Raw genomic sequence first — 539,874 nt, forward strand, 5'->3', positions numbered from 1 at the left:
TGTACAGCCAATTAGCTCAGGCCAGTCAGGTTACCTTATCATTGGCTCTGTATGTTTATTGGGTGTGAAACACACTCTCTCTACCACTGTCTGTGTGTGAGTGTGTGTGAAACACACTCTCTGTTGCTCTGTGTGTATGGAACACACTATCGGTCTGTGTGTGTGTAAATCACAATGTCTCAATTGCTCTGTGTTTGTGCCCGTGTGTGTGTGTGTGTGTGTGTGTGTGTATGTCACCTCCAATCTCACCAGACTCCACACAGCATTTACAGCACCTTACAAAAATAACAGGGATTGAGGAACGCGGTGGTAGCTTAAGAGAACTCTTGCCTCTGAATCAGAAGGCTGTGGGTTCAAACCCCTCATGAGGACTTTGACTCTAAGCTGATGATCCAGTGCAGTGCTGGGGGGAGTGCTGCATTGTTGGTGGTGACTTCCTTTGGATGCTTAGATTCCAGCATCGGAGAAGAGAAGGGAATTCCTTTCTCCCTTCCGGGAACTTGGCCGACAATCCCACAGATAAATAATGCCAAACTGGTTGCTGGGTTTGGCTGACCAATACAGTCACCACAGTCGACAGCGATTGTCTGAAGAGCGCTTTGGGACATTTCAAGAAGATAATGAAATGAAAGAAGGGTTTGAGAATGAAACGACGCAAAGTAAATGCTTTCTATTAAGGGAGAGTCGAGGGAGCGCTATTTGTTGTCAGTCAGTGCTGAGCAAGGCTGTTGTGTAAAGCCTATTGATTGTGTGCTGGCTTACACTGGCTCAGCTGTTTAGGTGGTGCTCTCACACTGAGGCGAATAACTGGTGATCCCATTCATGCTCTCAGTTACCACTGAGGATGGTACAGAGCAGAGAATCCTCTGCCAGTTGGCATCTTCGTGGTTGTTTGCCGCATTTACTGCACATCTACTGCCACGTTCACCTGAAAATATACAGTCACTGCACGCTACCTCTCCCCTCAAGCCGCCGAGAACTTCATCCACGTTATTATCACGTCCAGGTTAAACTGTGCTAACTCTCAAAATCTATACTCTCTGGAGGTTGGGGAGCCAGTGGAGCCGGGCGAGGGTGGGAGTGATAGACTCACAGAGACTGGTGTAGGAGAGGACACGAGCTGCAGAGTTCTGGATAATCTCGTGAAGGGAAGAGTTGGGTAGTCTGGCGAGCAGGGAATTAGATGTCTTGACGGTGGGATAAGGAGTTTTATTAAATACAAGGATTATTATCATTAGCAAGGCAGACCAACTCTCCCTTCTATTTTCCACTGGGGAACAGGAATAGATGGAACTTCAGTTCAACATCTCATCCGAAGGGGGCAGCCTGGCTCAGTTAGTTGCACTCTCGTCTCTGAGACACAGATTGTGAGCTTGAGCCCACAGTCTAGGCTGATGCTCCAGTGCAGTGCTGGGAGAGCGCTCCATTGTCAGAGATACCATCCTTCTGCTGAGACAGTGAGAGTGACTTGTTAATCGACTAACAACCAGGTTCCTACTTATTGCCAGGTAAACAGACGCATGTGGAATAAGGAAACTTGCCAAAGGTTTCGCCCCACCCGGGAATTGAACCCGGGTCCTCTGGCTTGCGAGGGAGTGCTCTAACCACTAAACTACAGGACTCCGCATTGCTTATGTCTCTCACAGAGAACCACCGGGTTATTTTGTTTGAAAATGAATTAAGCTTCTCCGTGCACACATCGCAGAAATAAGAGAGGCTTGTGGGCCAGAACATTCTGGAAACTGCAGGATGCAAGGGGGGAGGAGACTGTCTCAGTGAGAACCGATCAGAGTGTGGCTGCTTGTGTAATTGGCGGAGACCGTGGGCTGGGGGGAAAGAGGGGGGTGACCAAGACAGAGAAACAGACAGACAACGGACACTTAATTCTATCTTGACAAATCAATTAAGTTTATCCGATGTGAAGAAATAATAGCATCAGCAAAGTGCATTTCATTATAAAATACCACAGAGACTGAACAATTATCACACAGCTGCTGTCACTCATTCACTCACCGCTCATTCACTCTCTCCCTGGAGGGATGCATCCTGTTTACCTAATTCCAGAGAGTATTAGATGCAGGTTGGCAAGTATCAAGGCTTGAGGACCCCAGGGTGTGTGTTGGGGTAACTGCTAGAGTAATCAGCAAAAACCACATAGCTTGCCATTGATATTGCTGTCTGGTAATCTTTCCTCCTGCTTGTCCAGCTAGGACCACCCTACCCATTAGGGCTTTGGTTTGCAGGGTTAACAAGAGCTGAGTGGGATGACTCCCTGCCCCAGTGACCGGTCTGTCCTTCTAGGTCTTGCCAATGAACCAGGCCGTGCTGTCATCAGCAGTGCCCTGGAATACCGTGGACACGCCTGGCTCAGGAACCGGACTAGAGACCGTCACAGAAGACAGACTCGATTTCAATATTCCAATGCCAAACCTCTTACCCTTCCTGGCACCTGTTTCAGTTATTAATTACTTTCTGGGTAAAGAAGAACTGGTGTCTGTCCTCAAAGTGCCCTTTACACCTTTAAACCCACGTCTTCTTGTTCTACTGTCTCGGTTCATCCTAAAGTATTGATCTGCATTTAAGTTTTCAATCCCATTTACAATGTTGTACACATCTATGAGGTGCTCCCTGAGTTGCCTTCTCTCAAGCCTGAAGAGCCCGAGTCTGTCTAATCATTGCTCACAGCTCATTCCTCTAACACTGGGATATACACACACAGGCTTTAAAGCAGAGACTGTTTGGGGTCCGCGGGGCACTGCTGATGACAGCACAGCTAGTCTGGCTCAAGACTTGGAAGGACAAACCAGTCACTAGGGGCAGGCAATCCTCCCACTCAGCTCCTGTTAATCCTGCAAGCCAAAACCCTAACGGGTAGTGTGGTCCTAGCTGGATAAGCTGCGGGAAAGCTTGCCAGTCTCACAAAGGAAAGTGAGCTAGGAACCCGGGGGGGACACGGCCTCAGACACTGTGCAGAGAATAATGCTCCCTGATTAGAGCGGGCAATTCAAATGGAAATGAGGCACAGTGGGAGCAGGAAGCCAGGCTGGGTACCTGGTGAGCTGCAGGCAGGAGAATGGATCAGCCTGAAACACTGTGTATTTATTGTGTGGGGAACAATTATAGAGCATCGCAGATCAGCTCAGGGAGAGTGTTAAATGGATTTCCCTCTCAGGCCAACCCTGAAAATGCCAATACCTAATCAGGAGTCAAGTGTATTCTCCACTCAACCTGAGAGCTCTCGCTCTCTCTCTCTCTCCCTGGAGGGACGCATACTGCTTACCTCATTTCGGAAAGTATTAGGTACAGGTTGGCAAAAGCCAAGGCTTGGGGACCCCAGAGTGTGTGTTGGGGTAACTGCTGGAGTCAAGTTTGCCATTGATATAACTGTCTGGCAAGCTTTCCCACTGTTTGTCCAGCTAGGACCATCCTACCAGTTAGGCCTTTGGCTTGCAAGGTTAACAGGGACCTAAGTGAGTTGACTCCCTGCCCCCTTATGACTGGTCTGCCCTTCCAGGTCCTGCCGATGAGCCAGGCTGGGCTGTGCTGTCATCAGCAGCTCCCTGGAATACTGTGGACCCACCGGGCTCAGGAACCGGACGTAAGACCATCACCTTGGAGGCAATTCAGCTCCGAGGAGACCCCACTTACCCCGAGGAGAGTCAGTGTATGGCGTGAGTGTCAGTTGAAGCAGAGTTGATCGTTTTTCAGTTCTTTACCAGATACAATGATGATAGCAACAATATTAACAGTAATAATTCCTGTAATAACAATAACATCCCCACTGTGTCTGCGATGGTGCTCACTCCACCACTGGATCTGTCTACTCTAATCCCTTTCCCTGCTCTCTCTCACCATCTTGTCTGTGCTGGTGCCTGCGGTGCCTGTTACAGTGATGATGAGACTAATGTGTTAATTGAAGAGGATACCCTGAGAGGAGCTGGAGACACACAGGGTGCTGATGGGGGGCAGCACGCCTCAGTGTACAGAATGATGGCAAGTCTTTGTTAATGTCATTATAATTAGAATTAATACAAGCATGAACTGGTCTCAGATCAAAGTTAGACATTCCAGCCTGTAGCTCACTCCCGAGATCAGTTATTCTATATATACATTTGATGTGGGGTCTTATCACGTCATCAGGAATTTACTGCGAAGTGTAGCGACTGTGTACTTTGTTGGCCATTGAGGCAGCCAGTTTCCCTTCTCTCTTCTAATAGTGCCGCGTGGGATCTTTAACTGCCACCTGAACAGGCAGATGGGGAGCTCGGATTAACGTCTCATCTGAAGGACGGCACCTCTGACAATGCGACACTCGTTCACCCGTGAACTAGACTGTGGGAACGCACTACCCGGAGGTGAATGGCCAGCAAGCGTGCCAATGGAACAAACGTGAATGGTCAGCAATTGTGGAGTACTCAACTTAGATCTCATAAACCTCATAGATAAGAGGACCTGGGTCTAATTTCCGGGCAGGGCAAAACTTTGGGCATTTTCCATACTCCACACGCCTCTGTTCACCTAGCATTAGGTAGGAACCCAGTTGATGGTCGATTGGAGGATCGCTTTTCCGGGGCTAATAATCACTTCCAAAAAAATAAATAATAATTTGGTCACTCAATCCACGACTGTTTGTGGGACACTGCTGTGCGCAATTTGCTGCCATGTTTCACCCACAAAATGTACATTCAATTCACTTTACAGTATATTCTGCAAATTGCTTTGAGACGTCTTGAAGACATGATAAGACGCTATTTCAAATGCAAGGATTATTATTATAATTAATGGCTTCCGGCCTCTGTGTGGCCCACAGAGCCGCTTTCACCCAGATCGGAGCGGAAATTCCCCAATTGCAGATGGAAAGGGAGAAACACATCACCAAAAAAAATGATTTGAATCACATTGTGAAGGGCCTGCAGTACGTGCGAGAGGAGGGATGTGTGTGGGAGCAAGAATTCCCCAGGCCTTTGCACGCTGTTTAACCAGCCAGAAACACTTCTAGTCTTACCACAAGTCAGTCCAGGACTTTAGTTTTCACCTCAAAGGAACTGTCTGTCTGGGGTCAGTGATATCCGATGGGTGGAGGGTTCTATCACTCTGCTATACCCTGACAGTTTGACAGGGAGGCACGATAAAATTAATAATAATAATCCTTGCGTTTGATACAATGCCTTATCACATCGGCGAGACGCCTCAAAGCGCTTCACAGAATATACCGTAAAGTGGATTGACTGAGTATTTTGTGGGGTGAAATGCAGCAGCCAATTGCGTACAGCGGTGTCTCAGAAACAGTCGTGGGTTGAGTGAACAAATTATTATTTTTTTTGAAGGGATTGTTACCCCCGGAAAGCGATCTGCCAATCAACTAACAACCGGGTTCCTGCTTACTCCTAGGTAAACAGAGGCGTGTGGAGTATGGAAACTTGCCTAAGGTGTTGCCTTGCCCAGGAATCGAACCTGGGTCCTGTCAGTTGCGAGGCAAGCACTGACCACCTCGCTACAGGACTCCACAAGCCCTGTATTTAAGGAGACAGACACGGTGTCTACAGGGAGGCTTATTGATCAGGTCAGCTACAGTGTTATTGCCCTGAGGCTCAAACAGCCGTGGAGTGAGTGACCAATTTTATTTGCGGATTTGTTGGCCAGGACACTGGGACAGAGAAACTCCCTTCTCTCTCTCAATAGTGCCGTGGGATCTTTAACATCCACCTGAACAGGCAGACAGGACTTCATTTTAATTCCTCACCTAAAGGACAGCACCTCCGACAATGCACTGGAGTATCAGTATGTGAGGGTGAGGGTACAGAGTGTGAGGGTACAGAGTGTGTTATTACACAGTATAATATGGTACACACAAGCCCCCCACAATGACGCTAGGTTTTCCGAACACTGCTGTGTTAAACTAAATGTTGCTTTTGCGGCTGAAGGTGTCAGTGTGTGTGAGTGAGTGTGAATGTGGGAGTGTGTGTGTCCAGTCTGGCCACGTGTCTCTGCCCTGAGTGATGTTCTGCCCCCGGCCCACACCGCCCTTTCCCAGCCGCTATCTATTGATCGCCAACGTTCTATTGATGAATCTCAGAGTTGATCGATAGTTAATTTTCCAGTTGCAGTCGCTGGGTGTAGAGCTAAGGCAAAGTGGGTCACTCACAGCCTCACACAGTTTAAAGCCCGTGACTAAGCCAGTCTGCCACTGTGTAAGGTTACCGTTAGGCTGTGTACCAACATTAACCATAAACACATCACTTTTATTCATTGGTAATATACAATATTTACCCAGCTTCTTATTTTGTGAATAAAAAAACAAATTTAATGCTCCTTAACCATGTTTTATCGTGTTAGACTTGTGTTATATCGTGTTAGACGTGTTTTATCTGACTCTTTGATTCACTTTAGTTGCTGTTTGCACACACGCACTCACTCACTCACTTTCGGAGTCCCTGGATGATAAATAATAATCCTTACATTTGATATAGCGCCTTATTACATCATCAAGAAGTCTCAAAGTGTTTCATAGGTATTTACTGTGAAGTGTAGTGACTGTGTATTTTGTGGGCCATTGCGGCAGCCAGTTTGTGCACAGCAGTCATGAAATGAGTGACCAATTTTATTTGGGGGATTGTCGGCTAGGACACCAGGAGAGAGAAACTCCCTTCTCTTTTCCAATAGTGCCGCAGGATCTTTAACATCCATCTGAACAGGTAGACGTGACTTCAGTTTAATGTCTCATCTGCAGGACAGCAGCTCTGTTACCACAGCACTGCACTGGAGTGCCAGCCTGGACTGTGAGCTCAAAGTCCTGATGAACCCATCATCAGAAGCAAGAAGATGAGTGACTGAGCCAGGCTGACACCACAGCAAAGCAGTCAGAAACATTCTTTGAATCCCTGAGCTCTGAGGTCTACTGGCATCAGCAGCGAATATAACTGCTTATTGTGTCTGGCTGACAACACACAGCTCGGAATCTCTGAAGAAAGTGTGTTGTGGTTGTTGCCAATAATTCTCTAGAGTATAAGAGGAAATAACTTCCAGCCCAAAATTTGGTCCATTGACTCCTTGGGGGAAAAACCCAGTTGACTTGGCTCTGGTTTAGTGTAGAGTTGAGATCAGACTGCGTGCTTCTGCTGACTCTATCAGTCACAAACTCGCCTCTGAGTCAGGAGGTCTTGGTCGAAGTCCACGTCGGGACTTTGAGCTCATTGTCAGAGGCGGATGAGACGTTAAACCATGTTAAAGTTCCTGTGGCACAATTGGAAAAGAGAAGGGAGTCTCTCTCTCCCAGTTTCCTGCTCAACTATACCCCAAATAAAATCGGTCGCTCACCCCATGTCGCTGTGTGAAAATTAGCTGCTGCATTCACTCTCAAAAAATGCAGTCATACAGTTAATAGTTAACGCTGTGAAATGTTTTGGGATAATTTGAGTTGTATTAAATGGGAGGATTATTATTAATACGGTACAGTAATTGGATTTAGCACTAAAGAATGCCTGAAACTAATTGCCGCATTGACATGGTTTTGTTAGCTCCTTATGTATCTGATGTCTCGAATCTGGGAGTCCACATGGACAGTCGCCCCACGTCTCTGGGTGCAGGAGTCCAGGATTTGGGCTGGGATTAATTACGAGAGAAGTGTCGGTCCTCGGTTTAGTCCAAACAGGATCAATTGTTTCTTTGCTCTTATTAAAATCAATGAGCAAGATCATTGGTGCCTTTGATGTGCACTGAGTTAATTGAATGGTTTGAACAAATGTAGTTCATGTCAATTCGTCACAAAGTTGGTCTAAAATTAGACTGTGAGCTGCCTATGGGTGGACAGCTGAGTGGCTGAGCCCAATGTACTCACAGCCGTGCTCCAACAGCCTAACCCATTTACTGCTTATCTAATAAAGACGAAACGTCTGTGTGTGTGTGTTTGTCTGTCTAACCGATTGATGTAGAGACACCAACAGGAGTCCTCACAACCAGGAGTCCTCCCACTGAGGCTTCCCAACAGGAGTCCTCCCGAAAGAATACGTGTGCAAATATGTGAACAAGGGATGCTAACAAGTTCAATAGCACATTTTCTTCATCTTAAGGGATAAAGAAGCCTAAGAAGCGAAGGTCAAGCCTTTCAAGGACAAATAAAAATGCCAGACGAAAGAGAGAAGGCCGATTAAATGAAATTGGTTGCAAGAGTAGATGCAACTGGTAGTAGTTAAATAATTATTATAATCCTTGCATTTGATTTAGCACCTTATCACGTCATCAATACATCTCAAAGCACTTCACAGCATATACTGTAAAGTGTAGTGACTGTGTATTTTAAGGGTAGAATATTTGAGCACAACAAAGTCCCAGGAACAACCATGGGATGATTTGGGGATTGTTGTCCAGGACATCAGGAGTGAGAAACCCCCTTTTCTTTTCCAATAGTGCCATGGGGTCTTTAATGTCCACCTGAACAGGTACAGATGGGACCTCGGTTAAAGGACAACACCTCTGACAATGCAACACACCCCCAGCACTGCAATGGAGTGTCAGCTTAGACTATGTGAATTCATGTCCCTGACGTGGGACTCGAACCCACAACCTTCTGACTCAGAAACTAGAGTGTTACTGACTGAGCCAGGATAACATACAAGTACAATGTTATCTCGAACGTGAAGCCGGTCTTGGTCTTTCTCATTGGAGTGCAGAAATATAGATATAACCCTCAAGAAAAGATGATATTACAAGCTATTAAACTCCATTATGTCGGTGAATAAGGTTTGAGAACAGACTGGAGGCCCAATATCTGCTAATCTGTGAACAGGGCAAGATTAGAAATTAATTAGCGAGGCACTCCATGGGTAGGAAATAGCAGCTCTTAATAAAGAGATGACAGAGATGTTAACCCCTGGTGAGCCAGGCACAGAGGAGACACATTGTGCCAAAGGTGGGCTTGGCTCAGGAATGCAAGGCATTTGTTCCATTGGCATTCTATATAATAATAACAATAATAATCCTTGCATTTGATACAGCACCTTATCACATTGAGACGTCTCAAGCTTCACAGAATATACTGTAAAGTGGATTGACTGTATATTTTGTGGACGAAACTGTGGAAGTAAATGGGAAGAAGTTTGGCCCAATGGAATTGTGCACACTGGTTTTTAGTCAGTTGAGTGTCTAACATGTGTGGAGACCTCTCACCGTGTGTCAGAGTATCCAAACCAGACTGAGAGTACACCTACACTTGGAAATTCCCGTTTTTGGAGGAACGCATCCTGCTTACCAAATTTCGGAAAGTATTAGGCACTCCTCAAGGCTTGGGGACTCTATAGTAAGCATATAAAAATGCACAGCTTGCCATTGAGAGTGTTGTCTGGCAAGCTTGTCCAGCTTGGACCACCCTACCCATTAGGGCTTTGGCTTGCAGGGTTAACAGGATCTGAGTGGGAGGATTCCCTGTCCCCAGTGACTGGTCTGCCCTTCCAGGTCCTGCCAATGAGCCAGGCTGGACTGTGCTGTCATCAGCAGTGCCCTGGAGTACTGTGGGCCCGCCTGGCTCATGAACTGGACTAGAGACTGCCACAGAGGGCGGGCTCGATTCTGACATTCTGCTGCCAAACATGACACCTTGGAGCCAGTTCAGCCCCCCCCTACCCCCAGGTGAGTAGTTACCTACTGAGGGTTTGAGGTCTTATTGGATGAATGACAAGTTCCAGGAACTCCCTGTGAGCGAATGGAAAGGGTTGGGCCATGGGGATTGTGTACAGTGGGAAAGAACAGTAAGGGATTTGGGGTTAAATCTTTGGGGTTGTGTACAGTGGTGTGAATGGATGTTATCTACAGTTGGCTGATCTCTCTCTGTAACATTTCACATCGCCCAGTGATTGTGTCCATTGGGAAATGCTGCACGTTTAGCTGACAGACAGCAGAGCGGCAAGTCTTACCCCGGTCACCGACAGACAGACAGCATGTGAGAACTGTCAGGCGGAGGGCGAGTGCGAGGGGAGAGATCAGAGAGCGCTGGTAAATGTCAGCGACAATTAGCTGTTGAGTCGAGGGCTGTAACACACAGCGGAGCCAGAGACCCCGGCGACTGGATATTTAATGAGAGCAACAGCAATGATCTACACGTGAGGAGCCACACACTATTGTGATCAAACCATATACTGGGGTCAGCCCCAAGTGCCTGACTGACAGTCTAGTTTCTGCCTCTAGCATTCACACTGCATCAACTACAACACTCCCACTGTGTTTATATTAATAATAATAAATACTTGCATTTGACACAGCACCTAATCACCATCGTTGAGATGTCTCAAAGCGCTTCACAGAATATGCTGTCGAGTGACTGTGAGTTTGTGGACGAAACCCTGCAGTCAATTGCGCGCTGCTGGGTCACACAAATAGTTATGGATTGAGTGACCAAATTATTTGATTTTTGAGGGATTATTACCTTCGGAAAGCGATACGCCAATTGAATAACAACTGGGTTCCTACTTACTGCTGTGGTAAAGAGAGGCATGTGGAGTAAGGAAACTTGCCTAAGGTTTCGCCTCGTCTGAGAAATGAACCGAGGTCCTCTCGCTTGCAAGGCGAGTGCTCTAACCACTGTGCTACAGGACTCATGCTGAGACTCTTGACACTCCAGTGCAGTGCTGGGTCTCTCCTTCTGTGTCCCAGTCTCTCTCTCTCTGTCCACGCAGAGAAACGAGCCTCAGTGGGCACATGTTAAATATATTGTAATTAGCCATTTAACAACACATCTCATTACATCCTAGAATCGATCCCTGCCGCGACTTAATTATCCTCACAATACAATACACCAGTTACACACAGGCCTCCTCGGGGCTAAACTGGCTCCAAGGTGACATGCTCGGCAACAGAATGTTGGAATCGAGCCAGGCCTGAGCGGTCTGTAGTCCAGTCCTGAGCCAGGGGGGGGTCTGCAGTATTCCAGGGCACTGCTGATGACAGCACAGCCCAGCCTGGCTCATCGGCAGGGACTTGGAAGGACAGATCAGTCATTCTCCCACTCAGCTCCTTTCAACCCTGCAAGTCAAGCTAAAGGGTAGGGTGGTCCTAGCTGGACAAGCAACGGTGATGGGTTTCAGGATGTCGGTTACAATGGATTACAGCCAGGCTGTCCCATCACCCGGGGGCTGCTGTGTTTCATTCCCCAGACAAGTCTGAAGGTGACTGACTGTGTCTCGCTCACGCAGCTCATTAATCAATGTGACTAGCTCACTGAGAGCTCCCAGCTCACCACAAATACAGGAAGTGTGCCAGAGGCAAATTTTATACTGGCAGAGGACAGTTCCAATCCTCTCACGCTGGGGCCAGGAAATCCTCCTCCTCAGCTCTTGTTAACCCTGGAAGCCAAAGTCCTAACGGGTAGATTGGTTCTAGCTGGACAAGCAGAGGGAAAGCTTACCAGACCGTGCTCTCAATGGCAAGCTTTTCGATTTTAGCTGGTTAGTCTCCAGTGACTACCCCAATGCACACTCTAAAGTTGCCAAGCCTTGGCTCTGATCAACCTGTGCCTAATAATGTCTGGAACTAGGTAAGCAGGATGCATTCCTCCAGGGAGAGAGTGCACATTCCACTCCAGACACGGGAATTTCCATGTGTCGGTGATAGACATGGAACTCTCAGTCTGGTCTAGTGACTCTGAAGCCCGGTGATGGGTTTCCATGTGTGTCAGATACCCTTTCTTTTGAAGGCATTATTAACCCCAGAAAAGCGATCCAGCAATCGACTAATAATCGGTTCCTACATACATGGGTTTCCATGTGTGTCAGACACCCGGTAATCAGAGATTATGGGAAATAATTCAATCCCATTTCCTGCATTTTCCTCACACCCAGTAATCCGCTGATTCCCCCGTATCTTTGTTTCACTGTAACACATAGTGGGCTCTGCCTGTACCCTCTGGGAATGAGTGTCCCACATTCTCTCTCTGAACAAACATTTTCTGATCTCCTGACTAATGGCCTAATTTGAAGATGATTTGAATTCTAATTTCAAACTTTGTGCTGTGGTTTGGATGCTGGTCTGTCTTTAAGTCACACCCAGAGCCGCTAGCATTAGCTCCAGGTTAATAATAATAATCTCTGCATTTGATATAGCGCCTTATCTCATCTTCGAGACGTCTCAAAGTGCTTCACAGAATATATTGTATAGTGAATCGACTGTATATTTTCTGGACAAATACAGCAGCCAATTGTGTACAGCAGTGCCCACAAACAGTCATGGATTGAGTGACCAAATTATTATTATTTTCTTTTGAAGGCATTATTACCCCCAGAAAAGCGATCAAGCAATCGACTAATAACCGGTTCCTACTTGCTGTTAGGTGAACAGAGCCGTGTGGAGTAAGGAAACGCCTAAGATTTTGCGCTACCTGGGAATCAAACCCAGGTCCTCTCTTGAAAGGCACGTGCTCTAACCACTACACTACAAGACTCCATGCTACAGATTGTCCACAATTAACATTAAACACTGCAGATCCAGGGCTTACACATTCACAGCCACACAGGACAGTAACACAGAATGTCTCAAAGTCACGGTGAGTTTCACCCACAAATACATAGTCATTCCACTTTACAGTGAATTCTGTTATAACGCTGCCATGTTACATATGAATGGATGTCACTTTTCTTAATATATTTGAGCTTCCTAAAATAGTTTTTACAGAAGGATGATATTTTGTTCACCAGTTATTTTGTCAAGCCATTTTTTTACAGTTATTAATATACTGTAGTTACACACTAATTACAATTATAGTTAGACTTATTAACAGTTATTGTATCATTGAGTAACTGTCTCACATGCTCTGCACACCCTCTGTGATGTGTCTTTCTCTCACCCTCTGTATGGTTCTCACACCCTCTCTGCGTGTGTTTTTCTCTCACCCAATGTGTGGGTCTCACACCCTCTGTGTGTGTGGCTCTCTCTCTCACCCTCTGTATAGCGAGGTGACCACAGGTGACTATAGCACCCTCTCTCAGAGCCAGCCTCATACCTGGGTTAAGATTCCCTCTAAAAACCACACATTCCATCAGCGTTTTAACAACATGACCTTCAGGCTTTAAAGAGCGGCTCCCTGTTGGGCCGTTGTATTGATCGACCTCAGTCAGCACTTGTGCTGAATTGGAAATTCTGACAAGCCCTGAGTGACAAAGCCTCCTGAATTGCTCTGATGTATCTACCTGAGTCCCTCGTCACCCATTCCCCAACTGAAGGCAATAGTCTCTCCGCCTCAGACTCTGAGCCCTCGCCCACACTTTTTCTCACTCACTCCCGCTCCAGAATAGTTTAGCTCAGCCTCAGCCTACGTGCTTCGCATTCTAGAAGGTTCCGAATGTGATGGTTCCACCGCATCCAATGACACGCGTGTTTGAGAAGCGACGATATGTGTGGGCCAGAGATCTGCTGGTCTATAATTATAATAATCTTTACATTTGATATAGCACCTTATCATGCCATTGAGACGTCTCAAAACGCTTTACAGGAAATGATCGGCCGCAGTTTAACAGGACCTCGGTTTAACATCTCAACCGAAGGATAGCACCTCCGAAAATATAGCGCTCCCCCAACACTGCACTGGAGCATCAGCTTAGCTAACGTGATTCCAAGTCCTGACACGGGGTTTGAACCCACAACCTTCTGACTCAGAGGCAAGAGCCAGGCTGAATTCACTGAGCCAGGCTGAAATTAGAGCTGAGGATAAAAAGTGACCTGATTGAGGTCTTTAAAGATTATGCAGGGTCATAACAGGGTACAACAACTTTGTATTTATACAGCGCCCTTCATGCGGGGTTGCATCTCGGAGCACTTAAGAGTGGTGGAGCTGACGCTGAGCCGGGAGGTGGGGGAGGTGACTGTAGGCACGGTCGAAAGGGAAGGTCTTGCCAAGCGCGATCTGAGAAAGTGGAAGGAGGGGGCAAGGTAGAGGGATAGAATATCACGGTGCAGTGGCTGAAAATGCAGCGTTACGGGGTGAGGTTGGAGGCGGACAATGGGATGGAGGTGAAGGAAAGCGGTCCTGGTCAGGATAAACAGTTTGTCCCACTGGTGGGCCAGGCAGCATTGACTGTCATTTCCTGAGTCTGTAGTTCAAGGAACCTATTTCTGCAGAGCATTGAGTTAACTTAATGGAGGAAAGGCATGCGCTGTTTATCAATAATAATAATCCTTACATTTCACATCAAGAGGACACTTCACAAGATTTACTGTAAAGTCTAGTACCTGCGTGTTTTGTAGGTGAGCGTGGCAGCTAATTTGCACACTGTAATGTACACGGAGTGCCTGTGAGAGACAGTCACTCAACTGGGACCTCACAGTCCCCAATGTGAAGCCTCAACCCACAACCTTCTGACCCGAGCTGAGTTGTGCTGCAGCCACCATCTTGCATATCACAGAAGAGAACGAGGTTTTTATACCGTCAAATAAAGACTCCAGACCTGCTATGCTCATCTCCTCTACTTAATATTTGTATTTAGGGTTAATTTGGGGAAGAGGCTAATCACATAGCCTAAGCTGACGTTCCAATGCAGTGCTGGGGTGGGGGTGCGTGTTACATTGTCGGAGATGCCGTCCTTCAGATGAGACATTAAACCGAGATCCAGTCTGCCTGATCCTATGGCACAAATGGAAAAGAGAAAGGAGTTTATCTCTCTCGGTGTCCTGGCCAACAATCCCCCAAATAAAATTTGGTCTCGCACTCGATGGCTGTTTGTGAGATACTGCTGTGTGCAACTGGCTGCTGTGTTTCACTCACAAATTACACAGTCACTACATTTTACATTATATCCTGTGAAGTGCTTTGAGACGTCTTGACGATGTGATATCAAATGCAAGGATTATTATTATACTGTATTACAAAGCAAAATCCAACCACCCCTCCGCCAATAATTTAACTCAAATACATTGGAAGCTGCTTAACAGACATATTTTAAAACCGGTAAGAATACGAATGAATCGATGCCTGATATTTTGTCCGATTTACTTGGCGTCCGGCTAAAGTGGCCTCCACTGTAATTTAATTTCCATTGATTGTCAGATCTTTGGGCTCCTTTGATACACTCTAACTAATAGCCGGGAGAGTATGGTTGTTGCCCCTCCTCAATGGATAACCTTAGAGTAAAAATAACCAAGTTAGATGTCACTCTGGGGTGAAAAACCTACAAGATAAACTCCCCTCCATTCGGTCAGATAAAAGATGGCGGAGAGGAGGGATCCACTTCACAGGGGTGTCTGCAATGCCATCTAGTGGTCATGTCCAGCGGTATCAACCCTGTTCAGACACAAACCATAAACCGCAGCTCCCTCCCCACCCTGCCGGTAAATCCCACAGAACAGCAATAGCACAAGTCAATCCACCTCTGTCAGCTTCTCTGTCTGCTGGCTTAATTAACGTTGATCCAAGTACTTCATTTTGCTAATGGCAAGCAGCAAGTCATACATCACATCCACAGTCCTCTAGTCATTGTAAAAAGTAAGCAAGTCAGCGGCCAGAGGCAAGAGTTATTGCAAAAGGAAACTATTAATGGAAATCACAATGGCTCATTAACAGCGCTGAGAGCACAGGCAGACACGATATACAGCTGATGCAAAAGCCAGTTCAACTCCTCACACAGATTTACAACACGGCAGCAAGTCGTCTCTCATTCAAATGCCTTTACACCAGAGATTGGGCACTCTCTGCCAGGTTAGCTACTGCTTTGCAAAAAGCCCTCGAAAGTCTTTTAGTTCAATGACTTGAGAATCCAGTAGATCCATAACGTAGTGCCTCATGCCCTCGCCTCACAAACGAAAGGACCCGGGTTCAATTCCCGGACAGGGTTAAACCTTAGACAAGTTTCCTTACTCCACACGCCTGTTTACCTAACAGTAAGTAGGAACCCAGTTATCAGTCGATTGGTGGATCGCATTCCGGGGGTAATATTCCCTCCAAAAAAACAAGCAAAAAAATGTGGTCAACCCAAACCAAACTTAACCAACTCAAACGGAACTAATTACCATCACCAAGTGAATGCATCACAATGCATCTATTGTCTCGCTGTAACCTACACAATCCTCCTCACTATCTGAAACACAAACCTGCCCTCTCTAGCAGGATATATATATATGGGAACATAGGAAAAGAGTATGCAATCAGGCCCTCAAGCCTGTTGTGCCATTCTATTAGATCATGGCTGATCCTGTACTTCAACTCCAATTAGTTGAGACACCATTAACCCCAACTCAACACAACCCATTCAATGCAGTCACTGCCAGTAAACCAGGGGGAGGCGAGAGGGCGGGGTGGGGAGATCACAGAGTTTATGTGGGGTGAGACTGTGGAGCTATCAAGGATCAAGGTGAGGACAAGGATGTCAAAGGCGATTTTCCGAAGACAGGAAGCTGGTGGAGTCCAGTGGAGGACAGGGTGAGTGAGCTCAAGACAGATTGACAAGCACTTCCACATCTTTTATGCTTGATACTCCGCCTGTATCCGACAAGAGCTGATTTCAACAGAGCAGCCTCAGAAAAGCTACTTCACCCACTTTCACTTGCAGGTGGTCAGAGCATATGACAGCACAGCCAGACACGCAGCTCATTACTCACCAAGGACACTTTGATCAGCACATCAAAAGAAGTTGTGAGTTGCTCATCAGCAGCGGTAGCAGAATGCTGCTATTCACTGTCCGCACCCACACACTCCCCTCCTCACACTAGTGATTTGCTGGTAAATGTATTTGGGGGAATGTGGGGAGGGTTCCCCAATCATTGTTTGGAAGGAGTCCCGTAGCATAGTGGTTAGAGCACTCGCCTCACAAGCAAGAGGACCCGAGTTCAATTCCCGAGCAGGGTGAAACCTTAGGCTTTCTTATTCCATACACCTGTTTACCCAGTAGTAAGTAGGAACCCAGTTGTTATGGATCGCTTTCTGGAGGTAATCTCTTAAAAAAAATTGGTCACTCAATCCATGACTCTTTGTGGGACGTTGCTGTGTGCAATTGACTGCCGTGTTTCGCCCACAAAATACAGTCAAGCCACTTTACAGTATATCCTGTGAAGCGCTTTGAGACGTCTCAACAACATAAGACGCTGTATCAATTGCAAGGATTATTATTAAGGAGACAAACATTGAATTCCCGCTGGGATCTTTTCCACAGTCTGAGGCTCCGGAGATTGATCCACTGAGAGCCTGAGACATTACTGAACGATCCAAGTTCCATCCTTGTGGTGGGCAGGGGAGGTAGCTGAACTGGCTTCAAGGTGACAATCTTGGCAACAGACTGTCTGATTCGACCCAGCCCTCTGTGGGGGTCTTGACTTGCGCCTAATACTCTCCGGAATTTGGTAAGCAAGATGCGTCCTTCCAGGGAGAGAGTGCGCAGTCCATCCCAACAATCTATCTCTGGCATTTCCATGTGGAGGTGGGATGCATGGAATTCTCAGTTTGGTTTGGATGCTCTTAAGCATGGTGATGGGTTGACCTGGCTGACCAAAAATAAGCAAATAGAAATCCCTGGAGGGATGCATCCTGCTTACCTAATTCCAGAAAGCCTTATGTGCAGGTTGGCAACAGCCAAGTCTTGAAAATCCCAGAGTGTGTGTTGGGATAATTGCTGGAGTCTAACAACATCTTGCACTTATATAGCGCCCTCCATGCAGGGTAGTGTCTCAGAGCGCTCAAACCAGCTCAAACCACATAGCTTTCCACTGTCTGGCAAGCTTTCCTGTTGCTTGTCCAGCTAGGACCACCCTACCTGTTAGGGCTTTGGCTTGCAAGGTTAACAGGAGCTGAGTGGGAAGAGTGCCTACCCCGTGTGAGGAGAGGGCAGGCACATGTAGACTCTTACAGTTGGTTCCTGTCTCTTGCAGTATTTCTGGAGCGTAGCAAGTGTGTGTGCACGTCTCCTGGACTGGCTCGCTTGCTCACCTTGTCTCCGGCCGCTTTTATTACAATAATTTCACAGTGATAAATTCCAGCAAAATAAATAGCATCATAAAATCCAATTGAATTCTGCTTTTGGTGGGAGTCATAAATGCAGTTTACAGCCGCCGTCTGCTTCATTTCACTCGGAGTGGAACGATTGCCCTGAGAGTCAGCGCCCAGTGCCTCCCCCATCCTGCCTGTCTATAATAATCCTTGCATTTGATATAGCACTTTTCACATCTTCTAGACGTCTCAAAGACCTGTCTGTCATTCTGTAAATGTTTTCTTTGTGGAGAGGACCCATCCATTAGTCAGGTGCACCAAGACCTGCCCGGAATAGGGGGTGGCGGGGGAGGTATTGGGCTGTTGTGGAATTAGCTTGGCTTCTGAGGGTCAGCCTGCTCAGTGGTAACATTCTCACCTCCGAGCCAGAAGGTTGTGGCTTCAACCCCAACTTCGTGATTTGAAATGATACAGATTGATCGTACAGTCTAAGCTGACTATCCAGTGTTGTGCTGGGGGTTTTGTTGCATTGTTGGAGATGCCATTCTTCGGATGAGATGTTAAACCCAGGTCCGGTTCAGGTGGTTGTTAAAGATCCCATGGATGTACATTGCTGTGAATCCTGTGAAGTGCTTTGAGCTCTCCTCTCAGTGTGAAAGGTGCTATTAGCAAATATAAGAATGGTTATTGTTTGCCTAAATGCTGCTCAAGTGATCTGTACACTGTCCATTCCCCTCACTATGGAGACATCCTTCAACTGTCTGTATAGTGCTGCAACCTTCAATTCAAACCGTTAGCAGTAAATGCTTTGTATTTTATTCCAAATCCTGCCCAGGACAGGACAGTGTCTGATTCCAGGATAAGGCTAGTTGTGAGCTGTGATGATGGTTTCAGACAGATAAGATGTGCTGATCTCCCCGTTCTCCAGCCTTCCATGCGTCGCAGGATCTGTCAAAGCACAGAGTAAAGCAGTCCCATTGTTCAACAATCCTCACCCTGTAATCTTCCTTCTTGTCTGAGCTCACAGCTCCCGCTCACTCGCTCACATCAATGTACCCTTCATGGAGGATAACACATCAAAGCTCTGACATTTATAGGGATAGACACACAGCGAGGGCGAGGGGCTGTCAAAGAGTAGGTCATAGGAACACATCCTAACACTGACAGTGAGAGCGTCACAATCTGTTAGAGACAGAGTAAAGCTCCCTTTATTTGTCCATCCACACTCCCAGGTCAGTAACAGCACAGATTAGAGACAGAGTAAAGCTCCCTCTACACCGCCCACCCACACTCCCAGGTCAGTGACAGCATGATTGTCAATATAAAACACTGTATGTAAGAACACGTGGGACACTTCCCAACAGAAATGCTGAGCGAGTTGGAAATTGGAAAAGGAAATTATAGAAGTGTTTGAGAGAGAATAATACAAAGGGGCCAGGGAGAGGGCAGGGACTGGCAGGGATTGTGAAGGAGTGACTGAAGGAGCGAGCGGCAGCATGGCTTTGACAGGCAGGATTGTAATTACTGAGATATTGGGTCTCCCGAAGAGGTTAGTCACATTGGCCTGAGCGTGGGCTCAGCCTGTGCTCATTATCACAATCTACTCACAGACCGCCTCTGCATAAACCACCTCAAAATACTAATAATAGTCCTTGCATTTAATATAGATTTATCAAGTCATCCAGATGTCTCAAAGTGCTTCACAGAATATATTGTAAAGTATAGTGACTGTATATTTTGTGGGTGAAACACGGCAGCCAGTTGTGTCCCACAAACAGCCATGGAGTGAGTGACTGATTTTTTTTGAGGGGGGATTGTTGGCCAGGACACTGAGAGAGAAACTCCCTTTTTTTCCCCCAATAGCGCCGCAGGATCTGTAGCTACAGGCTACTTGGCGTCCACAGGATCTTGATTTAACATCTCATCTGAAGGATGGCATCTCTGACAATACAGCACATCCCCAGCGCTGCACTGAAGTGTCAGCCCAGAGCCCCGATGTAGATTAATGAAATAAAGGTCGAAATAAATATTCAGTTGTGATCATTTATGAGTTGTTGTTACCCTTGGTTGTTAATTGTGCAACTGGCTGCCACGTTTCACCCACAAAATACATAAGTTAATTCACTTTATAGTATATTCTGCGAAGGGCTTTGAGACATCTCGAAGACATGATAAGGTGCTATATCAAATGCAAGGATTATTATTATAAAATGATTTAATACAGCTTACGACAAGCATTGTAAGATGGAGATCGGTCGGCATCCATTTAACTGAAGCAGACCACAGGATAAGTGAACGGGCAAGCAGCCCGGGATAGCAGCTGAAGTGTGAAGAGATCTGAGGAAAACGTAGCTCATTGAACATCAAGCGGGTGAGCTACAATCCTCTCGCAAGTAAAAGAATTGTAAACAGGAGCGAAGAGCAACAAATTGTGTCGGAATAATAATAATCTTTGCATTTGATACAGCACCATATGTCATTGAGATGTCTCAAAGCACTTCACAGAATATACAGTAAAGTGAATTGAAAATGCATCGGCCAATTGCACACAGCAATGTCCCACAAACGGTCATGGGTTAAGTGACCAAAATTACAGTATTATTTTATTTTGAGGCATTATTGTCCCCGGAAAGCAATCCGTCAATCTACTAACTACCGGGTTCCTTCTTACTGCTAGAGGTGTGTGGAGTAAAGAAACTTGCCTAAGGTTTTGTCCGCCCGTGAATCGAACCTGCGTCCTCTCGCTTGCAAGGAGAGTGGCTCTAGCCACTACACGACACCTTTGAATGAATGAATCACACTGGAAATAGGATGTAAAACTCCTTGAAAATGGATCTTTCTCTGATGGCTGGAGGGCGACAGATGTGATTGAAGGCATGAATTTACAATTTCATATTAGTAAATAATAATAGAAATAACCCTCACGTTTGATACAGCACCTTATTACATTGGCAAGACATTTTAAAGCACTTCACAGGATCCACTGTGGCGGCAGCCAATTTGTTAAAACTCGGCTTAATATCTCATGTGTCAGTCTGGCACAGTGATAGCACTCTCGCCTCTGAGTCAGAAGGTGGTGGGTTCATAGCCGAAGCTGACACTCCAATGAAACAGAAATAGAAGCCGCTGAGAACACTCAGCAGGTCAGGCAGCATCTATGGAGAAAGGAAGGTGAGTCAACGTTTCGGGTCCACAACCCTTCATCAGAACTGACAGCAGTGCACTCCAATGCACTGCTGGGGTTGCATTGTCTGAGGTGAGGTCATTTGGATGAGACGGGAAACTCCATTCTGAGGGACATTTTGTTTACTTCTGAAGTGCCCCATGGACACTGGCATATGTGTGTATCCTTGTGTTATGCGAAGAGGCTGGAATAGAACCCATAGAAATGTACAGCACAGAGCACAGCCATTTGTGAAAGAACCATTCAGTCACATTTACTTTCTTATTCCCCCAAACTTCTGCAAACTATTAGCTTTCTCTCTCTCTCTCGTTTCCTGGTGAAAGCTAATCTGGATTCTAATATGAATGTCATGGCTGATTAGAAACAGACAAACTATACAGATCCCCAGTTCACAGATGATGAATCTGTACAGCCTTAGAAGTGTCTGCAATCCCAAGTATCTTCTTGAACGATGTGATATTTCCTGCTGCCTCAAAGCAATGTATTTTCAGCGAGACCCTGGTTGGAGCCTCCCAGCTGTTGTTAGAATGGATCTGGTGAACACACACTATTTACCAGACTCCACAGACGTTCCGCAGAGGCCTAGAGGGGAATCATCAGCTGGTACAGGGTTACAGGCAAGGGCGGTTGAGGCCAGGACGCTGGGCTCCTTTAAGAACTGGGGATCTGTATAGTTTGTTTGATGCTGTGCTGGGCGGACAGGAGAGTGGAGATTCTGTACAGATGAGATCAGATGGGCCATTTGTACCCGTGGCTGTCTCTCCACAGCTTTTAAAGCCGTTCAGACGGCCAATCATTCTGAGCGAGGTCCATAAGGACATTTATCACTAACTACAACCCCACAGCAGCCTTTTACAGGTCCAACAAGAACCTCTGCTGAACACTTGCGGGATGGCTTCACTCACCTCACCATCTTGTGCTCTTGTTTGGTGGCTACTGTGGTGCGTCTGTGATCAGGTCATCAGGTCTCTCACACACAACCTTCAGATGAGACGTTAAACCGAGGTCCCGTCTGCCTGTTCGGGTGGACACTAAAGATCCTGTGTCGCTATTGGAAAAGAGAAGGGAATTTCTCTCTCCCAGTGTCCTGGCCAACAATCCCCCAAATAAAATTGGTCACACACTCCATGGCTGTTTGTGGGACACTGCTGTATGCAATTGGCTGCCACATTCACCTACAAATACACAGTCACTGAATTTTTACAGTATGTTCTGTCAAGCACTTTGAGACATCTCAATGATGTGATAAGGTGCTAAATCAAATGAGAGGATTATTATTAAAGCCTTGTGGTTGCTGTTTGCGTGGAGTGACATCAGGAGGGCAGTGCCTTTCCAGTGAGATTAGAAGCAGCGGCACAGATGTGCCACATTCCTCTCGTCACTGGGTAGTTATGGGGAAAGCAACGATATTATGCGAATTAATCAGCCTTCAGCTTTTGAAATCACATCTAAGACCAGCGCTGTGAAATATGCCACAGTCAGATGGTGGCAGGACTAATTGACTTGTACACCAGCAAGGTGTTCACCAAATGCTGATGCCAGAGGGCAAAGAGTTAGATAAAGTTTGAACCCGCAATCATCCACAGCTCAACACATAAAAGGCTACACTTTTCTGTGTTCATTTTTTGGGGTGTCAACTGGGTGTCTGACACACACAGAAACATCACTGTGCTTAAGAGTATCCAAACCAGACAGTTCCACATACGTATGTCACTGACACATGGCCATTTCCCCGTGTCTGGAATGGAATGCACACTCTCTCCCTGAAGGGATACAACCTGCTTACTTAATTCCGGAGAGTATTAGTCACAGGTTGGCAAGAGCCAAGGCTTGGGGAGTGTGATTGGGGTAACTGGTGGAGTCTAACCATCTAAAAGCACAGTTTGCCATTGAGAGCACTGTCTACCAATCTTTCCGTAACTCTGTCTGTCCAGCGCTTTGGGATGTCCCCCCAATGTGAAAGGCGCTTCACGAATGTAATTTTGTGGCTGCTGCTGTTGTTCTCGCTACCTGTCCAGGTAGGACCAGCCTACCCATCAGGACTTTGGTTTGCAGGGTTAACAGGAGCTGAGAGGGAGGATTCTCAGACCCCAGTGATAAAGGAAATGTCTAATTCGTGTTTCAGAGCCTGAACCGTCCAACGTCAACACACACAGGCAGCAGAACTTGCAAGAAAATTTTAATGATGGCCACGGGATACGAAACAAGCCACAAGAGGGAAAAACTTACAAAAACTCAAAGCTCCTCCTGTAGTGTCAGGTACCTGATAAATTAAGCTTTTTTCCTCTTGCACACTTAATTACTGACATCTAGTGAAAATAATAAACTGAAAAACTGGGAAGAAATGAGAAATTAGAAGACACACATAAACACAAATATACCCTGACACACACAAACACACGTAGCCAGACACACACGCACACGTATATACACCCAGACACAGGCACGCACGCACACACACACACATCCAGACACAGAGACACACACCCACACAATATAGACCCAGACATGATACATATAACCAGCTGGTTGCAGATCAGCAAGCCTGGTGACTGTATTAAAGGTCAGTATTTTACTTGTGAAACCAGAGAGACAATGAGGCCGAGAGACAAACCAGAGACCAGCTCCACTTCACAGTGGGCTCACACTCAGTCACTAGCTGTATGCTGTGCCAGCCTTCGTCTCCAGCCACTGACCCCCTCTGCCAGTCTGGCACTGCCCCCCCCTCCCCCAGCCTGGCATTGCCCCACTCCCCCCAGCCGGACACTACCCCACTCCCCCCAGCCTGACACTGCTCTACTCGCACAGCCTGGCACTACCCCTCCCCAGCCTGGCTCTGCCCCCCACCACAGCCTGGCACTGTCCCTCCCCCAGCCTGGCACTGATGTGGGAGGAGGGGCTTCTCTCTCATGTTGACCCCATCCCCCCAGCAGAACCATCAGCCAATCAGCCATCTAGGGCAAGTCTGTGCCACCTTCAGCTCACTGCCAGAACTGAAGCCACCTCCACCCAGCAAACACTGGCATTCACAAGTCTACCCAGCGCTCTGCCACCCCCAGCCCAGCGAGCAAGGGGGGTTAACCCCCTGATCGGGCACGCTTTCAGGTCAAAATTTAACCCTTGGCCCAGTGAGATTTTTACCCCGTCTCCAGGCAGCAAGAAACCTCAGTAAAGGGAAGAGGGTGGAGGTGCTTTGTTCGGCCTGGAGAATGAGTGGATCAAATTAGCCGCAGTGTGAGACCGTGGCGATGGATACACACACACACACACAAACAACAACTTGCATTTATATAGCACCCCTTCAAGCAGGGTAGCACTTCAAACAACAAGCCACAGTTGAGGCCACAATTTGGGGTCTCTTTTGGGGAGAAAAAATACTGGCTTTTAAACCCAGTCACCACCTGTAAAAATGAGCAGAGGGCAAACACCAGCAGTTCCACGCCTGAGCCTCAGGTCCACAACCAACGCCACTGAAGGCAGAGTTCAGCTTCCCAAAGCGAGCAGCCCGTGGACACCCTGCCTACTGCAATCCGCTTTGTGCAACACAAGACAGACTTTGCACCGCTTGTCGTTACCTGTGGCTCATAACGTCTTTATTTTGTTTGTTTGTTTAAAAAAAAGATTTCCAATGGTTGAGAGTTCGTAAAGAGTCAGAGTCTGTGAAAAGTCTGGACCAAGGAGCATCAATCTCTCTCCGCTTTCCCTCCACACTGCAGTGTTGGCCTGTACTGTACTGTCCTGTGATGGTACGAAGCCATGATTGAGAGGGTATCTGGGAGGGAAGGTTACCAGGCGAGCCACACTGCAGTGTTAGCTTGGACTGTGCTGTGCTGGTGCAGAGCCACATTGAGAGGGTATCTGGGAGGGAGCGTTACCAGGCGAGGGGATTGAACGTATCCCAGGAGGAAGTCTCTGTGTCGACACTCACACGCTCGCAGTGATCCACTCCTCATACCAGCTCCAGCACCTGTGAACAGACAGACTCACAATGAATATCGGGAAAAATACTGGCTTTTAAACCCAGTCACCACAGATTGTCCCTCACTCCCCCAATCCCCGTACAACAATAACAATTTGATTGATATGCCTTTACTTTGGGAGGATGTCACAATGTGCTGGACAGTGAGGGGTTTGCACCCGAGCTGCGGTTTGGGACCAGCAGGAGTGCAGGGCAGAGGTGGGTGGGAATGGGAGGATGACCGAAGGCACGGTCGAAAAGGAAGGCCTTGAGCCGATCCTTGAAGGAGAAAGGGAGGGGGCGAGGTGAATGGGATCTGGGTTGAAGTTTCAGAAGGTGGCTGAAAACCTGATCGCCAATGGTGGGGTGGGTAGGGCAGGAACATGGAGCTGGCAAGTACCTGCCGAATGGAGGGAGTGGACAGGTTGATGAAGTTTTAATAGGTTGCAGAGGGAGGAGCATGTGGAAGATCTTGAACTGGTTCTTGTGTGTGGAGCTGGGGGGGGGGGGGGGAGGGGGTGATCGGCTCACGGAGCTCGGTGCTAGACTGAGCTCTCGCTCCCCCAATACTAACAGCTTGAGGATGTTATGTGAGGTTGGGTTACCTAGTTGTGTCGATAAAGACAAAGTTGGGTTTATAACGAGAACACATTGCTCAGTCTCAGCAGCCTTTGGCTGGCACAGAGCTATAGCATGTCCCTGCTCTCAATAGCCCAGAGACCAATCTGCCTCTGGAGTGGAGAATAGTGCCAGTCAGCCATACACACACAAACCTACAGCCTGCTTTAAGCAAATCAAAATTTGCTGCCTGCAGCTCTGGGCACACACTCTGTTACAGACTCTGGGGTTTAATTGTGCTGCCTGATCATTCCAGCAGCGGCCACTGATTTTCCCATAATTAACTGCAAGCCATCTGTCCTATCGTGTAGTGGTGGGGTTAGGAAGCCAGGCGTAAGCTTTCTGTGCCAGGCTTGCCAGCACGGCACTTTGAACGCACTCAAACAGCACAAAGCAATCAGATTCACACCGGCAACAAAACACACGCTGTCGCAGCACAGTGCGAGGCAGCCATTCAAACCGTCTGAATGACGGGCTCCTGAACATTTTATTAATACAGCCTGCCTTATCTGCAGGACAAGAGGGCAGACCAGTCACTGAAATTCTTCCCACTCGGCCCCCATTAACCATGCAAACCAAAGTCCTAATGGCTGGACAATCAGTGGGAAGTGTGGAGTGCAAGCGAGTGACCAATTTTATTTGGGGGATTGTTGGCCAGGACACTGGGAAAGAGAAACTCCCTTCTCTTTTCCAATAATGCCATGGGATCTTTAACATCCGCCTGAACAGACAGATGGGACCTCGGTTTAACAACTCTTCTGAAGGACAGCACCTCCGACAATGCAACACATCCCCAGCACTGCATTAAGAGTATCAGCTTAGACTATGTGATTCCATTTATACTCCTTGCCATGGGGCCCTTAGCATCAAAATAAATAAATGTCCCGGCCTAATATCTCCCCAAGTAAAATTGATCGCTAACTTCAAGGCTGCCTTTGGGCTATGCACAAACTGACTGTCACATTCCCCCCACGGCACACATGTTCACTACACTTTAGTGTGAATCCTGTGAAGGCATCCTCCCGAGGTGAAAGGCGCTGTATCACATGTAATGATTCTGGTTATTAATAACAATATCTCTTCACTCACCTTTATTGTGCCTTGGCTGTTTGCAGCAATTAGTACATTTGATTCCTGTTGATATGAAAAAGAAGGAAATAATTCAAATACAAGAATTGAACTACTCAGCAAATTAGATATGAGGAGAAACCAGGGATGTCAGAACACAGTGTGCGAAGCTAAGCCGACACACAGCAAACCAATCAGCCACAAAAACAAACTGGGAATTGTCGCTATTACAATTGGTTCAGATCTACACAAACTGTGATAATCGCTTTTGTACCTGTATACATCCCTACCTGTTTAATCCCCAACCTACTATCCATCACCTCCACTCGACTGGCTCTGGACGACAGTATAGAGGGAGCTTTACTCTGTCTCTATCCCATGCTGTCAGTGACCTGGAGTGAGTATGGACAGTGTAGAGGGAGCTTTACTCACTACCTCTGTATCCAGTCAATATATTTTACAGTAAATGCTCTGAAGCACTTTGAGACGTCCTTGTGACATGGTGCTATACAAATTGATAATAATCATGCATTTGATATAGTGCCATTGAGATGGCTGAAAACAATTTACAACTGTATCAAATGTAAGGTTTATTATTATATAAGCAGTGTTGTGGTTATAGCTGACACAGGGCCAGAACTCAGCTGATTCTTCCCCAAACCAGTCATCCAACTTCCTATGGCCAAGAAATGGAAACATAGCCAGTCTCTGAACAGAAGGCCCCCATTCAGCCCAATGAGTGAGTGTGAATGCGTGTGTGTGAATGTGTGACTTTATGATTAATCCCATCTCTGCCCATAGTCGCTCAATGTTTTCACAGATCAGATTCCCTTTTGAACAGTTAACCTGTCTAAGTTGTGATGAATGCTAAACCCTAACCATCCTTTAAGTGAGAAAATTCTCCCTGATCACTCCCCTTCCCACTTCTGCTACCAATCCCAATAATAATAAGACGCACGTTGAATGTGGTGCCTCACACATCAGGAGGACGTCTCAAAGCGCTTCACAGGATATTACTGTAAAGCTCAGTGACTGTATTTCTTACAAAATAAATTATGAAACTAAACAATCACAGCACTTCCCAATCGCTGAGAGGTGATGTTACAGGCATCACATCAAAGGCAAGGATCAACGTGAGAGACAAATGCTTATTGCAATGCCCCACTTAATTCCCCTCACCCAAAGCACAGAGTTTTATTGAGACTGGTGCTGTACAGGAGCTGTGCAGGTGATGGAGGCCCTGTCTCCCAGGATAGATACAGGTATCACATCTACAATCTGTTACAGCATTGGTGACGCTGCAGGAGACTGAGTTAATGTGAGAAACGCACAGTAATTGGATGCTCACATCTCACTGCTCGCTGGTGAGATGTATCTGCTGAGCTCTAATTATAATCACAAGTGGTGAGACACCGGCAATGAGGGAAGCACCACTCACAGCATCAGACCCTGGTAACACATTGAACTTTTCCCAACAATTTTCCACCAGTCCCTGGGAGCACAAGAAAAACATTTTTCTATGAAAGTCACAATCAAAGTCTTGACAAAATCACTTAGCAAGGGAGAGAGGGAAGGGGGGAGCAAGGGAAATGAGCATGAGAAAGAGAGAGAGAGAGGGAGGGAGGCCTCTCAGGCGGGAATAGGGCCTCTCTCTGATGGTAGAATTCCAATAATTTGGAAGGAATCGTGTCTTCATCCCCACCAGTCTTTCTTTCACTCACTGAACAATCTCAGTATTCTGTCCTGTTTTACCCTCTGCTCTCCTTCCTCCCTCACATTCAGTAACTAATCACCACCTGCTTCACCTCTGCTCCCTCTCCCGCCTCAGCCCGTATTTCACACCAAAAGCCATGAGACCCTCATTCCCACCTCCCAACTAGATTTTCCCCATGCTCTCCTTGCGTTCTCCCTCACTCCCACCATAAGCTCCAGCTGGTCCACACTCCACCGCCCACATCCTCCCCTGCACCAACCTGCGCACTCCTATCACCTCAGTCCTCGCCAGGCTCTCCCATCTCCCTGGGGCTCTCACCTATGTATGCCTTCACGTTCAGCTCTGTGACTTTTTCTCCAACTCTTCTGCTCGCTTCCTCTGCTCAGCTAACTGGGGCTCGCTGCTCTCCCTTCCCCTGCCACACCAGCAACCAAGCCTTCAGCTATTACCCTCCTATCTTCTGGAAATGCCTGCCTGCCTCAATCTTCTCTTCTCTCCATCTCTAATAACCCCCTGGTTCAGGCATGGGGCGTGGCTGCATTTCACTGATACCCTGACGGGGTGGGACAGTGCTAGCCTTCTCCAGCGGGGAGATGAGATCCGGAAGAAAGTCTGTGATGGGATTGGAGATCGCATGGCGGCACCATCCATGTGCCACCTCGATCCGGTATCTATAGCGACCAGCACAACCCCCGGTGGAACTCAGAATTTCCTTTTGAAACTTTGCTATTCTGCTTCTGTTGGAGCTGAGCTGTCAGTGAGGTGTGCGTCACACAGCCTCTCTCTCTCTCTCCAAACACAGGAGATAACATTAAGATTGGATTTATTTTTGACGCTATGGCTGGTGTTGGACATGGACCTCCTTTGGGAAAGGGGGTGAGGGGTAAGGATGAGGGTGGGGGGACGGTGAGGCGGACAGTGGGGGAAACGGTGGGGTAAGGCAGGCTCAAGGGCAGTGCTGAGGGTGAAGGAACAGGATGACAGATGTCAGCAATCGGAAAGCCAAATCAGTTACCATCTCCGCCACCGGTGCTCATTGCAGCCCAGTGAGTGTAATAGCCTTGCTGGGCTGTGTGAAAACAATCACACAATAGGTGGGTAACCAACTGAACTGCTGGCTGCTCAATACGTCTGGCTGAGAACCTGAAACACGGGTGGCATGTCCATTGGAACAGGACACAAAGCGGGGGGAGGGCAGCGAGATTTAGTAAAAGTGGGAAAGAGGGAAAACTACAACAACAACAACTTGGATTTATAAGGCGCCCGCCACGCCAGAGTGCTTCACAGTAACGGATCCCGGGGCTGAGCCAGGGGGAGGGGGGTGACCAAAAGCGCGATCGAAAAGAAAGGTCTTCAGCCGAGGGACAGGGACCCGGTGCAGTCTGGCAAGGACTGGGGTTATCGGGGAGCCGAGTTTGGTGCGGGTAAGAATACGGACGGCAGAGTTTTGTATGACCTGGATTTTTTGAATGGTAGTGGAGGGGAGACCGATGAGGAGGACATTTGAGTAGTCCAGCCGAGAGGTGACAAAGGCATGGACCAGGGTTTCAGTGGTTTTTGGAGTGAGCTATTGGCGGAGACGGGCGATGCGTCAGAGGTGGAAGAAAGCGGTGCTGGTGAGGGACCGGATATGGGGGAGGAAGGATAATCGGGGGTCGAACCTGACACCAAGGTTGCGTACGGGTTCGGAGAGTTTTAGAGGGGAGGTCGGGTAGGTGGAGGAGGTGAGAGCGATGTGATTTTAGACGTTGACGAGAGCCAAAGAGTATGGCTTCTGTCTTATCAACATTCAGCTGAAGGAAATTCGCGCTCATCCAGCTCCTGATATCTGACAGGCAGACTGCCAGAACATCAAGGCCTGGGGGTCGCAATGTGAGGTGGAAAAAATAAGAGTTGGGTGTCGTCCGCATGCACGTGGACGTGTACCCCATGTCTGCGGATGACATCCCCAAGAGGGAGCATGTAGATCAGAAAGAGGAGGGGGCCAAGGATGGATCCTTGGGGTATCCCGCAGGTGACCGGGTGAGAACGGGAGGAAAAGCCATTTGTGCAGATGTACTGCTGGCGGTTCATGAGGTAGGACTAGAACCAGGCGAGTGCGATTCCACTGAGATGGATGACGGAGGAAAGGCGGTGGAAGAGAATAGCGTGATCGACTGTGTCGAACACGGCAGAGAGGTCCAGGAGGCAGAGAGGATGTCATTTGAGACTTTCACAAGCGCAATCTCTGTACTGTGGGCAGGGCTGAACCTGGACTGGAGGCATTCGAAGAGGGTGTGGGAGGAGAGGTGTGCGCGGAGTTGATTTGCAACAACGCATTCTAGGACTTTTGCGAGGAAGGGCAGGTTTGAAATAGGACGGTAGTGGCTGGGGTTTGAGGGATCTAGGGAAGGTTTTTTGAGGAGGGAGGTGATGACAGCAGTTTTGAGGGGGGCAGGGACTGATCCAGAGGAGAGGGACTGGTTGATGACATCAGCCAGTAGTGGGCAGAGGTGGGGGAGCTGGGTGACCAGCAAGTTGGTGGGGAGGGGTTCGAGGCAGCAGGTGGTGGGTTTCATTGAGGTGATGGTGGGTGAGAGGGAGGAAGGAGAGATGGGGAGGAAGAAATGTAGGATAGGGGTCGTGGTAGGAGCTGATGATGGGGAGGGTGAGGGGGATGGAGAGGGGGTGGTGGTGGGTGACAAGAGGCAGGAAGATGAGGCTGCCTGGCGAATATTATGTATTTTGGATGAAAAAAAGTCCATGACCTCCTCACAGGCTTGGGACGAGATGGAAAATAGGTCGATTTAAAGCGAGGGTAGAAAAAAGAGCAGTAAAGTAGGAAAGGCAGATTGGGGAATTGGGAAGGCATTTGATAAGGAAGGCGGCGAGAACATAAGTGTAAATAGGCCTTTGCCACTTGTTGGCGAGTTCATAACAAGGGGGCAGGAATATACCCACTAACAGGCCGAAGAGAGTCCAGGAGGGGCTGAGGATGTGGGACTCACTGTCAGAGACTGGGGTTAAACCAAAGGTATCAATACATTTCAGAGAAAACTCAATGTAAAGAGAGAGAAGGGAATACAGGTTTGGCAGAATTAGGAGTGATGGAAGCTCCTATGGAATATAAAGCCCCTCACAGACTGCTGTTGATTCTATGTACGTAATGAACAAATGCAGCTTTTTAGCAAAATTCCCTACACTACAAGAGCCCTGGAGAGTTGAGAGTTTCTATTAAATCAACCTGTCCGCTCCCTGCGCTCTGCAGGCAGTGGCCTGCTCCATGTTTCCCACCCTGCCTACACCACTGTCAGCGGTCAGGCCTTCAGCCCTCTGCCCGCACCATCCCGGAGCCCCTCGGTTTTGCTTCCTCCCTTGCCTCCTTCAAGCCCCGTCTCAAGACCTACCTTTTCGACCATGCCTCGCTCCACGACCTCCCTTACCCTCCACCCCTCTCTGATCCCAACCCCCAGCTCGGGTGCATCACCTTGGGACATCCTCCTGACGTGAAAGGTGTTGCATAAATCTAATTTGTCGTTGTTGTTAAGATTTACACCTGGCCTGTGGATCCCAAATGATTAACACTGAAGCCTGGTTAGCAAACAGGATCACTGAACATGGTACAAGCCGATGAAGAATGGTACAGTCACACAGTCCTGCAGATAACAACATCTCACCATCCTCACCATAAGAGACAGGCTGGGGTAGAAGTACTTGTGTTGTAGTACACGTCACACTGTGGTTTCTGTGCAATTTATTAGACCATCCATCAACAACAAATTACACTTGTATAGTGCCCTTCATGTGGGAATGATGTCCCAGGGCACTGGACAATCAGGGGTTTTGGACCTGAGCTGGGAGTTGGGGTCAGAAGGGGAGGAGGGCAGGAGGGGTGGCCCAGGCACGGTCGAAGAAGGTCTTCAGGTGGGACTTGAAGGAGGCAAAAGAGGGGGTGAGGTGGAGGGATTGCGGAATAGAGTTCCAGAGTGTGGGGGCAGAGATGCTGAATGCCCGACCGCCAATGCTAGGGAAGAAGTGCGGGGGACATGAAGCAGGCCGGTTTCCGCTAAGCAGAGGGAGCAGACAGGCTGATATGGGGTTATAAGGTCAGAGAGGTTGGGGGAGCAAGACCGTGGAGGGCCTTGAAGGTAAGAACAAGGGTTTTGTACTCGATTCTCTGAGGAATGGGAGGAACCGGGCAAGAACGGGGGGTGATAGATTCTCGGAGCCTGATGCGGGAGAGGACACGAGCTGCATAGTTCTGAATAATCTGCAGTTTGTGGAGCAAAGATTTGGGAAGTCCAGTGAGCAGGCAGTTGGGGTAATCAAGCTGGGACGTAACAAAAGCGTGGATCAGGGTCTCGGCGTCCTGCGATGAGCAGTCAAGCACTGCTTGGACTCCCTGCAAACCTCCTTTCCATCATTCAACCTCACAAAACCCACTCAATCTATCTCTGAGGGGGAACTCTAGCAGCCTCCCTCAGAGGCTGAGTAAACCACCACCATCTGATCACATTGTCTGAAATGTGGTGTTTGTGAAGATACAAGCCATGGTGATTTAACAAGCGAAGGCAATAATGGAAAGGCAGCCAAACTCAAGCAGCCCTGAGACCCAGCACCAGCATGCCTGCCAATGTCCACAGCAATATTTATAATAACTGTTGTGAAACAATGAAATGCTTAAGAGGTCCAAGGTTTTTAATAGTGAAACACCGTCCAATTTCCACTGGTACGGATTGGCTCCATTGAAGTTTAATGCACTTAATACTTACCTAAAGCCTGGCGTGAGCCTTATAGTATAATGACAGACCACCCCACTGCCAGCATATCCTCTTGTTCTCCTCAGCTCACAAATTATTGGTGTTATTAAGAGGCAAGACATGGTTAACTGTAATGCAAATATTTTTGTTTCAGAAATTGAATTGTATGTTGCTATTAGGTTAAATAGCTCCAGGATCGGGTTTCTACCACAAGGTCTCTCCAGTTACCTTCCCTGTCAAAGTTTCCCCAGTGGTTTCAAATTAATACAAAGATTGTAAATCCACTGGCCGAAGGCAGCACCACAGGAGACGCTGGCAGCACCACCTGAAACAGGATGGGACATTGTATAACAGCGTCAACCAGCCTAGTCACTGCATTAGATGTCAGTCTAGATTGGGAGCTCAAAGTCCCAAAAAGGGTCTTGAATCCACAATCTTCATTCATGCAGTTCCTGCGCCAGGCAGGTCCGCGGTATTCCAGGCACTGCTGACGACAGCACAACACAGCCTGGCTCATCAGTAGGACTTGAAATGGCAGAGCAGTCACTGGGAGCATAAAATCATCCCTGTTAACCCGCAAGCCAAACCCTAATGAATAGGGTGTTCCTAGCAGGACAAGCAGTGGGAAAGCTTCCATGCACAGCGATATCAATGGCAAGCTATGCGGTTTTAGCTGGTTAGACACCAGTAGTTACCCCAAAACACACTATGGTGTCTCCAACTTGGCCTAATACTTTCCAGAATTAGATAAGCAGGATGCGTCCCTCCAGGGAGAGAGACTGACACAAGGCTGACCAAAAAAGAAGTGAACTGGAGAGACTGAAACCTGGAGGAGCAAGTTTCTCACCTGCGGCTGAGAGGGTTCAGTTGAGGAAGTGACAGCATTTTGGTAACAATCAATCCATTATCTGTCAGACATCAGGGCCACAAACCTAACCTATCTATCCACTGCAGAGAAACTCTGAACCAAGCAAGGAGAGGAGCCGATTGAGTGGCATTCAAAGACTCAGGAAAACCAGCGTAATGTAGGCAACCTAATAACCATCTGACCTCAGTCAACAAACAAATAAATCTACAGCACAGAAAAACAAGAGGAGGCAAACTCGGGGGTCCTGAGACATGTTTGGGGTACTGAGCAGCCGGTGACTTTAATGGTAGTGAAAACAGTGCAGGGAGGCAGTGTGACCAGGCACAAAGCCCACAGTCTGACTGACACTCAATTGATTTGATCAATTCCTGAATCAAGAGGCGGACGACTCACTCGTTCAACAACAACAACAAATTACATTTACACAGCTCCTTTCATGTCAGGAGGACATCCCATGGTGCTGGAGAGCGAGGGATTTGGACCCGAGTTAGAGTTTGGGACCAGAAGGGGTAGGCGGGTGACCAAAGGTGTTTCGAAGAGGAGGGTCTGGAGATGTGCCTTGAGGGAAGCAAGGGAGGAGCAAGGTAAAGGGTCTATGAGATGGAGTTCCAACATGCCCAGGGTACACCTCCCCACTCCTCGTTGCCACTTTATAAAATCCTCCATTCAGAGCGCGCACTTCACTGCAGCCCCCAACAGTGAGCGAGCAGATTACATTCAAATAATCATCCCACAGACCGTTCACTGAGAATGCCAATTAAATACATGGCCATGAAGGATCCGAAGGAGACAGGTAGTGGGAGGGCGCGAGAAACTGAGAATTAAAATCTTATTTTTTAACGTAACAATATTACAAAAAGGCTTAACTTCAATTAGAATCAAAACTCCAATGTTCTTGTTACTGACAGACAACCCAGTTGAAATTATGTTGGTTATTTTCCACTGTTTGAAACTCCGTGGTGTGTGAGTGGCTGAACCCAACCAAACTGGCAGCACGTCAAATTCTACTGCTCAATGTAACCAGGAAAGCTCTATCCTCGGCTCGGCTCCCGATCATTCGTGTGTCTATTCATAATCACTCGTGATCAAGGCACGTCAGCAAAAGGTCACCAAACTAGTCTGGTCTGTTTCTAATAATGATCACTGCATTTGATATAGCGCCTTGTCATGTTGTCAAAACGTCTCAAAATGCTTCACAGGTTATACTGTGAAGTGTAGTGACTGTGTATTTTGTGGGTAAAATGCAACAACCAGTTCGGCACAGCAATGTCCCACAAACAGCTATGGAGCGAAAGAATGATTTCATCTGTAGGATTGTTGGCCAGGACAGCAGGAGAGAGACTCCCTTCTCTTTTCCAATAGTAAGTGACTATTTTTTCATTAGTCATGGGATCTTCAACATCCACCTGATCAGGCAGACGGGACCTCGGTTTAACATCTCATCTGAAGGACGGCACCTCTGATAATGCAGCGCTCCCCCAAGTCTGCATTGGAGTGACAGTCTTCTGATCTCAGAGAGGTAGCAGTCAGTGCTAGACACCTCAGCAGCCCTGGGCTATCGAGGGGAAATCCAGCCAGGGTCGCTGTCTCTGTTTCAACATGTGTGGATGTTGAGTGAGGACAGGACCGTGCTTGGCTGTGATGCCTCCCAACCTGCTGATAAACACAGGCTCACGACTGTGTTTATAAAGAGCATGTAGGTGTAGGATAGAAATGTCAATTTATATTGTATCCCTGGACACAAATTGGCTTCTGTGTTCGCCTATAAAAATAACAATACTCAGATACCAATCCAGTGCCTTTCAAGTCGAGAGGACATGTCAAAATGCTTCACACACGCTGGGTATTTTGTACACAGTCTCCTCACTCTACAATGAATTATGTGAAGAACTTTGAGCCCCCTCCTGCTGTATGAATGTCAGGATTATAAACCAGCCTACATTGGAAAGAAAATGGAGCAAATGTGTTGATGCAGTGAGCAACAGTTTACATTAAAAAGTAAAACCCACAAAAGATAGGTGAATGTGAGACAGAGACCTAGTGAATTGCAAAGTCCAACCAAAAAACCTATCCCCACTGCGCTGCCACCACTACTGTGCACAAGATCATCTATAATGTAAAATAATAATAATCCTTGCATTTGATATAGTGCTTTTCACGTCTTCTGGATGTCTCAAAGCGCTTCACAGAATATACTGTAAATTGAATTGACTGTATATTTGTGGGCGAAACGTGGCAGCCAATTGCACACAGCAGTGTCCCCCAAACAGTCGTGGATTGAAGTGACCAATTTATTATTGTTTTTTTTCTTGAGGGATTATTATCAGGTAGTAAGTAAACTTGCCCAAGGTTTTGCCCTGCCGGGATTTTAACCCAGGTTTCTCGCTTGCGAGGTGAGTGCTCTAACCACTGAGCTGCAGGATTCCGACATCTGAAAAGCTTTCTGACCGGCCCCAAAGGATCTTTCAACCCTGGTTGGTATTTCAACTTCCTCATACCAGGCAGCTCAGCGCACACACAATCACACTCCACTCAAATGCCTCACGGGCACATAGTTGCTTTTACGTCCCCTTTGCTCCAATAATTTGAGCCAACCCGGCCCTATTGTTATGAGGAATTATGAGCAGGGTATCTATACAGGTTTACTTAATGTCAGCTAAAAGGGCACTAGTCACACCTCAGTGAAAGCCTAGGATGTCTGGCAGACTGACACAGTGCATTAGTCCCAGTAATTTCAAATAAAAATGATCACAGCAGAATACATAACAGCTAAATGTCAGCCTGAGGCAAATGATGGCGATGGAGTCAGTAATAGCAACACTGCTCCCTTTACATACCCAGACAAGCTCTGAACTTGTCAGGAGCAGCTCCATCAATAGGGAGAAAAGCTAACCGTTTATGATACCAAACCCACTGAAACCAAACACAGTTCATTATTAAGTTTATTACAACACAACGCTGGACAGTGGCAGGATTGTGGTCGAAGGGGTAAGCCTTAAGGTGGAATTTAAAGATGTGACCAGGCAAATAGGGGCAAGGCGGTGCGATTGAGGCAGGGAGCTCCAGAGGTTAGGGCTATAAGGGCTGAGGCATGAATCAACAATAATAATCCTTGCATTTGATATAGCACTTTATCAACTCTTCGAGACATCTCAAAGCACTTCACAGAATTGACTGTATATTTTGTGGCTGAAACATGGCAGCCAATGGTGCACAGCAATTACAATTACAAAATTAGGATTATTATTAATAACCAAACCCTAACTAGTGGATGCAAATGCCTAAGATGACCGAAGGTGTGGTTAAAGAGGAAGGTCTTCAAATGGACCTTGAAGGAGGTGAGGGAAGGGGAGGGGCAACGGGATTCCAGGATGGAGATCCAGAGGATGGGAGCAGACAGGCTGAAAGGCAAACCGCCAAGACTGGGGTGGGCAGGGCGGGTGACGTGAAGCAAGCTCGCATGTTAAACCATGGTGTGTATGCCTATTCAAATGGATGATAGTGGACACGATGAGAAGAGTGTCCTTGCCAACAATCCCTCAGATAAACTGCTCATTGCCTTGCTGTGCATAATATGGCTTCCGGGTTTGTCTACAGAATATAGTCACTGCCCTCGATAGGGATCAACTGTGAGGTGCTTCTGCGAGACATCAAACCAAGGATTAGTTTTTCCATTAAAAACCGTGGAACTCACCCTCTAATATCTCACTGCGGTGGCTTTAGCCATCTGCCGTTTGTGGACTTTGAGAGCACGAGGATCGAAGTGTTAAGGTCACAAAGAGGAGTGATGTTTGGTGCTGGCTGTACGACAAAGGGTTAACGAATCCTCCTATCGCTGACCGGTCTGCTCACATCTAATGGTGTCCAATAGCTCACAACACATTGGTACCTGTGGCAATCAGGTGTCCAGTGAGTCGACTGGGAATTCCATCTTTGTGTTTATCTACAATGGAGCTTGCAGATCAAGAAGGCTGGAGAACATAAAGGTGTTTTGTACAAATTATACTGCTGCTCAGTATCAAAGAAGGATTCAGAGAACTGTGAGGAAAACCACTTGTAACACTGGAGTCCACTGGTAGCTTTTGTGGAGTCCTGTAGCGTAGTGGTTAAGGCGCTCGTCTCGCAAGTGAGAGAATCTGGTTTCGATTCCCAGCTGGGGCGAAACTTTAGGCAAGTTTCCTTACTCCACGTGCCTCCGTTTACCTGGCAGCAAGTAGGAACCCAGTTGTTAGTCGATTGGCCGATCGCTTTCCAAGGTAATACTCCCTCAAAAAAAATATTTGGTCACTCAATCCACGACTGTTTGTGGGACACTGTTGTGCACAATTGGCTGCCGCGTTTCACCCACAAAATACAAAGTCAATTTCTCTTCACAGCATATTCTGTGAAGTGCTTTGAGCCATCCCAACGCAATAATAAGGCACTATATCAAATGCAAGGATTATTATTATTATATATAGCTTTTGGGAGAAGAGCAAGTACTCTGAGTTTCTGCCGTCCCCCTGTCAAAGTGACCGTGCAGCTTGCGACCTCAACGCCCTTTCTCTTGTAAGACGCTGGAAATTCTGAGTTTCACTTTACAGTCAATTCACTTTACAGTATATTCTGTGAAGCGCTTTGAGATGGCTCGAAGACATAATAAGGCGCTACATCAAATCCAACATTATTATTACTTCCCTAATATCTGGCACATGTTTTCAGCATTATAGCTTCTCACCGATGTGAAAGCCATCAGGACACGCTTTGAGAGGTTTCGACATTTCTGCTGTGGGCAGCCAGCACCCAGTAACAATCAATCAGCCTTGTATTTGATAAACCATCTGTCAAAAACTCTCAAGTCACTTCAGAGGTTTTGTAAAGTGTAGCGATTGTTTGCAGGCGAACGCTGCAGCCAATTTACACACATCAGTGTCCCACAGACAGCCATGACCATGCAGCGCTGCCCTCAGCAGTGCATTGCAATATCAGCCTAGACTGTGACCTCAAAGCCCCAATGGGGGGTGGGGGGGGGGGGGGATTACAACCTCACAACCTGCTGACCCAGAGGCGAGAGCACTATCTACTGATTTAGGTCGACATACAAAGCATCAGTTGTTAAGACCTAAGCGGTGACGTTACTAAACGAGAGGGATACACACACAGCAGTCCTGGCATGTGTAACGTGGGGCTGCATGTATATATTGAGCAACATTTAAACAAGGAACATTTCAAAATGAGCCTCCAAACTGTAAGAGCTGGCATCAGTACTGACTGAGCCAACTGGCCTGGCTGTACGGAAAACAGACCTGTTTGGCAGAGACAGCAAGCTGCGATATACTGCTACAATTTACAACTTACAATAAAGCGCCTTTCACCTCAGCAGAATATCTCAAAACACTTCACAGTGCTGGATGGGCACCCAAAATGGGGGTGGGAGCCGAGGGGAAAGATGAAAGATAGCCCAGTAAAAGAGGTACGTTTTGGGACGAGGGAAGGGAGAAAGCGAGTTGGAGGAACGACGACATATTACATTCGTGTTACGCTTTTCACATCAGGAGAACATCCCAAAGTGTTGTCAAGGATTTGCACCCGAACTAGGGGTTGGAATCAGGAAGGGTGGAAGGCAGGGAGGGATGGGGTTAGGAGGTTGGCCAAAGGCGTAGTCAAAGAGTAATGAGGAAAGAGAGGCAGAGAGGTGAAAGGATTGTGGGATGGAGTTCCAGAGTGTGGGGGCAGAAAGGCTGAAGGCCTGACCGCAGAGCGGAGGGAGCGGAGGACATGGACCAGGCCAGAGTCCACTGAGCGGAGGACAGGGAGCAGGCTGCTGAGCGAACTCCGGCCCGCTTGCACAAGAAAAGCTAAGAGTTGCAACAATTCATGTGCACCCGAAAAGATGCATTAAAAAAACTCAAGGTCAAGGATACAGATCGAGCTTCATATTTAATAACTTTGCATCTGCACATTTGCCTGATTAAGTCAACGATATCAAGACTGAACCACCCCTCTGTGGCTCTGCCACAGGCTTGTAATCCATTTACTCGCAGGCAATCTAGCAATGCAGATTTTACACTTTGCTTCAATGCAGCAGCGTTAATCATGATGTCCCCTCAAAGATTTGGGCATTTCAGTGATTTTGTTAAGGGGTCACTGGAGGGCTAGAATTCCGCAGTCATTATTCTGAAGCAAGGCTGACGATGTCCGCACGTACTCTCTAACAGGAAGATTCTCTCACTCTGAACAGTCAAGGACTCGAGTGCCAGCTCGGCTCAGTGCCAGGCTCTCTCACCTCTAGGTCAAAAGGATGTGAGTTCCAACCTCACTTCACGCAGAGCTCCTAGTCCAGGCCGACACTCCAGTGCAGTGTGAGGGGGAGCACTGCATTGTCAGGAGGTAAATTTCAGGTGGATTTGGCTGGTTCGGTCCGTATCTCACCTCTGGGTCAGAGGACTGGGGATCAATCCCCTTGGCACTTCAAGCTCACATTCTAGGCTGATACTTCAGCTCGCTGCTGGGGGGAGCGCTGAACGGTTGGGAGGCCATTCACTTCATTTTTGTGGGACACTGATGAGTGCAAATTGGCTGTAGCGTTCAGCTGCAAACAGTCACTACACTTTACAGAAAAGCTCAATTGCTTTGAGACTGTTTTGACAAGACGGTATACCAAATGCAAGGCTTATTGTTGTCTGTTCAGGTGGGCATTAACCTGAGATGTTATTGGAAGGAAAAGGGGCTTTCTCCTAGTGTCCTCGCCACTCAACCCATGATTGTTTGTGAGATACTTACTGTGTCCAAAACTGCTGCCGCATCAGTCTACGGTCATTACACGTATCAGTAATCAGCACTTTGAGACATTTGGCTCATCAGCAGCAACTCGGAGCGGGACATTAGTCTTTGGGGACAGGGAATCCTCCCACTCAGCTCCTGTTAACCCTGCAATCCAAAGCCCTAATGGGTAGGATGGGCCCAGCAGGAAAGATTGCCAGACAGTGCTCCCAATGACTGCTGGATTTTAAGCAGCTACGTGGCTTTAGCTGGTTAGAATCCAGCAGTTACCCCAAAGCACACTCTGGCATCCCCCCAAGCTTTGGCTTTTGCCAACCTGTTGCTAAACTCTTCAGGATTAGGTAAACAGGATGTGTCCCTCAGGTGAGAGCGAGTATTCCATTCCAGACATACAGGCGTCTGGAATGGACATGAAGAACGCTCAGTAGTTTGGCCTGTGGTCTCTTTAAGGTGATCCAGCTGACCCCAAATAATATCCAGGGAAAATGGAACAATCTTGTGGATTGATCGTTGGCAAAATTCCACAAATTATGGTCATTATTAGAAAGAGTAAAACACTTCATTGACAGGGAAAGCGAGACGTGCCCAGGGCTGGAACTCAAAACATAGAAAAGGGAGTAAGAGCAGCAGGAAAATGAGAATGCCTCTGATTCTCTCTCTCGCAAGCAAACTGAAAAGAATGGAGCTGACCTCCATTTCGTACGTCCCCAGGGACTGAATGAGTCACGGGCGAGAGAAGACGAGATCCTCGGTAATCACTCAGCCTGTCAGGAGCAGCCCGTGTGGGAGAAGGGGAAGGTGATTTCAGTCCAAGTACATCCCTGGTCCTGAAACCAGGGAAAACACAGGATGGGGAATGTGTGTGTGTGTGTGTGTGCGCGTAGTGCGGGGAATGTTATTGTGGAGGGGAGATGAGGCACCCCGTGGAGCTCGATCAGGGACGTTACACGTAACACTCTCGCCCGCCCGCCCCCACGCCCCTCGCCTACACATGCGCACACCCCTCCCCTACACACATACACGAGTACACGCAGGTACACGCGTGCGCACCCACACTAGTAAATGATCCAGTCTGAGAAAATCTACCCAGTGAAGCTGAAGACTTTCTATTAATATGAAATCACAGAAACAGGCCACGAGCACATCTGTTCCTAGTTCCTACTGACTGCTATAGCTTGCTATACACCACAGCACCTGCAGTAACACACACATCCCAGTGGTAACCAAAAGCTGCCAGTCGCCAACTGGCTACACAGGCAAACACTGCCTATAGCCTGACACTGATAACCTCACAGACCCCACTCGCTCACTGTCACTGCATCATATACACTGCGGAGGAGTTCACAGGCTGACAGTAATCTGACATACTGGCATCAGCACCCAGTCTCAGCCTGTGAAAACACCAACAAATTCTTACATTTTGCTGAATTTCAAACCAGTTTTCCCCATTAGACTGAAATGCATTCCAACTTGGGACCTGATTTAAGAATTTTCCCTGGGCTCACAGGCTGACCGCAGAGCTCACAGGCTGACCGCAGAGCTCACAGGCTGACCGCAGAGCTCACAGGCTGACCGCAGAGCTCACAGGCTGACCGCAGAGCTCACAGGCTGACAGTAATTGGTGTCTTTCCGTCTCAGCCAATAAATTCCATTGCTGTAGCTGGGAGCGATTCCCCCAATCCCGAGTGGTTTGCACTGGTGTCCGCCAGCTCACTGATAAACCAGGCACTTTATTCACCTCAGAGCGACCCTCAACACCCCGCAACTGTGCAACAGTCAGCAACGCAGCAGTGCTGCAATATGAGACGTGCAGACAGATTCAGTACTGAGCCGGCGTCTGAGGAGATGTAGGAGCAGAACACAGTAACTCCTATGCTGGTACCGTTAACTGCCCCTCGCCAACACACTTCTGCTCACAAGTGCCCCATCCCCGCCAAAGGCCCACCCAAGCCAGGGGCCTCCCTCATCAACACCCCTCCCCCTTGCCACTCCACTAAAAGCCAGTGAAGCAGAGAGAATTCCCCATCTTGGCTCCTCTAACTATCACAAACTGCCTCTTTACGGACCTTATTTGAAACACAGCGGCCCTAACGATGTGAAGCAAATCAATCACAGCATGAGCTGTAATCTCCAGACAACTGTTTTCTCTTCCTCGTCTCCCAGTTGCACACAAAAGATTACACACGGCCTGCAAACCGCTCTCAGCAACACAAAGCGATGGGGTCCCACCTGCCCGGGACTGCCAGCACTTACCCCGTCCGGTAAAGCCCTCCAGCACACGGCACTAACAAACTCGTTGGTATCATCCTCCTTTTTCTCCTTGTCCAACACGCTTTTCACTGTATCAAACTTGAAGGTTAGCAGCGTTTTCGACAGACCCTTGTAGTAGAGGTAAAGAGAATTGTTTTCACTGCCTGGAGGGAACAAACAGAGCGTTGGACACAGGAATTGTACAGATTCAGAAAGCCAGCAAGACAATTAAAATCCATCGATAAACAAGGTGAAGTTCAAGCCTGCAGCTCCGTACATTAAATCAATATCAGATAAGGTGAACAGAACACTTGTTCGACCAAGAGAACGAGTGTTTGCAAACACAGGAACGTGAGATCACGTTGTCAGCCTGGCTCAGTAACACTCGCCCAAGTCAGGAGCTTGTAGGTTGAGCCCCACATTGGAATTTTGAGCTCAGTCCAGGATGACACTCCAGTGTAGTGCTGGGGGAGTGTCACATGGTTGGAGGTGTCTGTCTATACAAGTGGACATTAAAGATCACGTGGCAGTATTCAAATAGAGAAGGAAGTTTCCTTTCCCAGTGTCCTGGCCAACAATCCAACTGATAAAATTGGTCACTTATTCCATGGCTGTTTGTGGGACATGGCTGTGTGCAAATTATCTGCCACGTTCGCCTACAAGATACACAGTCACTACACTTTTCTGTAAATTACAATGAGTGCTTTGAGATGCACTTCTGACGTGAATGGCACTGTAGCAAATGTAAGGATCTCTTAATCCCGTTTCCTTGCCTCTTCTCCACATGGGCGGAAAGGAGGGAAGCATTAATTAATTAGTCCAGTTGGAGCACCCGTTTACAACAGATGGATAAGAGACCAACACGGCATCAGATGAAGGAATGCTGGAAGCCAGATGGCAATGCGTGGCAGGGAAAGGGTTAAATGGATTTAGCAGGTCAAGCACAAGAGTCAAGAAACGGGAGGTCACAGGTGCAGAAAGTTATCAGAGGTTTATGTGATACTGGGCTCGATAACAAAAACAATGGTCTAGATATAAAAGGAAGTGCTGCTGGGTTATACAGAGCCCTGGTCAGACCTCATGTGGTGTAAAGTGTCAGTTTGGGGTGCCCAATTTTAGAAAGGATATATTATCCTGGGAGTGTCCTGCATTGGTTCACTGGATTAATACCTGGTCTGAAGAGACTTAGCCTAGCTGAGAGGTTGGCTGGAACTTAGCTGGGATGCAAAACAAGGGGACGAAGTATTAAGATCGAGCCATCACCCAGAGCTTGGAAGCCATGGCCCCAGCAGGCACGGATAGAGAGAGAGGTGGGCTGATTTTAAGTTGGACAGATCCATGGGATTAAGGAATATGAAGAAAAATTGTGGAAGTGGGATTAAAGATCTGATGTGATCTAATAAAAGTAGTAGAACAGGCTTCCCGGCCTCCTCCCTTCCTGTTCTCCCAATATTTTGTTTCCTACTTGAATGGCAACTGACCAGCTTACTCTGCGTGGAGAACCTCTGGACAGGAAACTGGGATACAAGACTGACAATTCAATTTTAACCAGTTAGACTCCAGTTAGCCCAATGCACACTCCAACCAAGCCTTGGTTCTTGCCAACCTGCGCCCGTGTTTTGCCCATAAAATACAGTCAATTCAATTTACAGTATATTCTCTGAAGCGATTTGATATGTCTCGAAGATGTGATAAGGCGCTATATCAAATGCAAGGATTATTATTAGCTCAGTGGTTAGAGCACTCACTTTGCAAGTGAGAGACCTGAGTTCAATTCCAGGCAGGTCGAAACCTTGGGCAAGTTTCCTTACTCCACACGCCTAATAATAATCCCTCCAAAACCAAAAACAATAATAAATTGGTCATTTTCAATCCACGACTGTTTGTGGGACATTGCTGTGCGCAGTTGGCTACCGTGTTCACCCACAAATATACAGTCAATTCACTTTACAGTGTGTTCTGTGAAGCGCTTTGGGACGTCCTCCCGACGTGAAAAGCGCTCTATCAAATGCAAGATTATTATTATTATAATACTTTCCGGAATTAAGTAAGCAGGATGCGTCCCTCCAGGAAGAGAATGTGCATTCCATTCCAATACATGGAAATTTCCATGTGTAAATTGCATACAAGGAACTGGGTCTGGCTTGGAGGCATTTTAGCACGGTGATGAGTTTCCGCGAGTGTCAGACACCCAGCAGACCAAAGAACATGTTTGAGGGAAGCTTTGCCAAGGCAGTGCCTGAGCACCAGCTGCTGGTTACAGCCCTCCTGCTGAAACACAGCAGGTTTCTCTTGTTGGCCTGAAATCCCTTTAGTGGAAATGTAATTTATTCATTAAATCCCAAGTGAAGCTCCAGGGAAATCCAACTCCACAAAAGAAATAAGCCAAAATTGGGAAGTCGCTGACTTTTCCTAGTTCTTTTAAGCAGTTCAGCTGAGTGAAACGGCTGTGGATTTGATTGCTCTGAAGCTTCTGTTATACCTCAACAGTGTAACCCGGTTGTGATCACAACCAGAGCCATATAGCAGGAACATCTCTACCTGGGAGCGTGGCCAGTAAGGAAATAATATCACCTGATCAATCCTAATCAATCCTTACATTTGATACGATGTCTTTCATGTTGGGAGAACAAGAGAAGTGTTGTATTGTTGGAGGCACTAATCTTTTAGATCAGATGTTAAACTGAGGTCCCACTTGCTCGTTAAAGCACCTCATAATTCTATTTAAAAAGAGAAGGGAGATTCTCTCTCCAGGTGTCTTGGCCAACAGTCCCAGATAAAATTGGTAATTCACTCCATGAATTTACCTGTGCAAACCAGCTGCTACATTTGACCACAACAGTCACCACACTCCAGTAATTGTGAAGTGTTTTGTGAGACCAGTTTTTTAATGCTTCCCTTGGGCTGGGATAACCATTACTTACCACAGGCAATATAATCCCCATTGGATGCCAAGCCCACAAAGTTCTTCTCGTTGATATGTCCTTTAAATGATCTTAAGCAGTGAGGTTTATTGACATTCCAGAGCTTTAGCTGGCTGTCCGTGGAGCTGCAAACAAACCACAGACACGGGAGCTTTACACACACACACAAAAACCTGACTTCCCTCCTATAACAGTCATGCCGTCAGCACATCGTCTACAAAGCTCACAGTTCAACAACTCCTAAAGAAAGTTTGGAGAGAGACAAATCCAATATACAGTATGGGGAGTGCCTTATTCCTGTGTGTGTGTGCGCGCGAGTGTGTGAGAGAGTGAGCGAATGTGATTGCGAGCGAGTGAATGTGGGTGAGTGTGAGCGAGTGTATGTGATTGAGTGTGAGTGAAAGTGACTGAATGTGAGAGAATGAGAGAGAGAGTGATTATCACCTCAATACCCGCTCACACTTGTCTTTGAGGCGAGGCATCTCTGGGTAGGGATCGGGTCGTCTTATCGAAGCCACACCTCCCAGTCAGAGCCCAGTGGTGGGACTGCAGACCACCCCACCATAGCCATGACATACAGACAGACCACCCCAGCCAGGCAGACATCAAAATAACTTACGCTGATACAATCTCTTCTCCACTCACAAACTTTGCGTAAGACACAGCCTTCCGATGTCCTTTGAACACCATGATTGGTTGCTTAGTGTTTCGAAGATCATAGTAGTGGACACAGTGGTCTGTGAAGAGAAAGAAGTTAGTGAACAGTGAGCAATGCCAGGGTGTTACTGTGTGGGGGGATGTGGGTCAGACTCGTTTCAGCAACTGTTCATTTTCAAATCTAATTTCCAAAGAGTGCTTGGTAATAATAACAAGGATTATTATAAGCTTTCTGTTTCTATTCAATAATCCTTACATTTGATACACCGCCCATAACCTCAAAACCCTGTGGAGTCCTGTAGCATATTGGTTAGAGCACTCGGCTCGCAAGCGAGAGGTCCTGGGTTCGATTCCCGGGAAGGGCGAAACGTTAGGCAAGTTTCCTAACTCCACACGCCTCTGTTTACCTAGCAGTGAGTAAGAACCCGGTTGTTAGTTGATTGGTGGATCGCTTCTCCCAGTATAATAATCCCTCAAAATATATAGTCAATTCACTTTGCAGTACATTCTGTAAAATGTTTTGAGATGTCCCCTAGACACGATAAGGTGCTATATCAAATGCAATGATAATTTTATTATTATTAAAACATCTCAAAGCACTTCATAGGACATGTCTGAATGTAGTCATTGTAGTTATAGGCAAGCATAGCTGCAGATTTGCACACAGCAGTTTCCCCACAAACAGCCATGAAGTGAGTGACCAATTTTACTTTGGAGGATTGTTGGCCAGGTCACCGAGAGAGAAACTCCCTTCTCTTTTCCAAGTATCATGGGATCATTAACGTCCACCTGAACAGGTAGACAAGGGTCTATGCAGCAGTCCCACCAGCACTGTATTGCAGTGTCAGCCTTAGACTGTGAGCCAAAAGTCACCACTTGGGGCTTGAACCCACAACCTTCCGACTCAGTGGCGTTTTTTTTCTGCTGCTTTTGCCCTTTTTTTCCCCACTAAAAGCCTGAAAGCAAGTCATCTGACTGCAGCAATGCAAATTAGGTAACAACCCTGCTCACCCAGCCGGGAGATGGAAAGCAGCTCCCAGTAAATAGCTCTGTCCTCATGAATAAAGTTCTTGTTAAAAAAAGACGGTAAATTCAGAACTGATTAAAGCTGTAATGGGAAGGTGAGCAGGGACATCGGAATCCAAATTCATTGCACTGCCCAGGGGAAAATCCATAGGTTAGCGCGCTCGCCTGAGAGCGAGAGGACCCGGATTCGATTCCTGCCCGGGGCGAACCTTAGGGATGTTTTCTTACCCCACACACTTCTGTTTACCTAGCAGTTAGTAGGAACTCAGTTATTGGTTGATTGGCGGATGGCTTTTCCAGGGGTAATCCTTTCAAAAATAAATAGTTAAATAGCTTGGTCACTCAATCCACGGCTGTCAACAAGACGGAAGCCATATTCCTTGGCTTCTGTTAATGTCTCTGACCTCACCGAACCGGTGCGCAACCTAGGGGTCAGGTTCGACCCACAGCTGTCCTTCCTTCAAAAATACAGTCAATTCACTTTACAGTATATTCCATGAAATGCTTTGAGACGTGATAATGTGCTTTATCAAATGCAAGAATCTCAGTCAAGCCTGTCACGAGGAGTGAATGCTGGACATTACCTGCACAGCCAAAGGCGAGGTGGTACATTGAAGTGGGACTAAATTTAACACAGCAAACGTTGGCCTTGGCTTCGATACTCGCCACTGAGTTATCCAGGTTTGTGGACCACAGCTTCACTGCGATAAATGACAACATTCAGAGAGTGAGTCATTGCCGGCAACGCATTGTGGGACACAGAACATGGTTAACAGAACCGCTTCTAGCATCAAATCCATCAGCTCTACTTTTCAGAGGATCAGATTAAAGATGCCCATTTTTTTCAACAACAACAAATTACATTTACACAGTGCCTAATGAGAATGAAAGTTGTTTCTCAACGATTAATACTATTCATAAGGAAGGACAACCTATTCTCCACCTGGCTGATCAAGAATGATGGGACAATATAAGTTAACCGAGCTTCTGCTGCCTACCACCACGATAACAAAGGGCAGCAGCACAATACACAACCTGGGTATGAGACAGCCTCCTCCCCGCGACAATACAAGTCACTGATCGCTTCCTATCTGTATAAACGCTAACCTTCCTATCACAGTGCTCAAACCAGCAACAGGGGACGAACGAGAGTCCGGCGTCCACTAGTGCTGCTACGAAGCCTGTTCCCAGGGAGTTTTGCCATTTCATTCAACTCACTGTGACCACATGGTGCCCCTGGTCCACAGCAATTACTGTGGTAGGTATGTATGTACTGTGCACATTACTAGCACAATACACTCCACACTGCAGCATATACGTCCCTGATACATACACGTTCCGATACACACACCGACCACACACAAACACACACACACACTCGTTTAGAGCCCAGTGCACATATGGCTTGCTGTAAACTATGTACCAAAAATGAACTGTAATGAACCATTCCATGCGGAAGATGCTGTGATGGGCCACGAGTCAGGGTCAGCACTTTGCTGGATGCTGGGTATAGTTTGGGACGTGCCCACTCTGCCTGCAGTACAGCTGTAACTGTGACATTCAGGGGAATACAGATTTAATGGCGTTTAAACAGCGAGTTAATGGCCTAGACTCCCCGAGGCCATTCATTACACAATGGAAAGAGGTATTCTGTATGTAATAGGTAATTATCACATTTAGTTTAGCTAAATAATAATGCAATCAGTGCTCAAAAAGACATGCCAGAATTATTACAGTAGTACAACTATTATTGATTACTCCACATACCCAGAAACTCAAGCACCTCAGAACGCGATATTCCACAGAAATAACTCAACGTCCACCCCTTAACCAAAACCGGCATTCCCTGACTCGGCACCTTAACAACAACAAATTTGCACAGTATTTACACAGCGCCTTTCACATCAGGAGGATGTCCTAAGGCGCTGGACAGCCAAGGAATTGGAGCCGAGCTGGGGGTTGGAATCAGGAGGGGTGGAGGGCAGGAAGGGTGACCAAAGGGGAGGTTAGCCTTTCACCCTCAAGATCACAAGAGAAATTCAGGTGAATAAGCCCCTTTAGCCCACTTGACCTCATCCTTCTAGAATCCTCACCTTCCTCTCCTCCCAACACAGCATCAAACTGTTTCTTAGACAAGCCCAGTGTCCTGACCTCAACAACCCTTCCTGGTAACCTGTTCCAATTGATAATTACCCTCTGGGTAAAAAAAACTTCCTGGTGTCTGTTGTGAACCTGCTGTTTTGACAAATCTGAAAGTATTGTTCTGGGTTTACATTTTCAATCCCATCTAAAATGTTACATACCTCTATGAGGTCCCCTCTGAGTCATCTCTTTCCAAGACTGAAGAGCCCGAGCTTGTCTAATTGTTGCTCACAGCTCATTCTTCTAACACTGGCGATCATCCTCTTTGCTCTCCTCACTCTCTAGACCCTGGGCAGCCCATTATGTTGTGGTGACACAGTACTCTCCCAAAATACAGAGCTCTACGTGTGACCTTACTACTACGCTATACAATCTGAGAAGGACGTCACGGGATCTGAACTCAACTGATCTGAGAATACGGCCCACAAGTTTATCAGTGAGCTACATGAAAGGGAAGAACCTGGGTGTGATCACAGGTCTGCGTTGTTGTTCTAACTCACTAACTTACTACAATCTGTTTCTATGCTGTAAATGGGAACTGAAGCCTGCAGGTGCTGGGCTAATGTGGCTGGGTTTAACAGTGGGTATATATGAACCTGCACAGAGCAGTGCCCGCGCTACAGTGGGGGTGACAGCCACGTCAGTACCAGTGAAGAGGAACTTTACATTACCTTTAGCGTCATCAGACCCAGAAGCTAGGAGTTTGGGGTCCATTAGATTGAAATCTACACTCCAACATCTCTTCTCATGCTCCTGGAATGAGAATGTTGCCTTTAGGCACAGGTAATACAATGGAACATACAATAGATCAAGGCTAGAGCACTGGTTCCTGGGTGGACAGCAAAACAAGGCATTTACCTCTCAGCTGGATTAGACAGCCTATTCAGCCTCTCTTACCCCAGGGCCTGAGAACCACTCAGCCAGAGATGGTGATACTCTTCAGTGCAGCTGTCATGTGTAGAAAGCCTGGCATTTCAGTCCACACACTTGTACAGTACCTACATCACCATGCAAGTCAGGTGATGACACCCTGGACCTGTGCTAATATTTTATCTGCTGATTAACAACTGACCACAGTGCCTGACCGCCCCAGGATTACAATCCTCCCACTTTAACATTTGTCAGCTGGTCTGGTCGGGCACTACTGCCAAAAGGGACGCCAAGTTTCCAAATGACGACTGAACTTACCGACGTTTCTTATTTACGTTTATTGTAAATAAGACCGTTTACAATCTTAAATGGTCAAGACAACTGTTGCAAACAATAACCAGCCTTGCAATAAAGTTAAGAACATGAAGTAGTAAATTAAATTCCCCTAATATTGGAGTTTAACACAAAAACAGTTTTGGCTCCCGAAGGAAGACCTTCATAGACGAGGAGTTATAGGGAGACAATCACCAAAGTGGCTGTTGTGCAGTTTCTGAGGCTTAAAGAGCCGTGGCCCTTCTCTACTGCGGAATAACCTATTTGTTTGTACCCGCAGTCTAAGCACATCACACCAATGAACCTAGGGCCAGGGGGAGGGGGAGAAGGGAGAAAGCTTTGCATCTTAAGAGGATATTCTAAGACCTTGATAATCAGCCGAGCTGCTTCCACTCGCAGATTGTGACAAACTGTTACAGAAAGCACTAGGGACATGTTTGGGCGGACACTGAAGTCCCAGCACCAAAGCACTGGGCGGGTTTAATGATCAAGAGGAAAGCAATACTTTGTAAATGTCAGTCTGGTTTAGTGGGTAGCTTTGTGCACTCTGGGTGAAAAGATTGCGGGTTCAGGCTGACACTCCAGGGTTGGAATGCCGTGAGATGTTTTGGCGGATCGTGTTGGAAAAGAAACTTTCTCTCTCCCAGTGTCCTGATCGACAATCCCCCAGATAAAAATTCACCTCATGACTATTTGTGTTGTATCACACAATATTCGTAACATGCAATCACCACTAAAACAGTCACCACACTAGGCAGCGATTGGATGTGGAGCTTGCTGAGGTTCGACAGTAAAAATACAAGCGTTGTTCATAAATATGACTGTAAAACAGTGTGAAGATGGAGACGATAGGAGTTATATTACCTGATACACTTTGGATCTCTGTCCGGTGAATCCGTCCCACAGGATGACTGTACCTTCATAGTCACTGCTGGCTAAGAGGTTCTTATGGTAACTACTCCAGCTGATACAGCTGAAATAAAGGCAAGGAGACAGATGAAGTGCAAGTGCTCCCAATCACAGCCATCCCTCACAACATACTTCAAAACCACAGCATAACAGCCATCTGCAGCAGTTGTTCCCTCATGACTATAAGCAGATTTATCAGATCCTTAGATATTCAGCCTGCCTTGCACTGAGGCCGAATTCAATCCGTGAGAACAGCATATGGGGAGAATTGGCAGCGCAGCTAGCTACATTTTTATGAAGATCAGTTATTCTTCATAACTTTGATGCAACACATATGGTGAATGGCTCTGGCTTGTGGAGGAGGACTCACAGCCTGAGGCAACACTGCCCTGATGCTAACACTCGTTATTTATGATTCACTTACTGATACAACAGGCAGCTTAACACTCTTGTGCGAATAGAGGAAGTTTGCAAGATGCCCATGGTTACTGAAAGGCATTCTGTGAGCTAAGGCATTGAATCAAAGGCAATTATCACATGGAAGGGCTGGGATATAAGGGGCATTCTCTCTCCAATTGGTGACAGTAACTAGCGGGGCTCCCCCACCCCGGGGATCGGCACTGGGCTCCAGCTTTTCACACTGAAAACCTTGGGCTTAGTACATAAATCACCTGCATCTGCAATACACTAAAGATGTCTATAGGACATTGCAGAGCACAAATTGGCGGCTACCTGTATTCATCCATGAAATACACAGTCACTACACTTCACAGTAAACGTTGTGCTTTAAGACGATGTGAAAGTCTCTAAATCAAATGTGAGTGTTATTATTAATAATACAGTTTGCATTTATAGATTGCATTCCATGTCGGTAGGTCATCTGAATCTCAAAGTGCTTAATGTAGAAACAGAGGGCAGCCTTCTACACTTGCTGATGACATTAAACTAGGAGGTGTTGAAAAATAATTCTATAATCCTTCCATTTGACATTACACCTCATGAGAACAAATCAAAGAATTTCATGGAATATGATATAAAGTGTGGTGACTATTTGTAGGCAAATGCGGCGGCCTATTTGCATATAGCAATGTTCCACAAACAGCTATGGAGTGAATGACCAATTTATTTGGGGGATTGTTGGTCTGGACGCCAGGAAAAATGCACTTCTGTTTTCCAATATCAAAATGCAAGGATTATTATTATGATAATTGAGGGATTTAAAATGAGCCGTCAGTCTTGCTCAGTTGGTAGCACTCTCGCCTTTTGAGTCAGATGTTGTGGGTTAAAGCCCCACGTTGGGACATTGAGCTCGCAGTCTAGGCTGACGCTCCAACAACAACAACAACAAGATTCCATTTATATTGCGCCTTTCACGTTGGGAGGACATCCCAAGGCGCTGTACAGTTGGGTCAGGACCCGAGCAGGGGGGAAATGGTCAGGGTGAGGGGAGGGAAGGGAGGGGGCGAGGAGGGGGGAAATGGTGAGGGTAGGGAGGGAGCGAGGAGGGGGTAGAGAGTCGAGAGTGGAGCTGAAGGCACGGTCAAAGAGAAAGGTCTTGAGACCGGCCTTGAAGGAGGAAAGGGAGGAGGCGGCGAAGGCACTGGGGGATAGAGTTCCAGAGCCTAGGGGCTGAGAGGCTGAAGGCCCGGCCACCGATGGTAGGGCGGTTGGGGCGGGGGATGTGGAGCAGACTGGAGCCAAAGGAACAGAGGGTATAGGTAGGTAGGGGGATAGTAGGTCAGAGAGGTAGGAGGGTGAGGATCTTGAATTCGATCCTCTGGGGGATGGGGAGCCAGTGGAGGCGAGCGAGGGTGGGAGTGATGTGGTCCCGAAGCCTGGTGCGGGACAGTACACGAGCTGCAGAGTTCTGAATGACCTGCAGCTTGTGGAGGGAGATACCGGGAAGGCCGGCGAGGAGAGAGTTCCCATAGTCCAGCCTTGAGGTGATAAAGGCGTGGACCAGAGTTTCAGCAGCGTGAGGGGTGAGGTAGTGCCGTAGTCTGGCGATATTCCGGAGGTGATGGAAGGCGGTGCCAGTTGTGGCGCGGATATGAGGGAGAAATGACAGCTCAGGGTCGAACAGAACACCGAGGTTCCTGACTGGCTTTGAGAGGTGGAGAGTGCAGCCTTGGAATCTGATGCTGTCAGCTCCAGTGCAGTGCTGGGGTAGCGCCGCATGGTCAGAGGTGCTGTCCTTCAGATGAATAGATAGGTGACTTTTCCTTCTGATTAGAAACCAAGAGGTGATCTTAAAATCACAGCTAGGATTGGTAGAATGGAGATCAGAAACAATTTCTTCAGGCAGAATGTGGTGATAGTATGGAATACATTGGAATCTGCCATGATCGGATAAACTGAGAGAAGAGATAAGGTGACATGATTGGAAAAGAGAAGGGAGCTTTTATTTGTTTCCTGGGTCAGCAATGCTCCAGATAGAATCTGGTCATTCATTTCACGGCTGTTTGTGGCACCCTACTGGGTGCAAATTGCCTTCTGCATTTGTCTACAAAACACACATACAGAAATTACTAATGGAAACCTGGCAGGTCTGAAGGACGTCCTATTCCTGCTGCTCTCAACACTAGCTGAGTTGTGAAACACAGAATGCAACATTCTGGTTCCAGGACACCCCAAGCCGCTGTCAGGAGATGTTGTTCTCTGCAGTCCTGCAGCGAAGCTGTTAACCTGAGGTCCCGTCTGCCCATTTAGGTGGACTTTAAAGATCCTGTGACGTTACTGGGAAAGAGAAGGGAATTTCTCCTAGTTTTCTGCTCAGCAACCCCTAGATAGAAGATGACCATTCATTTCATGCCTGTTTGTGGCACCTTGCTGTGTGCAAATTGGCTGCTGTTTGCACCTATGAATACAGACAGAAATTACCCAAGGGAGTGCTTTGAGATGTCTCGATACTATAGGCTGTAGAAAATGCAAGCATTCTGTAATAAAAAAATGTTTCTGGAAAACACACAAGTGAGAAATCTGAACCGTAGATACATGCACTGGAACAGTGAAGTGCACAAAGACTCCTTACGGTGAGAGTGGGTGGGGGTGAAGATCAGAAGAGACTCAGAGAGAGGGTTACCTCCACGCTTAACCTCCATCAGCTTCCTGACTCCATTCATTGTTTCAGGAGGTCAGATGGGTGTCTGACACATGTGGAAATCCATCACCATGCTTAAGAGTATCCTAACCCAACTGAGAATTCCATGCATCCCATCTACACATGGAAATCCCAGAAATAGATTGTTGAAATGGAATGTGCACTCTCTCTCTGGGGACACACATCCTGTTTACCTAATTCCAGGAAGCATTAGGTGCAGGTTGGTAAGAGCCAAGGCTTGAGGACCGCAGAGTGTGCATTGGAAGGTAATGCTGGAGTCTAACCAGCAAAAACCACATAGCTTGCCATAGCACTAGTCTGGCAAGCTTTCCCACTGCTTGTCCAGCTAGGACCACCTTAACCTTTAGGGCTTTGGCTTGCGGATTTAACAGGAAGCAAGCAGGAAGAGTCCCTCCCCCCAGTGACTGGTCTGGCCTTCCAGGTGCTGCCAATGAGCTGGGCTGTGCAGTCATAGCCATAGAGGCCTGGCTCGATTCTGGCATTCTTACCTCCCCCTTACTGCCTACAATAACCTGAGCCGGGATCGGTGTATGGGGCAGCAGCTTCCCAGCTGGGCTGCTCTCCGCATAGCAAAACGTGCACAGAAGCAGCTAGCGGCGGAAGTGGGGGATTGGAGGAACAGTTAGTCTCAGTTACACTAAAGGCCCTTTGGGTGACCAGATATAAAAATCTTTCAAATTCTTTTTCCTGCTGTAAAAATCTTTCATAAGCTTATCCTTTGCCTTTTCCAAATGTAATTCAGTTTAAGACTGGCAATTTGTCTGAATGCAGCTTAGATTTAAAACATTTAAATGTACCCACTTTGTACATGCCAGCATCATCGGTCCCTTCTGGACAATCTGGTGAAGATTCAAGCCAATTAACATCCTCAAACAAGGCTGGATCCACCTCCACTGCCTCTGGGGGGACTGCCTTGTTTGAGTCTGTTAATCGGCTTAAATGTGTTACAATTCAGACAGAAGGGGAATTGGGGCTAAATTCATTAACAGGTCACAGCAGATTCAAATGAATCTCTCTTCTCTCCTCACAGACCAAAATCACCTTCACTCCCCCCCCCCCCAATAAAAACTCACAGCTAGTTTGTGCAATAGAGGGCAAGGTCCTGTGAATCACAAGAGGTATTAATAATGTGGATAAACTCAGTTTAATCCCTACTCTTCAGGGACAGATTGCTGGTCTCTCCAGCAGCCATCTCTGCTTCAGTAAGATTTGTCAGATGATCATGATCACACACAATCACTGGCAGAAACTTCCCATCTTCACTGGACCTATAAAAGCCGCATTTATTTTTGCCATCTGACATGCAGACACCCATCAGTAGGCTTAAGAGTATCAGAACCAAACTGACGAGTTTCTCATGTCTGGTCTGTGATGTACAGTGCATGCACTCTATCTTGCAGAGTATTAATTCTCTGTCCCCTATTGTAGTGGCTAGCGGAGTATTAAGTCCCCTAGCGTAATGGTTAGCATGCTCAACTCGCAAGCGAGAGGACCCAGGTTCAATTCCCGGGCCAGCAAAACCATAGGCAAGTTTTCCTACTCCTAACTAACCCACACACGCCTGTTTATCTAGCAGTAACTAGCATCCTGGTTGTTAGTCAATTGGTAGATCGCCTTCTGGATTTAATAATCCCTCATCAAAAAATGCACTCACTCAATCCACAAAAGTTTATGGGACACTGCTGCGCACGATTGGCTGTCGCATTTCACCCACAAAACTACAGTCAATCCACTTTACAGTATATTCTGTGAAGCAGTTTGAGACATCTGAACAACATGATAAGGTGCAATATAAAATGCAAAGATATCATTATTATTAAGCGCGGGTCAATGAGAACCAAGGCTTTGGACCCAGAGTGTGACTGCTGGAGTTTAACCAGCTAAAACCACACAGTTTACAATTACAAACATTGCCTGGGAAGCATGTTGTCCAGCCAGGACTACCCAACCCATTGTGGCTTTGACTTGCAGGGTACTTAGGAACCAAGTGTGAAGAATCCCTGCCCCAGTGACTGTCTGCCCCTCCGTGTCCTGACAATAAGCTCAACCCAATGCAATCCTGCTTCTCACCCCACAGCTTGTCTGATCAGTAAAACAACAAGAAAATGATTATCCCCAGCAGAAACACAGAATTCACAGTCCTGCAATTGACAAGATAAATTAGAAATTTGCTTTACTACGTTGAAGAGCCATGGTTTATTGATCTGAGCCATTAATCTCCAGCTGGTCAATAATAACATCTGGGCTCCAATTGGAGTGAGACAGCTATGAAGTGGACGACCATGCACTCTGTACTCCTCTGTGAGAAAGCATGGGTTTTGCCCCGGCGAGCAAAATAGACATTGAACTAAGAAGATCATAAGAACTCAATCTTCTAAAACAATGTTACGCTCCACAAATTCCCAGCTGTTGCCCACCACAATAGTCTTCACAATGTATAGGAGAGAAAAGGGCTGGAAGGTTTCGGCAATGTGTGCACTATCTGTCAGCGAACAGAGAAGTCAGCCTAGCTCAGTCAGTGACATTCTCACCTCTGGGTCAGTACTTTGTGGGTTCGTGCCTCACGTCGGAAGCTACATTGCAGTGGGGAACTCTGCATTGGAGGTGCCTGCCATTGGATAATACGTTATTAAAACAAAGTCCCCTCTGCTTATTCAGGCAGACTTTAAGGATCCCTGTGGTGCTATTGGAATAGAGAAGAGTTTCTCTCTCCTGGTGACCTGGCCATAAATCCTCAGATAAAATTGGTCTCTCACTTCATGACTGTTTGTGGAACACTACTGTGCGTCATTGGTTGCCATGTTTCACTCATAAAATACACAGTGATTCCACTTTAAAGTATATTCTGTGAAGCGCTTTGAGATGTCTCAACGACATGAAAAAGCGTTATATCAAATACAAGGATTATTATTATTATCCATCTATTCTGCCTGCCCAGCACTCCCCGCCCAGCAGAAGTTGGTAACTGTAGGCCAGCACCGCGGCTGATCTCCGAGCGGAGCCAGACACGCTGCACACGACTCAGTTTAATCCATTAAGGTTACTGCAGAGAGCAGGACTTGGCTTCAACCCCTCCGAGATACTTCAGATCAGATTGAAGCGGCGATCAAGAAGGCACTAGTTACCAAGTTTCAGAAAGATTGAGGATAAATGGTGGCAAATTATTGCCGGTTGCTGGTGAATCAGGAAGAAGGGGCTATTAAGACAGCTCCTTCACTGGAAGAGTCTGAGGAGGGAAGGACATGGAATGCATTGCCAAGCGCTATTGAAGCTGAGACCATAACATTTAACAACAACAACTGACATTTGTATAACGACTTTCAAGTCAGGAGGACATCTAAACAGGAATAGTATTTGAAACAACATCATAAACAAGGGCACAAAAGACAGAGCACTGATTTGGAATTGGTATGTGTAGCTGTAATGGGGGAGTGAGAACTGGAATAGACTTTATGGACTGAAACGGCTTTGTCTTTGCTGTAATTTTCATGCATTTTACTGCCACACTTCACACTGCTGAGTGCTCCTGTTTGCTGGATGCTGCGGAACAAGCAATCAGACAACCTGCTCGATGCATCAATAACACAGCCACCATCATTGGGCAATGCCTGCAGGTGCACAGTACACACTGCAGGCTAGAGAGGGGTGCAGAGAGAGAGAGACAGAGAGAGAGGAGGGGGCAGAGGGGGGCAGATGGGGGGGGAAGAAGGGGGGCAGAAGGGGGGCAGAGAGGGGGGGGCAGAGAGCGAGGGGGGGCAGAGAGCGAGGGGGGCAGAGAGCGAGGGGGGGCAGAGAGCGAGGGGGGGCAGAGAGCGAGGGGGGCAGAGAGCGAGGGGGGGCAGAGAGCGAGGGGGGGCAGAGAGCGAGGGGGGGGCAGAGAGCGAGGGGGGCAGAGAGAGAGGGGGGGCAGAGAGAGGGGCAGAGAGAGGGGGCAGAGAGAGAGGGGGGCAGAGAGAGAGGGGGACAGAGAGAGGGGGCAGAGAGAGAGGGGGGCAGAGAGAGGGGGGCAGAGAGAGAGGGAGAGGGGGGGCAGAGAGAGGGGGCAGAGAGAGAGGGGGGCAGAGAGAGAGGGGCAGAGAGAGAGAGAGGGGCAGAGAGAGAGAGGGGGGGCAGAGAGAGAGAGGGAGAGAGAGAGGGGGGGCAGAGGGGGGGGGGGGCAGAGAGGAGAGAGAGAGAGAGAGGGAGGGAGGCAGAGAGAGAAAAAAGGATGCTTATCTGCATGTAGATGCACATAAACAAAGTGTGATTTTCCCCAGTGTACTATATTGCTAATGAATGTGTGCAGGGGAGATAACAATGGATTGTCTCTGTAGGGTTGTGCTTGTACTGATTTATCCAGGCAGCAATAGCTGGGGCAAGCCTGTTCTCTCACCCCCCCCCCCCCCCCCCCCCCCCCCCGACATCTGACAGGCCGGTCGGTCATCAAGCGAGAGAAAATGGACAATATTCAGACCAGGTGTCACTACCATGAGAGAGAAAAGCAGCTTTTGTACCTGGTGCTTTATGTGAAGGGAGTGTTCAACACACTGCAGTATCCAATTCGTCCCATGTCATTGCCTGACAGCTTCTCACACTTACTGGTTGGCACTCATACAACAAACGCATTGAAGCACTGGAAGGAGAATGATGGACTTTGACGAAAAGCTGGGTTGAAAAGATCAGTAGGGTTGTGAAGGCCAGAAGAACAGGAAAGAGGTTTGGGAAGTGAATTCCAGGGACAGGGGTGGAGTGGCTGAAGGCTTGGCCACCAATATTGGGGTGAAGGACAAGCAGGAGAGCAGCAATCAGACTGCTCACTGTGAGACGCTTCTTATCAATCTGCACAGCCTGCAGCTGTCGATGTTTTCAGGACATTTACAAGCACAACATTCCTAATCTTCCTCACGCTCTCGAACAGCCTGGCAACAAAGTGCAGCAGAATCTGCTTCCTCCTTGTGCTCACGCTAATGTATGAGAGGACTCCAACATGCCAATGTAGGTCACCATCATCATTCACTCAGCAAGCTCAAGCACCGGATATAAAGGAACAGACGGCTGCACAATGGAGCCGGGGGGAGAGCAGGAAAGACACTCCGTGGGAGGGACAATGCCTCAGAGTTTGGAGTCCCACAGGAGCCATGATGGTCACACATCCTTGCCTTTGCCTGCCTGTCCCCAGTACGGCAGGCCTGATGAGAAAACACTCTGTGAAAGATGGCGTAAACTGGGAGCAAAGACACAGAGCTGTACAGGAATTAATGCACATGAAGAGCATCAGGAGAGACAGCCTACGGCTGGCAAGGGAGAGCTTTGTGCATGTGGCTTTGGGGAGCAGGGAGCGTCATAATAGCTCTTGCCCATTGTGACGAGACCACCTCACTGTGTGAGTGTCCAGTGTCAGTAACTGAGAACTAACAAAGGCACATTCATCCTTTGCCAGTTCTAGACTGTGATACGGGAGTCAGAGACGGAAAGTTGCTAATACTAAATCATCCTTGAGTTTATACCGCTCATTTTCACCCTGTCTAGACATCTCAAAGCAATTCACAGGAATAATAGAATAATAACATGTAGTGACTATTTTGGAGCTGAATGCAGCAGCCAATTTGCATACAGGAACATCCCACACTCAGCCATGGAGTGAGAGTGACCCATTTTATCTGGGGGATTGTTGGCCAGGACACCGGGAGAGAGAATCTCCCTTCTCTTTTTGAATAGTGGCACGATATCTATAAAGTCCACATAAACACATAGACAGGACCTCAGTTTGACATCTCATCTGAAGGATGATGATATCTTGAACCTTGCACCTTGAGGTGTCATCTTAGATAAGAGTTCAAAGTCCCGACGTGGAGCTGGAACCCACAACGTTCTGCTAATAGCCAGACACGCCCCAGACGGGAGTGAGCGCTCTCTAGATTAACTCAATGCCCATTATGACTTAAATCTGGAAAACTGCAGCTACGAGCACAAAGCTGAACTGCCTCTGCCCCAGAGGGACCACCTGCTGTTTACGATTCAAACTGTGGAAAACTTTATTCACTGTAATAATCTTGCTCACAACTTGTGCCTCTGTAATCAGCTTCTACAAAGCAGGGCATGGTCTCGGGATCTGTTCTGGGACTGAGCAACTTTGAGGTTGAGAACAAAAATCATTTGTTTGAGGAACGAGCAGCGTTGACAGTGTAAAGCTCGTCAGAGAGGCGAAACCCACTGCCACCAGCATCAAACAGCAATTGCAAATGACCTGTAATTAGCCAGCAAATTTATACAATTTGGTGGGGGGAGCAGAGAGGCCAGGCTGGGAGGCAGACAGGAGGCCAGGCTGGGGGCAGAGAGATGTACACCAGTGGGGAGAAACAACACAAATTATTTGGAAACTCTGAATTCAGTAGCTATTCGCATGAAAGCTCACCTGATTTTCGAGTTACAGGTCATCTCGTTGACTGGATAGTGGATGTCCACTGCGTCCTGGATCACATTGCCGTATTCAAACACTTTAATCCGCTTCGTCACCCCAGCGATAGCAAAGAAATCGCAATCTCGGTCAAATTCAATACTGTAAAAAAAATTACAAAATATCCATTAAAATTAAGAATCAAAATTAAAAATTAGAATTAAAATTCCTGGCATTCCTACTTTCCCAGAGCTATCGCCAGGTTGTCCTGCCAGCAGGCAGCTAGAAACCCAATGTAAACCACTCAACCAACCTCAGCAAAGCTAGGGGGTAGACACTCACATTCCCCTAAACGGTGTTCATATCAAAACCAGGACTGGGTTTGGAAACAACAACAAATGAAGAACAGAAGAATTGCTAGACGAAAAGATCAAGGTCCATCCAGTTCGCCTTCCACCATCCCGGTAGTCGCTTGACATGTCATATCTCAAGCTACATATGAGCACTCTGGGACGCTACCCTGTGTGAGGGGCTCTATATAAATGCAAGCTAGTGTTGTATCCCAAGATATTATTTCCTATCATAAATCTATCTACTTTGTTCTTGAAAGGATCAACACTTCCTGCTTCCACCGTCTCCCTAGGGAACCTGTATGTATGCAAGTAGTAAATGTATGAACATGTATGTTTCTGCAGATTTGTTTCAAATTTATACTCCAATTCCATATGTATATCTCCTTTCTTGTTGGGAGGACATCCCAAGGCGCTGGACCGTCAAGGATCAAGGATTTTGAAACCACAGCTAGCCATGTGGAAACTGAGGGAGGGAGAGAGCCCATTACCAGCCAATACCAATGTGGGCCTTGTTCTCCCCACGACGATCCCGATGGACCAGCCACTGATATCACTGCAGTCTATCCACACACCATCCCGGTCACACGTGCAGCCAGGAAACTACCTTTCACAGGCCACACTTCACTGCACATGGCAAGCAGACACCAGTTCAATCCTCCTGCACATAGCTTCGCTGAGTGTCAATCTCCCCCACACTCTGCGCTGCTCTCCTCGGTGTTGTACCACGGTGGGATCAGTACCACTGTATCCACTCCAGCCTGTTCCATGTTCCCAGTCCGGCCCCACTATTGGCAGACAGGCCTTCAGCCTCTCTGCCCCCACCCTCTGGAACTTCATCACACAATTTTGCCTTGCTCCCTCCCTTTCCTCCTTCAAGGCATGTCTCAAAATCTTCCTCTTTGACCTCACCTTCGGTCACCCTCGTACCCACTCACCCTCCCTTCCTTCCACCCCTCTTGATCGGGTCCAAATCCCTAACTGTCCAGCGCCTTGGGATATCATCCCGAAGTGAAAGGTGCTATACAAATAGAATTTGTTGTTGTTGAGAGGGCAGAGAAGATGCAAACATCTGCTATAGAGAGGGGAGAGAAGGGGTTGGGGTGAAGGAAAAGATGTGGATTGTAATTCCTCTGCGAGTTTATGCTGGCAACAAGCCAAGCTGGCACCGATGTGATGTGCTCCCCGAGGCAGGTTTGATTTATGCAGCTACTGATTCGGAATGCACAATCCAATTTATAGTAGCAAATGGATATTGGATTTCGGGACAAATCTGACCTCCACTTGTCATCATAAAATAGGCAACATAAAAATGCTCTGTTTCTTTATTTTTAAAAACAGTGCAGGGCTAATTACACGTGTCCTTCAGGCTTTTTATATCTATTCCCACAAGTTCTCTATGCAGAAAAGGTAACGAAATACAAACTAGTAATCCAATTGTGTTATCTGATCAGCTCCCCTTGCCGAGGAGGGAAATCGCTTATTTTGTTAATATGCAAAACTGATCAACTCAAATAGCTTAAAGTCCAATTAAGCACAAGCTGAGTTATCAGCAGAGAAGCAGAAATGGAGAGTGAACACAAGAACGGGCATCCAGTGAGCAGACCACGAACGTTTCACACTTTGCAGGTACAGCAACACAAGTTGGTCAGTCAGTATTAAACCGTTTGTGGAGGATTCCAAGCAATGAAGAAAATTAATTTTAGAATCTTTGTCCTTTAGTCACAACACAGAAGGTGAACAATTTACCTTATATATATTATATAATATATATAAAGAGAGAGGAAGTAACAATAGGATTCATGCTATCTTTTTTAATTTTGCTATAATTTAAACAAACCCATAAACAGCATAGCTCTGAGGCTCTACACAGCTACGGTAAACGAGTGTTTACCATAGTGTTGTATATTAGTTTTGTATATTAAGTCCCCTTGGAAAAACCACAGATCACCTGCGGCAAACCATCTCAGTCATTCTATTCATGGCGGTTTGTGGGACATTGCTGTGCGCAAATTGGCTGCCTACAAATACACAGCGACTCCACTTTACAGTGAACCCTGTGAAGCACTTTGAGACGTCCTCCCCACGTGAAAGTCGCTATATCAAACGTAAGCATTATGATTATTATCTCCGTAACCAAATATTGATGGAGAGGGCAGGAGATGGCACGAAAAACCAGGCTCCCAGCCCGGGTCCTGAGATTCAAAGATCACAAACATCAGGAAAACAGTAGCATAATGCACCCCGCCTCCTGAAAGAGGTCTTTGCCACAGCAGCAGCAGCGATGGCACGTCAATCTCAGAGATGGCCTTCAGTAAGAGCTGGGGGACAGTTGTTTAATTAGTGCTCACAGTGAGTGTGTCGCACACGCTATGCAGGGACCGGTGGAGCAGATCATGGCACAAACTCAAGAGGGAATTAAGAAAGCTATTTGGGGAAGAAATCAATAGATGTGTGCGAGACAGCAGTGTGGGTGTTTTTCTCTCTACTGGCCACAAGGATTAGGATTTTTTCCATTAAAGGGTTTTTCCGCCATTAATTAGATTTTTAGCCTCCATTAACAGATTTTTCCCCATTAACGAGCCTTGTAGCGTTGTGTTTAGCCCGCTGGCCTTGAGGATTCGTTCCTATATTTTCTTAGGCTCCTGACTTGCTGCTTACAATTGCTGACTTGTAGATAAAGCTCCAGGATTGCAGGATTTGAACAGCAGGTCTCCCATGGGGCTTGGTGTAACGCAATGAATGCAGTGTATAACAGGGCTGTGAGCACAGACTGCCATCGTGTGGACAGACTCGGGGAGCTTTCACTCTGAAACAATCCACACCTTCAACATCCTCCGTCTCAAACCCAAAACAGGGAGGGAAATGTCTGTGAGCTTGTCTGTGGGTTTGTAACCCTAGACTGGCAACATCTCCATATCCTCAGCCTTTTCACATAGCAAAATAACAGAACATAACAGCAATCTCCAGTTCCAGCTCTTTGCCCTCTACACCTCCTGATTCAAGCGGACAGTGTAGCGAGACTCTTCACACCTCCCGATACAGTATAGCGAGCATCTCAGACACCGACCCACATGAACGCTGACCTAGTTTCCCCCGCTGTGAAGTCATATCGCTGTGAAAACAGGTTTCTGACCCCCAGCGGAAACAACGGTGTTCAAATAGCCAAGTGAAATTGCCGGATTCCGGTCTAAAATTCCACCCGCGCAAACTGGAGAGCATTGCAGGCTGACAGGGTAAGGACGTAGACTGAGCACACCCGTGGGATAGCCAGTGTTTAGCACTCAGCTACTCTATTCACATCTTCCCAACTTACCCTTCAAATAAATAATCCATTCATTTCATGTCAGCAGGGCTTCTCAAAGTGGCTCATAGGATTTACTGTAAAGTGTAGTGACTGTGTACAGTTTAGGCGAACATGGCAGCCAATTTGCACACAGCAACATCCAGCAATCAACCTTGGGAGTGATGAATTTTATCTGGACCTGGACACCAGGAGAAACTCCCTCGTTTTTGAATAGCGCCATGTGATCTTAAACGTTCACCTGAACAGCCATAGACAGGCCCTCGGCTTAACATCTCATCCGAAGGACGGCACCTCCGGCAACGCAGGGCTTCCCCAGCACTGGACTGGAGTGTCAGCTTAGACTATGTGATTTCTCTCCATTGTCCTAAAAAGAAAACTTTAGTGTGTCCAGCACTCTAGCCCTTCCTTGGGGGTTTTAGTACAGGGTGTTCACAATGTCCTGTTACTCCTGTTTTTTTTCTTATAATGAATTTTTATTTTCTGGTGCAGATGAGTTGAGTGTAACAAAGTCTGACACCAGTAACTTCCTCATCACTGACTCCATCCATGTTACAGAAGATGTGGCGCCGAACCTGGCGACGGATCATTATCTGCCATGAAAATGATGGCGCTCACACACACCAATCCTCTGGACGTCTAAATACAGTTAAACACTTGTACTGAATACAATTATCATCATTCTTCCACATGTTTCAGTTGGACAACATGACTTTGTGAACACCAGGAGGCAGGATCTAGCCAACAATGTATAGTGTCTCACCTTGACACGATGCTGGATCCATTATACAGGTCGTTGGCGTAGGACAGAGTGGCGAGCGGCCTGACTGAGCTGTACCGTGTAAACTTCGACAGACATTCCCGAAACTCCTCCAGTTGATTTGCTGATCTAGTCTCATCTGTTGGCAGCAAAGCAAGAGGTTATCTCCAATCTCCCCACACGCATTAAATAGAACCCGCTCTGCCATCCCCCACCTCCACAACATTGTTCAGCTCCACCATTGCATCACCCCTCAGATCGCCAAAACCCTCATCCACGCATTCATCACATCTAGGCTTGACTACGTCAACTCCTTGCTTGTCAGCCTTCCCAACTCTTCCCTCCACAAGCTGCAGATCATCCAGAACTCTGCAGCTCATGTCCTCTCCCGCACCAGGCTCCATGACCCCATCACCCCCACCGTTGCTCGGCTCCATCAGCCAGAGGACAGAGTTCAAAATCCTCGTCCTCGCCTTCAAGACCCTCCACGGCCTTGCCACTCCTTACCTCTGTGACCTGCTGACCCCATATCAACCTGTCCGATCCCTCCGTTCAGTCAGCTGTGGCCTGCTCCATGACTCCCGCCCAGACTACTACGTCATTGGCCTTCAGCCTTTATGCCCCCATCCTATGGAACTCCATCTCACAGTCCCTTCGGCTCACTCCCTCACTTTCCTCCTTCAAGGCGCATCTCAAAACCTCCCTCTTTGACCGAGCCTTCGGCTACTCTCCCCGATCACGACCCACAGCGAGGGTCCAAATCCCTGATTTGTCCAGTGCCTTGGGATATCCTCCCAACCTCAAAGGCACGATACAAATGTAATTTGTATTGTACCACACTGGGATGTACGCACGCCCGTACTCACATGCTGGCATACACATGAGCCGTTCCTGACTAGGGCTGAATTTCTGTGACACAGTATGAAGTAGTGTGATAGGGAAATCTTTAACCCTGACACTACCGGAACATGGAATGCTCTGTTAGAAGTAATATTAATAATAATCCTAGCAGTTGACATAACACTTATAACATTAAACATCTAAAATCGCTTCACAGGATTTACTATAAAATGTAGTGACTGTGTTTTGTGGGTGAACGTGGCAGCCAATTTGCCCACAGCAATGTCCCACAAACATGCCATGAAGTGAGTGACCAATTTTATCTGGGGGATTGTTGGCCAGGATACCGGGAGAAAGTAACTCCCTTCTCTTTTTGAAGAGTCTCATGGCTTCCCCAGCACTACACTGGAGTGTCAGCCTAGACTTTAGGATCAGAGTCCCAGGCATGAGGCTTCAACCCATGAACCTCTGACCCAGCGGCAAGAGCTTGAAGTTACATTTACCAGAGATACGAGAGAGTCTGGTGGAGAAATAACACTGTTCCAGGTCCTCGAAGTGCGCAGTCAAGCGTTTCCGCCGGGACGCCAGTGTGTTGTTATACCATGTCTGTCTCTTTCCCTGTACACAATACACACACGGTTAGCAGTCAACTCACATCGTCAGCAAGTAAAAAGAGAAAACCTGTATTTAACTGCATTTACCCAAAACAGGCCTTTACTTTTAACATCTCAACCAGGGCATAGAATCTTACAGCACAGAAGGAGGCCGTTCAGCCCCTCGTGCCTATGTCGGCTCTTTAAAAGAGCTAAACATTAGTCCCACTCTTCAGCTCTTACGCCATAGTCCTACAATTCTTTCCTTTTTTTCTCTGGGTAAAATATCTCGGAGAACAAGTTTCAACATGCAGCTGGAGCCCTCAACCTCGAGAACGCTAACTTCTAGGTCAGGCTGACAAAGCTGAACAAACACATCCCCCCGGATTCCCCCCTCACCTTTACCGTGGAGAACAACTAATTCAAGGAGTCAGGGATTTTGAGCTGGTTTAATGTGAAGGCAGTCTTAATAATTAATATGATCATCAACACTCCCAGGGAGGAAGAGGCCACCTCACCCAGACCTGAGGCTAGAGTGTGAGTCGTTCTGCTGTTACCCGCACCACTTTCTGCCAACCGGAGCTGAGCCTACACCTATAACATGCCCTGTCCCAGATATTAATTTGAGTCACATCAGTGTTGTGTTGACTGAAGCTCTGGGATAGCGCAGACACACATTGCAGGCTGTAGATTTGTCACACTAAAGGCTGCTCACCTGGGAACTCCCACTGAACCCCCGGGGCTGGTTATACTCGGTGGAGTCAATAATACTGCTGAAAGATCAAAAATAATTGAGGGACAAATGTTAGCGCATTCAGAGTTAGATTACATACAACATGCAAGATCATACTGAAAACCCCCGTCAGGTGGATGTTAAAGATCCCACAGCACAATTGGAAAAGAGAAGGCAGTTTCTTTCTCCTGTTGTCCTGGCTAATAATCCCCAAATAAAATTGGTCACTCACTTTGTGGCTGTTTGTGTGATGTTCCTGTGCACAACTGTCTGATACGTTTTACCCACAAAATACACAGTCACTACACTTTACAGCAAAGTACTTTTCCTGTGAAGAGCTTTGAGACACTGACAATTTGATAAGTCATTGTATCAAATGGCAGGATGAGGATGATTATTATTGATAATAAAATAATATAATAACCTGAATTATTAAGCGTTTTTCTTAAACAGTGCCAAAGGGATTACTGTGAATGCAGTGAGGCAAAATAGCAAACATGGCAGCCGATCTGTGCATACTGCAAAATGTATAAAAGTGAATAACCAGCTGACCTGGAGGATTGCTGGCCAGGACACCAGGAAAAACACTTCTCTTTTTTAATGGTAACATGAGATAATAATAACAATCCTTGCATTTTATATAGCACTTTATCACGTCTTCGAGACGTCTCAAAGAGCTTCACAGAATATACTGTAAAGTGAATTGACTGTATAAGTATATTGTGTGGGAGAAACGCAGCAGCGAATTGCGTACAGCATTGTATCACAAACAGTTGTGAATTGAGTTAACACATTTTTAAATTTTTTTATTTGAAGGGATTATTACCCCTGCAAATCAATCTGCCAAGCGATAAACAAATGGGTTCCTACTTACTGCTAGGTGAACAAAGGCAGGTGGAGTAAGGAAACTTCGTCCTGCCCGGGAATCGAACCCAGGTCCTCTCGCTTGTGAGGCAAGTGCTCTAACCGCGAAGCTGCAGGACTCCACTGATCTTTAGCAACCATTGGAGACAGGCCAAGTGACAATGCTGTGCTCTGTCTGTAAACAGCAGAGTGTCACTGACTCCTAGCCATTTTGTTTTGGACAGTCAGGTGTCTGATACATGCGGAAAAACTATCCCATACTTAAAGAGTATCCAAACCAAACTGAGAATTCCATGTATCCCACCTACACACGGAAATTCGAGATAGATTGTTGGAATGGAATGCGCAATCTCTCCCTGGAAGGATGGATCCTACTTACCTAATTCTGGAAAATATTAGACGCAGGTTGGCAAGAGCCAAGGCTTGGGGAACCCAGAGTGTGCATTGGGCTAGCTGCTGAAGTCTAACCAGCTAAAACTGCATAGCTCGCCATTGATATTGTTGTCTGGCAAGCTTTCCCACTGCTTGCCCAGCTAGGACCACCCAACCCGTTAGGGCTTTGGTTTGCAGGGTTAACAGGAGCTGATCGGATGACTCCTTGCCTCCAGTGACTGATCTGCCCTTCCAAGTCCTGCCGATGAGCCATTCAGGGCTGTGCTGTCATCAGCAGTGCCCCGGAATGCTATGGACCCACCTGGCTTAGGAACCAGCCTACCAAGACCATAGAGGGTTGGCTCGATTCCAATATTCTGTTTCAGCCATTTTACCTTGGAGCAAGTTCAGCTCCAAGGAGACCCCGCTTACAAGTCCTAGCCATGAGATCTGAACCTATCTGATCCGGAGGTGAGAGCACTGCTGATTGAGCAGGGCTGACGCACTGAAACGCGGGGTCACGGCCTTAAAACGAACCTGTAAACAAAACCGCAACAGCAACCTGACCAATCTGCAAATAATGTGAAACACGTGGTTGTATGTTCCAAACTGAGCAATAGTCCCATGTTGGATGATGAGGTTTCCTGTTACTATTCATCAAACAAATACGGTCGCTGCCTCTTTAAAAGTCTGCAGCTTTGAAGCCACCACATCAATCAAGTCAGTAGTTACTAAACCACTCTTGAAGGGGTCTCTACCCTCTTCATTATACATTGCAAATGTACTCTAGTTAATTTCTCAGAAGGAAGCAAGGGCATACAAGGAGAAGGGAAGAAGGGAGGGCAAAAAGTATGACTTTTTAATAATAATCCTCGCATTTGATATAGCGCTTTTCATGTCGGGAGGACATCCCAAAGCGCTTCACAGAACACACTGTAAAGTGAATAATAAATTCACTTTTATTATTTAATAAATTATTATTATTCACTTTACATAATAATACTTTAAATAATAATAATAATAACCTCCAAAACCCAACACAATAATAAATTGGTCATTTTCAATCTACGACTGTTTGTGGGACATTGCTGTGCGCAATTGGCTGCCGCGTTCGCCCACAAATATACAGTCACTTCACTTTACAGTGTGTTCTGTGAAGCGCTTTGGGATGTCCTCCCGACATGAAAAGCGCTATATCAAATGCGAGGATTATTATTAAAAAGGCTGTTGAGCGTCTCTGAAACCCTGCCAGGCTCCGTCCTGGGAAAGCACAGACTGAAACGACTGCATGGGGAAGTGGCCATTTGGAGAAGAGGTGAGAGGTTCTGAGACCCAGAAGCTGGCTGGCACCATAACCGTCCGACCCAGCCATTGTAACCCTGGAGATGGTATGACAGTAGTCCATTTGCAAACAACTCTTCGCACCCCCGCCCCCCGGGAGCCCCTGTGCTTACACACACACACACACACACACACACACACAATCAATCTGCCATGTGAATAAAACGCCACCGATCCAGAAATTACCTGTGTGATGGGGATGGAGCTTCAAACTGTGGCACTGTGCTGTCCAAGTTCTGTTGGGGGATCAGCTCACTGATGGGAGAGTGCAGGCCAGTCCTCTCAGTGAATATCAGCCCCTGTAAGATAGCATCCTGTTAGCCTTGTACAATCCTATTACACTGCCTGTATTTCACACAGAAAAACTCTGACAGCGAGTGCTGTTGCCTCCTCCCTGTGTATCAGTCTGATAGACTCTCGGGCTCTGAATTTGACCATTCAGCGCATCAATTAGCACTATCTGTCAGCCCCAACATCAAGTCTACATGGCTCATTACGCCTGAAACAGAGCCTCTGGAAATGAGTTAAACACTGACATTCAGTCAAAGGCCTCAGGAAACAAGGCAGCAAGGAGCTTCCGAGCAGATTGCTGTCCCAAAGCCCTTCGAGTGAACAATTCCATTTCCCTGTCTTTCACAGACCCTGATTGAAGACGGCTCGAGACACTTCACTGGACAAGGTGGATAGTCAAGGAGTTGCTCTCACTCTCCAGGGGAAGTGCTTTGTCCTGACACAAGGCAAACGCTGGAAACAGACACATAAGCATTTGATGGAGGAGGGGAGGGAAGGGGGGAGCTTGATGGCGAGGCTGTACTATAAGTACTGTGATACTCACAATCCCAGTTTGTCACCATCAGAGTCATTCAGGTATCGGGTAGTGCAACATGACTCTCACAAACAGTTCGTCACATTTAGTTCAACAAATGCATTTGTGAACGTTACTAATTATCTAATGCTAGTCACACACTGCAATGCTTGAAATCCGCCAAACCATTAACAGTTCCACGTTCACACAGAGGTTTCCTGGAGTGGAAAGTGCACTCCCTGGAGATTACTAAGCACAGGTTGACAAGAGCCAACACATGGGGATCAGTCTAAACCCAGCAGTTACCCAGCTAAACCTGCATAGCTTGCCATTGAGAGGACTGTCTAGTAATCCATCCCAACCCATTCAGGCTTTCGCTTGGGGTGGTTGAGAGAGCGCAGAACCCCAAGCCCCAGTGACTGCAAAATACTCTGCAATGATTCAGAAGAAACGCTGCAGAGGTTTGAAAATCTGATCTGTATAGACATTTGATATGGCACCAGGCACTTGCTCTTCTGGCTGAAATCCTGCTCAGCATTCTTGAAGCAGATAGCAAGCAACCTTTTCGCCCTCAACAGCTGACAAACAACATCTCACATTTATACAGGGCAACATTTCAGAGCTCTTCACAGGGATACCACAAAAAATGAAGGTGAGGAGGGATAGGGATACAGAGAAGCATCTCGGAGCATTCAGCACACGTTCAAAGAGATAAATAAGTAGCTAAGCACTCCAAGACTCTACCCTTTGTGAAAGGCACTACATAAATGCAAGTCGTATAGGATTTGAGGCACAAATTAAAGCCGGAGGACAGAGGGAGGGAGACCCAGAGGTTAGGGGAACCGAAGGACCGACCCCCAATGATAGCGTGGCGATACCGAGGATGCATAGCAAACCCAAGCTAGCCGAGCGGAAGCGGCGAGCGGATTAGTGAGGTAGGGAAAGATCCGAGAGTTAAGTGGGGAGTGGATAGATTTGTAGATGAGGTTGAGAAATTGGTCTGAGGGGAGCTCGGGAGGCAGTGAAGCCTGGGGTGATTGGCATGCAGTTTGGTAAGGAGAGTTGAGGGATTGAGGGTGATGGAGTGTGGATGAGTTGCAGCTCATAGTGAAGAGGCCAGAAAGAGCACCTCTGACAACGCAGAGCATTCTCTCCAGCACTGCACTGGAGTGTCAGCCTAGACTGTGAGCTCAAAGTACAATCGTGCAGCTCAAACCCATAACCTTTGGATTGAAAGGAAAGAATGCTACCAACTGAGTCAGGCTGACAGATCTGCATCGGGGATGAGATATGTGAATTAAACTAGCCATTGAAATGACTGGGTTTTGTCTTACCACTAGTGTCAAGAGAAACACTTTACAGGGAAAACCAGCACGGAGGGCCCTGACCATGTCATGGCCCCAAGCATGGGTGGCAAGTTGGTATATGAGAGCTTTACTCACCTCTACTCGCTTGATGTCCTCTTCAAGAACATTAAGCTCTTTCTGCAATTGGTCCAGTTGCTGTGAAAGCAACAGGAGAGATTAACCAGGAGAGCAATCCTTGCATTTGTTAGCACGCCTTCAGGAGGATATCCCAAGCACTTCACCAGATTTACTCTGAAAGGTAGTGACTGTGTATTTGTAGGCAAACACAACAGCCAATTTATACACAGCAATGTTCCACAAACAGTGCTCCCCCAACAACGCACTGGATCATCAGTCTAGAATGTGAGCTCCTAGTCCCAATGTGGGGCTGAAAATCCACAACCTTCTGACTCAGGTAGGAGATCACCGACTGAGCCAGGCTGAGTACTACCAAGTACTTGTGAGCATGTGGGGTTGCCAGTCAGAGACTCACCTGACACTCACCAAAACTGTGGGAATGGGTGGCCACATACACACACAGAACAAAGCTGCCCAGCGGGAGGAGAGAGAGAGAGAGAGAGAGACGGACAGAGTGAGGGCAGGAGCTCTGATAGTTGAGAACCAGTGGCCATAGACAAGAGGGACAAGCCAGATTTCCTACAGACTGAGGGACAGAAAAAGCAACATCTATCACAATAAGATAATAATCCCAGAAATCCACAAATCTCAATTTCCCCGGGACAAAGACTGTGGATGTCCGGGCTGCATTATGAGCCACTGATGGACACAAAGCCCAGTTATTGCTCTGCTGGAGCTGTTATTGGTTGGCCTGCCCCAAATGGCAGGAGTCATTCCGATCTCAGACCTTAACCCTTTTAGAGTGGAAGCTAGTTGTACGGTCACAGTTGAGCTAAACTCATCACCAGACAGGATGAAAAGGACACGGCTGAAATATACAGCATATGTCTCACTAACCTCTTTTTTATTCCTCTTTGCTTCCTGAAGAAACTCCATTAGAATTTGCAACTGGGCTGCTTGTGATTCCTGAATAAAGGAAATGTGGTTAAATGCAAAGCAGGATTTCCTTGGTAAATGCCGCCAGCCTATTAGTCTCATCTGTCACTCCCAGATTTAACACTTTCCGCTGCACTCAATGCTTCAAATAAAGAGGTTCATATATAGAATTACAATGTTAAAATTAGACCCATCATAACCTGGTGGAGCTCACTCCCCATTGCTCACTCCGTCGTGTCTGTGCTGGTGTTTGCTCCCCCACTGGAGCTCTCTATTCTAATCCTGTTCCCTGCTCTCTCCCATCATGTCTGTGCTGGTGCTCCCTCCCCCACTGGAGCTCTTTACTCTAATCTCATTCCCTGCTCTCCCCATCTCTAGAAACTCAACAAAAATGAGTATCATGTCTAGTTTTATAAAAAATACTTTAATCTTTACTATTAATTATATACCGTATGTATATCCTTTCTTCCCAAATAGATCTCCGGAGTTGTGGGTTCCACATTCTTGCAACCTCAGTGTGAAGTGAGGTTTTCTGATCTCACTTCCAGAATCTGTCCCTTACTTGGGAATCCTCCAGAGTCGTTCACTATATAGCTTGTCAATTGCCTTGGTTAAACACCTCAATCAGATCAACCCAACTCAAAGGAACAGAATCAGATCCTGCCGAGCCTCTCATCAGAGCTAAGACCTTTTGAGGTATGTACCTGAGAATAAGCTGCACATCGCGCTGAGAATGCAAAACCAAGTGCCAAATGCTAACATAGTTCCTTGCTTCAATCTTGCTTCCATTATGTAGCTGTCTCACACAACAATTTATTGAAGTTGAGTGCTTTGACCTCCTCACATTTCAGAGTGGACATGCATTGAAGTGTGCATTATTTGTGCTCCAGTTTGATAGTGTTTGGTGGCATTTCATCAGTACCCATTTAATAGGGAAGAGAAAGTGCAACCTGAACTAAAAACAGCTGAAGGAAATCCATCGGGTCTGAGAGAAAACCATTCAGAGTTAGGAAACGGTAATAGCTTTCAGATCAAGCATGAGCAATGATGAACGACTGGATTAGCCTGAGCAGATTTACCACTGTACAGGACGGAAGCCAGTGTAAATCTATGGAACAGGGTGGAAGCAGAATGTGTCATGCTTTCAAATGCTGATTTTTTTAAAAATATTTTGGGATAGTGTATGAGTAAATTGAGACACAATATACGGCAAGTGTAGTTTGCTTGGAGAACAAGGTAACTTTGGATCTAAGGTTCCCAAAGCTTCCCACGTTGTGGTAAACTAATCCATACAGAATGAGTTGCCATCAACATGTCCATTATTGTAGCATGGCTACTACCAGGATGGTAGAACTAGATGGACCGTAGTCTTTTTTCATCTAGCAATTCCTACGTTCCTGGTGACAGGCTGTGAGATTGTGCGCTTTAGAAGCCAGTTTAGTTCTTGTAGTCAAAGTAGAAGTGCTTTGGCTTGTGTCAGCCTAGACTGTGAATTCAAAGTCCAAACGTGAACCCACTTCCTTGTGACTCGGAGATGAGAGTATTACCGAGTGCACCATGATTTTTCTCAGCAAAATTCGCTTACCATCTCCAGCTGCTGCTTCTTCTGCATGATGAAATCCAGCATGAGGTTAACGTTAGCCAGATCCAGACTGTCCTGGTCTGTGATCAGCACATCCTGAATCGCTTGCCACCTGTGGCCATTCTGGAGAGCAAACCCAAGGTACCATTTAATTAGTAAAAGACAATATAGCAGACAAACTGGGACCCAGTGGATAAGCAGAAGTACAGATAAACTGAACCTCACACAACATATAAATTGGCTACAATGTCTACTCTGTCTCTCACCTCCCCGACACACTCATACGCATGCACACAGACTCTCTTTCTCTGGCTTTGGCAAAGTCACTGACAACAATTATGCTTAATCAGTGCCTTTCACACAGAACAGCATCTCAAAGCACTTTACAGAGGAGTACAAGCCCAAGCAAGGTGGAGATGGAGGGTGAGGAAGGAAGTGGCTGAAGGTATGGTCGGTGAAAGGATGGTTTTGAAAGCTCTGATGGAGGTGGAAGACGTGCTGTGTATGTCTGTGAGCAGCACCACACTACGGCAAGCCCAGCACAATTGGTCTGTGAGGCTCATTCTGCACAGACAGCTTCTCAAGCACTCTGGAATGAAGGAGACGGCTCTGGGCAACATCTATTGACCTAGAAACTAAAATAAAGCCAGCCACTTACTGGATGTTCCAGCTTCAGCCGCTTCTCATCTGATCTCTGCTTCTGCTTGAGGATGAGCTCATTAACTGTAAGAGAACATCACACCGCACTTAGTTTATGTCGAGAATTAAACTAACTAACCACACCTCTCTAGTAGAAGGGTTAGACAGCTGTTACAGTAGTTACAAACCTGAAGTGGTACATTTATTAACAACACATTCATTAACAACACAATGTTCAAAAGCCTTTTGAACCTCTGTTCTGCCCCGCCGGATCTCTCCCAACCTGCTGCTAAGCCATGTTCATCTTCAAAAGACAGTCAGTAGCTTTACAGAAAAAGTCTTTGAGACACCCTCCTGATATGAAAAGCATTGTATCAAATGCAAGGAATTATTATTATTAATCCTTAATAATAATCCTTGCATTTGATATAGCACCTTATCACATCGCAGGTAATTGTCGCCAGAGTGAAAGGGGATGGGATGTAGAGAACACAGTTGACCTTAGTGTTTGTTTCTGATGAGGACAAAGAAAAACCCACACCCCAGCACTTCACGCACAGTTACAACCACAAACAGCAGCTTAGCCTCCTGATCTCAATGCTGTGATCCTGTTGCAAAGGGCATTTGTGTGACAACGTTGAGTCAGGAGAGAATCGAGCTTGGCTGTAATGTCTCCGATGGTTGTCTATCAGGCTGGGGGCATCTCTCATCTGGGTCAAGCAATGGGTTTGAGGTCCCGGTGTAAGCCAACACTCCAGTGTTGTGCTGGGGGAGGACCACAGTGCCAGAATCACAGGCCTCCAAATCAGATACCAAACTCAGGTCCCACCTGTCTGTTCTGGTGATACCATTAAACATACCAAGGTATTAATTTGATGTTGCCATGCCCGAATCAATATTCCTCCCTCATCAAATTTACCCAAAACGCATTACATTTGGCAGATTAATCTGCTACATAATAACAACAAATATTGCTCTACACATTCATACTGTAAAGTATTGGGAGCCACTGATGGGATAAAGTGCTGTATCAAACGTAAATGTTCTATTGTAACAATCACTTGCCAGGCTCATTCATAAATATGGCCTGCACAGGAACCTTATGCAGGGTCTAATACTGCTAATATTTTAAAGTCAATGACCAAGGAAAGGGATCGAATAACAGAAAAGATGGGGACAGATTGGCGGTATTGCATAAAGGTGTTTTCCCCCAGAGTTGATGTGCTGGAAACCCCCTCTCCTCACCGGCTTTATTTTGTTGGGTTCACTTTCAATCGCTTTGTAACATGTCTGGTTTGGAATAATACACTTCCATAGAAATTTTCCCCCACAGCAGGAGGCCATTCAACCCACTGCAGTGTCAGTGTTAGCGCCTCCAGCAAAACCAGCTATCCTAATCCCAATTCCCGGCCACACTAGTCCTCTTCGGCTACATTGCTAATTTCCTTTGAGATGACCCACTCTGCTCCAACAGCCGCCCACAGGACCAGAGGAACTCACAGCTCAGAAGGCAGCTCAGCCTATCTCTGTATGCTACTCTATCAAAGAGCAACAACAAATGCATTTATGAAGTGCATTTCACGTCGGGAGGACGTCCCAAGGCACTGGACAATCAATGTTTCGGACCTGAGCGAGGGTCGAGATCAGGGAGGGTGCAGGGCAGGAAGGAGGGTGATCGAAGGCACGGTCGAAGAGAAGCGTCTTGAGACGGGTCTTGAAAGAAGGGAAGGGGACAAGGCGGAGGGACTGCGGGTTGGAGTTCCAGAGGATGGGTTCAGAGTGGCTGAAGGCCAGCCTGCCAATGATCGGGCAGGCAAAACAGGGGATGTGAAGCAGGCTGGAGCCAGCTGAGCGAAGGGAGCAGACAGGTTAGTAGGGGGTTCGGAGGTCGCAGAGGTAGAGGGGAGCAAGGCCATGGAGGGCTTTGAAGGTGAGAACCAGGATCTTGAACTGTATCCTTTGTGTGTTGGCAAGCCAGTGGAGTCGGGCGAGGATAGGGGTGATAAGATCACAGAACCTGGTGCAGGAGAGTATATGAGCTGCAGAGTTCTGGATGATCTGCAGCTTTTGGAGGGAGGAGTTGGGGAAGCTGACAAGCAGGGAGTTTGCGAGGTCGAGCCTGGATGTTATGAATGCATGTATGAGGGTCTGGGCGGCCTGCGGCGTGAGACAGTGGTGGAGCCGGGCGATGTTGCAGAAGTGGGGGAAGTAGAGTGGGTCATGACATGGATGTGGGTTAGAAAGGATAGTTGATGGTTAAACAAGACGCCAAGGTTCCGGACTGGCTCCGTGAGGTGGAGTGTGCATCCATGGATGGTGATGCTGTCAGTGCCTCAGATGTGGAGGCACTGGCAGGAGCCAATCAGGAAGACCTCGGTCTTGTTGATGTTCAACTGTAGAAAGTTACCTCTCATCGAGGACTTGATGTTTGACAGACATTCTGTCAGGACAGCAGGTCCTGGAGTCGAGGGTGGAGGCAGAGAGATAGAGTTGGGTGTCATCCGCATCCATGTGGAAGTTGACCCCATATCTGCGGATGATGTAACCAAGAGGGAGGATGTAGATATTGAAGAGGAGGGGACCTGGGACTCGAGGAGAAACCATTTGTGGAGATGAATTGGAGGTGGTGTGAGAGGTAGGATCTGATCCATTCAAGAACAGAACCGTGAAGGCTGAGGTGTGAGGAGAGGCAATAGAGGAGGATAGAGTGTAAATCCTGCCATTTTTCCCCTTTACATTCCTAGTTATAATCCTAACCCTGTGCCCAGTCCTCGAATACCTTCCCAGCAGAAATCACGGCCACTGGTTTATGCCCAAGTGCCTTAGATTTTTGGTCTACCTCTCCATTCTGTTACAGAGCACGGTCGTGGAGTAAAACTGAATACGGTACTAATGAGGGAGGTGAATCCTGCACCTTTGAGAGATTCACCCTGTGGTTTCCCTTTAGGGTTAAATTCTAACCTATAAAGTGGGAGGCCAAGCAGGGTAGTTTGGGAGTAGGTATGACAGAAGCCGTAGTCAAAGAGTTAGGCTTTTAGAAAACAGAGAGGAAGGGTACAAGAGCAGAACGAGGTGGCTGGATGGGGGAGGAAGTGGAGAAACTGGACAGGGGAGGAGGACCACAGAGATCACAGTGCAAAGAAATGGAAATGAGGATCTTAAAGGTCAATCTGCTGAGGGGCTGTTAATAATAGATTAAGTCTCATATGCATTATTAATAAAACCTGCAGTGAATTTGCATGGAGTAAGGAAACATCCCAGTGATTTACTGCATTCAAATCAAGGAATGTGTGTGGAGCAGTGTTCCTACTTTACCATCGGATGGTGCTGTACAGAGACTGAGAAAAGACTGCTTTACACTGCATTGAATCAGCATCAATGAGATCTGATATGTGTCATGTGTAAACCAAGTGGGAATCACGGGTGCTCTTAATTTATAAATTTATTTTGTTATTAAATAACTCTATTTGTCAATTATATGATTAAGGGACCCTGCAACTCCCTCACTAAGTAATAAAAAGAATAATAATCCTTGCATTTGATATAGGGCCTGTGTATTTTTGTATTTATTGTGTAAAACACGGCAGCCAGGTTGAGCGCAGCAGTGTCCCACAGACAGTCATGGAGTGAGTCGCCAAATTTTATCTGGGGATTTGTTAGCCAGGACACCAGGACAAAGAAACTCCATTCTCTTTTTGAATAGCACATGGGATCTTTAAAATCCACCTGAAGAGGCAGACAGGACTTCAGTTTAACTTCTGATCTTAATTCCATGTTTAATTAAATAATACATTTAATGTAGCACCTTGGTTAACCTGTCTCAAAGCACTTCACAGGATTTGCTGTTTTTTTCTTAGGGATTGTTCGCCAGGCACCAGGAGAGAGCACCTCCCTTCTCTTTTCCAATTACATATAATAATCCTTCCATTTGATAATGCCTTATCAAGCCTTCAAGATGTCTGAAATGCTTCATAGAATATACTGTAAAGTGAATTGACTGTATATTTTGTGGACGAAATGCTGCAGCCAATTGCGCACAAAGTGACCCACAAACAGTCATGGATTAAGTGACAATTTATTTTTGGGGGGGAAGGATTATTACACCCAGAAAGCAACCCGCCAATCGACTAACAACTAGGTTCCCACTCAGTGCTAGAAAAACAGAGGTGTGTAGAGTAAGGAAACTTGCCTAAGGTTTCGCCCCACCTGGGAATCGAACAAGTGGACTCACCTAGAAAGTTGGGGTAAAGCTGGTCTATGTTGTCGATCACATAGTTGCACTTTGGGCATCTGTTGCTGACCTCTAGACTCTGCCGGATACACTTATAACTGGGGAAAGAAACAGACGTTAGCAATCTTGTCCTTCTCGATTCGCTGACCAGAGATCTGCTATGTACTTGTGCGGACATGTGCATCAAAACAAACCTCCTCTTTCCCCATTTTGATGTTAATCATTTTGCTGCCCATTCCAAGCATTGTGTTCCAGCTGGTAGTCTAACCGGCTAAAAGAACATAGCTTGCCATTGAGAACACTGCCCCTTCTCCCTCTCATCAGCTGAGCTACACCCTCAGTCCACTCTCTCCTCCCTCCCTCTACTCTCTGGAATGCTTTGTCACTCTGCCTTCAAAGCCCTCAGAATTCCCCCGATTCCCCTCCAGTTCAGTGATCTGTAGTCTTTGTAAAGCACTTACACATCATTATCCTACATATTGGTTGCTGGCCACTATCATTTTAAACTATTGTCCTCTTAAAAATAATAATAATCCTTGCATCTAATATAGTACCTTATCACATCTTTGAGTCGTCTCAAAGCGCTTCACAGAAAATACTGAAAAATGAATTGACTGTATATTTTCTGGGCGAAATGTGGCAGCCAGTGGTTCGTAGCAGTGTCCCACAAACAGCCATGGAGCGAGTGACCAATTTTATTTTGGGGGATTGTTGGCCAGGAAACCGGAAGAGAGAAACCCCCTTCTCTTTTCAAATAGTGCCATGGGATCTTTAACATCCACCTGAACAGGTAGATGGGAGCTCAATTTAATGTCTCATCTGAATGATGGCCCCCCCTGACAACTAACACACCCCAGTACTGCATTGGAGTGTCATCTTAGACTACGTGATTCCAAGTCCCAACATGGAACTTGAACCCACAACCTTACGACTCAGAGGTGAAAGTGCTACACTGCGCAGAGGTGTTGTCCTTCGGATGAGACGTTAAACCAAGGTGCAATCCGCCTGAACAGGGAAAAGAAGTTTGGTCCTCACCAGTAATCTAACAAAATAACTTGATCGTTACAAACACCCACTGGCTGTGTGTGGAATATTGCCGTGTGCAGTTGACCGCAGTGTTTGCCTACAAATCTTTACACAAGCATAATTAAGGGTTAATTACCTTAACAATAATTAACATAAAGCACTTTGAGATGTTTTGCTATAAGCACTGATCAAATACAAGGATTATCACTGACGTAATAAAGCGCTATATCAAATGCACGTATTTATAATTGCAGTGTAGTAAAGCAAATGTGCCAGTGATAGCCCACACACAGCAGTAAGATAGACTACTTTTATCTGTTTTGGGTCAATTTGGAGGAATATTGGCGAGGTCACCAGGAAAGGTCCCTGCTCTTTTCCCAAAACATGCCTTGGGCTCTTCAACAGCGCAGAATAGGGAGACAACACCTCAGTTTAAGGTCTCACCTGACAATGTAGCACTTCCTCCACCCTGCAATGGAATGCCAGACAGGTGCCCTGACCTTAAATATTCTTTATTCTCTCAATCCAGTTTGTAGCTTTATTAGATTCTGGGTCCTTAGCCGGATTTTCAGCAGTCCTTGCACATTTTAATCCTCTGTTCCGATTCCTACTTTATTGCTTTTATTGTTAATCTGCACTGTGAGAGTGGGCAGGTGAGGAGTGGAACCCACCACACGTTCACTTTGTGATCACATTCAATTTTTGGTCAGCCTGTCTTACACACCCATCACTGTGCTTAAGAGTATCCAAACCAAGCTGAAATTTCGATGCATTCCACCTACACGTGGAAATCCCAGATTGTTGGAATGGAATGCACATTCTCTCCCTGGAGGGACGCATTTTGGGTACCTAATTCTGGAAAGTATTAGGCGCAGGTTGGTAAGAGCCAAGGCTTGGGGACCCCACTGTGCGTTGGGGTAACTCCGCATAGATTGCCATTGATAACACTGTCTGGCAAGCTTTCCCTGCCGATGAACCAGACTGGCTGTGCTGTCATCACCTGGAATACTGCGCACCCGCCCTGGCTCAGGAACCAAAGCAAGACCACCACAGAGGGCGGGCTCAATTCTGGCATTCCGTTGGCAGGCATGTCACCTTGGAGCCAGTTGAGCTCCAAGGAGCCCCCACTTACCTCCCCAACCCCCAGGAGAATAGGTGGATGTTAGGTACAAGGAACCCTCTGCCAGCCTCCTACTGGGCAACAAAGCTCAGCACGAAATGCGTGAGAGCATTGTCACAGTCTTCCTGTCTGCAGCTCGGCCAAACGTCGCTCCCATTGAGCGATGGTCCCACTTATTGGAGATGCAGAGTTTAAGCAGCAGCTGCTTACCTCTCGGCAGCCAATCAAGGTGGACTCCAGGTACTGGACGTACGAATATGTGTTCACGACCTCGGACTAGGTAACACCTTCCAGCAACTGTCGCCCCAAACCTCAGAGTTTCCTCATTAGCTATCTGATGGACATCTGCGGGAGAACCTTTACTGGACAGCTTGTGACGTGCCAGTCACCTTGAAGTTCTTGAGGTCCAAGTCCAATGCTGCATACCAGATTTACTCAGCACCAGCTGCTTAATCCAGGTCCTCATGCGAGGGACCTTGGCAAATAATGTGCCCTCTGTGAAGCCGCCTCTGCCTCCAGGATGCTCAGCGACAGGTCAGTGTAGGCCAGAGCCCTACCTCCCTTTAACCACTTCCTGCTATCACACCAGTATTAGCAGCTAACAGGATAAGTGGCAGAAGTGAGGGTACGGAACTGAAAGTGGATCGAAAGGATTTGGAAGCTCGAGGTCGGCTAAATTAAATCGAGCAGAAAAATTCCAGGCAAACATAGCCAGCTCTGAACACCCATTGTGTACACAAACAGCCTGCGCCAAGCTTCCCTCATAATAAATCACCCTCGTATCTGATACCGTGACTTTCATGTCAGGATGACGGCACGAAGAGTTCCTGAGGATTTACTGTAAAGTGAAACAATTGTACTTTGGAGGCGAACTCAGCAGCCAATTTGTACACAGCAGCGTCCCAAAACAGTCGACTAATGCCATGGGATCTTTAACGTCCATCTAAAGACCCAGACAGGACCTTGGTTTAACGTCTCATCTGAAGGATGGCACTTCCAACAATGCAGTTGTCCTCCAGGTCGGCACTGGAGCGTCAGCCTACTTTATCCCTTATCCTCTCCTCACCACCATTGGTGGCTGAGCCTACAGATTCTACACCTGTACCCTCTGGGCCTGCCTCCCTCTAACCCTCTGTCTTGCTCCCTCTCTATTGGTCTGTAAATCCTACCTTAAAAACTACCTCTTCAACCACACCTCAGTCACCTCTGATCCTCCACCTCTGGGTCTACCCAGACCCTTTCTCAGGGTCTGACCCAGTCTATGTGAAGTGCTCCCAGACGTTATACTATGTGATAATATTATTATTATTATTATTAAAGGTGTTATATAAATGCAGGCGAGCTGCTCTGCTCCCTCTTCACACCCCGCTGAGAAGCACAAAGCAGAGCCTCACGCAGCACATTCCATTATGAGGAGCGCAACTTTCTTCTATTGGTGCAGAGGGGACTGTGGTCCAGGTCAGTAAGCTATGGCCAGCACTTTAACATAACAGTAACAAAGCTGTGCTGATCTGGGAAGGAATCTCAGCATGATATGTACTGGACAGTCTGTAAATTGTGTCAATCCAACACTCACACCCTCAAGCTGTTTGGCTTTGAAGCTCTCATCTTAAAGCGGAATGTCTTTGCTCTCTCAGTAACAAAACCAACAAGATTACACACATGATTTTTACTGCGTGTTTTTAGACTTGTAACTCGGTGATGATGATCCTTGCATTTGACACAGGGGCTATAACACCCAACACCTCATTACGCTTCACAATTTTTCCTTGAAGTTTACTGACTCTATTTAGAAGCAGTCACATTTCAGCAGCCAGGACCTGATCTGATCCAAAGCTCACACTCTCAAGCTGTTTGGTTTGGAAGCTACATTGTCAGAGACGCCATCTTTCGGGCAAGTCCTTAAACCAAAGTCGCACCTGCCTGTTCTCCTGGCCAACAATCCCCCAAATAAAATCAATAATTTATTTCATGGCTGTTTGTGGCACATTGCTGAGCGCAATTTGACTGCCGCGTTAGTCTCCAAAATACAGCCACTATACTTTACAGTAAATCCTGTGCGCACCGGGAGATGTTTCAATGATAAGGTATTATTTTTATTAATAAATAATCACAGAGTCTGTAGTGTCCACTTGAACAGGCAGATGGGACCTTGCTTTTATGTCTCATCCGACAGGACAGCTTCTCCGACAATACAGCGCTGCTCCCAGCACCGAGCTGGGGCGTCAGTGTGGACTGTGAGCTCAAAGTCACCAACATAGGGATTGAACTCATGGCTGTAATGAGAGTAGTGATCTCGGGAATAGGAGGATTAATCCAATGGAAGGTGTAGCTTTAATCTTCCCCAGAATCTCCCTTCCAACACACTCTCTCCTACCTTCCCCTCTTTACACCCAATAACACGCTCCCCCCACCCTCCAGACTGCAAAGAACTGGAGAAAGTCAGGCTAATCTTTACACTTCACAAGAATGTGCCACTGCAGTTCAGGAATGCAGAGTACGTGAGACATGCCAGGGAGTCAATAGCTAAATCCTCCAGACTCACAGTCTGTGTCACATGCTCTTATAGTATTTAAACAACAATCCTTTAATCCAGATCGAGAACATCAAAACCACTGAAGGCTCTTAAAGAGACTTGCTGCAAAGTGTAGTGATTGTGTGCCTGGAGCTGAACGGGGCAGCCAGTTTGCGCACAACAATATCTCACAAACAGCCAGGAAGTAAATGGCCAATTTATTTGGTGGATTGTTGGCCAGGACACCGGGAGAGACAAACTCCCTTCATTTTTCCAATAGCGCCATGAGATCCTTAACACCCACCTGAACAGGTCGCTAGCTCTCAACGAAAGTGGGCACCTCAAACAGCAGAGAGCTATGAGCTCAAAAGTGCTCAATTTTAAATGAATTGCTCTCAGATCTGACACTACCTAATCCTAGAACACAACACTGGCGGATGTCAGAGAATCCTCTAACAACATTGTGATAGTCTTCAGATCATTCCCTTTTCTGATGGCATTACCCTCTTGTGCGCCAGTCAATGGGAAGGTAGCAAGAGACATGAAAAGGCTCATCAAAAAGCAAATCTGGGACTTACCAAAAGCTGTGGCCACACTTCGTCATGTGGGCCTCCTCAATCATGTCAAAACAGATAGGGCTGCAAGAGACCAGGCAAACACAGAGTCAGTGTCAAGCATTCACATTCCTAACATACAACACAAAGTGCACTCTGCCAGACAGACAGCTTGCTCTGTTGCCCCCGTTCAGCTCCCATATAAGCAACAGCTTGCATTTATATAGCGCCTTTCATGTTGGGTAGCGTCCCAGAGCGCTTAACGTGGTAAAGTCTGACACTGTATCACAAGACTTCAAGCAGTTTCTGAAAGAAATTAAGTTTCAGCCACAAATATACAGTCAATTCACTTTACAATCTATTCTGCGAAGCGCTTTGAGACGTCTAGAAAATGTGAAAAGCGCTATATCAAATGCAAGGATTATTATTATTATTGAATTTCACTTGTGTCTGATATCTCTACAGTAAAATGACCTGGAGCCCTTACAGTGTAAGCTGACACTCCATTGTTATAGGTGCGCTGTATTGTTGGAGTTGAGGTCCTTCAGATGAGACCTTAACGCCAGGTCCACTTTTAACATCCAGCTGAACAGAGACAGACAGGACCTTGGTTTATCGACACCCCCAGCACTGCACTGGAGTGTGACCCTAGATTGTGAGTTCAAAGTCCCAGGATGGGGCTTGAACCCACAACCTTGGACTTGGGGTAAGAGTGTGACCTAAATTGACATACATAATACAGTCAGGCGGACGCAAGGGGATTGTTGGCCAGGACACTGTGAGAGGTAATGTCTAGTTCCTCTCATCACTTTTAGCTTTACACAGTAGGACAGGCTGTTGTGAAATGCTTGAGGCACTCATTAGAAACAGAGGCAACGGGCCAAGCCAGCACACTTTGTTCCAAAAGTCCCAGCTGCCATCTTCTGTTGAGCGCATTCTTAAACTTGCTCCAACACGAGCCGAAGTAAATCCCCGTGAGGACGTTTACATTGAGCGTCTCACCAGCAGAACAGCTTTGCTATTGTGTAACGGGCGAATGAACACCCATCAGACACCATCACCTCCCATTTGCCCATTAATGAGCTCAGGCCCCTTCCTGTTAAACCGGTTGCCAAAAACAAACCCGCCTGCCACCAACTTTATTGCCCACACGTATGTTGCGTCTATAATAACAGCACAAACATTTAAATAAAAGTACTGGAAAAAGAAAGAGCTGCCTCCTGATCTCAAGGCAATAAATTGCACCTCAGGGCTCCTCATGTTAATAACCCACTTAAGCTTGCTCCAATTTATTTTGCGCTGTGCAATAGGGTTCTATTGAATCACTGCCTCGCTGCTCCCCAACGGCCGTAAGTGTTTTATTTATTGAAGCTGACAGCACTGGGGGGGAAGGCAGAAACAGAGCAAACGTCGCCTTACGTTTAACAGCAACAGCAATGCAGGCTACAGCAGCCAATGAACCCCAGCGATCAAGCAATACTCGGCTGTAACCCCTCTGAACTATCTGCCAAACAAAATTATTCAACTTTCACGTCCCCGAAGCCCTCACTCAAACCAAATATGGTCTAAAAAAAAGCATCCCAAGCTTCATGTCTAAACCACAAGCCCCCAGTTTGTGAAACCCAAACATTCATGGTAGAATTATGGCCTGGCTCAGTTAGTAAAACTTTAGCCTCTGAGTCAGAAGGTTGTGGATTCACATGAACTCTCAGTGTAGGCTGACACACCAGTGCATTATTGGTGGTGTGCTACAATGTCAGAGTAACGTCCTTTAGATGAGACATTACACCGAGGTCCTATCTGACCGTTCAAGTGGACATTAAAGATCCCATGACGCTACTGGAAAAGAGAAAGATGTTTCTCTCTCCTGGTGTCCTGGCTAACAATCCCTCAAGTAAAAATTGGTCGTTCAATCCATGCCTGTTTCTGAGACATTGCTCTACTCAAATTGGTCACCGCAGTCACCTAAATCTTGTGAAGCGCTTTGAGACCTCTGAACAATGTGATAAGGCGCTATATCAAATGCAAGCACCTCCATCCAGCACTGAGAATGTCAAAGCACTTGATCACTAGGAACACAGAATCTTGTTTTAACGTTTCGTCCAAAGGACAGCACCTCTGACAATGTAGCACTGGAGTATCAGTCTAAATTACAAGTTTAAAGTCCCCAACACCGCATTACTGTAATAATTATAATCCTAATTATTATTTATAGATTAAGAAATTATTAATAAATCCTTCTCACTCGGAGACAAGAAGTACACTAACTCAAACAAGCTGACAATGTTTCATTAACAACCCATCATCTTCAGTCTAGTAGCCAACAATTAACAATGCACTTTCCCCAAGTGGTCCCCGAATTTCCTCCTACACAAACCACCTTCTACACCACTGCTATATAAAGCCACTTCTACACCACTATCATACCACTGATATAAATCACCCCTGTGTCAGTTATACCACTCCTTTTCCATGCTCTCTGGCAAGTTATGTAGTTTTAGCTGGTTAGACTCCAGCAGTTAACCGAATGCACATTCTGGGGTCCCAAACCTCTGCCTGTGCCAGGTTTGCATAATAACCTACAGACGAGCAAGTTTAGTTGCTGGATTAGCAAGCAACTCGTCTGCTGTTGAGTGTGTGAAGAGAACACCTCATGTATAGGATCCCCAGATGATCGTAACAATGGCTGAATTTAACAAACCCAAACCCCACTCCAATTCCTCCTTTCACCTGGCCCCAGTGACAAGCCAAGCCCCGCTGCTGATGTCATGCTCTGTAACTTGCTCGATCTCAAATTCCACACAATTCCCTCTGCTCTTATAAAATCAAACACTCCCACAAGAAATCAGCTCTGGATTAAGATCACATTTGACAATCATTAACAGACAAATCGCTTGGCACGACAGTAGTCTGGAGGTGATTTATGCAAACCTAGTACAAGCGTGCGTGCATATGTGTGCGTGCGCACTTGCATGTGTATGTACGGAGGGGGGGGGTGGGGAAATGAAGCACACCACAGTGAAACCACTTGGTTAAACAAGGTTCGACATGGTTTGAAAGCCTCTACCACTGTTAAGTGTTCTGAGATGCCGCTCCAAGTGAAGTGCGCTGTGTAAATGGAAGCTGTTTTTGGATGAGGAAAGTCGGCCCAACAAACAGCAAAGAGCAGTTTGCTTATTCTAACGAATATTATTTTCACATTCTGTTCAAGTATATAATAAAAATCCTTAAAGCACTTAGATTGTCCAAAGGTCTCACAAAGCTTCAGAGTTTTCTGTTAGTTTAGTGACATTTTGTAGGCACACATGTCAGACAATTTGCAAACAGCAATGTCCCACAAACAGCCAGGGGGTGAATGACCAACTTTATCTGAAGAACTGCTGGCCAGGACACCAGGAGAAACTACCTCCACATTTCAAATAATGCCGAGGGATCTTTAACATCCGCCCAAACAGGCAGATTCAACTGAACTTCAGTTTGATGTCTCATATGAAAGATGGCACCTGACTGGACTTGTATGAATGCAGGGCCCCCAGCAATGCACTGGAGCGTCCGGCTAAACTGTCAACTCAAAGCCCAGTGCTGTTTAACCCAAACAGAGTAAGACAGGTAGGCAGAAGATGAACGAACACCCATTGAAACAGGTAGTTGTTTTTAAGACGGGTTCTGGAAACAAGAAGCAAACAACAACAAAAACAACTTGCATTTACATAGCGCTTTTCACGCAGGGCAGCATTTTAGAGCACTTAACAGTGGGAGAGCCTGATGCAGAACTGGGAGGAGGTGACCGTTAGCATGGTCAAAGAGGAAGGTCTTCAGTCGTGATCTGAAAGAGGGGAAGGAGATGGTGTAACAGAGAGATTGAGGGAAAAGAGTTCCAAAGCACAACCGCTGATGGTGGAGCGCAGGGGACAAGAGATAAGCAGGAGGCCAGAGCGGGATTGGGAGAAAGAGGTTGGGGAGGTAGAAAGGTGTCGGGGCGTGAAGGGATTTGTAGACAAGCAGATTTTGAGAGGGAGTTCCTCTAAAACATAAAAACTTATGTTTTCCCAAACCATCCCTGTTTGAAGTGTTGCGTCACTGAAACAGTAAGTTGCTATGTGAACTTGCTCTTGAACCGGCCATTCCTCAGCCAATGTAGCCCAGGATTCCAAGGCCGGGATAAAAGCAATCTTCATAGATCAGGAAGCAAGGAGAGAGCTCCACAACCCTGTCAACTCTTTCATTTGGTGGTCACTAACTAATGCTTTTAACTTGCGTGCCTGTTGCTACACACAAAGTTGACTCCACTCCTTTTAAATACACAGTAAAACACACAGCTCTGTTCTAAGAGAGAAACATTGCGCTAGACATAGTGGCACGTGTCTGAGCCTCTAACCCCTCAACGCAAGGAACTGGCTGCCTCCTGCTTCAGCTCAACATTCAGTCAATCCATCCGATCTGAATGGAACATTGATCCTCATGTTATTCTATCTAACAAAACAAAAGTGGAATTAGACCCAAAGAAGTTGGATCCTTGACAGGGCTACAGCCAAGTCTGCTCCCTGATTCCCACCATTTACCTACATAGCCTTTTCATAGGCCATGGTGGACAATGAAGAGGAGCAAGACATGGGACCCTCCAACACAAAAAGGCATTTTAAACAATGGCTCCAGGCAAAATTTCTTTCTTTTGCCTGGAATTTTAATAAAATCAGGACAATTACAACAATTTACACATCTATCACACCAGGAGGAGGTCTCGAAGCACCTCACTGCACACAGGGAGCTATTGAATTGCTGGCTGTGTGGCACTTTGAATGAGCACTCACCTCTTGTGACAATAGATACGCATATAGTGTAAAGGCGTTATAAGGCACAATTACACAGCATAGGACAAATTCAGTGACAACCAGTGGCAATGTGGACTCTATTCAATGCACGTGCATTTTCACCCCAACCTCCATGGAGGTCATCAGGTCACCACGACTTCCTTCTTTGTGCAAGTGCACAAACAGGAAGCGATATCTGCAGTGACCCTAGAGTCAGCCTTTTTTGAGAGCAAAAAAACAGCCAGCATACAGTCAGCTGTCTGCTCTCATGAGCAGAGAAATGTGTGCCGGCTCAGTGTGTGTGTCAGCCCACCTCAGTGGCAGCATTCTCGCCTCTGAGTCAGAAGTTTGTGGGTTCCAGATCCACTTCAGGACTTGGAATCACATACTCTAAGCTGAACACTCCAATGCAGTGCTGCGGGGTTGTTGCATTTTCGAAGATGCCGTCCTTTGGATGAGACGTTAAAGATCACTACTTGAAAAGGGAAGGTGGTTTCTCACTCCCAGTGTCCTGGCCAACAATTCCCAAATAAAATTGGTCACACCCTGGCTGTTTGTGAGACATTGCTGTACGCAACTGTCTGCCGCATTTCGCCCATAAAATACAGCCACTGTACTTTACAGCATATCTATGAAGCGCTTCGAGACATCCTTCAGACATGATGTGGGGTTGGCATTTTCTGGATTCCAACCACTGCATTATAATGAGGCGCTCCTATATGATTATTAAACTCCATCGTCCTTGCATTTGATATTAGATCAAAACGCATCAAAGAGCTTGACAGAGCTATAAAGCGTAGTAACTATTTGTAAGGGACCCCTATGCTCTGAGATGCTACCCGGTGTGAAGGGTGTTATATGAATGCTAGTTGTCCCGGGTATCCGTTGTCTAAACCCTCCCCCCACCACACACCCTGTCCCGTCCTTCAGCCACGGCCTGTCCCGAGATGTCCACATTCCCAGCCTCCTGTCCCCGGTCTTCCTCTCTCTCCTAATCTCCTCTCTCTCTCTCTCTCTCTCTCCTCACTATCTCCTTCAGTCTCTCGCTACCCCTCCCTCTCCCCAGTCCTCCGCGCTCTCTCTCTCCCTTCCCGTCTCCCCCTCTCTCTTCCCCCCCTCTCTCCCCCCACAGTGTCCCCCATCTCTCTCCCCACCCCCCGTCTCCCCCTGTCTATCCCCCCAGTCTCCCCACACACTCTCCCCCTCTCTCTCCCCCAATCTCTCTCTCTCCCCCAGTCTCCCGCTCTCTCTCCCCCCAGTCTCCCGCTCTCTCTCCCCCCAGTCTCCCGCTCTCTCTCCCCGCAGTCTCCCCCCAGTCTCCCCCTCTCTCTCCCCGCGTCTCCCTCCCCTCGCCTCCCCCCCCCAGGCCTCTGCCCAGCCTCCTGCTCCCAGACCCGCTTCCACCCACCCACCCACTCACTCACCAGACGAAGTCGTTGCTCTTGTCCTCGTACGAGTTGACGAGGCCGTTGAGCAGAGGCCGCCTACGGCCGCCTCCCGCTCCCGCTGCCCCAGCGCCGGCCGCCCTACCGGGCCCGCGGCTGCTGCTCCCCGCCGAGGAGGAGGAGGGCGCGGGGGAGGCCGAGCTGGAGGCCGTGGCTGCGGGCCCCGAGGCGACGGCGCTGGAGGAGGAGGAGGCGGCCTGGCCGGGCCCCGGGAGCAGCTGCTGAGCCGCTGAGTGTCGGTTGGTCGCCATATCCCGGCCCGAGCCCACAGGCCGCAGCGCATGCGCGCTACACGCCCGCCTCGACGGAAGCCCGGCTTGGCCCACCGGATGCGACCGTCGTGCATTCTGGGGGTTGTAGTTTCTGTCCGCAGAATGGCAACAATACCACCTCGCGCGGTGCGGCGGCTCCCAGTGCGGGGGTGGGGGGAGAGGGCGGGGGTGGGGGGAGGGCCGGAAGCCGCAGGAAGGCTGCGATTTGATGGTTTTTTTGCCTCCTCCGCCTTCTCTGACGGCGAGGCCAGTGCGCTTGCGCGTTAGTTGCCCAGCGAGGTGGCCGCCGGGAGATGCAGTTCTGGCGCTGAGTGACAGGTGGCGTCAGACAGTCACTGGGACAGCTCACAGCATTCCCTGCAAAGTGTAGTGACTGTGTGTTTTGCAGATGAAAGAGGCAGCCGGTCCAACACTGCAATGGACTCAGCAAACAGCCATGAATGACCGATTTTATCTCGTCAGCCGGGGAGATGAAGGAGAACTCTCTCCCTGGATGTTTCTGACACATGCGATAAACTCATCATTGTGCTTCAGAGTATCCAATCCCAGTGCCGACAATTCCAGGCATCCCACCTACACATGGAAATTCAAGAGATAGATTGTCGGAATGGAATCCATAATAATAATAATAATAATCCTTGCATTTGATATAGCGCTTTTCACGTCGGGAGGACGTCCCAAAGCGCTTCACAGAACACACTGTAAAGTGAATTGACTGTATATTTGGGGGCGAACGCGGCAGCCAATTGCGCACAGCAATGTCCCACAAACAGTCGTAGATTGAAAATGACCAATTTATTATTGTTTTTGGTTTTGGAGGATTATTATTAGGCTCTGTGTGGAGTAAGGAAACTTGCCCAAGGTTTCGCCCTCTGCCTGGGATTGAACTCAGGTCTCTCACTTGCAAAGCGAGTGCTCTAACCACTGAGCTACAGGACTCCACCTCGCACTCTCTCTCTCTCTCCCCCTGGAGGGACGTATACTGTTTACCTAATTCTGGAGAGTATTTGGCGCAGGTTGGCAAAAGCCAAGGCTTGGGGACCCCAGAGTGTGGCTCACGAAGCTGAGGCCACTCGGTCTGTCACTGATTGAGTGCTAATCGCCATCTAGTGAAGGAATCGGAAAACTACAACAGCGATTGCTGGCCGGTCTGAAGTTTCTCACACTGTACAAAAATAAGCCGTATCAGTTGGGACCAAAACATTTAATGCCATTTACATGAAGCACGAGTCAGGAGCAAACTCACATAAATTGAATCAGCCGACTTAATACGAGTTTCACGATGTTAAAGTTTGCCTTTTGTGATGTGGTGTCAGGATAAGATCTTGTTTCTCGGCTTGTTTCAAAGTGTTTACGCGGTCCTTCATCGGAGCAGCTGGCAAGTGCGCTCACGGCGATCCGAGTTACGAGAGGATTAGCATCAGGATGCAGGATTATTTCGGAACGAGAAATAGTTATGACTCAGCCATTTATACCACTTGTAAAATACTACTAGTGCAACGAAATCTCAGTGGCTTTTTTTGAGAAAATGACTGTGTGTCAAGTGCAAATACACTTTATGCAATTATACAATTCATCACAAGATGATTTATGCAAGTTTTACTGTACTATAATTTCACATTGTCAGGCTGCGCACAGCACTTCAGAGGTAGCCATTGTCAGGTTTCAATGTTTCAATTGGATTGTGATTGTTGGGTCACTTTTGCTGTCAGTATAGAGTGTAGTACAGTCTAGTGCTGTCAGTGTGTGTTACTCTCGGTATAGAGTGTGTGTGTTACTGTCAGTATAGAGAATGTGTGTGTGTTACTGTGTGTGTAGAGAGCGCAGAGTTGTTACAGTCTTGTAAAGCCCCTGTCAGGGTCTCTAACATCCTGGCTGGTGTGTTGTGTTAAGCTGCTGTCTGGGTGAGGTGCCTGGAGTGTAGAAGTCAGGGTTTGTCTCTGCTTCTCTGAGGAATTTCTTCCTTGATCGGGTAAAATGTACATTAACCTTGTGCCGAGCCAGCCCCAATCACTGAGCAACGGAATTCAGCCACCAGGTCACCGGGTGGTAGGGTCACCGGGTGGTAGGGTCACCGGGTGGTAGGGTCACCGGGTATGGGTTGTTTAGCAGGCGGCTGGCCCGGGGTGTGGAGACAGCGTTCTGTTTGAAATGAAAACACACAGATACAGATTAGACCAGGGGGATAGCCTTCACCAGGTTACTGAGGATCTGCCAGTTTGATCTCATTCCCCCATCCACCCAGGGCCACCCAGTGTGGGGCCGCCCAGTGCGGGGTCAATAAAAGAGTTCCGGTGCCTGGCCTCAACCCCAAGATTGCCCCCTCAGTCCCCCTGTGTGTGTTACCTGATTAGAGAGATTGTGACTCAGGGTGAGGATGTGAGGAGTTTGGGACAGACACAAGGAAGAAAGGGCTCAATGGCAAGAGGAGAGGAAAGGACGGTCAGTGCAAACCTTGTAATCGCTGTGGAAGATATAATTATCCTCCCTTACAATGTCAAACCAGCTCAAAACTCTACATTCCCTACAGAGTGAAGTGACTGTGTGCTTTGTAGGCAAACACAGCAGCCAGTTTGCCCATAGCAGTGTCACAAAAAGCCATGGAGTGAGTGACCAATTTTATCTGGGTGATTGTTGGCCAGGACATCAGGAGAGAGAAACTCCCTTCTGTTTTCCAATAGCGACACGGCATCTTTTAACGTCCACCTGACCAGACGGGGCCTCGGTTTAATGTCTCATTTGAAGGACAGCCTCTGACAATGCAGCACTGGCCCCAGCACTGCACTGGAGCATCAACTTCGACTGTGAGCTCAAAGTCACGATGTGGGGCCTGAATCTGTAACCTCCTGACTCAGACGCGAGAGTGCAAGTGACTGAGCTAGGATAAGTTTGTGGCCAATGGACTTGACTGAGAGTAAATTAAGTCTGAACCTGTGAGAACTGTGAGGGGTTGTAGAAGGGAACAGCCTCATCCTCTGGACACGGGATCACATTCTGCTCCTGAAAACAAAACAATCATTCACCTCACACCATAATAATCCTTGTAATTCACACAGCACTTTTTCACGTTGAGAGGACGTCGCAAAGTGCCTCACGAGATTTTCTGTGAATTGGACTGATTGTGTTTTGTGGGTGAACATGGCAGCCAGTTTGCGCACTGCAATGCTCCACAAACAGTTGTGGAATGAGTGACCAATTTTATTTGGCCAGGACACAATTGTTAACTCTAGCGTCTTAACTCTCCGGAATTAGGTAAGCAGGATGCATTCCTTCCAGGGAGAGAGTGCACATGCCATTCCAAACACAGGAATTTCCATGTGCCTGTGGTGAACATGGAACTCTCAGTCTGGTATGGAGACTATGAAATCTAGCGATGGGTTTCCACGTGGTTCAGACACCCGGCTAATCAACATGGTGGGTTTCTGCATGTTCAGACACCCGGCTAATCACGTGAATGGGTTTCCATGTATGTCAGTGCCGATGGGTATCTTGACGGACATATTAATTGAATGTGACTGGTGTTCACAGAAACACTGACCCCATTCTCCTCACGATGCTTTGCCGGCTTTGATCTGAACCATCCGAACCAGCCAGAGAACCTCCCGCCCTGGAGAAGAAACAAGAGAGTCAGCCGGTTCTGCGAGGGCCACAGCACAAATCCGCACAGCAACTCCATCCACAGGCACCTCACTGACAATAATCAGAGTCGAGTAGGGTAAGGGCTCGAGCGCTCATCTCACAAGCGAGAGGACCTGGGTTCAAATTTTAGGACCCTTAGGCAAGTTTCCTTACTCCACATGCCTCTGTTTACCTAGCAGTAAGTAGGAACCCGGTTGTTAGTCAATCGGTTGATCACTTTCTGGGGCAATACAAAGAATGTGCTCACTCAACCCACACAGCAGCCAAGTTGCTTACAGCGAATTCCCACAAAAATCCATGGAGTGAGCGACCAATTTTATCTGGGGGGGGGGGAAAGGCACCAGGAGAGAGAAACTCTCTTCTCTTTTCCAATAGTGCCATTTAAAGTCCACCTGAACAGGCACAGTCAGGATCTTGATTTAACATGGCATCTTCTACAATGCAGCACTCCTCCAGGACTGTGCTGGAGCGGTAGCCTAGAATGTGAGCTCAAAGTCCCCAGATATGGGGCTTGAACCCACAATCTCCTGACTGAGAAGCAAGAGTGTGAAGCAGCGCAATATAAGCTCTCCTACATGAATTTCCTGTTTCTCACCTTCCTCTCCACCTCATTGCTCGCTCCTCCTGTTCTCTCCTGGCCTGGCTGCCCTCCCCTGGTCTGGTTTGCAGCCGTCCTGTCATCTGTCCCTGGCTGATGGTGGTCCCAGGTCACGTCTTCCTCCATAGAGATAGAAGACACCTCAGATGTGGTCCTAATTCGGGGTTGTAGAATGTGCTGTAGATACAATATAATATATTAATATAATAATAACCCTGCATTTGATATAGCACCTTATGTTGTCGAGATATCCCAAAGCGCTTCACAGAATATACTGTAAAGTGGAATGACTGTGTATTTGGTGGACGAAATGCGGCAGCCAATTGCACACAGCAGTGTCCCATAAACAGTCGTGGATTGAGTGACCAAATTTTTTTTATTATTACACTGGGAAAGCAAATTTACTAACAACGGGTTCCTAATTACTGCTAGTTAAACAGAGACTCTTTTTGAAAATGGGGAAGGATGGGGAAAGGCGGAGATTGCGGGAGGGAGTTCCAGAGTCTTGGGGAGTAGTAGCTGCCAATGATGGAGCGAAGGAGACGAGGGACAAGTAGGAGGTCAGAGCTAGCTGAGCCAAAGCGGCAGGTGGTGGCATGGGAAACACAGCACCTTATCACGTCATTGAGACGTCTCAAAGCGCTTCACTGCATTTACTGCAAGGTGCGGTGACTGTGGGTTTCGTAGGTAAACATGGCCAATTTGTACACAATGATGTTCCACAACACCCATGAAGTGAGTGACAAATTATATTGGGGGGATTGTTGGCCAAAACACCAAGAGAGAGAAACTCCCTTCTCATTGTTAATGGGTGAGGGAAGAAAATACCAGTACAGGTTATTGACCTCCGAGCATTACCTCAACTAAGGCCAACCTAAACCAGAGCTTTACTGGTGTGGTTCCCAGGCTGTGTGGCTGAGTATCACAGTCTCACTCACTGAGCCTCAGACACACCAGCGCAAATCCAAACCCAAACCATCCCAGGGAGTGAGATAATGTCAGTATTCAGGCCACACAGTGACTGATCTGCCTCCAGCACACATCAACTCTGCTCCATACGTTCACAAACCTCAATGGCTTTTCAGCTATCCTAATGTCATTCAGTAATTTATAGCCCCCTCACCCCCACCAACCCCTCCCCCCCACACACACACCTCCCCACTGATGTACACAAACAGCTGCTCACCATTCCCTCTGCCAAACTTGGGGCATAATGCTGACCGGACTCTGCACCGTCTCCCCTCATGGTCACCAAAGGCAATGGCTCCACACCAGCATCTGCCCTACCTAGCACAGTGGGAGAGAGAGAGAGAGAATGTGGGTGTGAGAGAAATTTGAGAGAGAGTGATGAGAGTGAATGAGAGTGTGAGTGACAGAGATTTGAGAGAGAGATTGAGAAAGTGCTGGAGAGTGTCAGAGCGCGAATGAGTGTCAGAATGTGTGAGTGTGAGAGGGAGTGTCAGAGAGAGTGAGTGTGAGAGAGCGAGTGAGTGTCAAGAGTGTGTGTGAGAGAAAGTGAATACACGGCATGTGGTTACAGAAGCCGCTCACCCAGGTTAACAAGAGAATAGAGTTAAGTAAGTCAGGGAGACAGTCACGGTTGCAGCCTGTCAGTAGGTAAAGGAGTGTACACCACAGGGCATTGCTGATGACAGGACTCATTGGCAGGACTTGGAAGGGCAGTCAATCACTGGCGTCAGGGAATCCTCCCACTCAACATGAACAACAAATTATATTTGTATAGTGCCTTTCATGTCGGGAGAACGTCTCAAGGCGCTGGACAGTCAGGGAGTTGGACTGAAGCTGGAGCTTGATTTGGCGTTAGCACGTCACAGAGTTAGGAAGGAGCAAGACCATGGAGGGCTTTGAAGGCGAGGACAAGTATTTTGAACTCTATCCTCTTAGGATAGGGAGCCAGTGGCGCCGGGCAAGGGTAGGATGTTAGAGTCACGGAGCGGGATAGGACACAAGGTGCAGAGTTCTGGATGATCTGCAGCTTGGGTGGGAAGACTTGGGAAGGCCGACAAGCAGGGAGTTGGTGGAGTCAAGCCTAGCTAATGCATGGATGAAATCACTTCATGGGCTGGATGCGGCCTGTGGGCCACCAGTTGGACCACCATGCTCTGTATAACAACAACAAAATTACATATTTCACGTTGGATAGACGTCCCAAAGCGCTGAACAGTCAGGTGTCGGGGCCCGAGCATGGAGGAGGGATGGTATAGGGGTGAGGGAAGGCAGAGAGGTGGGAGGGAGACCAAAGGCACGGTCGAAGAGAAGGGTCTTAAGACTGGTTTTGAAGGAGGCAAGGGAGGAAGCGAGACGAAGGGACCATGGGATGGAGTTCCAGAGTGTGGGGGCGGAGAGGCTGAAAGCCCGGCCACCGATGGTAGGGCAGGTCGAGCGGGAGATATGGAGCAGGCCGGAGCCTGAAGAACGGAGGGAGCGGGCAGGTTGGTAGGGAGTCAGCAGGTCAGAGAGGTAGGAGGGGGCAAGGCCATGGATGGCTTTAAAGGACGAGGATCTTGAATATATAAAATATATTTACATATAAAATACAAATAATAAATATGTAAACTGTATTGATTCTCAGCTGAGGCTGGAGTAACACATACCATTGCCTCTCTCCTGAGGAGGAGGACCAAGCTGGGATCTCGGGTTCAGCTCCATGTTGCTTGTCAATGTTGACTGCTGGCCCCAGGTACCATTACATCCACTGGGGGGCATCAGGGTCTGTGCTGGTGCTGTGTGAGGGACGGGCAACCCGTTAGCACTGATGGCAGAAGGTTGATACTGCTGCTGCTGTTCAGGACTTGGCTCAGGGACCTGCCCACTGTCAGGGCCACCAGGTGCCAACGGCTGGGACCTGGCTGTTGGAAGATGTTCCTCAGGTTGCTCCTCGGGCCCTGAGGGTGGACAATGGAGGAACGAAGGGAAAGCGGAGTCACTCAGGTCATCGTTGGCAACAATATGATGAATCTTGCTGTAAATACTGGGAGCAGGGAGGAGAAGGAGGAGCTTGGCACAGGGAATGTAAACCGATGAGAATAGTGAACAAAAGGGTTGGTGAGCGTGAGAGAAAGCTTGCAGTGACCAAGCCTCACAGTGTGAGGGAGCGGGAAGAACATCAGTACAGAAGTGCGTGTCTGTGTGTGCGTGCGTGTGCGCGTGTGTGTACATGTGTTAACATAAATCAGGAAAACCGCACCTGTATAGTGTGCAGACCTCATTTCTTGGTTGTCCGTTGCCCAGTTAACTGTCTGGGCGTGCTCGTGACCGTCCCAGACGCCGTGTGTCTGTGGATAAAACACAGGCACATTCTGACCCCTGTGTGCGGAACTGCTGGTCATTGTTTCTCTTTTCACTGGTAATGGGTAGGGTGGTCCTAGCTGGACAAGTGTCAGGAAAACTTGCCAGACAGTGCTCTCAATGGTAATCGACGTGGTTTTAGCTGATTAGACACCAGCGGTTACCCCAACACACGCTCTGGAGTCCCCAAGCCTTGGCTCTTGCCAACCTGCGTCTAATACTTTCCGGAATTAAGTAAGCAGGATGGATCCCTCCAGGAAGAGAGTGCGCACTCCATTCCAACAATCCATCTCTGGGATTTCCATGTGGAGATGGGATGCATGGAGTTCTCAGCTTGGTTTGGAGGCTCTCAAGCATGTTGATGGATTTCCGTATGTGTCAGACACCCGTAAAAATCACCTGCAGACATCAGGAAGTGTTTCTTTACCCAGAGGAGGTGCCTGTATTTTCTTACCATCTGCTTGCTGTGCAAGATTCGCAGTTGTTTCAACCAATCCGGTTCCGAAATATACCCCTGCCCTTGATCGGCCAATCGTTCCGGGTCAAAGAACGCGAGTCTGTCCGCCATCTATAAACCATGGGATTGGACAATAAGTCAGGAATTTCCACATGTAGGTGGGACGCATGGAAATCTCAGTTTGGTTTGGATACTTTGGTTTCCGCATGTGTCAGACGCCTCACCTTGATCACCTGGCCTGTCAGCACTGTGCAGTGAGCCTCACACTGCTGTACCAGGGCTCGCCCAATTGCCTCACAGTATTGGAAGGCTTGGGCAGGCAGACCATAATCAGCCAGTCGGCACGCGTACACAAACTTAAAGACCTGAAGAGGAAGAAATAATATTGAGATGTATACATCAGGTGGTTAACTAATGTCAAAGTTAAGTAGCTCAACAAAGCATCGACCTTAACATAAATGAGTGGCTTTCCCCCCCAGTATTACTGTAATTGTTCCTACTGTCAGTCTGGCGCAGTGGTAGCACTCTCTCCTCTTCATCTCGCTCCCTCCCTTCCCATTTTCAGGTCTCTGCTGAAGACCTTTCTTTTCAACCGCGCCTTTGGTCACCTTCCTCCCCCTCCCCCCGGCTCGGTCCCAGGATCCGTTACTGTAAAGCGCTCTGAGACACCATCCAGCGTGGAGGGCGCTATATAAATCCGAGTTGTTGTTGTTGTTGAAGAAGGTCATGGGTTTAAGCTCCATGTTGGGACTTTCAACCACATGGTCTAAGCTGGTACCCCAATGTAGTGCTGGGGGTGTATTTCATTGTCAGAGGTGCTCTCATTCAGATAGATCCCACGGCACTATTGGAAAAGAGAAGGGAGTTTCTCTCTGCCGGTGTTCTGGCCAACAATCCCCCAAACAAAATTGGCCATTCACTCCATGGCTGTTTGCGGGACATTGCTGTGCGCAAACTGGCTGCTGCGTTTCACCCACAAAATACACAGTCAATCTACGTTTCAGTATATTCTGTAAAGTGCATTGAGACGTCGCAATGAAATGATAAATCGCTATACCAAATGGAAGGATTATTATTATTATATGGGATAAAGGGGACTGAAAGAGTTTGCTCTGTCAAAGAACAGCTCTCTCACAATGGGCCCAATGGACTGCTTGTATGCTGTGAATGTCTATGATTTCTATGAAGGAGGCCACACATTCATAGGAGAGGTTCAGAACGTTCTTCCCTTTACTCCTGCTGCCTTACTGTCTGTAAATGTGATGTTACTGACCTGGGAGTGTAGACGGACAGTGTAGATGGAGATTTACTCTTTCTCTAGCCTGTGCTGCAGCTGACCTGGGAGCACTGAGGGAATGATTTACCTGGAAGTTGGAAATGATGTAGTGAGGTTGGTGAAGCCGCTGGGAATACTCGTACACTTCAGTACACTGAATAGCTGTGTTCGTGGCAAACTGAGGAAATGGTAAACTGGTGAGAGGAAGAATAAAGGCAATATCAGTATCAAGGACCAGAGAATATGGATATAATAATAATCTTTGCATTTGAAACAGTGCACTTTCACATCTCAAAGGTTTCACAGGTTATAGTGTAAAGCATAGTGTAAACTATACATTTTGTGGGCGAAACACGGCAGCCAGTTGCACAAAGCAATGTCTCACGATCAACCATAGAGTGAGCAACCAATTTTATTTGGGGGGTTGTTGACCACGACACAGTGAGAGACAAAACAAGAGAGAGAGAGAGAGAGCTGGGAGTGGGAGCTGAGGTGGAACGGAGGAGAAAAATGACTGAAATTGTGGAGTTAAAGGTAGTTCTTGAGATGGACATTAAATGAGGAGAGGAAGGGAAATAATATGGAGCTAAGAGCAGTTTGAAGTCTACCTCTCAATCTAATTGTGAACCACCTCAGTCATCCCTAATATATAGGACAGAGCCAGGGCAGTCAGAGAGCTGAAAAGTGTTGGAGTTCATTAGGCATGTAGCGGTTTACAGAACGTGTCTAATCAAGGCAAGTTTATCTCCAGATATTCTACCCATCCCGGACCCCTGAAGTATTGTGTCAGCCTGGCTCAGTCATTGGGGACAGGGAATCCTCACATTCAGTTCCTGTTAACACTACAAGCCAAAGCCTTAACGGTAGGGGTAGTGGCTGAGAGGACTGCCACTGACGGTGGAGTTCAGGGGATGAAGGACAAGCTGGAGGCCACAGCCAGTCGAGTGGAGGCAATGGGTAGTGGAATTCCTTGTCAATATACTGATGGTTAAGAAGCTCTCACCTGTGGTTGCTGCCCAGCAGCACTAACTTGCTGGTCTTTACTGAGCAGTGGCCGAAGCTGACCTGGGCCATCAGATAGCACACATGAGCTGCCTCAAGCAAACCTCTCCCAGCTAGAAGACAGAGGACATGGTCAGAACCCACAGCCTCTCCACTGACCAGGAACTGAGAGTGTGAGGACAGCACTGAGTCACACAGCCCCACGGCTCCGGTGGGTCCTACTCAGTCCTGAGTCACTGATCTCATCTGGGGACAAGAGACCTCAGTGCGTGCATGCGTGCGTGTGTGTGAAGTGCAGAAGGGACGGGATTATTAACCCCCGGAAAGCGATCCGCCAATCAACTAACAACCAGGTTCCTCCTTAAACATGTGCGTGGAGTAAGGAAACTTGCCCAAGGTTTCCCTAATTCCCTGCCTGAGAATTGAACCTAGATGTCTCAATGACGTGATAAGGCGCTATATCCAATTAGAATTTACCTTTTTGCTGGACTGTGTACCTAATAAACACATTCAGGACATAATAAAGATGAGATTCCGGAATTCAGCACTGAGGCTTTGTCGAGATATCTCAAAGTACTTCAATGAATATACTGTAGATATTGGATTGTGGATTGGCTGTGTATTTTGTGGGCAAAACACAGACAATTGCACACAGCAGTGTCTCACAAACAGTCGTGGATTGAGTGACTCTTCCCACTCAGCTCAAAGCCAAAGCCCTAACGGGTAGGGTGGTCCAGGCTGGACAAGCAGCAGGAAAGCTTGCCAGACAGCGATATCAATGGCAAACTATGCGGTTTTAGCTGGTTAGACTCCAGCAGTTACCCCACTCCACATTCTAGGGTCTCCAGGCCTTGGCTCTTGCCAATTTCTGCCTAATACTTTCCGGAATTAGGTAAGCAGGATGCGTCCCTCCAGGAAGAGGGTATGCAATCCATTCCAACAATCTATCTCTAAAATTTGTGGGTGGGATGCATGGAAATCTCAGCTTGGTTTGGATACTCTTAAGCCTAGTGATGGGTTTCTGCATGTGTCAGACACATGGCCGACCAAACAAACCCCACAGCAAAACAATCTCCTACGAAAGTCATGATAGTGAATGTGTCCAACCCCGATACATACCCAGGGTGTCACCCATGGTAACCATGACTTTCTTGTTGAACTCATTGTTGTTGGTCTGGTTGGACAGGATGGTGGCCAGGTGTGGTCTCCAGTCACCCCAATTCACATCTCCACAGCTCTGACACACAAAAGAGACAATAGGTAATGTTAACCTCCAGAAAGTGAGAGACTCAAGCTGTGGGCATTGAGAAGACCCATGGTGAAGAACAACTTGGAGCCCCGTTTTGTAATGGTTAGTGCACTCGCCTTGCAAGCGAGGTTCCATTCCCAGCTTCTCTCCCATTTCCAGTCACTGAGGCTCCAATGCCCCAATGACTCATTAATTAAGGCTTCTAGTCAGTGAGGAGAGGACAGAAGGGCTGTGGCCATGAAGTTACTGAGCTCAGACAGGCTGAGATTATCCTTGTAGCCGCTGGAGAGGAAATTCAGCCAGTTAAAGGGACTCACTGTATGAACCACATTGGAGACGATAAAGAGCTTTATGTAATAAGAGACTTGATGTACTAAATGAGGGGCCAGGGTGAGATTCAATCTGAGCTCATTGTATGGAGGCGATAATCACACACATGATCATTAATAATAATCCTTGCATTTCGTATCAGGTTTCACGTGAGGAGGGCATTAAGAAGACCCATAGCTGTTTGTGGGACACTGTGGTGCGCAATGGGCTGGCACGTTTCGCCCACAAAATACATGTCAACTCACTTTACAATATATCCTGTGAAGTGCTTTGAGATGTCTCAGCAATGTAATAAGGTGCTATGTCAAATGTAAGGATTATTATTATCATCTCCTGGTCATCTTCATTGTCAGATCATCCTCCATCCTTGCTTCACACCCGCTGATATCTTTCTCTCTTAATAGAGGCTGCTGTAGTGACTGCTCCTCTAAACGTTCCTCTCCTGTGGCTTGCAGGCTCTTAATCTGCCCCTCCTCATTTATCATTTACATAAGAACTCCTCTGAGTTCCGTGTCTTACCGTAGCAGATGCCGGTAACCTGCCAGACAGCAGCTGGAACAGAGTCTGCAAGGGATCGTTGTGGGGTAAGCTGCTCGTAAACCTGAGAGTCAACAAAATCAGCAACAGTCAGTGAGGGTCATGGGATTGGGAGTGTTCACAGGATCAAGCGTTCCACAAGGTGGAGAACATTTAAATGGTCGGGAGCATTATGGGGTGAGGAGCTTATTCTTCCAGATGGTTGTCAGAACATGGAATGCATATCAGGGGTGAGTGTGGGAACAGAAACAATTAGTAATAGTATTATTAAATAATAATACAATTAAAGTTACGTAAATCGTATCAGTCATGACCATAATATTTACGCGAACTCTGAGTTACAGGAAAACTGTAGATTAATAATATATAATAATTCTTGCATTTAATATAGCGCCTTATCAAGTTGTTGAAATGTCTCAAAGTGCTTCACTGAATATACTGTAAAGTGAATTGACTGTGTATTTTATGGGTGAAACGCGGCACTGTTCCATAGTCATGGATTGAGAGACCAAATTATTTATTTCCCCAGAGGATCGAATTCAAGATCCTCATCCTCACCTACAAGGCCATTCACGGCCTTGCTCCCTCCTACCTCTCTGACCTACTATCCCCCTACCTACCTGCCCGTACCCTCCTCGCTCCCTCCCTTCCCTCCCCTCACCCTGACCATTTCCCCCTGCTCGGGTCCCGACCCAACTGTCCAGTGCCTTGGGACGTCCTCCCGACATGAAAGGCGCTCTATAAATGGAATCTTGTTGTTGTTGTTGTTGTTGTTATTTGTTTACTTTTGAAGGGATTATACCCCGATGGAAAAGCGATCCACCAATCGGCTAACAACCGGTTTCCTGCTTAGCGCTAGGTAAACAGAGGACAGTGGAGTAAGGAATCTTGCCTAAGGTTCTCCCTGCCGGAATTGAACCGGGGTCCTCTCGCTTGTGAAACAAGTGCTCTAACTACTACACTATAGGACTCCACGATGAAGTTGTATAAAATTTGATTAATCAATAATTTGCCCTGCGCATGCGTAATTCAATGCAGCCGGTTATTGCACATGCAGTGACAGGTCAAGATTACATTTCCCATGACTTAGTGGGTCTTGACATGTCACACCTTGTGCACTTACCAGCAATTGTTGGAATCGCATTGAAACAAGTTTTACTCTAATTCTAGCATTTGATACACCTTTCACGTCAGGAGAATGTCTGAAAGAGCTTCACTGCAAAGTGGAATGACTTGTGATTTTTCTAGGCATTTAAAAGGAAATGAGACAGGCACATGCGGAGAGGGGATGAGAGGAGCGGGGAGAGCAGAGATTGGAAATCAGATCGATAGAGGAGGGAGCACGGATAGTGGAGTGTAGGAGGTTCTGTGGTTCAACACAGGAGACGGAACAGCCAATATAACAACAACAGCGCCTTTCAGGTCAGTAGACTTCCCAATGCGCTGGACTGTGAAAGACTTGCACCCGAGCTGGGGGTTGGGATCAGGAGCGGTTTGGAGGGCAGGGAGGATAGGGTAGGAGGGTAGGAGGTAGGAGGGTGACCTAAGGTATGGTCGAAGGAGATGGGTCTTGACTGAGGCAAGGGAGGGGACGAGGAGAATGGTATGTGGGATGAAGTTTCAAAGGGTGGAGTCAAAAAGGCTGAAGGCCCGACCATCGATGACCAGCGAGTCGGGTGGGGGACATGGAGCAGGCCAGAGCCCACTGAGTAGAGGGAGCGGACAGGTCGGTATGGAGTGAGCAAGTCACAGAAGTAGGGAGGAGTAAGGCTGTGGAATAAAGAGGAGAATGTGAGTGAGGTTAAGGTGGCTACTGACCTGGACATGACGCTGCTGTACGCCCGCTGGTCCATTTTACTGGCGAGAAACAGAGCGTGACCCCACAGACCACTCTTGATTGCAGATTCCAGGGCTTCCTAGACCACAGAAATGTATCAATAATAATAATCCATACAGTTGTACAGAGTCTTTCACGTCAGCAGCACATCTCACAATGCTTCACAGGACATATACTGTAAAGTTCACCCGATTGTGTAATTTGTGGGTGAAACGCGGCAGCCAGGTACACACAGCAGTGTCCCACAAACAGCCATGGAATGAGTGACCAAATTTATTTGGGGGATTGTTGGCCAGGACATCGGGAGAGAGACACTCCCTTCTCTTTTCCAATAGTGTACAGGATCTTTAACGTCCACCTGAACAGGCACAGACAGGACCTTGGTTTGATGTCTCATCTGAAGGACGGTATCTCTGACAATGAGGCACATCCCCAGCACCGTAATGGGGTGTCAGCCTGGACTGTGAGCTCAAAGTCCTGACGTGGGGCTCAAACACAGAATCTTCTGCCTCAGAGGCCAGACAGAGTTCCAACTTGACCAAATACAAACACACTGTTTAACATTAACTTTGATAACTGTAATAAAGGAGATAAGTAAGCTCCACATCACATATCACCTTGTCCTCAGGGTCACAGAGCAAAGGCACTTCACACACCAAATTCCTCATTGTTTTAGCTTTTAAGACCATGGTCTAAATTTAAGCTGGTGCAGAATTTTGGAAAACTTAATTTGTTAGCCAGTTTTCTGCTGTTCTCCAAAAAGAAACCAGCTTCCAAATTGAAGTTCAATTTAAAGTCAATTCACTTCACAGTATTATTTTGTGAAGCACTTTGAGATGTCTCGAAGACACGATAAGGTGCTATATCAAATGCAAGAATTATTATTTATTATTAATTATTAATTGTTTTTTGGTCAGCTGGGCATCTGGCACACCTATCACTGTGCTTAAGTGTTCTCCAAACCATAGACATGCCCAGCACAGAAGGCCAGACTGAGACTCCATGTATATAATTATTATAATACTGCTAATAATAATAAGTGTCGCAGCTTGTTCTGGAGAGGTGTAAACTCGATGGGCCAAATGGCCGCCCTCTGTACTGTTATCCCCTCCCTGTGTGTTTATTTTTCTTGCAATTAATTTTTATTTTCTGGTATAGATGAGTCGAGTGTAACAATGTCTGACACCAGTAACTTCCTCCTCACTGACTCCATCCATGTTATAGAAGATGTGACACCAAACATTGTGATGGATCATTATCTGCCATGAAAATGATGGCTTTCACACACGCTCTGGACGTCTAAACACAGTTACACATTCGTACTGAATACAATTAAGTACTTATAAATACAATGATCATCATTCTTCCACATATTTCAGGTGTTGGTCAAGTGCACTGCAGGGAAAACATGGTGGGGGGGTGGGGGTTACAGGACTTTGTGGACACCCTGTAGATATCTCTGCTCCCCCCACCTCCTGGCTGCAATCAAACATACCGACTCCTCTGCCTTCTTTCTCTTACCCTTTTCCTCCCGAAGAGCAACAGGTTTGTGAAGGTCTGGAGTGCTCTCGCTGGGCACGCTTGGCTCGGGATCTCTCCGGTCAGCAGGTCCAGCATTCCATTGCCCAGAGGCACCGGCTTCTCGCCCAGCACAGTTACCAGCCTCTCGCCCTCACCCAGGGATGCCCACCCGCTCTGGACTTGCCATGATGACCTGCCGTCCTGCAGCAGGAACTCAGCCACCTCGCTGCCTACAACACACTGAGGGGAGATCAGCTTCAACACACAGGTCCTGGCAGCCAGACCCAGCGAGCATCTTGTATTCATACCGACTTGCATTTATACAGGACAGTTTATACAGACGTTTTGACACGTCTCAACGACACGATAAGGCGCTATATCAAATGCAAGGATTATTATTTGTACGCAAGTCGTATCAGTCGGGACCATAACATTTTATATGTGACTTATACAAAGTCAGAGTTACAGGCAAACTGTGGAAGTCGTAGTAAATCTGATTTAATCGACAATCTACACTGCGCGTGCGGTTTTAATGCAGCCGGTAAGTGCACAAGTGGATACGGGTCAAGACTAATTTCCCGTGAGTCAATGGGTCGCCACATGTACACTTACCGGCAAGCGTTGGAATGATGTTGAATCTCGGGAAGGGAAGTTCTTCTGCGCACGCGTCAACGGATGAACACTACGTTTCCCGTGACTCAGTGCTGTCAGACGGTAAGTGCGCAAGAGTCAATGGGTCAGGACGTCATTTCCCATGATTGAAGGCCTGCGGTAAGTGCAGGGAGTAATGGAGAGTAGGGGAGCAGCGTTTACGAGTTAGATTTCATTGCACCAGTGATATTAATCCTAAGTGGTTTTGATAGGAAACTGAACGGGACTCAGATGAATGTATGACTTAGGCGATTATATGATTAATAAAGGTAAGACTTGTGCGAGTCTTACTGTAGTCACTGACGCTCACCCCATTGTGCCTGCACAGAAAGGCCAGTAGATCCCAGATACAGGCAGCAGACCGGCGATCCAGCAGGCTGGCACTCTGCCCACACTCCTCCGCTCTCCGCTGGCAAAACATCATCACCTCCACCTTGGGTAGCTGCGCCCTGTGAGGAGAGCAGCTCCCGTCACGCGGCCTCTCACTGCCAAAGCCCCACCGTGCCCCTCACCTCTGCCCAGCGCTGGCCACACACACCTGTACCTGGGCAACACCCACCCAACCCATGCCCACTGGCCCCCAAACTGTGTTCAGTGCTACTCGCGCTCGCGCCTGGTGCACCCCGCCTGTGTGTAATGGCGACCCTCCTTGTTCCCACCATGCCCCCAAGACTCAACAACGCCCAGCATCCTCCCCCCACCTGCCCACGCCTAGTGCCCCTCCCCCACACCACAGCCCCGCTGGGTATTCCCCAGTCTCCAGCTGTTCAGCCAGTGACTGTGAGCAGCTATTACCTCACTAGAGGCCCAGGAAAAGCTCTCATCTCCTCCTGCTCCTGTGTGCCGTGCAGGATGACCTGTAGGAACGATAGTGAGTGTCAGAGTGTCCGCTGGCTGCATACAGGCCTGAGGCCAGCACAGCCCAGCTCAGGTAACAGAGTGTACTCCAGGGCACTGCTGATGACAGTGCATCCAACCCGGATCATCAGCAGGACTTAGAAGGACAGACCAGTCATTGGGGGCAAGGAGTCATTCCACTCAGCTCCTGTTAATGTTGCAAGCCAAAGCCCTAACGGGTAAGGTGGTCCTAGATGGATAAGTACAGGAAAGCTTACCAGACAGCGATATCAATGGCAAGCTATGTGGTTTTAGTTGGTTAGTAACAGTACAGACCGGGGTGAAGCTGCGACGGCTTGGGGGGGCTGTGCCTGTGGTTAGGTTAGGGAGAGACACTGGGGGCTGCGGCTGTGTTATGGAGAAACTGACACTCACTCACCTCCAGGCTGTGCAGCTCCACCAAGGCTGGCTCTCCATCGGAAGGCAGGGTGGGGCAGACTTGCACGATGTGACCTCCCGGGCTGAACGACGCCCTGACATGGGGAACGTTGTACTTCAGCGGAGTGACTGGCCTTCGGGTAGTAGAGATCACTGCACACAGGGAATCAGTCAGTAAGACAGCGAGACAGAGAGGTACACCAACACCCAGCTAACACTGCCACACATCTGTCTGCACCAACACCCAGCAATGACACACGTCTGTCCACACTAACGCCCCTTCCCCTTACAAACACCCAGTCACTATAATTTAACAGTAAATCCCTGTGAAGTGCTTTGGGATGGTTTGCTGACTGATAAGGCACTGTATAAAATGTAAGGGTTATTACCATTAGGATGATGAAAAAATGGCCAACTTCCAGGTCGCCAGATCTCTCTCTGCCTGCACACAAGAAGTGATGTCGGTGGTGATCTGATGACCTGGAAGTCAGCCATGTGAACATGAGAGGCGTCCAGCTGCACGCACACGGGGTAAAGGAGGTCCACGTGGCTCCGGTGTTATAACCAAGTCAACGCTATAACAAGGCATGTAATAACTATATTAAAAAGTGGAGTCCTGTAGCTTAGTGGTTAGAGCACTTGCCTCTCAAGTAAGAGGACCCGGGTTCGATTCCCGGGCAGGGCGAAACCTGAGGCAGGTTTCCTTACTCCACACTCCTCTATTTATCTAGCACTAAGTAGGAACCTGGTTGTTAGTTGATTGGGGGATTGCTTTCCAAGGTAATAATCCCTCCAAAATAAATAATAATAATAAATTAGTCACTCAATCCATAGCTGTTTGTGGGCACTGCAGTGTGCAATTGGCTGCCACGTTCCGCGCACAAAATATACAGTCAATTCACTTTATTCTGTAAAGTGCTTTGAGACGTCTCGAAGACGTGATAAGGCGCTGTATCAAATGCAAGGATTATTATTATTAAAAAAGAGCTTTCTCCAAATAGATTTCCCTTAAACCAGCCCTGAACCAGCAGAGAGCCCCGACTGAATCCCCTGTGAGTTCAGTGGATCGCTAACGGATTGTGTGTTACCTGCTGGGGCCGAGCTCCAGTCCTGGGGCACAGGTGAGCTGTCAAACCCAACACAGCCCTGCATGTACTGGCTCAGCTCATAACTGCTGGAAGTCAGCCCCGACTCCTGCATCTCTGCCAGGCTCCTGACCTCCAGGCCAGACTTCACCGTCTGAAAGGGAAACAGCATCAGTCCCCATTCCACAGGAACAGTAGGAGGCCATTCAGCTCCTCAAGACTGTTCTGCCATTCTACTACATCAGGTTGGTCCAATTGGCAGCCCACGGGTCGATTTCTTCTGCCCTCTCCCTCCCTCCATTTCATCTGGACCACCCGGTCCTTCTATAACCTGTTTCTAGAAGGAAGACACAAAACATTTGCTTTTCGGACGTTTCTCAAATAGGCATCCGGCCCTCAGCAGCTACAAGATTGGCTCACTCTGTACTAGATCATGGCTGATCTGTACCTCAACTCCATTTACCCACCCTTGCCCCATATCCCTTGATACCTTGACCTTACAAACATCTATCCACCTCAGTCTTGAACATTTAAATCGATACAGCATCCACAGCCTTTTTGATGGGGGAAAGTTTCAGATTTCCACTACTCTTTCCACTACCTGATTTCACTCCTAAATGGCCTCGCTCTAATTTTAAGATGATGCCCCCTTGTTCTGGATTCCCCCACCAGAGGAAATAATTTCTCTGTATCTACCCTATTGAAACTCTTTATTATTTTAAACACCCCTCAACCTTGCAAACTCAAGGAAATGTAGAATAAAAAAGCCTCTCTCATTGCATTTGGTTTACACCCCATGTTCACGACAAAGACACAGCACAGGACAGCCCTGTAAGGGAAAGAGATTCATATCTAGAACGGCTGGCGCTGTGCGAGGGTAATGGGTGGGGTGGGTGTTGTGGAAGGAGGAGATCAAATGGGCCAAAGGGTCTCCTTCACCCAAACCCATCTTGTGATTGGGAGAGACATGGAGGTGAATCAGGAAATGGTTCGATGATCGAGGGGTTAACAGCGTCAATACCTCTCCATGGGCATCTCCACGATGGTTGTCGTAGCGATCTGCGTGGTCAGGTCGGTGGTTATCATAGCGATCTGAGTGGTCAGGCAGCCAGTCATCATAACCTTGGACGTAACCAGCTTCCTGGGTCCCCCTGGATTCAGGGGGATGGTGATCACGGTGTGTGGAGAACGAGAGAAAGATGGAGGCAGAGACAGAGAGAAAACAGACACAGACACAGCAAGGATAGACAGGGGGAGCGAGAGAGACAGACGGAGAGACTCAGAGAGAGACAGACAGAGTGAGAGACAGACAGAGTGAGAGACAGACACAGAGTGAGAGACAGACACAGAGTGAGAGACAGACAGAGAGTGGGAGACAGACAGAGACAAAGGGAAAGAGTCAGAGAGAGACAGACAAGAGAACAAGAGAGAAACCACACGTTAGTATTTGTCTGATTGCTGAAGATTTGCCGTATTTGGAATCATCAATTTGCAACAGATCCACATCTCACACAGGAAGTTCCCCATCACTGTTTCAGGGAGATGGTCCTCACAGAGATCACCATTAAGAGTCTTCCCTTCTTCCTACACTCTACAGGACTCCTCATCAAATAATAATTGGGTCATTCAATCCACAATAGTTTGAGGGACACTGCTGTCCGCAATTGACTACTGCGTTTCGCCCACAAAATACACAGTCAATTCACTTTACAGCATAACTTGTGAAGGACTTTGAGACATCTCGAAGACTTTATCAGGCGCTATATCAAATGCAAGAATTATTATTATTATCTCCCTCGCTCTTCCCTTCCTCCTAAACTCTACAGGACTCACCACCCTCCCTCTCCCCGGACCCAAGAGTTGGCCATGTTGTGTGTGTGGGAAGGCCGCTGGTGTGTGTGGGAAGGGTGAGTGAGGCGCTCAGTATGAAGAAGGCTGTATTTACCTGTGCCAGACGTCTCTCGGAGCATCGTGTGCCCAGTGAGGGTGGTATCCAATGGGGGGGTAACGAGGGAGCTCACTGGGCTCTGCCCTCGGCCCCCGGTGCTGACCTCCCGCATACTCACTCCAACGGTCACCATCTACAGAGACAAACACCCATTATTATAATAATAATAATCCTTCCATTTAATATAGCACCTGATCAGGTTGCTGAGACGTCTCAAAGCGCTTCACAGAATATATTGTAAAGTGAATTGACTGTATATTTGTGGGCAAAACACAGCAGCCAATTGCTCACTGCAGTGTCCCACAAACAGTTGTCGATTGAGTGACATTTTTTTAAGGGATTATTACTCCGGGAAAGCGATCCACTAATTGACTAATAATCGGGTTCCTGCTTACTGCTAGGTAAACAGAGGCGTGTGGAGTAAGGAAACTTGGCTAAGGTTTCGCCCTGGCCGGGAAGCAAACTCGGGTCCTCTCGTTTGCGAGGTGAGCGGACTAACCACTACACTATGGAACTCCACAATTACCCTAAACATTATCACCGATAGCTTCACAGCAAATACATTCAGAATAATTACATAACTATATTAACGGCAATAATCCTTACATTTATTATAGCGCCTTATCACATCATTAGGTTGTCTCAAAGTGCTTTATAGGTATACTGTCAAATGTAGTGACTGTGTATTTTGTAGGTGAACAATTTGCGCACAGAAATATCCCATATACACACATATGGAGTGAGTGACCAACTTTATTTGGGGGATTGTTGGCCAGGACACTGGGAGAAAGATATTCTCTTCTCTTTTAGAATAGTGCCCTGGGATCTTTAACATCCACCTGAAAAGGCAGACGGGACCTCGGTTTAAAGTCTCATCTGAAGAACAGCACCTCTAACAATGCAGGGCTCCCCCAGCACTATGCTGGAGCGTCAGGCTGGACTGTGAGCTCAAAGTCCCTGACGTGGGGCTTAAACCCTCAACCTTCTGGTCCAGAGGTGAGAGCGCAGCCAACTAATCCAAGCAGCCACCCATTAACACACGTTATCATTGAGACGTCCACAGAAAAAGAGTTTATTTTAATTTAATGGTATTCCAGCGCATTGTGACACATAATCACTTCCCAGTTGAGTGTCAATAAACATCAGCATGGTGTTGGACCCAATGGCCTGTTACCCTGCAGTATCCCTAGATAACTCTGTATAAATCCCTGACGTGTCCAGCACTTGGGACGTCCTCCCGACATGAAAGGCGCTGTACAAATATAATTTGTTGTTGTTGTGACTCACCCTGGTAAGGGTGCTGGTGTCTTTGGTAACCCTGGTAATAGCCCCCGTAATCTCCACCATAATGTCCATAGTCTCCATATGCTCCTCGGTGTCCGTGTCCGTAGCCAGAATCATAATAGTACGAGCTTTCATAATCTGCTCTAAAATATTACAATGGTTGTGAGGGTAGAGGAAGAGGAAGATAGCGCTAGAGAAAGAGGAAGAATAGATTTCCCATTAAAATCTCACGTTATGAGTTGCTGCAGTAAATATCGCCCCCCCCCCGACCACCCCCACCCACCCTCGCTGCTGAGAGCCAGGGGCAGTGGGTCAGGCTTACCTTGAGTGAAGGCTATGGGGAGGTCTGTGAGGGGAAGGGGCTGAGCTGGGCTGTGGTGTCAGGGGGCTGGGTTTGGGGAGGCCTGCCCTGGACCTGGGCCTGTAGTGCCCGTCAGGCCTGTACTGCGGCCCCTCAGGCAGACGTTCTTCACAACTATAGCCAGCATCAGTAGGTCCCCTGGGGTAGCTCACTCTGCACTCGGGAGCAGCCCGGTACCCCGTCCTGGAGCTCATTTGAGGCGTTGACTGTGTTCGGGATCTCTGTCCAGTGCCCGGCCACTCTGGCAGGAGCACAAAGTCAGTCAAATACACATTCCCATCCACTCCAACCCCCTCTCATCCACTCCAACCCCCTCCCATCACTCTATTTCCACTACTTGTCCAGCTAGGACCACCCTCCCGGTTGGGGATTTGGATTGCAGGATTAATGGAAGCTGAGTGGGAGGATTCCCTGCCGCAAGTGACTGATCTGCCCCTCCAATAATAATAATAATAATAATAATCCTTGCATTTGATATAGCGCTTTTCACGTCGGGAGGACGTCCCAAAGCACTTCACAGACTATACTGTAAAGTGAATTGACTGTATATTTGTGGGCAAATGCGGCAGCCAATTGCGCACAGCAATGTCCCACAAACAATCGTAGATTGAAAATGACCAATTTATTATTGTTTTGTTTTTTTGGAGGTGAGCCAGGCTGGGCTGTGCTGTCATCAGCAGCGCCCTGGAATACTTTAGACCGGCCTGGCTCAAGAACTGGACTAGAGATCGTCACAGAGGGTTGGCTTGTATTTGACATGGAGCCAGTTCAGCTTCAAGGAGACTCCACTTGCCTCCTCCCCACCCACCCACATCCCCCAGGAGGATAGTCCCATCCTAAACCCACCTCCCATACCCCCCATTGTATAGAATCCCAATGACCGAATCCCATTTAGTCCATTTGTAAAACATTCCAATGGTTCGGGCGTTTCCCACTTGCTACTATTGTCCCAAATCCTGTCCTCCCCAGCTCCTCATCAATGTGAGCCTGAGCAGGCTGAGAGCTCACTGCCCTGATTCCCGTCTGGGCTCCCTCTATATTGTCCATCCACACTCCCAAGTGAGCCACAGCACGGGTTAAAGACAATTCAGTTTTCGACAACAACAACTTGCACTTATATAGCGCCCTCCATGCAGGGTAGTGGCTCAGAGTGCTTAACAGTGGCAGAGCCTAACTCCGAGCCGAATGGGGGTGGGAGATGGCGTAAGCACGGTCCAAAAGGAAGGTTTTCAGGCGGGACTTGAAAACGGGAGAGAGGGGGCAAGATGGAGGGATTGAGGGAGAGTGTTCCAGAGTTTCTGGCGTAGTGGCTGAAAGTGTGATCTCTGATGGTGTGGGCGGAGGGTGTGAGGGATGAGCAGGAGGCTGGTGCCAGTCGAGTGGAGGCGCTGGGTGGTGGATTGGGAAATGAGGAGATTGAAGAGGTAGGGATGGGCTGGAGAGTGAAGGGATTTGAACATGAGTTTACAATTTATTATAATTTATTATAATTTATACAGCACCTTTCACATTGGGAGGATGTTACAAAGCGCTGCTGGGATTGGGAGCTGAGGGGGTTGGGAGAAGATGAAAGACAATCCAGAGTATGTTCAGAGGAGGTAATAATAATAATAGTCCTTGCATTTGATATAGCGCTTTCCACGTTTTCTCGACGTCTCAAAGCGCTTCACAGAATATAATGTAAAGTGAATTGACTGTATATTTGTGGGCGAAACGCGGCAGCCAATTACTCAGTGCAGTGCCCACAAACAGTCGTTGATTGAAAATGACCAATTTATTATTGTTTTGTTTTGGAGGGATTATTATTAGGTGTGTGGAGTAAGGAAACTTGCCCAAGGTTTCGCCCTCTGCCTAGAATTGAACCCAGGTGTCTCGCTTGTAAGGCGAGGGCTCTAACCACTGAGCTACAGGACTCTCAAGACGGACCTTGACCGAGATGACTGTGGGAATGGAGTTCCCTTTGTGCTGTTTTACCAAATAATCCCCGCACACTAACCTTAACCTCTGTCACCAGCCAGTCGACTGTCGGTCAGAGAAATACTGACAATCGTGCTAATTACAGCCACATTTCCAATGGTGTGACGCGACCATTGTAAATAATCCTTACGTTTGATACAGCGCCTTCCTTATCAGGCAGGTTTCTGAAAGCGTCTCCCTGGATTTACTGTCGCGTCTGTGTTTAAACGTACAGTAAGCGCTCTCCGTCTCTCCTGGGTCAGCCTGGTTTGTGTTTGTGAAGCCTGGTGTGTGCACAGAGCGAGGCTGAGCTTTGCCCTCTGTGTGGAGGTTACTGTGATAAGGATGGCCAGTGTAAGGATCGCTTTCCGTGTCTCCAGTCAGCCCAGGAGAGACGTGTATCCTGCTTCTCTCCGCCCCTCCTCCCACCGACGTGAATCTCAGGACCCGGCTAGAGATCCTGGAGCCGTGCGCTCTAGCTGCTCTACACTTTGCCAAAGTGCAGTTGCCACAACACCGCCAGGAGATAGCCACAACCAGCCCGGCACACTGAGCCCATCTCTCCCCCAGCCGCTGGGACAAAGTGCAAAACAACCAGAGTTTATAAGGGATCACCCGGGCTGTTTACAGTGAGTGCAACCCTGGAATAAAGTCTGCCAGGCCTTGTTTCTCTTTCTCTGAAATTTGTTTTCAACTGAAAGAACACCCAAAGCAATCCTCCAGCACTTTACATTTTCAAACAATACTAATAATAATAATCCTTGCCTGTGATATAGTACCTCATCACATCGTTGAGACCTCTAAAAGCGGCAGCCATTTGTGCACAGCAATGTCCCACAAACAATATGGATTGAGTGACCACGTTTTTTTGGAAGGATTATTACCCCGAGAAAACGATCCACCAATCGACTAACAACCGGGTTCCTACTTACATGTGGAGTAAGGAAACTTGTTATTTAACTTAAAGCAAATTGGGAAGCTTCAGTCAATCAGAGGTTTATTTTACACCTCTGTGACCTATGCTAAACCTATTTGTGTATTCCCTCCTTTGATTTATACGGAAAACTTGAGTAAGCACGGTTAAGTAAACTCAACAGAATTTTATTGTAACTTTGATGAAATCCACAACCCTCGGCAGTAAATCTTCAGCAACACGATAAATATAAACAAACCCAACTATGAGATAACAAACATTCATCACATTTAAACTGTACATCCTAGCAGTGAATTGTAATGAAGTTAATGTAAAGTGCACGAAGAACCAACCTCTGACTATGACTCATCAAATAGTCAGAGCACGTACCTTTTGTTATAATAATAATAATAATCCTTGCATTTGATATAGTGCTTTTCATGTCTTCTAGACATCTCAAAACACTTCACAGAATATACTGTAAATTGACTATATTTGTGGGCGAAACTCGGCAGCCAATTGCGTACAGCAGTGTTATCAGGTAGAAAAAAGGGACTCCGAGCACATGGCTTTCGTTCTTTTATGGATATTGTGCCCCTCTCCAAATTAAGGTACCCAGTGTTAATTGGCTTATGGTACAATCAAAATCATCATTTAAGTGACCCAATAGGGAAACAGAACACCTTCCTATCCACTTATGTAAATTATAGTCAGTTGCCCCGCCAAATTTTTGCAATCAACACTAGTCAGACTTGATCATAGAATCATAGAATCATACAGCACAGAAAGAGGCCATTCAGCCCATCGTATCTGCGCCGGCTCCTAAAAGAGCAATCCAACTCAATCTCACTGGCCCGCTTTCTCTCCATAGCCCTGCAATCCTGTCCTCCCCAAATACCCATCTACTTCTCTCTTAAAAGTTGTTATTGAATCAGCTTCCACTACCCTTTCAGGTAATGCATTCCAGATCCGAACAACTCGCTGGGTGAATTTTTTTTCCTAAACTCCCTTCTGTTTCTTTTAACAACTATCTTAAATCGGTGTCCTCGGGACCCACATGCCAATGGAAACAGTTTTTCCCGGTTCAACCTATCAAATCCTCTCATGATCTTGAAAACCTCTATTAAATCCCCTCTTAATCTTCTCTCCTCTACGGAGAATAATCTTAGTTTCACTAACCTCTTCTCATAACTGTGGAGTCCTGTAGCTCAGTGGTTAGAGCACTCGCTTTGCAAGCGAGAGACCTGAGTTCAATTCCAGGCAGAGGGCGAAACCTTGGGCAAGTTTCCTTACTCCACACACCTAATAATAATCCCTCAAAAAAACAAAAACAATAATGAATTGGTCATTTTCAATCTACGACTGTTTGTGGGACATTGCTGTACGCAATTGGCTGCCGCGTTCGCCCACAAATATACAGTCAATTCACTTTACAGTGTGTTCTGTGAAGCGCTTTGGGATGTCCTCCCGACGTGAAAAGCGCTATATCAAATGCAAGGATTATTATTATTATTATTAAGATCCTTCATTCCTGGTACCATCCTGGTAAACCTTCTTTGCGCCCTCTCCAATGCCCTAACATCTTTCCTGAAGTGCGGTGCCCAGAACTGAACGCAGTATTCCAACTGAGGCCCAATCAGCATTTTATAAATATTCGACATAACCTCCTGACTTGAATTCTATGTCCCTATTTATAAAACTTAGTATCCCGTATGCTTTTTTAACAGCTTTATCTACCTGTCCTGTCACCTTCAGAGATTTGCTTATGTGGACCCCAAGGTCTCTCTGTTTATTTGTCCCCTTTAAGATTATACCATCAGCTTATACTGCCTCTCCTCATTCTTCCTACCAAAATGCAACACTTCGCAATTTTCCACATTAAACCTCATCTGCCACGTTTCTGCCCATTTTACCAATCTGTCTAAGTCCTCTTGAAGTCTGGTGCTGTCCTCCTCACCATTAACTACTTTTCCTAGCTTAGTATCGTCTGCAAATTTGGAAATTTTGCTCCCTATATCCAGGTCCAGATCATTAATATAGATCAGAAAGAGCAGTGGACCCAATACCGACCCCTGAGGGACACCACTACATACCTCCCTCCAGTCAGAAAAGCAACCGTTTACTACCACTCTCTGCTTTCTGTCTCCTAGTTCTGGTCCTTTAATACCGTGGGCTTCTATTTTATTTTATTCTATTTTATTCTATTCTATTCTATAAGTCTCTTATGTGGCACTTTGTCAAATGCCTTTTGAAAATCTAGATAAACTACATCTACTGCACTACCTTCATCCACCCTCTCAGTCACTTCATCAAAAAATTCTTTTAGGTTTGTCAGACACGATCTGCTTTCAACAAATCCGTGTTGACTATCCTTTATTTATCCTCAGGTTTATCCCTCTGCCCCTTTTTGTACAGGGGAGTAACATTTGCAGCCTCCCAGTCTTCTGGCGCCACTCTAGTGTCCAAAGAGGATTGAAAGATTGTGGCCAGAGCCTCCGCTATTTCCACCCTTGCTTCCCTCAGTAACCTAGGATGCATCCTATCTGGACCAGGTGATTTATCTCTGTTGAGCACCGACAGCCTTTTTAGTACCTCTTCTCTGTTGATTTTTATCACATCCAATTTCTGCAATATTGCGGCATTGGTTGCATCGTCTTCTTTTGTGAAGACAGTTGCAAGTTACTTATTTAGTACATCAGCCATGCCCTCTGCCTCAACAAGAAAAATTCCACTAGGGTCCCTAATTGGACCCATCCTACCTTTGACTAACCTTTTACTCTTGATATGCTTATAAAATACCTTAGGGTTCACTTTTATGTTTCCTGCTAATCTTTTCTCGTACAATCTCTTCGCCTTTCTTATTTCCCTTTCATTTCTCCTCTGTACTTCCTATATTCTAGTTGATTATCCTGTGTGTTTTGGACCTTACATTTGTCATAAGCCTCCTTTTTCTATTTTATTTTAATCCCAATTTCCTTAGTCATCCAGGGAGTTTGACTGTCCTACCTTTCTCCTTTGTAGGAATGTATTTGCTCTGTCCCCGAACTATCTCCTCCTTGAAGGCTTCCCATTGTTCGTTTGCTCTCTTACTTACCAATCTTTCTTTACAATCTATCTCTGTGGAGTCCTGTAGCTCAGTGGTTAGAGCACTCATTTTGCAAGCGAGAGACCTGAATTCCAGGCAGAGGGCGAAACCTTGGGCAAGTTTCCTTACTCCACACAGAGCCTAATAATAATCCCTCCAAAACCAAAAACAATAATAAATTGGTCATTTTCAATCTACGACTGTTTGTGGGACATTGCTGTGCACAATTGGCTGCCGCGTTCGCCCACAAAAATTATATACAGTCAATTCACTTTACAGTGTGTTCTGTGAAGCGCTTTGGGACATCCTCCCGACGTGAAAAGTGCTATATCAAATGCAAGGATTATTATTATTATTATTATCTTGGCCAGGTCCCTTTTTAGCTCACTGAAATTATCCCGCTTCCAGTTGAGAGTCTTTACCTTCGATTGATTGTTGTCCTTTTCCATAATTATTCTGAACCTAATGATATTGTGATCACAGTTATCCAGATGCTCTCCTACTGAAACCTGCTCCACTTGTCCCACTTCCTTTTCCAGAACAAAATCCAGCACTGCTTCCTTCCTCATTGGGCTGGAAACATGCTGATCCAGAAAGTTCTCCTGCACACATTTCAGGAATTCCTCCCCTTTCTTGCCCTTTACACTGTGTGTTTCCCAGTCAATGTTAGGATAATTGAAATCCCCCATTATCACTATATTGGTTTTGGATCTCTCCAAAACCTACTTGCAGATTTGCTCACCTATCTCCTTCCCGCTATTTGGAGGTCTATAGTAAATACCTAATAGAGTAACAGCTCCTTTTCTGCTCCGTAACTCTAACCAAATAGATTCAGTTTTTGGACCCTCCAACACATTGTCCTTTTCCAGGACCATGACCGTGTCCCTAAGGAGTATTGCCACCTCTCCTCCTTTTTTCCCCTCCCTATCCCTCCTGAATAGGTTGTAGCCAGGAATGTTCAGCTCCCATTCCTGTCCTTGCTTGAACCAAGTCTCCGTAATTGCCACTACATCGTAGCCCCATGTGGCAACTTGAGCCGCAGCTCACCACGTTTATTGGTGCTTTTACACACATGCACTCCAAGACGGGCTTAATCCGCTCCACATTTCTCCCCCGTCTCTTTCCACGTTTTGCTGGTCTATTCCTTGTTTGATAAGTATCAAAAACGTTAAACACATTAAAAAAAAATGTATTTAAAGGGCGACTCAATATATTTACAATGCACACGCACCGGGTCCTACCGAACTTCGTCACTTTCCGACCGCAATCGGCAATTACTAACCGCACCTACACTGGCCAACGCTTTCCGTGAACACATAAGCTTTACAGAACATATCTTAACCAACAGACAGGAGTACAAAACAAATGGGTGACCGTGACAAAAGCAAAGTGACTGTGTGCTTTGCGGTGGGTGAACGCTGCAGCCGATTTTGCTCAAAGCAACGCCCCGCAATCCGGCAAGAACCCCCCCCCCCCACCCCCCCGGGCGGGAAAGGCGCTTCGGTAAACACAATCTGTCGTTGTTGTGAAACGATAAAGCAATCGTGTGTTCACCCATCACCTGAACTGAGGAAAGCAATGAAGGACAAAGAACGTTTCGCCCACAAAATCCACAGTCACTGCACTTTACAGTGTATCCTGTGAAGCGCTTCGAGACATTCTCAACCACGTGATAACGACATTGCATCAAATGCAAAGATGAGATGATGATGATGATGGTGATGATGATTATTATTGCACACCCGCCCCCCAACAACATTCGGTAACTTTTCTTCATTAACCAAATTAACTTGAGAAGCTGGAAAATCCAGCAGAGCACGTGACCCGCTGAGGTCACTGCAGGTCAGGCGGCGATCGGCACGTGACGCACACTCACGGCACGTGACGCTGACGTCACTATCGCGCTCTCTTCTCCCCCACACACACACACACACACACCGGCTCCACCGCCACGTCAGCGCACCCGGAACCAGAGTCCGGCGCCCGCGTCCGCCCATCGGATGACTTAGCGCGCGTGCAGCCTGGCGGCCCGGTCCGGCTCGGCTCGGCTGCGCAGTGGCTGCCATATTTGTGGGGCGGGGGAACGCAAAGCCGTACAAGGAGGCCGCCATGTTGGTGCGGGGCGATGGGGGGGGGGGACACGGTGCCGTACAGAGGCCGCCATGTTGGTGCGGGGCGAGGGCGATGCGGTGCCGTACAGAGGCCGCCATGTTGGTGCGGGGCGGTGGGGACGCCATAGCCGCCGGCAGCTTCCGGCCAGCTCATCCCAGCCCGCGAGAGGCCACAGCGGAGACCGGCCCCGGACTGACAGCCGCCCGGCGCCATGGTTCTCCTGACGATGATCGCGCGGGTGGCAGACGGGCTGCCACTCGCGGCCTCCATGCAGGAAGATGAGCAGGTGACACCCGGTAACCGCCCCCGGTAACACCTCCTGGTAACCGATAACCCCCCGATAACCCCCTCCCCCCTACACTGCCCCCCTCCCCCCGATACCCCCTCCCCACACTGCCCCCCTCCCCCCCGATAACCCCCCTCCCCCTACACTGCCCCCTCCCCCGATACCCCCTCCCCCTACACTGCCCCCCTTCCCCCCGATACCCCCTCCCCCCTACACTGCCCCCTCCCCCGATAACCCCCTCCCCCTACACCGATAACCCCCTCCCCACTGCCCCCCCTCCCCCGATACCCCTCCCCCTACACTGCCCCCCTCCCCCCGATACCCCCTCCCCTACACTGCCCCCTCCCCCGATACCCCCTCCCCCTACACTGCCCCCCCCCCCCCTCCCCCCCGATACCCCCTCCCCTACACTGCCCCCTCCCCCCGATACCCTCCCCTACACTGCCCCCCCTCCCCCCCGATAACCCCCTCCCCCTACACTGCCCCCCCCCCCCCTACCCCCCCCCTACCTGCCCCCCCCGATACCCCCTCCCCCCTACACTGCCCCCCCCCCCCGATACCCCCCCCCCTCCCCCGAACCCCCTCCCCTACACTGCCCCCTTCCCCCGATAACCCCCCTCCCCCACACTGCCCCCCTCCCCCCGATAACCCCCCTCCCCCCTACACTGCCCCCCTTCCCCCGATAACCCCCCCCCACACTGCCCCCCTCCCCCCACCCCCCCCCCCCCTACACTGCCCCCCCGATAACCCCCCCCCCTACACTGCCCCCCCCCCCCCCCCCCCCCCCCCCCCCGATAACCCCCTCCCCCTACACTGCCCCCCCCCCCCCCCCCCGATAACCCCCTCCCCTACACTGCCCCCCCCCCCGATAACCCCCTCCCCTACACTGCCCCCCCCCCCCCGATAACCCCCTCCCCCTACACTGCCCCCCCCCCGATAACCCCCTCCCCTACACTGCCCCCCCCCCGATAACAGCCCCTTCAACCCTACACTGCCCTCCCAGTACACTGCCCCCCATAACAACACCCCCAGTACACTGCCCCCATAACATCCCCCTCCCCCCTACACTGCCCCAACCCCCATAACAGCCCCCCAGTACACTGCCCCCCCCATACACTGCCCCCCCAGTACACTGCCCCCCCAGTACACTGCCCCCCCCCCGTACACTGCCCCCCCCGTACACTGCCCCCCCCCCCAGTACACTGCCCCCCCTCCCCCCAGTACACTGTTCCCCCCCCCCATCTATCGCACACACTGCGAGTAGTACAATACATACAGATTATGTGTTATGTTCTTATATAGTCTGGGACACAACTTGTCAAGCGATTGCCATGGAAATGCCAGTTGGAGGAAGGGAGTTGGGTGGACCTCGATCTTCTTTCCTGAGCAAATTCCTATGTTCTTATCAGTATGGTTCGCTCGCCTCTAAGGTTGTGAGGTCCTACCTCCGGAGTTGGAATCACATAGTCTAAGCTCCAATGCAGCGCTGGGGGTGTTACATTGTGAGAGATGTGCTTCGGATGAGACTTTAAAACGAGATCCCATCTGCCTGTTCAGGTGGGTGTTAAAGATCCCACGGCACTATTTGAAAAGAGAAGGCAGTTTTCTCTCTCCTGATGTCCTGACCGACAATTCCCCTGATAAAATTACTCACTCGCTCCGTGGCTGTTTGTGGGACACTACTATGTGCAAATTTCCTGCTGCGTTTGCCTACAAAATACAAGTCACTACGCTTTACAATAAATCCTGTGAAGCACAGTGAGACGTCTTGATGATGTGATAAGGCGCTATGTGAAATGAAAGGATTATCATTATTAATACACTAATAATCCTATCATCTGATGCAGCGCCTTTCACATTGGGAGGCTCCGCTCATTGCACTTCACAGATAGACTGTAAAGTGTAGTGACTGTGTATTTTCTAGGTGAATGATGCTGCCAGTATTCACAGCAATATCCCACAAACAGCCATGGAGAGAGTGAGTGATTTTCTGGGGTAGATCAGCGGAGAGGAATTGCCTGTGATGATCTACTCTCCCGGTTTGACTATGCCAACTGCCTGCTCGCAGAACTTCCCAACTCTTCCCTCCACAAGCAGCAGATTATTCAAAACTCTGCAGCTCGTGTCCTCTCTCGCACGAGGCTCCGCGAACCAATCACTCCAGTTCTTGCACTAGTTCCCCATTCCTCAGAGAATCAAGCACAAAACCTTCGTTCTCACCTTCAAAGTCCACCATGGTTTTGCTCTCCCCTACCTCTCCTACCTCCTAACCCCATATCAGCCTGTCCGTTCCCTCTGCTTGGCGAACACCGGCTGCTTCAGGTCCCCCGCACTTCCCGCCGCGGAGAGATGTGGGATAGTTCCAGAGTGTAGGGTCAGAGATGGTGGTCAGGCACTCACCATCTCTGCCCCCACACTCTGGAACTCTCCCGCATCTCTCCGCCTCACCCCCTTTCTTGCCTCCTTCAAGTCCCGTCTTAAAGACCTTCCTCTTCGACTGAACCTTTAGCCACCGCAACTCCCCTCCGCCCCTCCTGACCTCAACTCCCATCTCGGGTTCAAAAACCCGAGTCCAACGCCCTGGGATGTTTTCCGACATGAAGGGTGCTTTACAAGTGTAATTTGTTGTTGTTGTATTGGGATGTTGCTCACTCAGGGGCCCCTAGTGACTGACTTTCTCTCTGTGTTTCAGTCGGGCCGGGACCTGCAGCACTATCAGAGCCAGGCCAAGCAGCTGTTCCGCAAACTGAACGAGCAGTCGCCCACCCGCTGCACTCTGGAGGCCGGAGCTGCCTCCTTCCAGTAAGTCTCTGTGTCCGTGTGTCCAAACTCTAATCTCCTTCCTCCACTGTGTCTGTGTCTGTGTCTGCGTCTGTGTCCGTCTATCTGCATCTGTCTGTGTCTCCCGTCTGTCTGTGTGAAAATTCATCTAACCTCTCTCTACCTGTGCCTCCAGTTACGGAACAGCAACAATCGTTCCTCCACGTTCACATTATTCAAAACTCTTGTTGTTTAAAAACCTCCAGCAGGTTTGCCAACCTCCGGTGTAGGTGTGGAGAGAGCCCCAGTTCCCCCAGTCTCTGCTCACAGTGTAAACCCTCTGATGGCTTGTGACGTTGTAGCTTGACTCTCACTCACCTCGTTGCTCAGCGGGAGCTGCCAGTATTGGCTCTCAACCCCCGCAGGATCCAGTTTAAAATCCTCGTCCTCACTTTTAAAGCCCTCTACGTTTTGCTTCATCCTACCTCCGTGGTCTCTTAAAACCTTCACAACCTGTCTGCTCCCTCCGTTCAGAAGGCAATGGCCTGCTCCATTTCTCCGGCCTGCCCTACCATCAGTGGTCGGTCAGGCCGTCAGACTCTCTGCCCACGCCCTTTGGAACTCTATCCCACAGTCCCTTTGCCTAGCTCCCATTTCAAGACCTTCCTCTTCAACCATGGCTTTGGTTACCCTCGAACCCCACCATCCCTGCCGTCCACCCCTCCTGATCCCACTTCCACCTCGGATCCAAATCTCTGACCATCCAGCACCTTGGGACATCCTCCCGATGCAAAAGGCGCTATGTAAATGTAACGTGTCGTTATTTTAGCGCTGTGTTGCTGTTTTGCAGCTACATCATAGAGAAAGGCGTGTGTTACCTGGTGCTGTGTGAGGCAACCTACTCCAAGAAGCTGGCCTTTGCCTACCTGGAGGACCTACAGGCTGAGTTTGACGAGCAGCACGGCAAGCGGGTGCCCACTGTGTCCCGGCCGTACTCTTTCATCGAGTTCGGTCAGTGTGTGTGTTTGTGAGCTTCCATTACTGAGGCCCCACCACAATAGAGCATTCCTCACATCAGGGCTTTCTGAGCTCACAGTCCAAGCTGACACTCCAGTGCCACTTTAGAGGTGTGAGACGTTAAACTGAGGCCCCGTCTGACTGTTCAGGTGGACGTTAAAGATCCCATGGCCCTATTAGAAAAGAGAAGGGAGTTTCTCTCTCTGTCCTGGCCAACATTCCCCCAAATAAAATTGGTTGCTCACTCCATGGCTGTTTGTGGGATGTTGCTATGTGCAAATTGGTTGCCGCGTTTCGTCCACAAAATACACAGTCACTTTACAATATAGGCTGTGAAGATATTTGAGATGTCTCGACGACGTGATATTATTTATTATTATAATCCTTGCATTTTTATATGGTGCTTTTCACCGGTTAATATGCGAGTTAATATTATTATTAACTCTGGGTGGCTTAGTGGTGTAGGGTTAACACTCTCTCGCTCTCTCTCTCGCCTCAGACACTTACATTCAGAAAACAAAGAAATCCTACATTGACAGCAGAGCTCGGCGAAACCTGGGCTCCATCAATACCGAGCTGCAGGATGTACAGAGAATTATGGTGGCCAACATTGAGGAAGTGCTGCAGAGAGGGGAAGCTCTGTCAGGTAACACCATTAGCTGGGCCTCGGGGTGAGAGTCCAGCCTCCCCACAGCCCTGCCAGCCATCCCAGCTTCACCCCAGTCTGGACTGGTACAAAGCAGCAAAAACTACATAGCTTGCCACTGATATCGCTCTCTGGCAAGTTTTCCTGCTGCTTGTCCAGCTAGGATCATCCTACCCTAGGGCTTTGGCTTGCAGGGTTAACAGGAGCTGAGTGAGAGGATTCCATTGCCCCAGTGACTGGTTTGCTCTTCCAAGTGCTTCCCAGTCCAGCCGATGAAGCCAGGCTGGGCTGTGTTGTCATCAGCAGTGCTTGGAATACTGTGGAATCGTCTGGTTCAGGGACCAGACGAGAGGCCGTCACTGAGGGCTGACTCGATTTTGACATTCTGTTGTTGACAAACGTGTCACCTTGGAGCCAGATCAGCTGGGGCGACACTGGGTTGGGGAGAGCAATTGGGGGGGAAATCCTCATCCTCCTTGCGCCTTCCTACCCCTGTGGTCTGCTAACTCCATACAGAGCTGACCACTCTCCCCGCCTTCTTCCCCCACCATCTGCGGTCAGGCCTCCAGCCTCTCTGCCGCTATCCTTTGGAAATTCATCCAACAGTCCCGTCGCCTCGCCCCCTCCTTCAAGGCACGTCTCAAGACCCTCCTCTTCAACCGCGCCTTCAGTCAACCCTCCCACTCCCCACCCTCCCTGCCCTCCATCCCTCCTGATCCCAAACCCCATCGCAGGTGTAAATCTCCGACTATCCAGCGCATTGGAACGTCCTCCTGACCTGAAAGGCGCTACGTAAATGTTATTTGTTGCTGTTGTTTTGGTCACTAAGCTGCAGTGGAGGCAGTAACAGTGTGTACCTTCTCTCCCTCTGGGCTGCAGCACTGGACAGCAAGGCCAGTAACCTCTCCAGCCTGTCGAAGAAGTACCGACAAGACGCCAAGTACCTGAACATGCGCTCGACCTACGCCAAGCTGGCCGCCGTGGCCGTCTTCTTCGTTATGCTGATCGTCTACGTCAGGTTCTGGTGGCTGTGAGCGGACAACGTCACCCTCACTGCATGGCCTGCCCTGCCTGCAACGTCCCCTGCTGTCCGCAGCCTGTAAATACCACTGCTCCCCACAGCTAGACTGGCTTTTCTTGTAGTATATGTGTGAGAGAGACAGAGACAGCTGTCTGTCTCAGCTGTAACAGTCCATATGTGCGACTGTCTCTCTGGGTAGAAAGGTCCCTCTGTCCTGCTGCGCTGCGATGTGCAGTGTTGGCTTATAGCCAGGAATAGGACATTTAACCCTTTTCTTTCACCATCATTTCAAGAAGCTTAAAAGATTAAATTTGGACAAATTGTAACCATAAACAAACGGCTGACATCTTTTTGTGGGAACCATTGTGCTCTCTCTCTCCATCCTGTTAGCCGCTGAACAAGGCCCCTCGTGGTGAGGTGTCTGGCTGGTGCCTGACACACAGTCACACACAGGCCAGCGAGGCTGTCCCAGCTCTCATTACCACTGCCCTCTCCCCATCCCCCTTATCAAAAGTCTATCCTCATCCACCCGTCCACGTCCCTCATGACATCCACAATGGACTCTGCCTCCACCCCTGACCCGACTTTACTGTCCACATCCGAACAGCTGTGCAGTGACTGTGTGTATGTTCTCAAAGTAAAACACTGTGACTCCCATCACGATCTTGTGTTCCTCAGTCCATGTGCATCCCGTATTTGCTCAACCTCTTAATAGGTTCCCAGGGCAGGAGGGTGGTGTTAGAGAACAGATATCTCAAAGCGTTTCCCAGGATTCAAGCTCCACATCAGGATTTGAAATCATATAGGCTAAGCTGACGCTCCAATGCAGTGCTGGGGGTGTGTTTTATTGTCGGAGATGCCGTCCTTTGGATGAGACTTTAACTGAGGACCTGCTTGCCTGTTCAGGTGGATGTTAAAGATCCCATGGCAATATTCACAACTGGCTGCCATGTTTTGCACACAAATACACAATCACTCCACTTTACAGTAAATCCTGTGAAGCACTTTGAGATGTCTCAACGCTGTGATAAAGCGCAATATCAAATGCAAGGATTTATTATTATTTTCTGTAACGTGGACCAACTGTATTTTGTGGGCAAACACCTGTCAATACGAGTGGTTGGGAAAGAGCGAGATTGGGGGTAGAGTGAAGGGGGAGTTAGGGAGAGCAAGGGTGGGGGGTGGAGAGAGTGATGGGGGATTGGGGGGAGAGCAAGGGTGGTGGGAGAGAGAGCAAGGGTGGGGGTGAGTGACGGTGGAGTGGGAGAGGGGGAGGGTGGGTTAGGGAAGAGTGATGGTGGGGGAGAAAGAGTGAGGGGGAATGAAGGGAAAGTGAGGGGGGTAGGGGAGACAGTAAGGGTGAGGAGATAGTGAGGGTGGGTGCATGAAGAGAGAAGGGGGGAGAGAGCGGTGAGGATGGGGCTGGGAGTACAGTTACCAGCACTACCTGGAGGCTTTTAGCCGGGCGGGGGTATAATTGTCTGGATAGCACAAACCTGACATCCCAAAGCCTCAGTCCTGCCTGTGGCGTGGTCGGGGCGGGAGCTAAACTGAGCCGCACTGGGTACAGTTGCCTCTGATGTTGGTTCTTGTTGGAAATTGTTGTAAAATGGGCGAAAGTGGAATTAATAAAAATCTGACGTCCAAGGCTTTGTGTGTTTGGGCTGAAATTGCTGCAGTTTCCCTCAGGGAAGCCAGAGACGGGTAGAGATATCACCTGTGCCTCACAGTTTATTCTCACCTCTTCTCTCCCCCATAATTTACAATAATCCTTACATTTGATAGAGAGCATTATATCGTCAAGAAGTCTCAAAGCGCTTCACAAGATATACTGTGAAGTGCAATAACTGTGTTTGTGAACAAATGCAGCAGCCAATTTGCACCCAACAACGTCCACAAATATCCGTGAGGTGAGTGACCAATTATAGCGTCTTATCATTCGGAATGTGGTCTCAAAGCGCTTAACAAGATATACTGTAAAGTGGAGTCACTGTGTATTTTGTCGGTGAAACGTGACAGCCATATTTACACATAGCAGCGTCCCACAAACAGCCGTAAGGTGAGTGATCAATTGTATCTGGGGGATTGTCAGCCAAGCCCCGGGGAGAGAGAAATTCCCTTCTCTTTTCCAATAGCACTGTTTAAAAATGAAGATGTCAGACTCCGCTGTGACCCCCCCAACCCTGACCGAGCCTCAAACATGAATGAACAGCAGCCACTGCCGACGATTGAAAGTTTTTTTATTTTATTTTCTCAACGCGACCGGGTGTTTACAGAGAGGGAAAGGCATACAATGAGCAACTGAGAGTCTGAGCCGAGCTGCCTGCGAGAGAGGCCTGAAGCCAGCACAGGGGGAGTGTGAGCGGGGCAGCAGTAGGGCTGATGTGCTCGCTCTGGGCTTCAGTTACTCAACAATAACAACTTGCATTTACATAGCGCCCTCATGCAGGGTAGCATCTAAGAGCGCTTACAGACTATATGTGTGTGGGTGCGTGGGGTGGGGGGGGGGATTTGAACACGTCAGAGAGACGGGGATGACTGTAGCCACCCCCGCCTCATTCTCCCTGTATCTTCCGGCTGGTGTCTGTGACATTGACAGTCACTACACGCACTCGGTTGCCCTGATGGTCTGTGTGAGGGGGCCCGTGAGGCTTTCGTGTGTGACGACACAGGAGAAGCGGGCGTCCGAGGCCCAGACCTGTGCGGGCAGGGTTAAGGTGCTGCTCACACTGTAACTGTGGTCCGAGCCCGTCACTGAGCCGCTGGTCTTGACTCCGTCGGTCACCGTCACCATGTCCTTCTGCCAAACCAACTGCAGAGTGTTGGGGAAGAAGTGGTTGGCCAGGCAGAGCAGCGTGGCCGTGCCCTTAGATATCTCCTCAGTCGAGGGCGGCAGTAAAGTCAACACCGGCTTAGCCACGTCTCTGTCTGTGGGACACAGCAACACGTTCGATTCACATCAGACACCGATAGGTCAATAGTCACACACACACACAGCAGTGACACTAACACACTGACGAACACAGCCATGTGCGCTCACACAATTACTCACATACATGTTCCCACAGATCTTGACGGACACACATACACAGCAGTGACGCACAGCGACACACACACAGCAGTGACACACACACACAGCAGTGACACACACACACAGCAGTGACGCACAGCACAGTGACACACACAGCACAGTGACAGACACACAGCAGTGACACACACACACACACACACAGCACAGTGACAGCAGTGACAGACACACACAGCAGTGAAACACACACAGCAGTGACTGACACACACAGCAGTGACTGACACACACCGCAGTGACACACACACACAGCAGTGACTGACAGATTAGTATCCGCTTAAACACAGAAACAACCAATCACAACACAGGACGTCAATTGCTGTCACATTGTGAATAGTCAGAGAGTGACTGTGTGTGTGAGTGACAGCCACAGCCACTCACTGACTGACATCTTCACCTGTTGGGCAGCTGCTGCACCGAGTCTGTGTCCACGTGTGGTTGTGCATGATTGTGTGCGTGTGTTTGTGCTGTGACTGTTTGTGTGTGACTGTGTCAGTGTGAGTTGGAGTGTATCAGTGAGATGATGGTGTGTGACTCTCCGTGTGACGGGAGGTTGAGAAATTGCCACGAACTCTACATGTATGTGAGGGCAGCCCAGGCTGGGACCAGCTCGTGATCGCAGTCAGTACTCGTTCCTGAGGGATTTGGGCCATTTAAAGGTGAGCGCCTCTACCGTATAATGTGTCTTTCCCCCCTCTGTAAATAACTTTCCCGCCCGGGCTCTCGGGATAGTGACTGACGCTATTGCTTAACATTTAAAAACCTTGTCGACGCTCCGCAGAAAGTCTCCATTTAGTTTGTGTCACAGACTGTTAAACCATTGGGGCAGAGGCGACCCTTTAACACTGTGAGGCTGAAGTGACTGTGAAGACTGGGAGCCCAGGCGAGGTTTAACCACTCAAATGCCCCCACACAGCACAGCCCATTCCACCCACATTGTACAGTGAGCCTCTGGGATCCCTATCGCCTGCTCTTCCCCTCTGATCCCCTTCCTCCCCATGTGCCCACAATTCCCATGTTGCCACCCCCACAATCAGCTCTGGTCCCCCGGCACCTCATCCCGCTCTGACAGACCCCCACGGCAAGTATTCTGCCCAACATTTAAATATAAATTATTGTTAAAATATAAATAAATAATTATATAATCTACTAATTAAATATATATTATTCCCTTGGTTATAAATTAAACCTTAAATCCATGGACCGCAAACACCTGATTAACAAACAGCCGGAGACACGGTAACAACGAGCCTTACAATTGATTCACGTCGGGACATCGTCTCAACGCGCTTCATGGATTGACTGTAAAGTGCTGACATTGTGCGTGATCACCGCAACCAATTTGTGCATAGCGGTGTCCCACCAAACAGCCATGATTTCATGTGGGGGATTGTTGGCCAGGACATTGGGAGAGAGAAACTCCCTTGTGCCTTGAGTTCTTTAACCTCCACCTGAACAGGAGCTCAGTTTAATGTCCCATTTGAAGGACCGCAACTCTGACAATGCAGCTAATCCCCAGATTTACTTGCAATCATCTGGAGATCTCCACTCTTTAACCCCATTTCCCTGCACTCTCCCCATTGTCTCATAGAATCATAGAGCACAGAAGGAAAGGAAGCCATTCGGACCATCCTGTCCGCTCTTTCAATAGAGCTATCCAAATCAATCCCACTCCCCTGCGCCCTCCCCATAGCCCAGCAAACTTGTCCTCCCCAAATAATACTCTACTTCTCTCTTAAAAGTTGTTATCGAATCAGCTTCCAAAACCCTTTCAGGCAATGCATTCCGTCTGGGCTGGTGCTCACTCTCCACTGGAGCTCTCTACTTGTCTGCTCTTTCCATACAACCCTTCAAAATATTTTTTCGTTAAGCCATTATGGCCATTTGTTCCACCATCTAAATTTATCTGTGTAAAACTTCTGGTTATAATCCTCAATTACTGTCTACTTGATGGTGATCAGTGGAAATACTGTTTATTTACTCTGTGAAACTCATCAGTTTGAAAACCTCTGTCCGATTTTCACCGCCACCTAATAACCTTCTCTGCCCCCACCTGTTATGCCCTCTCATCTCTGATATTACCAAGCTAGTCCTGTCATCCCTCTGAAGCTCACAGCCCAGTGCAGTGCTGGGGGAGTGCAGCATTGTCAGACGTGCTTTCTTCCATTTAACATTTTTAAATATCCCTCGGCACTATTGGAAAAGAGAAGGGAGTTTCTCTCTCCCGATTCCTGGCTGACAATAGTCTGAATAAAATTGGTCACTCACTTCATGGCTGTTTGTGGGACGTGCACAAATTGGCTGCCTTGTTTGCCTAACAAATTCAGTCACTGCACTTTGCAGTGCACAGTGCAAATCCTGTGAACTGCTATGAGATGTTACAATTATGCAATAAATACCATATGAAATGCCGGGATTATTATTATTGTTAGATGAGTAAGATCCTTGATATAAACATTCTGCTGGGTTAGGGAGTTTTGCTTTGCTTCAGGGTTTAAAGGCTTAAAAGAAAAGGTTTCCACCATGTACTCACTCAGAACCAATTCTGTTCCTTTACCAAACGTGTTCCACAGTGTTACATTACAATGATCCGCCCGTACAATATCTCAGCCTCCTCCTCCCCCACTGACTGCCCCCCCTCCCCTCTTCCCCACACACACTGCATTGGGGAAACACACAGCCTGCTCACTAGGATTTATTTAATAATAAAATAATAAACCGTGCACCTGATATCTCGCCTTTCACATGGGGAGGGCGTCTCACAGAGCTTAATAAGATATATTGTAGAGTGTAGTGACTGTGTAAGTGAACGCAGCAGCCAATTGGTGCACAGCAGCGTCCCACAAACAAACATTAAGTGAATCCAAACATTCTCAAAAATCCATCAATTTCATATCTGGCAAAAATATTGTCCATTAAAGTGTATAAAAGTGCTCAAGCCTCTTAATGTAGATAGTTCCCGTCGCAGGAGCATTAGCAATGCATGAAATTTCACCTGGTCTCAGCCTCAGAATTCTTTATTTTAGCCACTGCTAAAACTAACTTCTCGATCTCCCTGCCTCAATCCCTCCACCTCATCCCCTCTTTATCCATCTTTAATCACATTTTAATACCCAGCTCTGCAAGTTGTTGTTGTAATCTGTAATGTGGAGCAGTGATGGAGAATCCAGTCTGTATTTGAAAGCTGTTTGTTCCCCAGTTTGTTCAAATAAAACTGGCTGCTAAACTCAAACAGACAGACTTTCACAATTCTTCCCCTCCGTATGTTCACAATTTGAACAGCAACAACATGAAACAGTGTAGGCAGTGAGAGAAGACAACTGAGCAGTTAGCTCCAGTGGAGGAGCGAGTAACAATACAGGCTCATGAGGGGAGGTTGGGATCTCTGAGGCTGGAACTACACAAAGCACTTGGTGAAGTGTGTAGGATGTAACTGTGTAACATTCTGTATTAAATAACTGTTTTACTAAAAAATTCGAAACTGGTGAAATTAATCTACAACGTGTCCAGTGACAACCAGCAGCTTGGGCTGTTTCTGCCTGTACCTGTATAGTGACTGTGTGATGGCTGTGTCTTTGTGTGTGTGTGTGTGTGTGTGTGAATGAGAATATAAGTGTGTGAATGTCAGTGCGTGAACGTGTTTGAGTGTGCCAATGTGTGTGCGTATGTGTTTGAGTGTGTGAGTGCGTACAATTGTTGAGTGTGAATGAATACGAGTCTATGTGTGAGTCTGTGAGTGTGAGTGTTTGTGAGCCTATGAATGAGTGAGGTTTTTGTAGGGCTGTGTATCACTGTGTCGCTAGAGCTCTGGTACCCCATACAATAGTAGTCAGCAAAATCCTCAGGTTGCACGCCAGTGATGGTCATTGTGAAAGTAGTGGAGGATTGGTGACCACTGAACCGGGCGGGGGTGCCCGTATAGAGAGTTGTTGCACTGTAAATGAGAAGTTTGGGACGCTCCCCGGCTTTCTGTTGATACCAGCCAAGGTAGTTGCTGATGCTGCTACTCGCTTTACAGGTGATGGTGGCCGTTTGACCGACAGTCACTGGCAGCATTGAGGGCGTCTGTGTCATTACAAGCTCACCGCTGACACCTGTGGGGAAGAAAAGCAGGTGATAAACTAACAGCAAAATCTTCCTGTAAAATCACAAACCCTGATCCTTACACACTTCATTCCCACCAGCAAAGACACACAGTCTCTAGAGGTTGTGGTTACAACAACAACAACAACAACAAGATTCCACTTATAGAGCGCCTTTCACGTCAGGAGGACGTCCCAAGGCGCTGCACAGTTGGGTCATGACCCGAGCAGGGGGGAAATGGTCAGGGTGAGGGGAGGGAAGGGAGGGAGAGAGGAGGGGGAAATGGTCAGGGTGAGGGGAGGGAAGGGAGGGAGCGAGGAGGAGGAAGAGAGTCGAGAGGGGAGCTGAAGGCACGGTCAAAGAGAAAGAGGCAAAGAGGCACGGTTACTCAGCTAATTCTGCACTGAGAGCGCATGTGAAGCGGGGGAGAGAGAGCGGTTACCAGCGAGCCAGAACACTACAGGCAGGAGCAGGTGGGTAGAGGACAGCATGGTGACCACGTCAGCTCTCACTGTTAATCTGCCGTTCCCTCAGCCACTGCTTTATACTTGCAGCCAGGCTCAGGGCTGTATGCAAATGGCAGCGTATCCCCAGACACAGGGACTGGGCTCCACCCATCCTCTCCTCTCACCCTCCTCTTCACCCTCTTCTCCATTCTTCTCTTTCCCTCCTCTCCCCTTCTCCTCTTGCTTTGTCTCCTGGATTCTCTCCCATTCCCATTGATGTACCAAACAAGGGGCCAGTGTGAGATTCAATCTGAGCTCATTGTATAGGGGCGATAATCACACACATGGTCATTATTACAATTAATAATACTCCTTGCGTTTGGTATCGGATTTCACAGCAGGAGGACGGCTGAAAGCACGTCACAGGATAAAGCTTACTTTACAAGATAAAGTAGTGTTGTAGTGACTGTGTTTTTGTGAGTGATGGCTTTTGGTGCACAGCAAAGGCCCACAAACAGGCACCAAGTTTTTTTTTGTTTGCCTTTGGTCAGCCGGCTGTCTGACACACGTGGAAACTCATCACCATGCTTAAGAGATCCAAACCAAACTGAGAATTCCATGCATCCCATCTACACATTTGGGAGGTTATCGGTCAAGAGACAGGGAGAGACTACATGACAGAATTCCAGAATTCCCCCCCATCGGGCAGCTTCTTAGATGATTTCCTGTATCCTGGCTTTGACCACCCTCCCCGGTAACCCTGTCCCTGTCATTAATTCCCCTCCAGGTAATCAGACATGTCCTGAAATTCCGCCCAGTCTTAGGAAAATCCTGAAATCCAGTCTTGATCTGGAAGGAGGTTTAGTTTTAAGAACCCAGCTCTCAATTCAGACAATGTGACAATTCTCCACAATCTTACCCTAGTAAAGGCAAAATGGTCTCCCAGGCTAAGACTGGGGGGAATTTCAGGACTCTGCTGTTGCTTCTAAACTTGTTCCTCATGTCCCCGAGCTGTACTAAACAGTGACTACTGTGGACAATGGAGTGGATACTGGTCTCAGTTTCTTCCCCTCAGTCTCCCCCTCGCCTTTGGATCACTCACTCTCTCATGCTTGGCCTCTCACTTCTACCCCTCTATCTCTCGCCCTCCATCCTTGCCTTCTTACCCTCAGTCTGTCTCACTCTCGGTCTCTCCCCCTCAACTCTTGCCTCCGGCCAGCTGGCTGTGCAGTTATTTACAGATGTGCACCTGCAGTGCTGGCTTCCTGTGTTGCTGTCTGTGTCTTTCCGCTCTGTGAGTTTCTGAGTTATTTTCTGTGTGGGGGATTTCAGTCTCACTGCTGGAACCTATTAATAACGGTCCCAAGTATCGCAACAACAGCAGGTGAGAACTGTAAGGGCTGAACGCTACCCTCAGTGCTGTGAGTATAGGGGTAGTGTGGAAAACAACTTTGATGTAGTTACTGACAATATTAATAATTTATGCAATGTAATTATATAAAATGTTATTTATTTAGTTATAGGGGTTTCTTATTTAATATATAATATATACATTATATTTTTAAAGTGCAAGTTGCTTAAGCTGGATACATCAGGGCTGGCTGTTTTGTTGGACTTTAAGCAGTGTCTGAGGGCAACCGAAGTTCCTTTACTTCTTTCCTTCCTGCCCAGCAGAGGAAAGGAAGTGGCAACTCGGAGGTGATTGATAGCTGGCTCCAGGCTATCAATCAATCACAATTTGACTCCTCCTATTCCCTCCCTTGTTTCTTCCCCGTTCCTCCCCACCTCATTTATTGACCACCCGGCCAGAGCCACTTGTAGACTGTGGTAAGGTTTCGGTGGGTTTGAAGCTGTTGAAGGTAGTCGAAGAGGATTTTGAAGGCACGAGACAAAGGGAGTTTGAGAGCAAGTTCCGGAGGGTGACTAAAGGTTAACAACTGATGGTGGGGCAGAGCGAATGAGAGTAGAGTGGTAATAATAATCCTTACATTTCATATGGCGCCTTTCACATCGGAACTTACTGTAAAGTGGAGTGACTGTATTTTATGGACGAATGCGCAGCTAATTTGTGCACAGCAATCTTCCACAATCAGTCATGAAGTGAGTGACTGATTTTATCTGGGGGGATTGTTGGCCAGGACACCAGGAGAGAGAAACTCCCTTCCTTTTTCCAATAGTGCCATGGGATCTTTAACATCTACCTGAATGGGCAGACGTGACCTTGGTTTAACATCTCATTCAAAGGAAGGTATCTCTGACAAGGCAGTGCTCCCCCAGTTTTACACTGGAGCATCAGCCTAGAATGTGAGTTCAAATTCCCTTAGATGGGGCTTGAACCCCCAACCTCTGACTCCGAGACAAGTGACTGAGCCAGACTGATGCTTCCTCAATGTGGGGACCTGGAAGTTGATAGAAATAACCCGAACACCAGCCCAGCTAACAGCCAACCAGCGACCTGTGTAGCTCAGTGTATTTACTCACGTCAGGACTCGGAACTTACATTTCCAAAGTAGACACTGCAGTGTAGTGCTGGGGGAGAGGTACATCTGTGGAGGCGCCATCCTTTGGATGAGCAGTGCCTGTACAGCAAAGTGGGGAGAATACAGCAGAGGGACACTGGGAACTGGGAGGAATGAAACCGTGTCATTTGGGACAATCACGTTTATAATCAAACAAATTACTGGGACTGAGAACATAAGAGTCTGCTGGCGAAAGAAGACCACGGTTCATCCAGTTCACCTTCCAACATCCTGGCAGTCGCACGACATGTTATGTCCCAAACTATATATTGTTTTCTAACAGAAAGCTATCTAATTTGTTCTTGAACAAATCAACACTTTCTGCTTTCACCGTCTCCCTGGGGAGCCTGTTCCATATGTTTACTACTCACTCACCTGAACCAAGAAATTGAATGAAATATATCAAGACACAGAGCGAGTTCACAGGACGTGAGAACCAAGAGCCAGAGGTCAAAGACTGGTAACAAGCACTCAGAGGGATCAGACTAGCTGTGAGGCTTCAGGTTAAGGATTCTCGTTGAGGATCAAACAAAATATTCGCTGAGAAAGCTTCCAGTACATTCTGTACCTGTCTACGAGTGTGCAAGGTTGATGGGGTGGAAGAAATACTTCCCAAGAGATTAGTGTCTATTGTTCTGAATTCGCTTTGCTGTCCCCTGATGTGCGAGCCTTTACATTGTTGTCACATTCAATCTGCATTGGGAGGCACATGGCACAAAATCACCTTAATGTGACTGGCGTGAGATGGATCTCTGGATCTCACTTGCTGGGTAGATGTACTGAGCCACACACACGTCAGGAAGTCCCATGTCACTGTTGGTTGATCTCACCCTTGTGATGTTCGGGTGGCTTCAGTATACCCACATTGAGGAGTGAATCAGCAGCAGCTTCCTGCTCCTCATCACCAGCCAATGCCTCCTGCGGGAAACCAGGTGTGGACAAGAACAGGCTAGTTTGTGATCACAATGTCAATGCTCAGAGGAATGAGTCTATTAGAAGTGCCCAGGGTCTGAGCTGAGCCAGTGCCCAAGCTGTGCCCAGTGTTGAGCTGTGTCCAGGCTGTGCCCTATGTATAATGTCTGAGCTGTGTACAGTGGCCTCAGGAGATGAGGAGAATTGCTCTCTTTCAACAAGCTGTAAGTTCATGGTATTGACTCAGGCAAAATCACACCAGAAGTAGGTTTATTTAACAAAATGTATAAGAATAGATGTAATGCATTTAGATTTCCAAAAGGCATTCGAAGATAAAGTATATTTAGTTTTCCAAAAGGCGTATGATAAGGTACCATAAAGTCAGACTGTGTGGAGTCAGGGGAAAAATAGCAGAATGGAGAGTAAGCTGGCTACAAAACAGAAAATAAGGGTAAAAGGTAGCTACTCAGACTGGCAGGGAGTGGGCATTGGTATTCCACAAGAAGTGGTATTGTTCACAATATACATTAATGATTTGGACTCGGGAATCAGCAGTACAATTTAAAAATCTGCAAATGACACCAAATTGCAGGATTAGTTAATACAGGAGGACTGCAACAAATTATAGCGAGACATTAATAAACTTGCTGAATGGGCATTTAAATGACAAATGCATTTTAATGTAGAAAAGTGTAAGGTGGTACATTTTGGTAGAAGGAATAAGGAAGTCACATACATCCTGGAAAATAAAAACCTAAATGGAGTAGAGGAGTGAAGGTTCCAGGGTTACACATACACAATTCACTAAACATAGGTTAATAAGGCCATAAAAAAGGCAAACCAGGCATTGGGGTTCATCTCTAGAGGGATAGAAATGAAAAGCAGGGCAGTTATGGTAAATTTCTGTATAACCTTGGTTAGACCACACTTAGAATATTGTGTGCAGTTCTGATCCCCACATTACAGAAGGGATGTAGAGGCACTGGAGAGGGTACAAAGGAGATTCACAAGGACGATCCCAGAACTGAGAGGTTATAACTATCAGGAAAGGCTGAAAATGGTTGGACTCTTCTCTATTGAAAAGAGGATAAGGGATGACCTAATGGAGGTCTTTAAAATTATGAAAGGTTTGGATAGGGCAGACATAGGGAAGATGTTTTCACTTGTGGGAGAGACCAAAACCAGGGGTCATCAACATAAAATAGTCACAAATAGATCAAATAGGGAAGTCGGAAGAAATGTCTTCACACAGAGAGTAGTGGGAATGTGGAACATGCCACAAGGAGTTGTTGAGACAAATAGCATACACGTATTTAAGGGAAAGATAGATAGGTACATGAGGGAGAAAGGAATAGAAGGTTATGTTGATAGGCTTAGTTGAGAAAGGGCAGGAGGCGGCTCATGTGGAGCATAAACACCGGCATAGACCAGTTGAGCCGAATGTCCTGTTTCTGTGCTGTATATTCTGTGCTGCTAATAGAATATCTAAAACACGAAGCACACAATGTAACTATGCATTTGACATTGTGCTTTATCATGTCATGGAGATGTCTCAAAATGCTTCCCTCACCACCAGTGCCACCCCCTTCCTCTCCCCCACAGTGCCAGCCCTTCCCATTCACCCCCTGTGCCAGCCCCTCACCTCCAGTGCCAGCCCTTCCTCCTCAGCCCCACCCCAAAGAATACATTTAGGTAGGTTTCCCCGAGCCTTACAACTTTCTCAAACAAAGCCACAACCTGTGATTCCCCCAGTCCTCAAAAGAACGGAATCCAGCCCGTTCCTTCTCCAGTGCATCTGATACACATCTAGTGACTACCCAAAGCGCCTCTGATATCAATGAGATTCCTCAGCAGTTCTTGGTCTCACTATGGTCATCCGAGAGAGACCAAAGTGTGGATAGATATCACAATATCCTGGCCACAAACAGCCTTCCTGTTAACTCAGATTCCACCTGTTGAATTTCTTCTGTGTAAAGAAATACTTCTTGGTGCCTGTGCTAAACTCTCCCCCTGCACACCTGTGATCTCATGTACTGAAAGCAATGAAGGTTTCAGTGCTTCCATCGTTAGAGTGGTCTCCCGCAAACAACTGCAGGTTTCGCTGCCCAGTTACAGGTAAACATAGTAATGGCAGAATCAAATATCGGGAATTTCAGGGAGGGCAATTTCCCCTCTTCCCTGATTAAATTAAAATCTATTGATTGATTTTAAAAACGCCTCATATCAGCTGAATTACAAAAATAAATCTACCCGCCACCCATTGACTCCATTATATAAAATATACGGACTGAAGGAAAGCATCATGAGGGATAATTACATTATCCTGGAGAACAAGACTCCACATTTTCACCCATTGTCAGCCTGAGAACATTTTGTCTTAAAAATCTTGACTTCCGAAACAGGCTGAGGCTAGGTAGAATTTCAGGCCTCAGATCCACAGCAAAACACTACAAATCACTTACAGACAAGGGTCAGATTACAGGCGAGGGTCAGATTACATCTCATTCTTTCAGAATCCTAACCCCACCGTCTGTCCATTACAGCATCGAGACATTTCTTAAATCAGTTCAATGCCCTGGTCTCAGACCCCTCCTTGGCTACCTTTCACTCTTCTTGTTTTGCGCAGTCTCCTGATCCTCTCCGTCATTTGCCCCTCGCTCCCTCCCCCCCCACCCCGCTATTCTCTTGCTGTTGTCCCATTGTTGCTTGGCACCCAGCTCTGCTCATCACACGCAAATTGCCCTTCAATAACAAACCGCATTTATATAGCGCCTTTCACGTCAGGAGGATGTCCCAAGGCACTCTTGATAGGAGCTGGCCTCTAGTCTTTCAGAAAGCGTCTCTCCCATTCAGTGGACCTCAAGGCATTGTAGACCCACAAGGTGAAGTCAGGAAACATCCCCAAGAAATATTCTTCTGGCGTTCCAACTTTCTCCTGTATCCTAAAGAAGAAAAAAAACATATTAAGCCCAATATGTTCTTCCTTCCTTAGGCCCTATTAAAAATCCTTTGACACTATTGGAAAAGAGAAGGGGACTTTCTCCTGATGTCCTGGCCAGCAATCCCCCAGATAAATTGGTCACTCATTTCATGACTGCTTGTGGGATCTCGCTGAGTGGATGAGTGAATGACCTGTGTCTGTGCAGTGATGTTCCACGATTCTATAAGGTGCTATAAAAGATACAACAATATGGGATTAGGCAGATAACTCAGCTCCAACAACTTATATGCATTTATACAGCACTCTTCACATGGGAAAGTGTCTCGGAGGGCTGGCTCCAAGGGTCAAATGGCCTCTTTCTGTGCTGTAATTTCTCTGTCTGACTGAATCTCATTGAGGCCTAATCTGCGCTTGGCCGAGTTGAGTATTGTATGAGTACAGGAAGTGGTACAAACTGGCATCAGTCACATACTCTTTGGACTTCTCTCCCAAATGCTCTGTCAGGTTTCGTATGAGCCTCAGCAGATCGCAGGGTGTGTTTTTGAACTTTGTCTTTGAGTTCTTCTGCGGTTTCTTTTGTGCTCCCATGATCATGCAATTCAGAACTTCTTCATCAATCTGAGGGGAAAGGAAAAAGAGATGTTAAGTTTGAGTCACTGCTCTAGATTTCTATGCTTCTACTGCAATCCAAGTCCAATCTCCCCCATAGACCACCCACAGAATCTTCACCAGACCTAACCAAATAGGCGTGCGTGCATTAGATACGAACACACAGAACCAGAAAAGGACATTGTTCTCCACCTTCCATTTCTATTGAGTTGGACGGCTGTAGAGTTTGTCTTAGCGTAACATATGTTAGGGGTAGTTGGTGTAACTTTACATAAAATGTTATGCAAAAATGAAGATATGTGTGCTTTGAAGAGTTCAATTGGTTCAGAAGCAATGTGTTTATCGCAGCTCTCATTAGTTATTGATGTAACTGCATTGTTTTAATCAGAATCAGCTCATGGATGCCAAACTAAAGGACACTCCCAGCTTGTTTAAACCAACCAGAAAACTATCAGAAAACTACGGCTCGAGACACTCGACCATTCCAAGGTTCCAGCAACATCGGAAAAGGAAAAAAGCAAAAGAAGAAGAACTGCAACGATACAAGAACACAGCTGGAACACAACAGCTAGACATTCAACTTTGATGCCCGTTATTACCAGCTCAACACAGCGGTTACTACTCCCACTGGCCGCTTCCCAGGATCAGAGAATTAATTCCGCTACCAGCTGTACTACTGGCTGTTCCTGCCATGCAAGAGATATTCACCTACTGCTTATGAACTCGGATATGGTCATTACAGTAACATTGTGATAAGTCAGCATAACAGCAAATTTTGTTTGTTGTAACCCTGTCTATTGTAACTATGTTACTGAATTAATGCAACTTTTCTGCCTATTAAGTAAATGTGCTTTAAAACATAATACACAAGTGACTTTGGTTCCTCTGTTCATGGGCTCCTAATATAACATTTCGGCTAACAGAATAAGCTTTTTCCAGCCACACTTTTTCAACAGTCTTCAACAGAGTGGTTAATTCCACCTGCTATACCTTTGAACCCAATAGTGTTTCCTGATCTCTGCCAATGCCAATGTCAACCTCCTTGGCTCACGCTAGCTTGTACCTTGATCTAACCCCAATCCACACAGCCGGCTCTCCTCTCCCTCCCCACCTAGATCAAGAGTAGCTGAAGACTAACTTCATAAGACAGGAACAAATTGTGAAAGGCCATTCAGCCCATTAGGCAGTGCTTTCCAGTGTGCACAGTAGCTAGCCTCTCATGGAGTCCACTCAGTCCCTGCTTAGACCAAGACTGCTTTTCTTTCCCTCAACCACATTGCCTCCTCCGTTACCTCACTCGAAACACCACCAAAACCCTTATCCACACTTTCGTCGCTTTCAGCCCGGACTTTTCTAACGCTCTCCTTACTGATCCCGAGCTCCACAATCCATTAACTTCAACTCATCCACATTCTCACCAAACCCCACACACCCATCCCCCAGTCTTTGCCAGACTCTCAGCAGATTCTCATCTCTAGTTTGCTCCACACCCTTGCACCTCCCATCTCTCCAATTAGGTAAACAGGATGAGTCCCACCAGGGAGAGACCGTGCATTCCATACACAGGGATATTTCCCTGTGTAGGTGGCACATGTGGAATTCTCAGCCAGGCTGGGCTGTTCTGTAATCAGCAGTACATTGGAGTACTACAGACCAGCCTGGCTCAGGAACCGGACTAAGACCATCAGAGGATTGACTTGATTCCAACATTCCGTTGCTAAGCATGTCATCTTGGAGCCAGTTCAGCTCCAAGGAGGTCCCATGTTTACCACCCCCACTGGAGGACAATCATCAGTTGCTCACTTGATATTGAACAAGCACAGGTTTCAGCTCTCACAAGGTGGAACTTCCTTCGAGCTTCCTTGTTGGGCAACACAACTCAGCATGAAATACATGAGAGCATTGCCACAGCTCGGACACACATATCATCCCATTGAGCGATATCATCTGATCAAAGAAAACCGAATTATGAAAAACAGACCTTTTCTGTCCAAGTATAGAAGGTCTTTTGTTCATCCACCTTGTCATTGAGACACAAGGTGATGGGAGTGTCTTCTTTGCGAGTTCGTACATCCTCCTCATTAGCCACTTTGTGGAGAAACCCGATCTTTCTGGAGTAACAAACAAAATACCATTACTTTAGACAATGTCAGCAATATATAGTTCAAAGGACACTATTCCTCCCCTTACCGACCCCTCACCATCCACCCTCCCCAGGCTGACTTACTCTGCTGGTTTCCAGAGGAATGGGTGCTGTTTGACATCACTGATGGTAGCTCGTTCTGCTGCTGGTGCCAACAGCCACTCGATCAGATGTCTGGCCTCTGCAGAAAGTAGCTCCTCCTCCAAAGATGGCCTATTACAGGCTACGTCTGCTGGGCTGCTGTAGGCATCCTTTCCTCCAGTCACCATATAGTGTAAAAGCCGTCCCAATGCCTGGAGGAAGAAGAAAAGCACTTGTGTACAAATGTATGGTTATTATATGTGCTTCAGGCTGGCAATTCTTACACGTTTGCGGCACAGTTGAACAAGCTACCAAAGAGAAGAGATACGACCAATGGAACTGTAACAATGAGTGAGGAACTGCATCAAGGGGATAAGATTGGGGAAGGAACTGCTTTAGTTGTGCACAGTAAATGCAAACAGGTTATGTTTCCCATCACCTTGGCACTAAATGTACCTTTCACAACAACAACAAAAGTGAAGACTGGTGACATACTTTAGAGTTGCGCAAAACAAACCTGTAAATCTGCCCTAAAAAGCTCATCTTCAGTAAATGTCACAGGGGGTGATTCTTTCATCTTCTGCAAGACCTCAGAGGCCTCCCAAGTACCTTCTGATTCTAACACCACATTCTTATTCTCATCGAAATGGACACTCGAGTCAAAATCCGCCAGACAAATCCGCTCTCCAACATCTGTAAAACCATAACAATATGGTTCATCCTGTTTATCACAGTTGGGTTATTGGACGTATAGGCAATCGACTTTTTAAAAATAAATTGAAGAGAAATTGCAAATACCGTAATGTATTATTTTTAGAGGCAACAAATTGGAGCTGACAATGAATTGTGTACAACAACAACTTGCATTTATATAGCGTCCTTCACGCCGGACGGCGTCTCGGAGCGCTCTTGGACACAGCTCTGCTTGTGGGGCGCTACTTAAATGCAAGTTATTGTTCTTGAAGCATTTGAACGATTCTTCCTCATAGCTATGACCCTTTAGTTTTGGTTAAAAAAAATTGAACCAACTTAAAAAGTACACGTATGCGTTAAATCAGTTGATACTCCAAACAACTGCGTTCGAACAGTATTTTGCTTTTGCTTTCTTCGTTCTTTATATGCAGCAACAATTTTTACATATAATTATGAGTAATCAATTTGGTAGCTTACTGCCAAGGGAATTCCTTGGGATATTCTAGCTGAAGACAATTTCTATATATTTTCTTGCATTATTTGAGAAAAAAATGTAACTGGAATTTTTCCATCTAATTTTGGATACAATCTAGAATCTTTGAACAAAAACAAAAAATAGGAGGCTCTGGTTACTATTTTAAGGAACTTAAAATGTAGACAAAGCAGAGCAGAACTGGAACCAAGAACATAGATTCAACCCTGTTGATCAACTCACAGATTTGAACTGAATTAACTGAACAGGATTGATACAGATGAACAGGAGAACACTGGTAAAACAGAAACAATTTAATGCTTAATCACAGAAAGAACCCAAATACAGAACCGGTTCTGGAGAGCAGAGTGAGTAAACTGAATGGGGGGGAATATTCATTGATTTAATTCTTTCAGCCAGAAGGGGCTGACGAAATGGAGATTGGTTTGAAATTTCCCCTTGATCTGAAGATCATCATCTTAAAATGTAAGAATTTTCATTTCTTATTACACTAATCAAGGTACTCCCCACGGTTCATGTGTGAGCCTGACCACTCCCCATCTACTGCAACACATGTGCTCTACTAGTAGAAGGTCCTATAGAGGGATAAGGATGGCCAAATTAGCCTCTTTTGAGACAAGCAAACAGCACACATTGGGATGTGACATAGCGAGCTCCCAATCCACATGTTGTGGCTCTCTCCACTGCACCATCAGGACTGCCTCACAATCTCAGATTTTAAAATGAAAACAGGTAAGAGTTTTAAACCTCAACAACTATTCTTGCAGTTTGTCCATTAAACATTCAGAAAGCTTTGCCTGCGACAGCTTTGACATTAGTGGGACATCTTTAGGATGATGGTCAGAAAGAATGGTTTCACGCAAAGTTGGGAGTCCAGCAAAGCAGCTGAGAATTAATAATAAATAATAATAATTCTTGCATTTGATATAGCACTTTTCACTCTTACCCGTTTTCATTTTAAAATCTGAGCTTGTGAGGCAGCCCTGATGGTGCAGTGGAGAGCCACAACAAGTGGATTGGGGGCTCGCTATGTCACGTCTCAGTCTATGCTGTTTGCGTGTCTCAAAAGAGACTAATCTAGCCCACCCTTGCCCCTCCATGGGACCCTCTACTGGTGGAGCACATGTGTTGCATTAGATGGAATTGAAGGCAATGCTATAAGTTTGAAGATATAATGAAAATCACCTTTCAGGACATGAGTTGGATGCAAATTCCGATGGGCAAATTTAGCTCCATGCAAAATCTCAAGAGCCTTGATCAACTCTTTCATTACATTCGGTGCTTTCTCTTTGATTTCCTCGGGATTCTGTTCTACCAATTCCTGCAGGTTATACTCATAAATCTGCAGGCAAATATATTCGCATTGTGAGTCAGTTTCATGATGAATGTATCGTACAAACTGGCTGTGCGAGACGATCTGTTGGTGTAAGAGGACACACATTTCTCTGCGCGCTTCTTCACTGTCCTTCCGGAAGCATTTCACAGCTACTTCAGTTTCCTCATTCAAGAAACCCAAGTAGACAAATTCTTTCATTCTATAAGCCTCCAACCTGGACAGATTTAGCTTCCCGATGGGCAATGGGTGCACGTTCCTCAGAAGCTTCAGTTGTTCATGCCAACGTTGACTCCGCACTTTCCATCTTTTAGGTGATACATCTTTGTTTCCCCGCAAATCTTCATATTTCCTCAATAACGTTTGCATATCTAGGTTGTATTTTCGCCTGGCCACACTGGCTGGTGTGTCTCCTGACTTGTTGATGCAGTTTACATCTGCTCCTTTATCACACAGTAGTTTAGCCATCGCTAGGTCATCCACCTCCACTGCTGCCAGAAGGGCCGTTTCTCCCTTATTATTTTTTGCATTGACGTTGATGTTTTCGTCTTTCAGGAAAAGCTTGACCAAGTCCTTTTTTTTCTTTTTTACAGCAAGAATCAATGGGGTACTTTCAGCTTCCTCACAGACATTTAGGTCTGGCCTGTGTTCCATCAACAGCTTCACCAGACTGGTATTCACTGTATCTTTCTTTAATGCAGTGTATATGGGCGTGCCGTAGTTTTTGTCCACATGGCTAACATCAGCATCACGATCCAACAGAATTGTCACAATTGTCTCATTGTCCTCCTCCAAGGCATACATTAATGGAGTTCGGCCAAGGTTGTCCTGGGCATCGACTTCAGCTTCCATCTCATCCAACAAGATGACGACAATATCTTCATGCCCTTTACGCACAGCATCAATCAGAGCTGTCTTTCCACCTTTTCCTAACGTCTTTGTTTCCTCATTCACTTCTCGGTGTTTGTTCACCTCAGCCTTGTTCTTAAAAAGAAAGCGTAAAGCCTCCTCTTTACCATACTGGGCAGCTTCCATGAATGCGGTAAAACCAAAGCTGTCTGCCTCATTGATATCTACTTCCAGGTCGAGAAAGGTTTGGAGCAACTTGACATTACCAACTATGGCAGCAACAATGAATGGTGTAGCTCCATTTAGTTTCTTGATTTGCGGATTGGCTCCATATTTCAATAATAAATGGACAATGTTCTCATGATTTGATTTTACAGCACTTAGCAAAGGCGACCAGCCAAAGCCCTCCATCTTATAGTCGACATCTGCTTTGCTCCTCAAGAGTAATTCAACAAGATCTTCATAGCCATGTGACACGGCATATAATAATGGAGTTTCGAGCCCAGACACATTGTAATCCACTGGTGCACCCTCTTGAAGTAATCTTTTTGCTTCATCAAGATCAGGATTGGGAGAATTACAAAGGTCTTGAAGTTTTTTGCCAAGATTTTCCCGATCCGTATTTTCTACCATTATTAAACTTTCCTATTCAAAAAAAAGTTGGAAGTTTCAATTTTAAAAGATAGTAATAAGGCTGAGCCCAATATCGTCTTCATCCAATCCCCAAACCAAGGGACACTGACCAGGAAAGTGGGCACATTGTTGTCCTCTTCCTTGCCTAGTCACTGAAGCTAATTGCAGCACCTCTATCAATGCGCCACTGAGAACAGCTAACACAACAACAATAAATTACATTTGTATAATGCCTTTCACGTCAAGAGAACGTCCCAACTCAACACTAAATGCTACAATGTTTTAGTTTCTCTCTTAAGAAAGTACAGAGCAAGAAAGCCAATCAGCCCAGAAAGGTTACTCTGTCTATTGCTGATGCACAACCTGCCTCTTTTGAATTCTGCCAAACTGGGTGCCAATGTCATGAAGGAAATTACTCCCTCATATCAGAGGGACAGTAATATAGCAAAGCTTCACCCTTATCTACTCACGTACTTGATACCCAACCCTCAGTTCCTTTCTGTGGATCACTTTTGAACAGTGGTGGCTCACCTAGAATTTCCAGGTCACATACTTACTTAATCTAATCACTTTAACCAACAGTATTTTCTTATTAGTTAAGTTATATTAATAAATTATGAGAACAAACTATGAGAGTGTAATAGATTTGTAATAAATTTTAATCACTAGTTAATATTGCTACATTAGGAAACATGCCATGGTAATAAGATAGCTTGGTTAGGCAAACTCACACATTGCCTAAAGAGGAATTGCGCAACAATCTCTGCAGAGATAAGAATTTATAGGATTTGAGTTGGGATGTTACTTAGAAAATGGGGTTGGTTGAGACTGACAGTGATATTTGTGTGTAATCTTAAACGAAAGGGTTTTAAACTCAGATCTCGAGATGAGATGGGTATAATCGTAAAAAAAAGGCAGTATAATACCAGTGCTGCATCATAAATACAGGAAGGCAAAGGTAATTTCAGACCTCCTAGTAGGAGTACAATGTGGCCATGTTTAGAGTGTCTCAACTGTCATAAAAAGTCACCAGCCGCCATTACTTGTGAAAGATATCCCCCGTATCCAGTCTGGATGTTCCACCAGTGATCTTGCCCATGTTGTGCATCTCCAGAACATTACTCGTGAAGGATTTGGTATCAGTTTTGTCACCACCTTGGACATTCCCAAATCATTTGATAAGATCTTGCACAGGGCATTTCTGAACAATGTTACCTTCACATTGTCTCCCACCAAAACCTTATTCTTGTTTTTTTTTCTCTTAAATCACTGAATCACTGGTTATGGTTAATAGTTCATGTTTTAGCTCTTCATCGACAACTTGGAGGTTCACAAAGACTTTCTACTCTATCACTTCTTCCTTTTCCACTCCAATGACTTCATCCATTTACTAAACAAACTTGTTCATTCTGATGACTCAGTTCAATTTAGCAACTTCCTTTAGATGACGTGTACTGTTGCAGTCCTCTCACAGTGCAAGGGCTGAATCACTACCTTGCCGATTGATTAGGGAGGGAGAGGGTGAAAATCTTGTTTTGTTTTCAGAAACAGTTTCTTCGTGCCTCTCACAAGTCCACCAACAGCGACTGATTCTTATCATTGACTCCACTCCTAGTCCTTCTTCTAGTGACATTCTTGGCCTCACACTTTCTTGGGATTTCAACAGGGACTCTCACATCTTTTTCATTGTTAAAATACCACCACCAAGAATCTTGATTTCCTCTATTAATGCCACTTGGATTCCCTCTCAATAACTCTTGATTCTCTGTAACACCAAAATCTGCCAGAATTTTGGGTGTGATATTAAATTGAGGCCCCTTCTGTCTGCTTTTAGTGGATGTCAAAGATCCCAGGTCCCTGCCCAAAGAGGGGAATTTCTTCTAGTACCCTAGCCAGAAATCCTTCAGAATAACTGGTCATTCATCTTGTGCATACACGTAGGGTCTTACTGGGACAGTGGCTGAGTTCTCTCAACTCAATTCTTCATTGTCTCATTAAATACAGAGCAAAGTTCCCCCTATCCATCCAGCACTACAGGGCCAGGTACAGTATGGGTTAGATACAGAATTATGTTCTCCTGTACTGTTCCTTCCAGCACTTCCAGGTTCACTACATCCTGCGCTAAATACAAAGCAAAAACTTGCTCTTTATTCTTCTTAAACTTAGTCAGACCTCAGATAAAGAGACACACGATCTTTATTTTATAAAATAATAATATTCTTTGCAATTTGCCTTATGACATTATTGATCCTTCTAAAAGTGCTTCATAGAATAGTAATAAAAATAATTATCAGCTGGAAGGACATCTCAAAGCGCCTTACAGCAAGTACTGTAAAGTGGATTGACCGGATTTTGTGAACAAAACGCGGCGGCCAGTTTGCACACAGCAATGTCCCACAAACAGCTATGGAATGAGTGACCAATTTTATTCGGCGGGGGCGGGGGGGATTGTTGGTCAGGACACCGAGAGATAGAAACTCTCTTCTCTTTTTCCAATAGCGCACAGAATCGTTAACATCCACCCGAGCAGGTATAGACGGGCCCTCGGTTTAACATCTCATCGGAAGGACAGCACCTCCGACAAATACAGTGCTCCCTCCAGCACTGCACTGCCAGCCCCCAGGCTAAGCGATTCCTAGTCCCAAAACTGAGGCTCCTGCACCTGTGCAGGTGGGCGTCAGGAAGATCTCTCTCTCTCTATCTGCACTACTGTAAAGGAGAAGGCAGTTTCTCTCTCCTGGTCAACAACCGCCGGATAAAAATTGGCCATTTCATGTGAGAAAGCAGGGAGGGTCCAAGCTTTTAGTTGCTGGGAACCCCATTGCCAATTTTTGTTGGGTGGGGCCGCATGAGCAATATTTGTGTGTTTCCCTTCCAGAAACATTACATTTACGGGTTATGGGGGGAGCGGGTGGGCCAAGTGAGAGGGAGGGAGGGAGGGAAGGAGGAGGTCTGTCTGAAACCGGCCCGCGGGCCGCCAATTGGGTAAATGTCGGGATTGGTATAACATGACAAAGCCTGGCAGGAAGGCCTGGAATACGCAGTGGCAGCAACTCCTCCCTCCCTCTCCCTCCCTCCCTCCCTCCCTCTCACAACCACGGAGAAGAAACGACAAGGAATCAAGAGAAGAAACGGAAAGAAATTGCTCTGTCCTCCCCACCCCCAGAGACACAGACAGACAGACAGACAGAGAGAGACAGACAGAGAGAGGGGCAGCGCGAGGAGGCGTCAAGTACCTGAGGGACACAGTTGTGAAGGTCGTTTGAATTGGGCCCAGAGCGTGGAAACGAGGTGATTTTTTTTTTGGGGGGGGGGGTTAAAAGAAAAAAAATACCACACACGGTACCATAGACTAACCTCTCAATAAAAATTTTTTTTGCGAGTTTTAAACGAGTCAAAACGACCGTTTTTAGACCAAAATGAAGCAGATTAACGTTGGGGGCGGCGGCCGCTCCCTCCCTCTCTCTCTCCTTCCTTCCTTCCCCAGGAAACAGCTCTTAAAAGCCCGCCCCGGGCTCCGCCGGCACAGCCGCCCCTCCCCTCCCTCCCCGCCGCCGGCTTCTCGTGACATATTAATTAATCTATATATAAAAAAATAAATGAATCAGAAACCGAAACGAAGCCGTTTGCGGAGGTGGCGGGAGGGAGGGCGAGCGGGAGCCCCGCGACATGGCGTCGACATGGCGGCCGCCGCCGCCGGCGCGCGCGCGCGGCCACGTCCGTTAAAACCGTTTTTTTTTTAAAAAAAAAGCCGTTTGTGAGTCCGTTTTTAGAGAAAAAAAGACGCTTCAAACCGTTGGTCCCTCACAAAAAGGGCTAAACAGCACCAACTTCTCCCTCACTCATTGCCAATCCTCGGGTTATAAATAGCGACAGAAAAGCCAAATCTGGTTGTTTTTTTTCTGATTATTTTTATGTATTTTATTATATTATATTGAGGGAAACTCCAGCCCTCCCCCCCCCCCCCACCTCCCCCCACACCCACCCCCAACCCTTTCTTTCTCCTCAGGGTTTCTCAGCTTCGGGGCTCGTGAGCTGCGTTTTAGTCGCTTTGATTTATTTAATTTATTTTTAAAATAAAGGTCGTTAGTAAATGTGAGGCTGAGGCGGTGTCTCGGCTTCCTTTATACCTGCATTTTCTTTGCTCTTTTCTTTCATTTCACTTTTTCTTCTCTCTCTATCTCTCTCTCTCTCTCTCTCTCTATCTCTCCTTTTCCATTTTTTCCCTAAATAATTAAGATATTAGTCATGTGCGTCTGCTCTGTATTCATCTCCTGGAGGAGGTGCAGTTGTCCCGCAAGTGATGAAAAGTTTTGATAAATGATTCCACTGATTTTCCCCCCCACACCCACCCCCACACGCCCACCGCCCGCCCGACCGCCCCCAAAGTAGACGTTCCGATGTCTCCCGCAGTTTATTGTTACCTTCAGCCTCCAATCTGTGTTGCGCAGCGGCGAAGCCGGGTTCGAGGTGAGCTTTCCCACCTGGGACTTGGGGCGTGAAGCAGCGAAGGTCTGAGTTAGGACGTGGAGTGCGGTGGCGGAGGTTGGATCCGTTTTCTGCGCGGTCGGCCGGGTGCCTTGGCACGCGCCGAAACCCATCGCCGTTGCTTAAGAGCATCCAAACCAAGCTGAGGATTCCAGGCATCCCACCTACACGTGGAAATCCCGGGGATAGACTGTTGGAATGGAACGCGCACTCTCTCTCCCCGGAGGGACGCGTATGGCGTCCCTGATTCCGGAGCACATTAGGCGCAGGTCGGCAAGAGCCGAGGCTTAGGGACCCCAGAATGTGGATTGGGGTAACTGCTGGAGTGTAACCACCTAAAACAGCATAGTTTGCCATTGATATCGCTGTCTGGGAAGCTTTCCCGCTGCTTGTCCAGCCTGGACCACCCTACCCGTTAGGGCTTTGGGTCCTGCCCATGAGCCGGGCTGGCTGTGCTGTATTAGCTTTCAAAAGGGAACCAGATAAATATCCAAATAACGGAGTCATTTGCAATGTTATGGGGGAAAGGCAGGTAAATGGGGCTGATTGGATTGTACTTTCAAACAACCAGCACATTCCCAATAGGCCAAACGACCTTCAGTGCTATAAACATCTAAAGTTCTAGCAAGTGGGACGATGTGAGTTACAGTAAAACAACTTTGTTGCAGTGACTGTGACTACAGCTATTGTGCCGTTGGCATGATTTTAAAAAAAACTATAACAAGAAGTGATCAAGTATAAATTTTACATTTTTACGTCTTTTGTGTTTTTGGCAGATGGCAGCACAGAATGAAGTGTGTGAAGATATCACTATGGTATGTGGATTTTTCTCCCGGCGTATCATGGGATGAAAAATCTGATATTTCATAACCAATTATATTAACAAGATTTGTCACTGGTGCATTGGAACATTCATGACACATTGATATTACGATTTGATGCACACCAATGGAGCCAGCTGGCTTTCTGTATGAAGGCGTAGTGAGATCACCACACCCTGTGCATTATTTTATGGACTCTCACCTGCAACAGCATAACAGGCTTTACTGTACTTTCGGCTTTCAGTGTATCTGCCCACCCCCCCATGTCTGGAACTCCAGCCCAGAGTCCCTTCACTTCGCCATAACCATCACCTCCTTCAAGACCCGCCTCAAGACCTTCCTCTTTGGCCACTTTCCTTTGCTCCTCATCCCTCCCACCTCCAGCCTGGGTGCAAACCCTGGACTGTCCAGCACCATGGGATATCCTCCACATGAAAGGCACTGTAAATTTGTATGTAATTTGTTGCTAATTTCCCTTCAGAGGTATCATTTTTGCCTTGTTTAGAAGCAGCTTCCAACATGCTGCTGCTAAACCGATTGGAAGTTCCTTTCACGTGTGTGAAAGTGTGCAGATAATCACAGCACAAACACCAGCAAAGAGTCTCTGCTACTAGGGAACAGTGATCAATATATTTTTATTCATAGTTAAAATATACAACTTAACAATAAGTCTACTGCAGAAAATACTGTAGAAGTTTTATATCAGGCCCTAAATTACACACAAACTTGCATTCCACAATTGAATTCATATCCAAAAGGAGAGAATCATATACAGTAGTTGTAAAATGAGTGGAATATTACTGAACAACTAACTTTAAAATATACTTTTTAAATAATAATGTATAATAATCCTTGCATTGAATACAGCACCTTACCGCATTGTTGAGATGTCTTAAAGCACTTCACAGAATATATTGTAAAGTGGAGTGACTATATTTTATGGATAAAACTCAGCATCCAATTATGCACAGCAGTGTCCCACAAAAAATTGTATAAATATAGAGTATTTATAGATATATGTATATATATCTATCTAGAAAGAGAAACAGGAAGAACCTTTCTGGTCTAACTGTTTGAGCAGCAGGTTACAAATGATGATGTTTAAACAAAATCTGGATTTCACCATGATCTTCACAGTAAACGCTCTGATGTGACCTGCAGCTCACTGGTAATATTAGCAGCCAATGACCAGCTACAGGTTGTCTGTGTTGTAAATGTTGATGTGTAATTTCACTGTTCACATGTGTGTTTATAGAATATATGAGATATAGTAATAGTACTTTCATCATTTTAGGTTAGGAAGGGCTCTTTAGCCTGTTGGGCAAAGAGGCCACAAACACGTGGGTCACTGACATGAGGTGCACCACCTAATGTGATGTGAGCAGAAGCAAGCGATCAGAAGAGCCAGGTAACAGTAAGGTATGTTATGTGGACACTGGGACAAGGAACTTACAAGTTGATCTGCTGGGGCGTAGGGAGCCGGTGGAGCAAGGCGAGGGTGGGGGCTATGGGTTTGTGGAGCCTACTGCAGGAGAAGATGAAGGATGTAGAGCACCGGATGGGGAGTAGATAAGCAAGTTCTTGTTCTAGAAGAAATTCAGCAGAATGATTGAACAACGATTTGAACTGAGATGTTTCCACTGAGATCCCCAAATAGACTGCTGTTGTTGAACTGTGTAAAAATATATATTTTTTATTTGTGGAGAGGAGGGGATTATGTGCATGGTTATTGAAATACACTCTTCTCCTGTCATTCACTGTCCTGAATCAAATGCTTGGGTGACTGACTCCCAAATTGTAGCCAGAGCCATCGAAAATCCTTCTGTCTCTGAGGAAGTGCTCGACTCACCTTAGACCAGAAAGTACAGGGGAACAGCATGCTGGGGGCTCATCACACCATTTCAACTGGAGGGGCAGTTTATGTACAGTATTGCCATACACCAGGTGCTAAGTTGCAGGTGGAAGCCGTGCACTGGAGGATACAAATGATGAAAGATTCGGCGGGTGGGAAGACGTTGTTTGTACGGGGTCCTGCTTGCCTTCCCCTCAGCTCGGGAGGGAATTCTTGACAGACTGCAGCAACTGGCAGCATTACTTCCACTCCCCGCACATTAAGCTGCTGTAATGAGAGAACGATTCGCCGGGGAGAGAGGGAACAGGCGCTCTGAAGTTGGAAATACTTCTTGGGCTGGATGAACTCATCCCTCAAGCTGAATGTGGCCCGTGGGCCGACAGTTGGTCCACGCTGCCTTAGATGATGCGAACTCAAGTCCTGACATGGGATTTGAACACAAAACCTTCTGATTCAGGGATGAGAATATTACCACTAAACCAAGCTGACACGCAACACACTATATGTAGGAAATATAAATGTAATATACATTTATTAAATAGGAAAACCCTATAATTAAATAAATAACCTTCCACCATTAGATGGCATAAATAATTATTAACATTAACTGTAACTCTAAATAGGTTTACATCAGTTGTTTTCCACATCATACTTGTAGTCACAGCACTGAGGGTAGCGTTCAGCCCTGACAGTTCTCACCTGCTGTTATTGCAACACTTGGGACCGTTATTAAAAGGTTCCAGCAGTGAGACTGAAATACCCCACAGAAAATAACCCAGAAACTCGAGAGCGGAAAGACAGACAGCAAGACAGGAAGCTAGCACAGCAGATGTACATCTGAAAATAACCACACAGCCAGCTGGCCGGAGGCAAGAGGCCGAGGGGGAGAAATGGGGTGAGACAGACTGAGACTGAGCGTGGAGGGCGAGAGTCAGTGGGGGAGAGTGAGAGACCAAGGGTGAGGTAGAGGCTGAATGATAAGGGTTTAGTGCAAGAGATTGAGGGGGATAGACTGAAACTCCATTGTCCACAGTAGCCACTGTCTGGTACAGTCGGGGTCACAGCTCAGAGACATGAGGAACAAGTTTAGCACCAACAGCAGAGTCCTGAAATTCCCCCCAATCTTAGCCTGGGAGACCATTTGCCTTTACAAGGTATACGATTGTGGAGAATTGTCACATTGTCTGAATTGAGAGCTGGGTTCTTAAAACAAAACCTCCTTCGAGATCAAGACTGGATTTCAGGATTTTCCTAAGACTGGGCGAATTTCAGGACATGTTTGATTATCTAGAGGGGAATTAACATCAGGGACAGGGTTATCAGGGAGAGTCAAGGCTGGGATACTGGGAATCGTTTAAGAATCTGCCTGATGCTGTGATCGGGCACGGTGGGGGAATTCTGGAATAATAATAGTCGTTATTCTGTCATGTAGAGTCTCCCTGTATCTTGGCCGACAATCCCCCAAATAAAATACATCATCACTTCATGCCAGTTTGTGGGATGTTGCTGTATGCAAAAACCCATTACCCACAAAAACAGTCACTGCACTTTATCTTGTGAAGATAAGCTTTATCCGGTAAAGTGCTTTGAGACGTCCTCCTGATGTGAATCTGATATCAAATGCAAGGATTATTATTAATTATAATAAGGACCATATATGTGATTATCACCGCTATACAATGATTCTCAGCCGGGCCCCACGTTTAGTACATCAAGTCGCTGATTACATAAAGCTCTTTATCATCTCCAATCCTCTCCCTACTTACGGAACATCGGGGCTCCAGTGACTGGGAATAGGAGAAAAGCCAGTGATAATACACAACCACGCAATTGGTTTAGATGAAGGACATCCCTCCAGAACACTCACCGTCGCACATTATGGTTACATTGACAAGTATTTGTACTAAATGGACAGTGTAGACAGAGTTTTACTCTGTCTCAAACCCATGCTGTGGCTGACTTGGGAACGTGGACGGACAATAAAGAGGGAGCTTTACTGTGTCTTTAACCCGTGACCTGGGATTATGCCTGTTCTATCCCCTGATATATTAATGATATCCCTCATCTTGAACATGAAAAATATTCACTAAATAAAAGGGGTGGGGATGGGTGGAGCCCAGTCCCTGTGTCTGGGGATACGCTGCCATTTGCATACAGCCCTGAGCCTGGCTGCAAGTATAAAGCAGTGGCTGAGGGAACGGCAGATTAACAGTGAGAGCTGACGTGGTCACCATGCTGTCCTCTACCCACCTGCTCCTGCCTGTAGTGTTCTGGCTCGCTGGTAACCGCTCTCTCTCCCCCGCTCCACATGCGCTCTCGCTGCAGAATTAGCTGAGTAACCACAACCTCTAGAGACTGTGTGTCTTTGCTGGTGGGAATGAAGTGTGTAAGGATCAGGGCTTGTGATTGCACAGGAAGATTTTGCTGTTAGTTTATCATCTGTTTGTCTTTCTTCCCCACAGGTGTCAGCGGTGAGATTATAATGACACAGACGCCCTCAATGCTGCCAGTGACTGTCGGTCAAACAGCCACCATCACCTGTAAAGCGAGTAGCAGCATCAGCAAGTACCTTTCCTGGTATCAACAGAAAGCCGGGGATCGTCCCAAACTTCTCATTTACTATGGAACAACTCTCTATACGGGCACCCCCGCCCGGTTCAGTGGTCACCAATCCTCCACTACTTTTACAATGACCATCACTGGCGTGCAACCTGAGGATTTTGCTGACTACTACTGTATGCAGAGCTATAGCAACCCCACAGTGATACACAGCCCTACAAAAACCTCACACACACTGCTTCCTGCCTTCACACACACTCACTCATAGGCTCACAAACTCTCACACAGACTCACTCGTATTTATTCACACTTAACAATTATAGCTCACTCAAACTCAACATTTATAGATATACACACACACTCAAAACATATTCACACACACTCACACAACACACAAATGCACACTTGCTCTGACAAACACACAGACAGCCATCACACAGTCCCGATACAGGTACAGGCAGAAACAGCCCAAGCTGCTGGTTGCTATAATGTTGTCACGACATGTTTCACCAGTTTCGAATTTCCTAGTAAAACAGTTATTTAACATAGAACGTTACACAGTTACATCCTACACACTTCACCAAGTGCTTTATGTAATTCCACCTCCCCCCCCCCTCACTGCCTACAAGGTTTCATATTGTTGCTCTTCAAATCATCAACTTACGAAGGGGGATAATTGTGGAAGCCCTTTAACCCAATCTAAGTTTTGAAGTTGGTTTCGTTTGAAGAAACGGGGAAAAAAAAATTCAGAATGGATTTTCCATCACTGCTCCACCTTAATACAACAACTTGTATTTTTCCAGTGCCCTTCATATAGGTTAGCGTATTTCACCTACAAATACACAGTCACTACACTTTACAATATATCCTGTGAGATGTCCTCCCCGTGTGAAAGGCGAGGATTATTTTATTAAACCTTGGTAAGCAGGCTGTACATTTCCCCAGTACAGTATGTGTGTGTGGGGAAGGGGGCAGTCAATGGGGGAGGATGAGGCTGAGATATTGCACAGACGGCACATTGTAATGTAATACTGTGGTGGTCGTTCGGCAAAGGAACAAAATTGGTTCTGAGTGAGTATATGGCAGACACCCTTTCTTTAACTCTTTAAACCCCGAAGCAAAGCAAAACTCCCTAACCCAGCAGAATGTTTACATCAAGGATTTTACTTATTCTAACAACAATAATCCATTTCATATTGTGTTTATCACATCATTGTAGCATCTCATACCAGTTCACAAGATTTACTGTGAAATGTAGTGACTGAATATTTTGTAGGCAAACGCGGCAGACAATTTGCACATCAGCAACATCCCACAAACAGCCGTGAAGTGAGTGACCAATTTTATTCAGAGTATTGTTAGCCAGGACACGAGAAACTCCTCTTTTTCAATTGCGCCGAGGGCTATTTGATATGACATGAAGGAAGGCAGGTCTGCCAATGTAGTGCTCCTCCAGCACTGGGCTGTAACCTTCACAGGGATGACGGAACTAGCTCAGTAAAACCAGAAATGAGAGAGCAGCTTTTAAAGTGGGACAGAATAAAATAATAATACTGGCATTTGATATAGCGCCATATATCGTCTTTTTGAGATGTTTCAAATTGTTTCACAAAATGTATTGGAAAATTAATTGATTTATGTTTTATGCGCCAAGCGTAGCAGCCAACTGCATGCTGGCGTGTCTCACAAACACTTGTGGATTGAATGACCAAATTGTTATAGCTTTTTTTTCCTTGAGGGATTATTATCAGGTATGTAGAGTAAGCAAACTTTCCCAAGGATTCACCCTGCAAGGAATCGAACCCAGGTCTCTCACTTCCAAAGCTGGTGCTCTAACCACTGAGCTACAGGACTCCACGGTCCTGGTTACATGCAACTCATTTTGAGACTGGTTCCTCTAATCACTGGATAACTTGTTTATTCATATATTTTTGGTGGGATTATTACCCCCGGAAAAGTGATTGAGTAACAACCAGTTCCTATTAATGCTAGGTAAACAGGCGTATGGAGCAAGGAAACTTGCCCAACATTTCACCCTGCTCGGGAATCAAACCCAGATCCTTTTGAGAAGCGAGTGCTCTAACCACTAAGTTAGGGTGAGGGCAGAAATCAGACGGACGTTTTCAAACTGCTGTGTGGTTTCACAGAGTAAATGGAGGGTATTTCTGCCAATCGGCTAGTCACGATCAAGTCGAGTAGTTAAGGATTATCACCAGAGGTTTTACACGAATGAATTTAGATTGTGGAACAAATGGTCGTAATGGTTTAAGGAAACATTATTTTAAGGTTTATAGGGAAAAACAGAATGGGATTAGAGAAGAGAGCTCCAGTGGGGAGTGAGTACCAGCACAGACACAATGGGGAGAGAGCAGGGGATGGGGTAGAGAGCTCCAGAGGGCAGAGAGTACATAATAATAATAATCCTTGCATTTAATATAGCACTTTTCACGTCGGGAGGATGTCCCAAAGCGCTTCAGAGAACACACTGTAAAGTGAATTGACTGTATATTTGTGGGAGAACGCGGCAGCCAATTGTGCACAGCAATGTCCCACAAACAGTCGTAGATTGAAAATGACCAATTTTTTTTATTGTTTTTGGTTTTGGAGGGATTATTATTAGGCTCTGTGTGGAGTAAGGAAACTTGCCCAAGGTTTCGCCCTCTGCCTGGAAATGAACTCAGGTCTCTTGCTTGCAAAGCGAGTGCTCTAACCACTGAGCTACAGGACTCCACGATACATCTGGGTATCAGCTGCGTTGTCAGAGTTGTTGTCCTTCAAATTAGACATTAAACAGAGCGACTGTTCAGGTGGAAATTAACAAGCTCTATTTGAAGAGAGAAGGGAGTTTTTCTCTCCAGGTGTCCTGGCCAACAATCCCCCACATGAAATCATGGCTGTTTGGTGGGACACCGCTGTGCGCAAATTGGTTGCGGTGTTCACGCACAATGACAGCACTTTAGCGTCAATCCATGAAGCGCGTTGAGACGATGTCCCGACATGAATCAATTGTAAGGCTCGTTGTTACCATGTCTCCGGCTGTTTGTTAATCAGGTGTTTGCGGTCCATGGATTTAAGGTTTAATTTATAACCAAGGGAATAATATTTTATATTTAATTCGTAGATTATATAATAATTTATTTATATTTAAGAATAATTTATATTTAAATGTTGAGCAGAATACCTGCCGTGGGGGTCTGTCTGTGGGGGCATTTGAGTGGTTAAACCTCGCCTGGGCTCCCAGTCTTCACAGTCACTCCAGCCTCACAGTGTTAAAGGGTCGCCTCTGCCCCAATGGTTTAACAGTCTGTGACACAAACTAAATGGAGACTTTCTGCGGAGCGTCGACAAGGTTTTTAAACGTTAAGCAATAGCGTCAGTCACTATCCCGAGAGCCCGGGGGGAAAGTTATTTACAGAGGGGGGGAAAGACACATTATACGGTAGAGGCGCTCACCTTTAAATGGCCCAAATCCCTCAGGAACGAGTACTGACTGCGATCACGAGCTGGTCCCAGCCTGGGCTGCCCTCACATACGTGTAGAGTTCGTGGCAATTTCTCAACCTCCCGTCACACGGAGAGTCACACACCATCATCTCACTGATACACTCCAACTCACACTGACACAGTCACACACACACAGTCACAGCACAAACACACGCACACAATCATGCACAACCACACGTGGACACAGACTCGGTGCAGCAGCTGCCCAACAGGTGAAGATGTCAGTCAGTGAGTGGCTGTGGCTGTCACTCACACACACAGTCACTCTCTGACTATTCAGAATGTGACGGCAATTGACTTCCTGTGTTGTGATTGGTTGTTTCTGTGTTTAAGCGGATACTAATCTGTCAGTCACTGCTGTGTGTGTGTGTCACTGCTGTGTGTGTGTGTCAGTCACTGCTGTGTGTGTGTCACTGTGCTGTGCGTCACTGCTGTGTGTGTGTCCGTCAAGATCTGTGGGAACATGTATGTTTGAGTAATTGTGTGAGCGCACATGGCTGTGTTCGTCAGTGTGTTAGTGTCACTGCTGTGTGTGTGTGTGACTATTGACCTGTCGGTGTCTGATGTGAATCGAACGTGTTGCTGTGTCCCACAGACAGAGACGTGGCTAAGCCGGTGTTGACTTTACTGCCGCCCTCGACTGAGGAGATATCTAAGGGCACGGCCACGCTGCTCTGCCTGGCCAACCACTTCTTCCCCGACACTCTGCAGTTGGTTTGGCAGAAGGACATGGTGACGGTGACCGACGGAGTCAAGACCAGCGGCTCAGTGACGGGCTCGGACCACAGTTACAGTGTGAGCAGCACCTTAACCCTGCCCGCACAGGTCTGGGCCTCGGACGCCCGCTTCTCCTGTGTCGTCACACACGAAAGCCTCACGGGCCCCCTCACACAGACCATCAGGGCAACCGAGTGCGTGTAGTGACTGTCAATGTCACAGACACCAGCCGGAAGATACAGGGAGAATGAGGCGGGGGTGGCTACAGTCATCCCCGTCTCTCTGACGTGTTCAAATCCCCCCCCCCCCCACGCACCCACACACATATAGTCTGTAAGCGCTCTTAGATGCTACCCTGCATGAGGGCGCTATGTAAATGCAAGTTGTTATTGTTGAGTAACTGAAGCCCAGAGCGAGCACATCCGCCCTACTGCTGCCCCGCTCACACTCCCCCTGTGCTGGCTTCAGGCCTCTCTCGCAGGCAGCTCGGCTCAGACTCTCAGTTGCTCATTGTATGCCTTTCCCTCTCTGTAAACACCCGGTCGCGTTGAGAAAATAAAATAAAAAAACTTTCAATCGTCGGCAGTGGCTGCTGTTCATTCATGTTTGAGGCTCGGTCAGGGTTGGGGGGGGGGTCACAGTGGAGTCTGACATCTTCATTTTTAAACAGTGCTATTGGAAAAGAGAAGGGAATTTCTCTCTCCCCGGGGCTTGGCTGACAATCCCCCAGATACAATTGATCACTCACTTTACGGCTGTTTGTGGGACGCTGCTATGTGTAAATATGGCTGTCACGTTTCACCGACAAAATACACAGTGACTCCACTTTACAGTATATCTTGTTAAGCGCTTTGAGACCACATTCCGAATGATAAGACGCTATAATTGGTCACTCATCTCACGGATATTTGTGGACATTGCTATGTGCAAATTGGCTGCTGCATTTGTTCACAAACACACAGTTATTGCACTTCACAGTATATCTTGTGAAGCGCTTTGAGACTTCTTGACGATATAATGCTCTCTATCAAATGTAAGGATTATTGTAAATTATGGGGGAGAGAAGAGGTGAGAATAAACTGTGAGGCACAGGTGATATCTCTACCCGTCTCTGGCTTCCCTGAGGGAAACTGCAGCAATTTCAACCCAAACACACAAAGCCTTGGACTTTGTCAGATTTTTATTAATTCCACTTTTGCCCATTTTACAACAATTTCCAACAAGAACCAACATCAGAGGCAACTGTACCCAGTGCGGCTCAGTTTAGCTCCCGCCCCGACCACGCCACAGGCAGGACTGAAGCTTTGGGATGTCAGGTTTGTCCGACCATCCCAGTATGTTCCCCTCACCCCCCGGCTAATAGCGGTGGCCTCTGGGTAGTGCTGGTAACAGAGCTCCCCCCCACCCTTTGCTCTCTCCCCACCATCCACGCTCTCACTTACCCCACCACCCTCATGCCCTCCCCACCCACCCTCTTCACTCTTCCCACCCTCCCAATCCCCAACTCTTCCCCTCACTCTTCTACCCACCATCGCTCTCTCCCCCCCAATCCTCGCTCTCTCTTGCCCCTCTATCCCTCGCTCGGCCCTCTACCAATCCCAATCCCCACCCCTGGCCGTCTCCCACCCACATTTGGGTGTATCTTCCCCCTGACCCTCACTTTCCCTACCAGCCCTCCAGCGCTCTTCCCTTGTAGCTGTGATGGACAGCCTCTCCTTGACGCAGATTCACCAGAATTATACCAGGGTGTGAGCTACTTAAGGGTTAATCGAAATAGGGTGAATATTTGGATTCATGGAGAGGGGTCACAGGTGTTCAGAGCCAGATAGTCTGTTGAATTTGTTAGATTGAGATATCAATCTGTTTATCTCTGTTAAGATGTAAAAATGCTGATTAAATGTTTTTGGTTTATGGCTTCTTTGTTAGATTTTTTGAGTTATGGTCCTTTCGGAGCCTTTTAGTCTGAACAATGGTTAACGGTTGAGTTAATGAGTTTTCTGTTTTCGAACTGTCAAAGTACGAAGGATTTATTTATTCTCACCCAGAGATAAGATATTGTGACAAGAGCTTAAAGGGTTAAATTATGAGGACAAGTTGCATAAACTTGGCTTGTATTCCCTGGAGTTTAGAAAGTAGAGGTGATTTGATTGAGGTCTAACAGAGTGTGGAGGAAGGAAACTTGCCAGGGTTTCACCCTGCCCGAGAATCGAACCCGAGTCCTCTGCTTGCGCGATGAACGCGTAAAACACTACCCTACACGACTCCACAGCTCTATCCACTTTACGTTAATGCCACGACTCTTGATATTGTTTCCTTATCCAGTACCTTATCAAAGGCTTTCTAAATCTCAAACGTTCACCACATTTCCTTCATCTTTGCTGTTACCTCCTCAGAAAATTCTGCTCGATTAGTTAAACGCAATCCATGCTTAATAAACGTTATTCTTCCCTAAATGTTTGTCAAAAATATTATTTAAAATCAACTCCTAACAACATTTTTGAATCAGATGTGTCCAAACGTTCAGAGGAAGCTAGACCTTCACATGAAGGAGAAGGGAACAGAAGGGTGTGGGAGGGAGTAAGAAATGGGTGAAAACTGGTGTGAGTATAAACACCGGCATGTGGGCTGAGTGGTCTGTTTCCGTACTGCACATTCTTTGCAAATCTTTGTAATTTGGCCAGTTGAGACTAACCGGCCTGCAGTCTCCAGGTTTATCTCAATCCCCAGTTTCTAATCAATGGCATGACATTGACATTTGACATGCTGCAAGCTGGAATGCATTGCCTGTAAGGGTGGTGGAAGGCAATTCGATAACACGTTTTTCAAGAGAGAATTAGATAGATATTTGGGGAGCACAAGTTTGCAGGGTTATGGGGAGAGAACGGGTGAATGGAATTGATTTGGATAGTTCTTTTCAAAGAGCTGGCACAGACACGATGGGTCAAATGACCTCTTTCTGTGCTGTATAATTCTATGATTCTTTGAAGCTTTTCCTGGGTTTTAACAACATTAGAAAAATTTCAGTCTGAACTCCCACTACTGAAATCTTCCTTAACACTGCCTTACCATGGGAATGTGTGTGTGTGAGGGGGTGTTTAGAATAATAATAATAATCCTTGCATTTAATATGGTGCTTTTCACGTCTTCTAGATCTCTCAAAGGCGCTTCACAGAATATACTGTAAAGTGAATTGACTGTATATTTGTGGGCGAAACACGGCAGCCAATTGCACACAGCAGTGTCCCACAAACAGTCGTGGATTGAGTGACCAAATTGTTATTGTTTTTTTTCTTGAGGGATTATTATCAGGCGTGTGAAGTAAGGAAACTTGCCCAAGTTTTCAACCTGCCAGGAATCAACCCCAGGTCTCTCTCTTGCAAAGCTAGTATTCCAACCACTGAGCTACAGGATTCCACAGTCCTGGTTACATCCAATTCATTTGAGACTGGTTCCTCTAATCACTGGATATAAAGCACCTATGGAATGAATTCAGAGTATCTTATCAAATAATTTCTCGCCTACTCTTTCCACTGCCCTGCTACCTAATGCAGAGTCCAGTCAATAGAAATCAGTAAGGAAACTGTCACAGAAATACATATTTGAAGTTTCTCCAGTAGTTTGTGTGTATGTGAAGGTGTGCGTGCGTGTGTGTATGTGCGTGTTTGTGACTGGTATGTGGGAGGGGTGTTTTTGTGTGTGTGTGAGGGTGTTTGTGTGCGTATCTAAGTGTCTGTGTGTCTGTGCCTGCTACCCAATAATTGTAGCAGGCAGATTCCAGTTGATTTGGACAGTTAATTTCCCCACAGAGGGCCAATTGTACTGACTGGGAAAAAAAATTCAATGTCATTTTCAGAAATGCTCCCCTCGCTTCCAACACTGACATGCAGTAATGACACTTTTCCATCTCTCAGTGTTGGCAGCCTGCTTAGAATCATAGAATCTTACAGCACAGAAGGAGGCCATTCGTCCCATCCTGCCTATGCGAGCTCTTTGAAAGAGCTACCAACTAGTCCCACTCGCCCGCTCTAACTGCATAGCCCTGCAAATGTTTCCTTTTAAAGTACCTATCTACAACAATAACAACAACAAAATTATTTGTATTCGCCCTTCATGTCGGCAGGACGTCCCAAGGCGTGGGATAGAGTCCCAGGGGTAGGAGCAGAGTGGCAGAAGATCCTCCTACCGAGGGTGGGGCAGGCGAGGTGGGGGACGTGAAGCAGGCTGAATCCCTCTAAGTGGAGGGAAAAGGCAGGATGGTAGGGGGTTAGGAAATCGCAGAGGTGGGAGGGAGCAAAGCCATGGAGGGCTTTGAAGGTGAGGACCTGGATCTTGAACTGTATACTCTGTGTGATGGGAAGCCAGTGGAGTCAGGCGAGGATGGGGTTGATAGGGTCACAGAGCCTGGTGCGGGAGAAGACACTGGCTATAGAGTTCTGGATGACCTGCAGCCTATGGAGGGAGGAGTTCAAAATGTTGGACAATACCTTGTCCAACTATTCTTTTCCTGTGATGATAACAAGCCAATTTTTTAAGCTTTATATTAGACCTAATGCTTTGTTAACAAACAGCGCTCTAGTTGTGGGTCCAGCCTATTTGAGTAACCAGTGATCATGATTCACTTTTACAATAGGGAGTTGATCATTATTTCACCCACAAAAAACACAGTCAATCCATTTTACACATATTCTGTGAAGCACTTTGAGTCGTCTCAACGATGTGTTAAGACGCTATATCAAATGCAAGGATTATTATTATCATGCTCCTCTACTGAGCAGCAGACTGGAGAGGGACAGAACGTCACAACAGTTACTAGTATCCCAGATTAATATCAGTACATTTGTCAGGTTTAGATAGTCAGTAACAAAAGCTATTTTATACAGTGACCATAAAGGTTACAGTGAATATGTACTTCGAAATGCACCGTGATCCAGTTGTTTGCATTATCTGCTCCAAGTCCTGGTCTGACTCCTTTAAGCCTCTTTCACCTCAGCCAAGCTGTTGAAATAAGACACAATCAGTGCAGATGATGCTCTCATTATCAGGGTCATATATATATACATACATACACATATACATAGGAACAGGAGTAGGCCATTCTATTAGATCATGGCTGATCTGTACCTCAATTCCAAATACCTGCCTTTGCCCTGTAATATATTATAATATATTACATATACAGCAAGCCCCAGCATTAACCATCTTATAGAGAGTAATAGTGTAATCCTTCCTCACAGCTCAAATAAGACTATATTCCAGCAACCTACTAACAGTGACAGTGTATCTTTTTCCTCACAGCATGATCCTGAATAATTATATACTTCTCCCCGCATGGACAGAAAGCAGTTGGCAGTAATAATTTAAGCCTTCCTGCAGTGTTCCACAAATAGTCGTGGTTTGAGTGAGGGATTATTACCCCCGGAAAGCAATCTGCCAATCGACTAAAGAACCGGGTTCCCACTTACTGCTAGGTAAATAAAGACGTGTGGAATAAGGAAACTTTTGCCCCACCTGGGAATCGAACCCAGATCGTCTTGTTTGCGAGGCGAGTGCACTAACAGTACTCCAATGCCTTTGTAATGTCACTGGCAGTGAGAGGGGATCTGTAAGGTTACTTACCTGGGTAAAAATGATCTCTTGGCTCGGAGGTCCAAAGGATAACTGCGTTAAAAGAGTTGGTTAGAAATGGTGAGAATAGCAATCCACATCAAGTTAGGTATTGGGATGTGCGCACACACAGCGACAGGTGGGAGCAACCTTCACAGAACATAAAATAGGGAAGGAAGAGGAGGGTCTTGAGCCGGGAGGAGTAAGGCAGTTGAGGGGTTTGTAAGCGAGGACGCAGATTTTGAACTCTATACTTTCAGGGATGGGCAGGATGTGGGGCCGGGCGAGGGTGAGGTGTTAGGGTTACAGAACTTGGACACGAGCTGCAGAGGTCTGAATAAACTGCAGTTTGTGGAGGGAAGAGTTAGGAAGGCCGACAAGCAGGGCATTAGCATAACCTATCTGGTTTGGAGCATCCGTACACACACACGCACACATACACACACACACACACAGCGGGGGTACAGGAATACTCCCACAGTACATATTGTAAATAGCTGACACTGAAGTAGCCCCTAGTAGTATTCCAGGTTAATAAATAGTTAATTTCATCACATAGTTTTGGATGAGGAAGGCACTTTGATCTCCTCCTTCCAGCATAACCACTTTTCCATCCTTCCGATTACAGATTCAAAGTGTTACCTAAATGTATCCCAGTGTCTCTAACCCCTTCCTAGGAAACCGTGTCCAGCTGTTAGTCACTCTCAGTGTAAGGACACCCAATGCAAGCATGAGAGAAGGGAATATATGGAGGGGGGAGGCCAGGGAGGAGCCGGTCGAGCGGAGGCAACGGGTAGTGGAATGAGTATTTTAAAAAGAAAAAAGCTGTCTTATTTGGAAACTTCTGAACGGTGGGACTTACGGAGTCGTGAGGCCTTGGTTTGATAGAGAGAAGTGTGAGAAAGACTTTGAGCTATCGTAGCTGGACTCTGAACAAAAAAAAAGGAAAGATTAGTGCAACAGCAAAGGCAGCCAATTGCACACAGCGGGGTCCCACCAACAGTCGTGGATTGAATGACCAAATTATTTATTTATTTATTTGAAGGGATTAGTACCCTCGGAAAGTGATCCGCCAATCAACAAACAACCAGGTTGCTACTTATTGCTAGATAAATATAGGGCTGTAAAGTAAGGAAACTTGTCTAATGAATCAAACCTGTGTCCTCTCACTTGCGAGGCGAGCCCACTAACCACTACGCTCTGGGACTCCACGATATGCAGTAAAGTCATTACATCAGCACAAACATGGCTCAGGAGATCACTAGGAGTGTGCGGATGGAGTGACTGTGTCCACAATCGATGGCCATGCTGCACAGTCTTACCAAGAATAGAGTCCTTTGTGAATGGGATGATCAGCTGATATCCTTTTGTCAATGTGAAGCGGATTATAGAGCCATCACCTGCGACATACACCAGAAGTGAGGTTAGAAAATGAGCTTGAGGGCTTGGGCGCTCTCTCATACTCACACATACTCACAGACTACATACACACACAGCGCGCAAACACATAGACACAGAGCGTGCACACAGACACAGAGCATACACACACACACACACGCTGACACAGAGTGTGCATACACACGCTGACACAGAGTGTGCATACACACGCTGACACAGAGCATGCATACATACATAACACTGACACAGCATGCACACAGACGAGAACATGCATATACACACACAGACACAACGTGCACACACACACACACATGTATTCATATAGTGCCCTTTATGACGGGCAGTGTCTCGGAGCGCTCAACAGTAGTGGATTACGACACTGAGCCGGGGGGAGGGGGAAGATGGAGGTGCCTGTAGACCCGGTCGAAGAGAAAGGTCTTCAGTCATGATCTATAAAAGCGGAAGGTGGGGCAAGGTGGTGGGATTGAGGGAGAGAGTTCCAGAATTTCGGGGCATAGTGGCTGAAAGCCCGGCCATTAATGGTGGAGCGGAGGGCACGAGGGACAAGCAAGAGGCCGGAGCCAGTCAGGCGGATGTAACAGGCAGTGGAGTGGGAAAAAAGCAGGTCAGAGAGGTAGGGAGGTGCCAGGGAATGAAGGGATTTGCTGAGAGTGAGAGGATTTTGAAATCAATCCGTTCGGTGATAGGAAGCCAGTGGAGTCTGGTGAGGACTGGTGTGATGGGGGTACAGAGTTTAGTGTGGGTGAGAATACAGGCGGCGGAATTCTGAATCAGTTGTAGTTTGTGAGTAGTGAGCTGGGGAGACTGGCGAGGCCATTGGAATAGTCGAGGCGAGAGGTGACGAAGGCATGGATGAGGGTTTGGGCTGTACTGGGGGTGAGGTATGGTCGGAGGTGGGCAATGTGAAGCACGTGGAGGATCGTGGTCCTGGTCAGGCACCGGATATGGAGGAGGAAGGACAGCTGGGGATCGAACCTGCTGCCTAGGTTACATGCAGGTTTGGTAAGTCTTAAGGATAGATCTTAAGGGGGTTGAAGAGGTCAGAGCCGCAGGACAGAAGATGTTGACGGGAGCCAAGGAGTATGGCTTCTGTCTGGTCGACATTTAGCTGCAGAAAGTTTACGCTTATCAAGGCCTTGATGCCTGTACTAAAATGAAGAGTGTGTACGCACACACAACGCACCTCACACACACACAAGCACACGCACACACACAAACACAAGCGCAACAGTTTTCCCATACTTTCTCCAGTGTAGGTTTGGAGCTTCTCGTAACAATTCCCATCCGGAGAAGGATTCAGAAAATCGGGAATCTTTGAGAGCTTCTTAAACCCAACGCTGTCTTTCCCTAGAATCTTTATTGCATTCTTGACACAGAATCTGTGGGGTAGGAAGAGAATGGGAAGCAATGATTGAATGCTCTGCTGGATAAACACAGAGCTCATAGATTTATACTTTCAGGCACACAACACGAGCGCAGAGCTAGTGCAGACCTGATACAGGGTGGAACACTATTTTTGAGAACAAATTGGTTGCAGCACAACAAAACAATATCGAGAGGACTTTCCCGAGGCAGTTCGGGGTTTGACCTGAGCTGCAGATTGGATTCAGGAGGGGTTGGGGCCAAGGGATGAGGTGGGATGATGACCGAAAGCATGGTCAAAGATAAAGGTCTTAATAATAATAATAATACTCCTTGGATTTGATGTAGCGCCTTATTACATCATTGAGACGTTTCAAATTGTTTCAGAGAATATTCTGTAAAGTGGATTGACTGTACATTTTGTGGCGAAATGCAGCAGCCAGTTGCACACAGCAGTGTCCCACAAACAGGCTTGCATTGAGTGACAATATTATTATTATTTTTTTGGGACTATTACCTTCGGAAAGTGATCTGCCAAGACTAACAACAAGGTCCCGCCCGGGAATCAAACCTGGTTCCTCTCACTTGCGAGGCGAGTGCATTAGCCACTACGCCACGGGACTCCACATATGAGCGTGAGGGGCAGGCGGGGGCCTGGGACCTACCGTTTCCAGAAATGAAGGAGGTTGAGGAGGACGCTGATACGGGCGGAGTGGAAGAGTCCGCGGTCCACATTGCCTTGCCGGATTGCAAGCGAGATGTTGTCCTTGTCCTTTTCCAAGATGTTCACCTGACGACCAAAGAAGCAGAAAAGCATTAGGCCGGGCAGGAGAGGAGAATCAGCTCTACACACCACAGGGCAGCTCCTACCCCCTCACACACCTATAGGGTGTCCACAAAGTCCTGTTACTCCCCCATGTTACAAAACAGTGACATGAGACTACGGAGGAGCTGTAACAAACTGTAAGAGATGCGTCTCAGCTCCTCACTCCATCCACGTTACAGAAGACGTGGCACCGAACACAGCGACGGAACATTATCTGCAATGAGAATGATGGCGATGGCGTACTGAACACAATGAAGTGCTTCTAAATACAATGATCATCATTCTTCCATATGTTTCAGTTGTTCACGTCACGTCAGGAGGACAACCCAAGGCACTGGACAATCAATGTTTCAGACTCGAGCTGAGGGGCGGGATCGAGGATGGTTGAGGGCAGTGGGGAAAGGAAGGCAACCAAAGGTACGGTCAAAGAGGAGGGTCTTGAGATAGATCTCGAAGGAGGCAAGGGAGGGGCGAGGAGGAGAAGCTACGGAATGGAATTCCAGAGGGTGGGAGCAAAGTGGCTGGAGGACTGCCCACCAATGGTGTGGGAGAGGACATGGGCTGCAGAGTTCTGGAAGATCTGCAGCCTACGAAGGGAGGACATGGGGATGCCAACAAGCAGGGAGTTTGCGTTGTCAAGCCTGGATGTTATGAATGCGTGTATGAGGGTCTCGGCGGCCTGCAGTGTGAGACAATGGTGGAGCCGGGCGATTATGCGGAGGTTGGGGAAGGCAGAGTTGGACATGGCACGGATGTGGGTTAGAAAAAATAGTTGAGGGTCAAACAAGACGCCAAGGTTCTGGACTGGCTCAGTGAGGTGAAGTGTGCATCCATGGATGGTGGTGCTGTCAGTGCCTGAGGTATGAGGCGCTGACGGGAGCCAATCGGTCTTGTTGATGTTCAACTGAAGAAAATTAGCTCTCATCCAGGACTTGATGTATGACAGATATTCTGTCAGGGCAGCAGTGGTCCTGGAGTCGAGGGTGGAGGCAGAGAGATAGAGTTGGGTGTCATCTACATACATGTGGAAATTGACCTCATGTCTGTGGATAATGTCACCAAGAGGGAGCACGTAGATATTAAAAAGGAGGAGACCAAAGACAGTTACTTCCAAATCATCTTTCTATCCTCTGATGGCCCTATTAAATCAGGTGAATGAAAAGAGAGCGACCTTCCTCGCTGATCAGGGAGGCTCTGATTCCCATATCCTGGCAGTGTCCGGCTCTCTATCCCCACCTCTCACAGATTGTGTGTCACTGGGACAAATGGAGGTGAGCACTGGTTCCCAGCCCTGCCTGATGGAAGTGTAGCATAAGTGTAGCATAAACCTGCAGGACCATATTATTAACCTGCAGAACCATATTATTCCCAGTAGATGGTGCAGTGGTTGAATAGACTCACTGTCCGAGGCCATCATTAACTTTGCAGAGTGGCTGGTCTGGTTTTCTTCCATCTGCTCAGCACTGCATTTCCATCAAACCAGCCTTCTTCCCCAAACCTCCTCCAAGCCTCGGCTCACAGCAAGTTAGTATATAACGTAATAACAGGCAAGAATTAACCGTTTTTTGGTTAGTCAGGTGTCTGACAAATGTGGAAACGTATTGCGGAGCTTAAGAGTACCCAGACCAAACTGAGTTCCACAAATACGTGTCACCTACCATTGTAAATTTCCGTATCTGGAATGGAATACATCGGAGGGACGCACCTGCTTACCTAATTCTGCAGCTATTGATACAACAATTTCCATTTACATAGTGTCTTTTGTGTTGGACAGCGTCTCAGAGTAATTTGTTTTTTTTGTCAGTCAGATGTTTGACACATGCTTAAGAGTCTCCAAACCGAATCCCACCTCTACATGGAAATTCTAGACATAGATTATTGGAATGGAATGCACACTCTCTCCCTGGGGGGAAGCATCCTGCTTACCTAATTCCAGAAAGTATTGGGTACAGGTTGGCAGGAGCCAATGCTTGAGACCCTTGAGAGTGTGTTGGGGTAATTTTTTGAGTCTAACCAGCTAAAACCTGTATAACCTCCGCCCCTCTTCCTACACCCCCTGTAGAGTGACCCTCACCCTGAGACGTGGGGGAATCTCCGAGTGAACATACAGTTTGATGATCAACTCCGCCTTATTCCACAGCAGCTTCTCGTATACTTCATTGTGGAGCCCGGAGCGAGCCATGATAACAGCTGCGTTTGCTCGGTCAATGTACCTGTACACACACATACACAGAGGCACACACACACAAACACACACACAGAATTAAACAATATTTTTTNATATCCCCCCTCTCTCCTGCAGGAGCGTGACTCAATTTCTCTTTTATGAGGGAGGAAGGGAGGAAACAAGGGTGGTGACCAGAACCTGATCCAAGTGTCCCTGGATTATCCGTCAGACTTCACAGTAAATGTGAGTTTGAGGACCGCAGAGTGTAACTACTGGAATCTAACCAGCTAAAACCACTTAGCTTGCTATTGAGAGCACGGTCTGTCAAGCTTGGAGGTTCTATGGGATGTTACTAGCTGCCCAGTCATGGAATCCACAATAGAGGTGACAACAACAAATTATATTTACAGAGTGCCTTTCACATCGAGAGGACATCCCAAGATGCTGGACTGTCAAGTATTGGCACCCGAGCTGGGGGTTGGGATCTGGAGGATGGAGGGCAGGGGTTTGGGGGTAGGAGAGTGACCGAAAGTCAAAGGGGAAAGTCTTGAGATGGGCCTTGAAGGAAGCAAGGGAGGTAGTGAGGCAAAGGGGCTGTGGGATGGAGTTCCAAAGGGGTAGTGCAGCGAGGGGAGGAGAACCATTAATATCGCAGCCAGTGTCCCGGGGGAACGGAGACCCCGACCTACTGATTCACAATGCTTCTGAGAGAGTGCGACTAACATTGGATTTATAATAATAATAATAATTCTTGCATTTGATATAGTGCTTTTTCACATCTTCTAAGATGTCTCAAAGCGCTTCACAGAATAGACTGTAAAGTGAATTGACTGTATATTTGTGGGCGAAACGCGGCAGCCAATTGCGCACAGCAGTATCCCACAAACAGTCGTGGATTGAAGTGACTGATTTTTTTTTAAGGATTATTATCAGGCATGTGGAGTAAGGAAACTTGCCCAAGGTTTCGCCCTCCCGGGAATTGAACCCAGGTCTCTCACTTGCGAGGCGAGTGCTCTAACCACTGAGCTACAGGACTCCTGTAGATTTGTACCTGAGTCGGTGCAAAAGGAAAGATTTAACATCCACCTGGACAGACAACAAGATTTCATTTTACTTCGTATCTAAAGAACCTCTGACAATGCAGCAATCCACAGTCTAGACTATGAACTCATAAAGTGTTGTGTGTCTGACCTGATGGATGTGTGCTTGACCCAAGCTCCCAGGTGAGTGTCTAACCTGTCGGTCTCTATGAAGAAGCGCAGGTCGTTGACCAGGTAGTTGACGATGATGGGCCGGTTGTTCAGCATTCTTCGTTTCATCTCAGGAATGTCCTCGTCTGCATTGGTCAAGGTCTGGCTCGGCTGAGCGAACAGCGGAGTCAACGGTTGAACAACATTGGTGTCTGAAACACACAGAGCTCAGTGACAGGGTGGGGTGTGGGGGGACCATCAGGACAGTATAGGGGCTCACACAACACTGGGGTTAGGAGGGAGGGAGGGAGAGCGAGAGAGCGAGGTTGGAAGATTGTTTTATTTTTGGTCAGCTGGGTGTCGATACATGCGGAAACCCATCAACGTGCTTAACAGTTGAAACCCAGCTGAGAATTCCATGCATCTCACCTACAAATCGAGAGATAGGTTGTTGGAAGAGAATGTGCACTCTGAAGGGATGCATCCTGCTTACCTAATTCTGGAATGTATTAGGTTGGCAAGAGTCAAGGTTTGGGGACCACAGAGTTTGCATCAGGGTACAGCTGGAGTCTAACCAGCTACACCCGAAGAGCTTGCCATTGATATTGCTGCGCGCTGCTCGTCCAGCTAGGACCACCCTACTCTTTGTGGGTGAAAAATAGCAATGACCCTCCAGGGATTGGGCAACTGGTCTCCTTCAGTGTCCAGCACTAGTGGCTACATTTCATTATCCTTGAGCCAAACAGCAAGAGAATTCAGGAACTCTCTCCTCCCAGCTCTGCCGCTCACCCTCACTCTCCTCTACTCACCACCTCCTCTCCACCCCACCCAGAAAACCCTCCGCTTTCTGCCTCAGGCGCTTTGTCTTCATGCTCTCCCCCCTCCCCTCTCGCCCCACCTCCTCCCCCACACTCACTCTCGTTGTCATTGTATAGCTCATCGTGTAGGAAGGCCTCAAACGCAAGGTGTTTGGCTGTGTTCTGCATAGCCTTACGGAACTGGATGACGGTCTTGATCAGTGAGCACAGGAAAGTCCACACCCGGTTCTGTAGCAGCAAAAAGGAGAGGAGAGAGAGCGTTCAGGGGATGGGGGGGTGGGGCGGAGGAGAGGAGATCTGTGTCTGAGTGTGTTGGGGTGGTGGAGGGAGAGGAGTGTTTGTGTATATGTGTAACAAAAATAATAATAATTCTTGCTTTTGATATGGCACTTAGCACACTGAGAGGATGTGTCAATGAGCTTCGCAGCGAAAAGTGTAGCGACCGTATTTTGTGAGCCAAACACAGTAGCCAATTTGCACACAGCAGTGTCCCACAAATAGTGGAGTGAGTGACCAATTTTTATCTGGGGTTATCGACCAGGACTCTCTCTTCGAATAGTGCCATGGGATCTAACATCCACCTGAACAGGAACAGATGGTACCTCGGTTTAATGTCACCTCCGACAATGCAGAGCTCCCCCTCAGCTTCTTACACTGTGCTCACACCCACTGTTCTCACACTGCACACAACTACACTGTGCTCACACCCACACTGTGCTCACACTTACAATGTGCTCACACTCATACTGTGCTCACTCACTGTGCTCACACTGTGCTCACAGGCACAATGCACTCACACTGCGCTCACACTGACTCACCATTCTGCGGTTTATGGTGTAGCTTCTCCTGTGAGAGGGTTCAACAGCCTCCTGCTCATTCATCACTGACGCCAGAAAGACAGAAAACCTGTGGGGGGAAGAGATAGAAAGTGAGAGAGAGATAGAGGGTGAGAGAGCAAGAAAGATAGATGGAGGAGAGAGAGAGAGGTAGGAGAGAAAGGGAGGAGAGAGAGAGAGCAAACAGAGAGAGGGGAAGGAGAGAGAGAGGTAGAGAGGTGGGGTGGGGGTGGAGAGAGAGGGATTGGAAAGTGAGGACAGCAGAGTTCAGAGACAGTAAAGATAGAGTACACTGTCCATCCACACACCCAGGTTAGTGACAGCCCAGGTTAGAGATAGGGTACAGCTCCCACTACGCTGGACCAATGGAACCAGAAACATGTGGCTCGAGATGAGAGACGGGGTGATCCCAGAGCCACTGAGACCTGGGGCATAAGAACCCTCAGCCCATATCAGACAACACACCGTCAGCTGGGAGAGAGGTGTGGTTGGCTTCAAACCGCAGGCACTAAGGAGTCCTGTAGCACAGTGGTTAGCGTATTCGCCTCGCAAGCGAGAGGATCCAGGTTTGATTTCTGGGCTGGGCGAAACCTTAGGGAAGTTTCCTTACTCCACACGCCTCATTACCTAGCAGCAAGTAGGAACCCAGTTGTTGGTCGATCATTTTCTGTGGGTAATAATGGTCATTCAATCCATCAGTTTTTGTGGGACACTGCTGTGCGCAAGTGGCTGCTGTATTTCGGCCACAAAATACAGTCAATCCACTTTACAATATATTCTGTGAAGCACTTTGAAACGTCTGAATGGCATGATAAGGCGCTATATCAAATGTAAGGCTTATTATTATTATGTTAGAGGTAGTCCCCACACTGTAAGAGTCGAGGTTTGGGGATATCAGAGGCTGGCAGGACTGACCATTTATCCTGCATGGAGTCGAGCACAGCGTCTTGTGCATTCAGCAGGTGGGTTAGATTCACGTTGCTCATGTTCTGAATATCTTTGAGGATCTGAGCATCACACTGAAGAACTGTTCCTGCAGCAACACAGCAAAGCAGTTCAGCAATCAATATTGAACTGTACAGTGATCAATAGTAAACTATATAGCAATTAACACTGAACTGTGAAGGGTTTGGAACGATGCAGTGATCAATAGTAAACGGTACAGTGATCAACACTGAACTGTGAACCACTCAACCACCCTTCTTGGTAACCCTGTTCCAGTTGTTAATTACTCTCTGAGTTGCTCTGAAATTGCGCTTTACAACTTGAAACGCGTGTTCTCCTGTCTTGGAGATCAGCCTCGTTGTTCTCCTCTGCACTGCTCTAAGGCTTGTTATGTCACAGTGACCAATGCTGTGTGTGCAGTACTCAAGGTGTGGCCTGACCAGAGCATTGTACAGCCTGAGCAATCTAGCGCAGCATCCTGTTTACCTCATTTCAACAGTGAACAGGTACAGTGTTACAGACGGGACAGGGTGAGAGACGGAGTAAAGCTCCCTCTACACTGTCCTCCACACTCCCAAGTCAGTGAGAGCACGAGTTAGAGGCAGATTAAAGCTCTCTACACTGTCCAGCCACAGTTCCCATCTACCTGGATCTTTGTTGTTGAAGAATTTCCCGAGGATCCAGCTGATGTGTAGCAGCATTTCCTTGTCAGCCACGTCGGATTCCTTGTTGTTGTCCAGTTTGTGCAGTTTCTCCACAGCTTGCCAGAACATCAGCGGCGTCTCCGCATTGTAAGACTGAAGAAACTGCTTAAAGACCCGCATGGTGGTCTGGCTTTGGAACACATCCACAAGGTGCCTGCACCAGATCAACAATACATAATTAATAATAATACTTGCATTCGATACAGCGCCTTATCATATTGTCGAGACGTCTCAAAAGGCTTCACAGAACGTATTGCAAAGTGAATTGACTATATATTTTGTCAGCAAAACATGGCAGCCAATTGGGCACCACAGTGTCCCATAAAAAGTGGATTGGGTGACCCAATTATTTATTTATTTTTTTAGAGTGATTATTATCCACAGAAAGCGCTTCACAAATCGATTAACAATCAGATTCCTACTTACTGCTAGGTAAACAGAAGCATTTATATAGCGTCTTTCACATTCAAAGCACTGGACTGTGAAGAGTTTGGAACTGAGTGGGATGCTGGAATCAGGAGAGGTGGAAGGCGGAGGGAGGAGTGGCTGACCGAATGCATGATCAAAGAGGGAGGTTTAGAAATGGGCCTTGAAGAGAGAGGGTGAGGCAGAATCAGATCAGAATCTGAGCAGAATAAGATCAGAGCAGTATCCCACTCCCTGTTACACTGTGGAACGTCTCACACAACTCACATGGATGGTGTAGGACATGAATCAGGATGGGAATTTGTGGTGCAAGGGGTTGGGGGGGAAGGTGACTGAAGACACAGTCAAAAAGGTCATTTTTCTTTAAATTGTGCTTGCATTTTCATTCGAACAGCACCTTATCGCCTTAACAACGCCTTAACAGCAATGGTGAGTGACGGAGTGATGGTGAGTGATAGTGCGAGTGACAGTGTGAGTGATGACGTGTGATGGTGAATGATGGTGTTTGATGGTGAGTAATGGTGAGATGGTGAGTGACGGTGTCTGATGTTGTGTGCCAGTGATTGACAGTGCGTGGTTGTGTACCTGGGCAGCTCAGGGGAACGATGCATTGATCTCATGGAGCTAAAATTGAGGTTTGACCACAAGTCTATCTTCTGTGCCTTCTGCTTCCAGAGATCTGCAGAGGAAGAACAGACGTTGTCTGAGAGTTCAGGGCCTCACACGCCAGACAAAAAACACCCTGATCTGACCTGTCTGACGTCTCTGGCCCATTTACTGATCCCAGCCAGCAGGCAGTGCAGGCAACAGGTAGGAGGCAGTACTGAGGGCAACCACTAGGGGCACCATTAACATTTAACAAATGTGGGAAGGAAATCATGGGGGCTCCCTCATACAATCAGGCAACCCCCTCCATCAATCAGGCAACCCCCGCCTCCGGGGGTGTTGAGTGTGGACAGCATTACAACAATCTGCCTCACATTTGATTTATAATGTCTGAAGGATGATACCTCTTGACAATATAACACCCCCCAGCACTGCAGTGGAGCGTTAGCTTAGACAATGCTATTCTGACATTGGAACTTGGAATAGCGTAAAGGAAAGAGAAGGGAGTTTCTCTCTCTCCCAAGGTGTTTTGTGGCCTTATTTGTGTAACTGTGTTTTATAAAGAAACTGATTCAAACTTCACACCTACATAATGATAAAACCCAAGTGCTTCACAGTAATTATTGTAGTGTAGTGACTGTGCATTTTGTTTGCGAAGACGGTAGACAATTTGCACACAGCAATGTCCCTCCCACCCTGCCTGTCCCACCATCCGCGGTCAGGCAGTTAGCCTCTCTGCCTCCACCCGTTCGAACTCCATCCCACAGTCCCTCTCCTCTTTCAAGGCCCATGTCAAGACCCTCCTTTGCGACCGGGCATTTGGTCATCTCCTACCTCCATCCTCCCTACCCTCCATCCTTCCTGATCCCAACCCGTGTCCAAATCCCTAACTGTCCAGAGCCTTGGGCTGTCCTCCCGACGTGAAAGGCGATGTGTAAATGTAATTTCTTGTTGTTGTTCCACAAACACATGTGAGGCGTGCTGTAGTGATACGTACTCAGATCATTCAATCGCTTGAAGTACCAGTGGAAGTTCCTACTCATCTCCTCCACAGCAGCCTTTGGATCCTGGGCTGACATTTCCTCAAATGACTTTGTGGATGTGTCTGTACCGAAAGAAAGCACAAATGTCATCTCCAACATCCACCAGCTGTCAGTCCTCAGAAAGAAGCAACAGCGACACATCAACACTTAATAGTAATAATAATCCTTGCATTTGATATAGAGCCTTATCACGTTGTCGAGACATCTCAAAGAGCTTCACAGATATAAAGTGAAACATAGCGATTGTGTGTTTTGTGGGCAAAACTTGGCAGCCAATTTTCGCACAGCAATGTCACATGAACAACCGTGAAACAAGTGACCAATTTCATTTGGGGGATTGTCAGCCAGGCCACCAGGAGAAAGAAACTTCTTTGTCTTTTCAAATAGTGCTATGGGATCTTTAATATTCACCTGAACAGGTACAGATGGGACCTCGATTTATTGCTTCATCTGAAGGACGGCACCTCCATCAATGCAACACCCCCTCAATATTGCATTGGAGCATCAGCTTAGACTGTGTGATTTAATCACCTAAAGAAAACAGAAGGGAGTTTCTCTCTCTCAAGGCTTTTTGGGGGCGTTGTTGGTGTAAATGTGTGTTTACTACAAAAACAGTCACTACACTTGACATATAAAGCGTGGGACGTTTTGACCAGTCACTATAAAAATGTACACTCTGCTCCTTGGAACGCACTTGGGACTGGCTGGGTTCCTGGCTTCCTGACTTGGTTACCAAGCTGCTTCGGAGCAAAAATCTCCCAACTTCTAACAACGCATACTATTTCATCAACACTGGCAAAGTTTTAAGTTCATATTCATCTCAAAATCTCTCCTACACGTTACAATCGTGGGACTTGGACTGTATTTTTTCCCTTGCATTTGATATAGCGCATTATCATGTCATTGAGACATCTCAAAGCACTTCACAGAATATACTGTTTCGTGGGCAAAACATGTCAGCAATATCCCACAAACAATTGTGGATTGAATGATCAATTTTTTTTTCTTTGAAGGATTAACACCCTGGAAAGCGATCCACCAATTGACTAACAACTGGGTTTCTACTTACCGCTAGATAAGCAGAGGTGCTTGTAGAGTAGGGAAAATTCCCTAAAGTTTCGCCATGCCTGGGAATCAAACCCAGGTCCTCTTGCTTGCGCGGCGATTGTGCTAACCACTATACTATGGGATAGAGTGTCCAAGGCTGCAAATGGGGCCATAGCAGTGCTGATTAACTGGATCAGCCCTATCATGTGATAAGGGAATGAGGTGGAACATGCGATTAATACTAAAGGATAAAACTGTAGTAAAGAGGTGAAATGTGTGTACGATATTCTTTAGGTCGCAGCTGGAATATTGAGAGCAAGTTTAAGTGCAACATTATAATAATAATGTTACATTTGATTTCATGTGAGGAGGACGTCTCAAAGTGCTTGACAGGATATACTGCGTAGTGACTGTGTATTTGTAGACAAATAAAGCAACTAGTTAGCGCACAGCATTGTCCCACAAACAGCTAATTTTATCGGGGGGATTGTTGATCAAGACTCTGAGAGACAGAAACTCCGTTCTCTTTTGAAGTAGTGCCGCGAGGTCTTTAACTTTCAGATAGACGGGACTCAGGGTTTAAGGTCTCAACTGAAGCATGACATCTCCGACAATGCCGCGCTCCCCCAGCACTGCGTTGGAGCATCAGCCTAGACTGTAGGAGTCCAGAGTCTTGATGTGGGGCATGACTCAGACAACATTCGCCCAGTAGTGGGGGATGATCCTAATCACTCCGGGCTGCTGACCTCTCCCATGTGTAAAGGTGACTCTCAGCGATGGGCAATAGGAGCCCTGGCTGGGTCACTTGGCTTCAGTAACCCATGAATTCAAATGTAATTTCACCTTCCCTGGTCAGCTCAGCCAACCCACCCACAGCAGCACTGTAACCACAGAGTCCCCAGTCCACAGCACGGATTAGAGAAAAGAGGAATAGAGAATAGAGAGCGTGAGTGAGAGAGAAAATAGAGATCGTCAAGAATTTTCATCCCAGGAGAAGGATATGTGGCCCATGTGTCTGTGTTACAATTATTTCCATTTATACATTTACACAACACCTCTCACATGGGGAGGATGTGAGGCTGAGCTGGGGAGGGGGAAAGTGTGAGCTAAAGCCCACTTAAAAGATAGATCTCAAGGTGGGTTTTGAAAGTATGGAGGGAGAGGGTGAAGCAGAGGGAGTGATTGGAAAGTGAGGACCACAGAGTTTAGAGGGAGAGTGAAGCTCCTTCCATCCATTGTCCAGTAAAACTGTCCTTCCATACTCCCAGATAAATCACAACACGGGTTAGAGACAGAGTAAAGCTCCCTCTACACTGGGCAGCCACACTTCCAGGTCAGCAGCACCACAGGTTAGATACAGAGTAAAGCTCTGTCTACACTGTGCCTCCATCTCCAATCGCAGAGAAATTTTCTGTCGGGAATTGTCATTGAATTAGAAAGGTAAAATCTGGTAAAATCAGCAATGGGTAAACTGTGTAAGGAGCCTAGTGAAGCTAGCCACACTAAATAATAATAATTCTTGCCTTTGATAAAGCACCTTATCACGTTTTCGAGATGCTCAAACAGCTTCACAGCATACACTGTACAGTTAGTTAACTATATATTGTGGGCAAAACGCCGCAGCCAATTGCACATGATATATACACTGTTATTCGTTAACAACTCTCGAGCTAAACCAATAACAACTTGCATTTATATAGCGCCCTTCCTGGACCATCCAAGGAAAAGTAAATAAAATAAAAGACACGCGCACATCCCCACCGACAATCACACCCACACACAGGTACAAGGGTGCCTTGTGTTTATTTGGAAACCGAACACATCTGTAGCGTTTCATGGTATAGCTGGTGCCTTTTCTGGTACTGAAGACTCGCCCTCTCCTGAAGATACCTCTTTTCTTGACAAGGGTGACAGAATTCCTGAGCCGGGCCAGTCGCTTCCTGACTCGGGAGATCTGTATCTGGACCCAGGCCACACAATCCCTGAGCCGGGAGAGCTGCTCCCTGTCCTGGACCACCCTGAGGTCCCAGTTTCCGACCATGGAGACCCCATTCCTGATTTGGGAGTCAGGTTTCCTGATTTAGGAGTCATTTTTCCCGATAAAAGTCTTCGCCTCTTCTTGATGATCTTCAGTGCTTGCCCAAGTTCCGAACTGGACTCTGCCTCCTCCTCGCTCTCTCTTCTGATCAGCGATGTTTGATCTGCAAGAGAGGAACGGATGGGAATGCTGAATTGGGAAGAGTGAAATGAACGCAAAATAATCCCAATTTTCTGATCGTATTTTAATCGGATTAATTTGTGCAGCTCAGTTAGGTCCATGAGCCCTGTGAATGTGACCAATCGCTTTGACGTCTGGTTTAAGGAACCTCACAAGTACGGAGAGCAATAACGAGTACTAGGTTTTGTTTTAACAAATCAGGAGGTTATTGCTTCACTGGTTCACACACTGAGAGATTCACAGACAGAATCGAACCCTCGTGAACATACCTGATGGTCACCTTGGTGAAGCAAAGGCTCCTCTCCACGGAAAGCTTTAACCAGAAAATGGCACACTCCACATCTTCTGCCACCTCCTACTGTAGGAACTGGGGTCCTTTACGATGGTGGACATTGACATTGCTTGACGTATCACAAGGCATTGTGGGCTTGAGAAGGAAAAATGTTCTCACAAGAACAGACCTGTGCCCTTTGATACTAAATGAGTCTGGGGCGTACGTGACAGGAAAGAAAACAATGGTGATTGAAGGAAATGAGGTTAACTTTCTGTTGACGAGATCGCCATTATTTCAGAGAAACTGAGATTGATGAGATCAGACTGTGCTCCAACTCTGGAACACTCTTCCTCTATCAGCCCGCCTTGCCCCTTTCTTCTCTATCTTCAGATTGCGCCTGAAGACCTTTCTCTTCGACTGTGCCAACATCATCTCCCCCCTCCCCCTGGCTCGGCATCGTGCTCTGCCACTGTCAAGTGCTCTGGGACGTTACCCTGTGTGAGGGGTGTTATATTTTTGCAAGTTGTTGTTGTTATAAAGGTGAACAGGTTTTGGCAAGAAGACAGAAGAGCAAGAAAGACAGCTGTCATCATGAAGATCGAGGCACTCTTATTTAGTCAACTCCAACTCCCCAGGACACAGGCTTGATCAACCAATGGTTCCTGAATTTCACTCCTCATGCTGAAGCATGCGTATAGATTGTATACCTTGTTATTTTGATTAACTTAATAAATATTGTTTGATTGTAACAACTTACAACTGAGTCTTTACCTGAGGATTTAATAGAGGTGTTCAAAATTATGAGGGATTTTGAGTAAACAAGGAGAAATTGTTTCCTCTGGCGGGTGGGTTTAACCTAGCATTAAGTAGGAACACGGTTAACAGAGGTGTGTGGAGTAAGGAAACATGCCTAAAGCTTTACCCCGACGTGAATCGAACCTGGGTCCTCTCGCTTGCGAGGCGAGTGCGCTAACCACTACGCTACCAGACTCTATGGAATACAACTGATCAGAGAGCTGTAAGCAGAGGCTGGACACCAGGAGCAGACCACAGGGCATCGGAACCCTCAAGGCCCCACGTTCTGCCTTCCCTCCTACAGAATCTCTCACTGTAGCTGAAGCTCACACGTTGCTGTTCCTCGCCCCCCCCCACCCACCAACCCGGCTTGTCAGTCACTCTTACCAGTGACGTCTCGGTATGAAGTTGGCAACTCGACGGAGCCGCCTTTCCCAGGATCCTCTTGTGCCAGCACCTTCCAGTCCTCTACACTCAGGGGTTCCTGGTCTCCGGAGCTGGAGCACGCCTGGGCCAGTAACAGAGCCTCAAACATTCGCTTGGATCTGGGGTGTTCGGCTGCCTCATCCGGAGTGACTTCCTGGTTCACACACAGTGGCTCAGAGAGCATTGACTCACGCCGCTTCTTTCCAATCTTAAAGGGTAAATCAAGTAAGGGGGTGTGAATTTTACATTCAAAAGCAGCAACTAGCATTCATATGGCGCCCTTCACCCAGGATAGAGCCTCGGAGCGCTTCACAATGTCTTGGTGGACAGTTGGCAAGGGAGAAGGGGGACGGAGAGGTGACCATAGGTGTGTGGCTGAAGAGGTAGAGTTTATGTTGGGGGTTTAAAGAAATGAAGAGGAGCTGAATCTCTCTCGTCATGAGCAACACTTGCAATGTATGTTCATTCCAGTCATAATATGTAATGTAAATCATAACCATGGATGATCACATTTACTGCTCTGCCCCAGAATTGCTCAGGGTCATGTCCCAGACTGGGGGTGGGGTGGGGGAGTGGGGTATGGTGTGATCACATGCAGAACGTCAAGCTCTCCTCTCCTCTCCTACAAACCCAGCTTGTGGCTCTGTCACACTCTACAAGGCTCTGCAACACAGACGCACCAGGAAATCCAGAAACTGCTTGTCTTCTTCATCTAAGAACTGGTCATACAACCCCCGAAGGACCTGGTGTGGAGAGAGTGGACATATAGAGCTGTATTCAGCTGCACAGAGCCTTGGTCAGACCCCATCTGGAATACTGTTTTCAGTTTTGGGCACCACACACACCTCAGGAAAGATATATTGGCCCTGGAGTGGGTGCGGCGCAGATTCAACAGAATGATACCAGGGCTTAAAGGGTTAAATTATGAGGCCATGTTGCATAAACTTGGTCTGTATTCCCTCAAGTTTGTCAGGTTGAGCGGTGATCTGATTGAGGTGCTTAAGATAATAATGGGATTCAATAGGGTAGATACAGAGAAACTATTTTCTCTGGTTGGGGGAATCCAGAACAAGGCGGCATTATCTTAAAATTAGAGCGAGGCCAATTAGGAGTGAAATCAAGAAGCACTTTTTATTGTATTAATAACTTTCTCACACAAGAAAGGTTGTGGAAACTTGGAACTCTCTCCCACAAAAGCTGTATCCTTTCAGATGTTCAAGACTGAGGTGGATAGATTTTTGTTAGGTCAGGGTATCAAAGGAGCAAAGGCAGATAAATGGAGTTGAGGTATAGATCAGCCATAATCTAATAGAATGGCGGAACAGGCTCGCTCGAGGGGCTGAATGGCCTACTCCTGTTCCTATGTTCCTATATTAACAGGGGGTGGTTGCTAAATGTAATAGGAAGTGGTCGCTCACCTCGCAAATCTCCTTCTTGGCTGCCATTATCCAAGGCATAACTGTACCTGAGGGGATGAGGCTCTTGAGGTGTCTGGTGGTTTGGTGACTTAGCTTGACGTACTGCTCGCTGCCCTTTCTCAAGTAAACCTGGACAATTTTGTCACCTAACATCTTCCTGAGGAGAAACCCCGACTGGTCCTTCATTTGCAGAATGACGTGGGACAAGTTGTTGAGTTCGTGCCAGAGGTTGAGGAAGCTAACCTGGGCAAAGTGTTTATTTTGCTTCAGGAAATCCTCAAACACACCTGCTGCACTTTGGTCAGCGTCGAAGGCCCAGTGAAGATACTCGTAGTCAATGGGAAACTCGAGAATTTCCTTTATCTGGATGGTTGAGGCGGCTTTGATGACGGGGCTGTTGGAGTCCAGCTGTGGAAGGACAAACTCCTGGAGATCGATCTGGCTCGCCCTGCTGGCCACCGGGGTGCAGTGGAGCAGTGGAGTTGCGGAGACCTTGGCCGCCGGGCGGCACACGGACACGTCCTTCACCAGCGAGCTGCACGTGGTCCATCCCGGGAAGTGAGAAAAATACCTGGAAGAGTCTTTCCTGGAAACACTGGCGTTCATCAAGTCAGAGACGGCCTTTGGTTTGGAGGGTTTCGAGGAACATTCCTGGTGGGCTTTAGTCTGCTGGTTTTCTGGCTCCTTTGGGAATGTGGAATCATTCTGCTCCACCTTCTCAATACAGTAGGGCAACTTCCAGATCAGTCGCTTGTTGGTTTTGGTTGAGTAGGGACCCTGAACGTCCTCAGATTTTTTGATGATCATTCTGGAGACTGAGTACTCTGCAATGCAGGCCGAAGGCACCTCCTTGCTCGCTTTTTCTTTGTACGTCTGCAGGATGGAGTTGCACTCTGCTACCTTCTCCAGGGAGCACTTGCAATGCGTGAGGAAGCGAGGCAGCCAGTAATGCTTCAGTTTGTCCAGAGCTCGGTCTTGCATTTTCATCAGCAATTGTTTTCTGGTTTTATAGGACTTGCACGGCTTGGACCAGTTCAGTGGAGATTCTTTTTCATCGATGGATAGAAAAAAAACCCAGAAATAGGAAAAGAAGTTTACAGGTATTACATCAACTAGTTCAGCACATCAATGACTTACATGGATACAAATTGTATTCAGACAGCGCACTTAAAGCAGGATAATAATAATAATAATCCTTGCATTTGACGTAGCGCCTTATCAAGTCCTTGAGACGTCTCAAAACGTTTCACAGAATATATTGTAAAGTGAATTGACTGTATTTTTTGGGTGAAATGTGGCAGCCAATTGCGCACAGCAATGACCCACAAACAGTTGTGGATATATAGTAACCACATATATATTTAAATGAATTATTACCCCTGGAAAGCAAACTGCCAACCACTTACTGCTAGGTAAATAGAGATATGTGGAGTAAGAAAACTTGCCTTAGGTTCGCCCACCCCGGGAATTTAACCCAGGTCCTCTTGCATGTGAAGCAAGTGCTCTAACCAATACACTACAGGACTCCACTACCCATAGCAGGATAGCATCTCAGAGCGCTGCACAGTTGCAGTTGAGTAAGGGGGAAGTGGTCAAAGAGGTAGGTCTTAAGGTAGGATACAAAGATAAAGAAGGGGTGAGGCAGAGGGTGGCGGCATGGGGCTCCAGAGGTGCGAGGTGTAGGTGCGGAAAGCCCGGACACTGGTGGCGGAGTGGAAGAGATGGGGAAGGCGTAGAGGAGTTGGGTATGAGCAGGTCAGAGAGGTAGGGAGGTGCTTGGCTGTAAAGGCATTTGTCAGGACTTTGTGGATGGTGGAACTGGGCGGGCTCGGTAGTCTGATTCCTGAGCCAGGCAGGTCCGTAGTACTTCAGGGCACTGTTGATGAAGGCATTGCCAGCCTGGTTCATTGGCAGGACTTGGAAGAGCAGACCAGTCACTGGGAGCTGACCTTCAGATAGCGTCTGGACCCTCCAATGATTGGAGGTGCTGTTTGCTTTAACACTTACCGATGTAGCCCGCGCAGGTTGTCATGACAGCAGAGCCATCCTGCAGGTGTGTGGCCTGTATTGTGCGGAGCTGGGAAAAGTACTCGTTTCTGTGCTGAACGTTCGTTTCATCCAATTCCTGTATCCTCTCCACTCGCATCCAGAACTCAACCAGATCCTCCCCTGCACACAGCAAGTGACAGGTTACCCCAAAGCCCAGTGTAACAGGACGGTATCCACAAAGTCCTGTTACCCCACCTAATTTTCTTCTACAGAGCATTGACCAACAACTGAAACATATACTTGTTCTCCTTATTCTTCTTCCAAATTGTACAAACTCATATTTATCTGCAGTAAATTTCATTTGCCATTTCTAAGCCTGTAACTGATCTGTTTTTGTCCCTCTGAAATCACTAGCAATCTTCTCCCTCTTAGTTACATCCCAGTTTATGTGTGAACTTTCCTCCACGTTGCTGCTTACCCGGTGTTCCCTTGAGGAAAGAACGGAACCGTTTCATCCCCCGGGAAGACCCAATGCATTTCCTCAGGAGCCAGCGATCTGCACTCTCCTCCGCGGTCACTGGTAGTGCGAAGGGAGAATAATTGTCAGGGAATAATTGTAAGTGGGTAGCAAGACAATTCAACAATTGGCTAATGACAACAACTTGCATACAGTGCCCTTCACACGAAACAATATCTCGGAGCGCTTAACACTGGTGGAGCCTGACGCTGAGCTGGGAAGTGTCCATAGGCATGGTCGAAGAGGAAAAGTCTTCAGTCGTGATCTGAAAGTGGGGGAGGAATGATCAAGGCGGAGGAATTGACGCAGAGTTCCAAAGCTTCAGGGCATAGTGGCTGAAAATGAGGCCGCTGATAGTGGAACGGATGTGATAAGGGACGAGCAGGAGGCCAGACTTAGTAGAGCAGAGGTAGCAGGCAGTGGAGCAACAGCCCAATTGGAAGCCAGGGTGGTCCAGAACCTAGGCTTTGCCAAATATGGGAGGCTGTGCTCTGCAAAGCGGAGTTTAGAGACGTTCAACCACAGAATTGCGGAGGAAAGGGAGGGCCTACTGTGATGGTTCAGAGTGTCTTTTCATTCTGGGTCTCGGGCTGAAAGGCAGCCTCAACTCACTGTGTAAAGGGCAATTCTCTCCAACAACATTACCGGTTAGTTCCCATCTTTCTCACTCCTGTTCCGTGGATCCCGCTGAGCATCTCAACAGGAGGAATCAACAACAATTTTTATATAATAGTGTCTTTCACCCAGGATAAGGTACCGGAGTGCTTAACAGTGATTAACACCTCATGTGTGGGCTTGGACAGTTGATGTGGAGGGATATAAGGTGGGTGGTAACCTGGAACGTTGAGCTCCGGGAATGTCAAACATCAGGAACACTGGGAATGCCGAGGGCCAGGAGCACTGAGAATGCCTAGAGTTGGGAGAACTGGGAATACTAAGGGCCAGGAGCACTGGGAATGCTGAGGGCCGGGAGCACTGGGAATGCCGAGGGCAAGTAGCACTGGGAATTCTGAGCGCCAGAAGCACTGGGAATGCTGAGCGCTGGGAGCTTTGGGAATGCTGAGGGCTGGGAGCACTGGGAATGCTGAGCGCCGGGAGCACTGGAAATGCCGAGGACCAAGAACGCTGATAATACCGAGCAGGATGACAAACAGTACTCACCGTTACTGAACAAGTCGATGGACGCATCGAATGGAGAGCAGCGTTTCTCTTCTTGCGTAATCCCTTCTGTTTTAAGGTGTAAGATCTCTAATGGCTTGAGCCCCATCGACAAGCAGAATGAGAGAGTCCCATCATCGATTTCCGGCATAGGCTCGTTCGCTTGCTGCTGGCGGATTTTCCTCTCAAACTCTGCAACATGCAAATAACACTGATCTCTGACCTGTATCCTTTGTAACCCACATCCGTGCCATGATCCGCTCTGCCTTCCCCCACCTCCTCAATATTGCCCGGCTTCGCCACTGTCGCACACCGCAGGCCGCCAAAAACCTCATACACACATTCATAACATCCAGGTTTGATTATGTAAACTCCCTGCTTGTTGGCTCCCCCAACTCCTCCCTCCATTGGCTGCAGATCATCCAGAACTCTGCAGCCTGAGTCCTCTCCCGCACCAGGCTCCGTGACCCTATCACTTCCATCCTCACCCAACTCCTCTGGCATCCCATCCCACAGAGGTTACAGTACAAGATCCTGGTCCTCACCTACCTCTGTAGCCTCCTAAATCCCTACCAACCTGCCTGTTCCCTCCACTCAGCGGGCTCCAGCCTGCTTTACATTCCCCCGCCTCAACCGTCCCACCATTGATAGGCAAGCCTTCAGCCACTCTGCCTCCACCCTCTGGAACTCCATCCCGCAGTCCCTCCTCTTCCAGCACCTTGGGACATCCTTCTGATGTGAAAGGCAGTATACAAATGTAATTTTGTTGCTGTGTGTGTGTAAGCGCTCCAAGATGCCGTCTGGTGTGAGTGCCGTTGTATAAATGCAAATTGTTTTAATTTGTTGTGCGTGTGTGTGTGTGGTGGTGTGGGGCAGGGGGAAAGGTCAGCTGGTGATTTCTACAAAACACCACTCTTTTTGGTCAGTCAGATGTCTGACACATGCAGAAACCCATTACCATCCTTAAGAGTATCTAAACCAAATTGATAATTCTATGCGTCCCACATACATATGGAAATTCCAGAGACAATGGGCACTCTCTCCCTGGAGGGATGCATCCAACTTACCTAATTCTGGCGAGTAATAGGCACAGCTTTGTCAGGAACCAAGGCTTGGGGATCCCAGAGTGTGCACCGGGGTAACTGCTTGGTAACTTGGGCTTGGGGATCCCAGAGTGTGCACTGGGGTAACTGCTAACCAGCTAAAACCACATAGCTTGACATTGGTAGCACTGTCTGGCAAGCTTTCCCGTTGCTTGTCCAGCTATAATCACCCTACCCATTTGGGCTTTGGCTTGCAGGAGCTGAGTGGGAAGATTCTCTAACCCCAGTGTCTGGTCTGCCCCTCCAAGTCCTGCCAATGAGCCAGGCTAGGCTGTCATCAGCAGTACCCTGGAGTACAGCTCAGGAAATGGACTACTGAGAGGAGGGCTGGCTCAATTCCAACATTCCATTGCCAGACATGTCATCTATGAGTCAATTCCCATCTACCTGTTTATCTCTGTTAAACTACTTTCCTTTGAACAGATCACTTTAAAGGTGATGCACCTTTGCTCAAGAATGTGTTTAAACCCATTATTGACTTGCACAGAACAAAGTGAAGGTACAGATCTGTCTTGAAGAAGAAAGGCAAGCGAGACTCCTCCAACCATCTCACTAACCCATCCACGTTCATCACCTGTAGTGGGAACAAGTCGTCAGTTAGAACAGTTATAACATATTAGCCGAAAAATCAAATCTACAAATAGGCAAGGTAGGAAGAGGAAAGGTAGGATATGGCAGAGGCTCATTGGGCTAAAAAAAAATCACAATCCTTACATTTGATACAGCGCCTTTCAACAACAACAACAAAGTGCTTCACAGGAGTTACTATATGTTTTGTGGGTGAAAGTAGCAGCCAATTTTCACACAACAAAGTCCCACAAACAGCTGTGGAGAGAAATTTATCTGGTGGATCACTAGGAGAAACTCCTAGTGGGTCTATAAACTCCTCCACCTGAACAGGCAGACATGGGAGCTCGATTTGGCATCTCACCTGAAACCTGACACCTATGACAAACAATGCAGGGCTCGCCCAGCACTACACTGGTTTGTCAGCCGAGATGGTGAGTTCAAAGTTCCAATGTGGGGCTTGAACCCACAACCTCTGACCCAGAGGTGAGAGTGCTACCGTTACGCCAGGCTGACGCTATGTGTAAAGATGCACCAAAAAATATATGAAGGAGAGAAAACGAAGTAATAGGAAGAAAAGGAACTTATTCATTATTTTAAATCATGCACTTTGGGCACAGCTAACACTGGATCCTCCATCATCCCACTCAACATCCTCTCCTCCATTTCCTCAACTTTAACCCCTGTAGCTCTGTGACAATTATGCCTGTGTTGCACCATTTTCTAACCTCATATGCTGTGAGACGTCTTAAAGTGCTTCACAGAATATACTATAAAGTGAATTGACTATGTATGTGGCCGAAATGTTGTCAAGAACATTTACCATGAACAGATTAGGCACATGTTGGCAAGAACCAAGGCTTGGGGATCCCAGAGTGCTTGTTGTGGAGTTTAAACCAGTTAAAAATATACAACTCTCCATTGAGTCTGGTAAGCTTTCCCACTGCTTGTCAAGCTAGGACCACTTGCCTGTTAGGGCTTTGGTTCGCATGGTTAACAGGAGCTGAGGGGAAGAATCCCTGCCCTAGTGATAATTTCCATCTCCACATCCTTCCCAACTTTCACTAGACCGAGTTGATGCAATCTGTCAAATACAAGTATAAATGACCATGGCAGACAATTTGCACATGGCAATGTCCCCTAAACACTGGGGGATTGTTGGCCAGGGCATCAGGACAGCGGGAGAAACTTCTTTCTTTTTTAGAATTGTTCCATGGAATCTTTAACATCCACCTAAACGAGTAGTCAAGACCTTAGTGAAATGTCTCATCTGCATTCAAGCATTCCCCTAGCACTGCTCTGGAGGGTTTGCCTGGGCTGTGAGCTCAAAGTCCTAATGTGGGGCTTGAACCCAAAATCTTCTGACCCGAAAATACGAACAACCGATTCAAATGGGTGTACAAAGAGCTCGCTGCGATTCTTGTCATTAACGTCTTACCAGAGTGGGAGTCAGATCAGGGTACAGCTCCCAATGGTTGCCTTTCAAATGATACAGAGGAATCTGACCAAATACCTGTGAAGTATTATAGCTGTGTCAAGTTAGAGGCAGCACAGACATTAGATTTCTACACAGCCAAAATCTTTTAAGGTTCAATCATAGATACTGTATTTGTCTGTGTGTCTGGTTCACCATTCAGCTCAGTGGCCCTGTTTTAGGTGTGCGGGAGGTTGGTGGGGGGGTGGGAGAGGTTAAATCAGCTAGGGTTCTGCAGAGATATCTCTAGACTATCTGTCTGCACACGGGTTAGAGGCAGAGTAAAGCTCCCTCTGCACTTTCTGTCCACACTCCCAGATGAGCCACAGCACGGGTTAGAAACAGAGTGAAGCTCCCTTCCACTTTCTCAGGTTAGCTGCACCTATTGTCTGAAATAATAGCCAGAGAGCTCCCAACGCATTTTAGCTATGGATATCACAGATTTATCCTCGAAGGAATGGAAAAATCAGAGGAGTAGGAAACTCAAATAATCTTGGATAATTTGCAACTTGTGGAGGGAAGTCCAGTGAGCAGGGAGTTAGCATATGCAACCATGGATGGAATCAAAGCATGGATGAGGGTCTCGGCAGCCTGAGGGGAGAGGCAGTGGCGGAGGCAGGCACTTTTGCGGAGATGGGGGAAGGCATCAGGTATTGCAATGTTTTTGCCCAGATTTCAGTTCAGAAACATCTCTTGTCAATGACCTGTCCTTACTGTTTCCATACAACCATATGATCATCCAATGTTACTACTCAAAAAAAACCATTTGGCAATTAACCCTTCATTGACACTTCTCTCACCCCCTCCCCCAATGTGAGCCCAATCTTGTCCGTCACTTACTGGTAAACTGATGAAGGTGTTGAAAAAGTCCACAAATATTTCATCCTCGAGTAGGGTATATAATGGCTCAAAGCTGCCCCCTTCTGTAAAGACAGGTGCTGTAATCAGTACCGACATTTTGTACCCAGGACCAATTAATAGCACAAGCTCAGCTGCACATTTCAGTCACTCACACTTGTTATTTCATGACACTCTCTCTCACACACTTTCTCTCACACACTCCCACAGACTTTTTCTTACACACACACTATCTCTTCACACCCTCTCTCTCATCCCCATCGCACACAGACCACACCCACCAGCCTCTGTTGCACACCCATTCAACCACCCCCATCACACACATCCACGTCCTGCTAACCCCCCTTTGTCCGCACACCTCCTCCTCATCACCTAATCCTCGCTTCATTGCACACCCACCTTCATGATCCTCCAGCAAAGTTGGTGCATCGATTGGTGCTATTTGCTGTGCAGTGATAACCGAATCCAGAGCAATGTCAGATGTCACAGCTGCTGGTTCCAGATCAAGTTCAGCCAGCCCAGCTACTAAATCCAGATCAAGTTCACCCGTCACAGCTGCTGAATCCAGATCAAGTTCACCCGTCACAGCTGCTGAATCCAGATCAAGTTCACCCGTCACAGCTGCTGAATCCAGATCAAGATCACCCGTCACAGCTGCTGAATCCAGATCAAGTTCAGCCATCACAGCTGCTGAATCCAGATCAGCATCTGCTGTATTTAGTACTGTCTCTGTCGTGTCCTGTATGGTCCCCAAAATGTCAGCTTCGACACCTGCGTTATCATCCTCGGCACCTGCTGCAAACAAAAAAGAAAAAAAAGTGGTCACTCAATTCACAGCTGTTTGTGAAACACTGCTGTGCACAATTGACTGCTGTGTTTCACCCACAAAATATTGTCAAATCCACTTTACAGTATTATCTGCGAAGCCCTTTGAGAAGTCTCAACAATGTGATAAGGCGCTGTATCAAATGCAAAGATTATTATTATTATTATTATTTAGAATTGAACTCCAGATAGGAAAACCCCCTCATCGCAGCGAAATATAATATAGCTAGACCATGACAAGACTGAGAGCAAGTTTAAACAAGCCACCCCACTCACTCTATTGCTGTTAAATTAAATCGCATGGGTATTAAACACACACAAAACAGCTGAGAAATTAAACATTGGGGCTCAGTAAAAGTTACAGTTTCAAAGCCCACAATCTGCAAAATAAGTTTGCTTTTTACCTGGTTCTCTCATTTTTCCTTAAAGATGTTGGGTCAGCTCAATAAATCCGACAAACACAACACATACACACACAGAGCAGGACAATTGTTAGGTTTCCTTACGGGTCAATAGCGCGGATTGTGACGTTAAATAAACTTTAAACGCTCTCAAAACGCTGTTAAAACATTTGTGGAGAGGAAAAATAAGGATAGCATTTAAACTGCACACTGTACCAAACCCACGCCTCACCTCCCAGCTGGTTCCATCACTCCAGCTGCCCGTTCATTAACTCGACCCCATCCTCACACAAGTTTGGGAAACTTGTCTTTTTTTAAATATATTTTTTTTTAAAAAAAAATCATAAGTCAGGGATGTGGTTTGCGATTTATGTGGACTTTCTGTCCACTGTGTGCACCAGGTTGCAAACTCTGGATAAAGCTCACTGAACTTAGCAACACCCCACTTGTATCTCTCAGATACCACACGTCTCCCACCACAATTTATGACTCGCAATAAACGTTCCTTAAGAATTAAAACTAAAATCCCCCAACATTATTTTACCATTCCAGCAGCCTCTCTCTCTGTCTGCAACACAGAACCAACCTCATGTGGGGAACCTGCAAGTGGCAGATAGGGTCACCGTATCCTTGTGGGAGTTTACCTGTGAACAGACTGGAATAGGAAACTCACTGACACTTTTGTAGATTTCTTTTAATCGTTTACTTAGAAAGAACAGGACAAACCGTTTCATTACATTCTTCCCCGTTTTTTTCCCCATGGCCTTTAATATGCAAACACCTTCAAATCATATTCCTGTAATTCCTGGGAAACGCTTCACTCGTCCACCACACCCGATGAAACGTTATAATGATAATCCTTCCATTTGATATGGTGCCTCATCACATCTCAAAGTGCTTCACCAAATATACTGAAAAGTTGATTGACTTTATATTTTCTGGGTGAAATGTGGCAGCGAATTGTGCACAGCAGTGTCCCACAAACAATTGTGGAGTGTGTGGTCCCATTTTTTTTTAAAAAAGTATTATTACCCCAGAAAGCGATCCGTCAATTGACTAACAACCGGGTTCCTACTTACTGCTGGGTAAACAGAAGTGTGTGGAATAAGAAAATTTGCCTAAGGTTTCAGCCTGCCCAGGTATTGAACCCTGGTCCTCTCGCTTGCGAGGCAAGTGCACTAACCCTAAACTATGGGATTCCACATTATACTTGCTTCACATCAAACGCAAGGATTATTATTATTATTTACATAGTCTTCTGGACAGATGACTTCCATGTTTTAGTTCCTCTATTTTGTATTAATATGCCCTCCTGTTCCGGATTCCTCTGATCTATTCCTCACTTACCCTTCCAAGACCTATATATATTATGTGCTGGACAAGCAGCAGGAAACTTGCCAGACAGTGCTCCCAATCGCAAGCTATGCAGTGTTAACTGGTTAAGACCTCAGTTCTTGCCAACTCATGCCTCATACTGTCTGGAATTAAGTAGGCAGCATGTGTCCCTCTGGTGAGAGAGTGCACATTCCATTCCAGACACGGGAATTTCCATGTGTAGGTGGCATACACATATGTAACTCTGGCTGGTATAGATAATAATAATCCTTACATTTGATATAGCACTTTTCATGTCTTCTAGACGTCTCAAAGCGCTTCACAGAATAGACTGTAAAGAGAATTGACTGTATATTTGTGGGAGAAAAAATGTGGCAACCAATTGCGCACAGCAGTATCCCGCAAACAGTCTTGGATCGAAATGACCAATTTTTTTTTGTGAGAAATTATTATCAGGCGTGTGGAGTAAGGAAACCTGCCCATGGTTTCACCCTGCCAGGAATCTAACCCAGGTTTCTCTCTTGCAAAGCGACTGCTCTAACCACTGAGCTACAATACTTCTAAGCATGGGTTTCTGTATGTCAGACACCCAGGTGCCCCCTAAATAACTCCACATTACCCAGCTTCTTCATACATTTCATCCCATATATCATCCTGAGGAATCATCAATGGACTTGTTTTGAAACCACTATATATATATTAAAGTGAGGTGCCGAAGACAGAACACAAGATGTCTCTGCTGAGGAATGGCAAGCACTCTAACTACACTTGTACTTCCATGCTTTAATATTCTAGACCTCACCTGAACAGGTAGACAGGACCTCAGTTTAACGTCTCATCCAAAGGACGGCACCTGAGAGTACTAACAACTAGGTCAGGCGGACACACATTTAAAGGATAGTTGGGGTTGAACGAGGCTTTGAAGGTTTTACACAGGCTCCGTGAGTTGGTGTGAGCATCTGTGCAGGTCAATGCAGGGAACAAGAAGGTGTTGAAAAGAGTCAAATAGGAACTCTTGACTCACAGGAACTCACCACTTGAACAGCTCATAAGTATTTGAGTGCTCAATTACTTTGTCACTGCTGATGAATTCTAGTAATTTTCGTTTTAGTGATTTTTAAACTCATTCACCTTTTGTTAATTGTGGGAATATAATCACATTAGGGCACCATTCCCAAGTTGCCTCCCTACCACCAGCCTGCCTCAGTGGGTAGCACTCTCACCTCGGAGTCAGAAGGTTGCGTGTTCAAGCCCCACATTAGAATCTCAGCTCAGTCTCGGCTGACACTCCAGTGCAGTGTGTAGGTGTCCTATCCAACAATCTAGATTTAAAAAATGGGTCATTCACTTCATGGCTGTTTGTGGGACATTGCTGTGCACAAAAAGGCTTTCACAATTCTCTATGGAAACAGTCAATACACTGTATAGTAAATCCTGTGAAGCACTTTGAGATGTTTTAACAACATGATAAGGCACTATATGAAATATAAGATCATACATCATCAGACTGCTAACCCTTCAGAATTGCTTACTTATTCCCTTTGCCAGTTTTAATATGGATTTTACATACTTTCCTTTATGCATTCAATAAATCTACTCTCCTTTCTACTTGGTCTCTTATTCTTCTCTTCACCTCAGCAAGTTCATATCTCCCATTATTACATTCTTCTCTACGGGCTTCCCTGAACTGCATTCATTGTTCAGTCATCAAAGCCAGCAGGAGCAGAACAACTGTAACATGGAAAGCCCATTTCTCACACAGAGGGTGGTTGAAATGTGGAATTCACTGTCACAAACCATTGTAGGAGCAGAATCCATAAATTATTTAAAAAGGGAATTAGATGCTTGAAAAAAAAGTCTCTGGCTCCCTATCCCCCAGAGGATCGGGTTTAAGATCTCGCCCTCACTTTTAAAGCCCTCCACAGTCTTGCACCGCCCTATCTGTGAAGTCCTGTAGCTCAGTGGTTACAGCACTCACCTCACAAACGAGAGACCATGTATCCTCCCAACCTCCACTTTTCTGGATTCCCAGTTCGGGTGCCTGACTTCTGCAGTGCCTTGGAACATCCCCCCGATATTAAATGCAACTTATTGTGGATGTTGTAGTAATATTAAAGGGTGTGGGGAAGGAGAATGAGCAGAGAACAGGATTAGATTAGGTGATTCATGTTGAGACCATCAGCATTGGCTGGTTTCTGTGCAGGAATAGAGAAGGTTAACGAATATCTCAGCAGCACTTGGCTGCAGTAGACACTAGCAGCAGGTTAGACTAGCCATCTGGGTGATTCTGGCTGGGGCTGCGCTGCACTGTTGGACATCCCTCTTCCTTTGTACGTGATGCTGTATATAGAGTACTAACCACCAGCAACCGGCTAGAAATAGGGACTTAGGTGTTAACCTGGCTTAGTCTGTAGCACTTTTGCCTCCTAGTCAGAATGTAGTGGGTTCAAGCCCCACATTGAAACTTTGAACTCAGTCTCTACTGACACTCTACCAACTAATTTATATAGTTGGTATATTTCACGCATGGTAGCACATCGGCACACTTAAAATACTGCAAAGCTGCGCTTAGTGTTGGGCCAAATGCCCATCATTCCAATCTGTTTTGGGGGATTACTGCAAAGGCAAAGACGCGAAAAAGAGTAAGGAGTTTCTCTCTCCCAGTGTCCTGGCCAACAATTCCCCAAATAACATTGGTCACCCACTCCATGGCTGTTTGAGGGACATTGCTGTGCGCAAGGGGTTATCAGCCACGTTTCGCCCACAAAATATAGTCAATCCACTCTACATTATATTCTTTGAAGAGCTTTGAGATGTCTCAAGGATGTGATTAGGAACTATATCAAATGCAATGATTAATATGAATAAAATTGGTCATTTACTTCAGGGCGGTTTCTGCTGTACCTACTGGGTACAAAATAAGCAGCCATCAAACTTCAACAGCAGCAGAGTACAACAGAAAAGTGCATTTATATAGCAGCTTTCATGACTGGGGGATGTCCCAAGGCACGCTAACAGTAAAATCTTGTAGAAAGCTTTGAGACGTCTCCACAATATGATAAGGCGTTTAATCAAAATTCAGAATTATTAATAATAACTTCAGTGATACTGTTTGCTCTTTACAGATGTTTTGTGACCCAATGATCAGATTTGTGTGTGGTGGGTGTGGGGGTGCGGCAGGTTACTTACCATTTGAAGCAATCCTGATCTGTTCTCAGGTTGTGTTAAATGGTCTCTCCCTATGTAAGCAAGTCCAGAATGTGCTATATTTGATCCAGTTACATGAGGGCCATTTATTATATTGAAAGCAGAATATATATATATATATATATATATATATAAAATCTTTGGGCAAATCCTGAAGACATGGCAGATGAACAATGAGATATGATCTCAAACTCGGATGGTGGAACATGACAGGCATTTTGATTGAATTGATTCAGAGTAGTTAACATCAGTGAGAGTCCCGCATGCTGCTGTGTAATGTTTCACCCCTACCAGTTCTGACATCCCAGCGGTTCCATTTGTGTAGTTAGAGGGTGGTGATATATCCAAAGGTTTTCAGATGATTAAATCAAGACTGTTTTTAACGGTTCCATCCAGGTACGAGCTCCCTCTTGGTCACTCTCCCAGCTTAATTTGGCTGCTTTGGTATTCATACATAGCCTTTTCCAATGTAACTTGCTGTGACTTTACTGGAGATGTAATTTTTAGTTCCTCACTGATCAATTGACTTGTCAAGTGTCTGACAGCTTTTGATTACACTACCAATGGTCTCTGTTTACCTCCAATAATAACTAATAAAGCATTAAACACGTCCATCTGATATCGTATTATATGCATGTACTGGAAGGCCCAGTTATGCTGGCTAGCCCTGGAACAAGGGTCAGAAATGCTCAGACTGGCTTATTGTCCATAGTGACTGGCTTAGGCTTGTAATAATGCGGATTCTCATTGTCAAAAGTTCTAAAAGACTCAAGAACCATGAAACAATGAATGACATGAGTGGCTGGAAATAGGCGATGAGCTCACGTTACATAGAAAACTCAGTGCTGACAAGAGTGGTTGCTGATTTGATGATATGTTCCATACTACGCTGCTGGCCAGGACTCACCCATAATTCTTACTGGAGAAAGAAACAGGTACGATGGACAGAATTGCCTCCTTCTGTGCTGTAAGATTCTATGAAATATAAAGGGGCCACTGTCCATCCTGTGAAACCTACAACCAAGCAAAGGCAGTCTGATCCGCCACGACTCACCACGTTTGATCCGAAGTCCACATAAAGGATTAGTGTAATAAACAGCTTCCCGTCAGCTTTACGAGAATTAAAAATCAAAATCACTTATAAATCAGTAAAGGTTTATTTACAAAATTCTTAAGTATTAATAAGACAATTTGTTATCAAATATATATACATATGTATACACAGAGGAAAACCCATTATTTTACAATTCCATATTACACACATTATTCCTTTCCCCAAGATAGCAAGAGGAAGGACATGGCCTTGAATAGGAATGCTCAGTCTGTGCAGTATTTACACACTATACACAGTACACAGTCGAGTACTCCTCTGTGTAGTTCTGTTCTGTACAGTAAATAGGCAAGTCTCCTTGTCTTCGTTCACCTGGCATACACTTTGAGAGACTGGGTACAATGCTATGGAGATGTGTCCATTACAGCACTGACCACAGCAGCATTTTCACTTCCATGTTCTTAATAAATAGTCCTTTTATTTTTCTTCTGTCTTGTAGAACCAGCCAGCATTCCTGCAGAACAATGCACAGTAGTGGCTTGCTCATGTATATAGGTAAACTAAGGCAACGTTTTGAAACTCGAGCTCTACAGATGGCTGGTCACGACCACTCTCTACTCTGAAAACTTGGAACAGAAATATTGGGTTTAACGTTGAGTCACTAGTGCTTAACTTTGATTTCCTGGGGCTTCCACCTCAGCCTGGGCTTTGAACGATTGGAATTAAAAATCAGAATGAACCTGCCCTTTTGTGCCTTGTGAGCAGAGATCCTGCTTAGCAACAGCTCACTTTTGGGTGCTACATCACGTAGCATTATTAACTTTTTTTTAAAAGAAAAAAACAAGCAATAGTGGTCTTGAAAGATGAAAGCTTAGGTATAGCAATCTGTGGATAACTTTCATCCCAGTTTAGCCCACTTGTCACAAAGACCGAGATCCTGAGCTGCACAGACTAAGGCAAGAAACAAAACCTATCTCACCGAATCCAGCGCAGCACACAGATTTTTGGCTAAACTTTGCACATAATTCACACACACAAAAAAAGGCCCTGAATGCAGTTTATTTTCAGCAGTCACACTGGGATGGTTTTCTACACTCATTTAAGATTTTATCTCTCTCACTAGAGATCAACTCACAGGTGGGTGGAAATTCCGGTTGGCATTACTCAAGGTTGCACGATTGCTTGATGATAATAATCCTTGCATTTGATATAGCGTCTCATTACATCCCAGCAGTGTCCCACAAACATGGATTGAGTGTCCAAATTATTATTATTATTATTTTTTTGAAGGGATTACTACTCCCAATCCGCCAACCCACTAACAACTGGGTTCGTACTTACTGCTAGGTAAGCAGTGGCGTGTGGAATACGAAAACGTGCCTAACATTTCGCCCTGTCTGGGAATCAAACCCAGGTCCTCTCGCTTGTGAGACGAGTACTCTAACCAATACGCTACAGGACTCCACAATGCACATTTATAACGGGGGGTTTGGGACACATTAGTGGTCAAATTCACATTGGTGCTATGCACAAAACCGATCAGAATTTCAGCCCATAAAGCTGAACTCAAACTAGACTTTGGACCACTAACACAGAATTATAGGAGTGAACCTTTCTCTGAAAAAAAGAAAATTACAAACTGACTTACAAACATCAAAGGAAAAGATTGGGTCCGATTTAGTGAGGCATGACACTGGTTTTGACAATGTGCACCTTTGATGTGATTTCACATTATAACCGTATTAAGTACATTAAATGGACTGCCACACAGACACCATCATCTTTTTAGGAAACTTCAACATGCAAAAATAACCTTCTGCTCTTCACAAATCTTCAAGGGTGCAACCATCTACCTTTAAAATAAATGCCCTTTTCAGTTCCTCTGCGATCCATCAATGGGAAGTAGTCTTGCTTGCTGGCCATTCTCCCATACAAGCCACCCAGTCTCTCTGGGCCACTTACTGAAAGAATGCACAGCTACATAATTGGTGACAGCATTCAGACATGCTGGCAGAAGGTAAATTATAGCTGTGGCGAGGAGTGAGTTTAAATGGGATCTTCCGCCATTCTAACACCAAGTTTGGTAGTTATTCTTCAAAGAAGGTTACGCTTCACATGTGGTAGGGAAATGCAAGCTGCACCATTGGGAAATTATAGGGACACTGGACTCTGTTGGGACAGAACACAGGTGCAGGAGGGGGTGGGGGGTGGGGTGGGGTGGGAGGAAGAAGAGCGGGATGTCCTGTCAGGTGGGGGAGGGGGAGAATAAACTGTCAGATGACTTGCCAAAGATGGACAGATATCTCTTGGTTCTCTCAGCCACATTGATCTGTCTGTCCCCAGACTGTCCCCAGGTTGGTTAGATCCACAAACTCAAAATGAGGAATAATAAATACCTTGGCTCCAGTCTCCATTGTTCTGGCACGCTTGGGTCTGGCCTGAATTACTGCAGAGAAACTCCTGAATAGCCTCCATCAGTCAACCAGTCTCATTAACGGTCAATATCTGAGTCCGTCAATGGAACAAAGAGAGATTTTCCACATCCAAAATAACTTAAAAATCACATCAAACAGTTACTGTAAAGGATCACTTTTCTCTGTCAATCATGCAGGCACACTCTTGCTCATTAGTACAGTGGTCGATCATTGTCAATAGAAGATATTTGTTATCCTTGATTCACCTCACACAAAAAACAGCATACACCAAATACAGATACCAGAGCAGGTATGCCAATAAATTACACTTTGCCTCTGCCCTTCTACTCTCCTGAAGCAACTGATATAAGCTGGAGTACAGTTCCACGTTTATGGAACCACCACCTTCCAATACATTGCCAGTGCTCATCCGTTCCGCGTACTGAAGTGTGTGTGTGTGGTGGTGGTGGAGGGGAGAGGGGTCAATTTCAGCAAAGCCCAATCCTATCCTCACCAGACATACACCCACAATTCCAGCAGAGATCACTGAAGGCAAGTGATCAGTAGCGGAAATCCTGGTTGCCATTTGCTCTTCTTCCACCAGGGACTGTAGCCCCAACGACGGTCCCCAGGTTGGTTAGATCCACAAACTCAAAATGACCAGAAACCGAATTTACAACCTCTTGTTCTGTGCAGGGCTACAGCCAGCGGTCGGTCCGTGTCTTTACCCACATTGGGGGAAGCCTATAGTGAAGTTGTTAATGCAATGACAGAAGTCTGTTTGAATGCCTCTGAATGAAAGTCTCTGCTACTGTTTAGATAAATAAATCACAAAATGGTGGATATAAATAGGAAAATAAATCGGAGCTTCTGGTATCTATATCTGGCTAAGAAACCGCCAACCTAAGTCTAGAATGGGTTCAAAACCCCAGACTATCTGGTGACCATGACCGATTAATGAAACCTGGCTCAAGGCAAAGTGACAAGTCTGCAGGGGGTTAAGGACGAGTTTGCCTCCTCCTCGCCTCGTTAACCTTTTGAATGAATGGCCAGTCAGACTTTTTCTCCATCAGTGATCTGCTGACACGGTCGGTGTTAGGATGCTACGAGCTTTGATCGTTTCTCCTGAATCTGGTTTAGTACATCTATTGTGTCTTTTATAAGGGCCTCGAAAATACCATCCGCTAACTGCATCTTAACACAGAGTTCATCTTCATCGTAATTCACCCACTGCGCTTCCTCCTCGTGAAGCTCCTGGACCTGGAAGAGAAAACAAGGCCAATTAAAGAGCTTGCTTGGAGTTCTGTAGTGTAGTGGTTAGTGCGCTTGCCTCACAAGCGAGAGGACCCGGGTTCGATTTCCTGGCGCATTTAGCAAATTTCCTTACTCCACACGCCTCTGTTTACCTAGCATATACTTAGTAGTAAGTAGTAACCTGGTTGTTAGTCGATTTGCAGATCGCTATCTGGAGATAATAATCCCTTCATATAATCATAGAATTTTACAACACGGGAGGTCATCGTGCCTTTGCCAGCTTTTTGAAAGAGCTATCCAACTAGTCCCACTCCCTGGGTCTTTCCCCATAGCCTTAGTAATTTTAGATTTTTGAGTAAATATCCTATTCCTTTTTGAAAGTTAATATTGAATCCGCTTCCACCACCCTTTCAGGCAGTGCATTCCAGATCATAACAACCTTCAAAAAAAAATCCAACTGTGAACACTGCTGTGCAGAACTGGCTGTGAAGTCACTTTATAATATATTCTATGAATCGCTTTGAGACGTCTCAATGACATGAGAAGGCGCTATATTAAATGCAAGGATTATTATTATTGCTTGGGGCACATTCTTGGGCAGTAACTCTGGTCGAAAACTATCATAAGGAAGGGCTTGTTAGGCCTAATGCTCTGTTTGCCCTGAAGCTTCTAATGATGCAGTTCCGCCAGAGGAGGGTATTGCTACTGGACAACCTTCTCCTGCAAATGATGAAATGCAATGGTTTAGTGGGGTACTGGGGACATGTTGCCTTTATAACCAGCTCGTGGAGAGTATGACTGCACAACTCACCAATATATGATCCACTCGATCACGCTTCTTTCTGCCAAATTTCATCATCTTTTGCCAGTCCGTTTTATTGTTCTGTTCTTTTCTGAACCCAAACAGTTTCAGCACCTCGTTGGAAATGAAGGTCTGCAGATAAACAGAGGGAAGATTTAAACTGCTGTTTAATTTTCACCAGTTCGCTCACCAGAAATTCCTTAAAACCATTGGGAAGGTTGGCACTATTGGTTTGATCTCCAATAAACAACAGTGAACCTACAAAGACACGGAGAGGAAATCTGGTGAAGCTCATGGAGATAGATAACTCAAACTTCAACCTGTTGAGGGACAACTACATTGTGAGTGACATTACCTTAACTTCATCCATATCCTGCAGGTTCCTCACTCGTCTGAAATAAGCTGAGCTCATCCGGCTGGACTTCATCCAAGGAGGCTGGGTGGCGTTGGGGTCTTCCGCAAAAATCTCACTAAAAATCTCCCTCGTCAAGTTGAACATGGCCTGAGGACACAGGAAGATTACACTCAATTCCCCGTTCCTCCCCAAAATATTCAGCTTGATGAGTTTAATCTTTTAATACTTCTGGATGGCTGCCAGCACAGAACGATTGCCCACACAATCACAATCCGTGGTTCTATGCCCGTTAATAACATTGAGCTTATGTTCAAAAGAGATGACAATCGGAAAAAAAATGAAAGGGGAAGGTTAGAAATCACAAGGGTGGCTGCAAAGTGGAATTGTCTCGTACAACCATGGTTAAAGCAGAACCCATTAATTCTCTTAAAGGAGAATTAGGTGCTTCGTAGATGCATCAAGAGTGTGGGAAGTGAGCAGGAGAACAGAAATGCAGGAGGTGGCTCAAAATAGCAGCTCAGACTCGATGTCTTATTTCTGTGCTGAAACACTGATTTTGCAATCCACCTCACCTACATTTAAAATGCGTCAACCTGGTTCAGTGGTAGCACTCTAGTGTCTGAGCCAGAAGCTTGTGGGACTCACAAGTGTAGGCTGAGACTCCAATATAGGGCTGAGTGTGTGTTGCATTGTTGGAGGTGCTATCCTTCAGATGAGATGTTAAATCAAAGTCCCTTCTGCCTGTTCAGGTAGATGATCCTATGCTACTATTTGAAAAGAGAAGGGAGTTTCTCTCTCCTGCTGTCCTGGTCAACAATTCCCCCAAATAAAATTGTTCATTAGCTTCATGGCTGTTTGTGGGACACTATTGTGTGCAAATTGTCTGCTTGTTCTTCCTACTGGGGATTTAACCTTACACCAAGGAGCAGTGGTGTTCATGCAGAGAATAAAGCAAAGCTCAAAGCAGCAACTCAGCAATTGTATAGCGTGTTCTACCCATCCGAGAAGCCCAGAAATCCAACTGCATAAGAACGCAGGACATTTATTGAGGGATAGAAAAATAGAGGAAGCACAGAGAAAAAGGAGAGAGAAGGCAACAACAATATTATTTTGTTTTTGAAACCATTTGTTATATCTCACCTCATAATAAACTCGTTTACTGACACTCTCGATATCCTGCCCTTTACAGTTGACAAAGTAGTCCCCTGGTATATGCATGTCCTGCAGATCCTGGCCCAGCTCCTGCCACTTCCACAGTTCCTCAGCTGCCACATGGACCATCTTCTCAACCTCCTCTGCATTATGAGGCACAGCAAAGTATGGCTCCACCCGTACTTTCTGAGGTACGGTCTTCTGCACCTCTGCTGGCTGCAGCGGCTGCTGGCTTGGCTCGGGCTGCTGCACTTTGCGAGAGCTCAGCCCAAAATCCTCATCAAACCAGTCCTGTTCATCTCCCAGGTCATCCAGGAGCTCTCGGCTCCATTCCAGCTCTGCAAGCCTCTTGGCCAGCTCCTCTTGCCCACTTGTGCCAAACACTGGGCTGCCCTGTCAAAGAACAGCAATAGACTAGTGAACAAGTTGAATATCTGACTTTAGAAGTACTTATAATCATTTAATTCCAGTCAGGAAAAGGCTGCAGTGAATAAAAGTATTTGTCTGTCAAATAGTCAATATTTTTCTAGTGAAAGGTATTAACTGAAGGTTACTATGAATAAGACTATCTGTACCAAGAGATGGGAGGGAAAATAATGGGAAAGATACATGAAGTCTTTAATCTTTCAACACTAAGAGTGCCCAGAGAGAGAGACGCAAGTACTTACAGGTCTAGCACAAAGGTCTGGAGATAATGGTTCTTCTCGATCATCATCGCTGTCATCCATTCCCACAAGACTCTGCAGCTGGAGCGCAGCAGCATCCTGCACCTCCACATGGAAGGCAGGAGCCCATGGAGTGGATTCATCGGCCAATTCTACATCTAGCTTCTCATTTGTCAGGTGGATCTTCCCATCGCGACTCTTCTTGATGTCTTGCAACTGTTTGACTGTCTCCTTGACAAAGAACGACAGCAGATTGTCAGCCAACGAATTGGCCTTGGTCTCGTTGCCCTCTGGTTCCTCCTCTGCTTGAACCTTCTCACTTTCCTCAAAGATTTCCTCAGACGCAGGCCCCAAGTGTGATGCTCTGAGCTGGGCCTCGAGCTGCTCCTTTTCCCGGGTCAACAAGTCCATGAGGGGTGTAGAAGACACTTCGTGCCCAGCTGGTGAAACCTCTTTCTCCCTTATTGCATCATTTGAAGAAAGGATAGACACTTTAGTGAGGAAATTATCAACCGTGTCTGTCGTTAGCAAGTCAGAAGCTGGTTCTGCAGATCCATCAGGTGGTTTGAAGTTCTCTTTGGTCAGGTTTTCTAACTGATCCTCTGGAGCAGTTTCTGGCAAAATCTCTTCCAAGTTCTGATCACAAACAAAGGATTCCACAGCTTTGGCAGATTCATTAATAATGTGCCCCAAATCAATGATATTAGAGTCAGAAAACTGAATAGATGTGTGTTGTATGTCGTTGCTAGATGCAGTCAGCTTTAAGCCTGCTTTACTGGCTGGGATTTCACTGGTTTGAGAATCTTTGGGTTCATTTACACCCTGCTGAGTCTCATCCTTTGAAAGATATGGCTTTTCCTCTTCCTGACTAAATGCTTCAAGATATTGATTTAATTTACTCTCAAACAAGGATTCTTCATCATCTTCAGTCGTATCGATCAGCTCCTCATAGCCCTCTGGAAGATGGGAAATCTTATGTGGAGGTGCAAAGATGCCATGTTTATCTTTGCATGTAAAGTACACTACGCCATCGTACATGCCGTTATTACTGCCTTCAGGCTTGTCCAGCTCCACCCCAGCCCAAAAGCCATTTGCAAATCTAGTTTGGCCCTTGAAATGCAATGTTCCTGGTTGAACGCTACTAACCAAAACTCTATCTCCAATCTGGAACGTTGGCAGCTCATCTGTTTCAAATGGCATTGGCGTTGAGGTGTGCTCTGGAGAGGGTGATAGCACAGGTACACAGTCTTCAGTGCCTACGTCACTACGCTCTTCATTTTTGCTCCTCTCCGTTGGAGACCTCAACTCCCACAGTCTTTCGGAATGGCTGCTGCTGGAGAAGGATTTTTCACTCAGATGCTCGCTGATTTCTGCATCGGAGTCAATACTTGATGAAACACTCTGGCAACGTCCTTCCTTTTCACTCGTTTCTTCCTGCTTTGGTTGATCATGGAAGAACAGCACAGGTGGCTCAACGGAATGTTCACCCATTTCTTTCCGGGATGAAAAGGCCGCCAGCGATTCAGAGTTGGAACTTCCAACACAGGTATTGGTATGTTCTTCAGATGCTTCCTTTCTGGGTGTTGACTCAAAGTCTTCGGAATAAGTCGGCTCCTTTCTGGTGGAGAGAGCTGAAACTTCTTGAGGATGGGGATCATTTCTGTGCGTTCCTTTATTCACTGCGCTACGGTCAGACTTTACAGATTTGGCAGAGACATCAGACTTGCTAGATTTGACGCTCTTCACTGAGCTAACAGACTGGTCACTTGCTCCATCCTCCTCGTCACCAGAGCCTTCCTTGCCCAGACTGTAATCCCCTTCCTGCAAGTCCCCAACATTCTGCTCAACATGTTCAACTGTTCGTGACTGTGCCTTGTCCTCGGGAGACACCGGGCTTCGCTGAGTCAATGTCTCAGGTAACTCAGGCGTGTGAAAAGGATCAGGACTTACATCAACTAGCTTGAGTAAGGGTTCAGATTTATTAGACTGTTGGGAGAGAACATGAAATTCATCTGCCTCAGATTCCTCCGATTTTATCGTTTGAAGCTCCTCCTGAATATCTTCTTGTCCGGATCTGTGACTTGACACCACACTTTCATCACCAGACCCATCCTCTGGCCTGATGCTTGACACATCTGGCAGGCGCCCACACTCAGTAGCTCCAATCTGAAGTAGAGAGAGGGACACATTGTCCAAACCCTCAGCAAACTCCAGGCCAGATCTCATAGACTTCGAGACTGGTGAAGGCCTTTGAGAAGACTCAACTGTCCGGATGTCAGAGACTCCTGATTTGCTCAGACTCACTGATCTCAGCTCACTCAGGTGCAGATTGGATCTTTGGCTTGACACACTCGACGATCTAGATTCTGTAACAATCGAGTTCAAATAAGAGTTGTAATCATTTGTTCTCCCTGTAACCTGCTTTTCCTTTCACATTTCATCAAAAGATAACAACAAAATGCAATACCAAATTGTGGCATAACATGGGCTTTAAGTCTGATTGAAATGTTTTTGCAGATGGACGCAGTAAACTTCAGCAATAAGCTACTCTACCTAGCAACCATAAAGCCATATTCTTTATCCTGGCTTCGCCCCCGTTCAGAACACATTACAATGTCCAGCGGATTATGAGTTAAATTCTGACAATACAGCATCAAATACATACATACCCTGCTCAGTAGCGGACCCCACTGAAGCTCTGGATTTTTCAGATTCAGTCAGGGATTTCCAGCTCTTGGCTGATTCACTCCTGGAATAGAAGCCACACTTAGAGCTCTGAAACTACAACAACACTAGTCCAAGTGGATATTGTACAAGGCAGAATTTCCAGTTTTACCAGAAGTAACATTACATGGGGACAAGATGTGGCGTAAAAAACCCCAGAACATTTGTCGATTTTAAGCAGGATTACTTAAGGATTCAGAGTCCCAAACTTTCCATGGAAAGCATACCATGAGAATATCTCTCATACAATCTTAGAATTCCCTTCATTTTTAAAAAAAAATCCCTTCAGTATAGGTTTAATGAAGACATCTCTAACAAATTAAATTGTATTTTTTTAAATAAAGAATTGACTCCTTTGTGATGATAATAATCCTTGCATTTGACAAAGCGCCTTATTACGTCATTGAGATATCTTAAAGTGCTTCATAGAATATATTGTAAAGTGGATTGACAGTATTTGTGGGTGAACGTGGCAGCCAATTATGCACAGTGATGTCTCATAAACAGTCATGCACTGAGTGACCAGATTTTTCTTTTTTTGTGATATGGACTAACTAGATACTTCCTGAACTATACAGGTCAGATGTAGCAGCTTCCCAAGATCACTGACTCCTTGGACACATATTACCACTGTGACAAAGGTTTCAGTGACAAATCACCCCAGAGCAGAATCACTGATACCACCCATATGGTTTGCCAAGAACTTGGCTTTCTCCTTTAAATAAAGTCAGCCAAAGAAAATTTCTTCAGGTGGGTTATTGGTTTATGTCTGTGGCACTGACGGCCTAATACCTTTGCAGAGAGTGTGGTTTAATCTTGAGCTTCTCAGCAGAACTGGATGGAGTTTTGATCTGTGGTTTTGTTGAGGTAGATAGATCTAGGTCTTTGCTTAGCTCAGCTTGCGTCTTCTTGATGAATTCGTCATAGGACTAGTGATGAAACAGAAGCACATGGAAATTAATGAGGAAGCTCATTTCACCTGAGGCAGCAGCTTGGGCTACAATTGGCAGAAGAGATCCACTTAAAGGGTCCTGCACAGTCCAATGTTAAACCGAATTATTTCACACCCCTAGCATTTATATCTGAGGTAATATCATGGCACATAAAGATTACAAATGATGCACAGGATTTATACTGTATCTAAATATTAATCACTGCCATCTTTTTTTTGCAAATATCAACATGGCACTCGTTTTTTTTGGAGGGATTATTATTAGGCTCTGTGTGGAGTAAGGAAACTTGCCCAAGGTTTCGCCCTCTGCCTGGAATTGAACTCAGGTCTCTCGCTTGCAAAGCGAGTGCTCTAACTACTGAGCTACAGGACTCCACAAAAAAAGGGCACTTTTAGAGATCATAGGAACCCCTCAAGCCTATTCCGCCATTCTATTAGATCATGGCTGATCTGTACCAACTCTATTTACCCACCTCATTTCCTTGATACCCCGACCTAAAAATCTATCCACCTCAGTCTTGAAAATTTCAATTGATGAAGCATCCACAGCCTTTTGGTGGAGGGAGTTCCAAATTTCCACCACCCTTTGTGTGGAAAAGTACTTCCTGATTTCATCCACACTTTAGTGCGATTTGCTAAGTTCCTTGACAGGAATTATTAGACAATAATCCTTCACTATCTAGTCAAAGCAATAGATATGCACTGTATTCTTACCTCCAGCTGTTTGAGGAGGCTGGCCTCCTGTGCTTTCAGTCTCTCCTTCTGTCTCTTCCTCTGTTCTTTCTTGAGTTGATCTACAATGGACTTTCGTTTCTTGAGCTCGGCCTTCAGTGCACGGATCCTGCTCTCAATGTCACTCTGGTCTGAAGCGGTTTCTGTAAAGCAGATGCTCTCCTGGGTTATATTACACAAACTCACTCATGTGCTCAACAAATGGCAATGCTGAGATAGAACTTTCACCACAATTGCACTGTAACCTTTTTTTAAAACCATTAACAGTCAAGAAATAGCAAGTGGGGAGATTGAAGGAAAAGAGGGGACCTGATAAAGGTGTTTAGGATCATGATCCATAATCTTATAGCCATCCTCATCAGAGCAACTCAGCTTGCATTTTACAATATTGAGTGCTTTAGATGTTGTTCATTTTTGACTGCAGGAAACTGAGTAACTGAGTAAAATTCACATGTGTGCCAGTGTTTTCTTACCTGAATATGTCATAGAAACAGACTCATCAGACCAGCTACCAAATGGTTTCCGTGCCTTTCCTGGGGGGCTGATCTCCACACTGAGACTGGAGCTGCTTTTTTGGCCATCTTGCTTTGAATCAGTGACACTCACTTTCAAGGGAGGAGACTACACGAGAAACAAAATGCAATAAATAGTTGGAACATTAATAAAGTTTTTTGATAAACGGAAACACATCAACAAGAACATCTGGGCAAGGGAGAGCTTATGAAGGATGCTTGCTCACATATGTGACTGCCCCACACAGTGAGGCCCTGACCTCAAGCCTTCAGCTATGTCAGTGATGGTAAGCATCTTCATTCTGCTGCCTTTGGAGTGCAGGGACGGAACAGAGGGGAAAGCAAGAACATATTTTTGAACTTCAAGAAATAAAGTGTACAATGTTGCTTGCCTGCGTGCTTGGTGTAATCACAGATTCAAACTCCTGGGAATAGGCTTCTGATATAAAAACACTCCTCTCGTGGTTGGAGGGCTTCCTCTGGGTGACAGACGCTGACTCCACACTCTGTGCAGGGGGACTGGTAACCTCCTCTGGAATGGAACTATCGCTGTTGAAGTGGGAGCTTGACGGTGCTGGGCACTCCTCCTCACTTGCTGTGTCTACATCAACAAAAGTCAAAAGAAACATTGCCATCAGCAAGTTTAGTTCACTGTTGATTACTCACTGATAAGAGAAATAACTTGGTATGAGTCTTAAACTTGTCCTTCCCTCCCTTGAACCTATGACTGCCTCACACAGTCTTGTTTCTTGGACTAACTGGAAGTAACATGCTGGATTTATTTCTTCTATCTCATTTCAAATCAATTACATATAATTTAACATCTTTAGCTTTTATTTCTATCCTTTAATAATAAAAAGGACTCCAAAATTCAGAGCCCTGATCAGATGAGAACAGACTTGAAATGAATAGGCCTGAGAGGGCTGAACCCACACTGCTTAATGATAATGGGTTCACAAAGCTTCATCCACTTGGCACCTGCCCTTTGTCTGCCATCCCACCACCTTTATCTGTGTTCGAAATCCATCTAAAGATGTCTCTTGTTGTGACTGTGCAGTCACTTTAAATCCTTTTTTTTTTAAAATCAGAAATCTTTGTAACAATCAGATGGGGCAGACAATCTGACATGAGCTGATATCTTGCGTTTGATGCCTCCTTTACTCCAGAGGTTTGCTTATATCTGGATATAAAGACTCCCAGCGCCTTGCACTGGTCCCAGTTTATAAAAGTAAATCAAGATTTCAAGGTAAAATTCTCACAGCAAAAGTTATAAATGTAGTTGTATTAAAGTGTGGAGAACACATTTGACTTGCTTTTTAAGTCTTATAAAAATATACAATGAAAAAAAGTTTGCATTCATTGCTGATACAAATCAGTGTAAATCAAATCTAACTGACTCATAATCAAATGTAATTCAAATTCTGGTGTCTGAACATGATAGCAACTGGTGGGCAGGTAAGGGGTGTAATGTAGTGAATAGTGTGTAATGGTAGCAAACGGGGCAGAGATGGAAATGGCAGCAAGGCCATGGGTTTGCCTGATGGCACAGTGGGTAAAATCATCATATGGTGTTTAACTGAACCACACAGACCAAGAGAGTTCTGAACCAAGCCGGGACCAGTGCTGAACTTAGATGAGGCTGTGGAAGGGAAATAAACCGCTGGGGTTTCCACACCTGAACTCAGACTGTGCTGTCAGTAGCTCACAAACCCTGGATACCCTGTGGATGTGTAGAGCAGCCCCAGCCACCACATTGGGGAGCTGAGGTGTGAAAATTGGGAGTAAGAAAGTGAGCTTCAGACCTTTTGACCCTGGGCTTCTTTCACTGGACTCTCTCTTTGCAGTTTTTTGCCTGAGGAGCTCCTTGTCCCAGGCAGCCAGCGCCTGCTTTTCCATCCTGCGGATCTCAGCTTCCTCTGCATCCAGCCGATGTTTCCACTCCAACAGCTCCTCAGCATGGCGGCGCCGGTGCATAAGCTTCTGCTCCCGCTTAGTGAGGAACCTAGTCAAAGTAAACACAACATTAACATTCGTACAATCTGTACAAGCATGAAGATTTATGTTTACAATTTCAATATCTTGGACAAATCATTCTTCACTTGGATCTCGGAGGCCAAATTTGACCATTTTCCTATTAATTCATGTGTCTGGATTGTGCAGAGTTGTATCTGCCTCTAACAGCACCTGCAGTGTTAAGTGGCCAGACTTCACTTTCAACAAACAAAGTGGTTAATCAATGTATTTGACAGGATTCTCATCGAGCGAGCCGGTGTGTATTGTGGCAGCTTCAATCTACAGAATATTCACTCCAAATGAGTAACTAAGTGTTTTGAAATGTTTCAGAGTAGCTCAATACAAAGGTTTATACAATGCCCTTTGAACAAGTCTGAGTTTGTAAAATGTAATTCAACTAAATGTCGAAGGACCTGAACATTTGGTTAGAATCAAAGAAAGTTACAGCACAGAAACAGGACATTTGGCCCATCAAGTCTGTGCTGTTTTTCTTCAAACAAGCCAACCTCAAGCTACTCTCATGCCTGCTCCCCATACCCTATAATATTCCTCCTCTTCATGATTCTAATTCCTCACAAAAGAACTTATGGACAGCAGCTGGAATAGCTGTACATGATCTCTTAAAGATGTTTTTCATTTTTTCCAGATACCCAAAAGATTTCAATACATACACATACATTCACACTCATCTAGGTCTATGCTCAGCTCACTTCACTTAGTTTTGAGGATTAAGCAACTCTGAATTGTTCCCAACAGCTACACATTCATCACTAGAAGGCACTTGCGTTTGGAGATCTAGGAAAACGATTAGGCAGGTGAATTAGACAGGAAGGGTACCGTGCTGGGAATGTGTACACTGGAGATGAGAAGGTTCAGGGGACAGAATCTCCCTGGTTCAGGATTTGAGGGAGAGGTGGAGCTAGCAATAAACTGGAACATAATAAGTTTGGCACAACCACAACTACTACAATAAGGAAACACAGATGCAAGCTCATAAGAGAGAAGGTGAACAGCTTAGATGTATATAATATATACAGAGGGTGTTGGTGACTATGCAGAACAGGCTGTTAGAAAGATGATGTTAAAGAGTTTTAGCAAAAGAGATTGAAGGCTAAGAGATGCATCTATGTCCAAAACATATTGTAGTATTGGCAAGATTACGGGTAGATTTACAAGGATGTTACCAGGAATGAGTGGATACAGCTATCAATGAAGAATGAACTGGTTGGAGTTGTTCTCTCTGGAGTTGAGATGATTGAGGGGGGGGGCCCTGCTTGAGGCGTTTAAGATTATGCCCCCGTTTCGCCCACAAATATATGGTCAATTCACTTTACAGCATATTCTGTGAAAGCGCTTTTGAGATGTCTAGAAAACGTGAAAAGCGCTATAGCAAATGCAAGAATTATTACTATTATTATGAAACAGTATTTGATAAGGTGGATGTTAATAGGCTGTTCCCACTTGCGTGCTGAAAATGTAGACCTCACTGCCAGAACCTGTGGTTGAAGCAAAAGACATCAAAGTATTTAAGAGAAACAATGCATGCATGAAGGAGGGCAGAAAAGGAGGCGTAGGAGGCATGTGTGGGCACAGACACCAGGATGGACCACTCAGGCCAAATGGCTTGTGTCAGTGTCGTATCATTCTACACAATAGATAGTGCATCTTAAGGTATTCTTCAGCCTTGGTGTAGGTTAACTGCTATGCTGTAATTTACCGTTGAAGCATATTTGATGCTCTTCAATCATTTGCAGTTAAACTTAAGGAAATATTAGAAGTGCTGGCTTAATGCAATGCCCTGATTTGGAGATTACCCCAATTTGCAGTAAATTCAAAAGAACTTGAATTTTGAGTAGTTAAGCAAAGTTAAACATCCTCGCCTATTCAGAAAACAAAAGTATAAAAATTACATCCTGCATTTATACAGTGCTTTTCACAGAAAGTAATAAAGTACACAACATGAGCTTTAATTACCTGCTGCAAAATGGTACATTTTATAATTCTGCCTGTATTAATAACAGCTTCACCACTTCCAAATCAATAGCGTTTTACTTTCCATTACTCTGCAAGTCATTTGCAATAAGTATTCTTGTAAGATATTTGGCAACCCTTGTATTATGTCCATTACAACTTGCCATCCAGTCAGGTTTTCAGGTAGACTGCGACGGCAGCTGCAACTACTGCCATCATTGTGATGCACGGCAAACCACTTCTCAGCCACCCCCCTAATCTATTCTGTATACAGCTTTTTAACCACAAGCCCTGCAGACAAACTCAGTGCTCTTTGCTTCTGTGTTTTTCTGTTCACCAATAGACTCCATCAAATATCATGAAAATGTTGTTTCACACACTGGAAACTTGCTCCTTCTCATGGCCACACTCTCAGGTTACCTCAGTGACAATCAGTGTCTATTTACAACAACAAATTAAATGTTTACACTGCCTTTCACATCGGGAGTACCTCCCAAGGTGCTGGACAGTCGAGAATTTGTACCCGAGCTTGAAGTTGGGATTAGGAGAAGTGGAGGGCAGAGAGGGTAGGGGTAGGAGGGTGACAAAAGGCACGATCGTCGAGGAAGCGCCTTAAGGGAGGACGAAGCGAAGGAACTGTGGGATGGAGTTTCAAAGGGTGGGAGCAGAGAGGCTGAAGGCCCGCCGGCTTCGAAGGGCAGGGGATGTGGAGCAGGCTGGATGCCGCTGAGCAGAGGAGCAGACAGGCCGGTATAGGGCTAGCAGGTCACCGAGGTAGAGTGAAACAAGGCCATCAAAGGCTTTGAAGGCGAGGACAAGGGTGTTGAACTCTATCTTCCAAGGGATGGGGCACCAGTGGAGCTGAGCGAGGATGGGTTCAAAGAGATTAGTGCGGGAGAGGACATGAGCTACAGAGTTCTGAATAATAATTATAGCACAGGAGGTAACCATTTAGCCCATCATATTTGTATCCACAGAAAGGTAAAGCAGTGAGATGTACAACGGTCTCCTCTCTCAGCAGCTCACACAAGAACACAACAAAGCAATACATTTAACCTCAGGCACAATTCGACAATACTCGTGTAATGGTTAAATATTACCTTCAAAATGACATTACACAAATTACAGTGCATTAGACCACTAATTCTAAACACTATCTAAAGCAGGATTTTATCATCAAGAGCTATAGAAATTTACTGCACAGTAGAAAGCTAGTTTAGCCCATTATGTCTGTAATGTACTTTGATGCACATTGAGTCCCATTTACCTGTCTTTCCCCCATACAACTTTGCAAGTTACTCCTTTTTAGATATCTATCTAGTTCCCCCTTGAAACCTAATATGGATTATATGACTTTTATGACTTCTCAAAAGCAATTCACAGGTTTGGCTGCAAACAACAACAACAAATTACACTTGTATAGCGTCCTTCATATCGGAAAGATATCCAAGGGCGCTGATAATCAGGGGCTTTGGACCTGAGCTGGCAGTTGGGGTCTGAATGGGGGAGGGCAGGAGAGATAGGGGGAGCAAGACCATGGACGGTAAAGTGCAGTGGCTGTATTTTGTAGGTGAATGGGGAAGCCAATTTGCACACAGCAATGTGCCACAAACAGTCAATGCACCCTTGCTAATAATTTAAAATAATTAATGCCATGTTTAGTCATATTATAAAACAAATTAATTTTAGTCGGTGTATATTGCACTCCAAATTTTCAGCCCCCCTCAAAAATATAAGAAACTGGGCAGGAATGGTGGGATGTCATGGAAATGTCGACATATTGTTTTGACAGCACAACAAAGGGTTAAAGTGTTCCACTTAGCAAGTTAGCCAACTGCTTCAAGCATCCTGTAGCTTATTGCTCAATGACGGCTATTGCAGTCAAACTCGTGACAAAGTACACTGAGATGCAATCTCCTCCTCTTCCTCGAAGGCTTCTTCACTTTCTAAAACTTCAGGTTTGGCTAAATCCGATTTACAGAAGCAGCTAGTCAGCCAATTCGTTCCAGAAGCCCAGTTGCATGGTCTGCTCAGCTCATGGTCTGCTCAGCTCAGAGGCCTGAACAATCATTGGTCAGAAATAGAAATGGCACATGGTGGGGGGGGGGGGGGTAGGTTATTCAGTCCATTCAATCTCATATTCCAGAATATTAACCCATTGCAACCTCAAGCTGTTTCTTATGAGTCCAGTGTCCTGGTTTTGACCATTCTTCCTAGAATCATGTTATAGCTATCGATCCCTCTCTGTGCGTAAAAAAAACTACTTCTGGTGCGCATGTGTGGTGTGTGGGTGCGGTGTGTGGAAATGGTGAGGGATGATCCCACTGTGGGAAGAGGCTAAATCTCACACTGCTGAGATGGAATTAAAGATTTATAAAACAAAGTTTAATGGGAAGATCTTCCATTCATAACCCGCCAGTGATACGTGGAAGCAACTGTCCATGGGAATCAACACTGGTTCAGGGCAACTTTTGTGACTGATAAAGATGTCATTCTAACTATAGTGACATCAGACAGTTGCAATACAACTATGCAAAGCAGTCTTGTTTGAGAAACAAACAAGAATGGCTGACAACAAGACATCCTCCCAACGTGAATGACTATATAAATATAATTTATGGTTTACAATTTACTCACCTTGGCAACTTTTCCAGTGTCAGTTGGCACTGAAGCGGTCACTGAATTCTGAGGTTGGGCAGTTTTATGGATTGGCCTGAAGCAGATTATATGTACCCAAGAGGACCTTTCACATCTTCTCAGTTGATAAAGAACTTGCAATCAACTAGTACTTGAATCACCAAAACAGAGATAGATAGCAACTTCTATAAGGCACCAAATCTCTGAAGTATCAGCCAAGACTATGGGTTCTGGTGTGAGGTTAGAACCCATAACCTTCTGATCCAGAGTTGAATGTTACCATCAAACAAAATGCAGGATTTCCCAGTGTCTCCCTGATTTGATCAGTGGTCTAGCCACCCGCATTTGGAGGATAGGTCCAGTTAGCTTTTATAGGCAGAACAGAATCAACTGAGATAATAAAAAAATTCTCTTAAACATGGTATCTCTGCTGCATCGGTGTAACATTTCCATTTCCCAAATGGGAATCAACCCGAAAGCAGGATTCTGAACAGCCCAGTGGCATGCAAATGATTTTTGTGGTCTCAATTTTTGACATGCTTTGCAATCACTCACAACCAAAGCTACTTCAGCACTCAACTGAGTCGCTGGTGCCATTACTTATGTTAAATATATGAAAGCAAAAAAATTAAATTTTAAGTGCGCTAAGTGAATGCTGTGACATTTCACCAAAGTATTTTTGCAAGCCTCAATATTTTTGCGAACGGAAATGTCTAGTGCTCACCAAATACATGTGATCACTGTAACCATTAAAAAGGCATTGCTCTCCCGATTGTCAACAACAGCAACATTACATTTGTATAGCGCCTTGCACATCAGGAGGACGTCCGAAGGCACTGGACATTCAGTGTTTCGAACCCGAGCTAGGGGTCAGGATCGGGAAGGATGGAGGGTGGGTGGGTGGGGGGGGGGAAGGAGAGTGAACGAAGGCATGGTTGAAAAGGAGGCTCTTGAGACAGGTCAGAGGGACTGTGGGATGGACCTCTAGAGGGTTGGGGCAGAGTGGCAGAAGGCCCGCCTGCCAACGGCAGGGTGGGCAAGGCAGGGGACATGAAGCAGGTCGGAACCCACTGAGCGGGGGGAACGGGCAGGTTGATAGAGGGCTAGAAGGTCACAGAGGTGGGGGGGGGGGGGGGAGCAAGTCAATGGAAGGCTTTGAAGGTGAGGACCAGGATCTTGAACTGTATCCTCTATACGATGGGTAGGCTTACAGCTCAAATTCAGAGCAGTCCATTCTTCAGTTGATTTGCTAATAACAGCATAAACTGCAAAAGTATTATTCCAAAGTGTAGAATGATTCCAGTCACACAAGCAGCGAGAATGGTACCAGTAACACATACTGATATTTACACTCCTTCCCTTGCAACTTAAATGCACTATTTTAGTGGGTTCAATACCAGCTGTTCCTCCAGCAGTGGTCCCTAATGGCTTGGTGTCTGCCAATCCTGCACAGGGAAAGATTTTGTACTCTCCGCGGAGCTGGGAAACAACAATTGAGCTCTCAGCAGTGGAGTGTAAGCAGGGAAAGAAGTGTGCACTCAGACTCTTAGCTCAATAACCCTTACAACCCTGTGTAATAATGCCCCTTTAATAGGTATATATGTAAAGACAACAACAGATTTCACACCAGCAACTTGCGCATCTATAGAACTTAAATGAGACAGTAAAGGCCCCTTGGGCTCTGCCCCCTCCCTCTCCCCACGTGCATGTGCGGAATCAGAGCATGCTCTAGCAGTGAGAGAAGCAGAGGTTGCACAGTACCTGACCAGCTGGTTGTAGATGTACAGCTGGAATTTGGGGTGAAGGTTTGGGAAACAGACACTGAGAGAGGCCCAGTGGTGAGACGTAAAGACAGAGAAGAAGCAGTGGACAGGAGAGCAGTGTCTACAACAAGGAAGCAAAAAAAGAGAAAATAAAGGACAAGAGCTGAGTATTACCCTGTACCACAGCTCCAGGCTTTGTCAGAGCCACACATTGTAAGATCAGAAGTCCAGATAGTCTAGATCAAGCATAAAGTTCACATTATATACATTTTAAACATTACTTACCATTTGCTCCCTCCCTCCCCTGAACTCTCACCTCAGACCCTGCCTGTTCTAAAGTGAATTACACTTACCATCAGCTTCCCCCCTTTCTGTGCGGTAAGGTATCCAAATAGTGGCACAGCAAATGTCCCCACAGCCAGGGAATAAGGGCCATTGCTCATGGTCACCAACAAACACTGGGATTGGAGCCTACAGATGATGTGAAGCGAGTTTCTTGACTGCTACACTGTGAGGCAGAGAGTGTCTATACATTTCAAGACACGCTCTTAAATCAATACATTCCCAAATTATTTACCCGCCTTCCCCTGCAATCAAATGCACCCCTGCCCCCCAGCCCCCCAACCCTGTAAACAGCATAGAAGTGAAGTTCTGTTCATTTCCTCTCTTTCAGACATACAATTCAGTCCTTATAGCTTGCACCCCACCCAATAACTCAGAATAAAACCCAACATTCATGACAACGTCAATAAATTACTTCTAAACTCCATCACAAATATCATCTCTGAGTTTTATTTAATACAGCAACGTGCAATATTTTCTTGAATGTTTCGCTCTTTCTTTAAATCTCTGCGCATCTAGTTAAGGCAACTCGACAATCCTTGTCCCCTTATCTCACTTCACTTTAAAGCTGTCACTACACAGAGGTGGACAAACCACACCTACAGCCTGTTTGAAAGTATAGAGAATCATAATTTTAATAGTATTTTAGCAGGCACACACTCAGTAACTACACAGGGTAGTCTGTAGCAAGCATGGAGCTAGAATGATTATGCCATCAGGTTTATTTTCAGGGAAGAGGGTGGTTTTAAGGACTCACTAGCAACATTATAAATCAACTTTCTCCAGAAAAAAAGCACTGTTTGCTCTCAGCCTGGAGGAGACTGTGCTGGTGTTTTAGAGAATTCTCTTTTCCTATCTTCAAGGTGTTGACTCATGCTGGCTGATAATGCTACCTATCTCTCTCCTATCTCACCCACATGGCCATTATTGGGCCAGTGAGAGCTGACAAGCTAACAGCTGACATGATCTGGAATCTGACATCAGGTGCTCAACAGGGCTACCTGACAGCAATGAAGAGGGAATAGTACCGAGCTGATACTGCTCTCCCCTGTCTAGTCCACCATCACGCCCTTGAATGACATCAGATAAGGCTGAGCAGGACAGCCAGTGTCCCTTGGGGATTCCTTAACTTCACAGTTCAATACATCATGTGGTGCACTGAGTTCACCTCTGCACCAGATACAATTTCATTTAATCTCCTTAAGCCCAGTGGGACATGGGTTTCAAAACGCATTTGCTGTAGGACAAGTTGATGGCTTTGTGCCAATACACATTCCCTCAGTGACAAGCAGAGGCTTGGACATCAGTCCTGACCACATCACTCCCACCAAGGAGTAAAGAAACCCGAAATTCACCTACAGAACATGTTTACAAGACTCATTAGGTTTAATACCACTACACTCGCAAAAACACACATGTACGTTAATGCAGGCAATGGTTGCAATGAACACCAGCTATTCCCACATCCCTGTTTAGCAGTCCTACTAAATTGGTCTCACAAGTTTATTTTTTCTGCCACTGTCTCATACCGCAGGCCGCTGAGACCCTCATACACACATTCACCTATCATCCCCACCCTTACCTGACTCCACTGGCTTCCCATCACACAGAGGATACAGTTCAAGATCCTGGTCCTCACTTTCAAAGCCCTCCATGGCCTTGCTCCCCCTTATCTCTGCGACTTCCTAACACCCTATCAACTTGCCCACTCCCTCAGCTCAGCGGGCTCTAGCCTGCTTCACGTCCTCGCCTCACCCGCCCCACCATTGGCAGGCGGCCTTTCAGCCACTGTGCCCTAGCCCTCTACCCCACAGTCCCTCCGCCTCGCCCGGTTCCTTGCCTCCTTCAAGACCCTACTCTTCAATCGTCCTTCAGTTGCCTTCCTTCCCTCCCTGCCCCCCACCCTCCCCGATCCTCAGCTCGGGTCTATAACACTGATTGTCCAGCGCCTTTGGATGTCCTCCTGACGTGAAAGGCGCTATACAAATGTAATTTTTTNGTTGTTGATGATATTTGCCATACAGCTGGAAGCCATCACGCAAGTTTTTCACCATAGCCCCTTGAGTAGGAACACATTGTGGGCAAAGCCACCTGGATAGATTCCTGGATGACCGTTTGTTAATTTCCCCCCCTAATATAATTATGGTGCTGAAATGCACACGATTGCTTTAAATTGGTTTGCTCCCTCATTCCCTTCCCTGCAACCCACATCCATTTTTGTGTCCAATGGACAATGCCCATTTAATACGCTACAAAACAGCAATGTTGGTTCCAGAGATGGAATAAGATGCCTGAGCCACACTTTCTCTTCTCACTGCACTAGTTGGGGTCTGACCAACTCAGATCTCGGACGCAGCCTAACTCTGAAATAGCTGACCAACTGAGCAGCTCTTTGACATTAAAAAAAAGGTTTATGAGTTTAAATAAATATCCGACCGACCCCTACCCTCCCTCCACCCCTCATGATCTCAACCAGCTCGGGTCCAAATCCTTGACTGTCCAGGGCCTTGGGACATCCTCCCGACGTGAAAGACGTTGTACAAATGTAATTTGTTGTTGTTGTTAAATGGGATCACAGCTGACACCCACTTGTATCTGCTGTGTTTATACTACAGCGATGCAAATGAAAGGGCTGCAAAACATCTGTTCAAGGTAAACACTTGTTCAGCAGCACAGCTCCAATGCCATTGCTTTCACACTGAACTGCTCCATCCTAATTTACGTCTCAAAATGTTTCACAGGAAGAGGAATATTGAAGAGCGAGCAGGAAAGTGGAATTAGGTTGGGTGGCTGCTGTGGAGAAAATCACCATGGGCTTCTGTCCTCTAATATTCTGAAATTGTCTGCATTCACCTGGTGAAGACCCTCCTTTCCTGGATGGCTAAGCCCAGGAAATCAGGTCAGGAACTAGACAGAAGCCACTGCTAGCAGAATGGTCTGTGCAGGCTCTTTAAATATCAGATTACACCGATTTAGGGAGAGGCAAATGTTTGATTCAACAGATACATCTGCAGAAGTAGCTGTTAGGAGGATCAACGTAAAGATGAATAAGAAACCGGACTGGGATAAAATGTGTTCAATACAGTAAGCACTGCACATGCACAAACCACGGTAATCAACAGTTTTATCAATGTCAAAACACTGCAACAGATTGTACAATCCTTTGACAAAGTGAAGATGTAACCTGCACTTCTCTATGCTGACCTGCCACTCAGCTTAGTATTCGATTTATTCTAATTCGATAATTTCAACTGCAATGAACTCAGGTACCTAACATCAGCTTCTTTCAGTATGTAATTCTAACAAGGGATCTGACTCAAAGGTCTCATCTTCCCAAAACCGAGAGCATTTAGTTTAAGTCTGCAATTATAAGTTCCATTCTTTTTTTACAAATTCAATCTTGGAACATTCTGCATTCAAACGTTCACACATGTGTTGCCATTAGGTACTCGAAATACAAGAGTAATCACTGGGTAGTACTCACAGGCTCGGCCTTAAAATTAAATCAAGCACAACACACACAGCGGATTGCATAGCCAGGTCACACCATGCAAGATGCAGTAAATACTTTCCAAACAAAAAGCTAATTAGAGGTCAGCCCCTTGCTTACCTGATCTGTAAAACGACTCCTTTCTATCGCTATCTATGGCAGTAGATTGTTTTTAACAATAATGTTGTATGAACTGTTTGCTGTTCAATAAATACATAATCATAATACAATGTTAAACCCATATATATTGTTAAAACCTGAATACAACTCATAATGAGACACCCTAACCTCTGAATATCTAAATTGATTACACTGCTCCTGGCATTTTTATTTTACAGATGAAAATGTTAATTTCTAAAATATGACGAACACTGTTTCAGCGTAGCCGACATCAGACCCAGATGGTCACAATATGCGTTACGTGTAATGAAGTTGAGGCCAGCCAACAAGGGATATGGCAAGTTAAAATGGTTTGTTAAGTTGAACCTTTGGGAAATAAGATCGCAAAGAAGCAATGTTTATGATGCCGACATGTTAATACGAGTAGGAAGACAAAGCAAGCAGCCATGCCTGGTGCTGATCAGAATACTGCTATGGACCAATTAAAGAAAAGCTCCACACAACACTGGGATTAATTTATTCAAACTCCTTACTAATAGCGATTGGATTCCAAGCCAACACAGCGATTAGATGTCAGAGGCCATATGACAAAGTAACACATCCAATTCTTTTTCAAAAAGGATTTGTTATAGGTTTCCTTTCAGCACTATTTGAACATGTCTCTAGATATGGGGTTACTTGTATGTTGGCACGTTATCACAAGTAGTACAGCGGACGAATTGTGCAATGAGCTGCAGTTTCCACACATGACTTTCAGGAGTGTGCAGGTACGCAGGCCCGTTCATAGAGGCTTGAAGCAATGACAAACTATCAAGACCAAAAGGTGGAGGACCCCCTAGCTTCAGATCAGTCAGAATTGAGGCAATTCTTCGGAGTTGGACAGTGGATAGTCTTTTCAATGTACAGTTCTTCTCCGTTTACGGACTGAAGGGATCTTGATTGAAGCCATTCAAAACAGCTCATGGATTTCCCATCTGATTCTCACTCTGGATTTTCACTGAGAATTCCTCATCGCCTCCCCACCGGGTTATCAGGATGTTCTCACCACTGTGTTCTCAGTTCACATTAAGTCTCCAGCTTGCATACTGGGAAGATCTGCAGCGGGCAACTTTGTGATTCGGAATCCTCCTCTCCACAAGCCCTCTACTTATTCTTCTTCCCCCACATCCAGTCCCTGACCAGCACCACTTTCTTCCACCTCCGCCACATTGCCCGTATCCGACAATATCCCACCCAAAATGTTGTCGAAACCCTTGTCCATGACTTTGTCACCTCTCGGCTGGACTACTCTAACGCCTTCCTCGTTGGTCTTCCCTCCTCCACTATTCACAAAATTCAGCTCATTCGAAACTCCGCCACCCACATTCTCACCCGCACCAAACTTCGTACCCCGATTACTCCAGCCCTTGCCAAACTCCACTGGCTCCCTGTCACAGAGCGGATCGATTTCAAAATCCTACTCTTAAGAGTTTAAATCCCTCCATTCCTTGGCACCCCCCTATCTCTCTAACCTCGTCACTCCCCACAGTAGTACCCGCTGCCTCCGCTCTATTGGGTCCTGTCTCCACCGTGTCCCCCAATTCCTCCGCTCCATCATCGGCGGCCGGGCCTTCAGTTACTGCGCCCCAAAACTTTGGAACTCTCTCCCTCAATCCCTTTGCCTCGCTGTTCCTTCCCCAACTTCAGGTCATGGCTGGGGTCATTCCTCTTCGACCGCGCCGACGGTCACCTTCTCCCTCCCACTGGCTTGGCCTTGGGCACCGGCATTGTTAAGCGCTCTGAGATTCTGCCTGGCATGGAGGGCGCTATATAAATGCAAGTTGTTGTTGTTGTCAGCATTTGATGCTGTGTGCACTTTTCTCAAATACTTATAATGCAGGGCAAATTGGTTTCTAGAGTTGCACCACCAGTTGTTTTTAATTGATCAGTAAAAATATCGTACAAAACATCTAGAACAACAACAACAACAACAACAAGATTCCATTTATAAAGCGCCTTTCACGTCAGGAGGACGTCCCAAGGCGCTGCACAGTTGGGTCATGACCCGAGCAGGGGGGAAATGGTCAGGGTGAGGGAAGGGAGGGAGCGAGGAGGGGGAAATGGTCAGGGTGAGGGGAGGGAAGGAGGAGCGAGGAGGGGGAAGAGAGTCGAGAGGGGAGCTGAAGGCACGGTCAAAGAGAAAGGTTTTGAGACCGGCCTTGGAGGAGGAAAGGGAGGAAGCAAGGCGAAGGCACTGGGGGATGGAGTTCCCGAGCCTTGGGGCTGAGAGGCTGAAGGCCCGACCAACGATGGTAGGGCGGTTGGGGCGGGAGGACGTGGAGCAGACCAGAGCCAGAGGAACGGAGGGTACGGGCAGGTAGGTAGGGGGATATCTAGAAGATATGTTGTGTAATATTTGATGATACGGAGGAGACTGGTCTTCACGCTTGAGTGGTCAAAATACATGTTCTTACCTCATACACTAAAGCTGATGATATAAACCGCTTCATCTCACTAAGCAATTACATCGCAAGATTTTGTATCAGGACATTGCAAGAAAAATCCCTCTGATGTCCCACTTATCAAACCAGGATACGACTTCCCACCTCTACTGTTAATTGACTGGGCTACAGGGAAGGTGAAGTGAAAAAGGGCTCTTATCCTCATTGGCCTAAGAGGTGACTCCTGCATTTCTGGATGACATCCATTAACTTTCCATGTACACTCCCAGAAGACTGGATGCACTCTCTCAAGCACAGATCTTCAAACCAGGCCCAAGAAATGTGATTGCAGTCATCAGTACAATTACTTAATGTTCTTCAAATAAAGACAGGAGATGTAAAACTGGAAGAGATTCCTCCAGTGATCGAATGACCTACTTGCTGTACATTGCTATAGTTCTGTCGTCTCATCTTCAACCCATCTTCAGACATCCCATCAGAACCTGGGTCCACACATCCATGGCATCAACTTTTCTTAAACATTTAATGGTACTGCACTTGTCTGTGATGAAAAGCATCAATAAACCAATCCTTCAGCTTGAGCCTCAGCTTGTCAGTGCCCAAACAAGTCCCATTTATGTGACAATAGAGTTTACCCAGGTTTCCAAAGACCTGATCCAGAGCAGGAAGCATTTCTCACTGTAGTAACTGCTTTATCTGAAGGACCTTTTTCAGCTTTCTTTAATTCCTCCAAATAAACTATTTCCTTTATCTTCAGAGATCTGCCAGTCACCCACAGTGCGGTAAGATTCTCACATTGTGAGGGATTCTCTTAGGAACCTATCATACCACATTTTTCCTGAGTTGGATTTTCCCCCTACATCAAAGGAATTTCCTGCAACAATCACTTGCATCAATTTGCTTCCATATTTCAGAATATAGGGCAAGACATGTGGGACACAGAGCACTCAATGAGCAGAAATCAATCTCTCTGTAACTATGCAAAAGTGCATTTTCAGCACAATATCCACACATACACACACAGTGTTTGTTTTTACAGTACTATACTGTACCTACATCAACTGTCTAGAGCAGACATTTCAGGAAGAATGGACTGTTAATTCTTGTTATGGCATTATAGATAATTAATAGCCTGGCATAAATTCTGATTAATTTCTGACAAGGAGGCGGTTAAGCCCTTTAGCCATTGTTCCATCCTTCTCAAAGTTTTATTTTTCCCCTCAAAGGCTTGAAACTATTCACTCAAATTGTGTAGCAGTAAAGACACTCGCTTCATTTTGTCATTTACCCTGAATGACTTTGGTTTAGATACAGCATTTACTGTAGAGGGTGGAGAGAAACCAATTCATACTTTATTCTAGTATATATACATAGTGTTATTGAGGGCCAGAGTGCAGGCAGGGAATGATTCATGAAGTGGATTAAAAAAATTGTTTGCCCAATTAATGTGACTGTGTATTTAAGTGAATGTGGCAGCCAATTTGCGGACACAAATGTGCCACAAACAGCCCGGAGATGAATGGACAACATAGTGTTGAAAGATTGTTGGCGAGGACACCAGGAGATATCATTCTTTCAAATAGTGTCAAAGATTTTTTCATTTTTACTTAAACAACAGATGGGATTGGATTCAAGTCTCATCTGAAAGACAGCGCCTCTGGCATTGCTCTGCCAACACTGCAATGGGGTGTTAGCTCAGACTGGGAGCTCACAATCTCTAACATGGGGCTTGAACCCACAAATCTGACCCAGAAGTGAGATTCCTACCAACTAAGCCAGGCATTGTTTGACAGCAGTTCAATGAAAACAGAAATTAATTAGCATCATCAGACAAACACATTGATTGATTTGAGCTGAGGTATGACATTCCCCATTGATAAATAATTTGTGTTTAAACTTGGTGCCCATTTGCTAGATAAATCAGAGGGCTACAGGCACTTTGGCACTCCCCCATGTGTCAATGGCTTCAAGAAAGCCGTAAAGTCATTAAAAAAGAAACAGTTGTAGCCAGTCCAAACCATACAGTGACATATATCCTGCGTTGGGAGAAAATAGTCCTAATGACATGCAGCAGGTTAAGTGGAAACATAAAGTGACTACTGCTGCCCCAGTACAACTCGTATACCGATCATCAGAATATCTATCGATCTGATGGGTTGGGATGGAATGAAGTGGAGGGCACCCAATTTTCTCAGTTACCAAACCACACACAGAGAAAGGAGTGAAGGAAAAAGGTGAAGAATTTACTTCTCATCCATGTGGCTGCGCATCTTCTTCAGCTTTTGCATGATGCTGCTCGTCTCGCTGCCAGAGGCAGACACCGGGGAGGGGCTTCGGCTCTCCATATCCGTCTGGAAGGGGCTGGAAGTGGGACTGCGCTTGGAAATGCTGTCCTCCTCCATCGGCTCTGTGCTCCGCAATTCCTAAAATAAGTAAAACAAGCAAGTGAGAAAGAAATTGGGAAAAGGATGCAACCTGAGGAGTAAATGGAAAGAGTTACTATGGAGTTCTTTGGCATAAAGACACAGGTGGTATTTGTTGAAAAACTAAAGAGCGCAACATCAAACTGCCCACAAGTGAGACTAAAATAGGGACTAATTTGCAAGATTTACAAAAGGATTTATAAATACTGAATCAAAAGATGTGTGACACTCAATCATCTGAAACACAGATCTCAGATTTTACTTCTATCAACTTGGTGACCAGCAGAGTAGCAGGAGTCACTGCTCATTATTACTTTGGAAAATAATAATAATAATAATAATAATAATCCTTGCATTTGATATAATAATCCTTGCATTTGATATAGCGCTTTTCACGTCGGGAGGACGTCCCAAAGCGCTTCACAGAATAGACTGTAAAGTGAATTGACTGTATATTTGTGGGCGAACGCGGCAGCCAATTGCGCACAGCAATGTCCCACAAACAGTCGTAGATTGAAAATGACCAATTTTATTATTGTTTTTGGTTTTGGAGGGATTATTATTAGGCGTGTGGAGTAAGGAAACTTGCCCAAGGTTTCGCCCTGCCTGGAATTGAACTCAGGTCTCTCACTTGCAAAGCGAGTGCTCTAACCACTGAGCTACAGGACTCCAAAGCGCTTTTCACGTAATTTAGACCAAAACTGTGCTGGGAATCAAGAGTGCACAATCAAACTGCTCTTTAATGGCTATCAATGTCTTTCTTCGCATGTCATATTCACCCTCTCCTCGCCTAAGAAGGAAAAGCCTTGTATGAGTGGGGTAAGCTCAATCGTTGCTCGCCCACACTGTGCACACACAGCATGGACATCACTGGAGGTCAGTGCCAAAATACCCTTTATAACAAAGTATGCTTATTGGGACAATAATAAAACTAAAGGTTAGCCTCTGCAGAGCAGCATGGGTACCTGTTGAAGGACATTGATTGGAATGGCACAAGCCTGAAGTCTCAGTGCACTTTCCTCGCCAAATACTAACTTTTTGTATCTTCATTTGAATGTGACAATAATAATCCTTGCATTTGCTATAGCGCATTATCACATTGTTCAGCTGTCTCAAAATGCTTCACAGAATATACTGTAAAGTGAATTGACTATGTATTTTGTGGGCGAAACTCTGAGGCTAATTGTCGTGGATTGCGTAACCAAATTATTATTTTCTATATATATATATATGTAGTTATTTATTGTTTTTGAAGGGATTATAACCCCAGAAAGGGATCCGCCAATTGACTAACAACCAGGTTCCTACTTACTGCTAAATAAACAGAGGCGTGTGGAGGAAGGAAACTTGCCTAAGGGTTTTGCCCTGGCCGGAAATTGAATCCTGGTCCTCTCACTTGCAAGGCAAGCGAGCTAACCACCACCCGCTTCACTGAGCATAAGGTATTTTATGCTTAGCTTCTATTGCACTCACAAATAAGACCTTCCCTATTGTGCTCCTGGCATTGCAGTTTCTTATAACAGAATAAACGTTTTGTATAGAGAATTAGTTTTTTTTAAATATAGGTAGGCGCAGTACTGACCAACTTGCCCTCTCCAGCTGACTTGAGTTTCTCCTGTAATTTGATGGTGGTTTGGCGCATCCGCTGGATCTCCTCCTGCTGTTTCAGGATCAGCTGCCTCTCCTTGCGAGCTGCTTTGTTGGCTTCCTGCAGCCGTTTGATTTCAGCCTATCAGGGAGTCGGGACAATGAGAGGGAAACATGTAATGGCTAAACAAACATTTCCAAGCCAATAGTATTGAAAGGCTGAGAGAAATCAGGACAGTGTTAGGAACAAGAAGAGTAAGACGCTGGTCAAGAGGCACTTGACATCAACTATCTGGAGTAAAATGAGCCCGCCCAGCCGCTCAGGTGCAGTGGGAAAACCCATCCTGATCTCAGTACTAAAATCATGTTCAGTTCAGCACAAAACCTATAAACAATATTGCATGGCAAACAAGGAAACGCTGTGCAGATCCCCCCACCCCCCCGACAACAGAAAAGATTTCCCAACTGTAAATTCTATCCCCGCTTTCCTTTACCCACGATCTAGACAGCACTCTCAGTAACTCCTCAAAATCACAGGAATGACCCACAAACAGTTATCGATTGAGGGACCAAATTCTTCTTAATTTTTTGACGGGATTATTACCACCAGAAAGCAATCTGCCAATCAACTAACAAACGGGTTCCTACTTACTGCTAAGTAAACAGTGCCGTGTGGAGTAAGGAAACTTGCCTCAAGTTTCGTCCGGCCTGGGAATCGAACCTGGGTCCTCTCGCTTGTCAGTCGAGTCCTCTAACCAATACGCTACAGGATTCTACTTGGTGCCAGCCCTAGAACTCTCTTCTTTCACTCTCTTGGTTTATCTTGTTTTGAGTTTACTGAACTAGCTTTGCCATAAGCAGTGGTCAATGGGAAGCTGATACGTCTACTTCATTAACATTAGTTTCACCTTCTGTATTTATTACCTGTTCTTGTTGCAGCCGGAGCAACAGCCCCCGTTGCCTCTTGCGAATGGGTGGCATCTTGTCATCTTCTCCCTTGTCTCGCAGTCTCCTAGGTGAAACAGTAACACGGTTCAATAAAAAATGCACCCTTTTTAAACACACAAACAGGATTTGTAAGGAGATGATGGAGCATTTCGCAGTTTTGGAAAGTAGACGGATTAGAACTTCTAGGAGGCAGCACATATTGTGTAGGGTGCATTTCGCCACCCTATCTGATTCGCAACAATTTAAAAGGCAGAATGATCCCGGCTTGGGACTGCATGTTTTTTCTTTCCTGAAAGGAAGGATAGTGCTGAGATTTCCAGGTTTGTTTCTGTACGACAAAGTTACACAGAACTTGCTGTGAATGCAATCTTGGGCAGTTCTTGTGAGAGAAAAGGCCGAATCTTTAAAATGACCGATCGGAGCTAAGATTGCCAAACTTCAGCCTCAGCCACACAGATCGCAAGTTTCAAATCCTGTTTCTCTTAATAATAATCCTTGCATTTGATTTAGCACCTCATCACGTCTTTGAGACGTCTCTGTAAAGAATGTACTGTAAAATGAATTGACTGTATATTTTGTGAGCGAAATGCAGCCAATTGCGCACAGCAGTGTCCCACTAACAGTCGTAGACTGAGTGACCAAATTATCATAATTTTTTTAACAGATATTTTTAAGAGATTAGTACCCTCCAGAAAAGCGATCCGCAAATCGAATAGCAACCGGATTCCTACTCACTATTAGGTAAACAGAGGTGTGTGGATTAAGGAAATTTGCCTAAGGTTTCGCCCTGCATCGAACCAGGATCCTTTTGCTTGCGAGGCAAGACCTCTAACCAATACTGGCCTCCACATGAATTCCCACTCAGCTAGCAAATTCCAATTCAAAATACCACTGTAGAATCCTTTTCCCCACCCCCTTTCTGCACTCGCAATGTACTTAGTTAATACAGCACATACAGCATAACTCTCCAGATCAAGATGCAGTAAAGCTCTCTCGAAGTACAAGCTGCTTTGCCTGTAAACCACCTCACAGTACAATTGCCTCTTTAGTTTAAGAGATTTGACTGAAGTTCATTAAGTTTTGTCACATGTTTGAAAGTTCAGGGAACTGAGAGAAAGAGATTCCAAAAACAAAATTATCCCTTCAATTCAAGAGATTCTTGGGATCAGAGAAATATTGTTTTGTAACTAACTTTATAACCCATGTGGAACATATTGGGAGAAAATAGCAAGTAGTAAATTTAATCAGATAAAATACTTATTGGTGACAAAATGGATGTTTTTTTAAAAAAAAGTGAATTAAACATAAAGGAAATAATCAATTGCAATAATCCTTACATTTAATATAGCGCCTTATCACATCAAGATGTCTCAAAGCATTTTGTGGAATTTACTCTATGGTGTAGTGATTGTACTTGTAGGCTAATGCAACACACAGCAATGTCCCACACACAGCCATGAAGTGAGTAACCATTTTGTCTGGGGGATACTTGGCCAGGACACCAGGAGAAACTGCCTCCTTTCAAATAGTGCTGTGAGATTTTTGGTGTTCATCAAAAACATGCAGATAAGACCTTGGTTCATCATCTCTATGCATCTTTCACAATGTAGCTCACCCCCAGCACTGCACTGAAGTGTCAGTCTAGACTGAGTTCAACGTCCCAAAGCAGAGCTGGAACCGACAACCTTCTGACTCAAAGAAAATTGTAAGGCTTGAGTCCATAAGAGACTTCGGCAAATGCAATTGAATCGCAGACGATTTGCCAAGAAAAAAGATTGTATCCATTAGCATCTATACTAATCCTTGCATTTGATATAGCGCTTTATAATGTCGTTGAGAAATCTCAAAGCGCTTCACAGGATATACTGTAAAGTGAAGATTGACTGTATATTTTGCGGGAGAAACGTGACAGCCAGTTGCAACTGCAATGTCCCACAAACAGACATGGAGTGAGTGACCAATTTTATTTGGGGGATTGTTGGCCAGGTCACCGGGAGAGAGAAACTCTCTTCTCAAATTGTGCTATGCGATCTTTTGCATCCACCTGAATAGGCAGATGGGACCTCGGTGTAACATCTAAGCTGAAGGATAGCACCATCGAAAATGCAAACCACCCCCGGCATCGCGTTGAAGAGTCGTCATAGACTATGTGATTCCAAGTCCTGAACACACAACCTTCTGACTCAGAGGTGAGAGGGATACAGCTGAGCCAAGCTGACACACATTTATTATAACTAGACTGTGCAGAATGCGACATTTTACAGAAACTTTGCACCTTTTAACATCAACATTCCTTGTTGACCCACAACATGGTCACACCAAGCAGCCACTCACTTTCTCTGGTGTTCCAGCCAAGCCAGCTCTGCTTTGGTCTTCTCCTTCAGGGCTTTTTCTCTCAGCTTGAGGAGCGAGACCTGGTGTTGAGCACGCATCTCCTCCTCTTTCATGTACTGTCTGACCATCTCCATGGTGAACTTGGAGAAACTGTCCTGTCCCCCAGAGAAGGGCATACTCAGCTCATGCTATGGGGTTGGGGGGAGAAGGAAGAAACAATGAAATGAGCAGATTGCAATTAAAAAACATTAAAATTTTCTGCACAGAAGGGGGTCATTCAGCCCATCATGGGTGCCACTAGCCATTTTCCTCTATTATTATTCCCACTTTCTTCATATCCCTTAAAGTGCTCAGGCACTTATCCTGTTCGATTCTATTGACATAGCTGCAATAACCACTTTGTGGTAATGAATGCCAAATTCTGAGTGAATAATTTCCTTTTATCCTCTCCCTTGATATGTTTATTAACCATGTGGAGATTATGTTTATGTAAGCATCATGGTACTGTAAAGGTTTTTTTAAAAAATTCAAGCATTTTCACATATATGGTTGTGAAAAACTATGCCTTAGAGGGCTTTCTGATCAAGTTTCTGAGGACGACCTAGGATTAGTAACCTGGGATTTATTACACTTCTGTTAATGTTCTGGATATTACTAAGCTGTTTTGAGAATTTACTATTATTCCTTTTTGTGCATAAAATTTGTTTAATCTCTGCACCGTTCACAAGTGCTCAGGTTCAGTTGACTTAACAGTCTTCACCACACATGCACGCAAGTCTGTCCAACTCACTTTGACAGCTGTTAAGGTTGACTTGTCTCGAGTGGCGTCCTCGTCTGAATCAACCTGCCGGCTACGCTTCCTCTCCATGTTAAACCGTCGATGACTCTCGGATGGGAGCAGGGAGCGGAACGACTTCTCCTCAATCTCATCTTCAGTCATCGACTCGTCAAACTTCAGTGAATACTCAGTAGCAACAGAAACGGAGTCTGGGGAAGAGGATTGGACTAAGCAACAACAACAAAAAGCCTCAAGCCAAAGGCAACAGTTTGTAATGAAAGAAATGAATGCAGGGAGCAATTACTGACAAGAAAACTTGGAGGGTCCATGAAATAAATTTAAGTAATCCCAATTTAACTGCACTAAACAATTAATACACAGAATCCGATACTAAACTAGCGCAGTAATGTATCGGTTGTGAAGTGATAACACCACTTTTTGAGGTTAGAATCAAGGAACATTGCTGATCTCAACCACTCTCTTTACAAGCTGTACCAGCTTTTGATTCACCCATGTGTAAAGACAGACTTCCAGGAGCTTGTTCTAAGCCTGCCCTTTGCATTCCGTGAACCTGTCCCCTCCAGTCATGCTGCCTTAGTGTATCTGAAAGTACTGATTAGGTTCATTTGATAGTTTTGCCTTAAGCATCTGCATCGTGATGTTGGTACCTCAAGTGTTCTCTTTCAAATCACTGTTTCTTTGAACATTGCAGTTACAGTAAAACTCACATAAGTTGAAACAGCTGGGACCCATAATATTTAATATATGACTTATGCAAAGTATCAGTTATGGCAAACTTGCATAAGTCATACCATATATACCTGATGTAAAATTGTAAGTTGGATTTTATATGATTAATACATAACAAATACGCATCCTCACCTGTACTAAATTCCGCACTCTATCACCCCAGCCCTTCCCAGGCTCCACTGGCAGAATGGATCGATTTCAAATCCTTACACCTCTTCGACCTACTTACCCTCCACTCCACCCCCTTCACTCAGCCGACTCCAGCTTCCTGCATGTCCCTCGTCCCCTGAACCATCTCAAATGTTGAAGTGTTCTGATTGACAATCTTACCTTTGTCATCAGGTACTGAGGGCACACTGCCACTCTGGATTGAGTCATCAGCTGCTGTGTGCACCTCCTCTTCAACAGAACTATCTCCCTTCTCCTCCTGACGGGAAGCCCTCCTCTCTGACCCTCTATCTGAGGGTAAAGAGGGGCTGTCTTGCCTGCTGCTGCCACTGCTGTAGAAAACAGAGAAATCATTGTGAGATCATTGTGTAGGCTTTAAGCACACTATGCTGCTATACCAGACTGAAACCTTCCGCAGTAAAATCAACTAGTGTTTAGCTGTTCAATGTCTGCCTGTTCAGGTGGACGTTAAATATCCCATGATACTATTGGAAAAGAAACTGAAGTCTAAGCCAAGAATAGTTTGGATTAATTAGCCATTCTATGTGCAGAATGATTGCTACGTTTGTCTACAAAAACAGTCACTACACTGGGCAATTACAATAAAGGTGTTTGAAGCCTTTCTATTATGCTACAAAATGCTAGAATTGAAAATAATAATTAATTGAAAAACGGCTGATCGCAGCAGTGAACTCCAGTAGTTTAGCCATTTCTCCACCATCACAGGTGGAGCTCAGTCACGTTATGTGTAACTGTTTGACGTACCTGCGATTGTGATGTTTGGATCTGGATGACTCGGACAGGCTGTCAATGGAAGCGGAGTACTGGACTTTAGATTCCAGTAATTTGTCCCCAAACGGTGGGCTACTGTCATTCCTTCTGTTAAAAGAAGTGTCACATTCATTCCAGTGCAGACCGCAAGGATTATAAGGCGCTAATCAAATGCAAGGATCATCATTATTTCAATCAGACTGACAGCAGGACGTTTACCTGTCAGGTTCAGTCCTGGCTCGCAGCTGCTTCATGAACTCGGAGTTCTGGAGTCTCTGCTGGTCCAACAGTGCGGTCACAGGCGCAGCAGCAGCTACACGCAAGGAAGCGGTGGCCATAGCGCCCGCTCCCGCTCCCATCTGTGCACAAGCTAACTCTGTCATCTAAGTGGAAGCAAGAATTTGCATCAGCATTTCATATGGGGATCTGGAACTTTACTGTAAACTCCTTCATGGATGATATTGTGAAGTCCTGTAGCTCAGTGGTTAAAGCACTCGCCTCGCAAGCGAGAGGACCTGGGTTTGATTCCCAGGCGGGGCGAAACATTGGGCAAGTTTCCTTGCTCCACACGCCTCCGTTTACCTAGCAGTAAGTAGGAACCCAATTGTTAGTCAATTGGCGGATTGCTTTTCCGGGGGTAATAATCCCTTCAAATGAATGAATATTCTTTTAAATAATAATTTGGTCACTCAATCCACAGTTGTTTGTCAGACACTGCTGTGCGCAATTGGCTGCCACTTTTCACCCACAAAATACAGTCAATTCACTTTATAGTATATTCTGTAAAGTACTTTGAGACATCTTGAAGAGATGGTAAGGCGCTATATCAAAGGCAAGGATTATTAATAGAGCATTAAATACAGAAGTCGGGCCCTGGAATAATCAAATCTTGTTCAGGGCAATTGGAGTGAGGTTCTTGTAACTTGAATCACTGAAAGCTCGCCCATTAATGCTGAAGCAGCTCAGGCAGAGGACATTAAGCAGGCGGAGAGAGCGCCAGGAGATTGCAGAGGTAGGCTGGGGTGAGGCTATGGAAGTATTTGAACTGGCTTGAGATGGAGTGTGCACTCCTGCAGAACGCTGAAGTCAATGCCTCAGGTGAGACGGAGTTGATGGGAGCCAAGTAGGAGAGTTTTTCTGGTGTTCAGCTGGAGAAAGGGTTTAATGTCTGACAGATCGTGGAATCAAAGGTGAAAGCAATCTATATAAAAATGAACCTGTTTTTTCTCTGCTGATTGATTTACGACGTAATGCAAACTGTTTATATCTCCGATTGCAAACATCTGCTCCTACTTAAAGGGAAGTCTATGATGGCCATTACCTATAGGGTTTATTGCATCACCACTGGCAATGCCCAAGCATTTGTCCCTACCGATCATTCTACCTGCAGTGAATTGGCAGGCACGGTCGTATGTCTTACTGAGACGTGCGGCTGTTTTAGCAGAAGCTCAGCAGAATCAGGAGAAAATTAGATGATTTTCCATGAATAGTCCAGCACCTTTGAGCTGCTTTAAGCAGGTCAAGGTGAATAGGCTCCTTATCAGCGAAAAAATCTGGCTTTCCACATACCTCTTTGATCTGATGAGCAGCATCTGCAGTCAGTCTGACAGCTTCTGTCTGTTGAGTCATCATCTTATTCGTGGACTCGTGCAGCATCTCCTGCCGCGTCTGGGCAAAATGCTGCAGACTTTCCACATGTGCCTGAGTGCAGAAAACAGGGTATGTAGCCACTGCCAGTTTCACCAACGCCAGAAAAACACTTCCGATTTAGACTGAGGACATGAACTGCACTATCAAATCATGATCTGCAATTCACTTATTTGAGTTCCACAATGGTTAGCGTGCTCCCTCGCAAGTGAGAGGACACATGTTCAATTCCCGGACTGGGTGAAACCTTAGGCAAGTTTCCCTATTCCACATGCTTCTGTTTAAGTATCAGTAAGTAGGAACCCGGTTATTAGTCGATTGGCGGATCGCTCGTTACTAAAGGCACATCATTTCAACCAAACGTTTGGTCGATATAGTTCCTTCTCATATTCGTTACTCAGACACATATTCTCCATGCAAGTTGCTACATTGAGTGAAAGTAGTTGCCAATCATGTTTCGTTAATACACTAACTTCTCAAGTATCTGTCTTTTTGAACATCCCAATTGATTGTGCGTCTAATTCCTTCTGAGAGATTATATTTCACATTTTCACAATGTAGAGATCCATAGTCAACCCGTGTGTAATGTGAATTTCACCATTAGGTTTACTGTTTACATTTAGTTTACAAATCTCTCCTCTCCACGTGCCCACTCGCACCCACACTATATTAATAATCCTTGCATTTGATTTAGCTACTTATCAAATCTTGAGATGTCTCAAAGCTAAGTATTATCACTAATTATTATATTATAGTATTATAATAATTACTATAATTATTAGCACTAACCAGTTCCAGCCAGTCAGCACTTATTTTGTCCTATTGGACAAGTGGTTCTTCTAACTGGACAGTAATTAGAGCTTTGCCAGTCCACATTTCTGAATGAATCCAGCTGTATTCCTGGCTAACTTCCTACAGCTCAGGCAGACTTGCAAGTAGAAGATTGGCATTAAGAGAAATTTATGCACAGGTATCCAGAAATAATTCAACCTCGATACACAATGGATTTAGCCTGAAATCCCTCAGACATTACAAGCTGTCATTTACCCAGCAGAGACTGGGTACAAGCAAACTAAATCTAAACATCACTCAGGCATGTGTCAGAAGCTGGCATACCTGTGCAGCTTTATGCCTGCTCTCCTCCAGATGTCTCTGAGTTGCCAGAAGTTCCTGTTCAGCGTTCAGCTTTAACACAGCGAGTTCGTGCTTGTGTCTCTGTTGCTGAGCCTGAGGAACACAGAGAAGTGAATTCAACAGCAATGGGGATTCCACATTATAGTCATAATGCACGTGTTGAAATTGGACTCAAAATGCTAATGAGGGCACGTTTGTATCATTGGAAAACAAAGCCCCAAAATGTGGTACAGTAGAGCTCAGTTATAACAGTGCCTGAGATCTATAAACTCACAAACTATACAGGTGTGATCACTGGTCAGTGCTTCTACATCGCTATGCATTGGCCAAATCTATAGGAAGTGACGTTGACTTGCAACCTGATGACCCAGAAGTCAAAGGTGCCCAGATTTGAGGGACACTGAAATCCATTATATTGCTCTAGCTGCCATCTTAGCAGAGACCATCAAATGCAGTACAGATTAGGGATTTATTTGGAGTTTGAGGTCTGTTTGAGTTAGTCAGTAACACATCAGTACCGCACCAGGGCATTTAACCAGTAAGTTATTGAGGAGGTCAATGACAAGTGATGCGGTTTTAGCTGGTTAAACACCAGCAGTTACCCCAACGCACACTCTGGGGTCCCCAAGCCTTGGCTCTTGCCAACTTGTGCCTAATACTTTCCGGAATTAGATAAACAGAATCCGTCCCTCCAGAAAGACAGTGCAGATTCCATTCCAACAATCTCTCTCTGGAATTTCCAGAGATAGATAGTAGGTGGGATGCATGGAGTTCTCAGTTTGGGTACTCTTAAGTATGGTGATGGGTTTCCGCATGTGTCAAGACACCCGGCTGACTCCCCCCCCAAAAAATATATTGAGTAGGTCCCTATTTGGTAACAGATTTATACAGTCAACTCGCCTACAGACAAGTTGCCAGCAATTTCAGTTCATCAGGTTTTATAAGAGCAGTGAAACAAACAGTAGCCAGTACCTTGAGGATCTGAGCTAACGATACACTCTCCTGTTGAGCCAGTGCAATCCCCCGGGTTTTCTCTATATCGGTGAGCTGTCGAACAGATTCTTCTATGGCGTCTAGGTAAGTGAGTTCCGCCGTTATACGTTGCTGCAGCGATCCTGGGGAGCAGCGCATGGCACCTGTGATAGCCAAAGTAATAAAAACACAGACACTATGACTAGCCATGCTTTATGCAATGGCCTAGGGAGGTAAGCAGAGTCTCTGTGGAGCTGAACTGGCTCCAAGGTGACATGCCTGGCAATGGAATATCAGAATCAAGCCAGCCCTCTGTGGCAGTCTCCAGTCTAGTTCCTGAGCCAGGCGGGTCCGCAGTATTCCAGGGCACTGCTGATGACAGCACAGCCAGCCTGGCTATTTGGCAAGACTTGGAAGGGCAGACCAGTTACTGAAGGAGGAGAATCCTCCCACTCAGCTCCTTTTAATCCTGCGAGCCAATACCCTACCTGTTAGGATGGTCCTAGATGGACAAGCAGTGGGAAAACTTGCCAGAAAGAAAGTAGTTATATCAAGGGAACTGGGTGTGAGTAGTTAGTATTCACAAAATGTGAAAACCAAAGTCTAAATCTCTTCACCTTATAGCAGGCAGCCCAACGTCTAATTAATATTAACTGTCATGAATTTGTTCAGTCAGCAGTGAAGTTTGGAGGCAGACTGAAGAAAGAATTGGACAGCAGTTTGGATCTCTCACACACCCTGAGAAAATGCAATGCATCTATTCCACTGTGTGAAATCCCTGTTGGTAGCTCCCTCAGAGGGCTAGTGGGTAAAAGCACCAATTGGTAGATGACACATCTTTACCTTGAAGTCTCATTGAGGAGCCAGACAAGCTAGTCAGTCACCCATCAACTATGTCATAGATTAACTGTGGCGCTGTCTGGCTTTGCTATGACTGTCCTTGCAGCCAGTTTAACTCCACTCTGTTTACATCCCACTCTTTTAGTAAAGTTTTTAACTACTTAATTGTTCCAACCTGCAGTCATAGGCACAGAGGGCCTGGCTGCTCCCACATTTGCATCTGTGAACGGAGGCCTGCAGCTTGTCGAAACAGATGAAGGCTGCAATGCAGAAGTGGTCAGCTGCCTCGTCCGGTCTCCTCCCGCTGCCTGATCATCCTGCAAAGACTTCGGGCAAACAGAGGTGACCTCTGCTGAGAGACTGAACAAGCAAATGTGGGTTAGTATGGATTGGCCTGAATACTGTCACAGTTTTAATTACCTCGATCATTTCCCCTGACAGGGTAGAACAAGTCTGGCCAGTTCCATCCCAATTCCCTGTAGACATAGGAGCACACACTGCTCATGATTCAATAACAGATGCTCTAAAAGACTACACGGAAGGTTGGTGTGGAAAATGTACGATGGAACGCTGTTGTATACAGCAGCTGCCCATTGGGAAGTCTCAACCGAATAAGTTTTTCAGAACATTTAAATGAGAAATACAGAATTTTACACAGGGTAGAAACGAATTGAAAATGGATCGTGCCAATATCATAGGATATGGACAGACTGTTTGAATTGGTCTGGCTCTTGGTCTCAGTATTGCTGCTAGTGATGCTAACATGAGGAGCAAACGTGATGGTGTTCGCATTGAGCCTCTGAACAGTGCAGCAGGTGGTACAATGGTACAGCAAAGTAGGAACAGGAGTGGGTAATTCAGCCCTCAAGCCTGTTCTGCCATTCTATTAGACCATGCCTGATCTAATGTACTTCATTGCCCTTGCCCCATCTCCCTTGATGCCCTTACCTAACAAAAATCTATTTGCCTCAGTCTTGAAAATGTGAATGGATCCAGCATCCACAGCCTTTTGGGGGATGAGTTCCAGATTTCCACAACCCTTTGTATGAAAAAGTGCTTTGTGATTTCACTGCTAAATGGTCTCATTCTAATTTGAAGATTATGCCTCTTGTTATGGTATGGCACCTTGTAAGGATAGAGCAGAGGGAAATGTAGTGCAAACTGTACAATTTCTCAGCTCAGGAAAGTGTTTGGTGCCTATACATAATTGGGGAGAAAATCTTGGTCCTTGGCACAAGCAGCATTTACCTGAGGGTAAAATCCAGCCAAATCTATTACACAGTTATACACTCAAATGTGCCATAACCTGGGCTGTGACAGTATCCACAAGATGATAATAACTGAGAATAGGATCAGCAGATTTTGGAGTTTAAGGTTGATTACACCATTTCTATGGTCTTAAACTGACATAAGATTTACCTCAACATGGAGTGAAAGGAGGCATCGTCCAGAGCCCTCTCTTTGTCCTGGATTTCTTCCAGGTCCACATCTAAGCCTTGTCCTAAACAAGATCTTTTTCCGTCTTGGGAGCATTTGTCTGAAAGGTGAGCAGGTGTCCTGCTGCTCTCATCCACAGGAGAATATCTGACACTCACAGCTTCTTCACCAACTGCAAAAAGTGAACAGAAACATAGAAACAGGAGTAGGCCATTCAGGCCCTGGAGCCTGTTCCGCCATTCTATAAGATCATGACTGATCTGTAGCTCAACCTCCAAATACCTGCACTTGTCCCATATTCCTCGAATCCCTGACCTAACAATATCTATCCACCTCAGTCTTGAAAATGTGAACGAATCCAGCATCCACAGCCTTTTGGGGGAAAGTGTTCCAGATTTCCACTACTCTTTGGGTGAAAAAATGCCTCTTGATTTCACTCCTAAATGGCCTAGCTCTATTTTTAAGATTAGGTCCTCTTGTTCTGGATTCCCCTATGAGAAGAAATAGTTTCTCTGTGTCTAGCCTATCCCTTTATTATAAAAACCTCAATCAGATTGTCGCTTCTAAACTCAAGGGAATAGAGACTAAGTTTATGCAACCTGTTCTCATAATTTAACGCTTTAAGACCTAGTATCATTCTGGTGAATAAGTGCTGCATCCTCTCCAGAGCCAATATATCCTTCCTGGGGTGCAGTGCCCAAAACTGTATGCAGTACTCCAGATAGGGTCTGACCAAGGCTGTATATAGTTGAAGCATCATTTCCTCTCCTTTATATTCCAGCCCCCTTAAGATAACATTTATTGCCAATGTGTGTGGCGTATGTATGAGTTTCTCTGCACTCTTCCACTCCACTATGCAGTTTCCTCTTTCCTTTCTTCCCCTGGCAAACAAAGCATGGATCTTCTCTCCTATCATTTCCCTGCCTCAATTCCCATCTTAATGACCCAGCCAAATCTCTATCATTGAACTCCACAAGTTGTTAGTGTTCAGAGAAATAAAGAGCTCCGCAGGTTCCTCCTCCACCGCTTGTCCTCCCACCTCAACCTTCAAGGCTGTCCTTGAGTGGTTTAGGTCATACCTCTCCCACCGTCTTCATTTTGTTTCCACAAACGGCTTTTCCTCCAGCCCCCGCACTGTCTCGTGCGGTGTCCCTCAGGGCTCTGTCCTCGGTCCCCTCTTCTTCACCCTCTATATGCTCCCCCTTGGTGACATCATCCGCATACATGGGGTTAACTTCCACATGTATGCGGATGACACCCAACTCTACCTTTCCTCAACTGCACGACCACCGATGTCCTGACAGCTGCCTGTCTGACATCGAGTCCTGGATGAGAGACAACTTTCTGCAGCTCAACGTGTGTAAAACTGAGGCCCTCCTGATTGGCTCACGTCAGCGCCTCCGCACCTCAGGCGCCGACACCATCAGCATCCAAGGCTGCACTCTCCACCTCTCAAAGCCAGTCAGGAACCTCGGCGTTCTGTTCGACCCTGAGCTGTCCTTTCTTCCTCATATCCGCGCCACAACTAGGACCGCCTTCCATCACCTCCAAAACATCGCCAGACTATGGCACTACCTCACCCCTCACGCTGCTGAAACTCTGGTCCACGCCTTTATCACCTCAAGGCTGGACTATGGGAACTCTCTCCTCGCCGGCCTTCCCGGCACCTCCCTCCACACTGCACGTCATTCAGAACTCTGCAGCTCATGTACTGTCCCACACCAGACACCGCGACCACATCACTCCCACCCTCGCTCGCCTCCACTGGCTCCCCATCCCCCAGAGGATCGAATTCAAGATCCTCATCCTCACCTACAAGGCCACTCACGGCCTCGCTCCCTCCTACCTCTCCGACTTACTATCCCCCTACTTACCTGCCCGTACCCTACGTTCCTCTGGCTCCGGTCTGCTCCACATCCCCCGCCCCAACCGCCCTACCAGCCCCCAGGCTCTGGAACTCCATCCCCCAGTGCCTTCGCCTTGCTTCCTCCCTTTCCTCCTTCAAGGCCGGTCTCAAGACATTTCTTTTCGACTGTGCCTTCAGCTCCCCTCTCGACCCTCTACCCCCTCCTCGCTTCCTCCCTTCCCTCCCCTCACCCTGACCATTTCCCCCCTGCTCGGGTCCCGACCCAATTGTCCATCGCCTTGGGACGTCCTCCCGATGTGAAAGGCGCTCTATAAATGAAATCTTGTTCTTGTTGTTCCTATATCTTCTCTCTGTAAACGTAGCCGTGACTGGAGCTGGAGATTACAACTCACCATCTAGTTTCAGTCTCCTTTTCGAGGATGCAGAGGATCGGGAGGAGGATGTGGAACGCTGTCCTGAAGAGCGTGGGGATAGTTCTCCAAGCCTGACATCGCAAGATTTCCTGCTGAGGAGTTCCTCTTGAATGCTGCTGGGGCTGCTTGCACTGCTAAGAAGTGAATATTAATTACACCATTAATCCTTTACAAGTTCAATGCCAAACTTTGTCTTAAAATATATAAAAATTTGACTTTGTTTATGTCAACTAATTTCAGATCTTCAGCCAATTAAACTGCAGTACGTGGATTGAGCCACTGGGGGACACAATAGAAACTTTTTTGCAGCATTGTGTCTGCACTGCAGAGCTCCACTTTAATCCCATTCCCCTGCTATTTCACCAGTGTACCAGGTCTGGTGTTAGTCCCCAATTGAACTCTCCACTTTAATCCACTCACTGCTTTTTTCCTTTCATGTCAAGAAAAAGGAGTTTCTCTCTCCACGGTGTCCTGACCAACAACCCCCAATTAAATGTTTGTGGGACACTGCTGTGTGCAAATTGGCTGCCATGTTTTGCCCACAAAACAGTGAATCCACTTTACAGTATATCCTGTGAAGCACTTTGAGACGGCTTGATGACATGATAAGGCGCTAAATATAACAAAGATCACTGTTTTAATAAATAACCCTTGCATTTGATAGTGTTTTCCATGCCAATACAATATCTAAAGGCGCTTTAAAGGATTCATTGCAAAGTGCAGTGACTACCTGTAGACAAACATGGCAACCAAGTTGCACTCAGCAATCTCCCACAATTAGCCACAAAGTGAATAATCAATGTTATTTGGGGAATTGTTGCCCAGGACGATTGGTCTGTTTCTCTCAAACATTTGGAAATATTTCTCTGAGGCAGTGTTGACTCAGGAACCGCTTCTTTTTTTGAATCTGTAAATTTCTATTTAAAAAGCATTAAGCATAGCAACATGTTATTTACTAGTCACTTCCTGACCTAGTTGGTTCAAGAGTCATTCATTCCAGACACTTAGTGATGATGCTGAGTTATATAAGAATCATTGCAGTACAACTTTCGCAACATTTGCCCTACTAATCAGAATGCTTCCAATTCATTCAGCAGTTTAACTGAGTACATCAAACGTTAACTCAAAGGCCACCTGATAGTTTAGGGTAAAGGTTTCAGATAAATCTACAGCTCACACTCAGTGAATGAGTCATCAGGAGAGAAATCGAAGGAAACAGAAAACACCCAGTTTATCTCAACCTATGAACACTCCTTTGAACACTCTCAAACCTACTTTGCTTCGCTTCATCTCTCCCTGCCTTCAAAACTCTCCGAAAAACAACATTTTCAACCTTGTTATGGTCAATATTTTGAATTCCTCTCACATCATAGTCTGAGACATACATTCTACATGAAAGGCGTTATCTCAATGGGAGTTATCTACTTTCAAATTCTTTACATGACCTATGACTGGGTAAGATGAGCACTCTCAATAATTTCCATGCCGAGTATTTGAGCTCAGGGCTCATAAAAGCCACCAAGTATTCTAATCAGTTTCACAAGTTATTTTGTTGACGACATATGCAACAAACATACCAACCATTCCTGATCCAGATTATCCCAGGATCTTGCTCTCTTTAGATTCACTGATTCATAAACACCATCACCAAGCATTCCCACCCCCTCAGCTTCTCCCACTATTTAGCTCAGGTACTGTCTACGGATAAGTGAAGTAATGTGGCTTAATAAGGACGTGTGTGAGATGCATCCTGAAGTTCAAACAATTAATACCTTGCATTACACTTGGTTCAGTTTTCCACATCAACTCAACCTAGCTAAATAGACAGCCCTAAATCTATAGGCATTTCCATCCAATGAAAACAGTCCCAGCCCACTTACTACAAACCAAGTGAGCCTGAATGACTGACCGGCAAACTTAAATAAGTAATTTCTGTCCTGGTTGGAAATGGCTTTGGGGCACCCGTCACCCAGATTAATTCTCCCGCAGCTCTGATCCTTGCACCAAATCACTCTCTCTTGCTAATAATCTCACCGTCCTGAACCATCTATTTGTGAGGTTCTTAGTGGGGATGATTTTGGCAAGAAAAAGTGGAAGTTTCAGTGACTGTTTTTCAGGTGAGCACAGCAATTTCAATTGGCTGTTGAAGCCCACTTGATGTCCCAGTGGGATTCATATCCACAAGATAATAATAAAAAAACCTTACATTTGATACAGAGCTTCTCACATCAGTAGGCCATCTCAAAGCGGCTATACTGTAAAGTGGAATGGCATTTTGTAGGCAAAGCTGCCCTCATTAGAAATATTGGTTTAATCCAGTTATTTGGAGCCAACATTTTATAAATAAGTTACACTTGTACATCCCTTAGTTTTGTCTGCAGTGCAGTAAGCTGATCCAAGCACAGCCTTGTGAAGGACTGTAGCGTAGTGGTTAGCGTGCACGCCTCGCAAGCGAGAGGACCCAGGTTCGCTTCCTGGGTGGGGCAAAACCTTACCCAAGTTTCATTACTCCTCACATATCTGTACCTAGCAGTAAGTAGGAACCCAGTTTATTAGTCGATTGGTGGATTGCTTTCCGGGGGTAATAACCCTTTAAAATGTTTTTGAAAAAATAGTAATAATTTGGTCACTCAATCCACGACTGTTTGTGGGACACATCTGTCTGCAATTGGCTGACAGGTTTCACCCACAACGTATATAGTCAATTCACTTTCAAGTATATTCTGTGAAGTACTTTGAGGCGTCTCAATGACGTGATGAGGCACTAATCAAATGCAAGCATTATTATTATTATTTTTATTCAGGCACAAGGATAACTGTTCCACTGTGTTACTGCTTACCTTTGGTGTGACGGGAGTTTTTTGCCAACACTTGTGCTGCCTTGTGAGGAGTGAAAGTCATCCTCGTATGTAGCCTGTTCCTCTGGGCTTGCAGCTTGCCCCTGGGGTCGCAGTATAGGTGAGCTTCTGTCAGACCCTTCCTGCAATCCTCCTGCAAACAGGAAACAATCAGTGGTCTCATATCTGTTGAATCTACTCAGACCTTTAAAGACAATCTCTGAAAACAGCTTGTTCAAAAAATACAAAACTACCACCCACATCCTCAGCTACACCAAACTCTGCACACCAGGGCAGTGGAGGTCAGATAAATAAATCCCACACACAATCCAGCTTCCTCTACAGCTGTCGAGGTAATTACTGTACCAACCAGAAATGGAAGCATTTAGTTAATGTTAATTCACAGGTTTCTAAATTTCTGTTCCCGAGCTTGGTTGAGTGTCAGAGTGAGCATGCCAGTAACATCAATGTCCAGATATTGGACTGTTCCCAGCACAGCACTGGCGGAAGGAAGCTTCTGGCTATTATCGTGCCGCTTGCAGACTGCAGCGAGGAAACAATACAGAGTAAAATATTGTGTGTACTTCAACTCTACATGTGCTAGCAGTCTTATATAAAAGGAAGTGGAAAGTGTGAATTGCGTTACCTTTTCCGTAGATCTGATAATTCTTTGTGAAGATGTTGATGACACTGTGAGGACTTCCCTTGGCCAGCTCTTCCCAGGGCGCCCTGCTCTTGCGGGCCTCTGACTGCAGCTGGAAGGGCTGGTATTTCTCTGCTTCTTTTTGGAACTCTCCTATTGGTCGTGAAGGAAACACTTCCCCTGCGCAGAATTCCCTTTCCCTCAGCCGCTCCGCTAACTTGACTGGGTCCCTGCTGGTGTACGCGCTTTCGTCTTCCGAGAGGCTTGCTTCACTCGGTATGGGGCCTTCGCTGATGGAGCCCGCACTGGAGTTATGGGAGTCATTGAGGTGTCTTCTCTCTCTGCTCAGCTTTTGTATGTTTTGTTCCACTGCCTCGAGTGACCGTTTATACGTGTGCTCCCAGCTCACTCCCTGACGTCTGTCCATTCCCAAAGTCCTGGGTTCACCCTCTACTCCGGCACTTTGGGGCCTGGGCTGCTCGAGAGGCTTTTTATACTCATAAAGATTGCCGACCCCGGGCAGTCTATCGTCATATATCGTGTGGCCAACGTTTGCCCCCAGGATTCTCCGCATTGTGGCTGAAAACTCATTCTCACCCTCGTCACGGACAGGAGGGCTGACGGGTTTAGCCCAGCGCTCGTCCTCTCGCGCTGGCTGAAGCACATCGTGTTCAGAGGTGTGAGGGGCTCCGTAGTTGATGGCCACACCAGCCAGCTTTTTGGCTTCACTTTCCAGGCGGTTGGCGAGGGAGGCTGCAGTCGCTTTCAATGCTTCGATGCGATCCAGCTTACTTTTGTACTGGCCGGTGGTTTTTTGTGAACCAGTTGCATAGTCAGATAGCACGGTAGAGGTTGGGAATTGCAGGGAAGGGTGCTTCCCTTTAGAAGACATCTCCTTCCTTCTCGCTGGAGATTCACATTCCCTCTGCAGCAAGCCTCGGCACTCCAGCTTTAACAGGTGTGAGAAAAAGTTGCCTCCGGTGTGAGGATGGGCCGAGAGCGCAGCAGGGCTGAGTCGATCAGCCGGCATCCAGGAAGATTCCAACACATCAACCCTGCAAAGCGAAAAGAGAGTGAACTCGTTTTCAGAAGCAAATAACAGCGTTTGATCACTTTATAATAATAATCCTTGCATTTGAAATAGTGCATTATCATGTTTTCGAGACGTCTCAAAGCGCTTCACAGAATAAACTGTGAAGTGAATTGACTATATTTTGTGGGCGAAACACTGCAGCCAATTGACTCAATTTGTGTCCCACAAACAGAGGTGAATTGAGTGACCAAATTAATATTTTAAATTTTTTTTTAAGGGATTATTACCCTCGGAAAAGTGATCCACCAATTGATTAACAACTGGATTCCTACTTACTGCCAGGTAAACAGAGGCGCGTGGAGTAAGGAAACTTGCCTAATGTTTCAACATGCCCAGGAATCCAACCCGGGACATCTCGATTGCGAGGTGAGTGTGCTAACCAATATGTTACAGGACTCCGCTTTCATTCTTAACCCTGCATCTAAACAGCAAGCCAAAGTTGGGACCATGAGCAATGCTCCCAACTTTCAAAAGAACAGCAATAAATGGTTTTGGAAATCATTCAAAAACAAAGTTGGTAAAAGAAGGAAAACAACAAACACAATGTTTTTTTCTCTAAAGTGGAGCTGGCATTTTTCATTTTCTATTTCTAAAGGAACAAGGAAACTGACCAGCTTGGTTCAGATCCAGATTTAAGCTGCTGGTGGCAGTTTAGTGTTCAGTTCCCAGCAAATGACTTGTGAAAGGAAGCTACCAGCTAAAGGAAGCCATTTATTGAAGGGGATGATAAATCAAAGGGTAAAGGTCCTCAAACGTTAACTGTTTTTCTCAAAAGATTGGGCTGTGGAACCCCATTACAGCTCACTGTTCAAACAATGAACAGAGTACAGTGATATCAGCCAAGGCAAAGCTCTTGTTGCAGGTCCAAAAGCTACAGTATTTTATACTGATCCCGAGCTGTACTGGAAATCCATGGTTATCAATAAAATAATAATCTTTGCACTTGATGTAGGGCCTGCCTTTCATGTCGGAAGGGTGTCTGAAAGCAATTCATAAGATATACTGTAAAGTCCTGTGACTATTTGTAGGTGAATATGGTAGCCAATTTACTCATAGCAATATTCCACAAACAACCATGAAGTGAATGACCAATTTTATCTGGGGGATTGTTGTCCAAGACCCTGGGAGAGAGAAACTCCTTCATTTTGAGCTTTGAGATGTCTTGAAGACGTGATAAGGTGCTATATCAAATGCACGGATTATTATTATATTATTACTATTTGATCACACCTAGTACTGCATTTGGATGTGAACCTAGATTATATGAGTTGAAAGTGGACCGCAACCTTCCGACTCAGAGACAAGAGTGCATCTACCATGTTCAAGGAAAATTCATGGAAATAGTAGCTTGTGATCAGTCACCAGAAAGAAGGGCTGCACCTGAGATATGACTCTATCTTGCCAGATAGTGACCCATGAGCTGGTGGGCAATTCCAGCTCTCCTACACTTGGCGCAGTGGTAGCACTCTCGCCTCTGAGTCAGAAGGTTGTAGGTTCAAGCCCCACGTCAGGACTTGAAATCACATAGTCATTAGAACTGACACTCTAATGCAGTGCTGGGGGTGAGTTGCATTGTCTGAGGTGCCGTCCTTCGGAAGAGGTCTTAAACCGAGGTCCCATTTGCCTGTTCAGGTGGACTTTGAGATGCCATGGCACTAATTGAAAAGAGAAGGAAGTTTCTCCTGTCTAACAATCCTCCCGCACCCCCCCACAAATAAAATTGGTCACTCGCTCCATGACTCTTTATGGGACATTGCTATGCGCAACTGGCTGCTATGTTTCACCTACAAAATACATAGCCAATCCACTTTACGGATCCTGTGATGCACTTTGAGACATCTTCGAGACATGATAGGATGCTATATCCAATGCAAGGATTATTAATATTAAGAGGAAACTAGCAACAGAAGGTTTACTTGAAACTGCAGTTAAACTCAATCTATCATCAATAAACATATATCATCAAAGCACAACTGCATGGGGCTGCTCACACTGGAGAGCTCCAGTAAAACTGTCACCTCTCAGAATGGTTTTATATCCGTGTGCAACTGCATCAAAATGCAACCTCTACAAAATTAAGATATTTACACACATATATATATATTAAAAAAAACTGGCCTGTGGGCACCAGCCCAGGCTGCCAAACAAACCATTGCAGAACAGTGAAATCTAATGACAGCTTTCAATAGAAAGTCACAAAATAAAATTAACACAGAACAAATGTACAAAATGGGACTGGTTTAGACTGTAACCAACTTTTGATGTGTAATCTGGCAAAATGCCCTCATTTAATGAGTCTGCAACTTTCAATTTAACAGCAATGAACACAGTGATTTACAGGGCGTTTATTTTCCTAAATTACAGTGGGTCACAGGCAGCAAATGCTCTTAAAGAGTGAAAAATCAGTATTCATTTAAAAAGCTCAGGAACCAGTCCAACCACGCCCGCAGTGGCATTAGCACTCACTACGAAACAAAGTCAGCATGATAAACGAACAGAAAGGTGATGCCATTTCATTAAAAGGAAAAGTGTTCCATTTTATTTTGCAGCGACAGTGACGGGTCCCTTGCCCAAGGTGGCAGCCACGCCAAAGCACAATGAGCATGAATGTATCAGGCAGCTGAGGACAACAACTTGCATTTATATAGCACCCTTCACACGGGCAGGGTCTCAGAACACTTAACAGTGGCGGAACCTGACATCTACAAATACTGATATACTTGTGTTTTTTGTATTTAATAAATGACTGTTAGGTGTTACCTTTATAGTGTCTGAACTAAATCTCTCTCCTTTTTGTTAGTGTTTTTAGCATTCCTACTGCATTCTGAAACTAAGTTTTTTTAAGAAATCTTGAAATGGAAGCAACTTTCCCAGTGCAACTGAAGGCTGATATATGACCAAATAGTTCACAGCTCTTCTCTGTATTTCTATCATTCACTTTCCTCATACTACGTACCACCTGTAATGCTTCAGGCCACTTCCTCACACAGGGGTTTTGAAGTTTGTAGGCACAAAGATTGACTGCAGCTGTAGAAACATCATATCTCTATCTAACTGGTGCAGGAAACTGAATACTGTTTAAGTGTCTGCCATGTCACCTCGAGAGACCAGAGTGGATAATCAATAGAATCTGCACTCTGTTGACTTTCACATTCCCGAATATGCTTAGTCATTCAGCAACACAAGCACGTATTCTCACTGAACCCTTTCTTACAGACCCTCAGCCTTTGCATTCATCTGTCCTCCTGAAATGAACATTTTACCCAGATTGGAGACTTTGCTGAGGCTGCCTACTGAATTAGTTACCTTTTGCCTATTGATAATGTATGTTTTTTGTGTAACAGAATTTCTGCAGTTTAACCCAAGCATTACTATTTAGGAAGCCTCCAGTTAACTAAGGGTAGAATCACACTGCCCTTACTAAATGACAATGGAACACAGATAATTTATAGAGCAGGTCATTGCACGATTGTTGTTTCACTGATGAAGAGACTACAAAGGGTAGATTTGTACGTTATAATAACCTGTTAAAGGGTGATAATACACAGCAAGAATTTAGGATTGAAAATGGCCATGCCATCGGTCACCCCCCTTCCCCTCCCTGATCCCAGCTCGGGTCTGAAATGCTGTACACTGTCCAGCGCCTTGGGACGTCCTCCCGACGTGAAAGGCGCTATACAAATGTAATCTTGTTGTTGTTGTCGCCTTTGTCCACTTAGGGCCCTTGAGCTCAGGTAATGGGAGTTCACCAGAGCTACACTGTATTAGTTAATACACTGGCTCTTACCTGCCTAGAGGCTGCGGAGGCTCTGAGAGAGACATGTCACTGCTGGACGAGGCACTAAGAGGACGCTCCTGACCTTTGTTCTCCTTGTCCGACTCTCCTGAAGGCTGGTAGATTGATCTTGGCTGAACAAAGTATAAAAGAATATTTTTAAAGATTACCAAAAAACAGAAAGGAGGTAATGTGGAACTTGTACAAATTCTTAGGCTACAGATGAGTGTATTGTGCCCTGTTAGGGGCACTCCTTTGTCAGGAAGATATAAAGCAATGGAAAGATGGAGCATAAATTCATTAGAACGTTCTAAGGGTTGAGGGGTTTCAGTATTGAGGAGAGGCTTAAGAATTGAGCGCTCCCCTCCCACGCCCCATTAGAATGTGGAAAGACACCGCAATTGAGCTGGAGACTTTAAACATGTCGACTAAATTTGGAGAAAACTCCCTGTGGCTATTCTGTACTCTTGAGAGAAACTCTCACCTGTTTGTCCTCGAGGGCTGGCTGATGGTGAGCCAGCTCATCCAGCTTCGCCTGCTCAGACACAAATTTAGAAAAAGTCTCCTGTAATCGCTTCTGGCACATCGGCTCTGTGCGAGGCCTCATGAAAGCTTCTTTCTGTTTCCTGTACAGCTCCTGCAGCCGCTTGTTCCTCTGCTCCATGGCCTCTTTCTGGGCTTTCTTCTCCTCGCTTTGTTTCTTCTTACGCTCCACCTGCTGCCGCACGATGTATTGCCGCACCTCCTCAGAGTCGTAATGCCGTAGTCGCTTTAGCTGTGTCTCCGTGCTCGGATTCCCTTTGTCCTGCTTGCGTTTAGCAGGGCTCGCGCTTCTGGAAGTGGGCCGAGATACTGAGGAATTCTGCACACCCTCCACCCTGCCCGTCACCTCCCGATCATGGTTTGGTGCTTCGAGCTGAAGGTCGTCAAGAATGCCCCGAACCTCCGCGGGAAGCACATGCGTGTTCACGGTGTCCATAGCACTCGGCTCCTCTCCCTTTTTATGATCTACCTCCGGCTGCTGCCTGGGTCTTGGTCGCTCTGAACTACGGGGCCTTGATGTTCCTGCAGCTTCAAGTCTGGTATCAGACTCTGCTCGTGTATTATGTCCTGCAGAGCAAAAAGGGGAAAAACTTCATTCAAAAAACATTCAACCATGTGCATCAAGCACTTTAGATTTTACTATAGTACCATGGCAAAGCCTTTAGTCAGGTAAACAATTGTAAATTGACCAGCAACACTCTTAAATATCTGACCAAAACTATTAGGAATGTCACCTAAACAATCATGAACACATTCCCGACGTTTATTCTGTACCTTTATAACAAGGTACATTCAAATTAACAAACCTGCTGTGTCTGTGCTGCGTACTTCCCCCCACCATTTCACTCTTATGAGGCCACATCCAACTCTGCACCTCCAACTCTCTATTCCAACAATGCCTTTAGCACTCTGCCTACACCACCCCCAAACTAGACATGAGCCATTCTACCCATCTCCTGCAATGTCGTCTACAGTTTTCCCCATGATCGGTAGGGTGATCTGAAATACCTCCTCCAAGCAACCCATAGCCACACCTGAACTAAAATAACCTCTTTGCGGTGAGAGGTCATGGGAAGGGCAGGATGTATTAATAATAATCCTTGCATTTGATATAGAACATTATCACATTATTGAGCTATCTCAAAGCACTTCACAGAATATACTGTGAAGTGGATTTACGGTGTATTTTGTGGGCAAAACGCAGCAGTCAATTGCACACAGCAGGGTCCCACAAACAGTCGTGGATTGATTGACCAAATTTGGGGTGCAGAGCGGTCGATTTAGTTTCAGTGCTTTTCAAACTGTGGCTTCAATGGGCTTCAACAACAACAACTTGCATTTACATAGTGCTCTTCATGCTGGAAGGCGTCTCAGAGAGCTCAACAGAGTGCTTCAAAGTGGGGAAAAGAACTTTTGCAGGTTTTAATTTTAAAACATGATGTGGTTGCCCTAAGGTAATGTGTTCCATGAATGCAACTTCCTGTAAATTTACAGATTAATTTTTATGCTTTTAGTTTCCTTTCTGTTCTTTATTCAACATCAATAAAAGCTTTTCTATCAAAAGACTAATTTAAACACTGAGATACGAAGCTACAATATTCACCATTTCAATTATTAAGCTGCTCTATCACAAACCTTTCAGAATAGGTTTCATTTGACTCTCCGTCAATTCAAACTTAAAAATAAACACTAACATGCATTTCAAATTTAAAAAAACCTAGAATCCTACATAGATTCCATAAATAACACGGATCATATGAGAAACTGTGGCAAATCAATGCAAGCCTCACAGTGAGACAGAAGAGAACAAGAGCTAACCAGAAGCGAGAGAGATTCTAGTTACTGGGCAAAAGAAGCATCAGCTTTAAGCAAAGCTGCTGACAGGACATTTTGTAGCTCTCCGCGCTTCTGGCAAGGCCAATCGCTGCAGGCGGACAAATTAATTTATCTCACAGATTAACAGATTCCATCACTAAATTTAATCGCCGACAATACATCTGAAACTCTCAGTGGGAGCAGGGTAAGGACGTAAAGAGAAGAGTGGTTAGCTCACCTGCTCTGGCGTTCCTATCCCTACCAGACCTTTCATTGGAGACTCCCTCACTGTCCTTCACAACCTTGGGGGTAGGTCCCAGAACCATCTTCACCAGCTTCTGCCCTTCACGCCAGGAAGCAGGATTGATAATGTGGGCACCTGGAGAAAACATCTAAAATATAACTTGCTTCTCTAAGAACAAATACATTCACTTGCATCCTCAATTCTTGTAGGAACAGGAAACTGCACTTATTTGGAAATAATCTATAGAAATGCACAAAGTACAAATATTTCTGGGCACCAATACCAATCAACAACAACAACAACAAGATTCCATTTATAAAGCGCCTTTCACGTCAGGAGGACGTCCCAAGGCGCTGCACAGTTGGGTCATGACCCGAGCAGGGGGGAAATGGTCAGGGTGAGGGGAGGGAAGGGAGGGAGCGAGAAGGGGGGAAATGGTCAGGGTGAGGGGGGGTGAGGGGAGGGAAGGGAGGGAGCAAGGAGGGGGGAAATGGTCAGGGTGAGGGGAGGGAAGGGAGGAGCGAGGAGGGGGAAGAGAGTCGAGAGGGGAGCTGAAGGCACGGTCAAAGAGAAAGGTTTTGAGACCGGCCTTGAAGGAGGAAAGGGAGGAAGCAAGGCGAAGGCACTGGGGGATGGAGTTCCAGAACCTGGGGGCTGAGAGGCTGAAGGCCCGGCCACCGATGGTAGGGCGGTTGCGGCGGGGGATGTGGAGTAGACCGGAGCCAGAGGAACGGAGGGTACGGGCAGGTAGGTGGGGGGATAGTAGGTTGGAGAGGTAGGAGGGAGCGAGGCCGTGAATGGCCTTGTAGGTGAGGATGAGGATCTTGAAATCAATCCTCTGGGGGATGGGGAGCCAGTGGAGGCGAGCGAGGGTGGGAGTGATGTGGTCGCGAAGCCTGGTGCGGGACAGTACACGAGCTGCAGAGTTCTGAATGACCTGCAGTGTGGAGGGAGGTGGCGGGAAGGCCGGCGAGGAGAGAGTTCCCATAGTCCAGCCTTGAGGTGACAAAGGCGTGAACCAGGGTTTCAGCAGCGTGAGGGGTGAGGTAGTGCCGTAGTCTGGCGACATTCCGGAGGTGATGGAAGGCGTTACCAGTTGTGGTGCGGATGTGAGGGAGAAAGGACAGCTCAGGGTCGAACAAAACGCCGAGGTTCCTGACTGGCTTTGAGAGGTGGAGAGTGCAGCCTTGGATGCTGATGGTGTCAGCGCCTGAGGTGCGGAGGCGCTGACGTGAGCCAATCAGGAGGGCCTCGGTTTTTCGCACGTTGAGCTGAAGAAAGTTGTCTCTCGTCCAGGACTCGATGTCGGACAGGCAGCTGTCAGGACATCGGTGGTCGTGGAGTTGAGGGTAGAGGAGGAAAGGTAGAGTTGGGTGTCATCCGCATACATGTGGAAGTTAACTCCATGTCTGCGGATGATGTCACCACAGGGGGAGCATATAGAGGGTGAAGAGGAGGGGACCAAGGACAGAGCCCTGAGGGACACCACATGAGACAGTGCGGGGGGTGGAGGAGAAGCCATTCGTCGAGACAAAGTGAAAATCAAGTACTAAAAATCAGCTCAATGAATGGTGCTTCACAGAATATATTGTAGAGTGACTGTGTATGTTGTAGGCAAAACCCGGCTCCTCTCGCTCGTGAGGAGAGTGTGATAAACACTGATCTACGGGACGCCACGGATACTCAGTAGGCCATGCTGCAGTGTTACATCTCTGCACAGCTGGAGAGGGATACTGACTGCCACATACAATAGGCATCTGATACAAACTTTTCCCTGGATATCATCTTTCGAGTCCACTCTGAGAAGGGTTAAAGTAAAGGGCACTATGGTTGTTCTTGTCTCTCTACATTGATAGCAAAGGACCAATGCAGGTTAAGCTTGCGGTATATAAAATGTGCTTTGATTAGATCTACTTCATTGTCCCGAGCTCCTGGGCTAGCAGAAGGGGTTCCTACAATCTGTTTGCGAAATCCAAGCAGGGAGGTGGATTTGTAAACAGGGTAAGCGATTAAAAGGAGGACTGGCTTCGGTTCTCAATGTCAAGTTATGGGGTTTTAGTTGGTTAAACTCCAGCAGTCGCCCCTTATGTATATCCACCTTAGTTTGTCTGGAGAGTGTTGTCATCTGTGCTGGTGCTCACTCCCCACTTACAACTCTCTACTCCAAAACCTTTCCATGGCTCATTTCTCCATTGTGCCTTTGCAGGTGAGAGCACCAGAACTCACCTGAGGGGAACATCCTGCTCACCTAACAACAACAACTTGTATTTATATAACGCCATTCATACAGAGTAGTGTCCTGCTCACCTAATCCCATGAACTATTAGGTGCAGGTTGAGGGTGGAAGGGTGTGCATTGAAATATTGCTGGAGCTTAACCAGGTAAAATTTGCCACTGCAAATTCTGTCTGTCAAGATTCTTGATACTTGTAAGCCCAAGTGTGGGCAGAGCCACTCAGATCAGCTGGAAAGAGAAACTGTGGAACTGGAGGCAACAGATTGGATTCATAGCTGCTTAATGACTCAGATGGGACCTCACAGAGGTGTAGAACAATTTAAATGGGATTGAAAAAAGTAAACCCAGATCAATACTTTAAGACAGAAGAACAAGATGACGCAGGTTTAGGATTGTAAAGCGAATTTCAGGACAGACACTAGGAAGTTTTTCTTTACTCAGAGGAATTAATAACTGGAACAGGTTGCCAGGAAGGGTGGTTGAGGACAAGATACTGGACTCTTATAAAAAGCAGTTTGATGTTGAGATGAGGGGACGATAGGAGGGGTGGGTGTTCTGAAGGGATGAGATTGGCCTTCTTCACCTGGAGTTGAGAGCTCCAGTGAGGAGTGAGCACCAGCATAGACAAGATGGGGAGAGCGCGGGAATGGGGTTGGAGTAGCACAGACACGATGGCCTCCTGCTGTGCTATAAAAAGCTCCTTTGATATTTTGAAAGCTCGGCCATAACTTGTGTGAAATCAGACTGCCACAGTAAATCAGCTGCTACAGTTAGAGTATTGAACACTATTGGCCAAAGCAATAGCATGAAATTAAATAAGTACTGTAAGGGAGTCAATGTACCAACTGGTACAAATTCCTGAGGAAAATAAATAGCTGCAAATCTTTGAAAAAGAAACCACCAGTTAGGATAGAAACTGGCGGCTTTTTAAAGCCGAGGGGTTTATTTTTAGTACCTACTGCTGAGACATCCATAACTGCAGTGTCAGGCAGGGCAGTACATCCCCTCCTCCAGCCTGGCCTCTCTCCCCAGAGGCTGTACAAATGCAGGACATCAGAGAGAGCAGAACAGAACGCTAGCTCACTGCAGCAGCCCTGATAAATTTAGCACACACATTGCGTGCCATGCAGCCTGTCTGAGAGGCTACTTTTAGAAACCATTTGGCCCACAGGGAAACGGCAGAATCCAGGAGCAGCACATTCAGTCAAAGATGCTGCACCACAGCTCCAAAAAGTAGAATACTGCAGTTGTTTTATAATATAACAGTAACATGAAGGCAGTATGGAGCATTGAGAGAACCCCATGAAATTATGTTTACTTCTCATCATTTTTGGTTTTATTTTTGAGATTTCTTGTAACTTTGTTTTATCCATTAAAAGGTCGTTTTATTGCTTTTTATTACATTTACAATATTTAATGGTAATAGAGGTTTAGACATTTTAAGCTTCGGTTGCAAAAATCTAAATTTCCACACTTTCAAGGTGCGCACAATAGACTCTCGTACAGGTATGCATTGACGGAGACATTGAGTCCCGTAGTGTAGCGGTTAGCGCACCTCGCCTCGCAAACAAAAGGACATGAGTTTGATTCCCAGGCGGGGCAAGACTTAGGCAAGTTTCCTTACCCCACGCGCCTCTATTTCCTTTAGCAGTAAGTAAAAATCTGGTTGTTAGTCAATTAGCAGATCGGTTTCCTGGGGGTAATAAGCCCTCAAAAAAAATGCTGGTCCTTAATCCATGACTATTTGTGGGAGACTGTTGTGTACAATTGGCTGCCTTGGTTTGCCCATAAAATAGGTTCGCCCACAGAATACACTTTACAGTATGTTCTGTGAAGCACTTTGAGACATCTCAACCATGTTGTAAGGTGCTATATCAATCCAAGGATGATTATTATTATTATTGACATGCTCCGTTGACCGTGTCTATGGAAGTGATGGAGTCGAGACAACTGCAGTTGCAAGTTTTCATTTGCTTTTTAAATATTTTTGCACAGAACTCACTAATTTTTTAAACTTTCTTCTTGTGTCTGTTTTTTTAATGATTTTTTGTTTTATGTAATTTTCTCCATTGCATCGTGTTTGATTTTGTTATTTCACATTTGCAAATACCATGGTGCTCTAAGCATTGCTGCACTGTGGCAGAGAGAGAAACACAGAGCTAGTTATCTCGGGCTACTATCTACACCAACAGTCAGTTGTATAATTGCATTGTCATAGATTTGGCATTATTTCCATGCCACTAGAAACTGCTTTTGTTTACATGTTTACATTCAGATGTCTGTGGAAACTGGTCTCAAAATCTGTTGCAAGCTCACATGGCTCCAAACATGCAAACTACCACCAAAATGAATAATTTGAGCTTGGAAACTGAAACTTACCAACTTCCATTACAGAGCAATTTATGCAAGATAAACATCTCGGAGTGAGTTAGTGATGGGGTTGGACATCGAATGGGGAGGGTTGGGGGGGAGATGATCATAGCTAGACATGGTTAAAGAGGTAGCTTTTTAGGAAGGATATGAACGCAGATGGTGAGAGGGCAAGAGGGAAAGATGAAGGGAGGCAGTTCCAGAGGAGAGGCTGAGGCAGGCAGAGAAGCAGAGATGAGCAAAGAAGGCTAAGCAGTGGAGTGGGGTTGAAGGAGACCAGAGAGCTAAGGAGGTGCTGGAGCGTGAAAGGATTTGCAATCCAGGTTGAGGACCTTGAAATTGATCCAATGGGAGATGGGGAGACAGTGGCGTCTGTGCAATAGACATGAAGAGTTTGGTGTGGGTGAGGAATGTTGGCAATGGAGTTTTGAATAAATTGGGAGTTTATGGATAAAAGGGAAAAATGTGCAGGAATGTTCAGTGGGTTGAGAAGTTTAATAACCAAATTGTAGTAATGTACTTCCAGGTTCGTGAATATTTTATTAAATGGGCAGAAGTGATCCAGGTGAACAATGTGAAGTGTCCCCATCCCGGTACAAAAAACACAATACCCACAGTGCCGATATCCCTGATTCCCCACCAGCACTAAAGTCTTGAGATGGGAGAATCCAGTTACTCACTTGGTTTAACGTCAGGGCTGAGCGATCGCGTGATCTTCTGCACTTTACGCACAGGTTTTGTGGTTTTCTTCTCTTTGGTTTTGTCAGATGCAGTGTCCTTCATCTTGCTGCTTTCTGTCAACAGTAATGCAAAAGTTACACGATGCTGCAGTACAAACCAGGCATGGAAGGTTACACCCTTACCTAGGTCAGGACATTTGAAATCATTAAGAACTTTTAATTCTGGGTAATAGTGGAATCCATGTCTGGCTCATAAGCAAGAAGTAAGCCTTACAATTCTGTAAAGTCTAATTTATCACTGAAAACCAGATTCCATTAAGATGACACTCATATGTTTAGCAATGACCCTGTGACTGTGGGAGACCAACTGGTCTGACACATTGATGGATGATAGCAATGCTTGCATGCTGCACTCTACACCCACCAAGCAGCTTCCAGCACAGCCTCTGAACAAACCACTTCAACTATTTACAAAACCACTTCAGCTGTATAGAAATGCACTACACACGACAGCACCCGTTTGGCTTCTGGACTTGTAACCTTGGCTGGTGATTGATGCTGCCTCAAGTCCAACGGGGTGCTTGTGTGAACAATGTTCAGCAAAGCAGCAAAATTCGTACACATTTCATCTGCTGATTAACTTTCTGTGTGACCCACTTTGATTCTCTATGTACAAAGCCTCAGCCTAATCCCATCACTGTACCAGGTCGGAAAATTATTTTTAGTTTGTCCCTCAAGACTCATAAAAGCAGTATAAAGCAGGAGGAATGCACAGTCAGCCTGTAAATTAAACTGGATTTAACCACATATTTTCAGAATTAACTCAATTGCATGTTGAACTCCCAATTAGAAATATTAAAATATTCGCCCAAAACTCAAGTCAGGACTAAGTTGATGGAGACGACCTAAAATGTCCCAGCGGTTTTCAGACAAAGAAGTTGGGTTGTTGTAACGAGTTTAAGAAAGTAGTCTTCACAAAATGACACACAGAAAGACTCAGGGATTTTTACTCAGCAGCCCTCCTCCTCAGCTACACCTTTTAAAGAGCTTACATTTAATAGGTGAACGTAATTTTATATTCTAATGTGAGACTTAAATCCATAATTTAAGGTTATTAAGATCGCTCATAAACTTACAAAATAGTTCTGAGTATGATCAGTGAGTTGTGAGCCCATTATTACTGACAACACATTGGAAGAGGGTATTAAAATCTGTTTTAATTTTGAAGATTTTACCAATTAGACAAATCCTGAATTTTAGCTGCCATTGCTATTAATAATAATCCTTGCATTTGATATAGCTCCTTTTCACATCATTGAGCTGTCTCAATGTGCTTCACAGAATATACTGTAAAATGAAGTATACTTTGTGGGTGAAACACAGCAGCCAGTTGTACATAACAATGTCCCACAAACAGCCATGGAATCAGTGCCTTTTTTAAAAAAATTTGGGGGATTGTCAGGCAGGACAACACACAGAGAAACTCCCTTCTCTTTCCAAATCGTGCCATGGGATCTTTAACATCCACCCTTTACACTTCACACTGTGCACTTTCCATTTCCCACACCAGCCAACCATTGGCCAATGTAATATGAGGCTATATTCATTTTTATTGTATGGACTCTCACCTACGTGTCAAATTTATTACACTAGAATTTTCACATCCAGCACTGTGTGTGGACTTTCAATAACTCGGTTAGAAATGGAATTGTCAGAGATGGAAAGGACTGTGTACGACCCCACTTGACAAGTTAGTATATCCTACCTCCTAACTGAAGTGGGAAATCCCGGTATAGGTCTCTGGTGATGCTGCGGAATTCATCTTCACGCCATACTTTTCCATCTGGAGTTCGGATCTTCGTCTCCATGGGATTGAAACCTGATATGGAATCAAAGATCCAGAACATCAAACTCCATGCACATCTTTTTCCATAGCGAGTGCTCTAACCAATACACTACAGGACTCATGGAAAATTGCATTTATATAGTGCCTTTCACGTTGGGAGGATGTCCCAAGACGCTACTAGCGAGAAGGTTGGGGGTGGGGGTGGGGGGGGGGAAAGAGAGAGGGAAGACAGATTTCCAGCACATTGATTGCATAAAGGAGCAGAAACAATTATGATGGTCTCCTAAGTCCATGAACAGTGCACAGATGGCATTACTGCTGCCTGGGAATTCCTTGTGAAGTTGAGGTGGGATCTGTGGTGGAGTGTGTGTGTGTGTGGGGCGGGGGGGGGGGGCAACAAGTTTCCAGTACATCAACTTCAAAAAGTCACTTTGAAAACACAAAGATAAAACCAACAAATTATATTTGTATAGCACCTTTCACTTCAGGAGGATGTGGCAATTCGCACTCGAAATTCTCATGACAGGTTAGGATAAAGGCGGCCCTCAATCTATTTGAACCCACCTTTCCAAATCATCCATCCGATTTAAACCATCCATCACAACACTGTTTTTTTTTAAGATGAGTCCAACATATTCCCACACTCTGCTTCACAAGCTCAAGCCTCACGCCCCCATGTTTCATTGGCTCCTTAACCCCTGCAGAATGTTAACATCCCCTTCTAACTTGCAAATGCATCCAGGACCTTGCTCCACCCTACCTTTGATCACCTGTCATCCTAATCCCCTCGTTTTCACCTTAACTCAGGCCATGACCCTATCATCCCTATCCTTGCCTGGCTCCACTGGCTCCCTATTCTCTCAGAGGATAGAGGTCAAAATCCTTGTCCTCAGCTTCACCTCTCTGCCCCAACCCTTTGAAACTCCATTCCACAGTCCTTTCGCCTTAGTCCCTTAGCCTTACTCCCTCCCTTGCCTCCTTCAAGGCACGTCTCAAGAGCCTCCTCTTTGGCCACCCTCCTACCCCTACCCTCCCTGCCCTACACCCCTCCTGATCCTAACCCCCAGCTTTAGACCAAATCCCTGATTGTCCAGTGCCTCCCGACATGAAAGGCGCTATACAAATGTAATTTGTTGTTGTTCTAGCTTATCCACCCCCAGCTCTACCCTATGTCCCTTCCTCTCTCCGCCTCACTTTTGGCAGGCAAGCTATCTGTAACCACCTCCCCAGCTCAAGCTCCCAATCAGCTATGTGAAGGTAAAGGGAGGCAGTCTCGGTGAGGGATCAGAGAAAGTTAGAGAGAAAGTAAATACATGAGGGATAAAGGAATGGGAGAAGGCATTAGGAGGGGTGAGGTATAAACCCTGGCATGGGCTAGATTGCTCAATGGCCTGGTCCATGCGTTACAGTGTATGCGATTCTATGTAACTGAATTCTCAATCCACATCTTCTTGCCTAGTGGAAAAAACATGCAAAGTTCTTTCTGTTGTTCTAACACTGAATGAAGAAGTACATTAAAACTTTTTTTCAAACAAACATCCGAGTTTCTAACATCTAAGCATCAGTGAGGAAGAGGTGGTGGTGAGTTGATAAGCCCAACAGTTCAAAGGATGTGAATGCCAGAAGCTATGTCATTGACTTTATCATTCCTTCACCTTCAACTATGTTAATTCAGTGCTCTCACGCTGCAGACATCAGCAACCGTCAGTTGTACAGATCAGATCCTCATTGCTCAAACAGAAGAATATTAAATATTAGGGGCTCAGATTGTGAGCTGTGTTTCAATCATTCACAACAGAATAGCCAGGAAAGCATTTATAAAAATTCCATCCTGTAAAGCCACAGTAATGGAAGCGTTCCCCTTTTTATTTCAGTTCCACGTAAATCTCTTCCCTTTTGAAATAGTGGAGCCCTGAATACTGTGGAGTTGCTGTAGCACAGCAACAGATCCAGGGAACACCAGGTGCCAGCCTGCACCCAACACAGTGAGCTCCCAGTCTCAACCACATTCTCCAGTGGGATGAAACCTTACAGAGTCCAGGCATATCTCTATAAGATTCACTGTGTGGGGTTTACATTGGCACCTTGTAGGCGGATTCAGAAGATGGGGAAAGCATTGGCTGAGTCCTTAAATCAGATTTCCTGACCATCTGTCCTATTGCCCTGAGATACATGTGTTAGATCAGGTACACAATGCACTAACAGTATAAGCTTGGCTCACCTTTGTACGTCGGAGCAGGGGGTGCTGCGGTGACCTTTCTTACTTTGGTAGTAGGAGTTGCCGTGTCTACGCTGAACCCAACCGTCTGTTCAGAGAAGTTCAGTAGTCGCTCCCTCTCAGCAGACTCCTCGGACTGTTCCCGTTGTTTCCTGATCCTCTCCTTCAGCTTCTCAAGCTTGTCATCATGTTGTTTCTTGCGCATGATCTCCAGTTTCTGCATCACTGACTCGGATGTGGAGCTCGGTGAAGACAACTGGGATGGTTCTGAAGGTCGATCGTTCTTAGAGTCAGACTCGTAACCTGGATTAGCACAGGAACCTCTGGCCCCCAGGTCTGCATCCTTCTGTCCCAGTGTGCCTCGGTTCACAGCTTTGTAAAGTGTTTCTGAATTGTGCAGGGCATCGAGTGCTGAATGGTCATTGAGATATTTCACAACTGTATCGTCCACTGCAGACGAACGAGTGCTGTCGTCATCCAGACAGTGGAAATTCCGTTTGTCTCTTTCATACATGATGCGGCTGCTTTCCTCCTCCTTTCCATGCACTTCATTAGAATTTAGATCAATGAGGAGACGCTGAGCTTCTAGCTGACTAGCAGTCAAATAGGGTGGGACTCTTGTATCCAAATCTCTGTAGGAAAGAGATACAAATTAAAATTGTTCCTTGTACTTTTTAACATCTAATCAATTATTAATAATAATCCTTGCAATTGATATAGCGCCTTATCATGTCGTTGAGATGTCTCAAAGCGCTTCACAGGATAGACTGTAAAGTGGATTGCCAGTGTTTTTGTGGGTGAAAAGTGTCAGCCAGTTGCGACAGCAATGTCCTACAAACAGCCATGGAGTGAATTGTTGTCCAGGACACAGGAAGAAACCATTCTCTTTTCAAATAGTACCATGGGATCTTTAACATCCAACTGAACAGACAAATGGGCCTTCAGTTTAACGTCTCACCAGAAAGACGGCACCTATCTGAAAAGTGCTATATCAAATGCAAGGATTATTATTATTATTAAGAGAATGCCATCCTAGCTGAGATGGCTTTTCAATAAAATGGATGCGTTTCATCCACAAATTTTTCATTCCAATTTTTCCCCAGAGCATAGGTGGTTTACGAAGCAATTCTATGCTCAGTTGAATATAGGAAATTTACTGCAGTGACAGAAACCCAGACGATGGTCACCTTTGGCTCCTTTTACCGAATGAGTGAAGAGTTAGGGCAGCTTTCAAGACTAGGAGCAAACACACGCCCAATCGCCAAGTTGGGAAATGATGCCTCATGAATAGAACCAGAGCTTATGAATGAATGAAATTAAAAGGAAAATATTATATTGAACTGAACTGTTCACGACTCTTAATTTGGGATTTAAAGCTTGCATATTTTTGAATTAAGCCAAGCTGGTTCATCATTTTCCAAACGTGGTTTCAGTTTTGAAACAATAAGGGTTATGGCACCTATAGCATTATTTGAGCTGAATTAGTCAAGTGTGGAACCAATCCTCATACCTGTAGGAAGTTAAAGGATCGCGGAATTCTACTCGACTGCTCTTCTTTATGTTGCTTTCCAGAGTGGTCGCTCGCAGGGGGCTCCGGGAGGATTTCTCTCTCCGGGACTTGCTTCTGCTGCCAGACTTCACTGCTGGAACAGAGCCTGCAGAATCCTCCAGGTACCTTCCATCTGATTGGAAAATAAATCAGTGTAAGAAAAGCAACGCTTGCTTGTTCTCCCAACCAGCCTCTGTGGATGCAATTAAGCCTCACTGGTTGTTAAACTATTGACAACATCTGAACAATGGGCACATTTATTGGACATACTTCAATTCAGCAGTTAAATGTGTTCTGCACATGGCTGTTCATATATCTGGTCTACTAATGTGGTCCAGTGGTTAGTATGCTCGCCTGGCAAGCAAGAGGTCTGGATTCGATTCCCGGGCAGGGCAAAACTTAAGGCAATTTCCTTACTCCACAAGCAATTGGCTGCTGCATTTTGCCCACAAATACAGTCAATCCACTCCACAATATATTCTGTGAAGCACTTTGAGATGTCTCACCAACGTGTTAAGGTGCTATATCAAATGCAAAGATTATTATTATTACTACTGTATTATTTTACTGACTATTTATGTATACCTCAGGTCTATCCAAATTACTTGCTATTAAATGTAACATGTGCTGGTAGCATAGTCTTGGAAACTATCGATTTAGCATTTTCTAGAGACATTCAAGAAGTGTAAAACTGCAGTGTACAAGATCTACAATTTTGAGCCATAGAACAGACACTTATGGCACACAAGTGGCTATTCGGCCCCATCGTGTCTGTGCCAACTCCCTCAAGAGCAATCCTTTCAGTCCCACTTACCTGCCCTTTCCGCACTCCCCTGCAGCTGATTCTTGTTTAAGGCATTTGTCTATTTCTCTCTTGAAAGCTAATATGGATTCTACTTCAACTACTGCTCCAGGCAGGGCACTCCATATCCTAACTACTCTGTGTGTGAAAAAAATTCTCCCAACCTCCCCATTTGCTCATTACCTTAAATTGATGCCCTCTACTGACTCACCAAAAAGTGGAAATAATTTCTCCTTATTGTCTATCAAAACCCCTCATAATTTCAAAGACCTCTATCAGGTCACTCAACCTTCTGTTGCAGTTTGCCCTCTAACAGCTTGTGGTGTGATCTCAATACTCCAATTACTGCAAACAACGGCAATAGGCGAAAAAATGTTTGCGTACAAAATACAGTCACTACATTTTACAGCAGGGGTGTGCAATTATTTTGGTTGACGGGCCACTTCACGAGTTTTGGTAAGCTTCGCGGGTCACTCACTTAATATCGATGCAAATGCTTAAATAATAGCTCAAAATCAAGTCTTACACTTGTACATGCATAAAATAAAGTCTATATAATTGACATTCATTAAAATTAGTTTAAATAAACTCATTGAACAGACATTTATTTGATATTTATTCATTTATTCACATAATGATGAGAATGTGAGAAGCTCACTCAATGGGAAGAATGAAAGCGCTGATGTGCGTTAACCAGACAACTGAAGTTTGAAAATTTGCCGATCCTTAAATTTCCAATGTCAGCCTGATTCAATAATTAAGGGAGCGTGTGTACAACTAAGCAGTGTGATTGGCTGATGTTCCTGGTCTGATTGAAATGCGAAATTTGTGGAGAAAGAAAACTAACGACTTTAGCAATTAAAAATAGATGCTGTGACAAAAGTAAGAAATGGAAGGGACGCATTTAAAACTGATCCTTTGTGGGACTGAACAAACTATAATTTTTTCTATTGCTAGACACAATGACGGGCTGGATAGAATCATTTCGTGGGCCGGATATGGCCCGCGGGCCATATTTTGCCTACCCCTGCTTTACAGTATATCCTGTGAAAAAGCATTCAGATGTTCTCTTGACATGAAAGTTTAAATTCAACAACAACAACAACAAGATTCCATTTATAGAGCGCCTTTCACGTCAGGAGGACGTCCCAAGGCGCTGCACAGTTGGGTCATGACCCGAGCAGGGGGGAAATGGTCAGGGTGAGGGGAGGGAAGGGAGGGAGAGAGGAGGGGGGAAATGGTCAGGGTGAGGGGAGGGAAGGGAGGGAGCGAGGAGGAGGAAGAGAGTCGAGAGGGGAGCTGAAGGCACGGTCAAAGAGAAAGGTTTTGAGACCGGCCTTGAAGGAGGAAAGGGAGGAAGCAAGGCGAAGGCACTGGGGGATGGAGTTCCAGAGCCTCGGGGCTGAGAGGCTGAAGGCCCGACCACCGATAGTAGGGCGGTTGGGGCGGGGAACGTGGAGCAGACCGGAGCCAGAGGAACGGAGGGTACGGGCAGGTAGGTAGGGGGATAGTAGGTTGGAGAGGTAGGAGGGAGCAAGGCCGTGAATGGCCTTGTAGGTGAGGATGAGGATCTTGAAATCAATCCTCTGGGGGATGGGGAGCCAGTGGAGGCGAGCGAGGGTGGGAGTGATGTGGTCCCGAAGCCTGGTGCGGGACAGTACACGAGCTGCAGAGTTCTGAATGACCTGCAGCTTGTGGAGGGAGGTGCGGGAAGGCCGGCGAGGAGAGAGTTCCCATAGTCCAGCCTTGAGGTGACAAAGGCGTGAACCAGGGTTTCAGCAGCAGTAATTCAAGGATTACTTACTATCAATACTAAAATCTTTATACTTTTATAAACTTTATAACTTTTACGGAGTTTACTGAACTCTCATCTTTCCAAGAGTTTTTTTAAATAAATAAAATAAGCGGTCAAGCCAAATTCAGCCTCCATACAAACACAGGATATGTACAGGATTGCCAAACAAGATAGTGAGCCTTTGGTGCATGTATAACAGCCTCAAGCTCCTGTCTCCTCAGTCCGTTTCCATTGAAAGTGCTACCCCTGGCAGGCTGCTTGGAGTGCAACCTGCTTGCAAAAAAAGTTTAACCATATTATTTGGGCAGACTGTTTGTTAGAGACACTCCCTGGGTTTCCTCTGCTCAGTTGGTCCCTGTATTGTACAAGTAACATAAGTAACTATTAAGATAAGAAAACACTATAATTGCTGCACTATTTTTCCTATGAAGGCAACAAAATGGGATTTACAAATCCACTATGATCAAATCAACTGGCTGACAGATTGGATGGGCTGAATAGTTTCCCCTGGTCCTACTTAAAGCACTCTTGCTTCAAAGGAAACTACAGCCTCACCTACAAACTAATATTTCCTAAACCAGAATTCATTAGAAGTTTTTAAATTCTAAATTTGAAAGATTTATGGTTCACAAAGGGTGGAACATGTTTGAAGGGACAGTAAGAAAGGCATTGACTATGATCCAGGAAACGCTGGCTACGGAATCAATGTTATTACAGATAACACTCCTACAATTGCTCACAACAATTGCTCACATCCTTCCTCAACATTCCCTTCAGATCACAACCTGCTACTGTGCACAGATGCTGTTTTCTTGTTGACTCCAATGGGAGGCGTAGGTCCCAGGACAGGAAGAAGCCAGAAAAATTGCTGGAGGCTTTTATTAAACCCATTTAAAAGTCACTAAAAGATCAGACTGATTAACCTTTATGGAGTTTATACATATTCAGTCATGTTATCTAATGCTAATTTTGCACACCAGGAAGCAATAAAAAAGACAGACTAGTTTTAGGCACCAGCTGATCCAACCCTATGCCAGATGGGTTCAGGATTTTTTGTGGTTTGCAAGGGCAGGCGAGTTGTCTGCCGACAGGACGGTCACTACACTAACTAGTGTAACTTATTTTGCACAAAGTGGTTTGAGACACTGGTGCAATTCCATGATATGATGTACTGCAATTATTAGTATGACACAAATGTTTTAATAAGAGAGATATACCCACTCCTTCTGTTTAGTTCCAAAGGTTTAGTCTAACCACTGAGTCAGAAAATTGTGGGTTCAAGTTCCACTTTGGAAATTTTAAACTCAATCTAGGCTGACACAAACAACAACTTGCATTTATATATCGCCATTTATGCAGGGTGGCATCTCAAAACGGTGCAACGCTGGGGGAGCCCCGTATTTTCAAAGGTGCCATCCTTTGGATGAGATCGGCATCCCGTCTGCCTGTTCAGGCAGATGTTTAAGATCCCGTGGCACGACTCATCTCCAATCATTTCTTCATTTCTCTTACCTCCCGCATCCTATCTGCCACCATCACTTTCTGCCCCAGCAGATCTAATCCAAGATCCTCGTTCTCAGCTTTAAATCCCTCCACCTTGGGGAGTCTTGCTCAACCCTACTTCTGCAACCTCCTACTAGTTGTTCCCTACGCTGAGTGAACACTGGCCTGCTTCATGTCCCCCCACCTTATCCATCACACCACTGACAGGGAAACTTTCAGCCGTTCAACCCTCTCAAGACTTCCCTCTTTGACTTTTGGTCATTTTTCCTTCCCGGCCCTATTCAGTCCCTCACCTCCCCTCCTCCCAGCTCAGGTGCCCAGCCAGCAATGTGAAGTAGTTTGAAATGTCTTCCTAACCTGAAAGGCCCTGTATAAATGTTAATGAATTGTAAACTAGATCAGCTTGCTGCTCAGGGTCCAGTGAATTGCTGTGTCACAGCCACTTACCTTTCCGGCTCACTTTTCTGGCTGCACTGCTCGAAGTCTTCTTTGTATCCATCACCGAGTCTAACACTGCGGTGCTCGTGGGCACAGCCTCCAGCCTGTTCTCTATGTGTCGCAGCTTTGGAGGAAAGTAGAAAAAACAAATATCACATTTGAGCTCAATGTGACTTTGAGCTCATACTGTAGACCCACACTCTTGTACAATGCTGGGGAAGCCCTGCTGTCCTTTGATGAATTTGTAAACTGAGGTTGCATCTACCTATTCAGATAAACATTACAGATCCCATTGCATTGTTCAAAAAGAAAAAGGAGTTTTATCCCAATGTCTTGGACATCAATACCCAAGCAAAAACAATTGGTCTACCTAGAACTACAATGCCCTTTAAAGAGTTAATCTCTGGGTGCAACTAATCTGTTCAACCTGGACACAACCAGGGAGCTGGCACTGCTAACAAATCTCAATTTGATTCTAAGAGGGCAAGCCATTCCCTAATCTGGGTGGTGACATGACCACACCCATCGTCACACTTCTTAGACTCAACTGGTGAAAGAAACAACTTTGTGGAGCTTTCTAGGTCTCATCACACAGATTTCTGAGGGATCTGGCGAAACCTCGAAGGCTTCACAGGTAAAAGTTTTTTTTAAAAGGGAACATTCGTAAAGGGAAAAGCACTAGCAATGATCCAAACATTTCCAATGTAAAAATCAAAAGCTATTGGTCCTTTGACCATGCGGCGCTTTACAAGTCCTAGTTACAAGGTAATTCAAAACATGAAGCTTCACACAGGTAACTTTAGGGACAAGCACTCTGAATTACTACAATAATCTGGAAGGTGTGTAAGCCTTGTTCAGTTGGTAGTACTCTTGTCTCTTTGTCAGAAGGCTGTGGGTTCAAGTCCCATGTGCTGTCCTTCAGATGAGGCATCAAACCAAAGTTAAAGGGCTCATGGAATATGCGAGTTTCTCTTTGCAGGTGTCCTGGCCAACAATTCTCCAGATAAAATTGATCACTCACTTCAAGGCATTTGTGGGACACTGCTGTTTGCAAATTGGCTACCGCGTTAGTCTACAAATAGAGTAAATGTGAGAAGCGCTTTGAGGCGTTTTGACATCATAAGGAACTATAACAAATGCAAGGATTATTATTATTTACAAGATACTTACAGCAGCTTTGGTCTTGGTAACAGTATCCCATGCTGAGGCCAAATCTAAAGATAAAAAGGAATAATTTCACTCGCCACCTTTCAAGAGATTTGAGGCAATGCTATTTTGTATATTTCTCATCACGAGGAGCCTGGCAATTATTTCATAAAATCAGCATATTTGGCAGAGATTAAAATAGATATAAACAGTGATTGGGAAGGATTATATTTAAAAGTGGATTCCCGGGTCGCAATTTAAACCAACTGAGCACATCAAGGGTTTCAGAATAAATTATTTCTGAATCCACTATGAAATACATGACCGTTTAATACCTCTGCAAGCTAGCCACTAGAATGGCACAGCAGGTCATTTCATCCCTTTTCACTGCCTTGTCCCCATACTTAGTAAATCCTTACTTTCTAAGTATCTATCTCTAGTTTACAGCTCACTGGAACAGAGCATTCCACATTTTCACAACCCTTCATTGCGTTGATTCTGTTCCTTTACATGGGAGTTTCTTACAGGAATCAAATCAGACTGCTGCTTACCCAATCGCTAAAGATGGTGCTTAATCGGTTAGTGCGAAATAGGGAATGACTTTACCTTGCCTCACTTCCCGACTTGGCGTCTGTCCTGGGTTTAGTAAGGACGCCTCATTTGATTTACTGCTCCACATCTTGTCAGCTCACCTGGAGTTGAAAACAGAGCAGTGTTTTAACAAGAAGCCAAATTTTTTCCTGTGCGTTTCATTTTAAAATTCTGGTATCACCCCTAAAGGTTCTCCACTCCTCAGGCAGCCCCGCAAGTCAATGTTAAACCAAGTTCTCACAGACTGAGAGTAGAAATAAATAAGTCACAGATCCCATTCCTTATTGTTTTCAGTGATCTCTGCTGCAAGCACAGAGGTGAACGCAGATAGGACAAGATTAATAATAATAATAATTCTTGCATTTGATATAGCGCTTTTCACATCTTCTAGACGTCTTAAAGCGCTTCACAGAATATACTGTAAGATTAGTGTCGGCTGTGATTTCCCCCATTCTAGAGAATGCTATTACTCGCAACCTTGGCCTGAAAGTGTTGACGGGCCATTGGGGTAAGTCACAGGAGGGGTTACAGGCACCTCTTGTACTGCAACCTGCCATGGGTTGCTTGTCAGGAGAGGAAAGAGAAGTAGCGTAGTGGTTAGAGCACTTGCCCCACAAGCAAGAGGAACCAGGTTTGATTGCCGAGCAGGATGAAACCTTTGGCAAGTTGCCATATTCCAGAAGCCTCTGGTTACCGAATTGTAAGTAGGAACCTGGTTGCTAGTCGATTGAAGAATCGCTTTCTGGGGTAATAATCCCTTCTTAAAAAAATAATAATTTGGTCACTCAATTCACGACTGTTTGTGGGACAGTGCTGTGCGCAATTGGCTGCTGCATTTTGCCCACAAAATACAGTCAATTCAGTTTACTGTACATTCTGTGAAGTGCTTTGAGACGTCTCAAAGACATGATAAGGTGCTATATCAAATGCAAAAGTTATTATTATTATCTGCTTTTGATTTCAGAGAGTACTCAACACCCCCAGGCATCCTGAATATAATCCTGAAATTAATTACACCCAGGTATTTTGATAAAACAAATAATGGTAAAACAAGCTTCAGTACAATTGCGGGGTGCTGGCAACTTCAGAATTGACCACAGCACATCATTTGATAACTCTGTTTCACTTCCAGGCACCTGTTACTCTATTTATATCACCTCTCTCTGTTGACAAGGCAGCTCCTGTGACCATTCCTGTGTTTCCACGAGTATAGGAATGTACAGCACTGTCAAAAAACATAGTAGCTCATCTGAATGGTTGTTAAAAAAAAGCCCTACTCCTATCCCAATCCTTGTCGCCAAGTAAATCATAATAAGTACTTACATTTAATACAGTGCCTTATCGCGTCTTCAAACCCACTCAAAGCGCCTTACAATATGCACTGGATGTATAATGATTGCGCATTTTGTAGGCAAACCTAGCAGCCAATTTACGCGCAGCAATGTCCCACAAATAACCATGAAGTGAAAAGCAGCTTTGCATTTCCCTCTTGAATACAAATTCCCTTCACAATGAAGCTCCCTTCACAGTGTCAACCAGATCTCTGGGGAAGACACAAGCTCAGGATAGAAAACATCACGGGGTAAGTCCCAAGCAGGTTTAGGGGCTGACTTGATGGCACGAGCCTAGAATCTGTGTGCCTAGAATTCTTTTCTGTCGAGGAAGAGGTCTCTTGCGACACACACAAAGCCCTTGCTAAATGATAGGTCTCTCGAATTTTCCTGTCAGTGCCTCCACAATGTGACACACCTGAGAGCCTGTGAACGTGCAAATATAAAGTCAAACCTTAATTTTATCTGTATATCACACACACTCAGACGCATCTGTGTAGCTCCTATAGAATCCAAAGCATAAACATGCAGAATTTAAATTATTTTGAAATAGACAGATAATAGACCTTAGATGTTTCAAAAATGTTTGCAAGCTTTGACTGTGACTTCAGTGTAATAAGGTTGCCAGTCGCCATTATGAAACGGGAATATGTGCAAGCAGCGACTCTAACAGCACTTCACTGTGCAACGAGCCAGAAGCAATGTCTGTGGTGACATACAATTCTGTAATTAAAAACATGAATTTTTTTAAAAAAAGTTTACCAACTGCAATTCAATTTCTATGATTTGCAAAAAACAAAAACTTTTTTTNATAAAAACACAGACTGAAGTCTTTTTATAATATATAGGAACAACCCCTAAATCTCCATAGACGACCATGGCAAATTAATGGCAGTAAATACCTCAACAGCTCACTGCTCCACTATGCCGAGCGTTAGGGTTGTATGTACCATTTGCATGAATCGAAGCAGCTTTCTTAACAGGTTACTTTCAAAATATACGATTCACTTGTACAACAAGCTTCCGCGCGGTCTATCGAACGCTGATCTTAATCTCAAGAACGAACATAGCAAAAAGATCCCTAACTCCTACTGTTAAAAATAAAATCAATGTCCTTCTAGAGTATCTCCTTATAAATGGAGTCAAAAATGAACCTGAAGCTGTGACTTCAATAATAAGAGCTATTTTTACTGTGCTTGTTCTCAAAGTGCCATGTCACAGTATTTACACAGCAGCTTCAATGTAAACCTTTCTATTTTCTTCCTGTCCTGAAGCACTTCCCAGCTGTGTTTAACTTCGAACAACCAGCTAAACAAGCCTGTTTGGTCCTGGATTTCTTCTAGGGGCTTTCCTTTCTAAACCAAACACTGAGTCAGCATTTACGACACTGCCTATGTAATCATGCTCATATCTTCATATCTGTGTAGCTGTCACTGATTTCCGCACACATGACCAGATCATGTGGAATACCAATCCTTTAGATGCAATATTAAACCCAGGTTTCTTTTGCTTGTTGATCAGGCTGACGCTAAAGATCCCATGACATTATTGGTAAAGAGAAGCAGCCTCTGCCAACAGGATTAAGTGGTTACTCCTCTCACGGCTATTTGCAAGTCCTTACTGGCACAAATAGCAGCCACATTTGCCTACAAAAAAAGTCACCACACACGACAGTGATTTCTTGGGATGTGCTTCCAGACATTGACATACAAGATGGGGGGTGGTCTATGACCAGATGATGTGTATGTAAGATGGTCACAAGAAGCGTGAAAGAAGAGTTTAGGAAAACTTTTTCATGTGTGGTTTGCCCTGTTTAGTAAGGTGGTAGAGGCAAAAGTCCATTGTGGGTTTCAAGAGAACAGTAGATGGAAATAAGACTGGTATGTGAAAGATATGATGTATGGGCAATGGGATTGAATAGATAACTTGCTCTGAGAGCCAGACTTGATGGGCCAAATGAACTCCTTTGTGCCCTGTTTTCTATGATTCTATTATGGTACTACAAGAATCAAGCTCTTAAAAATGGAAAGCTTTTCCAGCTAAAGTAATAATAATGCTTGTACTCAATATAGCAGCTTATCGCGAACGTCTCAAAGCGCTTCATAGAATATACTGTAAAGTGAACTGACTGTATATTTTGTGGGCAAAACCTGGGTTTTGATCTGAGGAGCAGAAACAGGCGGCATTAAGCGTTTTGACCCAGAAGTAGAATCATAAACATTTACAGCACAGACGGCCGGCCATTCAGCGCAATAAATCTGCACCGGCAAGCTGTCCATTCAATCCCATTGCCTGCTTCGCCTCATCTCCATAACCTTTCAAATTTCTTTCATCTACCTAAACTGAACTGAAATGTGGTTCTCGAGGTCTCATGCTTTGTGATGCTGAGTTAACTCTGAGCCGACTGAGTGTACACTGTGCTCTGGTGTTGGTGCCAGTACAATGCATTATACATAATCCCCCCCACCCCCACCCCAATACAGTGCCATGTGAAATGCGACTGCATGTCTATCAACCACCTCAGGGCACAGGTTACACTAAAAGGGTCAGGAACCTAACTAAGAGTTAGAGGTTCCTTCCTGACTCAAGTGAATTCAGAAGATCCGAGTTCATCTGTAAGCAGAAAGTGATTTTATACACTTTCGCTGCATCTTACACTCAGCTCTGGTTGGTTTGCTAGTGGGTTAAAATTTCAATCCAAACCCCCGTCCCTCTCTCTCTTTGTGTGCGTCACAATTTCACTGAATCACATCTGTTTTGCGTACACTTTATTAACAAAAAGCATCAGGAATGTGAAATTCAGAGTTGACGGTACAAAATAAGCTTGTGCTGTGGCAAGTAGTTAAGCCGAGGGTCGGTGCTAGCAAGGAGGATAGCAACTTGGAGAGATATTTTGACTTGGGTTTCTTTGCTAATAAATTCCCTACGAATGATTTATTCACCAAAAACTTTGACCATATCGATGTTCTGCATTTGCACATTACAGATGCTCCTTTCATCCTTTCTGCAAAGTGAAATACACTTGTTTGGAAGCCCTGCAGGGCAGAGCTCACCCAGATTTGGGATCTGAGAACAGTTGGTAACCCATAACCCAGCCATTCAACATCCTCCCCCAGCCCCAAAATCTCCAATACAGAGCAAGAGGTTGGAGGTTGATGCTTGGGTCTTGTCTTACCTTGATGTCTTCTTACTCTCAATGCTGAGGCACCAGGACTTTGTCCTTTCTCTTATACAGTGGAGCCTACTTAAGGTCATGCCAACAGAAAGGTATTAGTAGGAGGAGCTTTCCCAGTGTTCCAAATCCAACCATATCAACTGCCATATTAAATAAAATCCTGGCTAGGATCAAAATGGTGAACGGACTTTAAAGCCATTAAATCATTGAGCGCTCCCAAATCTATCATTAACTTGAATGACTACTCAGCTCACTACTTCTGTCACTGGAATCCAAATCCACACTCGTGCTAAAATGTACATTGGGTGTTTGGGATGGGCTACTGAATCAATACAGGCAAGTAAGTGGATATCGCCTTTTTAAAGAAAAAATGCAATAACAAAATCTCTCTCTCTGCCCTCTAGTGAGTGTTAACGTGGCAATGTGAGACTGATCTTAAGACGGCTCCACTGTCATATCAGACCAGGTGTTTCCCAATCGTCCACCGGCAAACTTTCCCAATCTTCCATGTGAGCTTCTGAAAGCAGCCCACTCCCAGCTCCCAGCACAGACTGCTCTGAAAGCCTTCAATCACCCACCCAGGTCACATTCCAGCTGCTACGTCCCGCTAATCCAGCCCTGGCTCCTATGGACTGGCACAAAGAATGGGAAATAAACTCAGCCGCCGGAGTCTTCCCGGAACAAGTCAATAGCGGGAAGACTCGGAATGGGTTCGGCCAAGAGTTGACTATTATATCCAATTTCCCTGTGAGATTTTCTACATTGTTCAAACATCTGGAAGTGGTCCAGGATATGTAAAAACAGCAACCATTGTATTTTAATACACGGGAAAATAATGTAATTTGCTGTGTGCCTCCGTTACTAGATTCCGGTCAGGAAAACCACTGACTATATCTCCTGTAAAGGGGCAAACAGAGAAGTTATTTGTTGCAGCTGAAATGTCACTGGGTGCTGTCCAGCTACTGTTTCGGATGCCAGTTTCATAATAAGGAGAGTCCTAACTCTGTGAAAACTACAACCTTTGAAGCGCCCTGCTCCCTGTTAAATAGAAGCCAACTGCTAAACCCAAACAAAAAATAATCCTCCAACATTAACACAAAACGATCACAACATTGCACTGGAGACATGTTTTGCTTCATAAATAATATGAACAATTCCAATCGGAACAGAACAAATGCATATCAAAATGAAAAAAAAACTTCACGTAGGAAGTACGATTAAGTGCACTTTCCCTGCAAGTGCCACCAGGGTCAGGAGCTGGTCAGAAACGTGAGTGAACCAGTTTAGACCAGCTTAAACCGGCTCCAGCTTATTCTGAGCCTGAGAGAGAGAGAGAGAGAGAGAGAGAGAGAGAGAGCGCGAGAAAACAAAGTATTGTCCAGCTCAAAGTCTGTTCCGTTTGATTTGATCCGTACTGAGAAGATAGAGAGATAGATGGATATTCCTGTAGTTGCAAACAGTCTTCGAAACTGGTTTGACTCGGCTTAAATTAATATCGAAAACAAAAAAGAAAAAGAAAAGTGGAATTGAGTCTGTGTCCGGGCAGAGGTGCCGAGTGGCGTTCAGTGCCCGGTAAAACTGGAACGTGTCAATGACAGCGAGGTGTCCGTGTCACCTCTCATGTGAATGCCTCGTCGTCTGTGTCTTCGATCAACACATTGGTGTCCCTGGGTTTTGATCTGAGGAGCAGAAACAGGCGGCATTAAGCGTTTTGACCCAGAAGTAGAATCATAAACATTTACAGCACAGACGGCCGGCCATTCAGCGCAATAAATCTGCACCGGCAAGCTGTCCATTCAATCCCATTGCCTGCTTCGCCTCATCTCCATAACCTTTCAAATTTCTTTCATCTACCTAAAATAATAATCCTTGCATTTGATATAACGCCTTATCACGTCTTCGAGACACCTCAAAGCACTTTACAGAATATACTGTAAAGTGAATTGACTGTATACTTTGCGGGCAAAACGCGGCAGCCAATTACGCACAGCAGCTATATCTACTGTCTACTCTCTCCAGCACGTTACTTACAGCACTCTGAGATGCAAGTAGTTGTTATTACTTAGCAAGACATCCACATCCGAACAACTCTGCGTTCCATCCTTTTGGCAGCACAGCCAAACTTGTCACCAGGAAACACCACAGAAACATGCATCAATTGCCACCTCAAGTGTCAAACATTTTATAGCAGAGGGCTCAGGTGGTAAAAGCACTGTCCAACGTGAGACAGGATCTCATCAATTTAAGCTCGGGATCATTGCTTCAAATTTAGGTTTTCATAGATTCATAGATTCATAGAATGTTACGGCACAGAAGGAGGCCATTCGGCCCATCGAGTCTGTGCCGGCTCTTTGACAGAGCGTCACTTTCACTAACCCCAATCACCAGCTTTCTCCCCATAACCCTGCAAACCCGTCTTCCCCAGATACCTAGCCAGTTCTCTCTTAAAAGCTGTTATCGAATCGGACTTCACTATCCTTTCAGGCAGATCATTCCAAATTCGAACAACTCGCTGAGTGAAAAAATTTCTTCTAACCTCCCCTCTGCTTCTTTTGGTAGATATCTTAAGACTGTGACCATGGATCACAGACACACCTACCAGCGGAAACAGCTTTTCCTTATCTCACTTGTCGAAACCTTTCATGATCTTGAAGACCTCTATCAGGTCCCCGCGTAACCTTCTCTCCTCTAATGGGAAAAGTCCTAACTTCTCCAGCCTGTCCTCATAGCTAAGGTTCCCCATTCCAGGTATCATTCTCATGAATCTCCTCTGCACCCTTTCCAGTGCCTTAATGTCCTTCCTGAAGTAAGTGCCCAGAACTGGACGCAGTACTCCAGCTGAGGTCCAACCAGTGTTTTGTATAGATTAACCAAAATCTCCCTACTCTTATACTACTTATACTTAACAGAATTTTGAAAGGTTCCATCTATTGTCTGTGTGGTTGACTGATCTCAGCCTTGAAGATAGTAAAAGATGTTCCAAACAGTTTCTTTCAGCTTCTTGAAGCTCATCCCAATATTAATAATGATTTGGTTACTCAATCCACAGCTATTTGTGGGACACTGCTGTGCGCAATTAGCTGCCGCATTTCGCCCACAAAATATACAGCAAATTCACTTTACACTATATTCTGTGAAGCGCTTTGAGACGACTCATCATTATAAGCCGCTATATCAAATGCAAGAATTATTATTATATGATTCCTCCAGTCTACTCTCATGTCTCCGCTCCCTCTCTCCAGTATTATTTCCCCGCGCCTCCCTCCCACTCTCTAGTCTGCTCTCCCCATGTCCTCCCTCCCTCTCTTTTGATTTTAGTTTTTGTTGTGTCCGCCTCCAGGTACTGGATTGAAACGGTCCCAAACTCATCCCATACAGAACCCTCACTGCCACGAAAAACAAGGGAACTTCATCCCCTGAGTCTGGACAGCATTCAATCCCAGGTCTTAGAGGTGATCAGTCAGTGGCTAATTCACTGTGCTTTCCGGTGATGAGATAACTTGTTCAGGACATCTTTAGATCATCTGTCAGCAGTAAGAGCAGTTCTCTCACTGCTGGACATCTGATAGTTTTGAGAAGTATTCTTCCTCAAATTGTATACTGAAATATTATCATACACTGTGCAACAAAGTGCTCTTGCGTTACTGAGCAGCGAAAAACACTAGATTGTGGTATAACGATGCAACGTCCAGTTTCCCAACTGTGCACTGTATGATTGAAAACAGATAGTAGGTATCTCTAATTCTCACTCTTAAGCAAATCTGTCTGGTTAACCACCAACAATACCATTGACTACTGTGGACTTTCCCAGAGCATCTCCCCAGTTCAACCCCAGGAAGACCTCCCTCGCCTTCACCCAAATCCAAATACAACGAATAGAAATTTCAAACAATTTTTCTAAATAAATGAGTCCATTACTTCTTTCTGTGTGATGTTGGTACCCAAAACAAGTCACACGTACGTCAAAGAGGTTGGGGGAAACCCACATTGCTGCAGTGGCAGCAGACCACCACTGGGGTCAGTGCTGCTGCTGTAAAATCCAGGTCCACACGGAGAGAGTGAGTAGAGTTATGGAGACAATCTCAGGACAATTCTTAAGGTTCCAGTTTGTTTTTCTTCCCTTTCCCAGCCGGCCGGCCTGCATTCCTCAGCCATTCCCTTACCTTCGCCAGCCTAGCTTCCACCTACTATCCTTCTCTTTCTCTCTATAACCCAGAATATAGGGGCAGTAAAGCAGTACAGCCGAGCCCGATGCCATCTACATACAGCATCCACACCTACGTCACGGCTCGGGTCACCGCAGAGCAATCAGGTTAGCTGGGCTCATTTCCTATCCCCACCTCTTTGTCTCACATCTGTGTCTGTCTAATTTGGCTGCCCATCATCAGACCTGGGGCGTTCAACTACAGAGAGATTCATTTGCAGTTTTCAAGCTGTGGTGGTTTGGGTCGCTGGAGTGAACGTACGAGGTGCTGGTGTGTGACGTGCAGTGTGAAAGTGAAGGAATGAGAGCTGGTGTACAGTGAGAGAGAAGCAATGAAAGCTGGTGTGTTATGTACAGTGTGTGAGGAGTGAGGAGCAGTGTGTTATGTACAGTGTGTGAGGAGCAGTGTGTTATGTAGTGTGTGAGGAGTAGTGTGTTATGTACAGTGTGTGAGGAGTAGTGTGTTATGTACAGTGTGTGAGGAGCAGTGTGTTATGTACAGTGTGTGAGGAGCAGTGTGTTATGTAGTGTGTGAGGAGTAGTGTGTTATGTACAGTGTGTGAGGAGCAGTGGGTTATGTACTGTGTGTGAGGAGTAGTGTGTTATATACAGTGAGAGGGAAACAGTGAGGGGCTGTTACGTACAGTGAGCCAAGAGGCTTCTTCAGGGAGATGCTGTAAGTGCGCTTCCATGCTTTCTGTTTCTGGCGGTTCCGGACTCCATCCTCCAGGTCCATCATTTGCTCCAGGAGTGTCTGGTCATCGGCATTGAGCGGTGCCACAGAGATATCCCGAACGGCACGGAATTCACCACAATTGTTCAGGTGCTCGTTCTCCAGGCGGAAAAAATTCCACACAAAGCGCCTGGGTGAAACACAAAGGCCAAGGGTTAGTGAGCACTCTCGCTCTGCGTGACGATGCTTCTCATTAGCGGCACAATGAGCCGATAATAATAATAATAATAATAATAATCTGTGCTCTCCTCTTGCGGGTGATGGAGTTTCAGGAAGGTGATTGTACAATCAAGGAGTCAATACGTGGCAAATGAGTTGTGGTCAGCACCCCGCGCCCCCCCACCGAGTGGAAATCAGATAATGAGGAGGAAAATGCATTGTTTCATAACAGATTCAATGGGATAATTATCACACGTGAAGAAACCTCACAACTTCAGTCAATCAGTATTACTGCTTTACAATGTCAACACCAACACAGTGACTTGGACACCACAGTTGTGATCTCTGTTCCTGACTTGGATCCAGGTCACAAGAGGTGACCCTAATGTCGTGCCAAGTCACTGAATACGACCCTGATTCAGATTTATAAAATCAAATAGTTTATGAAACATGCATAGTGGTTAGAGCACTCACCTCACAAGCAAGAAGGCCCAGATTCAATTTCCAAGCAGGGAAAAACCTTAGGCAAGTTTCCTTACTCTACCCCTCTCTATTTACCTAATAGTAAGTAGGAACCTAGTTATTAGTCAATTTGTGGGGGTCTCAAAGCACTTCACAGAATATACTGTAAAGTGAATTGACTGTATATTTTGTGGGAGAAACGCAGCACACAGAAGTGTCCCACAAACAGTCGTGGATTGAGTAACCAAATTATTTTTTAAATATTTTTTGAAGGGATTATTACCCTCGGAAAAGCAATCAGCCAATCGACTAACAATTTACTGCTATGTAAACAGAGGAGTGTGGAGTAAAGAAGCCATTGTTAATGGTCACACTCTGCTGGTGCCGTGGAATGGGCAGAGATGCTCTCAGATTAGTCAACCATTGGTGGTGAGATGTCATGAACATGATTGAAAAAGAGAATGGAGTTTTGCCCGGTATCCTGGCCAACACATTCATTGGTTGTTCATTTCATGGGGTTTAGCTGCACAAATGCCTACTCTGTTTACCTACAAAAAAACAATCACTTCACCCAACAGTAATTCTTTTTAAAACACTTAAGAGATGTTCTGACATGATAAAAATGGAACAAATCTCTCTTGGTTCTGAACTGTTTTGATGTAAATGACATTACCGGAAGACTTCCAGAGGAGCCAGCACAGTGGAAATGATGAGCAGCTGATTTGAACTCAACACGTTCAAGGAGTAGAGTGAGATTTGGACAGTCCAGGCAAAGCGTAGAATGACATCCTCAATTATGGCACAGTAGTAATAGCTCTGTATAATAAGAGAAACAAACAGCTCAGTAACCTTCCAATAAGAGATAGCATATTATTCTTTAACTGTTACCTCATCTGACAGAACAATCAGGTTACAGTGCCAGGGCTGTTTCTACACCAGTGCTCTTTGCTCAGATGGACAGGTAACTTGATGCTCTAGCTATCAACTATATGTTCATCCAAAACTCTGCTGCTATAATCTCTCCCATAAGAGAAGATAAAAAAGGAGATAAAGAAGAAGATAAAAAGGAGTTAAGAAGGATAGAGAAGGGGATAGACATGGGATAGTGATGGGATAGAGATAATAATAATCCTTGCAATTGATATAATCTTTGCATTATCACATCTTCGATACATCTCAAAGCGCTTCACAGAACATACTGTAAAGTAAATTGACTGTATAGTTTGTGGGTGCAAAGCAGCAGCCAATTATGCACAGCAATGTCCCACAAACAGTCGTGGATTGAGGGACCAATTTATTATTATATTTCTTTGGAAGGAATTATTACCCCCGGACAAGCAATCCACTAATTGACTAACAACTGGGTTCCTATTTACTGCTAGGTAAACAGAGGTGTGTGAGTAAGAAAACTTGCCCAAGATTTCGCCCTGCCCAGGAATCAAACCCAGGTCTCTCACTTGCGAGGCGAGTGCTCTAACCACTAAGCTACAGGACTCCACAACAGATGGGATACAGATGGGATAGGTAGGTAGGTAGGTAGGTAGGTGGGTAGGTAGGTAAGAAAGAAAGAAGATCAGAAAGAAGAAGATAAGAATTGTTTACCTATTCCCATATGTTTAGTGCATGTTGGCAAGAGTGTGCTTTGGGGGGTGGGGATGGGTGGGAGGATGGTATAGATGCCATTTAACCAGCTAAACCATGCAGTCTACCAATGAAGAGTAAGTTACCCCATAAGTTGATCAGCTAGGACCGCTCTTAGGGCTTAGCCCTGTTAGGGCTTTGGTTTATGGGATTATGAGGACCCAATTGAAAAAAAAACGTAGCCCCACCAGTAAGTGGTCTGTCTGTCTAACTTCTCCCACAAGTCAGCCTGGCCTAAATATTAGAAAGAGAATGGATTAAAGGAACTTAGATCTCCCAGCCCACAGTAAACCCACAGCCAGTGTGGCATAGAGTGGGTGTCCCACACACATACATACTTTCTGGGGGTAGACAATCTCCTCCCGCAGGAAGGTATTCTCTCCAGCATTCTTGTCAAACAGACCCCAGTCCATCTTTAAGTCCCACGTGAGGGTGTAACAGGAGCTGATCACCAGGCAGACAATCCACAGGTATAAAAACACCTCTGCATCATTGTGGTTCCGTTCTGTAAGACACACAAGAAACATGGTCACCCTTTTTTCCATTAACATGAGAGAGCTCTTCACTGCAACCTGCAACTGGCTTGAGTACCAGACATCAGACCAGAAGATTCTGGGTTGACTCCAACCTTTACCCTTTCGAGACTAATAAAGTGACTGGTATAACTTTATCTGTACAGTTCTCCCAGAAGAGTCAGCAAGAAAAAAAGTCGAAGGCAGAGTCATTTTTAGCGTATATAATAATCCTTGCAATTGATATAGCTCCTTATCACATCTTCGAGATGTCTCAAAGCACTTCATATGCACAAGGTTGTACTGTTTCCTCCACATGTCTCCTCCCGCTGGAGTATGATTCCACAGGTGCTGATTTCTCTGTACTATCTCAGTGAGGTGGCCGTAAATGCTAGTCTCTGCAGGGGGATCAGTCAGGCTCTGTCTGCTGGAAGGTGTGTGTAAGGACAGGAGCAGCAACCCTGACAAATTTTCCCCTCCTGAGCCCAGAGGCTTTGGGGGTTGGAGGTGTGGGAACTGAGGTGCCATGCTTGGCAACAGTAAGTTGGAATTGAGTCCATCCTCTATGGTGGTCTCAGCAGTCCAGAGCCAGGCGGGTCCGCAGATCTCCAGGGCACCACATATATCAGTCACCAGAAAAATAGCTCAGATGTCAATTCAGCTAACTCAGCAAGGACTGTGAATGGAATCTGGGACTTTCTAATATTTATGGCCTTAGTCCATCGCTAAAACTCATGTTACACAAGTTAAAAATACACCTGGCATTTTAGGCAGCACACCTACTGGGATCTGAAGAACAAATAGCAGACAATACGCCGGTAATGTGAACAGTGAGGTGAAGAGGGCCGTTTAGCAATGAGGCCCCTTGGACTATTATGAAATCCCTACCCTGTCACTTGCAGTTATTTAGCCCTTTCGAAAGTGTAAGGACACTGGGGTGGCTCAGTCACACATGACAGCACAGTCACACATCATTTTTCTTACAAGTAACAATAAAGGCCTCATCGTGTTATTCCCAAATAGAAAGCATTTCCCAGAACATTCAGCTAAAAATAACGCTATGAAGTTGCCAAATCAATGTGTGAAAATAGGCTGTAATCTAAAACGCTGACGGGCAATGTGATCGTTCCACTGACCCTGCACTCACAGCAGACAGCAGACACATTGCAAGGTGCAAAACAGGACAGGGACAGAGTATTGAGCTCTCATTGCTATATTTAACAAGATTTCATCCAGATTCCCAAAATCCCAAAAGTGCAGAATAATGCATTCAATGTGAAAATGCATTCTCCACCATGTTCAAGGCTTCAAATATTCGATAACAGCACATTTCTTATTAAGTCATCAGTAAAGAAATACGGCCTAAAGTCCCCATTGAATCGCTTATATGTATCATCACATAAAGGCAGGGATATCACTGCTGCATTAGGAACTGAACCACAATTGCTCTGAGTAATAATTCACTGTGAATTACACAGTCAGCAGAAACTCAATGGCAGCACAAACTCCATCAGTAAAATACATGTTTAGTTTTGGTGAGAAAATAAGCAGACACACAGCTCTGCGACCAGTGATTCATTGCCATGCCAAACACCCCCTCAGCCTCGATAGTGGGCTGGCTCTGGCTCCCCGCGTTCATATTTTGTTGCATTAGGTTTTGAAGTTGGGCTTTAACCCTTTCATTTATTCCCGAGTATAGAATGAAACACAGGAACCCGGATGCTCAGAACAAGGCATCCCACAGGATGCATATTATCTGCCTACTTGTTCTCCATCTCAGTACAAGTGTATTACACAACAAGCTGCAGTGTGTTTACGATTGTGAGGGATTGCCACAAGCGACACTCTGAAAGCTCAGCCATGCAATAACAAGGCTTCCCCCAGCTGCACAGCTGCAAGGCTTCCTTCCGAGGCCAATGGTTATTTTAAAATTACATTTCTGTTGCATATTACATGACGCTGTGCACTATATAGTATTATACAGCATTATTTATAAATTCCAGATTACTTTTGAACATATTTTATTAATCTACAAAAATCCAAGTGGAGCAAAACATACAGCACAATTGACCAGAGAGCTTTCTTAACCTCCACCGCCCAACTCAACCAAGTAGCAATAATTGGTTTGTAGGCCCACCTGCAGTGTTCAATGCAATAGCAAGGCTGGAATCGAAATTCACATACAATTAACTGAGATTAGAACCTCAAAAGGTTCTAACCTCGTGAGGTGTTTGTACTTGTGAGAATTAGCTCACAAATACAAGCACCCCATAAAATAGTGCTTACATTTGACTTAATGCCTGATCACAGCAGAGCATCTTAAAATGCATCACACTAACTGAAGTGTGGGCAAACAGACAGCTAATCTGTGCTCGCACATGTAGCAATAAACTGAATAAACCTGTATCTTTGGTGAATTTGAATGTGGGGTGAATATTGGCCCGAGATCGCTTGTTATTTTGACATTTGCTGTTGGATCTTTAATGTCCACCTGAAGAGACGGCCCTCAGTTTAATGTCTAATCCTAAAGACAACATCAATACAGCACTCCCCCAGATCCATGTTATTAGTTTATGAGCTCAGATCTGTTCACCAACAGTTTTCTGTCACATTTTCAATTCCTGACTTTTCCCAAAACATATATTGGAAAATGTTGTGGTCCTTGAAGAGACTTAGCAGGGGAAGGTAGGTCGCAGAGACCGTTTTTGTTTGTATATTATTTTGGTCAGCCATACCCACGCGGAAAACCATCATCGTGCTTAACAGTATCCAGACCAGACAGAGTTCCACCTGACACCGACACACGGACATTTCCTGTCTGGATTGGAATGCACACTCTTTACCTATAGGCACATAACCTGCTTACCTAGTTACCGAAAGTACTAGGCGCTGGTGCAAGAGTAATGGACTGGTGACCCCAGTTGGAGTGTGCGTTGGAGGCACCCCCATCCCTCCAGTCGTTGCCGGGCTACACTGGCTCCCTGTTGCAGAATGGATCGATTTAAAGATCCTCAGTACAAATCCCTTCACGCCCTGACACCTCCCTGCTGCTCCGACGTGCTTAAACTCCACTCCTCTACCTGCAATTTGCTCAGCTGGTTCCGGCCTCCCGCACGTCACTGGGCCCCTCCGCTCCACAATCGGCGGCAGCAAGCTCTGCTACTGTTTATACATTCTGAGACACTGCCCTGCATGAAAGGTGCGAAATAAATACAAGTTGTGGCTGGAGTTGTTGGCCGCGCTTTTAGCCACTACGCCTGGAAACTCAGGAACAGCCTTCCTCTATCCCTCCGCCTTGCCCCTTCCATCCCCATCTTCAGCTCGTGCCTGAAGATCTTCCTCTTTGACCTCTTCGGTCACCTCCCCGCGGCTTGGCATTGTGCTCCGCCACTGGCAATCGCTCTGGGACTGTACTCTGCATGAGGGGTGCTATATAAATGCAAGTTGTTGTTGTTGTTGTGCTAAAACTGCAAAGCTTGCCCTTGTGAACCATTGTCTGGTAAGCTTCCTGCTGCTCATTTGGACCATCCTATCTGTTGGGGCTTTGGGCTTGTCCTGTTAACCCTACAAGCCCAAAGCCCCAACTGAGTGGGAAGAATCCCTGATCTCAGTGGGAATGCAGATCATAGTCATTCCATTCAAAAATAAGTTACAATAAAAGCCCTTTGCTCTGGTGAATCACACTATGCGCCTGGTAAAGAAAAAATAGAACAATTTTGAAAAGCTTTGTTCTTACTCTGTGAGTCACAGAGTGGATACAGCGACGGTCAATATCACATAATAATAATCCTTGCATTTGATATAATGCCTGCCTTATCATGAATTTGAGACGTCTCAAAGCACTTCACAGAATAAACTGTAAAGTGAATTATCTGGATATTTTGTGTGCGAAACGCGGCAGCCAATTGCACACAGCAATCGTGGATTGAGTGCCAAATTATTTTTATTTATTTTGAAGGAATGTGAATTTGCATGGTCTGTGAATGTGTAAGGGGGAGAGAGGAAATGGCTCAAAACGTTTGCTTGCCCCAAGTTAAACCTTTTCAGAGTTTAACTTAGGGAAAATGTTTTTATGTAAAATGCTAGAGCAAATTAATAAGAGATATTTATATTTATAATTGCTTTGTTGGGGTGATTTTCCTCTCTCTCTCTCTCTCTCTCTCCATCTTTATATAAATCCTGCCTCAAACCTACTTCTTCATATCACATATCACAAATCACCCTGCTGTACTACATAGCCCAAACCTCAAAGACATTTATGTGAGACAAAATATATTTGTATGGAAATCTCTACAGCTACCTTGGGAGATCAAGTTGACCAACATTGACATCTAAATGCCTGCCTCTTCCCCACACCACTATGAATGGGCCTCCGTGCTGCCTCCTCTATCCCTTGTGGGTCCAACACTTTGCACTCGGCTCCTCTTCTCTGCTCAGCGTACACTGGAATTTAGCTGTGGAAAGCCACATCCTATCCTAATCTAACGCATTAAGATAGAATCCTGGCTAAGCCTACACTATAGTGAATGGGAGAAAACTATTCTTCAGCCCTGGAGCAAACATTCTCAAAGGAAAATACAAGTATTCATCAAGAAAACAAGAGTTCTTTTGTAAAGTCTCGAGTGTGATTTTATGCATTGGTAACCACGATAAATGCTCCCATATCTACTAAGTACACAGATTTCCCTCAAGTGATGGTCTCAGATTAACAGTGAAATGCAGAACAGTGAATCCAATCATTCACATCTGATTGTCTGACGCTCATGCTTTGTGAAATCTCGCACTTCTTTTCAATGCACTGATCGACTTTAAAGGAAAAAGTTAAGAGCGAGAGGCGGTTGGCTACAAGGGGAAAGGGGGAAGGGGAGGTGACCGTAAGCACAATCAAAAAGGAAGGTCTTTAGGCACGATTTGAAAATAGGGAGGGCAGGGGGCAAGGTGGAGGGATTGAAGGAGAATTCCAGAGTTTCGAGGCATGTGGCTGAAGGCACGGCCACCAATGGTGGAGCGGAGGCGACGAGGGACAAACAGGAGGTCTTATCCAGCCGAGTGGAGGCAGCGGGTGATGGAATGGGGGGGTAAGCAAATCGGATAGGTAGCGAGGTGAGAGGGCAAAAAGAGATATGAAAATGAGTGAAATCAATCCGGTTTGGTAACTCTAACACTCTCAGAAGGCGATACGCCTATCACTGCTCTTCTCAGTGACAATCCCCTCGGCCTCACAGACTTTTCACTCATCTTCTCCCAAACATTGTAGCTCTTTGGCTACAATTAACCGATCATCAGGAAGTGTTGTCACCATTCATCCCCTCAAAAGACCTCTCTTTGATCCTATCTTAATCTTCTCTGTTCAAATAAAAATAATGGTAGCGTAACCTCATCAAAACAACACCTCATCTCTGTGAACTGGCACTGTTCCCCTTCAGGTCTCTGATGCCTTGAATTGGTCCTCTAACCTTAGTACATCCATATTCATATCCTGTACTCTTCCACAATGCTGTTCACAACACAAGGCCTTTAATCTCAGTGCTAATTTTGTGATTTACAATGGTCAAATGTGCTTTTTTCTAGGTAACCAAAAGGGGGCGCTGTTGTACCAGAACCATTTTATAATAAAACGTTTATCCAAAAAACTGTACTTGTTTTTAAACAATGGATTTCTTCTCTCCTTGCAAAATATAACGCTTTTTTTTAGTTTTACAGAGGCTTTCAGTCTGTAGCCTCCTGTGGTTGCTGGACACTATTGGATGTAGTTGAATCCTTATCTCCTTCTGGGACCTATACCCAGATCCCAGTAATAATAATTATTAATAATAATCCTTGCATTCCACAGCATCTACAAAGATGAAACGATTCAAAGCACTTTAGGGGATCGCTGTCAAGTGGAGTGACTATCTATAGATCCAGTAACCGATTTGCTCATAGCATAGCAAGTTCTGACAGACATCCATGAATGGATCTGAAGGATTGGAGGTTAGGATACACAGGAAGAACAAACTACTTGTTTGTTTGAATTGTGTCATAGGACTTTCATTGTCCACCTGAACAGACAGACGGGAGCTCGGTCTAACATCTTTTGCAAAGAACTGATGAGGGCTTTGTGAGTTTATCCAGCTGAAGGAGGCAGATTGTTCACAGTCAGACACCTTCCTCAGCAGCATGTTGGACTCTTCCTATTCAGCTCCAATTTAATACTGCACACACCCAAATACTGCACACACCCTAACAGGTAGATAGCCCTAGCACAACAAGAACCAGGAAGTTTAAGAGTAAGCCCTTCCCTTGAGTAAACTGCATGATTTTAGCTTGTTCAATTGCAGCTTTACCTCATAGTATATATTTGCCCACAAATATACGGTCAATTCACTTTACGGTCTATTCTGTGAAGCGCTTTGAGACGAGAATACGTGAAAAGCGCTATATCAAATGCAAGGATTAGTATATTATTAGTATAACAACACTGTGACTGCTGAAAGCAAGCTCCCCCCTCCGGAGAGATTGTAAACAGATCTGGCAAGCAGAACCTCTGCTTCAGACTTCTCAGAAGGTGGTAGAGTCTGAGATAAGCACCAGGTTAAGGTTAGCATGCCGCCTGGATGTGTCAAAATAACAATCACCCAAGAAAGATGACCGAAAGCGCCAGTAGGTACATTTTATTAAAGAAACGTGCAGCTAAAGATTTACTTTGCGATTTTTACAAAAGCGTGGGGAGCATGATTTGAGCCAGATGAAGTTGGTTTAAGTAAAGTTGGACTGAAATCGAGCTTTACAGAAAGCTACCAAAGTGAGAAAAGGCCGGAGAGCAATTCACCATCTCCCTACATGTTTATGCAGCTGGTAGTGTGTGCAGCTCCTGAGACTTTTCAGCAAGTCCCAACTTCACTTTGGGACTCTCTAAACGTGCAAGATCTTCCAATCTCGGAGGGAAATATTCCAGGTGAAAATAAATCAATTACAGGACTTCTGTATGCTAACCATTGCCTATAGATACATGTGCAACAAATACAGATAAAACTCCCTTTTTACTGGAAAAAGTGGCTTGATGAAAAATGGTTGAGTCAGTTTCTACTCATCCAGTATTGTAGGCTTTGATACAGATGTTTCTGACAGGCATGACAGGATTTGGTTAACAGCTGGGAGGGTTAATGTCCTATGCAAGGGAATAGATGCGGACAGGTCTGGGTCCACATTGAGCCGTATTATTAAGTTATTTTGAATGACTAATTCTAATAAAATAAATGTTATTGGGTCAACGGGAATTGGCGTAAAAATGGCCAGCAGGAAATTGGTCCCGAGGGGTTTAAAATAATGCACAAAGCTAACATGTCACATAGTTAAAGCATCTCTTCCTTCTCATTCTCCAGAGGCAAGGTCCAGCAGATGTTATTTATAGTGTAAACTTCCAACTTACTGAAGCAGATGATATTGCTATCAGGGTTTGTTGGTTTTACACTGAAGAAACTCAGTTATTAGACAGTCTATGCTCAATGCGAACTGGAATCTAACCCAGTCAGGATCAGGTGTGGATTCCCCACAGTTGGACTAAGAGGCCCCAAATACGAGCAGCATTCAGAGACGACGACTGGTGTCAGATGGAACCATTGGTAGGTTGGTAGTGGCTAATTAGACAGTTGTTCAGTAGTTGGACAGTTAGAATCAGACCTTTGGTGATGTGATACCTATGACATTGAATATCATCTTTTTTCACCACTGTGTGACTTGTCTGCTCTCACCATTTATATTTGAGGGAAATAATTTGATTTCACTGTCCAACTGATCTGATCCTTCAAAAATACTATGGTTTTCCGTTTTCCCATTAAAGCAGCAAACTGGTACTTAAACAAGTCCAGCATCTTGGCCTCACCCTCTCTTCCCAAAAAACAGATCCAGCTGTTGACCAGAATTAAAAGAAGCACAAAAGATTTGCTCATCACCCTGCCCAAGTCACAAGCACTCTTGCCTCTGAGTCAAAAGATTGGTGTTCAAGCCCCACATTGGGACTTTTAACTCACAGCCTAGGCTGACACCCAGTGTTGGAGGAGCAGTTCTTCAGATGAGAAATTAAACCCAGGTCCCATCTGTCTGTTCATGTATTTTTTTTTACAGATCCAATGGTGCTACTTAAAAAGAAAAGGAAATTTCTCCCGGTGTCTTGGCCAACAATCCTCCAGATAAAAATAGGCAATCACTTCATGGTGTAGAACGTTGTTGGGCACAAATTGGCTACTGTAAATTCGGATTTGTCCACAAATCCATAGTCACTACACTTTACAATAAAATCCAGTGAAGTGCTTTGAAATGTCTTGCAAATGTGATATGGCGCTGTGTCAAATGCAAAGCTTATTGTTACTTATAGCTTCTCACTGGACTGAGCAACACCATTTCATTTACATATTAATTTATTCCAAATTAATTTCCAAATTGATTAATTTATTCTAATTAAATCCTGAAGCCGAATGGGTTCAGGGACAACATTAGATTGTGTGGCGGGGGCGAGGGAAAGAAAAGTTTCTAATAGAAAAAAATGGGCTAATCTGAAAACCTTTTTGAACAGATTTAAAACTCAGTATGGAGGCTTTTAAATATTATAATACTTGCATTTGCATTTAATAGAGCCTTATGCCACCGAGACTTCTCTTTGCTTTTACAGAATATATCAAGAGCTCGGGCACGCTTGGGGAGCGTTATATAAATGCAAGTTGTTGTTACTGGAAAGGATTGACTGTGTATTTTGTGGGCAAAACGCAGCAGCCAGTTGCGCACAGCAGTGTTCCACAAACAGTCGTAACTGAGTGACCAAATTGCGTTTTTTTTTGACAAGATTATCATCCCCGGAAAGCGAATAACAACCAGGTTCCTACTTACTGCTGGGTAAACAGACGTGTGGAGTAAGGAAACCTAAGTTTGCACCCCGCTTCACCTAAGATTTCCTCTTGTTTGTGAGGCGAGCATTCGAAATCTAATTCTGCAATGACAGAAATCTGTTTTTCCAGCTGTGTTAGACAGATGAAAACTTGGCTCAGGGCACAGCCCAGTGTCCAGATCTACTCATCTGGCTGGTGAACAGCTAGAGATTTGCTTTTATAATTTTGTAAACATTTCAAACAATGTCCCTTGAAAAACAACTGAGGAGAAATCCCACCAGAGACTAGATTTGTGGCATTTCAGGGCATCCAGAACATGGACTCCCTGAACCGCTTCCTGAATTTTGCTACGAGTTTTGATGCCAGTTTTCTGTACGTTCTTTTAAGAACAGGATTTTAACTTCAGAGGTAAGATTGAATCCAAGAGCTTGCCAAATTCTGGGCCATCTGAAATGCTACATAAACAGTGTTAATCTACACTCACGTGGAATTTATCGCCAGTGAAGGAAATGAAATGGCTGGCAGTAGATGTTGAAACAAGATAACAACAACAACAAATGACATTTATGTAGCTCCTTTCATGTCGGGAGTCTTTCCGAAGGGGCTGGACAATGAGGTGTTTGCACCCGAGCTGGGGGTTGAGATCAGGAGGGGTGGAGGGCTGCAAGGGTGGGGGTAGGAGGGTGACCGATGGCGTGGTCAAAGAGGAGGGTCTTGAGATGGGCCTTGAAGGAGGCAAGGGAAGGAGCAAGGTGAAGGGACCGTGGGATGGAGTTCCAGAGGGTGGGAGCAGAAAGGCTGAAGACTCGATCGACGATGGTGGGGTGGGACAGGGACATGGATCAGGCCAGAGCCCTCTAAAAGGAGACAGGTCGGTATGGAGTTAGCAGGTTACAGAGAAGCAAGGACGTGGAGGGCTTTGAATGCAAGGACAAGGATTTTGAACTCTATCCTCTGAGTAGTGGGGAACAATAACTTGCATTTATACAGTGCCCTTCACCCAGCAGGTCTGTGCCAGCGAAACAAAGGGAGCGGGCAGAGATAGCAGGGGGATAGACGCACGAGTGGGGAATCTTGCTCCATTGTTTTCATTGAGGTTTTACCAAAGATGGGTTCAAGGCCAGTACTTGGATTCAAACCGGCCTAACTCGACAGCCCCACTCAACCCATCTAAGGTGGTTTGGAGCTGAAGCAAGTGGATGGCCAAGCGAGGAAACGATGCCCGAAAGCGCAATCAAAGAGACAAATCTTAAGACAGGCTTTAAAAGAAGTGAGTCTGAGGAACTCTGGGATGCAATTCCAGAGAGGTGGCAGAATGGCTAAAAGCTGATGGTGGGATGGATAGGGCAGGGGGCATGAAGAGGGCTGTTCACTGGGTGAAGTGAATAGCTGGGCTTGGAGGATTAGAGGAGACTGCTGTAAGGTGACCAAGCCTGTGGAAGTGGATAGTGGACGTGCAAGGACAGGGGGTGGGGGGTGTGGAGCTGGTGGAGCCGCATGAGGATGGCCACAGCAAGAAATTGCAGGAGGAATAAAGAATACACTGAAAGCTGAATTTTTAAATGGCAATGTAGGTCAATGGCTGTCAATCACTAGCTCTGAAGAGACAGTCAGCAACTCAAAAAGAGAGTGAGCGACAATCAGTCTCCCAGAGAAAGAGACAGAGAGACATTCAGCCTCTCAGAGAAAGAGGGAAAAAAGGCTGTCAGCATCTCAGAGAAAGATAAAAACATACATAGAGACGGATAAGTCAATGCTCCATATGGATCCCTTTATCAGGACAAGAAGGGTTATTTTGGGGAAGCCCCTACAATACAGAGCAGAACAAAGAAATATACAGTCTATTTATTCGTCTCTTTCAGAATAAGTTGACTAATCTGCATTTGCAGGTTCCCTTTATTTCAGGCTGTTAGATTTGTCCGATCACTCCCCAAGGTGGGGACCATTGTGCCTGGTGCTACAACAGGTTGTCGTGGCAGAAAGGAGATCAGGTCACAGGACAATTCAGACACAATTGTTTAAAACCAGTCGGAGTCTGCCTGGATTTAAGAGTGTTCTGATTTTCATAGTACAACATTTCAATAGATATTAGCAGTTCCTGTTACAGATATTAGTTATAGATATTAGCAGCTAATCTATCTACAGTCCTCTATGGTTAGAAAGGTCAGAAGCGACCCACCTGGTTAGACCACACCATTTTGCTGGTTGTATTGTGGGACCCAACCCCGCCCAACTCATGCCTCCTCCGCGGTTGTTTGGGGCTGCTCTACACCCACATTCACACAAGGAACAGAACAGTTCGGTGCTTTGCTTTTTTGTATTCCCCTCCCCCACAGCAGCCCCCCCCCTGCACACACACACGTTCATCCTCTTATCATTCTGAACAGGCTTCACAGGCTGCTATCACTGCAGGCAAGCAATTACAACTCAATCACCGCTGGCTAGTCCTCACGCCCCTGAACATTGCCAGCAATATAGAGAAAACAAGAGCATTGGTATTCCACCCAGCACATTTATTACTCGGAGGCTTAGAAAAATCATTCCATCTGTACCGCAGTGCCTGGCTTCCTGCAGAGAGAGCTCCGGCGTTTCAATCAAAAATAAATAATGACTACAGCTTTGCGCAGTTACTTATCGTAGCAGAAGACAGCTTCGCTTCCAACAGGATGAATTCTGAATTTATATAAATAAGACACTATTTCTGCCAATATCACAAGCGTCAGTTATAGGAAAAATTAGATTTCACAAACCAGTTTTCTCAGTTGACTTATTTTCTATCCGAAACCATCTATGCATTTACTGCAGTTTTGTCAAATGAGCTGCTGTATTGTTAATGAAGCAAAAAGGTTCTAGTGAGCTAATAGAATAGTGAGCTAATAGAATATTAGCACAATATCTAAATGTTATCTTTGGACGACCACATCTTATGTAATGGGAGGCATCTGTATAATGATTAACTATCTACAGTGGATACATGTTCTGAATCCAGAATATATTACTTCACACAAAGGGTTGTGTGAATATCGAATGCAACCCCCCTAGGAGACTACAGATGCACAATCGATCGAGGCGCTTTTTAATGTTGGCTTTGTATTATATGTGTGCCTGCTGTCACAGGTACGCCTAAGTAATGAATAATGTGGATGAATTTGCTCAGGCTCTTTTTCCACTTTCAGGGGCTAAATATCCAAAGGATTTTTGTTCTATACAGAAGTTTGCAGAATTTTGCCCTCCACTGATTAACACTAACTAATTTTTGTGCAGCCGGAGAGTGGCCTGATATTCAGGTACTTCTCGATCTCCAAACGTAGTATTCAGCAGCTGCCAGGTGAACAGGAACAAGAGAGTACGGGCGTGAAATTAGAGGAGACAGCCAACAACAGACCTGGCAGTGTTAGCCCACTTGTCACTCGTCATGCCCAAACAGCATGTGTCAACGATGAACAAGGCAAATAGGATAGCAACACACTTGCATTTATATAGTGCCCTCACGCAGGGTGATGTCCCAGAGTGCTCGACAGTATCAGACCCGACACTGAGGTGGGCTGAGGTGACCTTAAGCACGGTCGAAAAGGAAGGTCTTCAGGCGTGACCTGAAGATGGGGAAGGAGGGGCAAGGGGGAAGGATTGAGGGAGAGTGAATCAGAGTTTTGGGGCGAAGTGGCTGAAAGTGGGGCCAACGATGGTTAAAGGGTTGAAATGGCAAATCAGTTGAGTTCAGAAGTTCTCTTTGAGCTGGATAGTCATGCGGTGTTCACCTACAAAATACACAGCCACTACACTTTTTGGTAAATCCTGTGAAGGGATTTGATATCCTCCCAATACGAAAAGGATTACTATTATTCTAAAATGTCATGTTTTATATTGAACGTGCATTTTTTTTGTAACTTTCAGAAAAATGACAACATAGGAGCCGGCCATTCAGCCCATCTTACACTGTAATTTCAATGAATAATAATAATGCTTGCATTTGATACAGAGTCTTATCACGTCATTGAAACGTCTTAAAGCCCTTCATAGTGGAGTCCTGTAGCTCAGTGGTTAGAGCACTCGCTTTGCCAGTGAGAGACCTGAGATCAATTTCAGGCAGAGGGCGAAACCTTGGGCAAGTTTCCTTACTCCACACAGAGCCTAATAATAATCCCTCCAAAACCAAAAACAATAATAAAATTGGTCATTTTCAATCTATGACTGTTTGTGGGACATTGCTGTGCGCAATTGGCTGCCGCGTTCGCCCACAATTATACAGTCAACTCACTTTACAGTGTGTTCTGTGAAGCGCTTTGGGACGTCCTGAGCGCTATATCAAATGCAAGGATTATTATTATTATTAGAGAATATACTGTTAAGTGAATTGACTGTGTATTCTGTGGGCGAAACAAATACATGAAAACAATGGCCGAGCCATGCTCCTCGGTCTCTTTCTCTGTTGCTTTTTACATAACTGCAGTTGAGATTTCACACTGAACAGTTCAATTCACTGATAACATTTGGTTAACATCATCACTGGTTTTCAAAAAAAATTCAAAGGAAATTTTGAGTTTAAAAAATAGAAGTGTGTTTGGGAATATCTGGTGCAGGTTACAACCAGCCCATAATAATAATCCTTGCAATTGATATAGCATCTTATCACATCATTGAGGTGTCTTAAAGCACTTCACAGAATATACTATAAAGTGAATTGACTTTATATATTTTGTGGGCGAAACTTGACAGCAAATTGCGCACAGCAGTGCCCCACAATCAGTCGTGAATTGAGTGACCAAAATTATTATTATTTTTTTGAAGGGATTATTGCCCACCGGAAAGTTATCTGCCAAATCGACTAACGACTGGGTTGCTATTTACTACTAGGTAAACAGACGCGTGTGGAGTAAGGAAACTTGCCTAAGGCTTCGCCTCCGCCCAGGAAACGAACACAGCTTCTCTCGTTTATGAGTGCTCTAACCTCTAGACTACAGGACTCCATCTCTGCATTGATAGCATATTGATAGGCCTGGGGTCACACCGATTACTAACAAACCCACTCTCACATGTCCCTAACATACATACATTCCAGCACTCTTGGCGTGGAATTTGTCAGAGTCACTAGAGCGTGAGAAAATGTTTACCATCAGCTTGTAATTCATCCTCTTCAGATACGTGATACTTCTGCTCCACTTAAAGAGATGGATGTACATTACCACTATTACATCCAGACCCACATCAGTCACTGAGCTGTTACATAACATGCCTCCTTCTGGGCTATGTACAGCATCCACACAGCTGCTTCCAAACCTCTAGGTCACTTGGTTCAGAGGTGAACATAAATCACCGCTCATCAGTCACACATTGCAACTAAGCACCACCAGTCAGCCCTCCATTCATCCAACTCTGCTCTGTTGGTTGTCACCCTGTCTTTCAATGAGGTATTCTGAATCTTCTGAGCACAGAACTGGAGGGCCAGGTAAGTGCACAGCCCTGGAGTGTTACACCGAGATCTGCTCTGGTCTCATGTTAAAGTTTATGAACAGTGCCTGGCTCTGAGAGGAAGGAGGTCAGACAGCATGAATAACAGCAGTCTCAGTCCTGAGGACAGGCGCCTGGGACCGGGCTCGTCATGAGCCTCCTCCCCCACAGTGGTTATTTTAGATGACATTGGTCACAGGGTTCAGCCCCGTCAGACCCTTCATTACAATCTATTTCAGGTCTAATTGGACCTGGTTAGAATTGAACATTTGACAGGAAATCCTGCTCACATGTGGACGTCACAAACTGACAGTGTGCCAATCCCAGCATTTCCCCAGTACACACTCAGCCTAGCATGAGAGCAGATGGCAGCATATGCTTGGGATGTGGTGGCATTTTTGCTGCCCTTGAAATGCCATTGAGGCAAGTTTGGGAGGTGGGTGTTTAGCAACAAATTAAAAGCACTGTTGCTGTATTTTTGTTCCTCCCATCCTCAACTCCTATCCCTGCACCTGACTGCAGAAACTTACCATTGCAGAATTTGCACTGCACGAGGCACTAGGGGGCTATTCCAATGGCCACCTGACAGACCTTTGTTTACAATCCATACAACAACAAATTACATTTACATAGCACCTTTAAAGTCGGGAGGACGTCCCAAGGTACTGGACAGCCAAGGATTTGTATCCGAGCTGGGGACTGGGATCAGGAGGGGTGGAGGGTAGGGAGGGTGACCGAACGTTCGGTCGAAGAGGAGGGTCTTGAGACAGGCCTCGAAGGAGGCAAGGGAGGTGGTGAGGCGGAGGGACTATGGAATGGAATTCCAAAGGGTGGGGGAAGAAAGGCTGAAGACCCAACAGATGATGGTGGGGTGGGCAGGGACTTGGAACAGACCAGAGTCCACTGAGAGAAGGGAGTGAACATGTCAATATGGTGTTAGCAGGTCACAGAGGTAGGGAGGAGCAAAGTTATACAACATACAATACAATTTACATTTATATAGCAACTTTCACATCAGGATCTCACATCGCTGACAACTCAGCCTTGGGGGAGAGGGGCAGGGGAGAGAAAGATGACCAAAACGTGGTTTAAGATGCCTTGAACGAGGGGAGGAGGTGAGCAAATCAGAGAGACTCCAGGCAGGGGTAGAAAGGCTGAAAGTCTGCCCACTGAAGATGGTTTAATGTCTTATCGGAAAAACGGCATCTCTGACAATGCAGCTTGCACAGCACTTCACCAGCCTAGACGGTGAGCTGAAACTTGCGGCTTAAACTTCACGACCTTCTTACCAAATTGGGCTCCTCAAAAGTTCCTTAAACTCTCGGGCAATGTGTTGATTGTTTAAAAAAAAATTGTAATTATGAAGCAGGCCAAACAAACAGCTAACAACAACAACAAGATTACATTTGTATAGTGCCTTTCACGTCGGGAGGACGTCCCAAGGCGCTGGACAGAGTACAGCATTTCAGACCCGAGCTAACAACAGGGTATTAGGTTCTTAACCCTTTATGTGACGCACAAGGGAGTATAAACCAGCTCTCAAGCTCTATATCACCCCGATAAGGTTCTTCACTACCAGCAGCAAAATCACAGCACTATTTAACTTGCCCAGTGTGGGCTTTAGCTATCCCTCTCACCCTAGGACATTCACTCTCCACCCTTACATTCTGGTGAACCAAAACGAGTTACACAACATCGTGGACCTTCACCCAGGGGAGTTTGAGGAGGGAACAGATGAGAAGACAAGAGATAAAATATAATAATACTCCTTGTATTTGATATAGTGCCTTGTCACAACATTAAGACACCTCAAAGCGCTTCACGGAAGATCCCATAAAATGGATTGACTGTATATCTTGTGGGTGAAACACAGCAGCCAATTGCACACAGCAACGTCCCACAAACAGTCATGGATCGAAAGACCAAATTATTATTGTTAGTATTATTTAAAATGTATGTGAGATGCTACAGGTATGATTTCATATCCCATATTGGAGCTGTGTGGGGTTCAGCACCAAATGATTTAAATCAAACTTAGAAATGTGCTTTTTCATCTTTTAAATAATAACACCACCACATACACACATGGACCGAAGCCATTCTTGTCATCAGACCGTACACACGCTCAAGTGACAAGAACTGCCGTGGGGGATATTAAATACAGAAGAGCTAAGAATAGCTCTCACCATTACTGTACAAACTCAGGATCAAACGACAGCTCGTGGTATTTTAGTCTAACTGAGGATGGCTTGGAAGATAACCGGTCACTCATTGTGTCACAATACTGCAATATACAGCAACAATGATGACAGGCGAGTCTCTTGGGGGCAACATCTGGAACAGCAATATTTTATGTGGGTTGTGTAGTGTGGCCATATTCTCAAGATTAATTTCAGTAACTGAACATTTCCAGGCATTGCACAACAGTGCTTGTCATATCCAATAAGCACATCTTTTTCACTGTCCTATTGTGACATCTGTAAACCACGACAATCACAATAGATCAATGGGGCAGGAGCAAGAGCGGTTCCAACGAGCAGTCTGATCTGACAACTATCATCCATCTCGGGAGTGACTGTCTTGTTTAATGATGGTCTGATTTAACTTAATTATCACAATACAATTTTGGGAGGAAAATGGGAAGATCAAATCTATTTTATGACATGCCTAGGGGCAGAAACAAAAAACCCAGGTTGGCGATAAGCAGAATTAAATCACTGAGCTATGGAGAAGGGGTAATGTACTGTATCTGCCTCCATTAGAAATCAGGATGAAAGGGAATGGATAGGAACCCAGGCGAATGTGGAGAATTCCTTATTATGTCCCTGAAGCAGAGAATGTGAACCGAACACAATTTAGATCTGTAGGAAAGATAAAAATAACAATCCTTGCATTTGATGTAGCATCTCATCAAAGCACAGTATTTGACTGTAATGTGCAGCAATTATGTATTTTGTAGGTGAACGACGTAGCCAATGTTCCACAATCAGCTATGAAGTGAATGACCAATTTTACCTGTAAAATTGCATTGGAGTATCCTGCCTGGGCTATGAACTCAACCTCCGACATGAGGCTTGAACTCACAACCTTATAACTCAAGTGCTACCAACTGAGCCAGGCTGACAACCTAAAAGATGGCCATCAGCCACTATCTTTGGAGTCTGGTAGTGTATTGGTTTGAGTACTCGCCTCGCAAGTGAGAGGGCAAAAGGCAGGGCAAAATCTTTGGCAAATTTCCTTGCTCCAGAGTCCTCTGTTTATCTAGCAGTAAGCAGGAACCTAGTTGCAAGTCGATTGGCGGATCGCTTTCTGGGGGTAATAATCCCTTCAAAAAAATAATAATTCGGTCACTCAATCCACGACTGTTTGTGGGACACCGATGTGCACAATTGGCCTACTATGTTTAAAGTCCTGCATTTGGCTGCCGCATTTAGCCCACAAAATTCATAAGCAATTCACTTTGCAGTATATTCTGTAAAGCGCTTTGAGGCATCTTATCGACACAATAAGGCACTATATCAAATACAGGGATCATTATTATATCTTGGATGGATTTGGATTTCCTGGACATTTTAAGACACAGATCACTCTATTCTAATTGTTGGATGCTTCCCCCTCAACATGGATGATATATGTAAACGACAAAGGACTTGATATTTTCTGGTGAATCTTTGTCTTCTTAACGTCTGGAATATTAGCACCAGAACATCAAGAAGTGCTTCTTCTACATTTCTCCCTGGTGTCAGCCTCGGGAACTCACAGGTCATTTAATCCAGATAATACTCCCTTTGCTGTGCCTCAGCAAGATACAACAAAAAATTGAATTTGTATAGCGCCTTTCACGCCAAGAGGACGTCCCATGCAGTCACCACGCGGTTCCTCATCTCCACATGAACCTTTCCAGTTCCTGTGGAGTGAGTGCAATTGTCAAATGCAGGACTTCAAACATAGGACTAGGCCATTCAGTCTCTCAAGCCTGTTCTGCCATTCTATTGGATCATGGCTGATTTGTATCTTAACTAATTATTTACTATAAAAAAACGTATTTGAGAGTGGGGAGTATGGATTAAGATAACTTCATGGATATAATAATGATACTTGCATTTGATATAGGAAGTCATCACGCCTTCAAGACGTCTCAAAGCGCTTCACAGAATATACTGTAAATTCAACTGACTGTATGTATATTTTGTGGGCGTTGATATGGCTCTAACAACAACAACAAAATTACATTTAGAGAGCGCCTTTCACGTTGGAAGGACGTCCCAAAGCGCTGAACAGTCAGATGTCAGGGCCCAAGCATGAAGGAGGGGTGGTGTAGGGATGAGGGAAGGCAGAGAGGTGGGAGGGAGACCAAAGGCACAGTCGAAGAGAAGGGTGGTGAGATTGGCCTTAAAGGATGCAAGGGAGGAAGTGAGGCGAAGGGACCGTGGGATGGAGTTCCAGAGTGTGGGGGCAGAGAGACTGAAAGGCCTGCCACCGGTAGGGCATGTCGGGCGGGAGACATGGGGCAGGCTGGAGCCTGATGAGTGGAGAAAGCTGGCAGGTTGGTAGGGAGTCAGCAGGTCAGAAAGGTAGGAAGGGGGCAAGGCCATGGATGGCCTTAAAGGTGAGGACGAGGATCTTGAACTCGATCCTCTGGGGGATGTGGAGCCAGTGGAGTCGGGCGAGGGTGGGAGTGATGGGGTCGCAGAGCCTGGTGCATGAGAGTACACGAGCTGCAGAATTTTGGATGATTTGCAGCTTGCAAAGGAACAAGAACAAGCTTCTCTGAACAGACAAAATCAACTGCCAGATTAGTCAGGAAAATGATGATGAAAACCTCTCTCCTCTAATAACATCCCATAATATCACCACAAAAAGCGAGAGAATGACCTGATCCCATCAATGCTGAGCAGATGAACACTAAGTATCTCTTCAAAATGAACATACTGGAGCAGCAGTGAAACAAGGCAATTAGTCAAATGAGCCTGGCTTACATTTACCGCTCGTGTGTGTTCACGTGAGTCATGCAGGAGATTGATGGAGCGGTGAGTGACAGGCTTTTTATTACTATTAAGTAACATGCGGGCGAGAGCACAGTAAACAATTCCTAAATCAAGCAAGCTTGTTGTGGTCAGTCACCAAAGAGATTTCGCTCCGAAGCCTTGATGAAAAAATCAGTTCTGATGACCTGTCTCCTTGGAGAGGAAGCATCTCATTATAATGAGAAATGTCTTACTACATCTTAAAAAGTACAGCCTAGAGATATTAATTCAAATGATTTAAAGCCAATGCCCACAAACTAAACTAAGTGGAAACTTCAATTCTAAATAATGTGGTTATTAAATTAATGTTAAAAAAATCCAGACCTTTAATGTCAGTGCCTCAATGGTCAGACCATGCGGATTCTCAGTCGCCCTCTTCACCGTATTTGTTCAAAGTAAGATAACTGGGCAAAAGAATTAATTGGACAGGAACCTTTGCCCCCCAACCCTCCACAAAGCAATGTGATGTGCAAATTCAGACTCTGAACGTTAGGAAACAGTATACAGCAGGAATATCATTTTAATGACTTGCTGGACAGAGGGGAGAGAGCGGACAGGTTGGTAGGGTTTTAGGAAATCACAGAAGTAGGATGGGGCAAGACTACCGAAAATTTTAAAGTTGAGGACAATGATTTTAAACTCAATCCTCTGGGGGACGGGGAGCCGGTGAAGCCAAGCAAACCATACAGAAACCAATGATTTGCAATATTCCTAACAAATTCTTTACTGTCCAGCGTGGACATGTAGTGCGATGTGGTTCCTCGGCCCCAGTACCTCATTGACAGGCCAGGTTTCACGTGGAAGCTGAGGAACACTGTAACATCAGTACTGCTGCTTGGGGCGAGATAATTTACACAGCACAGAGCAGAAACTCTGTATAGCTGAGCATCACCCCTGCTGCTGCACATCTGGACTGAGCCAAAACACATTGATTTCCTTTTGCCAGCTCCCTGGAAGAGCCCTCCTTTTAGGCTCACTCCTTTGTCCTTTTCCCCCAAACCCTGTGGTAGTTTTCTTTTTTAACTATGTCTAATTCCCACTTAAAAGCTATTCTTTTAAATTAACAAATCTATTAGTACACAAGATCCCAATTCAATAGTAACAATAGTCCTTGCATTTGGTATAGCGCCTTATCACGTCTTGAAGACGTTTCAAAGCGCTTCATAGAATATACTGTAAAGTAAATTTTTATATATATATACACACATACACGAAAGCACAGCAACATGAGTGAATTTGGTGCATAATGGGAGTTTGAAATCACTGAATAAATTAGCTCAGAGTTTAAATATTTAGGTTGGAAAGGGACGCTTTATCCTCTTTCAACCCTTCAATCCTGGTGATCACCCGGGGCCTCACCGTCTCGGACATCACCATCATTGATAAAGCCACCTCGGACCACCACTTCATCTCCCTCAACACCTCCATACCCCTTCCCTTTTCTTAACTCTCCACCATGACATACCGTCCGTGGAAAAAAAATTCCTCCCTCTCTCCTGCCCTGGAGTCATCTGAACTCCTACACCTCTGGCCCTCCCTGATCAATCTCCCCTCCTCACTCTCTTTTCTCCACAACTCCCTCGCCTCCATTCTGGACTCCCTTGGCCCCCTCACCTCCCAAACTGCCTCAAACTCCCATAAATCCCCCTGGTACACCAGCCATCTCTGTTCCCTCAAGGCACAAGTGCGAGCTGCCGAACGTGCCTGGACCAAATCCAAAATAATGGTCCATCGGCAGATTTGGTTTCACCACACCAAGACCTCCCGCTGCGCTCTTGCCTCCGCCAAATCCTCCTTCTACTCCAAGGTTATCTTGGAGGCAAAGGACAACCCCAGGCTTCTCTTTTTCACCGCAAACAGTCTCCTCCGTCCACTTTCCTGCGCCTCGCCCATCCTCTCCTCAACCTCCAACTGTGAGGAGATGCTGGACTTCCTCGAATCCAAAATCGAGGGGATAGGTTCAGCCACCTCTGCTCCGTCCACTGCCACCTCCACATCACCTCTCCCTCATGACCCACCCCCAACCATCCCCCCCTATACACCTTCGACCCTATCTCTCCCTCCTCCTTCACCACGATTGTTCGCAAACTCAAACTCACCACCTCCTCCCTCGATCCCATCCCCACTTATCTCCTCATCTCCCAGCTCCACCTTCTGGCACCTCTCCTGTCCAATGTCATCAACTTCTCCTTGTCCACCGGTTCAGTTCCCACCCCCCTAAAAACAACCATCATCACCACCATCCTGAAAAAAATCTTCCCTGGACCCATCACTCCTCTCCAGCTACCGCCCTATCTCTAACCTCCCATTCCTCTCCAAGGTCCTGGAATGAGTCGTCGAGTCCCAGCTCCGCTCCTTTCTTTCTCGCCATTCCCTCTTTGAACCCCTCCAATCCGCGCTGCTCATAGCACGGAAACAGCCCTGGTCAAAGTCACTAATGACATTCTGAACATCTGTGATCAGAGCTCCCTCTGCCTCTTTGTCCTCTTCGACCTCTCTGCTACCTTTGACACTGTCGACCACTCCATCCTCATACACTGCCTCTCCTCTTTACTTAATCTTTGCGGACCTGCCCTTGCCTGGTTCGATTCCGTTCTCTCTCACTGTCTCCACTTTGTTGCCTCTAACGGTTTCTCCTCCAGCTCCCGCACTGTCATGTCTGGCATCCCCCAGGGCTCTGTCCTTGGCCCTCTCCTTTTTAATACCTACATGCTCCCCCCGGTGACATCATCCGCAGACATTGGGTTAACTTCCATATGTACGAAGATGACACCCAACTCTATTGTTCTGCCTCCAACCTCAATTCCAGGACCACTGCTGTCTTGACAGACTGTCTGTCGGACATCAAGTCCTGGATGAGAGCAAATTTCCTACAGTTGAATGTGAACAAGACTGAGGCCCTCCTGATTGGCTCGTGCCAGTGCCTCTGCACCTCAGGCTCTGGCAGCATCAACCTCCATGGTTGCACACTTCAACTCACCAAGCCAGTCAGGAACCTAGGTGTCTTGTTCGACCCTCAACTCTCTTTTCTTCCCCACATCCAAGCCATGACTTTCTCTGCCTTCCCTCACCTCCGTAGCATCGCCCGACTCCGCCACTACCTCACCCCTCAGGCCGCTGAAACTCTTGTTCATGCCTTCATCACCTCCAGGCTCGACTATGCAAACGCCCTGCTTGTCGGCCTTCCCAACTCCTCCCTCCACAGACTACAGATAATCCAGAACTCTGCAGCCCGTGTCCTCTCCCGCGCCAAACTCCATGACCCCATCTCCCCCACTCTCGTCCAACTCCATTGGCTCCCTATCCTTCAGAGGATCCAGTTCCAAGATCCTGTTCCTCACCTACAAAGCCCTCCATGGCCTAGCCCCATCCTACCTCTGCGACCTCCTAAACCCCTACCAACCCGCCCGCTCAGCCGGCTTCGGCCTGCTCCACGTCACCCGACCCACCGGCCCCACCACTGGTGGGAGAGCCTTCAGCTACTCTGCCCCCAACCTCTGGAATACCATCCCCCAATCACTCTGCGTCGACCCTCCTTAGCCTCCTTCAAGTCCTGCCTCAAAACCCTCCTCTTCGACCATGCCATTGGTCATCCCCCTTCCCATCCCCTCCCTTCTCCTTCCCTGAGCCCTATAAGACACTATATAAATGTAATCTTGTTGTTGTTGTTCAGTCAATCTCACAGCTGTTTTAGAAAGCATGGCTCAAGTGAAAGGTTTGGGGAGGCAGAAATATTCAGCAGTTCAGCACGGTTTAAAACGTTATTCAGCATTGCAGTATTGCCCAGAGGAAACCTGCCGGTAAATTTCAACAAAAAGTGCTACACCTCATGATTATGAGCATGTACATTGACAAAGAAACCATACATCATTTGCATATCATTTAAAAGTGTTTTTTTAAAAACTAACATAGATTAAAAACATATTTGGATATGCCTTAGCCCCAATTTGAATTTTTAATCCCTAATATTGTTTGGCAACAAGACCATAAGAGGTAGCGGAGCATAAAATGTCAAGTTTGGACTTAACTTGGTCGCGTCACTCCGGTTTTGATAGCAAAATAGACTTTAGCCTACTGGCTGCCATTGTTTATCAGACATTTACACAGCCCTCAGTCTGATTCCACAGAACAACCGATGAAACAAATGCATCCTATCTAACCTGCCTCTAGGCACCAAACTGAAAGCATTTCAGGGCATCAAACACAGATTTTAGAGGTTGAGGATTCTAAGGAAACCAGAGAAACATGAGGAATTGAAAGGACATTAACCTGGATACAGAATGATGCCTGGGAAATGAGGAAATCAGTTTCTATTCCCTAAAAACGCAGTAAATCGTGTTGGCTGTCACTTCCGCTTCCATAAAGCACATTATCAAACCACTGCGTTATTCAAGCATGTCTCCCTGGCTTGTTTGGTCCATCTAATAAGGGAGACGCTTACCTTTGTGGGTCCTGTAGAGAGCGCCGAAGGCGACCGCGAAGAAGGTGGTGGAGTACTTGCCGGCATTGACAAGGTGAGGAAACGCCCGTTTGGTGTCACGGTAACGGCGCAGACATTGAGCGAAGCGCACCCATGCAGGCAGACACTGGACAACGGGTATTATTTCATAGCAGTAGCTGGAGCCCACACCTAGAACAGGCACAAAGGGCAAATCAGACATGGTGACAAATACACTTTACACTTACATAGTGCCTTTCATATCAGGAGGATAGCCCAAAGCACTGGACAAATTTCAGTGAACAACAACTACAACAAATTACATTTACACAGCGCCTTTGACATCGGGAGCTGGGGCTGGGATCAGGAGCGGTGGAGGACAGAGAGAATGGAGGTAAGGAGGGTGACTGGTCGAAGAGGAGAGTCTTGAAGGAGGAAAGGGAGGAAGCAAGAAGAAGGGACTGTGGGATGGAGTTCCAAAGAGTAGGGGCAGAGAGGCTGGAGGGCCGGGCAGGGGATGTGGAGCAGGTCTGAGCCTGCTGAGCAGAGGAAGAGGACGGGCTAATATGGTGTCAGCACCAGAGCTGAGGGTAGGAGCTGAAATGGGTGAGGAGAGGAAAGATGACTGAAAGAGAAACCAATACGAGTTACATTTTGAGGCACACCACAAAAGAGTAGAGGGACTAAATTAGAATCGCAGAATGATATTTTGACAAGGTGATGAGGCTCTGCATTGAATGCAAAGATTTATATTTATTATTGTGTATCCTAAAGTTAAATTCTCTGGCAATACTCACTGTATAGGATCGCACAAAGAATCAAAAGAGGCCATTATTATTATGTCACTGCTGGTACTAAGTCTCCCAGCAGAGCTGCTTGTTGTAAACCCACTGCCAAATCCTTCAATATTTTCAATTGTTTATTTATATGAAATGATTGCTGATCCGCCAACCTAGCAGTGCCTGAGACAAAAATGATACAAAAATACACCAAAATGCTGAGAACTCTTGGAACCAAAGAGTTGCATATGACAGGTTTCAACGGGGCTTGAGTAGAGACAGGCTACATGTAGCAGATCACAGAGCTGGGCAAGCAAACCTGGGAATGCTGTCCCATTATACCCAACCACTTATCTCACAGCAGAAAAATACCACCACCCACTCCATACCATTGTACCTTACACTACACAACACTGCACTTCTTCTGTTCAAGTATCAAGCTTAAACCTACTCCAATGCAACAAATCTGCTGTTAAGTGACTCATTATAGCTCCATAAAGTAGGTGCGAATGTGTTTTTGAAGCTTGGTGGATATAAATGTTTCACTGGAAGCAACATTTGAATGTAGATAGCGGTGAGTGAGACCAATGGGAACAAGATAATAGCAACATCACATTGAAAGGGGAAAATAAATTAAAATGACGGTATTCACTTGTTTAATATGCCCATTAAAAGCCAGAGCAGCGTTGCCAATTCTTCAGAGGAACCAGCTGCTGTGGTACGCCAGTGTTACGTTACATCATTGCTGAATCACCCCAAATAATAAACAGCATATCAACTGCTTTAAGCAGATAATGGCTGAGGGATGCAACACCTGATACTTCATATGCTTATATTCACAATCGATTTCCACAGATTCCTATTCTAGTTTGTTGAAGGTTTTCTATCCTCTGCAATCTGGCCACATGTGCAATTATGCAAATCCCCTTGGCTCCTCCAATTTGGAATAGATTATGTTTCGCAGAGAGAGAAGCCGAGCGTGAAATAACACTGCAAGCCTTGATATTTACATATCAAATTAGACTTTCTCATAGGTCAAGCTGGGAAAATTTGCATTTCGTATCCCAGAGTGGATTATCAGCAGCAAAGCAAAGGCTTGCTCCCATTTCCTATTTAGCGATTTAGGATGAATTTACCATTAAATACTACTCTCTTTTCCCCTTTTCAGGACTTGGTGGAATTTAGTCTCTTCATGGAATAAGTAATCCATAAATAAAGTCACTACACTTGACAGGAATTCCCTTTGAAGCACTTTGAGGCCTTTCGATATTAACTTTACAGCAAAGGCAAGAATTATTTATTCAGCCGACACAGGAGAGACAGCCTTTGTTTCAAAACACAACGGTTCAGAGCTGCAAGTCACTCAAGGGATATAGAGGATGTTAGACCCCACAGAGAGCAAAGCGTGATCTGTTTATGAATGCTGTTGCTAGACTGTGAGAGCCAGGACTACATTTGACTACATTTTGAGTAACGTCAGCACTGAGCAGGTCAGGTGCAGCACAGCAAAATGATTTGTTCTGACTCAACTCCACAAGCACTTTCTTCAAGACATCGGCCATCCTTCTGAGCGAGATTGCCAATAAGTGATCCATATCATTGCTGAGTTTCATTGTTGAGACGTTTATTCTACCAAATGGACAATACAATTTACATTTACACAGTGCTTTTCATGTCAGGAGGATAACCCAAAGCCCTAGACGATTCTGGTGGACACCCCTAGCTGAGGCTGGGAACTGACAGAGGTCGAAATGGACTTGAACATTGGGACACTGAAGCCAACTGAAGCTATTCCACCGTCACGGCAGCTCAGTCTAAGTACCTCAGTGTAAAACAGAGGAGCTTCCTCTGTGTAGCTCAGAATTAGAGTGATTTATCCATTGAGCTATTGGAAAAACCTCAGATTTTGAACATCATTACGGTGACACCCCCACTTCCATCTCCCTGTCCACTCACCTGTTCAGCAGGTGGCACTAGTTGCTGGAGATGAAGGTAAGGCCATCCAGAAACCATTACTATGACTGTACTATGCAGACAATTACCTGGAGAACAAACCAGTCCACTCCTGGTCCAGTTGAGCTCGAAGCTGTAAAAGCAGATCACGTACGCCAAGTCCATCAGGATCATAACCAGGCTGTTCAACTGGTCAGCCAGCCAGAAATCTGCAAACTCAACCTTATGGAATGGCGCTGTGAAGACTCTGAACTAGGAACAGAACAAAAACAACAATTACACAATATCAAAGCAGAGAAATCTCCCAACCTCAAGTGCAGATCCCTCACCCTCGCTCAGCACTGCCTCGCTCTTACTGATTGGATCTGTAGAGGTCGGAGGATCTTCCATTATCCACTGCCATTACATAATAAGCATCAAGGAATATGTGAAAAACAACAATCCAAGAACTAAACAACTAAATAGATGAGAAGATGAGTAACATTGCAAGTAGATGCAACCAACAAAGTCAGACTTTATAATTAGTATAAATATTTACTCTTTTGTAGTTACTGTGTACCAGTCTCCGTCAGTTGGTAGCACTTTCACCTCAGTCAGAAAGTGTGGGTTCAAGCCCTAGACCTGCTTAACCTCCAAACACAAGCTGGTTGAAGTGCACTGTAATGTTGGAAGTGGTATCCTTCGAATCAGACGTTAAATCAAGGTGCAACCTGCCTGTTTTGAGTGGGAAAATTACCTTCTATTTAAAGCGAGAAGGGAGTTTCTCCAGTTGTCTTGGCTAACAACCCACAAAATAAAATTGGTCATTCATTTCATGCCCATTTTTGCGATATTGTGTGTGCAAACTGGCTGTTGTGTTCAAACTGCCTACATAAATACAGTCACTCCACTTTACAGTGAATCATTTTGAGACTCCTCTTGATGTGAAAGGATGATTCTGAAACCTTTTATAGTGTTTTGTTCCTCTATCTGTGCAGCAGTTTGTTCCACATACCATCACTCTGCTAAAAAAAAATTATTTTGTTGTCCCTATTGTGGAGCAATGGGCCCCTCTTTCTTTCGCCGGAGACCTGTTGGTTAAAGAATGCCACTGGGAGAGAGCAAGAGCTGCCTATTCTGAACAGTGTGTGTAACTCAGGTACTAGTACCTGTAGCCACTTGAGTAGGGAGTTAAATGTTAGAGCAGAGGGAACTGTGGAATTGCGTCTTCAAGCATTTTTTTTGGGCAAGTTCAGAAGATTATTATAGAACTCAGAGCACTTTGTTGAAAATCCTTCAGGTCTTAAAATAGAAGATTTTAACCAAATACTTCAGAGGACTAAAAATAGGTTCTTCACCGCACACTAAATAAAGGTTTTAAATGCAATGTCACACAAGTGAAATGGTGACATCACCGTGTGTGGTGCAGATTGTGATTGCTCTCAGTGAAGGTATAGTCTCTAACTAAAGGAAATCCCTTTACAATATTGCATTTATAAGTGGTGCATGGTAAACGTGCATTTACACGTGGCTTGTGATAAACACGAGTTTACACATGGTGTGTGATGAACACCTGTATCTCGATGTAGCATTACCACGAACTTTCAGCAATGAATTGCCAGAATTTAAATAATGCTTGTTATCCTCAATTAACGAGCAAAGCTCCAGATAGAAGGTGAGCCTGACTGAGCCTGCCTACACCCAGATGATACACTTGTGCAGAGCAAGTGTTCATTAGAGCTGAGTGGTGATGCATACGACACAAGATGATGCCAGTTGTTTATCAACTCCCTTAATTTTCACACAATATGTCAGGACAAGAGCTCCTTTACACAAAGGCCCTGGAGGAAGTGCTATCTGCTAACCAAATCATTTCAATGCAACACAATCGACTGTTTGTGTATTTTTGTGGACTGATAAATTGTCTCTGACCAAACATATTACTGTAACTGAAGCACAGAGCAATGCTGAGCAGGCGGTGTGGAATTTGAGCTTTCTTTCGCAATGCAAGGGTACAGAGTGCTCAACTCATCCAATCATTAGCTTGTCAATCAGCCAGTCAGTTTCTGAATGTGCTTTCATTACCCTCCGCATTAGACTGGAGCCTGCTGGCAATGGCCTTTGAGAAAGCAATAAAAAAACGATCGAGTTCCTTTTATACCCTCCAGCACATCTTTTTTCATCAAACAGCCACAATGAGAATGATCCTCTGCAAAATACATTTTTATAGATTTCCAGCACTCTGCGCTGCTATTTAGAAATGAGATTGATCACAGAGAACCTAGGCAGTTCTCAGTCCAAGCCCATGGTATTTGAACAACGGCAGGCTTGATGTATATATCATATACACACACACACATATATAATATATATAGAGGATCATTCTGTGTTTGTGTGTGGAGGGAGTGACGAGGTAGTTGTGTGCCTGAATTTTTTTTTGGTTGTCAAGTGTCTGACACATGCGAAAACCCATCACCATGCTTAAACGTATCCAAACCAAACTGAGATTTCCATGCTACACATGGAAATTCCAGAGATATTGTTGGAATGGAATGTGCAATCTCTCCCTGAAGGGATGCATCCTGCTTATCTGATTCCGGAATGTATTAGGAGCAGCAACAACATTAACTTGCATTTATACAGCGCACGGCATCTCGGAACGCTTAATGTGGTGGAGCCCAATGCCGAGTTTAGAGGATCGTCTGTGATACATCCAAGATTCACTAGTTACAAATCTTATAATTGATAGAATAGATATTGAGAGACTGTTTCCTCTGGCGGGTGGGTCGGTACCAGAGGACATAGGTTTACGATAAGTGGCAAAAGAACCAGAGTGGAGACCAGGAGAAATATTTTTACCCTGATTCGTTACGATCTGGAATACACTGGCTGAAAGGGTGGTGGAAGATTCAATAGTAGCTTTCAAAAGGTATTTGATAAGAAAAAATTTGCAGGCCTATGGGACTATGGGAATGGGACTATTTGGATAGCTCTTCCAAAGATCCGGCACAGGCACAATGGGCCGAATAGCCTCTTTCTGTGCTATAACATTCTGTGGTTCTGTGAGTTAACCCCCAGGTCTTAGTTTGCAACAAACTAAGTGCCAAATAATAAGAATTTACAGCCTGCAATATCAGTTCACTTATCCCTCCCCCATCCCTCCACCTGAAAAAACAGAACAAATAAAATATATCAAAATATATTGCTGTTGCAAATGGTGATTGGCTTATTTCCTTGGGGTGCTGTCTTCTTTGAGGATGCTGCTTTGTATTAATTTGAGCACACATTCCCCCTCCAGGTAATTTCAACTCCATTGAATTTTAAAACATTTCTAATCAGCTAAGAAAATGTAACAGCAAATTATGATTGCAAACAGCCCTATTTTTATCCAAACTTCATTCAATTTAACAACTTTACAAAAGTCTCGAGAGGGTACAGAACTCCCACCTCCTTTGCCACATTACTTGATGCAAAGTCTAGTCAGCATCAAAAGCAGTGTGTCCGCAAAGTCCTGTTACCCCCATGTTTTTTTTCTACAGTGCCCTGAATAACAACTGAAATATGTGGAAGAATGATGATAATCGTATTTAGAAATATTTAATTATATTCAGTACAAGTGTTTAACTGTAGTTCGACATCCAAATGATTGGTGTGAGTGAGCGCCATCATTTTCATGGCAGAAAATTATCCAACGCCATGTTTGGTACCACATCTTCTGTAACATGGATGGAGTGACGAGGGCAAAATGCATCTCTTACAACTTGTTTCAGCTCCTCCGTAATGTCATATCACTATTTTGTAACAGGGGGTAACAGGACTTTGTGGACAACCTGTAAAAAGCTCTGAGGAGGATAAAAGAGTCGACAGTGAAAGAAAAAGAGCTCATAGCTCCATAATCAAGCAATAAAAGAAAATAAGATTTCTCTCTGTCACTGTTAACTGAAGGTGCAGCTTCTATTAAACCTCAGTGGATTTGGCTGCAGCAAAACTACTCATACACAGCTGTTAGATCTCAGCTGGTGGAGCACTAATTTCCCTGAAAATTACTTTCCTTTTTTCCCCAAAATCAATAGCCAGTATTGCAACTTGCTGTCTGTCCCCTGTGATCTCTCTCCTTTCAACCACTTGAGTGTTATGGCACTATTATGGGAAGGATTATAGGGAATGGAACATTACAGCTCTACAGTGTAACAAACACAGAGTGACTTGTCAGCGGTTGGGTTGCATGTTGGTTACTAAAAGCTGGCAAAGAAGCTAAATAATAATAACAATAATCCTTACATTTGATATAGCACCTTCCGTCAAAGCACTTCACAGGATATCCTGCAAAGTTAATTACTTTATTTTGTGGGTGAAACACAGCAGTCTATTGCGCATATCAGTGTCCCACAAACATTCATGGATTGTGTAACTACATTTCTAGGAGGGCTAGTTACTCCCGGAAAGGGATCCGTCAATCGACTAACAACCGGGTTCCTACTTACTGCTAGGTAAACAGAAGCGTATGGAGTAAGGAAACTTGTCTAAGGTTTTACCGCGCCTGGGAATAAAATCTGGGTCCTCTGGCTTGTGAGGAGAATACGCAAAATCTAATACAGTGATTATAGAAGTCTGGTTTTCAGACAAATCCAAAAACTTGGCTCGGGGGAGCCCAACCAGAGACCACATCTACTCAACTGGCTGGTGACCAGCTAGAGATTCCTTTACAATTTTGTATACATTGAAAACAATCTCTCTTGAAAAACTGAAGAGAAATTTCACCCTGGACTAGATTTGCAGCATCTCAGGGCATCAAGAATATGGACTCCCTAAAACGCTTCATAAATTTGGCTACAATGAGTTTTGAAGCCTCAACTCATCTTGCATCAAGCCCTAGCAAAAACTCCATCAGCCTTTGGATATAACATATTCGTTTCACTGAACCCAAAACTGATGGGAAGCAGTGAACAAAAGGGCACAACTTCAGGGCAAATGCAAAGGGCACCCTATTTCTTAATGAAGAGGAGAATGAACAGCTGAAACAGGTCACCAAGATGGTGATGAAGATACTGGCCCAGAAACAGGGCAGCTACATCACACAATCAGCCGTGAGGAGTTGACCAAGTTTATCTAGAGAATTGTCGGCCAGGAAACTCCCTTCACTTTTTAAATATTGTCATCTAAAACCTCAACAGGCAGACAGTTTCATAGAAAGCACTGCTAGCAATGCAGCACTCCCTCATGCTGCATTGAAGTGTCAGCCTCGACTGGGAGCTCAAAGTCCCACCATTGAGCTTGAACCTACAATCTTCTAGCCCAGAGGCAATTCCCTTCCTCTGGTCTTCATTCACACGTGACTCTCAACATTAATTGTCAACAGCTTGTTCAACAGTGGGAAGCTTCTCAGTCCAGCCAGATCTGATAGCCAAACACATTTGCCTTTCAGCAGGGTGATTCAAAGCAAGAACCCTGGCTAACTTTCCCTTTCCTAACCTCAGACCCAAACCTGACTGGCAGAGATCAGCTCACGAGCACGGATTGAAGATTGAGGTCTCTGGCTTGGTTTCAGTGTCTTGGGACATCCTCCCGACGTGAAAGGCGCCATACAAATGTAATCTTTTTGTTGTTGATGCAGAGGCATTGCCCTTTTAACCACTAGGCTATCAGGGAATCCTAACACTTTGTCTCAGAGGTTATGATAGATCAAAGTATATTGAGGAATTCATCGCTTCAATCCTGTGGCTCTCAAAGGTGCAGTGCATTCTGCTTTTTATGAACTATACAAAATAACAATTGCTTTTGCAGGATGGATACAATGAGTTTGAATATGTAGAACCTGCTTTCTCTGATGAGATGACCCAGCAAGCAACACAACTGTGTCTTTTTAATGTATCAAACCAGCTGTAAGGCTGGTCTGTGAGCAACTGCCTCCATTCAGACATGGTGTGATGAATAATGCCTCAGTGAATGATCTGAGAAGCACAGAATTTATTTAATTCAGCAATAAACTAAAGCACACATGATGTACAATATAAACTACATGCTGTGATAGCCACAAATGACAGCTGTTGATAAATGTATTGGTTTTCTATGGTTTTCAATTTTGATTCTATTGAAAGTTAATGAATAAAACAGCTTATTTACAATACAGCTCCCATTAAATCAAGACAATCCTCCTTTACTGGGTTCAGCATGATTAGTTCACATAAATTTGTTATAACAGGAAACATTTCTGTAACAAGGTGTAATGTTGATTCAGTGCTGGATGTGTGTGTGAAAGAGAGAGAGAAAGGTTACATTTCACTCTTCACTTCACTCACTTGCTGGTTAAGATGGACAAACACGACTGGACTTACCAGAAGTTTTAGGAGCCAGAACCTGGACTTGTAGTAACAGGTTTTGGTGGGATTAATCAGGAACAGCAACATGAACCCGTACAGGGCGAGAGGATTGATTTGCATTGGAATCGTGGTGAATGGGTCAAACAAACAGAACAAAAGACTCAATCCCCACAGCACTCCTAGGAAGCCAGCAATCTGAAAATAAATCAGAAGAAAACCTTCAGAAGAGCAAAATTAGAGAGAACTTGGGGAGGAAGGTCCTTTTCAAGCAATTTGGATGAACTCTGAAGTCGTGGGGTGATATATTTATTATGAACTTGGTATTCCCTTGGAGGGCTAATTTTTAATGAAACTCAGTACAATATGCACTTAATGCAGCTCAGAGCCACAAAAGGCTTAACACTTTCAGTGACTGGTTGCAGTTTGCTTGAACCTGTAGCGACTGACCTCAAAGAGATGCTGATGGGACAGGTTGTTCCTGGGATTGAGTTCGAAGATCAGCACGTGGTTCACTCCGGCCTGCCGCCAACCGTAGGTATTGATGCCGAGCAGAAAGAGGAACTCAATCAGGAGAAATCCACCTCGGTAAATATGCACCATGGGCCGGTAGTCGGAAGAATTGTTTTTAGTCACTCCTGGGAGATGGGCAAGGACAAAAAGTATCTCCGGATTAGACACAAAGCCCACATGTTGAACGTACATAAATTTGTGATGGGTTTGTTATTAATAATATGCATAATAATATTTGTATTACCATATCTAATTTATCTTTATCATAATTGCCTTTGCTAATAAACTTTACTACACCATTACGGTTTTTGTTGAGTCCTTACCATTCAAACAGAGGAGGTTCCCAACAGCAGAGAGAAGAGCCACTATAACAGAACAACCACCAGTCAGTTGACCACATGCAAATAATTTCATCATCACAATAAGCTCAGTCTCTGTTGGTAACTTACTCTTTTTAAAAAAAAATCTCACAAAGCAGGGAGAGGCTGAATGCCCTGAATTTATCAGCTTCTATTTTGGCTTCATTGACACTTTCCATGAATAACTCCACAGGGAAAGTTAAGTCACTCTATCTGCGACCAAAATCATAATCAGCATTTTGAGTCTGCAGATAAAAGTAGTCTCTAAGCCTCCATTTTTTTAAAAAAAGAGAAAATACACAGCATAAATCAATAGTTTTTAGCTTCCAGCACTTCTGCCCTTTACGCAGGGCAGCGTCTTGGAGCACTAAAGCATCTCAGTACTCTGCGTGAAGGGTGCTATATAAATGCAAGTTTTTGCTGTTGTAGTCTCAGGATCAATAGTGGAATCCCATAGACAAAGCAGAAAGCATACTCGCACTTTGGGTTTGGTTATAATTGATTGTGTTTGGATGAATGTGGTTTTGGTGGGTTTCACATAATCAAAGCTATTCAAATTGAGCAAAGCCCTGAGCAAAATAAGTCGGGGGGGGGGGGCTGGCCGGGTCTTTCTGTCTTGAAGGAAGAGTCGGGGAGGATCTGAAAAAAGCTTTGGTCACTCAATTCACAACCGTTTGTGGGACACTGGCTGCCACATTTCGCCCACAAATATACAGTCAATCCACTTTACAGTATAGTTTATGAAGTTTCGAGATGTCTCAACGACATAATAAGGCACTATTATTATAGTGAGTGAGGAGAGAGGAGGTCAGAGAGGTGGGGGTGCAGAGGAGTGGAGGGATTTGAAGACATGGGTGAGGATTTTGAAGTCGATCCTCTCTGGGACAGGCAGCCAGTGTGGGGTAATCGGGGAGTGGAGTTTGGTGCGGGTAAGAATGAGGGCGGCAGAGTTCTGGATGACCTGGATTTTATGAATGGTAGTGGAGCGGAGACCGGCGGGGAGGGCATTTGAATAGTCCATCCACAAGGTGACAAAGGCATGGACCAGGGTTTCAGCGTTTTTTGGAGTGAGGTATTGGCGGAGACAGGCGATGTCGGAGGTGGGAGAAAGCGGTGCTGGTGAGGGACCGGATGTGAGGGAGGAAGGATAATTGGGGGTCGAACTTGACGCCTAGGTCGCGTACGGGTTCGGAGAGTTTTAGGGGGAGTCGAACTGGTACCCACAGTCACACCTTACCTTGATAGATAAGAGCAGCGACAAACACCACAAAAATTCCAAAGTACATCCCCACCCTGAATGTGGTCCAGGCTGGGGCTGGCTGTAAAACAGATACCAGAGTTAGATTCTGACAGCATGGTGACAAACGTGCATGGACATAAACCTCAGTGACCATGAGCTAACTCTGCTTTCTGAAGGCAAGGGATGACTCCATTCTGTTCAACACATGCAAGAAGCCACTCACTGAAGTCGCAACAGACGCACAGAAACAGCAGCAAAACAGACCATTCAGCCTAACTGTCCCTGCTGGTGTATATACTCTACTCTATCCATCCTCCCCCCAACACACACACATCATCTAGGACTCTCTCCAGATACACATTTCCTTCTCTCTTGTGTATGCAACATGTTTCATCTTAAATCTATTGATGTTTCCTGCTTCAACCGCATGCAGCGAGTTCCACATTCTTACCACCATCTGTGTAAAGTTCCACCTACACTCGCTTTATTGTAATTGTATTGCCTCTTTATTGCTCCAAGACGTTACCTGTGTGATAGGCGCCATAAAGAAAGATGAAAGTTGTTGCATTGCAATGTCAGTTGCAGGAAATCCTGTGTACAACTATTAAACCACCCCAACTGTTTGTAGGTTTAGGTTGATAACATAACATGAGCAGGAGTAGGCCATTCGGCCCTTCGAGCCTGCCCTGCCATTCAATCATGGCTGATCTTCTAATCTAACTCCAGCTAATAACCTGACCCTGCCTTATCCCCATATCCCTTAATACCTTTTGCAATAAGAAATCTATCTATCTCAGTCTTGAATATGTTCAAAGACTGAGCGTCAACAGCCTTTGGGCTAGCGAGTTCCATACATTCACCACCCTTTGAGTAAAGAGGTTCTTCCTCAATTCAGTGCGAAAGGGCTGGGATGATTTTAAGGTTGTGACCCCTGGTTTTCGTTTCTCCAACCAGGGGAAACAATTCATAGATTCATAGAATGTTACGGCACAGAAGGAGGCCATTCGGCCCATCGAGCCTGTGCCGGCTCTTTGACAGAGCAAGTCGCTTTCACTAACCCCAATCACCAGCTTTCTCCCCATAACCCTGCAAACCTGTCTTCCCCAGATACCTATCCAGTTCTCTCTTAAAAGCTGTTATCGAATCGGACTTCACTACCCTTTCGGGCAGATCATTCCAAATTCGAATAACTCGCTGCATGAAAAAATTTCTTCTAACCTCCCCTCTGCTTCTTTTGGTAGATATCTTAAGACTGTGACCACAGGTCACAGACACACCTACCAGCGGAAACAGCTTTTCCTTATCTTGCCTATCGAGATATAATCTTGAAAACCTCTATCAGGTCCCCACATAACCTTCTCTGCTCTAATGGGAAAAGTCATAACTTCTTCAGCCTGTCCTCATAGCTAAGGTTCCCCATTCCTGGTAGCCTTCTCGCAAATCTCCTCTGCACCCTTTCCAGTGCCTTAATGTCCTTCCTGAAGTAAGGTGCCCAGAACTGGATGCAGTACTCCAGCTGAGGCCTAACCAGTGTTTTGTATAGATTAACCATAACCTCCCTACTCTTATACTCTATGCACCTACTAATAAAGCTCAGTACACCGAATGTCTTTTTTACTGCCTTATCTACCTGCTCCACTACCTTTAATGATTCGCTTACGTGAACACCCAGATCTCTCTGTACATTCGCCCCCTTAAGATTGAGCTACCAAGTCTATATTGCCTCCTATCATTTTGCCTACCTAAGTGTATCACCTCACTCATTTCCCACTATCTACTCTATCATGCCCTTTGTTGATCTTATAGGTTTCTATAAGATCCCCTCTAATTCTTCTATATTCTAGAGAATATAGGCCCAAATTGGTCAGCCTATCCTCGTAACTCATCACCTTCATCCCTGGTACTAACATAGTAAATCTACGCTGCAGTAAATCTACTGAACACTACCTTGGATTTACAAGTAATTTACTTTTTCTGGTCTGTGTAAAGACTTGAAGGGCCAAATGGCACAGGCAGTTAAAACAACAGTCTGCAATACAAGGATTGGGAAGAGATAGAGTCCAACAGTGCGAGACGTGCAGATTAACCAATATGTGACACAGAAGGGAATAGAGGAGCATGATGGATGGGGGGGAATTAAAAACGTTGGAGGCTCATATGGAACATAGGCTAGTTGAGCTGAATTGTCAGTATAGTCTACATCAGCGTGGTCCAACAGGCAGCCCAGCAGATGATGTTATACAGCCTGAGAGAGTGGACCAGGGAGGGCAGCTGTCAGCACAATCGGCCTGTGGACATTTTGAGCAAACAGCCGAGGCACCCAAACAGTTGGACCGACCTGGTCTTTGTAATTTTGATATAATAGACAGTCAGTAACATAGGAAAGTGGCTGGGAAGCAGATACCAAGTTTGACAATGCAAAAGAGCTGGATTATCAGTACCGAAACTGTTCTGTGTGGCTTGGCTTCACACTTATAACATTTAACCGGAACCTTCAATAAATTGAGAAGGCGCTACTCTAAATGGTCAGAAACACAACTAACCTGAGCAGCTCCGAGAGGCGGTACTCGTAACCTCTTCATAGCTTTCTGTCGGTCACCTTCTTCCAACTCCATGGTGACAAGTGTCTAACAAGAAATCACACGATTTAGAATCCAGATAGACGACATCGCGGTTGTAATGATAGAAACAGAATTACATTAACATATGAAATATAACCATCAGAATAAAAGCAATAGGATTTAGGGCAATAATAAGTCCCAGAGGAAGATTCATCCCATAGTCCCTTCAACTCGCTCTTTCCCTCCCCTCCTACAAGGTGCGCCTCAAGACTGCGCTTTCATCCATCTTTACCCCCTTCACCCCACTCCCCATCCCCTCGGCCCAAACCTTGGACTGTCCAGCACCTTGGGACGTCCTCCTGATGTGAAAGGAGCTAGATTAATGTAAATTTGTTGACACTGAACCAGAGCTGCACACCTCAGTTATGAGGTTGTGTGGGTCTTACTTCGGTCTCAGTGATGAGTTGAGTGATTTTTTTGCAGGTGTAGAAGGGAGCCACCTCCACATGAGCCACTCGCCAGTCAGCCCCCCGACTCGTCTCCAGCATCTTATCATGTTTCTTCAGGATCTTTCGGAAACCGGTGAAATTCAGATTCTGAAAAAAAGACACAAACCAGACCGTTAATCTTTAATATGTTCTGCAAGCTATTAATTTCTAGTCTATCACTGCGGAGCACACTGGGGCTACTCACAGGTTACATTCACACCATTAGCTTGCCGTTATGTAATGCACCCTCTCCTCTCATTCTCTACCCCCTTGCTTGATGCAAGACACCAGACCCTACATGAAGCTTCCTTCAGCCTTTGCTGTAATGCTCCTAGTTTTCAATACAAGTCAAACCTCTCCCTTGACTCCCTTTCCCTGCCAAATCACATCTGTTCCCGACTCCTCTCAAGTGTCTCCCACTCACTCTCTTTGTCCCTCCATGAAGCATGTCCATTGCTGCTCTATTAACAGCACAAGGACTGCTCTGTGTAACTGCTGTTCACTATCTAATGCAAAGCTCCTCCTTATCTGAACCACAACACAGAAGACTTACTCAGGGCTTTGATCAGGAATCTCAAGCGGTTTCCATAAACTAGCTTAGGAAAAGCCTTAGTATTTTCATTCCTCATGGTTTGAGCCCATGAATCCCAGTGCAATTTCCTGTGAAATGCTTTGAGGCTTTAAAAAATAGTAAGTATTTGCTTCTGATGTCTCGCCTGACACGTCTGGACGTTATTTCAAAACGCTTCATAGGATTTACTGTAAAGTGTAGTGACTATGTATATTATAGGTGAAAACGTGTCAGCCAATTTGCGAATAGCAATGTCCCACAGACTGACAAGAAGTGAATGACCTATTTAATCTAGGGATTATTGACTAGAACACCCTTCTTATTTCAAAATGGGATCTTTAACATTCACCTGAACATACAGATTCTCAGTTTAACTTCTCATCCAAAGGATAGTACCTCCAACATTACAGCACTTCCCCAGCACTGCACAAGGGTCACCAGAAAGCAATGGTGGCCGTCCACTGAGGCCACCAAAAAAATGTGTTTGAGGACCAATGGCTAAGGCTATGTGAGTTCAGTCACAACGTAAGGCTTGAACCTACAACTCAGACAGAAGAGTGCTACCAACTGAGCCAGGCTGACGCCAATTATAATGTCTATTATTAGCTTAGCTACAAAATAGCTACTACATATTACAGCAAGTATGTGTATGACAACTTCCTGACGTGGAAGGCCCTACATCAAGTGCAAGGATTTTTAAAATAAAATCCTATCTCTTTGGCCAACACACTTGAATTCTCTTTGCACTTCTCCCTGCTCCTTACTTACCGTCTCTGTGAAGGGCTTCAAGATGTTCATCCTTCGTGACAAGGACAAGTAATTGTTGTGGAAATTAAACTGCCAAACATTCTGCTGCATACATAACACTAAACTTAATTACTTTTCATTTTTAGTTTAGGGTTATTGTCCAAGTAATGTCTTTTTAATAATATCTATTAATATGGGAGCCTGCAGAGAATTAATCTGCTTTTGGAGTCCCAGTAGCACAAGCAATGTTATTGCAGGCATTACATTGCCATAATAACCTTTTGTTCCACAGGAACCTCTAACCAGCCATTTCCAATCACACCACGTCTTTGCTTCTCCATAACATACTGCTGTATTTTGAAAGTGAAAATCCTTTCAGATAGAATAACAGACTGCAACACTAACAGAAGCCTTTGTACTCTTTTCTATAACATCTTCCCCATGTCACAAAGATTAAGATCCTGAGGAGTGGTCATTTTTACAAGACTACAATGGGGACATGAATGCGATCGATGTTCTGGAAAGAAAGAATTCTATAGTGCCTATGCTGTAGAAATGTTTCACACTAATAAAAGTGACTGTTTTTGTAGGCAAATGCATCAGGCAGTTTGCTCAAAGAAAAATCCCACAAGTAGGTGAAAGACCAATTTATCAGGAGGATTAGTGGCCAGGTAACTGGGAGAAATTCCTTTTTTTAAATATCCAAAAAAAGTGCCAATATTGGAGGACAGGCAGATGGGATTTAGTTTAACATCTAAGCAAAAGATGTTAAACCAGATCCCATGTTGACACTACTGCTCGAAATTGCAGCACTCCCCCAGTACTGCACTAGAGTTTTAGCCTAGGTTGTGAACTCAAGAGAAAAAACCCACAACCTTCTGTTCTAGGGAGCGAGAGTACCAGCAAATGGAACCAGGCTGACCTAGGTAATAATTTTCATGCCATGTAAATAAAAAAACAATTTATATAATTGCTTGGTTTGCAGAAAGTATTAAACGCAGATTGAGGTAGCTGAATCACACATGCTATTTAATATTCCAAATGCAGTGTTCTGCAGATCTGCACTGAATTGGCAAACAATTATAAAATGGAGGGCAGGCCATCAATTGCGCTGAGCTCAGAGAAGTCAGACATTGAAAATTCACAGACGTAAATAAATAGAATGGGCACATCCGCAGATCTAGAAAATACATCAAATCAAAGTGATACCACTTCAGTGAGGTGAAATGGGCCATACTCTATCTGGGAGGGACTACTTCACTAAGGCTAGGGAAATCCCTTTGAGTTTATCAAATTATTCAGGAAATCAGAAATTGAAACTAGAGAGAATTTGCAGAAATTAACAACGGAATTATTGACACACAGAAAAGCTGGAAAACAAAAGGATCACACGTCTCTTTGACTCAGATGTGCATTGTCAGTGGTGTCATCGTTTGGACATTAAACCGAGGACCCGTCCGTCTCTGCCTGTTCAGGTGGACTTTTAGGATCCCATGGATAATAATAATCTTTGCATTTAGCATAGTGCCTTTTCACATCAGCGGTTTCACATAAGCGTTTCATAGGATTTACTGTAGTGTAGTGACTGTGTGTTTTGTGGGCAAACAGCAATATCCCACAAACAGCCATGGAATGAAAGACCAATTTTATCTCGGAGATTGCTGACCCGGACACCAATAGAGAGAAACTCCTTTCTCTTTTCAAATATTAAAATCATGAGATTTTCTGAACAGGCAGATGGGGGCCTTGGTTTAACATCTTGTCTGAAAGACGACACCTCCCACAAAGCAATACTCCCCAGTGCTGCATTGGAGTGTCAGCTTAGACACGTTCCAAGTCCTGAAATGGGTCTGGAATCCACAACTTTCTGACTCAGAGTAAGAGTGTTCCCAACCGTGCCAGCCTCAAAACAGAGAGTAAGTCGTTTCTCCCAGTGTTCTGGCCAATATCCCCTTATTAAAACTGGGATTCCCTTCTTAGCAGTTTGTGGGACTTTGCTGTGTGCATCAGGTTCGATCACAAGTTATCCTGTCTCCCCCACATCTGGTCCCTCGCCAGGACCGCTTTCCTCCATCTCCGCGACATTGTCCATCTCTGACAATACCTCTCTCCACAAGCTGCCGAAACCCTTGCCCGCCTTCGTCACCTCTTGGATGCAGTACTCAACGCCCTACTCGGCGGTCTCCCCTCCTCCATTACGGTCAATTCACTTTACAGTATATTCTTTAAAGTGCTTTGAGACATCTAGAAGATGTGAAAAGCGCTATATCAAATGCAAGGATTATTATTATTCACAAAATTCAACTCATCCAAAACTCTGCCTCCCGCATTCTCACCCACATTAAACTCCACACCCCGATTACCCCAGTCCTTGCAAACTCCATTGGCTCTCTGTCACAGAGCGGAGATCTTTAAGATCTTAAAGGATCTTTAAGATCCTCACTCATGCCCCCTCTTTCCTCATTTTCAGGTTGTGCCTGAAGACCTTCCTCTTCGACAGCGCCTATGGTACCTTCCCCCTCCCCCTGGTTCAGCATCGGGCTCTGACAATATTAAGCGCTCAGAGAAGGTGCCCGGCACGGAGGGGCTATATGAATGCAAGTTGTTGTTGTGTGCAAACTGGGTGACGGGCTTGCCTACAAAATACAGTCACTACATTTTACAGTACAAGCTGTGCAGCATGGATTACGTGTTACAGTAAATCTTGTAAATACAAGGATTATTAATATGGTTAAGGTAAGGAACAACGTTCTCTCAAATCTGGCTCAATACTTTAGTAATGATGAGAATCTGAGACTTGACACCAGAGTGAAGCAGAGGATGACCTTTTTAGCCTGAACTTGATTACCACTGCAGCTCTAGTCACTGCTGAACCAAGCACTTCAGTGATGTGAAACTCTTCTGTGCTATGTGTCGAATTCTCATTCAAAAAGAGGAGTTGCCAGCTTTCTTCAGAACCTGGGAGCTTAAATTAATCTCGTCCATTTATTTAATTGCTAAATATACTCATGAAGCAATGATAGTAGCATAGGAAGAGGAAGAGGCCATTCAGCCCATCGAGCCTGTTCTGGCCTGGGGATGAACATTTTGCTTTCCTTTCCCGACAACCTACTATAAAATGGCTGAGGCGTGAGAGACGACTGACAGATAAAATTGGTCATTCACTTCATGTCTGTTTGTGGGACATTGCTGTGTGCAAATTGTCTGCCACATTGGCCTACAAATACTGCACTGTCACTGACCACATGTACTGATGGTTACTGCAGCTCTCACACGATCGGGTTCATAACATTAGGGTACAATTCTACCATTTAATATGGGCCAACTTTAAACTTTCAGACAGACTACAAGAAACATTTCACCTATTCATATGAAACACATTCCCATTCAATTTGAAATATTCCTATTTGTTTAATGTGAAACGTCTCCCACAAACAACAAATCATTGTAATGCAGCCTTTGGCAAAAGCCAAGAGGAATGAAATGTGCAAAATGGTATTTAAGGCAAACTTGAAATCGATTTTAAATGAAAATGAAAAGTGAAAATTTAAAATCCAGGCATAAGAATATATTCAGTATATTTTTTAAACATAGAACTTAATTTCCCTCAGGATACCATCTGATTTAAGCTACTTATTCCACTGAACATACATAAATCCTCTGGAATGATGCAGAGGAAAGTTTAACTTCTAAATTGCAATATGAGCACTCCAAACGACTAGTGGCGGAGCAGTAAGTTTTGATGTGGTCCAGCCAGATCTGCCGATGGACCTTTAAGTTAGATTTCAGCCAGATGTTTTCGGTGGCATGCACCTGTGCCTTGGCAGAGCTGAGGTGGAGAAGCTCCAGGGAAGAAGCTCAGCTCCATTTACTTTAATGAGCAAAATCAGAAACCAGAGGTCAGGAAATCTGGCTTTGGGGAAGTACATAACCTGTAAACATGTAATAACACGGAGCTCGTACTGTGCTTTCCCAGTGATAGTTGGCTTATAGATAGTTTACCAAGTAAAGTCAATGGAGCCACTTCGGATCGTATACAGCTCGTGGAATGGTTCAGGGTATGAGAAGACTCCAAGCTCCTACATTCAAACCTGACAACATTTCAACTGTTAACTTAATTTAACCAAGTAGCAATAAGCAGTCAAGGTACAAACCCATGAATGCAAATTATCAGTTACCCATAGATTAATCTGTAATACTGAATTAATATAGAGCATTGCTGAGGCAGGGGGTGGCTCATATTCCCCTCTGGGGGTGCTTTTGGCTCTGAAAATCAGCCTGAGCTTCTGCTCCTGATTAAAATATAGAAGGCAACTGGCATCATGGACTCTTACCCCAAGTGAAGAAAAACCTTCAAATGCCGTGTGCAGAGAGGTGTGGTGCAAATTGAAGAAATGGCACAGTGTGAAAGAAAATGTATGAAATGTAGTTGTACCCACCCTCTGGAATTCCACCCCGGAGCCCCTCCAACTTGCCCTCTCCCTTGCCTCCTCAAGGTCCATCTCAAGACCTTCTTTGATATTTTGCTCTTCCAAAGTTCCTGATATTCCCAGAAGGTGGTGTGACGTACCTGGTAATTCTGGAGCAAGATCAGGCTGAGGTAGAACTCGCTGAAGGCTAGCTTCAGGTCCCGAATGTTCCTATGCTGCACACGTTCCTCATGGGAGAGAGGGAAGACCGTCTTCTTCCGTTGCCTTAAGATAGAGACAATGTTGCTGTCTCGCTGGGCTTCCAGTGTCGACTGCAGCTCATTCTGAAGTGTAGCAAACCTGCGCTGGGCCTCGGCAAGTTTCTCTGGAAAACAAACCATGAACGTGAACAGCCTGGAACAGACAGATGGCCTGCAGGAAGCTGATTTTCTCCTCAAGCTCTCCAGATTCCAGGTCAGATACTCATGTCCCCTGACCAGTTCTACCCATACGCTTTTGAACAAAATAACTTTTATGGTAAATGATCATGTCATCTCAAAGTGCTTCACAGGTTGAGATAGTCTTTATAAGCAGTCATTTGGGGCACCAAAATCCTACAAACAGTCACAAGGTGAATGACCAATTAATGTTGTTGGCCAGAACACCAGAAGGAAGTCCCTCTCTTTCCCCCAGATACCATCAGGGATCTTTAACTCCCACATAAAGAACAGGCAAATGGGACCTCATGTGAAAGATGAGTGAATAAGGTCAGTGAGATGACCAACTGTATCTTTAATTATTCCACGCATGCTGGAATAATTAAAGCATGCCATCCTTGCTGGCAACAGAGATCCGATTTACAGTGAGGAGAAAATATTTAAACTGCAAAAGTGCATTAACCTAGACTTTCATCATCTCAAATCACAAGAGCGAGGATAATATTGCATTTGACAGAGCGGCTATCACACAACTGAGTTACTTTAAAGCGTAATGATTGTTGTGAAAGTGAACATAGCAGCTGATGTGTACTAAGATTGTCCAATAGGCAGTGATGAGATAAATCTGGTGATTGTAGAAGAGACAGGAATATTGGCCAGGTAATCACAACTCCATTCTCTTCTTCCAAATAGTGCCTCTAACATCCGCGTGAACCATCAGAACAGATGGTCAGATGATTGCACATCTTATCCAGGGGACACAAACATACTCGTGATGTGTAGGACAGGGAGTAATGGATTGATGAAGAGAAATGCAGTGCCGGATCCCTATTAAGCAATAAACACATGTAACATTGAGCATTTCCTTCACAATGATGGCTTTCAGAAACTAAAGCTTGGTTTCTTTTGTTGAAATAGCTTTGAGACAGCGACGATGTGACAAAGCGCTGTATCAAATGCAAAGATTATTATTATTATAAATAGCCAGTCTTACTGCAGTAGAGGGAACAATTTTCAAAACGTAAAGAATGCAAAGCAAAAATATACCTTTTCAAATGGATGGGAATATGGTAGGAAACGACAGCCACTGTACACACATTTGTAATTCATCCGAATCCTTCTTTCTCACTACAAGAATTGGGCTCTACTGGGAATTGTTACACTCTTGGCCAGCAATAACATTCATCAGAATACTGTTGATAGGGTTCTAGTTACCAAACACAATAGTGAGTTAATGAGTTTAAGTGGAAAATCCTCCATGAATGGCCCACATTTATGTTGTGTCAACAACCATTGAAGTCCTGTAGTTTAGTGGTTAGAGCATTCTCATCGCAAGCAAGAGGACCTGGGTTCGATTCCCGGGGCAGGTCGAAACGATAGGTAAATTTCCTTACTCCATACGCCCCTCTGTTTACCTCGTAATAAGTAGGAACCCGATTGTGAATCGATTGGCAGATCGCTTTTCGTGGGGTAAAATGTTTTAAATAATAATTTGGTCACTCAATCCACTGTCCTTGGTTCCCTCCTCTTCAATATCTATACACTCCCTCTTGGTGACATCATCCGCAGACATGGGATCAACTTCCACATGTATGCGGATGACACCCAACTCTATCTCTCTGCCTCCACCCATGACTCCAGAACCACTGCTGTGCAGACAGAATGTCTGTCAGACATCAAGTCAAGTGGAGTCCTGTAGCTCAGTGGTTAGAGCACTCGCTTTGCAAGTGAGAGACCTGAGTTCAATTCCATGCAGGTCAGGGCGAAACCTTGGGCAAGTTTCCTTACTCCACACAGAGCCTAATAATAATCCCTCCAAAACCAAAAACAATAATAAATTGGTCATTTTCAATCTACGACTGTTTGTGGGACATTGCTGTGCGCAATTGGCTGCCGCGTTCGCCCACAAATATACAGTCGATTCACTTTACAGTGTGTTCTGTGAAGCGCTTTGGGACGTCCTCTGGTCGTGAAAAGCGCTATATCAAATGTAAGGATTATTATTATTATTAAGTCCTGGGTGAAAACTAACTTTCTACAGCTGAACGTCAACAAGACCGAGGTCCAACTGATTGGCTCCCATCAGCGCCTCCACACCTCAGGCACTGACAGCATCACCATCCAAGGATGCACACTCCACCTTACTAAGCCAACTTGGGTCCTTACTTTCAAGGCCATCCATGGCCTTGCCCTCTCCTACATCTGTGACCTGCTGACTCCCTACCAACCTGCCAGCGCCCCCCGTTCAGTGGGCTCCGGCCTGCTCCACGTCTCCCACCCTACCATCGGTGGGCGGGCTTTCAGCCTCTCTGCCCCCACACTCTGAAACTTCAGCCCACGGTCCCTTTACCTCGCTTTCTCCCTTGCCTCCTTCAAGGCCGGTCTCAAGACCCTTCCATTCGATCGTGCCTTTGGTCGCCCTCCCACCTCTCTGCCTTCCCTCACCCCTACACCCCATGCTCGGGCCCCTACACCTGACTGTTCAGCGCTTTGGGACATCCTCCCGACATGAAAGGCGCTCTATAAATGTAATGTTGTTGTTGCCCAATGTTTCACCCTGCCCGAGAATTGAACCCAAGTCCTCTCGCTTGTGAGGCGTGTACTCTAACCATGAAGCTACAGGACTCCACGTAAGAAGTAAGAAGCCTATTAGGGATTCAAATGATGTAATAAACCACAAGAGGAAAGCCTGAATGACTCATGGGAATTACTGGAAACCGAGATTAAATCAGTGTAATTACTTAACCACACCAATGTGTTTTTAGTATAAATACATATACATATAATATATAGGGACAATTTAACATCTGACCTCTCTTGGGTGAGAATACCCTGGAGATGTCCTACAAATGCCAGTCGTTTGCTGATGTATGCGGGAAGGAATTAGGAATGGGCAATGTGGAGATGAGTAAGGAAGTATTAATACAGTGTTGCTCCACCAGAAAAAAAACTGAGTACATTACTCAGCAGTAGGGGCTAAAATTTATAGTCTCACGGTTGACGTCTCAACCACTCCAGCTTTGTTCTTTTCCTTTGTATTACATCTGAACCCAAACATTAAAGATTAAACATTAAACACTCTTAAATATAGCAATTTGAATTATTTCAACTTGATGCACACATTAATACATATTTTGTAGAAATGTTTACATGGCTAGGTAATAATCCTTGCATTTGATACAGTGCCTATAAAACCAAAATGTCTCAAAAAGGGATTCACAGCTAATTGCTATGTATTTGTAGGCAAAAGCGATAGCCGATTTACACAGAAAGATCTGTCTACAAACAGCCATGAATCAACCTTAAGAGTTTCCACCTTCATTATACACGGAAATTCCCAAGCAGTTTTAGCTGGAGTCTAACTAGATAAAATAATAATATTAATCCCTGCATTTGATATAGCGCCTTATCACATTGTTGAGACGTCTCAAAGCGCTGAACAGAATATATTGCAAAGCGGCTTAACTGTGTATTCTTGTGGATGAAACCGCATACCTTGCCATTTAGAGCGCTGTCTGGCAAGCGTTCCGCTACTTGTCCAGCTAAGACCGCCCTACGCGTTAGGGCTTCAGCTTGCAGGGTTAACAGGAGCTGAGTGTGAAGAATCCCTGCCCTCAGTAATCTGTCTATTCTTCCAAACCCTGCGATGAGCCAGCCTGGCTGGGCCGTTATCAGAATTAACAATGTAATATTTTGGCCAGCTTCAACCCATACATCAAACAATGAATGCAAAAAACGAATTATATAGTGATCAGAAAAGGTGCCTGCTGAGATTTTAAGCTGGATACTGAATGCTTTTAATAATAATAATAATAATCCTTGCATTTGATATAGCGCTTTTCACGTCGGGAGGACGTCCCAAAGTGCTTCACAGAAGACACTGTAAAGTGAATTGACTGTTTATTTGTGAGCGAACGCGGCAACCAATTGCGCACAGCAATGTCCCACAAACAGTCGTAGATTGAAAATGACCAATTTATTATTGTTTTTGGTTTTGGAGGGATTATTATTAGGCTCTGTGTGGAGTAAGGAAACTTGCCCAAGGTTTCACCCTCTGCCTGGAATTGAACTTAGGTCTCTCACTTGCAAAGCGAGTGCTCTAACCACTGAGCTACAGGACTCCACTTGATTGTGTATCTGATTGCATCTTTCAACGGTTATATTACATCCAATTGCACAAAAGCAAAGCGCCACTCAGCAGCACTTTCATAACACTTCCATAGCTACAGACCGCTGATCATTGTAGCTCTTCATCATATCATTGTATCGTATCTCTTATTATATAAGGCAGCCTCCATCCATAACAGTTGCACACTGTTCTGTACCCAGCATTGTGCTCCAGCTGGGGATAGTGGAACAGGAGTAAAGCCATTGCCCTTCACAAGTCACTTGAATCCATTTCCCAAACTTTTCTCCGTATCCCTCAAAATCCAAATTTACCTCAGTTTTGACTGTTTCCATCAACGTTATGGCCTGTCAGGGAGCTTATTCTCATAAGACTCTGTAAAGTTTCGTACACAACATAGTCAATTCACTTTACAATATATTCTGTGAAGCAGTTTGCGATTTCTCAATGACATGATGAGGCGCTATATGAAATGCAAGGATTATTACTACTGTTAAAAGATTTTTTTTCTGGACTCCCTTTTATTCCAAGTCTGTAAACCTATTAATACAACAAAAGAAGAGTTTAAAACTATTTGTGCTACACCAAGAACTCCGGGGGACTAGTTCAGGTCCACTTGGATGAGAACTGAATGTCAAATATGGAAATGGAAATTATCTAAATATAATAGGACCCTTCTGCCCATCATGTCTGTGCCAATGCTGCTACTTTTCTAATGACTATTTAAAAATGAATCCTACTTTCCATTTCTCTCCACATATGTTAAGCTACACAGTATGAAAAATACAACACAAGTGGATATGAACAACAGAAAGTAACATTCAAGTCATATTCAGGTTCATAGAATCATAGAAATATACATCACAGAAGGAGGCTATTCGGCCCACCATGCCTGTGCTGGCTACCTGTAAAGAGCTATTCGAATCAATCCCACTCCCCCGCTCTCTCCCGATAAGCCCTGCAAACTTTCCTCCCCAAATAATTATCTATTCATTATCGATCATTACAGGTTCTATTCATTTTTTCTTTTCTGCCCCTCCCGTCATAACATCATCTCCTTTTCCCCTTCTATACCTTCACCATCATTTACACTCGAGTTTGCGAGTCTTCACGAGTGTCAGCAAGGTATGCAACGGTGAATGCAGTAAAGCCAAGTCCAATCTCATCTTCACCCAATGTCCCACACCTTCCATCAGAGTTTGATAGCATCTGGAGAGGGTGCCCTGCTTGACTTTTTGCCCTCCTCAACTGGGTGCTACAACAAAGTACTTTACATAGTGACCATAGAGAAGGGCTTTACAAAGAGCAGGTGGGACACTGAGCAGATGAGAGTGGGAGGTGACTATATCCGCGATCTAAGTGGTAGGTTTAAGCCAGGACTCGGACAGATAGAGACGTGAGATGGCTGAGTTGAGGGAGGGAGTTACTTCAAGTGGTCAATAGTGATGAATGGGAAAGTGAAGGTTTTGTGCACACTCGACGCAACCAAGAACAGTGCCTCGTGGGTGCCACAAATTCTGAGTGATTGTGTTGCAAACACCTCTTTGAAACCTGTACACCTCGATCCCAAGTTCTCAGCATCTACACTTATGACACCATAGTTCATGCTGTAGTATGCGTAGTATAAGAACAGCACCGAGCAGGTGCATTCCCTCTGCAGGGCACACACACATTAATATCTATCAACACCCTCAAAAAGGGTGCTACTCCTGTGAAATCTGAGCATCCACAAGCATGCAGCTGGCCTCCTTTCAAGAAAAGGAAGCCAAATGACAAGTGGTTATGACAAGTGGGATATAGATGAAAGTTTATAGCATGTATGGATTTCAGATCTGACCAGTATAGTAATACAGTATTTAGATAACCTGTGAGATAATGACAGATTTAGTGTGGCATTTAAATCTCTTTAACTTGATGTTTAGGAACCAGCATCAGGAAAGACTACAATGTTCATTTGGCTCCGCAACATTGAAAAATGATCCATTAATGTCCCTTGCAGTGTTTGAAGAATTTTAAGAGAATTTCTGAGCAGAAGCCAAGCTGATTGACACTGAACTTCAGTGCCGAATCCACACGTTACCCACTTCCTGAAAATAGCCAGGTTCCCAGCGAGATCCACTACTACTAAATTTGTAGGTAAAAGGGGCAGCAAATCTTCACATAGCAATGTCTCACAAACAACTATGAAGTCACAAATGACAAAGGGAGAACTTGAGGCGCGTGGAAGGGGGTTGGCAAACATTACCACAAAGAGCACTTTGAGAGTTGCAGGAAAGAGTGGATGATGCAGCCTAAGAATTAGAGAAGGTTGTGTCTAACGCTTTATAAATCTGTCAATGCAGATAAACTGTAAACAGCAGCCCTAAGTTCTGCTGTAACACTCGGGATATGTAACAGCAAGCAAACTGGCCTGGAGAAAGCACTTGGCACGGATGGTTAAAGCGCAGCAGCTCAAGACAAATCGTCTAAGGTTTCGTGTGTTAATACAGTGGTACATTCCTAAGATAGCATTCCTCGGTCTGAATGTCCTACATGTGACCAGATAGCACCAAGCACAGGGGTGAGATTAATGTGACGTGGTAGTATAATACTCATCCACACAGCTCACACGTGCGGATTAAAAATAATGGAAAATATCTAGTGCCGTGGATCATTACCAGTTAGTAGAGGAGCAAAGGCCAATATTTATAGTTTTTTGTTGGGATCAGACATATAGCGCCTTATCACTTCGTTGAGTCGTCTCAAAGCACTTCACAGAAGACACTCTAAAATTTACTGTTTATTTTGTGGGTCAAACATAGCAACCAATTGAGCACAGCTGTGTCCCACAAACAGACGTAAATTGAGTGACCAAATATTTTTTTTATTATCTTTTGGGGGATGAATTGTTACCCCTGAGAAAGCAATTTGCCAATTGAATAACAACCAGGTTCCTACTTACTGCAAGGTAAACAGAGGCATGTGGAGGCAACTTGCCTAAGGTTTTGCCCTGCCAGGGAATCAAACCCGGGTCCTTGTGAAGCAAGTGCTCTAACCACTAAGCTACAGGACTCCACATATTGTTATTTACGTATGTAAATAACTGATGGGGCGATAAAATGGCTGAACTCTGCTGAATATAATTGCCATTTCTCAACATTGGGAGGTACTGTACAGTCTTAATTGTTACCTAAAGCTGACTGGCGTCTGTGGGATTTCAATATCTATGCCTGGCCCTCTTAATCATAGTGCTGCATACGCATCCATGAGGTATGGCGCAGGTTCGTGATGATTCATATTTTGGGTGGAAGAGGAATATTTCCTGTGCCCCCTCACTGTGGTGCCTGAAAGTACAATTACAGCCTGACTCAGGGAAACCATTGTATTTTGGTCCATTGCGAATCAGGGTGAGGCACAAGCGTCTTGGCGCCTTCAGCAATTGTAGGAGATTCTTCCCTATAGTGGAGTAGACCTCATGCTTCCATCTTAGGCATACTCAGACTTGAGCTTGAGCCAGTTTAGTCTGACAGACAGAAAGGCTCCAATGGTATAACTGCTATTAATCAATCTCATTCCACATCCAGTCAGTAACAGGGTGCACAAAAACACATTTGCTTCAAACAGGCTGAAATTTGTTTCCAGCTCTATGCTGTATGCAAGTATTATGTGTGTCTAACTTTGGGTACTACACTGACCATCTACTTATTTATTAGTGTATTACAAAATTCATATTAATGCAAGATGAGATAGCAACATAGTATGCATAAACTGAGCTAAGAAACTATGTTTATTGTTTAAACACACAAATTGGAAAAAAATTATTTACCCTACTTTCTCCAGAATAATCATAATTTGATTATATATCAAGATGTCTCACACCAGATAGGATTTTACTGGAGTGTAGTGACTGCGGCAAACACAGTTGTCAATTTGCACACAACAATTTCCTGTAAACAGTCATGAAGTGAATGACCAATTTAATTTGGAGAATTGTCTACCAACATACTGGGAGAAACTCCCTTCTTTTTGAGTAGTGCGGCGAAAACCTTAGTTCAAAGCTTACCAAAAAGAATCTTTCCCCCACCTTCACTGCTGCTGCCCTTCATCACCTGTGCGCCAGGTCTCACTAGGTCTTGGCCACAAATTACAGTCAATCCACTTTACAATATATTCTGTAAAACGCTTTGAGATCTCTCAATGAAGTGATAAGGTGCTTTATGAAATGCAAGGATTTAATACAAATCCAATAAATTCTGATGTGACTCTGAATGTACCATCTAAATGTTTGCGCTCTGCAGTTAGTTTCCAGGAGGTGAGTTGAAGCTCATCATTCCTTTCTTTTCCTCCCAACTCAGTCCTCACCCACTGGCATTGCCTAGAGAACACTGAGCCCAGAAAGCAGCAGGTAACACATGCATTGCTTCCAATACTACAAGGTAATATCACTTCAGGGATACAAGTTGTGCAATCTGTGAAAGAACAGTAAATGAAGCAAAAAATGTCTCATTAACCGTTTCTAAAAAATCAAAAATCCAGACTACAGAGTGTCTGTAGGAAATGCTAATGTAATTATCCCTCCCATCAGTGTCTTGACATGAAAAATCATGTGTGCTGCTCCCAACAGTCCCCAGAGAATGAGCAGCTCATATTCATCATCGCGCCTGAAAACATCTGACGTAATGTTTATTCAGATGCAGCAGTAGTTCCAGAGGCTCACTGAGGGCAATTACTGTGTCCAGCGATCTGACTGCCGCTTCATATTATACACACTGGCTGCATACTTTATCTTCCGTACAAATCCCTGCGATGAGTAAATTCAGAACTGGATTTGGGGGGTCCCATAGCTCAGTGGTTAGCGTGCTTATTCCATACGCTTCTGTTTACCTAGCAGTAAGTAGGAACCCGATTGTTAGTCGACTGGTGGATCACTTTCCGGGGATAATAATCCTTCCCAAATAAACAAGTCACTCAATTCAAGACTTTTTGTTGGATACTGTTGTGCAAGACTGTCTGGAATGTTTCATCCACAAAATAGTCATTCACTTGACAATATATTCTGTGAAGTGTTTTGAGACATCTCAATGACATGATAAAGCGCTATATCAAATGCAAAGATTATTATTATATTATGATTTGATTCCTGAAAATTAAACGCTTTGGAACGTCCCTTCAGAGCTGGCATACACTTACCATCCACATTCAATTCAGCAGAATCTGGCAACAATGCCCCTGCACAATAGGAAGCCAAGCCTGAACCCAGAGAGAAGAGCCCAGCTGAACATAATAGTATTAAATGGGAATCAAAGCTATAGGCCATCATTTTACGAAAATATTCTGTATATGAAAAGCATTCAATTGCATAGCACAGATAAAGGTCATTCACTCCACCACGCCTGTATTAGCTGACTGAAGAAGGCATTTTGGCCCATTCCTGCCCTTTTTCCAGATATGCTTTTATATATTTCCTTTACAAAAAATGTGTGTCAATTCCATTCTGCTTCAACTACCTGCTGCTGAGGCCCTGTTTGCCTGGTCAGGTGGACTTTGAAGATCCCTTGGGACGATTTGAAAAGAGAAGGATGTTTCTCTCTCCATGCGTCCAACAATCCATCAGATAAAATTGATTCACTTCATGGCTATTTGTGTTAACTGTTTTGCACACAGTAATGTACGCAAAATTACTATGCACAAAATTGGCTACCGCATTGGCCCACAAAATACACAGTCACTATACTTTACAATGAATCCTGTGAAGTGCTTTGAGCCATCCTCCCAACGTGAAAGGTTTATCTATCAGTATTGATCCCTTGAAATGTTTTATATAATACACTGCTGCCTTGTTATAACTCAATGATTGGGATGCACAAAATTCCAACCTGCCTTTCAAGGCATCAATAGCCAGTTTCATTGTGCATGCACACCGCAGGCCAGCTCAGTTCCTGCACTAAAAAAATGGCCAACCTCGGAATCATTATAAGTACGGGAATCAGCTGGCACATGGATACATAGGCCACACATGGGAACCAGGCCAGCCACACGCATGTCTAATAAATGGGTTCACACACAGTTTGTGTTATAAGCGGATATAATTAAACCCATTTAAACTGACTCACAGTTATATTACTTGCTTTCTTGATGACTGTTAGGAAACAAGACCAGACATTCAATTGTTGGGTGGGATGCTGCATTGGGGAAGAGAGATGGTAGGAACTTCTTACACAATGTTTTGATCGTTTGTGACATTGTGTATTGTAACATTATGTTGTGACATTTATATTATGGTTGTATCAGGCATATAGAATGTGATCAGGAGTTATTTTTTACAGAGCAGATCTAAGCCTGAATATCTGGACAATGCTGTGATTGAAGAGGAAAGAGTGAATCAAACTCATATGATTCAATGCTTGAAAGTTTATATCCCCTTCTATACAGGAAAGCCTAATCTCATGTATCTACTGCTCTACATCAAACTACGGCTAAGCCTCTCTGTGGGAAAATACCATTTCCTCATAGAGACCTGGCTGAGGTCAGGACACAGCACAGTGTGGATAAGCAGATCATCACACTCTCCCATTAACCATTCTTACAGCTGATCAGTAGAACAAGCCTCATCAACAGAAATTTGTGCTGCTATTCTAAAGAACCAGTCCACTAACAGCAACACTTTGTAAACGTACCTTCCTCCTGCTCATTTCCACTTTAGAATTTCTGGGGAATGGCATCAACATGAAACTTTCTAATACCCTAAGAAGCAGCTTATCCACTTCAGCATTATTTGCACATGCTTGAGAGAAGCCATTTTTCAGGATTGTAGACCTGGATCAATTTGCGACTGTTTGTGGGACATTGCCGTGTACAAAATATACAGTGAATTCACTTTGCATTATAGTATATCAAGCACTTTGAGACATCTCGAAGACTGACTTACCTGCCTACTGAGAGAGGATTAGTAGAGACTCTGGGATAGGAAACACCAGCAAGTTTAAACACTACAATACAAAAAACCTGCAAGAATCTCAGCAACAGAAAATTGATAATATTTCACTAAGCTTCTGGGCTAGTCACCAGGTAGGAACTGCTTGAAGTTACTCAGTCTACTTGAACTTGCATAAAGCTGATAGATGGGCAGCCTCAAGGAAATCCCTAGTCATTCCTAGATACAATTCTCTTATGTTACTCGAGAGAGAGAATAACTGCCTCCATAAGTAATAATAATCCTTGCATTTGATGTTGTGTCTTATCATGTCATTGAGGCAGTTCAAAGTGCTTCACAGAATATATTGTAAGTGAATTGCCTGTGTATTTTGTGGGCGGAGCGCAGCACAGCAGTGTTCCACAAATTTGTGGAGTGAGTGACCAAATTATTATTATAAAAGCGAATTTATATTTACTACTAGATAAACAGAGGCGTGCAGAGTAAGGAAACTTCTTAAGGTTTTGCTCCACCCAGGTTGGCTCAGGTTGTAATGCACTCACCTCTTGAAAGATTGTGGGTTCAAGTCCCATATTTGGACTCAAGCTCACAGGTTGGGCTGACAGACAAATGCAATATTGGGGGAGCAACTCAATGTCAGAAGTACAATCCTTCAGAAGAGAAAATGAACCAGAAACATTAAACCTCTGCCTCTTCAGGTTAAAGACCCTTTGACACTGTTTGAAAAGAGAAGGAAGCTTCTTCCAATGTCCTGGCCAACAATCGCCCAGAAAAAAAATGGACATTTACTTCATCTAATAATAATAATGAATCTTGCATTTGATATAGCGCCTTATGTCATTGAGACATCTCAAAGACTGTTTTGGGGACATTGCTGTGTGCAAATTGATAGTGTGCTGATTCAACAGCTCAACATATGTGCTCCACGGGTCCAAACCAGACATTGGAACGGATTGGATTCCCAAATTGAAGCTAATTTCGTAATGTTTAATTTCATGGCTCTTTTGTTAAATTATTGAAAATTAAAATGTACGGCTGGTCATTAATATGGAACATTTGGAAAGATCTTATTACATTTAAAATTGTGGAGCCCAAACTGACCCACAGCTGGAGCCAGGGTGGGCGATAGAAGCAGCAACACAGCCAAATGATCTCAGCTCATTTCACTTCAGCTGCCTTTAGAACTGTCTCAATTTGTGCCTTTTGGTCCATAGTTTTTTGGTGCTTCCCCTTTGTTCCCTCTTGCAGGTAGAGAAGGTTGTCAATCTGGGTTTTATATACAGAATACAAAAGTGAGGAAGTGATAATGAGTTTGCATAAGATATTGGTAAGGCCACAATTAGAAGATTATGTACAGTTTTGGGGCAACAGTATAAAAGATCGAGCGGGTGGGTCCAGCGTTGATTCAAGAGCATGATACCGGAAATGAAAAGATATAAGACAGCAGGAGAGGCTGGAGAGGTTAGACTACACCTGTTGGAACAGAGGTTATATATTTAAGATAATGAAAGGGTTTGAAGGAATGCATTACAAAAGACTCTGCTTGTATGGGAATCGAGGTCAAGAGGGCATGAAGTCAAGATTGTGCCTAAAGGAGTAAAAAAGACATAGTGCTGTTGTGATTTCCAGTTTATTGGGGATATAAAAGACAAACATCTACAGAGGAAGGATATCTGGGATCCTGAAGGATACAAGAATGAGCAGGGAGTTGGGATTAGGGTGGATGGCTTCTTGGAATAGCAACGAACATCATGAAGAAAGTGGGCTGAATGGATTCCTGCTGTGTCGGAGTCATGCAAGGCGCTCCAAGTGCATGTTGTTCTATCTCTCTTCAAATATTTATCCAAATCCCTTTTAAATATTAGTGCTAACTTCAACAGCATTATGTGACAAAGCACACTGTGACTGGAGCATATTAGTTCGATTCCCGGGCGGGGCGAAACCTTAGGCAAGTTTCCTTACTCGACACATCTCTATTTACCTAGCAGTAAGTAGGAACCCTATTGTTAAGTCAATTGACGGATCGTTTTCTGGAGGTAATAATCCCTTAAAATAAATAATAATATGTTCACTCAATCCACGATGGTTTGTAAGACACTGCTGTGTGCAATTGGCTGCCGCGTTTCACCCACAAAATTTACAGTCAATTCACTTTACAGTATTTTCTGTGAAGCGTTTTGAGATGTCTTAATGATGTGATAAGGTGCTTTATCAAGGATGCAATGCAAGGATTATTATTACTAAGCCTCTGCATGTAAAAGTGCAATCTAATCTCTCTAACTCTTAGTGACAATCCTCAGCTAATGCTTAAAATAACATACATCACAGTGCCTTTCATATACTAACATTATACATCCTGCAATGCTTAATGTAACTGAACCAAACTGATTAGAAATGATCAATGTGAAAAAGACAAATGCTTCCATTACCATCAAAATTGTGCTCTGGCACCTGTGGGGCTATCAAGCTTCTTTATGCTGTTGAGGCTCCTTGTGTAAGGTTTCTCTCCACTTCTGCACTCGATGCAGATGGACCACACGTCTCTGCAGAAGCTGCCTAATTCTAATTCTACTGAACTTCAACAGCTAATGCACAAGGCAGAAAGAAAACAATGTCTTTCGAAGGATTTAAAGAGGCTATTCATTCTCTCCAGTTACAAGTTTAACTGCGAGTGAGCACAACTGTGCTTCTGTTCTGAACAGCACCATCCTGCTGTGTTAAATCAACACTAAAAGAATGATTCAGTTGCTTTAGTGAGAAACGTTACATATTAAATGAACAGCACGTAAAAAATACTTTTCATTCCTCACGAGGACATTTAAAATAAGATTGATTTTGAAGAAGATTAGTCTCAGAAGAGCTTGCATAATTATAGCACTTTATCATGTTCAAACATCTCAAAGAGCTTTACATTTAATTACTGTGGAGTGTTTCTGTAGGTAAGTGTGGCAGCAATGTCCCACAAACAAACAGAAGGTGAATGATCAATTTATCGGTGAGATTGTTGGCCAGAACACCAGGAAAACCTCTTTACCAATAGTATTCTGTAATCTTTATGTCCATCTAACAGACAGACGGAATATCCGCTTAAGCTCTCAGCACCTCCAACAATAGTACAGTAAAGTTGTGAAACCAGGGATTTTGTGAAATCTCTAAAATTTTCAGTAAAATTATGGAACCAGGAAATCACTGAAATTCGGAGTCAGGAATTTCATGAAAAAGTGATCATTCCATCATATTGATAATCCTCAACTCCAATTACCAGTTCACAAGTGGGTTCCTCACAACTTGTGTTACACACTGAGGTCACAAAGCGGACTTCTCCCAGGCCAACAACTTCCTTGAATCTCATTACTTTGTAGAATTTACACTTGAATACGTTTCAACTGTTAAATGCTGCTCAAGCCTGATATCAGTGTTTGGTAAGTGACTGTTCTCAGGGATTCGGATTAAGAAGGGACAAACTGTAAATCAAGATTACCTGAGTAGAAGGTGTTGATTTTGGCAAGTTCCTTTTCACAGCTTTGGAAGAACTTCTCCTCAAACTTGGCATAATATCTCTTGACCGTGTCTTCATCAGTGACTGTAAATGCAAACACAAAAAGACCGTTACTGATGTGGAAAACTCATTGCTTGGCTCACAACTAATCTCATTGATAAATGACAGCGACACATTGTCTTTCATGTGGAAAAGGACCCTTTTTTTATTCCCTTGCTCTCTATCTTTCCGCACATTTCCCAGCCAAGAAGGAGAGTCCATGGTGTTCAGCATTTAAGACATGCACATGGATTTTCCTTCAACTCCCTTTCTTCCTTCCTGGAGAAATTTCTTCCCAATGGCATTACTCAGATTTTTGTCATGTGAGAAATTGCAGCATGCACAACACTCTCAACACGAGAGCGTGAACATGTCATTTTAATCTAGAATACTTAAAAAAGTAAATTGAAGATGGCAAAAGGCTGCCTATTTCTAGTGTAATGAGCCACACTTCCTGAGGAATGCTTTGGGAGATCTGATAATGCATCCAACAGGGAGAATGCCACATAAAAGGGGCAAAATACTATTCTTGCAATATACCAAACATTGGTTTCTACACAGTCAAGTGTAGCAATGCCAGTATCCTCCCAATGTCATCACATCAGCTGTATGCGAACACACCAACCAGCTCCCTCTTATTTCTAAGAATGTTAGTCCAAAGAGATGCTCAATGAAGAGATGTCTCAACAAATAACCAGCTGCAAAACTCCATTACAACACTGATACATCAGTGCTCTATCAAAATGAACCAGAGCTTCTCAAACTGAAGGACAGAGGCAGTGAGGAGAGAACAGTACACTAGAACTAGAGGAGTGGACGCAAAGCAGGAGGAGATCGCAGAGCAAGATTACACAAATAAGATTGAGACCCAAATAAACAAACAGAGGGCTGGCCCACGCAGGGCGGTCTGGTCTCAATTTGTACAATGAGCAACGCACTAGAGGCAAGACTTGTGCTTGGTTCACTGCACTGGGAAGCGTCCTGCTGGTTAGCTGTCGGGTGTTTTGGGATTGGAACCAGGAATAATTTAATTGGATTGAATGCTGGAACCGCTCACCCAGGGAAAGATCTGTGCACTTCCCAATTTATTTTCACCCTGAAGCAGCTTGTACAAACTTCAACTGGTTATGGAACTGTTGAACACTACCAAAGTGCATTTCTACCACACAAGGCTTCAAACGCAGTGACAGCCATAACTGTCCATTCCTTTCTGGGATAAGTATATGTTACACACACTGTACAGCAGCACAGGCAGCATGGAGCAACTCTTCAAAAGGTATTTGTGCTGTTAGCAAGCTTAGAGACTAAAACAGATAAAATATGCAGACAGCCTGAATGCTATCATCCTTCCTCTTCAGGAACTTTAGGAAAATGCATTTGAACTCTGAGATGGTATACACAGTACACAAGTCACTTCTGAAAGTGACACCTTTATCTACTTGTTGGTACACTGGTGTAAGGGGCTGGGTGGTTTTGTCAAAGAATCAAAGCAAAGAAATCCAAAACAACAGGATCAAGTAGGTTTTGAGGAAAGAGGAAGAAAACTTTTGGAAAACCCTGCAAGGATCATATGGTACGTAAGGAAACTGTCCCTGTGGTACCATCCTCTTGCACACGCTCTTCCCGCCTTGCACTCTCTTCCACACTCCCCTCTGCCTTCAAAACCTTCTCCAGGAGGGAGTCAATATTGCTTTTAAGATGCGAGCTGTACATAGAGCACAAAAAACATTTTTTAAAGATATTTTGTTTAAAGAGGTGGCTGCAGAGATAGTTGATGCTTTGTTTTTGATCTTCCAAAATTCCCTGGATTCTGGAATGGTTTCCATTGATTGAAAGATCGAAACATAACGCCAATATTTAAGAAGGGTGGGAGACAAAAAATGGGGAACTATAGACCAATTAGTCTGACACTGGTGGCAGGGAAAATTCTAGAGTCCTTAATTATGTACGTTATCATCGGGTATTTAGAAAATCATAACATGATTAGGCAGAGTCAACATGGCTTTACGAAAGGGAAATCAGGTTTAACAAATCTTATAGAGTTTTTTGAGGATGTAACTAGCAGGTTAGATAGGGGGGAAACATTAGATGTGGTGTATTTGCATTTCCATAAGGCATTCAACAAGGTGCCACATAAAAGGCTGTTGCATAAGATTAGAGCCCATGGAATTAAGGTAATATATTAGCATGGATTGGAGAGTGGCTAAAAGGAAGAAAACAGAGAGTAGGATAAATGGGTCTTTTTGGCAGGATGTGACTAGTGGAGTGCCACAAGGTGATCCTTGTGCTTGGGCCTCAATTATTTACGTCTATATCAATGATTTAGATGAGGAAATAGAACCTAACATATCTAAATTCGAGGACGATATGAAGATGGGCGGGAGGGTAAGCTGTAAGGATGACACACAAAGAATGCAAAGGGAAATAGACAGGCTAGGTGAGTGGGCAAGAAGGTGGCAGATGGAGTATAACATGGGGAAGTGTGAAGTTATTCACCTAGGTTGTAAAAATAGAAAAGTGGATCATGTTCTAGAGGGGAAGAGACTAGGTAGTGTTAGTGTTCAGAGGGATTTGGGTGTCCTTGTACACCAGTCACAGAAAGTTAGTATGCAGGTACAGCAAGTAAGTAGGAAGGCTAATGCCATCTTGATAGTTCGTTGCAAAAGGGTTAGGGTACAAGAGTAGGGAAGTCTTGCTGCAGTTATATAAGACCTTGGTGACACCGCATCTAGAATATTGTGTGCAGTTTTGGTCTCCTTATTTAAGAAAGGACATACTCGCCTTTGAGGGGGTGCAGTGTAGATTCATTAAGTTGGTTCCTGGGATGAGGGGGTTGACTTATGAGGATAGGTTGAGTAAACTAGGCCTATATTCTCTAGAGTATAGAAGAACTAGAGGTGATCTTATAGAAACCTATAAGATTCTTTAGGGTCTTGACAGGGTAGATAGTGTGAGACTGTTTCCCTGGTTAGAGAATCTAAAACTAGGGGTAATAGTCTCAAGATTAAGGGTCAGCCTTTTCGAACTGAGTTGAGGAAACATTTCTTCACTCAGAGGGTAGTGAATTTGTGGACTTCTCTACCCCAGAAGGCTGTGGATGCTCAGTCATTGAACATATTCAAGACTGAGGTTGATAGATTTCTAAAGGATAGAGGGATTAAGGGATATGGGGAGAGGGCAGGTAAATGGAATTAGGTTAGAAGATCAGCCATGATCTTATTAAATGGCGGGGCAGACTCGAGGGGCCGAATGGCCTACTTCTGCTCCTATGTCTTATGGTCTAAATAAATTTGTGTCTGGAGCAAGATTTGAACTGTTTTCAAGAGGAGCAGCAGTACAATTGTACATACACGTCAAGGTTAGAAACCTGGTGCATTAACCCCAGAGCCATGGCCATGTGTACACCATGGCTGGGAACAACAGAAAATAAAGCTGTAAACTGTATTCATTTTGGAAACTTGACAAAAAGAGTGCAACGTCAGCCTTTACTCTCCTTATCTGTACATTTGTATAGCATTTGCATTTTTGCATTTACATAGCATCCCCTCACACAGGATAGCATCTCAGACTTATTAACAGTGCCAGAACCTGACACGGAGCCAGGGGATTGAGGGAGATGACAGTAAGGACGATCAAAGAGGAAGGTCTTCAGGGTCGACCTGGAGATGGGGAATGAGGGGGTCAAAGCCCACAAATTCCTTTTTCGGCCACAAAATACTTTATATTATATTATACTTTACATTCTGTGAAGAGCTTTGAAATATCTCAATGACAGGATAAGGCCCTATAACAAATGCAAGGATTATTATTATTCAGGAGGAGGGATTGGGAGAGTGTGCCAGAGTTTTGGGGCGTACTGGCTGGAAGTACAGCCGCAAATTGTGGTAGTGCTAAACAAGAGCTAAATCTATGGCTGAGTGAGGATGTATGGCAGGAGCCCATACAGGGGAATAGTATGTGAGGGCAACATACTTAGTGTCTTTAGCTCTATAGGGGGGGGAATTTTCCCCCACAAAATGCCCTCCCTCATTCAGTTTCAATTTGGTACTAAACTATCAGAGGATACTGTTCCAGTTAAGTTAGATGGGGAAGAGCAAGTTTATACAATCACACAATGCTGTGTGGTGGAACGAGCCACTCAATGGCCTTGCTTATGCTCCTATGCATAAAAAGGCCGTCAACCTTCCAGAATATCAACCTACTATATCAATAAGCAAAGCTTAAACAAATCCAGACATCGGGTCACAACCACCCATCCCAGAAAAGAAAAAAATAAAGAGGGGAAAAAAGCAGAAAATATTCAGCACACTATTCTCTGCTAACCTGGAATAAAATTAAAATCACTATATCTAGGGATGATGCAGTCTGTGTAATCTAGGTCACGCTATCATGCTCCTTTCTCCACCCTCAACACATACCCTAAAAAAAACTTTAAAAAATGGTAAATTGAAAATATCCATTTACTTTGTTCGCCCACAAGAAACACAGTCACTACCCTTTACAGTGTATCCTTGAGGCTGTGTAACGTCCTCCCAGCGTGAAAGGAGCTGTACCAAATCTGAATATTATTATTGTAGTTACTACTGAAAAACAGCAGGTTGATCAGCATCTGATGTTCAGGTGGCACATTGCTCAGAACCTCTCTCCATTTCAGATTTACAGCATTTCCATTTTCACTTTTTACCCAGCTTGCCATTTTAATCTCCTATTCAGAACTACTATACAATGCTAGTCAATAAAGGACAAATGGGAAATGCAAGGAATGGCTATTCCCTTTTATATATAAACAGATCTCCAGCAGAGGAAAGTGCTTTGAAACTCCATCATCTGACACCAGAATCCAGCCCTTGAAAGATGATGTGATTTAAATTGCCTACAAAAGCAGCGTTATCAGTTTGACCCATGCTGCTCCATATATACAGTGCTGACGATTTGGAAAAAAAGAGCCAGACAGCAGTGTTTGAAGCTGACAGTGAAGCCTGCTAACAGATTGAAGTTTTCATCATTCTAGATCATTTCATCAAACAAGTGAAATGAACAATTTTTCCGTTCCTCAATAAATGGAATCATGAAATTGGATTCTAACATTTAGTTCAGAGAGCTGCAGGAACCAGTCACTGAGATGGTTGATTTGAGACGGTATCTAAATCAATATCCAATTTGGATTAAAGGAACATAAGGGAGACAAGTTCAATCAGCTGTGAGGCTGAATTAATGTGATCTCGATAAGGCTGCAATGCTTCTGAATCGTTGTAACTAATTCAGATCAAATGCAAAGGCATGATTACAATTAGCAGCATTGGTGGCATCCCGTCGTGCTTCACATATTTCAAATGCAGCTACATTACATGTCCAGACTGCAGAATATTAAAAAAGATTGCCACTGTTATAACACTGTTAGGCCAAAGGACACTGAGCTGCTCATTTGGTCAGAGCTGTCTGCCCAGCAGGAACGCACCTGCTTGAATGCTTGTTGCTACCTGGTGTCTCAATCTGGACCAGCTGTCAATTCCACAATTTCACACGCCATTGGGTTGAACGGTTTAGTCCACATTTCGGAGGGACGTTTCCAAAGCATTTAGAGGGAAAACCGTTAAAAATGAATCCAGAAACCACCCCTTCACAACCACTCACCCACACAGTGTTGTGAGAACCTGGAACAACTTGCATTTAAATAGCACTCTTCATGAGGGGAACTTGAAGGCCAGAGGTCAATTTTAGCCACTAAAGAAAGATAGGTTAAAGGGAGACAAAGAGGGAGAGAAGTTGGTGAACTGGATTAAAAAGATAAGACCTACCAAGAAATAATCAAACAGTGGAGCAGAGTCGACGGGTTGAAAGACTTTAATCCTACTCCTATATAATATTTTGCGTACCATAGAAAACGCAGTTCAGTTACACTTTTAGCTTTTATTTTGGTGCTGGGCAGGACAGAGTTAAAGAGATTTGCCAAGTTTACACATCAACACTCCTAATGCGTCCAACAACCTTGAATGCATTCTGTCATTCAGCCCATCTCCAGAGGCAGGTTTACTGTACACAGTGGCAGAGCACAGATTCACAGCTTTGGCACTGTCCATTAGGTGACAGGATTTCAGCAGCGTAATGCACCATTTTGCCAGGATAAATAAACTGCAGGTTTCAAAGAGCAGCACTTAATGAAGGTTGGCTTCTGAAGCACTTTGGCCGACAGAATTTCCAAATGTGAATCACACTATCAGAATGTAGTATTCCATTTGCAATCCAAAATCTGGGTTACAATATACATTTATATAGTTCATATAAAAGTCTGGAAGCAGCTTATATAAATAATATCAGATTAGTAGCGAAGCAACCCTGATAGCATAGTGGACAGAGTTACAACTTACAGAGTTCACTGATTTGAATCCTTGTCCATACTTAGTTTGCTGGTCTCAAATGGAGATGTGTGGGCAGGCTAAATTGTTGCCAATCTTCCCAGGAAAGGGAAAGCCTGCCAAGTACAGTACCTTAATAATGATAATAATCCTTGCATTTGATAAAGCGCCTTATCACATCGTTGAGACATCTCAAAGTGTTTCACAGAATACATTGGAAAATGGATTGACTGTATTTTTGGGTGAAACACAGCAGCCAATAGCGCACAGAAACAACCATGAATTGAGTGGTAAATTTTGTTTATTTATTTGGAGGGATAATTATTCCTGGAAAGCGATCCACCAATCTTTCTGCTAGATAAACAGAGGGCCGTGGAGTAGGGAAACTTGCCTAAAGTTTCTCCCCCCCACCCTTCTACTGGCTCTGTGCACCAGGTGAGTAACCAGGAGAAATACTCAATTTATTTGACATGAGGTGGAGACTTTATGTCCACTGGACACAAAGGTAAATGAAAGCTGAATTATCAAAAAATAACATAATGTTACGTCGACAAATACCTGCACCAGAAATGCTCCACAAACATAAAGTTAATATATTGTTTAATTAATTAACTTTATATTAAACAGTTGCAGCTCCAAGTATGTTTTTTCACAGCATCATTTTTGCTTCGCTCCTGTCCACCACTGCCGCATCCCTGCTCTGCCTTCAGGAGACGAGCAGTTGGGTAACAAACCAAGGCAAGGAATTCAAGTACTGTCCTAGAAACATGCAAAGGAAAACTCAGCCAAACTGTGGTCTCAGCCCCAAACTGTGCTTGACCGATGGATCTGGGTCTCTCCAAGGGTGATCTGGCTCTGACAATGCATGCCTGATAAAAGCTAGGAAGCGCTGCATAAATCCATGGCCTTGTTGGATGACCTCATCGTTCAGACTTGGGAGATGTAGACATGCCCTCAGTCCTTTGAGCCATAGGGATCTCCTAACAAGACAAGTACTGTGCTGCATGGTTACCTTCATCTATCTTCAAGGTTACGAGCTGCATGTGCACTGTTAGTTATTATTGCTCTACTGATGAGAAGCAGAGATGCAGATGGATCAATGAGTGGTAAAGAAGTGACAGCCAGATGGCCAGTAACAGCCAGGGGAGCATATTCTTTGTCAAGCTCTGAAAATCAGGCTAACAGGTTTAAACTCAAAACACAAATACCGCATGAGGAGCTTCTCGAGTTGAGGGTGTGGGGAATAGATCAGTGCCAGAGCTTTTAACAAATCAGATTTACTGCAGGAGAAACCTCAATGTCTATGAGCCATGTTCTAACAGGGCTAAAGCTAAGGTATTAAGTTATTTGGCTGCCACATTCACCTACAAAGTATATAATCACGACATTTCTGTGTAAAAATCGTGTGAAGCACTTTACAACTTTTGATAAGGTGCTGGATCAAATGCAAGGATTATTATTCATTTCTAGCATGTCTGGTCAAGGGGATAGCACCAGGTTTCTCCCCAAGGACCTTCCATGTCACTCCAATGTGATGTGAACAGTTCTGAGTCCAGGTACAAACTTCTGGTTACCGGTAGGAGTGTGGACTTTGGAACTGTTACCATGATTCCCATCACAAATCAGAACAATATAGACCCCCATGGCAAAGTGCTTCAAAACCAAAAAGTGCAACAGCAAATGCAACCAGTGGAATTCCCATCCACCTGACTGCACCACCATCTACAGCCAAACATTACTGTGCAGCACGGCTTAGTACTAGAGAATAAGAGGCGAATCAAGAACAGTCCAGTGCTGACAGTCTCACTGACTATTTCTCTTCCCTTCTCCATATGCTGCTCAGTTCTTCAATTTGTGAGATGTTAGTTTTAGAACATAAAACACACTTCTCGCCACCCTCCTGGTACGAAAGACTAGATTAAGTTGGGCTTTTGGGGTTGCTATTGGGAGTGTTCCAGAGATGGTCACTGAGGCAAGAGTGAGAACCATGATATGTATGATACTATAGCACAGTCACTCGGTGGCACTCAATCAGACAGAAATGCTAATCAATAGCACCAGAGCAGAGCCATGCATCATCATTACCCAACATTTCATATTTGCTGCTTCATTAATTCACTTTAAACGACTTGACCTGAGCATCCTGACCTGAACATCCACACGGTGATTTATTTATCCCACCGACAATAGCATTATCCAATAGCTGTGTTGCTCCTTTTCACATGTAATTCAGATGAAACATGCATGTATATTGCAGTTATATCCGCACCAAAATAGTATCTTTGATGCGAATAGAAGTGTCCTGTATCTTAGTGGTTAGAGCTGCGAGAGGACCTGGGTTCAATTCCCGTCAGGGCGAATCGTTGGGCAAGTTTCCTTACTCCAAATGCCTCGGTTTACCTAACAGTAAGTTGGAACCCGGTTATTAGTCGATTGGCAGATCCCTTTTCCTGGGGGTAATAGTTCCTTCAAAAATAAAGTTAATTTGGTCACTCAATCCATGACTGTTTGTGGGACATTGCTGTGCTCAATTGGCTTCCGCATTTCACCCACAAAATATACAGTCAATTCACTTTACAGTATATTGTGTGAAGTGCTTTGAGACGTCTCAAAGACATAACATCAAATGCAAGGATTATTATTATTATAATATTATTATTATCTGATTTACTGCAGTGATTAGTTCCTGTGGATACTTCCCCCAGAGGATATTGTATCGACACTGTTTAACTCAGATACATTTACTATTAATAATAATAATCTCAGAGCATAGTTAATGGCATAATAATAATCCTTGCATTTGCTACATCACTTTATGGAGAAAATGCAAGGATTTGCTCCAAGATTTTGTGACAGAAAACATGAAACATACAGCTTTTTACTAGGATTTCTATGTAATGCTGGACGAGTGAAACTTTCAACATAAGTATTACATTCCAAGACGCTGCCCCACGTGAAGGACGCTATATAAATGCAAGTTGTTGTTGGTTGTCAAATATCACAGAATTTACCGTAAAAAGTGCAGTGGTGTGTTTTGTAAGCAAACACAAATCCAATTTGCACAGTAATGTCCCACAAACAGCCATGAAGTGAACGACTGATTTTATCTGGGGGATTGTTAACCAGATTATCAGGAGAAAGTCTTCTCTTTTCAAATAGTGAGGTGAGTGCATTACCAACTGATTCAGGCAGCCATCCAAGTTGTGCATCCAAACATGCTGGCTTTTGCTGTAAGGTGAATAATCATAGACCGCAAAGCAGTGATTGAGCGGTAGAATATTTCAGCCTGCACATTGATTTACGGCACTGGAATCAATATAGCCATTTCCCTCAGTCAGTTAGCACAATGCACATGACAACCCGAGAATACAATTAATGCAGGAACTCTCTCCCTCAATCCCTCCGGCTTGCCCCCTCCCTCCCCACTTTCAAATCCCACCTAAAGACCTTCCTTTTTGATCGTGCTTATGGTCACCTTCCCCCTCCCTCTCCACCTGGCTCAGCATCAGACTCCGCCACCGTCAAGAGTTCGAAATGGGAGAGAGACTGAATGCCTCAGAGTCTATCTTAGAGTTGACATTGTTTTCCCTCATACCTTCTCAAATCTGTCTGTGCTTTATGTTCAAGCAAGTACGGAAACCCTGGGCAAGCTGAGAGGCAATGCTCAGTGGGTCCCATCTGACAAATCAAAGCACGAATGTGACGATAACACAGTTGACTCAAAGCAGTCACTCACGTTAGTGACAGAGCCTGTTTGTCATAGTAATAATAATAATAATCCTTGCATTTGATATAGCGCTTTTCACGTCTTCTAGACGTCCCAAAGCGCTTCACAGAATATAGTGTAAAGTGAATTGACTGTATATTTGTGGGCGAACGCGGCAGCTAATGCGCACAGCAGTGTCCCACAAACAGTTGTGGATTGAAAATGACTAATTTATTATTGTTTTTGGTTTTGGAGGGATTATTATTATTATTAGGCGTGTGGAGTAAGGAAACTTGCCCAAAGTTTCGCCCTGCCTGGAATTGAACTCAGGTCTCTCACTTGCAAAGCGAGTGCTCTAACCACTGAGCTACAGGACTCCATAGTGTTTTTTATGAGAGGTTCCCTGATAATAAAAAGAATAGCTTTTTGTTATTCAAACCTCAGGAGACTCAAAAGGTTGAGTGAGGGAATAATAAGCCGGGAAAATGGATAAAATATTCAACACGTTATAATAACATGCTGAATTATAAAACAAGGAAACTGTGAGAGCACCAGAGTTTGAAACAAAAAGATTAATCCTGGTGTCTCTTCATGGTGGTAAATTTCTTCATCCCCACTACAGCCAGTGCTATAAAAAACCTCAGCGCACGTAAATAGAGCAGCGAATAGGAAGAGTGTAGATCCCAACTACTAAACTATCGATTTCAATTATGTATAGTGAGGTGGGGTGTAGATGAAGGCCAGTAACCCACCCCATAGGCAAGGTGGAGTAATTCTCACTGGAATAGTTAAACTGCTTTGGTACAGTCTGGCAGTGCTTTGGTTATCGATGGTTTGTAACTAGGGAAGAAAATTAGATGATTGTATTTCTCACAAAAACATGCCCATTCACCAGAGGAACCATCGCTCAAAGGATAGCGATGTGGACCTGAGCTACGAGCAGGAAGATGGTGGCAATGCTCTGACATATTTCATAATGAGCTATGTTGCTCGCAGAGAGAACCTGGTACTTGCTCTCCATCTAGCAAAGGCTCAAACCTGCATTTACTGAGTGTCAAATAACCCAATAAAGTGGCTGTCCTTTTGGAAGCTGAACTGGCTCCAAGGTGACATGCTTGACAACGGAATTTTTGAATTGAGTCAATCCTGTGTGGGAATCTTGGACTTCCAGGCCCTGAGCCAGGCGGGTCCGCAGTACTCCAGGGCACTGCCGATGGCGAACCACAACTGTGCTCACATGCCAAACATTTACAGACAGTTCAACATAGAAACAGGCTATTCGGCCTCAGGAAAATCAAGAGAACAGACTGAAGACACAAGTTAATAATTTAATGTTTGCCGTTGCTTATAGCCCAGATGCGTCTAATGTTGTTAAGCTTAATGCAAGTGAACAGTAAAAGCACACATCCAGCACCAACCATAAGGGCAATGTTAAACCAGCGATGGGTGACTGTCTCGTCTCAATGCACATAGCTCAGACAGTGTTTAGTCCCCCTGAAAATAAAAGCCCAAGTAAAAATAAACCAGTGCCCAGCTACGCTCAGTAAAAATGTCACAGCAGCCAGTATTCCATCACACACTATTTAATTTAATATAGTGCCTTTCACATCCATCTGGTGTGATTTCCATGTAATAAACTAAGCACATTACTAACTAACTGCAGAGCCCGATAAAAGTATTAGGACCCACATTCAGCACTCCATAAATACATCCAACTAATCTCCATTAATCCCCGAAATGCCGTTCATCTAAAATTCTCTGGATTATTATTGTACCAGAAGTAAAATCATAATAGTGGGTAATAGGAACTGTTAACAGTGCTCATTCCTAGTCCAAATCAACCCACATACCGACTGAAGATACATCAATGTTTCTTAAGCATTCCAACAACTTGCATTTATACAGCACCCTGCACACAGGGCAGCGTCTTGGAATGCTTCCAGGGTAACTCAAAAAGTTGAGAACCCAGGGCTTTTTCTCCCTCCATCCCCTCTCCNAAAAAAAGTCTATTTCTTCCTGGCTATCTTCATCGAATCACAGATATTATAGTTCAGGATGACGTCATTGGCCCTTCGTGTCTGTGCTAATGCCCCACTGGAGTATCAATTCACTGCTGTTTCCCGATCCAGTACAATATCATTCTACACTTGCAATAGTTTTGTGGCAGTTTAGCAATGCACCCAGTCTAGTAAAATTGCCTACCTTTTAATTTCTGTCAAGCTCACTAGAGCCACTGGCCTCAGGAAAATCAAGAGAACAGAATTGAAATGGTATAACCACTGAAGACACAAGTTAATAATTTAATGCCAGCGGATAGCCAGATCTCCCAGTGTCAGGAAGCGAGGCTCTTCCCCGACTGTCTCGAAATTAGGTCAACAATTCGCCATTAACTGTACATCTGGTTATTTTTCCTTATGTTCTTCATAAAAATGAATGCAGTGAAGAAAGAGGATGTCGACTCCAAAGATTGTTGACTTTCTGGCAAGCATCAACCAAGCTTATTTTCGTCAACGAGGTAAGTTTTTAGGCAGAATTTGACAGATACGGGTCAGACTGAGGGGTTGATAGAGGTTGTTGCAGGTTAGAGGTGCAGTTGCTGAGCAGTTTGATGGTATAGTAGGTCTCCATCTGCATCTCTCGTGATTTTGAGTACAGAGCAATGAAACACTCACATACAGTGCAATACACGGAAGGTTTTCAACATTAGAAGCAAGCTATCCTCTACTATTGATAGATCAACGGGCTTCAAAGCCACTTAAAAAAAAATCTACTAAAGGTGGCACATTCATTTATTCCCATACCAGCCTTTCCTCAGTGAAGCTGCTCACTTATGTTGTGTTCTAGCTCATCAGGAGAATTTTGGAATTGAGAACTGCTGAACATCCCATTTTCTGCGCTGGATTCAAGGTCAGCTCTCAGATGTGAAAAACGATTTTTGGGCGAAATGCAGCAGCAAATTGTGTGCAGCAGTGTCCCACAAACAGTAGTGGATTGAGTGATCAAATTTTTGTTTGTTTGTGGAGGGATTATTATCAAGCAATCCACCAATCAGCTAACAACCAGGTTCCTACTTCATGCGAGGTAAACAACAGCATGTGGAGTAAGGAAACTTGTCTAAGGTTTTATCCCACCCGAGGTTCGACCCTGAATGCTCTTGCTTGCGAGCTAACCACTACAATACAGGATTCCACCTTAAGACCCAACTAGGGGGGTAGAAGATAAAGTCTGCAACTATACACCAAGACTGCTCTCAAAGATGACCCTGTAGAAATAAATTAGCTCACCTCTGTAACTATGTTCTGTAATATTTATTCACTGACTTAATAAAAGAACTCATAAACCTCGAATATGACACAGCAACAATATTCTTGTCCTCTGCACATCAAGCTGGCAGTCATTAAGGTTCAGAGCAATCTAACAGAGAGTTGCCTGGGGCATCATTACATCGTGATTTCTTTGACAATTTCAGTTTCGCAGAAAAGCAGCCTGCCACAACTAAAGCGTGAAAGCCTGGTGCACAGCGCAGTTCCACCTGAGTGGTGACGAGACTCAAACCTCCTATTTGGGAAATGGATAATTCAAACCCTCAGATTATCTGAACAATGCACTAAAAGCAGCATAGACAAGCCCTACTCCATTTTCTCTTCATGTTAGTCTCTATCAGGCCCTAACACTCCCACTGTTGTACTACAGCATACAACGTTGATGTTTCTTATAACCATACATGTAGAAACTAACAGTACAGCGATACTAGTTAGTAATGATGGTGAATATTTCTGTAAAAAGAGAGTTTTTATTATCCTGCTAAATCCAGATAAATACACATCTAACTCCCAAAGATCTTGCTTGTATATGGATTCCCATCATCCACAGATTAAAGCAGCCAGTGTGGAAATCACAGCCAACTTGGCTCGATCAGTAATTCTACCACAATACTGCAAAATATTACATAGAAAGTACACAGAAGTTGGTCATCTTTTTAAACTGTACTGCTGTCTCTGTAAATGACATTTGTCAGTGGAAAGAGTGCATTTAGTGTGTTGTGTCAGCCTGAGTCAGGTAATAGCACTCTCAACTCTGAATCAGCAGGTTGTGGGTTCACGTCAGGAATCAAGCTCATTGTTTTAGGCCGATAGAAGAACAATACTGGGGAAGCTTTCCGTTGTCAGAGGTGCCGTCCTTCAGGTGAGACGTTAAACTGAGGTTCTGTCTGCCTATTCTGGTGGATATTAAAGATTCCATGCACTATTGGAAAAGTGAAATAAGTTTCTTCCAGGGTGCCAGCCAATAATTCTCCAGATTAATTATAAACCCAATGAATTCATGGCTGTTTGTGGAAGCTTGCTGTGTGAAAATTGACTGCCATGTTTGCCTTCAAAGATAGTTGCCTCCTTAATTCAAAGATTTTGAGAGACATGTTAACATGATAAAACACTATTAAAATACAAATGTTTTGTTTTCTTTGGAATGGCCTCCTTAAAGTAGTAATGTGCAGTTTTTCTCCCTGCTTGTTAGTGAATGCCACCTACCTCTCCTTAATTGACTGAATCTAACACTAAATCAAATATTTGGGTCAAAATGACAATAACTCTCTCCTGCCCATCATACACCACAATTTGAAGCGTTTATTGTCCGTCAGTCACACACATAATTTAGGCAGCAGGAAGCCTGCTGGGAAAGCAAGGACCAGAATAGTATGTGAATGGAGCCTTTTTGTGTTGTTATCACTAGTCCCCCGTCATGTTTTAATGTTTGAGCTGTGATACAACCAGTACAATGCGATGGGAAGATACACAGCAAATGTTAAAATGTTTCTTGCCCTAACAACCCAAGTATATTGATCAGCACGCAAGTCTGAGCGTCTGAATTTATTTTGTTGCTATTTATAATAATGCCTGCCAGCGTTCACACAAAGAACTTGCTTCAAGTTTAGTCCTGCATTGCAGGGATGAACAATAGAGGCATCTCGCCCATCAGTGACTCTGCCCACTTGTGAATTCAATTAGTTTTGTTTGTACATAATGTACTATCATTCTGAGTGTCTCTTGCATGTCTCATTTGTTTGAGCGGAGGCAGGAGCTGTGGCAGTGAATTGCAGGACGGTTTGGCCTTTGTGGTTTGGGAGAGGCTGTTGGTAAACGTCATTAGCAGACAATCATTTTCTTGCCATTGGATTCCGTGCGAGTGAAGACCAGCGATTTGTTTTTGATGAATTCTCCATCCAGAACAGTTTGCCATCTACACATTTGAGATCCACCCCACCCAAAAAAAACATGTGGCACATCATGAACAGTAATCGTAGAGCACACTGCAAGGACCACTCCTTTAAACCTTAGTGCTACTGAGCTGTGCTGATCCTTTTCCTCCTCATTCACAAACCCTTTGTTCCAAAATTATACGAGACTCCAACTACCACTGACTGCAGAATTCACAAACTAAAAAAAAAACATTTGAAAACAAATAAGGCTTACAATCACGAATATTACACAACGAATCGTAATATTCGTAGAAGATTAAATGGAAGGGAATAAAAGGCAAAATACTGCAGATATTCGAAATCTGAAATAAAAACTGAAGTCTCTGGGAACACTCAGCAGTCAGGCAGCATCTATGGAGAGAGGAAAGCGAGTTAACGTTCGGGTTCCGAAGAAAGGTCATCGATCTGAAACATTAACTCACTTTCCTTTCTCCATAGATGCTGCCTGACCTGTTGAGTGTTCCAGCGACTTCTGTTTGTATATTTAATGGAAGGGATCTTCTGCTTCCCGTATTTATTTATTCACACCGTATACTGATCACAAAGCAGCTATTCTCTGAAATTACCGATTTTATCAGCACATTGCGTGAAATTAAATTTAGAGTGAAGTATATTATCTGACGTGAGAAGTGATGCTAATCTTTCATGACAGTACAGCATGTTCAGCAAGCCAATTTAATGGAAGTGCTCACTCAATTTCTTTGTAGAGGAATACGTGGAAGCTCTCCTAGATGTACAGTACAGCAAGCTCTTATTCTGCATGACAGGGTGTGTAATGGCAACAGTCACGTGGAGTCACATGCGCTCTCTCTTCATTAACCTTTCACTCGCAAGCAATTATACTCTCATGTGCTTTGCATGTGCAGCGTTTTAATAAGAAAACACTTTAAAATATTCATTTAAAAAACTAGAATCTAAACTACAACTGGTCTGACAGTAAGTTGATGGCGGTAATTCAGTCTCAAAGTACTGCCGGTGTTCAAACAGGTTTTGATGTTGGAACCACACAATCGAATTACCACACTGCAAGTGAATAGTGTTCCACGTTGCCCACCCACCACCAACATCCCCCACCAACAGTTAAACACAAGGACAAGAGGAGTCGCCTTGTTGTTGGCATTCATATTGATGAACATAACTTGTCCCTGGTTTGTATGATAAACTTTTTTTTTGACTGCCATGACACTTCATCTATAACAGGATGTAAAGGCCTGATGGTCAATGGCAATGCTGTTAGAAACATCATTCCATTGTAAGAAATTCTTGAGATGTTCAGTTATTTTATATTTCCACAAAGTGTCATGACAGCTAAATAAATATATCATACCTACAAATCAGTGAGCAGCACCTAACCTTTTTTTTAAATCCCCTATGCACACGAGGATTGAGGTATGAGTAACTTATGCTCTCCCAAGGATGGTGTACTTGCGCTGTCTGAACTCTTTGGAGGAATGTCCGGGCATGCTCTCAGCAGAAGATGATGGAGGGTATGTGTGTGTATGCATGCATGTGCCCTCAATCTGAGCTCTCCTGAGAACCCTATCCTGCAGTCTCCACTATCCCGTGCAAGCAAGAGAACAATAACTAGAGAGTAGACTATGTGTAGGTTTTAAGATGAGGACTTAAACACCAGTGCTTGGGAGCTTTTACATTTATCAATATTCCTTACAATAAGTCTTGTTTTTTGTACTGTTCAGTCCTTGGAATGATGTCCTATTTCCTTCATGCCATATTTAATAAAATATCATTAATTAGTGGACACTCCCTCTCTCCCTCCTCACCATTTCACTCACATAAAATGAAGGTGTTTGATCCGTAGCTTCTATTTTTCCTTTAGAACTTCATCCTGACCTTCAAAATTGCTTCATGATCTCGCCCCACACGACCTCTGCAAACTTAACAGAATGGCATTCTCTTGAAAATGAGACCAAGTCTTCAGTTACCCACGCACTCTTAGAATTCCTCCACTTGGCGCCTTCTCTCCCCAGCTTCCAACCCCGTTTAAAAGACTTGTTTTAATAGTGCCTTAATAGTGCCTGGGGACAACACCCTCAAATTTCCTCTCCTTTTCTTTCAGCTTAATGATAACAATTGTTATCAGGAAGCTTTTCAGAACACGTAATGGTATATGTAGCATGGTATGATATATGTGCAAATGCTCAAATACATCGCATATTAGACACGAGAAGCTTTGGTGCATGTGTAGTGGACAGCCAGTTGCAGGAACAAGACACGTCCTGAACCATGAACTCGCGGTGGCATTCCTCAATCCTGGCAAAGTGAAGCAACAAATTATTGAAGTATCACCTCAGTTTCTTAACACATCACATCCCTGTGACTGTCTGTCAAACCTGTGCTTGGAAATAGTAGGCAAGTAATTTTGAATCACATCACGATGATTTTCAAACCATCAATTTTCAAAAACTTTCAAAGACTGTTACTTGAAATCAATGACACAAAAAGGTGATCAAAGGGCAAGGGCAAATTTTTGAACATTCACCAGGTTATCCAGACTGATACAAAGATGCACATATGTTGGAAACTCTTCCGGGCAGATTTTCTAAAGGTTTCCATACATTATGAGATCGTTACTGCAGAACAAAGCTGCAAGCAGGCCATTGAACAGAGACAAAATGCAGACTGATGAGTTAGTTCTCAAAGCCAGTGTTGCCATGGAGCAGAGCTGCACTTAATGCCACAGATCCAGGCTAAATGCTTTCAGGTGCCATTTCAAAATGCAACATTGTTAACCAAAGTGGTGACAAAACTGAGGCTTCAATTGGGATTACGACTAAATTGAGCCTCCAATCGCAGCAGCCTCTAATATGTAGCCGAGATGGAAATAGACATTGGGGCATTCGTCCACACTATTCACCACACAATTGGTGCTCCACTCTACTACTCAAATAGATCAGCTTAAAGCTGCCTTTTTAAAGGCAAATTGCATGGACTAGTGGTACACAATAGTTAGGGCAGAATTTGGTGATTGCTGTCCCTTTTTAAAAAAATGGTGATTTAGGCACATAGGACCCAGAAAGATGGAGCCATAAACATGCCTCGCCCCCCCCATCCCAAACCACCACGGTCTCCAATATGACACAAGCAACTTCATGAAGATTTTATATGACTTTACATTGATGTTTTCGATCTCGACTACCTTCCAATGCCACTTTTCAGAATAACAACACAACTGAAGCGATATGCTGCAAAACAGCATCTGAAAGGCCACACTAAACTGCAGCTTCACTCATCAGGAAATCAAGATGGCAGCTTGAAACCTTTTTCATTCATGTTAGTGCTAGTGCTATTCACGAGACAAGGGAAGGACAGGGGAAGTGTTTCAAAATAAATTATAACCAACAAACAATGTGATGATTTTTCTTTTCTCTCCCGTCTCACCCCACCTGTGATTGAACATCACAGAAAAGACTTGTACATACATAACAAATAATGGTGAGTTGCGAGAGGTATCAGAGAGTGAATGGCATATGGAGAATCATCGATCAAGTGGGAAGTGAAGAAAAGCAACTTGTTTAATAATACTTTCATTTAATATGGTGCTTTAACACAGCAAGACGTCTCAAAGTGCTTCAAAGAATATATTGTTCAGTGAATTGACTGTTTATTTTGTGGGCAAAATGCAGCGGCCAATTGCGCACATCAATGTCCCACAAACAGTTGTCGATTGTGTGACCAAATTATTATTTATTTATTTTTTTTGGAAGGGATTATTACCCCCAGAAAGCGATGCATCAATCAACTAACAACCAGGTTCCTACTTACTGCTAGATAAACAGAGGGGTGTGGAGAAGAAAATTTGCCTAAGGTTCGCCCTGCTAGTGTATCAAACTCAGACCATCTTGCTTGCAAGGCAAGCACACTAACCACCACGCAACAAGACTCCATATTTTAGAGAGGATGGAAGAAAACAGGCAAAACAATGAACCAATCTTATTCGCAATAATTCTCATTTATCATCTCTTGAGTTGCACTGGATAAGGCTGCAAAGAAACATGATGAAACATCAAAAAACAAAATTAAGAAACATAACTCACTTATACTGTGATTTGATTTCCTAATGCAGACATCTGGTAGCAAAACTCATTCCCTCTTACAATGTCTTTTTAATATGTAATAAAACTATGTATTTGTTTAAGGAAGACTAATGGATATATTACTGTTACTAGATTATACAATTATCTAATCTGACAGTGGGAAACGGCACTTCAGGTTTCTGGGATCTCTTCAATAGGTTGACTGGCTGTTTATTCACCATTATCCGTCAACAAGAAATGCACAGGAAATTTAATGCAAAATTACTCGATGCTAATAGTCTAACTCACTGAAGAAATATTACTGCTAGATAGAGAGCATATTTTGAGACTATTTTATATCTTTCTCAGGCACATGGGTAGATGACAAGGGTTTAGTGATGGGATTTGTCAAGGCAATTTATAACATATAAATGTTTTTTTTACTTACACTATACTGTCAGATATGTTAAGCTTTCAAGCAAAAAATTATTGTTGATAAAACAAAGGGTGCATGTAAACTCCTTGCAACTCACAGCTCCCACACAATAACAAAGCTAACAGCAAGACTGCCAGCAGACTGATCCAATCCACACCTTAAACCAGAATTATTTTAAGAGGTTAAATAACTTGGGTTTCATGAAAGCATATTATGTAGGAAGAAAACTGCTCACAACACTCTCACAATCCCATCCCACCACTGAAACTATTCCTAATGTTTAAACTTTATCAAGCAATGAAACCCATTGTAGTCCTTCAATGTGAACTAAAGTGAACGATATTGAACGTGCGTCTCATTGACTGAGAAAAGGCATTGGCCTATGATAACCTCATGGTTGGCGCATACCAGAGATCTCTTTAGACTGATTGATCTGACATTTTATTAACATGAGCCAGTATCAACATTTTAAGAAACACTGATAGAGGGGAATTGAAGAATAATATTTCCATTTGATAGAGTACGTATACCTAAATATGCATCACAGCAGGTAATTTGTAGACAGCAATGACCTATAACCAGCCATGAAGTGATTGACCAATTTCTATCTTGTGGTTGTTGGACACTGGGAGAAACTCATATCTCTTTTCCAATAGTGCCATGGGATCTATCACAGAGGTGGGGGAAGTGTCCTACGACTCAGACAAAAAGCATCAAATTATAAATCATTGTGGCTGAGTCAATGAAATCAGTGGCTTTCAGATACATTCATCTGCTTTCATTAAAATGCTGGCCACTTCAACACAGAGTGACCTCTAGCCGTGACAAGGTCACCAGACATTTGCAAAATATATTTCTGTTTTCCATATCACTGGTGGTTCCACAGGCTCCACCAGCTCTCTGATTCTTTATCTTCACGGGTCAGCTGAGATGGTGAGTGCTAACAGAAGAAGAACAAGATTAGGTTACGCCTCCCCTTCAAAAGGTCGACAGCCTGTCACTTCCCACCAGGATTATTGCAAATAGAATCCTGCAAGTAGAATCCCTGGATGCCAAGAATGTTTTCCAGTCATTAGTATCGGTGGAAGACAACTTGTGCTGTTAAATGAACAATAGATAAAGTGTGAATTCTCCGTATTAGGATAAAGTGTATTGGAAAAGGTGTGGGGGGGAGAGGAGAAATAAAAATTCAAAGCTCCCCATTCCTGACCACTGTCAAAATAATCCTGGTGGGAAGTAACAGGCTGGTCGACCTTTTGAGGGGGAGGCTGGTGGAGCCTGTGGAACCAAAACCAGAAGAACTGGAAAAATATCCCAACCCACCCTCCCAACCAAACTTTCCTTGGATTGTGTGCATTAATTGCGCATTTGTGCTCAGCAATATTATTTGCTAATATTATGTGAGTATTCTGCACTTCTAGTCAGTCCCATTATACTTGTTATTCCAAGTAAACACCAGCTGACATTTCTTCAGGTTCGATGCTCATGTTTCAATTTTTTCTGCTTCATTTATATTCAACGCATTTATGATTAGGGACTATTTTATAACTAACATTTAGGCAAGGTCCCAAAATCACTGTACGTTCAGACTTTGTGGAGTCCTGGATCACTCTTTCATTACAATTGTGGACAAAAACCTCTCTCTCTGTCCGAGGTTTTAATAGTGAACGAGGAAGCCAATTTGCACACAATTTGCAAACAGCTATGAAGTGAATAACTTTATTTGGGGAATGTTGGCCAGGGCACAGGGAAAAACTCCCTTCTCTTTTCCAAAGTGTTATGGGACCTGTAAAGCCCACATGAATAGGCAGATGGGGCCTCAGTTTAACATTGCATCCAAAGGACGGCACCTCAAACAATATGGCCCATATCCAGCACTGCATTAGAGTGTCGACATAGACTGCAAGTTCAGTGTGGGCTGAAGCACTTCAACAAAGCTGAAGATGTTTTGGAGAGAACAGTTCAAAATCTGCAGTAAAAAAGTCCCTAAAGCAGTGAAGCAAAATAACTAAAGAAAATGATGTATCCACTTGCACTAATAGCTGTGTGCCTTGTGTGCAGTGTGCAATGAAAACACCTTGACATGTCTAAAATGGAAGTGGAAGTAGATGCAGAGTGAGTGAATTCCTCCAAGAATGACAATTCCCAATAGTAATCCTTCTTATCGATTAGCCACGTTTGGCATTAGCAGGAAAATTGCACAATTCACAAATGTTGCAAACAGCCACCTAGTAAATGGACAATGCATGTTTCTGTCACACAGAGAAATCATCTACAGTCGTGGAGACCAGGGCTCCACTAAATATGCTTTACTATTGAAGCATCAATTAGTACAAAGACTAATTGCGTAACAATTTGATGCATAAAAGTATAAAAAGCTCAGCATCCTGTCGATATGGTCCCAGTGGTTGGAATTCAAGATTCTCGGCTTCGTATTCAAAATGCTCGATCCATCCTCTCTCCCCATTCTAACTCTATCACTTCCAATACATGAACAATTCCTCTGCTCAGCAAGCAGCCGATTTCATGCACCCCGCTGTTACTGCCTCGCCATCGCTGGGTAAGCCTTAGGCTATTTTGCTCCCGCTCTCTGGAATTCCATCCCAGAGTCCCTCAGCATTGCTCCACCTTTTCTGCTTTCAAAAACAGTTGTCCACACATTCGTCACCTCCCGCTTAAATTTTTCCTAAGCCCTCCTGGCCGGTTTCCCCAGCAACACCATTCATGAAATCCAATTAATTCAAAAACTCCCATCGCCCATACCGTCACCCATACTAAACTCCTTACTTCCATCACCCAAGTCTTTGCAAAGCTCCGTTGGCCCCCTCTTGCAGAACAAATCAATTTCAAGATACTTGTGTACAAATTACTTCTTGCCCTAGCCCCTCCCTATCTCTTCAACCTGCTTTCACCCCACTCCACAACTCACTTCACTCAGCTGACTCCAGAACTTGGGCATGTCCCTCCTCAGCCACTACATCCTGAAAACACCTCACGCTGCTGATTATTCTAGGCTCTATTCACTTCATCTGTACAGATTACTAAACATTAATGCTGTGGAAATATTTACATTTCTGCTAAGCCTGTTAATGAAGGCACATCAATAAATCGTCTTGGGTGTGGAACGTCAAGTTGTCAAGACATCAGTCAGTCAGACTGCTATTCAGGCACTGCCTCACAGCCAATTCCTGGACACTGGATGTGGAGAAGTTCTCTGATCTGGCAGCGTCGATTGATAGCTGCTTCAATACCATGGAATGTGCTGCCAAACTGTAATTGCACCTACTCACTCATAGATACCAGCAATTCACCGGGAAAATGGCCCTGTATAACTGGAGCAATTTCACTTCAGTTAAGGTGTGCGCATAAGAAAGATCAGACAAAAGATTGAGTTAGCAACTGAGTGGTTTCTTAAACCAGTTGGAAAGGTTTCCTCTTTATCTGTTTCGGGAATAGATCCAAAAGACAAAAAAGATGTCATTAAGTTTCCTTTGGGGTTTTGTGCACACAAAAATATATTGGTGCAAGAAAAATGACAAATTTAAAACACAGAATATGACAAAAGCCTTCCAGAATCCTATACTTCCTGTCAAAGAATCTTGACAAATGAGAAAGGTTTATGATAGGCAAATGGTTTAGAATGGGGAATAGGTATATGATAAGGGACTGGACCATTTCATCACATCATAAATGCCATTCGATTATAGTCCAAATGGCCGCAGGTATTCTATATGAAGAACGCTACTAACAATGCATTAAACTCAAGATGAATTTTGTTCCAATTTATGAGCTCCAGGATACAGTGCAGACACGAGTCTGTGAATTTAAATCCAATTGCAAATGATCATGCTCAGCAAAGCAGATAGAAAAAATCAAATAACATTTGATTTTCAAATCCAGCAATGTGATTTGTTGGTGAATGATAATTGCCCATTACTTTTCATTCTGCTTCTGTCATTCACTAAAATTTAATTACTTTACTTTTCCTCTTGGACAACCTTATAACTAGAATACGAAACTACCCAAACCACAAATCTGCATGATTCACAACAGAATCATGAACACATTTTGTGCTTTGGATGTTGAAACTGTCAACCACAAAATAAAAGCATAAGGTTCTTACAGCCTGTACATCGCTATACATCATAGGAACTTACAATGAATCATTCCATAATTACCTTAATAGCATTGACTAAATGGAAAAGTAGGAGAAGGAAGACTCATGCTCAACAGTGAATGTATAAGTGAATATATTACTTGAGACATTGAGCTGTCGGTCTTGGATTAATAGTATACATAATGGGTATCAGTAAACCCAATGAAATGGTACGAAAGCCTCAGATTCTCACAAACATTACTTAACTTGCAGTTGCCAATAGGTGCTGCAAAGTACAAAGAACGTTTGGATTCATTACACATCTGTTTTACAAAATATTAGCACATACAACTGATGACAACCAGCTAGCCTGGCTCATAGGTTAGTCGTGTGCACATTCCGAATCGTGCTTAATGTGTAAAAATGATTAAAATGTATTTTAAGCAAAAGAATCCATGTGCAGACATTTTGCAGTAGTACAGAGCTCCAGGTTTGTAGATAACACTTTTGAGTGATTTGGTCTGAAAACTGATATGTAGATACCTTTTTTAATACTTGGTTATTGGGTAATTCTGTAAACTATTCTTTCCCTTTAACAGTGAACAGGATTGCACGGGTGGAGTGACAGAACTGCGACCCGAGAACAAAGGCAACACCAATTCTAATGCCACAAAATAGTATAACACATAATTGAGTATGAAAGGTGGGGAACACACAACAAATACCACATGAACCATGACAGCTTCTCTTGACTATTTGACATAAGATGAAAATTCCATTGAATACACTTTTCCTTTAAGTTCTTTGACCATGATCTCTGGAACAAAGGTTTGAACAAAACAAATATTAATTTCCTCATCCATTTTGTAAAAAAAAGGACAGTTACTGGATAATTATTTGAAGCAGCTTAAATATGAATATTCACTTGCGCCTTACCTATTAACTTTGTATTACTCAAAGGCCAATGCAATTAGATACGGCAATTGTCTGTAATTTGGGAGATTATGAAATTTTATAACATAATTAGAATTGTTTTTAAGACTGATATCTCTACTGAACAAAGCACTTTGGGTTGCTAGGTTACACAACAGCCTTTTAAAATATTCTGTTTCTGTTCTTCAAACAGAGACCAAGAAAAATATTCATAAAATATGGCAACATTTATAAATAATGTGCAATAAAGTAAAAGGCAGGAGGAGCTGCATTATATTAGCAGTGACAAATGGACAAAAGGCTGGGAAAGTGAGGAGATATTTTCAACAAAGAAATACAGGAGATGACATGCTGGACGAGTTTATATTTGAGAACAGTTTTTAAAAAACACAGGATCGCTTATAAATCCCTCCACGTCAACATTTTCATCTCATCTGTCCAAGCAGTCCCAACTACTTAGTAAATCTACCTTCCCCAGTAAACAGACCTTTAATTAATCCTCCAGAGGATGGAGACCCCAGATCTATAACACTACCAACAACTTTGACAATGCTTCCAGACAAACACATCCCTATTCTGCAGATAGTGACAGAAGGACCTCATTACTACAAATCTATCACACATCGCCGCATCATTAACAAGATTGTTACATTAAACAGCAAACACCTCAGTACCCGCCCGAGAAAATGCAATTAAAGAATTAACATAAAGATAATTCATTTAATTTTGCCAAAATTGTTATAAATTCTAAAATCATCACATCAGGGCAGGAGATCAAGAATGTGATTGCATGCAAATTCTCAGATTTGAAATCAAAGCTTGTTAGTTCAGGGCTCAGTCATTCCTCAGCTACATATCTTCAGCGCTATTTAGTATTCACCAAAAATGCACCCGTATACACACACACACCACATATACACAGTGTCACATAAGATATTTTTCAACTAAATGTTAGAACTAGGAGCTGAAGGCGTTTCTCAATCACTGAAGTCCTTTCTTTGAAAACAACATTGTCTTCATTTAACTGTGATGCGCACGAAAAGGGCATGCATTTAATATTTGACAACTAGGAAATTCCCAACAGATTTGCTAAGTAGCTACCATTCTATAGAGGGCAATGTCACAGTAAATTGGAGTCGAGATCAAAACTACATGAGAAAGCAGCAATCATCACTGAAGAATTGTTCAAATGTAGTGCAGCTCAGATTCTGTCCCATCACAAATGAATGAGATCGGTAAGATATAATTCTTGCATTTGATATGGCTTTTTAACAAGTCGTCGAAACATCTCAAAGGACTTCACAAGAATTTTAACATGAAATGTAATGACTGTCCAGGGAAAGGCAGCAGTCAATTTGCACACCACTATGAAGAAGGAACAATTTTTGTTTGGGGAATTGTTGGCCAGGACAGAGTTAAAAGCTCAGTTCTCTTTTCAAATTGTGCCATGTGTTCGCTTTAACTAAGCCATCAAGAAGGATGGCACATGACAATGCAGCACTCCCATAGCACCTTGTGATTCTTTTATTGAAATTTCAAACATTTGTAGCATTGATGAACATATGCAAATACAAGATTGCTGCATTTTATTCCACATACGCTGTAACACTAAGTCAGAGGTGCTATCAATTGAGCACCACGATATATCTGTGAGTAAATTTTAAGGATAATCTTTAAGCATTAAGATATCTGCCTATACTATCTATGGTACAATGGAAACAGATTATAAACGTTCCTGCTCATTTTTAAGGACCCAGGAATTAAATACATACCACTGAAGAGTTTAAAGAGTACAGGTAGTATCAGAATGCTGCAAAATCTCACACAGGCTTTTCAGTGTGAAACCATATGCTCTTTTATCTTTATTTACCAAGATCCTGCAAAAATCACTCAAATTATGCAGGCTGAATTTAAAATTCTAAATACTGGCAGAATTTTATCTCCATCTCAATATCAATGACCCATAACAACTGCATCCATTGTGCTACCAATCTGCTAATGATCCACATTCAGTGGGTGAAAATGACAAGGTAAAAAATATTTATTTGTTGACACTGCCATTGATCCTAGTCACAGTAGCCTAAATCCAAAAGGCCTGTAAAGCTCGAACTTGACTCTTGCACCATCTGGATGGGGCGGTTTCCCAGAGGCAAACCTGGAATGGAGACTTAGCAACAGCCAATAGCGCTGCAATGACAAAGGCTTTTCCACTCTGCTCATCTTGTTATAGCAGCTATAATCAATCAGCCTCTAATTGAATCAGCTTAGTTTTCCCCATATATCTCAATATATATCCTGCAACAAAATATAGAAGTAATGTCTCCTAATCATTTTGAAATCAGGGTTGTGTATATAAAAAACTCCAGTTAATTTATAAACACACAGACGTACTCCAACATTAGAGCACTAATCCCTGCACCTGGGAAAATTGCAGCGTCAGGGAGAGCGAGTTACAATGTCATTAAAAAAGTCATTATATAGAAATCTGTGCCAGTGTTTCTACTTCACTCTATCCTTCCTCGTGTATGAAGCAAGTTTCTTCTTAAATACATTGATGCTTTCCACCATCCAGTTAATTCTATATATCAAATGCAAGGTTTATTATTATATTCTCAACCACCCTCTGGGAAGTGTATAGCAGCGATGGAAAGAGTACAGCTTCAGTTTACTAGGATAATACCAGGGTTGGCAGGTTACCTCTATTAGGGTAAACTGGATAGTTTAGGCCTTTTTTTGCTGGAGATGTTTATGAGGGAACCTAATAGAAACATTTAAAATTATAGAAGGTTCAATAAGGTTACTGTTTGGGGTGTCTGTAACCAGGAACACAAATATATAATAGCGACTAGGGGATCTAAAAGAGAATTTTGGAGGAACTACTTCACACAAAACATAGTGAGATGGTGGAACTTGCTGTCTGAAGCAGTGGTTGAATCAAATAGTATGGATGAATTTGAGAAAGCTAGACCTTCACGCGAGAGAGAGGTGAACAGAAGGGTGTGAGAGGGAGTAAGGACTCAGTGGCGACTCCAGCATAAAGTGATTGGGCCGAGTTGCCCATTTCCATGCTGTACATGCCTTGTAAATCTTGAAATGCCTCGTAAACTCCCTTCTCGGTTGAAGAACCGTACTCAACGTCCATCAATGGAGTAGAACATAAAGCAATTAACAGGATTGCAAGAGGTAGGCACGGCACACTTGCAACATGGTAGGTTGAGTTGTTGGTGCAGCAAGTTTCCTTAAGACATCATGTAAAAAAAAGTCACTGCACAGTCAACCCACAAAATCTTACTGCTTCAGTGGGAGGGCTACAATAAAAGGTAGGTATAAGATGTTTTAGTCTTTATTTTTCAAAAAGAAAATAATAATAATCCTTGCATTTGATATAGCACTTTTCACATCTTCTAGACGTCTCAAAGCGCTTCACAGAATATGCTGTAAAGTGAATTAACACTATATTTTGTGGGCAAAAAGCGGCAGCCAATTGCGCACAGACAGCAGTGTCCCACAAACAGTGATGGATTGAAGTGACCGATTTATTATTGGGATTTTTTTCTTCAGCGATTATTATTAGGTGTGGGAGAGTAAGGAAACTTGCCCAAGATTTCACCCTGACCTGACCCGCCAGGGACTCGAACCCACATCCTCTGGTTTGCAAGGCGAGGGCTCTAACCACCGAGCTACAGGATTCCAAAGTAGATACTCACTACAAGAAAACAAGCTTCCAGCACGAATTATAGGAACACCGCAAGATACATTCTATGCTAACCTTCTGTCTGACTACAGTGTTACAAAGCTGATCACAGATGGCCTTTTGATTGATTCCGGCATTCCTTGTTGTATTCCTGTGGCTTCAGTGCTGAACTACTGTATGGGGTCATGAAAACTCCTGCACTGCTTTAACCGCTCTGAGACGCTCTGCGTGTTAGGGTGCTATTTGGCTTTGCCTTCAACCGACTTTCGCCTCCCCCTGTAGAGAGAAGTGAACAGCTTTGCCTCCACTAACCTGAGTGACTGGCCCAGCAATTGGAGACTCCAGAAAGATTTCAGAACAAATATAGGACATGCATGTGGACTGATAAAGATCCTAAATGTACAGATTTTGAGAAGTTGAGTGGCACAGAGACAATTTTACTACGCTTACAAATACTCCACCTGGCAGTGATTACGTTTATGTGAACTGCAGAGGTCAGGCTTCTGCTTACTATGTGAGCCGACACAGCTGTTGAATGCTGCCAGCCACCAACTTTAGTGCCACTCGCTGCTGCTGACCTCCACAGAACTGCTGCAATTATATTTGCATCAGCTTGTTCAATGGTAGAAATCTCATTCGAGTTAAAAATTTTGTGGGTTCAAATCCCACGTGGAGACTTGAACTCACATCAGAAGTTGACACTCCCATTCAGTGCTGCTGGGGAGGGGTGGGGGGGCCAGTATTGCATCGTCTCATACGAAGGACAGAGGTGCCGTCCCTCGGATGAGACATTAAACAGAGTTCCTGTGTGCCTGTTCAGGAGGACACTATTCAAAAAGAGGAGGGAGTTCTCCTGGTGTCTTGCCCAACAATCCCCCAACTAAAATCGGTCATTCATTTCATGCTTGTGGGTCACTAAAGTACGCAATTGTGCTGCCGCGTTTGTCGACAAATACTCAGTCCCTCCATTTCACGGTAATTCCTTTGAGACGTCGTTCCGATGTGATAAGGCACTATACCAAATAAGTATCATTTGAAGGTACTGTATTGCCAACTTCAGGAGCATCGGAGAATAGACTTACCACAAAACACAGTGCAAAATACACATAAAGTACCTGGGGGGCAGCTATTTGGCATATCCAGCCTATACTGGTGTTAGCTCATCCACTAGAGCTGCAGACAACAACTTGCATACAGCACCTCTCACATAGTCTCAAACTGCATTACAAAGATGATGTAGATTACCGAGCAGGTAGGAAGAGTTTGAGAATGTTGACCAAAGGCACGGCCCAATCCTGATTTCCTTTTCTTTCCCTGTACTTTTTTAGATTTTGGCAATGACGTGCCTTGTGTTCACACCCAGGCAAATTTAGCAGCTTTTGGCAATCTGTAGATTATTCCAGTTAGTAAAAATACTAGTAACTAATTCTGCCAGTATCTCAGCAGTTAATATTTTGTAGGACGTAATTGATCTTTATTGTGAAAACTCCATACACTGTTCATCGATTGAGAACATAAAAGGATGGAATGTGTTGATGGGCTGTAATTTAAAATCATCTGCTGTACTCAAGGATACAAACATCATTGCCTTTTGTGCAGAATAAATGTCTTCTTAAGCCTGACCTTCACTGGGAGCTGCCTGTCTGAGGATAATTGGTGCCAGATGATTGCCACTGAAAGGCTTTTTGGCTGTCACTGGATTATCAGTGCACCGTTCGTCCGTTCTATGCCACAACATAGTTATGTTGACACTGAATGATTAGACATTGTCAGGGTCCATAGTAACAAAACACTTAGCCCAATTTTTGAAAATCGCCCACTGCAACGGAATTTTAAATACAGCCAGTATGGAAATAACAGATATTGAAATATCTTTCACAGATATATATGCAAGATAGTCAATGCACAGACCTGACAAAGATGTTAAACTGTAACCTCCTATTACAATGACATTAATATAGCACCATTTACATGAAGACCCAACCAGAAACCACAAAGCTCGAATATGACTTCAGGTGACCTGAATTCAACAATCTCGCCCAGCAACCCGTTTGCCTTGCTTATTTCTGCCTCACACTGTTGCGATATGGAGCGATAAATCATCAAATACCCCTAGATCACTTTCAACTTTCCCCTTGGCAAGTTCTATCCATTGAAGATATGCATTTCCTATTTTTACATCCAGTATGTAGTTAGTTACAATTATCTGCATTGAACTTCACTTGCCAGTCATCAACCCAGATGCCCACCTTATCAAGTTTATTTGTATAATCTTTGCTGCCTCCTGATTCCACATTGTCCCCTCCTCTCCCCAACTGATGTTATCTGCAAATTTAAATGCCTTAACCTGAGAATGACTCCCTTCAGTATCTCACCCAGTAATTCACTCAATCTAACGAGTGTTTGTGGGACACTGCTCTGCACAATTGGCTACCGCATTTCACCCACAAAATATTCAGTCAATTCATATAAGAACAAAAGAAATGCTGGACGAAAAAAGACCAATGTCCCTCTAGTTCCTTCCACCTTCCTAGCGGCCGCATGCACAAATGTCTCGAACTACCTATGTACTATATCCCATAATGTTATTTCCTAAAAGAAAACTATCTAATCTGTGTTTGAAAGAATCAACACTTCCTGCTTCAACCATCTCTCCAGGGAGCCTGTTCCACAGGTTCACTATTCGCTCATTGAATTAGTGTTTGCAGAGCTCCGAATTTACCCCCTTCAATTGCAGGCCGTGAAGTCTGTTTTACTATTCTGGACAAATTGAAATAGCCTATCAAAATAGCCTATCAAAATTCACTTCGCAATATATTCTGTGTAGTGCTTTGAGACTCGCTTTGCAAGCGAGAGACCGGAGTTCAATTCCAGGCAGAGGGCGAAACCTTGGGCAAGTTTCCTTACTCCACACAGAGCCTAATAATAATCCCTCCAAAAAACCAAAAACAATAATAAATTGGTCATTTTCAATCTACGACTGTTTGTGGGACATTGCTGTGTGGAATTGGCTGCCGCGTTCGCCCACAAATATACAGTCAATTCACTTTACAGTGTGTTCTGTGAAGCACTTTGGGACGTCCTCCCGACGTGAAAAGCGCTATATCAAATGCAAGGATTATTATTATTATTATCTCAAAGACGTGTTATGGCGCTATATCAAATGCAAGGATTATTATTATAATGGCAGTTTATTTATTTGTCTCTATCTCCTCTATGTGGCAGTTTCCTTTCATATTTAAACAATGAGGAAGCGAACTGACTCCAATGTGTAGTTGTGATGTGGTTAATGACAAAATTCCCTCTTTTTGTGATTTTCAGTGATCCTCACCGTCTTTGTTCAGTGCTTTAAGATGTTCATCCCATGTGAAAGGCAAGTTATTATTAGAAATTTGTGAGATAGGAGGAGGCAACAGGAGTTTAAAATATTTTTTCGCGAACTGTGCTGTGATACCTTGCGAGGTATTTAATTCACTTGGAAAAGCAACTTATGTCATGTCACATCCGTGTCTTCCATGGAATGGAAGTGCTGGAAGAACATGTTTAGTTTCACATCCAGGACATATACATCAGTCAGGATACCAGACAGCAAAAGCCTGCATCAATTCATGTACATCAGTTAGATCTAAATGCTTTTATACTTAATAACTGGGAGCGTTTATTTTGCCCCAGAGCTGCACGGTGCTAATTTACAGTAAAAGCAACAATTTGAAATGGAGATATAAATAGAGAAAATTATGATGAATGCATAGCTGTAGTTCAGGCAGAACTGTCCACAGCTTTAACAAATCCATTCAATTGAAACTTAATCTAAAAGCTATGCTTGAGAACAGAATTGTAGAGAGCGAACTCACACAAGTCACTGGATGTCCTGGAGATGAGAGCAGACAACTGTATGTAGTTTCATTAGTGTTAATTCTGCTTCAGTACAATAATGCGTGCACCAGGTGCACAATTAACTTGGGGAGAACAAAATTAATTCACAAGCACAGACCCCCAAGCCCCATCTGTGTACCAATGTGTCGCAATTTAACCCTTTAAATGCCAACCGTTTCCCACCAAATGAGGATTTTGCATCTATTAATCTTCCCGTCCTGTATTTTGTTCACAAATGGTCCTGGTCATTCAGTGCGAAAGTATAAAACATATGGTGGAAATGAACCAACAACAACAACAAGATTCCATTTGTAGAGCGCCTTTCACGTCGGGAGGACGTCCCAAGGCGCCATCCAGAGCAAGAGGAGCCAGGTTCAATCTTTGTCCTGAGTAAACTGATCCCAGATAGAGCAGGTTCTGCAAATTGCTCAAGTTGTCTTCAGGCTATCTACGCAAAAATAAATCCAGGGTTTAGGAACATACGAGTGGAAAGAGACCATTCAACTGAACAAGGTTTGTCCTGCCAGTTTATTAGGTGATGGCAGATATTTTAATCTCACTTCCCTGCCTTTTGTCCACACATCTTAATACACTTACTAGTTGAGATTCCTTGTAGTTCATGAGAAATCAAGCTCCTGAAAAGTTGGTATTAGAACACTGGCCAAACCATCCCTCAACAGGAAGCCTTTTCCAGACAGTTATCTAACTGCAGATTGGCAAGTATACAGCTGGAGGCAGGCTGCAAAGCGAAGCAGATATTTGTTTAAGCCTGGCTTAGTGGAGGCACTCTCGCCACTGAGTCAGAAGATTGTGGGTTCAAGCCCCACTTGGAATCACATAGTCTAAGCTGACACTCCAATGCAGAGCTCAGGGAGTGGGACACTGCTCTGCGCAATTGGCTGCTGCATTTCCTTCAGATGAGATGTTAAACCAAGGTTCCGGCTGCCTGTTCAGGCGCTATTCGAAAAGAAGAGTGTTCCCCTGTGTTCTGAACAGCAATCCTCCAAATAAAATCGGTTATGGCTGTTTGAGGGACATTGCTGTGCACAAACTGGCTGCAGCGTTTCGCCCACAAAATACAATCAAACCACTTTACAGTATATCCTGTGAAGCATTTAAAACATCTCAATGATGTGATTAGGCGCCATATCAAATACAAGGATTATTATCATTTCCCCAAACCCAGTGGCAGAAGGGAAGCACCTAGCATTTGAAATCTGCAACCCTGGAAATGTAACTATCTCAAAACGTATTTCTGAGAAATGGTTCTTTCTTTATGAAAAACAAAAGGCGTCAAGAGCAAAATTCTTTCCTGGCCAAATCAAACCTGTTTAACTTGCTGTTGACATTACTTTCTAGCAAAACCACCAGCTTCCGATCTTCCAAATGTTCAGAGCAAACACTGCCTCTGATAGACAGGAACTTCAACTCAAATTGCAGAGCAAGTACTCGATAAGATTCTGCCACTGCTGGAATCAAAGGCAAATCAAAGTCTATAATTGGACAGAAGGTAGTCACAACTGAGAATCCAAGTCAGGCCTTGAGAAAGGGAGGGAGGAAAGAATTCTGATTGCAAACTAAGCAGGTTGGAGAAAACCCTTTGTTGATTGGATCCTAGTACAGGATGATACAAAACTTGGTAGTGTGCAGACCTTGGTAGTGTACTCAATTGTAGCCACAGAAAGTGAGCATGAGCATTTAGTCAGAACATGAAGCCCAATGAGCTAAATTATAAGCTGACACTCCAATGCAGTGCTGGGGATGTGCTGTATTGTTGGAAGTGCCATCCTTCAGTTGAGATGTTAATCTGCCCTGTTTAGGTGAATGATAAAAATCCCATGGAACTATTCGAAAAGAGAAGGAAGTTTCTCCTGGTGTTCTGGCCAACAAACCCCCCAAATAAAATTTGTCTTTCACTTCATGGCTGTTTGTGCGACATTGCTATGTGCAAATTGTTTACCTAACCCTCAAAACAGTGATTACCACTTTCAGTGTATCTTGTGAAGAGCTTTTAGACATCCTCCCAATGTGAAGGGGCTGTACTAATTGTAAGGATTATTATTCTTTGTTACACCCCAATTGGGAACAAATGATAAAACCTGCAATGAACAAATCTTAGAGCACAGTAAGCCTCTGTCCCAGCTCTGAAAGAAAGGGAAGTATGCAAATTTGAAAACCTTTGCTTTCAATAATGTAGGTTGAAGATCAATAATTCCAATGATTAACAGACAATCCTACCATGATTACTACCAAACATTCCATACACTCGTCCAAACAAAGCACAGATCTAAATGCAAGTAAAATACTAGCAATACAATACTCATCCAAGGTGCACATTCTTGCTCCTTATTAGAACCGAAGGACCAATACAGGTAAGTGCCTATTTAATGAAAAGTATTACATTCAGATTATCTACCAGTGTTAGCACTTAAATTGCAGGGTTTCGCACAAATCCCCAAGGTAAGAAAAGGTTGGGGGCTGGGGGGGGGGAACGAATGAAGAAAGACTAAAGACGTTTTAAGTCTTCTGGTTTGACAGTCAATGTGTCAGAACAACGGCCCAGCAAGCTTCATTAAAGTGGTAAACCCACTGGACAATTACCACTGTACTGGCAGAGATGTCAGGTTCCGTCCGAGCTCTAAACCTTGCTGAAGGCCTATTACAGCACTATTAGTTATCTGTAAAACAAGGGGAAAGTTGATGGCATGTTAAACCACTCAGCCAGTTTCAGATACGTGATTGCAGCCTTTACTTTACACATAAGATAAAGCTGCATTTTTAAGCCAGTATAGAATTTCACTAGAACTTTTTGAAGGGACCATACTCAAATCCAAAGGGGGGGGTGGAATGGAGGGATACCAGCGGGGCTACAGGAGCTCACCACCTCCTGCCTCTCCGAAACCGGCACCACACGCACACTGTGAGTTTGCGTCTCTTTCTGTGTCTCAGACACATTCTCAGAGAGAGAGAGACACACACACATATACACAAACACACATACAGACACAGGGAGAGACACATATTCTCAGAGAAAGAGAGAGAGACACACACACACATACACACAAATACACATACAGACACAGGGAGACACACACATCCTCAGAGAAAGAGAGAGAGACACACAGAGACACGCATTCTCACAACGAGACACAAACACTCAGACACAAAGACACACACACACACACACATTCACATAGACACACACTCATTCACAAACATAGACAGACACACAGACAATCACAACAGTGACGGCTCCCAACGAAGTCCATTTGCCGCTTGGGCTGCACCACGCATGCGCATCCGGAGTCGCTCTGCCCAGACATCAGGTACACAGCATAAGAAGCCCGCGGGCCAGAAACAACATTTATAGCGGTTTGTTGCAGTGGTCGTTTGTAGCTGGTTCCACAGGAACAGTGCGGCCGCACTTTTCTGTTGGCCCAGGTTATAGCCCAGGAAGCTTGGCTGGGTCCAACTGATCAAACCTCAAGGTGCAGAACCTAAGCTACAGAAAAATGGCCAACTTCTGGGTTGTCACTTTGGGCACATTGTGGGTGATGTCGGTGGTGATTTCATGACCTGCTAATTGGCCATTATGTTATTACAGGTTTGTAGCTGAGGTTTGTAGCTCATGGCCCAGCATCTTTTGAAGCCCACTCTGTGGTAGATACACTTTGCCATTTCAAAGCTTTGGTCTGAATATTTTTTGAGCCTTGAGGGAGAGAAAACTTTGCATAAAACCCGTTGGCAAATATTTTCTCTGCAATTATATCCTCCTCAAGGGATACAAATGAGACTGAAGTTCAGCCTCATTCATCAATCAGTACTCACAATAAACAAGTTAAAATATTAATTCTTCTGATCCATACTCAGTAACAAAGATTAAAGATCCTGAAAAACGTGAGTCAAGAAGTCTTCACCTTCACCAAATAACCAAGGCAAAGGGAGTGGATCAAAGACACTGTGACAAGTGGAACTTATCTGTCACAACACACTTCACCCCTCCATACAGAATGTGTGTCAAAATGGCAGTCATACTTTCCACACTCCCTCCGTGTTGTCAACCTTCGAATCTAGGTAAACGTATACAGTATAAACTTCCCATCTATATGTTTACTGTAGGCTGTTATTTCACAAATGTGGAAAATGTCTGCAAATCAGAAAATTCTATTTTTCTCAGCTATCAATTCTAAATTAGCAATGCCCATGTGAAATTGGTTTACAGTTGGTCCCGTAAAGCTTGAAATAAACACTTCAGAATCCTTGGTGTGCAGGAAATTCCCTATAGCTCTGCTGTTAACATAGGAGAGAAAATTCTGCCAGTTATCTCTGCTTTGCAACAGATTCAATACATCAATTCATAACTGAATTCACCAGTAAAAAAATGAATTTGATATAAATCCAGACACTGCAATATTTCAGCCTAAGCATGAAAGAATGCCATCTTTATATTTTTGGTCAGCTGGGTGTCTGATCCAGGCAAACCCAACGGCATGCTCAAGAGTATCATAACCAGAGAGTTTCAAAAATTTACATCTATGCATGGAGGTTTCTGTGTAACCAGAATAGAATACACTCACCCTGCTTACCCAATTGCCGAGAAGTATTAGGCACAGGTCATACTGCATTATTCTCCTAAAACCTGTATACAACCCAGACAGTTCGATTTGAATTTAGAAAAGGGTAGTTGAAAGACAAATGGTACAGTTTAATCTGATAAAGATTTCGGATAATAATAATCCTAGCATTTGATATAGAACCTTACCATGTCATCGAGACATCTCAAAGGGCTCCACAGGATACACTGCAAAGTGAATTGACTGTGTATATTGTGAGCAAACCACAGTAGCCAATTGCGCACAGCAATGAACAGTTTAAATTTTAAAATTACAGGACGGAACAGCACTTTCTTTTACAAACCTCAGAATATCCTTTGATCCACTCCCGTTTTTATTATATATCCACACTGGCACTTTCCACACATCAATTCAGCATTCCCATACACTACTTTTCAGACAAATATTGTAGAGGACCCATGGAGGAATGCAACGACTCAAGAATAGAAATATTACAAGAAGATGAATGAGAACATCATACTGAGTGCATTATAATTAGATTTCATTTTCAGACCTTGGAAAGATTTAATTCCAAACGAAAGAGCACAGAACACCACCACTTTGTGCTCACAAGATCCAAAAGCTGTACACAGCCTCTGGGGATTACTAGTATCAAATGACAATCCACCCAAGTTCTTGACATTATTATGTAAAAATTCACATTGCAGAGATCCACTCAATGATGTACTGAGAATTGTGAAGCGAACAAGCCTGCTCATGTTGCATGCCTTTGCAAACACTATCACACAACGACCACAAATACGTGAACCAACATTAGAGTGTTGAAAAGTTGATGACACTATTATATTTGCAGTTGTGCACTTAAGCACAAGACTGGATTGTGAGCTCAAACAACAACAAATTGCATTTATATAGCGCCTTTCACGTCCAAAGGACATTCCAAGGCGCTGCAAAGCCTCAACGTGGGGCTTGAACCCACAATCTTTCAGTGACTTAAGCACGGGAAACAATCCTAAACTATCAGGCCATGTCATTTCTCCCCACTCTTGTGTTGGTTAAATGCATTACTCAGTTGCCTCACCCATATGTCAATGTCTGAGCCATGCTTTACTGACACGGCCTGGAAGCTTCGGATCGGTTCAGGTGGTAGCAGTTTTCTGATTTATGGAAATCCCAGCAGCGTGATCTTATTCACAGATTCAGTCTCTGTCTGCCTCCTGGCATTTTAAAAATGTTTTTAAAGATAATGTTAGCTTATTGGTTTCAGACTATTCATAGAAATCTACAAAAATAATTTGCACCTTTCACATAAGATCAACATCTTTAATTGCTTCCGTAGGACAATGGGGAAATCACAGAGTGGGGTGATAAAAAGAGATGGATAGAGACCAAAGCCAGTAAAAGCAGTTTTCAAAAAGTGTTTAAAGGCAGGATAAGGCACAAGGTAAAGAGAATTTGGATGAATTCAGAGCCTGGGGGTCAGAACAATGAACAAGAGTGGGTAAGCAGATCAAATTGAAGATCCCTAGTCCAATTGTTACAATTTAATTTTTTAAAAAGTGACAGAACTACAACCAATTACAACCATGAGGAAAGGTAATTTTCCTGCCAATGGCCACATCTGGTTTCAGTATATTTGCTTTAAGTGACCTAATTGTATTTACTCCACAATACAACTCCGCAAAGTTGAACTACAATTCCTGCATCAAATCAAATCATTTCACAGCCTCTGCAGACTAGGAATGGTGAAGTTCTCAATCTCAGAACATAGCCAAAAAGAGTACGGGATGTGCAAATAGTAACCTTCTAATTCATCTTTCAGTACAAAAGAATGTTTTAATATAAATTTAATATACAGCTTTCACATCAGGCATATGTGCCAAATCGTTTCTCAGCCATTATAAAAGTGTACTAATTATCTTGTAAGAGAATGCGGCAGCAAGTTTGCACAATGTCCCAAAAACAGCCAGAAATTGAATGACCAATTTTAATCGAGGAGATTATTGGTCAGGAAATTCTCTTCTCTTTCAAACAGTGGCATGGGATCTTTAACACCCACCTAAACAGGCTGACCTGGGCTGGAGGCCCAGGGTGTGACACATTATCAATGATTCTACAAGATTTAAAATACAGCAAACCAGCAATATTTTAATCATATGACAAGACAGCTTTCAGTTTAACTTTTTCCCTGATAAACTTTCAGTCACTCTATCCCTCCTCCACTGCTCAAGCTCCCAATCAGCTGTGTTAAGCACTTTGAGATATTCCCCTAATGTGAAAGACTTTGTGTAAATAAATTGAAGCTGCTGATCACTGAAATTTAGCTGTATGTTCAAGTCATGGAAGGCCAGGAATCAGCCAGGAATTAAATAACCCACAAACACTATATCCCCATTAACACAATTGTGATTTAAACGAAACTCAAGACATGCATCCACACAGCACAAAAACTAGTTTGTTTGTTGTACAGAAAACCTGACAAGCTCCTTCCTCATTCCAAGCCCATAATTCCATTCAGCCTCATGCAGTTATCAAACTGCAAATTCAGCACTTAAAACAGTCATCCGATCAATGCTGCAGAAAATCATAGATAAGATACGAGCTGCTGAATCGCAAATAATTCTGCATCAGGAGAAAGACCAAGAAATTATTTTTGGGGCTTTTTAAAGTGCTTCTGCATCCTTGATCGAAGGATATCACCATTCCCATGAAAAAATGGTCTAGAAAATATACCCAATATAAATTACTGTACATTAGCTATGAACTACAATACAACAACAATAAAATTACATTTATATAGCGCCTTTCACGTTGGGAAGACGTTCGAAAGTGCTGAACAATCAGCTGTCGGGGCCCGAGCATGGGGGAGGGGTGGTGTAGGGGTGAGGGAAGGCAGAGAGGTGGGAGGGAGACCAAAGGCACAGTCGAAGAGAAGGGTCTTGAGACCGGCCTTGAAGGATGCGAAGAAGGAAGTGATGCGAAGGGACCTGGGATGGAGTTTCAGAGTGTGGGGCAGAGAGGCTGAAAACCCGGCCACCGATTGTAGGGCGGGTCGGGCGGGAGACATGGAGCAGGCCGGAACCTGATGAACGGAGGGAGCGGGCAGGTTGCTGATAATACTAGAATTAATATATTAATAACATGAATGTGCCAATGGTTTCCTCACATTAACACAGTTTTATTTTTTATGAAAAGGAATTTAGTTTTCAGATTAACAGTTAGCTTGGTGCACGTATTGAATCAACAAACTTGAGTTAGCTTTACAATTTGTTTTTGCAAATGTTTCTAGAGTTTGTATGAAAAGGTTTTTGGGGTTGGAAGGAATAAAAGTTAAGGTTTCATTACAAATGATAGAGCATTTTCTGTGAGTTGTGTACAGTGCATTTTTGTTTCCACAGAGGGATGAAATTCTATACTTTAAATATTAATGGAGTAGAATACCTCGGGGGAGGAAAGGGGTAAGTAAAAGGGAGAAATGCATAAACCATCATCTGCGTGACAAAGCAACAGTGGGAACAGCAAGCTGGTCACGAGCATCGGTGTTTCACTTCCTTCTGTGTTTATTTTTAAAGAGAAACCAACAAAGTTAAATCAGGGAGGCACTCTGCCATAAACTGTGCCCATAAATAAGTAAGCACAGAATGCCAGCACCATGCCTGAACATACTAGTAAACAACCAGTACTCCAGCTCAGGCTGCATTCTACACACACTGGAGAAAGCTGATTTCCTGCAGCTCCACCAGGAAAAACAAAGTTACCTTAGTGCTGACGGAGATGAATTTTTGTGTTTACATCAGAAGTTACCAATAAACTCCGCCTACTTGACAATCACATTGAAACTTTGCCTAGTAGCTAATTCAAATGCAAATATGATTACACCTTCCAGTATCTCCACGGGGTGTTTGTACTGTGTATCTGAGGCTAGAAATTCCAATTGCAGTCAAATCCCCATCAATTTATCTTGCTTACACTATCACTAAAGTCAAGAATAGTGTGGTCAATCTGGCTTCAGACTTTACATACTGTATCACACCTAATTTCTCTCTGTGAATATAAACAAATGACTTTATTAGATACACTTATGTGCATAAACTAATTATCTACTTTAATTGGTGGCATTTTAGTGCACTTCCCTTGAAATAATGAGGTCCACTCAAAACCCCTATCAATAGGGTAGGTGGAACAGCAGAAAATGTTAGAAAATAAAAACACAACCGCAATATCAATCACGTGATAAAACGCTATATCAAATGCAAGGATTATTATAAGATCTTCTGTGATCTACAACACAGGCTAAACAGACTCATCATTTCCTAAAATAAAATTAAGATCACTAAAACTATTTGCATATTTTTGAAAAAGAATGAGACAAATGATAAACTAACATGAAGGAAAGTACCACACATGGGAATTTATTCAGTTCAGAACATCAGAAACTAAGCAGTTCAGAATTATCACTTTATCACACAATACAGAAAGCACAGACAACATTGCTTCAGCTTAATATAAACACTTTGCAGCATTAATAATTTTCAACAATCAAAGAATTTTCTTGCAAAGTATTTGCAAAAATTATGGACAACATCCCCAATAATCTCTTTTTAAAATCTGATTATTTGGTAATTTGCCTATAAAACAGCAGCCACCCCAATACACCCAACCAATACACCCAACACCCAACTCAATGGTCAATCAATTTCATGAATTTCAAATTAAGTCACCATGCTTTCTCTGTGGAATCATTCCAATTTCAACCTTAACCCCGGTCACCAAGAATGTCACCATTAACATTAACCAAGATGGGAGCGAAGCTTTTCCATCAGATCTGTCAAGAAAGGAGGTTCAAATGCCGCAGGGAGAGGCAAGTGTGATTGCCACTGTAAAATGAATGCTCCTGGGAAGTCGATGGATGCAGCCAGTGATAGTCCTACTTTTGCCCTGCTCCAACACTGAAACAAACAGATGAGACCAGATGATTTAAACTGCCAATAAAAACACTAAGCATGGAAATAGCCCAGCACTGTGCTTACATTAGCATCTCCTCAGAGCAACTAAACCATTGAAACATCTTTATGACTGCCAAATATAATTTAGTATAAGATGTTACAATGTTATTGTACCACCTGTATTTCAGAACCACTTTTTTAAAAAAATTATACAGTATGCTCCTTTTTCCAGTGAAAGTCAATTGGTTAAAAATGATTCTCTCCCAAATTTGATCTAAAATTTGAGAAATACCCAAACTTTATATCTGACACAATTTTCAGCTTCTGACATCTGCACCACAATTCATATTTTCTTCAATGTCACAATAGTTTCTTTTAGGTTAAACAAAACTCACTGCTGCTTTGTACAAATACCAAATCTTTCCATTTTTAATCTCAGTGAACCTCAAAGGGTATCCCTCCTAGGCAACAATTCCATCCACAAAAGATTAAACCTAAAATAATGTGTAACCTCCAACCCCACACACTCCGTTCATCTGGCTATCCACACACTAATGTCCTTGGATATTATCCCCTAGCAACACCAGCCTGGCTTCAATGTACAATGTAATTTACCAGATTGATAGGAATAGAACGACACAACACCAGGAATAGAAATAGGAGTAGAATCTCCCTGCATTTCAAACAGTGAAGTGGGATCTTAGCATCCACTTAAAGAGGTAGATGAGACGAACGAAGGATGGCACCTCTGACAATTCAGCACAGCACTGGGAGTGTCAGCCTCGACTGAGTTTCAAGCCCTGATGTGGGGTTTGACTCAGAGGTAAGAGTGTTACTAACTGAACCAGGCTGACACACCATAGGATCTCTTTAACTTCCACCTCTCTAGATTTACAATACAGTACTCAAATAGCATTTTGGAGAATCCACAATTTGGCAAATTGTGGAATTCAGTCTCAATTCTAAAAGTGGTGTTATGTAGTTCTTAAAAGAAGTTACAGAATAACTTGAAATTAAGGCTCTTTAAGAATTCTCCAAATTCTGAACACTCAAATCTAGGCCCAGGTAGAATTTCTTTCCAACTGTTAAAATTGAAGAATGACCATTTGGGAAAGGTACCACACAGCCGTAGCCAAGAAACAATACCTAAGTCGTAGTCACCACCTTCAGACAGAAACTTCTACTTGCTAAAACCAAGCATCTTGTACAATGCTGATAAAGAAACAGTATTATACTGTCAAAGAATTAGGAGCGGAAACACAATTCATTGAATATACTCTCAGATTCGATTTTATTTACATATTCTGAAGTTCATTGTAAAAGACAGCATTCTGAACATTTTGTTACTCACGGCAGTGACTGTACAACTCACGATAAATACCCACACGGTGAACCCACCAGAGTTAGACTGTCTAAGACGTAAAGAGAAGGACACCACTTCCCCACTGGCAGAACGCAACAGTAGTGAATCTGGAAGCATTTTAAATTGGTGAAAGCCAGGTGGAGTAGTGGGAAAAAAGTACTGGAAAAATATTGCCTGAACCGACAGGACAAGAAACTGCACCTCCGAGATCACCAATCCAACACCCTCTGTATTTATTACCGAGACACAATTGTTGTAGCAGCTGTATTCATTCTGGCTACGACTATTAAATAATCTGAAGATTTTTATTGGCGTTGTTTCTGGTTTTGTGAATAGTATTATTGTAGTCTTCACTTGTATCTGCCTTCGTGGAATTCTTCCCAGCTTTCCTATCAATGCAGTACGTAAAGCGTACTGGCTTTATTGGCTGGTGGCCAATAATACCCGGCTTATAATAAGACCGGTAATTGCAAAAACAAGTCTATATATGCCCTTATTAGTGTATTGCTTTTCACCAGTTAATTTGGACAGTTTTACACATTTAGTAAATTGTAATGCTTTAGTCAGCATATGGTATTGCTTTTGGTTTAATCTCCCACTGCAGCACTTCCCCCGGGACTAGGTCACAAATGAGGCTGCAGCTCCGTATACAGCTTAATAAGCTGCTCTAAACAAACAGATTTAATATTTGAGGCGAACTGAGATTATGCAGTCAGAATGAAAGCAACTGCATCTTTGAAAATACTGGCCTGCATCAGGCATTCGGACAGATAATTCTAATGAATAATTTACACACATGCTTTCATCTGCACTAACCCAGCATCTAATTGAATGGGAATGGAGTCTGGGGAAAAGAGTGCACATCTGTCAATCAAACGCCATAGACAACAGGGTTTCTTACATATACAATGCAACAACCTCTAGCAGCCATAAATAACATTCTGTTATTTTCAATGGAAGACAAAGCACTCTCCAAAAGGGTTATTCATTTTTCATGTACACACATATATATGTGGGTCAATCATTATTTTGTTCTTATATATGCTTTGCGGAGAAGAGTTGGTAGCCAAGAGTATTGTGTTGAAAAATGACAAAGAGCTCCTTATCAGTACATTCAAAATAAGGAATTCTACTTCCTGCAGTCAATGTGCACCGTCAAGAACATTGTACAGTACCCGAAAAACAATTCTACAGACACACAACTAACCTCCATACCATTCAATGACTTTCTGGCCTGATGCTCAATGCTATAAATAAAGCATTGTGGAGTCCTGTAGCTCAGTGGTGAGAGCACTCGCTTTGCAAGCGAGAGATCTGAGTTCAATTCCAGGCAGAGGGCGAAACCTTGGGCAAGTTTCCTTACTCCACACACCTAATAATAATCCCTCCAAAACAAAACAATAATAAATTGGTCATTTTTAATCTACGACTGTTTGTGGGACACTGCTGTGCGCAACTGGCTGCCACGTTCGCCCACAAATATACAGTCAATTCACTTTACACTGTGTGTTCTGTGAAGCGCTTTGGGACGTCCTCCCGACGTGAAAAGCGCTATATCAAATGCAAGGATTATTATTATTATATAAAGCAGGACCTAGAAAAACACTGTTTTTTAACATGTCACCACCTTTTCAGCCTTGCATTTATTTCTCTTTCAATTTTAGCCATTGAATATACAGATACAGTTGACAGGAATTCCATAACAGGATTGCAATATTTTTAAGATATGATTATAGCTTAGAGATTAAAGAACAATTCTTTACACTCAGAGAATACAAAATTCTATGACAGAGTCCATCAATTATTTTTAAAGGGAAATGGATCAAGTACTTTGGATACAACAAACTAAGGTCCTATCTGGCTATTTGGGTGGATATTAAAGATCGCTACTTGGATAAAACCCATTAGATTAAAATTAGTTATTCACATTTGTTTTGGTCAGCTGTGTGTCTGACATATGCAGAAACCCATCACCATGCTTAAGAGCTTAAATTGAAACTTCCATGCATCCCATCTACACATGGAAATTCCAGAGATAGATTGCACGAATGGAATACGCACTCTCTCCCTGGAGGGACACATCCTGCTTGCCCAATTCCAGAAAGTATTAGACGCAGGTTGGCAAGAGCCAGGGTGTGTGTGGGGGTAACTGTTGGAGTTTCAATGTTTGTCATAAGGTGCTATATCAAATGCAACAATTAATATTCTTGCAGATGGAATATTAAATGGAATGGGGAAATGAGTAGGAAATATTTTTTTAAATAACAGACTTAATGGGCCAAACAACCCTTTTCTGTGCTACAACATTCTAGATTTACAAAAATAAGTCTACCTGAACATTGGCACATATTGAGCATCACTTAAATCTCAAAATGGAATCACTGCCTCATAAGTCACTCCCTAAAATTAATTATTCTGTAGAATGGTCATGCACTTAAGTTTGGTGCATTATCAAGACTTACTCCAGCCATACAACACTAACTTAATTCTTCTGCATTGATAATTTTCCACTGAGTTACGTATCTGAAGCACATTAAACCAATGTTTTTATTAAGACAAAGCTGTTTATCTAGCAGTAAGAAGTAACCTGGTTGTTCGTCAATTGGCAGATCGCTTTTCCGAGGTAATAATCCCATCAGATAAATAAATAGATAAATAAATAATTTGGTCACTCAATCCAAGACTGTTTGTAGGACACTGCTGTGTGCAATTTGCTGCTGTGTTTTGCCCACAAAATATACAGTCAATTCACTTTACAGAATATTCTGTGAAGTGCTTTGAGACATCTCGAACATGTGATAAGTCGCTATATCAATTGCAAGTATTATTATTATTTATTATTATGCTTTAAAAGCAATTTATTTATTATTATAAAGCATTAAAAGCAAAAAACAAATGCGAAACAATTCAACAAAACAAGCCATTAGCCACGTCTAACCGATTCATTGTATCAGGCTACAGGTCCAAATAGAACGTTATATCATCATTCTGTCAACAACATGTCAAACTGAAATAAGTCAGCATTGCACGCAGCACAGAACATTTATAGAGCTTCAGCATTGGCATTTCTAACCATTTTAGAACACACACCTACTAATGACATGGCAAACAATGCACTCCAGTGACCTTCAAATGCAAAACTGAACACTTGAACATACAGTTTTTTACTGGGTCAGTTATCCTGCTCAGAGTGAAATCTAATGCGTGTAAAGATGCTGCTTTTTTCTTTCCCCTTTCAGGGTTTCTTACAATGTAGATTCCAGGCGAGATGCTGTTTTCCTGCATTATTATTGTCCAAATACTGAAAACATCAATTATTGCCTAATTCATTTGAAATTCTACATTTTACTATAACTGGAGTAATCAATCCCTGTAGTCAAACAAGGTTACTCCAGCAAAATTAATTTAGTCCTTAAGGCACTTGGTTACAATGGGCCAGTGCAACTGAGCCGGAAAGAATTTGGTAGACTAACTTATAAATAAATCATAAATTGCTTCTTTTTTAAAAAAAGACTGAACAAGCAGTAATGAAAACCCTCAAAAATCACACTGAAGAACTGAAAATATAGGAAGAGAAGCGGAGACAGGCAGCAGCAAAATAAAGCACAAGTTAAGAGTTGCAAATAATAATCCTTGCATTTGATATAGCGCTTTTCATGTCTTCTAGATGTCTGAAAGCGCTTCACCGAATATATTGTAAAGTGAATGGACTGTATCTTTGTGGGCGAAACGCGGCAGCCAATTGCGAACAGTAGTGTCACATAAATGGATGAGGTAACCAATTATTATTAGGCATGTGGTAAGAAAACTTGTCCAAGAATTCGTCGTGCCAGGAATTGGAACCCAGGTATCTCGCTTGCAAGGCAAGTGCTCTAACCACTGAGCTACAGTAGGACTCTTAAAATGGCAATTTTAAGAAACTATTTCTTTACACACAGGGTAAATTATAATAATCCTTGGGTTTGACATAGTGATTTTTCGCATCATTACAAAGATGAGATCAAATGGATCAAAAGGCTTTCTTCATCTGAATTTCTTGTGATCATTCAGTTCATCGAGTCCTGCAGCTCAGGGAGGTCAGCAGTACTCCAGGGCACTGCTGATGACAGGCCAACCAGCCTGGCTCATCAGCAGGACTGAGAAAGGCAGATCAGTCACTGGGAGCAAGGATTCTTCCCTCCAGTACTGCTAACCTGTTAGATTACATCCACTGTAGGTATTTTTAAGGAAAATGACTACTTTTTTGGTGCATAACCTCCGACAATGGAAGACTTGAAATTCCACAATCTGTAACATTTACAAGCAGAAGTAGGACTAGAGCCACATAAATGGCACCCAAAGATGTGAAATGAGTTACTTTTTTTACAGTAATCCAGGCAGAAAATTCAGAAGCTCTAAGCTCTAAGAGCAGAATGCTTTAAGCATCGTCCAAATTTTAACGTAAGAGAATGAGATTTCAGTATTAATTGCACATAGATAAAGCCTTAGGGGAATAGGGATCTTTGATGACGAGTATAAATATGGGATTATAGTTTTATCAAAGATAGTCTGCAATGAGAGATAAACAACCCTCCTGGATAGCTTATGCTTTTTACAATTCCCTCAACCCCCACCTCAAATTTAATTATCAAGCAATTCTTAATTCCATCTTTGAAGGCTTTTAATTCACCTTCAAAGTGAATTTTCAGTCCTTGGCTCACTGAGAACATCCCGTCTAACAAATATTTTTAGTAAAAGCAGAATCAACAGAAACGAAACAAAGCAGAATAATTAAGATCAGCATACTGTTGGAGGACTACAGGGAAATGTGTACAAACCAGTTTTATGAAGGACAGTTTGTTCAGCTGAGCAGTGCTTCACAAGTAAGCTGGCCTTGTAGCAAGGGGAACACAAAGTCAGGAATGGGAAATTTCCCATATAGAAATAGATTTGATGCTGTGTATTATAATGTCAGAATACTTTATTACACTGTTTGGGACATTTTTTTAAAAAACAAGATTATATTTGCATAGCGCTTTCACATCGGGAGGACGTCCCAAGGCGCTGGAAAGTGTACAGCATTTTAGACCCGAGCTGGGGTCGGGGGGGGGGGGGGAGAGAAGGGAGGGGAAGTGATCAATGGCATTGTCGAAGAGGAGGGTTTCGAGGCAGGACTTGAAGGAGGCTAAGGAGGGGGCGAGGCGGAGTGACTGGGGGGGATGGAATTCCAGAGGTTGGGGGCAGAGTGGCTGAAGGCTCTCCCGCCCATGGTGGGGCGGGTGGGTCAGGGGACGTGGAGCAGGCCGGAGCTGGCTGAGCGGAGGGTTGGTAGGGGATTAGGAGGTCATAGAGGTAGGGTGGGGTGAGACCATTGAGGGCTTTGTAGGTGAGGACCAGGATCTTGAACTGGATCCTCTGAATAGGGAGCCAATGGAGTTGGGCGAGAATGGGGGAATGGGGTCACGGAGTTTGGTGCGGGAGAGGACACGGGCTGCAGAGTTCTGGATTATCTGAAGCCTGTGGAGGGAGGAGTTGGGAAGACTGACAAGCAGGGCGTTTGCATAGTCGAGCCTGGAGGTGATGAAGGCATGAACAAGAGTTTCAGCGGCCTGAGGGGTGAGATTGTGGCAGAGTCGGGCGACGTTACGGAGGTGAGGGAAGGCAGAGCGGGTCATGGCTTGGATTTTGGGAAGAAACAACAGTTGAAGGTCGAACAAGACACCTAGGTTCCTGACTGGCTTGGTGAGTTGAAATGTGCAACCATGGAGGTTGATGCTGCCAGAGCCTGAGGCGCAGAAGCGCTGGCACGAGCCAATCAGGAGCTATATGAAGTGAACGAATGCTAAATAATGAAGTCAAACATGTACATTAGGAAACATTACAATTCCCTTCCCTCCACAAAGTTTCATCTGCTTTCATATTGGCGGACTCAAGTTTCATTATATTTACAGTAGTAACATGAAAATGATTCTTTCTGTGATTTTAGACATTTCTACAATTAAATATTTCCAGATGAAGCTTTTGTGGGTATACCTTTGTGTATTTCTAACTAGATATTCCCCGGGGACTGTCTAATTTTAAGAATGCCATTGGTCTCTGACTGATTTCCCAAGAGGTACTCAGCTCCACACAGTCTACTTTATCTGGAGCAGCCCAGGCAGCTTCGATGATTATTAATGATAACCAGGCAACAGAAGATATGTTTACAGCAGAAAAAGATGAATCACGTTCACTTCCCTTTTTATCAGCCATAGCCCATCCCTCTCAAAGAAAAATAGGTCAGAACGCTTTAATCCAGTGCAATCATCATCTCAGCAACATTTTCAACCCTGAGCGACATGCAATCATAGGATAACTGGACAGGAATTTGTTCACTCAGAGGGTTGTTGGGGTGTGGAATTCATCATCCCATTTGGCTATTTAGGCCTGAATCAATGAAATTGTTCAAAGGAGAACTGGATAAGTGCCTAAAGAGTAAAAACATTAGGGGATGTGGAGAAAGAGCATAAAAGTTTAATTAATAAAATGAGGTAGGAGTGCCACAAATGTGCTGAGCCGATTTGTGTCCTCCTGTGCTCAAATTGCCTATGTTTCAATTATATGTTATATATTAGATGGTATAATATGATGCACCATATAGGCAACAGTACCTACAAGTGAATCACAGATATGGGTGCTAGGACCACAGAAAATAATGGAGAAGGTATACTAAATTAAGTTATTATTTTTAATTATTATCATTAACAGGTAAAACTTACCAGGGACTAATAATGGTTCAGCAACTCTGGTGCAGTAAAAAAAAGTCCTTTCTTACACTGCTGCTCTATCTTTTCATGGACTGTTACCCACATAATCAATCTGATGTAGCTGACCAACTTCAGGATGAAGCAGAATGGATTTACGCAGTGCCTTGACTCTACGTGGCTTTGGAATGCACTTTGTTCCAGGAACAAGCTTTGTTTTCTCAGCAGATGGCCAAATAGAACAAATATATTCCATCGCTGTCCACAAACAGACTTTGCAGCCTTTCTGAAACTAATGTGACAATAGTTTCCATTTAAGGAAGGTTAGCTCTATTTTACTAGAGTTTCCAGCTAACTTTACCACTCATTTACGTCAGTGCAGTTGGGATCCAAACAATCTACAATTAAAGTGTTTAATCTTAAAGAGGACATATCACTGTCAGTTGTCTTAATAGGTTTATTGACATAATCTTCTCAGAGCTGAAGATAACACCATTTGTCCAACCTGTTGAGTGCTGGCTATATCTGTCTGGGTCAGTTCGATCTGATGGGATGAACTACTGAACAGAAGCAGAGAGATCACCACTGATAACATCCAGCAGGTCGCTGAAGATCAGAAAAACACAGGTCCTTCCTTTCCTGAGGGAACGTTACATATTTATAGCAAGATGACAGTAAACGTCCATATATTTATGTTGCGTCCTTTAAGGAAGTTGCTTATCTAGTTCTCCAGTTCACTAAACCACAAAGTGCAGCTTCTCATTGAGCTGGAATGTCATACCCTATTGATAGCACTCTACAGAACCCAAGGGAAACAACAGTACTTCTCCTCTCTCAAATGCCAATAGTAATTATTCTAAACATCCAATTATATAAGTATTAAACCTACTGAAGAGCCAAGTAACAAAAATACCAAATTGATAGAAGTCATCAACAAGGCCAATTTCCACAACATGTCATTGACTCATTAATGTTTTTGTACAGAATGGAATTTTAGTTGAAACTTCAAAGCCAGTCCTGAAGTCCAGAATCACTACTTGGCAGCCAGGATGCCCACTTTCCTGGTATGATAAATAGTGCTGTGAGTTGTGCCACAATCACAGTGGGTCCTGTTTTACACAGCCAGCATTAAAACATTTTGATGCCATTTTCAACTGTCCACAAGGATTTAACCAGCCCCAGTCGTCTCAGGATGTGGTCTGCAAATCCTAAATCATTGGAGTGCTACAAAATACAAGTTATTCTCCTGCCCAGAGCAGTGAGATTATTGTTGAGTTAAGCCGCTCTCAGAATGAGGGTTCATGTAAAAGGGTATCAGAGATTTGCTGTTGATCTGTCAATTTTATTTACATTTGAACCACTGTGGCCAATTTGCATCACTCGCAGGCTCTTTATCTGGAATGAGCCAAGAGTAGATGGATAAATTCACAATTCACATGGCAAACTAGAAGAACTGGAAAAATTCCAAGTTGGATACCCAGTTCATCCCTAGTTCAGTGTGTCACACCATCTCACAACCAATGGACCTGTGGACATGGCACTTCAATCTGCGTACCTGAAAGTAGTCATCCCATTAATTACATCTGACATCTCAAGACCAAATTACACAGGGCATAAATGTATCAGTTCCTAACCACATGCAAGTATGAGCTTCTTATATAAATAACTTATTTTACTTCATGATTTAGTCAATGATAAGGCATTTGAGGAGAAGAAAATGCTATAGAGGTTAGTGGGATTTCAATAAAACTTCATTTAATTTCCAATCAAAAAGCTGTAATAAGACACCTGTGAATTACAGCGGATTGATGGAACCTACTCACAATACACAACAACAGAATACAACATTGCTAATAAAACTGTATTACTCCAGGAGAGGTAAAGCACACAAGAGCAAGGCACATGTAAATAGCAGTGTTCAATGTTAAATAGCACAAATACCTTCACACAAGAACCTAGATGACACAAGAAACATTTCCTGCATCTCTTAAGACAAGACAACCAAATGTGATTCTGGAACAAAGCTCCGTCAGAACAATCGACATGTTTTGCTCATTACAATTGGTGAATTCCTATACCGTATACCAGTGCTACTACTTCAATTTCAATACCACCACAATAACAAAGAAATAGTGGAACTTTATTTCCACAAACCATTCCAAACCAATGGTATTCATTGTTTTGTTATTCCATCATTTCAAATATATGACGGACTAAGATTTCAAACGAGTGCAACAAATGAAACAAATGATTTAAAACGAAGATTTACTCTTTTTATCTGAAAATAAAACACAAGATAAAACAGATTAATTCCTAGACATCTCTTCACATATTCAAATACAATGGCATTTGTTCCATTTAATTCTGAGCTTTAGTTGTCTTGGGCAATGTTAGTTGCATCAGGTAGGCTCCAAATGGTTCGATGTGCATTAATCAAGGTTACAGTGTTAACCCAATAGCTTCACTGCATTGAGACCCTCTCTTCAGCAAGGACACTTCAAACACTTTACCTTCTAAAGATGGTGCTTGGTCCTGGGCTGTATAAAGCATATCTTTGAAAGCCTAGAAAAAGAAAACATTGATTAGAATTCTAAGCAAAAATTCAGTTACTCCTCTATCTGAAGTCTTTGAGGCAAATATAATCAAGTGAGCTCAGTAAATTTAGGTCATTGTAATTATTAATACACACATGTTAAAAGTATTGCTCTACAAATTCTTGATAAAGACTCTGGAAGGACACATTGGTGCATGCACCAATCCTAGTATGTTTCCAGCATTGAGGTCTCAGAGTGCTGGGAATGTACAAGGATTACATTAATGGCAGTTCACCTAGGCAATCCCAAAGTTGGAAGAATACACTACGGTGTTCTATATTATGGAGAACTATATATAGATAGAAATTAGTCCACAAATAGCAACAAAGCTGCTATTTGTAGCATGGAGGCTTATGCAATGAACCAGAACATTTACAATGCTAGCCAATAAAAATTGGCTAAAAGGTACAAAAGTCACAAATACTATGCAACATGTTTATTTTTTTAAACCTTCATTAGAAATAAGTCCAGAGGTCCATTTAGGTGAGGGAAAGCTAAAACTACAATGAAACACACTAAAAAATTGTCCATTGCAGGAGGCAGGTACAATTTGTCCAGCAAGTCAGGTTTCTCTACTCAGGTCGGAAAATGCCCCACAATACTAGATAAGGAAAGTAAGCAGTTTCACCAAGAGGACTTAGTACCTCTAAATACTCAGACGTGCACTTGGTTTGTGGTTCCAGCACAGCGTTCAAAGTCTAGAAAATGTACTTTTAGCTGTTCTCTAAATCCTTTCTAATGAGTTAATATACTTGAGTTATGAGCTAATATAAGGTGGCTGAACAGACATACAGTGATGAAAGAATTCAAAGTGTGGTTAGAAGTATTTTATCAAGTTAAACGAATGCTGTTTCTTTCAATTTGTGCTCAGTTTACTTTAATTTTTTCCAATCTCTCTTGCTAATTTGTGATGCATCAATGTGGTATAAAACACTGGTTCACTGGCGGTAAAGACTGACCCCAACCACAGTATCAAGTAGAGTGGTTCGCTACAAAGAGGGCAGAAAACACCCAAGGAAAAGTTGCCTGGTAGGTTGTGTCTAGCTGAAATGCAGCACTGCCAAACAGCCACCTTCAGAGTAGCTCATATTCCAAATTTCTTGGCCAGGAATGACACATTGTGGGGGAGAGAAACAAAAACAAAAGGTCAAACAGCCTGCTCAGAAACTTCCGGACATATCTGTTTTATGTAGTTTACGAATAAATGCATTGATTCATTTGCAAGCTTTCAATGTATTGTTTGCATCTTGCAGATTTTTAATAGCAACACAATTTATATGTTTGAATACTGAAATCAGATTGGTTCTGGACATTTCCCCAATTTTACAATAGCCAGTGTTACGGCGCATAATATCAATTCACACATCATTAGATATGCTAAAAAGCAAATCAAAACTGGGCACCAAACTTTAGGAAGGATGCCAAAGCCTTGGCAAGGGTGCAGTGAAGATTTACCAGAATGAAACAAGGGATAAGGGACTCCAATTTGTAGAGAGACTAGAGAGGCTGGATTATTCTCATTAGAGTAGAAAAGGTTGAGGGGAGATTTAATAAAGATGTTCAAAATTATGAGAGATTTTGATAAAAATATATAGGGAGAAACTGTTTCTTCTCTCTGGTCATAATCATTATTTGAACTTGGCTTCAAGGTATACAATGCGTCAAAAGCGCAACACCTCCGTTCCATATTCATCCACAACTTAAAAAACTTCAATTCACAACACTAACTTTTACAGTAAGGCACAAGACTTGTGGCACAAGACTCTCGATACACTACACTTGGACTCATTTACTTTGTAGTGAATAATCTACCTATGATACCTTGGCCTTGCACACACCAGCACTAATTGCTTTCTCCTCCAACTCCATTCATGTAGTCCCGATGTTCTTTGGCAGGCACGGACACAAACACTACATTGTACTCAGCGACTCTCGATTCAAACTAAATGAACTATTTGTTGGACAGTCTTTATCAACCCCCGAGCAGCATAAGTCCATAAATTAACTGCTCCACTACTGACAAGCCCACTCTCTGTTCTCACAATGAAAGCATAATGTTTTGAAACATCTTGCTGCCTAATAGACAGCAATAGGCAAGATGCAACTGCTGTCACAAACCAGCCATCTCTTGAACATCTGAAAAACACAAATAGTGTTTCCCCAATTGTATCCTCCAGTCATACTAATCCTTGTATTAGGAGAGTCTATGGTGTGCAAGCACCAAAAAGCACTTTCATAAGAAAGGCTTTGTGGTGCTACACTTTACAGTCCTTTGAAGCGCTTTGAAACGCCATCACGATGTGACAGGTGCTATATCAAATGCAACAATTCCTTTTTTATTTTAAGACAATTTGTTGTCAGTTAGCAAGTGCAGTGACTGTTCGTGCATTGGTTGGCTAAATTGGCAGATAAATTCTCCACAAGTTCTCATTAAAAACATCCTTGAAGTAAATGACCAATACACAGTATCTGGAGGATTGTTGATGGAATGTCAGAATCCAGCGCTCTGTGGGGTCTCAGTAGTTCCATTTCTGAGTAAGGTGGGTCCAGGGCACTGCTGATGAAAGCCTCATCGGCAGAACCTAGAAGGGCAGACGAGTCACTGGGGGCAGGGAATCCTCCCACCCTGCTCCTGTAAACCCTGCAAACCAAAAAGCCCTAACCAGTAGGGTGGTCTTAATTAGACAAGCAGCGGGAAAGCTTCCCAGACAGTGCTATCAATGGCAAGCTATGTGGTTTGACTGCTGGAGTCTAACCTGAGCTGGTTAGACTCCAGCGGTGCCTCAAGCACTCGGGGGTCCCCAAAGCTTTGGTCCTTGCCAATCTGTGCCCAAAACCTTCCGGAATTAGCTAAGCAGGATGCACGGAGAGAGTGCATAGTCCATTCCAACAATCTATCTCTGGAATTTCCATGCCATCGGTGGGATGTATGGAGTCCTCAGTCTGGTTTGGATACTCTTTAGCATGGACGATGGGTTTCCTCATGCGTCGGGGACACCCGGCTGACCAGAAAAAAAAACTCTGCAAACACTAAAAGCAAAGTTTCCCCTTCCAGGAAAGATTCATTATCCTTCACTACATTATTTTTCTCATTGTCATTGCCCTGCTTTTAATTAAAAACAATGTGAATGAATTTATTTTTATTCCAGAACACTTCAATACTCTCTCTTCCACAAAACACTGTTTGGTATTGCCACGTATGAGGGTAATGCTTAAAGGCCACACACGTTACTGTTTTACTACATTTATCTTTCACGCGATTCCAGAACTAATCCAGACAAATCTTGTCCTTTTCAATGAGAGATACGGGACTAGCGCAAATTTGCTCAAACTCTCCATCACACTGATAATGCATTTCATACAAACAGACTGACCTAATCACACATACTGCTATCAGTTTTACAGCTTTCAGTGGAAATATTTTGCAAGGTAGTTTAAACCAGACTTTGATCATGGTGAGCTTCATAGATGTAAGGACACATAAAAATACTATGTTCATGTGGAAAATTGCACTGGGAATGTTCAGCGTAGCCTCCATAGAATCAAGACATTTTACAGTACACGAGGCCCATTCAACCTATCGAGTCTACACTGGCTCTCAGAGCAAGGTGTTTATTCACACTCACTACCCACTACCCTGTCTTATACCCTTCAAGTCTCTATCCTTCATCACACAACTGTTGTAGGACACTGCTGTGCTCAATTGGCTGCCGCATTTTGCCCACACAAATATAATCAATTCACTTTACAGTATATTCTGTGAAATGCTTAGAGACATCTCAAATGATGTAATAAGGCACTATGTCAAATGCAAGGATTATTGTTATGTTATCATCACGGTTTGTGGGGCAATGCTGTGTGCAAATTGGCTGCTACTTTATCAAATGCAAGAATTATAATAATAATAATCCTTGCATTAAATATAGCGCTTTTCACGTCGGGAGGACGTCCCAAAGCGCTTCACAGAACACACTGTAAAGTGAATTGACTGTACATTTGTGGGCGAACGTGGCAGTCAATTGCGCACAGCAATGTCCCACAAACAGTCGTAGATTGAAAATGACCAATTTATTATTGTGTTTTGTTTTGGAGGGATTCTTATTAGGCTCTGTGTGGAGTAAGGAAACTTGCCCAAGGTTTTGCCCTCTGCCTGGAATTGAACTCAGGTCTCTCACTTGCAAAGCGAGTGCTCTAACCACTGAGCCACAGGACTCCAATTATCTTTGATTATACAAACTAGAATCCTCTAAATACTCATTGTTGAGTTCCTACTGAATGTATTGCATCTGTAAGCACTTACATACCTTTGGAACATTATTGTCTGTGTCCTGCGACACAAGAAATGATTGCTTGCAATCCTAACCCTGTACAGTTGGCCATTAATCTCCAGGACTCAAATCTGCATTTTACTAACGCATTCAGGCTTTACCTCATACTAAAGATATTATTTTTGATCAAAGTTACTAGTTTACTAGTCTTCTCATCTTCCTAGCATATCCCTCTGGCTTGTCCCTTCACCTCTATATGAACGTTTACTTTTTTTGATTGTTTGCTCGGCATCAATTCTCTCTTCTGCTGTGATGCCCTTCCTGTTTTCATGCCAAATAATAGAGAGATATTCTATAATCTGTTAATTCATCATTATCAACTCTATTTGCTAGTGTACTGCCCTGTTCCACCAATTTGTATACTAACAGATTATATAGTAAAGGAAGTATTACAGTTGCCAATTTCATATTAGCCATTACCTCTGCCTCAGACATTTGTTACGTTGTAAGTGTTCTGAAATTTACGTATTACTTGCTCTATCTCTCAATTGTACTTTAAGTCAATTGGCGGATTGCTTTTCCGGAGGTAATAATCCCTTTTTTAAAAAAAAATCAAAATAATTTGGTCACTCAATCCACGACTGACTGACACTGCTGTGCAGAATTGGCTACCCTCGTTTCGCCCACAAAATACAGTCAATCCAATTTATAATATATTCCGTGAAGCTCTTTGAGATGGTTTGAAGACGTGATAAGGCGCTATATCAAATGCAAGGATTATTATTACTATTAATAATGGAGTCCTGTAGCTCAGTGGTTAGAGCACTCTCTTTGCAAGCGAGAGACCTGAGTTCAATTCCAGGCAGAGGGCGAAACCTTGGGCAAGTTTCCTTACTCCACACAGAGCCTAATAATAATCCCTCCAAAACCAAAAGAATAATAAATTGGTCATTTTCAATCTACGACTGTTTGTGGGACATTGCTGTGCAATTGGCTGCCGCGTTCGCCCACAAATATACAGTCAATTCACTTTACAGTATGTTCTGTGAAGCGCTTTGGGACGTCCTCCCGACGTGAAAAGCGCTATATCAAATGCAAGGATTATTATTATTAGTTGAGGCACACAACAAGGTTTTTCATGTTCATATATATTCTCATGATTTTATACTACAGTATTTTAGAAATTGTAACATTCATGTCAATTTGGAGGCGACAGTGAGATCAATTGTAATCGTGTGCTAGAACTCCTGGTATTCACATAGAGAATATGACATTGGATTGTGCACATCTAGGAATAAGTATATGTGCATATGGGGTGGGGAAATTTAGCACGCATCAGCAACTGATTCAGGAGAAAGCAAAACAAAGACCTTCAACAATTACAGGAAGGATCTTGGGACATGACCCTCTATACACCCATTTCAGTCTGAAGACCCTCTACACGCACATTCCAATTTATCTTTTCCTTTCTTACTGTATTTATCACTTTTTCATATTCACCATTCTCTATCATGATTGCTATTAGTTCCAATTTTAAGACCATGCAGGAGGCATTTGTCGCTACAACTTGCTCGCCATTGTAAGGTAGTTCGAGTTGGTCCAATATAATAGGTGCAATTTTTTTTTAAAAAAGCACTCCTCCAAGTCCCCTAGCGTCATTGCAGTACTTTTTGCAGAATTAAAGGGCTGCTATGGTAACAGAACATTAGCTCACTGCACACCTTTCACATCTCTCTGTTTTGAGTTCTGTCTCAAATGGTTTGAATATGTATAGATCATGAATAGAACTAATATATACATATAATTGTATACAATGTAATGATGTGGGTATATTACATTTCTCTTTCTTATTCTTAATAGTAAACAGCTTCATAACAATTCTGCTCTTTACGATTTCCTGTTGGAATGAGGTTGGAAAATTTAGACTCCCTAACAGTGATTCCAGATCATGATAGAACATTTCCTTCAAATGACATCTTTTTTTCTGGGGGCGGTGTGGATTCATGTATATTAAACAAGCATAAGTTCTGGCTTAATTGGTAGAACTCTCACCTCGGAGTCAGAAGGTTAGAGATTCAAGTCTCAGATAGGGACTGATAAAAGGTCAATTTTCACATACAGGAATTCTTATAGATAGAAATCCTAAAATACACTACCTACAGAATAACATTCTGTAGTATGTTCCAAAATAAATCAATTGCTGCAACGTCTTAAATAAAGCTGTTCACATCATCTCAACCATTACGTACCTTGGACAGACAGACTGTTACCAGAGACTTAGTTCACATTAACACTGCTCTTCACTACCTTGTCAGCTATGTGTATCCTCTCTCCAGTTCTTGCCTTACCCTGACAATATATTTCATTGACATTAACCCATCTCCTCCATCCATATTTTTTGTATTCATCATAAACTGTATTCATGATGTACTGTTTGAGGGACACTGCTGTGCACAATTGACTACCCAGTTTCGCCCACAAAATACACAATAAATCCACTTTACGATATATTCTGTGAAGCGCTTTGAGACGTCTCAACGAAGCGGTAAGGCATCATATCAAATGTAAGGATTGTTATTATCCACGGGTTTTTAACCTATGCAAGTGCAGTTATGTTCAGCTATATTAACCTCTCTGGCTAACATATCACAGGTCCTTGCATTTCACTCACAAAATAATGCAGACGTGATGAGTCGCTATAGCAAATGCCAGGATTATTATTAATATCGCACAAAGATGCAACCTTTCACTTCTATAGACCCCAATCATTACTCTACGTATCTCCGAGGCTTCACGAAACCCCTCTCTCTCTCTCTCTCTCTCCCCAGTCAGACTGTACCTGTCACTCTCCATCCCCGCGACCCATACGTTGTCGCTGCCCCCAATGCCGGACCCCCAACCTCAGCCCCAGCTTGTCGGACCCTGTGCCTGTGCCGGACCCTCGCCCCGTCCCTTTGCCGGACCCTGTGCTTGTGCCGGACCCTCGCCCCGTCCCTTTGCCGGACCCTCGCTCCGTCCCTGTGCCGGACCCTCGCTCCGTCCCTGTGCCGGACCCTCGCTCCGTCCCTGTGCCGGACCCTCGCCCCGTCCCTGTGCCGGACCCTCGCCCCGTCCCTGTGCCGGAGCCCAGCCTCCCCCGGTCCAGGCGCCCTCCTGCAGTCCGCATCCCTCGGCGGCCCCTCGCTCGCTCCCCCCCAGCTCTCCTCACCTCGTACTGGATGTACTGCTTGCGCCATTCCGGCGTGATGTGAGCTGATAAATGTTCGGCGAATTTCATGATTTGTTTTCTTCTGAAGTTTTCTTTTAAAAATTCTTATAAACACATAGACAGCAGAGGGTTGCGGGAGGCGTTAACTATCCACCATTCCTGAGAGAGCGAGAGAGAGATGGAGGCTGCGGTTGCCCTCTGTCACCTCTGGCTCGCTTTGCCGCGGCTCTGCTCCTCACACGGACAGGACGCGGAAAACCACCGGCTGAGAGGAATCCGCCATCTTACTGACAACAAGCAGTGGAGACCGCCCGCCCGCGCGCAAACACACGCAAGCGTACGCTTCCTCTCTGCGCCACGGCGTCGCCCCGCAGAAGGTGCACGTCACTCCAGCTCTCGCCAGCGTATCGCATGGCGAGTCTGTGGCTCCGCCCCCCCGCCCCCTCTCCTGGCTCCGCCTCCTGTCGCCCCCTCCCCGCTCCACCCCCGCAGCCGCCGCTCGCGCAGCTCGGATTTGAATGGCGCGCGAGCCTAACGGTCACCGCGTGGAGGCGCAGTCCCTCCTCCGCTCGCTCTGGGGCACCTGCCCGAGTGTCGACGGCTCGGCCACGTGCAGTGAGAGCTTCCCCACCACCACCACCACCGCGGGAGTCTTTCCCCCAACAAAATACATGGCTACCTGGCCACCAGCACCCCTCCCAGTCCAGCTGAGAGCAGCATTTATAATATTGCAATTGGTACAGCGTGGGAAGGTCTCACAGGTAATTATGGTGGAGTGACCGAGTGTTTCTGGGCGAACCCGGCAGCCATTTTGCCCACAGTACTGTCCCCGCAAACATCGGTCAGGTTTTTTTTGCCTGAAGGATTGTCGACCAGAACTCTCATCTTGGCACCCCCCCCCCGCAGCGTAACGGTCCGCGATCTCGCCTCGCAAGCGAGAGGACCCGGGTTTGATTCCCGGGCAGGGCGCAACTTTAGGCAAGTTTGGGACCCCAGAGTGTGTGTTGGGGGTGGGGGGGGGGGTAACTGCTGGAGTCTAACCAGCTACACCAGCAAAGCTTTGGGCACTGCTTTGCAAGCTTGCCCGCTGTTTGTCCGAGTAGGACTACCCTACCCATTAGGGCTTTGGCCTGTGAAAAGGCGCTGAGTGGGAAGCCCCCAGTGACTGGCCAGCCCTTCTAGATGGTGCCATGAAGTCAGGCTGGCTGGGCTATCTCCAGCAGCGCCCTGGAGTAATGTGGAGCCGCCTGATTATATTTGATGAAATCATTTTGAAACAAAACATTAAAAGCGCACTGCAGCAATTTTGTACTTTGCAACCTTTGGCAGACCACTGGAACTTACACAGTATGAAGAGAATTTATTTTGAAAGTGACATCAAGAAGTATGGTATAATATCGTCTAGAAGACGCGAAAAGCGCTATATCAAATGCAAACGCTATGTCTAAACTAGACATAGTTTATAATGCCTGCTGTATTATGCTCCATATAGATAGAAGGATGGGGGGGGGGGGGGTAAGGAGAGGGTTTTAGGAGGGATGCAAAGTCATGTGGAGTATAAACGCCATTTGGGCCAAATGGCCCGTTATGGTGCTGTACATTCTATGCAATTCTATGTAATATGTTTCAGACTAAAAGTGTGCAATACAGCTGCTGAGGACTCTTTTAAATATTCAACTGAAAGAGAACTTCAAAATCCTGTAAGTGTATTTTATATATATCTTTTTCACTTCAAGCAGATATGCATGTTACTAAAATAGTGACAGTTACTTTTATTGTGATAAGGTAGTTTTATGCATATTAACAAGATTTACTGAATTATGCACACAAACCGCAAGCAAATATGCATATCTAATCGAAATGCTCCATGTGAAACCCTCTTTATTCTAATGAAAAATTCCAGAGAGGAAACAACAGCACCATCTGCAGACAGAAGGGCAAAGCACTGGCTGTGTGTGAGCCACTCAAGCAACGGAATGAAATAATTTGTCAAACAAAAGAGAAATAACATGAATAAAAATCAGCGTTTTCACTGCCTGATCTGAACGTTAAATACAATAAGTTGGTATAAATAGATTAAGTTCTCTATCCCAGCACTGAAATATAAGGTTTTGTTCCGGTGCTTCATGGGTTACCAAGGAAATATGCCACAATTGTTTGAAGACTTGCAGCTCCAAGGATAAAATGGGTCACAGTTTCTTATCTCTTTTGAGCTTACAAATTCAGACAGTTTGTGAGGGCAGAAAATCCTAAACCTTGAAAAATATTCAGCATATTCATTTTAAGTTTCAAAAACAGCAGAAACACAGCAGTAAACAAAAGTAAATGTTCTCAAATTATTGTTTCTTCTCAGTATTTAATAACAAATACAACCGAGTCAGGTTTTAGGCAAACTCCCTTGAGACTTCACAGTTTGTAGGCAGTAAGGTGACAATGTCATACAAGTTCTGCACCTGTCAAAACTGGCTCTGAATTATTGCTGATATATTTCAAGCATGAAAACTTATCAAATTCATCTATGAGTCCCTGCAATTTGGCTTCCACCCCACTCTCAATACTATCATAAAACACATACTTGGCCACACTAAACTCTCCATTTATCGTTCCAATTGTAACCTGCCCAGCAATGCCATGGTCATTTTGAACATCCCAGTCATTTCTGGAATTATAACCCAACCCTGTCTCCCCACACTCGGGTCCAGATTCACGACTGTTCAGCACTGTGAGACGTCCTCCCGACATGAAAGGCACTTTACAAATGTAATTTTGTTGTTTTGGAACAATTCAATTTTGTCACAAAATACACAATCATTTTTTTGAAAGTTGTGAAGCACTTTCAGATGTCTCAATGACATGATAAAAATGCAAGGATTATTATTACAACCATTTATGAGATCCACAACAGATTTTTATGAAATGTAACCACAAAAATAATTGCCGGAACAACATTTCAACAACTCATCGTTTTTTTTCTTTTATTTCTACCACATGGTTTGCTGTCATGGTTGTATCTTCCACAATTTGAAGCCGCAAGCCTTTGATAAGATCTGGTATCTTTGTGCAAACAAAGAAAATACTGTCATGGGATACATGTAGATTAAACCTTATGGCAGGTTGGTACATGCAGATTTTGATTTTAGAAATATAGAACAGCTAATTAGACCCTATATTGATCATATTATTGGATTCCAGCTTGTCCATACATTTTAGGAATTGAAAAAAAAATCAATAACATGACCTTTAAATGTTTTTTCAGTGTAAATGTTTCCAGTTACCAAGGGCTTTCCCTTTAGCCAGGTCCTGAATCTCATGTTTTAATTTATTTCCATCATTTTTATATTCTTCAATTCCTACTGCATGGACTCTACCGACACTGAACTGTGTACATTAAACTTTTGCCTGTTCCCATAAACATTAAAAGATCCCACGGCACTATTCAAAAAGAGAAAGGGATTTCTCCAGTGTCCCCCAGCTAAAATTGGTCAAGTCTGGGTCTGAGAAATATTTGCAAATGGTTAACTCCTTCCTTAGTCTTCTGCTACTCTGCCCCCACCCTCTGGAACTCCATGCCACAGTCCCTCCACCTCGCCCCCTCCCTTGTCACCTTTAAAACCCTCCTCTTCAACCGTGCCTTCGGTCACCCTCCCCTCCATCCTCCCCATCCCGACTTCCAGCTCGAATCCGCAACACTGATTGTCCAGCACCTTGGGACTGCCTCCCGACGTGAAAGGCACTATACAAATGTAATTTTATTGTTGTAATCTACAATTACAAATTGAATCTGTGGTCAACAGGTGCTGATAAGGAACATTGTATTTTCAATGTCTTAAGATTCTTTTTAAAAGTTTTATAATAGCAAGCATGTGCACCGTGAGCATTTGTAATAACATTAAATCTCAGTTTTATTCGCATCATACATTTCCCCTGTGCCACTATATACCAATTTGTAGAACTTCTTTTGGGGGGGGTCATCATTCAAAATATCGTAGATGTAACTTTTTACTGATTTACTTAAACTCCAATAGTGTCCCAACACAAACATTGGGGTCCCCAAGCTCTTGCCAGCCTGTGCCTAATACTCTCCGGAATCAGATAAGCAGCTTGATTCCCACATTGAAGAGACGAGGGAAATTTCCATGCCTAGATGGCATACATATCTTGGCACCTCGCCAAGGTTTGTTGAAACTCAACATGACCTCAGATTCTCTCTGATCTCACCTCCATACACATACAAAATAAATGCATGTGCTCTCATCATCTCTGAAGACAGGAGCAAGATTGAGAAAAGGGGCTCACACACTCTGTACATTAGAACATTTGAAACCTGTTTCTCAATGGAATTGTGGAGGCAGAACATTGAAATATAGGATAATAATTTTAAACCTGCATTTTAATGGTAAATGCGCAGCTTACTAGAAAATGCAATGGAATACTGTATTTCACAGTGGATCACTTTTCCGGGGTAATAATTCCTTCAAAAAATAATGATAATAATAAATTAGTCACTCAATCCACATCTGTTTGTGGGACACTGCTGTGTGCAATTGGCTGCTTCGTTTCGCCCACAAAATATATAGTCACTACACTTTACAGTATAATCTCTGAAGCGCTTTGCAACATCTCGAAGATCTGATAACACAATATCAAATGCAAGGATTATTATTTGTACAGTTAGGCCTACTCTGCTCACTCGGCTCTGTGTCTGTCATAATCAGGTAGCTCAAACTTGCAATCTTTTTCTTACATTATTATCTCACTAGCTGTACCCGTTGCAGCTACGCTTGCAACCAAAGGATCCAATATGGAATGTAGATTTCAGTGATACCACTCACAAACCATTTAACATGCCTTAAACACAGTGTGTACACCTTACGCAAAACTGCCATACCTGTGCGATGAGCTTGTTTGAGTCATAGCTCAGGAACGATAGAAGATTTTATCAAAGCTACGCTAACCATAGGGATTTACTGTGTGATCTAGCAGGTCCTTGAGTTATTGCAATGCAGCCGTGCTGTTCTTGTTCTTCGGTTTCATTTAATCGGCCTTCTTTCTTTTGTCTGGCATTTTTATTTGTACTTGAAAGGCTTGATGTTCGCTTAGGCATCTTTATCTTGTTCTCGCCGCTTGGCTTCGTCTGAGTGCGTGTGTATGTGCTCTGTGATGCACAATGCCATAGTGCCACTGGGAGTTGGCACAGCCACAAGGTAAAACTGCAGCACAAAACTCAAAACTGCCATACATGTGTGATGAGCTTGTTTAGGTCATAACTCATCAATGATAGGAGATCTATGAAAAAAATATGCTCATGACAATCCTAAATGTAAAGCCTTTCCGATGAGGTATAAATCATGTCACTACATCAATCGGTAATTGAGATCTTGGCTGACGCACAGACAGACATTTTCGTTTTATTAATATAGATAGAAGATGATAAAGCAATTTTATTATCCAGCACACATAGCAAAATCATTACTATTTATCAATTAGCATATGATAGCCTCTTTGTTGCACATGATACATCTGAATTATCAAGTCTCGTAGTTGAGCCAGACAAACCACCATCAACAATGTCTTGGACTATGGGGACTTATCTGACTTCACCTTCTCCTCTGAGTCAGACAACCACACAAAGACTGCTCACTTAGGAAGATTCATTATAAACATAGCATTCAAACCCAGAATATTTTTCCTCCCTGGTCCAGTGCTCAATAGCCTAGGATGTTTGGGACTTATTGAACTAAGATTTGAGCCTCTGTGTAAATTTCTGTCCAATTTGAACTCTGAAAGTAGTAACATATGAAGTCATGGGGAGAAAAACGGCATTGCTACTTGCTCATTGCTCATTAAAAAGGAATAAAAGCTACATAAATGTAATTTTATTATTATTTATTTTCCATATGAAATAATTTGAAAAATGTTTCCATCAGAAAGCATCACAAATAAAACTTTGCATTGTTTTCATATCTAACTCATACCACTTTTACATTCTGAATTTGCCTGCACAGGCAAGCTTACTCGTAATGAAAAGCAACAACAACAACAAAATTACATTTGGACAGCACCTTTCACGTCGGGAGGATGTCCCAAGTTGCTGGACAATCAGTGTTTCGGACTCAAGCTGGTTGGCAGAAATCGGGGAGGGTGGAGGGCAGAGGGGAAAGGAGGGTGGTTGAAGGCACGGTTGAAGAGGAGGGTCTTGAGATGGATCTTGAAGGAGGCAAGGGAGGGGGCAAGGCAGAGGGACTGCAGGATGGGATTTCCAGAGGGTGGGGGCAGAGTGGCTGCCAAATATCTGAGTGCCAAATTGTCCTAGATAGATTTTCATAATCAGCTCTGCCATTGATTCTCAAGTGAGTTACTTCTAGAATAGGGTGAACAAGGAGAAACTATTTCCACCGGCAGGTGGGTCGGTAACCCGAGGGCACCAATTTAAAATAGTTGTTAAAAGAAACAAAGGGGAGGTGAGGAGAATTTTTTTCACACAGTGACTTGTTCGGATCTGGAATGCATGATCTGATAGGGTGGTGGAAGCTGATTCAATAACAACTTTTAAGAGAGAAGTAGATAATTATTTGGGGAGGACAGGTTTGCAGGGTTATGGGGAAAGAGCGGGGGTGTGGGATTGATTTGGATAGCTCTTTTCAAAGAACCGGCACAGACACGATGGGCTGAATGGCCATCTTCTGTCCTGTATATTCTGTATGCCGCACCCCCTCGTTCAAGTCCTGCCTCAAAACCCTCCTCTTCGACCTTGCCATTGGTCACCTCCCTTCCCCTGCCCCCCCCCCGACCCCAGCTCGGGTCTGAAATGCTGTACACTGTACAGCGCCTTGGGACGTCCTTCCGACGTGAAAGACGCTTTACAAATGTAACCTTGTTGTTGTATAATTCTGTGATTCTATGAAAAGGATCACTGTTGAAAGGCCAGTACTGGAGTGAAAGGATGCAATATTGTTCTGTCCGTATGTGGAAAAAATACCATGAGTCATCTGATATTCAGGAGCCCAGGCCCCCATTACCATTATTTAGGTAGCGCCAAATGTGAAAATAAAATTCTAAAGTTTTGCATTTGCTAACACTGCGCTATAAAAGCAGTGACTAGGAGTACTGCAGACCTGCCAGGCTCAGGTACCTGACTAGTGAGACATCCACAGAGGATTGACTTGAATGTGAAATTTTATTGCGTGTCATCTTGGAGCCAGCTCAGCTCCAAACCCCACATACCATTCCCCCCACCAGAGGGATAGTAATAATTGATCATTTGACATCTGTCAAGTGCAGGTTTGAGCCCTCACAAGGTGGATAGCAGGTTTCTGATCAACATATAAAACAAAAAAGATCATTGATCCCTATGAGGATAATCCCAGATGAAACTCATCTGAGCACACTCCCTCTTGCAAAATGCCTTTTTGCCAGCAGCTTTAAAAGCCAGCCATCCATTACAGGATTATTGTCTATAATCAACAATTTGTTGAAAATAAATAGAGGTTATGGAAGACATGAAAGGTTAAGTATCATACTTAACTATTTCAATCAAGAAAAATGTTAGTTTTACCATAATTTCTGCTGTTAAAACAGAGATGAAACCATGGAATTAGTATTAAGTCTGTTAGCACTCTTTATAACTGGAGAAACATCTCCTTACTTTTATATTCCAAAACTCTTGTAATAAATGACAGCAAATCAAAGGACAAAAACTGAGGTCGTGAGAAACGTAGCTGGATATATTGTAATGTTCCTGTTCCTGTTTCATTGAGTTACATAGGGTGATATGATATTCATTTGATATTAATTGGTGCTGGAGGATTAGGAGGAGGATTGGTAGTATTTAATGGCAAGGAATGGTCACTCACTCCATGGCTGATGTGAGAGATATTGCTGTGCACAAACTGACTGCTTGGTTTGCCTATAAAATACACAGTTACACCATAATGCAAGGATCAAATGCAAGGACAAGGATTATTCTTATAAGGAATGGTCTAGAGTGCAGTGGCTCAGAGGGCTGAGTGATGTTCTCCTATTCCTATATTCCTCTATTATGATTGCATCAATACACATTTGAGGTTAATTATAATCTAACAACCTATGTATACTTATTTAGACTATTTAAATTTAGATATTGTAGGTTATCTTACAAGCTATAGCAAAGTTTTCATTGTGTGTTTATAACTTGTAGATAAATGGATTTTTTTCTGTCAAAAGGGCTACATATTAGTCAAGAAAAAATATTCTAGACAAAAGATCTTTGTGGAAAATCAGAGAAGTAAGTGTAAGAAGTTTTTACATAGTGCACGCCGTATAATTGCATGGAGTCAGGACAGACAGACGCAATGCAACTATACGGAGTATGCAATTACCCAAAGTAGCCTAGTGCAAGCATAGAGGCTCCAGCCACTGTTCTGTAAACATCTACTAGTTTAGTCAAACTTGTTTATGGGACACTGCTGTGCGCAATTAGCTGCTGCGTTTTTCCCATAAAACACAGTCAATCCACTTTCCAATATATTGTGTGAAGTGCTTTTCATCTCAGTGATGTGCTAATGCGCTTTATCAAATTCAAGCATATATTTTCTATTTTGCCATTCTGTAAACAAAAGCAAATAAAATGCCTGTATATCTAGTTTATTTCATTTTTTTGTCAATCATTGTCTCGAAGAGGATAGAATGAGATTAGGGAGACACAAAGAAGTAGAGATGAAAATACCATTCAACGCTTCATAAATGAAGGAGTTTGGTTCCCTTGTCCTGGGCAGCATTCCATACTGTAAACAGCAGCTGGCTCTCTTTCTTTGGAAGCAATGTATCATTTTCTGAAATCAGTTTTCATGAATAAATTTTTTTTGAGAAACGACAGGCCTTTGTCGAAGGTACAGATTAAAGCAATTCAGGGACTGCTGTCAGCAACAGTGCACTAGAATCAAAATCCTAAATCCCTTATGACTTTTTAAGGGATTAGTAAACCAATCAGAAATATTAAGCTTACAGCACAGCCACAAAGCAAACCAGATATTCTGGGACATGCCGATAAACAGACAAGAAAAGGCATTTTCAGAGACACAAGTGAAGAAAAACAGTTTTCTCTGTGGAACAGAGCTTCTTGTTATTACTTAAAATGGATGATTCATTAAGTGTTGCTAATTAATCTGTGCATTTGCTAGATAGAGTGCAAAGGGCTACAGTGGTTACATAGCAATCTAAACCAGCTGCACATTAGTCACCAAAAGCACTTGCATGGAAGCAGGATCAGGACTGTCCGTAGCAGCTGGAAGTAAAAGGAACGGAGGAACTATCTCTCTCTGGAGCTGGCTGTCTCTCTTTGAAGTTATCGTGAATTACTTGGCAAAGTGTTGGCCTTTTATCAACAGACACAGTCTGTTTCTGGTAAGTGATATATCATATACTGACTTGTGATCTGCAAAATTGCTTCATCAATTTTTTTCCTATTGCACTAACTATGCCATGATAGTGGTGAAAATTTAAGAGAATGTGGGTTAAGGAGACTAGTGAAAAGGGTTTCTACTAAGACAACTCAACATATGGGGGAAATTACACAATTGTTATAAATATAGTGCTGTTTAATGGAAAGCATGGATTAATTACCAAATTGGCAATAAACAAATTAGTTTTCTTTGCTCATATTGGGTCCTATTCTTGTTCTCTCTCCCTCTCAACCACCCCTGCAACACATCATTTCTGGACTGAAAAGCTCGGGCAGATAACTTGTACAAACATCTCTGTTGCTCTGTGAATGTTGCTGTGTGTTTGGTAACAGGACTCTATACAAGAACAGCATCATTGAATTCTTTTTTAAATATTCATTTTTTGTTCCCTTCTCGTGGCAAATTATTTATTCTCCAGTTGAGAATCATGAGAATCATGCCACTCTATGGCACTACATGTCAGAGTGCACTGTTTGTGGGACACTGTTGTGCACAATTGGCTGTCATGTTTCGCCCACAAAATATACAATAAATTCACTTTACAGTATATTCTGTGAAGGCTTTAAGATGTCTCAAAGAGGTGATAAGGTAGTATATCAAATGCAAGGATTATTATTGATCATCCAGTTGCTTATTGAATGGGGTATTGCGTATTCCTGGATTGAGCGACCACATTTTTAAAAAAATTATAATAATAATAATAATCCTTGCATTTGATATAGCGCTTTTCACGTCGGGAGGACGTTCCAAAGCGCTTCACAGAACACACTGTAAAGTGAATTGACTGTATATTTGTGGGCGAACGCGGCAGCCAATTGCGCACAGCAATGTCCCACAAACAGTTGTAGATTGAAAATGACCAATTTATTATTGTTTTGTTTTTTTGGAGAGATTATTATTAGGCTCTGTGTGGAGTAAGGAAACTTGCCCAAGGTTTCGCCCTCTGCCTGGAATTGAACTCAGGTCTCTCACTTGCAAAGCGAGTGCTCTAACCACTGAGCTACAGGACTCCACAAATTCTATTTATTAAATGCTCAAGAATTAATGTCTACACTTCTACCAGACAGAGTAATGCTGAGCTGCCAAACTTCTAAATGCTTGCTCTGTTTTATAGGAATACAAGAGGTTATACTGGACTAATTCAGCTAAAATAATTACATTGACAATTGATAAATAACCAAATCAGAATTTATCCGATGTCTGGAATTTGGGGAAATGTATGAATGAAACTCTAGCTATTTACTTTTAACTATAAAGTGTGTATATATACATATATATATAAACTTTATATATATATACACTGAATTCAGTGGTTAGAGCACTCGCCTCGCAAGCAAGAGACCTGGGTTCCACTGCCGGCAGGGAGAACCTTGGACAAGTTTCCTTACTCCACATGCCTATAATAATGCCTCAAGACAAAAAAATAATAAATTGGTTACTTCAATCCACGACTGTTTGTGGGACACAATTGGCTGTGCGCAATTGGCTGCCACATTTCGCCCGCAAATATACAGTCAATTCACTTACAGTGTATTCTGTGAAGCGCTTTGAGACGTCTAGAAGGCGTGCAAAGCGCTATATAAAATGCAAGGATTATTATTTTTACTATATAATATATATTTACCTGATATCAAGCAGTGGATCAAGCAGCGTATTTCCTAAGCTTTTCATCAGGTTGGAATTATTCTGAAAAGGTGAAACAAAACAAGCCCTTGTCCCCATTGCTGAACCAAGAGTAAGTTATAATAATAATACTTGTATTTGATATAAGTCCTTATTACTTTGAAATATTTCAAGAGCTTCATAAAGCTTTTTGTTAAGCGTAGTGACCATATTTGTAGGTGAACAAAAGAAAAATTAATTCTGACAATTAATGTTTGCATAACTTCTTGAAACATTTTTCATTTTATTAAGCTTACTGGAGTCCAACATGTTTATGCTTAATATCTATTGTATCTGCCTTTCTAAGCATGGATTGAAAGATTTACTGGTATTCAGGAATAGTACATGTGAAACTTCACATTCACAGTAAAATATTGTTCGAGAACAAGAACAAATTACACTTGTCTAGCACCCTTCAAGTCGGAAAGACATTCCAAGGCACTGGACAGTCGGGGTTTTTTGGACCCAAGCTAGAGGTTTTTGGACCCGAGCTGGGAGTTGGGGTCAGGAGGGGTGGAAGGCAGGGGAGTGGTGGTGGGAGGGTGGCCGAAGACACAGTCGAAGAGGAAGGTCTTTAGTGAAGACTTGAAGGAGGCAAGAAGGGGTGAGACGGAGGGATTGCAAGATAGAGTTCCAGAGCATGGGGGCAGAGATGCTGAATGCCCAGAGCAGCCGGTGTTCGCCGACTGGAGAGGCTGATATGGAGTTAGGAGCTCGGAGACGTAGAGGGGAGCAAGACTGTGGAGGGCTTTGAAGGTGAAGGCAAAGAGGGAATTTGAAAGGTTGGATATTAACTATGATTAATTACCAATACAATTCAATCTTAACATCCACAATAATTGAGTTGAGTTTATCCATGCATTTTAGTAACAACATATAGTAAGCCATTAATAAAAACAAGTACTAATAAAAGGGACTTAATTCAAATGTAAAGTATTTATCTACATATTTTAAGGACTAAGATTTCTAACTTGATGTAGGGAAGAATGTATTTTCCAAATAAAATGTAATATACGCTTTAGAAAATACAAAGTTCTTATTGAGGGATTTGCAAATCTCCAGGATAAATCTGTGGAAAATCTCTGCTTTTGTTCAGTTGACACGCAATGGCAGGCTCTGATTAATATAGAGCAATCTGTGAATAGATACAGTATAAACAAGTCAGTGGGCAGTTACCAATACAGGCCAATCAGTGGACAAATACAGGTCAATTGTGGGCAGATGCAAGGGAATTGGTGTGCAGATACAAGACAATTTGTACCTCAAAAGATCACATGAGAAATTTGGATGAAGAAGACCCTTCGGTCCATTTGGGTAAATAAATACTTCCTGGTGTCTGTCCTAATTTAATATTTTAATAATTTAATATGCCTTTTGCAACCCTGAACTAATTTGACCTTTTGTTCTGCTGACTCAGTGCATACAACAATATTGATTTCGGTTTACTTTCACAATCTCATTTAAAATCTTGTATTTAGCTCTACAAAGTCCCCTCTGAGACATCTTTCAATGCTGAAAAACCATAGCTTGTCTAATTGTTCCTCATACTTCATTCCCCCAACCCTAGGGATAAATCTTATTGTTCTCCTCTGGCTGCAGACCTTTGAAGCCATTTGCATTAAGTTATAAATTAAGAAAATTCACTGAAAGTATTTGGAAGCTATATGAGAATGTGATCTGGCAGTTTCCATAGAGGAAAGATATTTATGACAGTCTATTCAATGCTTTATTTCGAGTAATTTGTGAATGATCTTTGTAGACATACAGGCTTCAGCAGTAAATCCCTCAGGAAAAGCATTCAGATGGCAAAAAGCTTTCTGAATTCAACATCACATTTGTGAATCATTTACCAGTGCAATGCTCATTCAAGTGAAGCTAATAGGAAGTCAATGATCCAAAGGATTAATCCGGTTGTCCTCCTGTCAATCCAGAAGGCTGAAAGAATCCCATTAAGATAAAGGCGAGTATTTGTCTTGACAATACACGATGGAATTGGTAGTTTACAGAGGAATAAACCAAAGAATGACAGTAATGTGATATGACACCCATGGATTAAATTTATTAGGCTCTTATTGCTCAGGCATTAATGAGTAAGAATGAATAATCACTTTAAAAAAATAATTTGGTCACTCAATCCACGACTTTTTGTGGGACACTGCTGTGTGCAATTGTCTGCCGCATTTAACCCACAAAATACACACTTTACAGTATATTCTGTGAAGTGCTTTGAGATGTTTCAATAATAAGGAACTAAGTCAAATGCAAGAATTATTATATGAGAAGGTGTTTACTCTGAGTTTAAACATAGTGTTATATTGGGATGAAGGGACGTTGAGTACTGTATTGACTAATGCCATCTTGCAACATAATCTACATGAAGGGGATAAGTGCATCTTTTGTTTTTGTTTTGAATTAAAATTTATAAATTCTTTTCCACTGTTGACTGTAATTCTGTCTCTGCTGCACAACAACAATTCTACTGCTGAGAAAAAAAGGGCATCTGTCACAGGAGTCCTTTGGTTTTGGTAGTTGTTTGCCCTGAAGATATTGTTTTTTAAGAGAGTGCAGAGCAAATTCACAAGGATGATACGAGCAGTTGGTAGGAAGGGAGTTAAACTACAATGAAAGCCAGGGCAAGTATTCTCTGGATTTGGGGAAACTGAGCAGTGATTTAATTGAGGTGCTTAAGAATATGAAACAAATTGACAAAAACAGAACAACGTTTTCCCTTGTGAGTAAATTACCTTAAAATTAGGACAAAGAAGATTCAGACTTGGGGAAAGATGAATCACTTCTCATAGAAGTGTATGATTTAAGAATGGCTGCCTCAGAAAGTCTTACCTGAGAAATGTACTATGGGATTCCAAGAAAGATCAATGTATAGATACTTGGGAAGTAGAAATATTAAAGGAAGTAGAAATATTAAAGGATATGGTGAAAAGACAGAGAATGGAATTAGTGGCCCTTTGGCCCATCCAATCTCATTCTTCCAGGACACCAAACTACAATCACAGCAACACAGCTTCAAATGAAAAGGTCTGTGTCAGAAACCCATTGCTGGATTGAATGACCTCTTATTCCTGAATTCATATGTAATAATGATGGATATCAGAGTTGGGTAATGTAACACCATTTCAGACATTTCTGGGATGATCAAAACTGTGTTCAAAACTGTATTCGAGGTGCAATCTGACCACAGCACTATACAGCCTGAGGATCTAAACTCAAATGATTTAGCAATATAGTCTTGCATCCTGTTTGACTTGTTTATAAACAACTGTTTGACTTGTTTATTGCGACCTCACACTGTTTTGATATAGTGAGCGATGATTTGTTAACTTGGCTGTTAAAACCTGTTATTTCTAGCATTGGTTTATTTGGTGGGGGAACAGGAAGGGGAGCATGGTTGTAATTTGTGATCACTTTGTTTCTCATGGGAGCCTTTGCAGGCATTTGATGTGTCGTGATAGAATTCAGTTTAAGATGAAAGCTGGACAACTTCACCCTAAAGTTTGCATAAAGAGACCAATTATGAAGATTTGGCATAATTTCCAACCCATTTATCTTTGTAATGTATCATTTATTATTATAATTCTATTATTAAAATTAATTATTTGTAAATGGCACTGTGTCACTCTGTAATGGTAGTGATGGTTAGTTAGTGTGTGATGGCGGTGCCTAGGGCAGTTTGCATGTGACTGAGGCAGTTGGCCTGTAATGGCAGTGACTAGGGTAGTCAGTACGTAATGCACTGACTAAGATATTCAGCATTTAATGACTCTGATAGACTGCAGACTGGAACACTTGGAAAGGATTTTTCCTAAATATAGCTAGAGTTTGGTATGATGCCAATGCTCATCAGAGCTTAGTGTTTGCTTTAATTTTCACTGTCCTATATCTATATCAGAAAATTAAAGGGACTTGAGCTCAGACAGCACCATGCCCACAGGAACAAGGATGTACTCTGTCATTGCTTGTGTTATTGGACTAGCGAATTTCCCTAATTCTAAATTGCTATTCTTGTGCAACATTACTGACGGTGATTCGAGGATTTTCATCCCTGTACAGAAAGCCTTGACATATCTTCATTTAGCAGAATGTTCCCAGAACCTACTTATGCAGGATAAAAAACAGCTCATGCTGCTGCAGAGGGACAAGCTTTGAAGCCGAGCAGGCCATGTGATTCATTGCAGCAAGGTAATCTTCTGGCTCAAGTTGGTATGCTGCCACTACTCAAGGTCAAAGCTGATTGAAGATGGCAAACATTATTTTCCTTAACCATTTAACCATTTACAATATAGAATTCAAGAAAGGCAGTTCATGGAGTCGTAAGCCCTAAATTCTGTCCTGTAAAACGGGAGTTGAGGAGTGGATTAAATGTGCAGTTGCACACAGTGGGAACAAAGTAAATCTGCTGAAATTTGCCAGTAATTATATACTGGCACATTTTCACTGAGGTGCTCTATATGGCGCTTCTAAAAGATTCAAATAACAAATACTGTATGTGGACGTTTCCTATCATTTTCCATATCCCTTGTGACAAACAAAATATATTTCAGCTCTAGCTGCAACTCTAAGATGGTTTTGTTTGTTTGGTGACCTTAGTTTGTTCCTGTGAGCACTGTTTAATGACATAATGAGAAAATGGACTTCATTTGAATCAAGTTGAATCTCCTTGCAGCAGATGTACTGAAACATATAGAATCATAATAGCTTTAGGATGGAAGGAGGCTATTCAGCCCACTGTTGAGTTTCCCCAATTTGAGTTACTACTCTAATCCTATTTTCCTGCTTTTTCCCCATGTCTACTTCTGTGTCAAAAGGTTGTCAGTTCAATCTCCACATTGGGACTTCAAGCTCATAGTCTAGATTGATACTCCAGTATAGTTCTGGGGGAGCATTGCATTGTCGGAGGTACTGTCCTTTGAATGAGATGTTCCACCCTTTGGATCTCCATCCCACAATCACATTGCCTTGCTCCTTCAAGGCATGAGGTTCTGTTTATAGGTCAAACCACTCATCCCTGCTATCATCTTAGTAAATCTCCTTCACACCATCCAATGACCTGACATAAAGTGGCGTTATCACAACTGAACACAATACTCTAGCTAACTAATGATTAATACATCACAGTATCCTATTAACATAACTAAAACCAGCTCTTGCCAAAGTCAACAGAAACTTGATATTATTTGATAAAAGTCAACCTTCTTGAGAACAATTTCTTTATATAAAATGCTTTCTATATAAATGAGATATTAAAGTTATACATAACAAGGAGCAGTGGTTTACAGAAGAGATATTTCCTGGGCCAGACCATGAATCGGACTAAATTACTTTGTCCCTAATCTCACAGATCCGTTCTTTTTCATCTCGTTCTCCAAGAAAAAGTATATTTTATTCACTGAACGTGCATTCATTTTTAGTTTTCATTAGGTGCTATAATTATTAATTTGATAGCATCGAGAGCATTTGGATTATCCAGCATTTTCGATTTCAATATTAACATACTCAAAAGTTTAATCCACTGCCTTAAATAGAAATGAAAATGTAACCATTTGTTTAGACCTGTTCTTTCCATGTATTTTGAGGTCATACAATTCTCCAGCTCCAAATCTAGATGCTAATCTGATTGCCTTTAATCTAAGGTCATCAAGTTAGTGAGACCATTTCATTATTTTCTCATCATTTTCAACTTACATAAAATGATTAAACAGTAACCAGATTTATATCAGTTATCCCTGGGTCAGAGGAAGATTCTCTTTTCCAAATAAAAAAAGGGCTGACTGTTAACTTGAAAACTCTTTATTTAACATAAAAATTCTCTTTATTTTCCTGTGCTTTGACCCAGTGATTTTTGAGTGCTTATAGTGCGAACACTGTGGACAGGTGTACCAGAGAAGCCCAGCTTTATCTCTTTACTTCCATCCTCCCAAGTCTGTTACTGTTCTGGCTGACTGACTGCCTGTCAGAAATTAAATCCTGGTTAATCCTTATTAAATTATCAACAAATCTGAAGCCATTTTGTTCATTGCTCACCATTCATTTCGGTTACTAAGACCATCTTTTTTACATTTCTGTATTTTTGCCCAATTATGTCCATTACCATTAGGACCAGAGAAATCTTTGATATGAAAAGAAGCCATTCAGCCCTTTTTTTCCATGTTTAGCTCATCCTTTGGATGCTGAAATCCTCATTCATGCCTTCATCACATTGAGTGTAGACTTCTAAAATGCTCTCCACACTACCTATATAATTTTCGCCAGCCCTGTTCTCCTGCCCGTACTCTCTCTCTGGAACTCTTTTCCAAAACCTATTCTCACTTTCTCTCCCTTTGCCTTCCTTGTCAACTCTCCTAAAATGTTATCTTTACGATGGAGACTTTGGTCAACATCCATAGATGCTGACCAATTTATTTCCAGAAATATTTCACCAACATCCATTGGGTGAATAACCAATTTTATTTAGGGAATTATTAGATAGGACACCAGAAGAAACGCCCACAACACTGCACTGGAATATTAGCCTAGATTATGATTAAATGTCCAGAACCTGCAACCTTCTGACTCCCAGGTGAGATTGCTACTAACTGAGTTCCTCATCATCATTTCGCCCACAAATATGCAGTCAATTCACTTTACAATATATTCTTTGAAGCGCTTTGAGACGTCTGGAAGACGTGAAAAGCGCTATATCAAATGCAAGCATTATTATTATTTATTTATCATTCGTAAGTGCTTTGTAAAACACAATTGCAAGTCGTGTTATGAAACTATTAGTTATGAAAATGGATTTTCTCTCCTGTTTTTTTCCCTCCACTCCTGAAAATTCTGACTATTGCTTGGGTTCAATTGGGTAGGCAACAGTCACCATCCAATATCTCACCCAAATTCCAATTCTTCACTAAATGTTTGAACTGTAGTCTGGTGTGTGTTTAATTATCCAGTAATAGCTGTTATATTCACAATCTCTCATGGAAGAAAACTACAAATGCCTATAACTGAACTATTTTGATTGTTTGACAATTTAGCAAATAAATATGTCAGTTTCCTCAAATAAATACAGAATTGGAGAAAAGCCATAAGGTTAAAGAGCTAAGAGAAACCTACAGTTCAACTCAGCGCAGCATGATGATGATAACAATTCAGAAACAGGGAAATCTTGTCATATTTCTTCCATCAATTTAGATCATTTATTTCATACTATCTGTAGCAAAACAATTATATTTTTAGATAGTTATTACACTGGATTTTCAAACAAAAGTGTCTGTGTTTAAGTACATGTGTGCAAGAGCTGCAATAATGAGTAGTGGTAGAGTATGGATTGCACTATGTATTTTCTCTCCTCCCCTTTGCAGCTGTTTCCAAGCTTCTCGTTATATATGAAGGAGGCCAAGAGGCCACAGATTCCATCTTGACTCATGTTGCCAGCACCACCCAGGGTGCATCTTAGCAGGGATTTAGAATGGTACAGTGCTGGAGCAATGTTTACACAAGTGCTAACAGGTCTTGTTATTGCAGCGCTGTTGTTCAGTGTATGGTACCATGGCAAGACTTAATAATAATAATAATAATAATTCCATTTGATATAGCTTCTTATCACATCTTCGAGACATCTCAAAGCGCTTCACAGAATATATTGTCAAGTGAATTGACTGCATTTTGTGGGTGAGACTTGTATTATTTTAAAAACTAAAATGTGAAAATATTAATAAGAATCCTTGCATTTTGAGATGGGAGGAGTGTCAAAACACTTCACCTGGTTTACTGTTTTACAAATCAGTCTTGCAGAATTTACTGAGAAGTGAAGAGACTGTAAATGCAAAGCATGCCACAGCTTTTGTGTATGACAGCAGCTTCTTGCACAGAAGCCTTTGCAGAGTTTGAAAGAAACTTGTGGCAGCATGCAACAAGATGTTTCAGGAGAAACAAAAGCTGTTAATAGTGAGAATTGAAATCCATGTGATTCTTTGTGCGATCGCATAAGTGACTATGTGTGCAACCCTTCAAGATGTTTTGACATGGTAAGGCATGATCTGAAATGCAAGTTGTCACAATTGGGGTCATCGAGATACGGACAAGTTTCATCCAACTTAAATACTTCAGTTATCAGGTGTTTGAAGCAGATGATATTAATGCTTTAGGACTGTTACTATAATAATCCTTGCATTTGTTATAGTGGCTTGAGACATCTCAAAGCGCTTCACAGGATATATTATAAAGTGGATGAATGTCCATTTTGTGGGTGAAATGCGGCATCCAATTACGCACAGCAGAGTCCCACAAGCAAATGTGAATTGAGTGACCAATTTTTTTTTGAGGGATTATCACCCCCAGAAAGCAATCTGCCAATCGACTATCAACCGGGTTCCAGCTTACTGCTTGGTAAATTGAGGCATGTGGAGTAAGGAAACTTGCCTGAGGCTTTGCCCTGCCTGGGAATCAAACCCAGGCCCTCCTGCTTGTGAGGCGAGCACGCTAACCATTACAGGACTCCAGTTGTTCTGTTCCAATTGTACCAATCAGTTCCGAAATGGCTGGTATTACTGATGACATATCGTGGTGGGATTTTCCGAAGATTTAATAGACACAACTAAAGTCAAAAGATTCTGCAGGATTTTTTCTCTGTATTTGTTTGTCTCTCTCCAGCTTTTGATTCCTCAGGTCTTGGGGAATCAAATCACACCCACATCAAGAGGACTGTTCCATCTCAACCAAACATTTGTTTTTCACACTTAAGACAGATGTTAGCCTTGCTGCAAAACATTTGTCATTTTTTTTCTGCATATCTAATTAGCATGTCTAGAATAGTACGGCCAGGGAAGCCCTTGGAGACATCTGAAACCTTTACAATATGTGTTTTACACAAGTGTTCTTATTTCTTATTATGAATCTTACTGCAGTGGCTTCATTAATGGAGGCAGTGGTTCTGGATGGCAGTGCCTTCAAATAATGCTGGTACAGAGACCAGAATAACCAGTAAGTGTAGAAGTGTCTCCCTCAATAACAATTAGGATTAAATAGTAAATCAGATGAATGTCATTCTTTCATCATTGAAAAGTGGGAAGTAGGATAATTGCCAATCTCCCAAACAAAACTGCTCATCACTTCACTGTTTGTTTGTGTGCAAATTGGCTGCCATGTTTGTCTACAAACAAACAGGCACTTAACTTTACAGAAAACTCTGAGCACTTTGAGGTGTTCTGATGTAATAAGCACTAAATCAATGGCAAGGATTATTTAATTACCCAATCTCTGGTGTTGCAGAATCTGCTGCTGAAAGTGTCACAAGGAAAACAATCTGTTTTACTTATTCAGTTAGAGCTGCACTTTACTAATTGCCTTAATTGGTTTGAGACAGCGTGTGATATTCAAATACTTCTTGTTTAAGCATAATACGGAGCATTGCAGGGTAGTGGTAATTCACATTAGAGGTGGATGACCGCCACTAGTGATACGCTGAATGGAGTAACATTACTCGGGTCATAGCAGACGATCCAAGTATTTAACCTTAATTGTTATTGCCGAGGTATGCAAGAATCAAAGTCACATCAATGGGTGTCAAACTCTGTGCAGTTAGTATTCTGATACTACCATAGCCCTGGGTGAAGAAAGAGGATTCATTTTCCAGGCAAGTGCAAACTGTGTGATGTGTTTCTTGTGTTGAAGCAAAGATCTTTAGGTAGCCATAGCAACTTTCAGGCCATGCAGTGAATCCATGGTATTGATTGAACGACGAAAAAGGTTTGTTTATACGCAGATAGACATCATGGTTTCCACCCTGTACATTCCACAGATTGCTGACTGATATTCAATTACAGACTTTACATGGAATGTAGGAACAGAGAAAACTCTCTGCCTGGAGAGGGTTTCTACATTCTTTTCCTTTAGTTTTTTGCTCTCTTGTTCAGGTCTCCTCCTGCTAGCCCCCACTTCCTCAGGAGTGAGGGCACCACCTTGTGTCCATGATTCTCTAAACCTGATACTACAGTTGCAATGACGTTTGTGTGTCCTCCAACCCCTTGGTTACTGTTTGATATCTGCTCTTGCTGGCATGTTGAAATGGAATATTTGCTATGAATAAAAATAATAATCCTTGCATTTCATTTAGCGCCTTATCACGTCATTGAGACACAGTTTTGTGTGACACATTGGGACACCAGAGCCTACGATGGCATAAGAAATCTTCTTAACCTGCTTGATGTGGAGCATTACTAATGTTAACTGCAGTGCCTTTGATTCAATTACTACATATTGACAATCCAAAGTATCTGGTGCCAGAGCAGCCAAGCTCAAGATGATTATACACCCATCAGAACCCTGAAATTATCACATTTTTACCACTCCACAGTTTTCTCTCTCTTCATGGTGGCACTGACTCGTGCTCGGGTACCAGTTTCCTGGTGACTGTTAGTTATCTTGTATCTCTTTCAAACAGTCAATTTTCAACATTGAATAATAATACTTTTTGCATTTGATAGGGTTCCTAATCATGTTATAATAATGTAATAATAATAATCCTTGCATTTGATATATATGTTGAAACATCTCAATGTGCTTCACAGAAAATACTGTAAAGTGGATTGACTGTGTATTTTGTGGGAGAAATATATAGAAAGATATCTTTAAAAAAGTAATAATTAATAATAAATGGAAATGTATGTAAGATTAGAGGCACAGTATACAACAACAATAACAAAATTACATTTGTATAGCGCCTTTCACATCGGGAGGACGTCCCAAGGCTCTTGACAGACAGAGTTACAGGGGTTCGGGGTGGGGGTGGATAATAATAATAATAATAATCCTTGCATTTGATATAGCGCTTTTCACGTCGGGAGGACGTCCCAAAGCGCTTCACAGAACACACTGTAAAGTGAATTGACTGTACATTTGTGGGCGAACGCGGCAGCCAATTGCGCACAGCAATGTCCCAAAAACAGTCGTAGATTGAGAATGACCAATTTTATTATTGTTTTTGGTTTTTGGAGGGATTATTATTAGGCGTGTGGAGTAAGGAAACTTGCCCAAGGTTTGCCCTGCTGGAATTGAACTCAGGTCTCTCACTTGCAAAGCGAGTGCTCTAACCACTGAGCTACAGGACTCCACTGAGCTACAGGATGGAGGGCAGGGGGAGAAGCAGGGAGATCGAAAGCACGGACGAAGAGGAGGGTCTTGAGGTGGGTCTTGAAGGTGGCGAGGGAGGGGGCGAGATGCAGGGACTGCGGGATGGAGTTCCAGAGGGTGGGTGTATAGTTTCGGAAGGCCCACCCACCGATAGTGGGGTGAGCAAGGAGGGGACGTGAAGCAGGTTGGAGCCAGCTGAGCAGAGGGAGCGAACAGGGTGGTAGGTGGTTAGGAGGTTGGAGAGGTAGGGGGGAAGCAAGACCGTGGAGAGCTTTGTAGGTGAGGACCAGGATCTTGAACTGGATCCTCTGTGTGATGGGAAGCCAGTGGAGTTGGGCAAGGATGGGGGTGATAGGGTCGCAGAGCGGGAGAGGACGCCGGCTGCAGAGTTCTGGATGATCTGCAGCATGTGGGGGGAGGAGTTGAGGAGGCCAACAAGCAGTGAGTTTGCATAGTCGAACCTCGATGTAATGAAGGCGCGTATGAGGGTTTCGACGGCCTGCAGTGTGAGACAATGTTGGAGCCGGGGCGACGTTGCAGAGGTGGAGGAAGGCAGAGCGAGTCATGGCGCATGTGGGGTAGAAAGGACAGTTGAGGGTCAAACAAGTCCCCCCAAGTTTCCGGACTGGCTTAGCAAAGTGGAGTGTACAACCATGGATGTTGATGCTGTCAGCGCCTGAGGTGAGGAAGCGCTGACGGGAGCCAATCAGGAGAGCCTCGGTCTTGTTGACATTCAACTAAAAAAAGTTAGCTCTCATCCAAGACTTGATGTCTGACAGACATTCTATCAGCACAACAGTGGTCCTGGAGGCAAGAGTGGAGGCAGAGAGATAGAGTTGGGTATCATTTGCATACATGTGGAAGTTGACGCCATGTCTGCAGATGATGTCACCAAGAGGGAGCATATAGATGTTGAAGAGGAGGGGACCAAGGACAGAGCCCTGAGGAATGCCGCACGAGATGGTCCGAGGGCTAGAGTTGAAGCCGTTTGAGGAGATGAAGTGCAGGCGGTGTGAGAGGTACAATCTGAACCAATCAAGGATAGCACCGTTGAGGTGAGAGGAGAGGCAGTGGATGAGGATAGAGTGGTCGACGGTGTCGAAAGCAGCAGATAGGTCAAGGAGGATGAGGGGGTAGAGGAAGCCCTGGTCGCAGATGGACAGAATGTCATTTGTCACTTTGACCAGATGCTTAATGGGATTCTATGTTATTCTAACTTGGTTTTTTTAACCAGATTGTGCTTCATAAATTAAATGCGTCCTAAACAAAAATACAACCTTGCATTTTTATGACATCTACAGAACTTCTTAAAGTGCTTCACCATAATTACTGAAGTGACCGTTTTTTGTAGGCAAATGCAGCATCCATTTTGTGCATAGTAAAATCCCACAAATAGCCATGAAATGAGTGAACATTAATGTTAATGTTGAAAATTGTTTATCAAGACATCAGGAAAAACTCTTCATATCCAACAATGTCATAGAATCTTTAACGTCCACCTGAATGGGACCTCAGTGTAACATCTCATTCAAGGATGAACAATACAGCACTCCCTTACTAGACTGGAATATCAGGCGTAGACTCTGAAGTATAATAAATTGAAGTACAGTATTTTGCAAAATAATAACCACTGACTGTCTTTCATAGTTACCTGTTGATTTTAATAATAATCCTTGCAATTGATATAGTGCCATCACATCATTGAGATATCTCAAAGCACTTCACAGAATATACTGCAAAGTGAATTGACTATTTTGTGGTGCAACGTGGCAGCCAAGTACACAGCTAATTAATTTATTTAAAAAATATCTTCTGGACTTTATATACAGACATTTGCTGTGTGGAGGGGAGAGGGTGGCAGATTTTAAGCAGGGGGTTATCTATACCTGCTTTTCCTTGTTCACTGATCTTATTATGGATTAATCAAACATTTTCTAAAAGATCCATCTCTAAATTTATACCTAAACAGAACCGTTACTCCAAAAGATGGAAGCAAATTTGACGTACTGTGAATTATTTTAGGTCTGAAAGGATTAAACTACAAGAGGATGTGAACTGCACACATTAATCCCCACTTTCTGATCCCTGTTCTGCAGCAGCAGGCTCTATACAGGTACTGGATTGCAAGTTACCTCTCCCCAAGCAGAACCTCAAACTTCAGGAAGTGAATTGAGAACCAATCCAAGTATGCTTGTGCTGCATCCAATCATCTGCTTTGGTCTGCTTCAAAGCCCGTGCTGTAGTCTTGGAGACCATTTGGATTTACACATATATAGCCTTTTATAGTCAGTCATTTCTCCCGTTGGGTATTGGTTGGGTTAATTGGAATGCAGGCTGGATTAATACAGCCAGTCTCTGCAGTGCAGAGCAGCGCTCTGCTGTGAGTGCCTGCAAAAGTTCTCAATGATTGGAGGAAAGTTTTGAATAAAAGTTTTGTAACAGTTACTGGTGAGGATCCATAAAACACAACTCTTGTGTCAGAGCAGACAAAATGGATCACTTTAGCGGAGACGTAGCATTCCAAGGAGACTCTGACCTGAGGAAGTTACAAATGAAGTTACAGGCCTGCATCTGCAGCCATTGCTGTATTAATGTAAGTAACTGTTATGGCTGAATACACATTGCCAGGCAGAATGAATTCTTCACTACCTGGTGCTTTACCACAAGAACACAAACTCAGGTAAAGGTTTTGTGCATATTAAAAGAAAGCTTAAAAAATACAAAACATCTTGCATTTAAGGTAGGCGTGATCAAGCCACAACGGAGTTTAAGGCACATGTTGTTTGTTTTGGCGAGCTGGGAGTGGGTTGTATTGAACCTCCTGCTGTGCTTAAACTCCAGTGCCAGCTGCTGAGAATTTACAGACTCGGAGCTTCTGATTTTCAGTATTCTCTCCCCAGAGCCACACTCTGCATCACGCCTGGTTGTAGGTGGGGGTTGGTATTGAGGGGGGCACGCACACTGCACTTGTGAAGAGAGATGCACATTATGCGGTGGGGAGGAGACAAATGAATGCTTTGCACTGGGGTTGGGGGCGGGAGACGTAAACTCTGCACTGACTGAAGAGAGGCACTGTGTATTGGGGGGGCATTGTGTATTGGGAGGAGAGGACGCTGCGCGGTGGGAGTTTAGGGAGAACGCTGCGCAGTGGGAGGGTGAGGGGGACGCTGCGCAGTGGGAGGGTGGGGGGGACGCTTCGCAGTGGGAGGGTTGGGGGGATGCTGCGCAGTGGGCGGGGTGGGGCGCTGGGCGGGGTGGGGCGCTGGGGGCAGTGGGGCGCTGGGGGGGAGTTGTATGCTCTGCACAATGGAACAATTTAAAAATTGACTTAGGATAAAGCAAGATTTGATAAGTTTGACTATCTTAAGGTCCAGCGGAATTCTTAAGTTCTCTTTACATATTAAAGTTAATAAAAGTTTATATCTACAAACCACTGACTGGTTTGCAGCACTGTCTGAAGAAATAATTTTCCAATCCATCAAACCCTGGTCACTGACTGTTCATGAGAATGATGGTGTCACAAAGTGTCCACAAAGTTCTGTTACCAAGATATTTTTTTCCTACCACGCACTAACTTACAACTGAAACGTGGAAGTATGATGATAATTGTATTTAGAAGCATTTAATTGTATTCAGTACAAGTGTTTAACTGTTTTTAGTCATTCAGAGGATCAGTGTGAGTGAGCAGCAACATTTTCATGTTGCCATGTTTGGTTTCACATCTTCCAAATATGGATGGCGTGACGAGGTGAAATGCATCTCTTGGTAGCATGTTTCAGCTCCTCCGTAGTCTTGTATCGTTGTTTTGTAAGAGAAAGCACCCTATCGTTTGTGTTTATGGTGTTCACTTTCTCCTGATAGTAGTTTTCCAAGTTAATTTCTCAGCTCACTGACTCCACTGCGGAAGTTTCCTCAATAGCTATCTGGAACCCTAGCAGATTTTCTCTTACTTAACCTGAGTGCTGAGGGTAACTCAGCCCAGGCTGAGATGCAGTAATGCCCAGACAAGGGAACAGACCTAGGACCTAGTTTGTGTGGCTGAGCTATTGATGCTTCTCTTTACTTAAATTTTATTGGCAAGATTAAAACCAGGAAATGAGCAATACTGATTGACAGAGAATTATATGAAAGCCAGGCAGGGAATGAGCAGTGAGTGAGCAGTGTAGTCCTGTTTCTCTAATGGGCATAATAGCTGCAGTAGATATTAAAGGCCTTTGCTTTGCCATCGGTATTGGATGTTGAAACTATGTAGTGTTTTAATTCTTATATTATTGGTGAATTTTCAGTTGTCAAGGTGAGCACTGTGTTGAGAATATCCCATCTTGAATATCTTGTGCCCCAAAAGAGTATGTGGAAGGGGCAGGTAAATGGGAATGAAAGGATGGCCTTAAAAGAGACACGATGGATTGAATGGCCTTCTTCGATGCTGTAAATTTCTATGGTTTTATCTAGCCACTCCCAGATCAGGCAGAGTATGAATTTAGTAGATGTATGGTAAAGCTACCTTTATACTGTAATACAGTGACTGTATACCTCAACCACATCAAGTCTCTCCCGGCTATCTGTGTATGCTCAGGCCAAATGTCCTCCTTCTGTGCTGTAATATTCATTGATTTTTCTATTTTGCTCAGCCAGGTGTCTGACAAATGCGGAAATCCATCACCATGCTTCCAAACCAAGCTGAGATTTCCATGCATCCCATCTACACATGGGAATTCCAGAGATAGATTGTTGGAATGGAATGCTCACTCTCTCCCTGGAGGACACATCTTGCTTACCTAAGTCTAGAAAGTATTGAATTCCAGAAAGTATTGGTTGGCAAGAGTCAAGTCTTGGGTCCCAAGTCTTGGAGACTTGGGGACCCAAGAGTGTACATTGGGATCAGCTAAAACCGCATGAGTTGGTTATAAGCTGAGTGGGATGACTCCCTTCCCCCAGTGATATCAGCAGTGTCCTGGAATACTCAGACATGAATATGCTAATTGGCAAAAGGCACCAGAAACTTGCCTCCCAATTAGAGAGAGTGAGAAAAGGCGAAATGTATATTTCTGTGTCTGAACTTAATATTTTGTTTTCAGATATACTTTGGAGACCTCTTTTCTGAGTGAGCAGTGATATCAGGATGGCAGAGAATGCAGTCTCACGTTCTTCAAAGTCACACGATCAACATAGCAAAATGGATAAGACAAAAAATGTGTTTCCAAAAAAAGAGCTGACCTTGCCAAAGGCTTCCAGTGAACCAGAGACAAACATGTACTCTGAACTTTCCAAGAAGTACCCTGGGATATTTCAGCAACCATCAAGTACAGCCACCTTCCAGGATACACTACAGTCCCTGAAAGACAGCAGGACGGGGTCCAAGATTTCTCGGGCACAGAGCAAAGCTAGGACTAAAAGCATTTCAGGAAATGTCTGGACGGATGACCAGCTTGAGAAAGAGATGAGTTCTGATTTACAGATACACACCTACTTAACTGACAGGATCCTGAAGCCAAGGGAGAGCTCGATCAATGGTGACATTGATATACTAGGTAAAAGTTGCCAAAGTAAGGAAGACTGCCATCCCAAGGTTCGGGAAGTGATCTCCAGAAGCCCTGGTTTGTATAATGGAGACATTTCTAATAAAAAGAACAGAGCTAAGCGCTGGAGTCCCCCAAAGGGCTTTTGGAAGGTTCTTAAGAGTGAGAAATTAGATTTGGAGGAGGGAACAAATGCTTTTGATGATGTTTCAGAAGAGGTTGCTCAGATGGATGCCTGGAGGATGAATTGTGCTGAGAGTCCCAGGGGAGGCAATAGCAGAGCTCCAGGCGAGAAGTGTGCAGGAAACCATCATAACCCATCAAAGGAATTACTGAGAACAAAGAGTTTGGATAGTTCTATCCTGAGTTGTGGAGAAGTGACTTCAGAGAAATGCAATCTAAACAAGGGCATCCATCTTGGGGGTCTATGGAGGACTGATAGTTGGGAGAGTGTCAGTAGTAACACCAGCTTGATATCTCTGACAGACAGAGTAGAACTGAACCGTGCCCGTCTCCAGCGAGCACTGACAACTTGTGTACCGTCCAGCTGCAGTGATCATCCTCCTGATGAAAGCGAAGCACAGGAGAATATGAGTGACTTCAACCAGGAACCTGTTATGGATCAAAACTTCCTGCAACCTAAGTGTATCTCACAAGGTAATTTTTTTCAAACATTGTACATTTTCTTTGTCTTCAATTTTCTTATCATTTTTATACGACTTTATAACCAACCGGCACTCCCAGGCTAGCGACAACATGGGTTAGAGACAGAGTAAAGCTCCCTCCACACTCCCAGGTTAGAGACAGAATAAAGCTCCCTCTACACTGTCCATCCACACTCGCAGATCAGCGGCAAAACTCATTAGAGACCTAATAAAGCTCCCACTGCACTGTCCCAGGTCAGCAACAGCACAGATTACAGACATAGTAAAGTTCCCCCTACACTATCCGTTCACACTCCCAGGTCAGTAACAGAACTGGTTGGAGACAGAATAAAGCTCCCTCTAAGTACACTGTCCAACCACACTCGCAGATCAGCGACAGCAAGGGTTAGAGACAAAGTAATGCTCACTCTACATTGTCTGTCAACACTCTAAGGTTGGTGAAAGTACAGCTTAAGTACAGAGTAAAGCTTCCTGTATATTGTCCATCCAGCATTCACAGATCAAATAAAATTTCCTTGAGTATACATAATTCCTGTTCAGCACAGGAGGAGGATGCAGCTTATTAGCCATGCATAGCAGTCACTTTCTTTGTTCTGCAGAGAAATGCTAGTCCAGGCTTAGAGAAATCCAACAAACAGCTCTGCACTGCAATTAATTAGCTTGTAGGTCAATCGGGTAAGCAACTAACAAGTACTTTGTAGTACCTGGGAGCATTTTTGAAGGAGGAATCCCAAGCACAACAACAACAAATTACATTTTTATAGCACCTTTCACCTGGGAGGACGCCACCAGGTGCTGGACAGTTGAGGATTTGGACCCGAGCTGGTTGGGATCAAGAAGGGTGGAGGACAGGGAGGTGACCGAATGGAGTGGTTGAAAAGGAAAGTTTTTGTTGTTGTCTTGAGACTAGCCTCAAAGGAGGCCAGGAAAGGGGTGAGGCGAAGGAACCTTGGGATGGAGTTCCGGAGGTTAGGGGCAGAAAGGCTGAAGGTCCGACTGACGATGTTGGGGCGGACAAGGCAGCAGACTTGGAGCAGGCTAGAGCCTATTGAGCAGAAGGAGTGGACGGGTCTGCATAGAGTTAGAAGATCACAGAGGTAGGAGGAGCAAGGCCGAGGACGGCTTTGAAAGCAAGACAAGGATTTTGAACTCTATCCTCTAGGGGATGTGGAGTCGGGTGAGGATGGGGGTGATCAGCTCATGGAGCTTGGTGCGGGAGAGGACACAGCTGCAGAGTTCTGAATAATCTGCACCTTGTAGAGGGAAAAGCATAGACAGTTGGGGCCAATTGTTTTGAGGGAGCTGATTATGATAACGATATTTTTTTCTTTTAATCCAGGCTGCGGAGTGACACAAAGTGACAGTGATTGGGATTCTGGGATTTCGCTGCAGGAATCTGATCGTGGAATGAGGTAAAATTCAGACTCCTGACCTATTATTGGGCTCTACAGGATGGTTCAGGATGTGAGCCCAACTCCAGTTTGGGTTTAAGGCTGTTAAATTAAGCTCCGAATGGGTTGAATTCACAAATGGTATAACACATAAATTGAGAGGATGAGTTGATCATAACTGTGAAAAATTGAACTACGTGGAACTCGACCTTAAACAGCAGGTAGCTGCTCTTCGTTGGAACTCAACTGTGTTGTTAAACTCTCTAGCATTATTTAAAGGGATCACTGATCTGGACAGAGTAAAAGAATCCCATTAAATTATTTTTTTGGCAGAGAAAAGGGAGAGAGGCTCACAGCGAAGGCTCGGGGATTAATCAATGTGATTTTAACAATGTTAATGTTCTCCTTGATGGCTCAGCCAGTTTATTCACTGGACAACTGAGCCATATAGACCAGAAACAGTCCCAAGTCCGCCCCTGCTCTGTTCTAGCCAATCTTAAATTATTAATAAATTGTCAATCAACTGTGTGCAATTGGCTGCCAGGTTTTGCCCACAAAATACACAGTAAATCCACTTTACAATTAGAACTGCAATTGGCTTCACTGGCCCCGGATTACTGAGGGGAAAATGGGACAGTGTTTCCATTCCAGAGGCCTGAAATTCTGACTATTCTTTGCCTGTAAGACCATTTTATCTTAGATTTTGAGAATGTATTGAATTGTGGACAATTCTTAAATTCAGAAAAGTAGCTTTGAAATTTATACTACATTTAAGAATTTTCACAATTCTACACAGTCTTACTTTCTAAAATAAAATGGTCTTAGAGGCTAAATCCTGAGTGAGATTTTGGAGTTCATCTGATCACAATCCAGAGACATTTCCCCCCACCCCACACACGCGGGCACACTCACAGTCACACACGCCCTTTGTTGGAAAGCATTGGATGAGGATGAAATCCATTCCCTCCCTGGCACCTCCCTACCTCTCCGCCTTCCTCACTCCCCAATCCACCACCCGCTCGACTGGCACTGGCCTCCTGCTCGTTCCTCGCACCCTCTGCCCCACCATCGGAGGTCACGCTTTCGGCCACTACACCCCGAAACTCTGGAACACTCTCCCTCAATCCCTCCGCCTTGCCCCCCCTCTCCCCCCTTTCAAGTCCCATCTGAAAAATTTCCTCTTCCACCGTGCTTATGGCCTCCTCCCCCCAGCTCAGAGTCAGGCTCCGCCTAAGTGCTCAGAGATGCTACCCTGCGTGGATGGCACTATATAAGTGCAAGTTGTTGATGAAAACAGGTTTGGCTGTGATGCTGTCGGTTAAATAGTTGGCAACATTCACTGTTAAGATTTGCAAACAAAAAAACAGGCTGAGCCATTAGGAAGCATACTAACATTTTATGTTCACCCATAAAATAGATTGTCACTCCACTTTAAAGTATACCCTATGAAGTGCTTTGAGACGTCTTCCCAATGTGAAAAATGCTATACTAAATGTAAGGATTATTATTTTAGTTAAAGTGGCCGCTTGGATGATGTATCGAAGTAGGTCTTTGGTCCTGTATCCAAGTAGAGTGAGGGAAGCATCAAAGCTGAGAGGGTAGAAAGAAAAGGGCAGAAAATTGTCAAGAACAGAATAGGTTAAAGAAAATTGTACATTCATAAAAAAATAAGAGGCCTATCCTGGAGAGAATATCTGCTGAGTGTCAGTGAGCCAGGTTTACTATTGTACTTAAAAAGGGAATCTTCACACACTAAGGCTTTGTTTTGCTAATTAATCTAAGCAATCAGTCGTACGGAGGTAGAACTGACTGAATTAGTGAGTGGCGGGGGGTGGGGGTTTAAAGGTTAGCCAATGGAAATCTGGCTGTGTGACGAATATCTGCTGCAGCCTGTGCCTCAGATTAGTGAAGTCGTCCACTGGTTGCTGTGAAAATGGCATCTTTTGTTTATTTGCTGTTTTCTCAGAGTAAATAATCGTTCTTGCCACCAAATTGCTTAAGGTTAACAAAAAACAGGCCTAATGAATCTTTTGTTCATTGGTGTCACAGTGCTGGTTTGTAGAAGCAGCAGTACTGTATAGTTTGTAGTGTGTATGTGTATGCCAGCTTATGACTTCATTAATTCTCTAATTGCTGTCTGTTCCTAATCTACCTACAGAGCAGACGACCAGTCATTGAGTCCTAGGCATGAACAAGCCAAGCGATTGCTGGAGAGAGCTCGAATGAAGGCCCGAGCCAGCCCACTCAAAGCCGACCACAGCATTCTGCCCTTAGTGAGAGGCTCTCTGTAAGTGCTATTCTCTCCTCACTTTAGTTAAGCGAAAAACACAATTGAAAATTGCTGTGAGATTCATGTGATCTGTTACTATACCTGCATGCAAACTTCAATCTAAATGATTTCTGCTGTAGTTATTTAGTATCTCATAGTTTATTCACAGTGTGCACCTGGTAAAAGCCAGCGTTAGCTTGTGTTCAGTGATGTAAGGTGGCCTGGGTATACTCACCCACTAGGTAGGAGAAGTGCTCCATTTGACCAAGCCAAAAGTTACTGTCAGAGTTACAGCAGGTATTGCAGCTCTTGTCAGATGGAATTTGCCTCCTGGTCAAGCATGCAGCTCTATTGTGATTATTGAGTTCTATCCACAAATAGATATTTTTGTTGTGACTTGTTTCTAATGGGATTTTCCTTTATAACCAAGTAATGAAAAGATGTCTGTTTCTAGTGAATAGCCTGTTACAAGTGTCTGCTTCCCTACATGTTGCTGTTGCCATAGTTCAAGTTGGCGGAGAGATGGGTAAATGCTAGAAATCAAGACTAAAATAAGAAGTCTGGCACTGAAAGGTAGTGATCTCCTTCACAGCTCAGTCTCAGATTGAATAGGGAGGAGGTAGTTTGCTACGTATTGTAGTGATGGTTGAATGGGAGCCGCTTTGAAGTACACCATGGCTACCATAGCAACAAGATAATACAATGTCATAAGCTCTTCAAAATTCTGATATAAGATTTTTAAAATGCAACAAAGAAAAGCAGACAAGGTAAAATGATGAGTGCCCAGTTGGCCAAGCTGAACCAAGCTGATCGCTGAGTTACAATATCTCATGGTTGCAGCTAATATTTGTATCTACTGTCGTGGTTCCCCACAAAAAAAGATCTTAGGACAGAGGGAGATGCAAACTCAGATTTATTTAGTTTGGCCTCTATCGGTATTGAAAATGCTACATTATCAGTTTGAGGGTGTGGCATTGTCTACTTGCTCAGTTAGATCCAGGCATAGACTTTCAAGGGCCTGAGTTGCAGTTATCGGGCAACAACAACCACAACAACTTGCATACATATATCACCCCTCATGCAGGTTAGCATCCTAGAGCAGGAATCAGGCAAGCACATATTCTGGAACAACCTACTGCCACAGCCCTACACCCATCTCCACGGCCCCAAATCATGAGCTCATTGACATGTAAAATGTTGTACAAATATGAGCTCTTTTTAATGTTCTGGCTCTCTCTCCTCCCTCCCCAGAGATGCTGGTGGAACTCACATTTATTTACCAAAGAAGACTGCATTTTCCAGAGATGGACTTGTCTTGAACCTCCACAACAGTGGCAATCTGAGTGACTCCTCCAGCTGTGAATCCAATTATGGGCAACGCAAGAAGAGAGGTCCTTCTCCAACCCGGGTCAGGTTTGAAGACGAGTCTGTCCAAGATGCCGAGGTACGGTACCAGTTGCGTAAGAGGTGCAGCTTTGAGTCCTCCATCCGGCAAAACTCAAGAATGTGGAAAGTGGATGCTCCAGGCCTTGGGCCGGATTGGCTTCCCAGAATGGAATACATCTTGAAAAGTGACTCGGGAGAAATGGGAAAACTCTGCTGTAAAAATACACAAGTATGGGGGAATGAGAGATGCAAGGATGGAGAGAATCCTGTTAGAAATGAGAAACGGACCGGTGACCGGCCTCAAGGTCCCATATCAGATAATCCTTCCTTCAACACAGCAGTCTGTATCAATGGGAAATGCAGCACTTGTGGCTCTTACATCATTCCCAATGCCAATCAAACAGAAACGTGCTATGTTGCCCCTCCTTCCTATGAATTTCCCAATGTTACTGTTGTCAGCCAAGGTGGCAAGCCTTGTACGCCAAACCAGCACAAAATCCCAGTAGAAACCGTAAAAGGAATAAGGACCAATTTGGTTGTGGACGCTCCCATGACCAGGCCCCTGGCATCCCGAATCATCCCGCGCTGGGTTCTTCCCTCACAGCACAGGATCAGAACTGAATTCATCAAAGAAACCTATATTGGTGAAGTGACTTCCATTGATGACATTGTATCTCAAGTAGACCTTGGAGATACTGACAACTCCACAAACAATAAGCCTAAGTGGGAAGGTACTAGAGGCAGTGAAACATCAGCGTACTGCTATGCAGTAGTGTCTGGGAGCAATGAGGAGCCTACAAACAATGTTAATCTGACTACCAAGTGCATAGAACAGTCAGGAAAATTTTGTGAGAGCTATAGTGACAGCATAGCGACAGACCCAGTGAGTGCTACAGCCATCTGCAAATCCAAGTCAAGAAAGAAAGACTGTGCCAAAACTACACAGGGTAATGGATGGAAGATAGAGAGTCGGAGGCATAATGAGTCAAGGAATTCAGCTGATTCCAAACTGGTGACCAGTCCATTAGACTCAACGTATAGGTCTTGTGTGAGCAACACAAGTACAGATTGGATCACAGAAGTTTCCCCTGAGCACCAACCTTCTTCATTGCGTTCAACCTCTACTGTTACATCAAATCAATGCTCTGAACTGAATAGGGAGCACCCCACAGCGCCTCGTGGTTCTCTTCCAGACCAAAGTACAAGCCCTCTTGCAAACAGTCACATCAAAGAGATGTCCCGTGACATGAAGCCTGTATCACATCCAACAGAAACAGCTTCTACAAAATCCACGCAAAATCATCGTCCTTTTACCAGTGTTCTACAACAAGCAACAAACAGCAACAACACCCACAACTTGACCGTCTCATGCACTTCTCAGCAAGGTCCACCATTGTCGCTGCAACACAACCTCAGTACCAGTCAGGTTAAAAAGATCTCTTCTCCTCATTACAGGGTGATTCATTTGGATCCACAAGAGAATGAGGAAACTCAACCTGCTTCCAATGAGGTCCTGGAAGGTTCCTCTCCTGTACCTCCTCTGCAAGGCATAACTAGTTGCCCTGACCAACAGCTGTCAAATGGCCAAGCTCACATCCTACTCACCTCAACAACATCTCCTCACCATCAACTGCAAATGAATACCTTACACAAGAATGCCAATCAAGGAGCAGAGAGTTACAATGCACCATCTGTAAATAAGACAGAAGGTCTAAATGGCCTTCTATTGGCCATCAATCACCAGAGATCCATTGATCAAACTGTGGATCAAAACAGTTGCAAAAGTTGCCCCACAATTAAGAGTCCTAAAACAGCCTTCCCATCTCAACAGCGAGCCATTTTGCTAGGGTCAAAATTAGATGCTTCAAACCAGAATAATAAACCAGGTAAATTGGCATTAACATTTCATATCTTGATTCTGCTGATCAAAGGCAAATGCCCCCATTGGCACTTGCATTTATCATGTCCAGGCTTGACTATCCTCTGCTTTCCAGACTATCCAACTACTCATAACATAAGTTACAGACTATCCAGAACTCTGTAGCCTGTGTCCTTTCCCACACGAGTCTCCACGAGCATAACACCCCCATGCTCGCCTAGTGGGACACTGCTGAACTTATATATACACAGTCACTGTACTTAACAATTCCTTGTGAAGCTGTTTCAACGTTAGAGCCTATATCAAATTAGATTATTTATTATAACTGGGGGATACAGAAAAGCAGCATCCCAAATATGAGAATGAATTCAAATCGGGCAGTTGGGAGAAGTGGTCTTCAGGAAATCAATGTGATTTGCAAAATGCAAACGTATTACTTGATAATAGAACAGGGATAGTGAGTGACATGGACTTAAGTTGTAGCTGAGACAGTTTTATATGGATGGGTGTAATCTTCAGCAGCAGCTCATCGATGCTGCTATATTTAGTGTCCCTCCAATTTACTGGTAATAAGTTCTAATGACAACCAAAGTAGTCATATCACAAATGTCTGTCAAGAGCCGGAATCCTGATGAGTGAGGCATGTTGTAAGGTGCAGAGGGAATGCTGGCCTCCCTGATCCTCAAGCACCACAGCTGCTATATGAATGGATACATCTTTCTTAATTTTCCCCTCTGTAAGCAACATTGAAGTGGAATTCAGTAAAAATAAAGGATCATTAAATGTATACAATTTAATCAAAGTGTGGGAGGAGAACCAGCTGGTACCAGAGCATCCCACCTCTGGGATCTGAATCCAGTTCACATTGATGGGATTATAATCTCTTCTATTTGTTAATTCAAATGGTTCTTGATGCTTAAAAATTATTTGTCTTGTCATCCTGGAGAGCAGGAGATAAGATAAGAAGTGACAATGAATTGCTGAGCCTCTGTTTGGGACAAACAGTGATACTCATTTGTGGGACAATAAATAGTAATTTTTATATTTGATAAATCACCTTATCACATTGAAATGTGTCAAAACATTGCTTTGAGGCATAGTGACTGTTATCAACAATAACGAACAACAAATTGCATTTATATACTGCCTTTTACTTAGGGAGGACATCCCAAGGTGCTGGGCAGTCAAGGAGTTCCTGGGGATTGGAATCAAGATGGGTGATGGGCAAGATAAATGGGGATGGGAGGATGACCGAAGGTCTTGAGACAGGCCTTGAAGGAGGCAAGGGAAGGGTAAGGGACTCTGGGATGAAGTTCCAGAAGGTGGGGGCAGAAAGACTAAAGGCCCAATTTATGATAGTAGGGTGGGCATGGCAGGGGACATGGAGTTTGCCAGTGCCCGCTGAGCGGAGGAAGCGGGCAGGTTGATAAAGCTTTAGTAGGTTGCAGAGGTAGGGAGGTGCAAGATTGCTGATAATCTGTATCAGCAATGTGCCACAATCAGGAAAGGGATATATGTCCCAATTTTGGGGGTTAATTTAATAGGGGAGCAATATTAGCCAGGGCACTAGGAGTGCACCCCACTCTTCCTCAAAATAATGCTGTGGGATCTCCTACATTACCTGAAGCAGGAGATGGGAAAGTGGAGTCTTGTTTCCAATGCCTTGTATTAATGTTGAGTCGACTAACATCCATGTTTCTGCTGATGCATATATTGAAGTTAAGACTTATCCCAGTTTTATTCTTGCATTGTGTATTTTTAGATGTACATCATTTGGTCAGAGTTGTGTCCCACTGCAGAAGATTGTGCAGAGATGTGATTGGGAGTGGGTTATTGTTGCTTGTTTACTACAGTACTTGTTGCATTTTTTTTAACAGCTCTGCCTGTGATAAACAGGGCAATTCTCCAAGGCTTCACTGCAAGTCCCATAGAACCAGCCACGCACACAATATCTGCACTCACAGAACAGCCGGCAGCTGGAGGAAACGGGCAATTGATGTTGGAGAGGGACAAAGCACCCGTTCTAGCCACCCTCACAACCGGTCAGCATCTCAAGGATGATTCCATGTCAGCGTAAGTCACAGCCACATGGTTCCTAGCCCCATTTAAACAGGTCTGAGTCAGAAGATTCAAGCCCCATGCCAGACTTTGAACTGCAAAGCACACTTACAAATCCAGCTTCAAGAGTTTCCCATCTTCCTTCTCCCTTACTCAGCGTCCAAACCCACCACTGTGAAGTGCTCTGAGATGTTTTCCTATACAAGCACTGTATACAGCAAGTTATTGTTGAGAGGAGGGTAATGGGATAATACCTAATGTGATGGCCAACACATCAACAGTAGATTTACTGGAGAGAAATGGTGTGTTATTAGAGGCCTAACCTACATATTAATTTGATTAAACTAAATGATCAGATCCAGGCTTTCTTATTTTGCAGCCATGGCTTATTGACTGTGAGACAGAGCTTTGTGCTGATATAATGGGCTGTAAAACTACCACTGATATACAGTAATGGATTGAGCGGTCTCTCGTGTTTCTGTGGGATCATATGAAGCATGGGAAATCATCCATTTCCCAGGATTGACATCCCTCATTGAGAGAAGCAAGAATAATTCCATAATAATAATAATCCATGCCTTTTATGTCAGGAGGATATCTAAAAGTGCTAAACAGGATTTACTGTAAAAGTGTAGTGTACTTTGTAAGTGAATGCGGAAGCCAATCCCACAAACAGGAATGAAAAGACCATTTTTAATGGAGAAACTCCTCCACGCACACGCACAGACACAAATTCCCTTTTCCCCACCCAAAAAAACTCTCTGACCTAAAATAATTCCCTTGCGGTTAGGTTTGAATTCTCTTGTTGGGGCGAATGACCCTTTCTGGATGGAAAATTTCTGTTTCTATGTACAGTACAGTATCTCTCGTCCAGAAATCCTTTTAGCATACAATATTGCCACCCAGTGTTCAGACACTGAAACTGGCTTCCTCTAATATGTGCAAGAATTCTCCCAACTCAATGTGTTTTAAATACTACATGGTATTACCTCACTATTAAATTGTTCAGATCATCACTCTTAGCTAATTGTATGCATCAGAATATGTTTCCCCACATGTTCCTTCCTGATGTAGCGCTCTGAGACGCCGTCCGGCGTGGAGGGCGCTATATAAATCCAAGTTGTTGTTGATGTAGGGTGAAACTTTAAGGAAGTTTCTTTACTCCACATGCCTGTTTATCGAGCAGTAAGTAGAAACCCGGTTGTTAGTCGATTAGTGGATCGATTTGTGGGGGTAATAATCCCTTCAAAAAATAAATTAATTAATAATAATTTGAGAAACTACTTTGTGCAATTGGCTGTTGTGTTTTGCCCAAAAATACAGTCAATTCACTTTGCAGTATATCTTTTGAAGCACTTTGAGATATCTCAATGACATGATAAGGCAACAACAACAAGATTACATTTGTATAGCGCCTTTCACGTCGGGAGGACGTCCGAAGGCGCTGGACAGAGTACGCATTTCAGACCCGGGGTGGGGAAGGGAGGGGAAGGGGTATGGCCAATGGCTTGGTCGAACAGGAGGGTCTTGAGGCGGGACTTGAAGGAGGCTAAGGAGGGGGCGAGGCGGAGTGACTGGGGGATGGAATTCCAGAGGTTGGGGGCAGAGTGGCTGAAGGCTCTCCCGCCAATGGTGGGGCGGGTGGATCAGGGGACGTGGAGCAGCCAGAGCCGGCTGAGCGGAGGGAACGGGCAGGTTGATAGGGGGTTAGGAGGTCGCAAAGGTAGGGTGGGGCGAGGCCATGGCGGGCTTTGTATGTGAGGACCAGGATCTTGAACTGGATCCTCTGAAGGATAGGGAGCCAGTGGAGTCAGGTAAGAGTGGGGGAGATGGGGTCATGGAGTTTAGTGCGGGAGAGGACACTGGCTGCAGAGTTCTGGATTATATATATATATATATATCAAATGCAAATATTATTATTACCATTATACTTGCTCCGTGTGACTATAGTTTAAGTTATGTCCTGTTCTGTTTCAGGACATCTGATGGCAGCTTGGACAATCTGCATTTCAAAGAAAACCCCCACAAATCAAGACCTTTGCTGAGAAAGTTCTTCTCTGGAATTGGCCTCAAGACTGTCTATAAACTGAACAAACTGCGCTCAGCAAGCTTGGAGCAAATAACTACACGGCCATGCTCGGGGACAGAGCCGGTGTGCGAAGGGAGCAGTGCAGCAATGAGGATGGCTCCCTTCTTACAGTCACCCCGGAAGGTTATGATCAAAGCAGAATTGGCTGTGTCAGAATTTTTAATAATTTTTTTGGTCAGCCGGATATCTGATACATGAGGAAACCCACCATCATGCTTAAGAGTACCCATACTGAGAATTCAATGCATCCCGACTACACATGGAAATTCCCGGGAGGGAAGCATCCTGCTTAGCTAATTCCAGAAAGTAATAGACTCAGGTTGGCAAGATTCAAGGCTTGGGGACCCCAGAGTTTGCATTGGGGTAACTGCTGGAATCTAACCGCAATTGCTATCGCAAGTGATGCTATTGATATCACTGGCGAGCTTTCCCGCTGCTTGTCCATCTACAACCACCCTACCCATGAGATCTTTGGCTTGCAGGGTTAACAGGAGCTGTTAACCTTCCTACCTCTATGACCTGCTAACCCCATATCAACCTGTCCACTCAGTAGGCTCTAGCCTGCTCCACGTCCCTGCCCAGCCCACCATCGGCAGTTGGGCCTTCAGCCTCTCTGCCCTCACCCTTTGGAATTCCCACATTCCCTTTGTTTCACCCTTCCCTTGCCTCCTTCAAGTCATGTCTCAAGACCCTCCTCTTTGACCGTGCATTTGGCCACCCTCTTACCCCTATCCTCCCTGCCCTCAACCCCTCCTGATCACCACGACCTGCTGGGATCCAAATCCCTGACTGTCCAGCACCTCAGAACTTCTTCCTGACATGAAAGGCACTATACAGATGTAATTTGTTGTTGTTGAGTGGGATGACTCCCTGCCCCCCACTGGTTGTGTCAGAATTCTGGTGAAGATGAGCAATGGTCCATTGCTTCTCATAATGTGCAGTATATAGAGGTGGCTTGTTATTAATGCCAACTTTGAGGAGTAGCCAGCTGCCAGGAGTAAAGCAGGTCATTTCCAATCTGATTTATGACTTTCTCAACACGGATGTTACCCGACCTACCCGACCCGACTAGAAGGAAGTGCCAACACAGAGGACGACATTAAAAAAATGCAGCGAGACATAGATAGGTTAGGTGATTGGGCAGGTAGGTGGTAGATGAAGTATAATGTAGGGAAGTGCGAAGTCATCCACCTAGGTAGCAAAACAGTAGAGCGGGTTATTTTTTAGAAGGGGAGAGATTGGAATGTGTTAGCGTCCAGAGGGACTTGTGTCCTTGTACACCAATCACAGAAAGTTAGTCTGCAGGTGCAGCAGCAATTAGGAAGGCGAACAGTATGTTAGCGTTCATTATGAAAGGATTAGAGTATAAGAGTAGGGAAGTCTTCCTGGAACTGTATAGCGCCCTGGTGAGACCACACCTGGAATACTGTGTTCAGTTTTGGTCTCATTTAAGGAAGGATGTACTTGCCTTGGAGGGGGTGCAGCGTAGATTTAATAGGTTAGTACCAGGGATGAAGGGGATGAGTTACGAGGCTAGGCTGACCAATTTGGGCCTATATTCTCTAGAATATAGGAGAATTAGAGGGGATCTTATAGAAACCTATAAGATAATCAAAGGGTATGATAGAGTAGATAGTGGGAGATTGTTTCCCCTGGTTGGAAAAACTAAAACCAGGGGTCACAACCTTAAAATCAGAGGCCAGCCCTTTCGCACTGAGTTGAGGAAGAACTTCTTCACTCAAAGGGTGGTGAATGTATGGAACTCACTACCCCAAAGGGCTATTGAAGCTCAGTCCTTGAACATATTCAAGACTGAGATAGATCAATTTCTTATTTGAAAAGGGATTAAAGGATATGGGGATAAGGCAGGGTCAGGTTATTAGCTGGAGTTAGATTAGAAGATCAGCCATGATTGAATGGCAGGGCAGGCTCGAAGGGCCGAATGGCCTACTCCTGCTCCTACATGTTATGTTATGACCTCACCGCTCAGCAGCTCCTCAAAGCAAGGAGCTCAGAATTTGATCTGTGTTATTTTTGTGGGGAGGGAGGAGAGCGATTCCATGTCAGGATCTTCTATTTCCATGTCCATCTTAAGACCTTCCTCTTTAACCATCCATTTGGTCATCTTTCCCCACACCCTCTAGCCCCCACCCACCCCCTAGCTCGATTACAAAGCCTCGACTGTCCAGTACCTTGGGTCGTCCTTCCAATGGGAAAGCTGTATATAAATACAATTGGTTGTTGTTGCCCCTACAATCTATTTGTGTGTTAATAGTGTGAAAATTGCAAACACCCTACATGGTTAGGTTTGGTTGCCATCAGTTTAAAGTGCAGTTGCTCCTTTTTGTTGCTAGGTGTCCCCACTGTTCCAGCTGAGGAAAGCCTCGTCCATCCAATCCCTTAACTCCCAGAAGAAAAAGAAGGATCGCTCTGGCTCATACTTGGTAGGAGAGACAGGAGACACTGGCTCAGGTGACAGGTACGTACATGGTAACAGTCATGTGATGAGTTGGGTAAAGGGGCCAATGAACTGGGGTACAGTTTCAGTTTTTTTTCTCATACCTCTCCTAAAGATTCTACCTTATTGTGGGATATAGATCAGGCACCTCTGTACTTCACCCAAATGGTCATCTTTATACATTGTCTCAATCAAGGATTCCTCTTATTTGACCAAATGGGGAGGGGGGTTACCACTGGATAGTGATCAGCAATGCCAACACTGGCTTTTTTTTGCTCAGGGCATCAGTCTAACTGTTGCTCTAATTGTTGCCCCAGCAGAGATCAACTAACTCTAAATTATCTGAACTTATTTTAAAAGTTATGTTGAAGAGTCTTGATCATTGCTGTAGGTTCTGACCAACCTTTCTCCATCCAGGCGGTTTGCCTCCAGGCCAGTGAGATCCCTCAGTGTAGAAGACATTGGATCTCCTAATCACCCGAGGGCTATTGGTCATGTGGTGAGGACCTTTCCTGACACCAGCTTCCTGCTTGAGATGTCACGGCCTGTCAATGGACCTCTTGGTTTCTTCATCTGCAGGGGGAGTGGCAAATCTCGAGGAGGTGAGTATTTGAATAATTATGGGGGGGAATAACAAAAGTTTTCACACCTGAATTATACAATAAGTTACAATTCATTGTTCTTTTCACTTCCTCCGCTGATTTTTAGTCCGTTTTTATTTCCTTTCCATCTTCCCCCAAGCTCACATGCAGGATGTCCCATTCCTCAGCCCTGAGCGGCGACAGGAAGCTCCTCCCAGCGCCAGTGCTGCTTTCACTGGTGAAAAATGACTAATTTTCCTCCTTTTTGGTGGGGAAGTCTCCAGCATTCACTCAGCTCTTCCTCCCTGTTAGGATCAGAAGCGACCGTGACAGAAATCAAAACATCAAACCCACATCCTGTACTTCATAGTGCAGCAGGTTGTAACACATTCACAGCCAGAACACTGGTTCAGTGTAAAGAACAGTGTTAGTTGCCATCTCTACATCAGAAACAGCACAGGAATTGTACTAATCACTGTTAACTTACGAAAGAATTTATGACATGCAACACCTCATGAAAACCGCATAGCTTGCCATTGAGAGCACTCTCTGGCAAGCTTACACGCTGCTGTCCAGCTAGGACCACCCTACCCATTAGAGCTTTAGTTTGCAGAGTTTACAGTAGCTGAGTGGGAAGAATTCCTGCTCCTAGAAATTGGTGGGCTGGTCTGTCATCACACCTGGAGTATTGCAGACCCATTTGAATCAGATACTAGACAACAGATCCACTACTTGGACTAGTCCACTGCAGAGGGTTGACTCAATACTGACATTCCATTGGCAAGCAAATCACCTTCAAGACAGCTCAGTTCCAAGGAGACCTTCCCCCACTAAGGAGCGTAGTTACTAGTTGGTTAGCTATACATGTGAGAGAAAAGGGAATAAGGAGTGGGTGGAGACTCGTGTAGAGTAAAATAACAACAATAAAAATCCTTGCATTTAATATTACCTTATTCGCAAGTTAAGTTTTTACTCAATATTAAATGGGCCATAAATAAAATGTTACCTTCACTATAATTGAACAGACAAGTGCTCTAACCACTGATCTACAGGATTCACAATACTTAAGATAGAGGCAGTGCAGGTAGATTGTGTCAATGAATTCAAGAGGGAATTAGAAAGCTATTTAGCAAAGAAATAATCGATTTGAAGGATATGAGACAGAAAGTCGTGTGTTTTTATATTCTAGAATTGGCCAGATGGTCTTTTCTGGTCAGGTGTCTTCCTAACGGATCAAGGGCCGACCTGTTTTCCAATGATGGGATTATGGATAATCAAACTAATCAAAACCTTGCTCAAGCTGCTTTACTGAGTCAAATGGCACGCTTTTCCTTACTCCTTAAAAGTGAATGATACTAGGTTTCTTCTCCCATTCACAATTTATACTCTAATGGACGTCTGTTTTCATCAGCTGCAAGAATTTTTTGCTGACGTTCTGATGATTCTATAAAGGTGCAATCTGGGTTGCTTAGCTGTTTCAATTCTGCTAACTGGAAAGGACAGCAATAACTGATGCACACTTAAACTTCATGCTGCTTATTCATGAAATAAGAACTCAAGTTGTTCCTCATTAATCTCTATACCCTCAATAGATTCAGAGGAGTGAGGAAAAGCCATTTAGCCCATCCTTTCCATAGATCCTTGTAACAAACTGTTCTATCATGGACTCTGCCCAATTTGATAAATCATCCATTGAACATTCTAAAGTTTCTATCCACATGTCTCCTGAAGTAACTCAAGTAAAGCTAAGGTTTGAATAAATTTAGCAATTTAATATTTAACAACGAATTGACACAGATGTGTTGCACTTTTTCTCCTGCCTGCCCCCCAATTCTGCTCTAAGTTGCAACATCTGCGAAGCCAGACTTTGTAACTTCTATATCATGGACTTTTACTGACAGTTAGTAACAACAAATTCAAAAACTGGTAACCTGTTAACTGGCTGCGGAAGGAAGGAAGTGATCCACAAACTGGAGCGCTGCTGGCCCAGCTTCATGGGCTTTACCACTGAAAACAGTATTGGGGAAATCGCCATCTAGGTCCATTTGATGTTCCAAAGATCACTGAAACACCAACTTGCATTTATATAGCACCCCTCACGCAGGGTAGCATCCCAGAGCGCTTGACAGTGACGGAGCATGACTCCGAGCTGGGGGGAGGGGGAGAGGACCGTAGGCAATATCTGTCTTGCCTAGCATTCTGTATTGCACGTCTCTGACCAGTTTTCTTCTTTGGCAAGACACCTTAGGCAAGTTGCCTTACTCCACTCACACGCCTCTGTTTACCCAGCAGTAAGTAGGAACCCGGTTGTTAGTTGATTGGCGGATTGCTTTCCAGGAATAATAATCCCCTCAAAAATAAATAAATAAATATTGGTCACTCAGTCCACTATTGTTTGTGGGACTCTGCTGTGTGTAATTGGTCACCGTGTTTCACCCACAAAATACAGTTAGTCCACTTTACAGTATATTCTGTGCACTTTGAGATGTTTTGATGATGTGGTAAGGCGCTATATCAAATGCAAGGATTATTATATGGTATAGCAACAGAGATCCATTCTATTCCCCACAAGTGTTCCAGCATCTGTACATGTGTGTATCATTAACTGTCAATCCTATTCCTGATCAGATATCAGTCCAGCTAATGGGTAGGGATATGTGTCCAAACTGTGGCAGGAGGATGGTGGCAATGCTCTCACACATTTCTTACTGCTCAACAAGAGACTCACAAGGAGTTCCTGGTCACCATCTAGTGTGGGCTCAAATCTACACTTGACAGATGTCTAACTGGAGACTATTCTTGTGGATGGGGTAGGTAAGCGGGGTCTCCTTGGGTATGAGCTGGCTCCAAGATCACATGCTTGGCAACATATGATGTCAAAATGCAGTCAATCCTCAGCGGTGGTCTCAGCATTCCATTTCCTGAGCCAAGGAGTCCATAGCCAAGGACTCCAAGACACTGTTACCGACAATACAATTTTAGCTAATGAAACTCCTGCACCAGGCACACTCTTGTTGTCTCTTGTACTTAATATTTTCCAGAATTACATAAGCAGGATGCAATCTTCCGAGATTGTGCACTCCATTCTAGATAGGGAAAATTTCATGCACGCATGGAACTTTCAGTATTGTCTAGATACTCTTAAAAGCATGGTGATGGGTTTCCATGTGTATTTAAAAACCTGGCTGACCAAAAACAATTTAAAAAAAAAAAATTCTCATTCACTCACTCTCCATTGCATGCATACACACACACAAGGCATTGCAAAACCTAGTTGCTGCTGGCTTCGTGGTTGGATGCATGAATCTGGATCGCAGCATCTCTGTAAAGCTAACATCAGTTTTCTCCTCCCCCTAGGGATCTTCGTCCATCACATGGCTGACCAAAACACAGAGAAGTTGTATGCAGGATTGCTGGAACTTGGGGATGAGATTCTGGAGGTCAATGGGAAAAGTGTGGAAGGCTTGACTTTCAACGAGGTCTATAGTCTGATATCAGAAGGCAGGACAGTATCCATTAGAGTGCGGAGAAATAATAGCACCAAACGGTGACAGGACATTACTATTCTGGGCCATAAAGTATTACAGTGTTATAACACACATGGAGGAAGCTACATCTCGTACCTGAGTGGTCACTTTGGTGATTCTACATCTGATATCAGCCTATTTTATATTCTCAAGACTTCAGCCAGATGTCCAGTGATCAGTCTCAGGACGGTAATGGGAATCTGCATTTTGAGTTAAAGTACTAAACAGTATCTGTGTTGAATTGCCCACTCTTCTCACGTTTGATGAACCAAACTCCAACCGCGATTGATTTAATTCACACCATAACATAAAGCACTCTACATCTAAACCTAACCACCCAGCTCCTTCCTCAATGTCAAAGCAGCCAGAAATAGCTCAGCCATTCAGTGATGGTACCCCCTAAGTTTGGAGATCTGCTTGCTGTATTCTGGGGCTAGCCTCAGACTGTTGTAGCTCCCAGGCAGACTGACTGAACTATCTAAAGAAAGTACATCGGACTGAAATGTGAGGAGTGTACATGATTGTGGTCAGAGTTTAGCTGAGTCTGTGATATCTGTGATCCGTGACCTAGCTAAATGCAATTTGTCCTTCATTTACTACTAAGATCCAAGACATGCAATACAAACTACCAACGGAATTGGAAGTTTACGTTAAGGTTGGAGTGAGTCCATCTGGTGCATTGTCTGGCACTGGTCACTGAGAGGCCACACTACGGCCACTTTTCCACCACACAAAGCAAGAGAAAAGTCGGTGGATTTCCCAGAAACACTAAAGTGGTTCAAGAGACATTTCTGGAGTGATCAGGAATTGGGGGCTATTGTGAGGAAGCCACATGACTGCTTCTGTTCATGAAGCAACAGATGTGTCAGGTAGGATTTAGTTGAAATGAATGTAATGTTGATGGGAAGTTCAGTAATGTTCTCAGTTAAACTGGACAGGAAGCATCTGGGTGCATGTTAATTCCTATAGGTAACTCCTCGCACTGTGAGATCCCAATTGTAGCCATGCAGTCAGGAAAAGGTCCCTGAGTAAGTAGGACAAGTGGTGAGATGCTCCACAGTTCTGCTTACAGAGCAGCATAACCTGGTGCCAGGAACCAGATTTCTTGGTATGCTTTTCAAGCGAGGAATAGTTCATGAATCCAATATACACAACAGCAATAACAAATGACATTTGTATAGAGCCTTTCACGTTGGGACGAATTTTGAACTCTATCCTCTGGGGAATGGGGAGCCAGTGGAGCTAGGCGAGGGTGGGGGTGATAGGGTCACAGAGCCTGGAGAGGACATGAGCTGCAGAGTTCTGAATGATCTGCAACTTGTGGAGGGATTAGTGGGAAGGTGTCCTCACCTGACGTCCACACATACAGCCCTTCCAGCAGCTGTTGCTGAATACTGAGTAGGACTGAGAACTTTGGCTGACTTGCTTCTCCCTATCCTGGGAGTCTTGAGACTCCAACCAGATGAGATGTTCACACACTGGAATTCAAACATTGGACTTCCCTTGTCTGTATGGCTCAGCTTCCCATTGGATAGACTCACAGAGCCACTGGGTAGCAGTTTATTTTTGATCCTTTGTCTAAATTTATAACCAGTTTATCGGATCTATAAAATAACGACAGAAAGAAAACATTCTGACAAACATTTGTTTTGAGTGTTTAAAACAGAATTCTAATTTATGTATATGAATTGAGATAAACGTGTGAAGAGCGAAGGACTATAGTGCAGGACAGAAGTGGAAAGAATTAATCGTGATAAACGTTTTTCCCTGGTAGAGAATTCAAGGAAAAGAGGGTATGAATTGACGATTGTGACTAGGGGAGTGAAAGGAGAGATTTTCCCCATAGGCTTGTCAGAATTGCAATGATTTGCCAAGGGCGGCTGTTAGAACAGAGTCAATTAAGAGAATTTAAGAAAGCATTAGACTTAACACATGCTGAGGAAAGGACAGTGAACTGAGATCCAGGTGAAGGCTTCTTTGAGGGGCAAACACTAATATGAAAAATAGGCCAAATGGCCTCCTCCTGTAATTATACATTTCTACTGTTCTAGAGACAACACTAATATACAAGATGCATCAATCTAGATTTGTGTATGGTATTGTAAAATAGGAGAGAAGATGAGATCAGTCGGGCAGTTATGTCAAGTGAGGTTACATTCGGCATTTAAAATCCTGTAGATTTTTACAGCATGGAGGTACTCAGAAAGAATGATTTAGAGCAGGAGTTGTTGATGTTGAGCCAAGTCTTGACTTCAACACAATGTGCCACATTAATGGCTAGTTTCTGAGCTCAGACTTGCTGATATACAGCAAGAGAAGTCAACAGTGGAAATGCCTTCTCATCCTCTGCATGTAAATCTGGTCGCTCACTCATCATCTTTAGTTCTGAGGGCAATCGCAAGTTTAAAGGATCTTTCAGTCTATCAGGGGCACCAGTGTGTAGGAGGGTTTCCTGTTCCTGATCAGTATTCAGTAGCCGCTGCTGGAAAGTTTGTGTGGACGCCAGATTAACAGCACTTAAACAGTGATTGGATAAACTTGAGAAAACAATATTATAGGGCACGAGGAAAAAGCAACGGGATGGGTTCAGAGAACATAGATCCAGCAGGGGAGCTAGCACCAGCACAGACATGATTGTGAAAGAGCAGTGGAATTGGATTAGAGAGCTCCAGTGGAGTAGCTCGTACCAGCACATGCACAATAGGGAAAGGCAGGGGAATGGGATCAGAGTACATCCCTCCACTGAGGTGATTTGAGGCAAATGGTTTGTGCTGTAAACATTCCAGGTAAAGACAGGATTAGGCTCTATTGTAATATTCCCACCATCTGAATAGCCTGGTGATATCATTAATAATAATAATAATCCTTGCATTTGATATAGCGCTTTTCACGTTCGGAGGACGTCCCAAAGCGCTTAACAGAACACACTGCAAAGTGAATTGATTGCATCAATGTGGGCGAACGCGGCAGCCAATTGCGCACACCAATGTCCTACAAACAGTCGTAGATTGAAAATGACCAATTTATTATTGTTTTTGGTTTTGGAGGGATTATTATTAGGCTCTGTGTGGAGTAAGGAAACTTGCCCATGGTTTCGCCCTCTGCCGGGAATTGAACTCGGGTCTCTCGCTTGCAAAGCGAGTGCTCTAACCACTGAGCTACAGGACTCCACGAGAATGGACACTTGGATAAGATAATGGAGGGCACTCGGGACCTGTGGAACTGTCTGTCAGCACGACACTCCATTTCAGGACGAGATGGGGTAGGAAAGTTAAATGCTGTAGCCATTGTAACTTTCACATGTGATTGGGCACTTACCTGCCATTTGCAAACTTGCTCAAGCATTTCGAAGCAAAAATGTCCTGTTAGCAGAGCCTCATTGTCCCAAAACCTTTACAGACTTTTTTTGTTTGGTGACAAACAATGACAACTTGCATTTATATAGCATCTGGCTAGCATCTCAGAACACTTAAGAAGAGGTTTTAGTTAACATTATTCATGAATCAGATGTGTTTCTATAGAAGTCGCAGGGAAAGCTCAGCAGGTCAGGCAGCATCTATGGAAAAAGGAAAGTGAGTCAACGTTTCAGGTCCACGACCCTTCGTGAGAACTGGGGCATGTTGGGAGAGAGAGATTTTAGGTGCTATCAGAGAGGGGAGAGGCAGGGCAAGGAAGACAAAGGGGAAAATGGGGTGGAGGACAGAGGATGGTGGGTTAAAGAGGTGTTAATAATGCAAAACAAAGGGGGGGGGAATTGCAACAAAACAGGCAGACCAGAGAGGGAAAAGGTGTGCCTGGGACCCAGATGATGATGGTAATTGTCACAGAAGAGGGGGGTGGGGAAAGGTGAGCTTTTCTGGTCTGAAATTATTGAAATCAATATTGAGGTCAGAGAGCTGTAAGGTCCCATCATCACCGAGACGGTCAATGATCTCATCACCTCTGGGGAGCTTCCTCCCACAGCCTCCAACCTCAGAGGCCCCCCGGCCGCGCACAGCCTGCCTCTACCTCCTCCCCAAAATCCACAAACAGGACTGTCCCGGGAGACCTATTTTTCAGCTTGTTCCTGATCTCCTCATATCTGGACTCTCTTGTCCAGACCCTAAAACCTATATCTGTGACTCTTCTGATGCCCTCCTCTACTTCAACAATTTCCAGTTCCCTGGCCCAGACAGTCTCCTATTTACAATGGACGATCGGTCCCCCTACACCTCTATCGCCCACCAGGATGGTCTGCAGGCCCTCCACTTCCACCTCCAACAGCAGCCCAACCAGTCTCCATCTACCACCACCCTCCTCCACCTGGCTGAACTTGTTCTGACATTGAACAACTTCACCTTCAATTCCAACCACTTCCTCCAAGTAAAAGATGTCACTGTGCAAGTAAGAAACCTGGGTTAGATTCCCGGCAGGGTGAAACCTTGGGCAAGTTTCCTTACTCCACACGCCTGATAATAATCCCTCNAAAAAAAACAATAATAAATTGGTCATTTCAATCCATGACTGTCTGTGGGACACTGCTGTGCGCAATATTTGGCTGCCGCATTTCGCCCACAAATATACGGTCAGTTCACTTTACAGTCTATTCTGTGAAGCGCTTTAAGACGTCTAGAAGATGTGAAAAGTGCTATATCAAATGCAAGGATTATTATTATTACTATGGGAACCCACATGGGTCCCAGCTACCTGTTTGTTGGCAACCTGGAACATTCTTTGTTTCAGGCCTACTCAGGTCTGCTCCCTGACCTGTTCTTCAGATACATTGATGACTGTGTTGGGGCTGCTTCCTGCTCTCGTAGTGAGCTGGAAAAATTCACCAATTTTGCTTCCACCTTCCATCCCTCCATAAGATTCACATGGTCTATCTCCGACTCTTCCCTTCCTCAACTTTACCATTTCCATTTCGGTGCATAGATTATCAACAGATATCTTTTACAAGCCCACCAACTCCCAGTTGCCTGACTACACCTCCTCCCACCCCACTTCCTGTGCCTTTTCCCAGTTCCTCCATCTCCGCCACATCTGCTCTGACGATGCCACCTTTCACACCAGAGCAGCTGAAATGTCTTTTTTTTTACCTCGACTGAGGATTCCCATCCACTGTAGTAGGCAGGGCCTTTAACGTGTCCGCCCCATTTCCACACCTCTGCCCTCACCCCTTCCCCCACTTCCCAGAACCATGATAGGATCCCCCTAGTCCTCACCTTCCACCCCACCAGCCTCAACATCCAACAAATAATCTCTGCCATTCCCCGCACCTCCAGTGTCATCTAGTCACTAAACATATCTTTCCCTCTCCTCCCCTCTCAGCATTCTGAAGGGACTGTTCCCTCTGTGACTCCCTGGTTCTTTCTTCCATCAACATTTGCTCTCCTCCTCCCAGCACCATCCCATGCCAGCGCAAGAGATGCAATACCTGCCCTTTCACCTCCCTTCCTCAACTTTACCATTTCCATCTTGGGGCATAGATTATTAACATATCTTTTACAAGCCCACCAAGTTACTGTCCAGAGGCGCAAACACAGTTTTCGAGTGAGACAACGATTTACATGCACTACACCAATGTTGTTTACTGCATTTGCTGCTCACGATGTGTTCTCTACATTGGGGAGTCGAAATGCAGATTGGGCAACTGATTTGTCCATTCTGTCCACAAGCACAAGCCTGAGCTTACAGTTTCTTGCCACTTCAACTCTTCCTCCCACTCACTCTCTGTCCTCACCATCCATGGTCTCTCCTACGCTGTTCTAATGAACCACAGCACAAGCTCCGGGAACAGCACCTCATCTATCTGCAAGGGACCTTACAGCCCTCTGGCCACAATATTGATTTCAACAATTTCAGACCATAACAGCTCACCTCCCCCCTCCCCCTCTTCTGTGACCATTACCACATCATCCAGGTCCCAGACACACCTTTTGTTTCATTCTGATCTGCTTGTTTTGCAATTTTTCCCTGCCTTTTGCATTATTAACACCTCTTTAACCCATCATCCCCTGTCCTCTACCCCATTTTCTCCTTTTTCCATGCCCTGCCTCTCCCCTCTCTACTAGCCCTTAAAACCTCTCTCTCCCAACAGTTCTGATGAAGGGTCGTAGATCCAAAACGTTGACTCTCTTTCCTTTCTCCATTGATGCTGCCTGACCTGCTGAGTGTTCCCAGCGACTTCTGTTTTTGTTTCAGATTTGCAGCATCTGCAGTACTTTGCGTGGTGTTTCTATATTGTGAACATGGTGTCCCTTTATGTGGTGTATGTCCCAGTCCTCAGTGCGTTTGAATGTGGCTCATTTATTTAAAGACCTGTTGCCCCACCGTTACCTCCAGTTGTGTCAGGCGATGCCTTGCTTTGTAATATGTCAGGAGTCATTGCTGTGAGTGTCTGTTTGCAGAATAACCAGCAGATGTGGTGTTGTGCTACCAGAGCATAAACAGGATATGCTATAAAAAGGTCAATCGGGGATTTTGCCCTTAGGCTCCAGACATAGCACTGTGCCACCACTCACTCTGCTGGCACTGCCTTGCTCCCTGCACTACAGGAGAGAGGGGGGTCACCAACAGAGAGAGAAGGTGGGGGGGGGGGGACCGGCAAGGAGAATGCGAGACAAGAGACACCAGCAAGGAGAGAGGAGTCACCAGGAGAGAGAGAGAGAGAGAGAGATCACCAGTGAGAGAGAGACCAGCAGAGAGAGAGGGGGCACTAGGAGAATGGTCACCAGTATGAACCAACTGGGTGAGAGGGGTCACCAACAAGGAGAAACCCTCCATGCATGCTCCATCCACCCCTGCTCTCAGTCCTGGCTGTTCCCATTCCAGAGTTACATGTGAGGACAACTGTCAATGAGTCACTGGATTTAATGCTGAATAGGACTGAGTTGGAGGTTATTTTATCATACTTGTCACTTGCCTGGTGCTTTCAGTTTGTCACTTTTGGGAAATGAAACACTTTCAATCTGTGTGCTGGCAGTGTCCAGTACTCACAGCTAGTACACCACGGGTTAGATACAGTGTAAAACTCCCTAAAATTTATCACCAAGTGTGCCTTAATGACAAACTCAGAAAGCTACTACTGCACCAGCCATGCTCATGCTGTGTGTGTGTGTGTGTGTGAGATTGCCATTCGGTAGGCAGCTCAGTGATGTAGGCCGGATCCTATTGGGAACTGAAAGTTGGAAACTATTATGCTATAATCCCTGTGGAATATTATAATTTCACAATTCACAGGAGAGATTTAGGAATTACAATTCTAAAGCCAAAGTCAACAGAAATGTAGAGCCTGGTATTTATTCAACTGATGCACTGTATCAATGGCATATCTCGAATAGTGCATTTCACCACCAGGATTGCAAACGCTACATCTATTTCTGCAGTGTCTACTAAGTTTCAGCAGCCTTGCCTGGTGCTACAGTGTCATATTAGTGCGACCTGTGCACCTGCCCTTTCTGCAGAGATTCCTATCTTCTGGGCAGAAAGGCAGAGGTGCTGTGCTGTTGGAAATGCTTTCCCACAGTTGCAGAGGGGCACAAATTCAGCATCATGTGAGAACTGAATCCTTTCTGTTCTGATACACCTTTCCAAGTATTGGCTTAAGCAAAGCACTTGGTGAAAGATCTACCCTCACTGGGGTGGCTTGTGTTCTTTGATCGATAACTGTTATTGTGTGGGTGTGATGTAACAACAAATTACATTTAAATGCAGGGCAGCATCTTGGTTAAGTGGGGGGGGGGGGGGAGGGGGTATTTTGTGCTTTTCTTGTATAGATCTCATTAAATAGGAATGTACAAGACTATAGTACAGTCCATTTAGCCACACTTGTTTCCTGAACACTGTTCCTCTCTGTCAGACACCCCAAACTCCCCTGCCAGCAATCTGGCTCTGGCTGGTTATGGAGTTTCCAATCCGCTCCAAGTGTATATGGAGTTGCTAATCGCCAGCAGTTTCAATTCCCTATTGAAATTCAACATTTGTCCACCTCCACTGCTGCTCTTAATAAACTATTTCATACATTCACCTCCCTTGCCTAAAGTAGTTAAATCATCATTTTCTCCTTCCTAAGCTTGCTTTGATCCCTTGTTGTGAACTTTTGGATTGTATTGAACATATTTTGGGCCCTTTAGCATCTGGGAAACTTGCTGTCAAAGTGCTCCCCACCAGCTTTAATATAAAGCCTGCCAGTATTAAATATATTTTTCTACATCACATGCACCATATACACGTGTTAGAAAATAAAATCAGCCATAATCCGTTTGCAACCAGATATCTGACTGTTTTATTATTATTCGTTCGTTATTCCCCAATATCCCGATGGGTCAGACCAAAGGCCGTTACAATCAACAGATCTTATAACAGAACAATACCACCGTAGATATCTCGAGTTCAACACTGTGTCTTGACAACACACAAGTTTGATTCTTCATGCTTTCAGTCTTCTTGCTTACAGCTTTCAATCTTCCATCTGATATCCTCAGTCTTAGTGTTTCTAGCTCTGTCTTCCATCTCCCGTACCCTTGTCTCCGCAACGCGGGACGGCCCCATCTCCCGTACCCTTGTCTCCGCGACCCGGGACGGCCCCATCTTCCGTACCCTTGTCTCCGGGACAGCCCCATCTCCCGTACCCTTGTCTCCGTGACCCGGACGGCCCCATCTCCCGTACCCTTGTCTCCGGGACGGCCCCATCTCCCGTACCCTTGTCTCCGCGACCCGGGACAGCCCCATCTCCCGTACCCTTGTCTCCGGGACGGCCCCATCTCCCGTACCCTTGTCTCCGCGACCCGGGACAGCCCCATCTTCCGTACCCTTGTCTCCGCGACCCGGGACAGCCCCATCTCCCGTACCCTTGTCTCCGCGACCCGGGACAGCCCCATCTCCCGTACCCTTGTCTCCGCGACGCAGGACGGCCCCGTACACAAAGTTATCGGAACTCTTATACCAATGTTCGTCCAATCATGGTGCGGAATTAGATCACCCGGTCAAAATCATACTGGGTTCACGTGAACACCTCATGGGGTGTACGTGCCTCAGCACACATACACATTGTCCTTAAGACCCCTGTTATCTGATGCTTGTTATTTTGTAAGGTGGGAATATTAGTACATTCCTTTTAAGTGACTGGTTATTTCTTATCAGTATCCCGGGATGGTACCAAGGTCCTCTAGTTTAAGCAACTTGCTCATTAGTTGCTATTCTTGAGGGTTGCCTTCTGTCGCTTGGCAGGCCCTGTCAGAATCTAGCGACTTATTGCTAAGTCGAGATCTTGTGTCGACCGGTACCTTGGACCGTTATCTCTGTGGGCGTGTTGTCATTTACTGATAAGAGGTGACCCCCTGCCCTTTTCCCTTTTCCAAAGCTGTCCTGTTATTCTTTCAAAAACAGAGAAAACCAGATGTGTCCTATCCCATGACTGTCAGTCCAATTGCCCCCCAGACTTAACTTAAAAGTTAACCCGTTCGCAACATCTATTATGATTCTAACATTATACAAAAAGTGTAAATTTTAACACACGGCAAATTGTAATCTTGAAATGATCACTCACTGGAGTGGCTTGTGCTCATTGATCGATAACTGTTATTGTTTCACTGAATGTTTTAGCCCTAGTAAGAAAAGTGCATCTGCTGCATTGAATTATTTTCAGATAAACTGAACAAAGGTACTTATTACAATTTTCACTGCATGTAAATACGAGCTGATCACAATGCGACCATTTTCATGCAGCAATAAAATATGGGACCCTGTAATTCACTAGCGTTTGACTTTATACACTTTCATCTCTGAGATTTTGTTGTCTGTTTGAAAGTCTTTTCCAATTAGATGACCCAAAGCTAATTGGAACATATGTATCCCCAAACAAGCCACGGAGACCAGGAAGGTTGGATGGAAGGTAAAGCTCTCTCTACACTACACAGGTGTTTTTGGATCTTTGGGTGTTTACGGAGCTTCGAATCCGGCACCGAATGTATATGGAGTTGCGAATCTGGCTACGGGTGTTTAGAGTTGTCAGTCCAGCTCCTGGTATTTATAGATTCCTCATTCAGAATTTCCACTGGAGATCTACAGACACACACTTTATGACTCTCTCCCTCGTTTCCTGAAGCCTGACGTAATACTGGGGCACAAGTTACCACCTTCTCTGCTATCTCCTTGTTCATGTCTGACAGTGAGTGTCGGCAGAGTATTGGACGGAGAAGGGAAGGGGTTCACTGCAGCCTGAACCTTTTCTTGTGTCTAGACACACTTTATAGAAAGCGAAAATCCACCAGAATTGTAGCCTCATTGCTCCTCGGGAAGGAGAAAGAGAGAGAGAGGGGATAGAGAGAGAGAAAGAGAGGACAATAAGTGGCATCACTGTGAGGTCAGTGTGAGCGATAGAATAATAATAATAATCCTTGCATTTGATATAGCGCTTTTCACGTCTTCTCGACGTCCCAAAGCGCTTCACAGAATATACTGTAAAGTGAATTGACTGTATATTTGTGGGCAAACGCGGCAGCCAATTGCGCACAGCAGTGTCCCACAAACAGTCATGGATTGAAAATGACCAATTTATTATTGTTTTTGTTTTTTTGGAGGGATTATTATTAGGCTCTGTGTGGAGTAAGGAAACTTGCCCAAGGTTTCGCCCTCTGCCTGGAATTGAACTTAGGTCTCTCGCTTGCAAAGCGAGTGCTCTAACCACTGAGCTACCGGACTCCACAGGCAGGGTAGGGGTTGTGTGGCAACTGCAGCATGTGGGAGTTTGTTGAGAGCAACCTCAGCCTGGGAAACTACATCTACAGCAAGTGTCTGCAACTAAAGAAACTTCAGCTCAGAGTTGCTGAGCAGGAATCTGAGGTGCAGACATTGCACAGTATTAGGGAAGAGGAGAGCTACCTGGACACTTTGTTCCAGGAAGCAGTCATTCCCCTGAGGCTCAGTAGATGTACAGATCTTGTCAATGGTCAGAGTCAGTTCGGCGTTATTGACAATCAGGCAGGTCAGGGGACCCCAGAGGGAGTGGTAGAGGAGGCTCGGTCTTTAACCTTGTCCAACAGGTACGAGGTACTTGCAACCATATTAGACCTTGTTTTGTGCAATGAAGCAGGGCTGATCAGCAAACTGGAAATTAAGGTTCCCCTCTGTTAGGAGATAGTGCAAGGAGATAGTGCAAAATTCCCAGCAAGTACGTATTCCTTTGAGGAATAAGAATGCCACAGGAAAGGTGGCCCAACCGTGGCAAACTAGAGCTGTTAGGGAAAGTATAAAGTTAAAGGAAGAAGCCTATAAAACAGCTAAGATGAGTCGTAAACCTGAGGATTGGGAGAACTTTAGGGATCAACAAAGGAGAACCAAAAAAGTGATTAAGAGGGAGAAAATAGAATGAGGACACACTAGCGAAGAACATAGAGACAGACTGCAAGAGTTTTTATAAATATATAAAGAGGAAGAGGCTGTCAAAGGTAAATGTGGGTCCGCTACAGGCAGAGACGGGGGGAATTATAGTAGGGGACAAAGACATGGCAGAGTCATTAAACAAGTACTTTGCTACTGTCTTCACCTTAGAAGACACTGAAAACCTACCAAGAATAGAGGGGAACCAAGAAGAAATGTTAGCGAGCAACTTGGGGAATTAATATTAGTAAAGAAATGGTTTTAGGTAAATTATCAGGTCTTAAAACTGATAAATCTCCTGGACCTGATGGCCTACATCCTAGGGTTTTAAAAGAGGTGGCTACTGAGATAGTGGATGGCTTGTCTTTGATCTTCCAAAATTCTCTGGATTCTGGAACGGTTCCCATTGATTGGAAGATTGCAAACGTAACACCACTATTTAAGAAGGGTGGGAGAGAAAAGATGGGGAACTATAGACCAGTTAGTCTGACATCAGTGGTAGGGAAAATTCTTGAGTCCTTAATTAAAGATGTCGTTATGGGATTCCTGGAAGACCATAACAAGATTAGGCAGAGTCAACATGGCTTTACAAAAGGGAAGTCATGCTTAACTAATCTTTTAGAGTTTTTTGAAGATGTATCTAGCAGGTTAGATAGGGGGGAACCAGTAGATGTAGTATATTTAGATTTTAAAAAGGCATTTGACAAAGTGCCACACAAAAGGCTATTGCACAAGGTTAAGGCCCACGGGATTAATGGGAACATATTAGCATGGATTGAAGAGTGGCTAACGGGTAGAAAACAGAGAGTAGGGATAAACGGGTCATTCTCGAATTGGCAGGATGTGACTAGTGGAGTGCCACAAGGATCAGTGCTGGGCCTCAGCTATTTACAATTTACATCAATGATTTAGACGAGGACATTGAATGTAACGTATCTAAATTCGCGGATGAATGGGAGGGAGGTGGGAGAGTAAGCTCTGAGGATGATGCAAAAAGATTGCAACGGGATACAGATAGGCTAGGGGAGTGGGCGAGTAGGTGGCAGATGGAATTTAATGTGGGGAAGTGTGAAGTTATTCACCTAGGTAGAAAAAATAGAAAAACAGATTATTTTCTAGAGGGGGAGAGATTAGATAGTGTTAGTGTTCAGAGGGATTTGGGTGTCCTTGTACACCAGTCTCAAAAAGTTAGTTTGCAGGTGCAGCAGCAACTAAGAAGGCGAACGGCATGTTAGCGTTCATTGCAAAAGGTTTAGAGTACAAGAGTAGGGAAGTCTTGCTGCAACTGTATAGGGCCTTGGTGAGACCGCACCTAGAGTATTGTGTGCAGTTTTGGTCTCCTTATTTAAAAAAGGACATACTTGCCCTCGAGGGGGTGCAGCGTAGATTCACTCGGTTAGTTCCTGGGATGAGGGGACTGACCTATGAGGATAGGCTGAATAAACTAGGGCTGTATTCTCTAGAGTACAGAAGAATTAGGGGAGATCTTATTGAAACATATAAGATTCTTAAAAGGCTGGATAAAGTAGACACTGAGGGTCTGTTTCCCCTGGTAGGAGAATCTATAACCAGGGGTCACAGTCTTAAAATTAAGGGTCAGCCTTTTAGAACAGAGTTGAGGAAACATTTCTACACTCAGAAGATAGTGAATTTATGGAATTCACTACCCCAGAAGGCTGTACATCTTCAAGGCTGAGACTGATAGAGTTTTAAAAAATAGAGGGATTAGGGGATATGGGGATAGGGCAGGTAATTAGAGTTAGGTCTGAAGATCATCGATAGTCTTATCAAATGGCTGGCAGGCTCGAGGGGCTGAATGGCCTACTCCTGCTCCGAATTCTTATGTTCTTATATTAACCTTTGTGGGTAAGGAAGCTTGTAGAGAGGATGGGCAAAAAGGAATGTGGTTGTGATAGGGTACGATATAGTCAGGAGGATAGATACTCTTCTCCGCAGCCGCAACCAGGAGTCACAAAGGCTTTGTCGCCTTCCTGGTGCCAGGGTTAAGGATGTCTCTTCGTGGTTGGAGAAGAACTTGGAGGGGGAGGATCTAATTGTTGTGATCCACGTAGGAACTGATGACTTAGGTAGCAGCAGTAGTAGTAATGATGATCTGATGAGGGAGTTTAAAGAGCTAGAGATGAAATTAAAAAGCAGAACCTCTAAGGTAATAATCTCGGGATTACTACCTGAGCCATGCGCAAATTGGTACAGGGAGAAGCAGATTAAAGGGTTAAGCACGTGGCTGAAAGAGTGGTGCGGGAGGCAAGGGTTTCATTTTATGGGCCACTGGCACCAGTATTGGGGAAAGAAGGAGCTCTTTGATCGGGATAGGCTCCACTTAAACCAGGCTGGGACCCATGGCAAAACGATTAACTAGGGAAATCGATAAAGCTTGAAACTAATAAGGGGGGTGGAGGGAAGGTGACGGTTAAATGTAAACTCGAAAAGCGATAAGAAAAGTCAAGGCTGTAGAGCAGAGTAGTGACCTGGAAGGTGAAGAACAGAGTGTGTTAAGTAGGGACAAAGAGTTTAATAAAGAAAATAGGGCATTAATGAGTAGAGGAAATAGCAAAAAGTTAAAATTAAAGGCGCTATACCTGAATGCACGAAGCATTCGTAACAAGATAGATGAATTAATGGCACAAATAAGAGATAAACGGGTACAATCTGGTAGCCATTACTGAGAATGTGGTTACAGGGAGACTAAGGTTGTGAGCTAAACATTCCAGGGTAAAGGAAAGATAGGCAATATGGAAAACAAGGGGTGGGTGGGGGTAGCCCTGTTAATAAAGGATGAGATAAAAACAGTAGAGACGAAGGATCTTAAGTCAGAAAATCAAGATGTAGAATCGGTATGGGTGGAGCTACGAAACAACAAGGGGCAGAAAACACTAGTGGGAGTAGTTTATATATCCCAAAACAGCAGTTACAATGTTGGGCAGAGTATTAATCAGGAAATTAGAGAAGCATGTAACAAGGGTTATACAATAATAGTGGGTGATTTTAATCTTCATATAGACTGGGAAAACCAAATTGACAAAAGTAATTAGAGGAATGCATTAGAGATAATTTTCTAGAATAGTATGCTGAGGATCCAACCAGAGACCAGGCTATCCTAGATCTTGTATTGTGTAACGAAGCAGGTCTAATCAGTAATCTTGAATTAAGGCTCCTCTAGGGCAGAGTGACCATAATATGATGGAATTTAACATTAAGTTTGAGAGTGATGTAGTTAAGTCCGAAACAAGGGTCTTAAATTTTAATAAAGCCAACATTACAGGTATGAGGGATGATTTGGCTAAAATAGACTGGGAAAGTAGATTAAAAGATATGACGGTAGACAAGAAATGGCAAACATTCAAAGATATATTAGATAATTCCCAGTGAACGCATATTCCCTTGAGAAATAAAAATTCCACGGGAAAAGTGGTTCAACCATGGCTAAATAGAGATGTTAAGGAAAGTATAAAATTAAAAGAAGAGGCGTATAATATTCAGAGCGCTTTACAGCAAGGGATCCCAGGACCGAGCCAGGGGGAGGGGTAGGAAGTAATAGGATGGGACTAAAAACTGATAAATCCCCTGGACCTGATGGCCTGCATCCTTGGGTTTTAAAAGAGGTGACTGCAGAAATAATGGATGCATTGTTTTTGATCTTCCAGAATTCCCTGGATTTTGGAACAGTTCCTGTTGATTGGAAGATCGCGAGTGCTTTAACCAATACTCTAAAGGACTCCTGTAAGAAGACTTGCATTTGGTTTCCATACCTTACTCCCACGTCAGAAGCTTCTGAAACACCGTCTGGGAGAAACAGACCTGTTGTTTGTGAAGGGCTGTCTGTACCCTGAGGGTCAGAGGACGGATACCTTAAATCCTGTGATGGCCCCCTGTGGGCAGGAAGCAAGTGGCAGATGTACAGGAGTTCCAGGTGCTGGGAGTGAAAGAGATCTGCCCGAGTCCTGGGGTCAGCTCTGCCTGTCAGTAAATGGCCTTTCACCTAATCCTGCCCAGACAGACCTTCCTCCCACAGACTGCATTGCAATGCTAATATGTCCAGCTGGTTAGACAGCTTGTCCTGCTGCCCTGGGGGTAGGAGAGAGAGAGAAAGCCTCAGCTGCTGCTTGTCTGTCTGCACTCAGGGGATTAAAGGAAAGAGGCGGATGCTTTGCAAATCCACCCTCACCTGCTGTCAGGACACTTTCATTGCAGGACAGATAGCATGATGTCACTGACAAAGAGCAAGTCCACTTATTCATTAACCCGTTACATTCCACTGGACAGTCTTCCCTCTTGCAGTTATCACTCCATTCCTGTTCAGTTAATTGAAGTCCTTCATTTTTTTCTAAAAATTGTGGAGTCCTGTGGTTAGTGGTTAGAGCACTCGCTTTGCAAGTGAGAGACCTAAGTTCAATTCCAGGCAGAGGGCGAAACCTTGGGCAAGTTTCCTTACTCCACACAGAGCCTAATAATAATCCCTCCAAAAACCAAAACCAAAAATAAAAATTGGTCATTTTCAATCTACGACTGTTTCTGGGACATTGCTGTGCGCAATTGGCTGCCGCGTTCGCCCACAAGTATATACAGTCAATTCACTTTATAGTGTGTTCTGTGAAGCGCTTTGGGACGTCCTCCCGACGTGAAAAGCGCTATATCAAATGCAAGGATTATTATTATTAATATTAAAAATGGCCACTGCCCCTTCCCAATGTTTAACCCTCCTGCAAAGCACAAACCAAACCATACAAAATACAGGGTGACCAAAAAGTCATGATATCTACCCTATTATCTAATGGTAAACTTTTTGGTCACCCTGTAGATCTGTGGTTCTCGACAGGCACTCGGAAATATTACCCTCCTTGGATGGCGATGTTTAAATGCAAGTTATTGGGCTGGCGGTGCTTGCCATCATAACACCGTACTTGGATCACTCCTAAATTATTTCATAGGCTGGTCATCAACAGGATAGGACTCATATTTAAGAGTAGTCTGTGTAGGGAGAGCTCCTTCCTCTTCCCACCCCATAGTGAGAAACTCAAATCTGTGGGCCATACTGTGCAAGCTTTGTAAAAGGGATACATTTTAAATTTTAAAAATAAGCTTACATTAACAATTGGTTATGAACAGAGTGATTTCCCCATGCTGGGATTTGAGCTCATTAGCCAGACTGACACTCCTGTGCAGTACTGGGGAACACTGTATTATCAGAGCAGCTGACCTTTAGGTGAGGAGTTAAATCGAGTTCCAGATTGGCTCTCGGAAATTCAAATGAATGTTAAAGATCCAATGATGCCATTTTGAAGAGCAAGGAGTTTCTCCCAGTGCCTTGGTCAATATTCTTACTGATCAAAATTTTCACTAAAACCATCACTGCCAAAACAAATTGATAATAACAATAAATAATAATCCTTGCATTTGTAATAACGCCTTACCACATTGTTGAGATGTCTTGTAGCTCTTCAAAAGATATATTTTTTTGAAGGCATTATTACCCCTGGAAGGCGATCCACCAATTGACTGATCATTCTTCTCAAAGCTGTGTGGGGTATTGTCACAGTTAACTGCTGCATTTGCCTTAGTAGGAGTCACTGCACTTCAAAGGGACTGTGAGATGGAGTTCCAAAGGGTGGGCGCAGAAAGGCTGAAGGCCTCTACTTTAATCTTATACTATAATCACACTTCCATCAATAGATTATTACACCTCCATTGTGTCTCATACACAGGAAGGTTTAAAATTCCCAGGTCAAATTTAAAGGATTTTTGAAGGGGACTGGATGTAACCTCTGAGCTCAGGGGACATGGATCTGTATCAGTGCTAATGCGAGGCAATAGTCTGATTTCTGTGGGGAGGGGAGGTGGAGAAAGGGTGAAACAACATAGGGCTGGGATCCTGCTCATTATTATAGCACCTTATCACATTGAGATGTATTAAAAGTGCTTCACTCAGTGGTTAGAGCACTCGCCTCGTAAACGAGAGACCTAAGTTTGATTCCCGGCAGGGCAAAACTTTAGGCAAGTTTCCTTACTCCACACGCCTGATAATAATCCTTCAAGAAAAAAATTCACAATAATAAATTGGTCACTTCAATCCACTACTGTTTGTGGGACATTGCTGTGCGCAATTGGCTGCTGCTTTTGCCCACAAATATACATTCAATTCACTTTACAGTATATTCTGTGAAGCGCTTTGAGGCGTCTAGAAGACATGAAAAGCGCTATATCAAATGCAAGGATTATTATTATAAACTGCAAAGTGGATTGACTCTATTTTTTGGGTGAAACGCGGCAGCCAGTTGGCACAGCAGTGACCCACAAACAGCTATGGAGTGAGAGACCAATTTAATGGGGGAGGTGGGAGTGGGTGATTGTTGGCCAGGACACTGGGAAAGAGAAACTCCCTTCACTTTTTGAATAGTCATGGAATTTTTAACATTTACCTGAACAGACCAGTGGAACTTCAGTTTTAATATCTCAAACGAAGGATGGATTATATAGAGGCAATGGTTAGCAATGACAATGATCTTCCTGGATTTTTCCACTCCATGGCCCAGGTACGCTGAGGTAAATTGGTACATATCTACCCAGGTGGGGAAATTCAGCACCAGCCAACCAGGCACCATGGCTCAGTTTCATACAAGGTTCCAGCCAGAAAGTTTTAATGTTAGTTATTAATAATAATCCTTACATTTGATATAGAAACTTTCACATGAGGAGGACGCATCAAAGTGCTTCACAGGCTATACTCTGAATCATGGAATCTTACAGAAGGAGCACATTCGGCCCATCAAAGTACTGTATTAGTGTATTTTGTAGGTGAGCATGGTAGCGGTGGTTCACTTCATAGTTGTTGTGGAACATTGCTGTGTACAAATTGCACAGCAGGAACCATATCAAACACAGGTACAGATCAGCCATCATCTAATAGAATGGCAGTGCTTGAAAGGGAAAAAAATTCTGGGGTAAGAGTGCGGGAGTTGGATTAGTTAGATAGCTCTTTCAAAGAGCCGGCACAGGCACAATGGGCCGAATGGCCTCCTGGGCTGTAAGATTCCATGATGCTACAGCAGGCTCCGTTCCTCTGGCTCCGGTCTGCTCCACATCCCCCGCCCCAACCGCCCTACCATCGGTGGCCGGGCCTTCAGCCTCTCAGCCCCGAGGCTCTGGAACTCCATCCCCCAGTGCCTTCACCTTGCTTTCTCCCTTTCCTCCTTCAAGGCCGGTCTCAAGACCTTTCTCTTTGACCGTGCCTTCAGCTCCCTTCTCGACTCTCTACCCCCTCCTCGCTCCCTCCCCTCACCCTGACCATTTCCCCTCTGCTCGGGTCCTGACCCAACTGTACAGCGCCTTGGGACGTCCTCCCGACGTGAAAGGCGCTTTATAAATGGAATCTTGTTGTTATTGTTGAATGGCAAACTCCTGTTCCTATAAAATAAGTTGACTTTCATGGCAGTAGTAATTGATGTGCTGCAAAGGTTAATAACGTTTCTCTTGACCCCTCTCCACTGATCTCCCTGCTGGAAAGACAGGCTCGGCTGTGATGATATAACAGCGGGTATAATCCAGACATAAAACCCAATCCCAGGAGTTGGTCACATTATTTAAGCGCCAGCTGAGGCCCACCTCATGCCAGTCACTGCCTTTGTATTCTGTCCTATGAGGATCTGCAGAGACAGAAAGGCCTGTCGCTCACTACAAGACTCAGACAAGGAACATCAGGCTTAATAAAGCCACTTGCCAATCAGCGTGTGGGTTGGGGGGGGGGTGGGGGTGAGAAAGGTAGTCAGTGAAGATCTGTGCAGGTTTAATAATAATAATCCTTGCATTTAATATTGCACCTTTTCACGTTGTCGCGACATCTAAAAGCTCCTCACAGAAAATGCTGTAAAGTGAAATCAACTGGACTGGATATTTTGTGGGCAAAACGCAACAGCCAATTGCACATAGCAGTGTCCCACAGTTGTGGATTCAGTGACCGAATTATTATTATTTGAAGGTATTTTTACCCCTGGAAAATGATCCACAAATTGACTAATAAACAGGTTCCTACTTACTGCTAGGTAAACAGAGGCGTGTGGAGTAAGAAAACGTCCAGGAATTAAACCCGAGGTGCATTCACTATTGAATATGCTACAGGACTCCACGGCTTGAGTGAGAAAGGTAGTCAGTGCAGGTTAGAGGGCGAGAAAGGTGAACAAAGATATTTGAATGGCTGTGATTCCACAGTGCATGGTTGCCACTTCCTCTTTTCATTGTTCCGAACACTGTGGGAATAGCAAGAAACACGATTGCCCCACAGAGAATTCTCAGTTTATTACCATTTCCATCATACTACCTTCAGAACGTAACATCAGGACGGACTCTCTGAGCTCCCAAGAATATATTGTAAATTTTAATGACAATGTTGTCAGACATACAAGCAAACATCATGAACTGTTTGACTGAATGAATGCCATGATTACACTTTGTGGGTGAAAGCTTGGAATAAATTAAATAGTTTTACACGATTTAAATGTTTCCAAAAGCTGCAATACGCCCCCAAAACCAGTTTGTGATTCAAACCAACATACTAATCATCTCACACTTCCTGCTAATAATACAGCACTGGAAATGTTACATATACATCACTTCATCAGAGGAAAGAAACTAACAGGTCCCTTCCCCAGTGTTTTTCTCTTCTCCCTGCTGAAAAAAACTGCCTTGTGCTGGGGCAGTTTCACAGGCAGAAACAGCCACCCTGCCTTAGGATGTCCCTCAAGCAGCCATTCTTTGTGGGGAAGGATTGCTGTTGAGCTTTGGCAGGGCATCCTGGTTAATTAAGCCCATGTGACATCCTTACCTGACATCTACACACCTGTTCCTTCCAACAGGGTCAATGTGATCAGCTGTGGGAACCCAACTGAACTTCTCTCACCTCCCAGCCCAGAGGCCAACTGCTACCCCAAGCAGCTGAGATCAGCTATCTCAGCAGAGACTTGAGGATCGAGCATCTACATCGCTCAGCCTCGCACCACACATCAGGTTTACTAAGCCCTTTGAATGCTTTAAGCCCTTTAATATGCTTTGAATAATGTTAAAAACATGTTAATACCTTTCAGGGATTATTTGAAACTCTTGCTTGTTACAGTCACAAGGATCAAAAAGTTGCTGGTTGGGCTCTGCACCGGTGCTTAGACTGCTGATCTCAGTCCTGGGGCCTCAGCACCTAACTCAGTGAGGGAGACAGAGAGAAACAGACCCCTGCTAGGAGCTTTGTGTGGGCACTGGGTGAGGACAGGAGCAGACTTTGCCATTATTTCCCTCCCACCTGAAGAATGGAGGGGAGGAAAGAAAGGAGAAATAATGGCCAAGTCTTGGAGGGTGCTCAAAAAAACATATCTTCAAGCAAGAGGAAGAGAGCCCACAGGTCTGTACCAGGCCACAGGAGCTCTTATGAAGAATAAACTTAAAACAGTACAAAACACATAATGAACCGTTGCAGTGTCTGGGCAAATGAGGAATGCTCCAGAAACAAAATGCAAGAGACATTCAACACACCTACGCACACAAACACACTCAAACAAGTCAGCAAATACATCTTATGGGGGTGGAGGGAGAGGAGGATGCAGTAAAGATTAGTATCCAGTGTAAATGATTCCTCCCAGCAATATACTTGGTTATCTTTATAGATATGACATTTTACTCACATCCAGGTGAGGAGTACTGGGTTTCAAGAGGCTTGTGTTCTAATTTGATTTGTGTAGAGAAAAGGTTTAGATACAGAAGTTGCAGAGACGTTGTGATTTGGTCAGGGTTCCTGGTGTGTGGTGCACGATTGGGCTGCACTCTGTCTTGCTTGAAACATAACCACGGAATAACATGGATGTATGTTTGAAGTAACGTTAGCTCGTTCTAGCCCTGCGCAGGGTTAAAGGGAAGTGTCACAGCTGAAATGATTCTTGACCCTCGGCATCAGTCTAACCCTTTGCCAACCACCACATTCAGTCTCCCTGGGCCTATTGAATGTTTTTTTGGTCATGTACAGTGATGGTCAAACAATCACTAATATCTTCTCAAAAATATAGGAGAAAGTGTCAAGAATGTCTTTGTTACTTTTAACTGAAAAAAATTAGCAATTAATTTTCTGGCCAGACCTTTTCCTCTTAATTCTCTCTGCAAGACTAAATTTCTACCTTGAATATATTTTCTGACGTTGTTTCCCTTTTGCCTGGACTAACTAAACTAGGAGGCGGCAGCAACTTGTTATTTAACATATGGTACCTCATAGGCTGCAGAACGTGGCGGCAATTCGTAGATGTTTCACTTCTAAAAAGTTTAGTTGTGGTCAACAGGACCAGCTTGTCCAGCCATGTCCTTCAAAGACATGTAAACGTGACATATGTGGAACTCTCAGTTTGGTTTGGTAACTCTAAAGCAGTGGTGGCCAATCTGTCCAGGCATTTAAACATGCCTGTAACCTGCACCAGACTAGCATGTCCAACCGTGTAATGTCTATGACCCACAGACATGTCCGTAGGCATTTCCAGGTATGTAAAAACACCTGTGGCACACCAAGAGTTAATGAGGAGTTTTTCACAGGGGCTACATTTGAAGCCACAGCTGGCTTGCTTTAACATGTCCTCCCGGTGGGTCAGTGTTGATTGCCTCTACATGCTGGAGTACTTCAGTCTTGTTACAGTGAGAAATGTAGCCAGCAGCTTTATAGCTATATAATCAAATACAGACAAACGGCTAGACATGCTCACTTTGTCTCTCTCAGCTTTTCCCTTGAAGGCACTAACTCGTGCTGGCAAATGGTTCCACAAGCCTAGCCTCCTTCTGTTAAGCGCTAAGTGCTCATTCCTCAATCAGGCCTGTCTGCAGGGTAATGGGGCCACAGGGGGCATCGCAGCCAAGCCTGATACTATCCTTCGACAACGCCTGTTACACACAAATCTGTGTATGTATGCAACATTGTCTCCGGATAGTGATCAGAAACAGTAACCTGAGCTGCTGTTTCCTCTTCCTAATCTGGACAAGCTGAAGCTAATTGCAGTATCTCCGCCTCAGATGAGATCAGCTAACTTGACAACTGTGGACCGTCAGTTTGGCTGAGATTCTCCCAAGGTAGTGTATTTACCTACTGAACCATTGTGGAAAACTTGACTTTTTAGGTACATTCCAGTTGATAGTCTGACAGAGTGAACCTTGAGAGCAAATGCACTTTATCCTCTCAAAATCCCTCTGCTCAGACTTTGTGAACACTTGGGGGGGGGGGGATGGGTAAATGTATTAGGGGTATGTGAGATTGGGTCAGCGCAGGCAACAGGAACAGAGTCTCTTCGTCACTGTCTGATTATGTTAGACTCAACTCCCTCACTCCCTGCAGAATGCCTGGCGTCTCCACTCTCCACACTTTCACCCTGGAACGTGACAGATTTTGAGCAGTGAAGAAGGATGAAGGAGAGTTACAGAGGAGCAGGTTTCTCACCCAAGCACAGTTGCGTACCCTGACAATGCCTGGCTTGCATGTTTCACTGGCCCACTTTGGCAAACAGACATCAGAAGTGATGAGCCAAAGGAAGCCGGTGAGAATTAGATTGGTCAGATTGACGTGGACATCTTCACGGAGAAACCTTCTCATCAGCAACAGAAAAACCTGAGAAAAAACGACTGATGAAAAGTACGCGTCACAGAATGGAAAGTGTTAACTCCTCCCCACCCGGTCCTATCCTGTACTTCCTCTCACGTCAACTTCAGGTCAACCTCCTCGATCAGAGAGTGAAAAATAATATCAGCACCACGAGCAGGATGATGAGTAGAATGATGATTCCACACCACTGCCGCCGATCTGTGGAAGAAAGGATTTTTAAAAAAAGTTTAATTCTTTATTTTTCACCGTCTGCTAAATATTCAGTCAGGCCTGACACAATGTTACTATCGCCTCACTATCCTCCTTCAGGCCCAGGGTGTGGGTGGGAGGGTAAGCAACTGGTTCCAAGGTGACATGTTCGCAACGGAATATCGAAATGGAGCCAACCTTCTGTGGTGGTTTCAGTAGTCCGGTACCTGAACCAGGGATTGGGTAAATAGGATGCGTCCCACCAGGGAGAGTGTACATTCCATTCCAGCATTTTATCTCTGAAATTTCTATGTGAATGTGGGCTGCATGGAATTCTGTTTGGTTTGGATACTCTTAAGCAAGGTGATAGGTTTCAGCAGGTGTCAGACACCCGCTTGACCCACCAAAAAATAACGAGCTTCAGGATCTCTTCCTGACGAGAAAGAGCCTGTATAAGTTCACCCACAAAATATACAGTCAATTCACTTTACAGTATGTCCTGTGAAGCACTTTGAGATGTCTGTAAGACGTGACAAGGCGCTATATCAAATGCAGGGATTATTATTATTAAATGTAAATCTGTATTGTATTCTACAGCCAAGCACCCAAGAGCCTCCTGAGTGAACTCTGCTTCCGATTTGTAATCTGTGTGTGTGAAGCAGCCTAGAGATAAATCACTGACCGTGATGGCACCCGCAGGATACACTCACATATCACAGCACCTAGCTTTACAGTGCTCTGGCACAGTGCCGCAGTCTTGACTGAGTTGCATCACTTTCTTACTCTGAGCAAACATTTACCACATGCAAAAACCTTCTCCGATCCACCCACTATCATCTTATTGTGTAAAGCCACAGTTAGCAGTGAGTCATACAGAGCACATGGTTACAGGTTTTACTCTTGGTTTGTGCTGAATTAGCCGATCAGAGCCAGTGCAGCTGCCCCTCAGTCACTGAAGAGGCGATTCTGCTCCAGGTGTTAGTGTATAAAACATAGGAAGGAAGAAGAGTCAGTGGGCGGTGAAACTTCAGACACACCAAATCCAGGATGTAGAGCAGAGTGCAGGAAGTGCCCCGTCTCCCGGGACTCTTTCCACCCCCACCCCCAGCATCCGGTCCCACAGACCATTGGCAAGGCCTGTTGGCGGGATCCCACCACTCAGGCTCAGGAATACTGCACACAGGATGACGACAGGAGGAAAAGAAAGAAGCCACAAGGTATAAGTAAATACTGGCATCGGGAGAAGGCACCGGGTTCCATCCCTTTCCCTTCCCACAGAACAACACCTACTGAACAATGTCTTGGCTTAAGCAGGGAAGGAAACATGTACAGGAAGCTGATTGACTTTGCTGAATGTTTTCATTTTACTAGCTCGTTCTGAACTTCAAATATTCCTGCTACCGTCAGCCAGCCTATGGGACCTCAGCCAAGAGTCTGTGGCCCACTGACTGCGGGGCTGTTCAGTCTTGGGGCCATCATAGCTGTTTCGCCAAATACAGGGCCAATAATGTGTATCCCCATCCCAACCTTTTAATAATAATCCTTGCATTTGATCATAAACCTTCATACCAAGTGCTACCAGACTGGCCACGATGCTGGTTCAAACTTATAATCATCGGTATTAAAGCTCAGCTTTATATAATGGCAGGGGAGCCATTTCATCTCCAATCTGACTCTCGAGATTGGTGAAGGTACACATACACCAGAATAAAATCCAAGGACATAAACGAGCCAATTTACAGATTCCTCATCAGCCCACCACTCTCCTTCATTACTATGGATATAATGATCGCTTACTCTGGCTGAGAAGAGGTGTAATATGACACTCGATGACACCCAACGTGATCTCTTCACCTTGCTGAAGTCAGGGTTTAAAAAGGCTGGAGTCAAGCACCAGTGTCATTTCCTGGAAATTTCTCTACGCCCACTTCCTGTTTCCATCCACAACTTCCTGCTGCTCTAACCTTATTTCCCCGAATCAAACTCTGCATCACATTGGGGACTTTTAACCGTCTCCCACACAGATACGCACCGCCTGTCTGCATCAGCACTGCCCAATCAGAGGCTACAATCAGTCAGATAAATACAACCACCACATTTGATAAACACATGAACCTCATTAACACAAGTAAAGATGCAGGTTTGTGGTTGTGCTCAGACATTCAAAATAGAGGCTAATGAAGCGGAGGCACTATGTTTCCCATATCACCAGCATTACATACATTATTGGCCTAGGCACAGCCTGTGTACATACATGAAGTCCAAAGATAGTTTGGGAGCCTAAGCTGGGAGCCGGAGGTTGTCGAAATGAGAGGTGTTTAGATAGGATTTTAAAAGCAAAGAGGGAGGGGGCAAAGTAACTTCTAAAGAGAGATCTAGTGGGTGGCGGCAAAGTAGCTGAAATTGGAAGGCAGAGTAGAGAGTGAGGCGTGAAGCAGCTCACATTTGGTAGAGTGGAGGGAATGGCTGGGTAGCAGATCACTGAGATGGATCCATTGCTTTGCCCAAGCCTACTTAAATAATAATAATCTTTGCATTTGATATAGTGCTTTATCACGTCGTTGAGTGCAGTGACTGTGTTTTGTAGGCAAAACCAGCAGCAATTTGCACAGAGCAATGTCCCACAAACAGTCGTGGATTAAGTGACCAAATTCTTTTTTTTTTTGAAGGATTATTACCCCAGAAAGTGAACCACCAATCGATTCATTACCAGGGTTCTACTTTCCTTTAAGTAAACAGGAACGTGGAGTCAGGAAACGCGTCTAAGATTTTGCCCTGCTGGGAATTGAACCCAGGTCCTCTTGCTTGTGAGATGAGCATCCTAACTACTGCGTTAAGGGACTCCTTAAAGGTCTGAGTTTAACGTTATTTTGGTGAGGTACTGGAAGCCAGCATCCGTCACCCTCTTCAAGAGAGGAAGAGAAAGGAAGGAAACGCTCAATGACAATGTAAATATATTGAAGCTGTTGAACAGAAAATTCCCTCTTGCACGAATGCGTTCAAGTTCCTCCAACTCACCGCTGGTCATGTGGGACACTTTGGCCAGTTTCTTCATGACGTTATCTAGACGGTTCTGCGTGCTGTCCAGCTCGTAAGAGAACTCATCCAGCATTCTGCAGGGAGAGAGAGGCAGCAATCAGCAAGCCTGGCGTTGACTCGGACAATATTCATCACACACCGCAGAAACAACTTCTCACAATGCTTCAGGCGCTAAAACATCTTTCAAAGTGTTTTACAGTTATTATTGTCAAATGTAGTGACTGTTTTAAATGCAGAAAGCCACATTATGCAAGCAAAATCTTGAATGACAAATTTACATGGGGGATAGTCGGCAAGGACTATGGGATCTTTCACATGCTTACATTTGGTATACCACATTATCATCTTGTTGCGATGTGTCAAATCGCTTCACAAGAAGTGGTGTGACTATGTGCAGTTTGTGGGCAAACTTGGTAGCCAGTATGTGCATAGCAACGTCCCACAAACATCCACCTGAATAGGTAGAGACAGGACTGTGGGTTAAAGCAGTGGTGACCAACTTATGGCCGTGGTGCATGAAGAAATGGCTGCCGAACATTTGCACTAGGTCTAGGTAAGCCTGTGTTAAATTAATATTTTGCTTCCAGTAGCTACTGAGTAGCCACATTTATTGTGTGGCCATAAATCAAGAAATATTTAAACAAGAAAATGCATTTTGGTTGGCGACAAAAAATGCTGTCCACCACTGTGATGAGGTCTCATCTGAAGAGTAGGACTTACTTACAATTCAGTGCTCCCTTAGTGCTCCACTGGAGTATCAGCCTAAACTGTAAGATCAAGTCCTGATGGGGCTCTTGAACCCACAACTCTGAGGTGAGAATGTACCGACTGAGCCAGACTGATAGAGATCCTACTTCAGCTTTCTAGAACTCAAGGGAATATAGGAATTGCTAGACAGAAAAAGACCACGGTTCATCTAGTTCACTTTCTACCATTCTGGTAGTCACATGCTACAATATTGGAGATTGATGATAATAATAATCCTTGCATTTGATATAGCCCCTTATCACATTGTTGAGATGTCTTAAAAGCGCTTCACAGAATACAGTGGAAACTGGACAAATTGGGGACAGCTATTTTGTCCGGTTTAAGACATGTCCAAGAGTAACAAAATACCATTCCCTGCCAACGCCACATCAGGTGTTCACCTGATAGAACATAAGAATTAGGAGCAGGAGTAGGCCATTCGGCCCCTCGAGCTTACCCCGCCATTCAATAAGATCATGGCTGATCTATTCTAACTCCACCTACCCGCCTTATTCCATATCCCTTAATCCCTTTATCCACAAGAAATCTATCAATCTCAGTCTTGAAAATGTTTAAGGACTGAGCATCTACAACGCTTTGGGGTAGAGAATTCCATAAATTCACTACCCTCTGAGTGAAGAAGTTTTTCCTCAACTCAGTACAAAAGGGCTTACCCCCTAATTTTAAGACTGTGATCCCTGGTTATAGTTTCTCCAACCAGGGGAAAAAGTATCTCACTTTCTCTTCAACCGTGCCTTCAGCTCCCCTCTTGACTCTCTATCCCCTCCTCACTCCCTCCCCTCACCCTGACCATTTCCCCCCTGCTCGGGTCTCGACCCAACTGTCCAGCACCTTGGGACGTCCTCCCGACGTGAAACGCGCTCTTATAAATGCAATCTTGTTGTATTCTGTCATGATAATGTTGTTTCACTTGAAGTAATGCTAACCAACTAAACAGGACACTAAGAATTTTAACCTAGGAGTTAAAGTTAAAATCCTGTACCTCACAGAATTCAGTAAAATATATTTCCCTTTGTTTGATAATTAATTGATTGGAATTAATTCTGTATAGATTACTCTACAACAGAGTGGAAAGCTTTGGGAACTTTAGATCCAAAGTTGCTTGGTTCTTCCAAGCAAACTACACTTACATCATGTCTCAAATTACTCATATACAGTATCCCAAAATATTATTTTCTAAAAATTATTTTCCAAAATATTATTATTTACATCAGAGCCACGGTTTAATTTTACAGTTGCTATAAGATGGGAGCAAGGTTGTGTCAGTGTCTAAAGTGAGAGATAGGGGAGGCTGCCTGAAATCAGATTTGATAGTAGTTTTCAAAAAGGAATTGGATAGGTAATGGAAAAGGAAAAATTTGCAGTGTTATGGGGTAAGAGCGGGTTAGTGGGAGTAGTTGTAGCTCTTCCAAAGAGCTGGTACAGGCACGATGGGCCGAATGGCCTCCTTCTGTGTTGTAAGTTTGTATGATTCTATGAAGCGGCCACACTCACACCGCCTGCTCCTCCAGCTCGTTGCCAATCTTCTGTGACATGTTCTTCAACACCCCGATACTGCCCGACACCAGTTGTAGCTGGTCATCCTGCTGCTCCACGATCAGCTGCCACAGACAAGAGAGAGACAGCGTCAGCCTCCAAACCATCATAAGACACACATCAGTAGCCAGTCCAGGACAAGACCTGCAAGTCACTTGGAGCTGAACTGGCTCCAAGGTGACATGTTTGCCAACGGAATGTCAGAATCGAGCCAGTCCTCTGTGACGGTCTCCACTCCAGTTCCTGAGGCCAGGGGAGTCCACAGTATTCCAGGGCACTGCTGATGACAGCACAGCCCAGCTTGGCTCATCAGCGGGACTTGGAAGGGCAGACCAGTCACTGGGGACAGGAAATCCTTCCATTCAGGCTTAACCCTGCAAACCAAAGCTCTAACGGTAGGGTGGTCCTAGCCAGACGAGCTCTGGGAAAGCGCTTGCCAGACACTGCTCTCAATGGAAAGAGATAAGTGGCCAATGATTCCAAATTTTGGTGGGTAAACGTGGATTGAGAGTGGGATCCAAGATAGGAAGAACAATTGGAACTCCCCACTTTTATTTGACACAGCAGTGGGGGGTGGGGGGAAGATTCCTTTACGACAGATGGAGAGCTATCCCTTACTCCCCCGTCCTGACGTGAAAGGCGCCATACAAATGTAATGTTGTTGTCAGACCCATTGCTGCTCAGGTACCTGCTGCTGTGCCTGTTGTTCATCGATGTACTGTGAATTCACCGTGTGTAGCTCTCGGTCGAGCCGGCTGTACTTATTCTCCGGAGTGGAGCTCCATCCCTGGCTTCCACCATTGCCGAGCAGAGCCTGCGTGCAAGAAACAAGCATTCAGTTGTTCCTGCTGCGCTCTGTGCTTTAATAACTCACTGAGTCATAGAACCCAATTCTGGACTCAGGCCTTGTTATCAGCACAATGCCTCTGTACAGGACTGCAGCAAACTTTCCCCACAAGTAAAATCAGGTGCTTGTTAAGAGGGTCGGTAGCTGCAATGAACGGGAGCAAGACGTATTTGAATACAGTTGCTTTGATCACAGGTATCTCAGAGGAGATGAGCGTGCCGGTGTGTATATAACATATACAAGTGTGTTTGTACATTCATGTGTATGTGTGTGTGTCTATATCACGTGAGCTTGTTTCTGAGTCTATGATTGTATGTATGTGAGCATGCTAGTATGTTTGGGCATATGAGCAAATGTGCAAGTGTATATGCGTGAATGTGCATACATAAGTACACAGACTTCTACTTTGGCATAGGAGCAATTAGAAATTCTCTTCCAAAAGTGATTTGCAGCAGCATTCGTCAGGCTGTGTGTCAGGTACGTGTTCTGTGAGGAATTGAGCTCTTGAATCGTCTGTCAATGTGACAGGCATCTCAGAGATTCTGAATTCTGTATCTATCGTGCATTTATTTTGTGGTGCTGAAATGGGAACTTTATCCACCCTGTTTGACGTTGGGATGCAGAGGGGTTATGAGCACTGGCTAGCTATATTGATCAGCTAAAGCACCATACTTGCCTGTCTGTTCTTCTGTTCAACTAATGCCTGTACCGAGGAACTGGACATATGATCCTTCATATCCTGTCAATGCAACAAAATAATTGGTGAGTAACAAAATAACAGTGAGTAACTGCAGAGCTTCAGCTGCAAAGGTAAATGGTGTCAGAGTGGGATGGGAGCACCTGACGTGTGCTGTTAAGTTGATACAAACCTACAACCCACTACATTGTTCAGTCAAAGCACCAACTAACAAGAGAACCTAAAAGTCCAAAACTTAACCATGAGTCTGGATGTGGTCGTGTGCTCCTTCTACTCAGCAGACTCTGGCTGTCACCCATGTTTCCCACGGTGTCCACTCCACTATCGGCTGAAAAGCCTCCCTGCCCCCACCCTTTGGAACTCCATCCCAGTCCCTTCGCCTTGCCCCCTCCCTTGCCTCCTTCAAGACCCATCTCAGGACCCTCTTGAGGGAGAGTATTCCAGAGTTTCAGGATGTAACAGCTGAAAGCGCGTCTACCGATGGTATAAGCAGGTCGGAGAGGTAGGGAGGCGCCAGGACACGAAGGGATTTGTAGACGAGTGTGAGGATCTTGAAATTGATCCGTTTCATGTTAGGGAGCCATTGGAGTCTGGCAAGAACTGGCGAGCTAGGGGTGCGGAGTTTAGTGCAGGTGAGCATGAAGGTGGCAGAATTCTGGATTTTGGGATAGTGGAGCTGGGGAGACCAGTGCAGACGGCACTGGAGTACTCGAGGCAGGAGGTGAGGTTACCTTCACAATTTGCTTTGTACTTGTGATAAATGCTTTTCTCTTGCTCAGTTCTGCTGGATCCAGGTTAAACTTGCGAGGATTTGTCTCCACAATACATAAACCCCAGTTAAGGCAAAACTTCTTCAGCGACAAACATCTACAGCACTTCAAACCAAACAACACTGGCTGTGGCCATCCTGACAGTTAACAGGTTTAGGCAAACACTAACCGGGGGCGCTGAACAGAAACCGGCAACTTCACATCGATCCTCAACTATTATTCCAAGCTGCATTTTCCTCAGCCTCTATTCCTCGATGTTGCTCACAAAACTAAATGTATTATTTAACGGCAAAGCACAATCTCTGATTAGCTCACGCACAAAGGTCTACCACTTGGGTGAGAAGGGGGGGGGGGGAGAGAGAGAAAGAGTTCCTGAAAATGTTAACTGAGCAACTTGCGCCCCGTCCTCACCAGGCCGAGGTCCTCACCTATCTATAAATCCCATCATGCCCTCGCACATCACTCTCTCTCCAATCTCCTCCTGCCCCACTCCTCTGCTCACCCCTTTATTCAGCTAACTCGGGCTTACCTTGCATCATCCACCCCTATCGTTCGCTGAACTTTCCAGTTCGACTTCCCTCTACCCATCTGTCTTCCTCCCTTAAAACCTACTTCTTTGATAGCCTACTGTCACCTCCTCTTCCATCTGCTTGGCGGCCACTATGAAGCACGAATGTTATTGTACATGAAAGGCACTATATAAATCCAAGTTGATAATAATAATTCTTGCATTTGATATTGCGTCTTATCACGTCTTCGAGACTTCTCAAAGTGCTTCACAGCATTTACTGTAAAATGGATTGACTGTATACTTTGTGGGTGAAACCCAGCAGCCAATTTCGCACAGCAATCGTGGATTGAACTGACTAATTTATTACTATTATTTTTGAAGAAATTATTATCCCCTGAAAAGCGATCCTCCAATCAACTAACAATTGATTTCCTACTTACTACTAGGTAAACAGAGAGTTGTAAAGTAAGGAAATTAGCCCAACATTTCACCCGCAGGGAATTGAACCCAGGTCTCTCGCTTGCGAGGTGAGTGCTCTAATCACTGAGCTACAGAACTTGATGTTGTTGACAAAAGGATATTAATAGTCTCGTCGAGGTCTTCCAGGTCCCACTCAATGCTGCGCAGGCTATTTCTCAGCTCATTCGTTGTCCAGTCACACTCCTCCTTGCTGGCTGAGGAGGGATCTTCCAGCAGCTCAGTCCAGCGCTGGTACAGTCCCTGGGCATTGTTAACTGCTTTCTGCACTTCCCTGTAAGAAAGAGAACATATACTTGAATACTCAGACTCCCAATGGAATCCATATTCCTTCCTCCTCCCAGGAGTTTCTCCTGGTGTCCAGGCTAACAATATGACAGGTAAAATTGGTCACTTAACATTTTGGTTGGACAGGTGCCTGACACATGCAGAAACTCATCACCAAACCAAACTGAGAATTCCATGCCTCCCATCTACATATGGAAATTCCAGAGATAGATTTTTGGAATGGAATGCGCACTCTCTCCCTGGAAGGACACATCCAGGCACTCGCCATGACACTATGAATTGTACAGGTCAAGTGAGGGTTGGACCACAAGGATTTTCTCAATCCTTCCCTTCGAAGTCTGTGCATGTCTGGAAGGGTGCAAACTGCACATTCATGCTGAAGGGAACTGCTCTGGTGAGAGGAGCCAGATGTGATTAGTGATTTCCAGCTGCCCTGCAATCAATTTTACAAGCTCCTAAAATGAGCCACTAATATTTAAACAAACCCAATGATATCATGACCAACAAAGCACTTTATACAAAGCGGATAGAATGGCTCTGCTCCATGCCTGTCTGGTGCCTGGAGCCACACTTTATAATCCTCTCACTAGATTGGAGATTCAGTTAATGCTCCACCCACCTCAACTCCAGGGAGCAGAAACTGTGCAAATGGGGCAGGAGCTGAATGTGAGGCGGAGATTGTCAAACAGGATGTCAGATAACCTGGGCACCTGGTATTAGATTCCATGAATAATTCCCTTGGATTAGATTCCAGCCTGTGACTCCCGGGTTCAGTTAATAATAATAAAATAATAATCCTTTCATTTGAAATAGCGCCTTATCACGTCTTCGAGACATCTCAAAGCGCTTTACAGAATGTACTGTAAAGTAAACTGACTGTATATTTGTGGGCAGAACCCAGCAAAAAATTGCGAACAGCAGTGTCCCACCAGTCGTGGATTGAGTGACCAAATTATAATTTTTTTTATCCTTGAGAGAATATTTTCAGGCCTGTGGAACAAGAACTACAGGACTCCAGTTAATGCTATATATAACCCCCGGTCCCCTTATTCAGTTTTATATATAAACGACAAAATTACATTTGTATAGAGCCTTTCACATCGGGCGGACACCCCAATAACCCCCTGAACCCCTGTATTAGATTGTAGACTGTAACTCACCCCCGGTCTGGGAGTTGGGGCACTTTCTGGTCTGTGTGTGTGTGTGTGGGGGGAGGGAGAGGGAGAAAGGATTCCATCACGAGGGTTCAAAGGTGAGGGGCGACCCCCCCCCAGCGGGAGCCCGTGTGGCGCTGGGAGGAAGGTCTCACTTACCCTTTGACGACGAAGAAGGGATCCTCCATGGACATGGCGATGGTGGCGCCTTTAAGAGGCGGCGGGGTGGGGGGTCCCTTTAAGAGTCTGGGGTGGGGGTGATCCCTTTAAGAAGTGGAGGGTGACTTTAAGAGGCGGCGGGGCTCATGGCCGCCTCTCGGTTACCGGCTGTATTTCTGTGCGTGAGAGTGAGAGAGAGAGTGCGGCGGGTGTGGGCGCGGCGCGGCCCCGCTCTTCTCTCTGGCCCTTAGCTGCGCCTCACCGCCGCCATCTTTCCCTCCTGCGTCCCACAGCAACTGCTGCCGGGTCAGGGGTCGCCCCGGCGATCCCAAATCCGTTAGTAGCCCAAAACCCGCCCAACGTAGCCCAATGCACAACAACAACAACAGCAACAAAACTGACAGGTGTGAAGCGCCTGTCACCCTCGGGGGGGACGTCCCCAAGCGCCGGACAGTCCATGTTTCGGACCCGAGCTCGGGCTCGGGCTCGGGGAGGGTGGAGGACAACAACAACAACTTGGATTTATATAGCGCCCTCCACGCCGGACGGCGTCTCAGAGCGCTTTACAGTAACGGATCCCAGGGCCGAGCCGGGGGGAGGGGGCAGAAGGTGACCAAAGGCGTGGTCAAAAAGAAGGGGGAGGGCGGGGGGGGGGAGGGGGGAGGGCGGGGGGGGGCGGCCCAAGGCGCGGTCGAAAAGAGACGGGTCTTGAAGGTGGCTAAGGAGGGGGCGAGGCGGAGGGACTGCGGGGTGGGGTTCCAGAGGGTGGCGGCAGAGTGGCTGAAGGCTGTGTATGAGGGTCTGGGTGTGTTGAGTAAGGAAACTCGTCTGTGGTTTCAACATGTCCGGAAATCTCACTTGTGAGGTGAGTGCTCGGACCGCGACGCCACCAGACTCTACGCTGTATAAAATCGATCTCACCTTGTGATCTGAGGGACCACCATGTCTTTTCTGCTCCTGTATGTTCCAGTTTACTGAAGGGGAACCATTCAAGTAGAGAGTTTGACAGCTACAGGGTGTGACCTCCCTCTCCAGTAACACTGTGTTTATTGTCTTATCCACTTTTCATTTAGGGACGTGTGCAATGGAGTGACTGCCTTCTGATGTCAGGACCCTGGTCCAATTTCCGACGACAAAGTCTGGACCTGACGGCAATTAGAGGTGAGCCTGAGATCAAGTGTCAGACACTAAACACACATCTTGAGGGCAGATTGTGAGGGGACTGAGTCAAATCTGCTTCAAAAGCTTGTGGGTTCAACCCACACTTTGGAACATTGAACTCACATCGTCTAGACACTCCAGTGCAGTGCTGGGGGAAGTCCCATGGCACTATTGACAAAGAGAAGGAGGAGTCCTGTAGCTCAATGGTTAGAGCACTCGCTTTGCAAGTGAGAGACCTGAGTTCAATTCCCGGCAGACGGTGAAACCTTGGGCAAGTTTCCTTACTCCACACAGAGCCTAATAATAATCCCTCCAAAACCAAAAACAATAATAAATTGGTCATTTTCAATCTACGACTGTTAGTGGGACATTGCTGTGCGCAATTGGCTGCTGCGTTCGCCCACAAATATACAGTCAATTCACTTTACAGTGTGTTCTGTGAAGCGCTTTGGGACGTCCTCCCGACGTGAAAAGGGCTATATCAAATGCAAGGATTATTATTATTATTATAAGGGAGTTTCTCTCCTCTGGTGTCCTGGCCAACAATCCCTCAGATAAAATTGGTCATTCATTTTATGGCTGTTTGTGGGACAATGCTGTTTGCCTAAAAATACACATTTCAGAATATCCTATGAAGCACTTTGAGACATCCTCGTGATGTGAAAGGCACCATATCCAATGTAAGGATATGATTATATGGCGGCAGGCTCCAATCCCACTTCCTGCTGAATGGCTGATTGCATTTGGGGCAATGATTGGAAGAGTATGTGTCAATTAAGAAGGAGGAAATCAGACATGGTTTCCACTTATCTCCGTCCAGAGAACCCTTCCAGGGAAGTGTGTGTGTTTCGAAGTCAGGTGAGGACAGGCTCAGTCTTGGCTGTGATGTTTCCTCAGTCAAGTAGTCAACATTGCATGATAGATGCTTTTTTTCAGATCAGCGGGGTCTGTCCACCTATCACCATGAGTATCCGAGAGTATCCAAAGCAAGCTGAGAATGCCATGCAGCCCACCTACACATGGAAATTCCAGAGGTAACTTGTTGGAATGAAATGCGCACTCTCTCCCTGGAAAGACGTATCCTGCTTACCTAATTCTGGAAAGTATTAGGCGCAGGTTGGCAAGAGCAGAATCGAGATTGCAGTTGGGGACTGCAGAAAGTATGTTAGGGTAACTGCTGGAGTCTAACCAGCTGAAACCACATAGCTTGCCAGGGCTAGCACTGTCTGGCTAGCTTTCTTGCTGTTTGTCCAGATGGGACCAGCCTACCCGTTAGGGCTTTGGCTTGCAGGGTTAACAGGACCTAAGTGGGAGGATTCCTCACTCCCAGTGACTGGTCTGTGATTCTAGGTCCTGCAAATGAGCTGTGCTGTCATCAACCGTGCCCTGGAATACTCAGAAACCACCACAGAGGGCTGGCTTGATTCTGACATGTTAGAATTGCCAACCATGTTACTGTGGAGCCAACTCAGCTTCAAGGAGACCCCATAAAACACATGTGTCAGCATTGGGGAAGGTGGAATAAGTAGCAAGTCAATTAAATTAATTTCTGTTTACTTTCGATACACTGGCAACATTGAGATACATGTGTGTATCAGGTGACTGCTTTAGATTTTCAGTGAGAGTAACACTTTATGTAATGTGGCAAGTCTTAACTGTTTGCAATGAGGAATAGTTAGTTATTTATGAGCCTTTTGAGTACTGCAGTTAAGTAGGCCATTTGATGGCGGCTGCCTTATTCTCCAATAGAAGCAAATAAACAAACCACTGGGTTAGCACCGCCTCTTCTCACCCTCACAAGCCTGGGCTTTTGTGTTGCTATCAGATCACATGCATCATTCAGTGAGTGAGCTGTTCCCAAGTCCCAGCACACAGCACCGCCCCATGGGATCTTTAACATCCAGCCTGAACAGGCAGACAATGGTAGATCCATGAGTGTACGTGTGTGTGGGCAGGTCGTTTGACTGTGCAATGCGTGCGCATACACGCACTCACACGCTTTCTCTCTCTCGCTCTCACACTTTCTTACGCTCAATCTCTCTCACGTTTTCTCTCTCTTATCCCAAGACATCAGCGCATAACACCGCCTTTTTTGGCAGTGCAGGGAAGTGAGCTCAGTTGTCAGGTTGTGCTATTCAGGGCGGGAAATATCCACCCCGTGCTTTGCTTTGGTAACCGCACAGTGTTCAAGTGCACGGAGCATCTAAAGAGTCATTGCGTTCAACAGCGGCTGACCTGTGTGTGTGCACGTGCGCGTGTGTGACATCCGGCCTCTACAGAGCCGCTGGCCTGCTGTGTAGGTCCCTCCCACTCTGTTTGTACATCTTGTGACAGACAAGTGATGTGTTTGCATGTGCACTCCCCAGCCAAACAACCTACCCCCCCCCTCACACACACACTCATGGATGTACCATTGTCTGCCTGTTCAGGTGGATGTTAAAGATCCTGCAGCGCTATTGGAAAGGAAAAGGGTCTTACTCTCTCACCTGTTTCTTGGCCAACAATCCCCCAGATAAAATTGGTCACTCACTCCATGGCTGTTTGTGGGATATTGTCGTGCACAAATTTGCCCACAGTCAATCCACTTTACAGTATATCCTGTGAAGGGCTTTGGGATGTCTCGATGACTTGATAAGACGCTATATCAAATGCAAGAATTATTATTATGTTATTAATATTGTTGTTGTGATAGTATAACATGCTCGGTGATGTGTGTGGGTGTATTCTCTCTCTTCTCCAGGGCACTCAGTACAGTGGTTTTGTTACTTATTTACAATGGGGTTTCTCAGTCTAAACCAGTGACAAATGATCCCTATTTGTCAGGTCAGTGTGCTACAGACACCAAGCTGACCTCAAGCCCTCTCCACCCTCAGTGTCCACTTTCTCCCTTCCTCTCCTGCAGGTACTGACTCACAGACCGCATTACCGACCTAGTGCTAGCACAGCCCCCCAGTCACCATCCTCACTGTTAAACCTTGAAATGGCGAGTAAATCAATTGTGTGGGAGGGGGAGCTGTCCGCTCAAACAAACCCAGGCTGCTCACAGCAAGGCTGGCTGGATGTCAGGTGGTCCCAGAGATCTGGGCTAAGGGAGGGGAAAGTCACGCAGGGTTCCTGCTCCTGACCCCAACCTGGTCACTCTTGCTGGTGGGTATGCGTGATGCACGTTTGTGGTTTATGTGTGTGTTTCTGTGTGTGTATGTATGTGTGTGAGAGGGGTGCGAGGGGAGAGGTCATATGTATGATATGTGTGGTAGGCTTGTGTGTGGCCATATGTGGTATGTGCAGATGTGTGAGTTATGTGTTTATGTTTGTCTGCATGTTTAGTATGTGAGTATGATTCTGTGTGTGGGGGTGGGGGGTATGTATGTGGACATATGTGGGATATGTTTGTGGGTATGTTTGTGGGAGGAATGATGCATGTGTTTGCGTATATATATATATATATGTGTGTGGGGGTGTGTGTGGAATGTGTGTGTATGTGTTTGTGGGAGGAGTGGGGGGAAGGGTTGTATAGGGTTGTATGTAGGTTGGAGTTGGGGTGTGAGTGGTTGTATTTATTGGCTGAGACTCAGACCTGATGTAACATTGCCATTGACTGTTACACATTACAAGGTTCTGAAGAGCTGCTGCTACAGTCCAAGCTGACGCTCTAATGCAGTGCTGGGGAGAGGAGGGAGGAGCTGCATTGCCAGAGGTGCTCCCTTATCCCTCCCATGTCCCTCCCCCATGCCCCCCCCATGTCCCCCCCCCCCCCCCGTCTCTCTTTCCTCTGTCCCTTCGCCCCTCCTCCCCAGATTGCACCTACTGTGAAACTGTAAATAGTGGAAACTCGTGTCTTTAAGGCACGTCTCCGTCTGACGTCAGGGCAATGGAAACTATTCCTTGTAGTGCTGGCTCTTAAGGTGTTGTCATTTGGTAAAGTTATCAGCTGATCAGGGACCAGAGTAAATGTCACATCCCACCATTCCCTGCCTCCCAGCCCGTCACCCTGCCTCCCAACACTCCCACTCGGTCTCTTTGGGGTGGCGGGCGGGCGGGCGGGAGGGCAGGTAAATGGAGTTGAGTTGCTGATCAGCCGTGATCTAATAAAATGGCACAACAGGCTCAAGGGGCTGAATGCCCTATTGCTGTTCCTTTGTTCCTCTCTCTGGCATGTTGTTGACTGGGATTCAATAATTCACATCAAACGCAACTCAGAGGAAACTTGTCACATTCACCGCTGTGCGGAACCCGTCTCTCCTCCCAGCACATGACTGACTGAAACTGACACACACATTACATCAGCCGGAAATTCCTCACCAACATACAGTACTCTGCCCTTAAAGGCAGTCCTGGGTCCCTTCTTTGGCTCTCTACTATAATCCCATTCCTTGCTGTCCCCCCATCGTGTCTGTGCTGGTGCTCGCTCCACCACTGGAGCTCTCTACTCTAATCCCATTTCCTGCTCTCTCCCCATCGTGGAGTCCTATGGCTCAGTGGTTGGAACATTCACCTTGCAAGCGAGTGACCCGGGTTCGATTCCCGGCAGAGCAAAACGTTAAGGAAGTTTCCTTACTTTACACACCTCTGCTTATCTCGCTATAAGTAGAACCCCGGTTGTTAGTTGATTAACAGATCTTTGGGAGGTGGGGGTGGAGTGGGGGGTGGTATAAGGAACAACAGCTGCAATGGGAAGCTGATAAATAAGAATCAGAACACTTGCATTTGATATAGCACTTTATCACGTCATTTGAGACATCTCAAAATGCTTCACAAGATATACTGTAAAGTGTAGTGACTGTATTTTGTGAGCAAAATATGGTAGCCAGTTACACAGAGCAAAGTCCCACAGAATGAGTAACCAATTTTTTGGGGGGATTCTGAAGTCAGGGTATCAAGGGATATAGGACAAAAGCGGGTAAATGGAGCTGAGGTGCAGATCAGCTGTGATCTAATAGAATGGCAGAACAGGCGCAAAGGGCTGAATGCCCTACTCCTGTTCCTATGAGGGGGTGGCTTGGAAACTTGGAGAAGAGAGAAGAGAAAGCTGGCTGTGTAGATGGACAGAATGGCTAGGAACCTGTTCACAGTCTGAGCTGAGCTCTGTGCCACATATTGTGACTGACACAGCAATGAGGGTTCATGACAACATTGCCTTGCAACACACCCATTCTCATTGATCTTTTTATGTCTCACTTCCTGGTGAGTTCTAGGGAATTTTTAACAATTTGTTTCTTCCCAATTTTTCTCTTTCCTCTTTCCTTCATGAAGGGGCTGACATGTCCCTGGGGTCTGGTGTCTCAGTTTCTGAGTTTCTCCCACTGCCCTCACTCTCCATACCTCATTCCTCCATGTGGGAGGTGAGACAGTATGTGTCAGCAGGAGATTAATTCAGCACAGGCTTCACTGCTCTTGCCTAGTTTTAAATTTGGGAGTGACTACATGGACTGCATTGGGATGTGGATCCTGTAGTGTATTGGTTGGAGTGCTCGCTTCGCAAGCAAGAGGACCCGGCTTTAATTTCCAGGCAAGGTGAAACCTTAGGCAAGTTATAACAGCAATAATATTTGCATTTGATTTAGCGCTTTATCATGTCGTTGAGACATCTCAAAGCACGTCACAGAATAGATTGTAAAGTGTAGTGACTGCGTAGTTTGTGGGTGAAATAAAGCAGCCAATTGCTTTAAGCTGCTGTCGGTTCCAACACTTAATGTTTCACCCACAAATACACACTTTACAATATATTCTGTGAAGAGCTTTGAGACGTCTCAATGACATGGTAAGACGCTATATCAAATGCAAGTATTATTATTATTATTAATGGATGTTATTATTAATGGTAGAAGGGCTCTCCAGCAGGTTATTATATTGAGATGAGAGATGAGCTGTGACTCCTTGAATGACTGAATTTGAGGCAATCTGTAAAATTGCATCTCAACTATTACATTAAAGAACTGTGATCTTTGGGAATGGGGTTGAAGGATATCAATTTTTCCTTACGATTACAGATCAAAAGTTTGAATTAGACTGATTTCAGTTTGCAGTAACATCACAGGAGAGGTTTGGATAAGGACCAATGTTTAGTCAGTTTTATGACTTCAGGAAAACCCACCCTAGTGTTCCCCTCCCCTCAACCACACTTCCTGATAGCCCAGCCCAGCTGTTGATTCCCTTCCATTTAAAGAAATTCTTCCTGGTGGCTGGCTTAATATTACCCTTCACAGCTCTGAACCGGTGCGCGCTCTACCATTCCCCCCTCCAATTGTTGCTCCTCCTGGCCTGAAGATGTTTGATTCCTTTGGGGAATCAGTAATAGACCCAGATGGTCATTCATAGAAACCTTAGGCAAGTTTCCTTACTCCACACACCTCTGTTTACCTCGCAGGACGTAGGAGCCCGGTTGTTAGTCAATTGGCAGATCGCTTTCTGGGGGTATTAACCCTCACCACCCTAAAAAAAAAATGTGGTCACTCACTCCACGACTGTTGGTGGGACATTGTTAGCCAGTAATTCTGGCCCGACAAACTGGATTCCCCCCCTCCCCTTAGTCTGGCTAGCCAGGGTCTAAGTGTGTTATTGCTGTTGCTTATTGTTTTGACACTGTAATATTAAGCCTACACATATCCCTGGGGCCCTTTTCATGGAAAACCCATGGTTCCTGTATACAGCATCTTGCATTTATCCACATTGAACTTCATTTGCCATTGATCAGCCCAGCTGCACATGGCTATCAAACTGTCCTGGGTAAAATATTGGTTATCCCCATTGATTCCACTATCTTATGAGCTACATCCAAAATGTCACCACTTCAATGGAATTTGTTATACTTGTCCCAATATTGCACTCTGGGCCATTAGTCTTGATTAGGAGGCCAGAATTCAGCAGTTCTGATAAAAACAACCAGTTTAAAATGTAAGACGGAATTCAAGAATTTTTCATATTTCCGCACTATCCTTAGTTTTGGTCTTTTGGACTAAAGACGGGAGAGGGGGATTGGAAGCTTCTGTACCCACTTAAGCGTCTTCGGACCTGTTTCCCGTCCTGAAGGGCAATTTGTTGTTGTTGTTGATTTTAGGTCAGAACCGTAATTGCTGGGAGAGAGGGGGCGGGCAGTGCCGCTTTAAGAGCTCTCTTTGGTGACGAATCCTATTCAAATAAAGCTGCGGCGAGCGTGGGCTCCCATTGGCCGATGTGAGCGGGGGGGGGGGAGCTTCCGTTTGGCGGGGGGGGGAGTGTTCGTGCGTGCGCTGTGATTGGCCAGCGGCATGGGTTTGTGCGCTGCGATTGGCTGGCGTGGGGGCGGTGGGGAGGCTATAAATAGCGGCTATTTTTAAACCGTTAGTCAGTCAGCGGCAGCGACGCCGGTGGAGGAGCTTCGGGTTCAGGAGCGGTTACAGCGGCGCAGGAGAGCGGCAAACCCCGGCTCAGCAGCCGATCAGCGGGAGTGAGAAGCAGCGGCGGCGGCAGCGGCGCCGGCGGTTGGATTCGCGCCTACAAACCAGGCCCTTCCTCCCGTTACTCACTCGCACGTTACCCCGCGGCCCGGGCCCGGCTTCACACTGAATTCAAACCTCGACATCGTTGGGAAAGTTCCGGGGCCGCCGTCGGTTTGCGCGGACGAACTTCATTCCTTCGCTTAATCTTCTCCTTCGGGGCTCCTCTTATTTATCGTAAAGCAAATCGGAGGAGGAGGCGGGAAGATTAATTATTTTTTTTGCGCGGGAGGAACCGGAGAACCATTACTCGCTCCGTCTGTTTAAAATTAAACAAAAACCCTCCCCTCAACTGCCGATGATGGAGTTCAAGGTGGAGGCCCACCGCATCATGACCATCTCCCTGGGGAAGATCTACAGCTCCCGGGTGCAGAGGGGTGGCATCAAGCTGCACAGGAACCTGCTGGTGTCCCTGGTCCTGAGGAGCGCCCGACAGGTCTACCTGAGCGACCAAGAGGAGCTGTGCCTACAGGAGATGTCCCAGGCCCCCGCAGAGCAGGGGTCAAGCTGGGCCGAGATAGAGGAAAGGACCGTCGTCTCCGAGACCCCCAGAGATCAGGAACCCAGTTGGGTTGAGATGGAGGAAAGGACTGTCTCCGACACCCCCGAATTTGCCAACGAGGCCTCAAGGGTCCAGGCGCCAAGTTGGCCTGACACTGTGCCTGAGATCCCTAGAGGTCAAGAGCCAAGTTGGGTTGAAATGGAGCAAAGGACTGTCTGTGAGATCCCTGGAGATCAGAGTTCCAATTGGGCTGAGATGGACCAAAGGACAGTATGTGACACCCCCAAGACTGCCGACGAAGCCTCAGGGGACCAAGGGCCAAGTCGGGCTGCGGTGGAGGAGCGCACGTCTGCCTCAGAGGTGGAGAAAAGGACTAACTGTCAGCCAGCCCCAAGCTGGACAGAGTTGGGCAAAGTCTGCGTGGATTCTGAGACAGACGCCAACCGAGTTTCGGTTCAGAAAGTTGACTCGAGTGAAGAGAGAGACAGTTGCCAGACTGTGGGCAAAGCCTCGCTGCCGGAGTGCTGTGCACACAGGGAGCTGAGGGCTGCCAGAGAGCAGGAGGAGCCTTTGAGCTGTGACTTAGCGACCAAAACTTTGCCTTGTCCCAGGAAAAGGAGAAATGCTGAAAAAGGGGAAGCGGAGACAGAAACCCCGCTCAAAAAGGCCAAGAAAGAGCAGGAACCTTTAACCGCCACGACCACCACTCAACACTGTCACCAAGAGGAGGAGGAGATGGAAACCTCCAACGTCTCCAATCTCATCACTATCTTCGGCTCTAGTTTTTCTGGACTCTTGAGCAAGGAGGGAGAAACGGAGGGGGAGAGCTCCGGGCAGATCTGCTGTGACCAGGTCTTGAGCAACATCGGTTCCTGGAGCAGGGCGATTGTTGCCTTTTGAAGATTTTGGCAAAGAAGAGAAGGAAGGACTTTAATGGGTTTACTCTGGATATCAGGGGTTCTGCGAGGGCCACGGATGTAGCAAGGGGAGTATTTGGGAAGTTGTATTTCAACTGTTCGACCCCCTCCCTCCCCCCCACCCCCTCACCCCAAAGGTGCCCCTGAGAAGCACGTGGAGAAGTTCCCTCAGATGAGGGATTGGAAGTTTTTTTTTGTGAAGAAAGCTGTTTGACACGAAAGGCCAGACATTTCCCTACTTTCCTTTCTTGGACTTCGTCCAAGTTTTAATGCGGGGGGAAGGGAAGGGGGGGAAGAGAGTTTTCTTTTGTTCAGTGTGTAATGTTGAACACCCTACTTTGAGAAAAGAGAGGCGGGGGAATGAAGTCTTTTTTTTATTCTCAAAAGTTTTTAAGTGCTAACAGGAGGATGTGGGAGGGAAGAAGTTCTCTCACTTTGAGTCAGGGCAGAGTTGCTGCTGTTTTTTTTCACAACTCCCCGATGAGATAACAAGGGACATGATTTTTTCCCTTCGCGAAACCTTATTTGTATTCATTAATTTAAATCGTCTTTGTTCTATAAAGACTCCTTATTTGTGTTTAAAATTACAAAGTGCTAGGATTTATTTTTCCCCTCCCCTTGTTTTATAGTACTGTAACAATTTGTTGCTGTTGTACAAATGGTGTAATTTACACGAATTAAAATTATTTTAAACTGATCTTCTGTGTTCTTGGTGCGGGGGTGGGTGGGGGGTGGGGGCTGCTGTTCGGTCAGTTTTCTGGCTGGTCTGGGGCTGAAGGGGTTAACTTGTGCATTCACACGGAAATGTGCAGTGAGCGTGGGGGGTGGGGGGGGAGGGGAGTTTCCCCTGCGGCCAATTGTTGGGAGGAATGTGTTGCTCGCTCCTTTTAAAGAGACACTGCCCCTTTTGTCAGCCCCAAGTAGGGGAAAGTTCAGAGTTGGCAAGAATCAACCGCAGCTTTCCTCTCGACGCTGCGTTAAAGCTGGGGCGGTTTGCCAGCAAAGTGCCGCGCTTGTTCGTGTTCTGTCGCACATGACGAGCCAGCCAGAGGTTTGAAATGGGGACAAAATACAATCTTTATCTCACAAAAAGAGGGCTGTTTTTTTAAAGCTAATTTAATTCTCCCCAGGATTTTTTTTGGCGCCTGGAAGGTGTGTGGCGGGGGTCTGACAGCAGCTGCCCACCCTTACTCTTGCCTGCCATGAAGGTGGGTGGCCCTGGCAGACAACAGACCACTCCTGCCAGTCTTTCTGCTGTGGCCTGGCATCTGACTGACTTTTGCTTTGTTTGAAGCCACCGGTAATGTGTATATCAATCACTCCCTCCAAATCCCAGCTGTGAAGAAAAAATATCTTTCTCTTGCACTTGAGGTACGGCTCCATTGGCACAGACACCTCTCCACCCAAGTTGCCTTTCTTGAGGCTAAGAGTCTAGACGGTGAGGTTGGCAGCTTGTTTGGCTGAAGGGGGTCACAGCTGAGACTGATCAGCCAAGTATGAGGTGGGGAGCCTTCTCCTTCCTCCCACTTCAGTGGAAGGGCACTGAGGCCACTTGTGCCTGCACTGGGCTGGCTGTGATCTGCCAACACAGCAATCAAACCTCAAGATGTTTTCTTCACTCTATCAGGAGATGCTTTTGCCTACAATCGTCGGGTATGAACCAATTATTCACACATGACTTTAAGCTGCCTTTTACTGCAGAGCGAGCACTCATCCCATTCCCGTGGGTAGGAATTGAAATGAATGTCGCAGATGTGCTTCGTTATCCGTCTCGGCTCAGTTGGGAAGAATGTAGCAATTGACGTCCATTGTGACGGTCAGTTTATGACCTTGATAACTAGTGCTGATTTCAGAGTAACTTGTTGAGCCCTTGAGTCATTGACATTGTTTCCTGGCTTCCTTCTTCATCTAAATCCACCAAAAAACTCAAATTAATACTCCACACCTCTGGTTTTTCCCATTCAAATTAGCCGCTGTGTTTGCTTAGCTAATATGTACTTCATGTATAATTAATCTTGTGGAGCCATTTGAGATGGTTTTTTTGTGTCAAAGATAACTCTTTATATTTGATCCAGTGCTTTTCACATCAGTAGGACGTCTCAAAAAACTTCATGGCTTTTACGATAGAGTGTAGTGACTACTTTGTAGGTGAATATATTTAGCTTGTTCAAGGGGTATAGGAGAGGGCTGAAAGTTTGTGTTGAATATAAACAGCAAGTGGCTTGTTTATTAATAATAATAATATTTACATTTGATATAGCTCCTTATGTCGTTCAGATGTCTCAAAACGCTTCACAGAATATACTGTAAAGTGGATTAAGAGTGTATTTGTGGGCAAAACCCAGCAGCCAATTGCGCTCAGCAATGTCCCACAAACAGTCGTGGATTGAGTGACCAAATTTTTTCCCCGTTTTACATAATTCTGTTTAAAATCTGACGGCTTGAGCTGCTTCATCCACTGTTATCCTTCAGATACTCCCAAGTGTGACAATGTCATTTTTTGCTCCCTCCCTCACAGAAAACGTTTTGTTTCCAACAGCCTTTTCCCTGAAGATTCTGTCTCGGGTGCAAAACAAACTTACTCCCTGGAGGGTCCCGGGTTGTGTCAGTCGGTGCTCAGGAAAGGAGCAGTGAGGCGGGAAAGTGCAGCAACCTCCTAGCTTTATCCAATTCTGGTGAACCTTGAGCAGCTGCCTGTGTAACGAGTGTAGACATGTCCCCCTCCCTGGAGGCCAGGACCTGTCACAGGATGTGAGCTCACTGGCTTGGCTTCCTTTCGGGATGCTGACTAGCCTTTTCATGATCTTTCTTCCACAAAATACACAGTGACTCCACTTTACAGTATGTGTTCCGTGAAGCGCTTTGAGGCGACTCAACGAGGTGATAAAGCGCTATATCAAATGCAAGGATTGTTGTCATTTATCTTTTCAAACTTGACTAAAATTGTACACTCATTACTGGCTTGGGAGAGAAAAAGCGAGAGATCCTGTGTGTGCGAGAGAGAGAAATACATTGGGCGAGTGTGTGAGAGGGGTTTACTGCAGGCGTGTGCTTAATAACTTTTTTTTATGTCTTTCATGGAAAATAATAGAAGTAATTGAAAGTGAATGTTACAGAGGCGTTTCTTTTTCAGTAATATCCTGTAAGGGCTGAGATGAGAATTGCTGATTGACGATTTTGGGGAATTGCTATAAAGTGTATTTTGTGGCTGAACGCAGCAGCCAATTTTCTACACAGCAATGTCCCACAAACAGCCATGAAGTGAGTGACCAATTTTATTTGGGGCTTATTGACCAGGACACAGTTTAATGCACCTCTGACTGTGCGGTGTTGCTATGCCAAGTTATGCGCAGAACATGAAGTGAGTGACTCATTTTATGTGGTTAATTGTTGGCCGGGCACCGGGAAGAGAAACTCCCTTCTCTAGCACCAGGTCTGAGATCAATATGCTTCCTATTTACCGTAGTTTTTAAAAGGCGCTGACTTGTAGTTTCACACAGAGGGAAGGCAGGGCAGACAATGTATCCTGTACTTTGCTGTAAAAGTGGAAGCGGGAAAGGGTGTGGGCATCAGTGTAATGTGTGAAACAGCAGAAGGAGTGAGCGTTCCAGTGTTCCCTCAATTCCGGAGTCAGGGAGTCGGAGTGGGTTTCCTGGGCTGGGACGTGGAAAGGAAGGTCGGAGCTCGCTTCCTTATCCTTGCCCCTCCCACTGCTAAGCAGCAAAGCCACTTCCCGAGTCCCTCTGTCCCCCATCCAGCATTGGGGAGGAGAGCCTGCAGGGTGTCTCAAGGTCAGGAAACAGCGGAACTTAGCCCCGAGCAGCTTAATAAGAACGAGGCAGTCTCTGTTCACACCCTGAAAGGAAGCTAACATTGCCAAGGCACAAAAAATAGATATCGTAAAGCAGGCTGTTGCTAGGAGCGACTGAGATCCTGTTTGTAAACACTGGTATGTGCTGGAGTTCTGGAGACCCGCTTACCAGGAACACTGACTCACTGTACTGTACTGAGATCCATCCCTGGAATATATCCCAGTTGTTGGGATGCCCAGACGTAGGAACATGCCAGAGTTATGTTTTCATGTTCTGCAATGGTTACCACAATGATGATGATGATAATAGTAATCTCTGCATTTGATATAGTGCCTTATCATGTCGTTGATGTCTCTGCAGATACCCACTGGCTGCCTGTAAAACCAGCCCCGCTGGTGGTGTCACAGCAGGGCTCAGTAAACTGGGGATGTGTCACCCTGTGGACCTGACTGTAGCTGCTCTGATTGATGAGGGGCTGTTCATGGCGCGAAGTTGCTCTGTGGTTTATTTCTGTCTCAGATTCCTTGAGTGAGTGGTGTGGTGATCTGGAATGATCTCAGCCCCAGATTCACCATCCTACCTGTTTTAAATTGTGTGTGAGGGTGTGTGTTGGGGTATCTATGTGTGTTTATCCGACTATCTGTGTATGTATGTGTCTGTGAGTGTCTGGATGTGTGTGAGTGTATGTGGTTTTCTGTGCTCTGTTCAAAGTGCTTTGAGACACACTCAACGTAAAGAATTTTGTATAAATGCAAGTTGTTCTCTGTGCCTGTGTGTGTGTTTAGGAAGGAGCACTCCTATCTAATTACAATAATAACGTGATACAGTGCCTTATATCCAAACATCTCAAAGTGCTTTCACACAATGAGTTACTTTGAAATGTAGAGACTTTTGCCACCTTTCCTAACAGCACCTCCTGTTTTTTGCACAGTTGATCATCTCCTCCACCCCCCAATAATTCTACATTTCCCTCTCAGGAATGGCTGGCCCTGACATGAGGGCCCGGTGCCCTGCTGTACACTGAAAATGTCCCAGTTTCTGCGTGTGTTTCCTCTGTGTCAGACCTGATGGTGAGCGTTAGCAGCTGAATCACCCACAGCACAGCCCCATTCCTGTCCTCACCACACTCGCACACATACATATGCACACACACACATCTAAATATACATGCACATATGTATGCACATTCACATACAAACACATGTGTGTACAGACATCCACATACACGCATGTGTACAGATGTCCATATATATGTACACATGTGTACAGACATCCATACATATGTACACATGTGTACAGACAGACGTACACACTATTCCCAGTGTTACTGGCTTCCCGGCATTTCCCTGTGTTGTTTTTGTGATGGGGATTTTAGGGTGAGATCAGGATAAAGGATAAGAATAAATGGGGCGGATCAGCTGAGGCACTAAATGGACTGTGCTGTGCTGTGAAAGGGCTGTTTGTTGTGAGCGCTGGAATGGGATCTTGTGACCGGAGCTGGCTGAGACGTCACTATGGGACGGACGGAGGGACTGACCCGGGGGCAGGCCAGAGCAGGGGGCAGGGCACGGCAGAGCAGGAAGCAGCGCACACACAGGCAGCGCTCTGTTGTCTGGGGAATGTTCTCCTCCCACCCTCGAGCCGCCGGGAGCTGGGGGAGGGGCACGGGAACCAGGCCAGCGGAGGCTTAACCTGAGCCCTCGCTGCTCCCAACTTTCTCTTAAAGGGGCCTCAGCCAAACTGCAGGCCGCAGTGTAATTCAGCTGTCTGTCTGAGATCCTCTCTGTCAATAATGTACAGTCAGGTTCTGAGTCACTGCTGCAGCACTGCCTCTGTCCTACTGAGAGCTGGCTCCAGTTATTGTGGGGGGGGGTCTGTGTGTGAGATTACTGTGTGTGAGATTACTGTGTGTGAGATTACTGTGTGTGAGATCATTGTTTGAGATCAGTGTGTGAGATCACTGTGTGAGTGTGTTATGTGAGATCACTGTGTGAGTGTGTTATGTGAGATCACTGTGTGAGTGTGTGTGAGATCACTGGGTGAGAATATGTGTGAGATCACTGTGTGGGTGAGTGAGTGTGATCACTGCGTGTGAACATTGAGCATGTGTGTGGATGAGTGAGTGCGATCATAGTGTGTGTGAGTGCGATCACTGGGTGTGAGTGCGATCACTGGGTGTGAGTGCGATCACTGTGGGTGTGAGTGCGATCACTGTGGGTGTGAGTGCGATCACTGTGGGTGTGAGTGTGATCACTGTGTGGGTGTGATCACTGTGTGAATGTGATCACTGTGTGGGTGTGATCACTGTGTGTGAGTGCGATCACTGTGGGTGTGAGTGTGATCACTGTGTGTGTGTGATCACTGTGTGGGTGTGATCACTGTGTGTGAGTGTGATCACTGTGTGTGTGTGATCACTGTGTGTGTGTGATCACTGTGTGTGTGAGTGTGATCACTTGGTAGCGGAGATCGGAATTTTTCAGGGTCTCCATCCCGTGGGTGACCATTGTTCCTGTGCTAGAGGTCAGAGATTGTGCTGAGTGTTTCAATTGACATTCCTCTGAACAAAACAGGCGAGCGGCGGGGAGCCCCTCCCCGTGCCCCTGGGGTCTCCACACACAGGGCAACATGCCTGTTGAGCCTGGCCCAGGACAGGACAGCAATGGGCACTGGAATGGGATCTTGTGCCCGGAACTGGTGCAGGGTGGTGTGGGGACATGGCCAAATTAGCCCTTTTCACTTTCTTCTCTTCTTTCCTCGCTCGCTCGTTCCTCTTCCCAGCCTCTCTTTTACTCTCCCCCCCTCTTTTTCTTGGGAGGGTCTGATACAGGCAGAAGCCCATCTCGTGCATCCCAACTACACGCGGAAATTCCAGAGATACATTATTAGAAGGGAATGTGAACTCCCCCTGGAGGGACACATCCATCTAACCAGCACGTAGCTTGCCATTGAGAACACTGTCTGACAAGCTTTCCCACTGCTTGTCCAGCTAGGACCACTCTTCCCATTAGGGGTTTGGCTTGCAGGATTAATGGGAGTTGAATGGGAGGAATCCTTGCTCCCAGGGTGACTTTTATATGTTTCAGTAGAATAAAATATAATAATAATCCTTGCCATTTGATATAGCGCCTTATCACGTCTTCGAGATGTCTCAAAGCGGTTCACAGAACATACTGTAAAGTGAATTGATTGCGTTCTGTGGGCGAAATGCAGCAGCCAATTGCACAAAGCAGCGTCCCACAAACAGTGCATTGAAGTGACCAATTTATTATTATTTTTTTCAAGGGATTATTTCCCCTGGAAAAGCCATACAATAGAATATACTCTCTCTCCCGTGCACATAAATTGACTTTATTTTATGATTTATTTTATATTTTACAATGACTTTATTTTATAATATGAATTATAGCATTTTATATCATTCCTATATCAGTGAAACATCCCAAAAGACTTTTACAGCAGTGACTGCGTGTTTTGTACCAGTAAGTTTGCGCACAGCAACGTCCTACAAACAGTCATGCAGTGAGCGACCAATTTTATTTGGAGGATTATTGGCCAGGACATCGGGAGAGATAAACTCTTTGCAAATAGTGGCATGTAATCTTTATCTGTTTAACATCTCATCCGAAGGACGGCACCTCTGACAATGCAGCGCTGCCCCAGCTCCGCGTTGCAGCGTCAGCCTAGACCGTGAGTTCAAAGTCCCAAACGTGGGGGCTTGAATCCTCGACTGCCTCAACCTCTTGATCTGTCACTGACTAAATATTTCTCTTGCTTGTTTTCTCTGTAAATGATGTGACGTTGATTCTATGTGTATGAGGGCAGCATTGAGATCGACTGAGCTGTTTATCATGTGTGGGTGAAATCCAGTGCTTGACACTCACTGTGAAGCCTCAGACATAAGAATAATGGATCCATGTTTAAGGCAAGTACCCCACCCTCGGACATGGGAAATAAGAGCCAAACGCCTTGAGGGGAGGAGAGGAAGGGAGAAAAATTGGCCAGGAAATCAGAATTACGCAGAACTGCTCAGAAAGCAGATGTAAACATTTATCATCCCTGCATTTGACATTGGGTCAGAAGAACATCTCAAAGCGCTTCACAGGATTGACTGTGCATTTTGTAGGCTATCGCGGCAGCCAGTTTGTGGACAGCAATGTCTCACAAACAGCCACAGAGTTAAATAACCAATTTTATTTGTGAGATTGTTGTATTATATAATAATAATCCTTGCATTTGATATAGCACCTCATCACCTCATTGAGACGTCTCAAAGCGCTTCACAGAATATCCTATATTGTAAAGTGAATTGACTGTATTTTGTGGGCGAAACGCAGCAGCCAATTGTGCATAGCGGTGTCCCACACACAGACGTGGATTGAGTGACCCGATCCTCCAAACAATTAACAACCGGGTTCCTACTTACTGCTAGGTTAAACAGAGGCTTGTGGAGTAAGGAAACCTGCCTAAGGTTTTGCCCTGCCCAAGAATCGAACCAGGGTCCTCTTGTTTGCGAGGTGAGCGCTCTCTCTAACCAATATGCTACGGGACTCAATGAAACATGGAGCTTGGAAGAGAACCGATTCTAACTTTACAATGCAAGGATTGGGTAGGAGAGAGAGAGAGAGCGAGAGATGACAGGGAAGCTGCATTGGATAATATATGTATGTAATAGAGAGCAGTGGGCATGTCCTGACATGTATAGTGAATGTGCCTTGTTCACAACCAGAGTGCTGAGCCTGACCTGCCCAGTCCAGACAAATCTGGTTTAAATACCCGGTGATTTCCCTGCAGTCAACTGTGGCTGGGTTTACCACAGGCTCCTAACCCAGCGTTCTATAGATCTTGTATTATTACACGGGCTTACTCCACACCCCTCTGTTTACCTAACTGTAAACAGGAACCCAGTTGTTGATCCATTGGCGGATCTCTTTCTGGGGGTAATAACAATAACAACAACTTGCATTTATCTAGCACTCCTCACGCACGGTCCTGTCACTGAGGGCTGATGATCCCTTCAACGACAAAAAGAATTTGGTCCTTCAATCCACGACTGTTTGTGGGACGCTGCTGTGCACAATTGGATGCCGCGTTTCACCCACAAAATACACAGTCAATCCTTTACAATATATTCTGTGAAGTGCTTTCAGGTGTCTCAATGACGTGATAAGGAGCTATATCAAATGCAAGGATAATTATTATCATCAACTTTCTATTCTCCCAATTTAATTAAATTTTCTGGATCCCCAAAATCTCCACCCACCTTTGAAGATTCCTGCTGAGGACAGCTCTTGTTGGACGTTAGCTTGGCTGAGTGGGAGCTCTCTTGCCTCCGAGTCAGAAACTTGCCTAAAGTTTCGTCCCGCTCGGGAATTGAACCTGGGTCCTCTGGCTTGCGAGGCGAGTGCTCTAACCACTATGCTACAGGACTCCTCTTGTGGTCTGTTGTGGCCCAGGGCGCTCTCTGTACCGTGCTAATGACAGAGACAGAGAGATCCGGCTGTCTTATATATGAACCTTTTCTCTCGCTAGTTTGACTCATTTCAATTAATGCAGTGTTTGTGTGAAATTTTCTGAGATCTTGTTACTGCTGTTTCACTTTGTTACACACCATTTATTTTAAACACATTTACTAGTGCCTTGCACAGCCTGTCAGATTGTTTAATTACGACCCTTATCCCAGCCTGGTAAATGGGATTAAATGATATGCTGGGGCAAGTTCACCGCCTGTTGTTGCTCAGACCTTGATGTTTTAGGGAGGGAGAGCTTTGCCTTCCTCTCTCTCTCTCTCTCTCTCCCAAACACACTGATTGCAGCTGGGAGTTACTCCCACAGCACTGGCTCCCCTCCAGCTCCTCACTCATTATTCATGTGTGAGCTTAGGCCATGTGTCAGTTGCTCATTAAACCGAGGGGAGGAGAGTGGCAACATCACAGGCAAAGCCCTACACTGACACACACACACTGTTTTACACTCACACACACTGACACTCACACATTGTTATATACTCACACTCACTGACACACACACTGTTTTACACTCACACACACTGACACTCACACATTGTTATCTACTGACACACACACTGTTATATACTCACACTCACTGACACACACACTGTTTTACACTCACACACACTGACACTCACACATTGTTATCTACTGACACACACACTGTTATATACTCACACTCACTGACACACACTTACAAAGTAACACTCACACCTTGTTATAGAGACTGCTCAGAGCTGCTGAAGAATGCGAATTAGAAATATTTTCAAAAGGATGGATGGGGCAGTTATTAGAGAAGATCATTTTAAATATATTGTTAAGTGTCAGCGTGGCTCAATTGGTAGCTCTCTTGCCTCTGAGTTAGAAGGTTGTTAGACTTTGGTACTTGGGACCATCACCCCCATCCTTGCCCAACTCCACTGGCTTCCCATCACACAGAGGATACAGTTCAAGATCCTGGTCTTCACCTTCAAAACCCTCCATGGTCTTGTTCCCCCCTATGACCTCTATGACCTCCTAACCCCCTACCATCCTGCTCGCTCCCTCCGCTCAGCGGACTCCGGTCATGTCCCCCACCTCGCTTGCCTTGTTGCCCATCGGAAGCTCACGGAATTCCTGTTACCTGCCATCCCCTAGTGAGGCTCAACCACCCGTTTGTTGGATGATAAATGACTAACTAGAGACTATCTTCTTGGGGGGTGCAAAGTAAGCTGAACTGGCTCCAAGGTGATATGCCTGGCAACGGAATGTTGCTATGGGGTAGCCCTAGCTTGGAAGACAGTTTTAGCTACGAGGCTTCAGTTGGTTAGACTCCAGGAGTTACCCCAACCCACACTTTGGGGTACCCAACCCTTGGCTCCTGACAACCTGTGCCTAATACTTTTCCGGAATTAGGTAAGCAGGATGCGTCCCTCCAGGGAGAGAGTGCACATTCCATTATTTCCATGTGTAGGTGGGATGCATGGAATTCTCAGTTTGGTTTAGATGCCCTTAAGCATAGTGACGGGTTTCTGCACGTGTCAAACCAAAGAAGGCTGATTAAAAAGAAGTGACACACAGAAAGCAGGGAGATTGGTGCACTGGGCGTGTGGGGGGAGCTGGGGATGGGACATTGAGCTGCAGACACTCTGTGCTTAGCAGGCCCGACTCTGGAATCTACCTCCCAAGGTCTCAGATAACAGCACAAAACCCGCCAGCACTGGATCAGACTGCCTGGGATCAACAGCAGACACAGCCAGCGGGTGGGTGGGAAGACACGTCAAGGCCAGTTCCAGGACATTCCGAAGTCCCTTTAAAGAAAATCTATTCCTTGTGTTATTATCAGAGTTATTCGTGTAACAGATTGCTGGAGAGAAGGTTCTGACAGCAGATTAAATACAGTAACAGATAACCTGGTGCACAGAGTGAGCCAGTGTCACACTAGTGTGTCAGCCTGGCTCAGTGGTAGTGCACTCGTGTCTGAGTCAAATGTCCCCACATCGAGACTTGGAATCACACAGTCTAAGCTGACGCTTGAATGCCGTGTTGGGGTGTGTTGCTTTCTCGGAGGTGCCATCCTTCGGATGAGACATTAAACCGAGGTCCCATCTGGCTGTTCAGGATGTTGGGACGTCCTCCCAACGTGAAAGGCGCTATACAAATGTAATCTTGTTGTTGTTAAAGATCCTAAGGCACTATTGCAAAAGAGGAGAGTTTGTCTCACCCGGAGTCCTGGCCAACAATCCCCCAATTAAAATTATTCGCCCACTTCATGGCAGTTTGTGGGACACTGATGTGCACAAACTGGCTTCTGTGTTTCGACCACAATACACACAGTCTCTACACTTTACAGTAAATCCTGTGAAGCGCTTTGAGACACTGTGCCGATGTGATAAGGCACTATCAATGCAAGGATTATTATTATTAATTATTAATTGACACCTGAAGTTATCAACAACACATTCTGAGATCCCCAAGACCTGGCTCTCGCCAAACTGCACCTAATACTCTCCGGAATTAGGAAACAAACAAAGTGTGAATGGGCAGTTTATAGTAAATATTGGCCTCAGCGTTTAGTGTGAATGGGGCTCCAGGTAATATCTTGACGGAGATGGCAGGCAGATTGGGAGCAGAGAAGCATGAAGGAACAATGGCTCGTAAATCCTATCAGGTTTTACAGGCAGCTATTTATAGAGCGCAGTCTTGTTCTCAGTGTTTCTCTGGTTACTGGGGCGACAGGACCAACAACACCCAGGGGCTGGAATGCTCGGCCTGTGGGGTTGTTGCCGCAGCTGTGAAGTTTGGGTCCGAGGTAACGCGTGGGCCTTTCCTCCCCCTTCCGCAGGCACTAAACCTGACATGGACAAACCTCCGCTCCCTACCCTGTGTGAGCACTCTTCATGTTTGATTACCCCCCCCCCCCCATCTGCCCACCATGGTAAACATGGAGTAATAATAATAATCCTTGACGCAGCAGCTTATCAAACTGTCAAGACGTCTCAAAGCACTTCGCAGGATATACTGTAAAGTGCAGTGACTGGGTATGTTGTGGGCAGCAGCCTTTTGTGCATAGCAATGTCCCACAAATGGCCATGGAGTGAGTGACTCTCTCACACCCACACATACATACACACACTCGTACACACAGACTCCCCAGTATACCCGGCTGTGCTGTGCCCTTGCACACGCCCTGTGCCCTGGCCTGGAGCAACCAAGTGGGAAAGCTAAGCTCCCCTGCGCACTCTCGCACTGTAACTCTGCTGGCCATCTCTCTCCCTGCTGGACCTGAAACAGCAATGTTACAGGATGTGCTGAGCAGTACAGTACGCACTGTGCCTGCAGGCTGGTGCGCCAGATCTCAGCGCAGTAACTGCCCATCGTTGTATGTTGAAACAACAAATTATAGTTACGTAGCATCTTTCACGCCGGTAGGAGGTCCCAAAACGCTGGACAGTTAAGAGTTTGTTGTAGGAGGGGCAGAGAGGGGTGACACACTCCATAGAGGACATGGAGGCAGAGAATTTGTGAGAAACATTTGGGTTTGGAGACTATAAGTGCGGGGATGGGTTTCCGTGTGGGTCAAGCACTCCGTTGACACCAGAAGATAAAATAGAAATAGAAACAATATGAATAATGAATGGTTATAACAGGAGTAGCTATACATGGTCAAAAGACAAACAGATTAATGTACAAACGCTGCCCGTTAGTGAGAACTGCAGCTAGTTCCCAGCTCACAGAGGTTCAGGCTGAGGGCTGGACAAATTCCAATTAAGTGAATCAATGTGTGGGAGGGAGTAAGGCAGTGTGACAGCATGTCCCAGCCTAACCTGCCTCCCACCATATCCCCGGGCCTCTGTGTGCTTCCTGAGCCAGAATCAGGAGCCCAGCCTCAGGGGAGGGAGATGGGGAGGAGCAAGGCCCTATGTAACCCGTCGCTTGCCTAACCTCATGTTATGGATCTATTCAAAGTAACTGGTATCATGTCCGTCCTGTATCCACAGCATGAGTCAGCACCATAAACAGCCTGTGTGCTGAGGACAAGCAGCAGAGATCATAAAAGGAGGCAGATTTATTGTTCCTCTCTCTCACAGACTCACATCAACATCCACCCAGGGTGTCAACTCAACACAACACACCCAACCATGAGATGGTGATCAAGGTCCAATCCCTATATAATAGTAGTAATCCTTGCATTTGATGTAGCGCTTCACAGGATATACTGTAAAGTGGATTGACTATGTATTTTGTGGGTGAAACGGGGCAGCCAATTGCACACAGCAATGTCCCACAAACAGTCGTGGATTGAGTGCCAATTTTATTTGGGGGATTGTTGGCCAGGACACTGGGAGAGAGAAACTATTCTCTTTTTGAATAGTGCCATGGGATCTTTAACGTGCATGTGAACAGGCAGACAGGAAGAAAAACAGCGGAGAGAGTAGCAAAGAGTGTTATCAAGAGACACAGAGCCATAGAGATAACAAAAGGGGAAAGGGTAGAGAGAGATAAAGAAGGTGGAGAAGTACACATAAGATAAAGGAAAAGAAATAGAGAAAAGGAACGAATAAGGACAGATATTAAAAAGAGAAATACAGAGAAAGATGTGGAGAAATAATATTTTTTGCATTTAATGTGAGTAAAGCCCTCCACAGTGTTACTCTGTCCTACCTCTGTGACCTGCTAAAACCTTACCAATCTGCCCGGTCCCTTTGCTTCACGTCCCTTAGCCTTCCTGCTCCACCATGGAGAGAAGGTGGAGGACTAACTGGGCATTTGGGATGTGAATGAAAACTGCTATAAGAGCTGTAAAGTCTGTAAATGTGGAGACCTATAGCGCAGTAGTTTGAGCACTTGCCTTGCAAGCAAGAGGGTTTGATTCCCAGGTGGGGTGAAACCTTAGGCAAGTTTTCTTAATTCACATGCTTCTGTTTACCTAGCAGTAAGTAGGAACCAGTTGTTAGTTAATTGGCGGATTATTTTCTGGGGGTAAAAATCCCTTCACACACAAAAAACTCAATCCACGAGTTGCTGGGTTTTGTGTTTTGCCCACAAAGTTCAATGCACTTTACAGCATATTCTGTGAAGAGCTTTGAGATGTCTCAATGAAGTGATGAAGCGCTTTATTAAATGCAAGGATTTTTATATTATTATAAAGCCCCTGATTTGATTTCTCTCTCTCTCTCTCTCTCTGTGTCCCTGTACTCAGGGTTTGTGGCTGTGTCTGCACTCTGACACTCAGCTCCTTTATCTAGCTCTATGCTGCCCGCCAGGGGCACACAGGGCCTCGCCAACGCTAAGGGAGATTAATTGCACTTCAGTGCAGGAGGTTCTCATGCAGAATGCAGCCCAGGCCTAGGATACCAAGAAGCCTCGCCCCCTAAGCACTGCAGCTCGCCTTATCAATGAAGTGGCAATGAGCAGGTTAATGGCTTGGAAGGCAGGCCTCCCTTTGTTTGTTTTCACTGACAGGCAATAGCAGATTAAAGCAATTCTCCGTGTGGGGTGTTGTGGGCTGTGCGTGGACTGTATTAGCTGTTAAAACAAAGTCATCCGACACGGACTCACTCACTAGTTAATTGACGTGCTGTTGAGTCACTGTGAGACTATTCTCTGTTGGTGGTCCACCTCCCATGTTAGCCTGGTTTCTGTGCAGTGCTGGGGGAGTGCAACTCTGTGTGTGGATAGTGTCATCATTCAGAGAAAAGAGAAGGGTGTCCCAGCCAACAGTCCCCCAGGTACAATTGGTCACTTACTCCATGGCGGTTTGCAGGATATTGCTATTCGCAAATTCACTGCTGCGTTTACACTCAAATGCTTGGAGCAAATCATTGTAAAGTGCAATGTCTGAGCATTTGGACTTGAAGGCTATGAAGACACCAGGAGCAATTGGCAGTATTGGAATAGCCAAGATATGGGGTGGGTTATTGGAATAGCCAGGGTATGGGGTGTGTTACTCTGATAGCCAGGGTATGGTGAGGGGTATTGGGATAGCCAGGGTATGGGGTGTGGTATTGGGATAGCCAGAGTATGGTGTGAGGTATTGGGATAGCCAGGGTATGGTGTGGGGCATTGGGATAGCCAGCGTATGGGACAGCCTCCCAAAGTGAAAGGTGCTTTACAAATGTAATTTTGTATTGTATTGAATGGGGCTTCCTTCTCTTTTCGAATAGTGCAGTGGGATCTTCAACGTCCACCTGAACAGGCTGACGGGAATTCAGTTTAACGTCTCATCCAAAGGAAGGCACCTCCGACAATGCAACACACCTGCATTGGATGTGTCAGCTTAGACTATGTGAGTTCAAATCCCAACATGGGGCTTGGACCCATAACTTCTGACTCAGAGGCGAGAGTGCTACCACTGCGATAGGCTGACACACAGTAGATTCAGTGTTACTAGACTCACACACTGAATAAACTGTTCTGTAAACAGTGAGACATGCACAGTTAATGAGCAGGGTCTTTCATTCCATTGTAGCCTATCTCCCCATCCCCCACATGTGCACTGGGGACTCTCACATACAGACACACACTCACACAGCAAGTGGTAATAGCAGGCAGTTCAGCAGTGACCGTGTTACGTGTTCAGTGTTGGGGACGTGGAGGGTTGTGAATTCCACCCCCCCCCACCCACCCCCAGTGGGGTGTGAACAGAAGGGATTCAGCACAGGGGGTGTGATGTTTCCAATCCATTTCACGTTCTGGCTTCCTGTGAATACTGCCCTTTGTCTGTGTTAAGATGGAAGTGGGGAGGGGGTCTGAGTTTGGCTCGGAGCTTTGTGCTGACAGTGGCTGATCTTGTTGTGTTGTCACAGTCTATCTGTCAGTGAGGCCTTGTGGGGGAGCGGTGAGATGTGTAGGCAGAACACACTGCGGTGGAATATAATATATATTTCACATTCTATATATAATATATATTCCACACAATTCCACTGTGTGGAATATAATAATAATAATTTGGCCACTCAATCCACGACTTCTTTGCAGGACACTTCTGTGCGCAATCAGTGGCCCACTTCGAAGCTGTGCACTTCGAGACATCTCCATGATAAGGCGCTATGTCAATTGCAAGGATTATTATTATAAATGACTTCATGGCTGTTATAATAATTGTTGTTATTATTAAGGCAGTCAGCCACACCCTCCGGGAGCTGTGTGCACGAAGCAGAGTGGGTGTCGTGGGAAGCTCTCAATCAATGCCATGTATCGTTGTCAACAGAAATGAAAGCTAGTGAACACCTAGCGAGGGACAGGCTGCAGGTTTTCGCCAACAAAATACACAGTCACTACACCTTACAGTGTATCCCGTGAAGTGCTTTGAGGCATCAGCGACATGATAATGCTCTATATTAAATGCAAGTATTATTATTAACCACGGTGTTACATACACATCATGTGTGTCTGCCTCTCGGCTCCACGGTTCTCTTGTGGGCTATGGTGAAGGGTTCAGTGACCTGCTGGTGGGTAGTCGCTGGGGTGGGGTGGGAGATTGACTCTGACAACATGGAAGTGAAGCCAAAAACCAGATGGTCCGGTTCCAAGCCAAACGGGTGACAATCCTGATGGGAAAGATCATTCGACAGCACAATTGGCTGTCGTGTTTTGTCCACAAAATGTCAATTCATTTTACAGTATATTCCGCGAAGTGCTTTGAGACGTCTCGAGGTTGCGATAAGCCGCTATAACAAATGCAAGGATTATTATTATTATTTCTCAGTTTCTTTAGTGATGCACTTAACAGAGGCACTCAGTACAACTCCCTTATCCGTAGTGGTTAGAATGCTCACCTTGCAAGCATTGCCTCACGGGGCCACACCTTAGACAAGTTTACTTACTCCACACGCCTCTGTTTACCTACCTGTAAGTAGGAACCTGGTTGTTCATCATTTGCTGGATCACTTTCAATAATAGTGATAATCCCTTCAATAATAATAATGCTTTTCACCCACAAATTACACAGTCAATCCACTTTGCAATATGTTCTGTGAAGTGCTTTGAGACGTCTCAGCGACGTGATAATAATAATAATAATCCTTACATTTGATATAGTGCTTTATCACGTCTTTATCAATATATCAAATGCAAAGATTATTATAAAGATGTGTGGGAATCAGATGAGGATATGATAGGACTTGGCTCTGATGTTTCTCTCCCTCACCGCCTACTTCCTCATACGTCACTGACCTCAGGAGAGCAAAAGGGAGAACAATACAATACAAATTTACAGTCACACAGCACCTTTCATGTCAGGAGGACAAAGACAAGGACACTGCTGGCAGGATACTGGAGCTGCGGGTAGGAGGAGAGAGGATGGGGAACAACAACAACAAAACATTGCATTTATACTGCCTTTCATGTCGGGAGGTGCTGGACAATGAGTGCTTTGCACCCAAGCTGCAGACTGGAGTCAGGAGGGATGGAGGGCAAGGGCGTGGGTATGGGAAGATGACCGAAGGTCGAAGAGGAAGGTCTTGAGATGGGCCTCGAAGAGGGCAAAGGAAGGGGCCAGGCAGATGGGCTCTGGGATGACCGAAAGGATGGTCAAAGAGGGCAGGGTTAGAATAGCTGAGTGTAACTCTAGTGTGTAGCTCTAGTGGGGAGGGAAGGTGGGGTGAGACCCTGGAAGGATTTAAAGGTGAGGAGAATCTTGAATTCAATCTGCTGGGGATGAGGGATGGGTACAAGAGTAGAGGATCGGATTGAAGATTCTAAGGACCTACTTACTGCGCGGTAAACAGAGGTGTGTGAAGTAAGGAAACTTGCCTATGGTTTTGCCCCAGCCATGAATCAAACACGGGTTCTCTCATTTGTGGGGCGAGTGCTCTAACCACTACGCTGCAGGACTCCACTCTAATACAGTCACTACATGCTACAATGGCCTTTTCTCCTTGATTATTGTGTTTGGGTCACTGTGAGGCAACAGAGATTGGGGCGCCTGGAACTGTAAAGCTTTCCTCTAGATACACGAGTCTCTGTGAACTTTGATGTGGAGATAATTACAGTTTTAGCGCTGATCGCAGTTTAGAGTTACCAGAGGAGTCTGGGTTTGAACATCAATGAACTGCTGGCTTGATGTGCGACTGTAATTACCTCCAGCTCCTGTCTCCCCAACACTCTGCTAATCCTTGTTTTACTTAATAACATGAATAGGAATTGGACCACAATGTGTTTTTTGTAATGGACGGAAAATCCCTAAAAATAGCATGTCTCCGCACAGTCCCACTCCTCTTCCCCCTGCGCTTTGTGTTGGGATGTGATCCAAGTGTTGAGTATTCATGGGGGAGTGTCCACAAGGAGAGATGCAGTTGAGCCCATGTTTGCTTACCAAGTAGGGGTTTGGAAAGCCATTAGGAGTAGGATTCATCCCGCTTCTTAGCCCAGGGCCAATGAGGAAATTGGTACCCCAACTGCTGCCCTGGCTGAGATGAGCTAAGCCTCCGATTATACCTCACAATCTTTCACTTGTTTACCTGGCAGCTCCCTACCTTTGGTGAGAGATGCAGTCAGAGGCGGGCAACATGACGGAGGTGGAGGAAAGCGATCCTGGTCAGGGACTGGATGTGGGGTAGGAAGGACTGTTGGTGATCAATCCTGACTCCTAGGTTATGCACAGGTTCGGTAAGTCTGAGGGAAAGGCTGAGGATTTACTGTAAAGTATAGCGACTGTGTATTTTGTAGGTGAACGCAGACAGCCAATTTTACCACAGCAGCGCCTAACAAACAGCCATGAAGTGAATAAAGAATTTTATCTGGGGGATTGTTGTCCAGGACATCGGGAGGAAGAAACTCACTTCTCTTTTCAGGAACGATGATTAGATTTTAATAGCCATCTAAATGGTCAGACGAGGGAGGCACTGGCTTAATGACACATCCAAAGGACGCAACTTCTGACAATGCCGGGTTCCCCCAGCACTGCGCTGCAGCATCAGCGTAGATTAATTGGTTAGTCACCTCGTGGCTGCGTATAGGATCTTGCTGTGTGCAAATGGGTGTTGCCATTAAAATAAAAGTAGGGCTTCTGATTTTTGTTTTTAACTGAAAACACATGGAACACCCCGGAGAGGTGTATTGTATCCCGGGTACAGTATGATACAGGACTCCATGATATGTTACAGGATTCCACAGCAATACAGGTGAGTCTGGTGAAGAGTTACCCGAAAAAATCTCGTTACACAATAGAAAAGCTCTGAAAACCCCCAATTTTTGGACATCCACAATAGTTAAATTGCTAATCTATTGAAAATTGCTAAGAAAAAACAATAGCCCCCTTTAAATGAAATCAATAAACCCCAAAACACAGAAGCCCTAACTAAATAAATTCATAACAACCCGTGAAGCACTTTTAACATCATAAAGTGCCACAAAAGTTCTTTCTTTGTAACAAGCTAAGGGTTGCCACTCTTGGCTCAGAGAAGCTGCAAGGGTGACATCTAGTGGCAATGTAGATACTAGTTACGTTTTCAATGAGTGAACTTTGAAGACATCACTCTCCTTGTATTATAGTCTTATTACTCATTCCTTTTTAATACTACAGTCAGACAGAAAAAACTACTTTCAGGGCGTGGGAAGGAACACAATACGATAAGACGTCCTCGCACACGTGAGGACTCCAGGCTGGTTGGCATTAGCTGGTGTCCTGAAAATAATAAAATCCTTGCATTTGATATGCCTTATCAAGTCGTTGAGACATCTCAAACCCCTAACAGAACATATTGCAAAGTGGATTGACCGTATTTTTGGGCGAAACTCGGCAGCCAATTGCACACAGCAGTTTCCCACAAACAATCGTGGATTGAGTGACCAAATTGTTTTTGAGGGATTATTTACCCACTGAAAAGCAATCTGCCAATCGACCAACAGCCAAGTTCATACTTACTGCTTGATAAACAGAGGCGTATGAGGTGTAAGGAAACTTGCCTAAGGGTTTGCCCCGCCCAGGAATCAAATCCTGTTCTTCTTGCTTGCGAGGTGAGCGCACTAACCACTATGCTACGGCCTGAAATCAAGCCCATTGGAACAGAGGAAGGAAGAGAAGCTTTCACCTCTTAGTTGAATGGGATCTGAATTGTCATGTGAGGGTGTGGCTGGAGGAGATCATTGTGAGGTGTGGAGTTGAGTGGACCATTGTGAATTGGAGGGGTGGAGTGGGCCCTGGCGAGTTAGAGGGGTGGAGCGGGCCATTTGAGGTGAGAGGGTGGGTACAGTCCAACAAAATAGTGCTACAGAGTGTCAAGTTTTAATGAACCAAATAATTCCAAACTATTCTTTAGCAAACAAGTGACTGAGCTAGACATTTGCGGGAAAAAAATAGGTGTGAATGATTTAATTATTTTGAAGATTAGCCTGGGAGAAGGAAATCTCCCAGTCCTTCATGTACTGGTTTCAAGTAGAAGTGGATCATTAGTCTACACATTCAAGACAACATGGAGTCCTGTAGCTCAGTGGTTAGAGCACTCGCTTTCCAAGTGAGAGACCTGAGTTCAATTCCAGGCAGAGGGCGAAACCTTGGGCAAGTTTCCTTACTCCACACAGAGCCTAATAATAATCCCTCCAAAACAAAACACAATAATAAATTGGTCATTTTCAATCTACGACATTGCTGTGCGCAATTGGCTGCTGCGTTCGCCCACAAATATACAGTCAATTCACTTTACAGTATATTCTGTGAAGCGTTTAAAAGCGCTATATCAAATGCAAGGATTATTATTATTATTATAACATGCTCTCAAATGCAATCTATGAGGTTTTAGCTGGTTAGGCTCCGGCAGTTATCCCAACCGCAACCTGCACACAATACTTCCTGGAATTAGGTAACCAGGATGCATCCCTCCAGGAAGAGAGTGCGCATTCCATTCCAATAATCCATCTCTGGAATTTCCACGTGTAGGTGGAATGCATGGAATTCTCAGTTTGGTTTAGATACTCGTGGTGATGGGTTTCCACGTGTCAGACACCCGGCTGAGCAAAAAAAAAATCCCGAAGGATTGTCTCAGCACATCAGTCTTATCCAATAACCCAGAATGTAGGAACTTGTCTCATTCCTTTTTTTGAAACTGTTCAGTTATTTCTTCCACTGTCTGTGCAGCCCCCCACACCCCCTTACTGATGAAATATGGTGTAACATTGCATCCCAACAGGAATATACCACAGAAGTTGTTGTAGAATCATAGTAAGCATAATCTGTGAAGCGCTTTGAGATGTCTCGAAGACGTGATAAATGCAAAGAATATTATTATTATTAGAGATTTTAGCCCAGAGGAAGGTCGTGTGATGGTGCTTACTCTCCCACTGGAGCTCTCTACTGTAATCCCATTCCTATCATGTCGTGTCTGTATTGGTGCTCGCTCCCCCACCTCAGGTAGTTTTAGTGTATAATTCTCATCGTTACTGTAACGTCTAGTCCTCTAAGTACATTACACAGATAGTGTGTAGCTTCTAAAGAGAAAAAAGGAGATGATATAGTAATGTTAATTAATAGCAGCAACAAAACAGTATGTTGAAGAGCAGAGATGCAGGGTTAGGCCTTGATCAGGCCTTGTGTTTAATATTAATATATTCTTTACAGGTTTTGAGATTCATTCATCCTGAATCCATTGTTCTATCAAACGACTCCTTTACAATAACGTACGGAATAACACTACATGCGTTGGACTTAAGAAATTCTACTTGTAATCAGAGGGTTGGACATGGTCACAAACCAGTAGAAAGACTACAAAAAGAGGGAGGAGGTAACCACGACACCAGTGTGGCTCAGACCCTTGCCTGCTCCAAGTCATCGGGGTAGGTTTGCAATATCTTCATGATCGACTCAACCCCTACGGTCGGCTCAAGTCTGGTGCTTGAGGTAGTTCCTCAGGATTGGTGGTACATCCAGTTGCTCTATGGAACGTAGACCACTCGCCAGTTTAAGGCACCTTCGGATGACAATGCGAGCCTGTGATATCAGGCACCTCGGTTGAGCTGAAATCAAAACGTACATCAGTTAAACGGTGAGGGACTAACAGCAAGGGTCACTGTATGGAAGAGGAAATCTCCTGTCAGCCCTATGTGCTATTGGTGCCTATTGTTCTTCCCTTTCTACCAAGTAAGCTCTTGTTTAGGACAGACTCTGGTTATTACAAATTGCCTTTCATGTGCGATTGTTATGAAGTGCGGATTGGGATAAAGGTGAGATAAAAAGGAGGGGTGGGGGCGAGGGTGAGGGAAAACATTATCGCTGAAGTAGATTTTCAGAACAGGAAGACAAGGAACAAAGTGAAGTGATTTAAGGAGACAATTCCAGGGTTAGGGGTTTTGAAGACCAAACTTAGCAGGTAATGTCTTATCAAAATACTGTCTTCCTTTGTCTCTGTTTCTACAATCTTGGTGGTATCCTGGACTTTGAGCCTTTGTTTTTCTTCTCATTGTTCTCCGTTGCTCTGCTCTCTTGCCCAGAAACCACTGAGGTTAATTGTAACCTCAACTCATAATAATTGGAGTTGAGACATAGATCAGCCATGACCTAATAAAATGGCAGAACAGACTTGAGGAGCTGAATGGCCTACTCCTGTTCCTATAACTCTAATAAGGATCTAACCTCAGATGCTAGCAGGGAGTTTAGGAGTAACTTTGTCATACAGAGGGTGATGAGAATGTGGAACTCACTGCTGGAAGCTCTGATTGCAACCTACAGCATCAATGTTTTTAAGAGAGAAGGGAATAGAGAGGTTTAGGAGAGGTGAATAGGAGGTGTAGGGCATTGGAATTCAGCGTTTTTTATTAACTAGTGACAGAAGAAAAGGATGGTTGGTTTCCAAGCCTGACTGAGGAATATCATATATAACACACAATAAGGAAAAGCCATTCATTCCCAGAGATCTCATTCCAACAACACGTCTCCTCCAATATGCAGTGAATTATTAGCCTGGACTATGAGCTTAGGTCCTGACACTGAGACCAATTTAATGTCCCCATTGCTACCGCAGCTTAAATTAGCTTAACACAGGATCAATAACAATTTACATTATACAATAATACATAGAATAAATGGCTCAAAGCATTTCAATATATTTTGTCTTCTTGTATGTATATTTGTGTTTGAAAAATATCTATACATTATGGTATTAGCTGCCTCTTACCCCTGGCTCGCATGAGGATTTGAACGGCTTTTTTTCGCTGTGTATTTTTATCCGCCGAGAGCACTGGTAAGTAAATATTTGCTCCAAAGTCTATAAGTAGCTGGATATACTCAGGCCCACACCCGTACCTCAGACACATTTCCAGGGCAGTCTTTCGCCTCTTGATCCTTGTCACGAGCCTCTTCTCTCTACAGTTGAAATCTGGGTCTGCCCCGTACAAAAGAAGCAGTCGGAAGCAGTCGTAATGCTTGTATACAGAGGCAAAGTAGAGGGGGCCGCTGCCGGCAGAGGCATTGGAGGCCCACCTTTGAGCCTTGGACCTGACGTTGACCTCTGCCCCATGCTCCAGCAGCTCTCTCAGGATCTCCACTTCGCCCTCTCTGGCCGCGGTGAGAATGGGTGAGCAATTGTTGTGGATGCTTCCGTTGGGGTTAGCTCCTGCCCGGAGTAGGGCGCGGACACAGCATGGGTGTCTGCTGCTGACGGCGGTGAACAGAGGGGTTTGAGCCTTTACATCCAAGCTGTCCACCTCAGCCCCATACTTCAAGAGGACTTCCAGGCATCTTAGGTGACCCTTCGCGGCTGCCAAGCGGAGAGGAGTCCCTGGCACCCCCCAGCCACTACGACTGTTGATAAATTGAACATACCGCTCCTGGGACAGAAGCTCCTCCAGGAGTTGGTCATTATCTTTGGAGACCGTTTGGCTGAGTTGTTTGATTTCTCCGTTGTCGTCGTCATTCCTCGGCTGGAACATGGAAAAGATCTTGCCGATGTCCACCAGGCTCATCCTCGCCGGACGCATGATGTCCATTCTGGTGTTACTGGAATGGTTTGCGAGGCAGCAGTAGCTCGGGGAGGTCCTCATAATGCCCCACGGTAACTTCTGAGAGCTGAGGCACGTTGCCAGCGATGGCACATAGCGATGATTGTGAGGTCACTCACAGCCGGAGAGGTACATTGTTCTTTCACTCGGCAGCTCACAAAACACCAAGAAAACAACAAGGTGGGGCGAGTGTGTCGGTAACCAGAGGCAGACAGATTTAAGATAACTGGCAAAAGTACCAGAGGGAAGACGAGTAGCTCTTTTACCCAAAGAGTGTCACGATCTGGAATGCGCTGCCTGAAAAGGGTGGTGGAAGAAAATTCGATCGTGGCTTTCAAAAGGGAATTGGATGGGTACTTGAAAAGGGAAAATGGTGGGCGTTTAGAAGGTTGCAGAGGTACGGTGGGGTAGGAATGGAGAAGGATCGAATGGTCGGCAGTGTCGAAGGCAGCAGAGAGGTCAAGAAGGATGAGATCTTTATTAAAGTATTCAAGATCCCAACAGTTAGAGATAAATTGCGAACGTTTAATAATGTGTTTAACGTGGTCATAAAAATCTAAACTAAAGGACCACAAACTAAAGTTCAGAAGAGGGAAGTTCATTTAGAGCACTGGGGGCCAACCTTTTTTAGTCGGCCAACCAAATACACTTTTCTTTATTGAATTTTTCTTCGGTTATGGCTGTGCCAATGGGTATCGGTAGCTGCTGGAAACGAGGCNAAAAAAACCCGCAAAATACTGCAGATGCTGGAAATCTGAAACCAAAAACAGAAGTCGCTGGGAACACTCAGCAGGTCAGGCAACGTCTACGGAGAAAGTGGGTCAACGTTCGGGTCCACGGCCCGAACTCAGAACTGGGGGATGTTGAGAGGGAGAGGCTTTGTGGACTGACAGAGAGGGGCGATAGCAGAGCAAGGAAGACAAAGGAGAAAATGGGGCGGAGGACAGATAGATATGTTTTTTATTGCAAAAGGGATTAAGGGATATGGGGATAAGGCAGGGGCAGGTTATTAGCTGGAGTTAGATTAGGTCAGCCATGATTGAATGGCGGGTCAGGCTCGAAGGGCCGAATGGCCTCCTCCTGCTCCTACATGTTATGTTATGTTAGGACGGGGGACGATGGGTTAAAAGAGGGTACTTTCACCCACAAATATACCGTCAATTCACTTTGCAGTTTATTCTGTGAAGCGCTTTGAGACGTTAAGAGGTGGAAAGCGCTATATCAAATGCAAGGATTAGTATAGTATTATTATTATTATTATCATCACTTTGTGGAGACCCTTTGTGGACAGGATGTGGATGTTTGCTCTGTTGTTTCCACGGAGGGTGTCCGCAAACTCCTGTTACCCCCCCCATGTTTTTTGTTCCCCACAGGGCACTGACCCAACAACTGAAGCAGTGGCAGAATGATGAGCACTGTATTCAGGAATACTCAACCGTATTCAGTACAAGTGTTTTAACTGTATTTGGAGCTCCAGAGTGCGAGCGACGGCCATCAATCTCACGGCACAGGACGATCCGCGCTCTTCGATGACCGTTATGCAAATGAGGCGGGTGCGCAGGCGCTGTGGCGCTGACTCGTGGGGGGTGGGTCTGGTCGTTATGCAAATGAGGCGGGGTGCGCAGGCGCTGTGGCGCTGACTCGTGGGGGGTGGGTCTGGTCGTTATGCAAATGAGGCGGGTGCGCAGGCGCTGTGGCGCTGACTCGTGGGGGGTGGGTCTGGTCGTTATGCAAATGAGGCGGGTGCGCAGGCGCTGTGGCGCTGACTCGGGGGAAGGCTGGCCGTTATGCAAATGAGGCGGGCGCGCAGGCGCTATGTTGCTAACTCGTGGGGGGGTGGGTCTGGTCGTTATGCAAATGAGGCGGGTGCGCGGGCGCTGTGGCGCTGGCTCCTGGGGGGGAGGGGCCGGGCGTTATGCAAATAAGGCAGGTTCGTAGACGCTGCGGCGCTGGCTCGCGGGGGGGGAGGGGCCGCCTGGTATGCAAATGAGGCGGGTGCGCAGGCGCTTTGGCGCTGGCTCGCGGGTGGGTCCGTTATGCAAATGAAGCGCGCGGGAGAATGGAGTGACTGCGCCTGCGCGAGGCTGTTTTTTTTCCCCCCCTCTTCTTCCGATACGGGCGATGGCGGCGCTGGGCCTGAGCAGAGCCCTCAACTACCTCCAGGGCTCCGTGAGCAGCGCAGCCTGGCGGGTGAGACAGCCTGGTGTCTGGGAGGGAGGGAGGGAGGAGAAGATGGAGGAGGGAGGGAGGAGGGAGGAGAAGATGGAGGAGGGAAGGAGGGAAGAGAAGATGGAGGAGGAGGAGGGAGGAGAAGATGGAGGAGGAGGAGGGAGGAGAAGATGGAGGAGGAGGAGGGAGGAGAAGATGGAGGAGGAGGGGGAGAGAAGATGGAGGAGGAGGGAGGGAGGAGAAGATGGAGGAGGGAGGGAGGGAGGAGAAGATGGAGGAGGAGGAGGGAGGGAGGAGAAGATGTAGGAGGGAGGGAGGAAGGGAAGAGAAGATGGAGGAGGAGGAGGGAGGAGAAGATGGAGGAGGAGGAGGGAGGAGAAGATGGAGGAGGAGGAGGGAGGGTGTTTGCTTCCTTGTGGCACAGACTGTTGTTAATGTGTTTGTTAATGGCTTCTCCCGGGGCCACGGAAGCAGTGAGAGGGGGAGCGGGATGACGGCCTAGTGGGAGGGCTGTCCACCCCCACCCCCACCCCCAGGTTCTCACGGTGACCGGGTACCGGATTGGACGGGTTTTTGCTGCACTGTGATTTTTATTTCAAATTAAAATTTAAACCTCTGCAAAACATTCCCACACCCACACCCACACACACACTTTTTTTGAAGAGCTTTTCTTTACCCGGTGTCAAAAGTATGAAGCCCAAATCGTCGGCTGTTCTGTTACCACAAAGAGGAGACAGTCTTATTAATAATAATAATCTTTGCGTTTCATATTGCACCGTGTATCGTTGAGACGGCTCGAAGCGCTTCACATTGCCGCCTGTAGGGATTGGTTAGATTTTGCGGTAGAAACGCAGCGAGTGTTAGGTAGATTTTGGCCCACTCGCTGGTGACACTTGCAGCCCAAGTTCACACAGACACCGAACAACGAGGCTGCCACAGATACCCTCACTTTCACGCCGGAAGAAAATACTCAATAATAACAATCCTTGCATCGGATAAGTGTTTCACGTCCTGAGTATGTCGCCAAGTGCTTCACAGGATTTACTGTAAAGTGCAGTGATTGCGGTTTGTGGATAAAACACGGCAGTCAGTTTGCGCACAGCAGTGTCCTACAAACGGCTGCAGAGTGAATGGTTTATTTGCGGGATTGTTGGCCAGGACCAATAGTGTCATGGGATCTTTGAAGTTCACTTGAAAGGAAGTGTGTTCAAATTGGCTGCTCGTTTTTTCCACTTTACAGTACATCCTGTGAAGGACTTTGGGGTGTCCTCCCGACGTGGAAGGCGTTATACCAAATATAAGGATTGTTATTATTTTATAAAATTTAGCAAGATAACACTATTTTGTCTAAACTTGGAATCTGGTATGATACAAGGTATTTATCCTTAAGAGGTAAGGGGCTTCTTTCGGATGGCCCTGCACTGAAGATGTATTTGATTATGGTGATGGCTTAATTCCCATTGCTTGAGAATTGAGTCCACTACCGGGAAATTTCAATGCGTTTCCTTTTGCTAGATATTTTCAGGCATCCCAAGAGGAAATGTAGAGCTGGTTCGGAATTATTATGCCGATTGGCGAATGCTTCGGGATGTGAAAAGGAGGAAAATGGCCTTTGATTACGCAGACGAAAGGAGGAGAATTAATGCAATCCGAAAAAACACAATCTTACCCAAAGAACTGCAGGTACTGCCAACATTCACACAGCACTGTATTGAGATGAGTACTTTGTTATAGATGTTCCAGCTCTAGTTGCAGGAATCTAAAACTATTCAGTTGAAGACAAAGGGGGTTGTTGTGTTCTATGGATTGAATCCCCCAATTAAAATTGGTCCTTCACTTCATGACCGTTTGTTGAGCATTATTGTGTGCAAATGGGCTGCTGTGTTCACCCACAAATACAGTCTGGTCTTTATTTGTCTTGTAGGAAAATTTGTCTCTTAGGAGTCCTGTAGCTCAGTGGTTAGAGCGCTTGCCTCGCAAGGGAGAGACCCGGGTTTGATTCCTGGCAGGGCGAAACCTTGGGCAAGTTTCTCTCCCTTGATGCGTCGCAGCTATCAAGCTACCGGCCCATCTCCAACCTCCCCTTCCTGTCCAAGGTCCTTGAACGAGTTGTCGCCTCCCAGCTGCGCTCTTTCCTCTCCACCCATTCATTATTCGAACCCCTTCAGTCGGGTTTCCGTGCTGCCCATAGCACAGAAACTGCCCTGGTCAAGGTCACCAATGACATCCTGACCATCTGTGACCAGGGCTCCCTCTGCCTCCTCGTCCTCCTCGACCTATCGGCAGCATTCGATACGGTCGACCACGCTATCCTCCTCCACCGCTTGTCCTCCCACCTCAACCTTCAAGGCCCTGTCCTTGAGTGGTTTAGGTCGTACCTCTCCCACCGTCTTCACTTTGTTTCCACAAACGGCTTTTCCTCCACCCCCGCACTGTCTCGTGCGGTGTCCCTCAGGGCTCTGTCCTCGGTCCCCTCCTCTTCACCCTCTATATGCTCCCCCTGTGGTGACATCATCCGCAGACATGGGGTTAACTTCCACATGTATGCGGATGACACCCAACTCTACCTTTCCTCCTCTACCCTCAACTCCACGACCCCCGATGTCCTGACAGCTGCCTGTCCGACATCGAGTCCTGGACGAGAGACAACTTTCTTCAGCTCAACGTGCGTAAAACTGAGGCCCTCCTGATTGGCTCACGTCAGCGCCTCCGCACCTCAGGCGCTGACAGCATCAGCATCCAAGGCTGCACTCTCCACCTCTCAAAGCCAGTCAGGAACCTCGGCGTTCTGTTCGACCCTGAGCTGTCCTTTCTCCCTCATATCCGCACCACAACTGGCACCGCCTTCCATCACCTCCGGAATATCGCCAGACTACGGCACTACCTCTCCCCTCACGCTGCTGAAACTCTGGTCCACGCCTTTATCACCTCAAGGCTGGACTATGGGAACTCTCTCCTCGCCGGCCTTCCCGCCACCTCCCTCCACAAGCTGCAGGTCATTCAGAACTCTGCAGCTCGTGTACTGTCCCGCACCAGACACCGCGACCACATCACTCCCACCCTCGCCCTCGCTCGCCTCCACTGGCTCCCCATCCCCCAGAGGATCGAATTCAAGATCCTCATCCTCACCTACAAGGCCATTCACGGCTTCGCTCCCTCCTACCTCTCCGAACTACTATCCCCCTACCTACCTGCCCGTACCCTCCGTTCCTCTGGCTCCGGTCTGCTCCACATCCCCCGCCCCAACCGCCCTACCATCGGTGGCCGGGCCTTCAGCCTCTCAGCCCCGAGGCTCTGGAACTCCATCCCCCAGTGCCTTCGCCGCCTCCTCCCTTTCCTCCTTCAAGGCCGGTCTCAAGACCTTTCTCTTTGACCGTGCCTTCAGCTCCCCTCTCGACTCTCTACCCCCTCCTCGCTCCCTCCCTTCCCTCCCCTCACCCTGACCATTTCCCCCCTGCTCGGGTCCTGACCCAACTGTACAGCGCCTTGGGACGTCCTCCCGACGTGAAAGGCGCTCTTATAAATGCAATCTTGTTGTATTCTGTCATGATAATGTTGTTTCACTTGAAGTAATGCTAACCCTAAACAGGACACTAAGAATAACCTAGGAGTTAAAGTTAAAATCCTGTACCTCACAGAATTCAGTAAAATATATTTCCCTTTGTTTGATAATTACACTGCTGTGCGCAATTGGCTGCCGCGTTTTGCCCACAAATATACAATCAATTCACTTTACAGTATATTCTGTAAAGCGCTTTGAGACGTCGAGAAGACGTGAAAAGCACTATATCAAATGCAAGGATTATTATTAATTATTTATGGTATATCCAGTGAAGGCTTTGTGATACCCTCCTGACGTGAAAAGTGCTGTCCACGGATTGTGATATTATTATTTTGGAAATAGGGAACTTTAATTGATTCCCTCAGGTTGATCCCCTGAAGGCAATTGTGAATTGCTGCTGCAGCCGTAGTGTCTTAATAACTGACCAGTGGGTTATGTATTTGTCATCGTTGGAACATAATATGTAAGTTTCTATTCCTGCCCAAACTGCTCAGCTATTCCTGCATTGAGTTGAGTAGAATGTCATACTTGCTACCTAGGAAACCGGGTTAAATGCAACTGCAATAGTGCTATCCTGTTCACATTAACGTGATTTTGCTGGATGGTAAGGATGCAATGAACAAAACAGCCACTCATCCACTTTCTGTCAGTAGATGGCAGTGTTGACCAAGTTAATTTCTAAATATGTTCAAGATCGTCTTTCTTACTCTTCCGTTCATATCAACCTGAGGAAAATTCAGACTTGTGGCACAACAGAGGTTTTGAAGATATGATATCCCACTAATAGTCATGAAATGAACGACCAATTTTATCCGGAAGATTGTTGGCCAGGATAACAGAAGAAATTCCATTTCGCTTTTTTGAATAGTGGCACAGGATCTTTAATGTCTGCCTGAGCAGGCAGCCAAGACCTCAGTTTAACATCTCATCTGAAGAATGATACCTCCAACCATGCAGAGCAACCCCAGCACTGCACTAGGCCAGCCTAGACTGAATTCACAAAGTCCCAATGTGGGGCTAACACCTGTGATAAAACCAGGCTGACGCTTTATAATAAAATAATAATTCAAAGGGACTTGGGCGGATGTACAAGTTAGGCGATCATAGAACAACAACAAATTACATTCATATAGAGCCTCTCACGTCAAGGGTTGTTATACGATTTATACAGATCAGACATGTGCGAGTTTTACTGTCTACCGCGTTATCGAAACATTCCAAAGCACTTCACAGAATTTTTGCTGCAAAGTACTGTGAGAGTGTATTTGTAAGTGAACAGTAGCAACAGTAATACAAGTGTCTTGCATGTAAAAGAACATCCTTTATTCACATCACAACTGTGTTCCCACAGGAAGTGGCTGATAAAGAAATTGCAGCTCTTCCAAGAGACAGCTGCCCGGTTCGTATCCGCAATCGATGTATCTTCACGTCCAGGCCAAGAGCTGTTAAACGCAGGTGGCGTCTCAGTAGAATTGTCTTCCGCCATCTTGCTGACCATAATCAGATGTCTGGCATTCAGCGAGCCATGTGGTAGAGGGACCTATCTCCACTGGGTCTGTAGGTGTTATTAAAGGGTGGCCAGATTGGCATGAATCACCCAAGACTAGAGCCATAAGATGTTCAGTGCTGTGCTCAAAGGCTGGTCAACTGCATGTGAGAAATGATGGAAGGCGAGTGCTCCTCACTTTACCTGGTATTCATTACTAATTCAACTGGTGCATTTAAATTCAAGTGAATTTAATAGAAAATTGAACAGAACTTGTGCAGATGGTCCACTTGGGCGATTAAACCCTTTATACAGATCAGACTTGTGCGAGTTTTACTGCAGTTTTGTTTAAATGAAGATACTGCCCTTTAATAGTATTCCTTTAAGTCTTATGGAGTTTGTGCACATTTCGCCCTTTGTGATGTGCGTTAGCAGAGGAGTTGCCACGTGTACGCTCGAGTCCACAATTACATGCTCTGTGACTTTGTCCAAAGGTTGTTTTTCTGCAATGCTGTTATGTGACTTTGAAATGACCCATTAATTCAACTCAATAAAGTACATTTAAAGGGAACTGTGCCTGCCTGCTTTCTTTCTTTGAGAATTAATGCTCAGACACATGAGACAAATACTTCAATAAGTCTATTTTGCTCTAAAGTGTTGTCTGTAGGGTGTCTGTTTCTTGATCATACTCCCAGCTGTACAGATCTCTACAGTCTTCAGTTGCTGCTGCCGAGGTGTGTGACAGTGAATGGTTTTTCAATTGGTCACTTATATCTAGTTATTCGGGTTATTGTTAATGCATAAATGCAAGTTATTAAATAGCCACGCACGCTTCTCTGTAAGCAAATTGTCAACGGGAATTATCTGAGACGGGTGCTTTCTGCTGAAACTGAGACGTCCTCCCGACGTGAAAGGCGCTCAATAAATGGAATCTTGTTGTTGTTGTGAGATGGCTGTGAGCCGTACCAAGAACACGTATATGGCTCGTAGTTCTATGCTTCAACCACATAAGTAGTTCTATGGTTTGATAATGATGCTTAAGTGTATCTAAACTAGCCTGAGAGCTCGATGCATGAGAGTTCAGTCTTTAAGCAAGGGGTTTACTTTGATCTATTGACAGGGAAGTACAAGATTTTGAATTACTAGAACATGACAATGTAAAACATTTATACCACAGGTTAAGAGAAATCAGAATTATAGCCTTTTCATGCAGTTTCTTTCCCTCTTGTTGACCAGAGTTGCGCTCTGAGATAACTTAATAAAATGTCAGCTGTGTTGAATGTGATGGCTGATCTAACATTTATTCTACTGCTGATCTTGTGTAGCCTGGTTATATCTCCTAATTTGCCTGTTTCCTCTCCAGCAAGATGTTGTTCATCTAAAGTGACATTTTAAGTAAGGTCCGAAGTTCACTTCATTGATCTGAGGGAAGGTTTCTGCTTCGCTTGTCAGGTTTCTGCTTGGCTGGTTCTGCTCTTCATATTTACTCTACATGTTTGCTTCTCTGAATGCTTTACTGATCAATTTCTCTTACTTTACCTCTAAGCCATGAACACGAATCACTGCGTTTAGAAGATTTCAAAAAGTTCACTTGGCAGCGGTATATTCACCTGTTTAGTAGCAGGTGAACTGCAGAACCCTGAGGTGTATTGAATATGGATCTAAATCACTGTTGGAAGTAACGTTTCGCAATTGGGTGATTTTTAACCCATTCTCAAGACAACAAGTGGAAAAATTCAGTGGAGTTTGTTGCCTGGGAAAAAGAAATCACAAAAGAAAAGGATATCTTGCACGCTATCACATCAAAACGTCTCAAAGCACAATTGCTGTCAAGTGTAGTGACTGCTGTAGGCAATTTACGCCGTCGAGGTCCCACAAACAGTTAAGAGGTGAAAGAGCAATTAAACTGGGGGCAGGGATTTCCACTCAGTTCCTGTTAACCCTGCAACCCAAACCCCTAATGGGTAGGGTGGTCCTAGCTGGACAAGAATTAACTAAGCAGAATGCATCCCTCAAGGAGAGCGCACATTCCATCGAAGAATCTCTGGAATTTTCATGTGTAAGTGGGATGCATGGAATTCTCAATCTGAGTTGGATACTCTTTAAACATGGTGATGGGTTTCTACATGTGTCAGACACCCGGCTGACCAAACAAATCTGGAGGTTTATTGGTCAGGACAGTGGGAGAAACTCCTTTTTGTTTTCTCTTTTTAATAATGTCGTAGGATTTTTAATGTCCACCTGAACAAGCAGTCAGGACCTCCGTTTGTTCATATTATCCTAAAGATGGCAAATCCCAACAATGTGTCGTGCTGATCTGCAGTGTCAGGAATAGACTGAGCTCAAATCACGAGGTGGGGCTTGAACCCCAACCTTCTGTCTATGGAGGGATATAGAGCTAAACCTCATCCTGGTTGTCACCTAACTTTCACACATGAACTCTTTACATCAGGGATAGCTCACTGTACAGCTTTCCCCAACTGTTCCAACTTACCTGAACAGCTAGGAGGACACTGACAGTTACAGTTGTTCCATGGACTTTGCAAACTAGAGAGAAAATAGCATCTTTAGAGAGCTGACAGCCTGGCCACAACACTCCAAGATTGATCCGGGACTTCAGCATAGCAATTCCTTATCAATTCCGTTGGATTACATTAACTAAAGATGTGCTCGCCAAAAACAACTACAATATTTCGTTATTGAGCAGACACAGCCTTTGTCGACACTGGAGGTCATTCGGCTATTCAGGACTGCTCCTCCAATTCATTACATCCTATCTCCCTGACTTTTTTTCACGTTGCTTAATACCTCCACAGTATCTGTCTTCACTAAATAATAATAATCCTTGCATTTGATTCTCCAGGGATAGAGGTGGAACGATAGAGACCGGGAGTTCCAGGGGATGGTGGTATGACAACTGAAGGTGAGGACACCAATAGTGGCAGATGTTTTGCTCCAGATTTTGAGAGGTGTGCTTTGGCCGCCCATGGCTTCATGGTCTCAAAAGCAAACAGAAATGGGGATTCCACAAACTAGATGCAACACCATTGTTAAACACACTGCAGAACTGTCTTCCTTAAACCCTCAAACAAGGCTGTCAACAGAGGGAAAACAGAGGGCGAGTGTGCAACTTCTGAGCCGGAAGGTTGTTGGTTCAAGCTCCACGTCGGGACTCGGAATCACATAGTCTAAGCTAACACTCCTATGCAATGCTGGGGCTCTGTTGATTGTCGGATGTGCCGGCCTTCGGATAAGATGTTAAACCGAGGACCCGTTTGCCTGTTCACGTGGAAGTTAAAGAGAAGGGAATTTCTCTCTACAGTGTCCTGCCCAACAATCCCCCAAATAAAATGGGTAAGTCATAAGAACATAAGAAATAGGAGCAGGATTAGGCCATTCGGCCCCTTGAGCCTGCCCGGCCACTTAATAAGATCATGGCTGATCTTCTAACCTAATTCCATTTACCTGCCCTCTCCCCATATCCCTTTAGTTTTTAAAAATCTATTGATCTCGGTCTTGAATATGTTCATTGACTGAGCATCCAACAGCCTTCTGGGGTAAAGAATTTCATAAATTCACTACCCTCTGAGTGAAGAAATGTTTTCTCAACTCAGTTCTAAAAGGCTGACCTTTAATCCTGAGACTATGACCCCTAGTTTTAGATGCTCCAACCAGGGGAAACAGTGTCACATTATCTACCCTGTCAAGACTTAAGAATCTTATAGGTTTCTGTAAGATTACCTCTAATTCTATATTCTAGAGAATATGGGCCTAGTCCACGCAACCTCTCCTCGTAGGTCAAACCCCTCATCCCAGGAACCAACCTAGTGAACCTACGTTGCACCCCCTCTAAGTCGAGTATATCCTTTCTTAGATAAGAAGACCAAAACTGCACACAATTTTCTAGGTGCGGTCACACCAAGACCCTATACAACTGCAGCAAGATTTCCCTACTTTTGTACTCTAACCTCTTTGCAATAAACGCTAACATGCTATTAATCTTTCTAATTACTTAATTTCTAACACTTTCTAGTCTCTCCCACTCTAGAAAATAATCTGCTTTTCTATTTTTTCTACCTAGGTAAATAACTTCACACTTCCCCATGTTATACTCTATTTGCCATCTTCTTGCCCACTCCTTAAAATCACCCACTATTATTGTATAACCCTTGTTACATGCTTCTCTAATTTCCTGATTAATACTCTGCCCAACATTGTAACTGCTGTTTTGGGATATATAAACTACTCCCACTAGTGTTTTCTGCCCCTTGTTGTTTCGTAGCTCCACCCATGCCGATTCTACATCTTGTTTTTCTGACTTAAGATCCTTCGTCTCTACTGTTTTTATCTCATCCTTTATTAACAGGGCTACCCCCACCCACCCCTTGTTTTCCATATTGTCTATCTTTCCTTTACGTCAGGTACCCTGGAATGTTTAGCTCACAACCTTAGTCTCCCTGTAACCACATTCTCAGTAATGGCTACCAGATTGTACCCGTTTATCTCTTATTTGTGCCATTAATTCATCTATCTTGTTACGAATGCTTCGTGCATTCAGGTATAGCGCCTTTAATTTTAACTTTTTGCTATTTCCTCTACTCATTAATGCCCTATTTTCTTTATTAAAGTCTTTGTCCCTACTTGACACACTCTTCTTCATCTCCCAGGTCGCTACTCTGCTCTGCAGCCTTGACTTTTTGTATTCGCTTTGCGAGTCTACATTTAACCGTAACCTTCCCTCCCCCCACCCTTATTACTTTAAAGCTCTATCTTCCTCCCTAATTATTCGTTTTGCCAGGATATGGGTCCCAGCCTGGTTTAAGTGGAGCCCATCCCGATCGAAGAGCTCCCTCTTTCCCCAATACTGGTGCTAGTGGCCCATAAATTGAAACCGCTGTCTCCCACACCACTGTTTCAGCCCCGCATTTAACTCTTTAATCTGCTTCTCCCTGTACCAATTTGCACATGGCTCAGGTAGTAATCCCGACATTATTACCTTAGAAGTTCTGCTTTGTAATTTCATCCCTAGCTCTTTAACCTCCCTCATCAGATCATCATTACTACTACTACCTAAGTCGATGTTTCCTATATGGATCACAATTGGGTCCTCCCCCTCCTGCTCACTCCATGGTTGTTTGTGGGACACTGCTGTGTGCAAACTAGCTGTCGCATTTCACCCAAAACACACAATGATTATTAATAATTATTATTAATAATAATAATATTAGGAATATTGGGTATTGCCTGCTATATAATTATTACTTTGATCATGGTGAATGTCACATTGCAGATGTGTGTGCTGTGTATGTGTACAAATGTAATGCAGATGCAGTTAATAGCACTGAATTCCTCGGTTTGAGAGATTATGTTCAGCACCCCCCCTGGCTTGGCTATAGAGTAACTTCACTGTCTGAAATGTGAAACTGATCCGAGTCAGAATCAAATGCAGAGCTTGGAGCAGCCAAGGCAGGGAGAGACCGGCCTGCAAAAAGGGGAAGAGGAGAATGCAAACAGGGGCAGAGATCAGGTGGCTGTCAGGGGGAGATGTGTACTCAGCCTGGGAGTTAGAGACAGCCGGTTACCCTCCCGAGGAGGCAGCCAGTCTGGAGATACTGCAGTACAGACAGAGAGAGGCCGGAGAGCTCTTCCAGGGTAAGAAATCGCGGGGAAGGTTATCCTCAAGGTCACAGCGCTGCAAAGTGTGTTTTTCTCTTTCAAAAGTGGTGATGTAGATGCCAAGCCCATTGAATTGGTCACAAGATGATGCATTAGGAAGATGTTACCCTAGGGTATATATTTCTCTGGCATTTGTAGCCCGTGCGTGGGCTGTACTTGCAAAGAGTGATGTGACAAATGAGTTGTGGTCAGAAGGAGAGCAGCGATTCTGATAAATCATAACCCACAGACAGTGAGTCATTCTGTTTTTTACTATAAATGTTAATAAAATTGGACGCCAACTTCAGCATGACCTGAAGCACCACACTGAGAAGGGGTGAAGGGCACTCTGGTCATGCTCATCCCCCTTCACGGACAGCGAGGTCCCAATGCAGGTCAAGCTTGTGGCATACAAAACCTGTGTGTAAATATCCTCCTTTATGGATTTGAGGTCCTGCGGATGCAATGAAGAGGCTTCCTCCGACCCATTTGCAAGGTCCGGGATCAGGCAATGAGGTGGATTTGTAACAAACACGGGAAGCGGCTACAGGGAGGGAGGGCTCCGATCTGTCGATGAGCGCCCTGCAGGCACAGGTGGCTTCAAGGCAGCTACATCTATTTGCCAAGACAGTAGCAATGCACATGCATTTCATGCTGAGCTGTGTTGCCACCGGGAAGCTCGCAGGGAGTTCCTTGTATGTACCATCCACCTCGTGAGGCTCAAACCCGCGCTTGTCGGATGTCGAACGACCAACTAGTGACTGTCCTACTTGGGGGGAGGTAAGCAGTTTGGGGGAGGGGAGGGGGGTGGGTGGGCGGGGTACAAGAGGCCTGACCGCCGATAGTGGAGCAGGCAGGGCGGGTGAGGAGAAGGCAGGTTGGTGAAGCTTTAATAGGTCGCAGAGGTAAGGAGGAACAGTAACTTGAAAGTGACCATTCAACATAACATCATCTTGTTGTTTCCAGGGTATTATATCAACACCAAACTCATCGGCTTTGTGTGTGGCACTCGCTCCTTCGCTGACCATCTGACTGACGCCTCCATGAAGGTACACGAAGCTGGAGGGCCCACTGTTTGCATCCACTCTGTGTGTGTGGACGTGACCTGGCGACGCAAGGGAATTGCTCTCAGCCTCCTCCAGCACTACGTCCGTGACATTAGCCAGAACCAAACAGACGTCCATCAGATATGTCTCCTGAGCCACCAGTACCTCCTCCCCCTATACATCAAAGCTGGATTCAGCAATATCGGCCTCTCGTCAGTGGTCCATGGACCTGACAAATGGTACGAATGTATTCTCAACATGGAGCGCTGTTGATGAACGCTCAGAGATTAAATGGCGATGAATTGACTAATAGCTTGGAGTTATCCAGTAGTTTCTATCATAATAATCCTTCCATTTGATACTGTGCCTTATCACGTCGTTGAGACATCTCAAAAGAACTTCAGAATACTGTGGGCTCTATAAAAAGGCTCTCTATATATAAGTAGATTGTACTGTACCAAGGCTCCGGCCTCTTGCTTGTCCCTCGACCGCTTCACCACACCCCGAAACTTTGGAACTCTTTTTCCCTCAATCCCTTCACCTTACCCCCTCACCTACAAGGCCATTCACGGCCTTGCTCCCTCCTACCTCTCCGATCTACTATCCCCCTACCTACCTGCCCGTACCCTCCATTCCTCTGGCTCCGGTCTGCTCCACATCCCCCGCCCCAACCGCCCTACCATCGGTGGCCGGGCCTTCAGCCTCTCAGCCCCGAGGCTCTGGAACTCTATCCCCCAGTGCCTTCGCCGCCTCCTCCCTTTCCTCCTTCAAGGCCGGTCTCAAGACCTTTCTCTTTGACAGTGCCTTCAGCTCCCCTCTCGACTCTCTACCCCCTCCTCGCTCCCTCCCTTCCCTCCCCCTGACCATTTCCCCCCTGCTCGGGTCCTGACCCAACTGTCCAGCGCCTTGGGACGTCCTCCCGACGTCCTGCCCCGCTTGAAGGGCGCCATACAAATGCAAGTTGTTGTAGCAGAGGAACTAACTGGCTATAGTGTGAGTGAAGCAAGGTGTTCAATAAACTCACAAAAAGCTGCACTCTTCGTGCCCCTATCTCAGGAGCTGATGTTTTGGAGCAGAAGAAATTGCTCTGCTGATGCGAAACCAGTATTGACAGGTGCTACATCTCGGCTACAGCCACAGGAGCAGAACAGTATTGATCACCTGCACAAATAGAACAGTGTTGAATAGTACTGGGGAGGGCAATGTGCTCACAGAAGCACTTGCTCAATGCCAGCGCTCCTTCCGCGTGCTTGGACCAGAATAATCACATTCCTTGCATTTTGGTACAGCGCCTTTCACGCTGAATGTCCCAAAGTGCTTCACAGGATATACGATAAAGTGTAGTCACTATGTATTTGTGGGAGAAATGCAGCAGCCAATTTGCACACAGCAATGTCCCACAAATAGCCATGAAGTGAGTCACTAAATTTTATTTGAGGGATGGTTGGCCGTTGGGAGTGAAACTTCCTTCCCTTTTCCAATAGTGCCACGGGATCTTTAATAATGCTAATAATCCTTGTATTTGATATAGCGTTTTATCATGTCACTGAGACGTCTCAAAGAGCATTACAGAATATATTGTGAAGTGATTTGACTGTATTTTGCGAGTAAAATACACCTGAGTAGGCAGACGGAAGCTTGGTTTCACCTCTCATCTAAAGGACGGCGCCTCCATCAATGCAACATCCCCCCAGCAATGCATTGGAGCGTCAACTAGATTATGTGAGTTCCAAGTACCGACGTATTTGGGGGCTTGAACCCCCAAACTTCTGACTCAGAGGCGAGAGTGCTATCACTGTGCCCGGTTGACAGTCCAGCAGGTCCAAAGGCAGCTCCCTGGTAACAAACCTGTGCACACAATGTGATTAGTACATTGAGTTTATTGCATTTGAACCGTACGCAGCAGAATCGTCTGTCTTCACACAGCCTCCAGAAGCAGAACCTGTTCGCTGCGTGGATGCAGGCTTTCACTGAGGTACAGATTGATCGAGTGCTGGATATTTAGTGTTGTTGCTGGAGATAGAAGCTTCACAAAACACAGCTTTAATATAACTCTCCCATAAACTCACACAATGTTAAACAAGGATGGGAACAGCATCACACACCAGCTTTAACAAACTTTCCTTCCAACTTTTACCCCACGTTTCTTCTGACTCATGTTAGGGTACGGGGACGGAACAACAGCTCAAAAAGTCAATGTTCAAGCCTAAAAAAATATGCTTCCCCCAGCATGGAAATGTCAGTGATCAGGAAGCAGGTATTTCGTTGTTGTTCCGTCCCCAATCTAGGAGCAGAAATGAACATTTACTACTTGCCTATAGCTGAGCTGACTCGGCCAGACCAGGGATTTTTCTGCTCTGTGTGGTGCATTTGCCCTCTGGGTGAAATATTAACCAAACGAGGCAATGAGGGTCGGGGGGGAATAACATTTGCACTCCTCTGTAACCCCATGCCAATTCTGCATGTTAAAGGGGTGGTGTGAAGAGGTGCTCACTCCTGATCGCTACCGCTGTGAAAGGCTGATTGTGCAAATAGTCCTTTGGGATTTGCCGTCTTCGGCCAAATAGAGTTCTAGCTCTGAGCTCTGGCTCACGTCTGGGTGAGGAACCAGGAGGTGCCTGTGGATTGGACTCCAGTCAGAGCTTTCAGGAAAGGAGGAAAATTAGAATTTAAATAAATGTAACAAGGGAGGTTTTTTTTTCTTAATCAGGAGGAATTCTTTCACACCGAGTTGTTAGGTTGTGGGCCGCTCTCCTGGGAGTAACGCATACCACACATCTAAAGAGGAGTCATGTGCAGGGGTGTGCAAGGGTGGGGAGGAGGCATGGAAATAGGACTCAATGGCTAACTCTTTCAAAGAGCTGAGCTATCTTCTGTGCTGTAAATTTCTATGGTTCTGAAAGGGCGACTGTCCTTATGACAAAATTTTGTCCAGCAATAAAGGAGAAGTGCAGGACAGGTGTGCAATTGTTGTCACACTGATATTGCGCACAAGTGACACGATGATGCTTTTGAACACAGTTGACTTGACTGCATCCTGTTTAGGAACCTAGGAATAGGAGGCCATTCAGCCCCTCGAGTGTGATGGCTGATCTGTACCTCATCTCCAAATACCCATCTTTGCCGCATATCCCTTGATACCCTTACCCAACAAAAGTCTATCCACCTGTCTTGTTTGTGACTTAGACAGGTCCCACTTCAACCTGCTAATTAAACAGCAGCACCAACACTCCCTTAGATAAGGGGGAATCACACAGAACGTCAGCAATCCCTGATCTAAACAATCTACACTAGTCGGCATCACCTCTCTAAATTACTCTGTAAAACACTAGAAGAAGCTGATAACGTGGGTTTGGAAGTCAGTTTGAGGAGGTTTAATCTCCCGGTCGGTCTGAGCACCATCAGTCCTGGAGAGCGGCACAAACCATACAGACTCCAAGATCAACAGTTCAATCCTCCCTGTATATTGAGGGAGCTGGTCCCAGCTTAGGAGGTTAGTTAGGTTTGCTACTGGCTCTGTTGTGTCCTAGGCTGGGGTTAGTCCACTGATCCCTATTCAATGTCCCCCCCACCCCGAGTTCTGCGTGTATGAGCAACTACAGGGTGTCCTCAAAGACCTGTTACCCCATTACAAAACAGTGATATGAGACTATGGAGAGGAGCTGAACCAAGCCGTCAGAGATGCACTTCGGCTCGTCACTCCGTCCATGTTACGCTCCATCAATGTGGCACCGAACATGACGAAGGATCATTATCTGCCATGAAAACGATGGCGCTCTCTCACACTGTCCCCTGGACGTCTGAATCCACTTAAACACTGACTATAATTATCAATCTCAATCCACTACTGTTTGTGGGCCACTGCTGTGTACAATTGACTGCCGTGTTTTGCCCACAAAATATACAGTGTATTCTATGAAGCGCTTTGAGACATCTCGAAGACATGATAAGGCGCTATATCAAATTCGAGGATTATCATTATGATGAAGAACTTCTAAATACAATTATCATCATTCTTCCATGTTTCAGTTGTTGGTCAGTGTACTGTAGAGTGTGTGGGGGTGGGGGGTGTAATAATAATAATAATCATCCTTGCATTTGGTATAGCGCTTTTCACGTCGGGAGGACATCCCAAAGCGCTTCACAGAACACACTGTAAAGTGAATTGACTGTATATTTGTGGGCGAACGCGGCAGCCAATTGCGCACAGCAATGTCCCACAAACAGCCGTGGATTGAAAATGACCAATTTATTATTGTTTTTGGTTTTGGAGGGATTATTATTAGGCTCTGTGTGGAGTAAGGAAACTTGCCCAAGGTTTCGCCCTCTGCCTGGAATTGAACTCAGGTCTCTCACTTACAAAGCGAGTGCTCTAACCACTGAGCTACAGGACTCCAGATAGGACTTTGTGGACACTATGTACAGTATATTGAGTTTCCTCTACAGTCGAATAACAGTGACGCATAAATAGGTAGCACTGTGGAACCACCCAATTATGAGACAGCTCCTACACAAGAGGAGCACATTTCTCTCTCTCTCTCCTTCCAGAGCCCAAGATGTTTGAATATCTTGCTGTTCACATCCCTGGTTACAAAAGAACACTTTGTTCATAAATTTCAGTGAACAGAAACTCTAAATAAAGATTTTCCCTTACCCTCCCCTCCTGTCCAGGTTTAACCCTTTAACCCAGCATATATTTGCTCAACAAGGCAAGGTGTCTTTGGGTGCGTGTCTCATTAATCCAAGTAATACTCTATAATTATGAACTAATACCAGGGGATGCATTAGATTGCAGAGCTGTGGAGACCAAGCACAGTGCAGGCAGCTGCATTAAACCTGACCATGTCCAAATAACTGTGCACAGCGACACAACACATACCGTGACTAGTGCTTAAACCTTTAGCCTGCTGATTAACTCCAAGTGATGCTAGTGCTTTGACGCGTATTGTGCTGAATTAACATACTCGGATGTACAACAATTCTGGCAAGTTTCCAAATCTAAACTTTGCTCAATAACCACCAACTCCACCCTGTTAACAGTCAGTAACCATCATCTTAGTAGTGAATAACCAGGACAGTTATACAGGGAGTAACCTGTACCTTAGTGAATAAACAGGTTTTTTTTCTTTAGTTACGCAGCGAGTAACCTCTCCTGAACAGACACAGAAGTTCTGAATGATTACACAACAATTAATCCTCGCCTTGCTGAATACACAAACCGTAGTTATACAGAGCAAATTCTGCTTCCAGTATTTTCAGACAGTACGTTTACAAAGTAAGTGTTTACAAATTAAAGAGTTAAACCTTAAGGTTTCCTTAAAAGAGGAAGGATTGGTACAAAAGTTCAAAAAGTGCTACAAAGCAGTTTTAAGGACAGGTTTTAAACACAACGCACACAACGAGAGGGTTTCTTCTGAAAAGAAAGAAAAAAAATGGTGTGCTTTTGTTTTCACATAGTCAGTTCTGGTGACACATTTTACAAAGGCTCGATATTCCTTTGTGGTGCATGTCTCATACACCATGTATTGCCAGCTAGTGTATAGTTCGTGACTTCTCATCCCAGGTTTGTACAGTATAAAAATAGAATGATTTGTTTGGGTTAAAAGGGAAACATTTAATAATAATAATCCTTGCATTTGATACAGCGCTATCTCATGACGTTGAGACGTCTCAAAGCGCTTCACAGAATATACTGTAGTGAATTGACTGCGTATTTTGTGGGCGAACCGCGGCAGCCAATTACGCACAGTAGCGTCCCACAAACAGTCATGGATTGAGTGACCAAATTATTATTTATCTTTTTTAATACGACCTATGCAAAGTGTGAGTTATGGCAAACTTGCATAAGTCATATCATATGATTTCCGTAAAGTTATGCATAAGTCAGATTTTATATGACTTACACAGAACAAATACTGCACAAAACGATGAGGGGATGAGGGCAAGTTTAGAGCACAGCAGACACTATTGCCTTAAACACGCTGCCAGACATTTGACATATAATATATAGTGCATAGTTTATTTCATTCTCAATTACTTACTCTTATTTACTGGCAGTGTATTGCTGAGTGTATCAGAGGTGCGGTGATGTAAGCAAGATGGCGATACGTACAAACTAAAAGGCATCTGTCACGTCTGGTTACGAGAGACTTGTCCTTTGACAGGGAAGTAAACCATATACTACATACGCTTTTTTTATATATATAGATATATATTTATATACAAAATATATAAGCAATAAAGTCCAAAGATCAATAGCACAATTAGGAAAGAAGAAAAATACTGTATTCGAATGTATGTGTTGAGTGTGTTACTGTGTGGGATTTGCGGAGATGTGTTTAGTGTTCATGTGGACGTGGTGTTTCTAACTGAGTATTATCACAGCCCCTGGAGATCAAAGGGCACATCAAAGATCAAAGACAAGTTATCACATAATTCTCGGTTGTCCCTGGCTTCTAACGCGTTACTTTTAGAAGCTGCTGGTTAGAGGAATCTTGACAGCCAATATTGAAATGGAATATAAAAAATACACCAGGAAAGATGGCCATTAACCCTTCAAGTCCACTTTTTTCGGTAGTCTGCAGCTCATTCCAGTAACTCATTCGCTCTCTCCTCTCACTGTAGTTTGAATAACCCCTGATGCTTTATGCCTCCTTTGCCTCACTTGGGTCGACAGCCTCAAATCTCAAACGATTCGACCGTTAGGAAAGAAAATAACAAGATCAAGCTTGTGAATTTTCTCCCCAGCCCCTGGTACAACAGCCCAGATGCGAGCTTATTAACCCAATCTTACATTTCTATCCTGTTGCAATCCACGGACCTATCTACACTAGAATCCTTTCATTTAATCCATTATTCAATCATCCTTGCGGTGTCTCTCCAGATAACCCTCAATGGTGCTCTTAAAAATATATTTGTTATGATTGGGAGCATGGACGGACCACAGCCATCATCCCATTCACTAGGGCTCAACTCAATGAGGGCTGATGGCAGCATTGGTTTTTTTGGTCGGCCGGGTGTCTGACACATGCAGAAAATCATCACTGTTGCTTAAGAGCATCCAAACCAAGCTGAGGATTCCAGGCATCCCACCTACACATGGAAATCCCAGGGAGACTGTTGGAATGGAATGCGCACTCTCTCCCTGGAGGGACGCATCCTGTTTACCTAATTCTGGAAAGTATTAGGTACAGGTTTGTAAGAGCCAAGGCTTGGAGACCCC

The 539,874-nt window shown here is 44.8% G+C and overlaps 13 protein-coding genes, 1 long non-coding RNA gene, 1 other non-coding gene and 2 gene segments (V, D, J or C); 9 read left to right on the forward strand and 8 right to left on the reverse strand.

Annotated features, from left to right (window-relative positions):
- Positions 1-24,678: 24,678 nt before the first annotated feature.
- Positions 24,679-91,908, reverse strand: cop1 (COP1 E3 ubiquitin ligase). The gene is made up of 20 exons (XM_042335550.1): positions 91,637-91,908; positions 85,426-85,485; positions 80,187-80,284; positions 75,975-76,039; positions 75,320-75,439; positions 73,696-73,764; positions 72,817-72,876; positions 70,756-70,868; positions 67,975-68,032; positions 67,170-67,284; positions 65,830-65,965; positions 61,431-61,574; positions 51,871-51,979; positions 50,475-50,556; positions 48,246-48,362; positions 46,598-46,715; positions 45,979-46,103; positions 43,058-43,218; positions 26,743-26,787; positions 24,679-25,044 (listed from the first exon to the last, which is right to left on the reverse strand). The coding sequence occupies exons 1-20, from the start codon at positions 91,906-91,908 to the stop codon at positions 25,027-25,029; spliced, it is 2,085 nt and encodes a 694-aa protein (XP_042191484.1). The 3' UTR covers positions 24,679-25,026.
- Positions 91,909-93,122: 1,214 nt separating this feature from the next.
- sec16b (SEC16 homolog B, endoplasmic reticulum export factor) lies at positions 93,123-116,806 on the reverse strand. Its single transcript, XM_007903017.2, has 24 exons — positions 116,396-116,806; positions 114,250-114,529; positions 113,931-114,070; positions 112,641-112,776; positions 111,717-111,846; positions 110,699-110,849; positions 109,612-109,763; positions 109,131-109,192; positions 108,646-108,784; positions 107,685-107,924; positions 106,145-106,242; positions 104,309-104,390; positions 103,330-103,447; positions 102,212-102,323; positions 101,297-101,402; positions 100,157-100,297; positions 99,930-100,043; positions 99,375-99,462; positions 98,782-99,072; positions 97,353-97,453; positions 96,164-96,343; positions 95,468-95,536; positions 94,861-94,929; positions 93,123-94,071 (listed from the first exon to the last, which is right to left on the reverse strand). The coding sequence occupies exons 2-24, from the start codon at positions 114,480-114,482 to the stop codon at positions 93,985-93,987; spliced, it is 3,039 nt and encodes a 1,012-aa protein (XP_007901208.2). The 5' UTR covers positions 114,483-114,529; positions 116,396-116,806; the 3' UTR covers positions 93,123-93,984.
- trnae-cuc lies at positions 110,223-110,296 on the forward strand. Its single transcript has one exon. It is a non-coding gene; the product is annotated as a tRNA-Glu (tRNA).
- A 5,686-nt stretch (positions 116,807-122,492) lies between the features above and the next one.
- On the forward strand, positions 122,493-128,741 carry LOC103184768 (vesicle-trafficking protein SEC22b). The gene is made up of 5 exons (XM_042334893.1): positions 122,493-122,640; positions 125,333-125,442; positions 126,251-126,411; positions 126,917-127,063; positions 127,943-128,741. The coding sequence occupies exons 1-5, from the start codon at positions 122,566-122,568 to the stop codon at positions 128,095-128,097; spliced, it is 648 nt and encodes a 215-aa protein (XP_042190827.1). The 5' UTR covers positions 122,493-122,565; the 3' UTR covers positions 128,098-128,741.
- A 1,566-nt stretch (positions 128,742-130,307) lies between these two features.
- Positions 130,308-135,786, reverse strand: LOC103184767. The segment is given in 4 exon segments: positions 130,308-131,012; positions 133,703-133,736; positions 134,968-135,263; positions 135,695-135,786. Coding segments are annotated over 4 exon segments (705 nt in total).
- LOC103184765 lies at positions 131,759-143,188 on the forward strand. Its single transcript, XR_488563.2, has 3 exons — positions 131,759-131,828; positions 135,188-135,282; positions 143,068-143,188. It is a non-coding gene; the product is annotated as an uncharacterized LOC103184765 (long non-coding RNA).
- On the reverse strand, positions 141,746-152,443 carry LOC103184764 (2-5A-dependent ribonuclease). Of its 2 annotated transcripts, none has more exons than XM_042334896.1 (7): positions 152,262-152,443; positions 147,275-148,916; positions 145,421-145,596; positions 144,907-145,115; positions 144,661-144,790; positions 142,543-142,688; positions 141,746-142,071 (listed from the first exon to the last, which is right to left on the reverse strand). In XM_042334896.1, the coding sequence occupies exons 2-7, from the start codon at positions 148,902-148,904 to the stop codon at positions 141,951-141,953; spliced, it is 2,412 nt and encodes an 803-aa protein (XP_042190830.1). In that variant the 5' UTR covers positions 148,905-148,916; positions 152,262-152,443; the 3' UTR covers positions 141,746-141,950. The 2 variants fall into 2 exon arrangements, with proteins under 2 accessions (XP_042190830.1, XP_042190828.1); XM_042334894.1 differs by having other exon boundaries at positions 152,141-152,443.
- A 5,808-nt stretch (positions 152,444-158,251) lies between these two features.
- Positions 158,252-163,425, forward strand: LOC103184762. The segment is given in 4 exon segments: positions 158,252-158,346; positions 158,528-158,822; positions 159,661-159,695; positions 162,723-163,425. Coding segments are annotated over 4 exon segments (705 nt in total).
- Positions 163,426-204,220: 40,795 nt separating this feature from the next.
- On the reverse strand, positions 204,221-274,081 carry cep350 (centrosomal protein 350). The gene is made up of 38 exons (XM_042334956.1): positions 274,000-274,081; positions 273,418-273,461; positions 272,257-272,371; positions 267,671-267,842; positions 266,164-266,792; positions 263,862-263,975; positions 262,097-262,210; positions 256,806-256,946; positions 254,694-255,319; positions 254,222-254,343; positions 249,345-250,396; positions 248,702-248,852; positions 245,841-245,995; positions 243,564-243,753; positions 242,565-242,620; positions 241,305-241,468; positions 240,315-240,425; positions 239,121-239,252; positions 237,771-237,934; positions 237,546-237,659; positions 236,943-237,112; positions 235,875-236,071; positions 235,085-235,272; positions 232,727-232,814; positions 231,798-231,944; positions 230,040-230,215; positions 221,398-221,520; positions 214,818-215,017; positions 213,408-213,616; positions 212,977-213,124; positions 212,486-212,646; positions 211,612-211,748; positions 210,765-210,844; positions 208,099-210,461; positions 207,419-207,823; positions 206,279-206,425; positions 205,933-206,055; positions 204,221-205,127 (listed from the first exon to the last, which is right to left on the reverse strand). The coding sequence occupies exons 1-38, from the start codon at positions 274,070-274,072 to the stop codon at positions 204,963-204,965; spliced, it is 9,666 nt and encodes a 3,221-aa protein (XP_042190890.1). The 5' UTR covers positions 274,073-274,081; the 3' UTR covers positions 204,221-204,962.
- A 3,821-nt stretch (positions 274,082-277,902) lies between these two features.
- On the reverse strand, positions 277,903-405,321 carry LOC103184770 (xenotropic and polytropic retrovirus receptor 1 homolog). Its single transcript, XM_007902949.2, has 16 exons — positions 404,972-405,321; positions 397,412-397,463; positions 344,852-344,953; positions 330,056-330,279; positions 324,126-324,275; positions 323,662-323,745; positions 321,116-321,197; positions 319,843-319,884; positions 319,457-319,644; positions 319,025-319,204; positions 312,800-312,962; positions 309,982-310,170; positions 286,028-286,194; positions 284,722-284,864; positions 283,339-283,557; positions 277,903-280,169 (listed from the first exon to the last, which is right to left on the reverse strand). The coding sequence occupies exons 1-16, from the start codon at positions 405,038-405,040 to the stop codon at positions 280,109-280,111; spliced, it is 2,115 nt and encodes a 704-aa protein (XP_007901140.1). The 5' UTR covers positions 405,041-405,321; the 3' UTR covers positions 277,903-280,108.
- Positions 405,322-406,623: 1,302 nt separating this feature from the next.
- LOC121849168 lies at positions 406,624-438,936 on the forward strand. Its single transcript, XM_042334957.1, has 6 exons — positions 406,624-406,671; positions 432,279-433,376; positions 434,724-434,796; positions 436,934-437,062; positions 438,296-438,735; positions 438,890-438,936. Exons 2-6 carry the CDS (start codon positions 432,323-432,325, stop codon positions 438,934-438,936), a joined length of 1,743 nt encoding a protein of 580 aa, XP_042190891.1. The 5' UTR covers positions 406,624-406,671; positions 432,279-432,322.
- LOC103184771 lies at positions 438,805-452,032 on the forward strand. The gene is made up of 6 exons (XM_007902950.2): positions 438,805-440,316; positions 442,187-442,382; positions 444,345-444,579; positions 446,811-446,935; positions 447,332-447,516; positions 450,853-452,032. Exons 1-6 carry the CDS (start codon positions 438,981-438,983, stop codon positions 451,044-451,046), a joined length of 2,271 nt encoding a protein of 756 aa, XP_007901141.2. The 5' UTR covers positions 438,805-438,980; the 3' UTR covers positions 451,047-452,032.
- An 18,642-nt stretch (positions 452,033-470,674) lies between these two features.
- Positions 470,675-484,743, reverse strand: stx6 (syntaxin 6). The gene is made up of 8 exons (XM_007902952.2): positions 484,448-484,743; positions 482,951-483,120; positions 481,820-481,914; positions 481,068-481,130; positions 480,233-480,358; positions 479,503-479,609; positions 477,220-477,314; positions 470,675-474,210 (listed from the first exon to the last, which is right to left on the reverse strand). Exons 1-8 carry the CDS (start codon positions 484,480-484,482, stop codon positions 474,134-474,136), a joined length of 768 nt encoding a protein of 255 aa, XP_007901143.1. The 5' UTR covers positions 484,483-484,743; the 3' UTR covers positions 470,675-474,133.
- Positions 484,744-492,935: 8,192 nt separating this feature from the next.
- Positions 492,936-495,199, forward strand: ier5 (immediate early response 5). The gene has a single exon (XM_007902953.2). It carries the CDS (start codon positions 493,382-493,384, stop codon positions 494,483-494,485), a length of 1,104 nt encoding a protein of 367 aa, XP_007901144.1. The 5' UTR covers positions 492,936-493,381; the 3' UTR covers positions 494,486-495,199.
- Positions 495,200-516,305: 21,106 nt separating this feature from the next.
- LOC103184775 (ankyrin repeat and SOCS box protein 12-like) lies at positions 516,306-519,014 on the reverse strand. The gene is made up of 2 exons (XM_007902954.1): positions 517,912-519,014; positions 516,306-516,754 (listed from the first exon to the last, which is right to left on the reverse strand). The coding sequence occupies exons 1-2, from the start codon at positions 518,774-518,776 to the stop codon at positions 516,621-516,623; spliced, it is 999 nt and encodes a 332-aa protein (XP_007901145.1). The 5' UTR covers positions 518,777-519,014; the 3' UTR covers positions 516,306-516,620.
- Positions 519,015-520,624: 1,610 nt separating this feature from the next.
- Positions 520,625-526,522, forward strand: mrps14 (mitochondrial ribosomal protein S14). Of its 2 annotated transcripts, none has more exons than XM_042334767.1 (3): positions 520,625-520,664; positions 522,419-522,586; positions 525,817-526,522. In XM_042334767.1, the coding sequence occupies exons 1-3, from the start codon at positions 520,650-520,652 to the stop codon at positions 525,997-525,999; spliced, it is 366 nt and encodes a 121-aa protein (XP_042190701.1). In that variant the 5' UTR covers positions 520,625-520,649; the 3' UTR covers positions 526,000-526,522.
- Positions 526,523-531,339: 4,817 nt separating this feature from the next.
- On the forward strand, positions 531,340-532,982 carry LOC103184777 (uncharacterized N-acetyltransferase C9.02c). Its single transcript, XM_007902958.2, has 2 exons — positions 531,340-531,603; positions 532,573-532,982. The coding sequence occupies exons 1-2, from the start codon at positions 531,456-531,458 to the stop codon at positions 532,923-532,925; spliced, it is 501 nt and encodes a 166-aa protein (XP_007901149.1). The 5' UTR covers positions 531,340-531,455; the 3' UTR covers positions 532,926-532,982.
- Positions 532,983-539,874: the final 6,892 nt, after the last annotated feature.

This window comes from Callorhinchus milii, unplaced genomic scaffold (assembly GCF_018977255.1).
Source record: "Callorhinchus milii isolate IMCB2004 unplaced genomic scaffold, IMCB_Cmil_1.0 Scaffold5, whole genome shotgun sequence".
Classification (NCBI taxonomy): domain Eukaryota; kingdom Metazoa; phylum Chordata; class Chondrichthyes; order Chimaeriformes; family Callorhinchidae; genus Callorhinchus; species Callorhinchus milii.

Bases quoted from the DNA above. Each gene is read 5' to 3' on its own strand.
- cop1 (XM_042335550.1), bottom strand. From the start codon at position 91,908: ATGGCGACCAACCGACACTCAGCGGCTCAGCAGCTGCTCCCGGGGCCC. The intron at 80,285-85,425 runs GTAAGTCCCAGA...TTCTTTCCCCAG, and splicing joins AAGTGTGGCCACAGCTTTTG to TTATAAGTGTATCCGGCAGA. The intron at 70,869-72,816 runs GTGAGTAAAGCT...GCTATCTTACAG, and splicing joins AGGACATCAAGCGAGTAGAG to GGGCTGATATTCACTGAGAG.
- sec16b (XM_007903017.2), bottom strand. From the start codon at position 114,482: ATGAGCTCCAGGACGGGGTACCGGGCTGCTCCCGAGTGCAGAGTGAGC. The intron at 114,071-114,249 runs GTAAGCCTGACC...GTAATATTTTAG, and splicing joins CCCCATAGCCTTCACTCAAG to AGCAGATTATGAAAGCTCGT. The intron at 103,448-104,308 runs GTAAGACACGGA...TTTGTGTGTCAG, and splicing joins GGTTACCGGCATCTGCTACG to AGCTGTGGAGATGTGAATTG.
- LOC103184768 (XM_042334893.1), top strand. From the start codon at position 122,566: ATGGTTCTCCTGACGATGATCGCGCGGGTGGCAGACGGGCTGCCACTC. The intron at 126,412-126,916 runs GTCAGTGTGTGT...CTCTCGCCTCAG, and splicing joins GTACTCTTTCATCGAGTTCG to ACACTTACATTCAGAAAACA. The intron at 127,064-127,942 runs GTAACACCATTA...TCTGGGCTGCAG, and splicing joins GAGAGGGGAAGCTCTGTCAG to CACTGGACAGCAAGGCCAGT.
- LOC103184764 (XM_042334896.1), bottom strand. From the start codon at position 148,904: ATGGTAGAAAATACGGATCGGGAAAATCTTGGCAAAAAACTTCAAGAC. The intron at 145,597-147,274 runs GTGATTTTCATT...ATGGTTTTACAG, and splicing joins TCCAACTCATGTCCTGAAAG to ATGTTGGAGAGCGGATTTGT. The intron at 144,791-144,906 runs GTAAGTCAGCCT...TTGTTACTCCAG, and splicing joins TTCCTCTGGAAACCAGCAGA to AAAGATCGGGTTTCTCCACA.
- cep350 (XM_042334956.1), bottom strand. From the start codon at position 274,072: ATGTGGAGCAGTAAATCAAATGAGGCGTCCTTACTAAACCCAGGACAG. The intron at 210,845-211,611 runs GTATTAGGCCGT...CTTCTATTCCAG, and splicing joins AAACCACACTCTCTGCAAAG to GAGTGAATCAGCCAAGAGCT. The intron at 206,426-207,418 runs GTGAGATATAAC...CTGTGTCCTCAG, and splicing joins GTAAACGAGTTTATTATGAG to GCCATGTTCAACTTGACGAG.
- LOC103184770 (XM_007902949.2), bottom strand. From the start codon at position 405,040: ATGAAATTCGCCGAACATTTATCAGCTCACATCACGCCGGAATGGCGC. The intron at 321,198-323,661 runs GTTAGTTGTGTT...TCTGTTTTACAG, and splicing joins CGCCTCTCGGAGCTGCTCAG to CCAGCCCCAGCCTGGACCAC. The intron at 312,963-319,024 runs GTAAGTCCAGTC...TTCTGTTCCTAG, and splicing joins TCTGGCTCCTAAAACTTCTG to TTCAGAGTCTTCACAGCGCC.
- LOC121849168 (XM_042334957.1), top strand. From the start codon at position 432,323: ATGGCAGAGAATGCAGTCTCACGTTCTTCAAAGTCACACGATCAACAT. The intron at 437,063-438,295 runs GTAAGTGCTATT...CTCCCTCCCCAG, and splicing joins CCCTTAGTGAGAGGCTCTCT to AGATGCTGGTGGAACTCACA. The intron at 438,736-438,889 runs GTCCCATATCAG...TACTGTTGTCAG, and splicing joins GACCGGTGACCGGCCTCAAG to CCAAGGTGGCAAGCCTTGTA.
- LOC103184771 (XM_007902950.2), top strand. From the start codon at position 438,981: ATGACCAGGCCCCTGGCATCCCGAATCATCCCGCGCTGGGTTCTTCCC. The intron at 440,317-442,186 runs GTAAATTGGCAT...TTTTTTTAACAG, and splicing joins AAACCAGAATAATAAACCAG to CTCTGCCTGTGATAAACAGG. The intron at 447,517-450,852 runs GTGAGTATTTGA...TCCTCCCCCTAG, and splicing joins GAGTGGCAAATCTCGAGGAG to GGATCTTCGTCCATCACATG.
- stx6 (XM_007902952.2), bottom strand. From the start codon at position 484,482: ATGTCCATGGAGGATCCCTTCTTCGTCGTCAAAGG. The intron at 483,121-484,447 runs GTAAGTGAGACC...TCTTTCTTACAG, and splicing joins CCCTTCTTCGTCGTCAAAGG to GGAAGTGCAGAAAGCAGTTA. The intron at 480,359-481,067 runs GCAAGTATGGTG...TCTTGCACGCAG, and splicing joins TTGAACAGAAGAACAGACAG to GCTCTGCTCGGCAATGGTGG.
- ier5 (XM_007902953.2), top strand. From the start codon at position 493,382: ATGATGGAGTTCAAGGTGGAGGCCCACCGCATCATGACCATCTCCCTG.
- LOC103184775 (XM_007902954.1), bottom strand. From the start codon at position 518,776: ATGAGGACCTCCCCGAGCTACTGCTGCCTCGCAAACCATTCCAGTAAC. The intron at 516,755-517,911 runs GTAAGAGGCAGC...TTTTGATTTCAG, and splicing joins AATCCTCATGCGAGCCAGGG to CTCAACCGAGGTGCCTGATA.
- mrps14 (XM_042334767.1), top strand. The intron at 522,587-525,816 runs GTACTGCCAACA...GTGTTCCCACAG, and splicing joins TCTTACCCAAAGAACTGCAG to GAAGTGGCTGATAAAGAAAT.
- LOC103184777 (XM_007902958.2), top strand. From the start codon at position 531,456: ATGCAAACAGGGGCAGAGATCAGGTGGCTGTCAGGGGGAGATGTGTAC. The intron at 531,604-532,572 runs GTAAGAAATCGC...TGTTGTTTCCAG, and splicing joins GGCCGGAGAGCTCTTCCAGG to GGTATTATATCAACACCAAA.